The 531,766-nt window shown below is 59.2% G+C and overlaps 13 protein-coding genes and 7 long non-coding RNA genes across 42 annotated transcripts; 10 read left to right on the forward strand and 10 right to left on the reverse strand.

Annotated features, from left to right (window-relative positions):
* Positions 1 to 29,393: 29,393 nt before the first annotated feature.
* On the reverse strand, positions 29,394 to 41,301 carry LOC118543948 (uncharacterized). 2 transcript variants are annotated; one of them, XR_013442117.1, is made up of 4 exons: positions 40,788 to 41,301; positions 31,181 to 31,293; positions 30,562 to 30,725; positions 29,394 to 29,725 (listed from the first exon to the last, which is right to left on the reverse strand). It is a non-coding gene; the product is annotated as an uncharacterized LOC118543948 (long non-coding RNA). The 2 variants fall into 2 exon arrangements; XR_013442116.1 differs by having other exon boundaries at positions 29,394 to 29,844.
* LOC144379306 (uncharacterized) lies at positions 39,792 to 41,347 on the forward strand. Its single transcript, XR_013442118.1, has 2 exons — positions 39,792 to 40,081; positions 40,430 to 41,347. It is a non-coding gene; the product is annotated as an uncharacterized LOC144379306 (long non-coding RNA).
* Positions 41,348 to 55,003: 13,656 nt separating this feature from the next.
* On the forward strand, positions 55,004 to 79,077 carry SLCO4A1 (solute carrier organic anion transporter family member 4A1). Of its 5 annotated transcripts, XM_078057363.1 has the most exons (13): positions 55,133 to 55,151; positions 64,438 to 64,805; positions 65,890 to 66,773; positions 67,625 to 67,715; positions 68,469 to 68,590; positions 68,972 to 69,083; positions 72,383 to 72,537; positions 73,978 to 74,173; positions 75,148 to 75,313; positions 75,462 to 75,634; positions 75,900 to 75,964; positions 76,354 to 76,502; positions 77,898 to 79,077. In XM_078057363.1, exons 3-13 carry the CDS (start codon positions 65,957 to 65,959, stop codon positions 78,060 to 78,062), a joined length of 2,211 nt encoding a protein of 736 aa, XP_077913489.1. In that variant the 5' UTR covers positions 55,133 to 55,151; positions 64,438 to 64,805; positions 65,890 to 65,956; the 3' UTR covers positions 78,063 to 79,077. The 5 variants fall into 5 exon arrangements, 4 of the variants coding, with proteins under 4 accessions (XP_035961276.1, XP_077913489.1, XP_035961277.1 ...); XM_036105383.2 differs by lacking the exon at positions 64,438 to 64,805 and having other exon boundaries at positions 55,004 to 55,151; XM_036105384.2 differs by lacking the exons at positions 55,133 to 55,151; positions 64,438 to 64,805 and adding an exon at positions 56,503 to 56,523.
* A 21,574-nt stretch (positions 79,078 to 100,651) lies between these two features.
* Positions 100,652 to 146,514, forward strand: NTSR1 (neurotensin receptor 1). Its single transcript, XM_036105386.2, has 4 exons — positions 100,652 to 101,347; positions 138,437 to 138,638; positions 142,679 to 142,769; positions 144,168 to 146,514. The coding sequence occupies exons 1-4, from the start codon at positions 100,652 to 100,654 to the stop codon at positions 144,415 to 144,417; spliced, it is 1,239 nt and encodes a 412-aa protein (XP_035961279.1). The 3' UTR covers positions 144,418 to 146,514.
* Positions 146,515 to 148,962: 2,448 nt separating this feature from the next.
* Positions 148,963 to 150,154, reverse strand: LOC144379181 (uncharacterized). Its single transcript, XR_013441551.1, has 3 exons — positions 150,057 to 150,154; positions 149,881 to 149,962; positions 148,963 to 149,064 (listed from the first exon to the last, which is right to left on the reverse strand). It is a non-coding gene; the product is annotated as an uncharacterized LOC144379181 (long non-coding RNA).
* Positions 150,155 to 150,227: 73 nt separating this feature from the next.
* Positions 150,228 to 154,175, reverse strand: LOC144379182 (uncharacterized). The gene is made up of 3 exons (XR_013441552.1): positions 153,717 to 154,175; positions 151,909 to 152,023; positions 150,228 to 150,259 (listed from the first exon to the last, which is right to left on the reverse strand). It is a non-coding gene; the product is annotated as an uncharacterized LOC144379182 (long non-coding RNA).
* Positions 154,176 to 166,590: 12,415 nt separating this feature from the next.
* On the forward strand, positions 166,591 to 171,693 carry MRGBP (MRG domain binding protein). Its single transcript, XM_036105395.2, has 5 exons — positions 166,591 to 167,161; positions 167,771 to 167,892; positions 169,820 to 169,901; positions 170,227 to 170,301; positions 170,740 to 171,693. Exons 1-5 carry the CDS (start codon positions 167,014 to 167,016, stop codon positions 170,919 to 170,921), a joined length of 609 nt encoding a protein of 202 aa, XP_035961288.1. The 5' UTR covers positions 166,591 to 167,013; the 3' UTR covers positions 170,922 to 171,693.
* A 5,467-nt stretch (positions 171,694 to 177,160) lies between these two features.
* On the forward strand, positions 177,161 to 185,235 carry OGFR (opioid growth factor receptor). Of its 2 annotated transcripts, XM_036105391.2 has the most exons (7): positions 177,162 to 177,391; positions 180,021 to 180,089; positions 180,673 to 180,751; positions 181,609 to 181,687; positions 182,647 to 182,713; positions 183,247 to 183,395; positions 183,988 to 185,235. In XM_036105391.2, exons 1-7 carry the CDS (start codon positions 177,218 to 177,220, stop codon positions 184,925 to 184,927), a joined length of 1,557 nt encoding a protein of 518 aa, XP_035961284.1. In that variant the 5' UTR covers positions 177,162 to 177,217; the 3' UTR covers positions 184,928 to 185,235. The 2 variants fall into 2 exon arrangements, with proteins under 2 accessions (XP_077913490.1, XP_035961284.1); XM_078057364.1 differs by lacking the exon at positions 180,021 to 180,089 and having other exon boundaries at positions 177,161 to 177,391.
* Positions 185,236 to 188,020: 2,785 nt separating this feature from the next.
* Positions 188,021 to 206,377, forward strand: COL9A3 (collagen type IX alpha 3 chain). The gene is made up of 32 exons (XM_036105387.2): positions 188,021 to 188,114; positions 188,718 to 188,786; positions 189,981 to 190,016; positions 190,609 to 190,680; positions 191,226 to 191,279; positions 191,966 to 192,001; positions 192,264 to 192,287; positions 192,520 to 192,573; positions 192,946 to 192,999; positions 193,358 to 193,399; positions 194,450 to 194,506; positions 194,868 to 194,921; positions 195,472 to 195,525; positions 195,855 to 195,908; positions 196,157 to 196,210; positions 196,965 to 197,018; positions 197,636 to 197,689; positions 198,357 to 198,410; positions 198,501 to 198,554; positions 198,684 to 198,728; positions 198,826 to 198,879; positions 198,966 to 199,019; positions 199,530 to 199,583; positions 199,690 to 199,761; positions 201,203 to 201,238; positions 201,705 to 201,749; positions 202,402 to 202,434; positions 202,561 to 202,707; positions 202,844 to 202,898; positions 203,327 to 203,509; positions 204,593 to 204,670; positions 205,580 to 206,377. Exons 1-32 carry the CDS (start codon positions 188,046 to 188,048, stop codon positions 205,768 to 205,770), a joined length of 2,046 nt encoding a protein of 681 aa, XP_035961280.1. The 5' UTR covers positions 188,021 to 188,045; the 3' UTR covers positions 205,771 to 206,377.
* A 2-nt stretch (positions 206,378 to 206,379) lies between these two features.
* TCFL5 (transcription factor like 5) lies at positions 206,380 to 220,157 on the reverse strand. Of its 2 annotated transcripts, none has more exons than XM_078057365.1 (6): positions 219,421 to 220,157; positions 218,140 to 218,326; positions 217,718 to 217,880; positions 215,891 to 216,134; positions 213,976 to 214,117; positions 206,380 to 207,150 (listed from the first exon to the last, which is right to left on the reverse strand). In XM_078057365.1, the coding sequence occupies exons 1-6, from the start codon at positions 220,107 to 220,109 to the stop codon at positions 207,028 to 207,030; spliced, it is 1,548 nt and encodes a 515-aa protein (XP_077913491.1). In that variant the 5' UTR covers positions 220,110 to 220,157; the 3' UTR covers positions 206,380 to 207,027. The 2 variants fall into 2 exon arrangements, with proteins under 2 accessions (XP_077913491.1, XP_035961287.2); XM_036105394.2 differs by having other exon boundaries at positions 215,891 to 216,137.
* Positions 220,158 to 227,129: 6,972 nt separating this feature from the next.
* On the reverse strand, positions 227,130 to 279,054 carry DIDO1 (death inducer-obliterator 1). Of its 6 annotated transcripts, none has more exons than XM_078057366.1 (16): positions 278,758 to 279,054; positions 260,399 to 260,563; positions 257,873 to 258,707; positions 256,832 to 257,153; positions 254,559 to 254,771; positions 253,423 to 253,633; positions 244,324 to 244,786; positions 244,049 to 244,208; positions 242,965 to 243,081; positions 242,736 to 242,840; positions 242,366 to 242,501; positions 241,421 to 241,943; positions 240,851 to 241,004; positions 240,055 to 240,144; positions 238,999 to 239,194; positions 227,130 to 231,733 (listed from the first exon to the last, which is right to left on the reverse strand). In XM_078057366.1, the coding sequence occupies exons 3-16, from the start codon at positions 258,703 to 258,705 to the stop codon at positions 228,669 to 228,671; spliced, it is 6,588 nt and encodes a 2,195-aa protein (XP_077913492.1). In that variant the 5' UTR covers positions 258,706 to 258,707; positions 260,399 to 260,563; positions 278,758 to 279,054; the 3' UTR covers positions 227,130 to 228,668. The 6 variants fall into 6 exon arrangements, with proteins under 6 accessions (XP_077913492.1, XP_035961292.1, XP_035961290.1 ...); XM_036105399.2 differs by lacking the exon at positions 278,758 to 279,054 and adding an exon at positions 277,819 to 277,948; XM_036105397.2 differs by lacking the exon at positions 278,758 to 279,054 and adding an exon at positions 277,793 to 277,943.
* On the forward strand, positions 278,116 to 287,513 carry GID8 (GID complex subunit 8 homolog). Of its 2 annotated transcripts, XM_036105400.2 has the most exons (6): positions 278,116 to 278,263; positions 278,557 to 278,695; positions 281,110 to 281,239; positions 282,296 to 282,492; positions 282,971 to 283,168; positions 283,924 to 287,513. In XM_036105400.2, exons 3-6 carry the CDS (start codon positions 281,122 to 281,124, stop codon positions 284,095 to 284,097), a joined length of 687 nt encoding a protein of 228 aa, XP_035961293.1. In that variant the 5' UTR covers positions 278,116 to 278,263; positions 278,557 to 278,695; positions 281,110 to 281,121; the 3' UTR covers positions 284,098 to 287,513. The 2 variants fall into 2 exon arrangements, with proteins under 2 accessions (XP_035961293.1, XP_035961294.1); XM_036105401.2 differs by lacking the exon at positions 278,557 to 278,695.
* Positions 287,514 to 290,230: 2,717 nt separating this feature from the next.
* On the forward strand, positions 290,231 to 304,585 carry SLC17A9 (solute carrier family 17 member 9). Of its 6 annotated transcripts, XR_013442120.1 has the most exons (14): positions 293,934 to 294,098; positions 295,367 to 295,564; positions 295,947 to 296,086; positions 297,380 to 297,479; positions 298,746 to 298,876; positions 299,420 to 299,516; positions 299,754 to 299,850; positions 300,516 to 300,603; positions 301,937 to 301,971; positions 302,343 to 302,458; positions 302,763 to 302,818; positions 302,975 to 303,004; positions 303,523 to 303,882; positions 304,410 to 304,585. XR_013442120.1 is itself a non-coding variant. In XM_036105402.2 (13 exons), exons 1-13 carry the CDS (start codon positions 290,329 to 290,331, stop codon positions 303,684 to 303,686), a joined length of 1,320 nt encoding a protein of 439 aa, XP_035961295.1. In that variant the 5' UTR covers positions 290,231 to 290,328; the 3' UTR covers positions 303,687 to 304,585. The 6 variants fall into 6 exon arrangements, 5 of the variants coding, with proteins under 5 accessions (XP_035961295.1, XP_077913497.1, XP_077913498.1 ...); XM_036105402.2 differs by lacking the exon at positions 293,934 to 294,098 and adding an exon at positions 290,231 to 290,396 and having other exon boundaries at positions 303,523 to 304,585; XM_078057370.1 differs by having other exon boundaries at positions 303,523 to 304,585.
* Positions 304,586 to 326,469: 21,884 nt separating this feature from the next.
* Positions 326,470 to 332,404, reverse strand: BHLHE23 (basic helix-loop-helix family member e23). Of its 2 annotated transcripts, XR_013442121.1 has the most exons (2): positions 330,164 to 331,926; positions 326,470 to 327,127 (listed from the first exon to the last, which is right to left on the reverse strand). XR_013442121.1 is itself a non-coding variant. In XM_036105404.2 (1 exon), exon 1 carries the CDS (start codon positions 331,803 to 331,805, stop codon positions 331,128 to 331,130), a length of 678 nt encoding a protein of 225 aa, XP_035961297.2. In that variant the 5' UTR covers positions 331,806 to 332,404; the 3' UTR covers positions 329,775 to 331,127. The 2 variants fall into 2 exon arrangements, 1 of the variants encoding a protein (XP_035961297.2); XM_036105404.2 differs by lacking the exon at positions 326,470 to 327,127 and having other exon boundaries at positions 329,775 to 332,404.
* Positions 332,405 to 400,422: 68,018 nt separating this feature from the next.
* On the reverse strand, positions 400,423 to 407,520 carry LOC118543965 (uncharacterized). 2 transcript variants are annotated; one of them, XR_013442122.1, is made up of 8 exons: positions 406,447 to 407,520; positions 405,326 to 406,346; positions 403,836 to 405,159; positions 402,390 to 403,041; positions 402,159 to 402,274; positions 401,320 to 401,359; positions 400,891 to 401,031; positions 400,423 to 400,551 (listed from the first exon to the last, which is right to left on the reverse strand). It is a non-coding gene; the product is annotated as an uncharacterized LOC118543965 (long non-coding RNA). The 2 variants fall into 2 exon arrangements; XR_013442123.1 differs by having other exon boundaries at positions 400,891 to 401,072.
* A 21,661-nt stretch (positions 407,521 to 429,181) lies between these two features.
* Positions 429,182 to 454,380, reverse strand: LOC118543967 (uncharacterized). Its single transcript, XR_004921348.2, has 4 exons — positions 453,818 to 454,380; positions 433,606 to 433,685; positions 433,217 to 433,338; positions 429,182 to 429,282 (listed from the first exon to the last, which is right to left on the reverse strand). It is a non-coding gene; the product is annotated as an uncharacterized LOC118543967 (long non-coding RNA).
* On the forward strand, positions 429,276 to 434,994 carry LOC118543968 (uncharacterized). 2 transcript variants are annotated; one of them, XR_004921352.2, is made up of 3 exons: positions 429,276 to 429,800; positions 430,333 to 430,460; positions 434,513 to 434,994. It is a non-coding gene; the product is annotated as an uncharacterized LOC118543968 (long non-coding RNA). The 2 variants fall into 2 exon arrangements; XR_013442124.1 differs by lacking the exon at positions 434,513 to 434,994 and adding an exon at positions 432,463 to 433,228.
* A 16,054-nt stretch (positions 454,381 to 470,434) lies between the features above and the next one.
* On the reverse strand, positions 470,435 to 484,422 carry YTHDF1 (YTH N6-methyladenosine RNA binding protein F1). Of its 2 annotated transcripts, XM_078057373.1 has the most exons (5): positions 484,126 to 484,422; positions 483,933 to 483,957; positions 482,552 to 482,631; positions 473,374 to 474,894; positions 470,435 to 471,679 (listed from the first exon to the last, which is right to left on the reverse strand). In XM_078057373.1, exons 1-5 carry the CDS (start codon positions 484,150 to 484,152, stop codon positions 471,653 to 471,655), a joined length of 1,680 nt encoding a protein of 559 aa, XP_077913499.1. In that variant the 5' UTR covers positions 484,153 to 484,422; the 3' UTR covers positions 470,435 to 471,652. The 2 variants fall into 2 exon arrangements, with proteins under 2 accessions (XP_077913499.1, XP_077913500.1); XM_078057374.1 differs by lacking the exons at positions 482,552 to 482,631; positions 483,933 to 483,957; positions 484,126 to 484,422 and adding an exon at positions 480,182 to 480,274.
* Positions 484,423 to 494,495: 10,073 nt separating this feature from the next.
* BIRC7 (baculoviral IAP repeat containing 7) lies at positions 494,496 to 498,861 on the forward strand. The gene is made up of 7 exons (XM_036084848.2): positions 494,496 to 495,061; positions 495,599 to 495,698; positions 495,965 to 496,046; positions 496,152 to 496,197; positions 497,435 to 497,506; positions 497,677 to 497,875; positions 498,609 to 498,861. The coding sequence occupies exons 1-6, from the start codon at positions 494,689 to 494,691 to the stop codon at positions 497,868 to 497,870; spliced, it is 867 nt and encodes a 288-aa protein (XP_035940741.2). The 5' UTR covers positions 494,496 to 494,688; the 3' UTR covers positions 497,871 to 497,875; positions 498,609 to 498,861.
* An 86-nt stretch (positions 498,862 to 498,947) lies between these two features.
* Positions 498,948 to 517,422, reverse strand: NKAIN4 (sodium/potassium transporting ATPase interacting 4). The gene is made up of 6 exons (XM_036084767.2): positions 517,339 to 517,422; positions 510,413 to 510,550; positions 510,045 to 510,125; positions 508,982 to 509,176; positions 502,321 to 502,381; positions 498,948 to 501,011 (listed from the first exon to the last, which is right to left on the reverse strand). Exons 1-6 carry the CDS (start codon positions 517,390 to 517,392, stop codon positions 500,887 to 500,889), a joined length of 654 nt encoding a protein of 217 aa, XP_035940660.1. The 5' UTR covers positions 517,393 to 517,422; the 3' UTR covers positions 498,948 to 500,886.
* Between the last annotated feature and the right edge of the window lie 14,344 nt (positions 517,423 to 531,766).

Genomic DNA, 531,766 nt, shown 5'->3' on the forward strand with positions numbered 1-531,766 from the left:
CTGAGCGTCTGCCCTGCAGCATCAGGAGGGCAGGGCAGAGAGAGCAGGGCCTGGAGGAGGCGGTCACCCCTCGCTGTCAGGCCGGCCCGTGCTCAGAGGGAAGTCCACACACCCAGGACGCCGTGTCCCTGGCACCGCCGAAGCTGCTGTCCCCCCTCGTCATTGATGCTGATGAATTGGGTGCTGGCAGGAAAACCAATTTTCTAAAAAGGAACTTGCTCTGTCAGAGTCACTGAGGGTGATGAGGCAGGCTCGGCTTTCCGGCACTGTCCTTACGTGGACTGCAGGCCTGCTCCCGGGAGCCGAGGGGATGATCCCTGCAGCCCCGACAGGCCGCACGGTTGGGGTGAGCTGTGTGGGCCTCCCTGTCCTTCTTCACCTGCCACAGCCGCACGAGGGGGACTTCCCTGGAAAATTCCAGCCGCCCTGCAGAGCCCTCGCAGCGTCCCAGCCCACCCACCCCCCCGGGCCAGGCTCACGGTTAACTCCAGGCCTGTCCTGCCTCAGCTGCAGCTGGGAGTGTGATCCAGGCAGGGGCAGGGGTCTCTGTCCGTGGGCTGTTAGCCCCCCGAGGGCAGGGCTCTTGTGGCCTCGGCTGTGCCCCAGGACTGAGACTGGTGGCAGGTGCCACGGTGCCTGAGAAACTGTGAGAGGCAGGGGCCCCCCTGCCAGGGAATGGAGCCCCCGTGCCCAGGCCTCCCCGAGTGTGCGTGTGTGCGTGCGTGTGTGCGAGCACGCGTGTCCGCCGTGGGGCCCCCTGCCCCACCCCGGCCCTTCCCTCTCATGTTCAGTCCCTGCAGGGCATAGGGTCCCTCAGCCATGGCGGGTCCTGCAGGGGAGGTGGGGGCAGAGCCGGGCGCCCCACCGCGTCCAGACATCACATCCACGCCGCTGCTTCCATGGATCCTGGAGCCAAATGCTTTGCTGAAGCTGGTAAAATGGAACCAAATCAACTGTTCAATGGATTTGGTCCCCTTCAACCAGCTGTAGCTGTGCATTGATCGCGCCGTCAGCCAGGCTGGAGGCCACGGCGGCCACGCGGAGGCCACGGCGGAGGCCACGGCGGCGGCCACGTGGAGGCCCAGCACGGTCTGGTCAGCTCCAAGTAAGCGAAGCCCCTGCCCCACCCGGGCCCCTGACCGGCTGACCCCACCTGAGGCCGGGACCCAGAGGCCCACCTGCCCTCCTCCGAGCGTGGGCTCCTCCGAGGTGCCCTCCCTGGGGCCGCGAGGGTGGCGGCAGAGCTCCGGCGGCCCGCGGCCCGCGCCCCACAGCCCTCGCAGCGGACTGTGAAAACACACGTTCGCTTCCACACCAGAGTGTGGCTGGGAAGTGCATCCTGGAGCCCGTGCAAGCCAGGGTCTGGGGCTGCAGCCCGCATCGGGCCTGCTCCCAACAAGGCAGACCCCCTCCCCAGGCTTTGTTCCACTTTCTCCTTGAAGGCGACCTTGGCCCCAGAAGGCCCTTCCCAGTGCCAGGCGTCCATGCTATGCTGATGACCTAAGCAGTGGGTCTGGTGGCCCCCGCGGGCGCCCAGCGCATGGCCTGCCAAGTCCTTGCACCTGCACATCCAGAAGTCGCTTCGGCCACCTCAGGCCCCGGGACCCCCACCTGGTGGCCCTGACCGTGGGGTCCAGGACAGAAGGAGAGGCAGAACCTGGGCCTCTCTCCTGGGCACCTGCCCAGAGAGCCCCCTCTGGGAGTCCTGCCCGCGCTGAGGCCCCGGGGAGGCCTGCCTCCCGCCGCCGCCCGTCCCTCACCCACCCTCCTGCCTCATCCCTGCCTGAGGCAGCTCCCGGGCCAGCGTGAAATGCTGCACCTCGCTGGGGACTCGGCACACCCCTCGTCCTCAGGAGAGGACAACGCAGGTCCTCCCCACAGTCTGCCGCCCGAGAAGCTGGTCCATCAGCTTTTCGACTGATGAGCTGCGTTCACATCCATGTCCCATGGCTGCGGAGGTGTTGGTGCCCCGGCTCCCGGCCTCGGCTCTCCCTCCCATTGAAAGGGTGACCCGACATGAGACTGGCCCCCGTGTCCACCTGCACGTGGACCACCGTGGCCATCAGCTGCGGACCCCCTGGAGCGGGAGTGCTGCTGGTTCCTGCCCCCACCCCCCACTGACCACACAGACGCCACAGGGTAGATGACAGGACCCCAGGCCGGGCCAGACGGCGCCGGGCAGGCAGCAGGTGACCCTTACAGGGGCCGGCAGAGGGCCGGGCGGCCCCAGGGAGCTGCCACCGGCGGGACATGAACAAGTGGGCTTCGGGGGGCTCTGGATGCTATGAACCCCAGAACCTGAGTCCCGTATAATTTTTAGTCATCATGAAATAAGATTCTTCCTTTGGGTTTTCTCCCCCTCAATCATTAAAAAATAAAAAGCCATTCCCAGCTCCTAGTATAAATGCAACCATGTGGGATCTGGCCCTGGGGCCCCGGCTCGGCACCCTCCCCCGGCTGCGCTGCATGTAGAAAGGATCAGCAAAGACACCTGCTCGGCAGTGTACGCGGAAAGGACTAGAAAGCCCGAGAGGCCCCTGGTCTGCTCCTGGTCCTCGCTGTTAGTAGACACCTGGTGAATGAACAAAGGGAGGCCCCCGGGGAAGCCCCTCACCCACCGAGGCCCAGCTCCAGCTTTCACAGAGCGGGGGAGGGGGACACAAAGAGGCCCTGTCCCCTGGCAGATGAGCAGATAAGAGGGCGCCCAGTGGCCGGTGGAAGGGCAGAGCCTGGGCCTGAGCCCAAGCAGCCAGGGGCGCGCCCCCTGTTCTCCGTGGTGTAGAGAGGCTCTGTCCTGAGCCCTGGCTGGGGTCTGGGTCCGGAGGTCCACAGGGGGGCTGTCTCATCACCCCTGCCCCGAGGCAGCCTGCATGGCTTTAGGCTGGATGTGCCCACAAGCTGGGGCCAATTTCTGGAGCAGGTTTCCACTAGGAACCAGGCCCCAGCTGGGCAAAGGCCACCCCAGGGGCCTAGGAAGCGGGGCAGGGCCAGCGGACACGGGTGCGTCCTAGGGGCCAACCTTCTTCCAGCCTTACTCTGTTTGCTCATCATGGTCCCGGGGTCCGTGTCCCCCTGCGGTTGGGCGCGGCCGCCAGCTGAGCACCTGGACGTCAGGGAGGCTGAGGGGAGCGCCTGGGGTCACACGGCTGTCCCAGCTGGCTGGGCTTGGGGTGGGCACGTGGGGCTGTGGGTCCTGGGCCAGCCTCTTCCACATGGGGGTCCTTGTCCGGGCTGAGCTTGGGCCACCAGGGCGGTCACCACCTGGGGTCCTGCCCACAGCCTCCAGCTATGCTGAGCATTCAGCTTCGTGGGAGCCTGTCTTGCCTTGGGAGAGGCTTTAGGGGAGCAGGGAGGGCAGGGGGTGAGCGGCCCGAGCTCACAGGTGGCGCTCGTTGCAGCCCGCTGCCCATCCGGCCCTGGCCAGCCTTCCCCTGCTCCATATCATCAGCAACTCGCGCCCCTCCCTGCAGGCCGTCCCGGGTCACTCACTGCCACCCTTGTGCTGAGCCCTCCTGTCCATGGTGGGCTCCTTGCAATGACGATTTCCTCCCTGGGCTGCTCCTGAGACCACCTGGGGACTCGTTCCCTCCTGAACACCCCTGACCTCCCCGGGAGCTCAGGGCGCAGGCCCCCTGGGTCACCTGCAGCCCCTGCCTGTTGTCCGGGCCCTCTCTGTCCCTCCTGCCCCAGTGCCCTGTCCCTCCTTAGGCCTCACTGACCAGGGGCGTGCCATGCATCCTCATGGCTCCTCCCGTCCCTCACACTTGGCTGCGGGCTCCCGTGATGGGGTTGTCCCCCAGTGCCGTGCCCTTGTGTGCCCGGCCAAGACTGCCCTTGGGCACACGAGTGGAGGAAGCTGGAGAACGTTGGTGAAGGTGGATGGACCTCCGAGAACCTGTGCAGGAGTCAGGGATGGGGCCAATCGGGAACTCAGCCTTCTGAGTAGAACCTGTGAGCCCAGAAAGCTCTTGAAGAAGGGAAAATGACCTGCGTCAGAGGCTGGGCCCCCAGCGGTGACATCCACCCTGAGAAGGTTGTGCACCCCACAACCTTAGCCCAGGGTCCTTTTTAATCGTGGCTCTGGAGCTCAGACAGAAAGAGACCGCGTCCTGCCCCGCGGCCGCCCCAAGCCCCCGCTTCCTCCACATCGGCTTCCAGGGGTTCCGGCGGCCGTCTGAGCTGCGGGAAGTGTCTTGGCTCAGTGGCCGAGGGCCTGGAGCTTTTGGATGGGAATCCCAGTCCCGGCTCTTGCCCTGGACAGTTCTTTCCTCTAAGGGGCCCTGAGACGCCCATTACATTTTAGTAAAGAAAAGAAAATATTCCTTTGAAAGAAATTCTTTCTTGGACAGTATTCAGATGGTCTCCCAGTAAGTGGCCCCAAATCCTTGGTGCGCGGACAGTGAGTGATGGTGAGCAAGGTGGCTTGTCCTCGGCCCTGGGGACGGTGTTGGCGTGTGTGGGTGGGGGAGGCCAGGCTGCGAGGTGGGGAAGATCCCCCTGCCATTTCCACAGCCTCTGAAGAGCTCGTGTGGCCGCCTGGTGAAGGCGGTGCGTGTGTTCAGGGTGCAGCCCGGGCCGTCGTCCTCACGCCCTGCCCCGCACCTCCTGGGAGGCACCCCCGCTGTGGGAGATGTGCGCGTGGCCGCGGTGCTCACAGTCCGTGCGGCTGGGGCCCCGCATGCTTCTGCTTGCCTGCTGCTGGCCTGGTTCGGCCCGGCCCCCCGGCAATAAGTGCACGCACAGGGACACGCGCACACACAGGCCGGGGTGCACGCGCACGTGTGTGCACACGCCTGCGTGCACATACGCAATGTGCACACACGTGCGCGTGCACAGACACTCACGTCGCCCCCCACCCCCCAGCTCACAGACCCGATGCGCTATCACAGTCCAGGGAGGCAGCCTAGTGTGGGCTGGGGCGGGCAGGGGGAGGCTGAGGGGAGGGCAGGTGGTGCTCGGGGGACGTGCGTGGGAGGACCTGGCACCTGGGGGGGGCGGTGAGCGGGGGCGAGCTGAGAGTGAGGTGGTCAAGCCAGGGTTTGTGGGCTCTCCCTGCTAACCCCACAAGAGGAGGACTCGGCCCCCCTCTTCCAGGGAAGCCCCCAGCCCACCTTCCCTTCCCTGGTCCCAGGGCCGCTCCACACCCCCGTGCTCTGCGGGCTCTGTGGGACTCTGTGGCAGCCCCTGAAGCCTGGGGGTCCTGTCTCCACTTCCCCCGATCTACCTTCTGTCACCAAAGATTCGACCAGTGTCCTCCAGAAATTTCAGGGAGACCTCCGCATGTGGCCGGCTGTGCTCGGCGCCTTCCTCCCCGGACTTGGCCTGCGACTCACTCCACGGGTGTGTCTGCACGCTCTGCTTCCCCTCATTGCTGGGCAGAGACCCTCACCCATGGGCGGACGCTGCTGCGGGAGGGAGCCAGGGCGGTCTCCGGGAGAAGTGGGCACGGAGGCTGGGCTGCAGGGCTGCCTCGGGGCCAGACTGGCCAGGGTTGGCCGGGGAAGGGACGTTAGCGGCTCGTGGCCGAGAGGTCTGACACTCAGGCTGGACCCAGAACCTCATGTGATCAGAAGTCTCATAGACCCTTTTCTCTGGGCTGGCTTCCTTCTGGGGCAGGATCTCCCCAGGTGGGGGCAAAGGTGACCCCCGGCAGCTCCGGGCTCATACCTCCAACCAGGACAGCAGCTGCAGGTCCCGAGAGAGAGAGAGAGAGAGAGAGAGAGAGAGAGGGAGGCGAGAAGGAACTCATTCTAAGAGTTCGGCAGGGTCCCCGGGTCACGGGAGCGCTCGAGGGGGTGGGAGCCACCCACCAGAATCCCTCAGGCTCCCCTAAAAGAACCTGGGGACCTGTGACCAAGAGAAGGGTGCGGGTCAGGCAGAGATGAAGGCCGCCCTGCACAGGGAGCCCCCCTTACTGGGCCACGGGTGACAGGCACGCGCGGGCCGGCCACTGCCCCGGGGGTCAGCTCCCCAGCTCTGCCATCCTGCCACGGTAGTAGGTGGGCATTCGCTGTGTGACTGTGCGGCTTGACCGTCCTTTATTTTTAAAACTAAGAAGAAATAGAGACACCAATACGTGGGTGCTAGCAGCAAGAAACACGTTTTGTTGATGCCAGGCGGCCGAGCCCAGGGTGGACGGCGAGCCAGCGGCCCCAGGCGCTCGTCTGAGTAGATGTGAGGACACCGTCCAGCACGGTGTGTGTGCACTGTGACAGGGACCCCTCGCTGGACAGTCTGAGGCCCTGAGATCTCCCACGAGACGTAGGCCACTGTCTGATGACACGGGGTGCTTTCTGAGAGGGAGGTGGGAACATGGGGTGGGGGCCCTCCACAGGCATCTGCTCCCAGGTGTGAGTCAGGCCTTCCTTGTCAGCAGGTTGACTGGGAGACGGCCGGGGGCCTGTGCCCCCTACTCAAATCAGACTGAAAGCAAAACGACGAATCATAAGGCATCTCTGCCCCATGCACACCTGGGCCGTATTTCTCGTGGCAGGTAGGGGAGCAAGGCTGAGTCCTACAGAAATTTCTAGATGGAGAATATCTATGTCTTCCGGCACCAACCAGGGGACACGTGACTGATGGGATAATCTGCATCTTTTAAACCTCAGATTGGCGTCACTGCAGACACACTGATGACGAAGTTTGTAAATTTGCTAATCCCTCTTTTTGCTAAGCGCCCCCCTCATGCATAAAAATATCAAGTCAATAGCCAGCCACTCTCCCCAAAGGAGCAGAATTGCCTCTTCCACAAACGGCTCATTGCTGGGTTGGGTCTTGTTCTTCAACCTGCCTACCTGCCCTGCCTTATTCTGGGGTCTCTCTCAAGGGCCCCAGGGGGCTCTTTCTAAAGCTCCCTGGGTTACCGCTGCAGCACCCAGACCCAGGGGCCTCTCACCCTGACCTCTCAGTGTTGGGGTAGCGCTCAGCCAAGACGGGCTGCCTGGGCTCATTTTGTCCTTTGTGCTGACCTTTTCTGGAGGGCCCACAGCCCTGGTCTGGCCTCTGGACTGCAGCCAGGGCCGCCCCTTGACATCTCTCAGCGGTTGGCAGAGAGGAGTGGGGGGCACACGGGACACTGGTCCCCTGGATGGCTGAGCAGACAGGAGAACACAGAGGGACAAGCTCTGCTTGAAGACATGTCCTGGGTGGGGCTGGGGTCCCTCGGGGGTTGGAGGCTTCCTTCTGTCATGGTGGGTAGAGGGGCTCTGACCAGCACAGAGGGAAGAGGGGCTCACTGAAGACCCCAGGTCAGCCCCCAGACCCCCTTTCAGGACATTCCATTCCCAGGACACACCAAAGACCCAACAGTGCGCTGAAGCCATCAGCAATGGTGGTGGGGCCGGCGGGCGGGCCTTCTGCCAAAACCAAGCACCAAGAATACCTGGCCGTGTCACAGGGTTGGGTGAGGGGCGCCGGGGCCACGGCTCAGTTTTTGTCAGGAAAGCCGGCCCTTTGTGCGGCTGCCCACGCAGCAGGGGAGTTAATTCCTCGAACCAAGGATGACAAAATTGTTCGGAGGAGCAGATTTCTCGTGTCGGGTGTTTATGCCACTGCTCTCCTCAGATAGTGGGGGTCACTCTTCCTCATTGGGGCCTGAGAGCCAAAGCAAGTCATGGAGGCGAGGGGGCTTCGACCCGCCGCCTGCCTCGTCCAGCTCGGTGGCTGCAGCTGGACCCTTGTCCCTGAGGCCACGGTCGCAGGGGGAGAGGCGAGCCGTGGCGGGGAAGAGCAGGGCCGGGGCTGTGCCCATGGGGACCACCTGAAGAGGCCTCTTCTGCGAGTCTAAAGGCAGAGTCGGCCCCTCGCGGCGTGTGCTGAGTAGAACCGAGGACAGGGCCGTGAGCCCACGTGGCCACAGCGCTCGCGGGAGGCTGTGTGCTGTCCTGACGCTGCCCCGGGCCTGCAAAGGCCTCTGGAGAAGCCCTGGTCTGGGACCCTGGGGAAGATGTCCCTAAGCCTGTTCTCGTCTGTGAATCAGGACTGCCCTGCATGGCTCCCTCGGGACGGCCACGGGACCCAAGGCGCTGTGCCTGGAGTCCACAGCCTGTGTGGAGTGCACCTCCATCCCTGTCCCTGCTCCATTTCATGCAGCCTGACGTGCGTCACCATCAGTGGGGAATCTGGGGGCAGAAGGATTCGGGGGCCCCTCAGGACGCCAGACATGCTCACTTTACACATTTAAATTCCCCTCAGGACGCAGGTCCCAAGGAGTACGGTTCTCTCAGTCCTGGGACAGTGACCATGGTCCCCTGAGTGCACCGTGTTCTACCTGCAGGCCACCCGTGCTCCCCGTGCCCACAGCGGTCCTCCTTCCAGGCCAGCAGAGACCCCTCTGGGAGACCCTCCCCGGTAACTCCAGCCATCCCGAGTGGGCTCCCCGTCCACAGCACTGACCTTCCAGCCACTCTGGGTGAAGGTCATGCCAGATCTGAGTTCGGCACGGTTTCTAATCCACCTGGTCCGTAACAATAATAACACGATAATAACACAGTCATAAAAACGGCACTGCGTTTGTAGGTCACATGTCCTGTCAGCCCCGCGTGGAGACTCCTCCCGCCCCCGGACCAGGCGCTCGTGGCGTGGGGAGACTGCTCGGGGACGGGAAGGATGGAGATGGGTTTCAGGGCTGGCCAGTTCGCCGAGGACACTGGGTGTGTGATTTTCCTCCTGCACCGTGCAGACCCTGCCCAGGAAGGACAGGTGGGGGACGTGAGCACAGCGCGTGATGAGACCCAGCAGTGCCGATGCGGCCACCCTGGGTGCCTTTGCAGGACCCGATGGAGGACAGCTGCCCGCCGCCCCCCTCCGAGCCAGCCCCCTGCGCGCCCCGGGTTGCTGGCAGGCCGGACGGAGTGCAGGGACGGCTCCCGTGCCGGCATCCCTGAGCCCAGGAACGAGCCTCCAGCCAGAGGCAGATAGGGACCCTTGAGCGGGAAGATGAGGGCCATTAATTTGAGTCTGCACAAGTTAATTAAAATGCTTGCTTGCTAATGGTTCCTAGCACAACTGGGAAGGAGGGTGTTAACGCAGACTCCATATATTTGGGGACTCCCGGATCTGAAAACAGGCCTGCCAAGCTTCTAACATGCCCTCCACAGACTGGAGCACGGACCTGAATTATTCATGCCGTGCTGTATTAATTGTATTGATATATTAATAATTAATAACAACCATGCTAATAACCACCATCGTGACTAGTCGAGGGCTGCTGGCTTCCGTCCTCCCTGTGAGGTCCTGCCCTGGGAGGAGGAAGGTGCACCTCCGAGGGGCAGGCAGCATAAGGAAGGGCTGCTGGGGAGCACGGCCCACTCACAGAGTAGGGGCCGCCGCCCTGCAGGAGGGTGCAGGGAGGGACGCAGCATGGGGCGGGGACAGGAGCCCCAGCCGGCTGGGTTCCGGTCCCAGGGCCTCACTCCTGACCACGAGGCCGGGTGCAGGCTCTTCCGCTCTCCGAGGCTCCGTGGTGTCATCTGCAGAATGGGCACGGCGGCCACACCAACATGCCGAGGGCTCAGACCTGGCAGGCGTGCGGCCCGTGGTGAGGGCACACTTGGAGTGGCTGTTACTATCCCCCTGGGGTTTTTGTCTAATCCCTCTCCTTGGAAAGCTCTGCAGTAAATTCTGGAAACTGCCGCACTCCGTGGCATCACTCCCCCCGCCCGACCTGGAAAGGTGGGGGGGTGGGCGTAGGGTTGTCTTAGGAGTGAAGATCTGGAGGGTCGGTGTTGGGAGGGACAGACCCCTGGTAACAGCCAGGGGAACAACGGGAGTCTACCGTGTGGACCCCGCTGGTGCCAGGGCCTATGACCTGTGACATCCCAACCCTGTGACCCCCAGCCACCGCCACGGCCACGCTTCCACCCAGATCTCCGTTATCAGCCAGACCCTGGCAAGTTAAGTGTCTCATGGGAGATCCCAGCCGGCTTCAAACCCAGGCAGAAGGTTCCAGAACCAGAGAGCATGTTCCTGTGGCCCCAAACCCCCTCTCCCTTCCTCTCCTCCTCCTCCTCTCTCTCTCTGTCTCTGTGTGTGTCTCTCCCTCCTTCCCTCCCTATCTCTCCCTCCCTCCCTCCCTGTCTCGCCCTCCTTCCCTCCCCGTCTTTGTCTCTCCCTTGTGAAATGGTGGCTCGGGGAGGGTTGTTGGGAAGGTCCCTGTGCGGCCTGTCCCTTACTGCAGCTTCTGCAGGCTCTGCCCCCAAGTATACCCGGGGTGCTCAGCAGCCCGCGCCCCTGTGCCTGTCCACATGCGCCCGTGTCCTCGACCTTCAGGGGCAGCAGGACGAGCGCCAGAGTTTGGCACGATGAGCAAAAGTCATGCAACTTTCTTTTATTCCCTTTTGGCAACTGACCTCCGAATGGGCTTCTCACCCCGAGCAAAGTGTCCCCTCCTCACGAGGATGTGGGCCTTAGGCTCATTTGGAGAAGGATGACTTGTCCCTGGAGGCTGGCTCTTATCTCAGCCAGGAAATTGGGCAGAGGCAGGACTCAGCGGAGCCCACACTGGGCAGGCCTGCTGCCCACAGCTGTCCTAGGAAGGAGCATGGGCAGCGTGGGTCCCTTCCAGCCCCCCGTGCCCCCAGTGGCTGCCGTGCACCTGGCGCGGTGCTGACCCCTCGGGACCACAGGACCCGTGGCACAGTCCCTCTTGGGCAGCACTTCCCCGTGGGGCTCGGCCAGCGTGCTAGGAAAGTGGGGACTCGAACAGGCGGGGTTTGCTGTGGGATGGAGGTGGGGAGCAGAGTTGGGGACAGAGGGCTTTCCAGGAAAAGCAAAGGCACGGAGTCTTGTGAGGGGCTGAGAGCGGTGCCCCTGCAGCCTGACCCAGAGCCTGCTATGACCTTGAGCAAGGGACAGTGCGCCCCAAACTTCAGCGTCCTCGTCTCCAACAGGGGCCCGCCATGCGCCGCGTGGGCCGTCGAGGGCCCCGGGAGCACGGTGCTCGCTCTTTGGGTGGGGAGTGGGGAGCTGGCAGGAGGCCCGGCCTGCAGTGGCCCCTGGAGCCAGAGGCCTGTGGGTGCCCACATGCCCTCAGCCCGGAGGCAGCTCCTGGGCAGGGCGGGCCCTGTAGCCCGTGTGGGGACAGTGGGGACCTGGCACCATCACAGCACGGCTGCACCGAGGCCTCCGGGGGCAGCTGCAGGTCGCCGGAATGCGTGCGGGGTCACGGGGGGGCCCGCGGTCACGGGGGGGCCCGCAGTCACGGGAGGTATCAAGGTCATTTGCTTTATTTTATTTTATTTTTAAGATTGTATTTATTTATTTGAGACAGAGAGCGCGCGCGTGCATGCACGCACACAAGCAGGGGGAGCTGCAGGCAGAGGGAGAGGGAGAAGCAGGCTCCCCGCCGAGCAGGGAGCCCGATGCGGGGCTCCATCCCAGGACCCTGGGAGCACGACCTGAGCGGAAGGCAGACGCTTCGCCGACTGAGCCCCCAGGCGCCCCTGGGCCATTTGCTTTAAAATGTCTACACTGGCACAAGGTTTGAACACCGTCCGACGCACAGGCTGTGGAGAAAGTGCAGCTGAGGCGGTTGGCGGTGCCGGTGGGGGGAGGGGGGGTCGGGAGGCGCGATCAGTGCTCGTCTCAAGTCTGAATGTTAAACCTGCTGCAAGGTTGCTTTTATTTAAAAAGTGGCTCTGGAACATTTTGGAAAGCAAAACTCAGGTGTGGATGGAGGCACAGATCCCAGGTCCGGAGGAATCCGGCTGCGGGCTCCCCACCCCCCGCCCCCTGCCCCCGGCTGCTGGGGGCCCTCTCCCTGAGGAGGACTTCACGCGTGCACTGCAGACCTCTCACTTGGCTTTTAATGGCCCCACACGGCCAGGCTGGCTAAAAAGAAAGCATTTAGTGCTTTGCCCCGGGTTTGCCGGGCAGTGCAGGTACGACGTAGGAGTCCTGTGATTCACACCCCCAGAGCCAGATATTTGTCCGGCCACCCGGGCACGTGGGCGAACACAGGAGAAGCCGTCCCGATAGCCATGCTCCCCTGTCTGCGCCGCCCACGCCTGGGGCCACGGCCACGCTGGAAGGACAGCTGCCCCGTGGATGCACCGACAGGAGCGGACCTGGCAGGGTACGGGCAGAGAAGGGGGAGGCTGAGACTGTTGAGGCCTCTGTAGGAGATCTGGGATCTCGGAGGAAGGGGGAGGCGCAAATTTGGGGAACCGGGCATTGTTCTAAGCTGCTCCAACCGTGAACGAGACTGTGCCCCCCGGGCTTCTGGACTTGTGTCTCCTAGGACAGGTGGGCAGGTTTGGAAAGCCTGAGACAGCCTTTGTGTCTCCCTGTGTCTGTCAGGCTCCTGGGGACAGAAAGACGTGGTCCGTCTGTGTATCTACCCACCATCGGCCCGCCGGCCGTCCACCTGGTTGTCTTTCTGGATGGGAAGACGGAGAGGTCTGTCCATCCGCCGGGCAGCCCCGCAGGCTTAACACTCGGCAGGGTGTCTGAACCTCTGTCTTCGTTCCGAAGGCCTCAGCGGCTTGCAGAAGGCTCAGGCTGTTTACTCAAACTCAGTCGGCTTAAGTGTTAATCACGTCTGAAAATACCTCCAGGGCAACCCCTAGACTGGTGTTTGGTGACTGAACACGTGGGCACCGAGGCCGGGTCCGTCGACGTGAAATCAACACGCACCCCGTGGCCACCGTGGCCTTCCAAACTCCGTGGCAACAGACACCAGAGGCTCGTGCACTTGCAGGAATTAGGAACGCTCTGAGCAGGCCCCACACACCACATACACTGCCACTCCACACGCCCCGCTCCCACGAGGCAGCCACGCCGACGAGGTGGCTGGCTGTCCACTCAGAACTGGCTGTGGACGGGTCTAGTACAGTGTAGACGCAGCCAAGCCCGCAGGCATCCGGAATGTTCTTGGCCCCAGGCGGCCAGCAGGTGGCCCTGCCCAGAGCTGTGTCTCCCAGGTGGCCGCGCTCCGCAGCGGGGCAGGAGGTAGGTCTGGGGCCGCGGGCCCAGGGACTCAGACTGACGCTGCTTGTACTGTGTGACCCAGACAAGTTGCTGCCTCTCTCTGGGCCTCGGTTTCCCTGTCTGTGAAATGGGGATGACAGAGAACCAGCGTGGCGTGTGAGAGCAGGGAGCCTGGCTCAGCCACGGTGAGCTCTGGGGTAACAGGGGGCCAAGGTCCAGACCCGGGGTGAGAGATGGCGGGGCTGGTGGCACCACGCACCCTGCCCCGCCCGGGCCCGGTGATGTCGAGGGACCTGGCGGTTTGTCCTTGCCGCCAGTGCTTGTCCGGTAGCTGGGGGCCCCACAAACAAGGAGGACACCTTCCTCCTGCTCCCAGGATCTCACAGACGTGCGATCTACGTGCTCCTGAGGCCAAGTGTGGAAATCCAAGGTGGTGACTTCACACTATTTACGGGCATGAAGGGGAGGAGAGGAAGCAGGCCTGTCATGAGCGGTTCTGCCGAGGCCCCTCTGACAGTGGTGGGTACACTCGGAGCTGCCCCCAGTGGGGACACTGGGTATTTGTCCACAACTCCCCCCATCTTGGTTGGAGTGTCTCCTGGAGGCGTGGGTCGCCAGCACCCTCAGCCTGCCCCGCCACCTTCCACTCACGGCCACGGCTGTTCTCCAGCGGAAGCTTCCGGGCTCGAGGTGGCGTCCGGGGTGGGCCGAGGGGCCTCCGCCATGCCCCGCAGCCCCTGCCGGCTTCCGGCACCTAGCAGAGCAGCCGCCTGCCACGCGCTCTGGGGGCCGCGTCCGTCCCCGAAGCCGCTGGCCCAGGCGGGCGGTGGGCAGGCTCCTCGGGTTTGTAAATCACTCGGAAGAGGGAGTTCTACGCCGCTGGCTTGCCAGGCGGAAAGTGCTGCAGCCGTGGGGGGTAACCGCTCCGCGGGCGGGGACTCGTGTGGGGCCGAGATTTACTCTCATTTTGGGCATGAATAACCGGTTTCCTACAAATCTGCCATGGCTTTTGAGTCAGGTTTACCGGTAAGAATGACCAAATCAAATCCATCTTCTGACGCCTTTTATGGGGGACTCTCAGCTCCCATTAGCCATGCGGGGCTGACAGGCAGCAAGTGCCCGAGGAGCCCACGGGAGCTGGGGGAGGGAGACTGCCACGGGACACGCCCCCACATGTGGGGGCCCACCGTGCGGCCCCCAGGCTGCTCCCCCAGCCCAGGCAGCTCAAACACTAGCCCTTCCTGGCGTGCCTCTGTGTCCTGGGAGCAGGGGGTCCTTATCACCACGAACAGGAGAGAAGTGGGTCCCCGGGGCTCAGTGTGGTGTGCTTGGGGGAGGGACTGGGGCAGAGGCTGGCTTCTGCCATGCGGGTGCGCAGGGGGCTTGGGCTCCACTGGTGCCTGTGTTTGGGGAATCAAGGGTCCAGGACCAAGGGGGTGCTGCTTTGGGTGTCTCCCTACCTCCTGCAATGCCCTTCCTGCCCCCAACACCCTCTTCTCTGCTTATCAAAATTGACTTGTTTTTCAAGGTCAGGCTCAAGGTCACCTTCTCTGTGATGCTCTCTGTGCTGAATGGCAGTCTCTTGGTCTCCAAAAGCCCATTCTTTATGCTGCTGTTTTGGCTGGCAGCTCAGCCTGGCTCTCAGTGGCTGGCTGTTTGCACATCGGCTTCCCCACACACTGCCTGCTGGGACTCTGGCTCTGCTGCTGGAGAAGTGACCTCAAACCTAGCCTGTGCCAGTGGTCAGCTCACGGCATCCTCACCGTGGCTCCAACGGTGTGGGATTGGCTTCCCCAAACCGCAGACGGAGCTGAAGGCCTGGAGAGTTTGGGCAGCTTGGGAGGCAGAGCTGGGGTTTGAACTCCGGCCTGTGGGTCCAGCACAGGGTGGACCTGCGATGTCAGGAGCCCCAGGTGGGGGCCCTGGGTCTACTGAGCTTGGAGAAAGTATCTGGGGGACTCAGGGGACCAGAGGAGCACGGTTCCTGCAGAGGCATCTGCTGGGCATTGTCTGGCCCTGTTCTCAGCTCTCCACGTCCCTCACTTTATCCCAGCACGTGCGGCTGGACAGGCTCCCCCTGACGTCCCCATGTCACAGATGAGGAGAGTGAGACCGGGGGAAGTGACACCACGAGTGAAGGGGTGGGGTTCATGTGGTTCAAGTCAGCCTCGTCCGTCAGCACCAAGGGCTCGAAGGGGTCTGCCCCAGGGGGCTGGCTGCATGGGGGCTGTGTGGGTTTGACGGTTGACAGCTACCATCCATGCTGGGAACAGGGACCATAGTGCAGATGGGTGGATAGTAGGGAGCTCTGGATGCCCACCTGAGACCACAGGATCAGAGCTGGTGGGGCCCCAAGTACGCCAGCCAGGGGGGAAACGGCCAGTAGCTGGGGGCCGTCTGAGTGATCCAGTGCCTGGGTTGGCTGGTCGGGCATGGACACGGCCAGAACTCAGACCCTGGGGCAGCACCTGCCCCTCTCTGTGCAGGAGCAGTGGGGGGTCTGGGACCCCGTCCGGGACCCCCGCCCAGGACCCCGTCTGCGCCCTCTGTCGTCCTGCTTTAGCCTGCTCTCCTGCTCTCCCAAGAGGCATTGCAGCAGCCTGAGGCCCGGGGGAGGCCGGCGGCCCCTCGTCCTGACCTTTGTCCCCCTCGTAGCTGCTCGGTTCCAGGAGCCCTGACTCGCAGGCCAGGAGGGAAGTTTCCCTGCAGAGCTTTCAGCTCCTCGAGGGCATCCAAATGAGGTTTCCTTCTGTGAAACATCAGTGGTCAGGACAGCAGGCTGAGCTGGGTGCTCTCCTTGGGGGTGGGCTGGGGGTGAGGAGGGCCCGGGATGGCAGACCCTGAAGCTGGACTCTCCCTCTGGGGGCGCTGTGGTCCCGATCCGTGGACTAGACCTTCAAGGGCTATTCCACGCCAGCCCAGAGTCCCTTCACCTGACCCCCCTGGCAGCCTGAGGCACAACGGGGGGAGGCCGTCCTTCCCCGCACCCCCAGGAATGCTGCCCATCCCTGGGTGCGGGACAAGCCCTTTACTGAGGGCCTTGAGCCAGGAACTCGTGGCCCTCTTGGCAGACAGACCCTCTCCTTGCTGAAGGGGGCGGGACCGGGCTGGCAGGGGCCTGAGGATTCATGGGAGCCCTTCTCTCGGCAGACCTGGTGCCACAGGTTTACAGGGACCCAGATATGCTGGTCTGCAGGAAATGACAAGTGAAGATAAGCCGTAAACCAAATCCGGGAGTACCAAGGCTGACCGGGCCTGCAGCACACGGGACCTGAACTCCAGCTCCTGCTCGGTCAGGGCTTTCGCACACACGTGCGTGTGGGCATGCGTGCGCGCACACACACGTGCAAACACACGCGCAAACACATGCACACACGCGCGCACACACAGGGGAGTCAGCGGGCAACGGAAGCCATGTTGTGTGCAAAGTGTTGCACGCACACACACGCACACTCACGCACACACACGCACGCACATGCACACACACGCACACCTCAAAGCAAGCCTACGATAGCCCTCTCCATGCCCCTGGGAAATACTTTTTGAGAAAACAAGGTGAGGCCGTCAGCAGCCCCAGCCCTGGGCGTCTTGCAGCCCGTTTTCATCGGGGGTCCTTGCCTAGTGGACGGTGGAGTTTGGGGGTCAGCGCAATGACGGGCTGGAGCCTGTGTTTGCAAACGCCGCGTCTGTCGTCCTGAACTAGTCAATGTGGCCCCTGCCCCGCCCCCCAGCAAGCAGCGGGGGAGGGGCCGGGTAGGAGGAGCGGCCGCGGGAGGGGAGGGGCCGGCCTGGACTGTGGTTCCATTAACAGGACGGAAGCTGCAAGCTGGAGCCAGAGATGAGTCAGAGAGTATCGGAGGGATGGGACGCGGTCCAGAACGCTCCCCCTGCCCGTCCTGCCAGGGCCTGCCCCACGCCCAGTGGATAATTCAGCAGGCTGACCCAGACAGGCAGCGGGCAGGGCGGGCTCCAGGCGGCCCGCGAAGGGCAGGCAGGACGCGGGGGGGAGGGGCGTACCTGCTCCGGGGTTACTGTCACCCCCGCCCCGCCCCGCCCAGCCGGGGAAACGGAGGCCCAGAGGGCCCCTGCATAGCTCCCGGGCTAAGCCTCTGCCGATGGGGCAGCAGCTACCGTGGCCCCGGGTCCAGGGCTCGGAATGCACCTTAGGGAGCAGAGCTGTCGGGCCAGCCCACAACGAGGGGCGTTACACAGAGCTCCCTCATTTCGGTAACCGCTGCTGCCTCCTTCCTCCCCAGGCCACAGCCCCCAGACTGGTCCCGAGCTGAGCCCCGCCCTTCGGGGAGCTGCCACACCCCCAAGCACGGGTGGTCACCAGGCCAGCAGCTCTGCCGGTGGGCCAGCCACTGACCCCTGCTCCAGCCCCTTTCCTAGGGGGGCCCTGCCCCACCCCGCCCCGCCCCACCCAGCCCCGCCCAGCCCCGCCCTGAAACCCTCGCCCAGCCCCGCCCTGCCCTGCCCAGCCCAGCCCTGCCCAGCCCCACCCTGCCCAGCTCTGTCCCACCCTGCCCAGCCCTGCCCCGCCCAGCCCAGCCCTGCCCAGCTCCGCCCCGCCCAGCCCCGCCCTGCTCCGCCCTGCCCAGCTCCGCCCCATCCTGCCCAGCCCCGCCCTGCCCAGCTCCGCCCCGCCCTGCCCAGCCCCGCCCCGCCCAGCCCCGCCCCGCCCAGCTCTGCCCCCACCCTGCCCAGCCCTGCCCCGCCCAGCCCAGCCCTGCCCCGCCCTGCCCAGCTCTGCCCCCCACCCTGCCCAGCCCTGCCCAGCCCTGCCCAGCCCGCAGGAGCCTTGTCAGACCCAGCAGCTGCCCGGAGCCTTCACAGGCCAGGCGTGGACCCCGCGGCCGCAGCCTCCCCTGCCAAGACCACGGACCCCTCTGTGTTGTGGAGGGAGCGTGGCGGAGAGGCCTCAGGCGAGCACGCCCACAGGCAGCGGGGACTCAGCCCCTCTTGTGCCAGAGACAGGATGGGGCCACGGCCTCCCCAGGGCGGGGTTCCCAAGCTGCGCCATCTCTCACTGCTGCGTGCGCCAGCAGTCTCCGCAGTCTCTGTACCACAGTGCACAACAGGATTCAGTGAACACGCCAGACAGAGGAGGTCGCTGCCTCCACGGTCACAGCCTAGTGGAGGGGTCGGGGGCAGCTCGTGTAAATGAGCAGCTGAGGTACAGTCAGGTGTCTAGGGGAGCAGATGGGACTGGCCGGACGGGTCAAGGAAGACCGCTCCCAGGAAGAAATATCTGAAATGGTGCCTGAGCCAAGGGGAGGAGCAGCTCCACAGCCTCGTGGAGGGAGAGCATGCAGAGGCAGGAGCGGCAGGTGCAAAGGCCCTGAGGTGGGTGGTCCCCGCCCCAAAGGGAGGCCCTCCTGGCTGCGGCCCAGGCTGAGGGGGCCAGCGATAAGTCTCAGGGGCCTCGTGGGTCCCAGTACGGAGCGGAGCCTTATTCTGAGTGCAGGGGGGAGCGCGGAGGCAGGACCTGATCCCTGTGCTCATCAGATCCCTTTGGCTGCTCTGGGGAGGGAAGTGAGGGTATGGAGCCTGAGGGCAGTGAGGGGCCAGGCTTCAAGAGGAGCTCTCGGTGATGTGGTGGGACAAGAAGGGGGATTTCAGATTTATCCTGAAGGTGAAGCCACGAGCTGCAGAATGGATGGGTGTGAGGTGAGGAGTCTCAGTTGGGGGACGCCCAGACTCAGGCGTCGATGGCAGAGCTCGGAGCGACCTGAGCTGGGGGGAGCTGGTGGACAGTGCTGTCTGGCCTCATGGAGCCTGGGCCACCCACTGGGCCTTCTTGGTGCTGAGCAGGTGACCGAGGGCTCAGACGAGCTCAGGGAAAGCTCTGGAACCTTGGTATGAATTTGGGGTCATGAGTGCATGGGTGATCTTGGAGGTGTCAGCAGGGAGAAGGGGCTGAGCCCTATGGCCTCTGACCTGAGAGAGGAAGGGGGGCAGGGTGGGTGTGGGAGGGGAGCCTTGAGGGGATAAACGTGAAGTCCATAAGACATCATTACTTGGTGCAAAGGTCCCAGGTCAGGTGACAATGGTACTCAGCTGGCCTGGTCCAAATTGGTAGCAAGCTGATCCCAGGGTGACTCGTGGTGCCCCCCCATTTATTCCTGCGCCATCTCCATGGCAGTGTGCTATCGTCTGCAAAGGGAAACTGAGGCTCGGGTTAACCACCGTGGGATTTGACGGGACTGCACCAGCATCCAAGCAGACCTTTGCCCACGGCCGGTGCTCTCCCTCGTGAGGCCTGGGGGGTGACCCAGCGTGCTAACCTGGCGGTGGGCGGGGGTCTGGAGTCTTGTGTCTTCGTCCACACATGAGAAGCTTGGATTCCTGAGGTTTCCAAACTCCACTTGCCACAAGGGAAACTCAAACTGACAGAGAGGACCTTGTCATGGGAAGGTGGGGAGTGGGCTGCTGGTCTGCGTGCAGCAACGGCGAGCTGATGCCCGAAGCCCCCCCGCGCACCCCCTGCCCTCCCAGCCAGTCTGCTCCACACGGCTCTCTTCCAAGGCAGCGCCTTCAACACCACAACGGCCCTGACCGGGGTTCGAGTGAATAAGGGCAGCTGGACCGCAGGGCGACCTCCCGCCCGCAGGATGCTGACCATATAGATGAGCACAGCCAGGGACCCCCAGGACCCTGAGCCTGCGGAGGGCCTGGCTGGGCTTTGCAGCCTCACTGGCCTGGAGAGGGAAGGGGTGGACAGGGCAGTGGTTCCCACTCTCCTGAGGTGCGTCTGGAGGACTAGTCAAAGCCCAGAGCTCAGCAGGTCCGGGGCACTGAGAATGCGCATTTCCATGATGCTGCTGGTCTGGGACCCTGCTTGGAGAACCACTGACTCGGGAGTTCCTACCCAGCCTGCATATTAAATCACCTGCTGAGCTTTAAAAACTGAGTCTGGCCACTGTGTCAGAGTTTGGGGAAGGCAGGGGGGAAGGGGACTGAGGTAGTGAGAAAATCTTTAAAAGTTCTGTTCTCCAGTGGGTCCAGCATGGGGGCTGGTGAGGAGCTCAGAGGGAGGAACTGGTCAGCGCTTCCTAGGTCGTCTGAACGGAGGACCCAGCAAGGGGGCTTGGTGAAAACAGGTGTCCGGGCCTGCCACCCAGAGCCCCCTGGGAGGACCTGAGGCTGGGGCTGTGGACAGGATCATCGGGGGATCCGTGGGACAAACTCTGAGACCCAGCGAGGAAATACATGGCCGGACGGCATCGTGCACGCGGACAGACGCACAGAAACGCCTCCAGCATGCTGCTCGCCTGGAGAATCACCCAGCTGCCTGTGTGCAGGCGAGGAGGCTCGGGGAGGGCGCTGGGCCAAAGCAGGTGACTCCTCATCCCTTTCCTTAGAGTCACCTCTCTGGCTTCTATTTGGGTTTATTAGTGTCCAAATCCTCTGAAGATAGTATTGCCTGCACTGGGATGACCATGCCCGCCTCCCCCAGCCCCAATATTAATGATCAATTAAAAACCCAGCAGGAGGAGAGGAGAGGGGAGGCTGGGGACTTCTGTGTCCGAGGCAGCTCCTGGAGCCTCCTTGGGCAGGAGGCTCAGGTCCTGAGTCAACGTGTCCAGCAGTCCCTCCAGGCTCTGCTCATCCTAGGACAATGACTCAACCCATCCATCACCCTGACGTCCAGCAGACAGCGAGTGCTTGAAACCAGCCGGCACCCTGGGCCTTGGACACAAAGGGATCTGTTGGTGCCAGGCGAGGCAGAGGTTTGGCAAAGGACCAAAGCGCCGGTGACGGGCACAATATGGTCTTGCACCGAACCAGCCTTTCCTATGCCATCTCTCAGTGTGCCCGGGAGCCAGTCCCAGCCTCCCAGCAGAGCCCCATGTGGAGCCAGGCCTTCTTAGGCTGGGCTGGGGCAGGCGTGAGGGAGGCGGGGCTCGGTCTCTCCTCCTCACCCTATGAAGGCACCAAGACAGATGGCAAAGGTGTGGGGCAGCTGGTGGGCTGCAGAGAGACAAGAACGTGGACGAGGACGCCCGGCCCCGTGCTCCTTGCTGTCACCTGCCCACTGCCATCCCGGCACCAGCTCACCTACGGAGAGGCCCCGTGGGGATGGCATGTGCCGGGTCCTTGCCAGTGCTGGTGGTGGGGCTGAGGAGGGCCTCCCTGGGGCATCTACCCTGTGCTATCCTCATGGCAACCACAGGGCAGGCCCCTTGTTCAGGTGAGGAGACAGAAGCCCCCATAGGCCGGAGGGCCCTGGCCAGGGGGAGGCATGAGGACAGCATGCGGTGGGCCATGAGCCCTGCCCCTGCCCACTCCCAGCACTCAGCAGGGGGCAATGACCTTGACCCTTTGACAGCCAGGAGGGGAGATGGGGCTGGTGGCCACCTGGGGCAGAGGCTGGCTACGTCATCGGGCTGGGAGCATCCCTCCCCGCCAGCCCCTCATGGGCGCACGTCAACATGCCCAGACAGCCACTGGGGGCTCTGGCCGTGTCCACCTCGTTCTGGCCAGGTGTGGGCCCTGAACAAACAGTGTTGGGCTTCCCTAGCAGGCTGAAGGGACATGAGCATCACTGCTGTCTTGGCCAGGTCAGGTGGCCATAGCCATACTGTAGACTGGCTGGCTTCGACAACAGAAACCCCTCCTCTCATGGTTCCGGAGGCTGGAAGTCTGAGATCAGGGTGCCAGGGCCATCTGGTTCTGGGTGAGGGCCTTTTCCTGGCTTGCAGACTGCATCCCGTCACTGTGTCCTCAGATGGCCCCTCCATGGCGTGCATGTGGATAGAGTGACCCATCCTATAGGGCATGGAATCCCCCCAGGAGAGCCCCATCTTCACAACCTCACCTACCCCTAACGACTTCCTAAAAGCCCCACCTCCAAATACTGTCACATTGGAGTTAGGGTTTCAACATCTGAATTTTGAGGGAATTTGGGGTGGGGGACATAAACATTCAGTCCATAACAGATACAAAATTCCTCAACAAATACTGGGAAATTGAATCCAGCAAAAATAAAAATAAATTATCTCATGACCAAGTGGAGTTATCCCTACGATGCATGGCTGGTTCGATATTCAATATTCGAGTCACCGTATCGACAGTTTAAAGAACAGAAACCATGTGGACATCTCAATAGATGCTGTAAAAATATTTGAAAATATTTAACTTCTATTCATGATGAAAACCCTCATCATGAAGGGAACTCCTCAACCTGATTAAAGGCATCTATAAAAAAATAATGATAATAATGATAAACAAGAAACCCATACCTAACATCATTTTTGATGGGGAAAGCCCTAAACAGTGTAATAAGACAATGAACAAGTTGGTGTGCTACCTACTGGCTTGGGAGATCAACAGAGCTGTCTCTATCCACACATACCAGGAGTCTATATGACAGTCTCAAAGAATTGACAAAAAACTGCAAGAAGTAATAAGTGAGCTTTGCAAGTTCCTCAGATACAAAGTCACTATACAAAAATCAGTCTGATGTTTGTTTACTAGCAATGAACAATTGCAAACTGAGATTTAAAAACAGTACCATTTACAATGGCACCAAACACATACGAAATACTTAGATATAAATCTAATGAAATGAGTGTAAATTTTGTAAGCTGAGGACCACAAAACACTGATTACAGAAGTCACCTAAGATGCACATAAATGGAGAGATGAACCATGTTCATGGATTGTTAGCGTGTTCATTTCCCCCAAACTGGCCTATAGATCCAATGCAAATCCAAACAAAAGAAAAAAACCCAAACAAACAAAAGCAAAAACAGCGGAATGTTTTTGTAGAGGTTGGAAAACCTGTTTTTAAAACTTACACGGGAAAAGGAAAAGGAGCTAGAATCACCAAAAGAAGTGTTTGAAAAAGAACAAAGCTGGCAGATTCACACTAACTGATTTCAAGTCTTACTATAAAGCTACAGAGATTAAGAGAGTGTGGTATTTACGATCTGATAGACACATAGAACAAAATAGAGACTCTAGAATTAGGGCCACATATGTAGTCAATTGATTTCAGTGAAGGTTCAAAGATAATACAATTGGGGAAAGACAGTCTTTTTAACAAATGGCGCTGGAACAGTTGGATATTCATGTGCCCCACACACACAAAAGAGAGAGAGAGAGGAAGAAAGAAAAGAATCTTGACCCATGCATTGCAGCATATACAAAAATTAATTCAAAATGGCTCATAGACCTAAATAGAAAATCTGCAACCATAAAACTTCTAGAAGATAGAAAAAGAAATTCTTGTGACCTTGGGTTAGTCAAAGATCTTAGATCTGACACATACAAGCATTGATCCACAAAAAAATGAATTTGTAAATTGAATTTAATAAAAATTAAGAGCTTCAGCTCTTTCTATGGCAGTTAAGAGAATGAATGAACAGAGGACCTACAGACTGGGAGGAAACATTTGCCCGTCCTCTTACCTGATAGAGAACTTGAATTCAGAATATATAGAGTTCTCAAAACTCAGTAATAAACGGCCTAGTGTTTTTTTTTTTTAAGATTTTATTTATTTGAGAGAGAGCATCGGTGGGGGGGAATAGTTGAATATGTTGTCCCTTCAGATGACTTTATCTACTGTGTCTGTATATAAAGTGTGTCTCCTGTAACCAGTATATAGTGGGATCTGGCTTCTTTATGTTCACTATGTCAATCTCTGCCTTTTTTTTTTTTTTTTTTTTAAGTAGGCTCTGTGCCCAATGCAGAGCCCAAGACCCTGAGATCAAGACCTGAGCTGAGATCAAGAGCTGGATGCTTAACCGACTAAGCCACCCAGGTGCCCTCTCAATCTCTGCCTTTTAATTAAAATGTTTAAACCGTTAACATTTGATGGAATTATCCATATGGTTGGATTTAGGTCTGTCATTTTATTTTTTGTTTTCTGTTTGTCTCCTCTGAGTTTGTTTATTTGTTCTAATGAATATATTATTTTTTACTATCCCATTTTAATGTATACACTGGCTTTTGGCTGTCTCTTCTTATATACTTTTTTTAGTGGTTGCCCTAGGGATGTCAGGATCCTTTATTTTACAGTCCCCTTAGAGTTCGTATTTTCCCCCTTCCCATAAAATAAAGCAAGCTTGCAAATTTAGGTCCATTTCCCCAGCCCCACCCCCAGCCTCACTGGCCTTTGCCACTCATATTATGACACCTCCATGTGTTGAAAATCCCACCACAGCATTACCATTTTTCGTTTTAAAGGGGAAGAAAAACAAACCTGGATATTTACTCCGGGAATCACACTCTGCCTCCTCCTGGTGCCACCTCCCATCAGCCTGGCGCTCCTGCACCATTTCTGGTGGGAAGGTCTGCAGGTGGTATACCCTCTTAGTTTTCCTTCACCTGCGATTATCTTCGTTTTCCTTCATTCCAGAAAGAAATAGTCACGGGAAATGGAGCTCTGGGCTGACAGTGCTTTTCTCTCAGCACTTAGAGAAGCTGCTCCGCAGCGTCTGGTCCTCACGGTTTCTGATAGCAAATGTCAAGCCTCTGAATTGTCGTTTCGTGGGTGTAACGTGTTGTTTTTCTCTAGCTGCTTCCAAGATGTTTTCTTTGGTTTTCAGGAATTTGGTTATTATGTTTCTCAGTGTGGTTTTCTTTAAGTTTATCCTCTTTGGGATTCTCTGAGCTTCTTGAATGTGTTCATTTATTTCTCTCACCAAATTTAGGATGTTTCCATCGTTTTTCCTTCAAATACCTTCCCCATCTTTCTCCTCTCTTCCTGGAACTCCAAATGTGTACCGGACTCTCTGATGTCGTCGTCCCCCAGCCCCTGAGCCTCCACTTTCTCTTCCTATCTCTCTTCTGTAGATTGGATATTTTCTATTTACTTTCAAGTTCACTGACTTTCTCCTTCATCTCTGTTCTGCTATGAGTCCATCAGTCAATTTTTAATTTCAGATACTGTATTTTGGGATTCGGAAATACTCATTTGTTTATTTTTTTATTTCCTACTTCTCTGCTGAGAATTCTTATCATTCATTTCATATCATATTCTGTGTTTGTGGGGGGGGGTCCTTACAAAACCTAGTCGGGATGTCCACTGTAAGCACCTAGTCATCCTGGGGCTGGAATCTGACCATTGTCCCTCCTCTTGAGTATGGTCATTTTCCTGGTTTCTGTTGAATGATTTTGTTTTACATCCTGAGCAGTGGAATGCTGTGCGGTACCAACTCTAGGTCCTGTTTTCATCCTCTGGAGATGCTGACCAGCGCAGCACACAGGTCCGTCTCACCTTCTGTGGGAGGGCTTCACATACGAGCCCTCCAGGGTCGTTCTGAGGTGTGTGCAGGGCTGTGCGCACAATGAGGAGACCCTCTTGTCCGGCTCTCTCCCTTCCAGGAGTCCCCCCACTCCCTTGCCTGCAGGGGCTCCCTTTCCCGGTTTCTCTCACTGGGAAGATGGGGTTTCTATCAGAGTCGGAGTCTCTTGTGTGGCCGTGCTGATTCGAGACTGGGGCTTGCCTTCTGGACAGAGCCACAGGGAAAACCCAGAAACTCCGCTCAGGTTGTTTCTCTGCGTTCCGCTCACTTCGACGTGTCCTCAGCAGCAGTTCTTGTTTGCATTTTGTCCAGATTTTAGTCACAATTAGTGGAGGGGTGGGTCAGCCAGTCAGTACCTGGGCTGTGTTTGAGACGACCCCTCCGTGCTCCCTCAAGGGTTTCCCGACAGCGAAGCTTGGTGGAGAGACGGTCATGCGCCCTGAGGGTGAGCGTGGGCCCCCGCTGTGTGCAGGGCACCTGGGCGGAGCCCGTAGCTCAGGCAGGTGGTGAGGACTCTGCGGGGGGCTCTTTTCTGGGGCGCTGGCCGGAGCTGTCCTGCTTCTGGCAGGGGCGGCTGTGGCCAGGGCCAGGTCAGGCGACAGGGGGATGGCAATATCGTGTGGACACAACATCTTCCTTTCCTGCGTCAAAGTCGGACCAACCTGCTCAGACCCGGGTAACAGCCGGAGCAGCCGGCCTGTCTACACACCCGCAGCCTTGGGGACAGAGCGGGAGAGCCGGGGCCTCGGGACCACGTTCCGCCATCCCACGGAGGCCCTGCCCCGGCCTCCTCTGAGTTACTCCGGCCGCTTGGGGCAGCAGAGCCCTTGCGGGACCCAAGTTTCCTTGGCCCCACGCCACAGCTCCGGGGACAGACCGCTGATGGCAGAGCTGATGAGCTCAGAGCCTGGGGGAGGAGGGCAGTCTGGCTGGACAGCCGTGACTCAGTAGAGGGGAGGAGACAGGGAGCAGAGGCGTCTCACGCACCCCTGGCCCTTCAGCACGGGGCAGGAACGGGGACACAAGGCACAAGCACCATGGCAGCTCAACGGCCTTCGGCCAGAACGTCTGAGTGTGCCGGCGCGGGGCGGGGCTCCGGGCTGAGGCCCATGACAGGGGCTGTCACCAGCCGGCCGGGCTGGGAGGGGGGCGTAGCACACGTCCTGGTAGCACCTGCTGCCGCAGGCCCCCCCAGCTCAGAGGGACCGTGGGCGGGAAGGAGGGCACGTGCGGGCCTGCGTACCCCCGGCCACACCCAGGTGGGGATGAACCCGGGCCCCTCCCTGCCTGTTCCCTGGGACGCCCACCTGCCCTGGGGGAGCCTCCCAGGGCCCGCCCGCAGGAGCTGGGAGGTGGGGGGCAGCAAGGGCCCCAGGGCCCCAGACCACACACTTGCCACCCAGGTGCTGCAGCCCGGCCCCCACACTTGGGTCCTTCCAGATCTGGTGTCCCTTGTTTGGGAAGAATGGTGAGGTTAGAGGGACCTGGGCACGTCCCCCAAAGAGCCTAGAATAAGACCAGAGCCCCAGGCCAGCTGCCCTGGGCAGCGAGAGCTCCCCTTGGGGACAGGGTGGGCCCTTCTCTGCGGCTGCGGCCCCGTCAGCTCCATCTGCCCACCGGTTCTCCCCGTCGCTCCTGCCTCTGAACTCCACACCTGAGCATCCAGCTCCCACCGACCTGCCCGCTAGCGACGGCAGGGGCACCCCTAAACCTGTGCCCCAGCCGGCTCCTCTCCCTCAGCCAGACCTGGGGCTCCTGGGCTCCGTCTCGGGGCCCCCTCCTGTCTCTGAGATATCTGCCCGCCTGGATCTCCTGCAGTGGGGGCTGCCTCTTCTCACGGACACCCATCACACCTCCCCAGCTCTGGTTGGAGCCCTCTGGGGCTGCTCAGATGAGGTCACGGACTGCCCAGGCCCCTCAAGTGCGTCTGAGTCCCCCTCCCCCTGTCACCCCCGGCTTCCCCCTGCAGCTCCCCGAGAGTCCTCTGCCTTAGCCCTCACAACCCCTCTGCGGGGACTCTGGGCCAGGTCTGCTGCGTGGTGTGGGTCTGCTCGCGGGTAGTTCTGTTCTTATATTTGCAGTGACTGGTGATCAGGTTGTTGCCATGGGGACACCCCCCCACTGCCTCCCACAGGGTCCCAGGCACATCCGTGTGCATGTCTGAGGCGGCCCCTGTTCTGACAAACCAATTCCCTTCAGGGTCTGGGGGACCCACAGCCCACGTGTGCAGACTTGAAAGTTTGAACAGCAGAGCGCGAAGTGTGCCCTAAACGTGAGCTTCCCAGAGTGTGCTTTCAACGTGAACAGTAATTTCTTGCTTAAGAGAAGCCTATAAACCCAGCTCTTCTTTGGGATCTAGCAGGAAGTTCTTGTCCCAGTGGTTAACTGTTTTAGGCGAGAAGGCAGTATCTGGAGACTTGCCAGCAGGTTAAGGACTTGGGATTTCAAGAGGTCCCCAGTTGATTGAGGGGCTCATAGTGTGGTGAGGGAGTGTGAGGCCCCAGGCACAGGTGGGCGGGTGGGGTCTGCAGGCGCCAGGCACATCATTCAGCCACAGATGGGGAGGGACTGGACACTCAGGCTGCATGCCCTTCACTCCTGCATTCACTGTTTCTTTATAAATACAGATTAAGCTCCTACTATGTGCCAGATAATGTCCCTACCAGGAAACAGTAGGCACAGACATGTCATTCGGGGTCAGGGGAGCTTTCCCCGCGGCCAGACCCACATGTGCAAAGGCCCTGTGGCAGGAGAAGCCCCAGGCACCGAGAGCGTGTGTGAGGGAGGTGAGCCTGAGAAGCTAACGTTTGCTTCAACCCAAGGGCATCAGCTGAGCTGCTGCAGGAGACGCTTGTCTAGCAAGTGCCACAGTAAACGCTCAGGGCCTCCACCGGTGGCCCCCTGGGATCAGGCCCCAAACGTCCTGCCCCTGGACCTCAAACGTTGTTCCAGTTACTGCTACATCACGAGCACTCAGACTCAGGTCGTAAGATGACCCCGTGTGTTGCTCTCCGAGGCTGTGGGCCAGGACTCAGACAAGCCACACAGGGACCTCCTTCCTCGGTGGGGTGGGCGTCGGGCCACTAAAACCCAAAGTTCTGCCACAGTCCCACCAGCTGGGGGGGCTCTCTGCTCCATTTCCCAGCTGGGGCCCCTGGGGAACATGCACCCCCCACCTCTGAGGTTTGCCAGGACAAGATTGGGAGCAGGGACTCCCTGCTCAGAACCCGGAGGCGGGAAGCGTGCACACTGCTGGCCTCAGACTCAGCTGCTGTTCCAGCCCCCTGCTCCTGCTGCCCCCCAGCCGGCTCTCCCAGGGGAGAGGCCCTGCCCCACCCGCCCAGGCAGACCGGCAGGTCACGGCAGGCCACTGACCTCCCTCCGGTCCTGGCCCAGAGATGAGGCAGGTGCATGCAGGGCAGGGTCTCGGCCCAGGCTGGGCTCTGAGGGCAGGGCCTCTCCAGGGACACCAGTCCCTCCCCACCGGGCAGCCGAAAGCAGGGGGAGCGGCTGGCCGGGGTGGGCGGGGGGGGGCACGGGGAAAGCCTGCTGGCTTTGGCCCCTGGGGACACCGGCCCTGACACGGTTTAGGACAGGCGAGGGGCGGGGCCTCCAGGGAGCTGCACCCCCTGGCCACGCCCCCTGTGCCCAGCTGGCGGCGGGAGCCCCTGGCTCCTCACCCTTCAGCAGGCTTTATGCTCAGTGCACACACCTGTCCTGTCTCCAGAGCCACGGCACCTGTGTGAACCGTGCAGCCAGCTCCAGGCACCGCGTCACAACCATGTTTGGAGAAGGTAAGAGTTTCAGGAGGGGCCTGGGGCTGCTGAGCTGTGGGGGGGGGGGGGGGCGGCAGGGGAGTGGCGAGGTGGGACCAGCAGAGGCGGAGTGGGCGGGTCCTGAGAGGGAAGCCGGGGCTGCCAGGACCCTTCGGCTCCAGACATCCGACAGCTCCCGTCAGGCCCCCACCTGGGACCCCTTTGGGGTACCATGCCCCCCCCCAGGTTCCTCTGCACCTCAGCGTCTCGGGGAGGCGGCCTGTCGTTCACTGCTGGAGTTGGCACGTGCCTGTCTGGGGCAGGGGCAGGAAGGTGCCCTGCAGGCCGGTCCTTGTCCTCGGGGGCGCGGGGCAGCTCCCAGCTTCATAAGCGGCAGGCCTGCAGGTGTGAGTGGTCGTGAATATGAATGAGCCGCCGGCGGAGCCCACAGTGGCCATTAGGAATGACATGACCTGTGTTTATTATAAACTCTTCTCTGAGGTGCACCGTGGCTTGATTAATAATTGGGCCCGGCATCCCAGGGAAATTTCAGCTTTGCCACTTTGGAGAATTGCAGTGAAAGCACCATCCTCCCGAAGGTTCTTCCTCACCCCTGTATGAGCAGCTCTGTAAGATGCACGTGGAGGCTCATGCCTGGTCACCATGGTTTCCTTAGCGGGGATCAGAGCACTCACAGGTGACGCCCGTTCCTCGGTGGGATGACGAATCCTTTGCTTTCACACCAATGGAAGACATGACCTCATGTCCCGCGGGGAGCGGAAGACACGGCTGGGTCGGAGAGAGCCGGAGAGAGCCGGAGAGAGAGACACTGAGCTGGGGAAGCTCCCGCCATCGAGGAGAGCGCACAGATGGACACGGCCAGCAAGAGCGCAGCGAAACGGACCGTACTGCGGGCACAGCAAGGGGGCGGTGGGCGGTGGGCGAGGCCTGGCCCTCCCTGGCTCTCTCTGTTCTCCGAGGACCCTCACGTGGACCCTGAGCTGGGAAGCGCTGGGCTGGACGCCAGCAAAGCACTCTTGGAGTTGCAAGCAGGCCCATTTGTAACTGTGTTATTCCTTAGCAGTTTTACTCAGCTGGCTGGCAGAGCCCCAGCTCGGCTGCCGGCTGCCTCCCGGCTGCAGGGATGCAGGACTCGGGGTGGGGAAGGGGGCCCCACGCCGCATCTTCCTCTCTGTGCTCAGGGGGCCTTCCTGGGGGATGCCACACCCCAGGCCTGCCCACGGAAGGGCACCACACAGAAGCTGGCCACCAGCTCCCACTTTCTGAGAATTTGGAGCCCCGGATAGGGGTGGGGTCCAAGGGTGGCTACATGGCATTTGCGACAGCTGCAAATGTCAAAAATCCCCATGCATCTGTTGCGTGTCCCCTACCACAGGTGACCGACACCCCAGCAAAGCTGCTCTGCAGGCTTCGGCCCTGGGACTCTCCTGCTCACGTCACCACTGGAGCAGACCCTCTAAGCGGTGCGCCAGCCCGAGTCCCCGCTCATCCCCCTCTAAAGAAGGCCAGGGCCGCTGTGTGTCCATCATGGGCCATGCTCATTTAGGTCGTTGTAAAAATGAATTTACTCCTTAAATACCATTCAAGGAAACTAGCAAACTCACCTCCCCAGACAAGCTCCTGATGGCTGAAACGGGCCTCGTCTGCAGCACGCTCCTTGCTCATGCTGCAGATTCGACTCTTCATGGGCCCTGTGTCACTTGGCCCCAAATGCTGGGCCTGCTTCAAACCAAGGCAATGATGCCCTCATTGCTCCGTTGTCACTCACCTGGAAAATTATCATGGGGTCATGGTCACTACATCTCACACTGTGTAATGATCCGAGCTGGGGCTGAGGACATGCCTCCTCACCCTAATCCTGCCTCCTCGGGGCTCCAGGACTGGCAGGGCCCGTGTCTGCTGGGAATCCCTTCCCTGTTGCAGAAGACATTTGTGGGGGGCCCCCCTCTCCCCTCTTCCTATGGCGGTGGACTGGTTTGGCCTTGGGCATCCACCACTGTTCTGTTCCAGCCCATGCATTCCAGGCATGGCTGGCCGGCTGCAGTCCAGGCTTGGGCACGCGACCCTGGGAAGATCAGCGTGAGTCAGTTCCAGGAGCTGGGATTTTGGGGCTGCTTCCATGTTGGTGAGGTGGACTCATGAGGACAGAGCCAATGTGGATGGGACACAGAGTAGAGAAATCTCATCTTAGCAACACCTTTTAAACCCTTGATCAAGCCATACCTGAAACAAGCATGCCCTGACATTCCAGGTTGTGTCTTCTGTCACCTGCAACTGAAGGAGGCCGGGGCCCGTGTTCAGGCTGAAGGAGTGGTCTGGCTCTGGTCTCGCTTGACCTGCATCGGGCAGCAGAGAAGACGCGATGAGCCCATCATGAGAAAAGCCTCAGACAAATCCAAATTGTGGGGTATTCTACAAAACACTGGACCAGTCGTCCTCACAACTGCCGCGTCACCAAAACAAGGAAAGTCTGAGAGAGACTGTCCCAGCTGAGAGGAGCCCAAGGAGACATGCTGACCCAGTGTCACATGGGTCCTGGGGTGGAAAGAGGACATGAGGATAGTAGTGAAGCCGGGTTCCCATCCCATGCTCCTTCCTTGTGACAAGTGGACTACCACGGTGTGAGATGGGGGCGCTGGGCGGCATGTGGGGACCCCCCACACTCTCTTTGCAACCTTTCTGTAAATCTAAAACTCCTCTGAAATCTCAATGTGTATTTGGAAAAGGAAGGAGAAAAATGAATCACAATTTGAACGTTCACTGAAAAAAAGCCGGTTTTGCAGAGACCACGGAACATCAGTGTAGCGTTTCTACCTCAGCTCTAGAAGAAGGGACACACGTGGGTCTGGCGCTTTGTTGTGGGTGCGAGCGGTCCACGAAACCACAAAATCCTGCAGCAGGAAACATACAGGTGCCCGGGGCCGGTGGGGTGGGTGGGCACACGCTGGGTTTTAGGCAGACGTTTTCGGCAGGGGTTGAGAGCCGTTGGCCACAAGGAAGATGAGTTTCAGTTCCTGGCTGTTGTGCAGAGAACAGCCGGGGAGGAGGAGGTGGGTGAGGTCAGGGCCCCTCCGGTGGGTTGGGCTGGAGCTGCCGGGGTGGGGTGGGAGCATCCTGCTGAGAAGGGCACCCCTTGCTGCCTGGGCCGGGTGGCATCTGGCAGCCCCACCAGGCAAACAAGAGCTGGGCCCACATGCCCCTCCCAGCTCGGTGCTCCCCTGAGCTGCCGTGGGGCCGGGCCGTGCGGGCAGGACTGGGTGCCCCGGGCCTGTGGGGACCAGAGCACTGCCCCTCATGGCTCAGGACACCTGGGAAGATGGCAGCGTGGGCAGAAACGCAGGAGGAGGTGCTGTGAAGGCCCCGTCGGGAGGAGGAGCTCAGGCAAAGGCCAGCAGCCCTGCCCGCTGTGGCCGCAACCGGTGGGCGCCCAGCCCCCGCTGCTGTACCAGGACCTGCGGCAGGCTCGCCGACGGCCCAGGGGCCTGAGCGGCTCCTCCGGGGACACGACGGCCGGGACGGAAGGCGGGGCAGATGCGGGGCGGGAGGGGCGGGCTCAGCGCCGGAGGCAGTGTGGTCCCGCCCGAGGGGCACCGGCCAGGCCGCTGTGGGGGTCTGCTTCTAAGAGCAAAAGACAGCCGTCAATGTGCTTTGCACTGGAGGGGGCGTGGCTGTCACCCAGCTTGCGCGGCTGCGGGAGGAAGGGGCGGGACGAGAGGTGAACAGACACCCAAGCGTTTAGGAGCTAAATCAGTAAGACGAGCACCAGAGACCTCCCAGCTGTCCCTGCACCAGTCACTGCTGCGGAACAGGCACTCCCCCGCCCCCGGCAGGTGGCAAGGAGCATCTCCTTCTCCTTGGAGTCTGAGGTCAGCGGGGCAGGGCAGACCCGCTGGCTCTGGGCTGTGGGTGGGGCTCAGCTCTACCACCACGGTGCTTATTCTTCTGTGACCAGCAGGTGCCCTGCCAGTCCTTGTCGGGGTGACGGCAAACACACAAGAACTCGAGCCCAACACCTACACACAAATCAGGCCTTGGCTTGGGTCATGTTCACCAAAATCCCACTGGCTAATGGACGAGGAAGGAAACGCCTCCCACCTCCAAGCCCCCGCTCTAGGGTGCGGGTAAGGATCTGCAGTACTTTCATCATAGGCGAAAGGAAGCGTTTCACAAAGGTGGAACCGTTCTGAGGCGAAAGGAAGCGTTTCACAAAGGTGGAACCGTTCTGTGGTGGAAATGTTCATTAGGAAAATCAGCTAAGAGGCCCCCTGCCCGTCAGTATGTCAAAGGCCAGCACAAACCCGGGCGCCGGGAGCTGCTGGTGGTGGGAGTCCCCAGCCGTCCGGGGGCTGTTCACGTGGAAAACAGGGCGGCCATGAGACCTCCAGCCAAGAGGCCTCAGCGTCTGCCCAAGGGGTCATAAAAGGACCCAGATTCCCCATCGGCCAAGATTTTTAGGAGCGGAGCAGAGCCCGGGAGCAGCGCAAACGCCAGTCACAGAGCGCCCCGTGCCGTCCCCTGCCTGCCAGGCCCACCACCGCCAGCCTCACAGGAATCGGCACCAACACTGAACATAAAGAGACTGCTTTCCAGGCAAACTGCTGATACTCGGGACTCCAGCAAGGAGAGCTTGAGGGAGACCGGCCTCACGGATCCATGGGACACGTGACAGCTCAGACGTTAATCAATTTTCAACCCTTGAAACGAAAATGGTCTTGATTTACGAAATCCCACGAGCCAGGTCTTTTCCACGCCACCCAGCATTGTGAGCAGGGGTGTCCTCGCAGGCAGGTGCGCCTGGTACAAGGCGGCCTTCTGTCCGGCCCAAGACCCTCCCGGGCACCCGCCCACCCCTGCCTGCCGGGGGCTGACCTCCAGACACAGACACTCAGCCCCGGCCACACCACACCTGGCAGGTGTAAGGGGACGCTGCTTTGGGCTCTTCTTCGCTTTCGTCAGAGACCTTCCGTGTGCACGTGGGGATCGGCAGTGGCCCCGAGAGGGACCCAGCCCCAGGGGTCACTGTCCAGTAGGTGAGAGATCAACTCCCTCCAACCCCACGGACTGAGGACAAACAAGTTTATTCTGGGCGGTTGATGAAGATCTGTAGAAAACATAAGCCCCTATCCATTTTCAACCATATAATTATATTCCATCTGCACTCTCTGGTCGCTAGTGCCAGACCCTCAGCTAATTATTTAAATAAGCAATTTGAACCAAAGCTTGGAAGTGTCACGTCACTGTATACCCAAATCCACCAGACGGAGAAAATAGGGGAATATAGATGAATTGCATTATTGCTCTGGGATGGTGAGTCCTTCCCAAGCAGCACAGAAGGAAAGATTGGTATATCTGACCACATAACAATTTAAAACAGCTGATGGTTAAAGACACCATGAACCAAAATTAAAAGCAAATGGCAAACCAGGAGAAAGTGTTTCAATATGTATTACAAGTGGTTAATAATGATCTCGTAAAGCAATACATTTTAAAGGACAAGCACGCCCACAGAAAAATGGGCAAAAGACCTGCACAGGCATTTCGCGAACTGCCCTGTCAGCCAGCGAGCGGATGAGCAACGCTTCGCTTCGCTGGAACCAAAGAAATGCCACCAAAGCATCAATGGCACCCAATTTATCTTCTGTCAAACTGGCAAATAATGTTTTAAATCATAAAACCAATTCTGGCCAAAGAACAGAGAAAAGACCCCTCATGCCCGCTGGTAGAAGTATAAACTGGCATGCCTTTTCCGGAGGGTGGGAAGACGGGCAATGCGGTGTTTTGGAGACAATGAACCAAGAGCCCAATAAAATTCATAGAAATATGTCCTAAAAACATACGTTCCTGCGTGAGGATTTGCATGCAAGAATAGTCATGACACGTAGCAGCTAAAGCTGGAAACAGTCTACATACGTGATCAGATCATGGGAGAACCTTGTGCAGCCACTGAAAATGCTGTGGAAGAACATTTATTGACAGGGAATGTGACCACGAGCGCTGCCAAGAGTTATGGAAACAGTGGACAGATGCAGACGCTGTTGAAGAAGAGAGGAGTGAAGAGTGAGATAAGCAGATGGTCAAGGGCACGTGGACACTGGTCATCCCTGCAAGTGCTCTCAGGTGACCAAGGGGACTCATAAACTTACTGCAAATCCAAAGAAATGACAAGACAAGCCGGTCAGTGTCTTCGCTCTCCTGCTGATTACTCTTTTCTGTTCCCATTGATTTTGTTCTATAAATCACTTTGAGTTGAGTTATTTGGGATCATGATGCAAAGAGGCATGCACTTGAACAAACACGAGGTCGCAAACATGGATGGGGAAGACAGGCACCATCCTCCTAGCAAGCCAGTTATTGTCGTGACAGAGGAGGAACGAGCCGGGGAGCTGGGGTGGGACGACAGTCACAATATTTCCCTTGCCATTAAAACTGATTTTTAAAATGGTAACATCCATTTTTAAAATGGATGAAGACTGCACACCGTGGCAGCAGCGCCCCCCACCCCGCTCCCCGGGTTGGGCCCTGGGCTCCGTACCCACCAGCCGTGGACTCAGGGCAAGCCACCTAACTTCCTTGTTTTATCCTGACCTGTAACATCGGAGAAATAATCATGTCTGCTTCATGGATGCACTTCCCAGCGTGAGGGTCCGCTTTGGAAGCACTCGGTAAAGACTTGTGCTACGGTTAACCTTGGTATTGTTGTTGTGTTCGTTCAAGAACAACACAACCTCTTTCCCAGGGAATCTTGCTTGGCGTGGATTATACAAACCCAGCTCAGGCGTGTGCATATCCTGGAGCCTGCACCTTGTACCCATCGGACGTGCACACGTGGGCTCACCGGAGCACCTGCTCCAGTGGGCGGGGTGGCGCCGTTCCTAACAGCCTCAAACTGGCTACAGTCCAAGTGCCCGTGAACAACTGCACGAGTAAATGGTTGTGTGTTTGTACAAGGGCATACAATACAGCAAAGCAAATAAACAGGCCTCAGTTGTGTGCAACGACCCACATGAACCTTCAGAACATAGTGTTACTGCAAGAAGCCAGACACGCAGCGCGAACACCGAACAAGTCCAGACAGGCGAAGCTGGGAAACAGGGCGGCAGTTCCTCATAGAGTCAACTGCAGAATTACCGTCTGATCCAGCTGTCTGATGAAACACCCCCAGCAGGACGGAAGCGGGTCTGGAAGGGCTGCACCCCGTGTGTATAGCAGTGCCGTTCACAGGACCCAAGGGGTGGAGGCAGCCCAGACGCCCCTCGACACAGGAATAGATCCAATGTGGTCTGTCCACACAACGGAATATAATTTCCCCTTAAAACGAATGACATGCTACAACGTGGATGGAGCTTGAAGACATTCTCGAAAGTTTTGGAGTTAGCCAAACACAAAAGGACAAACGTATGATTCCAGTGCTCCCAAGGTTACAGAGCAAGGTCACCCTCCGTCCACAGCACTCAGGTGAAGCTGAGGTTCCTGAGCTTGGCAGAGTGCAGACCAGCGGCCAGCCAGACACCTCTGGGCTTCTGCTCAGGGCCTGCGCTCTGGGTCCCAGGGCCCTGACCAGAGGCCCTGCCCTCCCCTTGCTGACCTGCCCCCCATGGTACGCCCACAGACACCAGCAAATTACACCAGTGTCCTGTGGCTGCCGGAGCCAGAGGGGGCCCGGGCAGGACCCCGGGCTGGGCAGCCTTTCTCAACGAGCCCCGAGGCCCAGGGTCGCCAGTGTGCCCTTGAGCCAAGAGCACAGGGAAGCTGGGTCCTGCGCCCCATGTACACGAGCCCCTTCACCGGGGCAGCTGCCTTCTCAGCCACACCTCCCTGGAACATTGTCTGGGACAGGAAGGAAGGGAGGAGAAGGTGGTGACAGAGGGAGAGGGGTGGTCCCACGCTCGACGCTGCCCAGCCTGCCCCATGTCCTTGGCTGCTTTGGGTGGCCCCACCGTGGGCGGCCAGCCGCTTTCCTCACCTTCCTAGTGTCATCTGTTTTCTCAGACCTCAGCCGTGTCATCTACAGGCACCCGCTCCCCATCAGCCGCACAGGGATGCGGCATCTCAGGGGCCCCGCTGGCTCGTGCTGAGAGAGAAGGAGAGCCCGCCTGCAGACGGCAGGTCCCTGTGCCCATGTGTCCACCAGGGGTGCGGCCAGGGCTGTGGGGGCCACAGCGAATCCAAGACCTCCTGCTCCCCCTCCCGAGAGATGCTGGCTGCCAGGGGAGTCCCGGGCAGGCTCCTGGCCCGTGCTCAGGGTGGCTCTATTGGGTTCTCTGTGCCACCGGGACCCTGTGTTGTTATGACAGAACAGCAAACTTTAAAAAGACAATGGGACGTCAGCGTCCAACTGCCTCGTTTTCAACATAGGGAAACCAAGGCTGGGAAGAGCAAGGCACCTCCCTCCAGGGCTGGTGGAAGGTTCTGATGCTGGCTCAGGACAGGTGGGGCCAGGAGAGAAAATGAGGTGTTGGCTCAGGGCCCAAGTGCACTGTGGACATGGGTCAGCGGCCAAGGGTCAGGACTGCGCTGGGCGTCACTGCCCGGGACATGACCGGCCACAGCCCTGGGGGCCTCCACCATGGAGGCCTCCAGGATGTGCACACTGCCAGGGTCCCAGGCCCAGTGACAGTGTGACCATGGCAGGTGGCAGGTGGAGGGAGACACGTGGGTCTGCAGCGGTCGATACCGCCCCCAGAGCCTCCACTCGCCCCTGACCTGCTGAGCAGCACGCGCACCAACCCCGCCCGGACCGTCAGAGTCTCACGCCATCACTAATGAGCTAGGGCCAGACCTCAGCTTGACCAGGACGTCCACACAGCTCTGGGTCAAATGGGGCAGCGCAGCCATCCGCGTGGACAGCATCTGGTGTGCGGGCCGGGCCTGGTCTGGCCTGATTCGCCGGGTAGAGCGCCCGGTAGAATCCGGTGCTTCACGCTCTCGAGACGCCAGCTTCTCAGCTGCAGCCGAGCGAGCCACCGGGCGACGGACTCCCTTCCAGGAACCGGGACTGTGCTCCAAGAGAAATGCTCTGTTTCAGTGGATCCCAATCAGACCCAGTTACCGAGACACCGGCCGTGGGGCCAGGCCTGCACAGGACCTTCCCTCCACGGTGGCGAGGCGGCCGCCATGCTCCTGGGGCCATTCCTCAGCTGGCTCCGCGGCCAGCCGTCCAGGGGCCTCCCCACCCTGCTTGGACCACAGTGGTGGCCTGCATGGGGCAGCAGGTCCCTCCTGCTCCTCCCGGCCCCTGCCCCCTGCAGCCGGGATGTGCATCATGTGAGCGGCCCTGGAAAGAGCCCGTGACACCGACCAGGACCAGGCTGACCATCTGCCTTCCCTCTGACTCTTTCTTAGCCCGTCAGAAAGATAGTGCTTTTATGTAGAGAAGAATACTCACAGAGTTGCAAGCATCCCTGTGATGAGCCCAGCAGAGAGGGGCTTGAGCCGGGGAGGGAGTGGACGTGGGCATCCAGGCAAGACCCCCATGCCGTGCCTCCCTGAGCCAGGAGCGCTGTGTCACCCAGGGGGGGCAGGGGCAGCTCGGCTGGTCTGGGTCAGGAGCCCATGGAAGGGCGGGAAGTGAGCAGCAGTGAGGGTGAGGGCCACCACAGTCAACCCCCGTCCCCTGCCTGGAGACCCGCACGTTCCTGATGGTGACAAGCTGAAACAAAAGAAGGGCTCGACCCGTGGCTTGTTTTTAAAAAATGTCTCTCGGGACGTCCGGGCGGCTTAGTCGGTTGAGGGTCCGACGCTCAGTTTCGGCTCAGGTCATGATCTCAGGGTCATGAGATCGAGCCCAGGGTTGGGCTCCATGTCAGTGGGGATTCTGCTGGAGACTCTCTCTCCCTCTGCCCCTCCCCCTGCTCAACTCTCTCTCTCTAAAAAATTTTAAAATACTACTAGTAATAAATATATATATATATTTTAAGGCAAGAATGAGGCGTTGACTACTGGGTCTTTACCCCAAAGATACAAATGTAGGGATCCGAAGGGGTACGTGCACCCCGATGTTTATAGCAGCAATGTCCACCACAGCCAAACTGTGGAAAGAGCCAAGATGTCCATCAACAGATGAATGGATAAAGAAGATGTGGTATATATATATACAATGGAATATTATGCAGCCATCAAAAGGAATGAGATCTTGCCATTTGCAACGACGTGGATGGAACTGGAGGGTGTTATGCTGAGCGAAATAAGTCAATCAGAGAAAGACATGTATCATATGATGTCACTGATATGAGGAATTCTTAATCTCAGGAAACAAACTGAGGGTTGCTGGAGTGGTGGGGGGGTGGGAGGGATGGGGTGACTGGGTGATAGACACTGGGGAGGGTATGTGTTCTGGTGAGCACTGTGAATTGTGCAAGACTGTTGAATCTCAGATCTGTACCTCTGAAACAAATAATGCAATATATGTTAAGAAAAAAAAAAAAGAAGATAGGAGGGGAAGAATGAAGGGGGGGAATCGGAGGGGGAGATGAACCATGAGAGACAATGGACTCTGAAAAACAAACTGAGGGTTCTAGAGGGGAGGGAGGTGGGGGGATGGGTTAGCCTGGTGATGGGTATTGAGGAGGGCACGTTCTGCATGGAGCACTGGGTGTTATGCACAAACAATGAATCATGGAACACTATATCTAAAACTAATGATGTAATGTATGGGGATTAACATAACAATAAAAAATTAAAAAAAAAAGAACAGGCGTTGGTGCTGCCCCTCCTGTGCGGGCCGTGGGGCCAGGGGGGCTGCGCCTGGGCTGGGTGGGGTCAGCGTTGGCAGCGGCCGAAGCCGGTCACGGGCACGCCAGGCACATGGTGCTCTTCCCTCTATGTTCGTGCACGTTCACATTTTCCCGAGAGCAGGGCAGGCGCGGAGGCGAGCAGGAGGCGAGCAGGACGGGAGGGATTCCAGACGCGCGCGCCCCAGCCTTGCTCACAACTGCACGTCGCTAGTCTGTGCATCTCGATCTCGTGGTCTGAGCCAGTGCAGGACACGGAAAGGGAAGCACAGGTTGCGGACCAGCGGTGACAGAAACCACCCCAGCGAGCAGCCCCGTGGGCGAGCTTGTGAACAAGGCGGGCCTCTGCCCACCGGGGTTCCCACGCGCGTTCCAGATGGAGGGGCCGGGAAAGGTGAGTGAGAGCCGCCTTCTCTCTCATTTACCCGGCGTCGGGGCTGTGGGAAAGGCTGCTGGTGCCTCCCTGGGGCTTCCGCGGGCCGGCTGGCCTCCAGGGGGACACGGGAGGGCCGGGGCGCCTCAGTGGACCTGGGGCACCAGCACGTCCCGGCTGCTCTCTGTACGTGGCTCAGCCCTCACCCCGGTCCTCTTGCAGCCTGTCCGTGCCTCAGTCTCCCCATCTCCCCCGCCTGGCCACAGGCAAATGGGGCAGAGGCCAGAGGTCTGGCTGCATGGCAGCCCCGCAAAGACTGGGGAGTTTCCCAGGGAAAGATTTATGGCTTATCAAATGTTTCCACTCCAGCTCCCTATGACAGTCACAGAGAAACGACAGTGACCCCACATGACCTGCTGTTTCCTGAGCACGGAGGCATGGGCTCTGAATCATGCTGGGTCATGGTGCCCCCGGAAGTGGCCTTGATGTGAGGGTGACGGGGCCAAGCCCAGCCCCTTCCCGGAGGGCCCGCGTGGCATGGACACCCCCCCAGAAGTGCCCCACATGGGGGGGCGTTCCTGGCCCTGCAGGGGTGGCCCCCCACGCACACTGGCCCTCCTGCCTCCCTGCACTCCGCAGGCTGGGGGCCACAGGGGCCACAAAGGAGGGGTTGGCAGGAGTCCCCTGCACGCCGGCTGGTCCTGGTTGTACCAGCCTTGCTGTTTACCTGGAATTCTCGTCGGGGTTTCAAGGAAAGTCCTCCAGCCCCCACGGAACCGAGGCCAGCCGCACTCCCACGCAGACGCGCAGACCGGCCCGAGAGACCGGCCCCGAGACGGGGCAGCGAGACCGCCCGCCGGGGCGAGAGGCTTCCACCAGGTGGCGCAGGAACGCTCCAGGGTTGAGCTTGGTTCCCACAGTTTGTGCGTCTGGAGCAGCCCAAGCCAATAAAAATAAAATGGAGGCACGCGCATAATTTTACATGAAATAGGCGAAATTAATCTCAACAGTATGTTCTATTTCATCCAATGTAGCCAAAATGTATCCCTTCCACAGGTTGATACGAGGAATCACTGATGAGATCCTTTCCTTTTCTCTACTGTCTTCAAACCCCCGCGGGTTACACGCGCAGCACGCCTCAACCCACCCGCTGAAATTTTATCAGAAATCACTGATTGTACTTAAACTTCATAAAACTTGGAGTCCAAAAACGAGATCCCTTGTTCCAAAGATGCTCAGAAGTTTTCAGTAACTGAACGGAGTGTCATTAAAAATTTTTAAATCTAATTTAATTAAGGTCGAATTAAAGCCCCTGTGGCTGCTGAATGGGACCCGGTGTCAAAGGCCATGTTGCCAACCCCCCCCTACAGGCAGCCCACCTGGGTTGACAGCCATGAGGGAGGCACTACTGGTGTTCTGAGGGACAAGCAAGGACCCCAAGGCCATCCAGGCTGGGGAACCAGGCGCGGCCGGCCGCCCTAGGAGACCCACTCGGTGGGGTGCCAGAGGACCCGAGAACTCCCGCAGTGAGGGGCGTGGCAGTTCCAAGCTCCACCTGGCCCGGGAGCCCAGATTCTGCCCTTCTTTCTTCATCTCCTCTGCTCTGTGCAGACTGCATGCCCCCCACCCCAGGCCTCTGCCCCCAGGCAAGGAAAGCAGACCCCCGGAGCCGGGACAGACAAGGGCCTGGATTCTCCCCGGAGCCTCCAGAAGGAGCCCCATCCTGTGGACGCCTGCAGCCAGGGAGCCCGGACTGGACTTCGGCCTGGGACTGTCAGAGGCGGAGTGTGGTCATTTTCAGCCCTGGGCCCGCGGTGATGCGTCACAGCAGTGACGGGGAGCTCGCACGGCCTCCCCGGGACGGAGTGCGGGTGCTGGGCGCGGTGAAGTCACCGGGGCCGTGGAGGGTTTGAAGCAGGAGGGGATGACAGTCTGATCGGCGCTCCCTAACTGTGAGCCCGCGCTGGGACGGTGGCCCCAGCACGTGGGGGTGGCACCGCTCTCACGCGCCGCGGCGGGCCCCAGCTCACGCCGGCCGGACCGAGACCCTCGGGGCGGGTGCCGGGTCGGGGCGCGGCGGAGGCGCAGTCACCCGCGGGCCTCCCCAGTGCCGCGCGCCTCCGTCGGCAGGCGGTCTCGTCCAGGATCGACCTGGGCCGCGAAGCCCCGGCGGCGCCCGGCGGGTAGGTCTGGGTGCGCGCAGCTCCGCTCAGGGCCACGTGCTCCGTCGGAGCTGAGCGGCGCATGGCTTCTCGGCGGCCCGCTCGGCGGTTCCCTGGCACCGTGTGTCGGCGACACGCACGCAGGCGCGACCGACAGCCCAACCGGCGACAGAGGGAGCTGGCTGCGGGGCCGCGAATGTCCAGATCAGAGGTCCCTAGAGACGCGGAGGGCGGCGCGGGCGCAGCCTGGTGCCCTGGGGCGGTTCTGGGCCCGCCCCTCCCGGAACCAGCCTGACCCGGGCTGCTCGGCGACTGTGACTTCTGTTCGAATGATTTACCTCCTATTTCACCTGTCACCGGTGTGTACCTGGCTGTCAGGTGCTTTCAAAGAGAAGTTTACCTAGGAAGGGCTGGGGCAGGGCTGGGGCTCGGTGCATGTTTTAGTCATTTCAGGCAATCACTGGGGTTTCCCGAGCTTTCTGGAAGGAGTCCACGTACTCTGAATACACGCTGAGTCTCCACCTCTCACAAAGGACGGAGTTTCTCCTGAACAAACTGGTGGTGCCCGTGAAGACGGTCTGGGACACAGATTTCATGGCTGCCAGAGGAAATTGATTCTTTTTTTCTTTCTTTCTTTCTTCTTTCTTTCTTTCTTTCTTTTCTTTCTTTCTTCTTTCTTCTTTCTTTTCTTTCTTTTCTTTCTTTCTCTTTCTTTCTTTCTTTCTTTCTTTCTTTCTTTCTTTCTTTCTTTCTTTCTTTCTTTCTTTTTCTTTCTTTTTTTAGGAAATTGGTTCTAATAAAGGTTACCAGGAGTCAATGCTTCTCCTCGCAGGCTGAGACCAGCCCAGGAAACTTCTCGTTCAGACTGCCCAGGGCAGAAACTTCCCTTGCTTCCTGGCCTGGTAATTTTCCAAAGCTGAAACTTTCCTGTCAAGGGGCAGGAAGAACGTTCAGCCACGGACAGCTCAACCAGAAACATTTCTGCCCAACCAGAAGTCACAGCCGCCCAGAGTGGGATCTGGGACGTGACTCAGCAGCCTAAGGGAAGCCAGCAGAGCAGGGGCGGGGCAGCTCTTGATGCAAGGGGGGGGCACCAGCTGCTGTGGGGGCCGCCGGCCCAGGATGCGTCGAGAGCTGTGGTGGGCGGGGTGCTGGGCGGCCTGGCCGTCCCCCACCTTCAGACCACGTGCATCCCGGGCCACACATGAGCGTCACTGACCGGGGACGGAACATTCCAGGGAGGAGGCCCAAGCTGCCAAGGACTTAGGACCCTGGTCAAAGGTGTGAGGACAGCTAGACGTAACTCGTTCCCAGTTCCCATCTGGTGGGAAGATCCAGGGGCGACAAGTGTTAGAGGATGCAGGCTCCTTTCAGCCCGAAGGTCTCAGGGCTCCAACCTACTGTGCACAGCGGCGGCGGCCGTGTGGCTGAGCTCTGCCCCACTTCCCTGAACCAGACCAGAACAAAGATGCTGTGCTAAGTGAGGTCATCCTTCTCTACCTTCAGGTTCACGGCAGGCGGTCTCCTCCTGCCTGGGTTGGGAGGGCCCACGGGCAGAGGGACAGGAAGTGACCGTCTCTGGTTCAGGGGGCAGACCTCAGGACTCGGTGTGTACCTCATCGTCTCCTCTTCCGCTGGCCTGGCAGCCAACAAGCTCAGCCTCCGCAGGGCACCCACAGGGGCTGCCCGGGACAAAGCCTGGGCCCTCGCACCTGGGCGTTCGCGCCTGTGCCGAGCGCCCCACCCTGAAGCGAGCTTCCTCTTCTATGAAACCTCCAGGCAATTCTGCTTTTGGATATGTATTTTTTTTGCATTTGGATATTTTTAAGGGAAGTTCTTTATTATTATCTGAATATGTCACTATCAAAAAAGGGAAATGCCCATCCAAACCACACCGTTTATGGTTTCACTAGAAAGAGCAGTTGATGCCAGGACTGGGGCGGGGAAGGGCACAGCAAGCCCTCACCCCAGATATGGGAAGAGCCTGTCCTCCTGCCTCCCAGAGACGGACGGGATGGCTCTGCCGCCGAAACACGTGAGGACAGCGCAGACTGCGTCCCGCCAACCACTGAAAGTTACCAGTTGGTCTGCGTAGAATTCTGCGGGGTCCACACGGGTCAGCCGTGCCAGGCACATGCCTTTGGAATCACGCATGGAGAGGCCTCAGCCTTTACTTCCTCCCCAGAAATGAGGTCAAAGAACATTTAATGCAAATCCCATTGTATGAGCTCAGTTTTCCCATTTCCAGGTAACTGCCCATGATCCAGAGCGGAAATACAGAAAGCACATTCGTGGTGTGCGCCCTAGTCTGCGTATGGAGCAGAGCCAGGCCATTGTCTGGGACCAGTGAGGGAGATCAAACCAGTCACTGAGGGGCAGTGACTGGGGCCAGTGAGCATTTTCTGCTTCACCATGCACAATGGAATTCCACTGTTCTCATCCTTTGATTTAGAGCTTAATGTTGCCCTAAACCAAGACAGAACAAAACACAACAGTGAAAAGCCCGTCCTGGGCGGGCCACCTTCCTACCCACGCAGCTGCCGTGCCCAGGACAACAGCTACTGGAATGCATTTCTTTGTGGGGTCTGGTCCTGCCAAGGGTGTGGTTGGCGCGGGAAAGCAGTGCCAAGGAAGGGAAGGAGGAGGCCGGCCACCCTGCTGTGACCAGGCATGCATGCGGCCAAGGACAATCCAGGCTTGAGACACAGGATCACGAGTGGGATGTCACAAGAGACTAGAAAGACCATTTGCCAGACACCCTGTCTTTCCCAGTCTCCTCCCTGCCAACCCCACACAGTGGCCCCCAGCCCTGGTCTCAGATAAATGCCACCTAATTGTCACAGATAAAATACCATTTTTCACCTCCAAGCCTGACTATCCCCAAAACCCAGAGCTGTATGTCCAGCTTCTGACCTACCATCATCATCATCATCACCACCATCATTACCATCACCATCACCTTTACCACCATCACCATCATCATCACCACCATCATCACCTTCATCACCACCACCATTACCATCACCATCACCTTTACTACCATCACCATCATCATCACCACCACCATCATCATCATCATCACCTTTACCACCATCACCACCATAATCACCTTCATCACCACCACAACCATCACCACCATCATCACCATCATCATCACCATCATCATCACCATCACAATCTTCACCATCACCATCACCATCATCATCACCACCATCATCACCATCACCGCCACCACCATCACCATCATCATCACCATCACCTTTACCACCATCACCATCATTACCATCATCACCACCACTATTATCATCATAGTTTGTCTATAAAGCAAGGGAGCATCTCCCTACAAGTGGGACCCAAGAAGCAGAGACACCCCCAGACAGTGTTTCTGTCACTGTGAGTGAGATCTGGACAGAAAGAAATTAACATCCTCAAGGCCATGTAGAGACACAATAAAGTGTATAAGGAAAATATTTATTAACACTCTTGGGGTTTTTCCATTTCCCTGATCTGAGGCAACCAGCTGTGAGTCACTCACCACTAGGGGTTGAGGTAAGCAGGCTGGACAACCCCAACCTCACTCAGCCAAGCATGCAGCCTACCCTCTGGAACCCCACCCAGTGCAACTGCCCCATACCAGCTCCTAAGCCTGAATATCCCACCACATGGACATACACATCTTGTTCATCCATCCATCTGTGGATGGACCCTGGGGCTGATTGCACCTGTTGGCTGTTGTGAATGGCGCTGCTGTGAATGTGGGTGTGCAAACGTCTCTCGGAGTCCCCGCTTTCAGTTCTTTGGGGGACACGCCCACAAATGGAATTGCAAGGTCATATGGTAATTCCATTTCTAGTTTTCTGAGCAACCGCCGTACTGTTTTCCATAGCAGCTGTGCGATTTTACAGTCTTACTAACGGTGCTTGCTGGTGTATTTTTCAGAAGCCCCTAGAGGTCAGAGAAGGGTGGGTATGCTCCTGAGAAATGCTGACATATGGCCTGAAAAACCAAGTCCGAGCAAAGACAGCCCCCCAAGCAGCTCTGGCTGCTGCAGGAGCCAGGCTCCATGGCACCTGCTATTATGGAGAGAACACCCCATAAGAGCAGGAGGCAAAGAATAAACCAGGGGAAGGGCTTCCAGGTGAAGGGGCTGACTCCTAGCACACTGGGAGCAGCCAGGAGAAGGGGGCTTGTCCATGAAGAGCTGAGCCCAGGATGCCTGGTTGGCAGGCATCAGCCTCTCTGCGCTCTCAACACTGTGGCTCCCAGCCCGGCAGCTGGCTTCCTACCTGAAACCATGCTCTGTGTGAATTGAGCCTGACTGCCCACCTGGGGCAGCCCCTCTCCTGGGAGTTACACCTTTACCCATCCAGAAGCTGCCGGGGCCTCCCATAGGGGATGGGGTAAAGTGGGCACTTTCTTTGGGGGTTCTTGGCCTGGGATTCAGGGAGGAGGGAGCATCCTCCTGTGGATGCAAAGGGGGACATAGTGCAGCCTGTGTTGGAGTTGAGATGGCAGGAACATGTTGGAGGCTGTGGTCACAGGAGATCAGGAGACCTGAGCTGGGAGATAAAGATGGGGGTGGGGGTGGGGCGCCAGCACACCTGGGGCAGAGCTCAAGTGACCAGGGTGAGGAGCCCGGTAGAGAGAGGAGGAAGGGGGGAGGAGGGAGAGAAGAGGAAGGGTGGAGGAGGGAGGAAGAGGAAAGAGGAAGGAGCAGGGAGGATGGAGAGAAGAGGAAAGGTGCAGGAGGGAGGGAGGGAGGGAGGAGGAGGAGGGAAGAGGAGGAGGGAGGAGGAGGGAAAGAGAAGGGAGGAGGGAGAGAAGAGGAAGGAGGAGAGAAAAAAGGGAGGAGAGAGGATGGAGAGAAGAAGAAAGGTGGAGGAGGGAGGGAGGAGGAGGGAAAGAGGAGGGAGGAGGGAGGAAGAGCCAGTTTGAGGAGGGGGCTAGAAGGAGGAAGCCAGCCCCCCTTCCTTGTGGGTGGTGTGTTGACTGAGGACGGTGGCTGGCCTGGCTCAGGACGGACGTGCGTGGGAGGGACTGAGGTGGTAATTGCTGGGTGCAAGGGGCCACCCAAGGAGTGGGCGCCAAGGTGGAGGACGGAGCCCATCCTCAGAAGCGCAGTGTCATGGGCCCGGGCTGGGCGCCCTCCTGAGCTCGGCTATTCACCGGGTTCCCTTCTCCTGGCTGCTTCCAGTGCGCCAGATTGGGGGCAGTGGGCTTCTGGGGTGCCTGGGCCCCCAGCGCATTTCTTAAGGCACAGGAATATGTGCTCCATGGGCCAAGGCAGGGGTGTCCAGGAAAAGTCATCACTTTCCCTGCTCCCCTCCGCCTGCAGCCCCCGGTGCTGGTAGCAGGTGCCACGTCGGAGGGACGTGGCTGCCACGCACCGTGCTCTCTCACGGACACTCGGGTGACAAAGACCAGGCTCCCGTGTGACGGCTGCAGGCAGCTCTCTGGGGCTCTCCCTACGCTCCTCTGTGCTGCATCCGTCCAGGCCTCAGGAAGCGAGCTCCACTGAGCTGCTCCCCCCACGGCCGTGGCCCCCGTGCCGGCTCCTTCAGGGACAGACGTGCGGTGTCTGCATCGACCAGCCTGGGACAACGGCGTGTGGCCGTCCTCGGGAGGATGGTGACGGCACTGCTGACGAGGAGTGGTCAGCATGGAAGATGTGGGCACAGTGTTGAGAGGCCCCCTCCGGAGCTGTGTGTCCCCGTGACATTGCCGGCCAAGGCCAGGAGAAAACAAGAAAAACAGGGAAGGCAGCCACTGGGCTCAGGTTGTGGGGCCGGGAGCAAACTTTTCTCCATTAAACATTTCCTGTTATGTTGTTGTAATGTTGCTTTTGCAATAAATAAAATTCCTGAGACAAAAGGAGGAGGCAGAGAGAGAGAGAGAAATGAAACAGTGAGAGAGACACAGACAGAAAATCAGAAACAGAGGAGAGACAGAGAGGAGAGACAGCGAGACGGAGACGGAGAGAGACAGAGATGCAGAGACAGAGAGACGGAGACAGAGAGGGAGTCACAGAGGAAGGGGAGAAGAAAGCCTGGCAGGGAGCAAGGGCGGTGGGACCTGGAAGGGGACAAACAGGGCTGACCCTAAGGAGTCTGTGGGACATCCTGGCCGAGGGGTCTGGGGTCTCCAGGGAGCCGTGGAGGTGGGACACTGGGAGGGGACACAGACACGACCGTGCACAAGGTGGGGACAAGGTGCAGAGAGCAGTTTTGATCACGCTTCCTGATGTGCTGAGGTGCACAGGGGGCTGTCTGCACGGGTGCCCAGCTCGGCCTCTGGACCAACATCGGGGAGGTGGGCATTTCGCAAATACACAAAGGTCCACCAGGGGACCAGCGGGGACAGCAGCAGGCAGGGGTGACAGGAGACTGGGGGACATGAACAGGTGGGCCCGTGGGTCACTGCATAAGACGGGGACACCGGGAGGGAGCACGTCGGGGTCCAAGGAGGAGGCCCTGGGCCATGGCTGTGGTTGGGGTTCAGCCGGAAAGACCCACATGGATGCCTCCCGGGGGAACATGGGGAGGTCAATCGTGGGTCTTGGAAGGCAGAGCTTGGGGACGCCTGGTGCAGACCCAGCTTTGGAGCCGAGGCCACAGGCTGAGGGGACGGAGGGAGTGGAGAAGGACATCAGACGTGTCAGGTCTTGGAGGGCAGGGGGTCCGTGTTCCCAAGAGGGGCAGGAGTCAGCTCGGGGTTGGGGGGGAGCATGAGGGGTGGGGGCTGCACAGGAGGATGTGGGGCCCGGGTTCAGAGGTGACTTCAGTGGGTCTGCTGGCCCAGCCTGGAGACTGTGGGAGGGTTTGTGGGAAGCATCTCTGGGGGAGGCAGCCGGTGTGCCCGCAGAGAGGGGTCCTGCGGGCCTGGCCTGGGGGGGCTGGGAGGAAGGAGGAGCCACCAGGGGAGGGGCGGGGACGGTGAGGGAGGCAAGGCGCCCCTGCGGGCCCTGCAGATCCTCAAGCCACCCACTTCCTGTGATGGGACAGGCCATCTGGGATCCAGATATCAAGGCAGCTCTTCAAATCCCCTCGGGGTCTCCGTGTTCCTGGGGTTTAGAGAACATCCAGGCCTCTCGGTGAGCCAGGGACTCGCGTTTGTACCCTGGGATGGGGAAAATGCTCAGCGGCTCTGCCGGGCGCTGGCCACCGGCCCCCGAGTCTCGAATCCCCGAGACTTTGGGAAGGATCGCCTCACCACTAAGTGGGCTCAGGTTTTGTGGCTCACCTTCCCCGAGGACCCACCTGAGCCCCCCCAGCCCGCTGGTCCGGCCTGTCCCGGGTCGGGGCAAGAAGACACGAGCTGTCCGGGTCCTGGTGGCCGCCAGGGCGCTGAGGGAGGAATCTCCCTCCCCCCTCCCCCAGGGGTCCTTCCAGGGGCCTCCGCGAGCAGCTCTCTGCTCACAGCCAGGGTGCTGAGAGAGGGCCACCGGTCCATCTGCCCCCAAGCCAGTCTCTCCAGGGACACATACCCCCTCAGGCGAAGTCCCACAGTCAGCTCGTCCCATGAGGGCCGAGGACTGAGGGTCTCTCTGGGCTGGAGGACGCCCCTCGGGGTCTTGTCTCTGCCTGCGGCACTTGCTCTCCCAGACTCACCCCAGCCAGCTCCAGACTCCACGGTCCTGTCTCCCTGCAAAGCTCGGCCCCTCCTCTGTGTGACCACGGACCCTCTGCCCTTCCTCCACCAGGACCACCCGGTTCCCATGGACAGCTGCGGTCAGCCTGGCTCTCCCACCCGCACCTGCCCACTTTGCCCTCCCCAGCTACCCCAGAGCCATTCCAGAGCGGGGCAGCCGGCCTCCCTGACACAGCATCCCCCTCCGACCCACCCTGAGGCATGTGTGAGAACCACTGCAGGCAGCCGGCCGCCACCTGGGCGCCGCTCCATCGCTAAGTTAGAGGCCCTGGAGGTCGGCTTCTCCGTTGGGAGTTTGCCGGTGACCTCACGGCTTACTCCGGGGAAGGGGCCTCTTGGGCCCCTGCAGCTCCTCTCTGGGATGGAGCCGTGTCATCCAGCATGAAGATCGAAAAGGTCCTGGGTGGGGGGAGGAAGGTAGCCCAAGGGCTCAGCCAGACCTGTGTCCTGGTGACTCAGTGAACAGAACCACCTGGCCGGAAGCAGTTCCGGGACCATGACGAGGCCATTGCCAGCAGAGGGGACCCTGGGCTGGCAACAGGCTGTGGATGTCCAGGATGTCTCCCAGGGCTGGGGAAACTGAGGCAGCCCCTTGCAATCATGTCTCATGAACGTGCGTGCGTCCCCTCTTTTTCACCCCCAGTGCCTTGCTCGCAGCGTGGGGTGTCAGACGCTGGATGGCCAGATTGCTGGAAGGTTCTCCAGGGAGCATGCAACCTGGCAGCACCTGGGCGAGGCCTATGCCCACAGACAAAGACCTACAGAGCTCAGAGAGCCGGCTTCCAGGGGCGGAGAGAGAGACGAGGTCCTTGAGGATTTCCTGGAGGAGGTGGGATGGAGATGTCCATAGTCGGCAAAGAAGGAAGTTTTCAGGAAAAAGAACAGTACAGTGTGTAAGGCACGGGGGTGGGACAACCTGCAGGGTGCCTGTGGGGCAGGCAGGTCTCACTGGCTGGGAGAGAGCAACCAGATCAGGCGGGAGGGCAGGGAGCCGGGCGCCAGGCAGGAGGTATGAGCTCTGAGCTCCAGCCCCAGGCCAGTGGGAGACACAGGACAAGGACACTGGACAAGGGTGGGCTGAGCCAGAAGGGCATGGGGGTCTCCGGAAGGATGCGGACAGACCCCCCCAGCTCCATGGCAGACTCGGAGGCCCCTGCCGCCCTGCGTTGTGTGTCTTTCCCTTCCTAGGGTCTTTTGCTCCTTTTTGTTGATTGTCCTGAGGAGCAGCCTTGGCTTAGTGGGACAAGGATGCCGAGGGCAGGGCCTTGGTGGCAGGGAAACCTCCAGTCCGCTCGGTTTGCGGCGGTTCCCAACAAAACAAAACACGAAGGAACGCCCAAGCAGGCCTACAAATAATTGTTGATAATTTGAATGTTTGCTTTTAATGTGTGCAACACAAAACACCTTCAATGCAAACTAATCTTGCTAGTCAAGGCAGGGACAGGATTCAGGAGGGACGGGTATTCCGTGGGTCGGGGTAAGAGCAAGCTGGAAGGCCTGACCCTCTCGGGCCACGTCGGACGGCCCTGCGTGCACACCTGTGAAGCTCCCAGCAATCCCCATTCCGGAACGGGAGGGCCCTGCCAAATGGACCTTCTGACCCACCTCCACCCCAGCCCAGCGGGGCAGGCCCTGGGCAGGCCTGGCCAGTTCCGGGTGCCCTCCAGCTGGCAAACACAGCTGTCTCCTTATAGAAGCGAGTGCAGAAAGTGGATCCTGATGAAAGTCAAATGATCCTTCTAGGGAACTGCTGGGCAGCCGGGCCCTGGGTCTGGACGAGGGCTGGGCTCCGTGGGCACCGGGGGCCGGGCCCTGTGTCCCTGCAGCTCCTAAAGCTCCTGAGCTACAGAGCCACTGGCACAGAGGGGGCCCCCCCACTCTGTTGGGCCTGCCTTTCCTGGAACTTAGGGTGCCCCCCGTGTCCTCAGATGAGGTCCTCAGAGCTCAGGGCTGTGTGGTCCATCTTTCTCCACCCAGACCCTCGTCTCTATCACCAGTATCTCTGAGCAGTGACCGGTTTGTTGGTGGCCTCTAGAAAGAACATGGCGCCTCATCTGTCCACCTGTGGAGTGTCGGGGGTACTTCCAGTTTGGCCATTAACTTGTCCCAAGACCTGGAGAGAGTTTCTCTCTCTTTGCTTCTGATCTCAGGAGGAGACGTCTCTCCTGGACGTGAGACGTGCAGAAAGCCAGCAGACGTCCACGGAGAGACGGTGTGACAGCAGAAGCCTGCACATTTCAGTGCTTTGGGGTGCCTCCAGAGATGATATCAGAGGAGAATGATTGGCCGTAAACATGGACCTGGCCCGTTCAGAGTCTCCTGGAGGTGCCCTGACATGCAGCTGGGCGTCCCCCGCAGGACCGCAGGGGGGCCGGCAGAACTTGGGCTCTTTCTTTCTTTTCCTTTTAATTATTTCTGCCCCAGACAAAACCCCGCCAGGATAGACGTTATTGAGTTCAGAATGTTCCAGGGCACTTTATCAGGTTGCCCTTGTTCTCAAAGGCTGCTGGGCTCTGTGGGTGACCTCTTGCCAGCCTCCTCCCTACCTCTCCGAATCCCTCCACCGCAGGACGAAGGGTGGGGTGGCTACCCGGGTGACAGCCGCTCCCACAGCGCTAGGCGCCTGGAGTATGGGCCAGCAGCCCCCCCAAGGCACCACCCCGTCCCTATGGGCAAGCTGCACAGGGTGGGGTCTCGGGCACACAGGTGCTCCCAGGGGCCTCTGGAGGTGCCTAGACACTGGTTAGCTTTTGAGAACCAAGGCCTGCATTTTGCATTAATATGCCTGAAATGTTTGCTCCTCATTTACCTTTTAAATTGTGCCTGTGGACAAGAGCCTCGAGAGGATCCCCGGTGGAGAGCCCTCAGTCTGGTGGTACGGACGGGGAAGGGCCGTGAGCCCAGGCTCGCTGGGGGCCAGCGCCTCCCAGAGGTGGACGAAGGCCCCGTCGAGTGGGCCACGGATGGAGACAGGGCCCAGACAAAATGGCAAACAGCAGGGAATCACGGCGGGAGCCAGGCCTTTCCTCCCTCCTCCTCCCACCTGCCGGTAGGGTCCGGAGATGGTCTCCTGCCCCTTAGTGACTGACAGCAGCCCTTTGGCAAACAAAGAGGGAGCAGGTCCGAGGTCCAGAGCTCTCTGCAGGCAGTAGTCTTTGGCTAGAAGTGAACACCGCTTTCTGTTTTCCTTTATCCATGTTGATGTTAGCCTCTCTAGGATAAAGACACGGGTTTACCTTTTTAAAAAGAAATGTACTGTTTTAGTAAAATACATGAATTGTCCGAAGGAAAAACATTGTGTAAATAACAGTCTCCAGGAATAAAATCCAAAATGAAGTCTGGAAACAGTAAGTCCAATGCTGCTTCTGACACTTGAAATGCTCTCGTGCCATCACTATCAGAAGATCAGTCAACTCTGCTCACACACTTCCCATGACGGGGAGCTCACTACCTACCAAAGGCATCTCCAGTCAGGTCCACTGGGAAATGCTGCTCCCAGCGGGCTCCACCCCGAGGCCAGGTCTGCAGAGCAGCTCACCAGCCTCTCTTCAGAAGAGCATACTGTCCCTCCAGCAGCCTCCTTTCCCAGGCAGACCAGTGAGGTCCTCCCGCTAGTTCCTCATCCTCGGAGAGAACTTCTCCTCCTGGGAACACTGTTGGTAGTTTCTCCTCTTACGCGGTGGGGCCAGGATTGGAGGCTGATATTCCAGGAGTGGCCAGACCTCACCCCAGCTTCCAGGTGTGGATGTTTGCATGGAGGCAAGGACAAGACCAGGGACCCCCGGGGCCTGGCACGAGTGGGCAGAAGCCGGCCCTCTGAAGGCAGAGCATTTCGTAAATAACTGTGCAAATGTGGGTTCGTCCATGAGCCCCAGCACCGCCTCTCGCCAGCCCCCACAGGAAGAGGTCAGCCCCACGCCTCCTCGCTAGCTGTGTGGGCCTCAGGCTCTGTGTGTGCTCCCCCACCAGCCCCAGGTCATGCTTTGGTCATTTCTCCCTTACCCACCGGACGTCAGGACTTAAACACACATGGTTGACATTTGTAGACTTCTTTTCTTTCCTTTCCTTTCCTTTCTTTCTTTATTTTGAGAGAGAGAGCGCACGCACTTGCACGAGCAGGGTGGAGGGGCAGAGAGAGAGGGAAAGAGAATCCCAAGCAGGCTCCATGCTCAGTGAGGAGCCCAACGCAGGGCTTGATCTCATACCCTGAGATCATGACCTTGAGCCGAAATCAAGAACTGGTTGCTTAACCGAAGGAGCCCCCCAGGCACCCCCTTTTTTTAATGGTGCCCCATTCTTTTAAAATGAATTCATTTTGTGAAAACTAAAAAGGAAAAACTGTGGGGTGTCAGTGTGATCTGCTGTTACTGTACTAACTTGGCAACCCTTCGGTCTCATCCCCATCCCCTGCCTCATCCCTACGGCGTTCAGGGACCTCTGAGGAAGTGTTGTCATCAGCCCCGTTTTACAGATGATGTAACTAGGCTCAGAGAGATTAAGCAATGTGTTCTGGGTCACACAGGGGAGAACAGTGGTGGAATGCCAACAGGCCCTCCTTTTGGTGGCCATGTGGCAGAAAAGCCCCTCAGTCCTGACAGCGCCCACAGCAGAAAGAGGATCATTCTAGAGAGAAGGCTGGGTTCCCCAGGTGAGGGTGCTGGCCTCACCATGAGCCAGGGTGAGCCCCTAACCGGCATCCTCCCCAATTCCCCCGGGGCCCCAGGAGGCACCAAGGAGGCCCACACCTGCGGGCAGCCCAGGCCAAGGCCAGCCTACCAGCGCCCCGGCCCGGCTCCCACCGGCCACGGTTCGGCTTTACCGAAGGGTTGGGCGGGAAACCACTTCCTCTCAGGGCCTCTGCCGCAGTCCCCGTCCCACACGCGAGCGGCCTTCTGAGTCAGAGACCAGTCGCTACAAGGCCTGGGGACTTCACCGCCCCGCTGTCGGTTTCTGGCCTGCAGCTCGGGAATGCCGAATCTCTTGGGGCTGGGGAGGGATCCGTCAGGGGCAGTCAGACTGGGCTGTGGGCCACGGCGACCCGGGGGCGGGAGAGGCACCGCGGTCCCCGCTCCGCCCCGCCCCCACCGCGCGCTCCCGCGGCTGTCACCTAGGGGGCGGGCCCGGGGCGCGGGGGCGGGCGCAGCCAGCGCGGCGCAGCCATTGGCCGGGGTACCGGCGGTCACTCGGGGCCGGGCGGGCCCGGAGGGGATGAATGGAGCTGGGGCCGGCGGCGAGCAGCCGCTAGAGCGCGGGGCGCAGCGCGACGGTCGGGTGTCGGGAAGGTGAGTGCTCGGGGGGCGCGGGCGCGGGCGCGGACTCGGGGCGCCATCGTGGGGCGCCGCCCGAGCGCGCCGGCCCCGGGCTGCTGACGTCAGGAGCGCGGCAGGTGCCCAAGGACGCCGGGCTGGGGCCGGCGGGCTCCGGGTGGCGCCGGCAGGGCGGTGCGCCCCACGGCCGGCTGCCTCTGGGAAATCCGAGGCAAACGCGCCCGTCGCTGCCAGCTGCCCGGGAGGAGGCGGGCGACGGGGAGGGCAGGGCAGGGACGGAGCGGCGGGGCTGGTGTCCAGGGCAGGTGGCTAGGCGCGCACGCAGGCGCAGGCCCCGCCGGTCAGGGCAGGGACAGACGCGCCTCCCGGGGTGCGGAGTGGCGGCGGGCCCTCCACTGTGGCGGATCCGCTGCGGCGGAGTCGAGGAGGGAAATAGTCAAGCACAGAAGTTTCTCGCGGGCAGCGGGCTTTGTTCACGCCCCTGGGCTACAGACACCTGGCGGCAGGGTCGCCTGCGGAGACTTCCCCAATCGCGGGGCTTTGGGGCGGGCGCGTGGGGCTGGTCCCCAGCCGGGCCCACGCCGGCTGGCCCCTCCCCCAGCCCCACCGCAGGCAGCCGGTGTGGAGCGGGACTGGGGGACCCCAGCGCCCGGGTGAGGGCAGAGGGCCGGGGAGGATGGAAACGAGGATGCGGACCCGCTTTCAGCGCCCGGTGGGCACGCTTGGCCCCAGACCCGGAAACCCAAGCAGACGCCGGGCTTCCACCTTTGACACGGGAGCCGGCAGCGCGACCCGAGTGGAGAGAGGCCCGCTGGGGCCGTGCGGGGGTCAGCGCCACGAGGGCAGAGACAGGCAGCGCGGAGGGGGGACTTGCGGTCTGTTCCTCTCCGGAGGCGGAGACGCGGGGGAGCCTCAGTAGTTTTCCACCTGAAGGAACCAGCTTCCCAGTCGCTGTGTCTCCCTGTGATATTTGGGGCCTGGGTTCCCTCTGCCTAATCAGAAACTGGCCCTACTCAGTGAACCCAGAGCAGGTCCTGCTGTGAGATTCTTTCAGTGCCGGGTGGGGCCCCGTGGGGTTCAGAGAAGAGGAAGCCTCTGGTGTTAGCGGGTCAGCGTGGGGCCCCGAGGACACCAATAGTAGGAGCAGAGGAGGACCTGCTCACGGAGGGAGAACGGCCCGGCCCCAGCTAAGTGCTTTGAGCATTATCTCAGGCAAGCCTGGCAACGACGTGAGGTCGCTGCTATGTCTCCCACGTCACAGGGGAGGAAAACAAGGCACTAGGTGGTTCGGTGTCTTACCTGTGGGCACACAGCTAGTACGTGGTGGAGCTTTGGGTGACTGCAGACATTTTGCAGCTCTGTTCCTGGTGGGGAGAAGACAACCCAGGTGAGCCAGGCCTGACACAGAGCAGTGTCACAACAGATGGGCCCACGGCTAAGGGGACTGGGGCAGTTGGCGGGGGGAGCCAATGCCCACGGGATGCGGGGAGGGGGCCTCTCACAGAGTGAGCCCGCTTTCCCAGGTTGCGCAGGGAGAGCACAGAAGGTCCTCTGGGTCAGACCCCCATGGCTGCCCCGCCTCGGTCCTGCTTCCTGCTGGGCAGGGCTGGTGGACACTCCCTGGACATTTTTTATGGCGCTGCTTCCCTCCTGGGTGGCCATGGCCTAGTGTGCCCTGGGTGTGGCCCCTCAAGCCAGTCCCTGAGCAGGTCCCAACCAAGTCCCTCCCACCTCCGTGGTGAGGGAGCTGGGTGCCTGGGGGCTGGGCTTGATGATGGCCCAGTGAATGGAGGTCTTGGGGCTGATGTTCTATCCTTGTCAGAGCACCAATTCTGAGTAACTCCGCTCAGAGAGCCTGGCTCTCCCTGGTCTCCAGTGGACCCTTGCCTTGACAAGCCGCCACTGCAGCCTGACCTCTGGGTCTCGGTCTGGCTTCCAAACGATCTAGCAATCTCCGAGAGTGTTAATCCAGTTCCCAGGTCAGCATGGCTGAACAAGTATCAGTTCATAGCTTTGTGCACTCACGCTGACTGTGGCAGTTTTGGTCCCCAAGGCCTCCCCGTGGGTCATGGGCAGGTAGTGGAACCCGGCCTGGTGCTCATGGTCAGAAGGGAGTGGGGCAGCTAGCCCAGCAGGTGCCCAGAGGGCTTGCCCGGCCATACTTCTGCTTTCTCCGTTGTGGACAGAGACCACAGAAATATTCCCTCCTGAACCACATGGCCTCCTGTTTTCAGGCGTGGCAAAGAGCCCATTGTCTGCTTTTGGAAGGGGATATACAATAATCCTCAGAACCTCCCAGCTGCTTTTGTTCTGGGACATTGAGCTGCTTGTCTGGCTTCAGCATGAGGGTGGCGTGTGGGAGCCCACTTTAGGGCAGGACCCATTCTCCACCATGGCAGGTAATCAACAGGCCCATCAGGACCCCACCCCTGTAAACGGGAAGGAGGCACCAGCTCCGTCTCTGGTGACCAGGGCTCTTGTGTGTGGGTGGACCCTGGGTCCTGTTAGCAGGGGAAGAAACTGGCCTGCTGGGCCCTGGGTCACCTCCCCTCCTTGGCTGGTCATGGGGACTCTTCCTGCTGCAGCCCTTAGCCTGCTGTCCTCAGACACCCCTCATTTCCCCTTGGTGGCCATGGTGCAGCCCCCTCCCACCAGGATGACACAGAATTAGCCTCTCGAACCACATTTCTGGGGGTGGGTGGACACTTTTCACAAACCACGTGCCTTTTGCAACAGCTGCTCACAGCGCAGCCAGGCAAGGCCCACTGAGGACCAAGCACAGGGTCGGGAGAATCACAGGCTCCTGGGCTGGGGAACATCTCACACGTCCTCTCCACCAAGGGGGCCACCTTTTTCTCCAGGAAGCCTTGGGGGTACCCAAGGTGTTGCTCCTTGGCCCAATGCCTTTTAGGGCTTGGGATCAGCTGGGCTGAGTGGCACCCCATTCCCACCCCAAGCTTATGTGCGGTCCGTGCATTTCGTCATGGTGGTCTGCCTCTCAGCAGATGCCCTGGGGCTGGTGCTTGGACCCACGGGCCTACGAGGCCACCTGGACCTGGCTGACCCCGCCTGTGCCCAGACAGGCCCATTATGGGACAGAGCCAATGCCCCAGCACCTCCAAACCCTGTGAGGGCCCTGCTGCAGGTCTTCATTTTTCATGAACCCACTAGGAGGAGAGGGGCTCACTCCCTCCTCCCCATGATGGCACACTTTTGTTGGAGGGGAGAAACGCAGAGAGGCCCACCACCTGCCCGAGGTGGGAACAGCGCCTGGCTGCAAGAGCCTCTCTCTGTCCCCTCCATGGATCAAATGTTACGGGTTGGGAAGACAAGTAAACTTGTACTCGCCTCTCTGTGTCCATCCTGCCCTCCCCACATGTCTGCCTGCTGGTGGAGCCCGGGTGGGGAGCAGAGAGTCCCCGCAGGGTACCCCCCAAGGGACGGGTCCTCCGGCTCTCTATCAGACAGTCCATTGTTGGCCTCCATGCAAAGTGGCCAGCTTCCTGCCCACTCACCTGTGCATGGGCACCAGGTATGCAAATTCGGTGGGGGGGCAGGCACTGCTGTGGCCACCCCAGATCCTGCCACCCGGTGTCTGCTCTATAAATAGCTTTGAGCCCCATCTTCACAAGTGAAAGCCCCCTCCACTCCCTCAGTCAGAGGAAGAGACACCACCATGGACCTAGAAGGCAAGAGAAGAGGGCTGTCTGAAAGACCTCCATGGGTCACGGAGGGAAGGACCCAGGGTCACAGGGCAGGGGAGGACCCAGGGTCACGGGGGGCAAGGACCCAGGGTCACGGGGCGGGAGGAGGATCCAGGGTCACGGGGAGGGGTTGGGGAAGGACCCAGGGTCACAGGCGGGGGAGGGGGGAGGACCCAGGGTCACAGGTTGGGGGGGGAAGGACCCAGGGTCATGGGGGGGTGAAGGACCCAGGGTCACAGGCAAGGGGTTGGGGAAGGACCCAGGGTCACAGACGGGGGGAGGACCCAGGGTCACAGGGGGGTGGGGGGAAGGACCCAGGGTCACGGGGTGGGGGGAGGACCCAGGGTCACAGGCGGGTGGGGGGAAGGACCCAGGGTCACGGGGGGGGAGGACCCAGGGTCACAGGCGAGGGGTTGGGGAAGGGTCCAGGGTCACAGGCGAGGCGGGGGGGGGGAAGGACCCAGGGTCACAGGCGAGGTGGAGCGGGGGTGGGAAGGACCCAGGGTCATAGGCGGGGTAGAGGAAGCAACCAGGGTGTGAGGGGGCAAGGGCGGGAGAAGGGCAGAGGACAGGGTGGGGACCCATGGAGCGGGAGCTCAGGCAGGGCTGCCATGTGGTGTGTGGCACGTCATGGTGACATGGGCTTGGCTGTCAACCTCAGAGCAACCAGGTGCAGGAAGAGGGGGACCTACTGGCTGGAGCATAGAGAGGAAGCAGAAACGAAACCTATATGTGCCCCCATCTGCCACATCCCCAGCGAGCGGGATTCAGGATGGAGCCTGGGAGCACCCCGGCCCTAACGTGGAAGGGCACTAGTCACCCTTGGGCCCCCCTGGGGGCGTTTGCTGGGCCAGAGCCAGACTGTCCCGGGAGCCAGGCAGAGGAGGACCAGACGTCGCGGTGCTGGGTGACCCCGTGCCCCTCCCCCCGCTAGGTCTGCAGACAGCCCTGCGCGAGCATCTAAGGGGTACAGAGGTAGGCAGCCCTGGACTGAGACTAGGGCCCAGCTCTCGAGGACGGGGCTATGGCGAGCCACCCACGGGGGCCGCTGGCTTCTCATGCCGCAGCTGTTGGGGGCCTCTGGGTGGGGTGGGGGAGGAGGAAATGGGCCCTGGATTTCTTGCAGCCTAGTGGCTCAGACTCCGAGAAGTGCGGCTGATGGCCAGGCCAGTAGACCTGTGGTCTCCTCCTGAGTGAGCCCGCACGTGTGCACACACACACACACACACCACACACACACACGTGCACACGCACGTCCTTGCCCCTCCCACCACAACCCCAGGTGCAGAGCGTCTGGCTGGAGACTCCAGGGTACATATTAACCTCCCCGCTAATCCCGAAGGGCTCCTCTCCCCGCGGGAACAGACGGAGGGCTCCTGGCCGTGGGGGGGAGACTCCCAAGGACCGGGGACAGGCCTGGAGGGTGGGATAAGGTCCCCGCAACAGCGGGCTCCCTGGGCAGGAGGATGTGTGGTCTGCGTCTCTCGGGCCTGGGAAGCCATCCAAGGCCTCCGCAGAGGAGCTCACAGCCTCATTGTTCCCCCACGAGGGTGAAGGCCACAAAGCAGCAGGGAGGGGCTGCCCAGCGTGTGAGCGGGCACCCCAGACAGAGCCCCCAGGCCACTCTAATCACGGGGGAGGGGGCTCGTTCCTGCGGCTGGCCCTCCCGCGCCCCTGGCTCCGTGGGGGGAGGCCCCGGCCCCGAGACGTGTGCATGGCTGAGGGCTCAGCCACGACCAGGCCCACGGAATGCTTACGAACGGTGATGGTGGCAGGCGCCCTGCCAGGTGCCCCGGCCCCGAAGCCCTCCTGGGGCCCCTGCAGGCCAGCTCCAAGCTGCACGCCTCTCACCTCTGCAGTTCTCATTTGGAGCTGGGGCCGTTTGCAGCTGATGCTAATGTGACCTCCCCAGGCACAGGGGGCTGGGCGCTCCTCCCGGATAGGACCGTGTCCTGGAGGTCCCCGAACCCCAGTGCCCGTCACGGGCCTTGCAGACAGCAGGTGTTGTGTGAACTTACCTGCTGCATGACTCAGGGTTCTCCGGAGAAACAGTCAAGAGGAAATATATATATTAATAGCTTTATACATATTTTATATCTTTATGTGTATCTTTATATATATTACTTATATATTATATATAAATATGCATATTTATACATTATATATTATATATAAGATAAAAATTTATTGTTAGAAACTCAGCCCATGCAGTTATGGAGCTTGGCAAGTTCCCCAGTCTGCAGTCGTCGAACTGGAAACCTGGGAGAGGAGAGGTAAGGGTGTGGTTCTACTGGCAGGGCGGGCTCAAGAACTGGGAAGAATGACGTCCTAGTTCAAAGGTAGCCAGGCAGGAGAAATTCAGCGAAGGGTTAGCCCTTTTGCTCTATTCAGGCATTCAACTGATCGGATGAGGCCCACCTGCATTGAGTCCATGAATCCAAATACTAATCTTTTCTAGAAACACCCTTGCAGACACACATGGAATGCTTGGCCGATGGGGCACCTCCTGGCCCACCAGACTGACGGGGGGAATCCGCCATCATGCTGCATCAGACCGTAGCTCTGGGTGGAGGACGGGGAGGGGCCGCCAGGAGTGAGAGGCCCTGGGGGTCTCTTGGGTGAGGATACCTGTGGATGGTACCTGGAGCCCCCAAGGGGTGGGGGCGGCCTCTCGGCCTGTCCCTCCTGCCAAGCGCTCTCTCTGCTCCTCGGCTCCCCACGGGCCCGCCTCCCGCCTCCCGCCAGAGCTCCTGTCCTCTGCTGTCCGGCTGTGTTGCCGGCCCCCCGCTCCAGCACCGCTCAGCACCTCAGCATCAGCTGAACGTGATGTCGGCCCCCGCGGAAAGTGCCCGTGCCCCCGCTCTGCAGTCCGGCCTCCTCAGCAGGTAGAAAGCAGACACATTTTGTTCAGACCAGTTCCTGGTGGACATGCTCACAGGGCTCCAGGAGGAAGGACCGTGGTGCCCGGTCCTCCTCGGGGGGGCTAGTTCCCCTCCATGTGGTGCGCCACTGGGTCCTCCAGCCCCTGCCACCTTCTCCCCGGCTTGCCCGTGGGGGCCTAAGATACAAACTAAATGCAGTGGTCACAGAGCCACGGGCCTGGCCTTAATGTGGGTCAGCCGATGCTGCCTGGGCGGCCGGCAGGAAGGGCAGCCGGGACGTCACCTCCTCCTGGCTGACCACACTGACCACACTGGGTGTCAGCTCTGCCCATCTTGGGAGCAGATCCTGGAAAGAAACTGTCCGTCAGCGACCTGGGTCACACCCCCATATCCCAGCAGCATTGCCCACAAGGGAGCTGATGAGCAGGAGACTGAGACAGGGCAGCTCTGTGCCCATCCAACCTGCTCTGCTGGGCTCGGCCAGGCCGGCCACGATGCTCCCCTGCGTTGTTGCTGGTTCCCCCGCAGGCGGGTCCCACCGCAGGCCTCTACGGTGAGGTGGCGATCCTCGGGCACACACAGCGTCCTTTCACTTCAGACCCAGCTCAGCACGACCATCTGCGCATCCACGTCCAGAGCCGTCTCTGGCACCCCACGCACATACTGGTGCCCAGATCTGCCCAGATCCTGGTGCAAACTCGGAAATGTCCTCTGGAAGTCCCACGATACTCAGGACCATCCTGGTGGCTGGGAGACTCCAGGTGTCGCAGGTCCCTAGACTCACTCACGCCCCAGCCGCCGGCCTGCGGACGGAGGGGACGATTCCAGGCACAGCACCTGCTTCCCTACACGTAGCCCGGGAGGGCCAGCCTCCCCAGTCTGATCAAGAGCCTTGGTGAGGGTGAGAGCCTTCCAGACAGTGCAGGAAAACTGGGGCAGAACTCCAGGCATAAGAAAAGTTTGGAGGGGCTCTGTCGCAGCGTGCTGACCTGCCTGGGGGCGGGAGCAGTCAGGCTCCTGACGGGAGCCGCTGGAGGAGGCCTCCCTGGAGGAGGCTCGCGGCCCCACGGCTCTGAGTGCTGCCATTCGATTCTTACGTGCGGGCAGCGGCCACCAGTGGGTCACCTGGCTGATAATACCCCAGGTTGGATTTTCAGTTTGCTAATTTAAATAATGTGATGCGTATGACTTGGCTTGAGCTTTATATATTCATGTCCAAGATCCATAGCTGTCGGCTCAGGGAAAACTTCGCCACGGACCTGGAGCTGCACGTTGGTGTTCTCCTGTGGCTTTCGGTTTCCAAAGGGAGAGCTCTTCCCTCGTGGCCGTCCCTGATCACAAATGCTGGCTATCCGGCCACCTCCCGAGCCCTGCCCTGGGCCCCACCCTCCGTCACCTGCCCCTGCATCTCTCCTGCAGAGGTGGGGCCAAGGGTCACAGCCCAGCGTGCGAGGCAAGCCCAGAGCAGAGGGAGCAGGTGTCTGATGGCGGCTGGTGTCGAGATCACTTACAGGGGATACTGACCCAGGAAGCATTCCCGAGGACTTACGGGGGATACTGACCCAGGAAGCATTCCCGAGGACTTACGGGGGATACTGACCCAGGAAGCATTCCCGAGGGCCCGGTACTGACCTTTCATGCCCTGCAGGCTGCTGGGGGCCTCCCTGAGCTCCCCGTGGCCCCCGGCCCGGTTGAGGTTCCTGTGCTTTAGGGCCTGTCCCAGCCAATGGTCCTGCATCGTGTGTGTGGTTTATGTGTGAGCAGGTGTTTATGTGTGCAAAGATGCAGATAGCTACGTGTGCGCATGTTGATCTGCACGCACGTGTGTGTGCATGTGTGCACACGTCTAGAGGAAAACACACCGTGACGCCAGTCAGCATGGGGTAGCCTCTGGACCTTGGAATTTGGGGTAGTGTCGAGGCTTTGTGGTGTTTCTCGGTGTGCTGTTTCGGCAGCCCGTCTGAGCTGTGGGGCTGGGAGGTGCCAGGGCTCGCGCTGGTGGCTGTGTTCTGCGAGGCTCCTCTGGGCGCGGGCGTCGCGTGTGCGGGAGGTGGCCTCCGTGACTGCCGGCTCCAGCGCTGGGCCGCGTGCGTGAGGAGCTGCCTGTCCGCTAGGGCTTCTTGCAGGAGCTGGCCCTCCCAGCTCTGCTCGTATGCGAGCCGGGCCTTGCGGCTCTAGAAATAACGCGCTGCAGTACTCAGGGCCACACGGGGCTGACTGCGGTGGAATTTTGCCAGACATGCACGGCCTTGGCGCTCGGCCGCAGAGAGCCTGGGGGCACCCGTGCCCACGGTGAGCAGCCAGCTCCGGACACGAATGCCACGTGACCAGTCACGGTTCTTTCACTACGGTGTTGGTGAGGACAGCCGTGACGCACACGCGGGCTCCGAGGTGTCTATTAAGCTCGGTGGCCACCTCCCCTCAGGCCTGTGGCCCCCTGAAAACCAGGCCACACGTGACAGCTCGTGGCATCCCCAGGGGCTGGTGACTTTCCCACGGCTACCTTAACAAAGCTCCGTAAACCGGGGGCTTAAAGTGACAGAACTTTATTCTCTCCCAGCTCTGCAGGCCAGAGTCTGAAATCAGGTGTCCGCGGGGCTGTGCTCCCTCTGGAGGCTCCAGCGAGGGCCCTTCCCGCCTCTTCCAGCTCCTTGCCCCCCAACCCCCGCGCTTCCTTGTGGCTTCACGTAACTTCCCTGTGTCTTGTCTTCTAAGGACACTTGTCGCTGGATTAGGACCCACCTCAATCCAGATGACCTCATCTCAAACCATTAATCACATCGGCAAAGACACTTCTTCCGAATACGGTCACACTCAGTGTCTGGGTGTACCCGTCTTTTTGGGGAGACCCCCATTCAACCCCCGCCAGGCCCCCCGTGCCGGGCCCAACAAAGCCGCGCTCCATACTCGGCAGCTGGAAGGAGTCTGCCGACAGAATCGGATGGCAGGAGCCTCTCCCAGCGTCCACCCGACACCATGGGCTCCGTGCGTGGTGGGGGACAGGGAGTCCCCGTGGCCTGGTGAACCTGGATCTGAGGACACTTCGGGGTCCCGAGTCACCACTAACGGGGCCCCAGCCCTGGGTGAGGCCAGCAGGCAGCTCCCCAAGCCTCAGAGCACGAGCCGGGGGTGTTTCTGTGCCCCCCACGGCCTGAGGCTCCCGGCTCCCAGAAACAGCCAGGCTTCAGACCCGCCGGGAACCTCTGAATATGAAGTGGCCCAACCCAAAGGGTGAAGGGTGTGTCAGTGTCCTGGGGCTGCCACATGAAGGACCACAGACCCATGGCTGAAACACCAGGCCTTGATTGTCTTAGTTCTGGGAGCGATGCCTGAGAGGGAGGTGTGGCCGCGACCTGCTCCAGGCCTCTTTCCTTGCAGGTGGACCGTGTTCTCACGTGCTGTCCACCCGTGTCCAGGTCTCCCCTTTCTCTACGACCCCAGTCACAGGCAACTGGGGCCCACGCTGACGACCTTAGTCACCTCTCTAAGGGCACCGTGTCCCAACACCCTCACAGCTGAGGTGGCTGGGGGTTGGGGGTGTGCAGGGGGCCCCGGGAGCCTCGGGAGGCAGGATTACCTGAGCCAAGCCCAGCTCCTTTGGGTCGGGGGAAGCGAGGGCCCGGGTGGCGCTCCGGGCACAGGGCCGGGCTGGGAGCTGCAGACAGAGGGAGTGTCGGTGCTGTTTCTTCCTCACTTGTCCACGTGGCTGCACACGTGTCTTGTCGTGATGTCTTGAAAACCTGCCGTGAGCAGCGAGCCCGGTGACCCTCCTGCGGGGCGAGACCCTGCTTCTACCCCCTCCCTCGTTGCCCTCCAGACGCTGGACTAAAATGAATGCTGGAAGGGTGTGAGGCTGGACAGTGTGGGGACCGTGTCCACACGGGGCAGAGAGCACGGCTCACGCGGCCGAGCAGAGGCCGCGGGGGACAGGGTGGGTCAGGGTGGTCCAGGGGCCCACACGGGCATCGACTGTGGCCTTGTTCAGGTGTGTGGGTCCAGGATGCAGGAGGGGGCTGGTCGGGGAAGGTCAGCGCCGTCAGACTGGGGAGCAGGCAGCAGAGCCATCGGTGCCCAAGGGAGCGGGCCGGGGGGCGGGGGTGTTCCCGCCGAGATGTCCGTGTGTTCAAGGGTCCGTGTAAGCTTTGTAACCAGAAGCTCTTCTCACAGAACAAACCAAACACCGGAATACCGTCCGGCGGCCCCCACAGCTGCCCCCAGCGCCCCCTGGACGGAGATGCCTCAGCACTCGATGGGGGACAAGCCCTTGGTCTCCGTGCCGCAGCTGGTCTTCCCGAGCCCGCCCTCGGCCACGGACAGCGAGTGCGGCCACAGCCCCCCCAGCAGGCGGCCGTCCCTCGGCTCGCCCCCGGGCCACGGCGCCCCCTGTCCCGCCGCGCACAGCCCCTCGGACTCCTGCAGCCAGCCGCTGTGCCCGCCGCTGGCCGAGAAGCACGGCTGCCGGGCGCCCCCCGACATGCACTACGTGGCCGCTGGGCCACAGAGCGTGGCGTGCGGCTGGTGGGCCTTCGCGCCCAAGTGCCTGCAGGCCTTCAACACGCCCAGGGGCTTCCTGCTCTTCCTGTGTGCGGCGGCCTTCCTGCAGGGCATGACGGTGAACGGCCTCGTCAGCACGGTCATCACGTCCATCGAGCGCCGCTACGACCTGCCCAGCTACCAGAGCGGCCTCATCGCCAGCTCCTACGACGTGGCCGCCTGCCTGTGCCTCACCTTCGTCAGCTACTTCGGGGGCAACGGGCACAAGCCCCGCTGGCTGGGCTGGGGCGTGCTGGTCATGGGCGCCGGCTCGCTGCTGTTCGCGCTGCCCCACTTCACCGCGGGCGCCTACGAGGCGGAGGCCGCCGAGGGCGTCGGGACGTGCCGGGCCAACCGCAGCGTGGCGTGCAGGGACAGCGCCTCGGGCCTGGCCGGCTACCGGCTGGTCTTCATGCTGGGCCAGTTCCTGCACGGCGTCGGCGCCACGCCGCTCTACACGCTGGGCGTCACCTACCTGGACGAGAACGTCAAGTCCAGCTACTCTCCTGTCTACATCGGTAAGTGGGGCTGCCGAGGCCACAGGGCGGGCGCGTCCACACCGCTGACGTGCCTTTCCTCGTTGGCCGCACCGGTGGTCCCGGGTGAGGTCGCGGGGGAGCGCGGGCCTTCCTCGGGTGCTGGGGTCAGCCAGCCGCCCACGGCCCGCAGGGGCCGCGCTCGAGCCTCACGCTCCCGCTGAGATCCCCACGTTTCCTTAGAGTGAGATCTCTGGGTTTCAACCTCGGGCCGCCCACTTCCCCGAGTCCCTCCTGCCAGGCCAGGCGTCCCCGGGGCCTGGCCACACCCTGCCTGCTGACTCCGGCCTCCTCGTTTGCACCTGGGGCTCTGCCGCCCCGAGTCGCCGAGCGCTGCCGACCCAGGGACGCTGGGGTCCCGTCACTCCAGTGAGGCGCTGGTGGGCCTGTGGTGCCGAGCAGAGCACCCTCATCCCGCAAAACAAGGCCCTCGGGATCTTTGTCCTCTCGAGGGAGAAAGAGTCAGATGCCGCGTGCGTTTGGCTTTGACAGAAAAACTGTAGAAGCCGTTTTAAAAGTTAGCAGCAGGGGCACCTGGGTGGCTCGGTGGTTGGGCATCCGGCTCTTGATCTCGGCTCAGGTCTTGATCTCAGGTTGTGAGTTCAAGCCCCGCGTTGGGCTCCCCGCTGGGGGTGGAGCCTGCTTAAAAAAATAAAATAAAATAAATAAGTAAAAATAAAAAGTTGACAGCAGCTAGATCTCGGACACAGTGGAGGCTGCACGCATGCAAACCCTGGTCTGAAGGGTCAGTGCCGTGGGGGCAGAGGGCGCAGAGGTGCGGACTGGGGGGCTCCTGTCAGGTGGCCCCTCCACAGCTCTGCCTCTCTCCGCAGCGACCTTCTACACAGCAGCCATCCTCGGCCCCGCCGCTGGCTACCTGATCGGAGGCGCCCTGCTGAACATTTACACAGAAATCGGCCGCCAGTGAGTGTCCTGGGCTCCCCCTGCCCCTGGGGGACAGCACCCCACAGTGAGGCCGGGGGGATCTCCCCGGCCTCAAGCGGGAGGAAGCCCGGGGCTGTGTGCTCCGGGGTCGGTGGGGGGGGGATCCTTAAGCGCAGGCCTGGGGGCAGGGACAGCGTGGCGGGTCGGCAGCTTCCCGGACCAGGCGGCAGCAGGTCACCATTTCTCTGATGCCCTTTGCGGAACAGACGGCGGATTTTCGTGCTGCCATTGCGATTCATCTGTGTGGGGTTTTCCAGCCGGGTGTCCTTAATTCAACCCAGTTCTGACAGACTTCCCGGAGTCGGTGCAGACCCCGCAGGCTAAGGCTCAGCCCAGGAGACCACCCCCCGTGTCAGATGCCAGCCTCAGATGCTGGGTCCCCCCAGCTTCCGTCCAGCCCGGCTACAAATCGGTGGTTCCACGACCTCGTCCTTGGGCGTGATAAGCCGCTAGAACGGCTCACAGAACTCGGGAAGGCACCTCACTCACTAGATTACCAGTTTATTAAGCAGATTATGAGCCCCGAGCCACCAGCTGGAAGAGACGCGGAGGGCAGGTGTGGGAGGGGGTGCGGGCTTCCATGCTGTGCAGCGAGTCACCCCCACCCCCGCCTGGAGGCTCTCCAAACCCCTGGCTAAGGTTTTCATGGACCAGCGTGCAGATGGATGCCCGGCGTGGGTGCCCTGAATGCACGTGGACAGGACGCTGACCCCCCATGCCTCTCCCCCACAGGACGGAGCTGACCACCGAGAGCCCGCTATGGGTCGGCGCCTGGTGGGTGGGCTTCCTGGGCACGGGGGCTGCCGCCTTCCTCATCGCCATCCCCATCCTCGGGTACCCCCGGCAGCTGCCAGGTGGGTGCGTCACTCTCTCCTCACTTGGGCTGGGCGGGGCCCCCGTCCTGCAGGGCTGGCCTGGCCCCTGTGCTGCTGACCACGGGCACCGTCCACCCCTGTGGCTTCTCCCCGTCTGAGGCACGCAGGACGGGCTTGTGGCAGCGGGAGCACGTGCCCCTTCTGCCTCCTTCCGTTTCTCCTGGTCCCACGGTGTGTCCTGCCGCGGGCTCTCCACCCCCCTCCTCTCTGTCATCCGGCCAGTGGTCACCATGCTGCAGCCCCATACCCCACCTGTCCCCGTGCCCTCCATCCAGGGCACCTCCCCAGACCTGGGAACAGGGAGGGGCCTCAAGCAGAGCCCTCGGTCCCTGGCTCCCGCTGACATCTGCGGCCTTCCAGGCTCCCAGCGCTACGTGGTCATGAGAGTGTCTGAAACACACCAGCTGAAGGACAGTGGTCACAAGGCGGCCAGCAACCCTGACTTCGGGAAAACCATCAGAGATCTGCCTCTGTAAGGACCTTATGGGGGGTGGTGTGCGCCTCTCGCCTGTGTCCCTGTGTCCTGAAGATCCTTGGGGGGGTCCCACGCATCCTGGATCTTGACCCCAGGCTAGGAGAGTCCATGTGACCCCTCCAGGGCCACGTGGCCAGCGCACAGCTCCTAAACCTCCCTCGTGACCCAGTGCACTCCAGGTCTCGCCCCAAAACTGAGAGACTAAGGAGCGGTGGCTAGAGTCCTCTGGGGCTGGAGCTGCGGAGGGCTGGTCCCAATGGGGGGCCAGGGCTCCAGCTCCTCACTCTGCTGTGTCCTCTGACCATTTCACTAAGGTGACACCTGCATGGGCTCCGGGCTCGAGCCCCCTCTGTGCCTTGAGGTGGCTGAGGACCCTGGGAGCAGGGACCCTGGGAGGAGCAGGACTGTCTCCGGCTCTCTGCCCTCACAGCCCTGCACCAGCCCCTCCTTCTGTGCTCCCCTCTTTCTCTTTGTGTGTGACCTGGCCTGGCTTTGTGGTCTTCACACACTATCGGGATGAAAAGATCCCTGGTCTGCTCTGGTCTCAGAGAAACTGGGCACCAGGGCGGCTCCTGGCTGCCCAGCACCCCTCTTCACAGGACCAGGCACTCCACAGGGGGCCTTTCCCATGGATGGTCACCAACCCGGCTCCTTGGCCTCACTGAGCACCCACCTGCCCCTCCAGGACCCTGGGGCCTGAGCCCAGGAATGGCTGTGTTTCACTGGCCTCCTGGGGCCGGGGGCTGTTAGTGGTGGGAATGAGTCCCCGTTGTCTTTCTTCGCCATGGGAGGTGAAGGGGGATCAGGGTCAAAGGTGGCCTGCAGGGAAGACCCCGTGCCGTCCACTGTCCGCTGCTTTGCTTCCCTCATGCAGAGGAAATGGCTGTCATGCTAAGGGTGGAGGGGTGGATGGCCCCGGACCCATTTAGGGCTTTGTTCTCCTGCTTCCCACTTCCTGTGATACCACCAAGAGCTGCCCGCTCTTGAGGGTGCCCCCAGAACAGGCTGAGCTGGCCCAGGGCCGTGCTGGCCAGGGGTCCAGGCGCTTCTGTGTGGGGCCAGCTCAGCCCGTCCCCAGCACCCACGGTGGAGCTGCCCTGAGCCGGAGCAGAACCTCCCTCCCCTGCACACAGCGCTAGGGCCCCAGCACGTCAGGGGACAGCGGCCGTGGGGAGGTTTGTGCCCAGGCTTAGTTCCCCAAATCAGTTGCTGGTAAGAAATCCTGGAGCACATGACCTCGTTACCATCACAACTAGTTCTCTGAGCAGATTCAACACAAGGATCTTAGCAGAGCATCCTACAGCCTGGGATTAAGAAACACGGAAGTCTACACGCCACAGGCGAGGGTGGCCCCCTCTCCGAGCCTAGCCGAGTGCCCCAAAGCCTGGGCAGGTCACAGCAGGGCCCAGGGAGGCGACCAGCCAGGCCCAGGGCATCCCCACACCTGAGAACCCGACAGAGGAGGTCCGGGGGAGGGGCAGGTGCAGAGCGCAGCCAAGCCCCTGCCCGCCGGCGCCCACACTGGGGGCGGCTCCTTCACTTCCTGGACGTGGGACTCAAGTACTGAACCAAAGAGAATTGTTTTCAGTCTTCAAGCCTGAAAGTCAATTTTGCTGAGAACCAGGGTGGGGAATGGCACCTGGGGTGAGTCTGATCGCCCCCCGGCTGAGACGCCCGAGCCGAGGGGAGGGTCTGTCCGCAGCTCCCTCCCGGCCGCCAGCTTGAGGTCCCGGTGCAGAGGCTAATTATGGCTGCATTGCACGTTCCAACGTTTCAAAATCCAATTTGTTGCCGGCCGGTGTCCTGAGAAGGAAGAGCATTTGAGTGTGAAGGTGTTCGCAGCCGAGATCCGCCAGCTGGCGTGGGGATGACCAGCGGCGCCCGTGGAAGCTGGGGGCGGGGCTCCCGAGGACGGCAGGGGCACCTGTTCAGTTACAGAACAGCTCTGAGCTGCAGACCCGAGAATTTCAGCCCAGGAGGGCTACTCCGAGCCGCCCCCAGCGGCCGGCGGACGGTGGTCCTTTATGGCCAGGATCTGCTTTTTCATCGTGCAGGAGAGGGAGGGTCCGTCCTGCCAGGACCTGGGGCTCCAGGGAAAACTCTGCCCCCAGCCCACCTCACTCACCAGCCCCGGGGCCGGGGACAAGCTAGTCCAGGCACCTGCTGCCCGCGGCGGGACGGCTGGGGACGGCGCGGGGAATCGGGATGTGCAGGCCACAGAGCCTCGCGTGTGGGGCGACGGGCTGCCCCACGAAGGCTGAGCGTCTTTACTGCCGGACCCCCCGTGGCTGCGATTTTTGTATGTTTTCCACTCAGCTCCGCTCGCTCCCTTCGGCACCCCGTAAGGACAGTTTGTTCTGTGCCCCTCGTGACGTTTAACGGCCAGGTAGAGTCGCGTGTGTAACCAGCACTCAGGCGCTAGCCCTGCTCGGCCCGACCCCTAACAAGATGCAGAACCCCAGTTCAGCCAGAGCGAGTGGCCCTCAAAGAAACTGCGCTCGTCCCGAGGGCAGGCGGTGTGGGGCAGGGTCGGTGCCCAGCCCGTCCCTCAGGGGGACGCGGGGGAACAGCCGCCAGAGCCCACACCCATCACTCACAGGGTTGGCCGCAGCGAGACCGGAGGCCAAGTGTCCCCAGGGCCGTGCAGGGGTCCCACTCCCAGTCCTCAGAGGGGAAGCAAGGCCAGTTTCACTGGGGAATCAGCAGGCCAGGTGCGGGCGGCCAAAGCCAAGATCCTTCCTTAGGACCCGGAAACACCACCCCCAGCAAGTACGCACCAAGAGAAACTGGGGGGCCAGCCACCCCCAGCCTGAGCCTCCTTGGAGGGGCTCCTCCGTCCCCCCTTCTCCAGGGCTGGTGGTTGAGAAGGGACCCCACCCCCTGGTGCCCATTCCCCTTCCGCGGGGGCCTGGCCAGTCCTGGACTTGGGGACGGCACCTCCCCCAGCCCCCGGCTCCTGGTTCAGGCCATCTGCCGGTCATCACAGCTGCCCCCCAGGTGACTGAACGGTGCCGTAGGGTCTCCCCGCGCTGGAGAGGGGGAAGGCTCTTCCCTGGTTTACGAGCTGTCTTTCCTGGGGCCCATTCCCCACCAGCTGAAGCCCAGCCTTACACGGTCTCTTGATTTCTCTGGGACGGGTATGGAGCGACGACAGCTCACCAGCCCACTCCACTCCCCTCCTGGACCTGGGGCTCTTTGTACTCAGGCGGGAGGGACCATGGCCCTGGGAATAGCGCTTCCGCACACCCTGCTCTGGTCCACTCTGACCCTCTGTCTCTTCTCTCTTCCCCATCCAGCTCCATCTGGCTCCTCCTGAAAAACCCCACATTCATCCTGCTCTGTCTGGCTGGGGCCACCGAGGCCACGCTCATTGCCGGCATGTCCACCTTTGGCCCCAAGTTCCTGGAGTCCCAGTTCAGCCTGAGTGCCTCAGAAGCCGCCACCTTGTTTGGTGAGAAAACTCGCGGAATCTTGGGGGTCCTCTGACTTTTTGTGAGTTCTCAGATGAGGGAAGGGTCTTTGGAGTATGTTTTAGAAGTCCAGCTGTACACGGGAGGGCTCGCTGGGCCGTGTGGTCCTGCAGGGAAGGCCCCGGGAGCAGGTGTGGGGCTGTTTGTCAATGTCACCATGTGGATCCGATGGTCCTCCCCGAGAGGTGGGGAGCGCTGACCACAGTGTGCTGGCCAGTTCTTGGTGGACCCGTCCTGGTGGGGATCTGCTCTAGCTGGGAGGGTCAGGGGTGGGCCCAGCTCATCTGTGCTGCTCCCCACCCAGAGCCTGGGCCTTCGTCGTCCCTGGCTTGCTGCAGAAAAGGTTTGGGTGGCAGCGCCGCCCTGAGCACCTGGATGATTGGGCTTAGCCATGCCCATGAGCCAGGTGGCTGGTGTCCCAGGATTGCCTGGGACCATGAGGTTGGAGTCCCTGGGCCTGCCTGACCAGAGCCATTCTGTGGCCAGAGGCAGCTCGGACTCCTGAGGAGAATCAGGGGGCCCTCCTTAGACCCTCCTGCCGCTGTCCCACCAGGCAGGGGGGTGTGGGAGTGGTCACCAGACATGGGGTCAATGCCAGGCACAGGGTCCATGCCAGACGTGGGGCAGATCCTGGCCAGAGGGGTCAACGCCATGTGTGAAAGGTGGGGTGCATGTGGGTAGCACGTGGGCCAGCACAGGCTGTGCCCCAGCCCTCGGGGTTCTGTTCCCGGCACGGGGCATGGGCGTTCGATTAGGGACCCCATCCCCCCTTATCTAATGCCCCAGGCACCCCTCCTTGCCTGGCCTCTCTGCTGACCTCACATGCCCAGACCTCTATCTGCAACTGCCTCCCCTTCCCCAAAGCGGCCGCCCCCGTGCCAACACCCCACAAAACATCCTCTGGGGCCCCCATGCTTCACCCCGGAGGTGTAAGGGGCCCATGCCAGAGCTGGCCTTGGTCATTGCTGGAGAGACAGGCCCACCGATCCCCCACCCCCGTCTGCACTTTGTCCTGGGACAGCCTGGGAGCCATTCATCCCACCTGGCCACGGTGTCTCCAAATGTGGCTCACGGCTGGATGCAGCAGAAGCTGTGGTGGGCAGGGGACACATTGTCCTGGGGCCTCCCCATCAGGCGGGCAGGGGCCATTGAGCTCTCCTCCTCCCAGGCCCGCCCCTGTGTCCTTCCGCCTCTGGGCAGCCAGGTGTCCTTCCTGAAGGCCCCTGGACCAAGGCTCCCCCAGTGGCCCCCCCTCCAGCGGCTGAGCACTCAGGTCAGAGCCAAGTGCTGCCACATGGACAGACGGATGGCTCTGGGCCTCAGTCTCCCCACCTGTAGCGTGGAGATGAGAAGACCCCGTGGGTTGCGGGCCCCCCCCCTGCGGCCCCGAGGACCGCGCTGAGCCCCTCCCTCTCCTGCAGGGTACCTGGTGGTGCCAGCCGGCGGCGGCGGAACATTTCTGGGTGGCTTCCTCGTGAACAAGTTCAAGCTCCGCGGCGCAGGCATCATCAAGCTGTGTCTGCTCTGCGCCCTGACCAGCCTGCTGGCCGTCTTTGTGTTCTTCATCCACTGCCCCAACGTGCCCATGGCCGGTGTGACGGCCAGCTACAGCGGCAGGTAAGGGCCGGGCAGCGCCTGGGCAAAGCGGGGCCCCCAGCCCACCTGTCGGGAGCACCAGTGGCCCCAGGGGCTGGGGGAGGGGGGTTGGCCCTCGGGCGCTGTTTGGAGAGGCCTGTAGCAGCAAGACTCAGGCTCACGGTTGCTCAGAGACAGCCCAGCGTCGGCCCTGGGGAAGCCCTGGGCTCCGTTTCAGCCCTGAGCCCAGGGTTCTCGTCTGAAAACGAGACCATGATCACCCAGCTCCTCTCCACGTGTGCACATGGAAAGAGGCCCAGGGTCGGCTCTCACGTGTCACCGCGTCAGGGGGCCGTGAGAACAACAGCCCCCCGATGGCAAGAGGGGAATATGTCAAGCAGGGGCCGGCCGCCTGCCCGTGGGCGGGGCAGGCCCCTCCCGGGATTCCCTGCGGACCTGACCGGCCACACAGGGCGCAGCGATGCCGTGGGGTGCAGTCCTCTGACGGGGTTGGTGGAGAGGGGACAGGCTACATGGCCCACGAGGGCCCTGCCACCACGGGAGGGGGGCGGCAGCTGGCCCTGGGGCCGGCCGCAGGTTACAGTGCTGAGGGCAAGCTGGAGGGGCCGGATGGTGGTTTAGTGTTTCCCATTGAGTGGAAAAGAGAAGAAAGCGTGTTTCTGTGACCACCGCTGTGTGCGTGCACACACGATCCGTGCAAATGTGTAGCCGCGGCCCGAGGGGCTGGCGCCGTGGCGGAGGGCTTTGGCCTGTCCTCTCGCCATCTTTGGGTTCTGAGCCCTGTGCACACATTGCCTCTCCCGTAACCGAGTCGGTCGGGGAGCAGAACGGAGCGTGGTGTGGGTGGCGTGAGAGTTGTCGACGACCCCGCGCGCGGGAGGCACCTGCCTCGGGTGGAGCCCATGTGGCCGCGGGGGCCGAGTCCCGAGGCCGGGCGCTCCCCCCGTCCCCCGGCGCTGGGCCCGGTCCCACAGCCGCCTGTCTCCTGCCCGCAGCGTCCTTCCGGAAGGCCACCTGGAGCTGACGGCCGCCTGCAACGCCCCGTGCGCCTGCCAGCCCGAGCGCTACAGCCCCGTGTGCGGTTCCGACAGCCTCACGTACTACTCCCCCTGCCACGCGGGGTGCGGCGGGGAGGCTGCGGCCGGCGTGGGGGGCCACAAGGTGGGTGCGGCCGATGCCCGCGAGCCGTGCGCGCCCCGCCCCGGGAGGGCCCCCGTCCCTCCCCCCTGTAACCAGGATGTTGTGCGCGCCCCGCCCCAGGGGCGCCCCCGTCCCTCCCCCTGTAACCAGGGTGTTGTTGCGCCCTCAGGTGTACCAAGACTGTAGCTGTGTCCCTCAGAACTTTTCCTCTGGTTTTGGCCACGCTACCGCAGGGAAATGCACCTCAGCCTGTCAGAGAAAGCCCCTCCTTCTGGTTCTCATATTCGTTGTAATTACCTTTACATTCCTCAGCAGCATTCCCGCGCTGACGGCAACGTTACGGTAAGCCCGGGCCCGGGTCTCGCTCTGGCGCAGAGCCTTCCCTTGCAGCACGCTGCGGTGGAGCCCTGCAGATCCCGCAGGGTACGTGCTGGCCCCCCGGAGCCCCGAGGCCGCACGGCGCTGACTGCCTCGGCGAGGTGCTGGTCACCCGGGGAGGCGGTGACGCAGCCGGGGGCTTGGCCAGGACCTGGCTGCTGGCGTGGGGGTGTGACTTGGCGGACGGCCGCACTCCCCGGGACGCTGACGCTGCCGTCTTCCGTTTCAGGTGTGTCTGTGACCGGCAGAGATCCTTTGCGCTGGGAATCCAGTGGATTGTGGTTAGAACTCTAGGTACTGTGCACTGGGTAGCGTTGTGGAGTGGTACAGTTGCGTAGTTCGTTCACTGCACAAGGGCACCCAGCCGGTGTCTCCTCAGTGTGTGCCCACGTTGGCGAAGGACACCATTCCCTAACAGTCCACTAGAGGGACCCATGGTCATTGATTTGCCCAGAGGGTGGCTTTTCCTCCTTAGCACAAAGGGCGTCAGAAGTCACGGGGAATCCCCCGGCCTGACGCCAGGTCCCCCCCAGAAAGGAACACTGAAGTCCACTTTGCACCCCCTGAGATCACCGAAGACCGACGCCACCTTTCTGAGAACCTGCACGGTCTGGGTCTCGGTGCTGCCCGCCCGCCCTGCCTGCCCCGTGCCTGGGGGCTGCTGACCGAGCCTCTCTCTGCAGGGGCCATCCCCGGGCCCATCGCCTTCGGCTGGGTGATTGACAAGGCGTGCCTGCTCTGGCAGGACCAGTGTGGCCAGCGGGGCTCCTGCTTCGTGTACCAGAACTCGGCCATGAGCCGGTACATGCTCATCACCGGGCTGGTGTACAAGGTGAGTGCACAGGACCAAGGGAGCCCCAGAGGCCACTCCAAAAGGCTGAGCATCTTCTCCAGCTAGCTCAGGTCCCGGGTGCCCCACAGGGGCCTTCCCGCAGCTCAGACCCCCCGCTGGACCCTGGTGGCCTGGCGTCCAGGAGCAGCATCCTTTCCAAGTTAGAGCCGTCGGGGCCGGGCCCGTGATGCTGCGATGGGGGCGCTCCCGGGCCCCCCACCTGCTGGGGCCCTCACCCTGCAGCTTGGCGGTTGGCCCTGGGGCTCCCATCAGCTGAGGCTTTGCAGAAATGAAAACCAGCTCCTTTCTGTGAGCTCGGGTTCTGACAGGCCTGTTCCCGTCTGGGCCGGGTCAGCCTGATGGATCCACGCATGAGCAGCACCCGCTTCTTCCAGCCTTCCCGTGCCCTGGGCGCTGCCCCCTTCCTTAGCCTGACCCCGTTAGGAGAAACTTCCTGCTGGAACACTTGGCTCACGTTGTGTGGGGAGAAGCGCAGTATTTATATATTGAATTTTGCCTGATTGGAGGAAAAGGCACAAAACCTTCAAAATACCATGAAATTCTAGGGCCAGTCTGTAAGGGTGTTTTGATTTCCTTCTCCGGGTGGAGGGGGTGCTCAGGGGTTCCACCTCTCGCCTCAAGCTTTTCTCGAAGGGCCTCAAGAATGGAGGACCGTCGGCCCCCTGGGTTTGTCTCTGCACGGCTTAGCATAGAGATAGCCGTGTGTGAGCAGGGATTTCTGTGGCTCTGGAGGTCAGCGCTAGGTCAGTGCTGGGTCAGCTGTAAAGACGTGCCCTTGCGTGCCCAGAGTCCTCCGCGAGGCCACGTGGGAGCCCGGCGGGGCCGTGAGGTCTGTGCGGCTGGTTGTGGGTGAGGTGGCCTCCGCAGCTCTGAGTGCTGACCACAAACCCAGGGGCTTAAACTACAGATATTTATTCTTTACTCAGCTCTAGAGGCCAGAGGTCCCAAATCCACATGTGGCAGAGTCGGTTCCCTCTGGGGGCCCTGCCGGAGGGCCTGGGCCTGCGTCTCCATCTCTGCCCCCCGGGTCACGTGGCCTTCTCCCTGTGGGTCTCCTTGCTCCTGTAAGGACACCCGGCATGGCAGGTGGGCCCACCCAAAATCCAGGATGATTTCATCTCAAGCTCCTTAACTGAATGACATCTGCAAAGACCTATTTCCAACTGCGGGTTCTGGGGGTCAGGGTTGGGACATCTCTTCTGGGGGGATGCTCTTCAGCCCATGAAGCCCTCCACCTCCCTCACGAACAGTACTGGTGTCCACGCTAGGGTTCTGCAGGAAAGAAGGTCTTCTCGCCAGAGCAGGGGTCCTCGGGGACCGGGGCTGGGTGGGCGGCTCTGGGTGCGTCCAGCGAGCTCCTCCTTCCCCCGCCAGGTGCTGGGTTTCCTATTCTTTGCCACCGCCTGCGTGCTGTACAAGCCCCCCTCGGAGTCTCCCAACAGCCTGGCAGCCTCTCTGCCCAGCCAGTCCTCGGCCTCCGACAACCCCATGGACCTCCGGGATACTCCCTCGGCCCTCCAGCTCCGGAGTGACGTCTGACAGCCCACCCGTCTGCCCAGGGGCACTTCCTGAGAACTCTGTCGGATTTCTCCCCAGAAGGGCTAACCCCTCACCCGTTGTGATACCCCCGTGCTGAGGACCCTCCAGAAATCTCCCACTGGATTCCGAGGGTTCCTGAGCTGGTGGAGGACCCATGTGACTCTCAGACACCAGGGAGAGCGAAAGCAAGGCACGTGGAAAATGGGCACCCCTCCCTCCTGGTGCCTGGGGACCGGGGTGATGGTGTCTCCGGCTCAGGAAGAACGAGGCCCAGCAGCCGTTCCCTTCCTGCTTCCTGCTCCATGAACAGACACAGCCACATAGCACTGAATTTTCCTCGGGGCCCCCAGAGCCCCTGGACACGTTAACAGCCATGCTTTTAAAAAAGTCTATGCACTCTTAACTGTGCCGTCAGTTCTAGAAAGTGCAAAGCCGCCTGCGGGCCTGGAGTGGAGCCTGTGGCTCCCGGAGGTTTGTCGGTTGCCATCCGTCCGGGAGCCTGGGGAGGGCCCGCCACCGCCCTCCATGCGCACACACCGCCTTGCGTGTGGCACCATTGAAACCACTGGATTAAAGTAGAAGGCACTAGCCCCCGCCACGGGGTGTCTGCCGGCCATGCTTCCGAACGGCTTCCGCTCCCCGGGTCCCGCGGACCAGCCCGGCCTGACTTCCGGTGTTTCTCCGGAGGTCGGGGAGGGGGTGTGAGGCCGTGCCCAGGGGCGCCGTCCTGGGGGGCCGCCCTCTCGGTGTTTTCTAACCTGCTCCCCCTCCCATCCTCAGATCTGCGGCAGGACGGGAGCACCGTACGTAAGCAGATATTTATGGACCAATATTTTACATGAACTTATTTATAGGGTTGTTTTTTACCTGGTAGGGTGGTGTGCGCAGGGGTGCACTCAGTAGGCACGTGTGAATTCTACCGCGAGGACGGCGGCACTTCCGTGGAATGTCTGTTGGCGGGTGTCCTCACTTAAAATGATGTGCATATAAATATATTTTAATATTTAAAAACCTATCTCTCTGTCCAATGTGTTTGTTTCTGTGAATTTGCAGAGCTCAGTGGTTTTGTACATCCTTCCTGTGGGGTTCTGTGAGTTTGTGTCTCAGAGTCTGTGGCAGGCTGGCCCCGGATGAGCGCTTTCTTGGCCCTGAACCCACCTGGGTGGGCCTGTCCCCTCCCCCACTGTGATCCCAGAGTCCCCTCCCTCCAGAGACCAGCCCCTGGGGGGGTTGGGGGGCCTGGGTCCTCAACCCAGGGCCCCACTCCCTGCCACATTCCTGAATGACCCGGAGCGTCGGGACTCAGACCAGGATGGCTGGACACAGTGATTGGTGCAGAAGAGTGTGCGTGCGTGAGAGGTGGGGGGACCCTGCGCTCCCTGGGCGTCCGAGTCTGAGGGAGCAGCGACCACACGGGGTGATGGCCAGTTCGCGTCGCCTCCTGGAGGGCCAGAACGTGGCCTCCATAGTGCTCAGCAGATGCAATGGTGGAAGCAGGCGAATGATCTGGTCCCTGGCGCTCCTGGCAGCAGGTTCTGAGCAGCACCTGGCCCCGAGTCCCCGCGATGCCCAGGGCAGGAGCCCCGTCACCCTGAGCCTTTAGGATGCCCAGGGTAGGTGCCCCTCGTATCTCATCCAACAGGCACGTCGGGGCACCTCCACCCCCTTGTCCTCTGGGGATGGTCTGTGACGGCCAGAGGGCTGAGGCCACAGGGGTCCCAGAGCGTGCCCTGCCTGCCCCTGGTTGAATTCAGGCCCCCCAGGCACCAGCTCTGGCTGTGACTTCTGACCCCGAGTGCAGCCCCTCCCAGGTGGGTGCCAGGGAGCCCAGAGGGTGCACAACTATGGCCGGTGGGCACCAGGAGGCAGCTCAGAGGTGCCCTGGGGTCCAAGGCCCCAGACGGGGCTCTCTTCCTTCCACTCCCCACATTTCTGTGAACGTGAGCTGGATGCCAGTCCTCCCTCGGGTCCCGACCCGGCCACTTCCATTTGCCAGGAGCCAGGGGGCCTGGGTTTAAGTGGGGAGCAGGGGCCAAACAGGCTCCCCGGGAGTTGAGCACCTGCTACACGCCAGGCCCTGTGCTGAGCGGCAGGGAACAGGGGAGGCGCTGACCGCAGAGCTCCCGGCAGCAAACCCAGACCGGGCAGGAGGGCAGCAGCGGCCTGGGACGGACAGCGCAGCCAGGGTGCTGGGAGTCAGCCCGGGGCGGTGCCCCCGATGGCCTCTCCCGGCAGGGGAGGCCCTCAGACCCCCTTCGCGGGGAGGGACCCTGGGCACCTGGCAGAAACTGGTGCTTCTGGACTCCTTCCATCCTGTCTCTGCCCTTGGAAAGGGTCCTAGCGGGGGTGGGTACTTCTTTCAGCCCATATATTTTTTTAAACAGCTTTATTGAAATACGAATCACACCCCATGTAACTCACCCATTTAAAGCACAACAGTGGGTTCTCGTCTATTCAGAGTCCTAGGACCATCACCGCGGGCAGCTAGAACGCTTTCGTTACAGGAACAAGAACCCCCCTCAGCCGCCACCCCCAGCTCCCCTCCCCGCCCCCAGCAACCACAAATCCACGTTCCTCTCCAGCTGTCCATTCAGGCCATTTGCTATCGGGGCGACCACACGTGACGTGGTCCTTCCGTGTCGGCCGCGACCACAGGGCACCTCCGTGAGGGAACCTGTGTCCTGGCTAAGGTGGAAGGTAGTCCGCCGCAGGGATGGACCCCACGTGTCAGTCATACTTAAAGAAGAAACAAGGTCCCTGGCCCCTCCCAGCCATTCCCAGGCTGAAAAACAAAATTGTGATCACTTCGGTGTTGGAATTAGGATGATGTCCTCTAGAGGACTCTGGCCATGAGCCACACTGTAGCGTTCTGAGGGGACACAGGCATCCTCTGGACACACACGCCCCCTCACTGGGACGGGCCCAACCGCTGCATCCACGCCGGTCCACGTCTGCTGCCCCCGAGACCATGAGGTCCCCAGGATGGGGTCTGCCAAACTCACCTATGTGACCACTGGGCCAGGCCAGCCAGGGGAGGGCATCCGGGGGCACAGACTGTCGAGGAGTCAAATTGCACGGGCAGGTTTGGGGGGCGGGCAGCAGCTTCCTGGGGAGGCGATGTCATACCCATCTCACAGGGGAAGGAGGGAGCAGGGTGCCCGGGAGGTGGGCAGTCACCTGGGACCAAACAGGAGACAGGGCTGGAGGTGAGGCTGGCCGCACCGTGCTGGAGACCTGGCGTTGTCCGGGCAGCAGGCTAGATGGTGAGGAGAAGCTGCAGGGGCAGGTGTCCGGGTCAGCACCAGGCTGGGGTCTCACTGCCGACAGGGACAGCAGCTTCAATCAGGGAGGAGCTCATCTCCAACGTGGGAGCCCCGGAGGGCCCGGCGCTGCCGGAGCCAGGCCCTACGGCCCACCCCTTCCCACCCCGTGTTCCCGTAGCCAGCTGTTCCAGCAGCCAGACCGAGGGCGGGAGGACGGAGTCGGGGCAGAGGGCAGGGGGTCAGCTGAGTCCACGTACTCACATCCCACAGTATGAGCCACGTCCCCTGGCCCCACCGCAGAGGGAGGCGGGAAAGCCGCCCGTATCCCTGCTGGAGGTTACACCAGCCCCTGCAGAGCTGTGTGGCATCAAAGCTCCCAGGGGACAGGCCCCAGGCGGGAGGGATGAGTCCCGGGACCCAGGCCTGGAGGGCAGCAGGAAGAAGCTGCTCATGTGCGGCTGGGGGGAGTGAGGGGTGGGGCGACAGTCAGAAGACGGGGGACACCGGGGGAACATGACACCTAGCTCCCCGAGCCGGGCGCACGCACGTGGTGCTCAGAGTTGTGTGTCCCCATCTGCAGTGGTTGGAGTTGTCCCTATTTTATGGATGGGGAGCTTCTGAGCTGAGGTTCTGAGGGTCTGAGAGCCTCGCAATGTTCCCGGAGTCCCCCTAGCGATAAAGTGGCCAAGGCAAGTGTCGGGAACTGAATGTTGTGTCCCCCACATTCTTATGCTGAAGGCCTGGCCCCAGTGGAAAGGTATTGGATGTGGGGCCCCACGAGGGGCATTAGCTCCCTGGCTCCCCACCATGGGAGGACGCAACGAGAGGGTGGCCTTCTGCAAATCAGGAGAAGAATCCTCAGCAGGACCCGACCACACGGTACCCTGGCCCCGGATTTCCAGCCACGGAGCCGTGGGAAGTAAGTGCCTGTCATTCCCAGTTACGGCAGATCTCAAGCCCGGTCTGCTGGCTCTGAGGTGGGTCGGGGTGCAACGCACACCACCCACCCACCCCCCCTGCAGGGAGGACAGAGGGAGGGAGGGACAGGCACGAGTATCAGATGTCCATTCCTGAAATGCCACCAAGGACATGGCCGAACAAAGCATGGGAAAGGTGGAAACCCGCCGGTGTCCTGTCACGTGGGGCTGCTGAAGACGTCACAATGGAAATCCCTGCAGTAAAAACATACGAGGTAAGTCTGTCAATGGATGGGGACACCAGCCTCAGACCCGAGATGGGTGAGGACAGCAGGCCAGGGCCTGTAGGGTTGAGGCCCGACGGGAATGGGGCGAGGGGGGAGGGCTCCTGGGCCGCCAGGGCTGGAGAAGCACCCCGTCTTCCGGGAGGGTCAACACGCTTCTGCAGTCACGTGTGGCCACGGCCTGGGAAAGCCGGACCTCGCAGCACTCTGGACGCCCCATCACCAGCCATGTTGGCCAGGGCAGGGGGGAGGCTGGCCGCAGCACCCGGTGTGAGCCCCAGACAGGGGGGAGGCTGGCCGCAGCACCCGGTGTGAGCCCCGGGCGGGGGGGAGGCTGGCCGCAGCACCCGGTGTGAGCCCCGGGCGGGGGGGAGGCTGGCCGCAGCACCCGGTGTGAGCCCCGGGCGGGGGGGAGGCTGGCCGCAGCACCCGGTGTGAGCCCCGGGCGGGGGGGAGGCTGGCCGCAGCACCCGGTGTGAGCCCCGGGCGGGGGGGAGGCTGGCCGCAGCACCCGGTGTGAGCCCCGGGCGGGGGGGAGGCTGGCCGCAGCACCCGGTGTGAGCCCCAGGGCAGGGGGGAGGCTGACCACAGCACCCGGTGTGAGCCCCAGGGCAGGGGGGAGGCTGGCCGCAGCACCCGGTGTGAGCCCCGGGCGGGGGGGAGGCTGGCCGCAGCACCCGGTGTGAGCCCCGGGCAGGGGGGGAGGCTGGCCGCAGCACCCGGTGTGAGCCCCAGGGCAGGGGGGAGGCTGACCACAGCACCCGGTGTGAGCCCTAGGGCAGGGGGAAGGCTGGCCGCAGCACCCAGTGTGGGACAGGGGGGAGGCTGACCGTAACACCCAGTGTGAGCCCCGGGCAGGGGGGAGGCTGGCCGCAGCATCTGGTATGGGGCAGGGGGGAGGCCGGCCGCAGCACCCGGTGTGAGCCCCGGGCGGGGGGGAGGCTGGCCACAGCACCCGGTGTGAGCCCCGGGCGGGGGGGAGGCTGGCCGCAGCACCCAGTGTGAGCCCCGGGCGGGGGGGAGGCTGGCCGCAGCACCCGGTGTGAGCCCCAGGGCAGGGGGGAGGCTGACCACAGCACCCGGTGTGAGCCCTAGGGCAGGGGGAAGGCTGGCCGCAGCACCCAGTGTGGGACAGGGGGGAGGCTGACCGTAACACCCAGTGTGAGCCCCGGGCAGGGGGGAGGCTGGCCGCAGCATCTGGTATGGGGCAGGGGGGAGGCCGGCCGCAGCACCCGGTGTGAGCCCCGGGCAGGGGGGAGGCTGGCCGCAGCACCCGGTGTGAGCCCCGGGCAGGGGGGGAGGCTGGCCGCAGCACCCAGTGTGAGCCCCAGGGCAGGGGGGAGGCTGACCACAGCACCCGGTGTGAGCCCTAGGGCAGGGGGAAGGCTGGCCGCAGCACCCAGTGTGGGACAGGGGGGAGGCTGACCGTAACACCCAGTGTGAGCCCCGGGCAGGGGGGAGGCTGGCCGCAGCATCTGGTATGGGGCAGGGGGGAGGCTGGCCGCAGCACCCGGTGTGAGCCCCGGGCAGGGGGGAGGCTGGCCGCAGCACCCGGTGTGAGCCCCGGGCAAGGGGGAGGCTGGCCGCAGCACCCAGTGTGAGCCCCGGGCAGGGGGGAGGCTGGCCGCAGCACCCGGTGTGAGCCCCGGGCAGGGGGGAGGCTGGCCGCAGCACCCGGTATGGGGCAGGGGGGAGGCTGGCCGCAGCACCGGAGGGCGTGGGCAGGGCTCCTGAGTCCCGAGCACCATGCCCACCCATCCTTCCCCAGATTCTAGGCGTCCAGTCTGGGGATGGTGGGAAGCTACAGGAGTTGAGGAGCCTCTGGGGCCTCTGCTGAAATCTGGGGCGTTACCCCATTGAATGGCATGTGTGTTTATGTGCATATATGTGCTCATAGGTCCGTGTGCATGGATGACCACGCACACGTGTGCACATACCCACACTCACTTCTAAAGTGCTGTCCTGTGGAGGGTGGTTCCAAACCTGATCCTGGGGTGGCATTCCAATCCCAGCTCTGGCACTTAAGGTGGTGTGACCTTGAGCAAGTGATACTGACCCCCTGCCTCAGTGTTCCCATTTGCAAATGGGGGCCCAGAGGGGGACCCGCCTCCCAGGGCGAGGCCAGGAAGAGTTGAATCGTCTGTGCGGAGCTCCGAGGATGCCCGGCCACTCAGTGCTGGTGGCTCCAGGACCCCGGGCGGCCCCATTCCGGTCTGGTTGGAGGCCGGTGGCCCCTGAGGCCCAGCTGTGCTGGTGGACGGGTGCGGAGAGGTGTGGAGAGCAATGACTCTGAGCCATCATTTACGCTCGGATTTATTTTAATTGGCAGCTCATTAGAAACCCACGGGCGCTGGCTGTGGATGCGGGTTACGGGTATAATCCGTGGTATCCGCAGCTGACTCCCGCGGTAATTGCGTTCTGCTGTGTTTAATTCCTAGCTCGATCGTTTACTGCCCGTGAGGCGCACGGGGGCCGCGCTGCAGGAGCCGCCGTCCGCGGGGCTGGCGTGGGGCCGGGCGGAAGCCGCCACAGGAGCCTTCGGGGGTGGCGGGAAGGGCCGCGATGGTGATGATGATGACAACGAGGAGAGGCAAAGGCCATACGACATCGGCTACATTATTAACTGTAATTGAGCAGCTGAGCCTGGGACGCGTGTGCACTCTGAGCCCCTGGCACACCTGCCAGGCAGGGCTGGCCACACGGCCTGAGTGTATTGGGTAGCAGGCCTGCGGCAGACCCCGTGCGTTCAGAGATGTGGTCCTGGGGTGTCACTTAACCTTTCCATGCCTCAGTCTCCCCACCTCTGAAGTGGGCATGAAGCCACTATATGGGCTTATTGGGGTTTAGGAAGATGAGGGTCCCTGGGTCGGGACTAAATGCCGTGGACATGTTCATCGGATGATTGAAGTAGTCCTCGCCGTTGCTCGGCAGGTAGGAATCGGAGGCCCGGACAGCCGGATAGCCAGCCCGTGTCCGCTGGGGTCCCCAGACACAGACGCAAGGGAAGCATGTGCATCTGTGCGGACGTCCTGTCGCAGAGGCTGGGAGTCCCGCAATCCGCCAGCCGCAAGTGCGGGTCCAGGAAGCTGGAAACGCCCAGAAAAACATGTCATCTGGGCCACCGGGTACCACCAGGCTGACAGGTGAAGGGAAACATTGCACATGCCTGCCAGGTCGTGCTTCTTCCTGGAGCCTCACGTCCCCCAGAACCCCTGTCCGCTGAGCCGGGCTTGCCGCCCCACCGTGTCCAGCCGATCCAGGTGGGGACCCGTGTGGAAAGGCGGGGCCCGCTGCCCTCACGTCCCTGGTTCAGAGTCTCTGGGGAGGGTCCAGGCAGCTGGGCTGTCACCACGTCCCGGCCGCCGGTGTGAGCCCTGTCCGCCAACTTCCCGAGCCCCCCCCACAGGGGTCACTCATTGCACGATGGCCAGGACAGTGGTCACCATCGCTGCCCCTGGAAGGCAGTGGTCCTGATGGGCCCCAGCCCCTGTCCTCCGCACGGCCCGTCGTGGATTTGTTCTTCAGCTAATGACCCGCCTTCACAACAGACACAATCCTGAGGACCGCCCAGTGTATTTATTTCCCACTTTCCCAGGAAGACTCAGAGGAGCAGCAAGCTCGAGGGGTGGGGGCCCTGCAGCCCCCTCCAAGGCTAGCGGGTGGCCAGGCCGGCACGGAGGGGACCCCTCTCCCACCTTAGCAACACGGATGGTGGATGGCAGAGTCACCGCAGGGGCAGGTAGGGCCAGAAGGGGTCGGATGAGGGGGGATGGCGGGCATGGGGGACCTGGCGACTCGTCCCTAGCCTGCTCCCCGAGCCGGCCCACGGGGCAGCTGCATACACAGTCCCTTCCCGCGGTCCACGGCGGCCTCACGTGGGGCATCATCTTGCTGGGTCGCAACGAGGCAGAGAAAGAAGTCAGGAAGCCATGAGACCCAGTGTGCGCCCACAAATACCCTCGGCCCCTGAGCCACACGGGCTTGGACAGAACAGTGAGTGTGTTTTATCTCCTTTCGATTTTCTTTTTTTTTTTTTTAAGATTTTATTTATTTTTTTCACTTTATTTTATTTTATTATGTTATGCTAATCACCATACGTTACATCATTAGTTTTTGATGTAGTGTTCCATGATTCATTGTTTGTGCATAACACCCAGTGCTCCATGCAGAACGTGCCCTCTTTAATACCCATCACCAGGCTAACCCATCCTCCCACCCCCTCCCCTCTAGAACCCTCAGTTTGTTTTTCAGAGTCCATCGTCTCTCATGGTTCGTCTAAGATTTTATTTATTTATTTGACAGAGAGACACAGCGAGAGAGGGAACACAAGCAGGGGGAGTGGGAGAGGGAGAAGCAGGCTTCCCGCCGAGCAGGGAGCCGGATGCAGGGCTCGATCCCAGGACCCTTAACTACTGAGCCACCCAGGCGCCCCTCCTTTCGATTTTCTTAATGACATTTTCTTCTGTCGGCTTCCTTCCTGGCAGGAGTACGGCGGACCGCGCATACAACACGTGTGTGTCCGGGCACTGCTGGCCCCCGCGGGCCGCCGTGAGCAGGTGCGTTCAGGGGAGGGAGAAGCTACACTCGGATTTTCGGCGGGGCGGCGGCTCCTTTAAGGGTCCACGGGATTTCCCTCTCCGTGGAATTGCACCCCGGGCGCCAGGGGCGGTGGGCTTTCTGACCCTTCATTCCCACACCCGGCCGCCTTCCCCTCAGGACATAAATGCACTTCCCCCACCCCCACCCCGTGCCCAGGGAACAGACAGAGGGGAGGAGCCGAGTCCTCCTGCGAAACCCCACACGCGTACAATTAAGGGTTTATAATGAAGTCTGCCCCGTCCCAAGCAAACAGCCTGCACAGTGTGCGGAAGGGGGGCGCCTTGCAGAGAGGGGTCCTCCAGGACACCCTTCCCCCTCCTTCCTCTCCCTCCTCCTCCTCCTCTCCCCTCCCCTCCCCACCCCTCCTCCCCCTCCCCTCCTTCCTATCCCCCCTCACCCCTCCTCCTCTCCACCCCTCCTCACCCCTCTACCATCCCCTCCCCCTCCCCCTCCCCTCCTCCTCCCTCCCCTCCTCCCCTCCTTCCCCTTCACCCCTCCCCCCTCTTCCTTCTCCCCCCTCCTCTCCCCTCTAATGTTTCCTCCCTTCCTCTTTCCTCCTCCCCATCCTCCCCTCCTCACCCTCCTCTCCTCCTCCCATTCCCTCCTCCTTCTCCCCACCCTTCTATCCCTTCTCCTCTCCTGCCCTCACACCCTCCCCTCCTCCACCTCCTTCCTTTCCCTCCTCCCCTCTGCTTCCCACTCCCCCCTGCTTCCCCCTCTCCCCTTCCTGTCTTTCTCTCCCATCTCTCATCCTCCCATTCCCTCCACCCTCCTCTCCAATCCCTGCGCCTCCACTCTTCTTCCCCTCCTCCACTGCCTACCCCTTCTCCCCACCCCTCCCCCTTCTCCCCTTTCTCCTCCTCTTCCCTCTTTCCCCTCCTCCCCCATCCCTTCCTCTCCTCTCCTCTGCCCTCTCCCCCAGGCTGTAGTTGTAGAGCTGGTAAGTGGGCAACAGGGCTGTCCCCTTCTTGGCCACCTCTGCTCTCTGCCAACAGGACACACGCGTGATGAGCAAGAGCCTCTGAGCGAAGACAGAGCTGTGTGGTGGATGGTGGCCTTCGGGGCCATATGCCCAGTCGTGTCGGCCAAACGCATCTGGCAGAGCAGCTTTGCGCTTGGGGAGCAGAGCCCCGGCTGAGCTGCTCCTGGGAAACAGTGTCCCAGGCTCAGGATGACAGGTGACGTCTACATAGCTCCTGACTGCTCTCCAAGCCCCCAGCTTAAAGGAGAGGAGTGCTGCAGATGCTGCCCCCTATTGACCAAGGAGGATGGTTGACTGAGGACTTTATTCCTCTTCGGAGGTCCCATGGTGACTGAACGTCATGTTCCACAGCTTCAGAATGAGGAAATCTTGCTCTGCCTGGGTGGAGGCGGGGAGGGAGCTGGAAGAACCGGTCCACCAGCCGCCAGACGGCAGACAGCTGTCTGAAGAGCAAGCACCACCTCTGGGCCCCAGGGAGCTTCCCAGCTTCCCTGCCTTCCAGACATCATTCACAAGCTTTTCTTTACTTAAAAAAAAAAAAAAAATCTTATTATAAGACAGAAAGGAAAAGGCCACATTAGGCCATATGAGTCATTTACCCTTTAGTCTGAATTATTATCTTATTATAAGATAGAAAGGAAAAGGCCACACTAAGCCATACCAGTCATTTACCCTCTAGTCTGAATTAGTATCAGCTGTTTCTCCAAGGGCAGCTTTGGATGATGTGGGGGAGGGAAGAGGGTGGGTGGGTATACAGGGCCACACAGGGCAGGCAGAAGGAGACGCTACCAGCGGAATGAAAAGTCCCCGCAACAGCCTAGACAAATGTCTTCATTTTACTTTCTAATTTGGGCGGCCTCTGGCTCAGCCTCACAAGGCTCCAAAGGTCCATGAAGACGGCTAAAGGCCAGGCAGCCACATGAAGGACAGTGGACCTTGGTGCCCTTCGTCAGTGAGCAAACACCTGCCAAGCATCTTCTAGATGCCGAGTGGTCCTGCTGCTGAGGCAGAGCCGTGGGCAGCACAGGGGGCCCCCCGGACCCCTAGTGGTCCTCCACCCACACAGGGTATGTACGGACACCTACCGAGTCGGGGGCTGCAGAGGGGGTGCACTGCGGGCGTCAGGGGGGCCTGTGCAGAAGGTGAGTTTGAGCTGAGACCTGGGGAGAAGGCAGCAGGCAAAGGGGGAGCGCAATGATGGCCAAGGGCCATGACCCCAGTGGGGGTGGTGGGGTGGCATCTAGGGAGTGGGAGATGTCAGGCAGCCCGCCACCATCCACACTGTGAGCCAGGCAGGCAAGGAGGCAGCGACAGTACCACAGGTAGACCTGGAGAAAGGAGGACACCCTCCCCTCCACCTGGGCCACACCCTCTGGGACCCTGGGTACGTGGCCACCTCTCTAGCCAGACTCTGTACCCCAAGGGCAGGCACCTGGGGGTGCAGAGCCATCCTGGGGGCCTGGACCTACAAGGAGGACACACCAGAGGCCGAGCTGCCTCCCCACCTGACGGCACCAGCCAGGAAACCCCCGTGCTCCGAGCAGAAGTGCCCAGCGGAGGGGAGAAGGAACTGCCGGGGTCTTCGGGGAGCCCAACTGGCAGAGAAGGAGGGTTCTCATTTCCTGAGAAACCCACGCCTTCAAATAAACCAAATGAGCCCACAGCTCAGCACGAAAGCCCTTCCCGTGAAGACTTCCCTGACCTTCCCTCTTGCAGAAGTCCTCGTGGTCCCGTCCAGGCCCTGGGGACCTCCACTCCTCCCATAAGAGGACCGAGCCTGGTCATCAAAGAACCAAGTCAAGCCTGTTTCTATGCACCTGCAGCCTCTCCCTCCCTGAACCATGGATGGCTTGGGACTGGGCCTCCCGAGGGACGTCAGCGGGGCAGGTTACACACACCAGTGTCTTCCTTTTCTGTGCATCCTTCACTTCCCTGCAGGAGGGTTTGTGGAGAACAGGGCGGACGCCATCCGGGCGCCAAGGAAACCAGCCTCGCAGACAGAGGGTAGAGGCCCAGAGCGTGGGACATGGTGGAGGGGATCCCCGGCACCTCTGCAGCAGGCCCAGGTGAGCTGGGGACCCCAGCTCAGCAGCCACTCTTGAGAAGCATCTGCATCCCACACCTCCCCTCCTGTGGGGCCGAGTCCTTTCCAAAGACTTCCGGGGGGTCTTAGAACCCCAGGCCTGTCCTGAAGGCCCTGGAAACGCGTGGAAAGTCTCAGAGGCTGAGGAAGGGAGCTGACACGCACCCGGCTCAGGGACCCCTGTTGTGCTCCAAGCAGAGGTAACCTGCACCATCACTACCCCAACACCCGTGGGCATCAAGCTGGCACCGGCTGGTCAGGGGACAGCTCCGTGCACACGGGCAGGGCAGCCCTCTGGCCAAGGAAGAGGCTGGGGCAGATGCCTCCCCAGTGACATTGCCTTTGTCACACCGCGTGTCCCCCTCTGGGTGACTCCCGCCAGGCGTGGAGGGAGAGCTGCTCCGGGCCTGTTCACCTGCAAAGCAGGTGTGTGACGGGAACGCAGGTGTCCCGGCCTCACCTACCTGCCCCCCAGCAATGCCTCCTGGTCTCCTCCCCCTACACCCTGCCTGTGGCTCCCTGTCCCACATCTGCTTGGGGGTACCCATCAGCAGTGCAGCTCCCCGGGTGCCCCAGTATCTCATCAATTCCCGCCACGGCCCGAGCAGGCGGGTCAACATCCTGCTCTGCTTTCCCACAGGGGACACGGAGCTCAGGAGAGGGTGTTACCTGCTCAGCTCCCGGGCCACCTGCTAGAAAGGCAGGAATGGACCCCGGGCCGTCTGCTCCCTGTCCCCTCCTCTGCAGGAAGGAACCCTGGGCCATCTGCCCCCCATGTCCCCTCCTCTGCAGGAATGGACCCCGGGCCATCTGCCCCCCTGTCCCCTCCTCTACAGGAATGGACCCCGGGCCGTCTGCCCCCCATGTCCCCCTCCTCTGCAGGAAGGGACCCCGGGCCGTCTGCTCCCTGTCCCCTCCTCTGCAGGAAGGGACCCTGGGCCGTCTGCCCCCCATGTCCCCTCCTCTGCAGGAATGGACCCCGGGCCATCTGCCCCCCTGTCCCCTCCTCTACAGGAATGGACCCCGGGCCGTCTGCCCCCATGTCCCCCTCCTCTGCAGGAAGGGACCCCGGGCCGTCTGCCCCCGTCCCCTCCTCTGCAGGAAGGGACTCTGGGCCGTCTGCCCCCCTGTCCCCTCCTCTGCCTGGGGAGGGCTTTGCAGGAGCAGGGAGAACCCCAACAGGAAGGGAGCAAGGGAGGCGCACACATGGCCTCCAGACACGCCCCCAGGACGCTGCCCAGCGCCCCTGCGCGCTGGCCCCTCGCTCCTTACTCTGCCTCACTGCTTGGGATTCACCGCTCGTCTCACAGACAGAGAGACTGGTGGGAAACGGCATCTTTGTGTCGGCAGGAGCTACCTCGGTGGACTCGTTCTGGGGTTTATTTTTTGATGGTGGAGAGGAACCACCCTACTGGTTTCTGGCCCAGTGACAGCAGCCAGACCGTCACAGGCAGAGGATGGCCATTTGATAAACGCCTTTATTTTACCCCAGACGTCCTTCTGTTAACCTCGTGTAGAAGCCGAGGGAGAACGGTGCCGTGACCCCGTGCACCCCCCGCCTGCCTCCGTATTTCCAGCACACAGACAACCCCACTTCAGCCACTCGGCAGCTCGGCTTCTTGCCCCAAATTCCCTTTTAACATTTTTTGACAAGGTCAGAAGTCCCTTGTCAATGCACTGGCGGGTTAGGAAGGGGGTGGACTGCTGGCCTCGGGTGGCTCCCCTGCGCTTCCTCAAGGGACATCCGCAGAAGAGCAGATGGCCCGGCGCCGCCCGGCCCTGGAGGATGAGCCTGGCCGGGGAGGACGGAGCCGGGGAGGACAGCGCCCCGCGGGTCCCGGCAGGGAGGACCCGAACCTGGGCCGCTCAGGGCCGCTCGGAGAGGGACGCGCAGGGCTGAGGTTCTGGCGCGCTCGGAAAGAAGCAGAAAGGCCCTGGAATTCTGTTTTCTCAAAACCACATTTTTCTGTAATAACTTGGCTGTGGAGGCAAATCAGTCTCAGCCGGTGGCATGCTGTTATGAAGCTGATCATTAGCTGTCACAGGAAGAAGCAAATTATCTCCACTCCGTTCCCGGCAGACCGAAGCGTCTCAGGAGCTAACGTCTCCGTCTTCGAGCCTTGAAATTTCTGGAGAAGACGAGAGTCCGCCAGGCGTGACACCACCAGCATTTTCCCGCTGGGCACGAGAAACCAGGGACTCGCTGTGGCGGCATCTCGGCCCTCCCGCCCACTTCGCGCATCAAAGACTCAGGAATCAAGGGTCAAGAGAACCCGCAAGTGACATCTGAGGTGCCCGTGGGCACGACGTTTGGCTGCCGGTGCTGGAAACGGAGTCAAACCCGCTTGAGGAAAAGCAGGCTGGGTGGGGCGAGCTCCCGGCGCCCCGGGAGTCAGGGCTTTGAGCGGAGTCCCAGCCCTGCCCGGAAACAGCTCAGCAACCAGCGAGCGGGGGCGTCTGCTCTCCCTGACCAGTGGGAGAGGTTCTGAGCGTCCACCCTGGGTCCTGGGGCCATGGGAAGGGGGCCTCTGATTTTCTGGGGGCAGGACCGGGGCGGGCAGACCTCCCGAGGCCACGCCAGTGGGCACGAGGCCCTGAGACCCCTGTGACTCAGCAATAGGGGCCGGGCTGGGGCAGGGGGCACAGGGGTCTGGACAAGCAACACCAACAGATGTCCCCTCCGGGGTCGGCACCAGCTGCCCACGGCAGAGCGGCCCCGTTCGCCTGTTGTGAGGACGGACGAAGGGCAGCAGACTTGCCATCCAGAGAACCAGCCTGCCACACAAACGGGGTACCTGAGAAAAGATGACAAAAGCCAGACTCCGAGATTCAGGGCCGTTAAGGATGCGGAAGAGCATTTGCTCGGTGACATCTAGCAGCCTCAGCCCTTTTAAAAGAAAGATGGAATGAGCCATCATGTCCCTTAGCTGTCACACTCATCCACGGGGGTCCGTGTCAGGGACGGTCTAGGGCCATGTGTGCAGGCCGGGAGCCGATTCGGGCGAGGACGCCGGACAGCACAGAGCGGGGTCGGGCTGTTGTGTGTGTGCACGTGCTCGTCCGTGCGGCATGCAGAATCAGAGCGTGCCGTAATTGCTCATTTACACCCGAACACATTTCCTTACGCGTGTTCATGCTCCTTTTCTCCCCCCGTGATGATATTTTTAAAAACCAGGTTGCAGAAGCCGACAAACACAAGCACATTTTTCGAGGGGAAAACCTCGAGGCCGGCCCTCTGAGCGCTGACACGGCACATGCCTGGCAGACTCACACCAGCGGGGGATGGACGCGGTCTGCAGAGCCCTCAGCCTGGCCCAGAGAGGGCTCCCAGCTCTGGCCTGAGAGAAACTCCATGCTGGCCCGGCCAGCAGGGATGCCCTCCAGCAGGGACGAGAGTGACCATTTGTCACCACTGCTCTGTGTGGAGGCCCGGCCAGCAGGGATGCCCTCCAGCAGGGACGAGAGTGACCATTTGTCACCACTGCTCTGTGTGGAGCCCCGGGAGAAAGGGACGGTTTCACGCGCACCTGTGTTCACTGACCAAGAGAGTACGGCCCCTCACACTGTGGCCATGAGTTACAGCGGCCCCTAGATGCTCACGGCACCAGGGAAGAAGGGCCGACGATCCACAGTTAATGAGGAAGCCCCTGTGAGCCCCCTGGCCTGGGCGCTGGCCCGAGTGGCCCGCCTCACCATCCCCTGATCTGAGGACCCGGCAGGTGTCTGCACTGGGGTCTGTCTCCACCTTAAAATCTCCTTAAAAAGGGCACCTGCGTGGCTCAGTTGTTAAGCGTCTGCCTTTGGCTCAGGTCATGATCCCAGGGTCCTGGGATCAAGCCCCGCGTCGGGCTCCCTGCTCGGCGGGAAGCCTGCTTCTCCCTCTCCCACTCCCCCTGCTTGTGTTCCCTCTCTCGCTGTCTCTCTCTGTCAAATAAATAAATAAAATCTTAAAAAAAAAAAAAAAATCTCCTTAAAATCTTGCAGCTCTTCAGACGTTTTGATTCAAGCCAACAAAACAATGAATTCCTCACCACGCTCTTGTCACCTGTGAGCGGGGCGCCCCTCACGCCGCTGAGTGAGGCACAGGGCAGCTTCGCCAGGACCGCTGTGTCTCAGCTCTGGTCCCCAGAAGCGGAGCACAAGCGGGCGCCGGCGAGGGTCCACTGCCCGACCCCGCAGGAGCTCGGGGCACGCTCTGTGGCTCAGATGTGGTCTCATCTCAGCGGACGGCAGGACCCAGCGGGCCCGGGCCGATCCGCCCCAAGTGAGAGCCCCGGGTGCTGGTGCTCTGGGCGCGGGGCCCACAGGGACGGCTCTCTGAAGGCCTCGACCGGAAACCCCGCATCCAGCCCCTGGAAGTTGTGAGGACGCAGGCACACCAGGCAAAGGACTGGACAAAGGGAGGGCGCTCGTCCCAGACTCTGGGGTGGGGAAACGTGCTCCCACTGCCATCGGGAAGTGGCCGGAGCAGAATTCGGGAGACAGATGCGAAAGGAGGCCGACGCCTGTCGGATGACCGGGGAGGCCTCCAGGAGCTGGGGTGGCCCGCCTGACCGCCAGCCAGGACTCACACCTCAGTCCTGCAGCCACAGGGACCCCTCGAGCCTGGAGACTCTCCCCAGAGCCCCTGTCAAGGGCCCACCGGCCGACGCCTTGGCCAGCCGACTGGACTGGTAATTGCTGGGCAGCCCTGGGGGTGGGCAGTGGCCACCTTCGCTTCGGGAGCATGTGGCCCAGCGGGCAAGCCCACCGTGCACAAACATGTGTCGCCGATGACAGGGGCTCACGAGCTGCCTGAGGAGAGTGCCTGGCATCTAAGTGGGGAGGGGAGAGCCAGCGGGGGTCACCCGGCTATCATCCGGGCCTCCCACACCTCAGGGCTTCCGTCCCAGAGGCTGACCCCACGCGGCCTGGGCTGGTTCTGTTCTGCCGGCTCCAGACTCCCGGGCCCATCCCTATACCCACCACTCCATTTCCCCTGAGAGGGGACTGGTCTCCTCGGGACCCACTCCCAGATCTCCAAGCACCCTCATCCTGTAGCAGGTGGATAAAGGAATGTGTCTTCTAAGGTCATAGATGGCTGTCTTGGGGCACTTTGGGGAAGGGCAAAGACCCCTAGGGGGTGGGGGGTCCCAGTGATGGGGGTTCCCAGGGAGGGAAATCCCAGCACCTTCTCTTTTGCTGCTGGGCATCTCCCCCGTAGCTTCCAACCCGGGGTCCCACCGCCATGAACTCATGCCGGGCGGTAGAGGCCAAAGGAGGACTTAGCTGGAGCGGGCGCCTTTCTCCGCGCACCTGCTGGCCAGAGCGCACGCCCGCGGCCCGCCTGCAGGGCAGGACTCACTGTGTCCACAGGGGAGACTCAGGGCAGAGGAAGAGGGACACGGGGATGCCTGCGGACGCCCCCTCGGCTGGGCCCCTGCGGCCGTGGCTCTCCAGGGTCCCAGACGTGCGTGGGGGCTGCCCGGGAATCCACAGCCTCTGCCGCGCCTCTGTGGGACCCGTCCTCCATCCCAGGCTCCTGCGGTCACTTGCCCTCAGCCCCCCGCACCTGGCCGTGTGTACCCTTGAACAGGCCACCAGAGCTCCAAGGCAAGAACGACAAAAGAGCCCCGGGTTCAGGTTTTATTTTTGGAACTTGTATGAAGTCACTAGGAGATGAGAGACATTTCTTCTATTTAAATATTTCCAGGCAACTAGAACCCCTGATTACAGACAAAGGGAGCGCGCTTCAGATCCGCCGAGAAAGAGCTGGAGCCATGAGCGTCATGTTTATGCAAACTCCATCCTCCCTGCCAAGGAGAGGAGTCAGGAAGGCGGGGAAAGAGACCCCGGTGCCCGCCTGCCCCCGCCCGCCGCGCCCCGGGGCCGCCCGCTGTGCCCGGGGAGGGGTCCCACACCCTGCTGTCAAACAGCCAGCCACTATCGAATCCAAGAACTCCCAGTCCCCCTTCCTCCTGGTCCCCCTTCCTCCAAGTAATAAATGGAAGCCTCATTTTAGCCAAACAGGACCCTTTCAACTTTAAATTGCCTGTTGTGTTCAGAAGCGTGCCTGGGAAATTCAACCACAAATTGGTAAATTTATAACAGGCATAAAAACTCTCCGTCTCCTAGGGTGAGAGCTGACAACATACTGCTTTTCTTTGCATACTGAGCAGATGGGATTGTTTGTCCTTCTGTGTTAGACGTGCTCTGTGTGTGTGTGTGTGTGTGTGTGTGTGTCTTTTGTCCAAGAGCAAATTAGGGACCCTCCTCCCAGCATGACCTGGAGGGGATGAGCGGGGAGGCGGCAATGGCCTCCGTTTGGAGGGTCACTCGGTCCGTTCCAAGCCTGGTCCGGAGAAGTTGGTGTGCAGCCTCAAAGGCAATTCTAACAAGCATCCTTTGTGTGCATGCCTACCCGAAGCCGACGCAAAGCCTTCCCAGGACATTCTAGGGACCCGAGCTGCGTTGAACATGTCTTGGAAGTTGGATTTTCTTTCCCCTTAGGGGACGATCTGACGTGGCCCCTTTCCTCCCAAACACCAGCTTCCTTGCGCGGCTCCTGGCAGGAGCCGGCAATGTCCCCAATGGGGCTCACGCTGGCGCGGCTCCGCCGAGCTCCCCTGCCCTCGTCTGCTGGAAGGGCCAGGAGCTGCCATCAGTGGCTCTGCTTGACCAACCTCCAGGGTTGGTTAGAGGGAGGGGCTGGCTTCTGGGGGGGTTACAACTGAGACTTGGAGGGCGAGGGTCCCAGAGGGACCAGCCCCTGACCTGTAAGCAGAGCGCAGCCTTCCCTGCATGCCCAGAGGGAATAAGCCCCGCCCTGCACAGAAAGCTTTCCACTCGGTGCGCCGTGAGCCCTGGGAAGGCAGCCCCCTGCCCCCGGGTGCTGACCACACTCGGTGAGTGCTGCACAGATGGACAAATGGACGGTGGATGCAGGGAAGCCCTAGGGAGAGGGCCTCTGGCCGATGGAAACTGTCAGCGTTGGTCCACAGAGACCCAAGGATGAGGGGCCCCAGGGCCGGGGCACAGCCCTTGTGAAGGCGTCCACAGTGGTTCTAGCGCACATTCGGCCGAAAAGCTGCAGCCCAATCAAGCTTCTGCACAGCAGCTCCCAAGGAGGGGTGACGCTGGACGCATGCTCCCCGCTCAGGGGGCTTCCTCCCTCCCCACGGCACGAACGGCTTTCTCTGAAAAGCATGCACCCAGCCGAGGGGCAGAGGCAGGCGATGGGCTTGCCAGCGAAGATACTCTGAGCCCCTGTGCCCCGGTGCCCAACATACGGGTTCTTGTTCACACGTGCACACAGACCACGTGACGGGCGTGTGGCTCACCGGGAGGACGGGAGAGACGAGGATGAGGCAGCGGAAGTGCCCCGCCCGGAGCGGGAGCTCTGGGGTCGGTCAGCAGCCCACACGTGCCGTGAGCCCGCGGGGGCCCCAGCTGAGTGAGGCTCGGCCCACCCCTCCGGCCGGCTCACACTCACACTTCGCTTACATTTGCACATGTGTTGCTCTATTTTTAAAATTTTCCTCGGAATGCTGTACATTCGGGAACGTGTGCGATTTCCATGCCGTGGATGAGAAAATCCACAGCTAAAACTGCAAATATGCATATTACATTTCCTCAAATTACTTACCCTCCAGATAAGAGCTCACTCCCCCCGCCCCCAGTCTTGCAGGAAACAGCATCATGATGTCCTGATACCGGTATTGCTGTTAAGTTACTATTTTTTTTTAATTTAGGAAGATGTCTCTTGCTGGCAAGAACTGCCCTCCAGTGGATGGGGCCCAGAGGAGAGAGAGGGACCTCCAGCGTGGAGGGCAGCCCATGGCGCTGGTAACTCCAGGGACTGAATTCTGCAGCCAGAAAAGCAGGTGTTTTACACCCACAGTCTGCGCTCCTGAGACGAGTGAGTGCCCCCAAGTCCTCCCACAGCTGCAGCGCTGGGACAGTGCCGGGACCTGCCCAGCAGGCTCCGTGCATGCAGCTCAGCCCTCAGTGCCCATGGGACGGGCCAGCTCCCCGCGACACGCAGCATCTGGAGCCTGGGGTCAGGGCGACAGGCCCCGAGGCTCTCCGGGCAGCCGGGAGCAGCTCACACTGCAGGGCTTCGCCGGTCAGTGTGGGGGCCTGCACCCACCAAGAGCACAGCCCATCTCCCACAGACACAGCCCGACCCAGCCTCAGTCCTCCCCGCACCTCGCCAACACTTTCCTTAAAGGGTCTCAGCTGTTTAGGACGTGTTGCGTCAGGGGAAGTCAGAGAGAGAAAGGGCCAAACGAGTGGAAGGTTCTGGCCTCCGCGCTGTCCAGGCTCTCGGGACACGGGAAAGGGGTTCCAAGTGGGCTGCCAGGGAGCCCCCAACAAGGGCCCGCCGCCCGCTTTGTAGACCAAGGCCTTCCAAGTGACATTTCCTCCATGGTTTAAACAAATGTCTTGTCCAATATTTGTGCTAAGTTGACTTTTATGATTTTTTAAGCTCCTAGGCTGGCTCAAAAAGAAATATTTGAAAAAAAGGCCAGCTTAGCGGAAAGGTCAGGGTTTGAAAACCAAACAGTGAGTTTAAGCAGCCGAGCCAGAGTGCATTTCCATCAGTGTCATCCTGAGCAGCTTCAGCTAGTGGCCCGCAAAGGGACAGGCCCCGGTGGCCACCGGCTGGGGCCTTCCCCTGGGGAGGCTCCTGAGAGCGGCGACCAGATGCCACCATCCACGGTTAAGACCCCAGTGTCACCTGTGAGCCGAGGTGGCCGTGAGCCCCCAGGGCTCCGATGTGGTCTAGCACCATCACTTCCTTTTGTGACCGGCACACCCAGGTCCCCATCCCAAGAGCCGTTTACCTAGTTGGTGGGCTTGCCTTCCAGAGAGCAAGCTGGTCAGATCCGCTGGGGGTTTAATGCCACTTCTGTTGGCCTGGGCCCTGCACCCTCACACCCTCTGAAGCCACGGCACAATCCTGCAACGCCAACCCCGCAGGTGTTCACTGAGCACCTACTACGTGCCCGCACTGACAGCAGCAGTAACAGCCCTGGCCCCAGGGGCCATCTGTTCAATCACCATGCCCATTTTACAGATGACAAACCGAGGCACAGAGACGCTGAAGCAGTTGCCCGAATACAAAGCAGCCAGGCCAGGATGAAGCCGTGCAGGCTGCCTCCGAGCCTCTTCTCCTGGTTTCCAGCAAAGGGATGTTTGTGTTGTCTTCGAAGGCTGAACTTTTAAGCACATATTTTTATGTGCTAGGATCCCCTGATGAGAACATCAGGTTTCTGAGGAACAGTCAAGCCCAAAGCCAGCTGAAAAGAGGAGTAAATACAGACCCATTCCCGGGCCAGGGTCCGGGGTCCGGGCACCCTTCTTAGGCCTCACCCCTTTCTCCAACACCCCAACCCCCGTGCCCCAGCCTCCTCCAGGTTCCTGTTCTCGGCACAGCTGGTGCAGCCAGCCAGGTCCACACTGGGACGAGGCAGGGCCCTGAGGCTGTGACCCCCAGAGCCACCCTTCCCCAACCTGCTGGGCATGTGCTCTGAGGGGACTTCTGATGATCAAATCCAGGTGGTGATAAAGGGGCGGTGTGCCCACTGGCAGCCACGGTGGGACAAAGCCACCGCAGGGTGCCAGGTGCAGGACCCCAGCCTGCCTGGGGAGGGGCGCTGCTTTGCTCCCCACCTCGTCCACCACTCCCACCTGGCTCTAGCCCTCCCGGCACCCAGCTGCTGGCACCACGCGGGCTGTCCAGCCAGCTGTCAGCACCCCAGCCATCCCAACGGGGCTGCGGGCCCTGTCCCCCCTTACCTCCCTCGCCCCCCTGAGAGCGCTGCCAACGACCTGGAGGCAGTTGCCTTCCTGGGGTGGGTGGGGGGCGGGAGAAGTTGGGAAGACCCGAACGAAGGGCGTGCTCCTGAGAGAGGGTGTGGGGCAAGAGCCAATATCCCCTACTCACCCGCGGCAGCGCGCCGGGGAGACCCGCCAGCCCTACAGTTGGGCTGGGCGGGGACAGAGGAGGGGCCGCCGCCGCCGTCGTCCCTCCACGGCTGGGCGCGCCGCGCTGCCGCCAGCTGAGTGGAGGCGCGGGGCCCGGGAGGGCGCGGGCGCGGCGGGCCGTGTGCGGAGCGGGTGTGCGCGGAGCGGGTGTGCGCGGAGAGCGCGAGGGAGGACAGCGCAGGCGAGGGAGTGAGCGTGCCGGGGCGGCCGTGCGTGCGCTCCGCTCGCGCCACAGGCTCGCCCCGCGCCGCGGACTCAAGGGGTCTGGAGCCGGCAGCCCGCAGAGCCGCGGAGGCTGGAGATCGGAGGAGCCCGGGGCCAGCGGGGAGCGGGAGGGAACCGGCGGCCCCCGGTGAGCGCGCCTCGAGCGCTCCGGGGCGGCGCGGGCTGGGTCGGGAGCTCCCCGGCTGGACGGCGCGCCCGCTTGCAGTCTTGCGCCCTCCCCGCCGGCTCCCTCCGCTAGGTCCCCGCCGAGCAGGAGCCGCGCCCACCATGCGCCTCAACGGCTCGGCGCCGGGCCCCAAACCCTTCCCGCTGCCGCCTTCGGGGCTGGAGGCGGCGCTGCTAGCCCCCGGCTTCCGTAACGGCACGGGCAACGAGTCGGAGCAGCTGCGAGCGGCGCCCAGCAGCGACCTGGACGTGAACACGGACATCTACTCCAAGGTGCTGGTGACGGCGGTGTACCTGGCGCTGTTCGTGGTGGGCACGGTGGGCAACTCGGTGACGGCGTTCACGCTGGGGCGCAAGAAGTCGCTGCAGAAGCTGCAGAGCACGGTGCATTACCACCTGGGCAGCCTGGCGCTGTCCGACCTGCTCATCCTGCTCCTGGCCATGCCCGTGGAGCTGTACAACTTCATCTGGGTGCACCACCCCTGGGCCTTCGGCGACGCCGTCTGTCGCGGCTACTACTTCCTGCGGGAGGCCTGCACCTACGCCACGGCCCTCAACGTGGCCAGCCTCAGTGTGGAGCGCTACCTGGCCATCTGCCACCCCTTCAGGGCCAAGACCCTCATGTCCCGCAGCCGCACCAAGAAGTTCATCAGTGCCATCTGGCTCGCCTCGGGCCTGTTGGCCATGCCCATGCCCTTCACCATGGGCCAGCAGAACCGCAGCGCCGACGGCCACCACCCCGGCGGCCTGGTGTGCACGCCGGTAGTGGGCACCTCCACGATCAAGGTCGTCATCCAGGTGAGCAGCTGCCTCAGGGGAGAAGGGCGGGGAGGAAACGGGGTCTGGCCTGGGGGCAGGGTTGGCAGGCTCCCCCTCAGGGGCACCTCCGTCTTCTCTTTCCTTCACCTCGAAAGTCATTTCCAGCCTGTGCACCCTCTGGGTCGGGGGGGGAGAGGATGTCACCAGGAACTATTACTCCTGTGCAGCTGGGAAGGGGATGGGGGCAGGGCCTGGGAGCTCAGCCTGACCCCCTTCTCCCACCTTTCACTCCAGAGCTGCCAGATCTCACCCCTGCATCTCATCCCCTCCTATCAAAGGGAGCTGGGCCCTCAGATCAATGACGTCTTGGAGGGTCCGTAGATGGGCCTCAGCTGTCCCCAGACTCCCTGAGATTTAAGGTAAACATGTGTGCTGGAGGCAGCTCCCTCCATCGGCTTTCCAAAAGGCTTTGTGGCCCCCGGAGGCTAGGCCTGTCTCCTCTGCAGCGGAGCCCCCAGGCCAGCACTGACCTCCTCCCACCCCACCCCCCAGTGCTTCCTGGCTGCCCTGCCCCCGCTCACACTTGGGAGGTGGAGGCAAACTTGATACCACCCGGACTGGTTCCTTAGTTGAGCCTCAGTATTCCCATCTGTGAACCAGGTAATCACAGCCCGACCTCAGGTGGTAGAGGATTCAGGAGAAAGAGCGTGGGAAGCGCTTGCATGGTTCCCAGCACGTGGAAATGCTCAGAAGCACTATTTTGGTGGTGGTGATGACAAAGTTGTTTCTGCTGGGAGGATCTTAAGGCATTTGGGCGCGGTGGCAGGTGGGAGACCTGTGTGAGGTGGACAACACTGGAGCCGAGTGACCGAGAGCCCTCCGAGGGTCTGAGCAAGGTGCTACATGAGCCCAGGTGGGAGCCCTCCCTGGGAATTGGCTAGGATGAGGCATCCTGGTGGGGGGGTACGCCGGCCTGGAGAGAAGGTTTCTCAGTCAGGGACCACCTGGGCAAGGGCCCTGCGTGGGAGGAAGTCTGGGCAGAGATGCCACTTTCGACGGCATCCTGGCCCTAGGACCGGGTAGCCATGGAGGTGCAGGGTGGGATGGGGACGGGGGGTCTGGGCGGGGTCTGCAGGTGCTCAGCAGAGCCAGAGGAGGGGGCCAGGGTGCCCCCCCCGTACCCATCTGGCTGTCCTTTCACACCTCCCAGCAGGGCTCCTGCTGGAAGTAGGACGGTGTGGTGGGGTGGGGAGCCAGCCACGCGGGCAGGACTGTGGTCTACGCATCACTCCCTGGGCTGTCGCGGACCCTCACAAGCCACCACCCTGGCCCCTGACGCCGGTGCTGAGAACTTGTGGCTACAGGGTCCCCTGCGTGCCAAGGGACCCCCACCCCAGCACATGTCGCAGGGAGGTTAGTAGAGCCCGGCTGCCTGTCTGCGACGTGGTCCCTGCGCTGGAGACAAAGCCACACGGGGCCGCGTGCGGTGGACGGTGGGAAAGTGTCCTCCCGAGGCCTCAGAGGGCCCCCATTGTCTCCCTAGCTCCTGTCTCCGATCGGCTGTGCAGGGGCCTCCCCCGGCCTGTGCCCGGGGCTGGGGGTGCAGCAGCCGCACTGCTTGCCTTCAGAGGCATGAAGCGGCAGGTTCGGGTCGGCAGCTCAGGTCGCTAGCAGGCCCTGCCCACCCAGGAGCCGCCTCCGCTCAGACCCCCCGCCCCTCCGGCGGCTCCCAGGGCTCAGCCAGGAGCAGGCGGGTTTGAATCATCAAAAACAAGCCGCAGCCAAGCAGAGTGCGCACAGCCCCCCTGAAGCATCCTCTCTCCACTCCTGCCTCCTATCCGTCGGCCCCACGCAATCAGATGCCCAGTGACACCACTTCACCTCCCCAAGGGCTATTCCTCTGAGTCCCTGTGCTCGGGGGGCTGCAACACCCACACCGCCCAGGGTGTGGCTTCGGGGCCACCGGCGTCCTGGCAGATGTCTGCTGAGCGGTCACTGCAGACAGGCCCCCCTTCTGTGCCCAGAGGCATAGTGCTGCCCGAGCATTACTAGTGCTTGCTGGCTTCCTGACGCCCTCCGAGACTGGACCTCATCTTCCCCTAAAGACCCCAGACTGCAGGTTCCCTTCCCTCCGGGCTGACCCTGTGGGTGGCTCCCAGGAGTGTGGCCAGGGCCTCGCCACCAACCCCGCTCCCTTCTGCATGCCCTGTTCCGTCTCAGGAGAGGTGCCCTGGGTTCGTGTCCCCCACTTGGGCTTCAGGGCCACTGGGCAGGTCAGGGTGAACATCCACTGTTTTTAAGCAATGATGCTTACCAGGAGGGGCTGTGTGCTTGCATCCACGTGTCTCCCTCTCACTGACCATGTTGGAAGTGTGGAGGTGTCAGCCAGTCAAATGGCTCCTCTTTTCAAAACAGGAAAGCCTGCATGTCTCCCAGGAGGCCGCCAGCCCCCCTCATCCACAAGAGCCCATCCTGGGTACTTACATGCACAAGTCATTTAGAAATGAGGGGGTTTGGGATCAGATTTCTGAGCAACTTTGAATAGTCATTGCTCAGTACAGCTGGGCATTTTCTGAGTGTGTCGCCTGGAGCTGGGCTAAGTGGAGCTTGGTCAGAGGGCAGGGCAAGGCCCAGGCCAGCAGAGGCCCCAGACCCTGGGCCCCAAGTTGACGGGGTGGCTGGGAGGAGGAGCCCACAGGGCCTGCTGCGTTCCCTAATCCGGTCCCTCCTCTGATCCCAGAGGGGAACTGATTCGGTCTTTCCAACAGACTGTTGGTCACAGTGAAGACTTCCTGCCATTGAGGGGGTCTTCCCACTAGAAAGTCCCCCCGAGAAACAGTACCCCCTCCACCGTTCACTCCGTGCACCATCTCCCCAGGGTGCACAGCGGTCCCTACGGGCAGCCCTGCCCATGTGGATCAGCCCACATGGTTTGTGTTTGACCCCACTGCAGTCCTGCCCGGCCCCCTGCTCTGACCTCAGGCACCATGTGGATCCTGCTGCCCCAGGCTCTCTGTGGCTGGCTTCAGGTGGGGCAGGGCCCATGTCCATGCCTCCAGCCAACGTGCACTGTGACCGGTGACCAGTGGCAGCAGAGACCTGGGGGGTTTGAGCGTCTGGTTCGGATCTGACCTGGCCAGGTGCTTGCCCGGCTTCGTGCTCCCGGTGGCCCCCCAGCCCTGACCCAGGACTCGTGGTGAATGTGCTGCGTGCCCCAAGACAGTTGCTAACTTGGTCACCAGCTTTGGCCCGGTTCCAGCCCCAGCTCCTAGACACATGCTGTCCCCAGGTGTGTTCTCATTTTCCCAGTTAAAGAAGGAGGGTAGGGGAGGTGCTGAGCCCCTGCAGTCCAGCGCTCTGGAGCCTGGGGCTTGTGTCCACACGTGTGCAAACACATACAGATACACACGCAGGAACACACGCAGACATCCGCGTGTGAATGTGGAGACACGCCGAGGTGTAACATGTGCGTAGACAGGCACAGGAGACACGTACGTGTGCACCTCACATGCACACACGGCTTGCACACACGCTCACCGCTTGCACACACAGGCATGCGTGTGCACGTGCATGCACACACACAGCAGGTGCGTGGCCAGGTTCCCGGGCAGCACCCCATCCGTGTTGCGGGCTGTCGCTGCCGCTCCGTTAACAGAAGGGGATCTGGGAGGCCCCATCTTTTCCATCAAAAGTACAGAGGCGTCTGTGCTACTCGGGGCATGGGATGTGGGGGCGGACGCACGCACTGGGCAGGTGAGGGGTGCTCGGAGCCCAGCCTTCTCTAACGGGTGCCCTGAGCACTGACCCCCAGGATCAGGGCCACCCCCTGCCCTCGGTGCTGGGGGGCACGGCTGGCAGAATCCCAGGGCCCCACGCTAGTCCTCACGTGGTGCTCAGTCCCTGGCCAACGTCCGTGGGGATGGTCGGGCTTCTCTGCTGAGACCTGGATCTGCTGTTTTCGCAGTAAAGTTGGTCTTCGTGATGCTCAAACCAGTGGTAAAGTACTTCCACCCCGGGAGCACATGAGCTCCGTGAGCAGGGGCAGAGGGAACCCAGGAGCCTCCCCAGGGCACACCAGCGGTGCCCCGAGGGCAGGGGCAGGGGAGCCGAGGGCAGGGGCGGCGCAGCCTCGCACCACCGCGACGGGCAGAGCCTGGGCGGCCCGCACCCGCAGCAGCTGAGGGCTCCCTGTGCCAGCACGTCACTGTTGCTGCTGTCAGGCCCCACGGCTGGAGGACCCCTCTCCTGGGGGCCCCCTGCTTCTGTTCACCTTCTCAGACCTCCGGAAGTGCCCCTGGCGGGGGTGCGCCCTCTCACCCTCGGAGCTGAGCTGGGGCGTGGGGTCGGGGAGGAGCCGGTGCCCCACACCCACCGGCCCCGGGTCCGCGGCCTCTGCGACACGCGGCCCTTACGGTGGGAGGTGACTCCACGGAAGCCGAGGCAGCAGGACCCGTCTCCACTAAGTGGAAGAAAATTGGTTCCTGTAGAGTCAGACCATGAGTCATTTTCTCAGGATTTCCGTCCTGTGGCACCTTGATTGTCTGTTCCTTCCCCTGCCTGTGAACCGCAGGTAGCGGCCCGGCCTCAGGGACGTCGGCACTCGTTGGTAACGTTTAGCGAGCCCCAGGGTCCCCACAGAAGTGACTTTGTAGAGGGGAGGGCAGCCGCCACAATGAACGGCTCCCCGCCGGTGCCATCGTGTGCCCCTGCTCTGCGCCCCGAGGACAGCACACACAGCCTCCTTCCTGGCCCTCAGTCTCGTAGCCTGAGGGACGTTCTGACCCACGGCGTGCCCAGCCCCGAGAGAGGAGCCCGGCTGCGGAGCTGCTCTGTATCCCGGGGATGAGACACAGCGCTGAGCACCACGCGTGGTTTCCACTTAGACGCTGGCCCAGAAAGGGAAATCGCTGTGAAGGTCGCGGTTGGGACAGTCGCCAAACCCGGGTACCATCCGCTGTGAGTCGGGGATGCGCCATCCCTGTGAGGTGTGGGTTCTGATTTTGATGGTTGTGCTGAGCCTCTGTAAGAGGACGTCCTTGTCCAAGGACCAAGTCCGGCCCTGAGTGCCGTCCGCAGCGCTGGGTGGGCCCGGCCTGGTGCCCACGGGCTGCCCTCACTCCTGGGGAGAGTCTCCGCTGCAAGAGGACAGGGGCTCGCCCATGGCACCGCAGGACAGGCAGGCCCAGCTTGGGACGTCGGGGAGCCTTTGTTTCTCTCCGCCAGAGAAAGAGCAACCAGGCACCCCATCTGGTCTCCTAGTGGTTTGTGTTAGGAGCAGAAAATGGAATCTGAAGCCTTTCTTTCTTCTTTCCTATTGTGGTAAAAGATACATAACATGAAATTTACCATTTCAACCATCTTTCAGCTCAGCCATCCCCACCACCCGTCCCCAGAACATGGCCATCGTTTGCGACGGGGAGCTCTGTCCCCCATTAGACCCTGACTGCTCCCCCCGCCCCAGCCCCTGCGACCACTCCCACTTTCTGTGTCTAGATCCTTGGTCCTCCCTGGCGGGCTCTAGAGCCTGCCCGTGCCCTCCTCTGAGAGCCGGAGTCCACGGACGAACCCTCTGTGCCGAGCGAGGGCCGCAGCCTCAGAAGGCCGCCTGTGACACACTTCCAACTGCAGGGCATTCTGGAAAAGGCAAAGTGACAGGGATGGATCAGTGGCTGATGGGCTGGGGGCGGGGTTGACGTTGGGCAAGAAACACTGCATCTTGACTGGCGGTGGTTACACAACAGAGCATTTATGAAAAGCTACGGACTGAGGGGTAATTTTAGTGAATGTAAATTATTACGTCTCAGTGAGTCTGTCGGAAATGAGCATGAAGCGCGCTGAGGCCTCGTCCCATAAAGGTTGTGGGGGGCGGCCAGGTCCTCTCTCTGGCGGGCCTCTGGGCACTGCACGGTCCTCCTCAAGGCTCGATGGCCCACAAGGACCAGAGGGGTCCTGGGAACGTCCATGGGGAGCCCAAAGCCCCCAGCAGCGCTCTCTCCCCGCCACTCACCCCCCAGGAGGGCTTGATTCCCACACCCAGGAGAGGATGATGTTGCTGAGCTCACAGCTGTGGGCTGCCTGGTGCCCGCACCCCTGCTGTTCCCCGGCGGCACCCCGCCCCGCCAGCAAAGGAACAGCCACCGAGAGGCCCGGGCCAGGTGTCGTCCCAGGTGGAAGCCCCAGGCTCTTCAGGTCCCACCAGGAAGCGGAGGCCCAGACAGGGCAGGGCGCTTGAGCTGGACCCCGTGCAGGGTGTGGGGCCGCTCACCTGCACGCTCGCTCTGCTGCTTTGGGGACTTCACGCGTGAACACCTGCGGGGCTGCTCCGTCAACACTCAGGGGAGCTTCCGTGCCGCTGGGGAGCGGGAAGTTTGGGGTTTGTCGTCAGCAGCACGCAGCTTCAGTGCTGGCCAGCTGCCGGACCCTGGGCCAGCCACATGGCCTCGTGCGCCTCGTCCTTTGCCGGCCGACTGCAGGTAGCGATGACTCTGTGGCTCGGTGACTTAATACACTCGAGGTGCCTGGGACGGCTCCGGGCGCCCAGTGGGGGCTCTGTGACCCGCGCAGCAGTAATTCAGCCACGTGTGTGGAGAGACCAGGCCTCTGATTTGGGGATCCCCCTCCTGGGGCTGGGAGCTGTTCCCTGTCATCTGGGTGCAGGATCCTGCAGGAAACCCTTGATTTTAAAATTTACACCTGGTCAGAATCACTTTTCTTTCGCTGACTTCCGAGTTTGGGCAAACACGTAGGGCCACGTAACCACCGCCTCGGAGGCTCAAGGCCAGTCTTGTCACCCCAAAGCTTTGTCTTGTGCTATTGCTTTGGGGTCAACCACACCCCGCCCCAGCCCCTGGAAACCAGGATCTGTTCTCCCAGGCTTGCGCCTTTTCCAGGACGTCACGTAAATGGAGCCTTTGGGGTGTCCCCCCACCCCCGAGTCTGGCTTCTTTCACTTACTATGGCACTTGGAACTCATCCGCGCTGTTGCCTGCATCATCTCGCTCCTTCGTTTATGTGGGATTCCATTGTTTGTTGCTCCATTTGGCAGGTGAAGGACGTTTGGGTGGTTTCCAGTTTTGAGCAATGACAAATAAAGCTGCTACTAATATTCAGGTACAGGATTTTGTGTGAATGAGCATTTTCATTTCTCCCGAATGAATACTTACGAGTCAGATTGCTGGGTCACACAGGAAGTGTGTTCAACCTTCTAGGAAATTGCCAAGCTCTTCCAAAGTGGAGGTGCCATTTTGAATGTCCACAGCCACATGGAAGGACGCGGTGCTCCGCATCCTAGCTGGCACCTGCGACAGTCAGTTGTAGGTTTGGGTTTTATTTTCATTTAGCCGTCCAATGGGCATGCAGTGGGATCCTGTTGTGGCTTGATCTGCATTTCCCTGATGACTGGCGATGTGGGGCGCCTACCCATATGCTCTAGGCACCTGCGCACCTTCTCTGCCAGTCTGCTTCAGTCGTTTGCCCAATTGTTAAATTGACTTGCTTTCTTGTTGTTGAATTTTGAGAGTTTTTAAAATATATTCTGCATACGAGTCCTTTGTCCAGATACATGATTCGCAGATACTGTCTCCCCTTCTGTGGCTTCTCTTCGCATTTTCCTGACGTTGCACGTCACAGAGCAAACAGCTATGGTTTTGATGGAGTCCAGCCTATCAGACATTTAAATGGATCCTGCTTTTGGTGCTCTGTCTATCTTCTTTCCTGCTATCTTCCATCATCTTTATAGTTTCATGTTTCATATTTAGGTTTATGATCTGTTTTGAGTTCGTTTTTCTATGGGGTGAGATACGGGTGCTTTCATTTATATGTACATATCCACGTGGTCAGTACTGCTCATGAAAAGATGCTCTTTTCTGCACTAAAGTTTCTTGGTGCCTTAATCAAAAGTTGCCTTATCTCCTGTGCGGGGCTCTGCCCAGACCCCCTCCGTCTGCGCATCTGCACCATCCCTGCCCCCGTCTGCGCATCTGCACCATCCCTGCCCCCACACTGTGGATTTACAGTAAGCATTCCAAACTGTGTGCGTCCTCCAGCTGTGTTCATTTCCAACACTGCGTTGCTACTTTCGGCCCTTTGTTTTCTACGTAAATCTAGGATCATCAAAAAAGCATGCAGGGGTTTTGATTTGGATTGGGTCAGTGTGTCGATCAATGGTGGGGAGACGTGGCATCTTCACACTGAGACATCCCCGAGGACGGTGCATCCATCCGTTGAGTTGGGTCCCCTTTGCTATCATTAGTGCTGACCTCCAGCATACAGATCCTAATGTATTTTGTTAGATTTATACCTAAGTATTCATGTTTTGGGAATTATTTTTCTATTTCCAGTTTTTCATGGCTAGCACATAGAAGTGTGATTGGGTTTTGTATGTCGATGTTGCATCTTGCAACTGTGATGAGCACACTTATGAATTCTACAAATTACTTTGTAGGGTCCCTGGGATCTTCTGTGTAGACCGTCACGTTGTCTGTGAATAGAGAATGTTTTAGTTCTTCCTTTCCAATCTGTACACCTTTAATTTCCTTTTATTGCATTATTGTTCTGGCTGTGACTTCCAGTATGATATGTAATCAGAGCGGAAGAGAAAACTGCCTGGCCTTGTTCCTGATCTTAGAGAGAAAGTCTTTATACTTTACAATCAAGGATGAGGTTTTTAGTTTATTTAAGTTTTTGGTAGAGGCCCTTTATCAGATTAAGAAATCATGCATGGATGTTGAATTTTGTTCAATGCTTTTCCTGCATCTATTGGTATGGTCATGTGGTTTTTCTTCCTTAGTTAATATAGTGAATTACATTGAGTAATTTTTTATTGTGGCAAACTACATAGAACATGCAATTTACCACTTTAGCCATTTTTAAGCAGACAGGTCTGTGGCACTAGGCACGTTCACATTGCTGTGCGACCATCCCCACCACCCGTGTCTGGCACGGCTTCACCTCCCAATGGGAACTCCGTCCCCACGAAACAGTCCTTCCCCAGCACCCCTCCCCCGGCCCAGAGACCACCACTCTGCCTCTGTCTCTGTGGATTTGACGACTCCGGGGATCTTGTATTCATGGAAAACCTTACTAGTTTTCACTCTTGGACCAGCCTCACGTTTCTAGTACAGGCCCCACCTGGCCATGCATTGTCCTTGTATATGTTGCTGGATTTGAGTTAATATTTTGTTGGGAATTTCTGTGTCCAGGCTCATGAGAGATATTGGTCTGTAGTTTTATCTTCTTGTGCATCTTTGTCCGGTTTCAGTATCCGGGTCATGCTGACCTCGTAGAATTATTTGGAAAGTACTTGCTCCTCTTCTGTTTTCTGGAAGCGGTCGTCTGTCTTCCTTTAAGGTTCGGTAGAGTTCCTCAGCGACTCCGTCTGGGCCAGGAGTTTCGCCGGAACGTTTCCAGCTATGATTTCAGTTCCCTTCGTGGGCGTAGAGAGATTCCGGTGTTGTGCTTCTGCCTGTGCAAGTTTTGGCGACTTGTGTCTTTAAAGGAACTGGTCCGTTTTATCTAAAAGTCGTCACATTTGGGGGCATGGGGCTTGTGGCATTCCTATCACCCCTCAGCTGCCCGCGGGGTCTGTGACCACCTCTTCTCTCTCATTCCTGGTACCGGTGACCCGTGCACCCTCTTTCCCCTGGTCCATACAGCTGGGAGTTTACCAATATTATTATTCTTTTTCGAATAACCAGGTTTCGGTTTCATGAATTTTTTCTGTTGTCTTCCTGCTTTCAGTTTTATTTATTTACACTCCCATCTTCATTTCCTTTTCATGCTTGGTTTGGATTTAATTTGTTCTTGGCTTCCTAGATTTCTTAAGGTGGAAGCTTGGATTATTGACTCAGGGCCTTTATTCTTTTGTAGTTTAAACATCGAATGCTATAAATTCCCTCCTAAATGCTGCTTTAGTAGCATTTCAAAATTTTTGAAACGTATTCTAATTCAGTTCAAGATATTTTCTTACTTCTCCTGAGATTCCCTCTAGTCTTTGGACTATTGAGAATCGTGTTGTTTAATTTCCAAATGTTGACAACATTTGTCATTGGTTTGTAATTTCATATGTTTAGAGGACATACGTGATTTCAGTTCCCTAAAGGAGTTCAGGTTTGTCTGGTGGCCCAGTCACAGTCTGTGCTGGTGAATGGCATGTGCATCCTCACAGAACCCGCGTGCGTCCTCGCAGAACCCGCGTGCGCCCTCGCAGAACCCGCGTGCGCCCTCGCAGAACCCATGATCACTCTGTTGGGCATATTGCTCTCTGAGGGTCAGTTTGGTTGATAACATTGTATCATCTAGTTCTGAAACCTCCATTGGTTCTTTCAATGTGTTTCTTTTCATCTTTTAAGAACTTGTATCTTTCCATTCATTTCAAGAGTTGCTTTTATCTCAAGGAGCATGGTGCTCGCACCAGCTCCTAAGTCCCTGTCTGGAAGTCCCACCATCTGAGTCTTCCTGAGAGTGGTCTATATTGTCTTTTCCGTGAGAGTTAGTCTTATTTTCCTGGTTCTTTCCATATCAAGTAATCTGGGGTTACTTTCTGAACACTTTGAATATTGCTGTGGTGCTTTGGGTTAATTAGAACCCTCTGGAGAATGTCAATGTTTTTAGTGGATTCTTTTCTTTGGGCAGGAAGCCCATGAGGAGCTGCCCGATCTGCCTCACTGTCTGGTGGTGGCTCCAATGTCAGTCCTGTTTGCAAGCCCTGTGCTGCACTGTCCTGCTCTCCCCCATGCACATACCACTCGGGGTTTCGTCCTGGTTCTGGGAGGTGGTTTATATCACAGTGCAGTTTTCAGGTCCTTCCTTTACTCTGGTTCTTTAGGTGTGTTCCACGCATGGGCAGGTCAAGGGTGAGCCCAGGATTTGTGTCAAATCATGCACAGAATTGGGGATCCGTTTTCCAGCTCTTTCCTTGCTGAGATTTCCTCCCACACTCCCCAGTTCCGAGAGATCCTTTTCTTAGTCCTCTGACGGGGAAGCCCGAGTATTCCATTTCATTTCCTCGACTAACCTCCTTAGGTATAGCTGTCTGTGTTTGCTCTTGTAACGGCTGCTCTGGGGCTGTAAACACGCAGCCTTAAGTTCAGTGTCTGCTAAGAATTCACATTGCACCCGTTCACACCTGACACTTCCCACTTCTCACTGCTCACCTGGGGGGCTGTTTTAATTGATTTCCTTTTTTTCTTATCAATGGGTCACATTTTCCTGTTTCTTTGCATATCTAGTCATTTTTTATTTATACTGAACATTGTAGATGATGCATTGAAGAGACTCTGTGTTCTGTTATCTTGCTTTGAAGAGTATCAATTCTTGCTTTTATAGGCCTTTCAGTTGCAGATTGATCATCCTGGTTTACACCTCATCCGTGCAGGTTTACGGAAAGCCCAACCCCTTCTAACTTGGGAGGAATCAACTCTAGTCTCAGTGTCCCCTGTGGATTTGGGGGTTTGCTTTGAGGCTTAGGTAGGCGGATCTAGAGTAGGCCTCCATCTAGGGCACGGTGCTCATTCCTCAGGCGTGGACCTCCTGGCATCTCAGCAGGACACTCGGTGTGTTAAGGAGGCCTCTGCCCCCCAGCGCTGCCAGAAAGCCAGCCACCTGCCATAAGCCTATCAAGGTTTCAGTCTGTGTACAAAGCCCAGCCAGCACAGAAGCTGTGGAGAGTCCCTCACAGGCTTCTGAGGACCCCCACAATGTGGACCCCCCCTTTCAGTTGCCTTCTCTGCAGATTCAAACTGCTCTGTGGCCCCAGCTTCTGAGTTCTGCCTCCTCAGCTGGAATAGCCATGCTGGACCAGACCCCAGCTCCTAATGTTGCAATCTGGAAAATGGCCCCAAGGAGAGAAACGGGTGACTGTGGGGCTCACTTTACGAATTTCCCTGCTCTCGGCCACCACGGTCTTGCGCTGTAGCTTGTCCCGTGTCTGAAAACAACTGGCTGATGCATTGTGTACAATTTCATAGTTGTTTATGACAGGAGAGCTAGTCCAGTACCCCAAGTGGGAGTCAGCCCTGGATTTTAAACACTGCCTACTTTCAAAAATATCTGAGACAGTTTATGATAGAAGACTTTGGTCTATTAAAGGAACTATTAAAACAAAGTTGCAACAGAATACCCAACAAAGAAACAGAGTTATCCTAGAAACGGGAAGTTGAAGATAGCCACTGTGTTTGAGTAAATCTTATACTGAAGCTTATAAAAAGGAGTGACATTATTTGGACTTAAACATTTTTAGCTCGTTGTCTGTTAAAAGGTGAATTTACTGTAAAGTTCAGTAATTCTCCCTTGACATATTTAAAGGTTAAGAGCATTCTTCAGCAAGTTGTGTGCTCTTATAACTCAAAAACACTTCCTCTATTAAAAAAAAAAAAAAACGCACACCATTTCAACTTCCTGAAGTTCAGAGAGTCCTGGGCTATTTGGGACTCGTCCCTATTCAGGAATTACGAAGTTGTAAGTGCTCACGGCAGGCCGTGGGCTGTTGCTGTCCCGAGTATAATTCTCCGTTCCTTGGCAGGCCCGCGAAGCCTCCAGCTCCTGAGGGTCAGGCGGGAGGGGAAGTGCATCTGGGTCATGTCACCCGGGAGCCCCGTGCATCGGGACACCCAGCTCTTGCTGGTGCGGAGCCAAAATCAAAGATTCATCCGTTTGTAAGTCCATCTGCCTCAGGCCCTATGCCCAACAGGATGTGCGTGGTCAGAAGCTGCTGAGGGTCACTATTTATTGCCTGGGGCTGAGGGAGACGTGATCACATCTGTGCCGACCCCGCTCCCAGGCTCTCTGGATCTGGGCGCACCAGCTGCTCCTGGAAACCCTGACTGGGAACGGGAAGGAGCACCTCGTGGGGGCAGGGAGCTTTCCAGCCCAGGGACAGTCTTGCCCGTGCAGCTTGGAGACCCCTCCTGGATTGTCCTCAGTGCGGGGAGCCCCATAACCTCACTGCTTTGTCTTCCCCACTCCGGGGAGGGGCGCGGGGGAGGCAGGGCCCAGCCACGGAACGACGTTGAGACTTCTGTGACACCAGTTTCTGGTGCACACTCGCTGTCTGGTGGCCTCCAGGTGGTCTGCCCGTGTTCCCGTGACAGCAGGCTGGGAGCACAGGCACCAGGGTCCAGGGCAGGAGACAGGATAGTGAGACGATGCAGACAGGAGCCCCGGTGAGCAAGGCGTCGAGCAGCTGGGTCGTGGCCAGTCCCGTGCGGCGCTTGCAGTGATGCCCACGTGAGGCAGGAAGGAAAGTGGCCAGCCCAGAGGCCCCTCTGGCCCCACAGGCTGGCAACATGCCCGGGCCCTCGGCTCTGCCCCACCCCGAGGCCCCTTTGGCTGAGGTGAGCTGTCCTCCAGGGGACTTGAGCCCACCTGGGGGACGCCTGCTCTGCCTTGGTGCCAGGTGGAGTTTGAGGAGGAGTGGGGCCAGGCCAGGCCGGGGGCTGGGAGGGGGACAGGTCCCAGGGGGGCCCTTTCCACCTTCAGAGGCCCAGAAGATTGGGGAAAAGCATGAGCCAGCCACAGCAGGCTGCCAAACAGACGCTTGAACGGTGATCTGGGGTCGGGAAGCGCACCCCAGCCGAAGGAGGCTTTTCTGGAGCAGCGAGGCGCGGGTGAGGCGCCCGCCACACCGGCCCATACCTGACGCAGATAATTGCAGGGCGCTCAGACAAGGTTAACACCCCTTCAGCTTCCTGCGATTCATTTTCCTGACAGCTTGTTTAAAAGACGCCCATCTGATGTATTAAAATACCAACATTTATGTCAGACCTGGAGATCAGCTAGACGGTGTTCAGAAAGCTTCTGATTAAAACCACCAGGGGCAGATACTCATGTTCGGAAAAGGCTCTAACCCCAAGCACCTTCTCTGCTTCCGCCTGTTGTGAGGGTCTCATGAGCCGAGTGCAAGTGCCCTGGGCCACGGTAACAGAGGACCACAGACCACACTGCTCACACTGCAGAAACCTAGCCTCTCACAACTCTGGAGGCCAGAAGTCTGAAACCTCCAAGGTGTGGGCAGGGCCGTGCTCCCTCGGCGGCTCCAGAGGAGGGTCCTCCCTGCCGCGTCCAGTCTCTGCCTGTCTTCACCTGGCGTCCCTCCTGGGTCTGTGTCTCTTCTCTTCTAATATAGGGACGCTTGTCGTTGGACTTAGGGCCACCCTAATTCAGCATGATCTCATCTCCATGTCCTTAATTGCATCTGTGAAGACACTTTTTCCAAATAAGGTTACACTGACAGGTTCTGGGGGGTGGGACCTGGGCATATGTTTTGATGTCCACCAGTAGCCCCACTAGACCACAGTTCAGCACAGAGGCAGAAGACGGGGCCAGGGCTGCTTGTCCGGGCGGGGGGCTCACTTCCAGTGCAGACACAGCACTCTGTCTCCTGAGCACTTGACTGGCCCCCCAGGTGCAGAGCGGTGCCGGGCCCCTCAATAAATGCGCGAGGAGGAGCAGGAAGGGGATGGCTGCGGACCTCACGGCCCTCCGATGAGTTTGCTCCGACAGTCCCAGGACCGGCCGAGACGGGGCGGCGCTCTGGGTGTCTCCAGCTGAGGAAAGGCTTCTGGCCCCCTGCCCGGACTCAACCCCTGCTGGGGGTGGGGGCGCAGCGTGGGGAGGAAGAGGGCCACGGGTCGGGCCTGCCCAGCGCCCCTTTCATCTGTCATCTTACAGACTGTCAGTGGTGACCCAGGGAGGCCGGCACAGCGAACCCGTCTTTCCACCGAGGCAGCAGCGGGTGCCCCTCCCCCCAGGCCCCCCTCCTCTGTCCCACCGCCCCGCGCCAGCCAGGCGAGGCCCAGGGGAGACCCAGGAGGAGGCAGCTGGAGGTGGCAAGTGAGCTCGGGGCACGTGTTGTGCCGCGGGCACTGTCACTGCATGTGCTGCTGTCACTGCCCACTCCCTGGGGCCCTCTGGCCTGGGGTGGAACAGGCCTCAGAATCCTGCCCCAGCCCCAGCCAGGTGTCCTACCTGCCCACACCTTTCATGTTGTCCCTTGGCTGAAAGGTGTTCAGGTGGCCAGCTGGTTCCTCCCGGCTCCGGTCTAACACTGTGATGAGCTAAAGTGGAGCTCGGATGGCCCCGGTGACCCCGCGGGGGACAGGCGCCCACGACGATCGGGCTGGTTCTGGTTTAATCCCTTCTGCTCCAAGCCCGTAACATTTGGCGCACCTGCAGGTCAGGGAGCCTGGGTCAGGGGCCCCATGGAGTGCCTGCGTGTAGCCATTCTGAAGGCCAAAGGGACATGTGTGCAGAGCAGGTCTTGGCTTAATTCTGGGACGGAGCCCTGAGATGGCTCTGCTGTGCTGGGCAGGCTGGAGGGGCAGGCACGGATGCTGGGACCCCGGTCAGGAGGTTGCTCTGGCTCAAGGGCAAGCTGGAAACGGGGGTAACAAGCAGTGAGGCCAGGGTGTGGTCAGGATTCCTGGCTCTCTGCAGCTCGGTGCATGGGTGCCCCCGCCACCCGCCAGAGCTCCCTGCCCCAGGCATGGGAGGGCTCCTGGTGGCTCCGCCTCAAGGCCCAAAACCCCTGCCCCATCCAGTGCCTGGGCCCCAGTGGCTCCCAAAAGAGCCAAAGGATCTTCTCCCCTGTCCCAACCCCAGGGCTTGACCAGGCAGGAGCTGAAAGGAGCCACATTCCACCAAGACTCAGCTGGGTCAACAGTGCGGGGGCTGCGGTCACTGGAGACCTCATCCCAGCCCTAAGGGCGAGCTTCTGTGTTGGCATTTAAAGCATTTAGAACCACTTCCAGCCCTTTCTGGGGGACCTCCTGCTGAGTTTTAAAGGAATCCTTCCCTGACCTTATTAACTAACTCACAAGATGGATGGGGCATCCCTGGGTCAACAGCCCAGCCCCTTTCCCTGACATTGTGAGCCGGAGTCACCAGGGTTCCAACCCAAGCGCACGCCAGGACACGAGCAGAACGGCTCTCCGGGGGGCCAGTGGACCCCACACTCGGGGATTTTCACTTCCATTGGCAATAAATTAAATGTGTCTTCATTCCTCCTGCCCTGGAGAAACGGCCACTGTGGGAGAGGGCAGCCCAGAAAGACAGGCTCTTCATGAAGGAAAGCCCAGAGGTGTCTGGCCTAGGGGCTGGAGGCGACAGGCCCAGGCCACCCCTCACTCTGCATCCCGTGTCCCGCCTGCAAGATGGTACTGCTGTCCCTGCCACCTGCAGGCCAGTCCCTGGAGAAACCAGCTATCCCACGCAGTGCGGCCGCTGAAGCCCAGCCAAGTGCTTCCCAAGCGCCAAGGGCTTTCTTCATTACTATTTTTCATTACTGATTTCTGATTTGGGGGTCAAGTGGCCATTCTCTACCAGTAATGGGGCCACCTAAAGTGTAGCCAGGAGGCCAGCTTATCCCTTACAGCTGAGCAAGGCTGCAGATGCTCGTGAGCAGCATGGAGCTTACCTGCAAACGAGGTGCAGTGCGTGGTCCCTCCCTCCGGTCCCTCTGAGTCCAGCCAGGAAACGGCGACATTGATGGGCTGGAGGGCGGGCTCTGGTGCTCGTGGGGGGTACGTGGCAGGAACGAGGGTCTCAGCCTCACCTGTGCTCATTGGTCCCAGAGAGACCATCTGGTCTGGTTGGGAAATGAGGCCCGGCCACATCGCCCCCCCACGAGGACCCGTGCTGGCCCCCCACAGCCCCTCGGACTCGTCCCTGAGGCAGGCGCTCTCCCTCGGCCACCCCTGCCGTCTCCCCGAGCCAGCCCCGGCCCGGGATTTCCGGGAACAGGTGGGTCCAAGAGCCGGAGCACGATGAGGCACTGGGGACTTGCCTCTGCTACCAGCAAGCAGCAGGGCCATCCTGCCTGGAGCCACAGCCCCCTCCCCTGAGAGCGAGCCCACCCCTGCTCCGCGAGGCTCGTCCCTGCGCACGGCGCCGGGCAGCAGCTCTGAGCCCTGGGCCGGCGGCTGAGTGACGGCGGCAGGCCGCGCAGGTGGGGCACTGGATGTGGGTTTCCACAAGGACACGCATCCGGGGAGGCTGGAAGCTTTCATAGCAGACGGCCCCAGGCCCGGGAATCCACAGCCCAGGGCCTCGGTCTGCCGGAGCTCCCCGAGGGCCACCGTGGAGCTGAGAGGCCCCGCCCCAGGGCAGGCAGGCTTGCGTGCCCGAGGAGCTGCCCCGAGGTAATTCAAGAGGCCTGGATGCTTCCTCGGGGTCCAGGGAGAGATGTTGGGTCTGGCTCCTGGGCAAGGCCAGCAGTGTGGGCCAAGGGACAGAGCTGCCATGTTTTGCATCCTGGGCCCCTGGCTCTGTGGCCAATGCTGGGCAACCCCGCCCCCAGCCCCCTGTGTCGCTCACCCTGCGGCATCTGACGGTCCCAGCACAGCACAGCCCTGGGATTACCCAAAGCCCCCAGCACGTAAGAGCCCAAATGGGACCGGTCTGACTCCTTGCACCCCTCCCAGGGCTCCCTGTGAGGACAAGGAAGAGCAACATTGACTTATGAGCAGTGTGAGCCGGAGCAGCAAGGAGGACTTCCTGGAGGAAGGGGTGAGCGGCTTCTGAGTCTGGGAATGTGGGTGGATCACTGTGCCCTGTATTCTCCAGCGCCCACGCTTTAATCCAGTGGAAGGGGGGTTTGGGCTCCTTGACATTTGTGCTCTCACCTCCCTCTAGATGCCCATGTTCCCCACCTGCTCAGCCGGGCCCGGGGGTCGCCTCTTCCAGGAAGCCCTCCATCCCTCAACCTCACGGGTCCTGTGCAGCCATCCCTGGCTCTGCTTCCTCAGTGAGTCATAAGGGCAGAGCTGGACAAGGCAGCTCTGACCGCCGGATGGGGTCAGCAAGCTGCCGAAGCTCGGCTGGGGGACTGCCCCTTGGACGGCCCACCCGCGAGTGAGAGAAGCTTCCGTTTCCAACAGTCCACTCTTGCAGATTTTTACTATCTGGTTTCTAAAAATGGCAGAGGGCTCATTTCTCAACATCCCCTCCGCAAAGCTGTTTCCATTTCAGTAAAACTTGAAGCCGTTTGTGGTTTTAACTGCCCACCAGTGCTTGGCCCCTATTTCCACTCGGGGCAGGACGAGCCTTACGCTGCAGATAACATCTACTCACCAGTTCGTCTCTGTGTGCGAGTCGTGGGCCAGGATCGACTCAGGTCAGACGGGGCAAGGCCTGCAGAAGGGCCAGGCGTGAGCCCTCCACGTCCCCAGGGACACCTCTGTCCAGGTCCCCACCCAGGCACAGCCCAGGGGTCAGGCCCTGTCCAAGTCCAGCCACTGGGAGCAGCACTCAGCAGCCCGGGCGGATCTCCACGTGACCAGCCAGGAGATGGGGTGGCCATGCATCCGGGGAGGGGGGGCAGGTGAGTCAGGTGGAAGGTATGGCGGTGGTGATGCCTGAGGGAGGGAGAGCACCACTCGAGCCTCCCAGCCTGTGGGCCTGGCACGTCCAGCCTCCCTGCCCTGGTCCCGTGGATACAAGGACAAGTGTCCGTTGAGGGCCTGAGAGGCTCGAGCATCTGCCCTAGGCCTCAGCCAGGCAGCCAAGCCCTCAGCTTCCTCCCCTATAGGCGGGGGGCAGCGCTCACCCACCTGCTGGGGCCCCAGGCCTTGGTATGAGGCTGGGAGGTTGTGGGGAAGAAGCAACAGGGAGGCTGAAGGAGCCAGAGGGCTCAGCCCGAGGGTGCCACTCCCCCGGCCTCCTCCACCACTGTTGCTGGGCAGCTGACCATGTCCCTGAGCCCCGTGTGGGACCGACTCAGCCCAGCGGGCCATGCACGGGGGAGGGGCAGCAGCAGGAGCTCAGCCCCAGGGGCCCTGAGGAGGGTGGCCAATCCCCCTGGGCCCGGGACTGAGGGCTTCGCAGATGTGTGTCTCAGGCAAACCGGGCAGGGTGCCCCCCTGAGTGCCAGGGAGGGGGCCCCTAGTACACCCCAAACTTACTGAGCAGAGAAGGTTTAGGGCTTAGGTCTTAGCTGGTTTGTTAACATTGCTCTGGCAGGCTGCGAGGCATGGTGACAAATGCTGAGACCCCCCCCATGGACTGTCCCCACCCTCGGGCCCAGGAAGGGGGCTCCTGGTGGTGCTGCGTGCAGGTGTGGGGGCACCGCCTGCCCAGGCCCACTGCCCCCACCCCAGTGGCTGCTGAGGCCCACGCCACGGGGCTGTCCCCCTCCTAGGGCCTCGGGGGGCAGGTTCTGCTCCCAGCAATGGGCGTCTTTGGGGGAGGTCCCGGTGCTCAGCTTGGGGTGGTCAGTGTGGGCAGCGGCAGGCAGGATGAGGGCAAGGCCTCGGGGATGGTGAAGGGTGAGAGCTCTCCGGCAGCCGGCCAGAGGAGAGGGGTGGGCGGCCTCCCCCGCAGCTCTGTCAGAGGCCTTTGGTCCCCCCGGGGGCCTCTGGAGCCAGCAGCTGATCCTGTACCATCTGGCCTGGGGCCGCAGCCTGGGGTGGGGGAAGGACCTCCGCCTGCCCCAGTCAGGTGGACGTGATGGATAGGGTTTCTCCACATCCCCAGAGAGACCAAACCCAGATGGAAGGGGCCAGGGAGAAGAGCCCTGTGCCTAGTGCAGGATAGTGGTTCCCAGGGTCTGGTCAGGGCTGGGTGGGCGCACCTGTTCATGCAGGGCGGCTCCTGGCTTAGCTCTTAATCCTCTAATGTTGTGCCTGTTTTAAATGCAACTGGGTGTGTCCTGAGGAAGCTGACCCCATGGGCGGGGGGCCCCCTAGGACAGCAGTGGGAACTAGGAATTAAGGGGACCCAGTAACTCTTTCCAAACATCTGAAGGAGGGGATGGAATTCTACCCAGAAGCCAATTCATATTTTCACCATTTCCACTGTTGTGCCTTCTCCAGAATGTCACAGAGTTGGAATCGAACACTGTGTGGCCTGTTCGAATGTGTTTCTCTCACTCACTTGTTCCCTCCTGTGTTTTCATGGGGTGGTAGCTCATTTCTTTTTAGCCCTGAATAATATTCCGTGGTCTGGATGGTCCACAGTTTACCCATCACCTACTGAAGGGCATCTTGGTTGATTCCAAGTTTTGGCGATTCTGGAAAGAGCTGCTGTAAACATCCGTGTGCAGGGTTTTGTGTGGACAGAAGTTCTCTGCTCTTTTGGGTGAATAGCAGGGTGGTTGCTGGATCTTATGGTGGGAGTATCTTTCGTTTTGCCACAAAACACCATGTTGCCTTCCCACCAGCAATGCGTGAGAACCCCCACTGCCCCACGTCCTATCCCACGTTTGGTGCTGCCGGTTTTTATTTTAGCCACACAGCTTATATCTCGTTGTTTCAATGAGCAATCCCCTGGTGACATATGCTGTGGGGCATCTTTGCTTATGTTGTCATCTGTCGATCTTCTTTGATGAGATGCCTGTTCAGATCCTTCGCCCATTTTTTTAGATATTTGTTTTCTGGTTGAGTTTTAAGAGTTCTTTGTATATTCTGGAGTTCTCTTCCAATTTTTTTAATGTAAAATTCACATAGAATTTACCCTCTTAACTGTTTTTGAGAGTACAGTTCACGGGTACTAAGTGCGTTCACACGGTTGTGTGGCTGCCGCTGCCATCCATCTCCAGGACTCTCTTCTTCTTGCAGAACTGACCCTCTGTCCCCGTGAAGCGGGAACTCCCCTGCCTCCCCCAGGGCCTGGTGGCCACCATCTCTGTCTCCTCGAAGTTGGTTCCTCCAGGGACCTCCCATAAGGAGAATCTGCGTCTTTGTCCTTTTGTGACTGGCTTATTTCCCTCAGCACGGGTTCATCCATGTGGGAGCAGGTGTCAGAATTCCCTTGCTTTTTCAGGCTGAATCCTGTCCGGCCGTGTGGATGCCCCACTTTGCTCATCCATCCACCTGTGGACGGACCCTGGGCTGCTTGCACCCGTTGGCAGTTGTGAATGGCGCTGCTGGGAACATGGGCACGCAAATGTGTCTTGGAGTCCCTGCTTTCAATTCTTTGGGGGACACGCCCACAAATGGAATTGCTGGGTCACATGGTAGTTCTTTCGTTTATTATTAATTTCTGAGGAACTACCAGCTGTTTTGCAGAGGCCCTGTGTGCAGGAAGGGAGGGCGCCCGTCATTGTGCGGATCAGCCTCGGGCTGGCCGGGTCGCGCAGCCTCGACAGAAGGTCAGACGTGGTCGGGGGCGTGGACCCCTGGCTCTCTCCTACTGTCCAGGCTCACAAGTGGGGCACCGAGGCCCTTGGTCAGCGCCCGTGGCCAATGGGGAGAGTCTCCCCGAGGCTGTCTGCTCCACGTTGGGTGATGGAGGAGGAGTGCCTGGTGTGTCCTGGGGGAGCCCGCAGCTCGTCCTGCTCCCAGGGGCCCAGCCACGGCTGAGGTCAGGGGAGCCCTGGGTCTGTGCGAGAGCCCCTCACAGCCTCCCGTGGTTGAAGAAGAGCAGGTCAGACAGAGGCCCGAGCAGTCAGCTCCTGTTCCCTCATCCAGCTCTCCTGCCCTTCCTGGGCTCTGTCTCCCAGCCTGTCGGGATCACCGGGGGGCGGCCCCGGGGACCACACTGACCGCCGCGTGGAAGGGACCTCTGGCGGCTTTCAGGTTCTAGAACATTCTCTGGTGAGAAGCCACCAGAGGCGTCGGGAGCACGTGGCACCCCAGGCGGGCTGAGTCCTGGGAGCCTCAGAGAAGAGAACTCGCATGGGTAACACTCCATGAATATTCACGCCAGCATTGGACTTGCAAATTCCAAGTAATTTAAATGTCACAAACAGCGTGTGGATATCTTTCAGGGAGAAGATCTGTCAGAGAAAATGAGTCTTGATCACCAGTTGTAACGGGAGCGGCCTCCTCGGTCCTTGGAAGGCGGCCGGCGGGAGGCTCCTTCAGAGTCATAGCTCTGGGGGGACATCGCTAACGCTAATTGGGGGAGGGAAGCAGCCGGCTCCGGGGGAGGCGCACCCCCGCCCCTCTCTGCGGGCTGCGAGCAGAGAGGCCCTGCCGAGGCTCCCCGCGGTCCTCGGTCCCTCGCTCCGTTGCAGCGCCCCAGGTCGGGAAGCCAGGCCGCAGGGGCCACCTGGCCGAGGACGCAGGTGGGCAGCTCCAGCGGGGGGGCCACCGCCCTCGGACCGCCACTCTTGACGAGGGGAGTTCTGAACTGGCCGAGCAGACATGATTGTGGCAGACATGTCATTGACATGTTATCTCGGGAGAGCCCTGCGGCCGCCCACGCGGAATGGCTCAGGCCACTGGTGATGGTTTTCAGAGCTAACTCTGACCCTCACGGCCACCCTCTGGGCTGGGGGCTCCTCAGACTGTCCCCACGTACGGATCCAGAGACTTCCGGAGGGGACGCCATTTGTTCAGACACACAGCCGCAAGTGGCCGTGAATCAGGTCCATCTGACGTCACGTCTGTGCTTATCCCTGGCGCTCCCCAGCATCCTGTCCTCGGGGCTTAGCTCCTTGGCATAACTCTGGTTCATTTCTGAGACTGGGGAGTGATGGGGCAAGAGTGGAGGGTACCTTCCCGGGTGCACACCGTGGGGGCCTCCCAGCCCGCAAAACCTCTGGCGCACTCGGCCCTGGTCACTCACTGCTCCGTGGGGGATGCAGAGAAGGCCAGCGCTGTTCCCAGAAGGCATGGCCCCAAGCTCAGGCTGTCCTGGGCCCCTGACGTGCTTACCGTGTTTTGCGAAGGGGCTTCCTGCCCCTTTGTTCTTACAGAAGGGCTTCAGTTCCTGGCACAACTCTTTCATGGGCCATTTTAAATGTCCCGTGCACACATCCTGTTTTGGGGGTGACCTGGGGGCCAGGGGGCTGCGCTTCTCTCTCCCCATCCTCGAAATCATCTGTTGAAACTCTAACCCCCCCCCACTGGGTGATGGTATCAGGAGGTGGGGCCTCTGGGAGGTGATCAGGCCGTGGGGGTGGAGCTCCTGTGATGGGGTTAGCGCCCCTATAGGAAGAGGCCAGAGTCCCCTCGTCCCCTTTGGGCCCTGTGAGGGCACAAGCAGGGGGCCGTCCATAACCAGAGCCCTCATCTCAGACCCCAGCGTCCACAGCTGTGTTCTTTGTAAGCCACTCGGGCTGTGGCTCTTTGTCACGGGGGCCCGAGCGGACAGCCCCTCATCGCTGTCCGTTCACACAGGAAGCCCTTCAGTGGCTCGCAGGGGACAGACTCTGTCCCCACGCAGCCAACTATGGTGGGGGCAGCAACACGCACATGTCCCGTCACAAACAGCCGTGTGCCGACCAGAAGAAACGCGAGCTCTCCGTCCAGCCTGTCCCACTCCTACCTGGGTGCTCAGGCCACACTGGATCGGCTCACCCGGGCACCCAGGGGAGAGGACGAGCCCGTCTCCATCTGTGCCAGAGAGATCAGCCTGTCCCCACATGGTCCTGTCCGCACCTGGAGCTGCCAACCGTCCTGCACCCCGGCCAGCCCTGGGCAGTTAGGCAGATCACCATCACGGCGGCAGGTGGAAGAGGTGGGCGCCCGGGGCAGCGCCAGGCAGGGACAGCCAATGCCTCTGTGCTGTCCATGGAGGCGGCGCATCAGCTAGATCCCCGCTCGGCAACAAAGACCCCAGTGTTACTTGAAACGCTCCCAAGTGTAACAAACGTACCAATTGTGTCTTTGTGACAAACACCTTATTAGGAAGGAGGTAAAACTCAGCGGGAGTGGCCCCAGGATGAGATGCCGGCTCAGGGAACAGCCTCCCCACGAGGCTGGGGGGCCTCCACGGGCAGCCTCCATCCTGCATGGGGGACAGTGGCCCCCATGCCCCGTGCTTCCCAGGCAGGCACTGAGACAGCTCTGTTGGCAGGCACACAACCACTCGGAGCTGTCACCATCTGCTCTGTCCGTCCGCTCTAGCCACTCCGTCCGTCTGCTCCGTCCGTCCGCACTAGCCACTCCGTCCATCTGCTCCGTCCGTACGTTCTAGCCACTCCGTCCATCTGCTCCGTCCGTCCGCTCTAGCCACTCCGTCCGTCTGCTCCGTCCGTCCGCTCTAGCCATCTGTCCATCTGCTCCGTCCATCCGCTCTAGCCACTCTGTCCATCTGCTCCGTCCGTCCGCTCTAGCCACTCCATCCATCCGTCCACTCTAGCTGTTCCAACAGAGACTGGGGGCTTCTCGACAACAGACACATGTTGGAGCCTCCACAGCTCTGGAGGCTGAGGTCCAAGGCGAGGACACCAGTGGACCCGGTGACTGGCGAGAGCCCAACTTCCTGATTGTGATGACGGCTTCTTGCCATGTCTTCACGTGGTGGAAGGGGTACAAGAGCTCCCTGGACACCCATCCCATCGTGGGGGCTTCACCCTCGTGACCTAATCACCCCCGAAGGCCCCACCTCCTTACACCATGTCCTTGGGAGCTAGATTCCAGCATATGAATCTGGGGGACACACCCTTCAGTCTGTGGCAGGTTTGCTCCCCTCCGGGTCACGTGAGGCAAGTACACCCCTAAGGCTGGTGTCAGAGGGTGAAAGAGGAAATGCACGGGATGGACAGGGGACAGAACGCCGGGCGGGGGCCTGTGAGGCTGTGAGTGGAGCCAGGCGGCCCCAGCTGGGAGTGCGAATGGGGGGAGGGTTTGCCCAAGAACTGGGGCTCCAGCCAATTCCTGTTTTGGGTTCAGTTTTCTTGACAGGGGTCTGGTCTGCACCCAGATTTGGACCCGTGTTCAACTGCTCTCCTGACCACAGAGCCTGGTTTTCAGAGCCTGGCCCTTACCCCCTCGATCTGCAGGTGTTCGTCCCTCAACAGAAACCAGCATGATTACGAAAGCCCACGTGTTCACTGCAGGGAAAGTGTGTTCTGAAACACGTCCCTTCGGCGGCAGCCTGGTTCAGGAGGCAGGGTCTCTGCTCAGAATCTGGAGGGCAACAGGATGAAGGCGGGAGGCCGAGGCCCCCAGGCCCCTCACCATCGTGACGCATTTCCATGTTCAAGTGACTTCCCTGGTTCTGCATGAGCCGAAGCAAAACAGGAACACGTATGGGAGCTAAGCACACGCACACACACACACACACACCCAGAGACACGCACACACACACAGTCCCAGCACGTGCATGCACACACACGTGTACACACACAGAAACACTCAGATACCCGTGCACACACACACGCAAACGCACATGACAAAAGCCATGTGCATGACCAACATTTGCTGATTGTAGGGACTGAGGGAAGATCCCCCTTAGACACCAGCAAACCACAGGCCCCTTGAAGGGCCCAGGCCCACCCGTCCCCCTGCCCTGGGCTCGGCTGCCCGGGGCTCACAGGTGTTGGATTTCACACTTGAGTTTGACCCACCAGCAGAGAGCTGGCTCTCCTCTTTCAAGGTTTAATGACATGTTGCTGCTTCTTCAGGAAGTCAGAGCCGTGGATGAGCCTCTCTTCACAGGAAATAAAAACGAAGGAAAACCGTCCCCTGTCCTCCTTCGTACCTCTCCCCCGGCTCTGTGGCACCACCGGGGGGGGAGGTGACACAGCGCAGGTGCCATGAGTCATCTTCACAAAACCAGCCCCCGGATTCTGGGGTAGGACAGCGCAGTCAGCTGCGATCCCCTGCTTCCTCCCTGCCTCCTCGGGCCTCTTGTCAGCCCCTGGGGAGGGGGTGTGTTTTACTTACACTAGGGGTGTTTCTCTCCGAAGAGCAAACGTGGGGGTGGGGCAGTGCCCCAGCCAGCCCCTGCTGTGTAATGAAGCAGCCCAAGCCTGTTGGCTCCAACAGTGACGTTGCAGTGCCCCTTCGGCTGGTCTGAGCTGGGCTCACTTCCGTGGCTGCTGTCCTCTGGTGATGACTCATCCACGGGCCCGGTTGAGTCCGAGACGGCCTCACTCACCTGTCTGCAGGTTGGGCTGGCTCTGGCCTAGGCCTCGCTGTCTGGGAGACAAATCAGGGTTTCCTCACGTTGTGGTAGCCGCATTCTGGGGGAGTGAGAGCAGGAAACGTGAGGCCTGGCTCAGAAGGTCAGAACCAGGTCAGAGCCAGGCCAGCAAGGGCGTGGGCCATGGACTCCGTGTCTTAGTGGGAGGAGGGGCCGGCCACATTGCAAAAGGTGGGTGTCCAGGGTGCGGGAAGCCGTCAGCGGTCTCGGAGGACCCTCCTCCCTGGGCCACCGGCTGACAAGCTCGTGGCACAGTCTTGTTAGTGGAGGGACCCGTGACAGTTGCATCATGGCCTGGGATGTCTAGGGGAGCGCCTGGCCCCAAGAGGACACCGCAAGGCCGGGGCTGCCTGTGACAATTAAGAAGGCTGGCTCTCAGGACCCCGGGAAGTCCCAAGGATGGCAAAGATGCGGGTGGGCAAGCGTGCCACCTCGGGGCGTGTGGGGGCCGGTGGCAGCCGGTCTGGGGACAGAGCAGGCACAGAGGGCCTGACCCTGGGGCTTGTGCAGAAACAGTCACGTTGATCAGATGTCTCGCAGCCCAGAGGGTGGCCTCGAAGTCATTTTTCCAGTTGTAGGAACGCTCTGTCCCCACTGAGTCCCCGCAGAGCTGTGGGTTTTCCCCTGTAGCTTCTGTGTCGGTGAGACTCTGTCTCCCTGTGGCTGAATTCGCTGGGAGAGCCACAAACTGGCCGCAGGAAGCTGAGACCTCTGGCGCCGACCGCCTCAGCACCTGCGAGTGTGCTCTGCCCCCTGGCATGGCCGGCACGGGGAGCCGGTGCACCGGGAGACCAAGGCCGAAGCCGCCAGAGAAAACTCATCTCACCGGGATCGCTAGGGGCCCAGATCGACAGGGCAGCAGCAGATCGCCCCGAAGGAGCCTGGGTAAAAGCCCCCAGACCGCCGCACACCGGGAACGGACCTCCCGGAGGCCGCGGTTTGCACCTGCGTCCATAGCAGGAGGTTTGTCAGCAACGGCGGGAGCAGGACAGGATCCCCTGCGGCCGCAGCCTGTCGGGGCGCCCAGCGCACGTCGCAGCGGCAAATGGAGGCAGTGAGTTTGCGCCCTCTGCCCACCTCTGCCCACATCCTCCCGCTTGTCCAGGCTCGGCTGGGAGGGCAGCTGCGGTTTTCTCTGACTCCTGCTTCGGCAGAACAAATCCTATTTCACGAACGCCTCGTATGGGAGTCACTGCGGCGGACGGACGCTGACAGCCTGCAGACGGCTCCGGGGGCAAGGCCTCCGGGAAGACCGGCTTGTCCGATGCCAGGGAAAGCCTCTCTGCTGAGGTATTCGCACAGAAAGAGACTCACCTTGGGTTGGAGGAGGCCATGAGGGAGGACCTCTAACCTGGGAGGGCATTAGAGTGAAGACGCCCGCACGGGGGTTGTTAAAGCAGGAGGAGACCCGCCGCCGCGGTGCAGCCAGCGTCCTGTATGGCCTAAGAGGCCGAGTCTCCCCGGGGTCCCCTCTTGGCCTCACGCTGACTGCCTCCTCCCTGCCATACCCCCACAGCCACCCATCCCTGGGTCCTGCCGCAGCCCCTCGGTTTCTCCCAGCCGTCCACTGCGTCCATCCCCGTGGACACCACCCTAACACAGGCCGCCATAGCCGCTCTCCGGGCCCGGGAGAGCTTGCCCCCGGGCTCCACCCACCTTCTTCATCCCCTCCTCTTGCTTCCACGATGGCCTTCCGTGATGTGACCCCCGCCCAGCCCCTGCGGGCTCCTGAGGCCCCCCTCCTTTCTCCCGCCCATTCGTGCCCCTCATCTCTCAGGACCCTGCATAAAGATTCCTCCTCCAGAAAACGGCCCTTGTCCCCACCAGACTGCCTCATGCTCACCGCTGAGTCCCGTGTGTTCACCTGTCCTCCACACCCACCTCCGTCTGTGCAGAGTGCCCTGCATACAGCAGGTGCTCAATAAATGCTCGTGGCGGGCAGACAAGGTGCATTCAGAGGACGGAGGCTGGGCTGGTGAACCCAGGAGGGTGTGCGTAGACACGAGGGAGGGGCAGCCCTGGGTGCGGAGACATTCCAAGAGGAGACTCCAGGGCAGGCTGCTCCAGCCTGTGGCTCACGAGCCGGGAGGAAGCCGCTGTCCTGGGCCTGTGTCCAGCTGACAGCCTGAGCACAGGGCGGCCCCACCCACAGCTGGTCCCCTTACACAGCCTCAGCTGCCGCTGCAAGAGAAAGAAGGCTGCTGGCCCACGAGTGGGATACCGGCAAGGTCTCGGCAAACCCTCCCGCCGCGTGTCTCGGCTCTCGGGACAGTGAGGCTTCCCTGGAGCCAATCAGCCCCTGTGGCTCTCGTGGGCTCAGAGCGCCAACCCTGCCAGGCGTCCACGGCCCAGGGCGGCGGGGTCCTTCCTGCAAGCCGCCTTTCTGTCCATGGGAGCTGGAAGCCACAGACCACGTTTGCCCTGGTCCTCGAGCCATGCCCAGCCTGGACCATCCCCATTCCTGGGACCAGCCCACCCCCTTCTTTACAGACAAGAAACAGGCCCAGCCTGAGGATGGCCCGGCCCAAATCCTGGCTGCCTTGCTCTTCAGTATGTACAGCGGCCCTCTCTGGCACGGAGGACGGCACGTCCACCAGGCCTATTTACTGTTTCAGAGTCCGTGGCTGAAAGGAGGGAAGTGGAGTAGGACCCCGTTGGTCACGTGGCCATGTTCTCTCAGGCACGGAAGGAAGAATGGTCGTTGGGGGGCCTGCTTTGGGATAACTGGGCGGCGGCATTCCTGCTTACTTAGCTAAGACCTACAGCCAGGCACTCACTGAGTGGGGCTGGGGGGGACCCCGCCACCATTTCTGAGGTCACAGCCGTCCCGGGTGGAGGCCCCAGAGGACCCCTGGCTGAGGGAGCGTGAAGTATCGCTGCTGGGAGGGAAGCCAGAGCACGGGGGCCCCTGCCAGGCCCAGAAGCTGGTCAGCTTGGGGAGAAACCAGAACCACACGCAGCCCTAGTTGGGCTTGGGGGTGTGGGTGGCCGCTCCCAGCCCTCCTCCCTCACACCGGCCACCCCACTCTGGGTCCGCCATAATCAGATTCACCTAAAGCAGGGACAGAGCACTAATTCTATTGAAAGGAGCAGAGACGCTGGGCACATACCAGATGTCCACGGGAGCACAGTGGCCAACTCTGCTGGGGGACGGTAATTCGAAATTGGGAAGGAACAGGATATTTGCGGAACTGCCCACACAATTATGTGTCAGAAAACACTGAAGGTTGTGGGGTGCAGGTTCATCTGCCGGCGGTGCCGGGAGCACGGAGAGCAGGGCGGGGGGGGGACGGCTCTCCTGACCACATTGCTGAGGTGCTGTCGATGCCTGTTCCAGCTCGGGCTCGAACTCTCCGCCCTACAGCACGTGAGCTCCCCGTGTCTCCGAACCCCACGCCAGGCACAGCTGAGGGGCCTGCTGAACTCCCCGGAAACCCTCCCGCTGGCATCTGTGCGTGGCCCCCCCACCCCGCCCGGGGTCTCGATCGAGACCAGGTCCCCACGTTTTCCTGGCGTGGAGCAGAACTTTGATGCTTCGATCTCTGTCAAAGGCACATGCAAAGTCTCCAGAATGCTCTGTGTGGAGTTGGCACCACGTGTAATCCCTCAGAGTCGAATTAATGCCCTACACATTAGAAAAACGCACACAAAAGGCGTAGCAAACCTGGTCAAATTCAGCTCCTATTTTAATTCTTACAAACTGGGAGCCATCCTGCAAGAAAACAGTCGCCGTCATGGTGTGAGGTGCAGATAGAGACGAGAGCCGGGCACACCCCTCGTGGACCATGGTCTCCGTGTGTTAGGTGACCACTAAGGCACCTTCCTGCCCACATTCTGTCAGCCACAAAAGCGGGGGCCGTGCTGCCGGGTCAGACGGCCCCGCACCTGCTCACGGCTCACTACTCTGCCGCCTGTCCTTGTCAAGGATTTTTAAAACCCGTGTGTTGCTACTTAGCAGATGTCCCACTGATTTGAACATCCTCATGGGCTTTTTAGCCAACAGATATTTGAAAACATGGCAAACAGGCCTTCAGCCCACAGCCCTGACAGCTTGCTGCACCACAGATGGCCTCCGTGTGGTTTCGAGAGGGGCTGGCACGACCGAGAGGCTGCTCCCCACCCCAGCTGCCGTGAGGCTAATGAGTCCCCCACCTCTGAGCCAAGGCCAGGCCCCCGGTGCCCCTCCTGTGTGCTGCCCGGGGAGGGGCCGTCCTGCTCCTCCTGGAGGATGCCTCCCCGTCCCCAGGAAGGGACGGGCAAATTGGGAAGGCTATTTCCCTAATCCGATTGAGGGTCTCCCAGCAGCCCAGCTGGTGCCAGCAGGGCAGCACAGCCAGGAGCAGACAGGATGTGGCTCTGGGGGGGGGGGGGTCTGGTTCTCCAGGTTCACTCTCAGACTGCAGGAGCAGCGGGAGGGGTGGGGGGAGCGCCTCCCACACAGGTTACAGGTGCTCACCTGCCCCTCATCAGGCCAGGAAGGGTCTAGAGATGGGGTGGAGTGTTCCTGATGGCGCCTACTCCTAGCTGGCTTGGGGTGCCCCCAGGGCCCCCACCCCAGCCAGCCAAGGTCCACCCACCGCAGCCCCTCACCCCTGGTCTCCCCCCCAGGTCTACCCCACCCCAGGTCCCCAGTGCAGCCACCGGCTTTGGTGGCTCTGACCATGGTGCTGAACCCCCAGCTTCCTAGGCTGGATCATTCCCTCCCTGTGAGTCCCCAGTAACTCTGGTCCAACTTCTCCCAGAAGATCCAAGCCCTAGAGGAGCATGGGGACCACGGTGGAGCAGAAGATAGATCAAAGAAAGGAGAGAGAAATGGACAGAGGTTCAGCCCTGAGAGATCACCAAGGAGTCATGAGCTTTGGAGTAACAGTCGTTCTCAGAAATTCACAGTCACCCAAAAACAGTGTCCTCTCTGGGCAGTTGAGGGCAGGGCATGTGTCCAGCAAAGCTTCACTGATGAGGATGAGGTCCCCGTACCCCAGTCTGGCTCTTGCCCTTACCCAGGGGATGCATGTTCCTTTCATCTGCTCACTGCCTATAAAACGGCCCCGTGATGTGGGAGGTGAGCACTCCAGCTGTGGGTCAGACTGGGTCTGGGCTCATAGCTGGATCTGGGTTGCTTCTTCTGTAGACTGAGAATACCAATAGCTTCTACCTTCTTAATTCGATGTGCGTATTTGATGAAGTCCCTGCAGAGCACTGAGCCTGCTGTCTGGCTCGTGACAAGCATTCCATTCATGCTTAGGTAAAGTTTGTATCAGCTAGAAAGGGGAAGTTAGAGGGGCTCAAAATGTCCTTTTTATATTGAGCCAGCGTCTGCTTATTAGAGCTAGCAGTGGTGGGATGGATGGTGTTGGGTCGAGATCTATAGCCTGAAGCAGGCACCTGACCCGTGGAGTCCCCCTCCCTGTGGTGGCCTTTGAGACACTAAACATGACTCGCATGGCCTCTCCAGGTCACACACCCCATCTTCTCCCCTGGTCTTCCACCCGTTGGCTCAAAAATGTCAGCAGTTCCTCCCCAGAAGCTCAGGCCTGTGGCCAGCACTGACCCACAGAGCGGTGTGCAGCTCAGCGCTGGTCTGTCCTGTTTTCCAGATGCATGCCCACGGGTAGGTGTCCCTGCTGGGTGGCAGATCTTTTGAATTCTGGATCCCAGCAGCGTCTGGAGTGTCAAGGTGCTTGTTAGATGAGGAATGGGAAATTCTGGGCGGTGTCACCTTGAGAGACCCTTTTCTTATCTCTGGCCCACCCCGAAATGAGGACATAGCCACTGAGATCTGGTCCCTTATGCCTCCGGCCCTTCCCAGTCCTGGAGGAGCACATGTGATTTTCATGTGACCATGGGGGCAAGGACCACTGGCCCCTGTCACGGGATGTAGAAGCAAACCACATGTCCCATGTATTCCATTCCTGTGCCCTCAGTTCAGGAGGGGACAGGGGCCTCCCAGCCTCCCAGCCCTCCCCCACGAGGCAGCCCGTGTTGGCCTTTGTTGGTGTTCCCTCCTGGGAATGGTCTCCTTACCTCACCCTAGCGCCTCTGTGCTTGCTTTCTTCACCCAACCAGTACCCTGGCACGCCCGGTTGGACTCATTCCTGAGCCAACAGAGTGGCTCATGGTGTGGATGCGCCATGGCTTCCAGCCAGCCTGAAGGGTGGGCCCTGTGCTGTTCCTGGGTTTTCGCTCGTCAAGCAAGGCTGCTCTGAGGGATGGTGACACACCAGGACTCTGGAATGACTTACCTCACTGCTCCTGCTTTGCAGCGACTGACGAGGGCGGAGCGTGGTGGGTCTTTGCTCTTTTGCCATACTTGCTGGGTCTGAGGAGGGTTCTGTTCCACCTGAAGTCTAACCTGGGTCACCCGTGAGCCTGGGCCTAGCTGGGGCTGCTCGTCTGCCCAGCCAGCCAAGGAGGTCCCCGCAGTCTCTGACTTGGGGAGTTTGGACAAGAAGCCGAACCCAGCTGTGCATTGTGCCTTCCCACACACCGCAGGCTGGGTGTTGAGCCTGGAAGCAGTGTGAGCCCAGGGCCCGTCTCTTTATTTAACACACGGGATGAAGTAGAGAGAAATGGGCTGCCATACAAAACAAAAGGTTGTTCTTCAGGGGAAGTGAGCAAGTGGGAGTAGGCCTTTGGAAGGTGGAAGGAGAGGGGTCTCAGTGGAGGACCCCCTCGCTGACCGAGGGCCCGGGGCCGGGCTAGGCTTGCTGCACCCACCGTGGTGCCCCTCACCTGCTTGCCAGCCTGCAATGTGCATCGCCCAGGACTGGGGGTCAGCCCTCCCTTCCCGGCAGACCTGCTGGCCCTAAATGCACACCTTCTCTTTATTGCTTCACGGTTGCACTCCATCCCCCTGATGAGGTGCCCACTGCTGGAGTCAGAGACCGGCCCCGAGTCCTCAGACAGGACCGGCCATGCTGGTGCCTCAGCGCATCCTGGCACAGTCCCCACGCTGAAGCCCCCCCACCTGGCTTCCTCGGCTCTCCCAGTAACATCCTGGGCACCCCTGAGGACGGACCAAGCTTGCAGCACTCAGCTGAGCATCTGTACTCTCCCCCTTTCCGAAATGAGAAAGCTGAGTCTGAGGGGCCATTCTGGAACTGCCCAAAGGCACAGCTCACAGCCAGTGGACAGCCAGGTCTGTCTGAGGCCAAGGTGCACACCCCCCCACCCCATACCCAACCCCCCCAGGCGCCCTTGCTTCCTGGACCCCTGCCCGCCTCAGGAGTTTCCCACTCTGGCCTGGGCTGTGGAGCCCAGAGGCAGGGGAGGGAAGGAAGGAGGCGGGGCGGCACCCAAACTCATGGCCTGGCGCTCGGAAGACCTGTCCGCCCCCAAGCAGGCTGCCTGCTGTGGTCAGAGCTCGCCCAGCGGTCAGTCAGGGCCACGGGGATGGAGGACAGGCACTGGGATGGGGGGGCCTCTGGAGGCTCCAGCTCTGGAATCCGCTTCCTGCAGGGCTGTCTGGGTCCACCCCGAAGCCGCTCAGTCTGAAGGGAGAGTGAGGCAGAGGGGCCGGGGCCGGGTCACGGGGATGTCTGGAGACGAGGTAGGACAGGAATTTCTCCCAGGGCTGAGAAAATTGACTTTTTTCCATCATTGATTTTTTTATGGCAAAACTTCATAGCAGCGCCTGAACGACTTTATTTCTCAAACTCCAACAGTTTAATATACGTGATGAAAAGTAAGATTTCCACGATTCTTCTAGTAGTTTTCTGGCCTTAATTTCTAGATTTTAATCTTTGCTCCATCGGATTTTTTTGGTGTGGGATCTCTGTGAGTTCAGGTACAAGTTTCGGGAACCAATTCAGGTTATCTTAAGGGGAACAAAGAAACCTTTATTTTGCTCAAGAAAAACTGGAAGTCTGGGAGCAGTGGCTGCAAACGGCTGGATCCAGGAGCTCGAGCGACGCCATGGGTGCCCTCCTCCCACTCGGGCTTCATCCTGGGCAGGTCTCCCCGCAAGGTGGGAAAATGCGACCAAAGGTTACAAAGGCATCTTCCCTCACCCCTGCGGGCTCAGCAGGACAAAAAGGTCGTGTCTTTTTCCTGAATAAGAGGCCTGCTGGAGGGTGGGCCGCTGGGTAGAGGGTGGGCAGTTTCAGGGAAGCAGAGGGGAGGTCCCGGGAAGGGCGCAGAGGCCACAGGCCCTAGCTTTGCAGGCGGTCACCCACCTTCTCCCTCTTGCTTAGATGCTGCACTTTGCCTCCTTGGGCGCCATTTCTGGCCTCTCTCTGCGCCACCCATCTCTCTGTCCATCCATCTATCTGTGCCAAACCGTTCTCAGAGTCTCTGTTTCGTGTGTCGGGTCGTTGGTAAATGGGTTTGGTAAGTCGATGCCTCCCCGTCTGGTACTGACCCATCGCTCTTCCTTTCCAGAACTTTCCTGGCTGTTCTTACATTATTTGTTTCAATTTGAATTTTAGAATCAGCCTGTCTGTTCCCAGGTCTTACGTGTTATTGGGACAAATGCGTAGACCGGGCACGGCGCCCACGTCTGCACCTGTCTGTCTGGGGAGGCCCTGGCGTCCCGCCCCCGAGCCTTCCTGCCCTCCTGTGGTGACATCCGCAGCATTCCCAGAGGTTGTGCACGAGGCTCATGGGACGTGGTCCTGTTTGCTCGTTGTGAGAGGGCGGGCTGCTCCCCTGTTCCCAGAAGTAGGGGGTAGAGTGCAGGAAGGAGCCCCCATCCATGCCGTGAGCTCCGGCAAGAGAAGGCAAGACCTAAGCGTCGGGTGTGTCCCTGGGGCCTCCACAATCCAGATTCAGTCTCGGTCTCCAGGCTGGAGGGGTGGGGGCCGCGGAGGAAAGGGCATCCACCCTCTGGCAGCCGGTGCTGGCCCAAGCCTGCGATCAGGGCAGGCCCGCCCGGGTGAGGCCGCTCCTCACTCCGGACTTCAGCAGCAAGGGCCTAGCCCTCCTCCAGCGGGGGGGCCACTGGGGCCTCCGACCGGACCCCGTAGGCCATGAGCTGGGCCCCGGCCCACTGCTTACAGCCCCCACCTGGCCCTCCGAGGGGGCAGTTTCAACTGCCTGTGCTCAGCGAGGTGTGGTGTCTTGAATGTTTTGACATTTGAAATCTGTGTTGGATACATTTGTTCTGTTTAAATTGTACCGGGTTGAGGTGACTCGCAGGGAATTGTTTGTCTCCTGGGCCCAGACCCAGCGTCCTGCTGCACCCCTGCCCAGCCTCCAGCCCAGCAACAGCCTCAGAAACCCTCCCGGAGCGGCCTCTCTGCCCTGTTAGCCCCTCCCCCGTCCTGCGGAAGGTGCGCTCCAAACAGCAAGTGAAACCAAGGGACGTGGGAAGGGGCCCCAGCGGGAACCTGCCTCCCAAGCTCGGCAGACACAGGAGTGAAGGATGCCTGGCGGGGGCGCTGGCGGGAACCCCTGTAGGCAGGCAGTGAGTGATGGGCACCCAGGGCCAGCGGGTGTGGAAAGGCCCCTTCCCGAGGGCCTGGGTGGCCTTTCTCTGGCCTGTGCATCCTCCCGTTTAGCAGAGCCTTGTTCAGGTGGAACTGAAGATAATCCTTAGGCCACCGCCTCCTGGAAGGCCTCGTGATCTCCCAGGTGGGGCCTGGAGCACTGTGGAGGTGGGCAGGACCTCTGGAGGCCTCAGCTGGAGGCCTCAGCGCCCTCAAGGGAGCAGGCATGTGAGTCTGCCCTGTTCTGCACAGACGCCCGACCGCCAAGGGGGCCGCAGAGCAAACCTGCCCGCAACTTGGTGGCTGCTGGGCGTCGCGGGCCTCTGCCTGTGTGAGCAGGACGGAGGTGCGGTCGTCCTCACCCTGCAGAGACCATCTCTGTCATACGATTGAGGACCCTCAGGCTGCAGGTGAACCAGGTCAGGAGGTGGCAGGAGGGGCCGCCTGGAGCCCAGGGAGCCCCAGGTGCAGACCCGTGGAACTTTCTAGGGAAATCGCAGCCACCAGGCCGGAGCCCGTGCAGGCAGCCTCTCCAAGTGCAAACAAAAACCTCTGTGAACCTGAAGTTCAAAATGAGCATGTGGAGCAGCTTAGCAGGTGCAGGGACGGGCCCCGCTGCCTCCTGGCATGGCCGAGGCCACGCTGCCCCTGCCAGGGAGCAAGGGGCGCCAGACAGCGGAACGCTCAGGAAGAATAAACAGCCACTCGACGCTGTTAGTCCACTGCCCCAGGAGGTGATGCCAGTTTTTGTTGTTGTTGTTGTTGTTTTGTTTTGTTTGAAGATTTTATTTATTTATTTGACAGAGAGAGACACAGCGAGAGAGGGAACACAAGCAGGGGGAGTGGGAGAGGGAGAAGCAGGCTTCCCGCGGAGCAGGGAGCCCAATGCGGGGCTCAATCCCAGGACCCTGGGATCATGACCTGAGCCGAAGACAGACGCTTATTGACTAAGCCACCCAGGCACCCCCCCCCTTTTTTTTTTTTTTTAAAGATTTTATTTATTTATTTGAGAGAGAGAATGAGAGACAGAGAGCACGAGAGGGAAGAGGGCAGAGGGAGAAGCAGACCCCCTGCTGAGCAGGGAGCCCGATGTGGGACTCGATCCCAGGACTCCAGGATCATGACCCGAGCCGAAGGCAGTTGCTTAACCAACTGAGCCACCCAGGCGCCCCACCCCCCCTTTTTTTTTTTAAAGATTTTATTCAGTGATGCCAGTTTTAGGACCGCCCCCGGGGGAGTCCTGTTCCCCATCGGCCATCACAACCACCCCTGCAGAGGGGCTGCAGGGATTGTTCTCAGCCTCGGGTCCTGGCAGGGCCCAGTCAAGTGTAGTCCAGCCCCTTGGCCTGTCTGAGGCCCAGTTTCCCCAGATGCAAATGACGTCAAAGTTAGAGGTGCTCGTAAGAAGCTGTTTTCAATGAGCTGAGAGGCAATGGGGTGGGCAGGAGGAGGGGTCTTACATGTTTGTCCAAACATGAACTGTCCATATACATGAGGGATGCTGGGCTTGGCCATCCTAGAGGAGAGCCTGGGGCTCGGGGACTGCAACCATGACACATCATGTCCAGACCTGGGAACACAGAGCCCCAGCCCTTCACCGCAGCTAGGACACACCAGAGTGTAGTCCACACCGTCCGTGGGGCACGCCAGAGTGTAGTCCACACTGTAGGCTGGACCCTGTGCAAAGGGGCTCACTGAGGTGGCAGAGAGTCTGTGAACCACTTCTGAGCCAGGGGTGGGTGGGAAGCAGGCAGAAAGTGGAGTGTGCATCTGCCAGTCTGCCCCAAAAGACCAAGCACCTTCCATACTCCATGTCCCGGCTTGGTGGGGCAGGCAGCAGGGTGATGTCCCCTACACACCAGCCTGACAGCTGTCCTTCTCTGTCTCTCTGCAGATTAATACCTTCATGTCCTTTTTGTTCCCCATGGTGGTCATCTCCATCCTGAACACCATCATCGCCAACAAACTGACCATCATGGTCCGCCAGGCAGCTGAGCAGGGCCAGGTGTGCACGGTTGGGGACCAGCACAGCTCATTCAGCATGTCCATCGAGCCTGGCAGGGTCCAAGCCCTGCGGCATGGCGTCCGGGTCTTACGTACGTACCTCTGGGCCCTCCGGGGTGGGTAGCAGCCAGAGGCCAGCATAGCGGCAAGCCTCACACCACCAAAAAGGGCAAAGTTTAAGACCCAGGAAATGGAGTAGTCCCAGCAGAGACTCAGAAGTCTGGCTCCACCCAGGGATCAATGTTCTTTACTCCACCCACTCATCTACCTATTCACCCACCCAACCATCCTTCCATCCATCCATCCACCCATCCACTCATCCATCCATCCATCCACCCATTGACCCATCCACTCATCCACCCACCCATCCACCCACTCACCCATCCATCCATCCCATCCACCCACCCATCCACCCACCCATCCATCCATCCATCCATCCATCCATCCATCCCATCCATCCATCCACCCATCTAATCACTTATCTATCCATCCTTCCTTCCATCCATCCATCCATCCACCCACTGACCCATCCACTCATCCACCCACCCATCCACCCACTTACCCTTCCATCCATCCCATCCACCCATCCACCCACCCATCCATCCATCCACCCACCCATCCATCCATCCATCCATCCATCTATCCCATCCATCCATCCACCCATCTAATCACTTATCTATCCATCTTTCCATCCATCCATCCATCCACCCATCCACCCATTGACTCATCCACCCATCCATCCTTCCATCCATCCACTCATCCACCTACCTATCTATTCTTCCATCCATCTATCCATTCTTCCATCCATCTATCCACAATCCATCCATCCTTCCATCCATCCATCCATCCATCCACCCATCCACTCATCCATCCACCCATCCACTCACCCATCCACCCATCCATCTACCCATCCACCCATCCATCCATCCCATCCATCCATCCACCCATCCACCCATCTATCCACTCATCCATCCTTCTTTCCATCCATCCATCCATCCATCCTACGACTCATCCATTCACTGATTCAACAAGTCTCCTGAGCATGGACTCTGGGTCAGGCAGCTTCCTCACACAGACATGGAGCAGCAGAGGTGGGCGTTACCATGTGTGCCAGGCAGTCAGGGACCTGGAGAGGCCTGAAGTGCAGCCCCTCTGCACTGTGACCCACATTCTAATAGGGAATCCTGAAGACCAACCCTTACAAAGATCCCAAGCCAGCCCCCACTGCAGGAGGGCTCAGGGTGGAGCTTGTGCTCATGTGGGTTGTGGTGCTCCATGTGTGGGTTCCTGGGCCTGGCCTGTGCCCAGAGATGGCATCCTTGAGGAGCCATCCAGAGGATGCTCTTTCTCAAAACACCCTGCCCCCTGCTGCTGAAGGCAGTCCCGCCTGACCCAGCCCCCTCCCCAACCGCGACCACCTACCTTGTGCCTCCCAGCAGCCCTCCCAGTTGCTGTCACCCTCACCCCAGCAGACAGGCCTCTGGGCCTCTGCCCCAGGCCACCTGTCCCTCAGCGGCCATTGTTTCTTGGAAGAAAGAGGTCCAGAGCAGCACTATCCAATAAGAATATGACACAGGTGCCACACATAATGTTAAATGGTCTAGTAACCACGTTTTTGTTTTTTTTTTTTAAGATTTTTATTTATTTATTTGACATAGAGAGACAGTGAGAGAGGGAACACAAGCAGGGGGAGTGGGAGAGGAGAAGCAGGCTTCCCGCAGAGCAGAGAGCCCGATGTGGGGCTCGATCCCAGGACCCTGGGATCAAGACCTGAGCCGAAGGCAGACGCCTAATGACTGAGCCACCCAGGTGCCCCTAGTAACCACATTTTTAAAAGTAAAAAGAAATAGATAAAATTCATTTAAATAATTAATTTAGCCTAATATTTCCAAAGTCTTGCCATTTCAGCATTAATCATTATAATAGTATTGCTAAGAGCGTTCCTCGGGCCACAGTAGCCTCGTGGCCGGTGGCCAGCAGGCTGTGTTCAGGGGTCAGGGTCACAGCCTTTGCTTCTGCTGTGTCAGGGACAGGCTTCCTGGAACATCCCCGTGCCACCAACCCACCTCCTACTGCAGCCAGCAGGAAGCCCTCCCATCATGGGGCCTCCCGCAGGCTGGGTCTCCTGGGCCTGTGGAGTCAGGGCAGCTGCCAAGGGGCCAGGGCCCCAAAACCAAGCTCCTCCTGCAGGTTCGCCCCATGTCCCAAGATGAGGATGCACCATCTCAGGGACAAGCTTCTCTCTGCACCAGGACCGCCCAGCCAGCCCCAGGTTTTCCCAAGTGGTTGGCTTTTTTATTGCTTTCTTTTTCACTGTGGTGAAATGTACTTAGCATACAATTTATGATCTTGACCATTTTTAAGTGTCCATTCAGTGGTATTACGCACATTCATACCATCAGTCTCCAGAACCTTTTCATCTTACACAACTGAAACTCTGTCCCCATGAAACACTAACTCCCGACCCACTCTTCCCCAGCACCTGACAACCACCCCTTCCTCGCTGTCTCTATGGGCTATTCTAGGGGCCTCAGGCAAGTGGGATCATCTTTTTGTGCCTGGCTTATGTCTCTGAGCATGATGTCCTTAAGGTTCATCCACGTCGTGGCAGGTGTCAGAATGTCCTTTCTTCTTAAGGCTGAGTATACTCCAGAGTCTGGATAGACTGTATTTATCCATCAGGTGTGGGTGGACACCCGGGTTGCTTCTGCCGTTTGGCCATCGTGAACAGTGCTACGGGCGTACAAACATCTGGTTGAGTCCCTGCTTTCAATGCTTTGGGGACTATACTCAGGAGTAGAATTGCTAGATCATATGGTAATTCTACTTTTAATTTTTTGAAGAATTTCCATACTGTTTCCCAAAGTGGATATACAATTTTGCATTCCCACCAACCATGCAGGAAGGTTCTCATTTCTCCACATCTGCACCAAAAATCACCATTTTCTCAGGGTTTGGGGTTTGTTTGTTTTTTTTTATAATAGTCATCCTAGGTGTGAGATGGTATCCTAGTGTGGTTTTGGTTTGCATTTATCACATGATGAGTGATGTTGAGCCCTTTTTCATGTGCTGATTAACCATTTGTGTATCTTCTTTGGAGAAATGTCTGTTCAAGTTCTTTGCCCATTTTTAAGTGTGTAATTGGGTTGTTTGATTTTTGCTATTGAATTTTCATTTTCTGTGTGTCCTGGATATTAATCCCTGATCAAATGTGTGATGCAAATACTTTCTCCTGTTCTGTGTGTTACCCATTCGCTCTGTTGACTGTGTCCTTTGATGCATAGTTTGTTAATTTTTATGTAGTCTGGAGCATCTGCTTTTCCTTTTGTTGTCTGTGCCTTTGGTCCTATATCCAAGAAGTTACTGCCAGATCCAGTGTTGTCAAGTTGGTGCCCGTCATTTTCCTCTAAGAATTTTGTACTCTTAACTCCTCCATTTAGATCTTTGATCCATTTTGAGCTAATTCTGTGTAAGGTGTGAGGTAGGGGTCCAGCTTCCTTCTTCTGCACGTGGCTGTCCCGTTTTCCCCGTATTGTTTCCAGTACAATGGTCTGGGCAGCCTTCTAGGAAATCATGTGCCCATATCTGTGAGGGTTATTTCTGGGCTCTCTGTCTGTCCCATGGTCTCTATGTCTGTCTTTAGGCCAATGGCACACTGTTTTGACTACTGCAGCTTGGTGGTAAGTTTTGAAATCAGGACACGAGAGTCCTCCAGCTTTGTTCTTCCTTCTCAAGATTGTTTCAGGTGCCCCTCAAGACTCCACATGAATCTTAAGATGGGTTTTTCTATTTTAGCAAAAAAGGTCATCAGCATTTTGAGAGAGGTTGCATGGAGTCTGTAATTGTGGGTAGCACGGACTTTTTTTTTTTTTTTTTAAGATTTTATTTATTTATTTGACAGAGAGAGACACAGCCAGAGAGGGAACACAAGCAGGGGGAGTGGGAGAGGGAGAAGCAGGCTTCCCGCGGAGCAGGGACCCCGATGCAGGGCTCGATCCCAGGACCCTGGGATCATGACCCGAGCTGAAGGCAGACGCTTAATGACTGAGCCACCCAGGCGCCCTAGCACTGACATTTTAACAGTGTTAAGTCCCTGTGCACAGAACAGGACCCATGTCTCTCTGTGTCTCAGGGGCTGTGGTCATCGCCTTCGTCGTCTGCTGGCTGCCCTACCACGTGCGGCGCCTCATGTTCTGCTACATTTCCGATAAGCAGTGGACCCTGTGAGTACCAGGAGCCTGGGACAGAGGGGGGAGGCTCAGGCTGGGAGAAGCTCCCCAAAACAGGTTGGCATGGGAGGTGGGGGCGCTGACCAGAGCAGCTCAGGGCAAGGGTACAGGTCAGGGGTCCCCACGGGTTCGTGGTGTGTCCGTGAATGGGCTGGGGAAGGAAGAAGGCCACGGAGGGACAGACGCCACGGGGCAGGTTACAGCGGAAAAGGAAAGCAGCCCCTAAGAGAGTGGGAACGAGACAAGTTTGGAGACATCTGGAGAGTGACAAGGAAGGGCTGGCTCTGCTGGATTTGGGGGGCGGTGATGGCACTGTGTGGGCATCCTAGACCACACCCCGGCTGGGGGAGTCGCTAGGCGCACCCCCCGGACTCAGGGAGAGCCACACCCACGCTGTGCCCTATCGCAACCCAAGGACACACAGCAAAATCAGTAAAAGGAAAAGCCTGCGGAGGAGTCTGGGAGACCAGACACGGCTTCCAGAACCCCCTCCCCAGGCTAATTGCCCCAGAAGCAGCTGAGGCCACGTGAGAAATGCTGTCTCCCGGGAAGCTCGCCAGAGGCCCAGCGCCCAGGGCTTCTGCTGGGGGCCAGTCACGTAAGCACCCCTGGCTGGCGAGTGCCCAAATTCCAGACTCCCGGGGGAAGGAGCTGCTCGGTGTCAACCACGTTGTTTGCACAAACAGTTTAGGCCCAGGGAGCCCCTCCTCTCAGGGGACAGTGAATCCCTGAAATCCAAGCTCCCAGACAGTGGCGAGGCCAGCCTGGCCAGGAGGCCCTTCTGAGAGAGCAGCCCTGGGCCCACCATGGGAACTTTTTTCTGCACAGCCAGAGCCTGGGCTGCCAGGTTCTTCTCAGTGCCGAGGAACCACTGGGGAGGGCGGATCTAGCACAGAGGAGAAGGTGCACGTAGCAGAGCACAGCCCCAAGGGTAGGGTTTCTGAAACTCAGGGCTGCCTGCTGGTAAAGTGAGCTGCCTGGTGAGGGAGTGAGATCCCTGGGAGTGGAGGCAAGCAAGCTGAGGGTGAGGTATGCAGCTGCCCAGGAGGCAAGGAAGGGGTTCCTGCCCTGGCTGTTCAGTGGAGGCCGGGGACCAGCCGCTCCCTGCAGCCCTGGCATGCCGGGACTCTGCACAGGGCAGGCCAGGGGTCCTGCAGGGAGAGGTGGAGACGGGCCCGGCAGGGCAACCACAACCCAGCTCCGCAGACTGGTGCCAGTGGGAGTGCAGGCAGAACTTCCAACTTCTCCAGAGAAGCCAGAACCTGGAATTTATGAAACATCCCATGTCAAAAAATTTACAAGTAGTTCTTACGATTTTTGTCCCAAGCCCACGGCGTGGGCGGCCACGGGGTCCGTGCCGGTCTGAGCGCCTCTCCCTCACCGCCCCCCCAGGTTCCTCTACGACTTCTACCACTACTTCTACATGCTGACCAACGCGCTCTTCTACGTCAGCTCCGCCATCAACCCTGTCCTCTACAACCTGGTCTCCGCCAACTTCCGCCAGGCCTTTCTGTCCACCCTGGCCTGCCTCTGTCCCTTGTGGGGGCGCAGGAGGGAGAGGCCAGCCTTCTCCAGGAAGACCAACAGCGTGTCCAGCAACCACACCTTCTCCAGCAACGTCACTCGGGAGACGCTGTATTAGAGCGGGGCGGGGGGCCCGAGGAAGGGGCGGCCGCTTGGCCTCCACCCCCCACCGTGGCCCCCCGGCTCCGGGGGGCAGGGATGGGGCTCCGCAGAGGCCTCGGACCTGGCGCCCACCCCCAGGGGCCCTCATTACTTTCAGCGTCTCCCTCAGCCCGCCCCACCCCTCCCTCGGGGCCTCTTTGAAAGCCAGGGAGAGATTGCTCCTCTCCGGGATCCAGAAAGGGCCTTTAATGAGGAGAAATTAGTGGTGGGTGAAAGGCAGACTTCTTTGTTCCCACACCACTGGGCGTTCAGAGAGGACAGAAATGAAAGACACAGGCCTGGCTGGGCGGGCGAGGGGAGGCAGCGGCCCCGAGAGGCGGGGGCGCTGGGAGGAGTCCGGCTGGCGGGGCCGTCGCGGGCATCCAGGCTCCCGGGAAGCTTTGATGTGTCCCGAAGGACAGCCCAGGGGTCGGCTGGGTCAGGCACCAGCCAGACCCAGGCCTCTCCCTCCTCCTCGCCAAGACGGCCAGGCTCTGCAGGGACGCCGGCCAGCGGGGGCTTGGCAGAGGCCAGGCCAGCGGAGTTCTGCGTCCTCACACCCGCCCGGCGGCCCAAGCCAGGCCGGGGACGTCCCCATGGGCATTTTTGCTCCCGCTGCGCGGGTGAGCTTCCTGAGGGGAAGGGGGGCTCCCTGAAGGGCAGAGGTGATGGCCAGGTCCCAGAGAGGTGCCATTTGCAGGGACTCAGCCACAGGTGAGGAGGAGGAGCCTGGGCGCCCGTAGCCTGCGGGCAGCCAGGCCGAGGCCCAGCGTCGTGGATCACGGCCGAGCCCCGAGCACCCGGAAAGGCAGGCGCCTCCTTGATCTGTAAGAGCCGGTCTCCAGACAGGATGGCCTGTCCTGGTCTTGGCCCTAGAAGGTCCCCTGAGCCAGGGGAAGCAGATCCCAGATGAGCTGCCCTGGGTAAGCTGACTGGGAGCGGCAGAAGGGCCCGGAAAATGAAATACAGGCTTTGTTTAAAGTAGGTTCTCACCGTCCTGAGGGAGACTGTCAGGCCCACAGCTGTGAGCTGCACTGACTCAGGACGCAGGAGGCCTGGTCCGCATCCCAGGGCACCGGGACTTGATCCCCCACCCATAAAAATGACAAGCTGGAGAGTCCAGTCTCCACGGCGGCTTTGGATCTGGGCCCCCAACGTGAACCCCACAGGATCCTTCTCCAAGCCACAGGACCTTTCCCGGGCAGTCGGCCCACTGCCGGTCCGTGGCCAGGCAACCCTCCCATGACCTGGGGGCCACCCGCACGGGGGATGAGGCCCGCCCAGATCTCACACACAGGCACCTGCTCTGGGCGGGTGAGTGGGACCCCTGGGCCCTGCCAGGCAGGCAGCGAGTGGTCATCAGTTCGGCAACGGCTGAGGCCAGGCCCAGGCAGTGGGCATCGGACAAGGGCCTGGACTCCTCCTGACGGGCCCTCAGGCACCCCCCACCCCCTGCCGGCCCCTCGGGCACACCTGATCCTCAGAGTCTCGGTTCTGCCCCCTGACGAGTGCGCGTGGTGGTTCAGCCCCTTCGGCGGGGCTGACGGTGCCGGTCCTGGAGGACCCAGCCCGGAATGGACGGAAGAGACGGTTCCCTGGGGTGGGGGCAGATCAACTAGGGATGGGGACCCCCACCAACCCAGGGCCTCCTAGACGCAGCTGGGCCAGGGTGTGCACTGTGGCCCCCAGCCGATTTTACTGTTGTGGTCCCCACGTTCCCCTGTGCCCCGCGGAGTCAGCGGCTGGCCGCGTCCCGCTGTGGCCCCCCCGCTGTTCTCAGCAGCCAGGGGCCTGCTTGGCTGCTCAGTAGTGATGCTGAAAGCCCTTCATGTCGCTCACACAGACATGCCCCAGCCCTCACTGTGACATCCCGCCGTCGGCAAGAACAAAGCCCCGAGTCTCTTAATAAAGGAGACTGTGGCCCCCGCGGTTGGAGTCTTCTGTCGGGCGCCGGGGGGCCTGCTTGCACCCATTTGTTCACTCACACATTTATTCAGCAGGCATTTACGGGCGCGGCAGACAGCCCTGCACTGGGACCCTTGTACCCAAACCACGCGGGCTTTGCTCACGTCTCCCAAAGGCTGGGGGACTAGGGACCGCGATCCCCCCAGCTCAGGTCCTGCCCCCACTGGAGCGTCAAGAAGCAGCAAAAGAGGAAGGAACTGGTGCAGAAGACCCCATACGCCACGGGGTCCCCTCGAGGCCTGGAGTCAGGGAGACCCGGGTCCACGCTGGCTACGTGACGAACGCCCGGCCTGCCCTGAGCCCGTTTCCCGCTCCGTGGGCTGGGCACAGAGGGGGCCACATGACGGGCCTGCGCGGTCCTGCGAGTGGTGGACTCTGGCCCCTCCAGCCAGCCCAGAAAATTGAGGGAAGGAAGTCGGCTTCCCGCCAGGGGTCAGTGGTTGGGGGGACACTTGGGAACCCATCCCCTGACACAGCTGCCCCCCTTGTCTCCTCTCCGGCTTCCCCTTCCAGGCCTGCACCTCTCATGGCAGTGTCCCCACGGAGTCCAGCCTGGGGGACGAGCAGCATCGTCCCAGGCTGTGGGGCCGCAGGGAGGGCCCTCTGTCCTGCCTCCTCGAATGTCCTCAGCCGGAGGAGCCGGCTGGCCTCAGAACCACCGCACACCTGGAGGCCAGCTTGCCAGGCCCAGCCCACCCCGTGTGCACGCGCAGAAGCCCCAGGACGCGGGGCCTGCGCCTGCAACAGCTTCTCTTGCAGAGTCCCACGCCCGCCCTTCGCTCATTCATTCACTCACTCATCGATTCAGCTGCTGGGAGCAGAGGCCCATGCCTGCCCTTCCCTTCATTCATTCATTCACTCACTCACTCATTCACCTGCTAACTGCTCCTCAAGGCCTGGCTTTCTCAAAGCTGACTTGCTGCTCCATATTCTGATTGGCACAGGGAGGAGGTGTGAGGCTCTGGATGCTCCCATCTCTGCTGTAGGAGTCACCTGCCCCTCGTCAGCAGGGGAGTCTCAGGACTCCCCTTCACTCCCAGGGTGAGGGGCTCACTGGCCAGCTCCAATAGGTGCACTGACATCACACAAGAATATCCAAAGGAGTGAAACTCTAATGGTAGAATTCAGGGCAGCCAAGGAGAAAAAAGTTGGGGGACAGTGGGCAGGCAGTCTGCAACCCTGACCGCAGGTCCGTGCCACTTTCCCATGAGTCCAGAGCCCTAGACAAGCCCCTCCTGCAAGTTTCCTGAGCTTGGATCCCCGTTGTCCCTGCGCACAGGAGAGGAATCCACCCTCCCGGCTCTCCTGGAGGCATCCTGGCCTATTACCATCACTAGGCAACAGGAGGAGGGCTTGGGAGGGAATTCCATACGTTTAAACATACACTCAAAGGAAAACGCGGCCGTCAGCCTGGGCCTGCTGCTGGAGCCTGAGCTCGGGACAAGCTCCCCCCGCACCCTCTCCCTCCTCCCACTGCCCCAATTATGATTTGAATTCCAGTTTTTATCAGAACTCCATGGAAACCAGGTCCAGGCTGAATTTATGAAGGGAATGACGGTGTAGAGACGACAAGGGGGAGGCCAGGCGCCAGAGTCGGGAAGCGAGAACCCACCGTGCTGCACGTGGAGGGGGGCACACGCGTGTGCGCCCACGCACACACATGCACCCACACGCGAGGGCACTGGCCCTTTGCCCCGTTGGGCCTTCTCCCACGGTGCTGCGAGGCTGCCAGCTGCAGCCTGAGGCCCAGCTTCCGAGGTGCAGACCGCGGGTGCCTGGGCCTCTCGGCTCCCGCCTTCCCCACTCGCTTCAGGATGACGAGCCATGTGGGGGCCTCGCACTGCTCTAGGAAGCCCCTGGGGAAGGCCCAGCCAGGCCCAGAACCGGGGCAAGACCTGTCAGCTCAGCCCCAGCCACCCCGACCTGTCAACTCTGACAGGACCCCTTGGGGAGCGGCGGCAGGGACGGGCGCCAGGCCTCAGTCACCCCGCGCCCGGGCCTCGTTGGCAGCCGCTGACTCACACAGGGGCTCTGAGGCCCACACCCCAGGGAAGCGTTTTTTTTTTTAAGATTTTATTTATTTATTTGAGTGAGAGAGAGCACAAGCAGGGGAACAGGCAGAGGGAGAAGCAGGCTCCCCGCCGAGCAGGGAGCCCGACGCGGGGCTCGATCCCAAGACCCCGGGGTCATGGACTGAGCCACCCAGGCGCCCGGGGAGTCTTGTTCTCATCCCCAAGCAGGGTTCTCGCGGTCTTGTTTCAGCTGGGAGTTGAACAGGAGCGCCTGGGCTGTCTCTCAGGACGCAATGAGAAACGCTAAGCCCACCATCTGGGTTTCAGCCAGACCCCTGCCCTCACATGCTGATCTTTGCCCACACAGAGCTGGTGCTTCCTAGATGCTCAGAAAATCTAATGAGCGAACCAACAGGCAAGCATCCGCGTCCCTCGCCGGTTCCTGCTGGGGCTGTAGGGCCCTCGTCACTAACACACGGCGCCCGGAACTTCACGGACACACAAGGTGGACTCGAGGCAAAGCCGGACCCACTGTGGCGTCCCCTGGAATGACACAGCCCCAGGTCTGCAGCCCCCAGCACAGCTCAGCAAACCTCCCTCCAGCCCGGAGCCAGACGAACATGCACAGAACATTCCGGCAAGCATTCCTGTAAGGAAGCAATCCTGTAGTGAGGATGGACGGTAGCCAAGGGGGCTGCGGCTGGTCTGGGTGCTGCTTGGCGTGGCGTGAGGGCACAAGTCCCCCGCCCCCGGGTGTCCCCTCGGGGCCCTGCAGGTTGGCCAGAAGACCTGAGGGGCTCCCAGGCCCCCTGTCTCTCAGGAAGCAAGAAGTTCCCCAATCTGAACAAAACTCCCAAAAGGACATTTTGCTCGCCGTCTGTTGTCAGCTAACCCCCTCGGTTTAGAGGCTCAATCCTCGGCCTCATTTGCCTCCCAAGACCCCGAGTGCCCGTGGGTATCCCAGGTTGGGGGCTCCACCCACCATCACTATGCTGGGAGGGAAGTCGGTCCCCAGCAGCCTCTGCAGGGTGGCCCGGACGAGCACGTGCCTCCGAGTCCCAGGGCGCCCAGCGGGGAGGGCAGGCCCCAGGTGCCGTGTGCGGCTGACACCTCCCCTCCCCACCCTGCTGGCGCCCCGGGATTGCCTCCCCGACCAGTGACTGGGTGGGTGGGACTCAGGGACTGGGTCACGAGGGCCCCGCTGCTGGCTGTCTGTGGGGCCAGAGCTGGGGAATGAAGGAGTCACTCAGGCAACATAAGGCTGCCCCACCAGTTCCTACCGAGCTAACCTTTCCCCTGAATCCACCTGCTGCTTATTTCCACCTGCTGGTATCACTGTGCACAGTCCTCGGGCTTTGCTCTTTGCTTTCCATCCAGAGTTTTTAGCTTTTAGTAATCCGTGGGACAGAACGTCTGCCTTCGGCTTTTTCCGTCTCACTTGGAGGTGTAAGCGTGCAACTTACTTTTTACACTTCTGACATCTCAGAGACTGTTCCAAATCTGCTCATTGAGAGGCACATCCTTCTTCCCACAACTGCGGATGTTCTGAATGGACACACCAGTGCATCATTTCCAGGCCTTCCCTCTCCCCAAGAAGCACAGAAGCTTGGCCCGTCTTCCCCTTTGCTCCTACACGCACCTGCTCCATCCATCCCTACGGTGGGATCGGAATTTCTGAGCCGCAGGGTCTGTGCATTTTTAATTTCACTGCTACAGCCGAACGCTTTCTGCAGATCCATGTCAGAGCACGTCCCCACCGGCGTCCAGGGGCTTGCCATGAAACTCTTCAGTCCCTCCAAAGAAGGTTCTGGAAGAATGTTCCATGACATTCTCTCTCTGCCCCTGGGAGTTCAGAGGAAAACGTCAGCCTCACTGAACCTCCAGCATGAGCCATTTCCTGTAATCTGTGCAGGGAGGCCGGCTTCCCTGGGGGTGCCTGTCACACACTCGAGCACCTGCAGCAGGCGGCCGGCTTCCCCGCCACCCCTCCCATCTCTGCTGGGGGGTTCCAGGGGGCAGAACTGCTTCGGGAACAGAAGGGGATCTGACCTTGTGTTGCTTATTTGCACAGGTGAACTGCAGCCCCAACCAAACCCTCCTGGTCCCACTGGAAATGACTCTCCTGACTCACCCCTTCCAAGCAGAGGCTCCCCCCACCTCCCAGGCAGCGATTTCCTGTATTGAGCCCTAGACGCTTGCCCAGAGGGCCTTTAGGAGACCACGCTGATTCTCTCTGAGTGTTTGTGTGTCTTGTCAACATGAGATGTGGTGGCTCAGAAATACTAAATGAAAATAATAATAATAATAAAATAACAGCTGGCCAAATCCTGAAATGCTGACGTTGCATGGAAGCTTCCAGAGAGCTGCCCCCTGCAGGGGCCGCGATGGGCAGAGGATGCCCGAGGCTGTCCCGGGAACTCCTGTGCCCCAGCCTGCACTGGGCGGTCCCGCAGGGCAGACAAGTGCCACGGCATCATCCCGTCATTTCACTGCTTTGCCTGACAAAGAGCTCTTGCAGGGGCCACCCTACCACCCGCCTAGTGGCCCACACATCTACCTGTCTGCCTCTTTACCCTTCACGGAGCGTAAGCCCCGCCCCTCAGTCGGGACAAGATAAGAGAGAGAGAACGGGAGAGAGAGGGGTGCCCCCCGCACTCCCTGCCTATCTAGCTGGCTGCGTGCACATTAGCTTTCAAGATGCAAACCTTTTTGCTTTGGGTAAACTGATCCATTCTCTCGTGGAAAATGTAAATGACGTGAAAGAGATGGGTCCCGAGTGCAGAGTTGCTTAGTCCCACCCAGAGATGATCCCTGCTGGCAGATGGGGAGCACGCTGCCTGGCCCGCGGCCGCACCAACCGCCGTACACACTCGTGTGCCCGGCCGGCAGGCGCGCTCTCACGCACGCGCTCCTGCGTGCCCCCACGCGGTGTAGCCCGTCACCCGCGCAGTGCTCTCTCCCGGTGCACACTGGCAAAGCCATGCTTTAGACACAAAGTTAAATTTCTGATACTCAGATGTTTCCAAAAGTAAAATGGCCTGTCTTAGGCAGAGTGAGGTCCCTGTCCCCGGACACTTGCCGTGTCTCTACGTGCCTCAGCTGACCTGGGGGAGCTCAGGCATGAGAATGGCCTTCCAGGTGTTCTGCCAGATGGGACGGGGGGGCCAGGCCTTCCTACCCACCCTTCCTTGTCTAGCCACAACTGAATGAGCCAGCGGGGGAGGGGGGGACGGGCACAGTGAGGAGGGGGCAGGACGGCAGAGAAACCCCTGCTGCGCTCTGGCCCGCGGGTGGCCTCGCAGTGGTCACTAAGCAGGAAGGGGGCAGTTCCTCCCACTGGTGAGGAAATGGAGTCCGGGAGGGAGACCCAGCGGCACCCCTCGGGGTCAGCAGCAAGGCAGAGGATGCTCTGCTCTCCCAGCTCTGGCCCAGCGTTCTTTCCACCAGGGGCCCTTCCGTGCCCCCCCAACCCTGGGCCGCATTCAGCCCACCTGCCCCCATGCCGGCGTCACTTTACTGTCCTTTCTCCCTCCTGATGCGCTTTTCCCTGGACGGCCAATGAGCACACAGCTTATGGCTTCTCCAGCCCCAAGTCATCTGAGGAGCCTGATGGAGACATGAAAACCCCATTTCAAAGTCATCTGTATCACGTCAAATTCCCACCCAAACCCCCAGCTCCCAATGCCCTCCAGGGAGCCCTGCCCAGACTGGGCCACCCATGGGGGATGGAGCCTCCAGCTCAGCAAGGAAGCAGAGCCCCCCACACCCCAGGCAGGCTGGTGGCTCTAATCCAGGGAGGCTGCTTGGGGGAAGCAGTGGAGGCGGCAGCCTCAGCCATGCTCCCCCAGAGCCCACCGAGTACGTGGAGATTCCCATGAACAGATTTACCTGAGCCCCTCCTGAGTGCCAGACCCCAGCTATGTGGGGACCCTGAGTTGAGCAGGGTGGGCCCTGGGGCTTCCAAGGAGGATGGATGGGAATCAGGAAAACAGAAAGGAGATAGGAGACTGGGGTGGGCAGTCAGGAGCAGACAGAGTGGCTGGGAGGAGCATGCTTCCCCGGGGTTGGGACAGTGGCCAGTGATCGCAGAAGGGAGCCAAGGGCAGTGGGAGGACGGGCGGGCAGGGCTGCACGACGCAGCTGGGGGCCTCGTTCTGAGCTTCTTGGGGCCGTGGGGGTGGGGGTGACATTAGAGCCCTCACAGAGCCCCCCCCATCCAGCCGTTGGCCCAGCCCTGCCGATGGGACCTGGCGTCCGACGGAGAGTGGTCAGCAGGGGGCCAGCACCGTGCGCTCTGTCTACCCACATCAGTCACTGCTCTTGGGCCCAAATTGCTCTAATCACGTCCTCCTCCCGGCAGTCAGGCTCCTCTGCTCATCCCTGTCATCCGTTCACATTAGAAAGTGACGCGTCAGTGGGGCCTCGAGGGGGAGAGGCTCTGCCCAGTCGCCCACACCCGATCTCCCCGGCAGAGCAGAGCCCCACCTCCCCTGCGGCAGCACGAGGCCCCTCCTGTCCTGCGGGGTGGCCCCACCTCCTGCCTGACCCCTCCAGGCCCCGAGCACCACAGGCTCCCCCATGTCTGACTCCGGTACCCTGGAACCTCCCACCTGACCCTGTGGCCCACCCTGCCAGTCTGTACGCTGGCTTCAGGGGCACCTACTCTAAGTGCCACGCCAGGGAAGGAGCCTGGATCGGGAGCCATGGGGGGAGGCCCTGGCAGCCCGGAACATCAGGCTGCCTCTCTGGGTCGGGACCCCTGAGTCAGGGCTCCAGGAGGGAGCCTGGGAAGTCTCGTGTGGACTGGCCCCTGCAGAGCCTCCCTGCAGCCCCGGGAGACTCACCCTCCTCACCATCCGTTTACAGGGGAGGGAGGGGCTGAGAGAGAGCCCCAAGCAGCCTGTCACCCCTGTCCCCTGCTGCTCTGGGAATTCAGCCTTGCTGGGAGTGGGCAGGAAATGAATTTTAAGGCCCTCTTTCCACCCTGGGTCCTGACCCGCCTCTTCCCCTGCCCCAACCCCAACCTGGCCTCACCCAATCGGAGCACCAAGAAGGGGGAGACATGGATTCTTGCATGATGAGGTGGGGTCTGTGATCCGGAGGCCTCTGTCCATCTAGGTCACCTCACAACGGTGAGCACGACAGACCCTGAATCCTGGGGGGGTCCTAGCCGCCCCTAGGATACCCTGTGCCTGCTGCCCCCACTCCCCAAACCTGCCTTCGCAACCTCCGCCTCTCCCCCGCCGCTCCCCCCGGGAGGGGCCGTCCCCGTCTGCAGCCCCCAGCACGCCCCACTTACCCAGAAGCGAGGTTTTAGCCCCATGATCCTGCTGGCCAACCATGGGGATAACGACCAAGAGCTGCATTTCTCCAGCGTGACGTCTGTGCTTGCCAATCTCCTGCAGTTGCCCGGTCCTGGCCGCGGCCCCGAGATCGAACGTCAGCACACCGAGTCACGGGGGCGCTGAGGACCCGGGGTGTCGGGCAGTCTGGACGGGATCGCCAGGCTGGGAGCCGAGGAGGCTGGGGCCTGGACCCAGGACCACCTGTGCCCTCAGCAGCCGAGGCCCCGGGACCCGCCCTGCTCCAGCTCCCGGAGCGGCAAGTACAAACACAACCATGAAAGAGACCCCTCCCCTTTCCTTCCAGCCTCCACTATAGAAAACTGGGAATTGTGAATTCCTTCTCAAAGGAGGTGACATTCCTTTGAGAGGTATATAAACCTTTTTAAAAGCTAAATAAACCTCTCACCAGCTTACAACCCAGGACTGTGCTTCTCAAGGACCCGGGAGCCGCCTCTCTGAAATAGATCCTCGAGGAAGGTGGCACCCCTCCCCCAGCCCAAAGGAGGTAGGAGCCTGACCCCCCAAACTCCCTCCTGCCATAAAGATGCGAGAGTTTAGTCCTCCTTCGATAAAGCCAGTGAACTGACACAGACGGTCACCCCAGTTACCAGGGGTTTGGGATGAAGCGCATGGGGTGGACGCTGCTGTGAAGCCCTCCTCCTTGAGAACTAGCCGAACAAGCTGGAGAACGTGTGTGCGATGGGTTGTGTGTTCTTGGCTCTAGAAAAGGGTGCGATTTTCTTCTGTCTTTGGCACCTCCTGGCAGATGGTCTGCGATGCACACTGCACTCTGGTTTAGTGCTCATTCGATAATGAAACTGTTCCCCTTCTCTTCCACCTCCATGGAGAGGTCTGCCCGGCTAGCCGATGTTGTTTTTAGTTCTATTTCCCCACAGGCCATGAGTCACTCCGACACCGTGGGCCCGGACTGCGTCCCTCCTCGCATCGCCCGGCTGCTTGCCAGTTTGAAGCTGCTAGACTGTGGGTTCTTGACTCTCTCACACACCCGTAGACATGGCATCTGAGAGAGGGGCATGTGCTGTACCCCAAGATGCTGACACCCCTAAAGATGAAGGGAAGCCCGGCACTGCCTCCCGCGGCCCCAGAACACGCAAGAGCACACGTCCCCAGGCAGCGGGGGCAGGGGGCCCAGCCAGCAGAGCTCACACATCATCACGGTTCATCCATCCAGAAAGCCAGCGCCATATGTAATCCGAGGAACCATGACAACAGCCGGTCACCTGCAAACCCCAGGCTGAGCTCGCAGTTCTTCAAAGGCAAGGGCCTGTAGGTGACTTTAAATGATTTTCCATTAATTACTTGCCAGGGAGCCCAAAATAGCTTCCCAATCTGCAGGTCTCCGTGTGAGCCCTCACTGCGACTTATAGCACCAGAGAGGGCCAAGCTGGTGCAGAGAAGTGTCCTTCCCCCTCTGCCCCCGACGGCCTCCCCAGAGGCAGCCCGGGAGGGTGTTTCTGTCCTGAAGGGAGAAGCCACCAGGACATGGGCAAACAGGTATGGCTTCTGTCAGTGCCGAGACCTGCGCATCCAGCTGCAGCTTTGGACGCTTCCACATCAGCCTCAGACGTGCCGCACTCTGGCGAAGGCTGCTGGTGTCTGCGGGAGGCGGGCCGGCCACCGACTCGCTGCAGCCGGGGAATGCGTCCCTGTCGCTAGCAGGGCACAGGCACTTTGCAGATGGACTAAGGCCCTAAACATTAAGGTAGGGAGAATATCCTGAATTTCCAGGCTGGCCCAAAATAGTCACACGAACCGTTAAAAGCAGAGAACCTTCTTGGGCATCTCCAGAGGCCGGATGGGAAGTCTTAGAGACCCGAACGTGGGAAAGACCCCGCTGCTTTCGCTGCCTTTGGAGATGGAGACAGAGGCCCAAGCCAGAGATGCCGGGGACAACCTCCGCCCACGGCCAGCAAGGACCCGGAGACTCAGTCCTACAGTCGCAAGGACCTGGATCCTGAGCACAGCCTGGATGAGCAAGCCCTGCCTTCTTCCCGGAGCCTCCCGATATGAGCCCAGCTGGTGGGACCCTGAGCAGAAGACCCAGCTGAGCCCACCAGAATCGGAGATAGGAATCGGAGATAGTAATCGGTGCTCTTGGACGCTGCTGTGTTTGTGGGGATTTGTTGCGGCCGCAGGAGGAAATGGAAATGGTGCCCTGCTGTGCAGCTTTGCTCCCACTCCTCAAACGGGGCCCTGCCAAAGCAAATGCAGGTTATTTTCAGTCTTTTGCTATTAAGAAAGCTTTGTCCCAGCACATTTCTCTGCAAGCGCATGTAAGGGAGGATAAGCCTGCTCATGAACCCTGAGCTAAGCTCCTCCCCTGGCCCAGTGCAGAGGCTGCTTCCACACACCATCATTCCCGGGACCGCCAGACCCAGGAATGCCCCAGCGCCCTCCCTGCAGGTGTACGCCGATTCTCAGAGCTTTGCAGGCATCACCTGCCTTGTCCTGAGCAGGCTACACCCTGGATCTGAGCTGGGGGCCATGGGTCAGACGGGGCAGGAGCCTTGGATCCCTGTCTTCAAGGAATGGACAGGTCTGAGCTCCCAAACCAGCAAGGCCCCACTCTCCATGGCATTCTGAGAGCTGTTCTTGAGGAAGATGGCTGTAGGGCAAGATGGGCCAGGACAGCAAGGTCACTGGTAAATGGACAGGGAAGGCAGAAGGCAGACATGGGAGGACAGATGCTCTAACCTAGCTGAGCCCCTGCCTGGGGCCCATGCCTTGCCAGTCCCTTCCTTCTGATGCTTTATAATGTGGCTCCTGGCTCCCGGTGCCTATCTGCTCTGCTGGCCACCCCTGCTGAGCCGTTGGCTTTCCCAGAAGGGTCCTTTGTGACCCCCAGGGTCCAGCTGTGACACAGGCTTAGCACTGGGGTCACTGGAAAGATTGTGTATGGATGGGCTGAATGTTCTGAGTCCCTTTCTTACTCAAGTCCAGGAGAAAGGGTTTGCTTTGCAGAAAAATGCTCCAGGTGATTTCTCAACAACACAGAGGGAGACTCCTCTGGTGGATATGCCAGGTCTCTGAGTCCTGGAATTGAGCAGGTTACGTCAAAAATGCAAAGGAAAGAGTTTTGGTCCAACATCTTGGCTTGGCCGTGTGTCCACCACACTGTGAAGTTGGATTCCTTCCCTCCTTCCGTCAGAGTTGCCCAGACTTGCCACATGACGGCTGTTGAGCTGTCTGATTTGGACACGGGTGGAGCCCCAGACCCCACAGAGGCAATCATTCCCAACCTCACAATCAGGTGGAGGAAAGAGAAGCCTTCAGGGGGAATCAAGTGTTGATTTTTATGGGAAACAGAATTCTCAGTGGCCAAGAATCAGGGTGTTGGGAAACGACACACAGAGAGAAAAATATTTGTGTCATTCACCACAATGCTGCAAAGAGGTGGGCAAACTGGGATGGCATGGACAGTACAGTTCCGAGGGGGAAAAATAGCTGTCAGATATGCAGAAAGATGGTAATGAACAAGAACTCCACGTGAACACCCTGTGGCCTCAGGGCAATTGAGCCTCCCACTGCTGCTGACACACTGGCCTTAGCCTTGTTACACTTTTCTTCACTACCAATGTATTATGTTCTCTTATCACCTGTCTCTCTTCTCTCCAGTGTGAGCTGTGTTCACTCCTCAGTGCCTGGCACATAGAGAGTTGGCACCCCTTAAATATTTGTGGAATGGATGGATAGATGGATGGTCAGTGGATGGATAGAGGATTGGGTGGAAGGGTAGTGGATGGATGGATGAATGGATGGATGGTAGGTGGGTGGATGGAAGGATGGATGGTGAATGGAAGAAGGATGGATGGTGGATGGAAGGACAGATGGATGGATGGATAGATGGATGGATGGATGATGGATGGTGGATGGATGGATGGATGGATGGTAGATGTATGGATGGGTAGTGGATGGATGGATAGATGGATAGGTGGATGGATGGATGGATGGTGGATGCATGGATGATGGATGGATGGATGGATGATGGATGAATAGGTGGATGGATGGTAGGTGGATGTATGGATGGATAGTGATGAATGAATGGATGGATAGGTGGTTGGATGGATGGATGGATGGATGGATAGGTGGATTTATGGTGGGTGGATAGGTGGATGTATGGATGGATAGTGATGAATGGATGGATGGATGGATGGATGGATGGATAGATGATGGATGGATGGTGGATGTATGGATGATGGATGTGGATGGGCAGGTAGGTGGATGGATGGATGATGGATGATGGATGGTGGATGGATGATGGAGATGGATAGATGGTGGATGGGTAGCAAAGAAGCTGTGCAGGACACTACAGGAAGAAGCCACTGTTCTTTTCATTGATTGTCTTGTCCCTCTATCTGCAGAGAGGCAACATGAGGAAGCTTCTTGCCTATAGAGCCAAAACAGCAGCTAATAACAAGGCCGGTGCCTGCCGAACTTTGCCAAGGAAATTTCCATTTGGAAATGAGGGTGGTGCTGGGTTTGGCAGCTGCACCATGAGGTGAACTGAAAGGATTTGCTGCTTGAGCACACACATCACCATCAGAACTTTCTGCCAGCAGCTTCAAGTTGGGGTGGGACAGTGATACGGCCATAGAACACGAGGGTGGAAAATCAGCCACAGGCCAAGCCCCAGACCCCATGCAGGCTGCCATAACAGGGAACCCCAAACAGGCCTAGCCCAGAAGCTGGAGATCCAAGCCCTTCCCACTGCTCCATCTACATGGTTCCTCCGTCGGTTAGGGGCTGCACATAGGAGGGACCTCTCACCCACTGGCCATCGTAGTGTGGGGGACAAGGGAGGAGCATGGCTTCAGAGAATAAGCATGTTTTCCTCGTCGCTTACAGTGGGAGTTGGGAGAAGGGGAAGGAGGAAGGATAGGGATGTGGGATGACGAGGTTGGCAGCAGACCCCCAGCACCCCAACCCACGACCAGGTGAGGAAGCAAGTAGCCCACACTCAGTTCTAGGCAGCATCCTCCTCCCTTCCTCTGGGGAAGCTCCTGAACTAGGAAATAAAGGGGCCCACCCCCCCCCCCCGACTGAAGCCCAGGTCCTCAGGGTGAGGGTGTGTCCTTTGATGACTTCATGGGACAGTATGATATGGCATGGTCTTGTGCTTGTAATCTTTCCCTAACAGGGAGGAGGGAAGGGGCTCTGTGTCCCACACTGGGAATTTTGGGGGGGCGGGCCTGTGAGTAATGCACCCCAAGCCTGCAAGGGCAGCTTCTTCCCCGAATCCTCCCCTCTTACCCAAACAGAGGCCCAGACAACCCAGTGGGCTCTAAGAGACCTGCACTCCTCTGGGGGCTGTCAACAACCAAGTTCTGGCCCAGAGACTGTGGCAGAAGTTTCATCTGCTGTGCTCAGACCGTGGTGGCCCCCGGGAGAGGCCGGCGGCAAGTCCCAGAGGAAGCATGCAATTTTCTGTCCACCCGCCAAGCCTCCCTAGATAAAAGCCAGAGGCATCAGCAACACCAGCGTGGCTCTCCAGCAGCGTGGCTCTCCAGCAGCGTGGCTCTCCACCAGCGTGGCTCTCCACCAGCGTGGCTCTCCAGCAGCGTGGCCCTCCAGCAGCGTGGCTCTCCAGCAGCGTGGCTCTCCAGCAGCGTGGCTCTCCACCAGCGTGGCCCTCCACCAGCGTGGCTCTCCACCAGCGTGGCTCTCCACCAGCGTGGCTCTCCAGCCGGGACCACCGGAGGACAGATTCTGCTCGGGTACCCAGCCAGGCAGACAAGCGACGCCCTCCCGCAGCTCCGCAGCAAGCAGACTGATGCGGGCTCAGGAGGCCTGTACAGGGCAGCTCGGAGCTCCAGAACCACCCGGGGCTCTGGGGTCAGCTCACCAGGCTGCGGCAGGCCAGGCCCTGACTGGCATTCCCGGGTTTTGGCTTAAGCAGCTTGCTGGTTTGCTCTGCCTCGCAGCCTGGAACCTGGTGGCTGAGGCCAGCTCTCAGCTTTGGCCGGCCACCATCTACACCAGAAGGGCGCTTGGCTCTGAGCCCAACTTGCGTCATCCCAAGGCTGGAGTTTGTCTCAGGAAAGGTCAGCATTTACCCCAGCATGAGCATCAGTTGGCCACTGGGACCGGCAGAGACACCAGCCTCAGGGGCACTTGGCCCAGGCCCAGGGGGGTGCCCTGTGTCGAGACGGAGCATGGGGCCCTGGGACCCAGTGCACAGAGCTCCAGGACAGGGAGCCCAGGCGGGAGGGCTTTCAGCCGGAGGCGCCGGCTGCATGTATGGACTATAGGGCCTGCTCAGCTATCCTGCTTCCCCTCCCCTTCGAGCCCAAGTGAGGCAGTGCGGACGCTCATTCTCACATGACCTGGAGTCACGTGGGTGCAGTGGAGACCCCCCCCCCTCCGGCCTCTCTCCCAACACATCAGCTTTCCTTAAGAAAAGGCCTTCTTCCCACCAAGACCCACCCAGCTGGGTGCCTATCAGCGTGAGCGCCCAGACTAAAGGAACAGAATCAGAGAACTGGGACCTCACTGCCCCAGGGCAGCCCCTGCTTCCCCTCAGCTCTGCGAGCGCAGGGCACTCCGTCATTCTGCACCCCCCCAAGGCTGCCAGGGTCCCTTCTGCTGCTTGTCTCCAAGAAGGGGCGTGAGGGAGGTGCCCTCCAGACGCGACAGGACAGGGCCCGGTGCGCACCCCGTGACTGCCATCGGAGAGAAGCTGCGGCTAACACCTGCCCTGCCAGGGCCCTCCCGGGTCATCACCTCCTCTGCCTCCCCAAACCCATCCTGGGCAAGAGCTGGCCCAGATGCCCAGCCGGCGGGAGCTGAGTGCCCAGAGGTGGACCAGATCTCAGCCATCACGCCCGACCTGGCGGAAGACGCACGCCCATCTGGGGGCAGCTCTCGGCAAGCACTCCATCCCGGGACAGACCACGGTAGTGGGGGGACCCATGGCACAAGATCACATGGTCATTTCTGCTAGTCCTGAAGCCACAGGGGCCCTCAGCGGCCCCCACAGCAGGGCAAGGGGGTGCCTCCCCTCCTGCCTAAACCAAGGGGGCAGCTGGCTCTCTGTGAGTGCGTCCCTCCAACCAGTGCTGGACCCTTTCTCTGCACGAGTCCCCAGGAACCCAGAGCAACGTCCTCCCCAAGGGCCTCCATACCCTTCTATGGATCTGTGTGGTCCCGGCAGAGACACCCCGTTGCTCAAGGAAGAGTGTACGTATGCTGACCACCACCTCCATCTACCAACGCTGGGGATTTCAAGTGAAATGAAGGCGATTTCATTGTAAGAAGTAGGTTTGGGATTCATTTGACCAGAAATGCTTACTCTGGAGCATCGAGAAAGCCAGGATTCGGGAATGAATCACGTACAAAGCTAGACAAATGCTGTTTGTGAAAAGCTGCCGGTGGGGTAGGTCTCCTTCACGTTTCTGTTTTCCTTTCCAAACTTTATGTATTTGTTTAAAGTTTTATTTTAAAAGAGTTTGAAGTTGAGCAGTTGCGTGGCTTAAGGAAGAGCCCCATGTGCTCCCAGGCTCACGGTCTTGCCTTCTTTCTTTCCAATCCCTCTCTCTGTGAACACTTTCTCTGGATCATTGGAGATGATTCTCTTTGTGTATTTTCATTTTTTTAGTAAAAGTGAACACTGAGTGGGTGGGGAAAGGTTAGACAGGGGAGCAGGCATGGTGACGGTCTCCCGGCTGGGTACTAGGCTCTGTCCCGAGCTGCGCGCCCCACTCACCCACTTGCGCAGGCAGGGCCCCGTTCCCCCCGCCACCCGCCCCAAGGCCCAGGGGCTGTGTCTCAGGCTTCCTCCTCATCCATCTGGGTTCCTGTGTCCCCGCGAAGCTCCTATGTTGAGAACCTAACGCCCAGGGTGATGGTGTTAGGACACGGGGTCTCTGGGAGGTGATGAGGTCGTGAGGGTGGAGCCCCCCACCCCTGGGCCTGGGGAGGACACAGCCTGGGCAGAGGCGGCACCCTGACCTCGGGGCTCCGGCCAGCGGCAGAGCGTGAGACGGGACGTCTGTGTGTGCGATGCGCGGCCGCTCCGCGGGAACGTTCCATCGGCGGCACCTTACCTCCTGGTCTCTCCGTGTATACGCGCTCTGAAAGGTGCTGTCCTTGGGGCACTTAGGCTCCTTCCTAACCACCGCCCACTCCCCAGCTTCCCTCGGTTGCAGCCTTATTCCTCATCTGGTGGATGCCTGCATAACTCTAAACAGCTCAGTGCGGGGGCCGTGATCCCAGCCCGCCCTGGAGGGCACTGTGGCCCCCCCTTTCTGCCCGGTGCCCACCCCACTGCCCTACAGGACATGTGCCCTCCACTCCACAACAAGCTCAGGCTGCCCGTTCGCCCTGTAGGGTGAGCATAACCCCGCAATGCTGGTCGTCTGCATTCAATGTTACGATGAGGTGTGAGGCTGTTGGGGCCCTGGGGGGAGGAAATTCTGTCCCCAGCCTTTCCACAGAAGCGGACTCCAGCCCGCCGGCTCCTGCACTCCCTTCGTGGGCTTGGGCGTCTGGCACGCCGCCCCCTGGCCGGCCCATGGCACCGCGTCCTCACACTAGACCAGGATGCAGGCTGGCGGGGGCTCTGGGCCCAGCAGGTGGGCCTTCTGCCCCAGTGCCGCTAGGTACACGTCCCCTCTGTGGTCCGTCCCGCCCAGGGCTCCAGCTGACGGCACTCAAACCCTCCTCTCCCTCCTCACAGTGGACGGAAGCTGCACGGAAGCCAGGAGGCTGCAGAGCCTGGCGCGGGGGCATCGGGGCATGGGCTTCTCTCCCAGGGCGACTTTTCTTGCCTATGAAACAGAATTGTTCCCTTGTACAAAGAGAACATTAGTCATTCTCCACGTTGACCCCACGAAGCATTTCCTTCTGTTGTACGGACACGGGGAAGCAGAGCTGGCCTTCGGAAGCTGAATGGATGGGGAAAGAGTCCATCTTTGAGCAATAAACCCGGCCCCTCGTCAGGCCCCTTGAAACGGACATGCAGCTGAAATGACCAGCAGCCCAGGCACAGTGTCCAGGGCATCTTACGGCGGTCACATCCCAGTCCTGTGGCGTTCTGGAGGTCGGAATTGTCCGGGGCCCCGGAGACCCAAGGAGGTGGGGGCAGCAATCAGAAATGCTGCAAGACCCTTGCCCTCAGATGGCCGGCAAACGCCTTCATCTTAAAAAGATAGAGGGGTTGGGGCTCCATGGGGCAGGAGCAGGGCTGGAGTTGGCTCTGAACCACCTCGGGGGCAGGAGGTCTCCAAAGCCAACATCCATAAAATACCATCTCTAGATCAACGGTCTGCTCCTTGTGCCCTAGGGCTGGGCCGTGTCTAGCGGGGAAGCTGAGAACAAACACCCGCCTGTGGTAGGGCTCCCGTCCCTGCACCCCTGCCCACGCTCTCCATGCCCTCAGCGCCCACACCCCTCCTGGACAAGGGCGACCCTACGAACTGGCCCGTAGGCTCCCTCGAGGCCGTGGGAAGAGAAGGAGGGGCAGATTGGTCAGTCCCCGCAGGGGGGACAAAATATGAGTACGGTCCCCCGGGACCCCCACTCTCAGGGAAGGTGAGAGAGTACAGGGTTGGCCCTCCACGGTCAAAGCCTGGCCCCCCAGCTGGTGTAGCAGACCACTTGCCCAAGGTTCCTGTGCCTCAGTTTCCCCACTCACAAAGGGGAGAAAAATAGCCACCTCTAAAAAATAAGCAGGGTACTTCCTGACGGCTTGGCTCCTACAGTCCAGGTGAGGCCATTGTGCTCACAGCTGTCCTCAGGGCCTGGCTCTGATGACCAAGGGCTTGGGAGGCCACGTGTCCCCAGACAGGCAGTAGACAGGAGGCTCAGCTTCCCCAAGAAACTGGAAAATGAAAAGGTGACCCAAAGCAGCTCAGCCTGGCCCCCATCCCGCCTCAAGGCCACTTGAGAACTGCAAGAGAGGCTGCTGGGTGGAACGCCCTCTGTGGTCCTCCCATGAAGACCCTGGAGGGCTGCTTCCCACAGAGTACTGGCCCCCCAGACCCGGACTCAGCAGGGCTGCACGTGTGCATGCATCTGCAGCTATGGGAGAATCTGCATTCCTGACAAGTCCCCTGTGTGATGCGAGCTGCTGCTGAGGGGCTGCCCTCTGAGAAGCCGGGCTGCCAGAACCCAGCCCTCCTCTGTGTGGTCCGTCCCAGAGCCCAGGGCCAGGAAGTGCACGCATGCACCCCACTCCAGGCACAAAGGACTTACCCATCAAGGGTAAGGTGGGGAGGTGATGAAATCGGCTGTTTTGTGTTCTTACCTGGGGGTCCTCTGCGCCCACAAGATCAGCGCCTGGGAAGCCAGGGCCTGGGGGCTGCCCTTGGCCATCACAGCCCGAGTCACTCACTCCCCCTACAAACCCTAAGGAGCGCCAGCAGGGACTGGGCCTCCCTGTCCCTCATTCACGAGGCTCACTTCAGTGAGAGGCAGTTGGGACGCCATGGGCCTGGCAGTCTCTCTATCGCAAGACAAATCAAGCTGCTGACCAGACCACCATTCGGGCAAAAGGAGGAGGATCATCAGGTACAATACAGAACACCCAGTTAGATTTGTACTTCAAATAGACAAAGAATAATATTGGATATAAGAATATCCACACAATATTTGAGCCATACCTATACTGTGAAATTATTCATTTCTTATCTGAAATTCAAATTTAACTGAGTATCATCCTTTATTTTTCTATGTTAAATCTAGCAACCCCACAAAGAAGGCGACACACCCCCTGACTGATCAGGAGTGACCAGCCGCTGAGCCTGGCCTCCCAGGGCTCCCCTCCTCCCCTGGGCCAGGCTGAGCCCTGCAGGCGACATGGCGGGGACAGTTCCTCATATGCCCGATGTGAAGAATTAGACTTTTTTTCAAAATGCCATGACAGGCCCCCTGGCCAGGTGCCAAGGGAATAGGAAAAGCCTTCACTTGGTTCCCAACTGCAGGTTTCTGAGAGGGGAGCGCTGGTTTGAGTCCAAACAGTGGGTGGGAGACGCCCCCTAGAGGTGTGACGGGTGGGCTGCAAGCCACAGCTAGCACGGAATGGGAGATTTCTGCCAACCCAGCGGGCGGTCACTGGGTCCCTTGGGCACCTCACACCTCTGAGGCCCCTCAGCCCAGGAACAGGGATAACGCTGCTGTCCTTCATGTCCAGATGTCAGCACAAGGCCCAAGGAGGCCCATGGCCGAGCAGGTGGACATGAGCCAGTGGGGCCCACAGCTGGCCTCCCAACTCTGAAAGCTGTGCTTTCCATGTCAGCGTATTCCTTCGGTGTCTGGGGGGCGAGCTCCACTGTGTGCGCCAGAGAGGAACGGTCCACAGGGCAGTGCCAGCCAAGCTGGTAGGATTCCATTTCTGTCCCAGAGACTGTCAGAGTCGAGGACAGTGTGCCCAAGAGAAGGCAGACACACAAGGGCATGTCTGACCAAAGCCTTCCAAACTCTCCTTCCTCTGAACCCAGCTCTCACAACCACGAACCAGGTGTCCCCTTGGGAGTGGAGGACAGGTGCCCTTTGATAAGCAATGGTCACTACCTTCCAGAGATGACATCAGCATCCCAGGCAAGAAACTCCACTTGGGCAGAACCCAGAGCTAGTCTTGGGAATAATTCATCGTAGCCAAACTCATACAAGACTGATGAATAAACCAGATGCTTTGTGTGTTCATTGGCCATGGGAGAGAGATCCCTTTCCAGGGCCTCGGTGTTTCCCATCTGGGGTCCAAGCCCCCCATTGCTGGGATTAAGATACTTGGGAGGCCTACTGCATCTTTTGAAGATGTGGACGACACGGGTGGCAGTGGGGGGACAGGGGGATCATTCGGCCTCAGTGATCAAGAGAGTGAGTTGGTCAGTTGGTTACTGGGTCTGTGAACAAATGGCCAGCATCCTCCTACTGGGGGCCAGACCAGCCCTGGCCCCCCGGGTCTGACTGACAAGCTGGCAGGGAAGGCGGATGCTGAACACGCTGTCACCAATGGTTTGCCATGACAGGCAGCGCGGGCCCCGTGGAACACTGGCTGAGTGGTAGGACCGTGAGGGACCAAATGAGGTCCTCTTGTGTGGGGGCCAGGGTAAGAAACCTCGCCACAGTCCCCCAGTCAAGGACTGAGCGAGGAACTGACCTCCGGAAGCCACCAGCCATCACCCAGCTCCCTCCCCCGCCTGCCAGGCCTGGCCTGCTCTGGTCCCCCGGACCCTCAGCTGGGCTCCCCCTTGCGAGCCCCCTCTGGCACCCAGGACCACACGCCCCTCTCCGGCCGCCCCCTGCCTGTGTCCCAGCCCTCAGCTCTCAGACCCAAGGTCACCACCCCCGGGCTCTCTCCTGACCCCCAGACAGGAGGGCCACTTCTCCCGGGTGCCGTCGAGGGGACCCGTATCGCCAGCAGCCCCCTTGGCAGATCGGACTCTATCCCCCCGGCTGTCCCAGGGGCAGCGCGCAGCCGTGTGGCACCAACAGTTCACTGGGAAGCCTGGGCGTGTGTCCGGGTCAGGCCCAGGCCCGCACCGGAGCGGCCCGCGGGCAGGGCGCCCGGCCTTCAGCAGTACCCCCGAGGAACGCGCCGTTATGGATCCCACTGCAGGGAGGAGGAAACTAAGGCCTAAAGACGCTCTGCACCTTGCCCAGACCAAAGTCTACACCCGGCGGGAAGCGAAGGGCGCTCGCCGCCGCGGGTCCCGGTGGGCGTGGCCTGCGGACGGGGCGGGGCGCGCCCGCGGGGGGGCGGAGCCGACGGCCCTGATTGGGTAATGCCTCGATTCCTCGTGGGACTTCCTCCAGGCCGGCGGCCCCGCCTTGGCCCCGCCCCCCCCGTGGCCCGGGTCGGGGGTGTCACCTCCACGGAGGCCCGTGGTCACGGCGAGGTCGGGCCGGGCAGTGGAAGCCGCGGGGAGCCCAGGCCGGCAGGCGTGGTCAGGTGCCCGCTCTTCTTCCTAAGCGCCTCAGTCGGCGAAGTGCGGCTGCAGTCCCGCCCCGCAGGGCGCACAGCTCGGACGGGCCGCACCGGGAGCCGCGCAGCCGGCGCCACCACCTCCCCACCAGAGGGCTTCCGCAGTCCGCCGTGCCGACCGCGCTGCGCCGCGGAGCCCGGCCGCCAGGGGGCGCCGTGGGGACCACCCCTCAGCTGCGCCTGCGCCGGCGCCGCGCACGAGCCGGAGCGCAAACCCGCCGAGCGCGCGCCCGCCCCGCAAGTGCGCCTGCGCGGAGGCCGTGGCCGCGCCCGCTCCCGCCGGGGGCTCGTCGCTGCGCGGCCGGGCCATGGGGGAGGCCGAGGTGGGCGGCGGCGGCGCGCCGGGCGACAAGGGGCCGGGTGAGGCGGCCACCAGCCCAGCCGAGGAGACGGTAGTGTGGAGCCCCGAGGTGGAGGTGTGCCTCTTCCACGCCATGCTGGGTCACAAGCCCGTCGGTGAGTGGAGCGCCGCGGAGGCCGCGGACCCGCGTGGGGGCGGGGCGGACCGGGCAACGGCTGGGGGCGCGGGGCGGAGCCTCCCACGCCCGCCCACCCACCTGCTCGTCCTCCTCCCTCGGCGCCCGGCGACCCCTGCGCCCGCCCACCCCCTCCCCGCCGACCCTGGCCCCTCCTGCACCCCTCGCACCCCCCGCACCCCCCGCACCTTTCCTCTGGCCCCTCCTGTGCCCGCCCACCCCCTCCCCCCCGCACCCCTCCTGTCCCCTCCCTCTGTCCCCTCCTGAGCCCACCCCCCCACCTCCGCCAACCCTGCCCCCTCCTGCAGTCCTGCTGTAGCCCTCCACTCTCTGTAGCCTCCTGCATCCCTCCACTCCCTAATATCCTTGCTCTGTCCCCTCCTGTGCCCACCCCTCCCACCCCCATCGCCAACCCCACACCTGCCTATACTCTTCCACCCCGCTTCCTCCTATACCCTCTCTTTGCATCTCCTACACCCACCCTCCTGTCCCCATCTTTACCCTTCCTCTGCTGATCCCTGCCTACCACCTCTCTTCTCTCCTCTTACTTGCTAGCCCAGCCCTCCTCACACGCTCTTTTCTCCCACAGGTGTGAACCGACACTTCCACATGATCTGTATCCGGGACAAGTTCAGCCAGAACATTGGTCGGCAGGTCCCATCTAAGGTCATCTGGGACCATCTGAGCACTATGTATGACATGCAGGCACTGGTGAGCCGGATCCCACCCTCCCCCAGACACAGCTCCTCCATCTGTTTGCCAGGCCCCGTCTTTAGGGGGCCCTCTGTCCTGTGCACATCCCAGGGGGCAGCAGGAATTAACAAGGGGGCTCCAAGTAGTTTCACTAAAAACCCAAACTCGGTGACAGTAGCTGGCTCCCCTCACAGAACCTCCTTCACACGGGGTGGTCAGTGACAGTCTCTCCAGGGAGATGACCGGGGAGCTGAGGCCCGTGGGAGGAGGCGGAAGGCCCCAGAGTGCTCTAGGCAGGAAGGTGACGGGATCCGAGTCTGAGTCAGGTGAATCTGGTGGCTTCTCTGAGAACCAGGCATGCAGGGTCCCCATCCTCACAGGACCCCCAGCTAGTTTCATCAGAAGGCAGGCGGCTTCACTAGGTGACCACAGAGGCCCTAAGGAACAGGGATGTTCCTCGGAACAGCAGGTGTCAGGGCCCTGTGGCAGCAGGAGCTGGTGGGCCAAGGAGCTGAGGGGCCAGGGCCCCTGGAGAGTGGGTGGCGGTGGGGGTTAGAGGTGTGCAGAGGGGCAGGGGCTTGTGCCGGGCTGAGGAAGGCTCTGCCTCCCTGGCTGACTCAGGGCCACACCAGCCCTCCCAGCCGAGGCCTTCTTTGTCCAGACCCAGTGCTGCCCTTGCTTCCTGTTGGCTCTGGGCAGGTCACTTGCATCTCCTTGTCATACCCTAGAGAGGGGATAAAGGTGAAAGCTTTGCTCTGGGGACTGACTGCGTGGCCCGCAGGAAGCATCCTGGGAGCAGCGCAGCAAGGACCAGCTGCCACGCTGAAGGAGCTGCTCCCCACGGGGGCCTCACCCCCACACCTGTCTCATCATGGTGTCACCTGGTCCCCAGACTCCCCGGGCCCTGACTCTAGACCAGTGGGGGCCAGAAGCCAGACACAGACGTGAGGGTAGCAGGGTCCCTGTCCTGGGGGAGCTCCTGGTGCAGCCCGGGAGACAGACACTGATACCCAGCACCAGGCCCACATGACCCTGGCGAGCCGCGGGGCACCACTTGGGGATTTTCGTCCGGGACAGGCAGCCCTTCTCCCCTCTCCTCCCCAGCTTCTTTCCACCTATCCATTGTTCAGAACTGGGCAAGACATCAAGGCTCTCACCTCCTTAGACCCCCGTGCTTCTCTGGGGCTGCTGCTGGGGTCAGGCGGGACCCTGGCAGCACGAGTCCGTGGACCCCACTGCTGGGGGACCCGCAGGCCCAGGAGCTGCGGGGTTTCTGAAGCTCCAGGAGATGTTGATGAGCTCGTTTGTCGGCTAGCAGCTCGTTGTAACACGGCCCCCAGACTGCAGAGAGGAGCCGTGTCTGCTCAGTCACAGTCCAGACCCTTTCTGCCAGCAGCCCTTTCCCTGTGTCTCCAGGGTCTCTGTCCCTTTTGGCCTGTGAGACAAGTGGAACTCCAGTAAGCGCGCGGTGCCCCTCACACCACTTTGCTTTACCTGGTTTCCCAGGCGGAGGCTTGCCTGTCCGGCACCGTCTGTGCCTGCGGGCTCCTGCCCACGAAGATGGGACCGACGGTGCCACGGCCTTTCCTCGGGCGGTCACTGCACTCTGAACACACGCTGGTGGGGAGGGAGCCAGGCCGGGGCAGCTGTGGGGCAGCCTGACCACTGCCTCCCGCCCTTGCCCCTGGGGCCGTGCCAGGAGGTGACCCCGGCTGGGGGCTGGCCCTGTAGCTTTGCCTCCTGTGGGTCGTTAGGAAAGCCCAGCTCCTCATAGCCCGAGAGCAGAAAGAACGTTCTTCGGCCGCTCGCGCCCATGTGCGCAGCTCTCTGAGACCGTGTGCGCGTTTGTCACGTGCTGCTCAATTGGCTCTTACACGTTTTTGGTGACTTGCTAAAATCACGTTTTTTTTGTTTCTATAACAAAAATCGCCGTTTTTGCCATCAGCACGAATCTGAGATTCTCCCATTCCCAAACCCAGAGAGGAACTTTGTCCTTCCGGAAGAAATCATCCACGAGGTCCGAGAAGGTAAGGCTCCAGCGGGTTGGGTCCAGTTGGGGAGTTACAAGGCAGGACGTGGGCCAAGGGCGTTGGTGTCAGGGTGAAGGTCATGAGCCTCAGGGAGGAGGTGAGGGTCGCTGGCGTGGAGATTCTTGGCCCAGGTGGACTGGGGGGGTCTGGGGGAGCCTCGGGGACTGGAGGGAACTTGTTCAAGAACAATCGGCTCTCTTTAAAAGCGGCCTGGCGGCAGCTGAGAACCACACACACAGCCGTCCCCGGCCTGAGCCATCCGCAGCATTGGGCAGGGCCACGTCTCCCACCGTTTTGGTAAACGTCAGCTGTCGCCCCACAGGAAAAGTGGTCATTGAAGAGGAAATGAAGGAGGAAATGAAGGAAGATGTGGACCCCCACAACGGGGCAGACGATGGTGAGTGGGGGGCACCCCTGACCCTCCCCTGGGCCCTGCGTGCAGCCCCACATCCCCAGCCTGGGTGTCCAGTTGGCTTGCGGCCAGAGCTGCCCTGTCCACTCCTCCCCTCGCTTGGGCGGGAGCCTCACGTGGCGGCGTGGGCGGCCCACACCACAAACAAGCCCCGGGGTGGCCTCGGGTCCAGCACCAGTCAGGTGGACGGAAAGCGTGCATTGCGGGCACAGGCCCAGCTCCGCGAGGCAGGAACAGTGGGTGGACGGGCAGGGTCCTGCGGCCCAAGGCCACAGGGGGGCGCCTCCTCAGCAGGACCCAGCTCTCTGCAGGCCCCACGGCAGCCCCAGCTCAGAGTGGCCTGTGTGTAGGTGCATAACTTAGCGGGAAGACGAAATAAAATTCTGGATATTCTGTTTTCAGCCAAATGATTTTGTCTCCCAGTTTTTTCGTCTTCAGGAAGCTTGGGGAAAGCAACAGAAAAGTCCAGCAAAGACAAGAACCCTTCGGACTTGGGGTCGAAGGAAGGGGCGGACAAGCGGAAGCGCAGCCGGGTCACCGACAAAGTCCTGACGGCAAACAGCAACCCCTCCAGCCCCAGCGCTGCCAAGCGGCGCCGAACGTAGTCGTGGCTCAGCCACGGCAGGGGGCCGGGGCGCCACTGTCACCCAGCTGGACGCCCGCCGCCTGCCCTCGGGCCCACTGCGACCACCTGGGGCTCCGGGGGCCGGCTCGGGTGCAGAGAGCCGGGAGTCAGGCGTCCGGGGCCCCCCCACCCCACCCCACGCCCCCGGGCGAGCTCCAGCCATGCTGGCCGCCGGCCGGGCCACAGTCGGGGCTCCCCGGAGCAGAGCGCGGGGCTCGGGCAGGACAGCTGGAGTGGCAGGCGCGGTGTCTGCTCTGTCCCTGAGGAACGCTGGTCTTGCTGGGCGACTCGGCTCTTCCCATCTGTCCGTGTGTCCGTCTGTCAGCCGCTCTTCCTAAACCGGCTGCCCCCTCGGGAGAAAGAGACTCAGGCCACCTGCCTCCCGGCGCCCGCCCGAGAAACCGAGAACTGGATATATTGCCTCATTCACTTGTACTGTAACGATGTATATAATTTGGTGGTATTTCACTATTTAATTTTTAAGAAGCCTATTTTACTAGTGTTTTATATGAAAAAAATATTGCAGAAGTTAAACCTGTGTTGTATTTTTCCTGAGATGCTTTGTGTTAGGTGGTGACTACTGAGACGCTTTCCGCTCGGTTTTTATATGCCGGAAACAGAGTTTGTAGGGCTATTTTTCTATCTCCCCGTAACTTGTAAACAGACCAAATGAGTGCGTGGAGGGAGGTGCGCGGCCGGGGCGACTGAGATGTTTTCCTTTGAGCGCCGACCATTAAAGCACAAAAGCAGCAGCCCGAGTCTTGTGATTTTGATACCAAAATAAGTTCCCTTTTCTAACAGTAGGAAGTGTTTATTTTCCGAGGCTTATAATGCAGCCTACGCTCTCCTGACTTCTTAGTGTTCACTCGATACGATGTATTTACCAACTAGAAACAGGACCAGAGTGGAAACTTTGTTGAGTGTGACAAGTCCTTCAAATACGGTAAACAAGGCAGAGCCGGGGCTGGTGGAGCTGGGACGCCCGGGGGCTCATCCTCAGGCAACGTGAGCCTCCGGGCTGAGTCTGTTCTCCACAGAGGAGGGTCCAGCCCTCCCTCCTGGTCAGCCACCGCGTCCCAGGCTCTTCGTCTGGCAAGTCACCTGGAAGCTGAATTCCCGTCCACCCAGCTGAGCCTCTGCCACCATCTGGGAGCAGGAGGCCGGCCCGTGGTGCCGCCCGCCAGGCGAGAGCAGGAAGCTCGTGCGCAGCGAGTGGCCCGGCTGGTCGGAGCCTGGCCTGCACCACGCCCGCCGTCACTTGCGGGGCCTTGAACACGTTGCTGGCGCCCCTTCTCCCCAGCAGGGCCCAGCCCCCCAGCACAGAAAGAGCATCTTGTGTCCGGGCTGCCGAACCTGAGCACCGCGGGTTCCTGTTTACGAGGCTGCCCTGTGCCGGAACCGGGAGCACAAGCTGGGTGCAGGTCGACCCACTGCTGGGGAGCTTGGGGGCCAGGCCTCCCGCACGGGCTTTACCTGAGCAGGAACCTGGTCAGCGCCCAGGATGGAGCCCAAGGCTGCCGCTTCCCCACGTCCTGCCAGGGGCGTTTCTTCCGAGTTCTGAGAGGCATGGCCATGGGACCCGCTACTGTCCCAGCAGAGCAGACGCCGCGCTCACCCTCAAATGCCCAGGTGGGACGGTCACTGCTCGCCACAGAGCAGGGAACGGGCCCCGCATGTGTCCGAGGGGCAAGGGGGAGCAGAGGTCTGCGTTACAGCGAGCTCAGTGCCCCCCAGCCCTCCCACGATGCCTGCTCTGGGCCAGGTCCTGCGGCTGAGATTGTGATGCCCACGAGAAGCCCGGTCCCTCGAGGGAGCTGCAGGGAAATGGGGCAAACAGTTCTACAGTCGCAAACGGTGCCAACAAAGAGGGGGGGTAAACCCCATCTGAAACGGTATCTTCAAGGCCCTCAGAACATGCGGGAAAAGCCTAGTGCCGCGTTTGGTGAGTTAACATCTGCACGCCTAAGAGAGGTGGGAGGAGGGGCGTGCCGGGCGAGCCCATCAGGGCAGAGGAGCAGGTGCTTCACTGCCCGCCCCCCCCGCCTCAGGCATCTTTTTGGGGCCCAGTCCCCATGCCCCTGTGCCTGTGGGGGCTGCAGTCCTCAGCAGGGGTGAGGCCAGCCCAGCGTCCCGGGCCTGGCCGGCATGGGTGTCCGAGGCCCTGCCCAGCTCTCACCGTCCAGGCTTTCCTGCCCTGCAGCCAGTTCAGGTCAAATTCATGGGCGTCTGGGGCACTGAACCTCTCCCGGCCTAGGGGTCCTGTCTGTGACGAGGGGGTCTCATGTGCCCCCCTCACATACTAAGTAGGAGATGTCTGAAAGAAGCTGGGAGCTGGGATGAGGGGGCCGCAGAACAAAGGGAAACCACGGTCAGTTGTTCCAAGCACCGCTGCCCTTAGCCCAGGAACCTCCACAGAGGCTCTGTGTGCGGGAAGCCTGGGACCTAGCACCCTCCCTGCAAGAGCGCGGGGGGCGGGGCAGGTGGGTGTGCTCTGGCCCAGCCCAGGTCCCCCCAAGGTTGATGCAGGAGGAGAGTGGGCTCCCAAGTACATATATACTGAGCAGCAATGGGGTGCAGCCGGGCTCCCTCGGGGCTGGTTGGGTGGGGCTGGGGCTTTGGCCGAATAACATGGCTGCAACTGGTTCTGCCTGAGGAAAATGTTAAGGCGGGTCTAACCTGAGCCCTGAGTCCGAATCTGCTGAACCCCTGCAAGACCCCTCAGCGGGAGCAAGGCCGCCCTCGAGCACAACACCTTCTGCTAGTGCACAGAGGAGGGCATGGCGTCCTGGGCAGCGCTGGGGACAGGCTTTCCTCTCAGTCCCCTTGCCCACCCCTTGGCCCAGCCTGGGCAGCAAGCTGTCCAGACCTCTGAGCCCACCAGGGGCATCCCCGGGCTGTGGAGGGGAGCAAACTGTCCTCAGCACAAGACGGGCTCCAGCTTCTTCCTGCAGCAGAATCTAGGCTCCCGGATTAACACGCCCTGAGATGAGCCCCGTGCAAACAGTACACAAAGCAACTAAAGATGCAATTGGGTGTGACTTACTTGTAAAGTAGAAGTGGGGCAATGTCTTAAGAGCAACTGTTTTGGGAAAGTCTGTAGTCTTGGCCCTGGTCGGGGGCGGCTCAGTGCTGCTCTGAGCATGGGCTGGGACCACGAAGCAAGATGCCACAGCACAGCACGCTTGTCTGTCTGCCGGGGCAGAAGAGAGGCACAGCCTCCCTCTCAGAGCAGCCAAACCCTGTAGGCCCCCCAACACACGGACCCCTCCACCAGAGGCCCTCGGGGTCATCTACCTGGAAGTCGTAGCCAGGGTCTCCAGGGCCAGCTGTAAGTCAGATAACCAGAAGGCCAGGCCTGTGTCAGCAATCTGCGCTGGGCTGGCCTCGCCAGATGTGCCTGGGCTGCCTGCTCCCCTGAAACCTGCCCCGGCCATTGGCGGCCGACCATTTGCAGAAATGCCCAGATGGGGGCGCCTGGGTGGCTCAGTCGGTTAAGCGTTGGACTCTTGGTTTTGGCTCAGGTGGTGATCTCAGGGTCCTGAGATAATAGGGCCTTATGCTCAGTGTGGAGTCCGCTTGGGTCTCTCTCTCCCTCTCCCTCTGCCTCTCACCACCACCACCCCCCCGCCCCCCACCGCACTCTCTCTCTCTCTAAAATAAATAAATCTAAAAAGAAAGGGACAACTGGATGGCTCAGTTGGTTAAGCGTCTGCCTTTAGCTCAGGTCATGATCCCAGGGTCCTGGAACTGAGCCCCACATCAGGCTCCCTGCTCAGCGGGAAGCCTCTTTCTCCCTCTCACTCTGCCTCTCCCCCTGCTTGTGCGCTTGCTCTGTCTTTCTCTCTCTGACAAGTAAATAAATAAAATCTTTTAAAAAAATAAGAAAGAAAGAAAGAAGAAAAAGAAAGAAAGAAAGAAACAGACCCAGATGTCCATACCTTTGGGGTGTCCCCATCATCCTTTTAGAAAGTGAGGTAGTGGGGCGCCTGGGTGGCTCAGTCGTTAAGCGTCTGCCTTCGGCTCAGGTCAGGATCCCAGGGTCCCAGAGCCCCACATCGGGCTCCCTGCTCAGCGGGAAGCCTGCTTCTCCCTCTCCCACTCCCCCTGCTTGTGTTCCCTCTCTTGCTGTGTCTCTTTCTGTCAAATAAATAAATAAAATCTTTAAAAAAAAGAAAAAAAAGTGAGGTAGTGTTTTCACAGGTTCCAGCCAGGTGAGAGTGTACCCAGAGACTTAATGAAGATGGACAAGCCAGCAAGGAGTCGGGACCTGCACCAAGAAAGGCCTGCAGCTGTGCCCACAGCCAAGATTGGAAACTTCTGGTGAGCTCTCTCAGCTGTCCCTGGCTGCACAGGCAGCCTGGGGCCTGTTAGCTGGCTTGCAGGGCTGGGACAGGTCAGCGTCCCTGGGGGGCTGGCGGGGCTTGACCCCAGGAGTCATCCTCATGGCCAGATCCATCTAAAAGCCAGACTCCAGTTTTAGCTAAGCTTTTTGAAACAATGAAGTGGTGTAGTAGTTAGTTACAGAAGACAGATGTTACCTGGGGTGGCCACCCCCAACTTTCATTTCGAGGGGTGGGTCACTAACTTTGCTGGAGCTCCTGTGACCACCAGCAGATGTCAAGGCAGAGATTAAGTAAGGGACCCGCGGTCTCTGGGAAGTTTGCAGCTGAAAGTGAGTTTTCAGCTGTGTGAAATGTGCCCATGTTGTAGAGTTCATCCACCAGCAGCCGCCCCTTCGAGGGTTCACAGGTTCATACCTGTGAACACACTACCTCGCTTTCTAAAAGGATGATGGGGACGCCCCAAAGGTATGGATATCTGGGTTTCTTTCTTTCTTTCTTTCTTTCTTTTTCATTTTTTTTAAAGATTTTATTTCTTTACTTGTCAGAGAGAGAAAGAGAGAGCAAGCGCACAAGCAGGGGGAGAGGCAGAATGAGAGGGAGAAGGAGGCTTCCCGCTGAGCAGGGAGCCTGATGTGGGGCTCAGTTCCAGGACCCTGGGATCATGACCTGAGCTAAAGGCAGACGCTTAACCAACTGAGCCCTTCGAGAGGCCCCTGAGGGGGTGCTTAACTGGGGTCACCTGTGTTGAACGGCCTTAGGGTGACCCCCAGGCATTCCTGCGTCCTGGTGTTTGGCCCTGTGTGCACCTCCCTGGAAGGCAGGCAGCACGTGTGCTTTCTTCCCACTGAGAGAATGTGGTCACGGGGACAGAGTGCAGGCCCGCCATGACGGTACATTGTAGGCCTCTCGGCACACTGGAAGGAGACTCTGGCCTTCAAGAAGCAAACTGCCCAGTTGTGAACTGACTGGAGGGACACGGGGCTCTCCATCCTACTCCCCCAAGAATGATTTCTGCCTCTAGTCTGGGGGATCGTGGAAGCAAACCGCCTTCCAAAGGAGCCTCTGATGAGACCACAGACCCAGCCTACACCTGGAGGGAATATCCTGGGGGCACCTTCTGGGTAGGAAAACTTTCAGGGAGTACCCTCCTGGGGGTCATCCTTATGGAGGGACATCCTCCAGGAACTTCCTCCAGGAGAGACATTCCTCTGGGGGGGACTTCCTCTAGGAGGACACTCTCTGGGAAAAGGGATACTCTGGAGGAGGGATGCTTCCAGGGAGTAGGCATCCTCCTGGGAGAGAATCTTCCAGGGGAGGCTTCCTCCGGGGGAATATTGTCCTGGGGGGCATTCTGGGGAGTGATTCTCTGGGATGAGCATCCTCCAGGGACATCCCCTGCAGGGGGACCCTCTAGACTGGGTATACTCCAGAGGGCATCCTGGGGAGGGCATCTTCCAGGGAGGGCCATTCTCAGAGAGGAGGACTTTGGGGGAAATTCTCTAGGGGGGTGTCCAGGGGTGGATACTGCAGGGGCCAGGGGATATTCTGGGAGGGATTCTCCTGGGGGAAGACATTCTCTATGAACAACCTCAGGGAGACATCCTTCAAGGGGGACATTCTCCCAGGGGGAAGGGATATTGTGGGGGGGATCCTGGGGGGAAATCGCGGGTGGGGCATCCTCCCGGGAGAAAGCGCCGCGGGGAGGGGGCACCCTGGGAGGAATCTCAGCGGGGAAGGGGGCGGGCGTCCTCCGGAGGGACATTCGCGGGGAAGGGATGTTCTCGGAGCGGGAACATCCTCCGGGCAGGCGGTGGCGGCGGCCCCGCCCCGGCCCGCCCCCCGGCCCGCCCCCCCCGGCCCCGGCCCGCCCCCGCGCTTCCTCCCTCGCTCACTTTCGCTTCCGCCGGAGCGCGGGTCCCGCCGCCGCCCGAGCATGGACGACCCGGACTGCGACTCGACCTGGGAGGAGGACGAGGAGGAGGACGGCGAGGGCCCGAGCGCTGGGGGCGGCGAGGATGGCGAGGCCGGCGCCCCGGGGGACGCGGACGCGGAGGACGAGGACGAGGACGAGGAGGACGCGCGGGCGGCGCGGCCCGGAGCGCTCCAGGTGCAGCCCCGACGCGCGCTGGGGTCCCAGCGCCCCCGGGCAGGCCTGCCCGGCCGCCGCGAGGTGGGGGTGAGGCCCCGCTCCGGGGAGGCCGTCGCCCCCTGGAGACCCGGCCTGGGGCCTGGCCCTTTCTCCAGGTGTTGCCCTCTCCCCCGCCCACAGCCTCCTCGTGCCCCCCTTAAGACCCCCGATACCCTGAGATCGGGCCGGACCTGCGCCTCCCAGCTCTGGCCCAGCCAGGGGACCTTGCAGGGAGATCCAGGGCCACCCTCGGATCCGTGTCCCCAGAACCGAATTGTGTGCTGACACTTCCTCAAGGGGATGCCCTGGACACATTCTTGACGCCCCTCTCTGTCACCTCCCACCTCCAGGCCCTTGGCTTGGTCCTCTGAATAGATCCCAGGCCTCTGTGCTGGGCCCTCCACTGCTTCTGCGGCCCTCTGTCGCTTGGTGCTCCCTGCTTCTGCCCCACCTGCTCCCCACCAGCCCGCCCCACCCCCACCTTTGCTCTCGGGGTGCAGCACCCACCCACTGGGTCCTCCTGCCTTCTTGGAGGTGGCCTTGGAGGCTACATTTGGTGACTTGCCTGAGCCAGGCCCGCACCTGGAGCGCGCTGGTCCCGGTGGTTACCACCAGCGCCTTGCAGTTACGGTGCTGGTTATTTGTCGTTACGAGCTGTCGCTTTCGTTACTGCTGATTACTTGTGACCAGCAGTTACTTTTGTCACCACCGTTACTTGTCATTACGTGGTTACTTTTGTTGCCGCTGGTGACCCCTTCTTACTATCAGTTACTTTGTTGCCACTGATTTTCTGCAGTTCCCACCGGTTACTTTTGTTACTAGTGCTACTCCTCCTTCCCCGGGCTGCAGTTCCCCGGGCAGCACATCCTGCCCCGTGCAAGGACGGCGGTCCCAGCTGTGGTCTCAGGTGTCACGGGGGGCATGGCGTGATAGCTGTCGCTTGTGGAGGGTGGTGGGTTCGCATCGTGTCTGAGTTCCAGCCTGCAGGGTCTCCGGGTTGGATTCTCCCCCTGACACATGAGAGTTCTGGTTTTTGGGGTTTATCTCTGTGTTGGGGAGTGGTCAGTGAGAGGGACCCCGAGGGGCTCCTGGACCTGCCAGGAAGGCCAGAAGCCTGAGCACATCTGTGGTGTTTTGGGCAGGCCTGCGGCTCGAGGAAGCAGGCTGGGCCATGGTCAGGGTCAGGAAGCTGGAGTCAGAGGGCAGGAATCTGGCTCTTTTCCTGTGGCAGATGCCCACTTGGATGGAGTAAGGGGACACTGTCCTTGCCATAGCTTCACGGGCGCCACTCCTAAAGCAGTGCTCTGGCACCTCGGCCGCCCCGTGAGATGCCCACAGTCCTCTGCCGTCTGCAGCTTCTGTCCCTCCACAAGTCCTAATCCTCTCCCTTCCCCCAAGCCCCCCCCCCCCATAGCACTCCCCAGCTGCCCCACACTGAGCCCCGGCACGGCTGTTTGGTGCTTTGCCCTGGGTTGGGTTGTCTGTGCACCTGTGGGGCTGGCCCTCTTGCACTGACCTGGGGAGGAGCCTGGCTGGCCCCAGGGAAGAGGAGAAAAGGAAACTGGTGGTGGGTGGGGCCAGCTTCTGCTGAGTTTTGGTTTCTCTGCTCGCCCTTGGCTGGTAGGCAAGAACGTCACCAGCTTGCCCGGGTCTATAAATCGGGCAGAGAGGCACCACCCCAATCCTCGCTGGAGCTCAGAACTATTTGGAGCATCTTGGGGAGTGGGGATGGGGTCAGAGCCAAGGGACACAGTGGTAGGCCTGGCCTCCTGACTCCCCTTCCAGTGCTCTTTTGCTCTTTCCAGGATCCTAGGACCCAGACATTTCCCTGGCTTGAGCCCTCCCCTCTTGTCATGCCCAGCAGCGTTATCTGCCTCCCCAGCTTCTGTGGGACCTCAAGCCAGGTTCAGCCTCACTCATGCCTCCCACCCTATAACAGGATGGGTCAGGCTGCGTTTACCTAGCATCCTGGTTGCCAGTTACCTTCCATCCTTCCCAGGACCCCGGGGTGCTTGGCCTGCAGAGACAGGGACTGCAGGTGTTGAGGGGGCAGCGAGGAGCTTCTGCATCTTGCTGAGAAGGCTCCCCCATAGGACAGGAGGCCAGGAGACACATGGTCTGGTCCAGGAACGTTGGGGTTGGGTAGAGACAGGACTGGCTCCCTGGGTCATTCATCTTTGTCAGACAGGTGTTTGGGGCCCCTCCCGGGGCTGTAGGCTGTGAGGCTGCTGCCTTTGGGGACACAAGCCTGGTGACAGGCTTAGAGCACAGTGCAAAGAGGGAGCAGTGGGGTGGGTCCCCGGGGGGGTGGGGAATCCTACGGCTGGCATCCAAGTGAATACCAGAGTAGGAAGTGAAGTTAGAGCTGGAGGGGAGGGTGCTTCACCCCAAGAGTGTGCTGCTCAGCCTGGGCGTCCTGAGAGCTGGGGCGGGCCGCAGGGGCCAAGCAGGGGGCAGGCCTCGCTCCCATCCCCCCTGTCCCCTCTGGTTTTGCTGATAGCTGACCCAGGCCCTTGCTGCCCTTACTGTGATGGGGGCTCACTAGGGGTGGGTCCTGCTTACTGCTGGGTCTCCCGTGGGGGTCTCACCCCCTCTCCTCTCTTCCCAGGCCAGGCTGCTGGGGTCCCGAAACTGGCGAGCCATGCGGGACACCCGTAGATACCGGCACCGCTACCCGGTAGGTGGCAGCTGCCCGTGGCGCCCTCGCACCTCGGCTGCCCGCCCGGCTCAGGGTCCTCCCACCCTCCGCCCGGAGAAGGCCGTCAGCCCCTCTCAGATCAGGTCCCATGTCCCGCCTGGGACGGCTGCTGCTTGCCCTCCTCACAGGGTGACAGCACGGCGGGGTGAGCCTCAGTGCCCTGGCCTTTAAAACACGGGACCGGCCCCAGCTAGTAGGTGCAGCCACACGAGGTCCCACACGCTGGGGCCCGTGCTGGGGGCATTCCTGTCGCCCTCATCCCTGCCCTCTGCACCCTGCGTTTCAGACAACCCCTGGGCTGCCTCGGGGGGGACAGATGACGGGGACCTGGCCCACGCTGGTGAGGAGGGGAAGGTGGTGGTCGGAGGGAGCTGCTGTCCTCACCCGCGGGGTGAGGGGCCCGGGCCGGGTACGTGGGGTCCTCGCCAGCCCTCAGCATGTCAGAGGTTTGTGGGCCCCAGAGCAGACGCCCCCTCCCCCAGGAACGTTCTAGTGTGAGGGGCCCTTGGAGGCAGCCTGTTTCTGGAGATGTTCTGACGGGTACCTTTCTCTGGCTCTTCAGGATTTGATAGAACAAGATGGCAACGGTGACATGCCAAACCTGAGTTTCTACAGAAACGAGATCCGGTTCCTGCCCAATGGTGCGCGCTTGCTGGGCTGCCTGTGGTTCTGTCCCGGGGCGGGGGCGGGGGTGGGGGTGGGTCCCATGCCGTCGGTCTCCCCTCCACCCGGCTGCTCCTATTCGCTGGGACCCGGCCGTGGCGCCGAGGTTTTCGGTAGCCCCACGGCGCCCCCTGGAGGCCGCTGAGGGGACGCCCGGGCCCCAGCGCGCAGCTTGTTTTCTGTGAAGGACCAGGCGGTGAATATGGGGGCTTCGTACACTCCTCAGCTCTGCCGCCTTAGTGGGAAAGCCGCATACTTAAGCTAACAAGGAAGAATCATTGTTACGTTTTCAAATGGTTGGAAAAAACTTAGGGTGGAATGATAGTCTGTGCTGTGAAAATTATATGAAATTCAAGCATCAGTGCCCGTAAGGGAGATTCTGCGGGACCCACCCGTTGGTGCAGGACCCACTGCACACACACCGTCTCACTGTCTGGCCCTTTGCAGAAACAGCAGCTGCCCTACCGGAGGCCAGGCTATGGGTGGGGTTCTGCTGGAGGCTCTGTTTGAGGTCAGGTTCCAGCCAACAGGCTGTGGTTTGGAGGGGAGAGTGAGGCCACCTTTCTGCGAAGAACCCCCATGTCCTTCTCCCAAGGGGCCTCCTGGGCCCTCCCGCCCAGCAAGCCCAGTGTGGTCTTCTCACCCGGGTCTGCCCTCAGTCAGCAATGGAGGTCCCGTGTCCAGACTGCGAAGAAATGCAAGGGCTTTGCTTGGGGGTTATGGTCACATGAGACCTATACAAACTTCCAAGTCCCCAAGGTCCTCAAGAAAGGAGGGGGGGGAGGGGGCCGGCTTCCAGCAGCTCCTCACTGACTTGTCCCCGTGGGGCCCCCAGGCTGTTTCATTGAAGACATTCTTCAGAACTGGAGGGAGGACTATGACCTCCTGGAAGAGAATCACTCCTACATCCAGTGGTGAGTGGGTGGGGCCAGAGGGGCGGGGCTTACAGAGCAGGTGCCCGCCCCCTTTCCAGATGCTGGCTTTGCGCTCTGGCCCGTTCTCTCCCCCGCCAGGGGGGGCCGTTCAGGCACCTCTGCAGTCCTGCAGTCTGTGGGTTCGGCAGCGGTACAGAGCCTCTGAGGTTGGGAGCTGAATGCAGACGTGGAGGACAGGAAGAGCAGGCTGGCTTCCCCGGGTGGGTCCCCAGTGCCAAGAGGCCGTGTGGCCCTGCAGAGCCCCTGGGACGCTCAGGGTGGCAGGGTTCTAACAGTGGCCGGGGGTGATCCTTGCCAGCATGGCTGCCTTGGGGACCCTTGACACTGCCCCCCAAATAACGGAGTGCATTTGAAGATGGCATCTTGGGGGCCTCTCCTGGGCACAGAGCATCATGGGGAACAGCTCTGCAGCATTAATGACAAGACAAAAAGAACATAAGAATAAAAAGGAGGGGGCGCCTGGGTGGCTCAGTCAGTTGAGCGTCCCACTTCTGGTTTTGGCTCAGGTCATGATCTCAGGGTCATGAGATCAAGCCCCACTTCGGGCTCTGTGCTCAGCAGGGAGTCTGCTTGAGCATTCTCTGTCTCTCCCTCTGCCCCTTCCCCTGCATGCTCCCACTCTCTTCTCTCTCTAAAAATAAATAAATCTTTTAAAAAAACGAATAAAGAGGAGAGCCTGGAATGCCCTGCTGAGCGTGCACGCTGAGCCTCCCGTAGCCATGTGCGCCCCTCCCCGTGCCCTGGTCCAGAACAGCCTCACTGCAACTTCCCTGCCCTCAGCCCCTGGCTTTGACTCATGAGAGCCCACAACACAGGTTCATCCGGCCAGGCTCTCCTAGAGTTGAGCTTTGAACCCCGAGAGGCTGGTGAGCGCGTGCCCCGTGGCGGGGAGCCCACGTTTGCCGCTGATGGGACCCGTGCCCTGTCCTCTCTCACAGGCTCTTCCCGCTGCGCGAACCTGGAGTGAACTGGCACGCCAAGCCCCTCACGCTCCAGGAGGTTGAGGTGAGCTCTACAGGCTGGGAAGCCTCTTCCGTCCAGACGTCCAGGTCATTGCCTCTGCCCCCTGGTGCTCCCCACAGGCTTCTAGAGAAATCTGATTTTCTTCAGCAGTTTGCGTCAAGTCGGGGAGCCCAGGGCCAGGGCTGTGAGCAGAGTCATGGTGATGGGGGCTTCGTCACACCTGGTTTGGGCTAGAACAGGACACTTGGAGGGATGGGAGGGTTTGGGGAGCCAAGGAGACTGTGTGTTTCCTGCCATATGCTCAGCCCTGGGACCCCCCCCCCCAGGCTGTCTCCGGGGGCTGGCAGAATTCCTCTGGGGGCTAAAGCAGATGCCTCAGTCCCAGTGAGACCTCGTAGCAGCTAGAAGAAGAGTTACATTATGAATTCTTCTCTGGGTTCCTGCATTCTATCACTTCACCCCAAAAGTCTAAGTCCAGGCCTCTAGATGAACCGGAGCCTGAGGGAGGTGTCAGCTAGCCCGATGCACCCGTGATGGCCCCTGAGCCCCCACTGGCCTCGTGGGGTGTGTTCCAGGCATTTAAAAGCTCCGAGGAAGTCAGGGAGCGGTTTGTCCAGGCCTACGAGCTCATGCTGGGGTTCTACGGGATCCAGCTGGAGGACCGAGACACTGGGCAGGTGCGCCGAGCACACAACTACCAGAAGCGCTTCCAGAACCTCAACTGGTAAGGACCCTCGCCCCACCCCAGCTGAGGGGGATGGGGCTGTGCCAGGTTCCGGACAGGTGTGGGGGAGCACTTCGGAGAAGGATTCCAGGGGCACTTGGGCAAGTGACTAAGGTTCTAAGCACCCTCCTCGTTTGCAGGGTGGAGGTGGTCCCAGCTGCTAGGGGTGTGAGAACCTAGGGAAATGCACACCAGTCCGTTTCACTAGCTATGCCCCACCATGCACATGGGTGTGGGTCAGGTTGCCCACAGCTCCAACGACCGTGCAGGCACAGGGCCTCTCACCCCTGCTGAGAAGCACTGGGTGGGGAGTTAGTGCATGGGGCGAATCTGCTGATGACACGCGCACCCCTGCACGTGGGTAACAGGCCCCTGGGCGAGGCCCCACGCTCTAGAGGGTCCCCCTCCGGCTCTCCCCCAGCGGTGCAGGGGCTGGGGGGTGGGGCTTCCACGGGGCTTTTTCTCTGCGGCCGGGGTGCGGGGGTGGGGCGGAGAGCGCGGGGCGGCCAGCCGGGGGGAGGAGGGGGAGGAGGAGGCGGAGGGAGGAGGGGGCGTCCCGGCCAGCGCCCTCCGCTCCCGCCCCCGCCCCCAGGCACAGTCACAACAACCTGCGCCTCACGCGCATCCTCAAGTCCCTGGGCGAGCTGGGCCTGGAGCGCTACCAGGCGCCGCTGACGCGCTTCTTCCTGGAGGAGACGCTGGTGCGCCGGGAGCTGCCCGCCGTGCGGCAGAGCGCGCTCGACTACTTCGTGTTCACCGTGCGCTGCCCGCGCCAGCGCCGCCAGCTGCTGCGCTTCGCCTGGGAGCACTTCCGGCCGCGGCGCAAGTTCGTCTGGGGGCCCCACGACAAGCTGCGCCGCCTGCGCCCGCCCCTGCCCGAGGGGAGCCCCGGGGAGCCCCTCCGCCAGGCCGGCGCCTCGGGACAGACCTGCGGGCCGGGGCGGGCGGACGGCGGGGACGGCGGGGACGGCGGGGCTGCGGGTCCCCCGCCGCCGCAGGGCGCTCTGGCGGGGGCCCAGGAGGGGGAGGCGGGGGGCCGCGGAGAGGAGGGCCCGGAGCCCCCGAGCCCCAAGGAGAGCAAGAAGAGGAAGTTGGAGGCCAACCGGCGGGAGCAGGCCGCAGGGGAGCCGGGTGCCCAGAGCGCCTCGGACGTGGAGAAGATTGCTCTGAACCTGGAGGGCTGCGCCCTCAGCCACGGCAGCCTCGGCCGGGGGTCCCAGGAATTGGGCATCCAGGCCCCGGGGGAGGCCGAGCAGCCCTGCCCCCAGCCCCCAGGGGCCAAGGTGGCCGAAGAGGTGAGGAAGAGAAGGAAGGTGGACCAGGGCCCCTGGGACGGTGCCTCGGTGGGTGGCACTGGTGGAGACGGTGGGACCAAGAAGCCAGCCCCCGCCCCGCACCCTGCCGCGCCGGGCTGCCCTGAGGCCAGAGAGGGCGAGAATGGGGTGGAGGAGGCAGAAGGCTGGGCAGGGCTGGAGCAGGCTGCCCCCGGGGGCTCAGGCGCGGCAGATGAGGAAGCTGAGGTAGGGCCTTAGGCTGAACCCAGAGAGCCTGAAGGGAAGCCCCAGGCCTGGGGAGCCCCGTTGCCGCCTGTTGTCAGCTCCGTGCGGTACTGGCCCCTCCCTGAGGGCCCCTCCCTGGTGGCCGCCGCCGCTGCCCGAAGCCAGGAACTTCGGAATCCTTACCTCGAACTCACGCCCCACCGCCTCCTCTGTGCCGCGCCCCCCGCCCCGCCCCCCTGCCCGTCTTTGTAAATTGGCCCTTAAGGGTTGGGGGTGGGAGTGGGGTTCATTTTCTTAGTCTGGTGCCAAGGGCTTTTCTGAATAAACTGATTTGACTTTGAGCGTTTGGGCGTGGCCAGCGGCCCTGTGGGTGGCCAGGGTCGGGGAAGGGGGCAAGGGGGGCTAGTTTCCCCGTGGTGCTGCTCCTTGGGCTTCCTCCCCTTGGGTGTGAAGTGGCCTAGCCCAGCTCTGGCCCACTTGGCCAGTGTGAGCACCTGTGGAAACAGCCGTGTGCAGTCCCCTGGACACATGCGTCGGTCCCGGGCACCCTGACCACACGGCCTCCTGGGGCCTCTGGAGCTGGGCACTCCGTCCCGTGGCTGCCTTTTGTCACTGGTTTAGGAGTAAGTTTGGGACTCATGCACAGTCGCCTTGGGTGGGCTGAGTGGGAGGAGCAGCGGTTTGGGAGGGCCTTGGCCTACCCTGATCTGGGGTGCAGTGTTGTGCCAGCATGCTCCGTGGCTCTGTCTTCGCTGTCCCTAACCTGGCAGCCACAGCAACCCTCCACACCAGGACCCCCTTGAGCCCTCCAACCTGGCATGGGCCAAGTGCAGCTCCCTGTCCTCCAGGCACGGCTGGCTCTCAGCCAGGCTTTGTCCCCCTGGGCCAGGACCCCCGCTCCCTGACACACTGGAATTTCTACGTCAGCACCAACAGGGTGACGGCGCTGCAGAGGGCCGCATACTTGCCTTTGAACAAATGAAGTGATGGAGGCCACAGCTCTTCTGGGGGGAGGAGGAGGAGCCCAGTTCACGCTGAGTTCCGAGCTGTGATTTGGGCTCCATTCTCAGGAAAAGCATTGATGGTTAGCTCCTGTCCTGGCGGGAGGGGTGGACAGACTGGAAGTCATTTTGGGGGAGGGCAAGCACCTGAGGTAATGTTCCCCGTGCTGGAGTTGGGGCAGGTATGTGCTATGCTGCTGACCCACCTCCCCCACCCCCACCCCCACCCCCGATCTGCTGGAAGGGAAAGGACCCCAGGTGCCTGAACTCCAGTTTGCCTCCGTGATGGAGTTTCTACCACAGAGTGGAAACTAAGGCACCAAGATGAGTGTGGGGCATCCAACACTGCGTCTTCAGCAGGGTCCCACTGAAGCCCTAGTGGTGAGAATCCTGTCTAGACCATGATGGAGCACACGTTCGATGTAGAAGCTTGAACCCCGGAGTGCGAGGGAAATACCATTGGAGCAACCCTAGGGGAGGGCGCCTGTGCCCAGCAGGGGGGACCTAGGGACTGGCAGGCAGCTCTGGCCCACCTGACCCCCAAACTTCACAGAGAGTGATGGCCCGAAACAGAGGGCTGATGCTTTGGTTCTGCCTGGAGATACCAGGTGTGAGGTCGTCCTCCACTCTAGGCCACTGTGGCTGAGCTTCGAGGCAGGGGCAGCTCTCCAGGGGCAGGGGCTGTGTGGAGCGAAGGATAGGTTTGGGGCGAAGGGTGGAGCCGGATCTCAGGCACCAGGTCACTCCCTTGACCCAGGTGAAGGCCAGCTGGGTGAAGCTTTTGAGCTTCTCTTGGCCTTCCTTGATAGAGTTCATACACACCCTCCCATCTGAGGGAGTGAGCAGCCAGTCTACCCCGATGGTGAGCTGAGGTTCTCGACTGAGTCAGTTTGCTTCTCCACTCTATCCCTTTCGTTTTCCACCCACTGTTCCCATGTAAACCCATGCACCTCACAAATCCTGAGTTCCCACCCACAGAAATGAAGCTCATATACTATACAGACAGGTCCAAAGGTGGTGAGTTTTCTCAATTGTTCAGTCAGTTACAGATTGAACTCTGTATTGCACTCTTTCCCCACCTCTCACTGTTGCACTTGAATAGTGGAAGGAAGGAAGGAAGGAAGAAAGAAAGGAGAGGAAGTGAAGTTCATACAGCATACTGTAAATCTTAAAGCAGCATTTCCCAGGGAATTCTAAACATTCCGAAACTTGGCTGTGGGTGGGGCTGAGATCCTGCAAATTCAGGGGGCCTGTCGGTGACCTGGATTTGTGAGAGTCCCCTAGGGTGGCCATGGAGGCCCCTGGCCCCAGGTGCTGTCCCTCACCCTGCTGTTCCTATGCCTTCCCTGGGTGAAGCAGAGTTTGCCTAAATCCAGCAGCCCTGAGCTGCCCCAGGCTTGTGAGAAACGGGAACAGCCAACACCAGCCTTGGGGTTTGAGTCCATCACCAGCTTTGCTCAGGCCCCGTGGTCATGGTGGTGCTACCTTCCTCAGCCAGCACTACCGATTGGCTCTCTCTTGGGGAAGGGAGAGCCGGATAAGAGTCTGGCCTTTCCAGCGATGGATGACATGGAGGGGCCACTCAGGATAAAGTTTGGGGCAAGAACCCTGGGAATAGGAGGTGTCCCAGCCTCGCAGGCATGGCCCTAGACTTTTGCCCATGGCCAGATGGGGTAGTAGGAGCCAGAGTTGTAGGGGGCCTGGTCTGGGGTCTTCCTGGGCATTGGGCAGCCTCAGTCCCACTCAGGACCCTGGGGAGGTCACCCTGTCTCTAGGGCTGAGGCTGCCCCTTCTCCAAAGGAGCCTTCAATGTGGGATTGTTCCCTCTCTCCATACCCTGGTTGAGGAGCAAGCGGAAAAAAGAGCGTCTTTCTTTTTCGCTCAAAGGTATATGTGTGTAACTCATCAGTCTCGGGGATAATTTTAACTCAGAGGCTGGCCAAAAAACTGCCACTGGGTTTCTTTCTTTCCCCTGGCCGGCTCGGCGGGGAGGCGTGGGGCGGTGCGGAAGCCCCAGGTGGGCCCTGCTGAATGGGGGGCTTGTGCCCGGCTGGCGGGGCGGGAACTGGCGTCCAGCCCGCCGCCCGCCCCGCCCGCCGCTCAGAGCCCAGGCGGCCACCGCTGGTGCCGCTCAGAGCGCGAGTGCGGCCATGGCCGGAGCCCCCACACTGCTGTTCCTGCTCGGGCAGCTCCTGGCCGTGACCCTGAGCGCGGCGCAGGTGAGCGAGGCGCAGGTGAGCGCGGCGCAGGTGAGCGCGGGGCTGGAGCGGCGTGCTGGGCTCACACCGGAGATCGGCCGGGGTGGGAGTCTGGGGCTCTGAGGGGGGCGTTGAGCCGCGCGGCCCAGGGACCACCCTCCGCCCAGCCACCCTGGGCCAGCGAGTGAGCCTGGAACTCGAGGACGCTTGGAGAGCCGGCGCAGCCCTGAAGCCCGTGGCCGGCCGAGCCCCCGCGGACGCCGAGACGCGTCGTGGATGAGCCCAGGACGGTGCCCTGTCCTCGCCTGGCCCGGTCGGCTGCTGCCAGTGTCGCCACCCCCACCGGAGAGGCACAATGCCGCCTTTGTTCCCTGAGGCTCCCGTGGGGCCGTGGCCTAGCCCCTCCCGGCCCGAGGATGGAGGCAGCAGATACTGCTGGCCCCAGGCTCTGGGGGGGTCTCTAAGGCAGGCTTGGTTCGGGGGGCCCCCGGAGCCAGGCCCCAGCGCCGCTCCCGACCCAGAGAGGGGACACTCTGTTGGGCTGACCCGAGGCTGACTGGGGGGACCTGCCCCACAGGTGAGGGTGGGATGGCACAGCTGCATAATGACGTTTCTCCATTTCAGAAAGTGGGACCCCAAGGCCCCCCTGGCCCCCAAGGGCCCCCTGGGAAGCCGGGCAAGGATGGCATTGATGTAAGTTGGGGTGGGAGGGGCCCCAGAGGGTTCGGTGGCGTTCTAGTCCGGCCCCAACTTCCCTGAGCCCAGACCTGATGGAGACAAAACCAATGCCCACTTCCCAGGACTGGGGCAAAGGGGTACGGGTCCTGCTCAGGGTTCACCCCACCGGGATTGTGCCCCCAGAGCAGGGGGGGGGGCGCTGCACAGTAGTCTTTGGACTAGAACTGTGGGCACTGAGGTGTGTGTCTCTGGGCCCCCAGAGGGGCCACGGCGGTGGAGGTGCAGGGCCTGTCCCTCTGGGTGGGTCTCGTTGGAGGCTGCTTGGGGCTGGAGCCAGCTTCGGGGGTGCTTGGGGGCTGGCTCTGCCCCAGAGACAGCATCCTCCATGGGTGTCCCAGGTCAAGTGTGGCCCAATCCTGCAGCCTGCCTCCCCCAGAACTATCTGGGGTGAACCCCCAATCCAGCCACCTCCATGAAAGGTGGGGGCCTGCTCCAGGCCTCTCCTTACCCATAATGTACCGCAGGAGCCCCCCCTCGACTGGTCCTGAGCCTCTGAGTCCCCCAGGCCCTGGATGGCCCCGAGTCTCCTACCCACCCCGACCCTGGCCGACCCGGACCCACAGGGTGCTCAGCGACAGCCCTGCAGGGTGGAGGCAGAGAGGGGCAGGACAGCCCAAGGCGGGCCTCTATGCCCCTCCCACCAGGGCTGGGCCCCTGGCCCCCCAGGACTCCCAGGCTGACGGGAGTCAAGTTGAGTTGTTCCTTCTGGGGAGGCCTCCCCTTAAAAACCTGGCCTGCAAGCCTCGGTTAAAGGGTGTCAGGCCTAGTGGTCACGGGGGGTGGGGGGGCTGGGGTGCCTCCTTGGGCCTCTGCGAGTCTGGGAGGCTGCCACCCTGAATCAGGTGGGAGCAGGAGGCCTCTTAGTGCCCACAGCCCGCTTTCTGAAGCTTCTCGGGCTGGTGGGGTGGGGGTGGGGGGCTGTGGGACACGTTCCCTTTGCTTCTGGAGGTGGTGTCCCTCTGCCCTCCAAAGGTATGTGGGCCCTGGAGGGGCTGAGCCCCAGCCGTCTGGCTCCCCCCCTCCCCCGCTCCCGCCTCTGCACCTGACCACACAGGAGAGGTCCCCCTAGATGTGGATGAGGTGGGGGTGCTCTCGTAGGCCTGGGTTTTCGGGAGACGCTGCTCACATGTGGGTGTCTTCCCTCTGCAGGGAGAAGTTGGGCCTCCGGGTCTGCCTGGGTCCCCGGTGAGTGACGAGCCCCAGTGAGGGGAGGGGTGGGCCTAGAACAGAGGGGTCATTGACGCCCCTTTCCACCACACCGGGCCCTGCTGCCTGCCAGGCGGGAGGCCTTGGAGGCCTCGGAGAAGGGGCCTGGCCAGGAAGCAGGTGGGAGGGGGTGTGTGGGATTCAGCGTGTCTCTGGGTGGGGTCCGGCTTGGAAGCCGTCTTTGTGCCAGGCAGGCCAGGTGCCACAGTGAGCTTCCCCAGAGCTGCTCAGGCTCGGGAACTGAGGGTCCTGGGGGCACACAGGCAGTCCCACAGAGGGACCCGCTGGCCCTTAGCTGGGGCGGCCAAAGCATCAGGTGAGCAAGGCATCCAGGTGAATGTCCTATAGGTGTGATTGGGTAAGGGGGGCAGCGGGAGAGGGCGGTGGCTGGGGCCCGTGGCGGGGGGTCTGCGGGAGAGCAGGCGGGGCCGGGCCTCTGGTGGGCAGGAGCCGATCTCTAGTTGCTGCTGCCCCAGCCGGAAAGCCCTTTCCTTATTGGTGAAGGCCGAGGCTCTAGGCCCGACCTGCTCTCACGCCTCTGCCCGCTGCCCACCCCGCCCCCTTCCTCCAGGGACCAAAAGGGGCCCCAGGGAAGCCAGGGAAACCAGGAGAGGCCGGGCTGCCGGGACTGCCTGGAGTGGACGTGAGTGTGCCTGCCCCTCCCCCCTCCTGAGAGCCCCCTCTTCTGGGCCCCTCTGCTCCCCTCTGCGCCTGGACCTGGAGGGGTTTGAGCCCTGGAGTCAAGTTTAGTTGCTGTTCCCAGCTGTGCGTGCTCTGTCCCCAGAGTGTCTGGATGTCCCCCAGCAGGCTCTGCTGGCCTTGAGCCCAGACCCTGGAGCGCCTGGCCACGGCTGCCGGGGCAGAGCCGGCCCACAGCAGAGGGGAAAACGCTGCTGGCTCGTCTTCCCTGGACCAGACGCCCCTTGTCCGGGCCCCTCTGAGCCCCAGGCTGGCCCCAGGACCACTGTCAGAGCAGGGATCTGAGACATGAGCTCCCCGGCCTGCTGGACCCCCCAGCTCCTCACTCCCCCAGAGCCCCGGGCCCTGCAGGTGGACGGCGGGCGGGCCGGAGCCGGGGGGGCCACACACAAGGCCCTCCTCAGCCTCTGGACCCATTTTAGTTAGGAAAGTGCCCTCAGCGGGGCCTCCTGTGCGGCGCCTTGAGCCCTCCTCTGCCTCTCTCCCCAGGGCCTGACAGGGCAGGATGGACCACCCGGCCCCAAGGGCGCACCCGGAGAGCGGGTCAGTGCTGCCCCGCACGTGAGGGTTCGGCTCGGGGGGTCCCCGGCTGGCGGGAGGGCTGAGCGCGCTCTGTCCGCAGACTGGCCATGCTGTTGGGCTCGTGTCTGTGGGGAGGCAGAGGGTTGCAGAAAGGCAGGTGGGCACAGGGTGGCCCGTCCCACACTGGCCTCTGGTCGTGGTTGTCCTCGCGTTCAGTCGGGCTGGGGGATGACCAGCCTTCCGTGCTGCCTCCTCCTGGGAAGAGGGGAGGGGGGCAGCTGCAGGCTTTCTGTAGGGAGCCCCTGGGGGGCAGGGGCCTTCAGTGCCAGGACCATGTCTTCTGGACACAAGGGAGCAGGAGGCCCTGGCTGCCCAGGTCCCGGGCTCCCTCAGTCACCGGAGCCAAGCGTGGCGGCCCTTCTGTGGGGCTCAGGGAGGCCTGGCGCTGGGCCTTCCTGCTGGCCTGGCCTGCCCGCTCCGTGCTGCTTTCTGCGTCCACTTCCAACAGAGTCTGGATTTTCCTCAGCACGATTGTTGGCAGAAGACCTGTCCCGGGCCACTGGGGCATCCGGGGTCCCCCCTGGGCCTCAGTCTTCTGTAAAACGGAGAATCCCCCCTCTCCAGAGTGGGGGAGGGGAACAGGTTTGCTCTCAGAGGCCTGGGAGCCTGGGCCCAGCCCGCTCCTGACACCTGGTTTCCTCCTGCAGGGAAGTCTGGGACCCCCGGGGCCTCCCGGGCTGGGGGTAAGTACCGTGTCCTCCCACAGCGGGACTGCCCAGGCTGGGGCGGCCCTCCGGGAGCCCTGGGAGGCACTGCCCAGCCCCCTTGCCTGCCGGGCTGGCTCCTGGGCCGTGTCCTCTCTCCCCCAGGGAGGGTCTCCTGCACCCGGCGCTCACCCCCTGAGGTGCTTCCCCCCTGCGCCCCACCTATCTTGGGGAAGGGGTGGGGTGGCAGGCAAACCTATCCTGTCCCTGGCGAGTTCTGATCCGGTGCTTGGCATTGCAGGGCAAAGGCCTCCCCGGACCCCCCGTGAGTACTGACCACGCTCGTGGCCCCCGTCCCAGCATACCCACCACACTCAGAGCCAAGCTGGCTGCCGGGTCCCACACCGGGGCGGGGCGGGCCTCCTCAGGGGCAGCCACCTGACCCGCTGCCCGGGGTTGCTGTCCCTTCAGAGAGGGCAAACCAGCACTGTGTAGGGTCCTCAGAGCTCTGTGGGTACAGACCCCCGGGTCTCACTCCCTTATCCCCCCACCCCCAGGGAGAGGCAGGAGAGAGTGGTGTCCCAGGTGGAATGGGCCTCCGGGGCCCCCCGGTGAGTGGCTGCCCCTGACCTTCCCCCACTGCTCAGAGCAGGGCCCTGCCTGTCAGGACACCCCCAATCCAACCACAAGGGCTCCGCCCCCCTTTTCTCCTTCCCCCCTCCTCCCCCTCCCCCACCCATCCCTCCCCCCTTTCCTTTCTTGGTGGCCTTGATAGACGCCCTGATTGACCCTCAGGGATGAGGATAGACTAGGCCTCAGGAGGCACCGTGGACACCAGCACCAGTCAGGGCGGGGGGAGGCAGGCAGAGTGAGGCGTCCCCATAAGGGCACAGGGGAGGGAGGTTTCTCTCTGGAAGTAGCTGGTCACCTCCCCTTAGGTGGAGGCTGGTCCTGCTCCACCTAACGTCATAATCTGCCCCCAGGGACCCTCTGGACTACCAGGCCTCCCCGGCCCTCCGGGACCTCCTGGACCCCCGGTAAGTATGGGACAGGGGGCGCCAGACTGCTCGGGGAAGTGCCAGGCATGGTGGGCTTGACTTTCCCGTCCCCCAGGGCCCCCTGCCCCGAACCCACGCCCATGTGCACTCCCGTCCACTTCCCAGACGTGCACAGAGCCCAGGGCCCCGGCAGCGGCTGGGTCAGCTGACGTGGGGAGGGGCGGGGCTCGGGCCGGTGACCACTCTGCCCCAAAGGCAGCGGTCTCCGTCCTTGTTGGTGCCCAGAACAGGCCACCGCAGGGGAGGCAGGGCCTGAGCCCCCTGGCAGGCCTGTAGGGGCAGGTGGCAGGGAGGGAGGGGGAGGGCAGCCTCAAAGTCAGCTGTCTTTGTGTTCCAGGGTCACCCAGGGGTCCTCCCTGAAGGCGTCACTGACCTCCAGGTAGGCACTTGCAGCCATTTGTGAAGGGGGCTGGGGTGCCCCACCCACCTCCTCGGGGACCCATGTGGAGAGTGGCCTGTCCCCACCCGCAGGAGGGCAGGGATGGGGGCCCGTGCCCGTGGCACCAGCTCTGGGCACAGCCGCCCCGCGCCCTGGCCGCGTGCAGCAGCGCCGATCTGAGCTGAGCGCGATGGAGCTGGCCGGCCCCTCCGTGGTGTGGCCACGTTCTGAGCGCTCAGCCACACGTGGCCAGTGTCTGCTGCTCTGGTGGCGCAGGCCGCACAGAAGGCTCTGGACTAGTGTCTGGGACTCGCTTTTCTCTTGTCTTTGAGCTTTGTCACCCCTGGAAAGAGACGAGCAACGTCTGGGTGGCCCCAGGGCTTTCTCCGCGGTGTGCGGCCGTTCCCGGCAGGGCCAGCCTCCAGCGGGCGTGCAGAGGTCTCGCGCTCCTGAGGGAGGCCAGCCCCACCCCGGGTCCAGAGTGCTGGACCCGTTGGTGTCCCAGAGGGAGGGTTTAGGGATCTTCCAGGATCAGGAGAAGGGCTGGGCCCCTGGCCACGGGCCAGGCAGGAGTGGCGAGGGCGGAGACGGATGGCCCTCGCTCTGTGCCAGATTAGCTGTGGAATGATCCAGAAAACCCAGTGCGGTCCCTTGGGTTTCACCACGCCGCTGGGCGTGGAGCATCCCGTCTGCACCTGCAGGACACCTGTCCTAAAGCACATCTGTGCCCTGAGGAGAAGCCCAGCTTGAAATTGGCCGCAGGCCCCCTGGGAAGCCAGCAGCCACCGTTGCTAAATGTCTGCTGAGAAAGGGGAGCCGGCTCTGAGCAGGAGGCCGTGAGAGGCCAGGCAGCCGAGGGCTGGCTCCGTGCAACGCCTCCCTGCACCCCACAGCCGCGCCGATGAGGCCGTGTCTGGGGTCCCAGGAGGCCCTGGTGTGGCCCGAGGTCCCCTTCGCTTGGTGGAAGGGCCCATCTCAGGGCCCCTGGCTGCTGAACTCTGCCAGGTCCCGGGCTGTCCGGGGGGCTCTGACCACTCTGTCCTCCAACAGTGCCCGGCCATCTGCCCACCAGGCCCTCCCGGTCCCCCAGGAATGCCAGGGTTCAAGGTGAGCAGCGGCCACAGGGTGGCTGAGCCCCCTCCACGCCCCACAGGAGGAGGCAGCCTGGTCCAACTTGGGCCTCGAGATCTAGAGGGGAGTTGGGGGGACACGAGGGTCCAGAAAGTCTGCCCTGGTTGTTGCAGGAAGAAAGGAGGGCTGGCTTCCAGCCCAGCCTGGAGGCCCCGCTCTGGCCCCATCCCCCGTTCCACAGTGGTAACCGCTGGGCACTGCTGTGGCCACCAGGACTGGGAGGCCCCGCCCCTCTTGACCAGGCCTCAGTTTCCCCACCTGGGCTGGTGGCCGTGCAGGCCTCTATTCAGGGCTGCTGGGGACAGGCTGTGACTCGTCGCTCACCTCTGGCTTTCAGGGGCCCCCCGGCTACAAAGGGGAGCAAGGAGAGGTCGGCAAGGACGGTGAGAAGGTGAACACGGGCTCTGGGGGGTGTTGGCAGGAGGGATGGGTGCTCGGCTGGGGTGGGACGGCTGGGGCCCCACAGGTGGTGGGGGGGGTGAGGGAGCACTGGCTGCATCTGGGACACGCTATGCACGCGACCTCTGAGGGGCCTGGCTGGTCAGAGCCAGCTGATCTGGGGCAGGGTCTCTGGACAGACCGCCACCTGCCTGGTCTCACGTGATGTTCCCTGAGCTCAGGTGGGCCCCCCTGGTGGCCGGAGAAGTGTCTCCTGGAGGCCCCACCACCCCACTCCCCCTGTGGCCACTGCCCGTGGAGGATATGTTTGTCCTCACGCACAGGCTTCAGGTAGGCTGACAGAAGGACCCACGCCAGCAGGCAGAGGATTCTGGGAAAGACTGGGAGCCTCCCTCTCTAGAGGAGGGCCGGTACCCCTCAGCCTCAGAGGCTCGGCTATGAATAGGGCAATGGCCCCAGCTGCATGGGCTCAGGTGGGGGGACCAGTGGGCTCAGAGAGAGCTCGGGCTGACCCAGCTCACACCCCTTTACCTCCATTGCAGGGTGATCCTGGCCCCCCTGGGCCTGCTGGCATCCCAGGCACTGTGGGGCTACAGGTGAGGACGGGGAGGGGCTGGACAGGGATGAGGAGGTGGGATCGGAGCCCCTTGGACTGCATAGGGCTGCAGGGGATGGTCTAGCAGGTACCTGCCGCGGGGTACCGGGCCAGGGTCCTGCCTCTGCCAGGCTGCAAGTCCCAGGGCCTGTGGCCCCTTCCCCCTCCTGGGCCTGTGGCCCCTTCTCCGTCCCCCTCCAGGGCCTGGCCTAAGGTCAGGTGCTTCTAGGGAAGACTGTGGGTCCCTCAGTGGCTCCCAGGGGGTGTGCAGTCCTGGGGGGGAGGCGGGCTGCTGGCCCAGGCCCTGCCTTTCCAGCTTTCTCCTCACAGGGGTCTCGGGGACTTCGAGGCCTGCCAGGGCCGGCTGGACCCCCAGGAGATAGGGTAAGTCTGCCAGCCCCAGATCGGCCCAGGCCATTGCGGGAGGCCACCTCCAGATGGGGAGGGCTGGTGGGGAGCCAGAGAGGCCCTGGAAAATGGGGAAGGAGGGAGGGTTTGGGACCACTGGGTGGCCAATGGGGAGGGGCCTGCTGGGTGGGGGGTGTTTGGTTGGGGCTGCTGGAGGCATGTCCTCTCTGGATGAAGCCAGGTCCCCTGAGGGATGTTGGCCAGACACCCCCTCTCCTTCACAGGGTCCCATTGGATTCCGAGGGCCACCAGGGATCCCAGGAGCCCCCGGGAAAGTGGTATGTGTGCATCTGGGGGTGAAGGGCAGGCTTACGCAGGCCTAGGCTCTCTGTCCCCTTCCCTCCTCCTCACTCAGGTGCCTCCCCCAGTCCCACTGGGCTGCGCTGTGCTGGCCCTTCCCAGGTGGCCGTGGGCCCACCTGGGGGGGGACACACCCGAGAGAGTCCTCTCATGGGCACGTACACCCTGGGCACACCCGAGCAGGTGGCCGTGGGCACACCTGGGGGGGACACACCCGAGCAGGTGGCCATGGGCACATCTGGGGGGACACACCCGAGCAGGTGGCCGTGGGCACACCTGGGGGGACACACCCAGGCAGGTGGCCGTGGGCACATCTGGGGGGGACACACCCGAGCAGGTGGCCGTGGGCACACCTGGGGGGGACACACCCGAGCAGGTGGCCATGGGCACACCTGGGGGGACACACCTGAGCAGGTGGCCGTGGGCACACCTGGGGGGACACACCCGAGCAGGTGGCCGTGGGCACACCTCGGGGGGGGACACACCTGGAGGGGTGGGTTGAGTTTACCAGAAGACCCTGTTTTTGGTGGGAGATCGGTATTCTCTCTGGACATGCGTGGGGTACGGTCAGCACCCCTGGCCTCTGTGACCCTCAGCAGCATCAGTCCCACTGCCTCTGAGCACTTCTAGCGCTAAGCCTGGCCAGTCTCACATCAGTCCAGCTATCCCACCTTCTCGAGTTGTTAACTTTCTGTACGGTCCCCCACCCCCCACCCCCCACTGTCATTTCAGGGTGACAGAGGCGAGAGGGGCCCAGAGGGTTTCCGCGGCCCCAAGGGTGACCTTGTAAGTAAGAGAACCTTGCTTCTCTGGGTCCTTCCTCCAAAGAACCTGATCGGGGTGGGGGGGGACACCTAGTTGGCACGTGCCAGGGGTGGGGGCCTGCCCTTTCCTGGGGGGTACATCAGTGGACAGCAGCTGGGCCTGGCCCGCGGGGGTCCCAGGCAGGTCTCCTGGGGGCTCTAACAAGCTCGTGTCTGGCGGCAGCTGACGCACATCGAGCTGGACGCCCTGGGCCGTGCCAGACCTCGGGCCAGGGTTGTCTGGCTATGAAATGGAATAACAGAGAAAATGTCTCTCGGGTTGAGCGAGTGAACATAAGCTGAGAGATGATCAAGCAACTGGGGTGACTGTCCCCAAGCTGTCATTTGCCTGTGGTCACCTTCAAACCGGCCTCGTCGTGCCCTGGACTGAGCCTAGTGGCCACAGGATGCTAAGCTAGGTCCCAGCTTGACAAGCCTTTCCCCTGGTGTTGGGATGGGCCAACGAAGCTGTCCCCCAGCCCTGAGCACACACCCGGAGTCCAGCGTCCCTGGCCCAAGCGTGCATGGGAACGAGGGGCATCATCCGCGAGGAGCATCCCTCAAGGTCCCCCCAAATGCAGTGGCTTGTGTGTCTTTCAGGGCAGACCTGGTCCCAAAGGAGTCCCTGGGGTGGCGGGGCCGGGCGGAGAGCCGGTGAGTACCCACAGCTGCCCGGGTGCTGGGCAAGCAGGCCGCTGCTGCCCTGATGGCTTCCGTCACCTGCAACTGCCCCCCCTGACCCCGGAGAATCCTTCTCCTTCACCTGTGGGGTGCCCCCGGCCTGCATGGGGCCCCCCGTCGGCCCCCTGAATCTGCACGGGGCCACGCGTGCCACACACAGGTGGAGGGTCTTGAGTTCCTCTGCCTTCCGGGGGCCGTGGAACCAGAAGGGATCTGAGGGCCCTGGGGCACCTGTGTCCCTTCATCCTGCTCTCAGCCTGGACCCGTACTCCCTCCCGTCCCCTCCTGACCCACCCCTCGAGGACGGGGCCCCCCGTGGGCTCCTCTGGCCTCGTCCCCTGGGAAAGCAGGACGAACGGAGGGACCTGAGGGAGGCCGTGTGCTCTCCTGCTGGCTCCCCAGCCTGTTCCCTCACCTGTGACACAGGCCACGGGGCAGCGTCCCTGCGGGCAGGTGGGGGACAGCGCGTGGAATGACGGGCCCTTCACAGCTGAGCACCAGTGGCTTCAGCTGCAGAGTCTGAGGGCAGCCCGGGTCACCGTGTGGCCGCTGGGCTGTGTGACCGCAGATACGGCGCGGGGCCTGGGGAGGAAGGGCTAAGGAGGGGCCCGCTGGGCCTCATGCCGTCCCCTGTCCCCAGGGTATTCCAGGTAAGGACGGCCGGGATGGCGTGCCGGGACTGGACGGCGAGAAGGTTGGTGTTGGGCCGGTGGCCTACAGGGCAGGGGGTCTGCGGGAGTTCGGCCTCCCGGGCCTCAGCAGCCTGTCCCCCGATCCTCCGCAGGGAGAGTCTGGTCGTAACGGTGCCTTAGGAGAGAAGGGTCCCAACGGGCTGCCGGTGAGGGCACGGGGCTTCCTTCGGTGCTCCTGGGGTGGGGGTCCTCTCCCCGGGGTCCCTGAGTGGGGGCTTGCGCAGGGGGAGGTGCCCCCTTTGGGTGTGCTCAGCCCTGACCTCTGACTTGCGCAGGGCCTCCCGGGACGAGCAGGGTCCAAGGGCGAGAAGGGAGAACTGGTACGTGGCTTCTTTGTCCTGGGGCGGGGGTAGGGGCAGCGCCCAGGCCTAGACGGAGGGGCCGTGTGGGCACTCAGGGCTCTCCCGTCCTGTGCAGGGCCGAGCTGGAGAGCTGGGGGAGGCCGGCCCCTCAGGAGAGCCTGGCATCCCAGTAAGTGTCCCCACCTTCCCCGCCCCCCCGCCCCCCCGCCCCCCACGTCCGCGGACCCCACCCACACTCCCCTTCTCCTCGTGCAGGGAGACGTTGGTGTGCCTGGGGAGCGTGGTGAGGCTGGCCACAGGGGCTCGGCGGTGAGTGAGCGGGTGCCGTGTGGCCCAGGGGAAGGGCACGGGGGCATCACCGTGTGACCGGGTCTCTGCGGGCTGGGGAGGCGTTTGGGACGCATCCGTGGGCTGACCCTGTAAAAGCTGAGAGATGGTGAGGGCCAGGCCCAGCTGTTCCGTGCTTGAGACCTCTGTGCCGAGGGACTAAGTCACCACGCCTGGCCGAGGACAGCAGCCTGGCCTCGGGCTCCACACGGGGCAGTGGGAGCTGCCCACTCCTCCCGTCCCCTCCAGAGATGGACAGACGAGTCATGAGGACACCAGCCCCGGGGCCCTGGGCAGCCCCAGCTGTGGGTGCCTGGCTCCCAAGACTGATGTGTGGGATCTGAGGGCGAGCCTGATCTCTACAACCCCCCAGCTGCCCCCCACCAGGCCCCCCACCTCTGTTGGGCCTGATGGCTGGGGACCGACTCCTGGGTTTGCCCGGCGTCCCCGGGGCAAGCAGAGCGGGACTCACTCCGTCCTTCTCTCTTTCAGGGGGCTCTGGGCCCGCAAGGCCCTCCTGGAGCCCCTGGAGTCCGAGGCTTCCAGGTGGGTGAGGTTTAGGTCCAATGAGCCGAGGGGGGCCTGCTGGGCGGGGGGTGGGCTCCCCCTGGGCTCCTGCGTGGGTGCTGACCAGCTGGGTCCTTGTCTGTAGGGCCAGAAGGGCAGCATGGGCGACCCTGGCCTGCCGGGCCCCCAGGGCCTCCGCGGTGGCACTGGTGACCGGGTGAGTGGCTGTCTCAGCCTGCCCCCTCCCCTCCCCTCTTCCCCCTCTTCCCCCTCCCCCTTTTCCCCCCTCCCCCTCCCTCCCTCCCCTCCCCTCTTCCCCTCCCCTCTTCCCCTCCCCTCTTCCCCCTCTTCCTCCTCCCCTCCCCTCTTCCCCTCCCCTCTTCCCCCTCCCCCTCTTCCCCCTCCCCTCCCCTTTCCCCTCCCCTCCCCTCTTCCCTCTCCCCTCTTCCCCCTCCCCCTCCCCTCTTCCCCCTCCCCTTCCCCTCTCCTCCCCCCTCCCCTTCCCCTCTCCTCCCTCTTCCCCTTCCCCTCTCTGCCCTCTTCCCCTTCCCCTCTTCCCCGTCCCCTCTTCCCCTTCCCCTTCCCCTCTTCCCCTCTTCCCCTCCCCCTCTCCCCCTCTTCCCCCTCTCCCCCCTCCCCTCTTCCCCTCCCCTCTTCCTTCCTACTCTCCCCCTCCCCTCTTCCTTCCTACTCTCCCCAGCCCCTACCTGGTGGACACACACTGCCAGCGGCCCCAGTCAGGTGCTCCAGGCTCAGGGTGGTGGACGTGGAGCCGAGGGGAGGGCCCCTAGCATCATCTGTTGGTCTTTAGCTGAGGACTGCTTGACACACTAAATAAGTGTGAAAAGCACGACTCTAAGCACTGCTCTCACTGCTTCTAACTTTCCTGGTGGTCTTGTGACAGTCAGTAAGCTCGCTGTGGGGTCCCTGTCGTCCAGGGACCTTCGGGCAGCACGGAGCCCGGCTCAGAGGCCCGCTCAGGGCCCCACGGCGACGGCCGCGCGCTTGCTGCCAGACTTCACCGCGGGTGGGGAGGCCCAGACGTCCCTTCATCCCGGGGGGGGGGGGGGGGGGGCGGGGGTGCATGGAACCCCCTGGCCTGTGGCCCAGACCAGGCAGGAAATCCCAGGCACTGGGGCCTCTGAGATGTGGCTGGGGGCCGTGCCTGCCCCGTGGTTCCTGAATTCCCCCTCCTCATCTCCAGGGCGGCCACATGTCTGCCCCTTGGGCAAGTTCTCACTCCTGCTATTTGAGCAAATGGACAATTTTTATTTCCATGTTTTCGGGGCGATCCTGCAGTTCCCAGACATGTCCCTAGTCTCACAATTGGCCGGGAAGGTGGCGAATACGAGCTTTCAGCTCTTTGACTCAGCAGTTCCACGCGGGAAATGACCCGTGTGCAGCCCGTGGTACTGGGAGCGATACCAGATTTGAGGAGGCCTGTGAAACAGTCACGGCACCCTTGGTGCGATGCTCCGGAGATCCTAAGACGACAGTTCTTTAGGAAGATCTGAGACGGGCACGCACACGACGCTGCGGCGGACCGGGAGCACGCCTGGGGAGGGCCTGCTTCCCGTGAGCCCTGTGCCCCCGCAGCTTGGTGGGGGCCGCCTCAGGGACTCCCGAACCCCCTCTAACGCTCACCTTCTCTGTGCCAGGGCCCGGGAGGAGCCGCCGGCCCTAAGGGAGACCAGGTGAGTGGGCGCCCAGGGGTCAGGTCTGTTCTTCCGTTTCTCTCCCTCCTTCATTTCCTACTCTCCCTCTTGAACTCTGAGCTGGCGGGGGGGGGGGGGGGGGGGGGGGGGGCGTCTGGACACCCAGCCCCACTTACAGGGAGGGTGTGTTCCCGCTGACCTGGGAATGGGGCCTTGTAGCGGGGGAGTCTGGGCCCCAGGCCTGTTTGTAGAAGGTACATTCTCTCGGGAAAGGCTCCGGGGCTGGGCCCGTGACCTCCGGTGGCCCCAGGCCCTCTTTGTATTGGTCGAGGACCTAGAACGATCTACAGCCCCCCAAGATTCTGCTTGGCAAGAAAGGCTCAGTGCATCCTGCCAGTCCCTGCCAGGTCCCCACCCTGGGCCTGGGGCTCCGGGGACCAGCGCCTGAGCTTTGAGAACAGCTCGAGGCGGGGTCAGCGCTCTGACCTGGGGCGTGTTGTTGCAGGGCGCTGCAGGCTCGGATGGCCTCCCTGGGGACAAAGGAGAGCTGGTGAGTGCGATTAAGTCGGCCTCACTTTTATCAGCAGCTGAGAATGAAGGAGTCCCCGTCGGGGATGAGGGCCAGTCTGCAGATCCAGGGAGCGTGGGAAGCCCCGGGGAGGCCGAGGCTGCGGGCCGAGGGCCCCAGGACTGTGGCCAAGACAATCTCAGGACTGCGTGTGCGCAGGTTCTTCTGGCAAATTCCTGAACAGCCTTGACCAGCGGGACCCCGGCCCCGGCCGTTAATCTGATGGGGGCAGCAGTGCCTGCCCGCTGGGGAGCCCCTCTGGCTGGGACCACGTCGCTGAGGACGCAGCTGAAGGGGACTGTAGGCACAGAGATGTTCAGACATCCGTTATTTATTAGAACGATGATGACGGAGACAAGGAACAAAGTAAACACGTGTCACAAAACATGCTGAACAGTTACTGAAAACACTCTTTAGGAAAATAAGTCACAACAACATCCGTGCATAAAACACAGTCCCAGCGAGATAAAAACTGCACCCAGGAGAGTACAAGGGGGTCGCCACTCCACGTCCGGAAGCAGTCAGAGGGTGGTTTCTTGGCGGTTTCCCACCCTCCCCAACCCCCCTGCGCTAGCCTGGCTCTTTGGTAGCGAACGCCCACCCGACTAACGGCCAAACAACTGCTCTCTCGCAGGGTCCCGGTGGTCCGGTCGGACCCAAAGGAGAGGTGAGTGGCCACCAGCCGTCCCAACAACAAAGCCCAAGGAAACGCCAGGCCAGCCTGCGGGGTGTGGGGGGCGGCAGCTGCTGGGCACTGCTCGCCTCCGACCCACCTCGGCCCCTTTTCCTCTAGGCCGGCAGTCGAGGGGAGCTGGGCCCGAAGGGCATCCAGGGTCCCAATGGCACCAGCGGTGTCGAGGGCCTCCCAGGCCCGCCCGGCCCCATGGGCTTCCCGGGGGTACAAGGCGTGCCTGGCATCACCGGGAAACCCGGAGTCCCAGTACGTCTTTTCCTTTGTTGAGGGCAGTGTTCGTCGGCATCGGTCACTTTTCTGAGACTGATGGCAGGGCGGGGGGCACCCCTAAGGGTGCCAGCCTGCCCGCAGTCTGCTGATGGACTTACGGGGTGAATTTCAGGGGCGGGAAGCCAGCGAGCAGCACATCAGGGAGCTGTGCGGAGGGATGCTCAGTGGTGAGTGCTCTGCACCCCTGCACACCTCGGGCCACCCACACCCCAGCCTCCTCCACCTCTTCCCTACCCGGGGCAGTGGGGGGGGGGTCTCCCTCCCCCCCAGGCTGTAACACAGGCGGGGGGCACGGTGGGGGTTCTAGATGTCTGTGAAACCATCAGCAGGGACCGAGACCTGCACCCTTCCAGCCTTTACTAAGTGGCCATCTATCTCTTGGCCACTTTGATTCACAGGATTTGTAAGGAGCTCCCCCCAAATGAGCACCTCCTCTTGGGCCTGTGACTCCCTCCTTGGCACATGGGAGAAACGTAGCAGTACTTCCGTTCCATGCCCCGAAGTGCGTTAGGGGCGGCTCGATCTTTTCCGCCTTGCACAGAACGCTTTTGCTAATCCTCCTCGAATAAATGCTTGCATCTTTGTTTTCCCAAAGAACAAATTGCACAGTTAGCTGCTCACCTGAGGAAGCCTTTAGCGCCTGGATCCGCAGGTCGGCCTGGTCCAGCTGGGCCCCCAGGCCCCCCGGGACCGCCGGGCTCCATCGGCCACCCTGGTGCCCGAGGGCCCCCTGGATACCGTGGTCCCACCGGAGAGCTGGGAGACCCGGGGCCCAGAGGTGAGTCGGCTGCCCGCCGTCCCCTGCACATCATCCCCCCGGGCACCGCAAATACCGTCAGAACAGCATTTGGGGGAGGAGGGGTAGACAAAAATACGAGGGATAAACAAACAGGAGCCCATTTACACGTAACGGCGTATGCCTTCAGAAAAACTGACATTCATGAACATTTCTCTTGCAAAAGGCAGAAGTTATACAGAACTCCCTTTGAAGCGCTGGGAAGTATAATTTAGAAACTAGAGGACCTCACGGGTGCGCCCTGTCGCTGATGCCAGGCGCTGGCCCTGTCCAGGTCCCCGCTGAGCCGGCAGCAGCCGGATGCTCGGGCCCACGGACGGGCCACGCGGCTAACACAACTGTGAACTCCCGGCCACTGAGCTTTTCCCCCACGGCCTCTGACACCCACTTCCTGTCTGAGTTTGCTCAGTGTCCCACCCGCATCCCGCCGGCCGGCCTCCTGGCCCCAGTTCCGGATTTAAAGCTCAGGATTCCAGTCCGTGCCAATTTATTGACCAAATAATTCTGTTTCTGAAAAACAGCTTAAAAACGTTTCTGAGGGAAACTTAACTCTGTGATTTGCTCTCTTCATCGATGAGGCACAGTTTGAATACCTCAAGTCCGGCTATTCCAGAATGAGCGGTGCCGCACTTATTTTTAAGAAACTTCGAGGCTGAACAATTTCAGCCCTGGAGACAGACACGTCTTCCCAGACACGGTGTCGGTCCCAAGTCCACGGTCAGCCGGCTTCACGTGGCCTTGGAGATGGCTGTGGGCTCTGAGCATCTCCGGCGCCGGCACAAGGCTGTCTTCCACCAACAGACCAAGCGGGTTTCTTCACGTAGGGATCTGAAGGCCTTTGAGCCTTTTGAAAACACGGTTCTCAACTAGCCTCCATCCCCTTCCCTGGTTCTGGCGCTCGGATTACTTTTCTGAGAGCGCTTCGCTTCAGGAAAAGGCTCACCACGTGGGCGCCCTGCCCGTCACAAGGCGGGTGACACGCTGGCGTGGGGGCTCATGCCATCGCGCCAGTGGTCCCTCCTTGAACCCCAGCCGGGTGCTCACGTGTCCGGTGCTTCCCCACAGGGGCTTCGGGAGACAGAGGAGACAAAGGCTCGGTGGGCGTGGGTCTGGACGGGCCGGACGGAGACCAGGGGCTACAAGGTAGGTGCCCGTCACCAGCCGCTTTCCCAACGCGCTGTGGCTTGACCTGGGGCCGCCTGTGGGTGGTGAACATGTATCACGACGTCTTCTCTTGGCAAAGTCCTCTCAGATGGTCAGGAACGGTCAGGAACCGCCTGAATGACTTTGTACAAGTTTGAGTGAGAACAGAGTCAGGAGGATCTCTCCCCGTAGGTTCAGTTAAGTTCTATTCGGTGAAAGCAGTCTAGCGTCTAGGTCAGTTCAGTCCAGCAGAATTCCCTAATTCCCTCTGAATTAGCCACATGTACCCTGAATGTTTGGTGTCCAATACAAACGCTTTGTGGAGACAGAGGACCAGCCCCTGCCCCCTGCGGTCCGTCCCTCACAGAACACACGAGTCACCTTGCGGTCTTCCACGCACCCCCGCACCCTGGGCGGAGCAGAGGCCCTGCTCCAGTCCTCTCCGAGCGCCCAGAAACCCTCTCCTCTGCTGGCCCTCCAGGCTGCACCCACGCTCCCAGCCCCTCCTCAGCTGACCCACCCTGCCTCCCCCTGCTCAGGAGGCCTGTCCCCCGAGGTGGGGGCCCCCCCCGGGATCACATGCAGGCCATGCCCACAATCACCTCTGGCCCCGCTCACCAAGCAACTCCGCACCCCCCCCCCAACAGCCCCCCCAGCTCCCAGGAGACGCTCTCTTCCCTCGGCTCCCATGAGCTCTGCTCGGGCCCGAGCCGCTACACTCGGGACAGGCCCCTGGCCTCCACATCCCCCCACCTCGTCCTCTGCCGTCGCTCCTCTCCCCACATGGTCTCTCCTCCCCTCCGCCCTTCCAGAGCGCAGAATACGCCCCTACACAGAAGGGCTGGGGGTGGCAGGCTGAATGGATGTTCTATTCTTACATCTACACTCACCTTCCCGCTCCGTCCCAAGGGCCGCAAGGCGTGCCTGGCGTTAGCAAAGACGGCCGAGATGGGGCCCACGGCGAGCCCGGGCCTCCAGGCGATCCTGGCCTCCCCGGTGCTGTCGGTGCTCAGGGGACCCCCGGCATCTGTGACACCTCGGCCTGCCAAGGAGCCGTGATGGGAGCCGTCGGGGAAAAATCAGGTTCTAGAAGCTCCTAAAACACAACCGGAGGAAGTGAGAAGGTGGTGCCGACGCCAGCAGGGAGCTCTGGAAGGACACGAGGAGTCAGCCGCGCTCCGTGGGGGAGGGGACAGCGTGGCATCGGTGGCGGCCCTCGCGGCCCTCCTGGCCTGCCCCTGTGTCCTCCACGGCAGGGACCGGCCACGTGGTCCCCGAGAGCGTCCTCCATCGACCTGTTGTCCAGTGTTGTCTCTATGCGCATTTACAAGTGCCCGTCAGCGGTCACGTCGTACGTCAGACGGGCCTCGTGGGCGCCAACTAGACCCCGCACCTGGGGGGGCACAGGGCGCACGTGTGTACAAGTCCTCGGGGCCTAAAACAAACAGCCACCTGTTCACACAGCACTTGTGCAAGGACTAAGAATCACAGTAAGACGGCAGATGACCCCAGGCGACCCCAGTCTAATGAATAAAGGATTCCCTGTACGGTGCCCCCTCCACACATGGTCTAGTCTGATTTACCTGCTTCTTTGTGTACAAACTTTTGACTGTCTCCGATTAACAGTATTTATTGAAGGTGACCCTGTATTGCGAGAAAGTCTACTGCTATTACCTGTTGTGATAAATAAAGCCACTCATGTGAAAACCTCAGTTCCAAACACTACAGTTTATTACACAGAAAGTAATGACTCTCAATATGAAAATGAGGGCATTGAAGGAATCCACTGTGACAATATCTCATTTATGGACAAAAGTGGCTTCAAAGGGAGTCTCTGGAAAATGTCCAGCAAGAGGTCTGGACACGGACCGCATTTCACAATGCAGTCCCATGTGACTGAAGTCAGCACAGGGGGAGGGAGAAACAAAGGAGTAAAATTTCCAAACTACTTCTAATTAAGAACAATTTAACTTGTTCCAATTGCTAAGTGGGCAAATTTAAAATGTAAATAAAATAAGTAAAAAGCAGTGTACCTTGGAAGACTAAGGAAATTATGAAGGATGTTAATTTTTGAAGTTATCATGTTAAGAAAACATGATGGAATCAGGCAGATAATTGAAAAGTTTCTTGCTAATTGTCAACAGGTCTTCATCCCCAAATGGTCTAAGAGGACACGAATGGCTAAGTATTTTGTTCTAGACAAACATCTTTACAAAACGTGCTGTAACGTCCCCACAGAGGCCCCTCAACTGGACTCACGTCCCCCAGAGCCAGACCGCCGGGGCTCCGGGGCTGCACAGACGCTCGGGGCCCCCGGGCAGCAGCCACCACTGCTGGGAGCTAGCGGTCCCTTCCGGTCACTTGACATCCATGGCCGGGCTGCTCTGTAGGCCCTCCTGCGCGGGACGCGCCACCAAGGAGTCCGGTCTGGTCAGCTTGAGCCTTCTGCCAGTTTTACCGCAAAACACACTCTCAAATTCCTGAAGTTGAGAAACCACCATTAATGTTGTGAATTTACAGACTTGGAAACCATCGTAAATTTGCAGACTTGGAAACTATCTTAAAAACACAAAAGGCGGGGCGCCTGGGTGGCTCAGTTGGTTGAGCAACTGCCTTCGGCTCAGGTCATGATCCTGGAGTCCCGGGATCGAGTCCCGCATCAGACTCCCTGCTCAGCGGGGAGTCTGCTTCTCCCTCTGATCCGACCCCTCTCATGCTCTCGGTCTCCCATTCTCTCTCTCAGATAAATAAATAAAAAATCTTTAAAAAACAAACAAACAAACAAACAAAAAAAAACACAAAAGGCTGCGGACACCCGGCTGGCTCAGTCAGTGAAGGCCTGCAGCTCTTGATCTCGGGTTGTGAGTTCGAGCCCCACGTTGGGCATAGAGATTACTTAAAATGAATAAATAAAATTTTTAAAAATTAAAAATACATCAAAGGTTGAAATTACGAGCTGAACTACTTCAAAATATATAAAGGTGTCATCCACAAGCTCATGTCACCTCTTTTAAGGGGGTGTATGTCATAAAAACAGGGATTCAAACATTTTTCTCAAATAATCACATTTACACATACTATTAATTTTCCAATAGATTCCCATAATGCCTGTCCCTTTTATAAAGCCTTCTTTATTTAAAAACAAGCAGCCATACTTACATTTTTCAATGTAGTAAAATATCCATACTACGATACTATTTTCGCCATGTGTGAGTGTTTGCTAGGCTGCATTCAGCCCACGCACACTGTCCCACAGCATTGCTACCATCCGTCTGCAGAACCTTCCATCACCCTGCAGACACCGTGCCCATCACTTACCCCACGCACACCGGTGAGTGCTCCGTGGCGGGCCTGGCGTCAGGGGGCTGGCTCTGGAAGGCTAAAAGCTGGCTCCTGCGGAGCCCCGTCCCCTGCGGCCCTTGCTCACGCTCTCCACCTCTAGAACTCTGACAAGCCCCGGTTTTTGCTCCCGAGTACACGGGGCAGCCCCAAGCTCACAAAAGGAGAAGGCAAGTGCAAGCAGATGGCCTGATCTCATCAGCCTCTGGGAAACAAAGATCGGGGGTCTGCAAAATGCACAAGGTGGAAAATCCTACAGGACAGAGGGTTCCATCTCTTCAATAAATAAAGGACAGGGAAGAAAGGAGGGGAGCCATCGTGGAGTCAAAGCTGTTTAGCTACCAACCAACGTTCGGCTGGACAGCGTTTGGATCCCGATTCAAGGAAGTCAGCGGGACAAAGACTGCTGGGAGCCCATCGGGGGCATCTGGATGTGGTGGTGCTTTTAGACCCCACTTCTATTTTTAGAGATGCCCTTGTGAGTGAAACCGAGATATCTGTGGAATGCTTTAAACCATCTATCGAGGGAGGCAGGACGGGCGCCCTTGTGCCCAAGGAACACGGGAGCTCAGTATTCTGTTCTCCCCACGTCTATGCATGGATACACTTCCATAAGTTGTTTTTTGGTTTTTTTTAAGCATAGCATTCTTAACTAAATATACGTTTATAGATTTTCTATTATGGTAAAAAATACGTAACGTGAAGTTTTCCATTTCAGCCACTTATCTGAGTGGTTTTACCCAGTGGCATTAACTTCAGGATGCTGTGTGATCAGCACCGTTTCTGACTTTTCATCGTCCAACACGGACACTCTGTCCCCATGGAACAGGGACTCTCGCCCTCCGCCAGCACCCACCCACCGTCCCACTTTCTGTCTCTACGAGCCGGGACGACTCCGGGGACCACACAGAGGTGGACTCATAACGGTAGCTGTCCTTTTGTGACCGGCATCCTCAGGTGCATCCGTGCCGTGGCAGGTGCCAAGCGCTTCCCTTTTATGGCTAAGCCATATTCCGCTGTCTGTGCACATGCTTTGCTTATCCACTCGTCTGCTGATGGGCACGGGGGGCCTCCACATCCTGGCTGCTGTGAACGTTCACATCCAACTGTCCACCTGGGTTGCTGCCCACAAGTGCGACCACAGGGTCAGGTGGCAATTCTAACTTTGAAAGCCGTCACCCGATTTTCCACAGCGGCTGCACGGAGTTCTGCTCCCAGACTCGCTGTCCCGTCTGTGACAGCCACACTACTGGGTGGGAAGCCCACAGCCTCTGGATTTGCATTTCCCTGATGATCAGAGATCTGCTCATGGACCTGTTGGCCATTTGTTTATCTTCTCTGGAAAAAGGTATTCAAATCCTTTGCCCGTTTTTGAACTGTGTTGTTTTCCTGTTGCTGGGCTGTGGCAGCTTCGTACCGCATCCTGTCCAGAAAGGGAAGCACAAGTTCGTGCGGCGCTAGGTGTCCCCGGGCCGCCTGGAGCGGCTGCAGCGCGCTCCCTGTCCACCTGCCGTTGGTAACTGCCACCTGCACTCAGGAGCTGTACCTGCACGTAGCTCTAATTTTCTTCCCAAACTTGAAAGAAAGGATTTTAGGGTCTCGATGCAATTTAAGATGAGCCACATTTTGACAATTTCCTGTATCCTGATACCCAAAAGCCCAAATATAAAATATCTGCCTATATTTGAGAAGGTAGAATTTACCTTTGGGAATAATTACATAAAAGTCACAAAGAAGGAAACTGTCATTTCTGACCTAAGAAAGTACTCCAGAGACCTCCTGAGCAACGTGCGCACAACAAGGTGAGTGCGGGGCGTCCGCCTTTGCTGAGGGCAGCCAGGTGTGGTCTGGGTTCTCCTGGCCCGAACATCCTACTCTCCCCACCAGCATCTGTTGCAACGAAACCTCAGTGAAATGTCGGAGTTTCGAGGGAGTTCTGCAATGAATCAGAACACCCTGGGAGAACGTCTAGCCAAAGCGGGTGTTCACGTTCGATTTGTAAATATGAGAATGCCAAATATAAAAAGTTTCTTTTTTGGGGCACCTGGCTGGCTCAGCAGGAAGAGCGTGCAACTCTTGACCTTGGGATCAGGAGTTCGAGCCCCACGTTAGGTGTGGAGACGACATAAGTAAAAATAAACTTAAAAAAAGAAAGTGAATTTCTTCTTAATAGGAAAGAGAGCGACGGTCCCGGTTGCACATCAAGGAACCAGGCCAGGGAGCTGTGAAGACAATGGGCAGACAAGGCACCCAAGCCAAGCGCTCAGGGCACCAGGCCGTGCCTCTTGGAGCAGGTCTGCCAGACAACAGAGGACAGGAAGAGCCTAGGTTTTTTGGAAAAGAATTTTTTTTTTTTAAAGATTTTATTTATTTATTTGAGAGACAGGGAAGGAAGGAGGGAGAGAGAGAAAACGCGAGAGAGCAAAAGCGGGGCCAGGGGCAGAAGGAGAAGCAGACTCCCCGCTGAGCAGGGAGCCCGATGCGGGGCTCGATCCCTGGACCCCGGGATCATGACCTGAGCCGAAAGCAGACACCTAACGACTGAGCCACCCAGGCGCCCCTAGAGGAAGAGTCTGAATCGCCATTAATGATCTCAACCGAACAAACCCAGAATTCACCAAACGGAAGATACACATTCTTTCCAAATAAATACAGAACTTTTATTTTTTATTTAAAAAAAATTTTTTTTTTAAGATTTTATTTATTCATTTGAGACACAGAGATACAGAGAGAGAGAGAGAGAGAGAGAAAGCATGAGCAGGGAGAGAGGCAGAGGGAGGGGGAGAAGCAGGCTCCCCGCTGAGCCAGGAGCCCGATGCGGGGCTCGATCCCAGGACCCTGGGACCATGACCTGAGCCGAAGGCAGACGCCCAACCATCTGAGCCACCCAGGCGCCCCTAAATACAGGACTTTTAAAAACCGACCACGGAAGATGTTACAACAGAAGTCTCAGCAAACTTTCAAAAACTGTGTCTTTATACAGACCATCTTCGTTGATGACAACATAATAAAAAAATGTGAAAAACAGACCCAAAGCTTCTAAACTCCAGATGTCAGAAAGAATAAAACTTTAAAAAAATAAAGAAGGTAAGCTTTTAAAACAACATACAAGCAAATTACAACAGAAAAAAACACCACCACCAACTCTGCTCGCCCCCCAAACACCACCACTAACTCTGCTCACCCCCCAAACACCACCAACTCTGCTCGCCCCCCAAACACCACCACTAACTCTGCTTGCCCCCCAAACACCACCACTAACTCTGCTCACCCCCCAAACACCACCAACTCTGCTCGCCCCCCAAACACCACCACTAACTCTGCTTGCCCCCCAAACACCACCACTAACTCTGCTCACCCCCCAAACACCACCAACTCTGCTCGCCCCCCAAACACCACCACTAACTCTGCTCACCCCCCAAACACCACCACTAACTCTGCTCACCCCCCAAACACCACCAACTCTGCTCGCCCCCCAAACACCACCACTAACTCTGCTTGCCCCCCAAACACCACCACTAACTCTGCTCACCCCCCAAACACCAACTCTGCTCGCCCCCCAAACACCACCACTAACTCTGCTCACCCCCCAAACACCACCACTAACTCTGCTCACCCCCCAAACACCACCAACTCTGCTCGCCCCCCAAACACCACCACTAACTCTGCTTGCCCCCCCAAAAGCCAACAGAGCAGAACAAGACGAGAAGCCGGGACACCCAAGGCTGACGGAGACTCGGGCACAGACGCCCCAGCTGGGGAAGGGCGGGCCCGGCCCCCGGGGAGCACCTAGCAGCAGCACTGGCCCCGGGTCTCCGCAGGGAGGTTTTCCTCCTGCTGTGCTCACCCGAGCCATATTTATGTATGAAATACAAAATATAATACACACAAGTTTTAACCTATTCAATCTCTGAGTATATACAAAGACAGTTAACAGATTTTTTTTTGTTGTAAGTGCCTTCATATTTGAATGAATTATGTCAATAACTCACTAGTAATAGGTACACAAAGCCAAACATTGGATCATTTTCAAAAATATAGAAGCTTTTCTCCAAAGATGACATCCAGATGGCCAACAGACCCATGAAAAAATGTTCATCACCACTCGGCATCAGGGAAATGCAAATCAAACCCACAGTGAGATATCACCTCACACCAGTCAGAATGGCCAAAACTGACAAGTCAGGAAACAACACATGTTGGTGAGGATGCGGAGAAAGGGGACCCCTCCTACACTGTTGGTGGGAATGCAAGCTGGTGCAGCCTCTCTGGAAAACAGTGTGGAGGTTCCTCAAGACGTTAAAAATAGAGCTACCCTATGACCCAGTAATTGCACTCCTGGGTATTTACCCCAAAGACACAGATGTAGTGAAAAGAAGGGGCACCTGCACCCCAATGTTCATAGCAGCAACGTCTGCAATAGCCAAACTGAGGAAGGAGCCGAGATGCCCTTCAACAGATGAATGGATAAAGAAGATGTGGTCCGTATATACAATGGAATATTACTCAGCCATCAGAAAGGATGAATACCCAACTTTTACATCAACATGGATGGGACTGGAGGAGATTATGCTAAGTCAAGCAGAGAAAGTCAATTATCACATGGTTTCACTAATATGTAGAATTTAAGAAACAAAACGGAGGAACGAAAGGAAAAAAAAGAGAGAGAAACAAAGCAAGAAACAGACTCTTGACTCTAGAAAACACACTGATGTTTTCTAGACCAGAGCAGAGGTGGGTGGGGGTGGGGGAAACGGGATGGGGACGAAGGAGGGCACTTGTCCTCACGAGCACCAGGTGACCTACGGAAGGGCTGAGTCACTACATTGTACACCTGCAACGAGTGGTACACTGTTAACCGGCTGGGATTAAGGTAAAAAGCTTAACAAAAAATATACATAAAGGCTCTATTTTATTAAAATTAACAGTTTACCTCTAACAAATAACATCACAGAGTAACTGCAGGATAACCATAAACGACCCAATCAGAAGGAACATGACACAAATACTGCTTTAAAACTCGATCACACGTACGACGACAGCGCAGCTCACGCGGCCCAGACGCCGCGGGGACAGAAGGGGAACCAGAAACGCAGCCCACGGCTCCCAGCCCCGCAGGATCTACACACGGCAGCTCTTCGGAAAAGGCTTCCACGTTTATGCGCCAACCTCGACTCAGTCCCTAAGACATGCTGCAACCACAGCAGCGGGCACGCGATGGCTTCCACAGCGACCCGAGCCGGGGTGCGCGGGGCTTGCCTCACCAAGGCCTCAGGAGCACTCACCCTGACCACCAGCATGCCGAGGCCCCCCCACGGCAGAGCCCTGGAGCCTCTGTTCTTCCATCTGAGCCCCCAAGGAAGGGTGGCTGGACTCCCGCCCACACGACGTGCTCGGTCCCCCCGCCGGGAGCCGCGCTCGCTCACTGGAATTGCCCCTGGGACCGACAGACAGGGTCAAGGCAGTGCTGGCTACACTAGGGAGCCAGGTCCTCGGGCCCAGAGCTCCCAAGTCGTCCCCAATCGCCCTGCCCATGGAAGAGTCGCTCTTCTCCGCCTTCTGAATGCATCTGAATTCCAGACTGTTTAACAGCATCTGCCTCTCTCTCTCCCTTCTTAACTCGTCTCGCTTCATCCCTTCAAAAAGTCTTCAGAGGGTAAAAAAATACACATCCTACAGGTGTCTGAAACCCCGTCCAGTCCCATGCAATCTGCCGCACACGGCAGGTGCTCAATCTGACAACTCATACGCTGCGTGTCAGTGAACCAACCCAGGCTGTGATTAGTATTTCGATAAACGATGAGCTACAACATTAAAGAGCGGAGTTTTGTTCATAGTGAACTCAGCATCTGACCCTGGGTTCCAGGAAACGAATGACAGTCAGGGATATCTTAGGGAAAAAAGGATAAATAACATCACTTGTCACTTTATAAAATTCTGAAAATCTACCTACCCTGAATACTGACCTTTTTAAGAGAATCTCCATGTCTTTCCTGAATGTACTTCAGGAACGCCGTGGTCCACTGCAGGGTGGTCGCCTTATCCGTCTCCGCATTGCAGAACGGGACTAAAAGATTCAACTCATCACAGCAAATGCGGATTCTGCGCCTACAGTCAAAATCCAAAGCAATCACACTGAGAAGCAGAAGCAATACCGCCGCTCCCAGCCTGGCCACCTGTGCTCGGGGCCGCGCTCCACCAGGACCATCCTGCTCAGGGGCCAGGAGCAAGTCTCTAGACCAGGGACGGAGCCAAACCCCCGAAACTGGAAGCAAAATTTTGTGTGTGCTTTTTCTGGGTAGATCGTTCTTCACTCACAAGTTATTACCCTGCTCTCCATGTGCCAAGGAACTGACCCACAGCTAAGAGTCACAGCTTTGACCTCCAAAGGAGCCCTGGTTCAAAAAAGGATCACAGACTACACTCTGCTAATACCCCCAAGCCCAGCCTTTTTAGAGATAATTTTTTTTTCAGAGAGAACTTAAATCACAAGTTGGTTCTTATGATTAGACCATGTTAGCTCTTGCAGATGACACTCGGCGTGACGCCAGGTCCTAGAGGAGCTGACACGGAGTAGCGGATGCAGCACGACCCCTGCCGCCCACCTTCCACGTGCACACGTGGGAGCAGACGTGGGGATCTCCTAAGGCAAACACGAGAGCGGGCACCTATCTCCAGTCCGAGCGGGAGACAACTCTACATCACGGACGAGAGACGGAGATGCGAGGCAGTGAACCTACAGTGTGTTACCCCAGGGAACGGCAGGGTGCCAACCTACGGCTAAGGGTTCTCCCACGGCAGGTACCCAGTAAACGCTGATGAAACGTCAGGTAGGAAAGCCATCCTTCGTAGTTCACAGACGTCCTTCAGTTCGAGAGAGAGAGAGTGTGTTTGTGTGTACACAGGTCTAAGAATGATCGCTGGCGGGCTAGCTAGCTTTAACACGTCCCTTAAAAAGAAGTAAGCTGCCTCAGGTCAACACTGGAGCTTCAGAGTTGAGTATCTGCCTTGCCCCGTGCTACAGAAAGGAAACTGGGACGAAGTACCCCGGAAATAAGTTAATTACGTTAATTATGTTAGGGAAACATCAGGTAAAAATCCAGCTGTAATACAGAAAAATTAACCACCTTTTGGTTCTACGTAAAATCCAAACAAGTTCTAAATAAAACCTGCAGCTAAAACGACCTAAATAACAGTTTTAACCCTTTCTTCCCCAACATTCCTAAAAGAACCAAGTGAAGCTGGCGCCCTGGTGTGAGCCCAGCTGTCCCCTGGAGGCCCACTCACAAGGCTGGCCCCTGACGGCCTCGGGGAACTACGATCTTGGGAGGGTTCCCAGCATCATTAGTGAGGTGCCTAACTGTGCCTAAAACGTTTGTACGAACAATGCAGTTCATGCACTACCTCTCCCTCTGGGGGCCTGGGGTTTGGCGGCTCACCAGGTAGGCAATGCCTCCATGACCCAACCTGCCAATAAAATCTTGGGGCACTGAGTCTCTGACAAGCGTTGCCAGCTGGCAATTTCACCCGCCCCAGGACCCGGTGCTGCAGGAGCAGAGTGCATCCGGGAGCCCCCTGGGAGAGGACACCTGGGAGCTCGCATCTGGCTCCCTGGACTTCTCCCCAGGCACCTTTGCTAAGTTTACTGTGTCCTTTCTCTGTAATCAATCAAAGCCGTAAGTCTTCCTAATGAATCATCAAACCTGAGGGTGGTCCTGGGGACCCCGATCCACCTAGCAAAACACAGTGTTTACTCTGGCCAACCTTTCTCCACGTTGAACACATTTTGAAATAACTAAACTGCTGTTTCATGAATAACTTGCCTATTACTGCTAGTAACTATAGTAAACTTGCGTGTTGACGAGCAATCACACGCATTACCTTCTATCTCTTTCCATGCGGTTGTGCCTCTCCCTACGCTGCGACCTTCCTCCCTGGGGCCCGCTCTGGGCCTGCTCCCCGAGGTTTGCCTGCGAGGACTCCGCAGGCGGCCAAGCGCCCTGTGTGGAGGTCGAGCCTTCGCCCACGTTCTGAATCTCTCCAAGGGCTCTTCGTTCTACATTTGTGTCCAGCTGACGTATTCTACTCCGATTCCTCTTATTTATGGCTTGCTTACATAGCGCTTCTTCTTTGCAAAAGAAGAAAAAAGTGGTATTTTAATTTTTTATTTTACTTAACTTGTCCCCATTAATGCTGAATGTATTTTGTGGCATTTTTCAAGCCAGAAGAGACACATGAATGGGCAAAGGAAGGCCCAGAACTGAACAGGAAGAGCCGTACCCACTACAGTAACTGGTACAAGCCGTTAGCACAAAGCTCCAAACCACAAAACTGAACATAAATCCGTAACTAAATTAAAACACTGAGTATTATGTGATCAACAGAACCTTGTCAGAAGTCCCTTTTTTATCAACGGGTGTTAGCTGCCATCTATGAATAGAGAAACCAAGAGGTTGTTCAATTTTTCTGACATTCAGAATGGAAAAAACAAACTTTCTCCCAAAGATTTTCTTTTACAAAATTACTCTAATGTGACAGCAGGTACTCTACCTGCCATGCTCAGAAGAGGACAAAACCTAAGTGCCTTAGGGTTCAATGTGCCCTCAGCTGACAAGTGATTCTGCCCCCAGAAGGAGGAATCGCATCCCAGCTCTTATTTATGCTAGAGGAACACGGCAAATTCCACCACCTCTAGAAGAGCCGGCGCGTAACCATCATGCCCACGTGGTGACGTACATTCCCGAGACGCCAAACAAAACCAAAGTTTCTGTGGCCAAAGGGTCCCTACGCACAACTTTCACAACGGGACCTGCAAGGAAGACATGGTGGGGAATTCACAGCGCTGGGAATATTTTGTTCCTGAAGCTGAGGAGTTAGTACATGGTTTATGTTACTATCAACCTTTCACTTTGGAAATGGTAGCGCATACCTCTGAATAAAAAGTCCCAACAAGGAGAACGACCCACTGGCTGGAGGAGCGCAGTACTCCATCCCCGCTCTGGCCCCATCAACTCTGGAAAAGCTAGGTGTTATTTTGTCGGGTTAAGTTGAAAAATAATTTGTTTGCAAGGAGAAAAGGATTGTGAGCTCACTCTCAAGGTGAGCAAAGTTTGCCTTCAGCAGTTTCTTTATTTCTAAAACTTTCTGAATCACCTTATGGCCTCTTGCTCCCAACTCAATCCTTTGCCCATCTGTAGATTGTCTCCTAAAGCTTTTAGCAGATTTCAGACTCCTGCCTCACTCACGAAATATAAAATAAGAAACAAAAAAACAACTATTAAGTGCTTTCAGCAACTTGAAGGAAACTGAAAATTTACATAAGTCTATCACTTCTCTGTTTGTGGAGATTACCAGTAAGAAAAAGCAGCCCCCAAACTCAATGATTCCGTACTAAGTATAAATATGATGTCTGAGGGGCGCCTGGGTGGCTCAGTCAGTTAAGCGGCCAACTCTTGATTTTGGCTCAGGTCCTGAGATCCAGCCCCACGGTGGGCTCTGTGCTCAGCAGGGAGTCGGCCCGAGATTCTCTCTCTCCCTCTGCCCCTCCCCCTGCTTGTGTGCTCGCGTGCTCTCTCTCTCACAAATAAATGGATAAATCTTTAAAAAAAAAAAAAAAAAGACCACTTCATGTTTATACTCGGCCTCTCTCCCTCCCCACCCTCGGCCAAGAAGCCAGCAGGGCAGTGCTCCCTCCGCTTTATGGCTTACCTCCTACTTTAATCCAAACCTGCTCAGGCAAAGCTTTGTTTCTACCGCCCAAAGTCTGTTTAGTGGATTCAATTTCCTGCTGGTAACAGAAAGAAAATGCTCTAGGCAATCCAATGTCCTGATGCTTGGCAGCTTCGAGTATAGAACATGGGTTACCAGAACCCTGGAAAAAATGAAGTGACAGGAAGTTTACCAGCATGCCCACAAATCAAATGTCCTCTAACCGAAGTCAGGTCAAAGGTGTTAATGCAATTTGAGTAACTTCACGTACACTGAGGATTTTAAGACGTTCCCAAACCACATAAACGCTTTTGATCTCAAAGATTATTAAGCTCAATAAAAGAAAAACAGATCCTTCGGACCTAACGAAAATAAAATCCACTTAATACAAAAGAGCAGCACCCGACGAGTCCCTCCCTTACCTGGGTCTGTGAGAGGCTCGAGCCCCCCGCAGCAGAGCACGCATTGGCCGTGAACAGAGGGCATGTAAATTGTAAAGCGGTGGCGGCCGCTGCGGTTTTATTTTTCACCAATGTCGTGCATTTGTTTTGTTGCTGATGTAGAGGGACGTTCATGAATTCGGAAGGATGTCGGATAAGAGTTACCAAACTGCCAAGACAAAGGAGACCCGGAGACACGTGAAGACTGTGTGGCAGGCAAGCGTGCCGAAGGCTGCGGTCCCCAGCACGCTCTCCCGGCTAGCACCAAGACTTCTAGACAGCTCAGATCGGGCAGGACGAGCGCCCCTCCTCGTGGAAACCTCTACCGAACCAGGATCAACCAGCGCTGCAGTGGACAAGCTCACACTTCTTCCTCACAGAGGACCATACGGCTGGATGTCACCTGACACCAATCTCTTTTTTTGGCCATTCTCCAAAATCTGATGACTAGGGGCAAAATGGGGAAAACCACAGGGTAGGGAGGGACAGAAAGCGAGGAGCCCCCCCAGCACAGAGGCGGCTACTCTTCAGCATTCGTCTCTGAGACATGACTGACGGGCTGCCATCCTGGCGGCAGGGCGAAGCTGCGTTCTGTCATCAGGACACTTTCCTTCCACCAAGGCTCATCCGTGTGTGGAGTCACCCCTAGCCTGAGTCAACGTGGGGGGAAACAGGCCTCTCCTGACATTAAGGTGGATAATTTGGTGCAAAAGCTTTGGTCCTCAGAAGCACCTGTACACTTATCTCAACTGCACTCTTCCACATGCAGACAGAGTACGCCCCACACGAGGGCATGCTTTGTGGTACGCACTCAGGACTCAAAAGTATTTGCTCATGGGCGCTTGCAGAGCACACACCCTTCCAAGTGGGCCCCAGGCCCAACGGGGTCCGCTCCCCGTGAAGATGCCGGCCAGAGGAGGCCGGCGGCTTTCTCCAGGGATGGCTTCACCTACACCCAGGCCCACCTGGGCCTCATCCCTATTAAAACGCAAGCTGTAGTAGGGCTGGTGGCCTTTGCACCTGGATCACCTCGTCTACACCCAGACCCAGCCAGGCTGGTGGCCGCCCCACCAGAGGGACTCATGTGCCCCAGACTGAGACTACGGCCGCTCCATGGGACCTCCTCGGGTGCACCCCGGCGGGGGCTGCAGGCCTCGGCAGCGGACGGCCTCGTGTGCACGCAGCCCCGGCGGGCCTGCTCCCGGCGCACCCGCGCCCTCCCCGCGCCCGGCCACCCGGGAGGTGGCGGGGAGGGACACCCACTTGTTGAGCGCCACGCCGGGCTCGGGGGGCTCGGCGCCGCGCGGGGCGGGCGGCGGCTCGGCAGGGATGCTGTTGAAGCGGTCCTCCAGGCGGACGCGCACGGCCGACTTGGCCCGCGCCTCGGGCGCGCCCTCCGCGTTCTCCTTGCCGCCGCCGTCGGGCGCCTTGGGCCGCTGCGCGCCGGGGCCGGGGTCGTCGGCGCCCGGCGTCTTCTCGGCGGGGGCGGGGGCGGCGGCGGCGGCGGCGGCGGGGGCAGGGGCGCCCGCCTCGCTCAGCAGCATCATGCGCAGCTCCTGGAAGTCGACGTGGCCCAGGCAGGGCGCTGCGCCCGCGAAGCCGCCGTCGGCCAGCGCGGGCGGGCACAGCACCGGGTACACGGGCGCCGCGCCCCCCGCCGCCGCCGCCGCCGCGCCCCCCGCCGCCGCGAAGCCGCCCGCCGCCGCGCCCGGCGCCGCGGCCGCCAGGAAGGCCGAGCTGAGGCGCGCGTCGAGCTCGCCGTCGGCCGCCGCCGCCTCCATGTGCGAGTAGAGGATGTGCTGCAGCTGCGTATACTCCACCTCCGTCATCTCCACCAGGCTCAGGTCGGTGGTCGTGAAGCTCAGCCCCGCCTCGCCCGGCGCCGCGTCCGCGCCCTCGGGGCCCGCCGGCCCGCCCGCCTGCGGCGGCTCCCGCGGCCCGGGGCCCGACATGCCGGAGCCAACGGCGGGGCGCGCGGGGCGGGGCCGGCGGGCACCGGGCCGGCGCGGCCTCGCTGGGCGACGTTGGGGGCGGGAAACCGCTGGGCCCGCAGCGCGCCTGCGCCGCCCCGCCCCGCAACGGAAACCCCACCCCCTGCGCCGCGGTCCCGCCCCCCGCCCCCGCCAACCGCCTGGCCACCGCCCCGCCACGCCCCGCCCCGGACGGCGGTCGCCACGGGAGCTGCGCGCGCAGGTGTGTATGTTGGGGGCGGGGCGGCAGGCTGCGCGCGCAGGTCGGGGGCGGGGCCGGCGGGCGCGTGCGCCCTAGCAGCTCGCAGGTGAGAGACCTTACCCCACGTACCTGTGTGACCGGGGGGCCTGCAGCCTGGTGACGGGTCCTCAGACCGGTGCGTCCCAGAACAGACAGCAGCCGTGCCCCCCGAGCGTGCAGCGCTCCCTTACCGCGTCCTTTCTGGGAGCAAATGCGAGATCATACCCTGCACGCGGTTAACACGCTTTTCTTTTCTCCCACTTAAAACGGAGGGAAGTGGCGGAGTCCTCAGTAAGACGTAGGACAGCGGATTAATCCGAATAGAGGACAACCAGTCAGAGCACGATTTCCACGCCAGGTCAGAAACCAGCTGTAGATGATTGAAATACATAGTCTTAAGTGAAGTGACCAAGCCGTTGATGCGTGGAATGACACGGGTAAAATCTTCGAGTAGATTCCAAGCACGGCACCGACGCGGCCCGCAGTGTGCACAGAACCGCTAGATCTCGTTAAAACAGGTTCTAGGGCGCCTGGTGGCTCAGTGGGTTAAGCGACTGCCTTCGGCTCAGGTCATGATCCCGGAGTCCCGGGATCGAGTCCCGCATCGGGCTCCCTGCTCGGCGGGGAGCCTGCTTCTCCCTCTGACCCTCCCCCCTCTTGCGCTCTCTCTCACTCTCTCTCTCAAATAAATAAATAAAATCTTAAAAAAAAAAAAAAAAAGCAGATTCTAGGTCAGGCCTGGGGGGGCCTGGAACCCACCTTTCTAGGGAGCCCCCATCTGATGCAAGTGCAGCTGGTCAAAGGACCCCAACTTGAATAGCAAAATCACGGAGTACCGTGAAATTTACAATGGTTAAAAGAGAAAATAAAATCAAGGTTATGTCCAATATGGCTTTTCACTTATTGGAAATAAAGACCATTGGCCCCTACAGTGTGTTTTTGTTTCTTGTTTGGGTGGAGTTCTTGCAGATAGCAGTTTTCAAGCCTTCTTTTGTTTAGACGTAAAATGTGAGAATGATCTGACTTTACTGGAGTTTGCATTCTAAATAAAATGTGAACAGAATACCAAACATGCTTTTCTAAAGTCAGTGTAGCTCCCAGTGGTTCTGCCTACCCCTCAGGAGGCAGCCCTGCAGAGCTGAGAAACTGACTTGAGAATTCAAGCCGAGCCTAGTGTGCAGGGAGTGAGGAAGGCTCCGGGCATGGCTCCTGGGAGCAAGTAGCAGGCCTCCACCCCAAACATGCAAGAAAATAAAATTTCAGAGGGACCCTGAAGGAAGGACTAGCCCTTCAAGGACAGGAGGGCAGCACGGCACACATGGTCATTATCTAGGGGAAGACCCATGGTGGGTCATAAGGTCAGTTTAGTGACCCTGGACCCACAATTGAGAACAAAAAGCACATCATCCGTGTGAGCCGTGTGTCATGAGGGTAAGTGTCGAATGTGAAACCGTTATACAAACATGTATTCTGTGAAACCAATGTGACTTGATATCAAAACCACATAAAGATAGTAACAGGAATATAAAACCACAGAGCAATACCTGACATGAGCAAACCTGCAAAAATTCTTGATAGAATCTTTGCAAATTGAATCCAACAAGATTTCTGAAAAGGAATAATAGGTCATGACCAAGTAGATCTTATTCCAGTGACACGAGGGTTGTTTACATTTGAAAATCAACCAACGTCATTTACTGTATTTCTACCAACATCATTTACTGTATTAACAGGCCAAAAAGGAAAAAAAAAAAAAAAGCGTTCACCAACTCTAACATCCATTTCTAATAAAAACTCTGCAAGCCGTGAATGGAAGGGAACTTCCTCAACCTGATACAGGGCATCTATGAAATCACTACAGCCAGCATCATAATTACCAGTACGAGACTGAGTGTTTTCCCCTAGGTTAGGAAAAAGGCAAAGACCTCCACCATCACTACTTGTATTCAACATTGTGCTGGAGGCTCTACTCGGCGCAAGAAAGCAAGCAGAAGGGAAGGCATCCAGACTGAGAGAGAAGAAGTGTAGCTGTCTTTCCTTGCAGACAACGTGACGATCTATGTAGAAAAGCCTATGGAATCTATAAAAAAGCTACCAAGGGACTTCACCAAGGTCACGGAATAGAAGAACAGCATTCAAATATCACTGTATCCTATACACTAGCAGTGAACTTGTGCACATTGTGGTTAAAATACAATAACATTTACAATCACTCAAAAATATGCTTAGGTATAAATTTAACAAAACATGTATAGGACATATATGTTGGATATCATACTGAGTATTTTCCTTAAAAATCGTCTGTGCTCTGCCTACTCATCCCTCCCTCCCTTACCCCCTGGAAGCCACTGATCTTTGTGTTTGCATAATTTTGCTTTTTCCGGAATGTCATATAGTTGGGCATCATGCAGTGTGTAGCCTTTTCTGATTGGCTTCTTTCACTGAGTGATATGCATTTAAGGTTCCTCTCTGTCTTCTCATGGCCTGACAGCTCATTTCTTCTTAGCCCTGAATGATATCTGTGGTCTGGATGGTCCACAGTTTATTTATTAATCACCTACCGAAGGGTATCTTGGTTGCTTCTGAATTTTGGCGATTATGAATAAAGCCACCATAAACATCCACGTGCAGGTTTTTGTGTGGGCATGAGTTTTCTACTTCTTTGGATAAATACCAACGAGTGTGGTTGTGGATCATATTACAAGAGTTTTGTGAGAAACCACCAAACTGTCTTCCCAAGGGGCTGCCCCATTTCGTGCTCCCGCCAGCAGTGGATGAAGAATTCCTGCTGCTTCACATCCTCGCCAGCCTTGGGTGTCAGCGTTCTGGATTTCGGTCGTTCTGATAGGTGTGCTTGACGGCCTTTTGCAGACTCGATCACAGCGCCAGCTAGATGGCTGCAGCCTGCAGGGCTGGGCAGTGTCTTCCAGGATACAGCATATGCTCTAAGTAGCAACCTGTGTATGGTGGTCCATCTGCACAGCTGGGATTCATGGACCTGGGAACCAAGGGGTGGAAATGGGGTGGCTCCTTTCACTGTTCCCTCTCCTGATCCACGAGCTGAATCTCTGCTGTCTGTTCCTACAAGTTCTGGTTCTAGAAAGCTCAGTTCAAGGGGAAGAGAGCCCTGTCCAGAGGACGCAGTGACGGTCTCACTGGGCTGTGGGCTGGGGCAGCCACCTGGCCACGTGGGACCCTTCGTGCCAGTGAGCCAACAGGTAAAGAACAGAGACTGTACTGGCCAGGCTGATCAGGCCTGCCTGTCAAGGGGCAGAGGGCCCAAGGACATGCCTGGAATGCAGGAGGATTCCCCAGGGCGCCTCCCAGTACCCCCAAGTCCTGTGATTGAAGTCAGTGCAAAAGTTCAAGGACGCGATCCAGGCGGGCTTGCTGGGAGCTCAGGTCCATCAGGAAGGAAGATTGGGGCTCCCACCAGGTGGGGAGTGCCAGCCAGGGAGCGTGGACTGGATGGTGCAGAACGGCCCGTGGCCAGCTGCAGAAGTGAGGACCACAGCAGCTGAGGCTGACCTTACCCCTGCCACCAAGCTGCAGCCCCGAGTGTGAGCCTGCGGAGAACACCGGGAGGGACTGTCTCCTCCTGGGCATGCGCGCGTTTTCAGGATGGCTGCATCCAGTTAGGTGGGGGCATGACTTTGTCGTTGGCTTTGTTTAGAAAATAGGGTTTAAAGGGTGCTGTGAGCAAGGCTTGGGAGGTGTGCTGAGGCCCGTGCTGGGGGCCGTGCTGGGGGCAGTGAGGGCGGGGCAGGATGCCTCTGGCTCTCGCTGGGCCACTTTGGTCAGCATCCCCCTTCCGCATGGTTAAGGGGATCACCAGAGGCACTTCTGCTTGAGATCTGGAGGCCAGGAGGGCAGCGGGGCCACGTGTGGATGGAGGGGACTTCGGGAGGTCTCCTGGTCTGGGCACTGTAAATATTTGCTTACAGATATATATTTTTTAATGTAATGGTTTTTTTTTTTTTTTTTTTTTAAGATTTTATTTATTTATTTGACAGAGAGAGCAAGCACAAGCAGGGGGAGGGGCAGAGGGAGAAGCAGGCTCCCCGCTGAGCAGGGAGCCCGACATGCAGCTCAGTCTTGGGACCCTGGGATCGTGGCCTGAGCTGAAGGCAGATGCTTCACCGACTGAGCCACCCAGGCGCCCCTGCTTACAGACTTTTGTGTGTGCACAGATCCTCTTCTGTTTAGGGCCGTTTCCCAACCTCTGAACACTGGTGACTCCCGGAGAAACCCTTCCAGACTTACGTTCCTCAACTCCCTTCCTCTGCTAGGACATTTTAGTGCCTCTGATGGGTCGTGTGTGTGTGTGTGTGTGCTGGGCCCTTCGGAAGGCCACATACCATTGCAATAGCTATGATCGGTACCCCCAGAACCAACTCTGGCCCCCTTGCGGGTGACCTTGCCCTGTGGCTAATGCATGCTTTGGGGGGAAATGTCTAGTGGGGCGATTGAAGTCACTGGTCAGAAACTGTCAAGTCTCGCAGGGGCGGGCGTGGTTGCACCTGCCCTTCCTACTGGTGGTGCGTGAAGGTGCCAGGGTCCTGACACTGTGCGTCTACGGTGGCTCAATCCCTCCTCTGTTTTTACCGGCAGTCCCGGATTTGTTCCCTTGGAGCTAGGGGTGGCCATGCGACACAGCGCGACCAACAAGATCTAACCAGAAGTTGCCAACAGGGAGCCGATGGGGCAGGTATGCCCTGCGAGGCTCTATTCCTCCTGCTGGCTTCCACCTAGAACAGGGAGGGGATGATGTGATGCCCACGGGGGCAGCCTTCTTGCAGCCCTGAGGACAAAGGGACCAGCTGAGGACGGGCTGTCAGTGACACTGAGGCCACTCTACCCCTTGGGACTGCCTGCCTCTAGGTTCCCGTGAGGCATAAGACAAAACTCTGTAGAATCTCTGTTCATTGGCGTTTCCTAAATGTATTTCCCTGGTGATATAGCCCTGAGCATCAGCAACGCAAGCACAGAAAAAAGGGGCCAGAAATACCCTTAGGAATGCTTGTTTCCGGACCACGGCTTTTGCCCCCAGGGCGGTGGGGGGGCAGCGGGGCAGATCTTGGTTTGCTGAATATGCTGCTTTCATTTCCTGTTCTCCTGGGTGGACACTTAGGACCCCACAGACCTACAGGGAGCATTCATTCTCTGCAAACTAGAAAGATATGAACCCTTCGAACAATGCGAAAAACACGAATAATGCTTTTAATACTTGATGCCTTTGGGAATCGCCCGGGATAAAACAAATGAAAAAAAGACACAAGAATGTATAGAATCCCAATTTTGTGAAAGAAAAATAGAGGGGAAGAAGATTCAGGGAAAATAGGCAAACGTTACCAGCAGTGACTGCTGGGTGTCAAGTCACGGGGTGTCTCGGTGCTCCTGTCTTCCCCCCAGGGTCCTATGGTGAGCGCGTACCGCATTGTCCCACGGAGACCCAGCAGTCGGGCCCGTCCCTGCCTCCCCTCCGAGGGGCCCCCGTCGGGCTTGCCCACAGGGGCGCGTGCTTCTCTCCGCCTCCCGCACAGTTCCCGCAGCTGCGCCCCCTACCCGGCCCTGCCTCTAGGTGGGTCCCTGGGCTAGCGGGGGTGCGGTGGAGCCGGGGAGCATGCCAGCCCCTCAGCGCTGTCTCCGTGGAGCCCCAGCCCCTTCCAGCTTTCTGGGGAACAGGCTCCTTTCATGCTCCCTCATGGCTACCTCTACGCAGCGCAGCCCGGCCGGTGAAGCACCAGGACTGGGGTTCCCAGGCCGCTGGCACCCCCGCCAGGCCCCGCAGCTCAAGTCCCAGGGACTGCCCTGCCTGGCCATGTCCTCAGGCCGGACTCCTCACTAGTCGGGTTTCTGGAGAGCCACACACAGCTCGGGGCGCCCTGGATTGTGGGCAACATTGGCTAAATGGGGTCACAGGTTGGAGGGGTGATGGCGTGACAGGTGGCAGGGTGAGGACAGCGCTGCCTGGTGCCGCAGGAAGGTTTCGTGGAGCCTCTGAAAGACAGGCTTTGGGGTGAACACAAACAAAGCCAAGCATCTGAGGAGTAGATGATGGACTGAGGATTTTAACGTAGGGCCCAGTTCCCCGACATTTTGGGGAAACCCCTGTGATGGCAGTCGGCAGGCCTGAGGGCTCACGAGTCTGGGAGCCGGGCGCCATGCTCAGCACTCCTTAGCGTCTGTCCTGCACAGCTGGGGTCTTCCGACCCGCAGGGCCTGGGCAGCCAGCAGCTCCCCGTAGAGCGGGCCCCCCCACGGTCAGGGCTGGCCCCTCAGGGCGCCCCGCAAACGAGCAGGCTCCACAGGCTTTTGTTGGCTGCGTGCTCCGCTGGGACGGGGGCCTGTCGTGCCGGAAGGCATGTCTTCGCTTCCTCGCGCAGCCAAGTTAGGGGTGCACACGCTGAGGAGGGGAAGTTTGGGCAAGGGGGCACCAGGTTGAGGGCAGTTATGGGTAGCGGTGACTAGCTGCAGTTCACGGGCAAGACCCATGCTGTGCCTATGCTCTAGCCGTGGCCACGTGTCGGTTCTCCTCGGCCTGAAGGCACCGCGTCAGCCTGCCGGCCACGGCCACGGCCACGGCCACGCTGTCCGCCCCACCACGCGCTCCCTGAGCAGCACCAGGCACCGGGCGCGTCTAGCCACACGCGGAGGAGACAGAGCGGTAGGGCGCGTCACCCAGCTCGAGGCCGAGTGGGGGGCCCCCGTCCAGCCCCAAAGTCCCAACAGGGAAAAGCGACAGCACACGAGGGACAGAAAACCTTCTGTAGACGTTTATTCTACTTCAAGTAACAAAACCTATGGAGTTGCATGTTTTAATGTACAGTGATATCATACTTTGCAATATAAAATACAATTTACAGAAATTTCTATCAAGTAAACCTAAAGAAACACACTTGATTTTTACATTTGTGTATTTAAATTAGAAAAATTTGTTTTACATGTAAAAAACCCTTCACATCATATTAGATGTTGGAACTTGACGCCACTTCAATGTAATTTAACCTCCTGACGCTTGGTCTGGAACCAGTCACACCGAGTCACCAAGTTCTCTGTGTTCGTTGGTATCATTTGAACGTTTGTGCTAGAAAGTGAAAAATCTGTAGTGATGTACAATGGAAGAGACTCCAAAGAATGAATGAAATTCTCTAATTTTACACTTGCAAAAGTAAGTTTATGAAAATATAAAAAAATTATGAAAGTGTATTTGTACAGTCAAATAAATTAGCAAGGTTTTCTCTATTTCCCTCTTTGGAAGTACTTGAAAATACGCGACCAGGAGCGGGACGCTGTTTGGGTCAACAGCGTCCCGGTTTGTTGTTCTCAAGCTAGAGCTACTGTCACTGTTTTCTGTCTCAGACTTCACACAAACACTGTTCCATTTTCAATGACAGACTTTAAAACGCATCACCGGCCAGGGCGACGGTCTGGGGCGAGTGCACTTTCCCTGGGCCACAGGAAGGACTGTGGGGATGGTCGAGTTTCACAAACAAAAATGCTCCTGATTATTCAAATCAAAGTCACCCCCCACCCCCCACCCCCGTTTTAAAGTACACTTAATTGGCTTCTTTTCTCACTTTCTTTAAGCTGGTAAAGGTCACACCTTTCTCAATAAATTGCTATTTAAAAAATGCAACAGTTTCTACTCGGACAGATGTAGCTTTTAATCCTGTTTTTGAGAAAAAAAAACATATAAGGTGATATACAAAAACTGAGCAAAACTAAGAAATGTTTTGTTTCCTGGTTGAAATTTGTAATTCACATTTCCTTGTGACAAAAGAAAAACGCGTTTGTAAAAGCTCTTTCTCCCCATCCCCGGGAGGAGCGGAAGGCCTTCTCCCCCCCACCGCCCGCCTGTGCGCGGCCGCGCCCGTCGCCGCAGCTTTTCAGAAACAGAGATACAGAGACGTCAGTAAAGGTAGGGCTCTAAGGTCCACGGAAATTCCCTTAAAATTTACTCTGGTCAAGTTACTGGAAAAGATAACTTTATAATCTGAAAAAGCAATATGCTTCTGTAGACACTTTCCCATTTCAGTAATTTTAAATGGAAATACTGAGTTCTTATTTTTTTTAAAAAGCATCAGAATTGTAAAGATGTGAAATTTTGTAAGAAACCACTATACACAAAATTACAGTAATTTTTGAAGTCCAGAATATTCTATTCTGCATCTAAGTTCGCAGCTCTTTGCAAAACCACGTGCTCACCACGGCTGGGGCCAGCTCTCGGGGAGGCCGGCTGCGGGCGGGCGGCTGGGGCCAGAGCAGCCGCGGGGTCTCGTGTGGTCGGCGGGCGGCCGCTAGGTCTGCGCGGCGGGGGCGGCAGCCCGAGGGGCCTCAGCTTTGGGGTCGCGGGCGCCCTCCTTGCTTTTGCTGCGGTCCTTGCGCTCCCGGCCGTGGTCACGGGTCCGGTCACGGCCGCGCTCCCTGCTGCGAGACCGCTCCCGCTCCCGCCTGCGCTCCCGCTCCCGGTTTCGGCTGCGCTCCCGGCTCCGGCCCCACTCGGCCGCCCGCTCCGGCTCCCGCCCCCGGTCCCTGTCTGCACCGCGCTCCCGACTCCGGTCCCACTCGCGCCCGGGGTCCTTGTCGCGGTGACGGCCCCGCTCGTGGCCCCTTTCCCAGTCCCGCTCCCGGCTCCAACGCCGCCCTCGCTCCCGCCGGCGCTCCTCCAGGGCCCTGCCCGGCCGGTTCTCTGGCAGCGCGGCTTCGGGCTCATCCAGAGGCTTTTCTTTGGGCCCGGCTTCAAACCGCTCCCTCGGCCGCCCTTCAAAGGCCTGGCTTCTGTACTCGTGGCCCTTGCCCTCACGGAAATCGGCCTCAGGGCCCTGTGTGGGCGCCTCTTCCCAGCGCTCCGGCCGGTGCGGCGGCGGGTGGCTGGGCAGCTCTAGCAGTGGCCTGGGGCCCGGCTTCAGCCCCGGCGCCGGCGGGCCCTGGAAGTGGAAGCGGGGGGGTGTGGGCTCGCTCTTCTCGGGAAAGGGCACAGACCCTCTGGGTCCGCCAAACGGAAGGGGTGCTGGCGCCCGGGGGTTGGCAAATCTCGGCGGTGAGCTTACCCTCTGCTCCTCGAACTGCTGAGGCTGAATCCCCCTGGGTCCTGGCATGAAATTTGGTGCTTGGCCTCTGGGTCCTTCAAACTGACCAGGATGCGGCCCCCTTGGGCCCACAAAGTGGCCAGGGGGGGGCCCTCTCTGACCGCCAAACTGGGAGGGAGGGGGACCCCCTCGGGGCCCTTTAAACTGTGACAGCAGAGGCCTTCTCTGGCCTCCAAACTGGAAAGGCGCCGTGCTCCTACTCCCCATGAACTGGGCTTGTTCTGGCCCCTCAAACTGAGGGGCAGGGCCGGCCATCTCATCGTATGGGCTGTCCTGGAATTCCCTTTTCTCCCCGTGGGGGTCCTTCCGCTCTTCAAATTGGGGTGGTGCTGCTCCTCTGGGCCCCCCGAGGTGGGAGGGGGAGGGACCCCTGCCATCCCCGTAGGGAGGGGGCCCATGTGGCCCTGAGAACAAGGAAGGGATGGGCCCCTTCTGGGCCCCGAATCTGGCCGGCGGAGGCCCCCTTGGCCCATCGCTATTAGAAACGATATTCTCTTCTGAAAACGGAGGGACTGGCCCCCTTGGTCCTGGGAAACTGGGGCCATGAAGCCCCGACGTCCCAAAAGCACGTGGTGCTGGGTCACGCTGGCCCTGAGATGGGGGCGGAGGGGCCCCTCCTCTCTGTCCAGCTGTGGGGAACGTGGCAGCCCCCTCACCGGGTCTGCACTGTGGCTCTCTGTCTCCTTCGGCTTCAACTGCCGGGTGGTCACCTTTTTCAGCAAACTGAACATTTCTCGGATCCTCGTACTGGGTCGAGCCAACCGATTTTTCCTGAGAGGTACACGCTGGGCCTGAGAAAGGGTCCCTCCCTCCAGGAGAGGGGAAACTCTGCCCGTCGTTCTGCAAAGGGAAGCCAGGCTGAAACGCGGTGCTGGGGGGCGTGGGCAACAGCACCTTGCGGGCAGGTCTGGGCATGCTGCTCGAGCCCGCCGGGGGCGGGCCGCCATCTGCCGGGGGCGGTACGGGGCTCAAGGAGCGCTCGTGCTTGGGGCCGTCCGGCTTGGCTGGCAGGGCAGTCTCTGCACCCTCTTCCCGGGCTGTGGGGGCCCTCGAGCCAGCTTCGCTCTCGCAGTGATCCGCGGCCAGCCGCCGGGCCTGCCGGGGGTCCCGACTCTGCCGCGGGTCGCAGCCGGGGCCGGCGGCTGGAGGGGCACCAGGGAGCGCAGCGGGGCGGCTGGTGGCCTGCTGCTCTTGCGGAAACAGCTCGGCCTGGGGCAGGGAGGACTTTGGGGGTGGCGACATGAGTGCCTCAGCCACGGAGAAGTGCGCCATGGAGGCCCCCACGGCGGCCCTCTGCTGCCGTAGCGCGGCTTCCTGCTCCTCCACCTGCCTCTTCTGCTCCTCAATCTGCTTGTTGAGCTCTTCTATCATCTTCTGCTGCTCCACCAGGGAGGGGGCCGCTCCGGGGGCCACGGGCTCACCAGGCCTCTCCGTGGCGCCGCCCTTCCCGTCCGCACACATCCTGTTGGGCAGGTCGTCGATGGCCACTTTGGCTTCTTCTAAAATGGTCTCATCTTCTGGGTCATAGGCCACCTCCTCCCGCTCGGCGGTCTCGGGGGCCTTCTCTACATCAGGGCGCCTCCCACGCTCGAGCTGAGTGTCAAAGGCTCTCTCAGGGCCGTACTCCTCTTCGGGGTCATACGGTCTGTCGTCTTCCTCGTCCTCCAGAGCTCTGTCTTTTGAGAACTGACCGAACTGCTGGACAATTGGATCTAGTAAAGGCGCCGCGGGCAGCCCGCCGTCGGCCTTGGCTTTGGAGTCTGGGTGGGAGGCTGGGGCGGACTCCACGGGCTCTCTGGCAGGGGGGTCAAATGACTTCTTCTTCCCAAACAGGGTCTGCAGGATGTGCTCCAGGGGCGAGGCTGTTTTCGGGGCGGAGGAATTGGCAGAGGCAGCGGCCGCCGGAACAGCCACTGCGGGGGCTGAGGGGACGCTGCTCGTGGCTCCTGGTTTGAGCGAGGACAGGATCTTCAACACAGAGGACGAGGCTGGCGCAGCTGGGGGCTCCGGCAGCGGGGGCGGCGGTGGAGGAGTCCCTGGGGGTGTGGTGCTGACTGCCATGTCCCCGGAGCCCACCTGGGACTTGGGGGGCTTCCTCTCAGACTGCGGGGCCGCGGGCACTTTGGGATAGACTGGAACCTCTGTTTCTTCTTGGGTCTGAGGGCGGATCCGCTTCTCCTCTACCTTCTCTAATTCTCCAGCATTTGAAGGACGTTTTATTCTCTGACAGATTACTAACCCAAGGATTATGTTGGGACGTGGTGACTCAAGACCTGAAAAACAAAATATTTGTGCAAATTTTAGAACCTAACTTCAGCCTTTGTTCCTCAGATGCAAACCCTATTAAGGGTGGTAGTGGAAGAAACTCACTGGCAAAGTAAAATCAAGTGTTTGAAGAGTTTACTGCAAAAGACTGCGGAGCCACGACCACAGAGCCCAGGGCCCAGCTCACACGTAAATTCACCCGACTGTCACAACTTACGTTGTAGATCTAAACACCAGATATACTGCTAAAGCAGCTGCATGAGAGAGGAGGTGGGGAAGCCCATTATGCAAGTACCAACATCTGCTAACCTACAGGGAGTGAGGCAAGGTGCACTGGGAGGGTTTTTCAACAAGATCTTAGCTGTGTTCTTTTATTTGCCTCTTGCTAACACATCAGAAAGGCAATAGCCTGTCCTGTCTTAACTGAGGATTTGCTCTACAGAAATGAAGCTGAAGGTTCGATCAGGGGGCCAGTCTGACAACTTGGTTACGATGCTCACCTCCGCACATGCCATTAGGTAAGTTCACTAGCTGCTGGTGTCCAAGTCGCAGTGAATGGGAAGGACTGTGCTGACTGAAATGGCTAAAATAAATGTTCTTCTCGGTTTGAAAGACACTCAGTTAACAAGAGCTAAGTAAAGCTCACGGTCTCTGTAAGCACAGGACGGCGCTGAGACACAAGCGCAGGGTGTTCAGAAAACTGGCCACGCGGAAGACCCTGGGGTTTCTGGGCACAGGACCGCTCTTAAACATAATCATTTCTTAAATAAAAAAAGATTATTCCATTCTAAATTGTACATCAGGAATGTTAGTATTTCAATAATGATTCTCTGCCCCACGCTCATAATAAATCCAGAACACCAAAAGAGGAACAAAAAAACCCAAGTCACAAAACAGTAATTTTAGGGAAAAATGATACGCAAAAATTTGTCAATAGCGTAAGATACTTAAAATCAAATTGTATGAATTCACCTGATACATTGTTGCTGTAGTATATAGGCATTTATGCTGCCTGTATATAGCTTTCACTTACTGAAAATCAGTAGTTTTCTCATTCTTTTTGGTTTTAAAGATGATCACAAGTCACTTCAAATAGTTGTTTTTGGACACCATTATATAATTCCAAAATGTCTGTTAATCTTCCCAAATTCCAATAGAGCTGGGTTGACAGGCGGAGCACACGAGGGTGGAAGATGGCCCATCCAGCCCCCGAGGAGGAAAATCAGGTATGCCAGAGTGCGGTGGGGAGACGGAGCCTCTGCGCACACAACCTAGTGCTACCCTCCCTCCCCCCCATCGGGAAGGGCCTGCTTCACCGGCTCGTGTGTGAGAGCGGGATGCCCATGGAAGACATCCACTCCTAACACACCAGGACCTGAACACCACCTTCATTAGAGACCCGGCTTCCAGAACATTCTCTCCCTGGCCGCCCCCCCCCCCCCAAAAGCTGTGTATCCAGGAAAGGAAGAGCCTGGCAAAGGAGGGAATAGAGACTGGAAGGTCAGGCAGCCCACCCTGAGTGTCCTATCGGAATGTTTCTGCTCAGCAGACATGAAGGGTAATCTATCAAGTTCATTCCCTAATTAACATGAGTTAAGGGTATTTTAACTTCGAATGACATCTCTCTTACTCTAACAGCCATTTACTGAACGCTTGCTTACTCAGATCCAGTTTTGGGTATGATCAATTGCTGAAACGGCTCTCTGCTGGCCATTCTGGACCGAGTGTCTGCTGCCTGGCTCTCCCTGAGGAACCTGACACGCGAGCCAAAGTGAAGGGGTGTGCTCAGCCGCGTGGGTGGGTGGGCGGGCGGGCGTGAGCAAGGGCTGGGGAGCCTTGTGGAGGGGAAGTCCCACGACTGCACTCAGCGCAGAGGGCTGTGCCCCTCTTAAGGAAAAGCCCAACTCCTGGCGCACCAACGTCAAGGCTTGTGGCTGGGGGTCGAGTCTCAGGTCAGCAAGCTGTGCGTGACGGGCAAGTCACGGTGTTAAACCCAGGAAGACCTGGTCTGGGGTCTGGTGAAGTGTGCCCTTCCAACTAAAACTCCCCGACAGTTTCACGGGCTGACTGGAGAAAACAATCACTACACCCTAACCTCGGCAACGCTCTGTAGGTTCCAACCTCTGCTGTCCTAGTCATCACAGGCAAGATGGTTAAATTACTCAGTATTTACATTTGTTTTGACAGCAGCGAGCTCTCTGGACATTGGCATCTAATTAAGTAGCGTTCAACTCTCAACTACCTCATCTGCACAGATCTGTAAGTGATCTAACGAAGTTCCAGACTCATAGCAGCGTTAGTTTTGAATTTCGCCAAGATTTTAAATTTAAACTGGGTGGTCACAAAAATGCATACGTCTGTTTCGAAGTAGTCAGATGTTATCATCTGAATTGTGTGTTCATGTTATGGTTGCACAAATATCTGAAGTGTAACTAGCACCTTGGCAATAACTGACATTTGTGGAACAATAAAATTCACTGATCTGTCTCGGGCCTTAGGATCCATCTTTACTGAGATGAGGGTGCGCCCGACTCGACCCTGCCCTCTGCTGCCACAGGGCAGGTGGCAGGCAGGGTGACCTTGGGCAAGAGCAAATGGGTGCCCACACCTGGGGAGGCAGTAGAGGGCCGGCTCTCCTCCAGAACGTCCCACTCCCAGCCAGGGCCCTCTGCAGGCCTGCCCACTGCCAAGTGCTCCCCTGGAGAGGACAGGGTGTCCGAGCGGGTGAAGCAGCGGCCGTGGCCACACCGGCTGCAGCGTGGAGACCAAGGGCTCCAGCCCAGGGCACAGGGCTGCTTCTCTGCTTTTGCAAAATTCCTCCCTTTGTCCATCGTTAGAAGCAGAGATGCTTACTTACCCACCGCCCTTTTGAGGGATGTTAAGTTTGTTAATTCATAAAGCCGATGAAAACAAGCAACTAGGTGGGTGGGAGATTGCAACAGGAGCTGCAGCTAGGGGGGCCATCCTCCATTTCCAGAGGAGTGATCACTCGGAACAAGGGTGTCGGCACCCACCCGCTCCGAAATGCCGGAGCAGATGTGTCTTCAGGGGACTGCGTGGGTCGCACAAGCCTCTGTGGTTGTAGGCAGTATGCAGGCATCCCCGAATGTTCTCAGTGGAAGGTCTCTAGCCTCAGTCTCCACGGCTGGAATCAGACCCGCACAGAAAAAGTGGGCAAACCCAGGGACTGGGGACATCTGCCCCGCCGTGTGCCAACGGACTTCCTGACACCAGACCCGAGCCAGGATTTGTGTTCCTGCGTGTGAGCGGCAGGGAGGCCAGGGAAGGTGAAGGGGCTGGGAGCATGGCCCTGGGCCGCCCTCAAGCACCTCAAGCCTGACACAGCATGGGACAAAACTTTGTTTTAAACTACCTGAAAGCGGACTCCCGAACCCCGAAACTACCAAAATGCTCTTACCCCCAAATCTATCTGGCACTCTATTTATTTTTTTAAAATGAAAACTCTTATAGTCTGAATCCATCAAAACAAAATTTTCACTCCTGCTAAACAGAAACTGTGTGGGAGTTAACAGGCCATAGTTCTGAGGTATGACTTGCCTAGAAAGAGACTTGGCAAACACAGGGGGGACACTGTATACCTCCCCCACCCTGCACCCCCACCGCACACACGCATAACGCACACGCACACACACGCACCTCTCCCTCTTCCCAATTTTGAATCCCTAAGACCCGTACAAAGCCACTGGGCCCAGCGCGCGTTTCAGGTAAAAGGAGAGCGTTGTCTGTCTTCGTCCGGGCTGCACGCCCAAAGGGGGGTCGTGTTGGCTTATAAAAAAATAAAGGTGGAGACTTTCGTCCTCCATCCCAGTGGACCTGTAACAGGTACCAAGAGCTACCAAATGGTTCAAATTCAAACAAACAGTGACCAGTTTCCATGAAATATTTTTATTGATTTCGAAGGAGAAAGCGGTACATTGAATTCAATACCATACTTGACTTTGAGAACGTGGGCACAGCCATGACTCTCACACACACACGCACACAGGAAAACTGAGGAGCGCTTACCTGGCAGGACTGCACCTCACAGAAGTTTCCAGCTAGTTAGAAAGCAGTTAGAGTGAATGCAGAAGACGGCACCATGGGTTTACAGGGTTCATGGAAACCGCCCTCCGCACTAAGCACCCGGCAGGCGGACTCCCTGCCCTCCCTCCCCACCCTCCTCCCCGTGCGCATCCTGGAAGCCCACCACCACTCCACAGGTGCTCCAGGCTGGAGCCTGCGCCCTACCCAGTCCCTCGGTCCCGGCCTGCCAGGGTCACAGGGGGCCGTAAGATGAACGTCCAACGTCAGCTGGATCAGAAACCCGGGCTTTCCAGGTGTCTTCTGAAACTGTGCCGTTAGGTTATTAAGAATGACACGTGGGACAGAACAAGACAACCTGGTATTTCTAATGGACAAATCCTACAAATTCACACGGACGGAAACGTCCTCAGAGAAGCTGAGCGTGCTCTGGGTGTGTCCTGACACGCTGCGTGGACACCTGGTGTGTGGGCCGAGGAGCGGCCACGCGTGGACACACGCTCCGTGTTCACTGTCAGGAGCCCGACGCTGGGGAAACACTCAGCACTGGCCGAGGGGCAGGCGCATGCGGAGTCCCCAGGTTAGGAGCCTTCTGCGTCCTGCTTCTCAAGTGTGGACAGCAGGAGTTTGGGGAGAATCCCACATAGACGACATCTACGGGGCCCGCGAGTCCAGGAGGTGAGGGCACCTGTAGCTTTTCTCCACGAACCGAGCTTCAGGGGGAGCCGGTCACGCCCTTCTGCAACCCCTCCCCGCCTCCTGCTCACACGGCAGGCCCCTCACCCAGACCGGTGGCTTGCCGGAGCCGGGGTCCCGTGTCCGCCGAGGCCTGCGCTTCGTGTGCTGCGCAGAGACCGAGCGTGACAGACGGGGGAGGTGTAGACCCGGGCACAAGCGACTACGGGGTGTGCGACCTCAGGCAAGCGACAACCGTGGGCAGCGCAGGGGACTCCCCGGGAGAGTGGGCTGTGGTGGGAGTCAAGGGCGCCCCCGTCAGGCTTGGGCAGTGCTCGCTGGCTGGCGCCTGCTCGAGTCCGCCGGCTGTTCTGCTGAGGGACGCCACGCTTTCACGGGGTGCCACGCAGAGACTGACTCTGCGAGGACAGGGACCTCCACGACGGGAGACACACCCCCACGCCCAGCCTTTCACACGCGACACACACCACGAAACCAGGACACACGGACAGTTGGATCTAAAGAGCGCCAAGTCACGCTATGGGTACGTGACGCAGGTCAGGCAGAGAACCTGGCCGGGGCTCGAGGCTGTTTACTAGGAAAGTGTGTGAAACACACACAGGTAAGGATGGCAGTAGTGGTATCAGGAGAATAAAAAAACATATGCTAAGTACAGTTAAACCCAGAAGTCCCTTAAATTACAAAAAATCTTTAAAAGCTTATGAGCAGAATTTCACTCATCACTACGTTCCTAAAGCCCTCCCTCCTGTCCTGTATCTACTGTGGATGGAAGTCTGTGGGTCGTCCGGGGAGCCCTTCGGGTGGTTTTGGAGCTTTCGGAGTGCAGGTGGCCGGTCACCGAGCGTGTCCGGGGGGTCAGCGGCCATCACGCTTAGCGGATCTGGCGCGTGCCACCCACCCCACCGCCCTCCTTGTCCCTGTGTCACCCTGGAAGTGTCCCTTGCGACCCCCGCCCCTCTGCCGGCTGGGCTCCCCCCGCCGCGGCTCTGCTGGAGGGTCTCCTCACCTGTCCACTGCAGGGAGCCTGCTCCTGCCTCCGCATCAAGCCCAGCTCCTTGCAGCCCTGCCCCAGCGGGGCCTCCACACAGGCCTCCGCTTGCTCCCGACAGTGACGTCTCCGGGAAGCTCACCCCCTGCGGACCTCGCAGCTGGGGCGGCGGGAGGAGCTTTAGCCCGGCTTCAGGGAGCTGCGGATCTCAGCCGCGGCTCTGTGAACACCCAGTGTCTGTGTTACCAGGGAGCCCTACGCTTCTGCTTACGCTACATCCTCCACACGAGCTTCTACGCTGGGGACTGACTGGAGGCTCTTCACAGGGCCTGGGAGGCCAGCTTCTTCCTCTTCACCCTCGGGGACTCAGGACGGTCATCCAGGGAGCGGGCCAGCACGCTGCACACAGCTGCTCGCCAAGAACCTCCAGCAAGGTTTTTTCTGCCACCCGCTAGGGGGCGTCTCTTCACCCCAAGGGTTCGCGAGAGGACCCCCTCAAGTCCTTTGCTTTTAAACTGTACTCGGCACTAAGGTGACTCGGTGTAGCGTGCCGGCAGCTATCTACCCCCCAGTTACGGACACCAGCCCACAGCACTGCGGGCCGGCTTCTGACACGTAGGGACCAACCGAGCCCGGCTCAAGCGCTAAGAACACACTCCAGTCGGGACCCGGACGTGCGTGTGGGTGGTGCGCCCTGGCCCGAGCAGCCCTGCTGGGCCCAGCTACGGTTTAGGTGCAGTGAGTACGGCATGTGGCTGCGGTGGGAACACTGGCCGGGACTGGCGACAGGGCCAGGGCCACAGAGGGGCCAGGTCTAGGCAGCGCCAGCATGGGCCTGGCGTTCAGCCGCGGCTCCAGAACGACAAAGCACCTCGAGAGCGTTCACCGTGCGTTCTCCGGTGTCTCCGTCCTTCAGGGACTTCATGACCAAGGAGACACTTCAATGTGGGCCTCTTCTGCCAGCTGCGTACTCAGTCACGTGGACTTCTCAGGGCTTAACAGGAGTGGGCCCCTCACACACCATGTCCCCTTTGGAATCACCCTCAACCCCTTGACACATCTGAGCTCTTTTTTTTTTTTAAAAGAACTAATTTGTAAATAATCTTCTAAAAGTACCACTTTCTAAGGAATGAACACACACAGAATAGCTTTCCTGTATCTCTTGCCTGGCATCTGCCCACCCCGGAGCTGCGGGGCAAGCACAAGCATCCCCCAAGCCCGCTGTGAGGATCACCTTCCTGTCCGGCCCTTTTCTGGTCTCCACTGACCTGAGGCCATGACCAGCTGGCTGGACGCTGTGGGATTTTCCCCTCTTCGTGTCACTTTTCTAAGATAATTCATGCCAACAGTAAGGGCATTTCTAGCGCCGCCCTCCGGTATCCCAGAAGCCGAGTTCTAGAGCTGAACGGGGCTCCCCCTGCACTCTTCGTTCCTGCTGCTAGACGGCCACGGTCGGGTGAGGTGGCAGATCTGCCCGCGTGGTGTTGGCAGGAAAGGGACGTGTGGGGTCAGGTGCGCACAGTCACCACTCACAAAGTTGGCGCTTACCTGGTCCCTCAAAGGGCAAGAGTTTGGATGGAATGGGGTCCTTAGCACTCAGTGGGATCAGGTAGAGGTCCTTGACGTGCCTGCTGTTATTAGCTACAACGCCAAAGCGGCCACGGCTGCTGAAATAGGAGTAGAGAGAGATATAGGCCACCTCCTCCTCCTCGGTCGCGGGGTGGAATCGGATCAAACACAGCTCCTGCAGCACAGAGACAGGGCGAGAGAGCGTTGGCCCGCGGCTGCTCGGAGCAGGCATCCGCGCTCAGCTTCCATCTAAACCTCAAAGGCCGTCTGAAACGAGAGAAACGAGCGCTTCTCGGCCCGGTCCCCACAGTCCTGCCGTCACGCGGTGCATCAGGATGATGGAGTGGGAGGGACAGCAGGGGCCCCAGCATCGTGCTGCTGGACTCAAACCTTGGTTTCGGCAGCAATCTCCTGAAGACCACTTCTACTCCTAGCCCCGCTATTCCCGAAACAGCCCTTTCTGTGTGTCCCTGGACCACACGTCATCCGCTCCGGTGCTGGCTTAGAGCAGAGTCTGACGCGGACTGTGAGGACAGTGGTCCCGATCACCTGGCTGTGTGACCTACACAAGAGCCGAGTGCGGCTCCATAACGGGAAGGCTCAACGAGACCAGAGGGTCTGAGCCCCGCGTGCGCCTGAGGAACACTGCAGCCCTTCCCCATGCATGCATGCCCAGCTGTGGCTGCAACTCCGGGGCTCAGAGCCTCCAGACCCAGGGCCCGGGCCTTGCGGGAGCCAGGTCACCTTCCGGCACCTGCCAGCTCCCTCAGTCACAGAAACAATGGGGAGACATAGTGCCTGTGTTTCTCACCGACCCTGAACTGCACACGCATTAATATACATCGTAATAAAACTGCCATTACTGTGTTACCCAAACACACAGTTATCCCGCTGTAAATGTCATTTGAAACATTTGCCTGGCAACATTTAATAACTTATAGGCTGACGTTGCAAGTACTAACCCATCAAGAAAGACTCGCGTTTACACAAACGCCTTCCTCCACGGGTGCAGAGGTTAGACTATGGCAGGTATACCTTAGACACAGAAGATCTGAGTTTGCCGACGTAATCCCAAACTGTTCTGGGTGTGATCCTTCCACCAATGTGAATTGTGTCCGGCAGGTCCTAAACAAAACGTACTTTGGGTAAATGACCAGTAAAACTGCAGCACTTTAGACTGACGTAATTTCAAGGCACCAAGCTACCCGAGATTCAAGAAGACCACAACTCCTCCACAGAAAATGGTTAACACTAGCACTAAATATTGGTTGGTTAGCATCCAGGATTACGGGTCCCCAGGCATGAGCGCAGCATGATGGCCTTCTGCCAAACGGGAGTATGTTTTGCAGAACGTTTCTAGGTTATCTGTTGTGAACGTGTACGCACAGCAAGGACTCGGACACGATCCGGAAGCGACTTACTTCTGCTCGCTAAGGTTGTGCGTACTAGTGCTGTTCACGCTGATTTTGGGACAGTGAAGAGCTGTGGTGTGTCCACACCAAGACAGTCACACGTGCCTTGCCACGCCTTCAGCCAGGAATGCACACACACTGGCTCAACGCCCTCGCTGAACAGAGGGAGGAGGAAAACGACCCAAGCTTTTTCATAAATGTTGGGACACTTCTCATTTGAATTTCTACCAGTGTCCAAACCGCTTAACCTGCTGACTCATGATAGGTTCTACGGTGCCTTCCGAGTGCGCATGCATCCGGACCCTCTGCTGGAAGGCTGCCACACACCTGACCCCGACACTGGGTAGAAGAGCTAGCTAAGGAAGGGCACGTGCACACACGTGCGCGCACACACACACGCTCTCACTCTCAGCTCTAACCTCACTGAGATAGTCACAGCACCCCGACACGGGATACGCCTTAGTGACAAATTTCGCTACACTCTGCATGTTAATAAATCCTTTCCAAATGGTGCTGAGTCGAGACAAAAAGAGGGTTGTATCTCCTTCTGGAGGGGACCTTGACTCGGAGAGGCTGTAAAACAAAACCAGAGAAAACAGATCAATCTTTCTCTCTGCTCAATTTCCAAAATATACAGATTTTATGGAATTATAAAGGCAAAACTAAATTCCTGCACGTTTTGGTAGCTTTTTCATATTAGCTACTTTAACCATAATGCCATGGACATTCTGGTCAAGAAAAAATAAACTGAACAGGCAACAAACCTGAATGACCGTAAGACCACATTTCAGTTTTCAAGATCTGTGTTTAAAATAAGGACCAGGCATGCTAAAGCCAGGCCTTCTCATGCCCCTGCAAACAAACTATCAGAGTGCAGCTGTACTCCGGGTGGCTCGGAGCCGAACGACAGGACCCCCCACCGCCCGTTCCTTTGGCTGATCCATGGGAAACGGAACCCACGGCCTGTTCGTGTGGCACGTGTAGCGCACCTGACGCGCGGCGGCGCCGCCGGCAGGAGGTATCTGGGCTCAGGGGACGAGGACGGCTTAGCTAGTATGGACTTGGGCACCGTCACCGAGGTCACAGTGGGCTTCAGGACGTCTTGTCGGGGTTCCGCTGCGTGGGCACCATCTGGGCGGGCTGCTGCGGGGGCCGTGACTGTACACGAGCCGCTGGACGCAGTCCTGGGGTCTCGGCCGGACACCGTGACCGTGGTGAGCACCGGGCCCCCACATGTCGCTGGGCAGGAGGGGCCTTCCAGGGCGGAGGATTCTGGGTGGCTGTCTCCTGGCGGCACGGGGAAATACTTTCTCTCCAGGTGCGTGTGAGAAGCACTTTCTAGGTCTGGCTCAGAGGCATTTTCGGGCAGAGTTTCTGGTATCGCTTCATCAGCTGAGCTAAGAACTGGCTCAGAGAGAGAGGTCTCATACTTGGATTTTGACTCTTCCTTCTTAGAAGCTGACAACTTTTGTTTTTTTGGAGCTGGCTCATCTTCTGATGAGGGAACCTGACCTGAAGAACATGAGGAAGGCCTTCCTGAGAAATCCCACACATTCAAGAGCACAGCTTGCCCCCAAGTAGATAATTTCTTATAAGAATAAAAAAATGCAACATTTTAAGATTTTATTTATTTACTTGAGAAAGTGAGCGAGCGAGGGAGAGAGAGCAGAAGCGGAGGGAGTGGGAGAGGGAGAAGCAGGCTTCCCGCGGAGCAGGGGGCCCGATGCGGGGCTCGATCCCGGGACCCTGGGACCACGACCTGAGCCGAAGGCGGACACGGAACCGACCGAACCACCCAGGCGCCCCAGAAGCAACATTATAGAGACTAAATCCATACGCTTCAGAAAGGACGATCACAATTTGGAGGATCGGTGACTGAGGCAAAAGGAAACGAAGCCTCAGCTCCGAAGGTTCGTGCCCCAGACTGCGCTCACCTGTGCAGATTTTGCAGTTGAGATCAAACAGATGCGCCCGGTGCTGACCCGTGGTGTCCTTGAGCATGCTGCTGAAGACGTCCAGGAGGGGTGCGGTGCTCTTCTCCGGCATGGCCCGCACCGACTCCTGCTGCTCCTGCAGGGCGAGGAGGGGACAGCTGAGCAGGTCCCGCGTCCCTCCATCTCCACGGCAACAGCACAGAAGCTGCCCGGGCTGGGAACAGCCATGGCACAAAGGCGAGGAGGAGCGCCGCTGCACACAGCACTTGTCACAAGCTCAGGGTCTTGCCCGACAACTCAGAGACCTAAGTACCCTGGGAAAATTACTTTTATTCCATTCTCGTCCATTCCCCAAGTCCCCAAGGCTTACGTCGGAGTCGGACACGGGTGGAGAGTCCTCCATGTCGGGAACAGGCTCCTGTTTAGTGGTGGTCTTCTTATTCTCACTGTGCAGCTTATTTCTGGACTCCATCACCTGGGACGAAAGGGCACAGAGCATGAAACCTTGTTCAGGGGGCCTTGCTCATGCCTCGCCCTTCAGCTGACGCCCGGGAGACCCAGAAGGCCCAGCACCGAGCGCCACCCCCCACGGCACTCACGGGCTTGGTTGGCCGCTCCCTCCACGTGGACAGCTCTTTAGACACCAGCTCTTCCGGCTTCATTCTCACAAGTTTTGCCAAAGAGATTTCCTCACGCAGAACACGATGGAAGAGCCCCTATAAACACACATCTTTAGTTCGCTTGCTCAGAAACACTTGGGTGTCCGCCTCTAAGACACCAGAGGGAATACAAGAAAACCACAGCAGTGCAGGAAGCCTCCACCAGAAGCCCAGCGGCAGCGGACGGAAGCCTGACGCACAGGACCGAGCTCAGCAGGGGCCAGACACCACCGACACGAGTCGGCTACATGCCCTCGTGCGCCACGCTGCACCGACTCTGCCAAAAAGACCTCAGGGAGAACAGAATCAACTCAAAAAGGTACAGAGTTAGAATAAAGGTAGCAAGAAACAGCTTCTTCCATGAGGTTACCAGGATGAGACGGGAAGTGAGACTCTGCTTCGCAGCACATGGAAGAGTTCGCGAGGCCGTCGGACAGGAGGCCCGAAGACGGCGAGCCCCGGAGGGCGAGAGGCAGGGGAACCACACCGGGCCAAGTGGCTAATGCTTTCCCAGGAACTCTCCTTTCAACCCCACTGGACGCGCACTGCCCACCCACGGCTGCTGGGAGGACTCAGGCCCTCCCACCATGCGAGCACACAGCACCTGCCCAAGTGGGGAGCACCACAGGGCGTGTTCAAGACCACTTATCGTTGCTCTAAGGAAGCCCCGATCGGCGGGCTCACTCAACTGAGGGGATGGTAAGAAGGCCGAAAAGGCTGTCTGAAGCCCAAATACAGAGATACTCATACGCTTAAGAATCTGGATGTTACTTTGGAGCCAATGAAATGTTACGAACGTAACTTCACAGCCATGTTTAGGAGAGAAGCAGCTGGTGAGACCAGGCCGGGCCTGAGAGAGTGTGTGCGAACCCGCACCCCGAGCCCAGGGAAGGTGTGACGGCGGCCCTCTGGCTTGCACTGCAAGGACGAGAACTTCCAGATGCCGTGTCCAGATGAACGCTGTGAGGTGTGCCTGGGAGACCCCGAGAGCCGGCAAGCCCCGCTCTGGGCCACCTGCACACACCTGGTTTTTGGGGTCCTTGAGGTTGAACATGATGCTGCGGTATTTGCTCTTGTAGCGGTTATCTGTGACTTGGAACAGGTTAAACATCTCCTTCTCAATGTGGAGGGCGATTTTTCCTACTTCACTTTCTGTCATGATTAAGTCATCACTGTCGTTGACTCTAGAAGGAACAAGAACAGGCCACATGAACCACTGCGCCCGCATGGGCCTTAAAGCGTGACAGTCACAAAATGACCACACTCAACAACTTTAAGAAATCAAGGAGAACAGCCCACCTTTTCCACAAAATCTCCTTCAAGGAGCGTCTGATATTTTGCCGAATTTGCGAATTTGGCTGCGACAGGGCGGGGTTCGAGGTCCCCAGGCGTCCTGGGGCTGGAGAAGCCAAGGGCACAGAGGCGGCTGCTGGCTTCCGGACGGCCCCCGCCACCGCGGCCGAGCTGGGTAGCTTTTTGGAAGCAGCTGCGGCAGCCCCAGGTGCCAGCGCTGCTTGCTTGGCGGCAGAAGCGCCGGCCGAGGGGGTGGCCGAGAGCCAGGGCCGCTTGGGTCCAGGGCCCTTGAAACCCGAGGGCGACTTCCTGATGGCCACTTTGGCTGCCGCTGCATTTGCGAAGGGTGGAGACTTCTTTGGAAGGAGATTTCTGGGCAGAGGTTGTCTGCTGCCTGCCGAGGGGCCCGCAGGGGCCATCTTCTTAGGAGCCGTGGTCCTCTCCTCCGCCCGCCTGTCCTCCTTCGTGGCTGCAAAAAAGATGCGCACACACTTAGTGAGGCCACATTACTGTGGGAGAGCAACTTAAAATAATTAACTATTAAGTCCAGGAAAAAAGTGCTACAATGAAGGGTTGCCACCAATATGGATGACCGTGACCACACCTTATTTCAGAAAAATATGCTTTGCTATATATTATTATGTTAAACCTTTTACTTCAAGCAACAAACCCTAGTCGTGACAAGCTTAATTTAAATCATGAACACAGCTTAAAAGCTGAAAGGCAAACCGCATCAATAAAATGACGTGGAAGAGCACTTTCTTTAAGATGTCAAGTGTCAGTTTTTGTAAACACGAATTGAGGAAATCTCAGGACAGGTCAGACAGGCACATTCCCCTCAAATGGACGTTCAGCTGCCCCCTGCCCATTCTTGGGGCTTCGGGAGGGCGGACCACAGGGCCTGGGGCGGCATGCAGGTGCTCTTTGCTGTCTCGATCAAAGTCAAGTGGATAAAGAGGGAAAGCAGATGGGGACTTGCGGCACAGGGAAGGTCAGTCACTTGACACTCAGAGAGGCTGTGTGACTGGCGGCCCCAAGGACAGCCCTCTGCTTGGACCCCATTTTGGGTAGAACAATAAATTAGTGTTTTTGGTCTAAACAAGGACTGCAGTAGAAAGCTAGATAAGTCAAAACCCCTCAACCTGCACAAAAATCTTTGTGATGCCGGTATTTTTTCTCCAGAGAGAGAGGATGTAAAGGACTAATTATATCCACACTGTATGAGACCACCTCCATCAAGGTCTCGGGTGAGCAAGACAACGGCTGGGGGCCAGTGCTGCAGCCCCTTGGCCCCAGGGCCAGCGGGGCCTCCAGGGACAGAGCCGTGGCACCAGCGCACACAGCAAGGCCACAGACGGCCGCAGCTCCACACCCTGCAGAGGGACAGAGCGACCCGGAACAGCGGGCACAGTAAGCAAGCCAGGACACCACGTGGGGATGCCGTCTAGGGTGGCAGTCAAGTCACTGGAAGGACTCCCGGACGAACTCCCTCCCCCAGTACAGGCTTCTCTCAAACTCTGTACTAGGGAGCCTCCCAAACACCAAAATAAGGAGCTTCAACATATGCTCCGGCGATCTTTCGGGTTTTCCCAGGGATTAAAAATCACTCAGTCACCAGTCGCTGTTCTAACGAACGAGGGAGAAGGCCTCAAATCTGAGGGAAAAGAGGCGATCCTACCCACAGAAGCCCAACCCAATGAACAGTGTCCCCGAGGCCACCATGGGTCCTTGGCCATCTTGGCAGAGGGCCAGAGCCACTGCTCAAGGTCCTCCCTCCTCGAGCAGCCGGGCAGGCCAGCGCTGCAATGGGAGCTAAAGGCCCTGGCACCTCAACTTTTCCCCCCTTTCAGGAGAAACACAACTTCCTCATTTTACAAAGTTTCCAACAGCGGCACTCCCACATGGATCCAACCTAGGGACAGTGCTCTGAGTACTTTGCTACCAGGCGTCAATTAGGACTTTAAATCCTGAATCTTCAGCCCACAAAGCCCTCCGACGTCATGCGTCCCGTCCGCCCCTGCCCAAGGTGGCCTGTCCTCCGGAACCCGGGCCTTGCCGGCAGCCTCAGGCCCTCCGCCCCCGGAGCAGCTGGCTCCTGCACCACATCCACTCTGCTCCCCACCACCCGTGCCCATGGTCACCGGGGGCCACACCTCTCAATGTCTCGTGTCCCTGGGAGCTGGAGTTTTAAAGAAAGCATGTGACAAAGCAATGAGAACGTCTCACAGAGTAAACAATAGGCACGCGGCAGGACCGCGGCAAACAGGTTCCCCCCAAGTACCTCGTCACGTTGCGTGTTTAAGCCTTGGGCAGTACCGTACCCCAGCATTTAGAAACCACTTTTTACCAGCTCAGATTTGGCTGCAAGGTCCACCTTGCCTGGGGGATGGCTAGTTTGGGGTTAAATCAAACAGATGGCAGTCCCTTTTCTTGAGGAAGCCGGAGCAGGGACAGATAGGTGGCACAGCAGGGACAAGGGGCCAGGATGGCAAGGCCCACGGCACGCGGACCTCGAGCAGCCACTGTGAAAAGTGAGGCCCAGAACCAGTTCAGTCCCTGCCCTTCTTGAAGACCAACTCTGCTGAGTGTACTTTAAGAGCACACTTAAAAAGCCGGCCTAAGGCACTTCAGAAACCCCAGTGAGGCTGGTCATGTACAAGACACCTGTGCCCATGACACCAGACATTTAAGTGGCTGCAGACGAAAAATTTAACTTTAAAAGCACTTACTACAAGGTGTCCCGATCAGAATCTAAGATCAATACTGCCACTGGTCTAACCAGTATTTCCCCATTCAGCAAAAAGCGAAGTCAAGATTATTTTTAGGATATTCCCAAAATACGTGACTAAAGTGACGTTTTATCCACAAATGGTTTAATGGTAAATAAACACAATCTATTTAAAAAGTACAGGATGGCTTTCCTTGACATCACGTTGCTATCTTACAGAACTAGTTGCTACTAGTTATAGTCAACTTCTGTTATCCCTTACCTGCACTTTGAGAAGTACATAAACAGGCACAATTAAGTAAATAAGCAAATTATTAGTACAATGCTCTGAGACTGATGGACTCCACCAGCAAGTTGGACATGACCCTCTTCTACTTTGAAATGTTTCAAATGTGCCAAAGGCCCAATCCGGCAAGTGCTGCGGACACTAGCTGCATTTGGTCCCATCGCAAACCAGAGTTGCCTTAGCTGCTGCCAGTGACCGGCCGGTGGAGCACTGCAATGTCCGCACAGCGAAACACTAGTATTTCTGAGAAGAGCTGACATTGAGTTTGCAAATTCCTCCTCTGAACTGACTGAACGTATTACACCGTGTATAAATTTACACAAGGGCAAGGAATAATCGTGTAACCAATCAGTCTAGAAAAGCACACAAGGGTGTCTTCAGGAGATGGTTGATGCCCCCAAGCACTGCGGGACCCCTCTGGTCAGCAGAGGGGAGGTGCCCGAATGCCCCCAGAAGCTGCCCAGGGTGCTCAGACAGCCTGCCGGGAGCTGAGCCTAAGCCAGTCCGGCTGCAAAGCCTCCTTTAGCTCCCACGCTCTGGGGCCTGCTTGTGGGGAAGGCCAGTGCCGCCTGACTTGCTGGGACCTCAGCAGCTACAGGACGAAGAGCTGCCCCTGGGGGTCAGGCCACTGCCCCAGATGGAGCGGTTTCTGCTGGATCTAGCCGCCTGTCTGTGACGGAGACGAGCTGTTTTGGGTGAAGCCTAGCCGAGAGCGCAGGTCCCTGTGTATGCACTCTCATCGGCCGCTTCCCAATGAGCACGAGACTGGGGCCTTGTCCCAGGGCCAGGCGGCTGTGGCGCTGCGGCATCGCTGGCCACTGGGTGGCACTGGCGGGCCTCCGCGGAGCCGGGAGCCCAGGTCTCCACCCAAGGAAGTGGCAGCTGCCCAGGTGAGGTTACAGCTCGCACAGCCCAGCAGCCCCAGACACCCACGTCTAGAGATGGCCCTTTACAGGGACCGGTGAGAAACCCTCAGGGCAGCGGCATATTGCTCTAAACCTTCTGTGCTCTGATCCTGCCCAAACTAGTACCAGTTTACCCTAAAAATCCCCAGATGGGTCACACTGGTCTCAGGTGGGCTCACTCAGTGACTGGCTGGAATAGCCAAAAAAAGAACAGTGAATTGGTGTGACAAGGGTTCAGGTATGGGTGTGTCCATGGTGCAGGTGAGTCCCCAAAGGTCCCAACTGAGACACCACACGTGTTCCCTCCCCAGTGGCTCTAAAACTTGGCCCGATTCCCACCGCCAGCGACCTCCATGTGCCCCCCACTCCCACGGGGTCCCAAATGTGCTGGGCAGCCGAGGGCAGGCAGACACTGCCCCACGGCCTCCACCGCAGGAAAGGCAAGGCCAGGGCTCAGAGGGCACACAGTGGGGCGCCGTGCCGTGCGTTCTGGGGCTGGGGTGGCAGTTCTACACTCAGCTCAGCGGGACACGTGCACAATGAAGTTACCCACTTCCATGCTGACTGGCAAGATTTCTCCTGGTGTGAAAAGTCAAATTAACAGTAGCAAGAGAAAACCATTTTGCTTTTTGTGCCCTTGCTTGAATATTTTAAAGTGAGTTTTCCTGGAAACATAACCAAGTACCAATTTGCTTTTATATCAGAAAACATGTATAATTCCCAAATTAACACTCAAAAAAGCAAAAGCTACATTCCTGATGCTCTTCAGACTAGACATCAATCTTAAGAACGTCTTTATGAAGATCCCCAGGCAAATTGTCATGGCTTGGACTCCACAAAGCTTTTCTAGGCTTTTTTCTTCCTGATGTCCAATGTTTGAGTGACTTACACCTTAATGGAGACACACAGAACTCTCCACTTGTAAAAAAAGGGGGAAAAAACCCCAAAACAAAAAACAAGTATATACCTGGGGAAGCAAGTCACCCTTCCTCATTGTAATAGTTTCACACATTGTATTTTGAAAATGAACCCAAAGCCTGATTCAGGCTGGATGGGTAATCTATAAAAGAACCGGTCAGATTGTCCTTTCACCATATGAACCACTCAGACAAAATGGGATTGAGGCCATGTGGGGAGACGGGTGCCTCCTCTCGACTACACGACTGGGATCTGGTGAGTGGCCCACTGTGCGCGCAGGACTGGATGCCGGGCCCAAGACTCACTTGGGAGTGGAGCGGCTGCTTTCCTGCAATCTCTCAAACTGGTTAACAGGCATGACCATAGTTTTAATAAGGTGAGATTTTAACCAGTATCATTTGTACCCAAATTGTCTACTAGTTCACCCAACCCACCTAGGGGGCCAGGGACATGTTAGGAGAGCCCACTGACCCTTCCGTCCATCCCTTGTCCCAAAGGGTCCCATTGCGCAGAAAACCCCAAGGCTGCTGGCCCTGTGCAGACCAGAGTTGGGGCTCTGCAGCAGTTACCTTTGCGTGCTTCTGGCTGAACTTCTCCAGGTTCTTGGCACTAGAAGAGGGCCCAGCCTTCATTTCAGCAAAACTTCTTTGGTTTGCGGAAGCAAATATAGCTATGTGCACGGGGACGCATCGTCACACTTCAGATCAAGAATGCTACAACTTAATGCAAATGCCCCTGAAACTCATGTGCCGTATCGGAGGGGTTACGGTGGTATCATCGGAGAGAACCGTGGACTCTAGAACACAGATACCACCAAAGGGACTGCACCATAGCATCTGTCTTTAGACATCAGAGTAGACCCACAGCTCCCCAAGGTCACATGAAGTTCACTGGAGGGCAGGTGGAGGGAGGCCAATCCTGCTGGAAACTTCCAGCGGCTGCAGCACGACTAAGGGGGAGCACTGGGCACTACTGGCAGTTTCATCTCCAACGTTCAAGTCTGTGTACACGTGAAACCTCTCCCTGACCTAATTTTCTGAAGTTAACCAGGGTTTTTTTAAGCTTGTGGAAAGTAAAAGTCTGAAATACCAAAAGAGTATCACTGAGCACCAAGGAGATTCCAGTCGTATGGAGAGCATCAAGTTGTCAAGCTACATCATCCTTCATCAGTACATGTTTTGGATTTCCCTCTAACTGGGGGAGAGAACCTTGGTTCAGATGTACCAGGTCTGATTTGTCCCCAACCATATTTTATTGTCAATGACAACTCTGGAATAGACAGATTAAAAATGGCTCACGTAACTGATAAAATCCATAACTGCGCACACCCAAGGATTTACATTTCTACAAAATATTCCTGGGTCCTAGTATCCCCCACATTATTTATTATAGGAAACTGGTTTCCACTTAGGACTTCGGAAGCGTGTCTCCGGAGCCCACGCCTCTAGTTATCCTCGTGACAATCCGTGTTCTCCTTGTTCCATTTCACAAGCAGGTGAACCATCTGTGTGGCGTGCCCATGAACTTATAGGAGAAATGCTTCTATCTGCATCACATTGCTTTACCAAATCATCTGAGTCTGGGTGTATAGGTGGTTAGGGTTTTGCATTCTAATTCTCAAAGCTAGATGAAACTAGAAATCTCATTTTCCAATCAAAATCTGTTCAGAATCCCAGTGTTTTAAGTCCCCCGAGCCATTTAAGGGGTCCCAGATACCAGGGATTGTGCCTACGAATATCAGAATTCCACTTCCAAACACTAATAAAACAGGGACATTTTAGAAAAAAAAGTTTTCAGCCCTCTTCATGCCTTGACAACAGCGGGAGGTTGACCCAACATTGAAAAAGAACAGAAAAAAATAAGGTTATCAAAACAAAGAAACATGATGATTCAGGGAAGTAAATAAAGCGGCAGTGGCTTCTCTACGTGAAAAGCAGCCACACAGGAACTGGGGAGAAGAACCGCGCTATGTGCATCGCAGCACCTGGAGGACACAAAGCGTCTGCTGATCCTTTTGTGGGGAGAAGCAGATAGAGCCTCTACGTCCCTGTTTAATGGGAGGTCCCCTCACACCCTGTTCACGGACAGCCGTCCCTACCCATGACCCAAGGTCAGCAGCAGTGGCCTGGGGAGGAGAGGGAAGCCCAGGGCACCTCCCAAGCCGTGTCACTCCCTCAACAGTGGGTACTAGGGCAGAATGGGGGATGTACCCACAGGTGACATGTACCCAGGTCAGTGTGGGGACACTTCCAGCCACGGCCCCGATACCGGCTGTACCCCAAATCCAGCCGCCCCAACCCAGGCAAACATGCTCTGCAGCCGGCCAGAAAGGCAGATGGGGGTCCTTGTGGGGTCGGAGGGTTCTGCTGTGTGTGCATGCTACCTGATACCCCAACTGTGAGGTGATGGTTTGGGGGCGAGGCTGCTACTCACCAAGGTTGAAGTCGGGTATTTTACCAGTGACTGGAAGATGACATTTCTGAGATAACAAAAAAGGATCAAAAGCAACTAGCTCAGAAGTATGTCCCTCATGCATGCTATACATTTTGGGTATCCATCAGCTTTAATTCTGAGATGTAAATGTGCTGAAAAGGGCCGTCAGTCATCTGTCCCAGCTTTCTGTCAACTGAAGCAGGTCGAGCGTCAGTGAGGAGCTGACTGATGTGCAGAAAAGAGCAGGCAGGGGTGAAGAGGAGCTGAGAAGCAGGCCTTCTCCTGGGCCTCCCTCGCCCTCAAAGATGGAGTGAGGGGAAAGAACCCAGGGACAGGAGCCATCCAGGTTTCCCACCCTCCCCATCAACACTGGGAGCCTCGAGGCAGCTTTCCAAGTCTGCTGGTAGAGACGGAGCTGTACTGAAGCCAGCCACCCAGGGCTTCTGTGGTCCACCCCACCGTTTCATTCTGTTATGTGCCTATGACCAACTCAGAGCACTGGAGCACAGTATTCCAAACCGACAGCTCCGCCCCCCCCCCCCCCCCCCGTGCTCACTGGTCTGCGATGCTTACTTTCAGATATGTGCATGACTTGTAAAAGTGCTTTGTTGAAGACCTGAGACGTGCTGTTAGCATGGAAGTAGCTCAAACCACCTAAGGTGTAGCAGGGACTCATTTTAATACAGCAATCAGCTAATCCCATAATGGAAGAGCTCCCTCCTAACTTCCCCCACCCCACCCACCTCCCGCAGGTTTGGGGTCACCCTCGCACTTTCCCAACCCCGTCAGCTCTAGTACGGACCTGCGGGAACGCCTGGCCGCAGGAGAGTGCAGCACACGCCTACGGTCTTGGAATTTAAAGCTACGTGGCTTTTGGTACTTTTGTAAAAGGCACAAAACAACATAAAAGACAACATGAACTAAAACTGAGTGAAAATAATCTTAATAATAGTAAGATGTGTCCTATGGATCAATTTAAATTTCCAAATTTAATTTTGGAGTGCTTGGCTGAGAAGCCAGAATGGAGAGAAAAGACCCAGCTGCATGATCTAGAGCAGTGCCCCATGCAGCTGTGGGAACTGTCTGGGGGCGAGGGGGTCTGACCCGACAGTGCACGCCTCCAGGAGAGAGTCAGGTCCCAGTTACTGCAGGCACTCTCCCTTCAGGGAGGGCACTGCCCCAAGGGCCAGCACATCACACTCACTTACCTTGGAGCATATGGAGCAGCGGTAAACAGCCTTCAAAGCTTGAGAGTGTGTGTGTGTGTGTGTGTGTAGTATTTGAATTGCACACGAAAAAAATTCCTGTTGGATCAAAAATAATGTAACTCCTGAAAAATCACACTTAAGTTGAGTATCAGGTGCGATACTATCTGCAGAAGTAGATTCCCGTAAGAGGAAAGTGAGGCCTCCCTGTCCGGACAGCAGACGAGGTGGAGAGACTCCTAAGCCAGTGGGGCCAAGACAAGGCTGCAAGGGCCATGCGGCCAGAGTCTGGATGCCAGGAGCACGTCTACCCAGCGTGACCTCACCGAAGACCACACAGATACTTACCAGAGCACGACAGTGAAAATTAAGGAGATTAAAGAGATCGGTTGCCAGGTGAGACATTTAGCAATGAGGTTTGTACAGCTTTTCGAGGTTTGTACTGACAGGAAGGGCCAACAGACTGAGGAGGTGCATGGGGCTCGAGGCATGTGGGGCTCAGGCATCTGCTTCTGTCTTTGCAGGTGCAGCATTAAATATGGCTAGAGCTCCTGGTCCTGAACAGGCCCGAGTGACGGCTGTCCAGAAAGACCAGGAAGGGTCCAGACGCTACCCCTAGGTGATACATACATTTATACAACAGTGGCGGCCAGAGGGCAGCAGTCTGTTCTGGCTTTACTGCATTGTAATTGTGGTCGCTTGCCCAGGACGGCGTGCCTTCACTGGTCGCTTCCTTCATGAGGACCTCACTCCTCGATGGGGCCACCATTGCCTTCTTCACGGTGTTCTCTTTCTTGTCTGGAGCCGGTCTCTTGTGCATAGCAGAGATTCTAATGCCTGCCTGGATAACCAGCAAAACCCCAATCATTAAGGAGGCCAGAGAGAAGCCTTCGCTCCTCACGCTTCGCAATGAAGGTCATGATACGCTCTATGGTTGGGGTCATTTGAAGCCCCTCACCACCCCGACCTTGGGCTCAGCATCTGCTCAGCAGCAGGGTGGGGCTACACTCGCACATCCAAGAGATATGGAGGGAGGGACACAAACAAGGACCTGGGCGCCAGGCAAGCTTTGTGGCCACTGGGAGACTGGAGGAACACGGTGTCCCGCCGCCCCTGCCAGGTGCTCGGCATGGTCGCCACGGTACTTTGCACAGCAACCGCTGCTCTGGGAGTCCTGGGACTCAGATCACCAGCCGTAAAAGTTACGCCATCTAAAGGCCAAGCAAGCACTGAAAAACCTGGAGAGGACTTCCCGAGCAGCACCGCTTAATGCCTTGCTCGTCACAGATGTAATGGGGGCTGCAACACAGCCACACCAGCCTGGGCTCAACCTCTGGGCGAGGGCCTCGAGGATCAGACAAGCGACTCTTCCCAGGTCACACTTAGCACAGGAGAGAGACAGTTCTGCGAGCTAGGGCTCGAGGCGAGGCACAGTCTGGCCGCCCAAGACCCACCCCCCCACCCTCGGCGGCTTGCGAATCTCTGACAAACCCCAGCTCTTCTCCCAGGACCGCAGGTCCCAGATGGAAGGCTTGGCTCCCACGCCTGCCGCACTGCGGTCGGCACGAACGACGCCCTCCACAAGAGCGGGGGCAGCATCAGAGTGCAGGGAAAGCGTGGAAGGCTGGAGGAGTCGGCGGGTACCACTGGCACTCCGTCTGTGCCCGCTGTCCCCCATGCGCCACAAACCAATCAACTGCGCCTGCCTGCAACATGCAGGCCCGTCTCACTGCAACAATTCAAACGGCTGGACTTGATCAACTTACCTGAACGCTACATTTTGGGAGAATGAGCTTTTCTGGCTTCGTCTTGGTCTTTTCTTTAGGTTTTGGTTTTTGTTCTTTACCTGAACTTAGAAATTTCATCGTAGCAGCAGCGTGTTTGAGAATACAGTCACTGCTGCAGTAAACCGAGTCAGGCTGCGCCAAGTTAGAGCACCCAGGGCCAATACATTTTGAGGCACCAGGAGCCTCTGCAACCTGCAGAACAAAACACGTGGCTTCAAACAACATACTTACCAACTTGAGCAGTTACAGCACTTCGTACAATTCCTATTTATACTACTGGGCTCGCTATTTCTAATGGAGACGCTAACAGCATTTTTAATACCAATAAAAACATGTCTTTGTTTCTTCAAAGTGCCTGACCCAATCTATCCCATGGCAAGGCACTCACAGTAACTACACTTCACGCAACCTGTGGCGGGCAGAGTTGGGAGGCGGCCCCAGGACTCTGCCCTGGCACACAGGCTCTGGGGACTTTTCAACACAATGGGGTTTCACATCCATAATTAGGTTCCATTGCAGGGCAAACAGGGAGTTTTGCAGATGTAACCAAGGTTCCAAATGAGACAATTCTGGGCTACGGAAAAGCTCTGCTTCATCAACAGAAAATGTCAGAAGAGGGACTGGGCCTTGCAATAGGGAAAAGACTCCACTGCTGATTTTGAAGAAGCAAATGGCCTTGTGAGGGAGCCCCAGTGGTGAGGGTCTGAGGGTGAGCTACCAGATGCGATCCAGGAACATCCATTCAATGTGCATCTCAAACACAAGTGACTTTTAGCACCGCTGAGCCCCAGACATGGCAAAGGGCACGTTTAGACACAAAACCACTGGAGCCTTTCAGAGGGAGATTCCTCCCCAACTGAGCCATCTGATGAGACCCTAGCCTACAATGGCACCGGTGCCATGTCTTAAGAAACCGTGGAGAGACCCGGCTAAGCGAGGCCCAGGCTTTGGGCCCATGGAAGCTGAGCTAATAAATACGTGTTGTGTGAGGCTGCTAAGACATGCTCACTTGTTATGCAGCAAGAGGGATCTAAAGAGACCTAACCTATCCCTCAAATGTACTTGAGCCAAATCTTATTTCTCCAAGGTATTCTGAAACTGTTGTTCTTCCACAGAATCCAAATCTGACCAAAAATAAAATCTAAGCTTATGCAGCCTCAAACATCAAAAATAAAGACATGAAATTAAGGTGACTTTTCCCATTGTCCCATTTCCACGAATTTTTCTTAATGACCAAACGCGATACGAACAGTTCACATCACATCCCCACACAGTACGTCCCGACATCTCCAGGCTATTTCTTCAATGGTCTGGACCTCACAGCACTTCCACCTCGAGGCTCCCGCAGCCCTCAAAGCTCCTGTACGCCCAATGCCTGCTAAAGCACAGGCCTCCACTTCAAGGCTGTCTAGGGACTCAGGAAGGGCTGGGGGGACATGCTCATGAGAGCCTGTGACAGTGTTCCTCAACATCAGAAGCTGACGACACAGGAGAGATGTGACAAAGAACCATGGCCCTACCAGACAGCGCCTGAGACTGTTCCAGAGGGTGACACCAACAGCAGCGTGGGAGGTGCCTTGGATGCCAGGGATGAAGTGGTGTGTCCCCCGCCCACCCCCCCCACCCAGGGAGGCTCAGAGCACCAGCTCTCTCAAGATGATGGGGTCAGGTCAAACAGGTGCACGTTTACTTCCTTTGTTAATACGTGTATGTGAAGATCGACATTCCAAAAAGAACATTTAAGGAAAAACTAACTTTAAAAAATGAATCCGTTTAAGGAAAACATTAACTCAATAGTAATAGTATAGAAAGCAGATAAGACTTAAAGAAAGAAAGGTCCCGGGACGCCTAGGTGGCTCAATCGGTTGGGCGACTGCCTTCGCCTCAGGTCATGATCCCGGGGTCCTGCGGTCGGGCTTCTTGCTCAGTGGGGAGCCTGCTTCTCCCTCTCCCTACTACTCCCCCTGATTGTGCTCTCTTTCTCTGTCAAATAAATAAATAAAAAATCTTAAAAAAAAAAGAAAAAGGAAAGAAAAAAAAATAAAGGTCCCTCGAGGTGTCCTGCAGGATCATGGAGTGTGGGAGGCCCACGAGCCATGTGCAGGGGACTGCCTGCTCCCAGAGCCCAGCCCGCGGCAAACACAATGCCGTCTGGAGGGAAAAACCTAACCTGCTCCAAAAGAAAAACCAACTCTTCGAGGCTTGACTCTTCTGTTGACCCTCTACCACTGGCCTCGCAGACAAGTACTTACAGGCTGGAATATCTTGAGCTTTTTCTTGCCACTTGGGTTCGCAGCTTTCTCAATTCTACCCTTAATTCCTTGGTCCTCGCTGGACTTCTGCTCCACCGTTCCTATGCTCGTACAGTCTGTGCCATCCGCGCCGGCAGGCCCGCACTTGGCCTCCTGCTGCGCTGCGCTTCCGGAGTCCGGCTCGTCCTGCACCTGCAGAATGGTGCAGTTTGGGCAGATGTAATCTTCACCGTTCCTTTCTAGAAGCCGTCCCCGGGCCTCAGAGATGCCCACACAATCGCCGTGAAACCATTCTTCACATCGGTCACAGCAAATCATAAACCTAAAATTAAAAAATACCGGCATTAGGAATGGAAAACATGATTAACAATTTTAGGAATATTAAAAGCTGAACTAGTGAACTGGTTTTAACACCTTATTATGAAAAAAAGCAAAATAAAAAAAAGTAAAGAACAGAATAAAGAACATTCAAAAGCCCTTCTCTTGACTTCATTAGCATTCAAACAAATTTGTGTCTTTTTTCCCCTGAGGGGAGCACTCTGAGTGAGCCGCAGGCTGACCAGCATTCCAGCCTGGAGACCCGGCACTCGTCTCCACGGACCAGCACATTCCTCTGTCCCACCAAACACCCCAGGCGGTAGCTCCCCAATACCACCCAGCACCCAGACAGGTTCTAGATGCTCAAACTGCAGCCCGATCAGCCCGCTTGCTCATGGGTGCTCCTCCAGGACAGTCCGGAGCGGCGCTATGCAAGAGACCTCTAGGGTGACGGGAGCACCTCAGTCTGTGCTGTCTCATACCCCCCGCCGCCCCGTGGCAGTGGGGAGCCCCATACGGCTAAAGGAAGTCATATGGCTACCCTTCTGTGGCTTCCTTTTTTCATCAATGCCTCTTTCATCCTTTCCAACTGAGTAAGTTACTCGTGCAGCCCAGCTCTAGAACGCGTCCCCTCAAAATGAACAGAACCTTCCCTTGCTGTTTTCACGGCCTGGATCTCTCTGGAAGCTGGGGGCCACCGGCACCCCCCAGGCTGTGGCCTACCTGTTGTTGTGTGGCTGACGACAGATGCAGTACAGAGCGTTGGGCTCATAGGCCTCACACTCGGGCTTCTGCCTGCCCACGTCCCCGGGGTCTCCACCTTCAATTCCCTGAGCCTTCCCTTCCAGCTCCCTTTCTCCACAGTCTTTCTCGGCCTGGGACTCCACACCCTGCTCAGCCTCGGGCTCCTGCTTGCGGGGCAGCACGCTCTCCGTGGCATTGCCCGCCTCCACGTCCACGGTCTGCGTGGGATCCTGCTCCCGGCGCTTCCTCCTCAGGCGGCTCTGGAGGCTCTTGGGGGGCCTGTCGGCCGCCTCTTGTTCCCGCTGTCTTCGCAGGCGGTTCTGAAGTTCTTTCAAAGTCAACCCATCGCTGTCACTGTCAGAGGTGTCGTCCTCGTCCTCACCCCCTTTGGCCTTTGCTGAGGCGGCTGGTCGTTCCTTACCACCCGTAGAGCCCGACGTGGGCCCGCCCTTTCCCTCAGAGGTGCTCTCCACACTGCCTTCAGACGCCGTCTCCACATCTGTGACGGGACAAGACGCTGGTTCACTAGAATCCTCGAGGGAGGCAGGCGCATTCTTCCTCCCTCTTCGTCGGACTGTCGTAAGAAATTCTTCCACCCGCTCGGTCCGCTTCGGCTGCCTCCCACTGCGGCGCAAGGAGAGGCTCTGCTGCTGCTGGGGCTGCCGCTCTAGACAGTCGGCCTCGGCGTCCCCAGCGCCCTCTCGCTTGGCAATGGTGGTTCTTCGAAAGCCCCACGTTTTCCTGAACTCTTTGCTGGTGGGCTTGATGGCCTTGGGCACTTCGTCATTGCTCGGGTCACCTTTCTCATCCATACCTAACGGTGAAATGGAACCACACCATGAGCAATGTTAACGAGGCGACACTTCTTGGCAAATAATTAACAATCCTTGAGCTACAAGTACACACAGCCTTTAATTCACACAAAGGAGGGAGCATGGCCACCTATACAAAGTGAAGGTGAACATTCAAATGAGTTATCTTGATCAAGGTTTCCTAAAAAGTAGCATGAAAAAGATGTGAGGGGACTCTGGACAGAAGTCTCCACAGTCACACATCTAACTTTCAGGACACAGCTGCAACCAGCAACTCAAACCCGTCCCCCCCGCCAGCACTTCGCTGCTCAGCACAGGGCTCCACCACACAGGGGGCAGGGAAGCCCCGTCCAGCGGTGAACAGCATACGCGGTGCAAGGGCGTGAGCAGGGCAGGGCTGCAGTGCTGGGAGGCGCCGCGCACCTGTCCCCGCCCCCCAACACCCCAGGCACAGAGGATGGAGTGCCAGGGTGGCTCGAGGCCTGGTGCAGAAGAGAACTGGCTGCTTCCATCCTGGCCTGCGGAGCCCTGAGCTGCTATGTAAGTGGTCCGACCACGCTGCTAGAGAGAACGGCACCCCGCACCCTAGCCCTGCTGCAAGCCGAGTGCAAGTGTCCCCTACAGACACCTCGTGCACATAAGGATCGCCCAGCTAAGCCTTGCCCAGATTCCTGAGCCCCGACTCCGGGGTTAGCTGTTACGCAGCAACAAGTAACTTGGCCACTTTAGAAAATGACGGGGAATAGCTTTACGTGCATTTGTTCTTTCTCACTTTTTGATAGACTATTAAAGGATCATGCTTGTGAAAACTCAACTCTTGTTTCAAACCTGAAAAAGTATATACCTTGGAAATTGTTTTCAAAGCTAGCCAGGCTTCAATCGAATTGAAACACTAATGCTGACTCAGCCTTTACACCACATTCCATCGTAGGGCAAGGACTGTGATGGGATGAAAACTTTCAAAATACAAAATACACAAAATTCAAAACCACATGCAACCAGATTGTTTTTTGTTTTTCTTTTATTTCCCATGACGTGCTGTCCCCCATTTTCCTGCTGGCTCTACCGACCCTTCCCCCCGGAGCCTGGCCAGCGTGCTCCCAGGCCATTCGGAGGCTTACGAGAGCGGCTCGGACGTCAGCATGTGCGCCACAAGGACCACACCACTTTTCTGGTCCTGAGATTTTGTGCAGGAAGAACTCTCCTCAACAAAACATAGCTCTCACCGAAGAGTATACAACGTCAAGTACTCGCACCAACAAAATGCCAATGGAAAAGTAAAAGAGTGCCTTGAGTAAAAATTCTCAGCATGGGGCGCCTGGGTGGCTCAGTTGGTTAAGCGACTGCCTTCGGCTCAGGTCATGATCCTGGAGTCCCGGGATCGAGTCCCGCACCGGGCTCCCTGCTCAGCAGGGAGCCTGCTTCTCCCTCTGACCCTCTCATGCTCTCTCTCTCTCTCATTCTCTCTCTCAAATAAATAAATGAAACCTTAAAAAAAAAAAAAAATTCTCAGCATGTGGCTGAACACTCGTCTAAACACTTAGGACTAAAGTCTAGAATAGTCTAAATAAACAAATATGAACGTTACACCGTATGTTTGTCACATAAAATGCCACTTCAGAAACAGGACACACAATTTCAAACCTATTAAGAGAAAACTGTGTTGCTGATGTTGCCGCTGGTGCCGCATTACCTGCCCCGACACCGAAGCTCGGACACGTCTTCCAGAGGTCCGAGTGCCTGACGGATGGAATCGCCCCGTCCACGACACAGCCCGCCTCAGACACCGCTGCTGTCAGTCACTGCTCACAGGTTAACAATAAAGATCATCTCAGGACCGTTCCCACGGCGTAAGCTCCTAAAAGAAAATTAAAAAATCATTTATAGATTCAAATAACTGTAAAAAAAAAAAAAAAAAAAAGGCATCAGACTTTCCAAGTAATCTATTACTTGAGCTTATGTCATCATGTGACCCACTCGGGGAGTCAGAAAAAAGAAAAGGAAAGAACATAGTCCCCTTCTTTAAGGACTTCTGCAGAAGGGAAGGCACTGTGACTGCACCCTGACAGAAGGTGGCCAGGCCGGGCCACTGAGGGCCGGCAGGTGCTGGCAGGTGTGCGCGTGGCGGGGGGCAGCCGCCGCTAACTGTGCAGAGGCCTCGGCAGCGTGGCGCTTTCCAAACCAGTCGCTGGCTATCAGCTGCTTTCCAATTATGATCCTACTTTTGAGATGGGCTCAGCTCGATAAAGCCAAACAGAGACAGAAACACAAAACATGAAAAGGCTGAACAAAATCATCCACGAAGAGAAGTATTTAAAAATTCTTAATAGTGGAGATATGCCATCATTTAGTTAAAAGCCCAAAAAAGATTTCAGAAGACTAATAATTACTTAACATCGATGTGCTACGTTTCATCTACATGAATTTAAAAAACAGTTCTCCTAGATTATAGTCCTGCAAAGAACCATACCTAGTTGAAACGCACACTGAACAGGCGTCTGTTCCTGGATAAATCCTCAATGCTGATCTTTTCACACGTTTCACACTCTGGCCCCAGCGCCCCTCCCCAAACCCCTCCCAAGCTGAGCCCTCACCTCCACCTCCCTTGCCCTCTGGGTGGGTACTACAACTGTGGTCTCCTTAGTGACCCCAGAACAAAGACAAACATTCTGAGGCATCTCCTCTTAAAGAGACAGCGTCCATTCCACTCAGATTAGCCAAATCCACCATCATGGCCACCAAATCTCTCAAATGTGGTAAATGCATCTCAAATCGAGGCTTCAACGTTCAGATGCCTTTACTTCTCAGAAGGAACTAAAAATAAACTTTACTTTTATATTTCATAACACTGAGTATTTATAAAAGCAAAGAAATTAAAACGTACTTAGAAATGAAAAATTTATGATACACATTAACCTGAAAAACACATTTCTGGATTTGAGTTCTGAATAATCAATTTTTAAAAAAGGAAAATGGAAAATCTAGTTATTTCTCTGTGTGGGATGACATACAGTATATTCAGAATAGATCAAATCATTTTAGATCTGATTCATTTATCTCGACTTTATCTTTGCAAAGGTGACGTTTTGATAATTTCTTCAACATTGAAATTCTAATAAGAATTTCAGCAATTCAACAAAAGAGTGTGTATCAAGACAAAAGAACAAAAACCCATGTTGAGTCCCTAACAAAACTTGGATGTGGTGTGTGGTCGTACACCACACAGTGCGCGGCAGGAAGGATACGCTCAGGAACCTGCAATCACAATGTGGTAAGAAGCGCTTTCCCCGGGAAGGAAAAGGAAGGTGGCCATCCCTGAAACCGGGAACACGAGAACAATCTATGAGCACGGAATGCACTGAAATAATGTAAAATTATCTTTCTACATTTCTCAGTGCAGTATTTTTTCTCAGCTGCAAAGTGCTCCATTTCCCACTAACCTGAAGTTGGACGAACGCTGTGGAAGCTCACACCTAAAGACGCACACAACCCAGAGCCTCCCAACTGCTCTGCTCACAGCACAAGCAAATGGCCAGGAAGCAACTTAGGAACAGGCAGCCTTTCAAATGTTCTGCTCTCAGGGCTCCTTTACACACTTAAAAACGGAGGGCTCCAAAAAGCTTCTGTTTATGTGGAATAGATCAGTATTTCCGAAATTAAAACTGAGAAAGTTTTCAGGTAACTGTGGATGTTCTTTGACATCAGGCCGAAATTCAACAAACAGTAGTTTCCTAAGGAAAGCTGCAACGTGGAGCCTGAGACCTGACACTGTGCCCGTGACCTGCCCGCGCTTTCCGACGGGGAAGCCACTGGTCTGTCCTGCGCACCTCGGAACGCACCATTTTCCCCGTGCGTGGTGGTCACGTTACCGACTGACGCAGAGTCCACATGTCAGCACACTTCACCACAACACAGAAGACACACAGTTGTTAATGCCGGCACCCACCTCCTCAAATGTCCTTTTTTTTTTCTTTTCAAAAGATTCTGAGAGCGAGACCAAGTGAGACAGCACGAGTGGGGGGAGGGGCAGGGGGCGTGGAAGAAGCGGGGATCATGACCTGAGCCCAAGGCAGACGCTTAACTGACCCGTTGGAGCCACCAGGGCGCCCCTCAAATGTCTTTAATTACTGGGAAGCCATCAAGCCCGTGACGGCAGATGTGAACTCTTCAAAATTGTAATTTTCACCTGAAAGCTCAAATTTTATCATTAGCAAGGAATACCGTCAGCTGTTTTCCCTGAGACTCAGGTCATTCCTCTCTGAGAAAATGCCTGCCAAATACTGGGTCTGAAAACTGGAGCCTGTCCATTCTTTTCAGCACAAGGGGTGTTCCATGAGGGGGTAGCCAGTTTGGCACAGGCCAAACTGCGCTAACGAACAGTCTTTGCTGTCTCTCCAAGGACATTCTCGGGGAAAACGGCACATTTTACACGACCGACTGGTGCTGAGCAGTGGACAGCACACCGTGCAGGGAAATGCCACTGTCTGGACCAGCGTCTGCAGGCCACTGCAGATGTGCACTCTGTGAGAAGGCTGACAACATCACTGGTAACACGCAGAGCTGTGACAGCCCCAGGGATCCAGGAAACACACTGCGAGGACTTCATTACACTCCTATTCATTAAGCACACCCTGGATACGGCAAAGCAAGAGCACATCTCCGTGCTTCAGTATCAGAAGGGGCCAAGCATTTCCTTCCACAGAATTGTTCTAAAATCACTAGATTCTCCCTTCGGATTCTCCAACTTTTCAAAATATTCTCCAAAAATTCAAAACATTAAGCTGCCAGATGTGGTTTCTTAAAAACAAAACCCAAAATATAATACATTACTTAAAAACAAAACCCCCAAAAACAGCTGTTAAGTGCCAGTGATGCAGGACTCTAAATCCTTATAAATCTGAAGGTGCAACTTCCAGGACGCACGCGCACCAGAAGAGATGTCGAGGCGCCCGGTAAAGATCTCTGCTTCTACACCCGCGAGGGCGGCTTCTCTGAGACGCTAGCTGCACAACCATAAAGCAGCTCCTGCTTCCACAGCAGGACAAGGAGAAAACAGCCAGGACCTGCCCCACCTGGGGGCCAAACACAGTTTCTCCAAATCTCCTACCCCCTTCAATATTCAAAAAGAACAATTTTAACCTGTTACCAGCAATTACATACAATGTTACAACACAGCCGCACTGTTTCTGCCTCTGTTAACTGAGAACTTGAAATTCTGACAGACCAGGCCAAAGTTTCTATTTTGTCCTGAGGGTCGAGTGTCTCACAACTAATTCTTCCCTGTGGATGATGAAGGTTGAGAAGATGCAAAATTCTCCAAACTACTGAAAAAGGAAGATTTCCCAACTGAGGACCCATTACCAGCACCGTCCCTAACGAGCACCTGGCCGGAAGTTTCGGACGACGCGGCGGCCCCGAGAGCACCAACGCCGTCCAGTCCCCAGCAGCAGCCGCCTGTCCCTCTCCTCACAGACCTGGAAGGTCCGCAGCAGCAGACACCCCACTGTGCTCTGACCACGGACAGAAGAGAGGTTTGGGTCCACAAAGTAAAGAAATCCTACATCTACACAGAACCAGACTTGACTGTGTTAAAGCTTTTATAGCTAACTCAAAGTTTTGCTGCTACCAAAAAACACTGTCATTGTTAAAATTATTCTGATCAAGTGAAGGTGTCCCCAACAGTACGTTTCTCAGGAGATGAATATAAAGAGAAATCTAGAAACCACCCTGTTTAAAATTTCTTAGTACTTTGCTTTTACACATATGTGGAGACAAGAAGCAAAAGCTGCTACGTGAAAGCCTCTTGGGAACTGAGGCCCAGCCAGGCCCCGGTGTAAAGCTGGGCCTCCAGCTCAGCGTGGGTGAGCAACGGGCACTGGTTTCTCTCTGCCCAGTTTCTGCTGCAGAACACAGGCTCGTGACCTTGGTGGGCAACTCTACACGGGCGTCGGGAGCCAGAACAGCCACGTTGCATCTACCAAGGTTAAGGAGCAGGAAAGGAGGTTGTCACTGTTCTCTGTTTCATGGTGCGGACGGTCTCCTACGCTGCTACCTTGGACGGCTTTGGCCATGGTCTGCATTGTGTGCCCCAGCCCCTGAAATTCACATTGAAACCTAGTCCCAAGGTGACAGCACTACTAGGAGATGGGGCCTTTGGGAGGTGCCTAGGTCGTTAAATCAGAGCCCTCATGAATGGGATCAGTGCCCTTAAAGAGCCCCAGAAAGCTCCCTTGCCCCCTACAATCCTGAAGACACCTCACCAGGACCTGACCATGGTAGCACCCTGATCTTGGGCCTCCAGAGCTATAAGAAATAAATGTGTTTTCTATCAGCCCCCCAGTCCATGGTCTTTTGTTATAGTAGCCCAAGCAAACTGACCCAGCTCCCCTTGTGTCTCTGAACACAAACCTGGTCTCAAGCACTGCAAGGGACTATAGGAATCCTACATCTTGGGGGACTGGTGCTCCTAAGACAAGGCCACCGCCTGGCTCTTGGTGAGCCTTTGAACTGTATAGGTTTTTGGGCTCACTGAAAAATCTGCCCTATGGGACAAGTTTGGCTACTGCTAAATACCCAAGAATGACATTGGAATGAGTTCCCAGAGTCTCCTCCCCTGCTTCCCCAACAGAGAGGAGGAGGAAGAGGATGAGATGTGTGTACACTCACAGAGGGGATGAGGGCACCATAAGTCACTTCCCAGGACAGTATGACATTAAGGTGCCAGTCATCCCTGCTAAGCACTTTGGGGGCTGTTTCCCCTCAGATTGAGTTTCTAAGTCCTGTAGCTGTTAATTAAGAACACTGATCTTCCAGGGAAGACCCCTGCCCAACTGCCTATGTGGGTGGCTGGCTGGCACTCCCTCTGGCACCAATGGGGGCACGGCTGCAGGACCCCGCACCCTGTTTTGGTTTCCCGGGTTCATGCCACAGGACGCCGGATCGTTCCACAGTCAACATAGGCCATGCTCACCCCCACTTCCCTGCAGCAGGAATTAAGGAGCCAGTGAAAGGCTGTGTATAATGAAAGGACATCGTACAATCAATGAGAAGGGCCACTTACATGCTCAGACTGCAGTCAGGCCACATGACCTAAGGCCAAAAGAGGTCTCAGGGCCTTCCCACCCAGCCAGCACCCTGGCCATCTTGCTTCCTTGCAGGCGGTCTACCGGAGGGAGACATGTGCACTGGAACGACACATCACCCTTATTCCACACTCTTTGCAAAAAGCAAACACACAGCTGAGCCAATAAAAAAATTCAAAGACGCTGTCCATCTTCCTAAAAGTAACCTATTTCCACAGGTGTTAAAGTTTAGAGTCAACTATTTTGTAAAGTTCTCATTTCTTAACAGGAGCAACTCTAATCATAATTAGAGCAGAAGTTCTCAAAATGTGGTCCACAGGCCTTTCAGGAGGTCCCTGAGCTCAGATTATCTGCACAAACACAAAAGACATCGTATGCCCCTCTCCCTGGCCACTCGCAGGAGCGTACTGTAGAGCTTTCCAGAAGCTAAATGACAGTGATGTTACCACAGTCTGCGTGCAGATGTGAGAATCCAGCTGTTGTCAGTTAAGCCAGAAGTCAAGAGATTTACTAAAAGAACCACCACCATAAAACAAAACAATGCTACCTCTCTTACTGTTTTTGTCTAGAAAACAGTTTCTATACGATGTTATTCGTGTTAACGTGTGAGGTTTTATTATTTAAAAATGAGTAAGTTTACTGGTCTCCGTTTTCGTGCCAAGCCCAGTAAATACTAACATATGTAACAACTTACACTAAAGCTCTGCGGTGTCCCCAGTAACCACAGGTGTGAAAGAGGATCTTGAGTTCACAGGTAACCTTACAGGACTGCTCTTGAAAGGCCAAAAGCAGTTCCAGGCCCTTCCCAGTAAGACCAAGAGGTACCTCCACACCCTGCCCCTGCCCTTCCTCAACCACAGTTTCAAGTGATTATGGAGAAGGCGCTTATTTCCAATGATGAAATGGCAGCCTCACACAGTGACAGCCACCTGAATTCAAAGACAACGTGGTCTGGAGAAGACCCAGGCCTCGTCTCCCGAGCTCCTGCTCCGTGAGTGCTGCTGTCAGAACTGCAAGCCACGGGCTGGCCAAGGGACAAGAATCATGACTGGAAACCTCAAGTCAAGAAGTCACTGCGTTTCACCAGGAGTCTTCCCTTCTTTCCCTGAGATTAGCAGAGGCCAACGTCTAGTTTTGTTTTGGGGGGTAGTGGACAAGGTCCGAGATTAAATAAAGAAGTTATGGAACAAGGGTTCACGCAAAGCAGAATCTGACAGTGAAGCCGGTACGTCCGGCAACGTCAGACTCTCTCTGCTGCACGTCTGAGAACGGAAGAGGAAGGGCCTCTTACGGTACAAGAACCCACACTGTGAAAAGGAAGACCATCTAAATCACAATCTAACAAACCCAGAGAGTCCACAACCAGTGTCCACTAGCCCTGTTGTCTCCATTGGGGGCCGGGGCATCTGGTGGGGCATCCCAGTCCTGCCCACAGCAGCTGGCAGTGCCCCCCAGCCCAGGTGCAAGTGGGGTAGTTCTTCTGATAAGCAGATTGCAGTTGGGAGGCTCCGGGGACAGTACAGCAGATGACGAGGACACAGGCTTCACCCCCAGCTGCAAGCCTAACAGGCAGACACGCTGAACAAGCGTGCTTCCCTCTGGGCTGTGCTTTCCTGCCTGTGAGACGTGGACAACTGTGAGCTCCCAACTTCCTAAAAGGCTATGTGAGACTACACCCTGTCAAGTGGCAATCCGTGCTTGCACAGGGCACGCAAGCGGGAAGCGGTAGGTGTCATCTATTAAAATGACAATGCCCGTGTTGGTGAGCATTTGGGGAGACAAGCCCTCTTATGAGAGTCTATTTGACAAATATTTACCAAGATCCCCTTATGTACTTGGCATGGGGCAGAGCAGGCAACATTCCTGTTCCCATGGACCAGGGGTGACACGCCTCACTGTGACTTGGCTGAGAGAACTGGGAAAGGACAGGTGCACATTTATAAGGGCGCTCCCAGCCACACCTTTTTTTTTTTTTTTTTTTTAAACAAAGGGACACAAGCCAATGTCCATCACCAGGACACTGGTTTGGGGGAACAAAATCAAGAAACATCACATAATGGAATTCTTTAAGACCGCAATTGAAGGATGATGAACCAAAGAGCCACTGCCATGGAAAGAGTCCCTCACGAGTGAAGAGCACAGGTCACAAGTCAGCCCTGCACAGGGGCCACACTCCCTAAATACATCCTGCCACACACACCCACCCATGTTCAAGAGCAGGGGAGCAGCTGTAACGTGGGCTTCTGCATGGGACCATTTCTGGTGTTTGTTGTTCTTCTTATGTTGCTATAATTTTCTGTGTATGTATCCGTAACCCAACACACGGTAAAGCTATCGTTATACTGGACGGAGGAGCTCATTCACTTTCTTATAAAGGTGTATTAAACACCATTTAAAAGTCTTTATCAGCATGTGAAAAACAAAAACACAGCACCTAAGTTTGATACCCAAAGATATACCTGCTTTACAAGTAACACACTGGATAATCACCACCTGATTAAGCATGTTCTATAGTCATAGCCACAAGAATTCTTACTCATACACGTAAAATTACCTACTCAATTTCACGTAACAACTTACCCTAAAAATAAAGTCTAAGCAAGAGAAACTCTTCTCCAGTAGTGGGGGCACCTAGAGCACGTGAGCTCAATTCAGACCATGTTTTGACCCCTCTTTCCCAATTAGTGTGTTTCTAGTAACTGTAAACCACAGAGACTTTGTAATGGAATCAGCACCCATCATCTGATACGAACCATGAAAAGGGGAATATTAGATATCCACTCTAAGGGACCCTACCATGTAAATAAGAAGAAACAGGTGAGAAACTCCATTTAGGAAAACACCCTTCTTAATGGACTTCCTGAGTCCATGGGGCCTGTAAGAATCAGGCCTCTATGACAGACAGTGCCCCACCGCAGGGACCCAAGGACAACAGTGATCTGGCCCAACCTGTAAATATGCCCCATCTGTGCTCTCCAAGAGCTAAATGGAAATCACCAGTATCACTGGATGAAAAGTAAAATGTATCATGTCAACAAAAATAGCCAACAACCAGAACCTTGAACACTTGCAAACATACACCAAACCAGAAAATAAACCAGTCCCTGAGCTGCTTTGGAACAGACTCCTTGTGAGTTAGACACCCCATGGGAGGAGAAGGACTTACAGCGTCAACAGCAGGACCTGAAAACTCCACCGCCGTAAGAAAATGGGAGACTGAAGTCCCTACTCCAACCCCCCACCCCCCCCGACAAACCCCACCTGAAACCCCGAGTTGCACCCACCTCTAAGCCCCAGCGACACATTTCCTCAACAAGCCATTGTGATGCTCACACATGCATACACACTGTGTGTGTCACTGTCCGCCAGGGCAGAAATCAGTGACCGTGGGCACCAGCAGGCAGTAAGGAGAAGAGAGTAGCCACTTACACAACTTTTTACTCGTGCCCTTTCTTCCTATCAGTACAGATCTTACTTTGCTTGAAATAACCTGAATTTAATCAAATACTAACAAGGGAGAGCTCTCAGTGGAAAATCAGAAATAAAGATATGCATTATTCCTAAATTCGTTGTTAAAGTCTGCAAGAACGCAATCAAGTAGGAAAACGGGGTGCCTAGAACATGCATCTGGCAGGAAGCTTCACCAGGCCTTGGGCCGGGTCTTCCCAGGTGACACTTCTGAGATGCCTCTGCTGCGTTTAGAACAGATACACTACGGACTAGTCATAGAGTCGTATATGCGTATACGCCAACCCCAGATTTCAATGAAGGGAGCCGGGATGTCCTCACAAGTCCCCACTGCACCTGTCTCCAGGACCGGGAAGGCCTTCCGGGTTGCTGCCACAGCCAGGGTGCTTAGCACACAGGAGGCCATAAATTATTTGCAGAATAAACTGAGAAATCATTCTACTAAAGGTCACAGATCTTATTTCCTTAAAATGCATGGCTAAAACACCTTTCCTGGAAGCGTACTTCAGCCAGGGCCTCTGTGGCTCTGGAAGCTGTGGAACATGTGTCTGGGGTGGGCCTCACAGCCCACTGAGAAACAAGCTCCGAGCTCCTGGGCAAGTCCCTTCCTTGTGCTTCAGTTTCCTGGAGGCCAGAATCGGCACAGAATGCCCGAGTACATCAGGCTCAGATCTCATTCCTTCAGTGTGCAAAGGACACGGATATTGTTATCTACGTCCAAGGGATGATTTCAAGAGCATCTTCAACTTAACTCGCATGTTGTGACCCATGGTCCCAACTCCAAGCTCATCTACTGAGGTGCTAGATTCAAAGCCAAAAACCTGGCCCTGAGCTCCAGTGTCTCACAGGCATTGTGGACTTTAAGATCTTTTGAATAAATCTGAGGACCTCGGTAGTAGCTGTAGCTTAGTACTGGGTGAGTCGAGTCTCCATTTGGCATAAATGACAGCTCAAGAGGGCACGACACCAACGTGGACCCTGTTCTGGGCACTTTACGAGTGGTAACTCATTTGAATGAGTAAGGTGCTTCTGTGCCCGTTCCAACCTCCAGGAAACTGAGGCACAAGGAAGGAACCTGTCCAGTAGCTCAGAGCTTATTTCTAAGTGGGCTGTCTGGGGGGGAGGGGATGAAGACAAGACACGGAAAACGGGAGAAAACGAATGGGGATCTGAGCGCCCAAGGCATGAGAGACAAAAGGGACCACGAGGGGCACACCTCCCTTGGAAGCTGAAAGTTGACCCTTTCTACCTTCAAGATGACCAGATGTGACACAAATATGGCCAGTATACATCGAAATGACAAAATAACGAAACAAAAACTAAAAATCAATATTTTATACCTAGGCAAATACTCATTTTAAATGAAACGGATTTTCCGAAACCCTTCCCTGCTTCCTAGAGCACCCAACATCACACATCTATCCTAAGGTCATCCTTCCTGAGTAGCTGGCTAAAAATCAAACTCCTGCGCTTAAATAAGAGTGGCCAGCACCCACGCTCTGCAAACAGATCCGAGAACGAAACTTCACCAGCTTAGAGGGCACCGAGAGCAACTAGCCGAGCTGGAAACAGAGCAGAGAACTCCCTCCAACCGGAGGCTTTCTTGAAACACAGTCGTCTCCGTGCCGTAAGCCAGCCGCCTCGGAACTTCCAGGAGAAGGCGGGCCCCTCGTCGCGGGCTGTTCCGCCTCCCGCACCGCCGACTGGGAGCAACGCACACGAAGTTGCTGTCACTCCTTTCAGTCCGTTCAAATCGCGACCAGGCCACGCCGAGCGAACACCCTCCCCGGGCGGATCCCCCGCCCCCCACTCTCCCGCCTTCCCCTCCCCCCCCGCCGCCCCGCTCCCCCCCGCCCGCCCCGCGGCCGCCGCCATCTTCTCTCCTCGGCGGGAGCGCAGCGAGGACCGGCACTGACGCCGCGGCTCTCGGCGGGCCGGGCTTCCGCACCACCGCCGCCGACCCCCGCCCGCCCCCGAGTGCGGCCCCGCGGCGGCCGGCCCCTCCTGCCCGGCGGCCGGGACGCCACTCACCGCGGGTCGCAGGCCTCTGGGGTCCCGCAGCCATTTCCTCGGAGCTCCGCGGAGTGGGCGGGAGGGCGGGGTCGGCGCCGGCCACCGAGACGCGGGGCTAGAAGGGCCGGCCGCGCCCTGAGCAGCGCCCCCGCGCGGAGGGATGAGGCCCCGCCCCGCCCCGCCCGCGCGCCTGCGCCCTGCACCCTGCGCCCTGCGCCCGGAGGCCCGCGCCGCGGGGATCCCAGGCCGCGGCGAGCCGCAGGCGCACCGGCAGTCCGGGGAGCGCTCGCCGGCCTGGGCTGCTTTGTGGCGAGGGGGCGGGGACGAGGATAAGAGAGCAGGCGCAACGCTCCTCTGCCGCCAGCCGCGCTCTCAAGTTCCTGCCGGACTCGGAGCGCGGCACTCCGGCCCCCAGCGTCTCCTCCCGTGCGAGCAAAGGGGAGACGGTCACTGTCCAGAAAGGGAAAGGGGGGTCTGGCCGAGGGACAGCCCTCCACGTGGATGTTCTTCACTCGGCGCGCCAGCACCGGCCCGTCCCGATACTGCACAGACAGAGCGCGGAGGGGAGGCACCTGCCGCCGCGGGGGCACTGTGCACGCCGCCCACCTCTGCCCGGGGGCAGGAACTGCTCGGCGGCGGGCCGTAGCCCCCATCACGTAGCTGCCTCTACAGCCCCCTGCCTGCACGGTCCTCACAAGCAGGAGCCCCTTGGCTCCTGTCAAAAAGCGGGAAGGGGCGCTGTGTGCAGCGGCGCTGCGCGGCTGGCCCTGCAGGTGCGTCCCCGAGGCTGCCGTGCGCGAGAACCAGGGGCGCGCGGGCCGCTGTGCTCTCTAACGAGCACCTCTAGAGCTCTCAAGACCTGCTAGTGTCTGGCAGAGCCTGTCGGTTTTCTCCCAGGGAATATACAACGCAGTTTGTTTCTGCTGGTGTGATTCCGTTAGGACCACCCTCCTGGAATCTGACAGGGATGGGGGTCTCCACTCCTCCATCATGACTGCGTCTTCAAGTTTGTCCCCAGATACGGGGAGCGGGGAGTTTAGAGCTGGAACAAGCAATGTGACCTTGGGCCAGCTGTCTGTAAAATGGGGCTCATCTGCTGGAGGAAGGGGGAAGATCATAGGAGGCCTCCCTGATCAGAAGCTGGAATGCGGGAACCGTGCTGGGGATTTTAAAGGAAGCAAAACCAGCAGCAATGTCTCTGCAAGGTGAGACTGGAACTCCCGGGTGCGGCGTCAGGTGGGTGCTCGTAGGGATGAAGGGTACGAGGACAGGGACTTGGGACAATATCTAAATCAAGGCACAAAGAACTGCATACGAGAGCAGGCGTTGACGCACAGTGCTCTCCTCAGTCCTTCTGCCCTTGTCCAGAAGTCCTCAGACAGAAAACCAAGTCAAGTGCTTTATCTCCTCCGCTGTGATAAAGCCCTAGCTCTGTTACCTTAACAAGAGTGAGTAGCGTTGTGTGTTCATATACAACAGCGCTCATTACTCCTACCTTTCAGAATGGTGCCTGTTACTCTGATGCATTGCGCTGTGAGTTCAGTGAAAAAGTCGACTTCAGAAAAAATCAGTGTTTTAATCAGTGTGAAGCATGAGAACTGTATTTCCTTTCTGGTTGCTTTCATCTCCTAGGTCTCTAGAGGAATCCATCCACTAAAAAAAGCCAGACAAGGCAGTGCCTGTCACAGATTTCGACAGAAATGCAGTTTCAGAGTAAAGCAGCTGTGCCTACAGAGGCTTATAGGCTAATCACCACACACAGTGTGTAACAGAGGAGAAGGGGGCCTCCCTGAGGTGAGAGAGGGTGGTCTTCACCACCAGCAAGTCTCAGGGTGCCAGTCTGTTACAATCACCCCTGGCCTGGGGGGCCCTCAGGAGCAGGGCTCTGCCTACAGGGGTACAGGCTATAACTGAAGAGATTTGTTTCCAAAATCAAAGGACTTACAAAGTGAAAGAGACCACTTAAACTCAGGTCTCACGGTGGCTTTCTGGATTTGTGCAGAACAGAAATACTGTATAAATTAATTCCTCCTCTCAACTGGCTTGTGGAACCAAAGTGCTGAAGGCGAGCAAGAGCATTTAAGGAAATGCCAACAAGAGTAACAGACTAAGCCATCAATAGCACACCCAGAGAGTTTTATTCTGAACTTAGACAACATCAATACACATAAATTACCCCTCCAACACCACAACTATTTTTGAGTTCCAAATCAAACCAACTGCTGCTAAAATGTAAGAGATTCAAGGAGAAGTAACATCTTCCAAATCTGTCTACGGAGGTGGAAGGTCAGGATGCTGCCTTTTATGGATGTACAGAGAAATGAAAAATCTTGGGAGTCTGTCAGACATACAAAAGTTCCTCTCCTTTCGGGGCGCCTGGGTGGCTCAGTTGTTAAGCGTCTGCCTCTGGCTCAGGTCAGGATCCCAGGGTCCCGGGATCGAGCCCCACATGGGGCTCCCTGCTCGGCGGGGAGGCTCTTTTCTCCCTCTTGCTCTGCTGTTCCCCCTCCTTGTGCTGTGTGTCAAATAAATAAATAAAATCTTTAAAAAAAAAAGTTCCTCTCGTTCCAACAGAAAGCAGGCATTTGAAGAATGTAAGAATTTTAAAGTCAAAAAACAAAAAACCAAAATTTTATACGGGTGTTTAAAAAAAAAAGAAAAAGAAAATGTGGATATCAATTGGAAAAATCTCTTCATTCAGCATTTCTACCACCCAATCAGACGCCTGATCATGATCACATGGCTGGACTTGGGGGGGGGCATCCTCAGAGCATATACAGCCGGGACTACGCACGGAAGTAGTACATATGTTTCTGCACCTATGTGTGCATGCCATCTACACGCTTTCATTTTAATTAAAAAAAAAAAGGCTAAATCTTAAGCCAACAGGTGTAGATCAACTTCTTGCCCAGTAGGTCTGAAGGGTATAGTCAAATTCCGTATGAAATGGTGCACAAACAGTGCCTTCACTGGGCAAATTAAGTAACTGCCCCTCCGGCTGTGGCCTGGGCACTGCTGGTGCGCGGTGGTAGGACGTGTGGCCCCCCACACCCCACCTGCTTCAGGAAACACCATGCTGCACAGTTTATATTATCAGCAGGAGTTACAGGATCAGGAAATACCTACTGTTTGCTTTTACCGAAGCAAAGAAACTTAGACCCAGTGCTTTCTGATTCGATGGTCCAGTCGCAAAAGAGAAATACAATCAGGAGAGGAGGGAGGGGTAGAGGCCACATCAAAACTCCATTAAAAGGGCGCCTGGTGGCTCAGTCGTTAAGCGTCTGCCTTCGGCTCAGGTCATGATCGCGGGGTCCTGGGATCGAGCCCCGCATCGGGCTCCCTGCTCCATGGGAAGCCTGCTTCTCCCTCTCCCACTCCCCCTGCTTGTGTCCCTGCTCTCTCTGTCAAATAAATAAAAATCTTAAAAAAAACAACAACAACCATTAAACCTGCTTTCCCAGGGGCGCCTGGGTGGCTCAGTCGTTAAGCGTCTGCCTTCGGGCTCCCTGCTTGGCGGGAAGCCTCCTTCTCCCTCTCCCACTCCCCCTGCTTGTGTTCCCTCTCTCGCCGTGTCTCTGTCAAATAAATAAATAAAATCTTAAAAAAAAACAACAACACTTGCTTTCCTGGGCCTCAGAATTCAGCTAAGACACATGGCACCTGAATGTGTGCAGCAGAACTAAACAATCATAAAATTCTTCCTGACGCTCCCAACACCTTCACCAAGAAGCAGAGCACGCCGTGAAAAGTTAAAGCTATGGCAGTTGGCCTTTGTGTCGACCACCTCGTGTGGGAATGACTGATCAGTTTACGCATCATCCTCAAGAATTACGTTTGTTTTAGCCAAATCTCTTTGAAAGCAGGGCCTCCAGTGCGTGGGGCTTGATTTTATGCTTTTGGGTTTGAGAATAAGATAAAAGCAACTGTCGAAATGCTGTTGTTCTGTAAAACACGGCCCATGGTCTGGTTATTGAGCAGTCGAGGATTTGAGTAAAGGGAGCACTGTTGTGTTTTATTCCCAAAATACTTTTCCCCTTTTAAAAACGCTTTAACGCTCTTTTAAGACTGGGAAACTTTTTACACTTCTCTGTGCACTGCTAATCTATTAAGACGAAACTCTTCACCAGGGCTTGGAGAACAGTGGAGGCTCTGGCCACCCCACAGCTCCCCTTCCACAGACCCACCTCTTTCCTACCAACCTGGTCACTGCCCCCAGGCGGTGACCAAAGTAGCCCTCGTCCTTCGTGCTCCCCCACACCCCCAGACTCCCAGCGGCATGGGGCGTTCAGGGCTCTGGCCCAGACTGGCCTCTACCTTCCTTCCGTACACTCTCCACTCCGGAGCTCATGCATTCCTGGCTGTGCCTCCCTTTACCTGTGCCTGGATCTGAGTCCATCCACTCACTTGATGCCTCAAATGCACCTCAAAACCTAACGTGTGCAAAATGCGCTCTTGACTTCGGAGCCTCTCCCCCAATCAGGCCCTTCCCTGGTGTCCCTATTCAGCGCTGGTCCCACCCTGTAAACCCAAACACACCAGCCAGAAGCCTGGAGATTCTCCCTCCCCCTCAGCCACCAAATCCTGTTGCTTCAGTGTCTAACGGGATCGACTTCACCTGCTGCTTGCTCTCTACATCCCCTGCTTCTCAAAGGGTTAAACACACATCTGTGCCCCTCACCCTATTCACCTCTCAGCTCACTGCCCTCTAACATTGTCCACTCCTGCCGTGTCCCTGAGCTCCCTGTCCGGTCACCAACCCCTGTCAAGTAGCCTATGGGGCGGCCCTGCTGCCCTGGACGCTGCTCGTCTGCGTCCTCTAAAGCCCCCCACCCCGTGGCGTCCGCAGAGCCTGCTAAGCCCCCGGTCCCCGTTCGAGCTTCTCTGCTGACTTAATGGACAACTTCTCTGGACAATAGCCATTTGTTGCTGTCCTTCTGGATTCTGGACTTCTCCTCCTCTCTACGGTCTTCCTCTAAATATGTTTATCAAATGCCACACGGTGTCATGTCAAAGCTTCACCTGCAGCCCGCGTCACTCCCGTGAGCTCCTGCCGTGTCCCCGCCGGCACCACCGACCCCGATCTCTCCTCGCCCGCCAGCCCCCTGCGCGTCAGGACGGCTCTGCCTCGGTGGTGTCACCACCATCCACCCCGGCAACCAGGCCACACACGTGAGCGCCATTCAGCCCGTGAGCTCGGTCACCGCGGACGGCTCACAGTCTCTCCTTAGGTGTCCCTTGTCACTTCTGCTGAAACTGCCTGCAGTTCGGGTCCTGATCACCACTCACTCATCTGCTCCTTCCCACGCTCAACAGATACCGGCGGAACTCCACAGTGTAACAGAGGTCTCGGCTTCTGCGAAGCTCACTCGTTTGCGGCGGATCAGGCCTCAGTGACAGAAAATGCCGCGCCAAAGAGCCCTGAAGGGATCGTGTGGGATACAAGGGACACCACTCGGCGTTGCTTAGGGCAAGCCTCCCCGTGCTGCGGAGCCGGCGCGGGAGAGCCCGGGGAGAGCCGCTGCAGCGGGGGGCCTCTGCTGTGCGCGCTCGGCACCGCCCTCAGGGAGTCCCCGGGGCGTGAGGCGCCCAGGCGCGCGGCGGTCCCCTGCGCGGGACCCGGGGGGGCAGCCGCAGAAGCAGGGCGGCCGCGGGGCTGGCGGAGGGCTGCAGACCATAAAGGCAGCGCGCGTCCACCCAGAAGGAAGACGGCGGAACCGCGCGCCTCAGCACCGGGGGCCGCGCCCGTGACCCAGAGACCAGGGCGGAAGCGTTCCGGGGCCGGCACATTCTATCTCCCCGGGCAGGGCCCTTCGAGCTCCTCCCGGTACCTGCGGAAGGACTTGAACCCCTCACGCCCGCACACGACAGGGCTGACAGCTGAGTGTACGCAGGTCACGTCGCTGCGAAGGGGGTCAGGACGGACACGCGTCCCCAGCGTCTTAGAGCCGGGTCGGAACTTGGGCCCCGCAGGCTCAGCTCTCGCCGGGAAGAGCCACGACCAGCCCCGGTCGTCAAACCGGACCGCCAGACGCACTGCTCCCCGCGGCAAGTCCGGCCCCTCTCGCGCTCCTCGGCTCACTGGGCGCAACCCCCCGGCACCACCGAGCCCCGACTTCTCATGCAGGACGACGTCGGACTTCCTTCCCGACGCCTCGCTCCCGCACCCCGGGAACCCCGAGCCGGCGCCCCGCCGCACTCCTGCCCCTGCGTACGCCCCGCAGCCGTCGCACGCGCGCCCGCAGCCCCGGCCCGACCTGGCGCGGCCGGCGACCACCGAGCCCCGGGCGGCCGGCTCCCCGAGGGCAGGCCCGTTTCTGTTGACTCATCAGGCGCCGAGCACGCCGCCACGGGCGGGCGACCCCCGCAGCCCGCCTCAACCGACGGCACGGAGAGCTCCCGCCGGGGCGCGCTCGGCCGCCTCCTCCCAGGCCCGCGCGAAGGCAGGCGCCCGGTGGGGAGGGACGCCCCCCGCCTCGGGGCGGCGCGCAGCACCGGCCCCCCCCGCCCCTGCCCTCCGAGCTCACACAAATGACGGAAAGGAAGCTGGGACCTTCGCCTCCGACTCAGTCTAGATGTCGCCATCGCGCCGCGAAGTTCCCCCACAACGACACCTCGACGGCGGCCATCTTGCCCGGGGTCGGCCGACGCCTTTTGACTCTCGCGCCAACCCGTAGAGCGAGGGCGCCGTGAGCTGAGTTCTGCGCAAGGACGGAAGCTGGGGTCCCGCGCTTCCGGGCGGCCGCCGCGCCCCGCCCCCTCGAGGGAGCTCTTGATTGGCTGCCGGCTCGTGAGTCTGCGCTCTCGCGATCTCGCGGGAGGTGGCTGAAGGGGCGGCCGTCGGTGCGTCTGCCCTCCCGTTCCCCGCCCCCGCCCCCGCCTCCGCCGCGGCTCCCGCCTCCGCCTCCCGTCCCCCGCGCCTCGCCTCCCTCCGGGCTCGGCCCGGCCCCCCCGAGCGGCCGCGGAGACCGCGCAGCGCGGGAGGCGGGATCCGCACGGTAAGATGGCCGCGGCGGAGCCAGGCGGCCGGGCTGAGCTTCCCCGCGGGAGCGCGGCTGGCCGGGGTGGAGCTGGGCGGGGGCCCGGTGGAGGCCGGGGAGGAGCCCGGGGAGGAGCGCGGGGAGGGGGCCGGGAGGGGCCCGGCGCTGGGGGTCCTCCGGGGCCCGAGGTCTGAGCAGGTGGCACAGCGGGGCCTTCTGGGTTCGCACGTCAACTGCCCCCTCTCTCCTGGCCGGGGTAGACTCCTGAGCGCACAGCGCCGGGCGCTGTAATTCGGTGTTTATTCTTAAAGGGAGAGCGTTTCAGGGGAAGGCTCGGACGTTCAGGAGTGGTCGCCCACAGAATACTGGTAATTCCGTGAGACACCGTCCTTGTGCTCCTGCGGGGAGAACGATTTTTATGACAAGCGCGTCAGAGCAGACGCTGAACTGGTGAGGACGTACGCGCTGCTGGGAAAGCAAGTGCTGCTCGTCTTCAGACTTGGGAGGCTTACTTGTGTTTGTTGAATGTTTAACTGCTGAGTTCTTCCTGCGCGAAGTCGAGCGGGTCGTCGCTTTCCAAAGTCGCTCTCGCCGGCCGTGGTCCTGGTGGCGTGGTGGGTTGCTTCGGCGACACCGAGGGAGAGGCGCCTTGTCTGCCTTAGGTTACCTGGAGCTGTCTGGGACAGGAGTGTGGGCTGGGAGGTCTGCACTGGCCGGGCGCTACAAGACACGGGCATTGTGGGAGGGGTAACCTCTCGGTCCGTCTCGCCCGCCGCCTTCCTCTGCTGCTGCTAAGTGTCGGCTACCTCTGAGCGCTCGAGGGCTTTGTCGTGTGCCCCTGCTTTCCTTCCCACGCTGTCTTCCTGGGCGATCGTTGCCCAACTCCTGGCCTTCGATATCCTTGTTTGGCGGGTGTCTCCCTAATTAATGCTTCTGGCGCTGAGCTGGGGACCTATAATCCAGGTGCCTGCTTGACTTCTCCCGCTGCGTGTCTGAGAGTCAGCCCAGACTTGCCCTACTCCTCAAACCCGTTCGAGCCTCCCTCTTCCTCTGTGGCCCTCTCCTCTAAGGTATGAAGCTTGAAAGCTTCAGCCGGCCTCAAGGGCTCCTGATTTTTTTTTTTTTTTTAAATCCCTGTACGTTCAGTCTAGCAGCAAAGCCACTGACTTGCGTCCACAGAACCTTCGCCTGCTGTGTCTCTGACTTTCTTGGCACTGCTCTTACTGGGTGGCTCCTTGCTGGCTTTCCTGCTCAGCGCTCGCTCAGCCCACTTCCACTGTTGAAGTTTTTAATTTAGCGAAGCAGTTTAGCATGCGTTTTGCTGGCATGAAGTAGTATCCCCAACCTCCAGGTTACTCAGGAAGAATAGGAAGTAGTAGGTAGTAGGTAGTGGTGGGCTCACCACCCGTCTTAAGAGCCCAGCTGGTGCTCCCGGGGCCTGCACCTGTCCGCCCTGCCTTCCCATGGTAACCACCTCCTGAGGATCAGGTCTTAAAACAACAAAACACTGCACGTTCGTGTTTATTACTGTTTTTGTTCTTTACAAAATTCTGCCGCACTTGGGCCTCTGCTGCAACTCACTTTATCCATCCAGCTGGTTTGTAAGAGTCATCCATGTGGCTGTGCTCATATTTTAACTGTTTTAGTAAATTCTCTTATGTGACTACATGATCAGAATCCTTTCTCAGCAATTCTGAAGTCCAAATAGCTCTGAAAACCAAAAGTTTATGTGCGTGTGTGTGTGTTTTAATTATTTGATGGCAAAAATCTGACTTGGTGAAAGCTTTTGATAACTTCTATTTCACTCAGTGTGGGTACTCAGACCTTTCCCCAAAGAAGTAATATTTAACGTGGGGTGCTGCCCCAGACTGCAGGGAGGATGTCATGTGATGTAGGTAAGTTGTGCCATATAGGCTTTATACAGTCTGCAAAATTACCTGCCCAAGGGTTTTGGGCCTGGGATTGTGGTTCTGTGAACCACAGTCTGTCCATGCTGCTATTGAATGAACATCTGGGTGGGGGGCTCCCATGTTTTTGCCATTTTGAGCAGTGTTTCTGTGAGTGGGCTCATGCATGTGTGGTGCTCAGTGGTGAGTGTTGAGGGTCTCAGTCTCGTGGTAGGGTTGCTGGGCTGCAAGGAGCATGTGCCCGCTGTGCGGGTATGTTTGCAGTTCCAGTCTGCTCTCACAGCAGCGTCAGAGAATGCAAGGGAGCGCTCTGGCTTTGTCGACACTCGGTCTCGTCAGACTCCTTAGTGTTGGTCGGTCTGGTGAGTGTCTGGCGGCGGACTTCTCACGGGCACTGTGTCAGAGTGCACGCTTCCTCAGCTCCTGCCCCTCGCAGCTGCCCTTTGTGCCTAGAAGAGAATTGACCTAAAATCCTCCCTCAGCCTGTAGGGCCTTACTCAGTATGATCCGCCCCACCTCTTGACCTGGCAGTTCGGAGGCTCTTGGCTCTTCCTTGCACACATCCTGTCTCCTAACATCCCAGCCGCCTTTCTGGTCCCTAAGCTGCCTTTGGGTGTCAGGTCCTTTGCACTTGCTGTTCTCCAGATTTAAATCTTCCCATTCTCTGATACTTCATACCGTGTCACTGTGTTGATCTCTGAAATGATCACAGTTGTTATAGAATTCTTAAAAATTCTTTCTTTTTTTTTAACTGAAGTATAGTTGAGACCCAGTATTAGGTTAGTTTCTCGAGTCTAATATTGGGGTTTGACAGCTGTCTGGCTTGAGCTGTGCTCACAGGTGTAGCCGCCCTCTGTCACCATCCAGCCCTGTTGCAGTGCCACTGAATGTATTTCCTATCCCATACCTTTCATTCCTGTGATTTTCACTAATCTTTAAAATATTTTTTTCTTGTAGAAATAAGTCAGAATGAGTTATGCAGAAAAACCTGATGAAATCACGAAAGATGAGTGGATGGAGAAACTCAATAACTTGCATGTCCAGCGGGCGGACATGAACCGCCTCATTATGAACTACCTGGTCACAGGTAAGGGCTCACAGTGAGGATGCTGCCTGTGGGACGCAACTCTGCCTTTTTGTACACACAATCAGCACTTTTTACCATCGAAGTTCCTTGGGAAAGTGAAGTTGTGTTTGGGCATTGTAGAAAACACCATGCTAATTTAATAACTTTGTGGATTACCAGAGTAAAGGTAAGGTCTTCTGGAGATGAGATTCGTATTACAGGTGTCTGAGCCTTTTTAAGGCAAAAACCTGTCCCTTGATCTTTGACATTTTTACAGTTAAGATAATTAAGAATGTTCTAAAGTACGTTGAAAGTCCCGAGTAACTGATCTCTTCTGGCCAGTCTGGTAAATTATACAGGACTGTTTGTAGAAGGTGCACCTAACTCAAAAGAGAAAGGGGGAAGGGCAGAAGCATACAGAAGCAAACAAACGGGGTCTGTAACTGACAGTTCTTCTTGATATCGGGAAGGAAAAGGGTAATTCTGTACGTGATCAGAAAATCCAGTTGTTTCAAACAGGTATGAGTCTCCTTCCCATTGTTCACAGTACTCCCCTTCACCAAATTAGTCAACCTTTGTTTGAAAGGCGATGAGGAAGTGTCTGCCTATAGCCGGCAGGGGTGGGGGGTGGGGGGCGGGGACGCACACACGCAACTTGGATGTTGAGGAGGACTGTGGGCTCACGAAGAGGCAGGCGTGGCCAGGTCCCTGCAGGCCGTGAAGGCATAGCCAGTGTGTCCAGATGCGCCTGGAGCATACCTGCAGCTTCCTTGCATCTGGGCCTGGCACCGCAGCCCTCTTTAAGGAGCCCATAATGCACTGGGCTTCGTGGCATTTTCACCCCTGGCTGGTAGGTGAGAGCTTTTTTGGATGGGATGGGAAGAAGTGAAATACATTCTTTTCATTTTCTGTATGGGGCATAGTAGTAAGTCACAGATGTTAATACCAAATCCCTAAGAAAGTGCGGGTCACGTTGAAGGTTATTTATTTGAGGTGGATGGGCTTTCTAGGGATAAAAATGCTTTGCATTAACATCTTGCTAGCTTTCCGAGCACTGAAGATGGTTGTCATTTACAGAGGGCTTTAAGGAAGCAGCAGAGAAGTTTCGAATGGAATCTGGGATTGAACCTAGTGTGGATCTAGAAACACTTGACGAGCGGATCAAAATCCGTGAGATGATCCTGAAAGGCCAGATCCAGGAGGCTATTGCATTGATCAACAGTCTCCATCCAGAGCTCCTGGACACAAACCGGTACCTTTACTTCCATCTGCAAGTGAGTTTCCGTTGAGAGGCATCTGGTTTGTGGATACTCTATAAGGTTACATGTGGTGATTTCAGAAGTCACAAGGCTAACTTGCATTAATAGAGTATTGTTTTAGTTTGCATGGGGAAGGGCTTTCATTTAGCTGTTGTCTTTAGTATTTCAGAAGCTGTTCTTGCTTTAAAAATGCTAATTTAGGGGCACCTGGGTGGCTCAGTTGCTTAGGCAGCCGACCTTGATTTCGGCTCAGGTCATGATCTCAGGGTTGTGAGGTTGGGCTCTGCTTGCTTCTCTCTTCCTCTCCCTCTGCTGCTCCCCCGCTTGTATGTTTTCTGTCTCTCAAAGTTTTAAAAAATGCTATTTTAATAATTCAGGGATGCTAGGAAGTTGTTCTTTAAGATGTCCTTTGACTAGAAAGTAGTGTTGCGCTGCCGGGCATTGCGTGCCCGGGCATGGGTGTGTGAGCCTGTCTGCCTTTGCCGGTGACCAGCAACAGCACCTCATAGAGCTGATCCGCCAGCGTGAGACCGAGGCGGCGCTGGAGTTCGCGCAGACCCAGCTGGCGGAGCAAGGCGAGGAGAGCAGGGAGTGCCTGACGGAGATGGAGCGCACTCTGGCCCTGCTGGCCTTTGATAACCCCGAGGAGTCGCCTTTTGGAGACCTGCTTCATATGATGCAGAGGCAGAAGGTAAGACCACCGAGGGGGTCCTCCTTCCCCGGACAGGGTGGGGCTCAGGAACCACAGCGTGGCCATGTCTGGGCGAGTGACGCTCGGTCACAGCAGCATCTATTCTTCCCTGATGTGGGATCTTTCACTGTGTGAAGCCAGGAACGGACCATTGTGACTTATTTTACGATTTTCAGACCTCTTTGTCAGCTTCTTCTGTATCTTAATCTTTCTCTTTGTTTGGAGACTCTTGGAAATAGGTGTCCTAAACATTTTTATTTTAAATCCCTTATTTGCGTGTGAACCTCTTCACGTCCTTGCTGGTACTCCTGTGCTGCAGTCCCCAAGATGGCCCGTGACTCCCCCAGAGGCAGCGCCCTTTCCTGCCGGAGGGGCTGCCACTTTGCAGGCCTCCTGCAGGTGTCCCTCGAGGCTGGGTCCGGTGGAACACGGGTCACTCCCGCCCCGGTCTTCTCTCTCTTCCCGTCCAGTACCCCACCCTCCCCCCGCCACCCCGAGCCTGGCTTGTGGCATTTTACGGCTCTCCAGGCCAGATGGGATCGTTGCTGACTGGACCATGCGCTCCTTCTGGGCGAGGAACGTGTGTTTAACATCTGCTGGTGTGCCTCCTGGTGACGGGCTTCATGTTCGTTTAAGTAAATAATGAGTTCATCATGTAAAAATGGCTTCCAGGAGGTATAAAAAGCACGTGATAACAGACTCTCGCTGGTGCTCTGCATGTGTGGTGGTTTTTATTGGATGTATTTATTTTCTAGGTGTGGAGTGAGGTTAACCAAGCTGTACTAGATTATGAAAATCGTGAGTCAACACCCAAGCTGGCAAAATTACTGAAACTCCTCCTTTGGGCTCAGAATGAGCTGGACCAGAAGAAAGTAAAATATCCCAAAATGACAGACCTCAGCAAAGGTGTGATCGAGGAGCCCAAGTAGAGTCTGTGCCCGTGGCCCCGTGCTTCCCCGGCTCGGACTCCTCGGAGCAGCTGTCTGGGACTGAGAGATTTTTACTGCAGTAGAGAACTCTCCCCCCCCCCACCTTTTTTTTTTGACCTGGCATCTTTTTTAAAGGGAAAAATGGCCCTTTTGAGCGCTGGAAAACTTGCAGTGAATGACGCTGTCTCTTTGGAAGTGGGATGCAGACTCTGCTCGGGGCGTGCTCTGAAGGCGTGGATGGGCCGCGCTCCTGTTGTGCGGCTCCGGCAGGATCGCAGCCACCACGGAGTGCTCGGTTAGGAGGGAATATTGTTCAGCTGAGGCCTCCCACTCAAATCTACAAAAAGCACTGATCGTTATTTTGCTTTCTGTTAGCTCGTAGGCAGAACATACGTTTTCTCAGATCTCCTAAGACTCGTCAGGCCTTTGTGCAGAAGTTTTTTCTTACCCCTTGGTTTTTTGTTTTTGTTTTTTCATAGGAAAGACTATATAAATTTGTAAATCCTAATTGAAAGATTTCTTTTGTGTGAGGGCATTGAGTTTGATTTGTTTTCTCTTTTGGTCTGGGTTGTGTGGCTTTTGGGGAGAAGTGTGCGTGAGGGGTGGGGCTGTGTGTTTTTTAATTTTTTAAATATATATTTTGGTGCTGGTTGTGGTGAGAGACTCTTTCCTAGTGGATCAATGAACCTTCTCTTCTAGGCAGTTTTGTTGAAAATAAAGGTTTCTCTTTGATCTCAAGAATGACCAAAATGGCCTCGAAAAAGTTTTAATCATCTCAGACAAAGCTGTTGCTTTCGGGGCTTATGTCCTGGTGGTGGTGGCCGTGGCATCAGCTCATCCGTGCGGCCGGAGGGCTCCGCGGCGCGGTGTGGCCCGCGTGCTTGGGAGCAGACGCGGCGGGGAGGGAGCGCCGTGCTGCCGGCCGTACCTGGGCCGCAGGTTCCCTGGCTGGGAGCGCGTGCTCGCCTCAGGAGGCTGGCACCACGGGTTGGTGTGTGCTCGCTGTCTCGCGCTGGTTGTGAGTTCCCAGGCGTCCTCATTCTGTACTTTCCCAAGTCCCGCCACTGCTGCAGGTGCTGGGACGCAGGTGCCCCTGGGACTCGGAGTGCGAACACGTGTGTGGACTCACTGCAGGTGCCACTGGGCACAGGTTCTATAGGGCGACGGTTACAGAGCCAAGTCTCGTGGTGGTGACGGTGCCCGGGAGCGCACGGCCTCTGGTGGGAGCTCCCAGCTGCTGCGGGGGCTGGGACTCTGTCCTCCCTGGGTGGATCCTGGTGCCGGGACGGGGTCTGGCACCTGGGGCTTCGTGGAGGTAGATGCCGACGGCAGCCGAGTCGCAGGGAGCGTGTTCCCGCGTCAGGCAAGGTTGGGCAGGCTTGTGGCCGTGCCCGTAGGTCAGGTGGTGTGCGTCTGCTTGCTGGGCCCCGTCCCCCACCTGCCTGTAGACCTGGGCAGCATCGTGAGGGGCTGTCATGTCAGCTCTTCTCTCACTCCCCGTCTGCTTTCCACCTGCACTCTGGGAGCAGTGGATTTCCCCAGCGGGCAGGAGCCTCGGGCAGGGTCGGCTGCCCTGGGTGCTCACCGATGCAGAGGCAAGGTGGTGCGGGCTCTGGGGGCTGTCCTGGCCTCTGACGGCCCTTCTGCTGCCCTTGTGGTTTTGTGAGGATGAAAGGGGTGGGGGGTCTTCTTCTTGACACCCAGGAGCGGACGTGTTTCCTCTCTGACCGGCTCAGCAGTCCTCTCCAAATGTGACCTTTCTTTGGGGCCATTTCCTCTGAGGCTTGAGGGTATTAAGAGCAGAAGGTTTTAATCTTCAGGTAATTAATCGTCACACACAGCAGAAGCTGGAAGAGAAATACCAGCAGAGAGGTGTGGGTAAACCTACGTGTTTGAAAAGCACCAGAGAATTCAGCATGTTTCTAGTCAGCTTTTATTAGTCGTGTATATAAGATCATTTACGTGCATAATTAATATATAATCACCCTGACACGTTTTTCACATTAGAGGGTGTGAGATGCGTAGTGACGGGAAGTTCTGTACGCGGAGCCACCCATGAGCCGTCAGGGCCCGGATGGGGTTTGTCACGCGCAGGAAATGTGAGTGAGCGGCTGTAGGACGGAGTGCTGGTGCGCGCCCACCTGTTGGGGCCGTGAGTGACGTCACAGGCGGGTGCTGCCGCCAGTGGTGGCCACGTGTGGTGTGATGGGGACCCTCAGCTGTGCTCCTGTTGTCCTCGCCTCTGTCTGCGGCCCGGGTTCGGGTTCGCGCCTCCTGCGCTGTCCCTGTCTGGGGACCTCCTTCAGCAGGAGTGGCTTTGTGGACTTTCCTGTTTGCCACCTTTTTGCAGTCTCTGTGTCTTCAGCCGGCAAACTAAATTAAGCCATTTTGAAGTATAATTTGATTTTTCTTCGTTTCCTTTGGATCTTGCCGTTGTGTTTATTAAAATGTAATGTTTTACATAGTTTATTCTTTTTACGTTTTCTTGTGGAAAGTGCCTTGAAATAAATAAAATTTGAGAATATTCTGGTACTCTATGTTCCTGATATCATGAAGTTGTGTGAGGAATAACCCCTAGTTTGGAATCTTTACGCGGCATAGGGATTATTGCAAATCCAACAAGAGCTAATATATTTTGCCATGTGAATTAAGGATTCCAGGCTCTAGAAAAGGCAGATGTGTTTTGGGACTGGTCTTTGGGATGGACTGAAGACCCCATGTGTGAGTCCTCGGGGACAAGGAGGTGGCTCTTCCCTGCAGTCAGGATGCCTCTCCCGAGGGCAGTCTTTGTCAGGCAGGGTGAGGTCTGTTTCCTTGGACAGTGTTACTTTGGGGGAGGGGAGGAGCCGGGGGTTTCCGAAAGAACTGTGTACATTTTGTGTTAAAGGCAATGGTGTCTTTGGGGTAATGGGGCAGGACCCGCTTCTGGGAGTTACCGTGGAGTCCCAGCAGGAGCAGAAGGCCAGACCGAAACCATCAGGCCGGCTTGCCTGCCAGCCGCCGGAGGCGCTGAGCCGTGCACAGTAGGACATCGGGGGCCAGGCTGCGCGGCCTCAGAAGCCCTATGGTGCAGCATTTTGATAGGTTATTCTGACACCACGTGCTTCATTTTTACAGCGGGTATGTTTCTGTTTCAGAAATGTGTTGCTTTTTCGGATTTAAGAGTAAATTGTATTGTCCGCGTTGGTCATGTGACTTTCGTATGAGCCTCTGCACCCCTGGTTCCGAGTCCGCTTTGTTCCTGAGGGTGTGTGCCCGCCACAGCGCCTTCTGAAAAATGCACAGTAGGTTGCTTTTGCTGCCTGTTCTTAATTTCATGGTACAACTTTTATGTTTTTCTCAGAGGGGTTATCTGGAAGGTCTTTTGTATTTTTCCCCGTAAAGATATTCTAATAAGAATAAAGAATTCAATACGATACGTGTTCCGTTGGAAGCCCATCTGTGAGAACCGGCGGAAGGAAACTTAGTCTCACGCATCTTTATGCTCTGCTGCCGTTCTGTTCCCTCTGACCAGCGCCGTCCGGTGTCCCGTGTGCACCTCTGAGATCTGTCGTCTGTTCTCTAGAGCTGTGGCCCTGAACTTTCAGTTTGGTGAAGGAAATAGATTGGGGTCACCTGCTGCATGATTTTAACCTGAAAAGTTATTTTTTTTTAATACTCATGAATATGCCCAGACTTTGAAAGTAGAGGGGCTGCCGTGGTGCGCGCCGGGCCCTTCTCCCCGTAGGGCTTGTGCCCCGGCCAGCCGGGGCCGTTAGCGCCTCGTGTGAAGGGCACTTGTGGGACACGTGACGGAGACTTGGAGTGACAGCTTCCCAGTGCCTTCTAGTGAGTGCAGAAGTGAGGGTGCCTCGTGCTGGAGCCGCGGCATCACGGGCTGTAGCCCCCACGGGTTTGTGGACACTGGAGAGGGGGAGGAAGCCCCCGGGCACTCTTCCCCAGGCGGCGACGGCATCTAAGCCCTCCTTCACGCCAGCGCATCCCTCCTTGCAGGAGGCAGTGTGACAGTTCGTGGGCATGTCCCCACGCAGAGCACTTGGCTTGTGGCTTTGAACTCAACACCATCTGAGGTGTTTGGCTGGGACCACAGTCCCTGGTGCGTGAGGCCTGCCTGTCTTGGATGTTGTGCCTTAATTCCAAGATGCCATCGAGGCGCTTTTCCCGTCCTCATCGTGACTGACTTCCGTGGATGTGAAGACAGGGTTTGATGGGCCTTTGGTGTCTGTGGCTGAGCTGCTCTGCCTCTGCAGGACACCAGGCCCTGGCTCCAGCGGCCTGAGGTCCTTGGGGGCTGGGGGGCGGTCTGGGTGAGCTGGTCGTCATATCGCTGCACCTGCGGGGCAGAGGTCTTTCTCGTTGCAGGGAGCATGTGGTAGGGCTGAGATTCCTCTGCACGTAGGGAAGTCTCCCAGCTGGAAGGCCAGGTGGATGGGTCTGTTCTGACCTTGGCGCAGAAGAACGTCTGTCTGACTCCTCTATACTCAGCTCCAACCAAAATCATTGGTAGAGGAGTGAGAGGTGGGGGCCGTGGATTTATCTGCACGTACCTTCCCACCTGGCTGCACTCTGAAGCAGGTCACACTGCAGGCCCCCTGCCCGGCTGTGGACGTGGCCCAGGCAGGTGGGCGCACTACGCTGTGTGCCGTGGGACTCTGCCTCCCACTGGAGCCGGGGGACGAGGAGGCGAGGCTACGGGGACTGCTGGACTCAGGTGTCGGAGCACTGCCTGCCCGGGACTTCTCCCCCTGCCGTGCGGCCACAGACCCCTGCGGGCCGGGTCTCCTCTGCCGCAGCCCGGGGTGTCACACAGCTGGCGTTCTCCCAACTGGCTTTTCAAAGTGACGCAAGCCCGAGGATCATCGAGAACTCCTGGCTGGGCGGCAGGGGCCCCGGGGAGGGGGGGTGGGGGCAGGAGCACACAGACCCAGGGGGAGGGGGCAGTGCTGGTCCCTGTGTGGCTCCAGACTCATGGGCCTCAGCGAGTCCTTCATCTCTGGGCGTCCAGGCGTAATTTTAGTGTGAAACATGTTGAACAGCAGTGTTTTCAAGACTCAAATAGTGAACTCACCAGCACTTTGAAAAGAACTGTTCCAGAACCTTCAGGAATTCCACATGTAGAACCTATATTACATTAAATCATTTATTATCATAAAGTTCATCTTTCTGGTTTCCAGTGAAATCCCACACAGTTCGTTGCTCCTCTACCATTGAGTTATTAATTCTGTTCAAAAGAGGGATTGGTCCCTCCCTTCGTTCCTGTGCACACGGGGGAGGGGGCACAGGGGAGATGCTGGTCGGCTCCATCCTCGCGGGGCTGGCTCTGCAGGCTGGGGAAGGTGGGGACGGCGGGCCCTGTGCTGTGGGGATATGACAGGTTTGGTTCTAAGGGCAGCGAGAAGCCTTGGGAAGGTTGGCCAGGCTGCTGCGAGGTTGGGGGACTGAGGCCGGGGGAGGGGCGCGGGGAAGTGCAGTGCGCCCAGGAGTCCCCTCCTTATCATTGGGTCCCAGCGTGCACACTGCTCTCCGTGCTGGCTGTGTCCTTCATGTGGACACGTGAAGCCCCCCACGAGTGAGGGGGCCTGGCTTGGGGCCTGGCAGAGCCTGCCTGCTCCGGACACCTTTGTGGGGAGCTCCCACCCCTTCCGCAGCCACCTGCTGCGTGAACGCTGCCCACTCGGCCACCCAGCGCAGGCTGGCTCAGGGTGACAGGGCTGGAGCCCACCTCCAAAGATCCATCTTAAAAATTGGTTACCCTTGACTCTTGTCCTTGCACTCTCACTGTCCCCAGTGCTCACAGCCCTGTGATCGGGGCAGTGGGGGGGGAGGGGGAAACCACCACCATCCCCCAATTCACGGGCACATGTCCAAGGTCAAAGTCCAAATGCCCTGGGCCAGGACCACCCGGCTCCAGCCCCTCCACAGCCCCTCCACAGCCGGGTCTGTCCAGCCTGCGGCAGGTAACCCTGCTCCCTCCCCGCCTATGACAGTGGCCCCAGGCGGCCCCAGGAGCAACAGGGAGGTGGACCCTGACAGCCGACCGCAGAGCACGGGGGGCGGGAACCGAGTGGTGTGCCCCGCCCCACCCGCCCGCCCTCCGCGGTGGCCGTCCGGGGGCGACACGTCCTAGGAGCGCCAGACGGAAGCGCCGCTGGGACTGACACGTGGCCCTGGGCGGTGCTGCCTGTGTGGGTCGGCCAGGCAGGAGCCGGACCTGGACGCTCTGCGCCCCCCATGCAGCCGCTGCCGCCGCCGCCGGAAGAGGCCCACAGGGACGGGGCCGAGGACTCCCAGTGGTCCAGGTGGGGCCAAGGTGTGTGGGGGGGTCGTGGCTTGGGGAGGGGGCGAGGCCACCATCCCTCCACCTGGGGTTGCGCACTTCCCTAGCAGTCAGCATACCAGTACCCAGACCCAACCCAGGACCCTCCTCCCTTCCATCCAGTCCCAGGGCCCAGAGTGCCCCTTGAGCCCTCTCCAGGCCCTCCAGGGTCCTAGGGTTGTGCAGGCAGGAGGTATCCCAGGAGGTCTGCCTGGGGGTGGGGGGGCAGCATCCCGGGTGGCGGAGAGGGAGCTCACAGGCACAGCTGTGAGTCCTAGAACTGACCCCTGCCAGGTAGGACCACACGCATTTCCAGGCCTGAGGGCAAGGAGGAGCCGTACGGGGTCACCTGACAGGGAGCCCGTCGGAGGTAGGGGGGTGCTGAGTCCTGCCCCCACCTGCCAGCCGTGTGTGTGGACAGGTCTCCGTGGGCGGGGCCTAGGCAGATCGCCCACTCCTTTTTATACTCTGTGTCCACGTCCACTGCCACATGCAGAAGTCCCCAGGGCAGGGACACGCAGCAACCAAGAACGAGGTGGGACTGAGGAGTCCCCAGACCACCGTGCCTCAGCCCTTGCTTACCCTCAGCCAAGCCAGCTGGACCCTGGGTCCAAAGTCGGGCCCTGGGATCCCAAGGCCAGTCCACCAGCTCCGAAAGCCTGGGGAGCCCGCTCCCTGTAGGTGACGGCTGATTCCTGCCCCTGCGTCTAGGCACAGGCTTGCAGGAAACCCCTAAAGGGCAGCTCCCCCCCCCGCCAAGGCTGGGGCAAGATGAGGGCAAAGCTAGTGGGAAAGATGGAGAGAGGCTGGCATTTCGAAGTAGCCCTCAGAAGCCGGAAGTTTCCTGTAGGACAGGGTGTGGAGAGTGGGGTGTCTCCCTGCCAGGCAACCACTGGGACAGGACTCTCTACTCGGGTACGGCCAGGTCCAGGAGTGCCCTGCAGCCTGCCTTGCTCTCGTCTTCCCTCCCCACCGTCCCGATTATTGAGGTGCTGATCCAGGTGGCAGGCCAGGCTCCACTACCATGTGGGCAGAGGGTTGTGGCCCAGGGCTATAGAATGTTCTGCAAACTTCCCTCTCAGGTTCTGTTTCAATGGCTCTGGCTGGCCCTGCCTTAACTTCTTCCCTCTGTGCTTGGCTCAGGAAGGAGCACCTGCAGCTCCCCAGGCCCTTGGCAGGCGAGGTCGCCCCAGCTCCAGAGGTCTGTGGGGTCCTGGGTGGAGCTGGGCTCAGCTGGGACGAGGCTGACCCCACCCCTGCGTGGACAGTCCTATCAGTCACTGTGAGCGTGGTGGTTTATTGCAGCCAATGCGGCGTGCCCTCTGTGTCGACAACCACACGTCTGCTCTCGTGGTCCCGGGAGGCAGGGCCGCCACTCCTCAGCCGCAACCCTGGGGTGGGGGCAGCCAGTGGCCTTGGACCTGTGTGTTCTCTCCTGGCCTGCAGCGCCGGCACATTTCCCTTTTCTGAATGGAGGGGCACGTGACCACATATATGCTCAGCCATGGATGCTTCTCATGCACAGGGCCGTTGGCAGGAAGCAGAAGGTTCTAGAAGGTTCACAGGAAGCATTCTGATGAGCTGGGGGCACAGACCTGAGGCTCAGGACCAGTCTAAGTGAGCAGGATGAAGCTTTCCTGGCCCATCCTGCCGTGGCCTGTGTTCCCAAGCAGCCCTCCGTGGGATGGAGGAGTCTGGGCTTGGCGTGCTAACCAGCCCTCGGGCAGCTGTCTGTGTCGGGTCCCCACCTGCAGCCAGACTTCCTCGTTCTGTGTCCCCACCCGCTGTAGAGGAAGTCACTTGGCCTGCCTAGCTGGCACTGCCCGCCGGCTCAGGGCCTGGGGGGCCTCCGGGGCCCAGGAGGAGGCACACAGCACCTGGCCCCACACAGGCTCAGAGCAGACTGGTTGCCTGCATGCTGAGGGGCCTTCCTTGGCGTCCTGTGGTCATAAGGAGGCCAAGGGGCAGCACCGTGTTCTAGGTACCGGCCAACCTTCTGGAGCGGGTCGGCCTCAGCTGGCCTTCCAGTGTTTCTGGCTGGACTTCCCACCCAGGCTATCGCGGTCACCAGCGAGAGGCACCTGAGGGCCAGGTGGGCATGCTGGATGCAGGTGACCCTCCACAGCTTTGACCACAGAAAGGAATAAAGCTCCTCGGGCAGGCACACGGACGCTTGCAGAGAGCCCGAGCACGGGGGTGCAGGAACACTGCGGGCCCGCGGGGGCCACCCAGCATAGGGCATCTGGAAGCCCTGGTGATGCCGCCGAGCAGGCATGCCCCCAGGGGCTCCAGCCACAGCCACAGGGCTCAGGCCGGCAGCTGGCCTGACTCGGATGGGCCGTCTGGGCTGTTGCTTTGTGCCTCCCTGGGAGGCCAGCAGGGCGTCTACTCAGAAGGAGCAGTGTCCCCGACAGGCCTGCTGCCCTCGGGATGAACACCTGGGATGGACACCTGGGGTGAGGTGCTCACAGGCCAGGTTCGGCCAAGGCCCAGGGATGGGCACCAGGGAGACGTTGGGAGTGTCATCTTCAGGTTTGGAACCCCAGAGGAGATGGGTGCCTGAGCCCACAGTGGTCTCAACACCTAGGGGTCCCGCGTCTGTGTCCAATGGGCACTGAGCAAGTACGGATGCCCACCCCCCCCGCCCCCTGCCCTGCCACCACCTCCTGGTCTTCAGTTCTGGCAGGAAGATTAGCCCAGAGGGAGAGCCGGTGAGCTGCCCTGCGGGCCGCCCCTCCAGGCTGGCGTCTCCAGCAGGGGAGGCCGCTGACACCTGTCAGGTCTGTCCCACTGTCCGGGCTTCTGAATCATTCCAGGAACATTTGGGGGTGGGGCATGATGACGAGGGGTCCCTGGGCAGTTTCTGAGAGGAGCGCCCTCCCCCAGCCTCAGACAAAGCAGGGTCTGGTGTCCGGCTTCTGGAATTACAGAACTGGGTATATTTTTAGCACGGGACCCTATTTCCCACTGGACTGCTGTGTAAGTGCAGAGAGCAGCGGAGGGGTGCCCACGAGTCCCACCCACGGCACCCCTCGGAAATCTTGGTCCCACCTCTTCCCTGTGCACGTGGAGGGATGGCAGCCCAGGGACGGGCCCCGGCGGCGCCCCAGCCTCTCCGACTGCAGAGCTCTCTACTGCAGCACACCACACAGCCCATCGAGGGCTGGCTGGCACTCTGGAGCCGGAGTTCCCAAACCAGCCCACACGGGGCCCGGCCTGCAGGTACGGGTCTGCTGGGGGACAGCAGGCTGGGCTGTTGGAACCCCGAAACCCTGAGAGATGCTGTCGAACCTCGCATCCACTGTGTCTGCTGGTGGGACTGCGGCCTGTCCGAGGGCAGCGGCTCTTGGCTGCGGAGGGTGGTGGCCAGGGAGGCCTGGTCGTGCAGAGTGCGTCCTCCTCCCTGACTGTGGGAAAAGAACATGGTGGTTTGCAAGGGGGCGTGGACCCACATGGACCTGCCGGCCCGAGGATGTGGACACGGTTGCCTTGCCTCCCTCCCGGGCAGTGACAATGACTCCTTGTGGGGACATCAGGAACTTGCTGGTCACTCCGCTGTTTACTGACCCATGAAGGAGGCAGATGTTATGGGCATGAGCCCTTCTTCATTGAGGAAACAGGCTCGAAGAGGCCAGTCCACAGCCCCAACCAGAGCCCCAGCATGGCAGCGGGCCAAGGATGGCAGGTGCAAACCCGCACTCCCCTGATGAGTCCCCAGGACAGCTCCTACGGTCAGCCGTCCACCCTGCTGGGAGGGGGCAGCCCGAAGTGCCGCTGGTCGGCTGTTCCCCCAGCGAGGCGGGCCCTGTGCCAGGTCGGGGCCTGCCTGTGGGGGGGCGGGCACAGCTTATCAGGCCCAGTGACCCGGTTCCTGGTGTGGGCACCACCCATTGGCAAGAAGGTGCCCTCAGGCCTTGGAGGTCGTTCTTCCCCGGGGAGGAGCCAGCCGCCTGCCCCTGTGCCTCACTGGGGACGTCTGGTGCGGGCGGGACCCCTGAGCTCCCCGCCGGTTTGCTTCCAGGCCTCTCCGCTGTCCTCAGCACCTGCCCCTCGGTGCCACGCCCACCACCCCAGACACCGCAAGCCCCCCCCCCGGACGTCCCACCCGCTTGGGTGGCGCCCACAGCTCCTCCCTCTCTCGTCGTTGAAAAGTCAGCTTCGTCTCTGAGGACAGTTCTTGATTTCCAGAGTCACTCTGAAGGACCTGGGGTCCCCTGTGCCCACGTACCTCCCGCCACATTTGTCCGTGTCCTGCCTTTGTCTCGTCAGCGAATGTCCACACGGCACTAGGAGCCAAAGCCCATCATTTGTTGAGATTTCTGCTGTTTGTTTTGATGCTCCAGACCCCACTAGGGTCCCACATGCATGGGGTTGTCATGTCCTCCCAGCTGGGGCAGTTTCTGACTTCCCTGGTCTCAGGGACAGTCACAGAGCACGGGCCAGGAGTTTCGAGGACCGTCCCTCTATGCACACCTGCCTGGCCACCTCCCCCGGCAGCCAGCAGTGCTTCACCCCTGCCCAGGTTCTCCAAGAGCCAACCACCCCGACAGCGCTGTGTCCCCCTGCTGGCCGCCCAGCACCGCCTGCTCCGATGTCCTCTGCTGGGCAGACACCACTTTCCTGGGGACCCTCTGGGGACCCACCGTCCTGCTCCCACCTGTGGGAGGCCCTCCCTCGGTCTCAGCCCTGGGGCCCCCTGGGCGGGTTGCTGAGCTGTCAGCTGCGTGGAAGCTGGGTGCTTGGATCCTGACGGCCAGTCCTGGGGTACAATCCTCCGGGTGTGGTTTGTCTTACCTGTCCTGCCGGCCGTCCGGCTGTTCCCAGCCTATGCTGCCGCGAGCGGTTTGTTTCCAGTGTCGGCCCGTGCTCTCGGAGCCACAGACAGGGGGACGAGGTGTTTGAAGGTGGCCATGCCGCCCCTCCGGGCCTGACACAGCCCCTTCTGTCCTGCAGGCCCGAATGCCAGGTGTGGACAGGGACACTGCTGCTGGGCACCTGCCTGCTGTACTCTGCCCGCGTCAGCATGCCCGTGTGCGCCGTCTCCATGAGCCAGGACTTCGGCTGGAACAAGAAGGAGGCCGGCATCGTGCTCAGCAGCTTCTTCTGGGGCTACTGTCTGACGCAGGTGGTGGGCGGCCACCTGGGGGACCGGTGAGCAGCACTGCCCCCCATGCAGGGCTGGGCCGCCCTCGGGGGAGGCGGCTCCTGCAGAGTGAGTGTGGGGAAGGGCCCCCCCCAGACAGGACATCACCTGGGAGAGCCAAGCTCCATGGGGGTGGCGGTCGGAGGGGGGTAGGTGCCCAGCACCCTGAGGAGCCCCCGGCAGCCCAGTGGGGTGCTTGTTGGGACAGACGGACAGGCTCAGCTGTGCTCTTACTGCCCACCGCTTCGGCAGAGGAGGACAAGGCAGCCGTGCCCAGCCCGGGGCCGCTCTGAGCAGGCTCGGGCCCTGGTTCCCCCGGGCAGGATCTTCCCGGCCCGCCTGCCCGCCCGGCTGCACAGCTCCCATCACTGTCCTCCTGTCGTCCTCCAGGATCGGTGGTGAGAAGGTCATCCTGCTGTCTGCCTCCGCCTGGGGCGTCATCACGGCCGCCACCCCACTGCTCGCCCGGCTCGGCAGCGCCCACCTGGTCTTCATGACCTTCTCTCGCATCCTCACGGGTTTGCTCCAAGGTAGGGCTGCCTGGTAGCGGCCGCCCCTGGTCTCAGCCATGGGAGAGCAAGGCGAGTGCGTCGTCCCTGGGCGAGTGTGCGTGCACGTGTGCACACGGGTCCTCACTTGTGCTCCCGCGTGCGGCGCGCCTACACCCGAGGAGGGTGTCAGCGGCTCTGTGTGGCCGCAGTGAGGTCTCCGGAGCCACGGGCTGGCAGTGCGGCCCAGGCACAGAGTAGGGGCCCAGAGCCCGCGGGCGGCCGCCGGGCCGGTCTGACGCCGCAGCGCCGGGCCTTCTCTAGAGACGCTGCCAAGTCTGGCACCTTCTAACGTCGGATCCTCCTCTGCCGAGAGGCTGCTCCAGAGGCTTGGGCGGCAGTCAGCGTGGCGCGCGGGCACAGTGGGGACTTGCTGAGTGTCTGCGTGAGGCTGGGCAGAGGCTGCCCCCTGGCCAAGCCCCCCGGGACCCACATTGCTACCGATCTGCTGACCTGCCCCAGCAGTCCGGCTCACGGGCAGTCGGCTCCTGTGAGTTCACCCCACGCGCCCCACATGTGGCCTGGGGCTGGTCCTGCGGCCAGGCTGTTGCACGCCGGCTGGGGTTTCTGGGCAGGAGCCGGCTCTCTGGGCGCCCAGCCAGGTGGCCCTGACCCATCTTCCTGGGAGGCCGGTCTGTGGCCCAGTACGGGGGCTCGAGGGGCAGCCATCACTCTGGGTGACTGGTGGCACTTGGTGTGGGCTGGGGGACAGGGCCCTGATGGGAAGGCCAAGCCCTGTCTCACCCCCTGGCCTCTTAGCTTTTCCTGGTACTTTTAGAGAAGAGCATAGAAAAGGGAGCCGCAAAATCAGATTTTGAAATCATTGTAGACTCACAGGAAGTTGTAAGGAAATAACAGGGAGGGGCCAAGCTCCCTTCCCCGTCCCCCAGGGCGAGGGCTGGTGGCGCTCAGGGCAAGGTCACGTGGGGCACCGAGGCTGCACAGGGCTGTCCGTGCGCTGTGGGCGCGAGAGTGGGCGTGAGTGTGGGCATCAGCGCCAGGACGCTGGGGCTGGTGTGGCCCCGAGGCCGGTGTCAGGGTCATTCCCACGGCTGCGCTGGTGGCCCGACCGTGAGCGCAGCTGTCCCCCACGCCGAGAGTCTTTAGCTGAGTCCTGCTGGTCCCTTGGGGGTGAGGTGAGCAAGAAGGACACCCCAAACTTGAGTCGTCTCGGATGGGTCCCGGGGAGCTTCCCAGCCTGGCTCCCAGCCCTGTCTGGCCACCCTCGCTGGCCCCGGCTGACTGTTGGGGGACACAGCTCTCCGCTTGTTTCAGGCGTGTACTTCCCGGCGCTGACCAGCCTGCTGTCCCAGAAGGTGCGAGAGAGCGAGCGAGCCTTCACCTACAGTGCTGTGGGGGCTGGCTCCCAGTTCGGGTAAGTCCCGGCCCAGGGAGCCCGGGGGACAGAGGGTGTGCCCAGGGGGTCCGGGCAGGGACAGGCCATGTGGGCGCGTTTGTGGCTCAGGGTGATGTGAGCGGCTGGTTCCGTGCTGCGGGAGACCCGCCATCCCTGTGCAAAGTGCCTCCCTGTGCATGTCCTGTCCCCAGCGCCTGGGCAGATGGTGTGGCTTTGAGGCGTGTGGGCTGGGGCAGCGGCCACTCCCCTGAGGCCCTTTCATCTGTGCTGGGGAGCCAGAGGGGTGCCGTCCACTGGGGAGTGGGGCAGTGGGCGCGGTCCAGACGTGATTCCCGTGCTCCCGCATGGAGGCCTCGCTCAGGGAGAAGGGCCATGTTGCTGTGCTCATGGGCCTCGTCGCCCCGGGCTCAGGCCCCTGACGTCACTGCCCCCAGCATGTAGGCAAGAAATCAGAGGGTTGGGGTGCCCGTGGATGGCCCAGTAGCAGCCCAAATAAAAACCCAGGGCGCCCAGTGGAACGGGAATTCTGGATAAACTGCATGGGGCAAACTTGCACAAAGAAGGATGTGCTGTTTTCCTGAAATCCCGCCTCAGCCGGGCGCCCTGGGCCCGTGTCTTGCGCTGAGATGCACAGGGAGAGACTCTGCCCACGGAGGCTGTGAGGGGAAGGCATCCCCCAGGCCTGCTGGCCCTGCTCTCCTTCCTATGTCTTCTCCTTTAATCGTCCTGGCTGGAGGTCTGTGGATGGCCGGGCGTGTGGGAGGGGAGGCCCCACGGGGGTGTCTGGGACCCCGGGAGCCACCGGGCATCCGGGCGTTGTGCTGCGCTCTGTTGCTTCTGCATTTAGAAATCTGAGAATTTCAAATTAAAAAAAAAAAAAAAAAGAAATCTGAGAATTTCAGCCTGTCTGCCCCGTGAAGCTGGACAGCACGGAGGCTTTATTTGAGTTCCCAACACCACCCCTTCTTCTTCGCAGCCTTTTTTAGTTTAGAAGGAGCCACACCACAATGGGAGGCCAACTTGAAGGCCTGGAAGCAAGAAATTAAAGCAAGGCAGGGCCCCTGTGCCACGTCACAGCCACATGGCTGTGCCCACATCCCCCGGGTCTGAGGCATCCAGAAGTCTCCCCAAAAGCTTGAAACGCTTCACCAAATATGTTCAGACTGGGGCTTCTGAGCCTGCTTCTCTGGCGACGAGCTCCCACAGGGGGGTTGGGGATTCTCAGAGGGTCGCCTTGCCTGAGTGAAGCCTGGGATCACGGCCACGCTGCTGTCTGTCCTCCAGGACGCTGGTGACAGGGGCCGTGGGCTCCCTGCTCCTGGACTGGTGCGGCTGGCCAAGTGTCTTCTACTTCTCCGGTGGGCTCACCCTGCTGTGGGTGTGTTACGTGGACAGGTACCTGCTGAGTGAAAAAGGTAACCGTGGCCGGGTGGGTGACTGCCGGCAAACGCAGCTGCCCGGGGAGGGGCGCGGGCCTGGCGCCCGTCCGCTCCAGTAGCCGCTCATCATCCACTGAACGCAGGACCCCGAGCTGCGGCTTTGCCCCGTCTGGAGCCTGAGGAAAGCGCCCGCTCTCGGGCCGGCTCTGGCCAGGTTCTGGCCTCAGAGTGTGCCCGGGCAGGCGCAGGCACACGGGGACAGCTGTCCTCCAGGCACAGGCTGCCTGGAGGAGCAGCTGCTCTGAGGACTGCAGGAAGCAGGGCCTGGGGGCTCCGGGGGCAGGGGAAGGGCTGAGAAACGTTGTTTCTCAACATGAGCGTTGACCCTCAACGGTAAATGCCGACAACCCAAGATGCTCGCCGGGAGGATGGCGTGGCGGGACCCACACTCAGCCAGGCAGGGCCACAGGGCTGTCGGGGCGCCGGCCCCCAGGAGCTGCCCCCAGAAGCCGGTCGGCTGTGAGTGATGCTGTCATCCGATTCTGAGTAGCTTTCACGTGGGACCCTTGCTGCCCTCAGATCTCATCCTGGCCTTGGGTGTCCTGGCCCAAGGCGTGCCAGTATCCAGGCACACCAAAGTTCCCTGGAGGCAGCTTTTCCGAAAGCCTTCCGTCTGGTGAGCCGGTGTCTCGGGACCACAGCGTGTGGGGGGTGCCGCGGGACGGGGGGAGCCTGGCGGGTCTCGGGTGTTCCCCGCGCGGCCCCCCCCCAGAGCCTACGCGGGCGTGGGTCCCCCCACCCCATCCTGGCTCCTGAGCTCCACGCCCTCGGCCCCGGGGTGGGGGCGGTGCTCGGGGGGGGCCCGTGTGTGGGGCTGGGGCGTGTGACCCTGAGCCCGGCGCCCGTCCCGCAGGGCAGCCATCTTCTCCCAGCTGTCCTCTGCGTGCTCCTTCTTCATCCTCCTCTCCTGGCTGCCCACCTTCTTTGAGGAGACATTCCCCAGCTCCAAGGTGGGTGGGCCGCCCTGGTGCTCACGGGGTGAGGGAGGGCCACAGACCAGTGCTTGGCATGCAGGGGGCCCTTGGTTCCGCCTGGACTCTGTCAGTTCTGGCCGCAGGCTCGTGACCCTGCGATGGCCCCACCCAAGCTCACGGCTGGCACCTCTGGCCGGCGCGTGCTGGTGAAGGACAGGGCGGCTTCCTGCTGCCCCCGCAGCATTCGCTCCCAGGATGGACTGCGTGCAGCCGCCCCTATGGCTCAGCGGCCAGTCTGTGGATGGTCATTTCTGAGGATGGGCCGGGGGGGGGGGGGGTCGTGACATGGGCAGGCAGGGGTGTCCCCTGCTGGTCAGCTTGGCTCACACCAGCCCGGCCGTCTGGCCACCCTCCCCGTCTGGTGACCAGGACCCCCTAGGCGGCACATCCCCAGGGTGGGCCTGCACCCCCAGCTCAGCCCGGTCATGGTGTGGGGAGCCACAAGGGAGATGCGGCCTGCAGGGAGACAGCGCTGGTGGACCTGGAGCTCGGCCAGGGTGGGGGACAGTCAGGGCCAGGGAGGCCCCCGAGCCCGAGAGCCCAGCCTGTGGGCAGGGAGAGCCTTCCTGGGCATCGGTGGCCGTGGGCAGCCACCTGGCCCATGCAGACTGTCCCCTCTGAGGCCTCCCTCCTCCCTGCAGGGTTGGGTCTTCAACGTGGTGCCCTGGCTGGTGGCGATTCCCGCCAGTCTGTTCAGCGGGTTTCTCTCTGACCATCTTATCAATCAGGGTGAGCCCTGGGGGAGGGGCCGCTGGGAACCAGCCCGGCTTTGTCACACTTGGGGGGTGGGAAGCACCCCTCCTGGGGGGTTCTACAGGGATGTGGGGCCTTGTCCCACGAGGACCTCCCGTCAGTGTGGGACCCCATCCCTTCAGAGCTGGCCTCCCCCAGCCTCAGTTTCCCTGAGGGGTTTGGGGTGCCGTGAGAGGGTCTAAGTCCTGTGACCGTGGAGCTCCTCCTCGGGGGCTGGATGCAGCCCCGACCCTCTGCAGAGGACGAAAGGCCACTTGGTGGGGTCAGAGGTCGTAGGTCTGGGTGGGCTGTGTATGTGAGCCCGGGGCCCCAGGGAATACCCCCAAGGACGAGGAGCTCACAGACACGCATGCTTAGATGTTAGTCCTTTCCTAGTTACAAAACTGCTACCCACTCATGGTGGGAGAAAGAGAGGATTTGGAGAAACGTGAAGAAAGCACATTCGTAACCATCCCAGCGGCCTTCCTTCTGTGTGTCTGCTTGACTGTGTCCTAGAGGATCCTCTAGGTGCACGCCCAGTGCAGGGTACACGTGCTTGCACACGCGCTCACACACGTGTACACGTGCATGTGCACACGCACACACCCAGGACACAGGACCCCCGGGGCAGGTACATGCGCACACGCATGTACATGTGCTCACACACGTGCGCACACACACGTGCTCTCACACACCCAGGACACAGGACCCCGGGGCAGGTACGTGCACACACGCATGTACACGTGCTCACACACGTGCGCGCACACACGTGCTTTCACACACCCAGGACACAGGACCCCCGGGGCAGGTACGTGCGCACATGCGTGTACATGTGCTCACATGCGCGCACACACACGTGCTTTCACACACCCAGGACACAGGACCCCCGGGGCAGGTACGTGCGCACATGCGTGTACATGTGCTCACACGTGCGCACACACACGTGCTCTCACACACCCAGGACACAGGACCCCCGGGGCAGGTACGTGCGCACATGCGTGTACATGTGCTCACATGCGCGCACACACACGTGCTTTCACACACCCAGGACACAGGACCCCCGGGGCAGGTACGTGTGCACATGTGTGTACACGTGCTCACACGTGCTCTCACACACCTAGGACACAGGACCCCCGGGGCAGGTACGTGCACACACGCGTGTACACACGCCTCCTGCACGACACGGGACACCCCACCTTGAGCCGAGTGCCCCTTCCCTTCCTTCCCTGCTCCCTCTCTGCAGCCGTGCTGGCTGGGACCCCATCAGGGGCCCTCAGGGGCTCAGCACAAATGGGCCAATGGGACCATCTCCCTGTCTCCCTCTGCTCAGGTTACAGGACCATCGCTGTGCGGAAGTTCATGCAGGTAGGGAGAGGGTGGGATGGGTCTCTCTGGACACCCCATTTGGTTCCTGGGACCCGAGGGGTGTCACCAGTCACCCAACTCAAAAAGCATTTGGAGGGTGCCCTGGGTCAGTGCTGGGGCCGGCTTGGCTGACTTGAGGCGCTTCTCCCAGCTCTGTTTTGGATTCTCTGTGTCCCTGAGCCCTGGCACACATGTCTGGGCCTGGTCACTCGCATTTCCCTCTCAGTCCGACCAGTGGGGCTGGCTTATCAGGAGCCTCGTGTCACGCATCCCCAGGGCAGGCTGGGAGGGGCTTTCCCCCCGGACCTTGTTCAGGGCACCCCAGGTGTCCACCACAGCCCGTGCCCTGCCACCCACCCTCTCTCCCGCAGGTGATGGGCCTCGGGCTGTCCAGCGTCTTTGCCCTGTGTTTGGGTCACACCTCAAGCTTCTGTAAGTCCGTGGTATTTGCATCAGCGTCCATTGGCCTGCAGACCTTCAACCACAGGTAAGGTCTGGGCGCCCCTCCCACCAGAGCTGCCCCATGCTGCCCGCTGTTGTTTGTTTCATCCTGGTAGTGGGTTCCTGCACTGTGTCGTGGTGGGGATGGGACAGCCAGGGTGGGCACGATGGCCCGAGTGGGGCTGTGCCCCTGGTGTGGTCTCATGCCCCGGCGTGGCGGGCAGGCCTTGGCTGGGCTGGGTTCTGAGTACCCACTTGGCAGTTTCTAGGCTCCAGGTGCTCAGAGGACCAGCCCTGGGCTTAGGGGGGTGGCAGCCGCCCCGTGGTCACCCCTTTCCTCTTTTCCACAGCGGCATTTCGGTCAACATCCAGGACCTGGCCCCATCCTGTGCCGGCTTTCTGTTTGGTGAGAACCGCTGGTCCCTGTTTGAATAGGAAGTTGCGTTCCCCACCCATGCATGGCTCACCCAGCCTCGCCCCCTCCCTGGGCCCCCAGGGCTGCCCCTGGGTAGGGGGGCCTCCTGTGACCAGTCCTTGTTCTCTTCCTCTGTCCTGTTCACAGGTGTGGCAAACACAGCTGGGGCCTTGGCAGGTGAGAGGTGGGCTGGGCTGGGGTGCCTCCTGGCGGCCCCAGCCCTGCAGGGTGGGCATGGCACCATCGAGGGTCCCACAGTGCCAGACCAGTGGGGAGGGGAGAGTGCAGCTCACGGAGCTGGTCCAGGGCAAGAACCCAGCCACTTTCCATGGTGTTCCCTTTTCTGATGGTGCGTACCCCAGCCCCCACTTGACCCACCGATGTGAGTCAAATCCTCAAGGCCCAGGGTTCCTGGGGTTGAGTGTCTGGATGACAATGATGGGGCTTATTCCCCCTGGGGGGTGCAGGGGGACCTGTGAGGGTCATTTTCCTGGGCAGCCCGTGAGGTCTCTGGCCTCCTGAGACCCTCTGATGCCGGCCCTCCCTTGGCCTGGCGGCTTGGACCCCTGAGTTCAGCTTCTGTCGCTCAGGCCGCCCCTGGCCTCCCGTCCTGGGGCCCACCACCAGCTGCGCTCCTCGGCACGGCCCTCGGGCGGCCCCGGAGCACTCGGCCTGTCTGCCCCCGCCTGCTGCAGGTGTCGTGGGCGTGTGCCTGGGGGGCTACCTCATCGAGACCACGGGCTCCTGGACGTCCATGTTCAACCTGGTGGCTGCCGTCAGCAGCCTGGGGCTGTGCACCTTCCTGCTGTGGGGAGAGGCCCAGCGAGTGGACCTGAGCCCCACCCGCGAGGACCTCTAGCTGCCCCAGCCTGACCGTTCCTTCAGTGCTGTCTGCCTTGGGGTGACGGGCTCTGTTTGAGAGCCTCCCACTCCTGACCCCAGATGTGTGAGCAGGGGGAAAGCGAGACCTAGCCAAGCCGGGCTGCCCTGGCTGGGCCTCAGTTTCTCCAGAGAGGTGATCGCGCCCTCCCCTCAGGGTGCGTGGACTGTCAGGGGTGAGTGGAGTTAGTGTTTCTAGCAGTGGCTGTGTCTTTACACACAGTCTGTTCCATGTAGATCCACGTGCCCCTGCGGTCCCCACGGTGGGAGCTCTGCCCGTCCCTGCAGGGGCTGGACTCTTCCCCCCAGACCTGCTCTGCTTTGCTTCTCGGCACATGGGGCCAGATCATTCTTCGTGGGGTGAGGGGGCTGTCCTGTGCACTGGGCCTGCATCCAGGGCCCCCACCTACTAGGTGACCCCCCAGTCATGACAACCAACACTGGCTCCTGGCATCACCACGTGTCCCCAGGGGAGCTGCCCTGGGTGGGACCTGCAGCTCTCATGAAGCCTGTTAGGGGCTGCTAGGGGCATTTCAGCTTCTCCAAGTCCAGTGGGTGGGCCGTGGGCTAGACGCCCTTGCCCATCTTTGGGGACCCCCCCGCAGCATCCCCCGGGGGTCCCTTGGCACTGGTGAAGTGTTCTGCCTCCCTTGGGCCCACTGATGCCAGCAGTAAGGGGACTGTGGGTCCCTCTCCTGCCCAGGGCGCTCCGCAGGACCAGGGAGCCCTCCTGCATCGTCCTTCTCTCCTAACAGAGGATCTGGTCGTCTCGGGAATTAATAACAGATCCTGCAAGATGTATACGTAGAAAAAAGAATAAGAATGTGGAAAAATCACCCCAGACTTATTTAAACGATGGCTATTAAACTGGAAAAGGAAGACTGTTACTCTTTCTTTTTTTAAAAGACTAACATGCAGCAAAGATTTGTTGGGCTCACTGAGGGGAAGCCGAGGAAGCGGGCAGAGGTTGTAGACAGGTGGAGGCGACCAAGCGGGGGAGCGGGGGCGGGGCAGGTGGGGCCCCTCTCCCACCGGGACCCAGCCGCCGGCCTTGCAGTGGGCTGCTCCCCGCAGCGGGCACCCACAGAACCAGGCCGCAGGGCCCGGGTGCACTCCACAAGGACGGCGGGCAGCTTTCCCTGTTTCTCCCTCCGCTGTCCCACTTTGGATCAGAAAGAATCTCAAAGATTCTTGATTACCGAACTCGAGTCTGGCCTCCTGGCTGTGGCCCAATTGTTTATGGAGGTGCTCTGGGAATGTCACTTTACCACAAAGGCCCTGGCGTTCCTCGCGTTCCTCGGCTGGAGGTTTTCCTGAGCGACCCCTGTGGCGGAGGACCCCAGCCCCTGAGAGTCCCCGCGGCGGACGTCCTGCAGCACCGAGCACGTTCAAGTCCTTGGACACGGGAGCTGAGCTCTTCCCGCGTGCCAAGCTGTTTCCGGGATCTTCCACCTTCCCAAACTGAAACTCTGTCCCCATTAAACAGCATTCCCCCTCCCTGCCCACAGCCGCTGGCCCCCACTGTCCACGTTCTGTTCCTGTGGATGTGACGGCTCTGGGTCCCTCACGCAGTATGTCCTTCAGTGACTGGCCTGTTTCACGGAGCGTAATGTCCTCCACGTGGTAGCAGGTGTCAGAATTTCCCTCCTTTTTCAGGCTGAGCCATACTCCACTGGGTGGATGGGCCTCATTTTGTGCATCCGTTCCTCTGTGGATGGACACTTGGTTTGTTTCCACGTCTCGGCTTCTGGGAATAATGCTGCTGAGAACGCGGGTGTCTCTAACCCACAGCGAGCCATAAAGTCTTTGAGAGCCCAAGCGAGGAGGTGGCCCTTTCCACAGTTACTCAGTCTTCCAGGGTCTCAGACCTTGAGTCCCTGAGGGAATGTAGGACCCAGGAGGCGATGGTGGGTCTGCTCAGAAGGGGAGCCTAAGACACACGCGTGTAAACCAAGGCCCCAGGCCTCCTGGACACCACACTGAGTCCCCTTTTGGTCACTTCCTCAAAGTCGGAGGAGGGAGGCTGGCACGTGGGATTTGGGGGACACGGGCCTGGTGCCGAGCAGAGGGGCCTGGCTTCCTCCCAGCACTGCCGTTCCTGGTCTGGAATGCCATCCTGGAGTTGGGTGTGCTCTCCCTACCCCTTCCCAAGGCCAATGTTGGGCCTCGGTCAGGGCTCCACAGAGTCTGGGGCACGTGGTTGCCGGCAGGGAGGGTGCTGGTAGCAAAGAGGGTGTTCGGGCAGGCCCTGGGCGGTGTGGTTGCTGCCCGCGGGCTCGGACACATCCCCGCCCCGGCAACAGCTCTGGCCGGTCCTACTGGCTGATGGGGCCCTGGGCCAGGGTCGGGCGGCGACAGGGTTAGAAGCAGCAGGGCCAAGGGCGTAGAGCTGTGCCCACCTCCTTCGGCACACACTAAACCCAGCTCGCCACCCACTGCCCAGAGGAGGGGCTCGGGCCACAGCGGTGCGGGAGCGGGCATGCGCCTGGGCAGCCGGCCCCTGAGGCCCCGCGGGAGGCCTGGGCGGCTGCCGCCCACAACTAGCCAACAGAGGGCGCCGTTTGACAGGGCCGGTCCGAGCAGTGGTCCCCAGCCCCCACTAATGCGCGCGGGTACCCTCCGGCCCTGGCTGCTCAGTGCCCGCATCAGGCGGTGCTCCTGGCTCTCGGCTCCGTTGGCGGGAAGTGTTGAAAGGAGGTTCCAGGTGCGGGGGGCCGTGCGGCGAGGGCAGGCGGGCGGCGGGCCACCGCAGTGGGGCCGGGAAGGAGCTGGGGCGACTCCCGCACACGGGATTTCCGCCCCCACCCTTAACTGGCCACAGGGTGCAGCTCCAGGGCTCGCCCCTCCACCCCTTCCCCAGGGCTGGGGACCCTGGGTCCTCAGGGGCACAGGCTCCTTGAGGGGAGTCGTCCTCCCACCTGAGCAAGTAGGCAGCAGGGACTGTGGGAGTTTCGACTCCAGGAACAATGGCCTCCACCTGATGTCCCTCCTGGGCTGGTCCAGGCTGCCGCCCGCGGTGCCCTCCCTTCATCTCCCATCCACGTGCAGGAGGACCATGCAGGACCGACCCCTCCTGGTCACCATAAGGGACACTTTTCCCTTCTTTCTTTCTTTTTTTAGAGAAGGGGAGAGAGAGAGTGTGAGCTGGAGGGGGCGTGGGGGGGACAGAGGGAGAGGGAGAACCCCAAGCAGGCTCCAGGCTCAGAGCGGAGCCCGATGTCCGGCTGGATCTCACGACCCTGAGATCATGACCCTAGCCACAATCAAGAGTCAGATGCTCAGCGCCCCTCCCTGTCTCTTTATTTATTTTATTTATTTATTTTTTTAGATTTTATTTATTTATTTGACAGAGAGAGACACAGTGAGAGAGGGAACACAAGCAGGGGGAGTGGGAGAGGGAGAAGCAGGCTTCCCGCGGAGCAGGGAGCCCGATGTGGGACTCGATCCCAGGACACTGGGATCGTGACCTGAGCCGAAGGCAGCCGCTTAACGACTGAGCCACCCAGGCGCCCCTCCTTGTCTCTTTAAAGCAGGATCTTTAATGGCCACTTAAGATTCGTAATTAACATGTGGACGGCCCCCCACCTCTCTGGGCCACCGTCCTTGACCCTCCCGTTTTTTGGCTTTGTCCTTCAGTTGTAGGACTACAGTGCCCTGGGGGTCCCCACTTGCCCCCTGGCGACTCCTGGACACCATCCCCCCCAGCAGGTCGTCCCTCCCCAGGCCATGCTCTGTCCCGACCATCTGCGGTGGGCCATCCGGTCACCCTCTTCCGGTGCCCGAGGAAGGAGAGATGAGCTCCATGTTGGGATGCACTTTGACTGGGATTTATTTTATTATGTTTAATTGAAAGGCACTGAGGTAGTGGCATGAATATTCAGCATGGCTGCTGGTGCGGGAGCTGGAGTCTGATTCTAGGACGCGCCCCAGCACAGCGGGGCCTGTCAAAGGGGGAGTGAGGTGGGGAAGCTATTAATTGAAATAGCTTCATTAATTAGTAATTAACAGCAGGGAAATGACTGTGTCACACGTCCTATTTCAGTGGATGCCCTTCATGTGTTATAGGGCCTTTAATTAAAGGACGTGCATTTTAATTAAAGGCAAGCGTGGCCCTTTGGCCTTTGGAATACAAAAGACACTCCCAACTTTCAAAGAAGCTGTTGGGGAGGCTGGTGCAGGGGGCAGGGGAGCCGTGTCCCCCTGTGTTGGATCCCTTCGCCTTCCAGCCCCTCCTGGGTCAGTGGCCCCAGGCTGATTCTCCTTGGAGTCTAGCTGGCACCCTTCCTGAGCCCGAGGTGATGGCCATATGGGGCCATGCGAGGTCCGAGGCCAGTGGGGGGGACCCTGGCCAGAGCTGCTGGCCCTGACCAAGCAGCCTCGCTGCCCCCCCCGAGTCCTTCAAGTAGGGGCTGGAAGCTGGAGGGAGACGCCCCAGGGCCGTGCTGACCCTGCACCTGCCCCAGTCTCTGCGTCTCTGCCTGGCCGAGTAGCTGGCCGGAAGGCCAGGGCCGGCACTCACCCACAACTGCGCCTGGCACGGGAGGACGCTTGGCCTGCTCCTGACACCCTGTGAGCCAGGTGGGGTGTTTCCTCGCACCTGCCGGGGCCCAGCAGGCAGATCCTGAGCCCACCACACCTGTCACCTGCAGACACCTCAGGGTCCCCTCCTGCCACAAGCCTCCTGCCAGCAAAGATGCAACCAGCCAGCTCGGGACCACACCCCTGTCCTGCTCTGCCTCTGCCTCTGTCCCCCAGTGTCCTGTGCGCGTCACCCTGACCACCTCCTGAATGACTCTTGCCGAGGTCACAGAGACAGGGGCCGGGGGGAGCGGGAGAGGCTCCTGCTGGGACTCCGGGCCCCGCGTGTCCTCCCAGCCTTCCTACCTGGCGCCTGCGGTTGCTCGGATGCACCTGCTCTTGGCCCCGCCTGTGCTGTCCACCTCGAGATCTTGGCCTGGCCTCTGTCTCTGCCTGATCACCCCCACCCCATCATCCAGCAGACCTGCGCGTGCACACACACTCATAAACGCACACACGTGTACACGCAGACACACACAGCACTGGTGTGGCGGGGGGTCCCCACTAGACAGGGGCTCGGAGGGCAGCGCTCATGAACAGTGCTCCTTCGTGCACCCCGCCTGGGGCCTGGCCCGGGGGGTCCTTGGTGGAGGGCACCGTGTAAGCCGGGCACAGGGGCCCGGCCCAGGTGCAGAGCGCTCTGCCCTCCCCTCTATTCGGTGGGGAAGAAATACCCAGCATCAGGAGGAACTGGGACACCTGTGGCAGAAAGCCTGGGGGCTGCTTCCTTCCTAACGATCAGGCAGCCTTGCACCCACCTCAGGGGGAAGTGGGCACAGGGCAGGGAGACCCCTCTGCCCCGAGAAGCCCATCTGCTATTTCAAACGCAGGCCCTCAAATTCTTTCCCTTGAGCACCTTGAATCTAGGTGGGCTCTAAGACCAGAAGGTGATTTCTGGATTAGGCCAGGAAAGGCTCCCCTGGGACACTGGGTCTTTGGACCCCCCGCCATGCTGTGGGAAGTCCAGTCAGGCCTTGAGGGCGACACGGGGGAGGCCCTCAGGCCAACTGCCTGAGGGACCCCCGACTGAATGGCCCAGCTGAGCCCCTGCAAGTGCCCAAACACAGAGGCCACCGGGGAGAGTACAACAGTGGACAGAAAGTAGCCTGGGTTTGGGGTGGTTGGTTAGGACTCCCTTGGGAGGGAGGACAGGGGTGAGCCCGTCCAGGTGGACGATGGGGTGTCCAGATGTGTTTGAGCTGGGCCTGGGACGGGCTTGTTCTCTTGGGGAGACGGCAGGAGGGCCCCTCGGCGGGACGCCCCGTGCTGGTCAGTAGCTACGTTTGGAGGGTCCCCAGCCACTCTTTGCTCATGATGGTTGTTCAGAGAGAATTTGACTGATGCCCACTTCCCACCCCTCGCAGAAGCAATGCCTCCTTTGCTCAGGTGGGCGGAGGACCCAGGAGCCGCTTTAGGAAAGGGCCAGGCAAGCATCCGTGCCAAGGACAGACCAACGGGGACGCCCACTAGAAATGCCAGCGACGTGCGGCATGAAATACAGCCTGTCCGATTAAATTATTTAACACATTAGCATTAACTGCCGTCCTGCAACCCTGTGAGGGGTTTGCGTCCTCCCTCCTCCTCTGGCTTGGAGAGCCTTCAGCCAGCACTCATGCTGGGAGTGTGTCTTCCTACTTCCTCCTGCCCCGCGTGAAGAGGTGGCCTGGGGGACAGGCCCCCCACGTACGAGCCGGTGGAAACTGCGGCCGCCCCTGCGGCTCCGCCCGCCCCCAACACCTGCGGCACCCGGCACCCGCAGGACACTCTTCTTTTGTCTGCCCTCCTCCTGCCTGTTTGCAAGCTTTTCATTCCGAGCATCAGGCATCTCCACAGGGAGCAGCCCAGGGCCCTCAGGATGGGTCCATGTCCCGCGCTCGCTCGGGGACAAAGTGCTGCCGCAGGCTCCTCCCACGGCTCTGGAGGCTGGAGGTCCGAGGACAAGGTGGCAGCCGGTTGGCTCCTCCCGAGGCCTCTCTCCTCCTCCCTCTGTGTCTGGGTCTGATCTCTTCTTCCAAGCACAGTCAGATTGGAGTAGGGCACACCCCAATGACCTCATTTCGACTTAATCACCTCTGTGAAGACCCCATTTCCCAGATCTTGGGGGTTAGAGCTTCCACGTGTGGACTCGGGGGACACAAATCAGCCATAACAGAATGGTTTCTCTGCACCCTCCCGGAGCCCAGGGCCGTGGAGTCCAGGTGAGGCTGCCCTGCAGGCGTAGTAAGTGCTGTGGGCCACCCAGACCCCACTCAGGCCAAGCCCCTTTCCCAGGGTCGACCCCCACAGTCAGCCTGCTTCCCAAGACGTGTCAGCATGAGGGGCAGAGGCCCCCCTCCTGGCCTCAGCTGGACCGTGCTGAGGCCCATCGAAGGCCCAGAGCTTCCTGTGGCGTCAGGGAGACCTCTGCCGTGGCTGCGATGCACCCCAACTTCTCCCCTGCTCCGTCCCTCCCCACAGAGTGGCGCCGAGACCCCCGTGACCTTCCGCAGCAAATCTCCATCCCGGCCTTGTGTGCGGGGGCCCAGCCCGAGGGGTCTCTACGGCGGCCGCTCCTGGCTCGGGAGAGATCCACGTCCTCCGTGTCTGAGACTGAAACGGAAATGCCAGAGCTCAGGAGGCTCCGAGGGCTCCGGTGTAGACAATACACGACACCCCGGCACCCCGTGTCCAGCAAGAACGGACGGCTCAGTCCTGCTCACCTCGAGGCAGCCGTGGGACCGTGAACCCTGGGGCACACAACAGCCCGTGGAAAGATGCACAATGTCATCATTTGCCGACACACAAGCACACCTGGGCGGGCACCGCGCATGCCCACCGGGCGGCTGGAACCCGCACACAGACCGTGGAAAGTGTTGGCGAGCACATGGAGGAGCGGGAGCCCGTACACGGACCCGAAAAGCCGCCCGGCCTCTCCTCCGAAGGTTACATGTGACGTCACCATATCGGCCCAGCAACTCCACCGCCTCATCTGCACCCGAGACCAATGAAAGCGTGTTCAGACACTTGGGCATGAATGTACACAGCAGCCAGAAGTGGGAAACACGCCGACGTCCGTCCGCGGGTGAACGAGCACCCGGGCTGTGCCCACCCACCCCGCGCGCATCACTCGGTCTCAGCAAGGGGTGAGGCAGGGGCGCTCGCTACCACGTGGATGAGCCTCGGAAACATGACGCGGACTGAGAGACGCCTGTGACACAAGAGGACGCAGATCGTATGAGCCCATTACTGGGAAATCCAGAGACGGGAAATGGATCGGTGTTTGCCAGGGCTTGGGGTGGGCAGGGAGTGACTGCTACGCATTACGGGGCCTCCTTTTGGGGTAATGGAATGTTCTGGAATGAGAGAGGTGGTGGCTGCACGAATATACTCGCTGCCACTGGGTTGTTCACTGGCTAATTCAATGCCCTGTGAGTGTCCCCTCAGCGACAACGTCGGGGGCACAGGCGGGATTCAGAGGCCAGTGAGGTGCAGTGACCCCCGTGCCCCCCTCACCCATGCGTGTGGCCGGGCAGGTGCCCCGAGCAAGCTGCCCTCCTCGGGTCTGGAGGGACAGAGGCCGTGGACGGTCACGGGGCCTGCCCGGCGTCTGAGAACAGCCAAACCTCCTTGGAGAGTAGGGAGAGAGGGGCCAGCCCCTTCGAGGGAGGCGTCAGTCCCCGGGAGGCAGGCCCTGCCGTCACTGGGCTCCCGGGGAAGCACAGGGGTGTGCGCGGCACCATCAGCCCCCCTGAGCCATCCTTGCTCTCCTTCCACAGTTTGAGGTTGTTCCTTGATGGACTTCGCGCAGTGACACACTCTGCTGGGGAAGTAGAATGCATGGGGCCATGTGGTCCGCCGTCCGGGGCGCTGACTGTGTTGGCCCGTGTCCCTCGCCGGCGTCTCCATCCCTGGCCCCTGATGCTCACCTCAGGCAGCTCCAGCCGGCCGTGCCCAGCGTCCAATCCTCGGTGCTCCTTCCTCTGTTCCTGCAGGACAGTGGCCCTGTCCTACAGGGATTAGAGTGTTATTCAACAGTATGAGGTCCAAAAGATTTTCTGAAAGCCATTTTGGGAATTTGGGGCTGGGGAGTCCCTTTGCCCAGCCCCTCTAGCACAGGGACAGAGACAGGAAGACCCAGCCCTCCATGCTGCTCACCACCCGTTGTGTTCCCAAACCGCTGTTCCTCGGGAGTCCCTGAGTCCCCGAGTCCTCACAGCCGAGCTGGGTGAGGGGGTCGGGGACGAGCCCCTGAGCAGCCCTGGTCTGTTCGGCAGGATGGGGCCCTCGGGGTTCCTGTGTGTTCCCCATCGTCATCCTGCTGTCTTCTCCCGGGATGATGGCTTTGCAGGGAAGGAGAGCTATTCCGCGAGAGCACACCAGAGCTGCAGACCCCAACCCCCGGCCCCAGGACATTTCCATCATGTGACGGGCTTTCCTGCAGTTTCTTCACGGAGCCAGCCGAAGTCCTTGGTCATCATTCCCCATGGCCACACACATTTCCATGTCTCTTGGGCTGACATGACTTTCCCCAGGGTTAATTCATGAAGGTGAAGAACGTACAAGCCTTCGCTACTTGGTCCATTGCCCCATCGGCCACATGGTCAAAGCTGGCCAGGTAGAACGTCGGCCTCTCTTGGGGTCTCTATGTCCACCTTGTCCAATTGTCCTGGGCAGGTCTGAAGCCCTGAGCCAAGCCCAACAACACCATCCTGGCCCCGGGCAAAGATGGGCCAAGAACCTGAGCGAGAACAACTTCCTTGGGGCCAGAACAGCTGGACCAAAGTCCCCAGTGCTAGCTGGTCACTTGCTTCAGCTGCCTGTGCCTGACCTGACTTTGAAACCCGGGCCTCGTTCCTCCCATCCGTCCGGTGACGATCAGGGACGTGACCCCGGCCAGCCCGGTCTCCCTTCCCCTCTGTCCAGTGGGGTTGAGACGATGGTGGGCTTCGTCTGGAACAGGGCTTCCTGCCCCTGCCAGCCCCAGTGCAAACCTCTTGCTCGCCTTCAATATTTGACCCACATTGGATAGTGAATGTGGACAGCAAGGGCCTCAGGCCAATTTCTGTCCCAGGAACCATCTGTTGTTTGCGAGCAGTGGGAATCGGGAAGCGGACTGTTGTCTCAACTTTCCGGGGCGGAGACCCCCTTGGAGCTGCCTGGTTGGCGGCAGCTCCAGCCCCACGCACCACTCTGACCTGATCCAGGGCTTGGGCCCATGAGTTCCCATCAGGAGCCGTCTCCAGAATTGGCCCTAATTGGTGGCTTCTTGGCAGCTCTCGTGGAGGCGAGAGCAAGGACCCTGCACCTTGTCTCTTTGTGGGCGGAGAGCCCCCCTCCTCTGCTGTCAGCATGGAGCGAGGACTCTGCCTAGTGGGGAGGGCAAGTGGGGCCAGACAGGGCGGCCGGCTTTGGGATGGGCTGCTCTCCAGACCTAACAGAGGGCCCTGAGGGAAGTGTAGTCCCGTCCAGCCAGCTGTGCCCCGAGGCGGCGGAGGCAGGCACCTCCACCCCACCAGGACCTGGACTTCATCGGGGGCCCCGCTGGACACGTGTCCTCCCTCCAGCCTTGCTCTGTCACGGATGCTGTCCTAGGGGAGTCACCTCACTGTCCACAAACTCGTGTCTCTGTCCCGGACAGAAATAGCTCTGTCTGGTGCTCACCAGCAAGATTCAAAGGGGTTTGAAGAATAAATGTTTTCCTAAGTTTTAGCTGACATTCAATTTTAATGACTTTTTAAACAAAGTAACTATTAAACGTGTGCTGTTTTATGGTCTCCTGATGTCTGACAGGTGTTTTTGCCCACGTGGGAAGCAGATGCTAATCGCATTCTCCCTAATAGCTCATAAATAACAAGCCCCTGGCATTTCCCTTTGTCTGTGGCACTGCCAATGGCCCATTTGTTCTTCAGAAGTGGCCACGTTGGCCTGTCAATCAGCTCTTGCCGTAGGCGGTTTTTGGTGATTAGAAACCCCTTAGAGAGCGAGAACTCCAAATTAGTTTTAAATAAAAAATCAGAATATTCATGCTGCTGAACATCTAAAGGTAAGAGGAGAAGCAGAACCCAAACCAGCCGGCTGGGGTCCTGGTGTTGCTAGCGGAGGGGGCTCTGGGGCCCAGACCAGTGAGGACGCAGCCGCAGAACTGGGGGGGACGGGCAGGGGGACGCAGGTGACCCAGCGTCAGCCTGAGACGCTCAGCCACATGAGGGTGGCCTTGGCAGCGCATTTCACGTCTACTGGTGCCTCTGTGGGGACATGAAAGCTCGTCCCAAGGAGCCGGTCTCCTTGAGAGGAGAACAAATGTCCCTGTTCGAAGAAGTTGGCAGAGGACTCAGCATCTAGAGTGGACGGCGGTGTGGGCGTGCAGGCTGCGATGCCCCCCCCGGGGCCAGTTGAGCAGGTGCAGCCCCTGCTGCCCCCCTCCTCCGCAGGGAAGTCTTGTCTGGCGGCTGTGCCCTCCAGGAGTTGGGGTGATGCGGCCTGAACACCTTCCATGGTTCCTGCTGGGCTCCCCAGGCCTTGGCCCTGTCCGAGGTGCTGACGCCAGGCGTCCATGCTGGGGTCCTGCCCAGCACTCCGGGGGATGGGGACACGGGCTCGCCTGGGCTGGGAGTCCGAGCAGGGTCCCCTGGGCGGTGATGGGGAAGAGATGGGAGGGTACTTGGGGCTCTGAGGACAGGGTGCAGAAACCAGGAGGGTGCAGAGGGCTGCAGGCCGACGCCCCTCTGGGCAATTTTGGGGGAATGGGTCTGGGAGTGGTTGTGGAGCACGTGGAAGCCTCTGGAATCTTCCTCACTCCTCCAGCTCCCCAGAAAGCCCTGGGCCTAGGGGTGGGGATGGATCGAGGGACGCAGGGGTGCCTGGCTAACCTGCGGGGGGTCAAGTGCGTCCATCTCTGTCCTCCCACCCGGCGCCTGAAGACAGTACAGAAGGGCAGGAGGTGGGGGAGGGGGTGGTGAGCACAGTGGGAGGGACAGGCCTGGAGAGGGGGCAATGAGACTGAAGAGGGTGGGGTGGGCCCCTCTGAAGCCGGCTGGGGGGCCCTGGGTGCAGGAACCCTGCTCACCGACTGTCAGCCTGTCTGGGAACAGGATCGGGACCCGCAGTGGCCCAGACCACGTCCCCAGAAGGTGCTGTGCCGTGCCCCTTCATCCTGCCTCTGAGGCTGGGCAGACACTTCAGGCTGGAGAGGGCTCAGTTTCCCCTTGGTGTCCAGGATCTGGTCCTCCACGCCGTGTCCTTTGTGGTGTCCACACCAGCCTGCCCTGGGCGTGGACTTTGAATGCTATGGGCAGACGCAGATGGCACCGTTCACCACTCCGAGCCATCACCCATGCTCAGGCATTTGGGGATGGGGTCCCCAGACTGTGGTGGCCCCAGGGGTGGGGGACCCTCTCTGCTGGTGAGCAAGAGGAGGCCAATCTGATGCAGAAGCATGCACAGGTGGTCTGGCTGCTCCTGCAAGGCCGTGATGCACTTGTGTGCCCGGCGGTGGCCCCTTCAGGTGGCCCAGGAGAGGGTATGGGATGGAGATGGGTCCTCACCGGGGGTGAGAGCTTGGCATGACCCTGGGGACCTCGGCTTCCCGGGGGCCGGGCTGTTGCACCACAGACTTTGGGCCGGGTTCTTGGGACTTCTCAGCAGCCTTTATCCCTTGGGTTGCTCACCGGAGCTGACACTTGGAGGGGGCTCACTGCAGCCCAGACTCAGGCTTGAGGGCTTGCCTGGAAGGTGCATGGGGTTCTCAGTGACCCGCCCTCCCTGCACCGCAGCATCCTCACCTGGGAAGTGTGGGGGCCGTGAGGGAAGAGCTTCACCAGGCCTGGCCCGTGGGAGGGGCTCAGGGAAGGGCCCATGGGGGGCAGGCAAACTGCCCTGGAATCCATCTTCTTTCTACATGGGTGACACCCTGTTCCTGGGCAGGAACAGGGTAAGGGTACCTGGCGCCACCCTCCCGACCTCTTTGTTCCCCACCCGGTCATCCTTCTCTCATCCCCAAGAGCCACACTGCTACCTCAGGGCCTCCCCACACCTGCTGTCCCCCTGCCTGGACCCCCTTCCCATTGTTCTGAGCTCACCCCAACACAACCTCTTCCAGGAAGCCTTCCTCCATCTCAGGCTGACTTATCCGATTGCTGTCCATGCCTGCTTTCAACTGTGGATTCTGCCAGGGCCAAAGCCAACTGTTCTTGCTCACTAATGTGGCCTCAGCAGACAGCCGTGTTGGGCACGCAGGGGACCCTTGATCATGAATGACCTCTGATGATCAGCGTTAAGACCATTACAATCAATACCAGCACCATCTCATCTTTGTGACTGTCTTTGACAAATTTACCATTTTAAACATTTTTATTATTTACTTATTTATTTTTAAAGATTTTATGTATTCTTTTGACAGAGAGAGAGCACAAGCAGGGGGAGCAACAGAGAGAGAAGGACAAGCAGACTCCTCACTGAGCTGGGAACCCAACGCTGGACTCGACCCCAGGACCCCAAGATCGTGACCTGAGCCAAAGGTAGATGCTTCACCAACTGAGCCACCCAGGTGCCCTTTAAACATCTTTAATGTTGCGCAATCCTCACTGTCTAGTTCCAGAACCTTCTCACCTCCCCTGAACACCAGCCCACGTCTGCCCCTGTCCACGTCACCCCCAGCTCCTGGCAGCCACGCATCCATCTTCTGTCTTCCTGGTTTGCCTCTTGTGGACATGTGGGTAAGTGGAGTCACACGCTCTGTGGCCTTTTGTGACCGGCCTCTTCGTTCAGCGCCACGTTTTCAGGGCCCATCCACACAGGAGCGTGTCAGAACTGCATCCATATTATGGTGAAGAATGTACCACTGTCACATTCCGTTTACGCGTTCATCGGTGGATGGGCTGATTCCACCGTCGGCTACGTTTTGGTCCCAAGCAGCACCGGACAGTGTGGTGATAGTCCTGCCATGGACACGCCTGTCCAGGATTGATTGGCGACCGTTTTCACCTGTCTTTGGACTTCACAGATCCTCACTGCGCAGGGGGAGGTAAACCACAGCGTTCGCCAGGCAGCGAGGTGAGCAAGGTCTCACTCCTCCGGCGGGAAGAGCCACGCCCACCGCGACGGGCCCCTGGCTCTTGACCGGACCCGCTGGATGCCCGCTGGTGCCACGGTGGCCCAGGTCTCCAGCAAAACCCCTGCCACATTATTAAATATTTCAGCAAATAAAAAAAATTCAGACGTGCGGCCAGATGTCCAAGTTGACAAAGTGCTTAAGGCATTTGACTGATAAAAAAAAGCCCTGGCCCTTGGTAAATGGGATTGAAAACAGGCCCCGAGGCAAGTGTGTGACATCGAAAACATCCTGGGCTGCTTTGTGCGGTGCTTGGGCGCACCGAGGTTTGGAGGCGAGTGTCCATCTGTCACTGCCGCGCGTCCTGACACTCAACAAAGCCGGATGGATCTCGGAGCCACGGCCGCTCTGCAGGGCCCGAGCGGGACGCTCGTCACAAAGGCAGCGCCATCAGTATTCACGGCTGGGCCTGCTGGTGGCCCTGGGAGCCCCGGAGCTGGGGCTGGGCCTGGCGGTTTACAGAAAGGAAGCAGCAGCTTGGGGAGGCTCTTGGCTTCAGTTGACAAAGAGTACCTGCTTCCTGGCGACTCTGCCTCCCAAGTCTGCGGAAGCATCCAAGGGACAGACAGGGACCTGCAGAGGCCAAGGCCGCTCCTGGGTGCAGGGAAAGATTGGGCCAGACCTCACGTGAGGGCGGACTTCTCCCCACACTGATAGGAAGAGAGAGGACAGGCCCGGGGTGGGGGGGGGGGGGGAGATGGGAGGCAGGGAGTGGGGGATGGGAGGCTGGGAGTGGGGGAAGGGAGGCTGGGAGTGGGGGAAGGGAGGAGGATGGGAGGCTGGGTGGGGGCTGGGTGGGGGCTGGAAGGCTGGGGTGGGGGTGGGAGGGGGCTGGGAGGCTGGGGTGGGGGTGTGGGGCCCAGGGAGAGATACACAAGCTGAGAGCAACCAGACAGAACAACTGTCAGAATTAGCAGGAAGCCTGAACTTATTTTTTGTAAATCCAGGGGCGTGATTTCCAACAGCACTCCCAGTGGTGCCACGTGTGGGAGGTACTGAGGTGGTGACAGTCGTTGGGACCGTGGGCTTTGCTGACGAGGTACCCGTCTGTCCTATTCTGGTTTGTGCCACTGACTTGCTAGTCTGTGGCTGAGCGATGGTGGAAACTAGCATCCCCTGCATGCCCGTCCGTGCCCCCCTCCCCAGTCAGCTTTCAACCCCTGGCCCCAAGCAGGTCATCTGTAAGAGGGCACCATGCCTGGGTGTCTGCCGGTCTGTCTGCTGCGCCCGAGGGGGACAGGCACGCACCTCCCCCAGCCTGAGGGTCTTCACGTCCCCCCACAGACCAGGTCACTGAGGTGCAGGTGGCCAGCATGTTGTCCGGGCCCCTGGCCGTGTGGGGGGGTGCCAGCGTCCCGTCTGCAGCCCTCCCCCACTTCCAGCCCGGCCACCGGGGAGGGAGGGGCGGTCTGGGATCCGAGTGCCACACCCCGCCCCCACACCCTATTTCCCAAGCGGAGCAGGGGTGTGAGGCTCCAGCAGCCCCTTGAGAATGTTCTAGCATAACTCTGCTTCATTTCAGAACAATGGAAACCTAATGAAGATGCCACAGAGGAAATTTTATCATTGAGGGTTTTATGTAAGACCCGGAAGGGCCACTCCTGTGGGACAGTCATGACTGCTGTTAAATCCGGGCATTTATTACTGCCAATAAAAGATAATATCGGGGGACTGATAGAGCCGATGTATCTGCATGTCTCCCCCCACCCCAGCCAGCACCACTGGGGCAGGGCACTGGGGGACAGAGCGACTCGGGGAGACGGCAGGGGGACCCAGTGGGGTCCGAGGGGAGGCATCCTGCTGAAAGCTGGGAAGCTCAGCCCTATCCGCTTATCCAGTGCCTTACATCCGAGCATGACCCAGGCGCTGAGGCTGGGGCCAAGGGGACGGATGTGGCCCAGGGGACACAGGTTACTGTCTGCAAGGATGGTCAGCAAAGACCCCTAGACAGAGGACAGTGACGTGCTCTGGAAAAGGATCCAGAAAGGAGCTTCCTCACCTGTGGCCCCTGGGGACATCCAATCAGGTATCCAGGTGGGAGGGAAATGATAAGGTGGGCTGTGGGCCCCTCGCCCCATGTCCCCAGCTGGCTCCTTTATTGTGAAGTATCTTCCCCACCAGCTGGAGTGGGGTCTCCTGTGGCCCCACCGGTCAGAGGCTCAGGCTCTTCTCATCTGCCCTTTGCAGGGCTCAGGACCCCTGCCAAGTCCCCGCTGAGGGACGTCACCCGTGTCCCAGGACCCCGCAGTGCTTGTTGAAGGCAGGGCGGAAATGAGCCTGAGACACCCCGGCTTGCACTCTGGCTCCTCCACCCCCGGTGAGTGACCCTGAACGGCCCCTCCATTGTCTCCATCACTCGTGCCACCTGCCAGCCAGGACTGACAACACCACGCAAGGTCACACTGTGACATCCTCTGTCTCACAGGAGTGGCCCTTCTGGGTCTTACATAAAACCCTCAATGATAAAATTTCCTCTGTGGCATCTTCAGTGTGCCGTGCGAGAGCACCCACTCTGCTCAGTTTGGTCAGTACCCGAGCCCACCCGACCCTCCAACAGCCCGCGGGCGCCCGGGCAGGCCGAGCAGGACGGCCCATCCATCCAAGTGCCCCTGCTGCTCAGGTTCTGGGGTCCCGCCGGCTGGTCCGTACAATGCACGCTGGAGGATTGTGCGCACGCACGCGGCAAGGGGCCTGGAGCCGCCACGGCCGCGTCTCCTCCGGAGGAATAAAGTCACATGGGAGAATTGGAGGTGGTGGTGGATGCACTTGGACACTTTGTGTCCTCGAGTGTAGACCTCTCCACCTTCCCCCTGCAGGAGTCTCCCGGTGGCTGTGAGACTGAGCCCCACGATGGGGAGCTTGAACAACAGAAACGTGTTCTCCTGCTGTCGTGGGGCCAGAGTGTGGGATCCCGAGATCGCGCGTCAGCAGAGCTGCCTCCCTCCTGAGGCTCCAGGGCAGGATCCTCCTGGCCTCCTCCCGCACTGCGGGCGGCTGTCCATCCAGGCTTACAGCCACCTCCCTGCTCCCTCCTCCATCAGCTTCACCGGATTCCCTCAGCCCCTGCTCACACGGACGGACAGACGGACGCAGGTAAGGGTGTGTGGGGCCCAGCCTGGGAATCCAGGAGAGGTGCCTCTTCTCCAGGTCCTTAACTTAATCACATAGTTTTCCATATAAGGTCATATTCACAAGGTCCAGGAATTAGGATTGGACATATCTTGGAGCCACCACTCAGCCCATAACTGCTACTTTCTGGTTTTGGGTATTTTTTTTTTAAGATTTATTTATTTATTAATTTGAGAGAGAGAGAGAGAGCACGAGTGCGGGGAGGAGCAGAGGGAGAGGGAGAATCTCAAGCCGACTCTTCGCTGAGCAGGCACCTGCTGCAGGGCAGCCCACGGCAGGGCTCGATCCCATGACCCATGAGATCATGACCTGAGCCGAAATCCGGAGCCATCCAGGCGCCCCTACTTTCTGGGTTTAATAAAAGATATTCACGGTGTGGGGAGACGACTCAGTACAGAGGTGCTCCTGGGGGCCACACTCCCTCTCCTCTTGCCTGCTGGGCCCTGAGCCTCTTCCCCAGAAGCCCCACAGTGGGCCGTATCTCGGCTCCTTCCAGAAAGTTCTATAGCTGTGTAAATTTTCCTTCCTTTAAAACAGGAATAATAGCCTGCTGTAGACAGTGCTTCTGGTCACCTTTCTACTTGGTAAATCTCGGAAACTCCGTGTCCGTGAGTGTGACTGTCCCTGGTTCCTGGGGGTGGCCACACAGCGTTCCGTCGCTGGGTGTCCAGGTTGCATTTAATATGTGTAATGTGCAGAGAAGCGGGTCAGGTTTCAGATTAGTGCCCATCGCGGATCGAGGGCAGCAGCTGTCCATCTGGAACGGCGCTGGTGTGTCCAGCCCGCAGTTCAGCCCGCAGGCCTGGCCCACCGACGTCGGCCAGTCTCCATTTAATGAGTGACTTTGGATTAAAATGGGAGCCAACAACAGGGCACCAATCTATATTAAATCTCTGCAAAATGAAAATTGCAAAGATTTACTTCGGGTCGCTACATGCGGAAACGTAATCACAGCCTCATCCGTAACATGCCCTCGCCCCGGACAGATAATTGAGCTGCCACGCGGGGGATTATGAATGCCTCCAGTTTATGAAGAGAGCTCCCCGGTGACGTCTGTGGCCCCTCACGCGGAGGTCTGGCCACCTCGCTCGGGTTGCGTGCGGCCAGGCCCCGAGTGACGTCAGTGACTCACCCTGACGACCCTCACTTTGCTTGTTAAAGACCTCTCCATGTTTTACTCTATCAAAAAAGTACAACAGGAGAAGGAGGTTGGCACAAGATCTGCAGAGGACGAAGCCCTTCGCACCCCGCTTGGCGGTGTATCCCCCGCGTGGCTCTGCGGTTGCGTCTGCCATCTGGGCCATTTCTGTAACGGCTCATTTGCCGCACGTGTTTCCTGTCTCGTGATGGGGTTTTGCACGACCACTTCCTGAGCGCCCAGGGAGGGTCTGGGGTGTCTCCGGGCTAACGCCCGCTGACAGGTAGCTCGGCAGCAGCCTGGGGTGCGGAGCTTGCGGAAAGTGATATCACGGGGCCCTCCCCGCCTGGCGCTCCCCAGGCCCCCTCCCCGGTCACGACGGTCATGTCCTATGTAATCAGTGCTGACAGGGTGTGCACTGCAGGCCCCCCGTCCCAGGCCCTTTACAAGCAGGAAGCATTTGGTGGGTGGGGGGCCCACCGGCCGTGCTGCGTCTCCCCTTCCTGAGCACGGGCCACCTCGGCGGCTCCTTGTCCAAACTCTTGGCCCCTCTCTCCTGTCACAGAGAACACCACCGGCAGCCAGTTGTGCCATGTGAGTTTTAACCCAGAAGATGTGTCTTTGGAAAGGGGAAGAGACGTGGGGGCAGGCGGGCTGCCTCTGAGAGCGGTCGGCGTTGACGGTGCTGGGGATCCTGTCTTGCTGCATTGCTTGCTGGGAATCGCAGGCAGGTACCATCTTTGGAAATCTCGACACGTACCTGTCGGGTCTTCCCGTAAAGACTAGGGTTGGCCTGCTCATTTCACCCCCCAAGAGTCTCTTTCATGTCACGGAGACTCACGAAGGGCTTTTGCAAAAATCGAGGTGGGACAGGTGTGGTGCTAAGATTTATGGAAACACCTCATACAGCTCTCTCAAAACCCCATGTGCTACTGAGATTATCACCCCACTTTACAGATGGTAAGAGTGAGGCACAGAGTGGGGACCCCGGTGAACCTCACATGCTCTGTGCTGAGTGAAAGAGGTCACGTGCGAGCAATCCCTCACCCTAGGAGATGTTTTGGGAAAGGCAAGACTGTAGGCCCAGAAAGCCCGTCAGCGGTCGGGGGGTGGGCACGCACAGGTAGGCTTTTTGGGGTGATGGCGGCATTCTCTATCCTGACCGTGGCGGTGGCTACCCAGCCGCGTGTGTTTCCCACTCCGGAGCCCTGCGGCTAAGCAGGTGCATTTTACTGGATGTACATTATACCCTAATAAGCCTGACTTGAACAAATGAAATTACGGGTGATGGCAGAGTTCTGGAAGGAGACGTGGTGAGGGTGGTGCAGCCTGGGGAACGCCCTTCACGTTGTTGGACTGGATACGTCAACACGGTTAAACGTTAAGTCTTACCTCAGTACCAAGAAGAGACAGTCACACCTGTGAGACGGCGAGCGGCCCCTGCAGCGGCTGCCCCTGCGGGGGGACTGGGGACCGCTAGCCAAGTGCCCCCGAGTTTGCTGGTGCAGAGCATGCAGCCCGGACCTCGTGTGGCCAGGCAGCTGACGACGAAGCCCCGCGTGGGCCTGGGGAGAGCGAAGCCCCTGGTGCATCTGCACTATCCCTCGACAGAGGAGGGGACGGGGGCCGAGCCTGCGCCCCCTGTCCCGCCGCCCGCGGTGCTTGGCGCAGCCCTCCACCATCCTGGCTCAGGGCGCTGGGTGAACGCCCGCTGGACCCTGCCTGGAGGGGCCTCTGACCTTGTTTGTTCATTTGTAATTATTTTGGAAACATTCTTCGTTCACTTAGGCGGTGGTTGGAGAGGAGGAGGGGGAGGGCTGAAAGCCGAGCATTCCCTTTAAAATGACATATTTAGTGTTCTGCAGCTGTAATGAGGCTGCTTAATGAAGTCAGTATCCTTGAAAGTCCATCCATGTCCCTCATCTGTCAGCACAGCCACGTTCCAACGTGATATTAATAACCACCACGTCCCCTGCCGTGCCGGAGAGAGGCCCGTCACGATAACGAACAGGTTTAGGGGAGGCATGGCTCCTCAAAATTACGTTTGAAACCAGCCTTATTAAGCAAAAAATTAGAGCAAAATCACCTGATGACGTGCTCACTAGGAGACGCTGACTCCCGTCCGCTCCCCTGTTCCGACAGCTTCCCTCAGCGGCCACCGGCTGTCCTTCCTCCCTGGCCATCTCCTGTGCCTTCACCCCCACCCCGCCGCCTCTCCCCAAACCCGGATGGGGCGGTCTGGTGCCGGGGCCGGCCAGGCTGGGTGCAGGCACCTCGCGGGGAGAAACAGGGTTCCAGGAGGTGGCCACAGCTCTGGGAACGGCCCCCTCCCCAGTCCAGCTCTTGACCCCTCTCCGCAGAGTCACCCTGACTGTGACCACATTCAGTGCCCTTGCTCCCTAATTCTCTTGCAGTGAGGATGTCCCCTCACCAAAAGAAACCACTTCTCTCTTGGGTGCTGCCTGGGTCTGCGTCGAGCAGCCTCGCCCCACTTCTGGAACGGCCTCGTGGGCAGCAGTGCGCCCCCCCCCCCCGTGCTGACCCGTTTGCTCCAGGCCATGGTCACCGGCACCGTTCGGCGTTGGCTGCAGGGAAGGGCGTCCCTGGGGAGACTGAGGACGCCCACAGGAGGTGTGAGAGCAGAGAGCAGGGACTCTGTGCCCGTGGTTTTATTTATGGGGCTTACCCTCTCTTCTGTTTCCAGAAAAGGTTTGAGGACCTAAGCCCTGGGTGACCAACTCAGCCTTTGGCCCAGGACTTTCCAGGGCTTAAAATAGAACACCTGTGTCCGGAAAAAGCCCCAGTCCCGACAAGCAGGCAAGGGGGTCCCTGCTAACCTCAGTCAAGCACACGCAGGGCCAGACCGTCTACAGAAAGCCAGGGAGTTGCAAAGACCTCCTAGGGTGAGGCGGACCCTCGCAGTGGCGCAGCTGTTCGGGATCCCGACGGCAGCCGAGGACCCAGGGACCTGCACGGGAGGTGAAACCACACATAGCGTTGACACATGCGTGTGCACACACACACACGTGAGCTCCGGACACACCCGGGCAGGGGGTAATGGGGTGGCCCTGGCCTGTTCTCACGCAGCGTCCGCCAGGCTGCGGGCTGGCTAGGTGCTCGAGTGCATCAGCCTTTACCTCCCAGACCGGCCGGGCTTTTCCTAAGCCCGATGCAGTCGGCACCGCCTGAGGGGAGTGACCAGGGTCTTGAGACACCAAAATACATTTGGGGTATTTTAAGGAACATGTGTGCTTGTTAGGGGAACAGGGCTGCCCGGAGGGAGGGAAGGAGTTGTAGGCTCTTCTTTTTTTTCCAAAAGCAGCTTCAGGAGAGAACGAGCCAGAGAGGCAGACAGACAGAGTGAGGGAGGATGTGTGCCGGGAAAGGGGCCTGGGGGCATGCTCTGTTCCCTGAACACAGGCATTTCTGGAAGCAGCCCTTGGGCATTGGGGGCGAAGCTCTCACCCCGTCCGGTACCCCATGTCACTAAGGTGGAGAAGGAGGGAGGAAGGTCAGAAGTCTGGAGGAAGCTGCTCATTCTGAATGTCATTGCTGACCCCACAGCCCGGAGGGGAGACTCAAGGGCACACAGAGAGCAGTGTTTTATAGCAAGAAGGCTTTGGGTTCATTCTAGAATCCCAGATTCCTGAATAGGAAATGACCATCTTCCCAGTCGTCTGTGAGGTTTGAAATGCAGGTGCTGCCCGCACAGGTTTCCCATCATCTGAGCCCACGGACGGCCGGTGGCAGCCGGGCTGGTCTGGCCTAACGGGGTTGGTTAGCGCTACGCTCAGAAGGAGACGGATCTTTATACCTGAATCATCCTGTTCAGACGCCTTCTGCCATCAGCCGCCTGGCTGCCAGGGGCCCGTTGGCATCCACTAACTCACAGATGTGGGGTTTCTGAATCTCAGTTACCAAAAATCGTGGGTGTGTCCACTCCTGAGTGATGAGCTGCTCCCTCCCGGGTGCATTCAGTGCACAGAGCCCTCCGGGGGCCTCGCAGGGCAACCTGGCTCCCGCCGGCACCGCGATGAGCCGGCAGGCTGGGTCCCACGGGCCCCCGTCCGGCTGGCCCTGGAACCACCTGGGCAGCGGCGGGCTGGGACGGATCCTGGACTCCGCCTCGGGGGTTTGCCTGTGCGTGAGACTTAGAGACTGTTCCCAGGGATTTTGTAAGCTCGGTGCCTCTGGGGCCAAAAAGCCAGGAAGCTCTGGGAGGGCCTCCGATATACGGCTCCAGGCCCAGAGCCAGGCAAGCTGGGCTGCAGAGTGAGATGCGTCCTGTCAGATGCCTTGTGGCCATCGGAGTGCGTTGCAGGTCCCATTTGTGTCCGGGGTTTGTGGCCAATTCCCAGGCTGGCCGTGGCCTCATTAGCACAGCAAGCACTGTCCACACGGAGCGGGGAGGTTGGGCTCCTGTCAGGCCGAATCAGGGCCCCCAGGAGAGCAAGCTGACGGTGGCCTCATCACTTCAGACTAAACAGGCTTGGAGGCGAAACCAGGCCGGTTGGGAAGGCTCTCCCTGTCTAGCATGCAGGCGAGCCTCTCCTAAGAAACCCTCGAGCTAGGATCCTGTCCCAGGTGGCCCCTCGGACCCCCGTCAGGTGGGCACCCCCACGGGGCCTGAGCATCACGGGGGATAGACGCCACCGGCCAGGCCCGTGTACGGCTCTGCTCTGTGTTCTGACGGCCATGTCTTCTGGGAATGCAGACCGAAGCAGCGTGTCCCTCTGCATCCTGACCAGGCAACAGCCCAGAGACCCCACAGAGCCAGCCGCAGAAGGACAGAAACGGAGGTTTATCCAGAGACCCCCTTCCACACTGCATTTGACAAGCTCCCCCTCCAAACTCACTTTCAAAATGACCTGGCTGTCTTCCTACGCAGAGAGCCTCACTTAAAACAGCTTTTCTATATTTGTATCAATACATATGCCTCGGGCACTTCAGACTGGGAAAACCCTGCATAGCTCATTTTGTAACACAGGAAAAACACTGGCCTCGAAGGAGATTTTTACTACCTATTGGAGCCTTTTTGCATTTATGGTAACGTGGGTTTTGCTCCTTTGGAGTTAAATTTGCAAATGGGTATTAATTTTCTAATGTCATGGAACTGACTTTTGTTGGGGTATGGAACATAACATCCAGGGTTATGATCCAAAGAGGTAATTAATTGTTGGAGAAATGATTTAATACGTTGTAAATCCCTCTACCTCCATCCCTTAAAATGGGATGCCAAGAGCGATTAAAGACTCAGGACATATCACAGGCAAATTCACATGATAAAATTGTTGTAATCACTGTCTGTTGGATTAACCGGGCTCCGGGGCCTCGGCCTGGTTGTTCTAATCAGACGTCTCTCAGACGGCCGAGGGCGAGGAAGGCAGGCCGTGCTGCTAGGAATGACAGTTTGCACGTCTCACCCATCCTTTTAGGAAAACAATATTTGTCCTTTGTGAGGAGCTGCCTCTTCTTTTAATGTCCCAACCTGCAAGGGAAATAGACATGCGTAGTTGGCCAAGCACGTGTCTGCGCCGGGATGCTCGTTAGCTTACTTATAAGGTAAAACAAAGTTCCCCAGGGATTCAACTGACATCTGCACGAGTGAAGAGAAAAATCCCATGTTTGGGATGAAATTGACCAAATGAGACAGTCCGAAGCCGATGTGCCTGGTACATGAGGTTCTGTGAATGCACTCGTGTGGGCCGACGGCCCTGGCGTGTCCACACTCCGGGTCCCTGGGGGCAGAGCTAGGTTAGGATGGAGTTCTGCTCTCCGAGTGTGGATGCCCCTACCTATTACTGAAAACCAGGGATGCTGTTTTAGGTAAGCGAATTTCCTACCTGGAGGAAAACAAAGAGCAGAACAGAAAGTACTGGGGCCGTGGGGTCTCACAAAGTAGGTAAAAACGTTCCCATCAAAATACCCAAAGGAGAGGGAGAGCTATGTCTGCTGCTGGTCATTTTAAAGAAAGGAAGGAAGCAGAGGGGGTGTCTGTCGTGGAATCCTCAATCAGTAGCTTAACCATAGGGACCCCCCACTTTTGTTCCGCAACCTGTGTGCCTTCTATCTCCACTTGGCAAGCTGGGGGTGATCGCACCCGCACCGGCAACGGATGCGCCAGTCAGTGAATGTAGATGGGTACAGGACCTCAGGCCAGCAACCCGCCTCTCTTGACCCCAGCAAGGGACCCTTGGGGAGCCAGTGGGCTCAGGGAAGCCTGCCCCGAACCCCCACGAGCCGGGCTCCACGGGCTCATAACCTGAGTGTGAATGAGCCTCGGTCTGCGAGTGGCTCCAGCAGCGGCCAGCGTGGCAGAGACCCCCCAACGGTGTGGTTAACAGAGGACGAAGGCGGTGTTGGCTTCAGGACACCCCCTCGGCCGGGGTGTCACCGTGCGGCTGGCTCCCGGGCTTGGGTGCGGGTGGCCAGTGCGATTCTGGGTGGCAGCTGGAACTGGTCAATCTGTAGACGAAATGCCACCATTTCGTGGTAGAAAACAGACCACGGCGTTTCTTGCCCCCTGCCCCGGCCTCAGCTAGCCTTGGTGAACCAGGCTTGAAAGAGTAACAGGGACTGGGCATTTCCTATGTGTGTGGCTATAGGATTTATTCCTCGACTCAGCGGGCATTTCCGGCTTCTTATGAAGGTGAAGGAAATAAGACACCTGGCAAGCTCTGCCTCGAGCCGCAGGGTCCACTGTGGTGGCCACGAGCCATGTGTGGCCGCTGATACTCGAAGCGGGGCTGGTCTGAATGGAGAGGGCCTCTAAGTGCAAGACACACTGGGTTTTGAAGACTTAGTACAAAAAAAGGAATGTGAAATAGCCCCCTAATAATTAAAAAATGCTGATTACTGTGAAATGATATTCTTTTACCTGCATTGGGATAAATAAAAATCATTACAATTAATTTCATCTATTTACTCTTTTTACGTAGCCAGTAGAAAAGCTACCATTTCACGTGTGGCCCGGTCTCTTTGTGTGGCCAGCCGGGTTTAAAGGGACACTGCCTAGCACCACATCCAGATGTACGAGCAGGTGCATCTTCCCTTGCCCTAAGACGGTTCTAAAAACGAGCATCTGGGAAAAAGGCTGTTTCAAACGCCAGTTATTAGCAAAACTCTTTCCTATGTAAACCCCCCCCCCCCCCAGTGCTGGAGAAGTGTCAGCTCTGGGGGTTAGATGCAGGAGGAGTTCAGAGAGTCCATGCCCAGAGCCCCCATCGATGTTTCCCAAGAGTGGTGGGCTTGCTAATGAGGAGCCTGCTTCCCTGTATTTTGGGCACAGGGGCCATGGAGGATCAGATCTTTTGTGCTGGGAGTTCTTAGAATGAGGAGGCCAAATGACTTGTATTTGATAGAGCAGATTGCTACGTTAGCCTTGTTGAAAAGGCAGCCTAATTTCCATTAAGAAATGACTCCACTCCACCCCAGCGAGAGGCAGGCTGAAGTTTTGGAGAAGAGTAGATCATGTAGATACATGGCTGAGGAGCTAAAAAGAAAAACACAATTTAATTTTTTTGAAACCAAGTAATTGGAAGAATGTATGATTAGTTAAATGGTCCTTTTAAAAAGCATGTTGTTTTTCATCCAAGAAGGGACAGAGAGATTTTTTCCTTCACCTTTTTCTTAGTATTTCCTACATTTGCTGAGTGGTTGCTTACACATCGGCTGTCTGCACCTCAGAGATTTTCTAGACTCAGTGATTTAGAAGCATGTGGTCCAAGTTGACACAATTCTCTGAAAATTGAAACTGAGTTCAGTCACAAATGAACATATTTAATTTGATATTAAAATTTAATCATATTATTTAAAAAAAATAAGTTGAAACCATAACTTCATTCTCAATAGAAACGATGTAGTAGACGTGTCTGGTTTTAACCAGAATGAGCACCTCTGTTTCAGATTATGACCAGTAATTTATGAAGTTGATTCAGGATCACTTTGAAATGACCCTGGAAGCAAATGACTTTGGAGTTTGCAGCTGACCAGCTGACCTGCCTTCCGTTACCTAAAAGGGATTCGAAACACAGCTCCTAGCACTCAGCTTTCTGCATGTGCAAAACTGATAAAGTAGTATGTTAGGGAGAAAAAGACAGTGAAGAAATAAATATGGAAATTAGCAAAAACCAGTATTAAGCATATGTCTTTATGAATAAGACTTAATCACACACTTCATTTTGCAAATACAAAAGGGCCTTTTGAAATGTATTAATTAAAGTTAAATGCTTTAGACAGGCCGCTTTGTAGGGCGGAGGTCCTCTCCTCATTAGCATAGCGTTAACGACAGCCGAGGAAATTGGGTTAATAAAGCTGGATATTGCAGCAGAGCGGCTGGGGTGCAAATGGGCACGGACAGCCTGGTCCCCAGGGTGGCTGGCCGGCTGAGCAGAGCGTGTGGACCCCTATGGTGGCAGAATTCTGCGCCGTGCACCCACATCAAAGAGACAGACCCCAACACCAAGAGACAAACCCGTCACCTTTCCACAGGTCAGGAAGCAGCCCCTCCCACCAGCCTACTCACCCATGGCCCAGCCTCCTCCCCTGGAAACGGGTTGGGGGTTGGTGTGGAGGTCAGCTGGGCTAGACCGGCTCTTCCCTGAAAACCCAGGCCAAGCGGGGGCCCTACTCGGTACAATTGCCTGTAAGCAGAGGGTGCGCGGCGGGTCTCCATCCAACTCCATGCGGGCCACATCCTGGCAGGGACGTTCTGGCGTGAACGGTGGGGGCCGGGGGGTCCAGGGGCTGTATAGGGAACAAATTCCGAGGACCTGGGAGGCAGTGTTGGCTCCGCTCACCTCTAGAGGTTCGCGCCTCTGGGCAGGCAAGAAAATTAACATAACACACTCTGACTGGAGAGAGCAGAAAAGCTACTGCCCAGGGTCTTCCGGTTTCATGGGCAGTCCAGCTCCTTTGCAAAGGACAGTTGCAGGCTGTTTCGGGGCCCATCAGGCCGCTGGGCTGCAGGGGCGATGGTCGCCGAGCCTCAGAGACCGGAGGTAACGGGGCGCCGGCGCCATGCGATGTCAGGAACACACCCAGCAGGAGCGGGCCCTGCAGTTTGGCCCCGAGCTGCCAAGCCAAGCTAAGCGCTCTCCCTGCGCTCCAGGAGAACCCGGCTGGCGCCAAGCAGGACCACTCCCCCGGGGTCACGCACGTCCCGGCTCCGGCTGTAGTCCTGGTTTTCTTTTTCAGGGTGAGCGGCGGTGCCCGGACAAGCAGGGTTTGTCACCCGTCGGAAGGTTGCCCAGCGGGCGCGCTGCGGGCTCGGGGCGCAGATGCCGGCGGCCCCGCTCTGCGGCTCAATCCTGTGCCCAGACGTGCTCTGAGCTTCTCGCGGCCCTACGCGCGCGGTTGAGCGCGCACGGGCTGGAAGCGACGTCCGGCCGCCTTCTCCGGTGGGCGGGGTTCGGTCGGGGCAGGGTGACACGGTGGTGGGAGCAAGGTAAAATGCAGGACGCGTGCGGGAGGAGGGGCGGCCGGGGCCCTCATGGCTTCTCGTTACAGTGTTTGCAAAGCGCCGAGGGCGTCCCGGAGAAGGCGGTGCACTTGTCTGGGCAGGGCAGCGGGGCGCCCGCGGAGAAAGGGTATAGAGCGGCCTGGCCGAAGGGCGCCAGGGGCGCAGCGGTCACAGGCGCCGCCAGGCCCTGGCCCTGGTTGAGGTAAGCCACGAGGCGCCGCATCTCGTCCAGGGCCTGCGCCTGCATGAGGATGTAGTTCTTGGCGAGCAGCAGCGTGGCGATCTTGGAGAGCTTGCGCACCGACGGGCTGTGCGCGTAGGGGATGACGGCGCGCAGCCCGTCCAGCGCGTCGTTCAGGTCGTGCATCCGCCGCCGCTCGCGCGCGTTTATGCTCAGCCGCAGCGAGCGCTGCTCCCGGGGCCGCCGCCGCGCGTCCGCCGCGCCCCCGGGCCCCCGCCCCCGCCGCCGCCGCCGCCGCTCGAAGGCGTCGTCCTCGTCGCCGCTCTGCTCGCCGCTGCTCTCGGCCACGGCCGCGGCGTGGGGTGCGGGCGCCGCGGGGAGGTCGCCGCCCGGGCCCGGCGCGCCGTAGCCGCGGGCCGCCTCGGGCCCCCGCGCCGCCCCGTAGGCCAGGCCCGCCGTCGCCGCCGCGTAGCCGTGGCTCAGCGCCAGGTACGCGTCCCCCGACAGCGACTTGAGGTCGGCCATGGCCGCGCGGCCGCTCGCGCGTCGGTTCGGCTGTCGGTCGGTCCCCGCGCCTCCCCGCCTCCGCGCGCCGGGCCTCTCTGGCCGCCTCGGCCACGCCTGCGGGTCGCCTCCTCCTCCTCTTCTCCCGGTCCTCGTCCTTCTCGTCCCTTCTCTCCCTCCTCCTCTCCTCCCCCACCCCTCGCCGCCGCGTGCAGGGCTGGGCCCGGGGGCGGGCTCGAGCTCCCACTCGCTCTGCTCCAGTTTTAAGGTGCGGGGGCGCCCGCTGGGACTTCGCGGCCATCCAATCAGAAGGGACTTGGTGACCGCCTCTTCTCGGAGCCTGGCTCCACGGGCAGCCGGCGCAGACCGACGGCCGGCCGGGTCGGGGGACCGCTGGGATGGAGGGAGCTGGAGGTCTGGGTGGAGATGGGGTGGCTGCGGCTTTACGGGCTCCTCGGCCTCCCCGGCTGTCTCCTTCCGCCACCCGGGGTTGCCACCACAGAACGCTCGCGCCTCACGTGAGTCTTGTCTTGCGTTCCTCTGGCAGGAGCCGGCTCCCCCAGGCGCAGCGGTCCGAGCGGGGAGCGCGCAGCACAACCCGGGACACCGTGCCACGCGGGCCCGAGCAGGTGCGGAGGGCACGCCTGGGGCCCTCTGCCGGGGTCTGGGGCGTGCAGCCCCGGCTGGGTGCCCTCGCCGAGCCAAAGCACAGCTGTTCAACCGAGTCCGCCAACCGCTCACTCTGGCCGCCAGCCCTGGGGCGCCAGGCACGGAGGCACCATCAGGGACCTACCTCCCTGGCCCTCCAGTCCCGGCCACCTCCTTTCCCAGGGTACCTGCGTCTTGAAGTGGTTTCCACGCTCCCCCCAAGTCTTAGTGATTTAAGGCAGGGATTGGAGTTATAGGACAAAACTTGTTTAGGATAAACCTCTTGATTCAGTTTTCTGGAATTTCAAGTATAAGGGTTTCTCACGCTTGTCCAAGTGCAGAGAGGGAATCTTCTGGTTTTCTACTTGCCAGGGCGTGGCCTCCATGGTGGAGTTGGGGAGGATGGCCAGTGAGAGACTGGGGGTGGGGGGGCTGTAAGTCTGGCCTGTGTCTCCTGCCAGGGACATTGGGGTGGCATCCCCAGGTGGGCTTTCTGGGGTATTGCTGGAGCACCTGGGGGGGTGGCAGCTGGGATGCATGATGTGGGATTCTGCAGTTCTCCCATCAGCCTTCAATGGGGTGGGGGCTGTGTGGTCACTGGGCACAGCTTCCTCAGTGGGAGGAACTGGCCGCCAGGGAAAGTTCCCGCGGCTGAGGGGAGGGCCTGGGGACTAAGGCCAGGCCTGTCTGAAGGGTTGAGAGGGGTGGCGGAGCCCTGAGTTTCTAACACACGTTAAAGGACCCCAGGAACAGCTCAAACGGGAGGTGGTAAGGAGCTGAGGGCAGCATGGTTCCGTCCTCAAACCTGGGTGCGCTTGGAGAATGCACTGAGGGAATGGCTTAACGCCTGGACGCACCAGCAGTGCCCCGCAGCTGACTCTTCTCCTTGTTCTTGGACCGAAAACCACGAAAGCAGTGAGTGCACAGCAGCTTGCAGGCCTTCTCCCGGAGTTTCCAGAGGTGCTGCTGGGGTGAAGGCCAGGACCCCAGACTTTCTCCCAGGTGGGGAGCTGCCCGGAGGCCCGGGAGCTGGAGAGGATGCTTGCTTGCCACCTCGGTCCAGAGACAAGGGTCACCCTGCCTCCAGCACGAGACCTTGGCAAAGTGGCTTAATGTCTCTGCTCTCCAGGTTCCTTCAAGGAGAGGAGAATGTCTTATTGAGTGCTTCAAGGAGAGGAGGTCCATGTTTTGTTGAGTGCTCAGGGAGGGTGGGTAGGTGCTGTGCGCTTTTGTGGAGGGAATAGCTAAGAGTCATTTGCTCCCTGTAAGGTTCTGGAAATCTGGCAATGACTAGGATCCTGGCTCTCAGGGGCTTCTATGCTGTGTGCTGGTGTTTGAGGACACAAACAGAAGAAAGCAATCACGGAAAACTTCAGAGCCCCTTTGCTCTGGGCCTTGCAGAGAAATGAGTGGAGAGGAGCTGCGTGAAGGCTAACTGCCTGCCCATGCTGGAGCCTCGTGTTTGCCCTGGCTCTGCGTTCAGGAGGGCAGGTCTCACCCACCAGTGTGTCCTGACTCAGAACAAATGTGGGTGGCAAGGGTTGGCAAGGATGAGAAGGGTCTGGGCTGAGCCCAGGTGCAGGTGGGCGCTGGGGACAGCCTGTTGTGAACAGGAGGCCATGATGTGAAGAGTGAGTGGGTGTTAATTCGGCCAAGGGGCTGGGGTGGGGGCATGCAGCCGTCAGAAGGAGCACCTTGGAGGACAGCAGCAGGGGGCCAGTGTGGGGCCAGGGACTCCAGGGTCGGGGGACCAGCCACGCTGGGGAGTTTGGTCTTGGACAGAAGGACAGGAGCAGTTATTGAATGTGCTCAGGGAAGTGTTCTCAATAGACCACTGTGGTCAGGGGCCTTGGGGGCACTTCCTCCTGGGTGTCCCCCGAGGCCTGGCAGAGCGGTCAGGGGGTGAAAGGGGACATGGAGAGAAGTGGGCTAACTGCACAGGCACTCTGAGGCCAACAGGTGCGGTGCATTGGATGATGTCCTGCCTCTGGGACTCAGGTTTGGATGGAGGTGATGGGGTTGAGGGGGGCAGTATGCTATGGACATACTGAGTGTGGGAGCATTTGAATCACCCAGGGGGGTGTCAGCAGACTAGGTAGTAACTGAGAAAGGTGAGGATGAGATTGGCTTTCAAAGTGTGGCCTGGATAGATACATATGATGGAGTATTCCTCAGCCACAAAAAGAATGAAATCTTGCCATTTGCCATGACGCGGATGGAACCAGAGGGTATTAGGCTAAGCCGAGTAGTTCAGTGAGAGGAAGACAAATACCATGTGGTTTCACTCCTATGTGGAATTTAAGAAACAAGAAAAGGGAAAAGAGAGAGAGGCAAACAGATTCTTAGCTCCAGCGAGCACAGTGCTGGCCACCGGAGGGGAGGGGTCCGCAGGGTGGGGTGGGGGAAGCAGGTGATGGGGGTGAAGGCGTGCACCTGTGATGAGCACTGGGCGATTAAAATAAAAAAAAAAAAAATTAAAAGATTGACCCCTGAAGAAAGCGTCCCAGCCACGCTGCAGGTGGGCATCACCTGGGGAGATTAAGGTGTAGCCGGCCTTGGCCTGGGGCCGCGCGTGGTTGGGATGTCTAGACCTCAGGCCCAGGCCATTTTCTGAATGGCCAGGTAACTAAGCCCCTTCAGCAGCTCGGAGGAGGACTGGAGGCAGGGGTGGGCCTGCGGGTGGCGGGCAGGACCGTGACGCGGCCTTCACGAAGGCCCACGCAGCTGATGGTGCAAAGCCAGCTACAAATCCCCCGCAAAGCGCAGGGGGACGCACCGTTTTTGGTCAGGGGCCGCCACCTGCTGGCCGCCCAGGAGACTGCGCTCCACCCGCGGCCCCGGGGCTGCTCGGAGCTCCCGCGGCTGGAATCACGCTCTCTGGCCGCTGGGCTCCTGATCGGGGGGGGGGGCAGAGGCTGGTTCCTGCTGTCTGCATGAAGTGGAGAAACCTGTCGTGCTCCCCCTGGAATTCGCCATCCTGGGGTCCCATGCTCTCCCTGGTGTACTCAGCCTGATGAGCAGACGTGTCCCTTGGTCCCGCTTTCCCAGCGGCGGACCCTTCGCTCCCGCCTGCAGGGGCAGTGCAGGGTGAGGCCGCTCTGCACGGACCGTGGGGTCTCCTGGGGAGCCGCTCAGCCTCCCTGGGGCTGTTTCTGCATCCGTGAAGGGGGATGGGGTTTGTACTGAAGACTGCTCGAACCAGTGGTGCCTCCTCCCTCCGGGAGCCACTCTGGGTCAAGCAGCGATGGTCCCTGCATGCGGCCGGGCCCTCCGCCGTGGTCTGGTCTGGGCCCATTGGATGTCACAGCCCGCCAGTGGATGGTGCCCGCCGCCCTGTTGTTGGGTCTTAGGGAAGGGGGCCAGTGGGGTGTGTGGGGGTCCACATGGAGCGCAGTGACCTGGGAGCCAGGGGAGCAGGCTTGGGGGGCAGGGGGAGCGGGAAGGAGCACAGCTCTGAGTCGACAGAGCTCGCTGCGGCGTGGCCTTGGGTAAGCCACACTTCCTCGTCTGCAAAATGGAGGGACATCGAGACAGGGCAAGGAGAAAGACAGGGGAGGCTGCGGACCCCGTGGACACACCGAGTGGCTCCTCTGGGGGATTCCCAGCCTCGGGGTTGGAAGATTCCACCTATCGATGTTGAAAACCAGCCTTCGTGCTAGAGTTCCTGTCTCATAGCGCAGGGACTGTTCCTCATGCTTTATATCACTCAGGGCGCTTCAACAGCTTCTTTTCAAACATCACTAACAAAGAGCATATTTTATGTAAGAAGCCACATTGGCCGGGACAGGGACGTGGGGCGACTTGCACATAGAGCTACTGGGTTGTGGCCTCTTGATGGGGCGCATATAACAGGGTCCCCCGGCACCGACCACCCCCCGAGTGTTGCTCATGACTCCCACCAGTTGGACCTTCAGATCCCCCACAGAGGTGGCACATGCTGGCTATTCAGGAAGGATGTCTTGGAGGCAGGTGCAGCACGCATCAGCATGAACTTATCTCCCCAAACTGTCTCCTTTGTAGGTGGCCCAGCCATTGACCTGGAGTGATAACAAGAGAACTAGTCAGCGTGGAAGCTCAGGGAGGGTTACTTTCTTCTGCTCTGCTCCCTCTTGTCCATCACCAGACAGATGCCTGGCTGATCTGATCTCTTTCCACTTAAAATGCCCAGCGGCCGTCATTCACCTGCGGGATAGAGACCCTGCTGCTTGGGGGCAATCCGGGTCTTTCACACCTGCCCACCCCATGCTGTGAGCCTCATCCCAGCGTTGCCCCCAGCGCTGGTGCGGGGGGGGGGGCACTGCATTGGTGCCAGGGATTTGTGATGCGGGAAGTTTCTGGTTTTAGAGCTTTGGGTTTAGACATCTGCCCACTTGGAACACCCTTGCCCATCCCATAGGACTGAATGCACCTCTTCCTCCAGGAAGCCTTCCTGACACCCCCCCCCTGCCCCCAGTTGGACAAGATGCTCCTCTGTTGTGCTTTATTAGGGGCAGTGAGCTTGGCCAAGAGACTCCTAACATTCAGTCGAGGCTCGTCACTTCCCTCTGGGAACAATCTGCACCCCTCACATTTAGACACAAGGCCTTTAAATTTCTTTGAAGCAAGGCCAGATTCCTTCATAGGGAAGCCGTTTTAAATTTTGTAAATAAATCTCAGGCGAAATATTCAGATATATGAGTACCTTTTTGGTTTTCCCTTTCTTACTGATTTCTTATTTTAGTACATTGTGGGCAGTGAACGTGGCTCACGTATATGATGGGTTGAAGCTGTGTAGATGTATATATATATATATATATATATATATATAATCTATATTTACCTCAATTCAATCAAGTGCATGTATTGTGTTCTTCAAATCCTTCATATTCTTATTTTTTGCGTATTTAGTAGCTGCTGAGCTGTGACAGAATCTTACTGTGAGACTCACCCGAGCTAAATTGGACAGTGACTACCTCTGGTAAAGTCATTCTGTGGGGTGGGGGGTCAAGATTGCTCTGAAAAATTTACTCCCTAAAGACGTTACCATGATTACTTATTTTCTTTTTTGAAGCTTGCTTTAGGCTCAGCATATGGTCAATTTAAAAAAAGCAGTTTTAAAGTTTATAGAAAAATTGATGGGAAAGTTTAGTTTCCGCTTACTGCCCCCACCCCACCCCCGCCCATTATTAACATGGTGCATGGACAGTCCATGTGTTCCAGCTGATGAACCAGTGATACATTATGATAACTGAAGTCAGTTGCTTACATTAGCCTTCACTCCTTGTGCTGGACATTCTGTGGGTCTTGACAGATCATATAAAACATGTATGTACCACACGGAATAGTTACAGGGCCTCAAAAATCCCCTCCCCTGTGCCTACCTATTTGTATTTGTCCCTCCCTCCCTCTCTTTCCCCAGATTTCTGTAACTATCTCATGTGGTTAATTTTTGTAAAATTTGTAAAAATCTTTTTGGTGAAACATGTACATTTCTCAGTTGTTGGGTGTTGTGTTTTGTATAAGTTAATTTGGTCAAATTCATTGATTGTATCATTAAAGATGTCTACATAGTTACAAATATCTCCGTCTGTTTCTTCTGTTAGTTGTTGGCAATTATCAATGAAGTTGCTATAAATATCCGTGTGCTTGTAACTGATAGCACAGAAATACAAAGGATCATAAGAGACTGCTGTGAACAATTGTATACCAACAAGTTGGACAGCCTGAAGAAATGGGGAAATTCCTAGAAACATACAGAAACAAACTACTGAGATTGAGGCATAAAGAAATAGAATGTCTGAACAGACGAATCACTAGTAAGGAGATTGATTCAGTAATTATGAACCTCCCAAAAAGGAAAAGCCCAGGACCAGATGGCTTCAGGGGTAGATTCTCTTGGATGTTTAAAGAAGAATTAACACTGATCCTTCTCAAAATCTTCCAAAAAATGGAAGAGGGGGGAATTCTTCCAAACACATTTTGCAAGTCCAGCATTACCCTGACACCAGGTAAGGACACCCCAGGAGAAGAAAATTACAGGCCAATGTCCCCAGTGAAAAAGAAATTAAACGCATCCAAATCAGAAAGAGAAAAGTGAAACTGTCTCTAGAAGATAACGTGGTATTACATAGAGACCTTCCATGACTTACGATGGGGTCACATCCTGAAAAACCCGCCATAAATTCAAAGTATCGTAAGTAGAAAATGCATTTAATATGCTTCACCTACCAAACATCACATCTTAACCTAGCTCACCTTAAATGTTCTCAGAACACTGACATGAGCCTACAGATTGGGCAGAATCATCTCACACAGACTATTTTATAATGAAGTGCTGAATATCTGATTTATTGAATACTGTATGGAAAGTGAAAAACAGAATGGTTGACTGGGTGCAGAAGGGTTGTAAGTGTATCTGTTGTTGACCTTCCTGATCACGTGGCTGCCTGGGAGCTGCCACTGCCCAGCATCGCAAGGCAGGACCCGACTGCATGTTGTTAGCTGGGGGAAAGATCAATACTCAAGGTGCAGTTTCTACTGAGTGTGTATTGCTCTCACACCATTGTAAAGTCAAATAATTATAAGTCAAGTCTGTATCGAAAATCCTAAAGACTCTGCTAAAGAACTGTCACAGCTAATAAAATAATTTGGGAAAGTTGCAGGATACAAAATTAATACACAAAAGTCAGTTGTGTTTCTTTTTTTTTTTTTTTTAAAGATTTATTTATTTTAGAGAGAGAGAGAGAGAGAGAGAGCATGCAAGTGGGGAGGGGCAAAGGAGAGGGAGAGAGAATCTCAAGCAGATTCCCTGCTGAGCATGGAGCCGAACTCGGGGCTCAATCTCACGACCCTGATATCATGACCCTAAGATCATGACCTGAGCTGAAACCAAGAATTGGACATTTAACCAACTGAGCCACCGAGGCACCCTCAAAATCAGTTGTGTTTCTATACGCTAACAACAAACCATCAGAAAGAAGAATTAAGAAAATAATCCCATTTACAATTGCACCAAAAAGAATAAAATACCTAGGAATAAATTTAACCAAGGAGGTGACAGACCTGTGCTCTGAAAACCATGACATTGATGAAAAGCTATTGAAGCAGACACAAATAAATGGAAAGACATTCTGTGCTCATGGATTGGAAGTTACTATTGTTAAAATGTCCATACTGTCCAAGACCATCTATAGATTCAATGCAATCCTTATTAAGATTCCAATGGCATTTTTTACAGAAACAGAAAAAAAAAAATCCTAAAATCTGAATGGAGCCACGAAATACCCTGACTAGCTAAGGCAGTATTGAGAAAGAAGAATAAAGCTGAAGGCATCATGCTTCCTAATTTCAAACTATGTTACAAAGCTGGTAATCAAAACAGTGTGGTCCTGGCATAAAAACAGACACATGGACCAGAGGAACAGAATAGAGATCCCAGAAATAAACCCACATATATATGGCCAATTAACTTGTGACAAAGGAGCCAAGAATATCCAATGAGGAAAGGAGAGTCTCTTCAATAGTTGATGTTGAGAAATTTGGACAGCCTCATGCAAAAGAATGAAACTACTCCCCTATCTTACACCATCCACAAAAATCAACCCAAAATGGATTGAAAGGCCTGAAAACACAAAACTCCCTAGGGGAAAACACAGACAGCAAGCTCCCTGACACTGGTCTTGGTGATGATTTTTTTGGGATTTGATGCCAAAAACAAAGGCAAAAATAAACTACTGGGACTACATCAAACTAAAAAGCTTCTGCACAGCAAAGGAAACCATCAACAAAATGGAAAGGCATGCTACAGAATGGGAAAAAGATATTTGCAAGTCATATGTGTGATAAGGGGTGATATCCAAACTATATAAAGAGCTCATACAACTCAATAGAAAAAACACAATCCGATTAAAAAATGGACAGAGCCCTGGCCTCGGATTCTGGAGGAAGCGGAAGTTGGCCTGTGTTCCCCACTGCTGCTGGCACCCTGTCTGCTTTGGGGCCCAAGGACGGCAGTGGGTCCAGCTGTGCAGTTCCTGGCTTGCTCAGCCACCCTGATGCTGCCTGGAGCTGGCAGGGAAGGCAGCAAGGGAGGGCCGTGAGCACCGTGATGGCAGAGCTGGTGTGGGAGTTCTGGAGGCAGAGTCTGGAGAGGCTGGAAACAAGATCAGTGCCCCTGGGCTGAGGTGTCTCTGCTGCCAATGTAGGACGATATGGAAATGCCACTCGGGCTCCCTGACACCTTCCTTTCTTCACCAGGGAGCGCTGGGAGATTTCTCCCAATTTCTTGCCTTTTCTTTGGGGAAGGGTGTGCCCTGGCCCACCTGTGAGGGGCCAGCCACCCCTGCATCCTGTCACACAGCGGTAGGTAACCGAGACAGCCTCCCGCCAGTCTCCCGCTGCTATGTGGGGCCCCCACGTTTACTCTCCCCCAGTAATGAGGGGGATCCTGGCAAAGCACCTCAGGCGAGTCCCTGCCGTGGCCCCCTCACTCAGAATAAAACTGTGGCCCACCTGGCCCTTTGCAATGGCTGCTGGCTACCTCTCTGAGCTGGGGAGAACAGCAGCCTCATCCCACCTGGCCCACTCCCACCTTTGCCCAGGTGGGCCCTCAGCCCTGGACACCTACCTGCAGGCAGAGCTTTGCCTGCAAGGCCCATGCCGTCCCCCGCCTGCCCCCCCATCCTGCTCAAACTTCTCTCCTCTGTGTCCCCTGCCTGCCCCTACGCCATTAAGCAGCCGAGCTGTGCTGGTCCTGGCTGGCCACCTGCCCCCTTGCCCATGCTCTCTGCAGGCACTTGGAGATCAGGCAGTGGCTGTCCTGCACTTGCTGAGGGCACCTGAGTCACCATGCCCTGAGCCCCTGCCAAACACCTTACAGGTGTTGGCATGAGTGGGGGGCTCTGTGTTGTGGTGCTGATGGGAAGATAGCCTGGGTGTCCAGGGCCCTAGGTGGAGGGTAGGACGGCCCCAGTCCCCTCCCCCACACAGCCCCACCCTTCCCCGCCCCTCCCCCAGGGCTCCTACGACTGGCAGGGCTGGGGGGGGGGGTTGGCCCACTAGGGGCAGTTCTCCTTCTGGCCTCCAGGGGGCAGCAAGCCCCTGGGTTTGTGTGTCCAGCAGGCAGTTCCGGGGAGGTCTGGGGGCCGCAGAAGCATGGAGTCTGAGTATGTCCTTGGCTGCTTTGGGCCATACCTCAGGCCCTGGACCCTCTGGAGTAACTGGGACACAGCCGGGAGGGCCCCCTGCCTGCGACCGCTGGTCCCCGCACCTCGCTCTGTTGCGGCAGCCCCCCCCTTGCCCCCCACCGCTCTGTGTCAAGGTGAGGTCCAGTGTGTGTGTTGGGGGGGGACTGCAGGCACCAATAGCAGTTCTGGGCCTGGGAGGGGGCACCACAGAGGGGGAAGGGCTGTGGGGAGGGGGCAGGGGCGTCCCTGTGGGGCCCGAGGAAGCCCAGCCTGATGCCCAAGGACTGCGGGGTCTGGCTGCAGGTGGGATCTAGGCCCAGGAGGCTGAGGATGGCCCCAGGTGTAGAAGGGATGGGCCTTAGAAGACAGTGGTCAGCGCCCAGGAACCTGGGGCCAGGCCACTGGCAGCCCACGCTGGACCCCCAACTCTTCTCCTCACCTGCAAGATGGGTAAACCAGGGCTGGCCACGGCACCTGCTTCCCGCGGGCTGTGCACTTAGGTGAGTGTAGGGACAGGTGCGCACCACGTGTCCCGTGCGCTTCGGTGGGTCGCCCTTATTGGGATGACTGCAGTGTGGACCCAGGTGCCCTGCCCAAACGTCCAGGAAGGCCTCACTCTTCCCCATCTGTAAAATGGGGTAGCAAGGCTGAGGGTTGCCTGGAGAGATGGTGGCAGGTCAGCCTCCCACCTGGGTGTCCCCTCTGCTTGGTCCCTCAGCCCTAGCCACACCACTGTGGACCTCAGTCTGAGCCCTGCCACTGTGGCAGGCTGTCCGGACACAGAGACCCAACACTGGGTCAGCGGGGGTGGCCGTCTCTCGCCTTGGCTGCACACGGCAGGTGGGCACTGTCCTGGCCTCGGAGAGCCCACCGCGGGCAGCAGGCAGGACCCTGCCCTCCACTGGCGCCCCCATGGCCGACAGGACACAGCGCTGGCTCACAGGCCAGCCTGGTCTCCCTCTCCGGAGCCGTGCTGGACGGCGGGCCCCGTGCGGGCCGAGGGGTCACCAGCACCGGCTGCCTTGTCTGTGTGGACGCCTGCAGGTGGCTCCTTGGTCCCGTCTGGGCGGTGGCTGGTCGGCTGCGCTGCGAGGGACGTCCGTCTGGCCCTGGCCCTGTGGAGTGTGGCAGGTGCGCCTTTGCCGTCCTCGACGAGTGGGCCCTCCTCCCGGACAGAACGTGGATCCACCTGAGAATTGTCGCCTTATCCTCTGTGTTAGGGCGCCCTCCCGTCCCGGAAGAGGCGCCTGCAGCTTCACCATCGGCTCGTGTTCCCCACCGCGTTGTGCCGTCTTCAGGACACGCCCTTTCCCCCCCTCACTGTGGCCCCTCCTCTCGCCCCATGTCCTCTGGTTCCTTCCTTTCCTCTTTCCCTGGGTCACTTTGGACTGAGTGTTTACAGCGATTCCATTTTTACCTTTACTATTGGCATATCGGACATGCCTCCGGGTTTCACACTCGGGTGGCAGCTCTGTCCGGGGTTCAAGCGCACCCTCTACTTCGGTGTGTGCTTTGCACACCCGCGACCGTGTACTGCGCCCCCTGCCTTGGCACCACTGTTGCTCGGTCCACGGTGTGTGTGCGCCGATGGATGAACCCACAGTGCATCATTAAGAAGTCGGCTTTAAACACTCGATGATCTTCCGAAAATAAACAATAAAACAGTATTTTAATGTTACCCGCGTGTTTCCATGTCCACCCCGCCTTCTCTGTCTGTGTGGACCAGTCTTGTGTCATTTCCCCGGTGCCCGAAGGACTTTGATTTCTTTTTTCCTGAGAGCCTGCTGGTGATAACTTGTCTGAATTTTTTTGTTTGTTTAGAAAGTTTTATCTGTGAAGATATTTTTGTGCGATGTAGGGTTTTAGCTGGACAGATCTTCTTTCCCTTTGGGTACTTTAAAGATGCCACCTCTCTGTGTTTGGCCTGGATAGTGTCCCCGAGAAGTCACTGTATTCCGACCCCGTCCCGCTGTGGGGGATTCATCTGTTTCCTTGACTGCTTGAGGTCTTTGTCGCTGGTTTTCAACGGTCTTATTAGGATCGCAGTGCCGTGGTTTCTTTATGTTTATTCTGCTGCTGGGGGCCGGGGGTGTTGGTCTTCTTCAATCTCTGGATTTTCAGCAGATTGGGAAAATTTAATCAGTATTTCTTAGGGCATATATTTCCTGTCCCTCCACCACCTTCGTATGGGCCCTCGTGTCACAGAGATCCTTTTTTTCAGTGCGTTTTTCCCCCCTGCGGGCTTCATTTTGGATAGTTTCTGTTGCTATGTCTTCAAATTCACTTTTTTTCCCCTTTGTGACGTGCAATTTGCGGTTAATTTTGTCTGTTGTGTTTCTCACTTCAGAGGCTACAGTTTTCATGTCTGGAATGAAAAGACCCTTTGGGCCTTCAGACCTCGTTCCTCTGGTTCCCACCACCTTTATGCTCCTTTTGACGGGTGAACTCTCCGCCTGAGTCCCTGCCGCCCGCCCATGCGTCCCCGGCTGCTTCCTGTTTCTCCTGCTGGGGTCAGGCTTCCCCCGGACGCTGACTTGTGGGCGCTAGACCGTGTGTGAGGAGACTTGCTCTGTTGTGCAGCTAAATCAGTAGGATCAGGTTGACCCTTTCCAGGCTTCCTTTTACGTTGATGGGGGGCCCTGGAGCACTCTGTGGGGCTCATCTACCCCCAAGAGTCCCTCTGGGGCCACGCCTGATGCCCCTTGCTAGGGATGCAGCTGGCCCCGGCCCCGCATGAGTCCCGCCACCATCTCTATCCTGGGGAGTTCACGCTGTGTGAGCAGACCAGCATCTGCCCCAACCTCGGGGCCCCTCTGCAGATCTCTGGGGCTCCCTCCGGACAGCCCTCAGGTGCTTGGCCCTGGGGCTTCCCACTGCCTCCGCCTCCCGGATTCTGGCCCCTGTATCCTCTGCTCAGAGACGCCCTTCCTGAGCTGCAGTGTGGGACCGTCCCCAGCCGGAGTGCTGGTAGCCAAGGGTCCCGAGATTGACTTCTCTCCCTCGAAGAGCACAGCCTGCCTGGTCCAAGGTCCGGTGCAGGAAAGCTGATGCTCCGGGGCTGCTCATTCGTGGGGGTTCGTGGAGAAAGGGCTGGTCTCCCTGCTGCCCCTCCCCCTGTGCCGGCCAGAGTCTGGCTGCACTTTTGCCGTGCTTCCTTCCACTGGCCCACCACCTGGGAGCTAGGGGCTTCTGAGTCCGTGATATTTGTGGAACAAGGGAGGCAGAAGCTCTGCTGACACTGAGCTCTTTGCCAGGCACTGGATGACCTCATTCCCCTCCTCTGTGAGGGGTCAGCTTGCCCAGCGTCACATGGCCCTTCGGGCAGAGCTGGGGCTTGGGTTGCCATCTGTCTGGATGAGGACAGGATAAAGTGCAGCCCCAGGCTTGCGACCTGGGGCCCGGGGTCCAGAGTCCTGGGCTGGGGGGAGCTGCACTCTCATCTGGGAGGGCCTGGGGACCTGGACACGGGGCTGCCTGGACCTTCTGAAGGCCCATGGAGGAGAGGAGCTGGTCTCACCCCAGCTTCTCCTTCCACATGTCACCAACGGCATAAGACCCTGCCCTGGGCCCGCGAAGCTGCCCCTGACCGTGTCCCTCCCTGGCCGCCCTTCCTGGCCACGGTGTCCCGGGCAGCCTGCGTATCTGAGAAGGCATGGACGCCTGGAGCAGGCGGGGACCCCTGAGATGCACCAAGAGCAGATTGAATGTGTCTGTTGCTGATTCTTATTCCCGTGGCTCCCATGTTACCGCACAAATGATTTTGCACTTGCTTGAGATTAAATATTCATACACAGAAAATTAAAAAAAGAAATATTCCAGGCCCCCAAACAATTGCTTATGTTACAGTTAAAAAGCACACGAAGGAAATGTTAGAGCAAGTGTGTTGGCTGGAGCCTCGGGGGTCAGGACGGGAGGTGCCCCTGGCTGGCGTGTGTGGGAGGCTCAGCCCAGCCCACGTGTTCCTTAAGTGGGTGTTTGCTGTTTATCAGGTGAGATTGGCTGGTGGGGGAAGGGGTCTCGCTCCTGCCAGACCCACAAACACGAGGAACGTGGCCCACAGCCCCTCCTCCATTTCTGTGGGGTGGGGAGGGGGTCTCAGCAGCACAGAGTGAGCAGGCTGGGGGTCGGGGGCCCAGAGGCCGGTGTGCAGGACAATGACTCCGTGGTGGCCTCAGCTGCCCGGTGCCAAATGCACACCTGTCTGGCTTCTCTTTGAGCTTTGACCTTCCTTGGAGCTGGGACTTGACCACTTGGAATTGAAGGAGTCTCGACTAATTCAAACTGGTTTAAGAAGAAAAGGGGTCTCTGAGTTTGCAGTTACGTGAACCAAGGATGGCTTCATGCACTGCTGGATCTAGATGTCCTGACGATGACGCGAGGGCTCGCTGTCCCCGGTCTTTCAGCTTTGCCCTGCTCTGTGCTGACTTTACTCTCAGGCAGGCAAGCCCCCGAGTGGCAGAAGCTGCAGCCTGACCTCTTCCCAACTCAGCTGACCCAGCAGGAAGCAGGTACTTCTTTTCCCCTCCAGCACCTGCTTCTCTTGGCCTGGATATTCTGTCTCAAGTGTCATTCCCTACTCTTGGTCCTTGTGGTTTGGTTGGCTGACACCCCACCCCACTCGAGAGCTGGACACCCACCCACCTCCCGCACACGAGACCAGCTCAGTCCAGTCCACTGAGCGCCAGCACCTGGGCTGTGCCGAGGCCACCGATGAGGTCTGGTCCCTAGAGCTACCCCAACCTAGATTGATCATCCACCTGTGGGTCCCCCTCCTCTCCATGCAGGCCCCTCCACCCAGTCTGGAAGGGGGCAGGCCCTGGCCCAGGGGAGGACTGGGGGAGGTTGGAGAGTCACTTGGCTGGGCTAGTCCCAGGAAGGCTTCCTGGAGGAGGTTGCATTGGGAGGCACCCTATTTGAGCGAGGGCTCTGTCTTGCTGGGGACAGGCCCACACTGATGCTGGGAGCCACCAGCCTCCCTTCCCCGTGCTCTACATCCCTCCCCCTTCCCTGGGTCCATCCTGGTGAAAGGGACAGCGTCAACCAGACAAAGTTTCTACTGTCAACCCAAGTCCTGCTTCATTCAGCGGGAAGGGCAGCGGCAGGGGAGAAGACGCGGGCTGTGCGCCCGTGCGCGAACCTTCCGGCACAGAACAGCGGGCTGCCCGGGTCCGGGAGCCCTGCAGCAGGACGTGAGGCCGCTGACCCTGGGCCAGCACGGTGCGCCGCCGCCCGCCCACCTTGAGGCGCCACGGAGGCCGGAGCTGCTCCCCGCGGTGGCGCCACCTGGTGGGGACGGGCGGGTACAGCCGCCTCCGTGCGAGTTGTCAGGTTAGGCGAAACGGGTGGGAGATCAGCACTTTTTCACAATTTCGGCCTAAGTTGAGACTCCAGAACGACGTGAAAACCAGATGGCGCAGCACAGGGATGCCAATGAGCTGGAAATGCCGCCAGACTGCACATAAGCACACGTGCGCGTGCCCCATGCGGTCCCTTGCTGTGGGGTTGCTGATCCCCGGCCGAGGCTCTGGGCGCCCTGCCGCGGGGCACCGCCCGGTGCTGGCCACGTGTCCCCGCGGTGTCGTCGGCTGGCAGGGAGCCCACCCCGGGCTGCCCAGAGCTGGGAGGTCGGCAAAGAAGACATTTGCTGCAGTTTCTTCTGTGGGCCAAGGCCACGTGCTGCGTGGCTGATTTAAGACTGTGTCCGGCTCCGGGCCCTCAGCCGGGCCTCGCGGCTGATGCGCTGACCTTGTTCAGCTGAACACTGCCATCGCGAAGCTTCGGTGGCTGTGACGTGCTCCTCGGCGTCCCTGCCCCTCGCTCCTCTCCGGGGGACCTGTGAGCCGAGTCCCTTTGCGCCCACGGCCCTCATGCCGTGTTCGTGGCCTGGCTCTCTGTGGGCCCACCCCACTGCGCCCCGGGTGAGGGACTCCATGGTGGCCCTATCCCCCTGTCACACTGGGCAGGGCCCCAGGGCGGGCGACTGAGGGGTCTTGCCTGGAGGGCGCGTGAGCCGCCGGCGGTCAGTGGACGTTGCCGGAAACGTTCTCAGTTCGGTCCGGTTTCCTTTCAAAGTCCCTCGTTTCCCAGCAGTTTCTGTGCTGCAAGAGGGGGAGCCGTGGTTCAGGTCGGGCTGTGGGGGGAGGGGTGGGTGGTTAAGGGGTGGTATTTGACTTGCATTCTCAGGCACCCCAAAGTTTTCTTTCCCACTGAGGATGAGCACAACACAAAGTGCCCTTGGAGAAATTTTTATTTTTTTAGATGAATAAAAATTGGAATAACCAATGGAAATATTTTGGCCGTGAAAACAGTGCGTGCTGGGTAGAGCGTGAGGTTCCTAAGTGCCCCCAGACCCCCATGGTTGGTAGACCTCACCTCCTCACGCTCTTGGGCCCCGGGGGAGTGGCCTCACCCTGATGCGGGCAGCCCTGCCCACACCCAACAATTCCAGCCCCTCAGGACACCTGCCTGCAGAGTGGAGGTGTGCAGAGAGAAAGCAGACTCCCTGGGCTGTTAGCAAAGCCAGGCTCTTCCCCTCCTCCCCCTCCTCTCCCCTCCCTCCTCCTCTCCTTCTCCCCCTCCCCCTCTTCCTCCCCCTCCTCTCCCCTCCCTCCTCCTCTCCTTCTCCCCCCCTCCCCTTCTTCCTCTCCCTCCTCTCCCCTCTCTCCTCTCCCCTCCCCCTCTTCCTCTCCCTCCTCTCCTTTCCTCCTCCTTCCCCTCCTCTTCCCCCTCCTCCCCATCCTCCTCCTCCTCTCCCCTCCTCTTCCTCTCCTTCCTCTCCCCTCCCCCTCCTCCCCCCTCCTCCCCCTCCTCCTCCTCCTCCTCCCTGGGCCAGCACTCCTTGCTGGTCCTCAGGCCTCCCTCTGAAGCTGTTGGCTCTCCGAGTACAAGAGAAAATGTTCTCTGCCTTTGGCCCAGTGTGCTCACAACAGTGCTCCGTGGTTCTGGAAGGAATGTTCCGAGTGAGCCCCAAGGGCCTCAAGAGTGCTGGGCAGGGCTGAGGGGGCCCAGCGAGCAGGGAGAACGTGGCCATGGCATGGGCTTCCTGGTGGGGCCAGGAGGGGAGACCCACTAGCTGAGCCTGTGTGCAGAGGAGCTGGCCTCGAGGGAGAGCACTGGCCGCCTTGCTCGGTGCCTCGGGTGGGTTGTGATGCTCCGGTCACTTAATCTCGCTCTCAGCCCAGCCCGGGTTGCAGCCACCGACAGCCGGTGCATCAGCCACGGGAGCAAGGAAGCTCCTGGATGCAGGGCAGCTGGGGTCCCGCGTGATCTGTCAGCGCAGAGGCTTGCCGCCTGCAAGCGCGTGTCCCCAGGACCCCTGGCGGGGGTCAGAGTGGCCCCGGGCTTGAGCAGGGGCGGGTCGTCTCCCGGCTCCTCGCTGCTGGCAATCTCTGCCTCAGCTCCTGGAAGCTCTGCCGGCTCTGGACCTCCATCCTCACCCGGCCTCCTCCCTGGGCGCCGTGTGTCCCATGTCCCCTTCCTACCAGGACGGCCACACAAGGGCAGGGAGACTGCATTGGCCTAACTCCCTCTGCAAGGACCCGAGTTCCACATGAGCTTGCATTCTGAGGGCCTGGGGCTCAGGACTTGAACAGGTGAATTTTTGGGACACAATTCCGCTCATGAGGGGGAGGCCTGCCACGCGATGGGGTGGAGACTGGTCCCTTCGCTACTGGGGTTACCCTGCCGCCCCCGCTCTCCATGGAGCTTCTTTCTGCATTCCTCCCACATGCGCGGTCCCTTCATTCATTCCTCCCTCATGCACTGTCCCCATTCATTCATTCCTCCCTCATGCACTGTCCCCATTCATTCATTCCTCCCGCATGCACGGTCCCTTCATTCATTCCTCCCGCATGCACTGTCCCCATTCATTCATTCCTCCCTCATGTACTGTCCCCATTCATGCATTCCTCCCGCATGCGCTGTCCCCTAATTCATTCATTCCTCCCTCATGCACTGTTCCCATTCATTCATTCCTCCCACATGCACTGTCCCCATTCATTCATTCCTCCCGCATGCGCTGTCCCCTAATTCATTCATTCCTTCCTCATGCACTGTCCCCATTCATTCATTCCTCCCGCATGCGCGGTCCCCTTCAGTCATCCTGCATGCGCAGTCCCCTAATTCATTCACTCCTCCCGCATGCACTGTCCCCATTCATTCATCCTGCACATGTCCCCCCATCCCTCATTCATTCATCCTGCACACAGCATTCCCCTTGCCCAGCCTGTGCTGGCCCCTTGCTGGGTGTTGGGGCTCAGATAGCTGAGTGCAGTGGGTGGCAGGGCCTGGCGGGCAGGGCCCAGGAAATTTGGGGTCCTGCTCCTACAGAGTGGCCTTCCTTGACCTGTCCAGTCCCCAGAGCTGGCCCTCTTGGAAGTTGAGCCTTGTTGGAAGCTGGCGGGGCCAGGAACCCACTGCGCTTCACTTCCAGGCCCACCAGAAAGCAGGGAGAGGGGTCAGCCTTTATCTGCCCCCACAGAGGCAGGACCAGCTCAGAATTTGCCAGCCCGGTACAAAACAAAAATGCAGGGCCCTTTGTTCAAAACTGATGACTCAGTGTCTGACAGTGACCGCAGAGCCATGAGCCATTCAACCTTCCGAGCTCCGAGCACAGGGTGACGGAGCGAGGAGCGACTGCCCAGCCGCCTGCCCAAGAGGCCCGGGTGGGGGGGTTCTTGCTGGAACTCGGCGGTACAAGGAAGGACCCACAGGCCTGGTCCAAAAGGGGCACAGAGGAGCTTGTCAAGGAGGGGCCTTTGTCAGACCCCCTGCTTCAGCACTCGAGCAGTGGGACCACAAGGCCTCATCCCAGGTGGAGCTCGGACGATGGAAGAGGGATGAAGCTCATCGGGGAGTTCGGGGTGTTCCTCGCCCTCCCACCTGCCTACATGGCACGCCTTGTTGTTAACAGTAACTCACATGCCATGCACTTCAACCACTCTAAAGTGTATAACTTGTCAGCAGTTAGTGCAACAGCACTCTGTCTGGTTCCAGACATTCCATCACCGCAAAAGGACACCGTCCCCACCAGCAGCCCCTCCCCACCCCGGCCCCCCCGGATCCACTTCCTGTGTCCTCGGCCTGCTTCGGGCCTTTTGTGTACGTGGAATCACACGGCCAGACAACATTTTCACCCCAAATCAGACAACTGGCGTGAGGCTGGCCGAGGGTGGTGAATTCCAGGGCCCCCTCTCCGAGACAGCAGCTTACTAATGTGGTAATTCATCCGGCAGCTGCCTAGGAAGCTAACTGACTCCATCTCTTACTATGTGTTCTCCCTTTTAAGGCAGAGGGTCATTTCTCTGGGGGAGAAATTCATGTTGCTTTGGTTTTCCTGATCTCGGGATGTGTGTGGGGGTGCTCACCCCCAAAGAGCCGGGAGGGGGCCACGTTCGGTTGCTGGCCTGGCTCATGGAGATAGATGGAGTTAATCCAACGCTGTTGAATTGGGTTCACAATCCCTGAGGGCTCTGGCAGCCTGGGGGGAGCGGCTCACGCACCCACTCTCCGGGGGGTCTGCCCACCAGATTGCCCTAATGTGGCATGAAATTAAAGTGGGAAGCTACTCGGCACCAGCATCTCTGTTCTCCTCCCCTTCCTCTCGCCTCGTGATGAAGTCCTGTGTGGGGAGTGGTTTGGGCCTCCTCCCTTGGTCCCTTCCTTCCACGTGCTGGAAAGCCCACACAGCCCTCTGCTAGCCTGGTCTGGAGCGTGGGGTGTCGGGATGGGGAGCCCCACACCTCCTGCTGCTTTCCCCCGGCTGCTCTGCTTGGGGGCGCCCCCTTCTCCAGGGGTCTCGGACACCTGCCAGGTGTGGGTGTAGAGACACCTGCAGACACAGGGGCCCGGCAGGGCTGGCCAGGACCGAGCTGGCTCCTTCCAGCCTCGTCCTGGCCGGTGGGAATGTGGGTGGGGTCGGCCCTGACAGGTGTGACGTGTGACGGTTGGCCGCGTGATGTGGCAGGAGAGATGACAAGTGCCCCCCCCAGAGAACACGTGTTTCCCTAACCTGCTGTGTGCAGCTCCAGGGAAGGGGCTGCTTCAGGGAGCAGGATGTTCCTTCTGCATTGTTTTAAAAGATTTTATTTATTTCTTTTAGAGAGAGGGAGTGCGCGTGTGTGCGTGAGAGTGGGGGAGGGAAGGAGCAGAGGGGGAAGGGAAGGGAGAGAGAACCTCAAGCAGACTCCCCATTGAGCACAGGCCCCAACACAGGGCTCGATCTCACAACTCTGAGATCAGACCTGAGCCGAAACCTGGAGTTGAACACTTAACCCACTGAGCCACCCAGGCGCCCCTCTTTCTGCCTTTTTAAAAAGCTTGATTCTCTGGGGTGCCTGGGTGGCTCAGTCGTTAAGCCTCTGCCTTCGGCTCAGGTCACAATCCCAGGGTCCTAGGATGGAGCCTCACATCGGGCTCCCTGCTCCGCGGGAAGCCTGCTTCTCCCTCTCCCACTCTCCCTGCTTGTGTCCTTGCTCTCGCTGTGTCTCTCTGTCAAATAAATAAATAAAATCTTTAAAAAAAAAAAGCAGCTTGATTCTCAGAATGCTGGGGAAGTGGGTTCCGGAGAAGAAGCTGCCCCTACTTACAAATACAGGGAGACACTGAGCAGAGCCCCATGCAGACACGCAGGTCATCTCTCTATTTGTGATGATCTCATTCATTTCCGGGGAGGGCTCCGAATGCCTCCAACCCCCAGGTCTTGCCCCTGGCTGTGTAGCCCCCAGCCCTGACATGAGCCCGCACGCTCTGCTACCCGCCCCCCAACCCCGCGCATCCCAGTGACAATAGCTGCTGGACCAGCGGCTGCAGGATGCGGTTAACCCCCACCCCACCCCGCGCACCTCCACTGCACACAGCACTCCGAGGGCAGTGACTGTGAGCTCTTTGTGCGCAGGGCTGCCCCGACTGGGGACAGGGGCTGCGCGGGGCGGGCGAGCCTCCCACAGAAGCTCCCCCTTGCCCCGGGTTCTCCTGAGCCGCTGGCTTCTGTCTCTGCTCCCTTGTTTGAGGTTATCGACTAACAATTCTCTTTGGTCCCACAGGGAGCTGGTCTGAGGCTGTTTGAGCACAGAGGCTCAATGAGGAAAAATAAATATTTCATGGTCTGGACCAGTGAGGGAAGAAAATGAATAGCTACATCCTCAATTAAGTGTGGGCTTCTCACCAACAAGAGTGCGTCCTGCCTTCGCATGTCTGGTTTCCTTCATCCTTTTAAGCGACATCACAAGCTGCCAAGTACACAGCCTGGGAGCAGGCTGGGTGGAGGCAGAATCACATGGAAAGCCAGGCACGTGCCACGGGCCTCCTGGAGGTTTGGGGGCTGCGTGGCAGGTGGAGGGGGCACTGGCCCAGAGCTGGGAGTCCGGCTGTCATCCCTGACTTGCTATCAGGTCCTGGGGCCGGGGAAGACCCAGGCAGGTGTGGGCTCTGTGGGCAGCATTTACTGCAGGCCTGGCCCCCCCGAAGCTGTGTGACATCTGAAAATGTCTGGTCCTCATGTTTGGGGGCTTGACCCACAGGAAGTGAGGCACGGGTCAGCACAGAGAGCTGCTGGCCAGGGAGCGCCCACTCCCGCATGTCAGTGTAGGCTCTCCTCAGCCTGGCTGAGCTCACGTGGCATAACTGCTTGCTGACTGAGCCTTGTGATCCTGTTTGAGCCCTTCTGGAAGGTTCAGGCATGGCTACTGCTCTCTGTCCAGTTATTAAGGCCGACCGGCATCCGCTACCCTGTTCACCCTGTTCCCCAAAGATCAGGCTGACTCCTCCTTTGACCAGCAGCATGCTGCCAATGTGCCCTGTGCTGGGAAGAAGGTGAGCATCGGGGCTGGGTCAAGTGGGGCCTGACCGCTCAGGGAGGTCAGGGGGCTCCCACCGCAGGTGACCCTTGACCTGGACGTGAGGGGTTAGTGAGAGCTAACACACCTTGAGGGAAGGACGGTTCACACATTCCAGTGCCCAGAGCTGAGCCTGGGCCCCTCCAGCTCTGTGCTCAGCAGGGCAGGTGACAGCCCAGGCAGGCCCAGGTGGGGCTGGGGGGCAAGGACGGTTGAAGGGTCCAGGTTTACTTCTGGGGCAGCTGGTCCAGGCAGAGTGACCCGGGGCACCCAGGCCCACCCTCACGCACTTGATCATAAAGAGGACGTCCTAGAGCTATGGAGCCCACCCAGCAGTTTGTAGGATCCTCTGTCTTTTATGGAGGGGGCAGTCTTGCCATCTCCTGGGGAAGGTGGGATGTGTAAGGAAGGGCTGGCCCTGTGAAAGCTGGGGGAGCTGAAAGCAGCGGGCAGGATGGTGGCCCCTCCCAGCCCCTCTGGTGGCTCCTGGGGTCATCTGTAAGGAGTGGGTAGGGGGCAGGCTGGAGTGGAGGAGGGTCCCAGTGTGGTTGTTGTGGGGACTTTGGGGCTCACACTGTGACCTGGGGAGGCTCCCGTGCCTGAGTGGCACTGTCCTCATCCAGGGAAAGGAGCCAGGAGCACCCAGCGCAGTGCTGCCATGGGGGGTGAAGAAACGAAACCCCATTTCCATCAAAGATGCCTGTCGGTGAGTCCCTGGAACATTCATTCGTCCACAGGGCAGGGCTTTCCTGATCAGCCTCTTTCCCTCTACCCTCTGTGGAAGAGCCCAGAGTCATCCTTTGGGGATATGGGCTTGGGAGGAGATGGACAGGGAGAGGACTCAGCGGGCCTGGCAGGAGTTTGGGGAGCAGGGACCTCAGTGTCTTCTTGGGGACATTTGAAATTTGTAAGATGATCCAGGTGAGGCAGCAGTTCACTCACAGAAAGGAGCACTATGATGGGACTCTGATGCTGTGGTTGTGTGCAAGTGCATGTCCATGCACCTGTGTGCACCTGTGTGCATGTATGTATACCTGTGTGCATACCGATGTGCACGCGTGTGCATGTGTGTGCACCTGTGTGCATGTATGTATACCGGTGTGCACGTGTGTGCGCACCCGTGTGCATGTATGCATACCGATGTGCACGTGTGTGCATGTGTGCGCACCTGTGTGCATGTATGTATACCGGTGTGCATACCGATGTGCACGCGTGTGCATGTGTGTGCACCTGTGTGCATGTATGTATACCGGTGTGCATACCGATGTGCACGCGTGTGCATGTGTGTGCACCTGTGTGCATGTATGTATACCGGTGTGCATACCGATGTGCACGCGTGTGCATGTGTGTGCACCTGTGTGCATGTATGTATACCGGTGTGCATGTGTGTGTGCACCCATGTGCATGTATGTATACCTGTGTGCGTGTATGCATACTGATGTGCACGCGTGTGCATGTGTGCGCGCACACGTGTGCATGTATGTACACCTGTGTGCATGTATGAATACCAATGTGCACGCGTGCGCATGTGTGCACAGCTGTGTGCATGTATGTATACCTGTGTGCACTTGTGTGCACATGTGTGCATGTCCGTGTGCCTGTGTGCACCTCTGTGTGCATGTATGTGCGTGCATGCGTGTGCGTGTAGTGGTTCCTCACCTCCTGGGGGCCTCACCTTCCTGCACTGCTGGCCTCTGGGTGTGGGTGTGCCCAGGCTTTAGATCCTGATGCTTCCCCAGTGTGGGGTGACATCTGTGTTTCGGGGGCTGGGCCAGTCTCACGAGCTGTAAGCGGGGCAGGCACAGGGGCCACCCTCAGAGGGGCCTGTGCTTGGTGTCATGCTCCACTGCAGCACTCTTGATATTCTTAATCATTTTACCTTTGAACTTGAGCTTCATAGGCGACCGTTTGAGGGGCCGACGGAGCAAGTGTGAGCAGAGAAGCCACGTGTGTCCCTCTTTCCTGCGTTGTTTCTTGCATTCACACAGAGTGTCAGGAAGCACCTGGACACAGAATTCCAGGGACACGTGCGGGGGTCCAGCGAGATCAGAGCGAGTGTGTCCGGTCAGGGACAGCAGCAGGTGCCTCATGTCCCTCTGAACCAGAACTTGCAGCAGACGCAGAGACGAGGCCACGGAGCAGCACAAACTGTCCCCTTGCTCGTGTTTCTGCTGCTTCCGGTGTCAGCGCCACGTGCCTCAGGGGCATCAGCAGAGCAGGGCGAGGGACAGGGACCTGGGGTCCTGTCCTGCCTCCTCCTGAGCCGCCCGTGGGGGGCGGGCTGTGGGGGGCCTGTCCACGCACCAGGAAGTGAGACAAAACCAGGGGGCAGGTGCGGTGTTCCCACCCAAGAACACCACCACGGGCGCATCAGCACCGGGAAGGATGCTTGTGTGATGTCTGTGCTTCTGCCCGGAGGTTAAGGCTCTTACATTTGCTTTTACAGCTGGTTTTGCACAACATGAGGATAAACAGTAAAATTCATGCTAATAACTTGGAATTTTAACTTTGCTTTACTTAGAACCACACCAAATAGCAAGTAAGAGCGCCTGAGCAGTGGAGAGGGAGGGGGATGCCAGGGGAAGGAGCAGCTGCTCTGAGCGGCCCTCGGGGTGAGCTCCCACCTGCCGCTGGCCCGCCGCACGGGACACCCCAGCGCAGGCTCCTGAACCCGGGCCTTCACTTCAGCCCCTCCCAAGCCTCCTCCCGCCTGCCCTGAGGCCGTCCTGGTGTCCAGGTACTGACAATGTCAGGGGTTTGTGGCAGGGCGCTACCTGGGGACAGCAGGGGCCCCCATCCCACTCGATGCAGCCTCACCACCTCCCTGCCAAGCCAGCAGGACGGGGGGGACAGTGCAGTCAGGCCTCGTGGACTCTGGAGTGTTCTTTGGTGTCTTGAGGGCTGGTCCATCCTGAGGAAATGAGGAATTCTGCTCAGGTGTCCTCGCTCCTCTCTTCTCCGAGCAACTGACCCCCACCGTGGAACCCACTGCTGGATGGGCTGGGGCTGGGGGGCAGAGAGGCTGTGGTCTGGCTAGCAACAACGGAGGCGGGAGCCTGGGGTCAGGTCGTGGCTGGACAGTGGCCTTGGGCTGGGAAATGGGGCAGCGGGCTCAGACCTCGGGCAACAGGCCGAACCAGGCTCTCAGACTCAGGCAGGTGGGGTCGCAGCCCTGTCTGGGAGGCTGCAGGCTCATGGAAAGGGCACAGCCCAGGACACCCCCCGCCCCCACCCCGGGACTGGAGAGGATGCATCTGTGTAGACTTAATTGGGGGCCTTGACTCCTGGTCCCTGGGGGCTGGCAGGGGGCTGAGGACCCTGTGAAATTGTCCTGTCTTCAGCAATCTCGGCTGTCCGGTATCAGACTGCAAAGATCGGCTACTTAATCAGATGCCCAATCAGAAAATGTCTCATTATTATTTATGACGGGTTTAATAGTCACAGCACAATCATTGCAGGCAGTGGGGTGGAAAGTGCAAATGTAGTTTTTAAATAGTACATTTGAATTTGGTCATTGGCAGGAAAAAAGGTGGAACGCTTTCATCCCCACCCCCATGCCCCCCGAAGGGAGCAGGGAGGTTGGCCAGGTGATGATGGTCCTGTAGGTGGGGTGCTCCAGGCACAGGTGGTCCCCTGCGTGGGCTCAGGGTGCAGACCATACTCCATTCAGACCCAGAAAGCAGCCGTGAACCGTCAGGACAGATGACATGCCCGTGTGTGAACTCAGGTAAACTCAGGGAAGCATAAACAAACCTCTGAAGAGAAATCTGAAAGCAAGGAATGTGGGGGTGAGGTTTGGGGTAAAGTACTGGATTTTACATGAGTCCATCCAGCATTATTTTGAACCTCTTTTAGTTTGAGAGTAGAGTTCCATGGTTAGAGATGAGAGAAAGAAACAAAGCACGAGACACAGGGAAAAGGCCGACAGCCCCCAGCCCCAGAGTAAGACCCCTCAGGGGTGGACAGACATAGTGTGCTCTCCAGCAGGACGTGTGTGAGGTCTCGGGTCACCATGAGCAGGACACACACATGCACACGGCGGCTCGCTGGACCCACACCCACCGAGGCGTCAGCCTGTCCTGGGCCGGGGAAGAAGCAGCTGAGATGCTGGGCTGCGGAGCTGGGGGTGTTTCCCCGCCCCAGGCTTGTGGCTTCACCTGTGGACAAGCGGAAGGTCTGATCCAGACCCCACAGCAGTGACTGCCCCAGCCGGGCAGGCGCTCCTCCTGGAGGGCCGTCCCCCTCGCTCACTCCAGCTCACTCTGGACCTGGGAGGGGCCTCGTGGGCATCTCCCCCTGTCCGCCCACACCTCCTCCTTTGTGTTCATGACTTCAAAGGGACTCCAAATGATAACGCTTCCCCCAGAGCCCACCTCAGCTGCGTGGGCTCCCTTTGCTGCCCTCTGTGGTTAAAGGAGAGTGGGAGGGCCAGACACCCAGAGGAGGACGAGGACACAGCGGGCAAGGTCAAGATGGAAGCCATGATGCGCCCCCTCCTCCCCCCACGGCTCTCTGAACCCCAGCCCACAGCAGCCTCTCCTGAGCCGACAGATGAGCCCAGGCCTGTCCCCGAGCCGGAGCTCCTGCTGGGCCCCGAGGTCTCCTGGAAGGAGGCACGTTCATCACTGCAGTCAATGTGACTTGGCCCCCAGCCCTCACCTGCCCCTCTCGTGTTTAAGGGGGCACTGTGGCTTCCGTTGGGATGGATTAAGAGGCCTTGGTCATCTGAGCATTCCTGGGGAGGGGTCTCTTCCTTCTCCTGGGCTTCTCCGGTACCCCCCTTCTCCATGGATTTTTCTGGCGGGTTTTCATTTCTGAAAGTTCATGAACAGGAGAGAGAAGGAACCACAGAGGTTTTCTGTGCAGGGAGAGGGAAGGAGGGAGGGAGGAGAAGGGAAAGGGGCTGTCGCAGGTTGAGGGATCACTGAGAAATGGAAATGGCCACAGTAGTGGTTTCTGCCAGACCCCACGAGGCTAATCTGGGGGCCTGTGTTATCCTCGAGCTCTCGGTGGCTTGTGACCCTGATGTGTGAAAGCTCAGGTACGCTCTCGGCTACTGGCTTCTGTGGTGACCCAGCAAGGGGCTCGTCAGCCTTGGGTCTTGGGCAACTTCCTCACTGCACTGTCTGTTCTGATGGCATCTGTGGGGGGGGGGGGATGAGGGGACACTTCACTGCGTTTAGTGAATAATGGTGCAGCCTGCCTCACTCTGAGGGTGGAGTGCAGGCCACGGCCCGGATCTGGGGCAGGACCCGGCTCACGAAGGCTGGCCAGCCTGATGCGCCTGAGTGATTTGCTGGCCGGACGCCCAGTGCTGACTCCGTGTGGCGGGGGCCTCCCACTTGCTGTGGGCCAAGCTCAGGGACCCTCTGGCACCAGAAATAAGGGTGACTCCTCCTGATTCAGGTCTGCTCTGGCCTCCGGAGCCCTGTTACTGAGCCCTCGCGCTCTGCGGGGATAGAGGTTTGGGAAGAGCTCAGGAATGCACCTTGCAACGCTCTCAGTACTGTCCGTGGTGGTGACGGCTGCCCGATAGGGTAGGGTGCACCTGTCACTTCCACATAGAGGAGCTGTGGGCTCTGGCCTCCCCCATGTGGGGGTGGGACACATCTCAGGAAAAGATGCACACCAAGCAAGCAACCCCCACTGAAAGCACGCCCCAGCTGTAGAGCCCCCCAGGCCTACCAGGGCAGCGCCCACACCTTGTAGGTGATGCAGAAGTGAGTGTGTGTGTCAACACACACGTCTAGAAATGAAAGGGAAAGTGTCATGCTCAAAGCCGCTCTGCCTTTTCTTGCTGACATCCAACCTGGACAGGGAATCCACCTGGAGAGAAACGAGGCCACAGATGGTGCACACGCTATATAATTATTGCTTTCTTGAGCACTCAGGTCCTAAATGTTTCTTTGTGCCATATTAACCTAGAAACCGAGCACCTCCTCAAACAGCCACAAACCACAGCCATCGCCACGCACATCTGTGACTTGGTGCTCAGAGCCATTGTATTTTTGGGGGAGAAGAGGATGAGGAGGGAGGATAAGAACCAGATCTGAGGGGAAGGAGTCTCACCCCCATGCTGCTCTTTGATTCCGTTGAGCTCTGAGCCACTTGCTCTGCTGCGTGGACAGATGTGTCCGACGTAAACACCAGCAGCCACCGCTCCCCAGCAGCTCTGCTCTTTCCTGCTGAGCATGGAGAGACAGCCAGGCCCCTTCCCCAGACGAGAGCCCAGGCCGATGGGCGATTCCAGGGACGCTCGACCCAGAGGGAAGGGCAGCCGGCCAGGGCCGGGAATGCTGGGACAACCCATCTTGTGGTGCAGGCTCTTCGGTGTGGCAGAGATCTCCCTCTGGCATTTTCCAAGCAGGCAATGCTGACTGGGCATGTCAGAGAGAGGGAAGCTGTTTGCTAGCTTGTCATCTTAAAGCTAATTATTTAATTACCCTAATTTAAACTTTTACCAAATTTAGCATCAAAACATAAAAATCTGTGATTGCGGTGTCAGAAAGTAATAATATAATTAACTTATTTAGGGGTAACATATTAACTCGGTTGATTGCAAGGGGGTCCTGGAGAGAAGCCGTGCTTGAGATGTGTGGGCACGGGAGGGGTCCCAGGGGCCTGGTGGTGGGCGGCCAAGCCCAGCTCCCCGGGGCTGCATGCGGGCAGCTCCCCCGACCCGGCGGGCTTGGCTGTGACCGAACTTGGCCGCAAGGGCTCAGCCGGCAGGTGCTGGGCACGCACCTTGCTCTCCAGGAGCAGAGTTTAGGCTGATGTTTCTCTAAACTGTAAGTTCTTGTCAGAACTCCAGAATCTGATTCCAGTTTCATTTGTAAAGTTAGCTGTCAAACCCCATTTCATCTCCACTCTCTGCTGAACAAGTCGCTCTCTCTGCCTGCTTCCTCCTCCCCCCATGTGCCCCCAGGAGCCCTCCCACCAAGGAGCTGTGTGGACAGTGCTGATTTCTCCCAGCAGCCACATGTGAACACGCATGGAGCGCGGCCGTCAGGGAGCGTCCAGGGATCTGTCGGTTGTTAGTGCTTTTAGTGTGGACTGTCCAGCGCAGCCCAAGGCCACAGGCAACAGAGACACCCTCATCAGGACACTCCACAGAGGTCTCCTCCTGGGAGCCGGCACAGGGCCAGCCTCAGTTCTGGGTGGACGCCTGGACCCTGCCATCTGGACTCACATGGTGGTCCTGGACTTGGTGGGAGTAGAGCCCCTGACCTCAGGGCGGCAGGATGCTCACCCTGCTCTCCGGAGTGGTGGCCCCTCCCTGCCGGCCCTGGGTGTTTGTCCCCAGAGAAGCGTGCTGGGACTGGGCACCTGAGCTGGGCTTGAGCAAGGGCTCCGTGCGGTGGCTCATCTAGGGGGAGACCAGGGAGAAGGAGGCAAGAAACAGGAAAAGGTGGAAATGATGGTCAGTGAGGTCAGCTGGGGCCGTGGGGCCCGGGTTTGCCAGGACCTCTTGAGAAACACACGGATCAGCCTCCAGAATTGTCTGCCTGGGGTGCTTAGGGACAGGAAGGCTGCAGGCCAGGCCTCCCGCTGATGGCTACACTCAGGGGATGCACATGGGCGCTGGCGCCCCCGACTCCAGCCCCTAACAAGCGAGAGCCTGGGCAGCAGACCCACGGGTGGGGGCAGGGACCACGGCAGTGCCCGTCCCACACGGGGATCCCCATGCATAGGGGAGCCCAGCCTCTGGCGCGTCCGTGGTGGTTGTGAAACCACGGCTTTTCCCGAATGATCATTGGTGGGACCGGAGTCCTCCGGGCTTTGGATGCCTTTGCACATGGTGGGCCTGACCGTTGAGGGGAGGCTCCCCACCTGTCCTGGCTGCGAGGGGGGCTGACGGCCGGTGCTGTCCTCTGCACAGCCCTCCTGGCCCGGCGGCCTTTCCCCAGCCCAGTGACAAGAGTGTGGGGCCCACGTGGGCACCAGGGCTGGAAACCTCACCCTCATGTTCCCGCCCGCCCCCCAGGTCTCTGTGCCAGGCACAGAAATGCCAGCTGGAGCGTAGGAGTCCTCAAGGACACGGCAGGCACTGGGTCGGCAGGGACAGGTCGGGGGTCAAAGTGCACTGGGGGCCTGTGCTGAGCTCACCCCCTCCAGGGAGTCCATCCAGGGTGGGACAGAGCGACGCTGACCCTCTGCACCCCGACCCATGCTTGGGCCCCCACCAGGAGCGCCCTTGCCAGTGACACAAATCCTCACTGACCTTGCTCGCCCCCCCCCCCGCAGTGCAGACACTGCTGGGGGCTCTCACAGATCCCTGCACCAGGCACCCCAAGTCCTGCTGCAGCCCCTCTTCGGGGCCCAGGTCCTGCCGGCGGGGCATCTGCCAGCACAGACCCCCTTCCTGTGCCCGGACCCCAAGAGCCGCGGCTGCACGCGGAGGCTCGGACTCTGTCTGCCCTCATGCCCACACTTCTGGAGCATGTCAGCGATATTTTAAGTGACTTCTGTGACCGGGGCCTAATGCATGTAGCAGTGCCAAGAACAGCCAGTTTCCGATGGGCCTCATCTTCCACACAGCTGCAGGTCGGCCTGTGAAACGAGCAGGAGGCGAAGGCCAGGTGTGACTGGGAGCCACAGCAGCGAAGAGACACTCGCGTCCCTTGAGCATTGGGGAAATGAGGACATTTGGAGCCACACTGCCTGCCTGATTAGATTTCCATCAACTCTGGGGGACCCGCTGAGGCAGCAGCTAATCTGACACAGCCTCGGCCACACTCCGAGCCCGGGCGTTTTGCAGAGAGACATGACGGCGCGGGCCGTCCCTGTGTGTGGGCTCCGGGGTCCGGAGGCCCTGCCTGTCCGTCCACCTGCGAGCTGTTCCGCTCCGGCCCCGGCTCTCTCCTGCATCCACCCAAGGGGCAGAGGGGAGGCAGACGAGCCCTCAGGATGCGGGCAGGGTGATTCTGAGGGACAACTTGCTCTCACAACTCGAGATAATAATATGCTGCTTGAAAAGCTGCTCAGCTGAGGAAATTGGGTGTTATGTCTTCCAAATAAAGGCTTTAATTGCCCCAAATGGATGACTGTGAAGAGGAGTCTGGCAGGAGAGGCAGCTCCTCTCCACCCTCTGCATCCCTGCAGGTGGTGATGGCCCCACTCCCACTGGACGCCGAGGCCTGACTGGAGCCCGTGTGGAGCCCCAGCTCCCCTGGCTGCCCTCACCCCCGGACGCAGGCTCCCAGGGCAGCTCCCCTGGGCTCGTGGGCTCCAGGGTCCCCAGAGGGGCCCAGGGTAGGAAGGCAGACCCAGACAGGGGCCCTGGCAAGGAGGGTTGGGGGCTGCACCAGGTGGTCCTGACTCGGGGTGGGGGGCTTTCCATCCCCATCTCAGACAGCCATTGCTGTGTCCAGGTTGGTGCCCCCTCATCAGAGCAATGCTGGCTGCCGTCAGCACCCCAAAATGGCGGTCCATGCTGCCCCCGCAAGGCCCTCCCCACCCCAGCAAGCATAGACTGGCCCCCCAGAAATGGCAGCCTTAGGGGGTGCTTTGCCTGGCCCCCAAAAAATGCTAGTCCCCTGCTTCTCCAGCTATGCCTCCCAACCCCACCTGCCTCTAGGCCAGGCCAGGGGAATTTGGGGGACCCTGCCCCACTCGCACCTGCCCCGTTTGCTCAGAGGGTCACTTCTGGGACAAGCAACCCCTTGGCCTTGAAGGCCTTGTCCTTCTCCGTGTGGCCGTGGTCTGGCCCTGGTCTGCCTGCTCTGGTGTACCCACATTGCAATGGCCCCCACATCCTCTGGCTTGAGCAGCATGTCAGGTCCCGCCAAGTTGTATAAAATGCTCTTTTAGGAATTAGTCGTGTTTTGGATTCTTTAGAGAAAACCGCTGTTGAAAAAGCTTCTCTAGTGGGTCCCTCTGATGCTGGAACCCTTCCCTACCTGCTGAGAAGAGCCAAAGGAGCCAGTCTTCCTGACGGGTTGTGGCCACCGCCAGCGGCCTGGAGGGGATTTCAGGCGGCCAGAGCTTCAACGGACAATTTCAATATCACAGGGTTTATTTTGAGTGTGTGTTTGGAAATATTAAACTAGCATATCAGGCCCATGATTTTACAGATATTTCTGCTATTCAGGCCAAAGGCTAAAAGAAGTATTTAAATCCATTCATCATTTAGCCAAAAAAAACTCCGTAACTGTCTTGGGCTGGGCTACCCCAGAAGTCGACCCCAAAGCAGGGGTGGGAGAGGTGTTAGGGCCCCTCTAACAAAGTACTTCAGAATGGGCGGTTTGCGGGGCACCTGGGTGGCTCAGTTGGTTAGGCGACTGCCTTCGGCTCAGGTCACGATCCTGGAGTCCTGGGATCGAATCCCACATCGGGCTCCCTGCTCAGCGGGGAGTCTGCTTCTCCCTCTGACCCTCCCCCTTCTCATGCTCTCTCTCTATCTCATTCTCTCTCTCTCAAATAAATAAATAAAATCTTTAAAAAAAAAAAAAGAATGGGCGGTTTGCAACAACAGAGATTTCATCTGTCGGCTCTGGAGCCCAGAAGTCAGAAATCGGTGTGGCCGCGTCGGCTCCTTCCGGGGCTCTGAGGGTCCGACGCCCTCGGCTTGTGGACGCACGTCCAGACCTCCATCTTTGCCTGTTTCCTGTGTCTGCATTCCTTCGTCCTGGAAGGACAGGCACCACTGGACTTAGAGCTCGCCAGAATCCAGGATGATCTCTCGAGAGCCTTACCTTAGTTGCACCTGCAAAGGCTCTTATTCCAGATAAGGTGGACACACTCTGTGGGTAGCTGCTCCAGGAGGCACGGAGGGGCAGTGAGATGGGGAGGCTGGTGAGCGGTGTGGGCATTGGGAACGGGTCACTGCCACGGGCAGACAGCATGGAACGTGCCCGCAGCGGCCTCATCCAATGAGGCAGGCAGTGGGGGTGTGCGGTGGCCGTGATGTGGGTGGGCCAGCCACGCTCATTCTCACACCATGTCAGGATGCTGGTGGGCTGGCTTGCTGTACGTATCCCTGCACAAGATGTGGGGCATGTTGGAGGGCCAGTTTTGTTGATCTCTTGAAAGGGACCATGCCCTGAGGTCGACAGATCTCAGAGGTGAGAGCCAGGGTTGCAACACCAGCCAGCATGAGGCTCCAGATCCCGGGATCCCTGTTGCTCCCAGTGACCCTGCAGGCTTTCTTTTCCTCATGAGAAGCACATCTGCCCTTCCTTTCCAGTTCCTGGCCTCTGCATGTCTCTGGACTCTTCCCCCGGACCTTCTCTGGCCCAGAACCCTCCCTCTGCTCCACAGCTTCTGCAGGGCCTGGAGGGTGCCCGGCCTCCCGCAGGTGGGCACAGCCTCCATCCGGGACACTGCCCCATCCACCTGGCTCTGCTGGTCCCCAGGTGGGTCTGCTGCACCAGTCCAGATGGGGCGGGGACTGCCACAGTCCCTCCCTCCAGGCACCACCCCCAAGCAGGCCCTGCTCCGGTCCCGCAGCCCTCCCCATGTACCGCATCCCTGCAAAGTGAAGGGGGATCTATTTTGTTTGTAAAAAGCTGATTATCATAGATAAATGTATCTAATTAGTCTCATTTGCTGACACACAAGCCTTTAATTGCGAGTTGAATAATTAGACATATCTGCATATGCAAATGAATACAGTTATACCCTCTGTCAGTCTTTAACATGATTCCTCCAGAGACAAATAATCTCTCTATTTCAGGACAGAATATGATATATTAATTTACACAGACAGATAACTTTATTTAGAACCAGCGACTCTCTTGTTTGTTTACATAAAGTAATAACTGGAGAACTAGGAGCCATCTCCCGTGGAAGAAACATCTGGGTCCCCCCGAGCCTCTCACTGGGTGACTCCCCGAGGTCAGGGCTTCCTCAGTCCTCCCAGGATGCAGGCTCCGAGCTCAGCTGCCCACCCCTCGCTGGGTGATAGGGTGGGTAAGACAGCCAGCGCTGCCCCCCAAGGCTGCGGCCTGGCCCAGTGCATGCTGGGCGGTGCCCCTCCCCGGGGCTGTGAGCTGCATACCAATGGGGCCTCCAGGGCAGGGGTCCCGGCTTCCAACGGCGCTGCAGCCAGCTCCCGCCTAGTCTCCATCAGCAGCTACCCTGCGGGTGGGTGTGTGCACGGCTGGCCCAGGGAAAGGCCTGTGTGCCTGGCGGGGCCTGAGGCCTGCGGGTCCCTGCTCATGTCAGGCCTACCAGCTTCTGTTTTTGGCTGAGCTCCCTGATTTCTCCATGAGCCAGGTAGGGGAGCCCCAGTGACCGCCCCCAGTGACCACCCTGGGCATCCTCTGGTCTGTCTGGATGAGATGTGGCCTGAGATGGCGTTAGGGCCCCTGGCTGCAAGGAAGAGGGAGATTCCCTCCTGCTGACGACACCCCAAGCAGAACCGGGCTCCTGGTGCTCAGGGAGCGAGGGCCCTGGGGTGCGGCCACCCAGGACAGCATGGCCTAGCCCCCTCCCCGGGCCCGGCTGGTCACATGGGGTTGGCAGGGGGAGGCAGAGCGTGAAGAATTTGGCTCCACGGGAGGAGGACGCACATTCCCTGCTTTCCAGAAGGACTCAGCCCCTCCACCCCCTCCCGTTGCCACGGCAACCGGCTTGGGTTGAGGCTGACTGGAGCTGACACCGGCCGAGTTCTCCTGTGGTCCCCTCCCTCTGCGTCCAGGGCCAGGAGTGTGGTAGCCGGCGTGGCCAGCAGAGGGCAGTGGCAGGCCGGCCGCTGGGTGGGGCGGGGGCAGGGGGACCTCAGTGCAAGCAGGCCCTACATTTGGGCTCTTGGGATCTCCATATACCCCCCAAAGTCCAGAGGCCAGCGCCCTGCAGAGAGGGGCATGAGAGTGACGGCTATCAGTCCTGTTACCTTTACGACCCATGCGGCCCTCAGCCCGTTGGGGCATTTGTCTTTGGTGGACTTGGAGGACCGGAGTCTGCGGGCCATTCCCAGCCCTGGGCAGGGGTCTTGCTTCACCCCCCGTTGCTGCTGAGACCCAGCCAGGCGTGGCCCCGGCTCACTCTCATGCTCACAGGGGAAAATAAGGAGTCTTGCTTCTGGCCTGTGGGTCTAGGCTGGACTCAGCCCTGCAGGGGGTTGGGGGTGGTTGATCTGACATCCTGACTGCAAGTAAGACAAAATATTCCTGCGGCCTTCTTCCCAGCACCAGGGACTCATCGGAGAAGAAAGAAAATATTGCAGGAAGGAAGGAGGAGACGTCAGTCGTGCTCAGGGAACCTCTGAGGTGCGAGCGTGGGGCTGAGGCCTCCAGCTCTGATGCAGTGAGGTTTGGGGAGGAAGTGTTCATAAAGCTTTGCTCAGACTTGTAAACCTCAGCTGGGTTTAGCAGCCCCCAAACCCTGCTTCAGAAAGAGGGGTTCTGCCAGAGGAGAGAGGGTCTGCACCCCAAAGCAGGCGGCCGCTCTCTGGCCACCTGCCCTGTGCGTGCTCGCGTGCGCTCACGTGTGTGGATGCACACACGTGCACAGCTGTGTGTGCACGCATGTACAAGTCGTGAGTGCGCACACACGAGTGCAGAGGTGTGTGTTGTCAGGGGCATGCTCTGCATGAGTGGTCGCATGCATGGGAGTGTGTGCACACACCTGTGTTCTGTTCGTGCACACGTGTGTGCACGCGTGCGGGTGGAGGTGTGTGGGTGTGCGCGGACTGTCTGGGGCCTGGCATCTCCTCTCCTCACCGTGGATCCCTCTCTGAGCCAGGCAGCTGCACTGTGTCAGTGTGGCCGGCTGGGGGCCCCTCCCCTGGGTGTCTGATGGCAGATGTCTCCACACTGCTCCTCCCCAGGGCCACCGAACCATCGCCATTTCTCCCAAGTGCAGCCCCTGCCCCGACCTGCTCCCGTGACGGAGCTCGGACACGGAGCTGCCCGCACCGTGTTCCGCTTCTCTCCGGTACGGAGCTGGCCTTCCCATCAAGGAGGCCGGTGAGGGTCGGCCAGGGCAGGACGGAGGCCAGCAGTCGCTGGTACAGGTGGGCTGGGTGCCAAGGAGGGGTCACTTGGGAGGGAAGCTCGACCCCTTGGAGGATGAACCTGATCTCGGCCCGGCTCCTCCCAGCATGTGGGCGGGCGTGTACGCACGTGGGCAGACACATGCCCTGGAGCCTCACTGTTCCGGGTCCTTCTTCCGTCACTGGGGTCCTTGCTCTAAGCAGCGTCGATGTCGGTGCGTCCCACCCTGACCTGGTTTTTAGGGTGGATTGGCTGCCAGGCTGCCGTGGGCAGGCTCTGCAGAGCCTCCAAACATCCTTGGCTCGGTGGCGGCCGTAGCAGCCGGGACCGGCCGAGGACGATGGCAGTCACTGAGGGCTGTGCTCCTTCCGGCCTTCAGCCCCCTCCTGGGGAAGGCGCTTGGTCTGGTTCCTCCTCGGCCGGCTCTGGGCAGTCTCGGCTCAGGCTCACTGGGCCCGCCATGCGTACCACCACTGTTCCTGCAGCATCCTGGGAAGCAAGGTGCACAGAGCCCCCGGGCACCTGCTGCTGGAGTTGGCCAGTTGGCTTTAGCTAGCCCGTGGATTGGCGTCCTGAATGGCATCGGCCAGGGTCCCATGAGGGACATGGACCCTCTGTGTCAGAGCAAATGTGGTTTGGACAGAGATGGGGCCGGCGTCCATCTGGGTGGGGGTCAAGCATGCCGAGGGAGGGGCGTCAGACCTCCAGGAAGCCGCCGCCGTTCTGCAGTGGGGCTGGCGACCCCGCTTCTATGGTGGCCAGCCTCCAGCCAGCAGCCCCACAGAGGGTCAGAGGTCCCATAGTCACATGCTGGGCGGTGGGGCTGGGGCACCCCCAAGCTGGCGGGGAGACGGTGCCCTTCGGGGGTACTTGCACTCAGCTGCTGTGTCCTCACCGGGGCGGTTTCCTACAAGGACACAGACATCCGGCGCGGGCCCGGAGTCCCCAGTCAGGAAGCACACATGCCTGCTGCATTTTCCATGCCGACTTCCCACTGCCGCGGGGCCCAGCGATCAGGGCCGGGCCACCAACACAACCTACACGCTGTTCTCCTCCTGGAAACCCCTCCTGTGGGCCCGCAGACCCCTGTTTTGTTTTTTTTTTTTTAAAGATTTTTATTTATTTGAGAGAGAAAGAGAGAGTGACAGCACAGGTGGGGAGGGGGAGAGGGAGAAGCCGAGTCCCCGCTGAGCAGGGAGCCCGATGCGGGGCTCGATCCCATGACCTGAACCGAAGGCAGACGCTTCACCGACTGGGCCACCCAGGCGCCCTGGCAGGCCCTGTTGCGGCCTTGTTAACAGCAATTATGAGAACTGGTTTAAAATACTTACTTTCACGTGGTCTCTTCCAGCATGAAATGTGGGGCATTTCCCCATCAGGATCTGTCCAGAAACAGTCTCGGGATCAGATTCAGTTTTATTTAAAACTGAACCCACACCCTTCCTCTGTACTCCACATATGTGTGGCGTCCACCCTGATGCAGCAGGTCCATCAGCCACAAGGGAGGCACAGAAATCCATGAGAATTAAAACAGGCCTTTAGAAAGAACATTTCAAGGGTGCGAGACAGAGCTAATTCCACGGAAAAATAACCTGCAAGCAGGAGTACGGGTCCATTTGAGCTCCCAGGCATCAAGGATTTGTTCAAGCAGGGATGGTCCCCTCACACTGCGGGCTCGGCAGGACCCTGGGGCCGGTGGGAGGGGGCAAGCGGCTTTGCATCCTGACCCATGGTTCGGTCGATCTTTCTCGTGCAGGAGGCCTCTTCCCGCCACCTGCGGGCACGTCTGCCCACGTCCTGCAATGCCTCAGGGTCACCTCTGCAGGAGTGACTGCATCTGCAGGGCTGGTCGGGGCGCCGGCCGCTTCCCCACACGCACTTGGCTCAGCCGCTGGGAGGCGGCACTGGCCGGCCTCTGCCCAGCCCGTGGGCCCCGCGGGCGTCCCTGGGCAGCTGCCTGACTCTCCCCGGCGTCCAGGGTCAGCTGAGGTGGTGCCGGCTTCGAGACGGGAAGTCTTTTTAGCTTCTGCCAAGGTGTTAATTCTTCTCCAAACTGTCAGAACTGAAATAATTTTAGAAGCTATTGTTTATCGTGGGTTCTGTTTTTCATGGTTGGTAAAAGTCCCAAACGGTTGTCGTCAGAGGAGGAGGGTGCTGAGGTGACACCGCCCACGGGCAGGCCGGCCAGGGAACCGGACAGACGTGGGGGGTGGGCTGAACCCCAAGCCGCATCGCGGGCAAAGGCGGCAGCCACGCCTCTCCCAGCCCAGCAGCCCCTGCAACCTGTCTGCATGGCCTTCACGTGTTGTTTCGGGCTTTCTTTGGGCCTGGAGAGGAGCGAGGCTTGCAAACCCACCGGGCTCCTAGGAGGCGGGCGCTGGCCGTTGTGCTGAGCCCTGTGGCAGCGCGCAGAGGGCTTTATGTCCCGTGGGCACGTGGGACACAGGCCCAGCTGCTGCCTCCCGGGAGGAAGCCCCTCCTCCTTGGTCCTTCCCCGAAGGATGTGCGTGGCCGCTTTCCGGCTTCTGGTCCTCCACCTCCGAGGGCTTCCGTCCCTGCCGGAGTTTTTGCCTGGTGGTGGGGGGGGAGGTCTGTGCTGTGTGTCCCTGGGGTCAGGGTAGGGGTGGGTTCCCCCAGACCTTGGGCCACCCCGCTGATGGGAACGTGCTCCACTGTGGGGCCGCGTTCTCTGCATCCCTGGGATGGACGCCTGAGACCGATTTTACTTTTCCCCTCCCTCTCTTGGTGACATATTTTGGGGGAATTGCTGCTCACCAGATTGAAGCGGCTTTGCTCCCACAGGCTTGGTTCTGGCCTGGGGAGAGGTGGAGCCCCAGGGGGAGAGGGCAGGAGGCCATAACCCTCCAGGGATGGACTGCATTCACAGTGCTGCCTCCTGTTGTCCCCGAGGTGGCCGGCCAGGCAGCCTCTGGACACAGCCTGTCTAAGACCTCGGACCTCACGGGCACTGGTGCATGAGTCTGCCCCAGGGACCGGTTTTCTACTGCTGTTGAGTGGCTTGGCTCTCCGGGAAAGGGGTGCCAGCCCAGACCAAGAGCCCCCCATTTCTGAAGCCGTAAGTCTCTCCCAGGCTTTCGGTCACAGCCGCACGTGATGAGCCACACTGGCCACAGAGCAGTGCAGCGTGGGGGCCTGGATTGGCCGCGGCCCAGAGTGCTGCTCTGTTACCCTAACTGAATGGGTGCCTACTCCAACCTCAAGGACGTTCGTGATGAAATGCCTTTACTCAGGCTGGATAATGCCAAACGCTCTTTGAAGAGCCTCACACTTGACATGCCCTCTGCTCCCAAGGTCACAGAACTGATTCTCCTGCTCGTTTGCCTGGTACCGCCCAGGCTGAGGCCTTTCTATTTTGGTGCAGATGGAAGCTTCCTTTCTCCTGCTTTTGACCAGAGCCCTAGACGTCCATTGGGTACAGGACAGCTTTGACCCAATGGTGCCATGACCTTGTGGGCAAAGCAGGACCAAGAAGTGTGGGATTTAGGGTTTCCTAGTTTGTTTAAGATGTAAATGAATAGCACTTTGACTTTCGTTGCCCCCGAAGGGCCTGCAGAGCTGGGGGATGGGGGGTGGGGGGTGGGGGGTGGGGGGTGGGGCAGGGCCCGCCGAGGCAGCGGGAAGATGCTCTTTCCTCATGCCTGGAGTGGCAGCTTTGTCCACTTGTCCTGAGCCCCACCACCCTGTCAGACAGTCCGTGAGCAAGAAGGATGTGCTGTGCTGGCCCCTCTCTCAGGGGGACACCTGCCAGCACCAGCATGCTCGTTCGGGATCAGCAAAGCTGACCTGCCCAGTTCAGTAAACCCAGGACTCTTATGTGGTGCTGTCACACAAGGGACAGAGTCACCTGCCCGGCAGGTAAGTCTCACGCTGCACAATCAGGATGTGTCAGGGGCGGAGGGGCAGTGGGAGGTCTGGGCAGAGACCCCCTCCCTGTGGCACTTAAGGACAGTTAGGGGAAGGGAGGGACACTCGGGGAACGACCACGGGTGGCCAACAGTGGTGGGACATGGGGATGTTCGAGGCTGCCGGGTGGAGGGCTGCTGCTCTGGGCAGGAGGCAGCAAGGGCTCCCGGCACAGGAACAGTGGGGCCCAGATGAGACAGATGTGGGGGAGCATGGCTGCCGGGACAGCAGGGGACCCTGGGCTGTCTGGCCATTGTCTGCTCCTGGCCCCGGGGCTCCAGTCTAGGAAGATCCTGCAGCCTGGTGGAGGGGGCAGGCAGCTCCACACTCAGACTGACTCTCCAGTGAACAAACCGGCCTGACTTTTCAGCTGGGTGGGAGGGAGGAGAGGGGCCCCACCAGCCGCTTGTGAAGCATCGATCAGCATCCTTGACCCACTGGGAGCTGTTTCCCAGGGGCCACGTGAGCCGGTGGGGTGTGTGTGTCCCCAGTGGCCGTGGTGCAAACGCAGATCGAGTGCCGGCTGGTTCACCGTCTACCTCCCTCCCCCACCCCCTTGCGTCTTCACTCTGCCCTGCACCCCCATGCACCAGGGAAGGTGGCTCCAGCATGGTGGCTGGAGGTGGCTCAACAGGCAGGAATGGGGGCTGGACAAACCCTAGACAAGGAGACACAAAGAAGAGGCGTGCACCGAGACAGCCCAGCTCCCCTCTTCCCTCCAGTTCTCCTGCCCCTTCCTGGGATGATGCGAGTGGTCTGCCGTGGCCAGGAAGGGAGGCACGTGCCCAGCTCCCAGGATCTGGGACCCACATCCTGTCCCACTGAAGCCATCTGCTTTCCTGAAGCCCAGACACACCTAGGCCTCCTGGGGCGGGCAGCGTGGGAGGAACGGCAGAATGGAACATTTCCACAGAAGCAGTAGGCTGGGGCTCAGTGCAGCCAGGGTGTTAGGAGCCTTAGCTCTTTCCTGCCCCCCAAGGGGGCTGCACACTTCTTCCCTCCTGGGAAGTCATTAAGGGATTTCCCAGGGAAGAGTGAGTTTTTCAGAGGTCGGGAAGTAAGAGTATATCGTGCAGTGGGAGAGGTGGGGTCCTGAAGCACGAATGGATTGCCTGCCATGGCTGGCTGCACCTGCAGGAGGGAAGGAGGAGGAGGCCCTAGGGCAGCTTAGAGTGGACACAGGTGTGTGCACGACACAATTCCTTTCTCTCTGGGGAGACATGATATTTGAGCTGATGTCTTTCTGAGGTGAACAAGGGAGGGAAGGCCACTCCAGGTAGAGGCCCCAGACTCCTAGACCGATGTTCCTGTGGGCTGTCCCCCTGAACTAAACCTCTATGGCCCAAGCACCTGCCTTTGGCCTGGTGCAGGAATGGAAAGCAAAGCACCCCGACCCCGCCTGGACTCATGCACTTGGAGCATTGATGGTGTCCTCAGGGAGGAAAGAGAGAGGCTCGCCACAAAAGCTCTGAAGGGAGCAGCAGGTGAGCTTTATTCCCAGGTCTCTGCAGGGTCTGGAGGTGGCCAAGCCACATGTGGATGTCACTGTTGGGGTTCATAACACTTGAAGGTTGGGACCTTAACTGTCCTGCCATGATAGATAGCAGGGCACGGAAACCACAGCAGTAGAACAAGGAGGAAACCTCTGTGCTCAGCCACAACCCGGGGGTGGGGGGGGAGCCTTTCTCAGCTCACGGGGCAGAGAGCCAGCATCATCCAAGGAGGCTCGTGTGGGATTGTGATGGAAGGACAGGATCCCTGCCACCCAGTGGAGCTGCCCTTCCCTGGGGTGCAGCCCTGGGGTGCACTGGGGCCCTTCCCCTGCATCCACACTCCGCTTCTAGGGGTAGCTGATCTGCTCCTGTTCAGGGGCTCTAGGCTTTTAAAAAACTGCTGGTTAGAGGCCAATTGCCGTGCCTGGCCCCGAGAGTCTCCTGCTCCCCACAAGGGATCTGAGCTGTCATCACTCATCAGGGGCATGTGTCAGAAGCCCCATGGAGGACAGCCAGCCCTAGGAGGCAGCTGACTGCAGCCGCCCCCCTCACCTCCTGCCTGGAGAGGGCCTGGCCCTGTGCCTACCCGTTCCTTGGGGTGGTCGGGCTGGCCTGGCTTGCGGTCCGAGGTGCTGGGATGCGGGCAGGACGGCCTGGGCGCTCTCCGAGGTGCTGAAGACAACCTGCCAGCCTCGGAGAACTTCCTGCAGCTCTGACAAACGCCAGCCCCGCGGGGCCTCGCTTGAACACATCATGAGTTACGGTTCTGCCAGCATGTCTTTGGGAACATAAGTGTTTTTATTAGCCTCAGTCAGACCTTGAGCCTTCCCGCTGCATTCCTTGACCGGCCCCCCTCCCCCATCCCTCCCCTCCCCTTCTCCCTCCCCCCGGATGGCAATCTCCCTAAGGGACAAGAGGACACCCTTCCTCTGCCTGCTCCCTCAAGAAAGTGATTAGGAAATGTCTGAGTGTCTGCTCATCCTGAGGGCCGGGCTTCAGGCAGGTGTGCAGAGCAGATGTTCCCCTGTGCAGCTCTCAGTGTATCCCGCACTCCACACACCGAGGAGGAGGAGGAGGCCTGTGTTCTTTGGCCTCTTGATAGGTCCTGACACTGAGTTTATGCTGAAGTATGGAGTCCCCCATCCCATTTAGTGAAGCCGAATATCCAGCTGAACAGCCATTTGCATGTATTCTGATACCAACACAAGGCCATTTGCATCCACCTGGAACCTTTGCCAGGGAGCAAAGAAGTGTTGGCGAGATTGGTTCTGTTACCTGGCGTTCAGTGCCACATCTGACGAGCCTGGCTGTCACTGCATTCTTCCCCAGGCCTTGTCATTGAGGGGGACCCATGCAGTGTGGGGGGTGGGTGTGGGCTGCGACGTCTCAGTGTGGGCTGGGGATGGAGGCAGCCCGAAGGGGGGCACGCTGCTGGGAGCTGCTGACCCAGATGGGGCAGCCGGGTGAAGGGGAAAGAGCCCAGCACGGCCGGCAAGGGTGTGGGCCTGGACTCCTCCCGTCTGCAGAGGGATGCTGGCCCCACCACTGAGGGCGTGACCTCGGAGAACTGAGAAGACACACAGCTTATTTTTGAACAATTATTCATTTCTCAGTTTCTATTATCAGGGACCCATTATTGTAAATTCTGGTCCCTGGGCCAGGGCTCATGCCCCCCTCAGTGGGTAGCGTGTATCAAGCGGTGCTTGGGGCCAGTGGGAGGCACTGAGTCCGGTGTCCCAGCTCTTCCAAGACAGTGGCCAGTGACACTGTCCTCCCTTCTCTGCAGCTCAGTGCGTGAATTCCCACCATGAATCTTAGTCAACATCTCCTCCAAAAGGCCCCCCACAGCCCCTCCCCTTGGCAGAGCTCTACTGGGGGGGGTGGCAGCCACAGCGTCCTTCTTGGGGGAGGGGTCAACGTTCCATCAGGAAAAAGGGGCCGGCTTCTCTGTCCTCTTTCCAGGGCTGGGTAAGAAAGCTAGTGGAGGAGGAAGAGGAATGCGGATGGAGAGGCCCTGGTGGCATTTCCTGAGGGGGAACACGGCCTCTGGGAGTCTTTGGCTTGTCCCTGGGCCAGAATGCCACAGACAAACCCCCAGAATTTGGGCAAGGTTTGCATGTCAGACCTGTTACAGCAACAATGAGAAGACAGGAAAAGCAATGTGTTTCCTCCGCCGGACAAGAGGACGGGGCCCAGGGTAGGAGCTACAATGTAAGCAGGGCAGACTCTGGGGTTCTAGAATCTGGAAATGATGCCCATGCCCTGCTGCAAACAGGTGCCCTGAAACAACAAGGGGATGTACTAAGCTGAGCGTGAAAATGCCTGAAGCTCGAAGGTTCAGGTAACGGTGTTTTGGGTGCATGCAGTAGGCGTCAAGCCCGCGGCTGGGACCCATGGAGGATTCCTAGGAGGCTCCAGAGATTACCCCCGTGTGGCCTGGGCAGCCTGCTCCCCCGCCCCTCCCCCACTCCCTGTCCCTCTCCCGATCTCCTTCCCAGGTCTCTCCCATTTTGGCTGCCGGGGCGGGGGGCACTCCGGCATCCATCCCTGCGTCCTTGCCCGGCTCCCAAGGCCCCCTGCCCTCCACTCCCGCCTTCCGCACGTCCTGCCTCTGTCCGGCCAGGCCCTTCAGGGCCGCAGTGGACCGGACAGCAGGTCGGAGGCCACCGCCCAGGAAAGAGCAGAGCCTGAGGAAACAGCAATTCGTTCCTAAGTGTCCCCTGCGGAAAGATCCTGAGGAAGTCCTGGCTCCACTGTGGGGTGGGGTCCACGCAGGCGGGTCCCGGGCAGGGCTGGACGCTGCGCCCAGGAACCCACGCTCACCTCGCCGAGGCCCCCACAAGTGGCCCCGCCCCCTCCAGTGGCCCCGCCCCTGACCGCGGGGTACCCTCTATTTATCTGCTGCAGGACTCGCTCCTGGGCAGAGGCAGCCAGGGCGGTGCGCGTGGGACTGCGCAGACCTCAGTGCCACTGGTCAGCGCAGACTCCCGAGGCCCTCCGCACCTGCTGCCAGGTGTGTCCGTTCTCCTGCCCTGGGCCAGCCATTCAGTCCTTCCTGGGCTGCATTCATCTAGAGCATTTCATGGGAGCAGCAAGGGGCTGAGGGCGCTTCTCCAGGGAGGCCTAGGTTGGAGGCTGGTCCTGCACCTGTGGACAAGGGGCCGCCACACCCATTGACCCTGCCTAGGTTGGCCTGTGCCCACCAACACCCTCCCCAGCCCCCAGCACCGCCGACTGGGCCAGATGCAGTGTAGGATGGCTTGGCATGGAAAGCCCTGCCCAAGCAGGGATGGGTTGGCCCTATGGATCCCCTCTGTCCCTCCCAGCCCAGGGCCCCGCAGGGAGGGGCCGGGGAGACTGGGGTCAGCCTTGGAGCAGAAGCCATGGTGGGAGGTAGGGGACTGTATGGGAAGAGGGAGATGGAGCAGGGCTGGAGCAGGACCTGCTGGGGTGCAGGTAGCAGGAAGCAGATGGATAAATTTCAAGTAGTCCTTTCACTTTGCTTCTCTCGAGGCCTTGAGGCCAGAGGGGCCCAGGGACACTGGCATGGATCAGGACTGCGGAGGGGCTGCATGGAGCAGCGACCTGCTAGGGAACCAGTAGTGGTCTGTGCAGGGGTTGGAGTTCACGGTGTGGCTGGAGGGAGCTGCGGTGGGGGAGGGGCTGGGACCCCATCCATAGTCAAGATGCAGTTGGCTTAAGGGAAGTAGCAAGGTTCCCGTCACCCTCCTGTTCAGGCTTGGAAGGAGGAGAAAGCTGGGATTTTTGTGCTGTCCTCCTAAATGCACCTCCTTATTATCAGAGAGGGGTGTGACCACAACACCCCACAGAGGGAGGGAAGGGTCACTGCCCAGGAGGGCTGTGACCAAGGACGAGACCCTCCACTGGGCTGGTCCTGAGGATCTCACAGAAGAAGGGCAGCCTGCCTGCAGGAAGTGCCTGACCCTATGAGGCTTCCTACAAACTGTAAAGCAGAGATTCATTAATTCAGATGCTGCGATTTCTCTGATAAACGTCAAAATATGTAAATATCGAACCCTTTTCCTTCAGCCACTAAAACAAATGGAAAACACATTTATTAGCATAGAGATGAGTTTAATCAAATCAGCCCGAGTACAAATTAGCCACAGGAAATGTAATGAGCTGGGAATTAATTAGCAGCATAATGATAATAACGTTGCGGGCTGATTACCTCACGGCCACGCAGCTCTCCCCGCCACGGGGCTCCCCTGGCAGCTGATCTTTTCCTCTGCAGGAGGCTCTGCGTGGGGACCACTGGATGGCCCCTTGGCCCCCTGAAAGTGGAGGACAAGCTGCTGCAGACTGGAGTAAGGGTGCTTCCTGGGGTCAGGCCCTCGAGATCTGGGGGAGATGGGCCTGTTCTCCCTGGCTGCTCAGGGGTCTCTGTCTAGGGGCCACTTCCATTGGGGGCCGCAGGGATGGGGGATGAAATCCTGAAATAGCATGGGGCACTGGGGCTTGAGGGATGTTTGGGAAGCCCCCCACCCCTACCCCTGGGGCTGGAGCCAAGGTAGCCAGCCTGGAAAGTGCGGAGGGGGCCCGACTCTACGGTAGCCCAGGCAGGGGGCTGGAGCACCCCCACAGGGGGCTGTCCTGCTCCAGGGGGATCTGCCAGTGGAGAGACCCTAGCAGGTCCAGGTCCCACCTGACTGGGGTACTTGGGGGTGTGCAGTCCCCACCTGACCTGCAGGGAGGAGTCTGAGGGCCCCAAATGACCCTACCTGTGTTTAAAATCTGAGGAGAGGGCTCGGACCCCTGGTTTCCTGCAGGGTAGCCCTGAAACTGGCATATCTATCCCACTTGCCAATTTGCAGGGTCGTGGCTGGTGTTGAGAACACCTTGCTCAAACCCAAACAAAAACGAGTGTTGTGTATTTGCACCACTTGCAAAAACTAAGTCAGGCAGTTTTAAGTCAGAGGAACTAAGAGGCCTCAAATGTGTCCACCATCTTTCACATTTTAAGCAAATAAATTATGGACAAGGATAAAAACAACAGCAGGTAGCCTGTGATAACCCAGAATACAACACTTATTCCTGTTCTTTCTAAGAAAACGTGAATCTTCGATGTCTCAGCAAGCTAAACCACAAAGCCAGGGAGGAGATGATTTGCATCCTTTGTTCCTGATGTCCATATGTCCAGTTTTGTAGCCCAGGCGGTTAGAATATTTTTTGGGCCTTGGATCTCTGGAAGTTGATAATTTCTGCTAGTCCAACTTCTTTGATGTTGCTGTTGTTGAGGATAATAATCATAAGAAGAATAAAAATAGCCACTAACATTCATTGAACACCAGCCATGTGCCAGGAACTGTCCTATATATGCCTCAATTATCCACTGCTGTGTGACAAACCATCCCAAGACATAATGACTTAACAAATGATCGTCCTGATCAGGAATCTGTAATTTGGGCAGGGTTTGGAGGGGTCAGTTTGTCTCTGATCCACGGTGTTAGCTGGGGCAGGTGGACTCCATCCAGAGGACCCACTTCCAAGATGGCACACCCACAAGGCTGGAAAGGCAGGGCTGGCTGTGGGGTCCTCTCCGTGCAGCCTCTCTTCAGGCTGCTTGAGCTTCCACACAGCATGGTGAGACAGGTGTAGACCAACTGCTGAGCAACCACCATCCAAAAGGGGCAAAGGTAGAGGCCCCCATCTGTCCTGAGATCCGGGCAGGTACATGGCTCCTTGCCGAGGGTTCCATCTGGTCGCCTGGGACTTGTCCTCTGGGCTCTTGGCCCTGCCCTGTCCATTCTGTTCACTTCTGCCCCTTTCAGTCCAAACCAGCAATGCTCCCACCAGAAGCATCTCATAAAACATCTTAGGCCTTCTGTCAAGACTACTGGGGTCCCCCGATGGGTGTGTGGCCACACCCACAAATTCCTCTGAGGTGGGCCCCTCTGTCTTGGGCCCCCAGGAGGCTCAGAAGCGCTGATGCCTGAAGTCCCCAGAGGCACCCTGTTCTGCAGGCCCTCGGTGGGGGCTCTGTGGGGTACCCCTGAAACCTGTTTGAGTCTGTAACAGTCCTCCAGGCTCACCCTGATGTAAGCACAGCCCAGAGCTGTTTCTGAGTGTCAAGCAGAGCAGACGGAGGGTCAGCTGCACCCCTGGCCCCCGCACTGGCCTCCTTATTCACTGCAACATCTACCCAGAGCTGGGAGGCCCCCTCCCCTGTGCATCAGCCCTCCTGCATTCACCACAGTGGCTGGTGGAAGACAGAGGGCGCTGCCTGGAAACCTCCTGGACTGGCCCTCCATGTCCAGTGGGCACCTTTTTCCCACTGCGGGGTAAACTCCCACCACTCACCTGCTAGGCCCTTCCCCACCCATGCCACCTCCTCAGGGAGCCACTTTGGGGTACTGTCCACTTCCGGATACAAACCCTGCTCTGGTTGCTATGGCTGCATGACGGGCAGCCCAAAACTTAGCAACTCAAAGTAATTGCCATTCGTTTAGCTCTCAGATCTGCAATCTCATGGGCCTTGGAGAGGAAGGTCCACACTTGCCCCATGGTGCATCTGGGGTATCTTAGTGGGAATTGAGGACCACTTCCCAGCTGGATCCTCACTTGGGCCTCCACCTGGGCCTGCACCTGCAGGGGCTTCTCACACTTGGGGGCTGGGTTCTAAGTGCCAGCATCCCAAGAGGGGGAAGAAACTGTGTCACCTTCCACACAAGAGGGGGTCAGAGACCCACAGTAAGAACAGCGTATGGGATGGGAGATGGCGCTGAGGGCATCTGGGGAACATACCACCCACACAAATACTTTCTCAGCTCTCACCCCAGCTGATGAGGCCTGCTCCACCTTCACTGTCCCTGTGAAGATGGGCACTCAGCCCAGTGAGTGTGGCGGAGAGCCTGGAGCCTCGGTCTTTGGCAGACACCTGTCACCTGAATTGACTCCACAAACAGAAGTACAGTCAGCACCTCGGCCAGCACCGCGGCCAGCACTCCGGTCAACACCCCGGCCAGCACCCCGGCCGGCACCCCAGTCAGCACCCCTGTCAGCACCCTGGCCAGCACCCCACTCAACACCCCGGCCAGCACCGTGGCCAGCACCCCCGGCCAGCACCGCGGCTAGCACCCAGTCAGCACCACGGTCAGCACCGTGGCCAGCACCACGGTCAGCACCCCGGCCAGCACCCCGGCTAGCACCCTGGCCAGCACCTCGGCCAGCACCCCGGCCAGTACCCCCAGTCAGCACCACGGTCAGCACCCTGGCCAGCACCACTGGTGTCTGCTCAGCACCTTCTCAGCAACAATGGAAGTAGTTCCTTCCTGAGAACTCTTTCCTGGAGGCTGCGTGGTGGGGCATACCAGAGGAAGAGCTTCCCCCTGAGAGGCCCCCGGTGTTGGGGTGGAGGGAGCCTAGTTGGATCCACGCCCATGTCCCCCACCTGGCCCAGGTGCTTCCGTGGGGAAGAGCCAGCCAGGCCCCCAGGGGCACCTCTTCCTCAGCCAGTGCACAGCCAGCCTCTGATGGGTCTGCTCAGGTGATTGAGCTCTCGGCTGCTGCAAAAGCTGCCTTGTTGGGCTGGACACTGGGGGCTGGACATTCCCTTGGGGTGAGAGGCCTTGGGCTGGCCATGGCTGCCGTGGTTGCTGTGGCTCTTCATCTTGTCCGTCCTTGGAGAGGGCAGCTTCTTTGCACATCCTGTGCCCTGCAGGAGATGGCCTTGGTTTCCAGGAGGGCCACTGGAGTAGGGAAGAGTGATGTCTGCCAACGTGACCCTGTGGAGTGGCTTCCAGTCAGAGCCCAAAGGGGTCTTGGAGGTACTTTAGCAGGAACAGGGCAGCTTGCCTCAAGGCCTTTGCATGGGCTGTTTCCTCTTCCTGTCTGGCTTTCTCCAAGGACGCACAGAAAGGGGGACGGGACCCCCAGCAGCTCTCAGGGTGTCCATGTATTTTTTATAGCAGAGTCTCTGACATCTGTATTCTACAAGCCATCTTCTATAAAGTCTAGACTTCCAATAATTGCCTTTTGCAAAAGAGCCATCATGTGGGGTGGGCCATGCAGGTGTCCGCTCTTTGGAAATGATCCGAGAGGCCGTCCTCCCCCAACCAAGGATGTGGCTGGGGGAGGAGGGACATGCTGGGTCCCTCTGCATCTGCGGCTCTGTGCTCCTGGAGCCCAGCAAATGCCTGCACCACCGTCCCGCTCAGCAGGTGCTCACTCTGTGCACTTGGTGATGGAGATATGCATACGAAGGGTGTTTTATGACAAAGCACACTTCTTTCATCCCCTCAAAGATCCTTCAGGGGGTGGCTGGGAAAGTCCCCTGGGTCCTGCCCAAAGCAGGCATGGATGTTGCCCTTCACGGCTCATTTCAGGAAACCGAAGCCCAGAGGGATTAGGGACTTGTTTGTTGTCACTCACTTGGTGGGACAAAGCCAGGGGCTCTGGTTGCCAGCCCGCGCCCCGAGGTGGAGGCTCCTGGGCTCTCCTCTGTGGGTTTTAGCCCTTCCCAGCCCAGCTGCTGCCTCTCCTGTGTCATCCCGTGTCACCAGGGAGATGCTTCTGCATCGGCTCAGCTACAGTGTTCACCCTCCCAGCCCAACACACAGCCACGAGGGGCCTTGTGCACAGCCCAGGGTCGACGGGTGGGAAGGAGAAGCCTGTGCATCTCCAGGTGGAGGAGGCTCTGAGGACAACGGAAAGGAATGTTGCCAGGTGAGTTCTGTTCCTCCGCAGGCAACAGAAATGGGGAAAGCCCGCTGCCTGCAGGGCCTGCTGGGACACGACTCTGGCCGCATTCATGGGTTCTCCAGGGAGTAGGGAAGGAGCCCTCGGCTGCCCACGCATCTAATGAGCTGCTCCATTTCCGGGAGACGCTAAGCCGTGCAGTGCACACCCTCCCCAGACAGCAGATCGTGTGAAGGAGAGATGTGAGAGTTGCTCCCCAGGCTCTCGGGGCAAAGAAGCGCGAGGGCTCCTGCCACTTGCCCTGGCCATTGTCCAACGCCTGCTATTTCACCAGAGGACAGAAGAGGAATCTTTCTGATTAAAGGTGTAAAATGTGCCTTTGCTGGGTCCTGAAGTTCAATCTTACTCTGCAGGCCTCTGCACCTCTATGTCCTGTTGACATCCACGGTCACGTCCCATCTTTGGGGATGTTCAGTTGACCATGGTCACTGCCCCCGCTTGCACCTGCCTGGGGCGGGTCCTTTTTCCAAGAGTTTTGTCTTGCAGGTGATGGAGGAGACTGATTGATATGAGAAACGTGGAAACCAATCAGTGGCTTGATTAAGAAGGTCCTCACCACCACGTGTCCAGAGCCAGGGGCAGGGACCGTCCTTCTGGGTGCCACAGGCCGGCCAGGCCACTCGGCAGAGCAGAGATGCCTTTTCCATATTCGTGGCCCCGCACAGCATCCCTGCCAAATTTTCCCAATTTACAAGTCAACAAAATTTTTCTAAGTGTGAGTTCTGCCCTGCAGCCGGGCTGCTAGACACAAAAATGTGTTCTGCTGGCTGTGTGGGCCTTGCCCAGCAATGGAGGGGGCCTGCAGGGAGAGCGGGCACCACACCCGGCCGCCCCAGGCTGGTTGTTAATGAGATGTGCACGAAAGCTCGCAAGCAGGACACTGGCCCATAACAGGTGTGAGCTGTTCTGAGTGGCTCACACGTGGGTCCTCTTCCCATGGTCCTCACACCCCAGGGGCAGGTGTGGTGCTGGGGGAAGCTGCCCTCTACCAGGTGGACCCCAGAGTGAAGAACCTTCCCCTTCTGGGCACAAAGCAAACCAGCTGCTGCCTCCAGGGAGCTCACGTTATACTAGGAAGAAAAACAGACACAAAGACAGCTAACTGGCACCAGGTGCTAGAGGAACGGTGAGGCCAGGCCAGGTAGGAGGACAGAGCAAAGACAGCAGAGGCACCCTCTGAGCTGAGAGACAGGAAGGCCCACGGCCAGAGACAGCTGAGCTGAGACAAAAAGGCAGAGAAGGGATGGATCACACAGAGAACCGGGGGACAGAGGGTGTCCCAAGAAGAGGGAGCAGTAAGTGCAAAGGTCCTGAGGCAGGAGTGTGCTTGGAATGTCCCAGGACAAGGAGAGGCAGTGGAACCAGAGCCATGGAACCCTATAGAATTCGAACCAAATTGATGGAACCCATTGGACACCTCTGAGCAGAGCAGTGACATGGCCTGGGTTGGGTACTAGGGTTGAGCAACAAGGAGGTACTGGGATGGAGGGCTGCGAGGAGAACAGGTTCAGAGGGGAAACTGGGTGTTTGGCCTTGATGGGTGGTGTTAGAGGTGCTCCTGAACACTGGGTACTCACTTGGCTTCCCTGGGAGCCCCCCTGTAGACTTCTCCAGGGACCCCATCCAACCTGGGTGGTCTGCAGGCCTGACACTTGGGGACCAAGCCTGGGGCCCTCCAGTGTTTGCGGGTTGGGGAAATGGTGAGGAATGGGCTCAAGATCCCAGGAAGGGTCGGGGAGGGGCCCAGAGCAGAGCGGGCCTGGGGGTCTGTTGGCAGCTCACAGTCCAGTCCCCTTCCCAGGGCTGACCTCCCAGGGTCAGCCTGCATCTGATGACTTGTCAGCATGGGGAAACAAAGGTCCTATTCCCGCCCTCAACTGGGACGACCCCAAAGGTCACTGTGGCTCCAGAGCTCCTCGTGGGGTTTGCGGCCCTCTAGAGGACCCCAACTTTTTCCCTGCCCCATTCTGCCCCCACAGGGTGGTGCTGAGACCCCCTCTGAACTGGACTGGATAGAGTCCCTCCTGGAATATTGGAAAGTAACCTTTTTGGAACTAGGGTCTTTGCAGGAGTAATTAGTCAAGATGAGGTCACACTAGAGTAGGTGGACCCTTAACCCTGCGACTGGCGTCCTCATTAGAAGAGGGACGTTTGGACAGAGGCACACGGGGAGAAGCCACATGAAGATGGAGGCAGAGATGGGAGGATCCGTCTGCAAGCCAGGGGTCGCCACGCATGTCCTCACATCAGAAGCTCCAGAGACACCTGGAGCAGACCCTCCCTCGGCGTTCCCGCAGGGACCACCCCTGCAGCACCTTGTCCTCGGGCTTCTGGCCTCCAGCGCCGAGAGCGTAAAGTTCTGTTGTGTAAGCCTCCAGGCTGTGGCCCTTCGTCATGTGGCCTGGGAGCCCAACCCCCTCTCCCGTGGCAGCCAGAGCAAGGATGAGGGGTATAGCTTTGAGGTGGGGGTGCTGAGCACATCTGTATCCCTGTGGGGCGGCCGAGTGTGGCAGGGTGGCCGCCCTCTTGAGCACAAGCAGCCCCAGGGGGCCTCTGGGCATGCGGTGTGCAGAGGGCAGGAGGGCGGAGGGCAAGGGCAGCCACGGTCCTGGGGGCAGGTGCGGCCCTGCAAGGAGAGAGGCCTGTCCTTGAAGTTCAGGCTCCTCTCCCAGGTCAGAACCTCTCTGCTCCTCCAGGAGGCCTCGGCTCTACTGGCTGGAAGGAGACAGACCCGGCATGGGCAAGAGAGGGAGGCCCCAAGGCACAGCGGGTGGGTCGGAGCCACGCTCACCTCCAGGCAGGCATGTGCGCAGCCGCTCGAGTTCTGTGGTGGCAGAAATCTGGATCAGAGTGAGGGGACAGTAACCGGGGCACATCGCTCTTGCGTTCCTCCCCCATCCCGGAGGCTACGTGCCCCTGCTCACCTGGTGCCTCCTGCCCCCGCCCCCGGGGGGCCCTCTGCCAAGGACATGAGGCTCAAGATGCTGGTGGCTTTCCCAGGGCCACCCCCCCCCCCCGCCGAGGGAGCCCTGAGACTGTGGAGGCAGAACCCCGCCCATCCCCCCAGCCCTGAAATTCCAAGAGATCCTGAGGTGAGTGTGTGAAGAGCCCAGGCTGGATCCTGTACATTTTTATGGAAAGGATCCTTCGTGTCCGGAGTTCCCCTTCTCTGTGGACATGCACTCAAACATCAGCTCAGCACATCTGGTGAGAATATACCTGATCTGGTCTGGGTTGGGGACAAATCTCACAACCAACCCTGGTGGCCCCTGCACACGGTGCCCCGTGCCTTAACAAGGCTCAACCACCTGAGCTGCCGACCCCTGGCACACAGAGAGCGGGCAGCCCAGGGCGGGAGCTGGGAGAGGCCAGCAGGTTGGGGGATAAACATCAGACCCGATCAGCTGTGGGTGGTATCCATGACTGACTTCTGGCGCCTCCGGGGTGGGCGAAGGATCCGGGGTCTGTGTCTCTCCCCCACCTGGCAAAACGTCCAGAACCTGCTCTCGGCTGAACCTGGCAAAGACCCTCATGGCCGTTGGCAAAGGGAGCTAGGCCAGTGTCCCGGTTCCCCCATGGGCATGTGGCTCTCCTGCCACCAGAGTGTGCACCCCCCCGATGCTGCAGACACCCTGGCGCCCCAAGGGGAGAAGCCCCCTCCCTGCGGCAGCTCGCTGCCCCCGCCCGCAGGCTCTGAAGGACCGCTAACTTCACCTCCGCAGTGCGGCTCTGGGCTGGAGCTGGCTGTGCCCGGCCCGCCGGTTCCCTCAGCCGAGGACGCCCATTTCTTCCGAGCCAGAGATTTTATGACTCACAGGATTAGAAGCTGTTATTCCAACCCACCCTGGAGCACTCTCTCTTCCGATTTTATGGTAAGCCTCACTAATAAACTATTTAAAACATATGCTAATTGTGTTTGTTGTCTCCTTTATTATCATATGTATCATTAAGAATGTGGCTTCCCCTGGAATCTCAGGCCCTCCAGCCTCTCCCAGCCCTGTGTGTGCAAATCCGAGTGTGTGTGTGCACCTGTGTGTGTGCACCTCTGTGTATGCACATCCGAGTGTGTGTGCACATCTGAGTGTGTGCACCTGTGTCTGTGTGCACCTGTGTGTGTGTGCACCTGTGTGTGTGCACCTGTGTGCACATCCGAGTATGTCTGTGTGCACCTGTGTGTGCACATCCGAGTGTGTCTGTGTGCACCTGTGTGTGTGCACCTGTGTGTGTGCACATCCGAGTGAGTGTGTGCACCTGTGTGTGTTCACCTGTGTGTGTGCACATCCGAGTGTGTGTGTGCACATCCGAGTGTGTGCACCTGTGTGTGCACATCTGAGTGTGTGTGCACCTGTGTGTGCGCATGTCCATGTGTGTGTGCACCTGTGTGCGCGCATGTCCATGTGTGTGTGCACCTGTGTGTGCACATCTGTGTGTCTGTGCACACCCGTGTGTACACCTGTGTGTGCATGTCCGTGTGTGTCTGCACCTGTGTGTGCACATCCTAGTGTGTCCGTGTGCACCTGTGTGCGCATGTCCGTGTGTGTGCACCTGTGTGTGCACATCTGTGTGTCTGTGTGCACCTGAGTGTGTGTGTGCACCTGTGTATGTGTGTGTGCACCTGTGTGTGTTCACACTCATGTGTGTGTGTGTGTGTTTTCCCACCTGCATGGAACATCTGCCTTTTCAAACCAGAAGAAACACTTGCAGGGCTCGTGTGAGCATTCGGGTGCTCGTGGAAGGAGGGATAGAGGCAGCCCCTACGCCTCGCCTCCCCCGAAACAAAAGCGGGGAATGACCAGACAGAACCTCTCAATGAGGCTCGCGGCGTTTCATCCTGGGCTTTATTTTGAGTCGGCTGCAGGTAGATCATTATTTCTCCTCCCGGGTTTCAGACTGTTTGAAGAGCAAGTGCGCAGCCTGCAGGACTTCAAAATCAAGAGAGCACCCATCACTGCCCTCTGTCTGAAAGGAGCGAGAGTAGGGTGCTGGGGAGAGAAGTCCGAGGGGGCGGGTGCGGGGACCAGGTCTTTAGGGCTAATGGGGGCAGGAGCCGTGCCCTCACCTGTTGTCTTGAGGGGCTATCTCTGTATTAGGGCCTCGCTTTGAGCTGTGATATGTCTCCTTGTGTGGTGGCCAGCCCAGGGCACCGGGTCACCTGGGTTCACCTGCCCTTAGAAGGTGGGCCAAGCCCAGCGTCCTGATTTTATTCCACTCAGACCAGACCCATCTGGCCCTGTGCGTCTCAGGAAGCTGCAGGCTGTCCTCCAGGGCTGGGGGAGGGGCAGAGGCGTGAAGCTGGGGGAGCAGGCAGCCAAGGGGGGGTTGAGGCTCACTCAGAGACAGAAAGTGGGGTGACCCTGCAGGGGACAGTGAGGCGTGGGATGCCCAGGAGGGTGGCTGTGGACTGGCTCTCTCAGGTAAAACTCAGCACGACGCCATCTCAGTGACGGATCCAAAGGCATGACCTTGCTGAGATTTGGGGTGCTTGGTGTTGCCCGCCCTGTGCAGGGAGTGGCCTGAGGTCCCGCAGCCCAGGCAATCCCCACCAGGAAGCGGCCACACTGGCTTCCAGCTGGGCTGGAACGGGGTGGAGGGCTGGATGTTCCCGTGGACCGACTCTGTCCACAGCAGATGCGGCTCTGTGTGTGCACGTGCCCAGCCTGTTCTACGACGTGCCACACAGCGGGCGTGGGGTCTTTCTGGAGAGCCCTGGGTTGGCGAGGTGCTGCTTCCTGGTGGAGGGGCCGGGCCAGCACGCTGCTGCTCCGTCGCCCCATCCCAGTCACACTCAGAGCACCCCAGCTGCACGTGCAGAACGAGGGAGCAGGACAGGCTGAGGGGTCATTTACTTGTGTGCGGTGAGTTCCCAGGGGCAGTGCGACGGCCCAGGCGAGCCGGGCTCCTCACGGTCCAGGGGGGCGGCCCTGTCTGCCGCGTCCAAGCCTGCTCGGGGCCAGGAGTGAAGCACTTTTTCTCCAGGTGAGAAAACACTGTATGCTCCCCATGCCACGTCTCCTTGCTGGGGCCTCAACTCTGGGATCAAAAATGGTTTGCAAAGATGTATGTGGACGCACTAGGGAGGGGACTGCAACGTACCTCTGGGGTGGATCCAGGCTGGACACTTCACGGCCTGGGAGGAAGCAAGCACACAAACAACCCTTGAATTTGGGCTTCCTCCCACACCAGAGCCCAGCCCCTCACTCACAAGTTCAGGTGAGGATGAACACCTGGCCAGGAGAAGCTTTTGGCCTGAGGCTGGCACCTCGCAGGCTCCAAGCAGGGGCCCCACTGTTCCCAGTACTGAGTAACAGGTGTTTCCGGGTGCTCCAGGTGGGAGGTTAGCAGGTGGGGGAGACGGGAGACCCAGCGCCCTCCGCGCGTCGGGGAGCGAGGGAGGCTGTCGGGGCTGGGCTGCAGCGGGGCAGATGCCCACCCAGGCTGGGGCAGGTGATTGCCAGCCCGCACATCAGGGAAGTGTGCGTGGGCAGTGTGTAAACACCAGCAAACCCTGTACAAGTAATTGATTAGTGACTATCATTGTAATTGCAGGGTGATCACATGGTTATCTCTGCTCTGCAAATTAAAATGTTACTATGAGGTTGAACAATTATGCTCGATTCATATGCTAACCATGGGTAAATAACCAGGTAATCCATAGCATGCAGTTACTGCACGAATAGGGCGTCGTTAGTAGCAGGTAATTATACACTAACGGGAGGTGGTTGGCCTTGCACACGGGTGTGCTTCCCACGGCGTCCTGTCCTCTAACTTCCTAGCTTCCCCGTGCACAACCAGACCCCCTGAGCAACACCGCTTACCCAGGGGGAGGCGCAGGAGACCTCACACTGTGGACCCAGCCGAGGGGGCCCATTGCCAGGGAAGTTGTTCTCCTCCTAACACCCAGGGATTGCGGCAGAGCTGGCTGCCAGCTGGAGGACGTGACACACAAAGGCATCTGTCTCTGCCACACCCGAGGCCAGAAGCCAGCCCATCTCCACTCACCTGGGAGCCCCCAGGCTGTTCATCTCACCTGTGGCGGCGGCTTGATGAGGACCCAGCAGGTAACCGTCCGTGTTCATCGCTGCGCCCAGGTGCCTGCAAAGAGGCCGGCTCACGGCAGGTGGGTGCCCGTGGGCTGACCCTTCGCTCACGCACTCCCACCCCCTGCCTTTGGCGCGCACACCCAGCGGGGTGCCCCGTGAACCTCCCTGTGTGCGCCGGTCGCCAGAGGCTCTGCGCACAGCGAGTGCGTGTGACCCCGAATTCCCACGTTGAAGCCTGAGTGTGGTGGTGGTGGCGGGGGGGCGCCCACGATGAGGGAGCCCCCGCTGTCTCCCCACCGTGCCAGGACCCGGCGCTGGGCGTTTGGTGACCCCTGCCTCTACCTTCTCCATGCGAGCGGCTCCTTCCACAGTCGGCTCCGTGGTAACCACAAAAATACCACAGACACGGCCACGTGCCCCTGACACACACGGTTCGGGTGAGAACCACTGAATTCCTCTCTCGGGCCACCGCCGGCCCACTGCCTGCTTTTATGAATCAAGTTTTACTGGCACCCCGGCCCCACCTTTACGAGGCGTCTACGGCGGGTTTCAGCCTACAACCGCGGAGCTGGGTAGCTGCCACCGAGACCACGTGACGTATTTATCGTCTGGCAGGAAATGGCGGCAGACTGCTCCAGACGGGGGAGTTACTAGCTGGAACCAATAGCTCTGGGGAATTGGAAAATGGATTGTGAGTGACCCAGGGGTTTGATAAGCTAATTAAGTAATTTCTAATACACAGTGGATGCTTTAAATTCATTAAATGTATTAAAAGGCAGGAGAAGAAGTGCTCGTAAACCATCTGGGAGCGGACAGGGCAGCACGGCCGAGACCACCGTGGGAGCCCCCAGCGGTGCGCTCTGCTTGCGAAGTGGGGGCTGGCTTCTCCCAGACAGATGCACGAACCTCCTGTCTCTCTGGCCCGGTGACCCGCACACACGCGGAGCTCCGCGGAGGCCGTCATGGACCGGCAGGCCCCACAGCAGTGGAGCACGTTCTTAGCCTGGAGGCCCAGGGGTTCGGAGAGACCGGCCGGCTGTGTGGGTGTTCACCGGGCTCTGGGCACGGAGCTTGGCTGGACCTTGCCACCAGCCGCAACTCTTCCAGCCCCTTGGCTAATCACTCAGTTCCCTCCGCCCCAAAGGCCCTTCTCACGGCTCTCCTCCCCGGCAGCACCTGGGGGATGGAAGTCCTGCCTGTGTGGTCCTGAGAGGTCCCGGCCGGCTCCAGAAACTCACTCCTCCCTTCAGGACGGGGTCTGTTCTCTGTGGACACACACTGTTCTCCCTACAGCCTGGGATCCGGTGACACGTGAGGACTGTGTGCAGCGGGCCCCATGTCCCTCCTCAGGCGTGCTTGTGAATCTGATGTGGCTGGATTCTCTGCGGGTCCTCCAGGACAGGACACGCTGGTCCCAAGGAAAGAACACCCGTCCCCCGACACGCAAGTGGGGAATCTGAGCAAGAGCCTGGGCGCCGGGGCTGACCCTGGGGGCCACACAGCCCCCCGCAACCCTCTCTCTGCTGGCCGTGGCCCCACCAGCCCTTCTCCCCGCACAGTCCCCCGCCCCCCAGAGACCCCAGGGGGATGCAGAGAGGAGCCTGCGTAGGGGCTTCCGTGGGGCTCTCCCCTGAGCCCTGTGGGCAGTGAGAGGAACATTCCAGAGCCGTGCCCTGTAATTCAGAGTGGAAAAGGACACGAAGAGAAGGTCAATATTGTTCTAAATTAGACTAACTGCTTCCCTTCAGTCAGGCGTGGATGGCTCCAGGGCGCTGGCGATCTAGCAGTCGGGGAAAAAAGGTCAGGCTTCTCCACCAGGGTGGGTAATAAAAACAGGCAGGGATCTTTGGAAATCACACCTGCAGGTGGCTGATTCTAGCTGGCGGGGGCCAGGTGCGGTTACTGCAGGGGCTTCAGGGCAGGTGAGCAGGGCCGAGTGGGAGGCCGAGCCAGGCAGGGAAGGGGTGGGCAGAGCCTGGACACCAGGGAGCTGGGTGCAGGGGCTCTCCCTGTGGGGACAGCTCACACCAGGAGGGCGAATGGACAGCTGGAGACGCGCAGCCGCGTGGCCACAGGATGGCAGGATGTGGGTTCGTGTGTATTCCGTTCCTCGTTTAAGCATTTTCCAGGATGACATTCCTGAGGGGCCCTGGCCCTTCCCAGAGCTCCCGGCTCAGAAAGAAATGAGCAACAGCCTGGCTGAGCCGCCGTCCAGGGTGGCCGCTCACTCCTCGGGCTGAAGGGCCGGTCAGCCGACCCAAGGAGGCTGTGGGGCAGTTGGCGCCCGTGTCCTTGGCTGGAGGGGTGCAACCGGGCGGCCGCCGTGGGAAGAGTCTAGCCGGCCTCAGCAACGTCCTCATAGAAATACCGCGGGACCCGGCAATTCCGTTCCCGGGTGTACACCCCAGAGAATTGGAAACAGTCTTGTATGGACTGAATTGTGTTCCCCAAAGTTCAAGTGTGAGGTCTTAACCCCCGGGACCTCAGAGCGTGACATCGCAGTGGAGATAAGGCCTTTTCAGAGGTGATTACGTTAAAATGTGCTCGTTAGGGTGGCCCTAACCATACCAGGCTTGTGTCCCTGTAAGAGATGAGGACACAGACTCACACAGAGGGGGGAGGACCGGGGAGAGGCGGCGTCTACGCGCCCAGGAGGGAGGCCTCAGAGGAAGCCAGCCCAGCCACGCCTGGACCCTGGGCTCCCAGGCTCCAGACTGCGAGACCATAAACATCTGCTGTTCAACCAGGAGGTGGTATTTTGTACGGCAGCTCAGCGAGCTGGCTGCAGGGTCTCAGAGAGGCGTCTGCACACCCCGGGTCACAACAGCATCATTCATGACCGCCAAGATGTGGAAACAACCCAGCGCCCCTCAACAAATGCACGGATGAACAAGATGGGGTCGGTCCGGATGCGGGAATATCCTTCTGTCTGGGAGGGAAGGAGACCGACACCTGCCACGGCGAGGGGCCTAACGCGGATGAAGTGAGCCCGTCACACGAGGACAAATGCTGGGCCACCGCACTCGGACATGGCCCCCCGCCCCCGTCACATCACGGGAACAGAGAGGCGATGGTGGGGCTGCGGGCGGCGGGGGGACGGCTGACGGGGCTGGGGCTTCACTCCAGGGACGGGGACGTGCCTGAGACTGGAAGTGGTGGTTTGCACGACCTCACGAACCTGCCAAAGGCCACTGAGTTGTTCACGTCAAAGCAGCTCATTTACTGAGGTTCAACTCAGTAAATCGCTGAGGTGTTGAAGGTCGGCACCCCCCCTCAGAAGCCCCTTGACCCCGGCCCCTGCAGGGCGCCCACAGTCGGGCGCAAGGCCCAGCGCATGAGAGGACGGCCCGTGTAGGGTGTCCTGTCTCCCGAGCCAGGGTCCCCATCACAGGGCACGTCCAGCCTCACCGCCATCCCCGAGCTGTCCCCGCTTTCCCTCTTTTGCTGGAATACAGGCCCGAGAACAGGCTTCTCCCGGGGAGACAAGCCGGGCAGCATCCTAGCAGGTGAGGGAGCTTCCGCGGGGCCCCGGGGACCCCTGCCCGCTGGCAGGTGGGGTCAGCATCTCCGGGGAGAAGCCCGCCAGCCGGGCGGAGGCGCACAGGGCTGCCCCCAGACCAGCTCTCGCGTGGAACCCTGTCTGGTTACTTCTTGCTCTTGCCTCCGCGTGCCCGGCCGATCGGCATCATTTCTGGTCCGTAGTGGTGTTTGCAAGGGCCTCCAAATCTGTGCCTGCAGCAGGCTGACCGGTGACCCCGAGAGACACGTCCGCCTGGAGCCTGTGAAGGGGACCTGGTTTGCAGATGTAACGAAGGATCCCGAGATGAGGCCACTCTGCATCTGGGCGACCCTAAATCCAATGACAGGTGTCCCAGTGAGAGAAAGACTCAGATGAGAGACAGAAACACAGAGAGACAGAGACAGAGATAGAGACACAGAGAGACAGAGACAGAGACACAGAGAGAGACAGAGACAGAGATGGAGAGACAGAAACAGAGATAGAGACACAGAGAGACAGAGACAGAGAGACAGAGACACAGAGAGACAGACATAGAGACACAGAGAGACAGAGAAAGAGACAGAGAGACAGAGATAAACAGAGAGACAGAGAGACAGAGACAGAGACACAGAGAGACAGAGATAGAGAGAGAGACAGAAACAGAGACAGAGACACAGAGACAGAGACACAGAGGAAGACTGGGGGGCAGCTACCAAGGCGACCTTCTGTTCTGATCGCCCCCTAACCTGTCCCAGCCTCGGCTTTGTGGTCACGGCTTCAGCTGTAGCCAGAGGATCAGGTCCCCCCACCCAGCAGGGCCTTGCGGCTGCAGAGGTAATTTCTGGGACACACCGGGCCAACCCGGGCCAGGCGCTCCCCGAGTTCTGACCTTTCCAGCCCCCTGTTTGCCCCACCTTCCACACCCCGGGGAGCTGACAGCCGCCCTAGGACCCTGCCCCCACCCCAGGACAAGATTTTGGGAGCAAGCTGCAGGCTGTGGGGGAGATGATTATGGGAAGGCAAACAGGACTTCCCTCGAAAATGTACTGCTGTGTGAGCAGGGGAGCAGGACTGACTGCGGAGCCGCGGAGAGGCAGGGACGCGCGTCCCATGACTGCGGTGGCCTGGGCTGAGCTGTGCGGGCCTCGCAACTAGGACCCATGGGAAGGATGAGAGAGAAAATGAAATTCAGCATGCATTTTAAAGGACATGAAAATATAAAAAGGAGGGCTGTCAATTGTCTCACATTTTGTTAATTCAATCAGGTGTGCAATTTAAAAATAGCTTTGCCTTTTACTGAAAAGGAAATTAATTAGAATTTCTTACCAAATCCAGCACTGGGGATAAAATTTGGGACTGCGTGGTCCCGGAGAAAGGCTCCCTACACGTCACAGTCCAGAGCTGCTCGGCGCAGCAGCTCCTGAGGGTGACTTGGGAAGGTTGGCTGGGCCCGGCATGGGGAGGGCAGGGGGACACAGCTCTGACAGTCGTGGGCAGCCTGAGGCCTGGGAGGGGATCCCGGCAGGTCCATTCAAGGTCCCTGGGATGTCCTTCAGTGTGGACGCACAGGGGCTTTCTTGCAGGGGTGCATGCGGTGCTCCTGCCGCCAGGCCTGGGCAAGCCCTGAGTCTGTCTGTCCTGGAGGCCGAGGCTGGTGTGACAGAGCAGGAACCGGACTAGGGTCCTAGCGCATAATCCACTATAACCAAACATGCAGACAACCCCAGTGTCCATCCACGGGGGGCGGGCAAACAAGATGGGTCCATCCTTGCAGTGCCCTCTTGTTCGGCTGTGAAAAGGAGTGACGTGAGGATGGACACCTGCTACCACATTGATGGGGCCCAAAAACACGATGCTCTGTTCACACAGGACACACAGCACAAAGGACAAGGTGTTGTCTGATCCCATCGATAGGAAAGGTCCAGAACAGCAAACTCATGGAGACAGAAAGCAGGTTAAGGGTTGCCCGGGACTGGGGTGGGAGGCATAGCTGAAGGGGCAGGGTTTCCTTTGGGGGATGAAAATGTTCTCAGGTTGGCCGTGTGGTGGTTGCCCAGCTCTGCGAACGGACCAGAAACAACTGATCGTACGGCTCCCTGGTATGGGACTCAATAAAGCTGTTAAGCAGAACTCAATGATCTTTTTTCAAAAACGAACTACAATCGAGATAATTGTGGGGCCGCCCAGGGGCTGGGAGAGGCAGAGGTTCCTTCTGTGGGCAGCCAAGGGGCCACGTGCTGGACACCTGAGGGGCTCGCCGCAGCACGTGGGCTTGGGGGTGGCCCTTGGAGCAGCGCATTCCCCTCGCTGGCCTGGAGGGGCTTTTGTGCTTTCTGCCTATTGGGCTCAGACAGCACCCACTCCCCTCCCGCCTCGGAGACCCCTGGCCCTTCCGCTTTCCCCAGGGAGACCCCTGATCCTTCCCCTCTCCCCAGGGAGACCCCTGGCCTCTCCCCTCTCCCCAGGGAGACCCCTGGCCCCTCTGCTCTCCCCAGGGAGACCCCTGATCCTTTCTCCCCAGGGAGACCCCTGGCCCCTCCGCTCTCCCCAGGGAGACCCCTGATCCTTTCTCCCCAGGGAGACCCCTGGCCCCTTGCTGGGTAGCCTAGCCAGCACCCTTCTCCTCACCAAGCTGATACTTTCCGGGCAGCTTCCTCAGTGTTTTGGGCGGAACTTTGTTCCCTCCCATGACATTGTGGGCTCGAATCTCATTCTTCTGTCTCCAGCCCAGGGGGACGGAGGAGTGGCCAAGGCTGGACAGAAGGGTGGATGCTGCCTTTATGCACAGACCTGGCTGTTTGATGGACAGAGACATCACTGAAGGGACCTGCAGAGGGAACGGAGCAGGATGGCTGCCAAGGTGCCCTCGCTGGGCTGCTGGACCCCAGCCTACCGTGGGTTGCTGTGCATGTTAGGGTGAGGCCAAGGACCCCCACACTGAGAAGGCAGTCAGAGGGAGGGGCAGGGGGCCTCCATGGATGTCTCAGCAGGGAGAAGCTCCCCTTCTCTCCTGATCCAGGGACCACCCTCAGATGTCCACATCGACTCGAGAGGTCTGCACACACCCCGTGCCCAGAGCCAAACTCTGAGGGTCACTGGACACAGGGAGGGAGGGGGAAGTGGTGGGCCGGGCCCAGTCCCCAGTGAAGAGAGGGGCCCTGAGACTTCAGCGGCTCTCCACGGACTGGGCGGGGTCGCCTCTGACACCCACCAGCAGAGGGAGGTGCCCACCCTCCTGCCTCCTCTTGGGGGCTGTGGCACTCAGACTCTCTGAAAGCATATTTGTTCAACGCAGCATATTGCACATGATTAGATTTTAATTTCAATACACTTTGTTAAAAATAGATTGGCTCTCACCAAGAGCAGGGCCGCAGGAAGGGGCTTTAAACAGCTCATCTTTGGAATATTAATAGCATGGAAAATGTTATTAGAATAATTTTTCATCATGAATAATAAATTAATAGAATAATTTGGTAGTGCCATGTGACAGCCGGATAAGGGTGGGCTTTGTTCTAACAGAGTGGGGAAGGGGATCTGTGGCGTGGGCAGCGCAGAGCCCCTGGGGCTGAGAGTGGGACAGGCATTAACCGGGTAAGCGGTCTGCAGGGATGGATGACTCCAAAACACATCTAGGGTGGTGGACAGGGCCGGGGACCAAATCCTTAGGAGCGTTTTAAGATGAACAAATGAGGCCTAGATTCGAGACCAGCCCTGACCAGTTCTTTATTTCCCTAAGAAAAGCTGGAAAGTGTTTTATGTTCTGGTAAGACACCATATCCATGTGGGCTTGACCTTGAAAGTGGAAGTGCAGGTGTGAGTTGACCTTGAAGGATGAGCTGCAGGTGTGGAGTTGACCTTGAAGGTGGAGGGACCACCTGCACACGGAGTATCCAGCAGATTCTTGTTAGCCTCTTAGCCAACGCTGAGGCCTGAGTGAGGGCAGTGGGACCCCTGGGGAGGTTTTGGTGCGTGTACCTAGCAGGGGCTTGCCAGAAAGTTTGGCCTGAAGACAGGGGCCTCTGGTCCCACCCAGGCTGTAGCTCTGCCCCGAGACGTTCCATGCCTTCTTTGGGGGCCGCCCTGAAGACTCCCAGGGAGAGCTTGGGCCTGCAGGTCTGTGCGGCAGGGTCTCAGGCGGGCAGGACCTGCTGAATGAGCAGGAAGCAGCTGTGGCTCCTGCAGGGGGTGTGGGTGGAGGACAGGGTTGTAACCCCTTGTCCACTGTCCCCCCCACCACTGATGTCACCAGTCGGGGCCAACCAGGGTGTCTCAGGCTGGATGTAGACAGTTTCTGTGGCGCACGCACGCATGCCCAGTGTGTGTGTGTGTGTGTGTGTGTGTGTGCACGCGTGTGTGTGTGCATGCGTGTGTGCGTGCGTGTGCGTGTATGTGCACACGTGTGTCAGGGCGGCAGCTGCTGGTGCTCAGACCTCAGCCTCTCAGCTAGGACTGCGGGCTGGGGAGAGGGGCTCCTCACAGAGCATCTTTGTGTGAGCCCAGACTTCCACACACGTCTGTGAGCCACATAATCACCCTGCAAAGAGCGCCTGCGCCCGGCCCGTGGCATCATCCTCTCTCTCTTTTCTATCGTGTCTTACCCTGCAACTGACAATTAATGCTCGAAAGAACATGAAATGGAGGAGAAATTACAGCAATTTATCAACTGAAATTATAGGTGTAGACACATGTCAGCAGTGGAAACAGTTTCTATCAAAATTAAAGTATTTAGAGATTTTCCTCAAATTTCAAATCATGCAGATCCCATTTTCCGGGACGCTGCAGCTCTGTGGTTTTGATTATAGGATTGCCCAGCAGCAGCGTGTGGTGCAGTCCGGATTCAGGCCCCCCCGCCCCAGCTGCTCCCTCAGCCTCCAGCTCACGGGCATCAGGGCTCAGGTCTGGGAACCGGGCAGGCCGGTCCCCAGGAGGGGCCCCTCTGTGCAGAGATGAACAGAGATGCACAAACAGGCCACATTGATCCCTGATGGTGGTGGTCGTGGGGCACACGGCCACCTCCTTGCACCGTGCCTGTGCATGTCAGGGGGACTTTGGGCAGAGCAGACCATTGCTGTGAGCCACATCCCCTCGAGCAGGCCTTCCCCGGCCGGGGAGTCCCCGGAGCCCACGTTGAAGTGCAGATTCTCAGGCAGGAGGTCAGATTCTGCATTTCTAACAAGCTCCCAGGTGTAGCAGGAGCTCCAAGGAATGGGCCTCAGGCCTGGGCCTTTCCCTGCCCAGGACCCACCTTAACCGGACACTGCTGCGCATGACCCCAGCCAGCTGCCCCCCGTGGAGGGGGAAGCCAGGACTGACCTTGGCCCTGAGTCCTGCTGTCAGGTCACTCCTACCTGGAGCTGGGCCCTGCAGTTTGGCCTCTGGCCATTAACTCTGGGAGGTGGACACAGCTCAGAGCTCTGTCCCCATGCCATGGGCACTGTCACTTAATTTCAAAGTAATTGATGTCAAATTGGGTACCAAGGCCTCCTGTGAAATGCTTAATGAATTCACCATGATTAATGGTATTCTAAGCCCAGGACAGCGGCCAATCAGACCCACGGCTCCTGAGGAAGGTTAAGCGGGCCAGGGAGGCCGGCAGAACCAGGTGGGGGCGGGGAGCAGAGTCTTGCCTGCGCACCAGCCCCAGCGTCTCAGCCCCCAACCACAGACCAGGTAATGAAGCTGGGTTCCTGCCGCACCCCAGCAGGGAGTTGGGGAGCAGGTTTCCTGGAAGTAGGAGAAATAGTGGGGGAGGGGCGAGGTGGGAAGGACGGCTCCCCAGCCCAGGGCCTTTCCAGGCAGGTCTGGGGGCCTGGCCCCACTGCTGCTCCCAAGTCTCCAGCTCTGAGCATCTTGCTGTGGCCCCCAAACCCTCTAAAATAGATGATCCTACGGTCCGGGGTGAGCGGGGCAGGAGATCTTAGGAGAAAGGAGCTGATTGGGTGTCACAGGCTCTTGATGGTCTCCACCTGGTCAGAGACCTTTGACCTTAGAAGACACCAAGGTTGTGGATGCTGGACCTGACAACGCAGTCGCCACCCCTTGGGAGGTTCTGGTGGTCTTGGCTGCTCGGGTACAGCTTCCAGGAAGGCGTGACAAGTACCCTCAGAATAGGGGCCGAGCAGTGCCCGCGTTCCCACTGGACAGCACCTACCTTAGGGTTTGCTTCCCTCCACCTTTCTGGAAGGCATGCTGCCCAAGTGGGGCTGGGCATACACTCGAGCATGGAGGGCCAGGGGCAGACCCCTCTGGCAGCCAAGGGAGAGGGCGACTGCAGGGAGCCAGCGCTGGGACCTGAGTGTGGCCACCAAACCCTTGTCCACTGCTTCCTTTCTCTGGGCATGTGGGAGGGCCGCCTCGTGGTGGACCACCACATTTCTTCACCCAAGAGAGGGGTCCTTTCAGGAGGAGGGTGGGGGCTACATTTTCCTGGGAGCCCATTCTCCTCTTTTCTAGACCCCACCTGTCCAGGGGGTGGCAGACAGGGCTGGAGGGTGAGTACTCACGATCAATGCTGATGCCTGAAGGAATCTTTGGGGAGCAGGGGGCACCTTGTTTACCACATGGCTTGTACAGCAGCCCCTCAATGGAGAGAGGGCATGCAGGCAAACTCCCCCAGCTGCTGCCCAAATTGCCACACACTTCAGAGCAGAGGGAACTGCATTAATGAGATTTCACTGTAATGAAAGTGACCTCGGGACCGTGCATGTCTGTAAGTAGGTCCCACGGTGGCCACACCAAGTCCATCTCACAGAGACAAGCGCACCAGATAGCAACTGGATCCGCTGTTATGAAGCTCATCACCTCGGGACCTGGATGCAGACACCAGACGGGGGAGGCAGGTTCGGACATTTTTGTGCTAAAGACATCTTGGCCCCATGGTGAGCCAGGCAGAGGCCAGGGGTTGGGGAGATGTGCTCTAGCTGGTGCATCCTGGACCCCTGTCTTTGCCACAAGCTCACTGTCCAGCCAGGAGCATCCCTTGGGCAGTGCTTCTCAGCTTTGGTGGGTCACAGTCTCAGGCTGTGGACCCTCATCAGGACAGGCCTGAGTGGACCCACACACAACACACCACTAATAATTATACCCCTAATTTTGCAGCTGATGGAAAGACCCACAGAAGCCTCACACATCAAAGCATTTTACAAGTTCAGAGCAATGAGCCATAGAGGGATATTGTGGGCCAAGTTTTCAACTCCAAAGAAGCTGAAATTCTAGAAGGGATCATTTTGGGCTCTGACACATGTGGGGAGCCAGGTCCAATTTCGGCATCCTTGTCCTCCATCTCTCGATTTCACATCCTGCCCTAGCCCTCTGTCAGCTTGCTGCAGAGACCAGCCCTAAGTCACTTGACTGAGTTCATTGGGTGCCTCCCCGAGTGGATCTTCTTTTTCCCAGCCCCTGGGGGTGCACCCGCTCCATCTTCCCTGTAGATCTCAGGTGGGCGTCCAGGCCTGGTGGGGATGGGAGTGCAAACTAGGGGGAGGACGGGGCCATGGAGACATGCAGACCAGGCTAAAAGCAGCCTGCAGGTCATTTGGAACTCAGCAAGGGGAAGGAAAGATTGCAAGGGGTTCCCGAAGCAAGGAAGCTGCAAAGGTGCACGAGGAGGGGGCAGGACCAGAGGGGATGAGCTGGAAGGGAGATAAGTTGGGGGCTGCAGAAGGGCCAGGTGGGCTTTTGTAGCCAGCAGTGACAACCATTCATCCTCATTGTTCATTAGCACTCCCATGCACACTGCAGACTGTCCTCAGCTGTCCTCAGCATCCTGGGTGGTGGCCTGATGACTTATTCCCCCGATGGAAGGATGGAAGGACCACAGCTGGAGGTCAGAGGAGGAGTCCGATGCCAGACTACACCAGAGCTCGGGCCCTGGCCCCTGGCTCCCACTCCCGTCCTTCTCTGCCCTTGTGCCTGGGGCCCTACTGGTCAGGAAGAGCCGGGGTCTCTGAGGCAGCCCTTCTCCAGGGGAACCAAGCTCAAGAAGGAGCTGAGAGACCCCCAGCCAGGTGCCCTCCAATCCAGGTGATCCCACACGGTGCCACCCTGCCGACCACAGACCAGCCAGGAATTTACCAGAGTTTCCAGCAGACTGGGGGATTTGTGGGGGTCTCACAAACTGTCAGAATAGTTGCCCCAAATCTCTGATTCCCCTTGTAGGCAGATGGGCTGTGCCCTTCTGGCCTGTGACCCCACCACACACACTCTCTGCCTTAGTTTACCCAATCAGATGCCCTTGACTCAGCTTACCCACACCCATCTTCAAAGATTCTTTGAAAAGTAATTAACTGTGAATGTAAACTGCTATAAAAAATCATCTTTTTTATTTAAACATTTTTTTATTTCTTAATTGAAAACTTACAATTTTTCTTAAAAAACAAAATCTTTTTTATTAAAAAAAAAAGTAACTGAGGGGTGCCTGGCTGGCTCCATCAGTAGAACAGGTGACTCTTGATCTCAGGGTTGTGAGTTCGAGCCCCACATTGCGTATAGAGATGACTTAAAAATAAAATCTTTAAAAAATAGAAATTAAAAAGTAATCAAAAGAGCTATAGTTTTATAATTTTTATGTAATTAAGGAGCTGACAATCTCAAGGTGAATTTCCATGTCTCTTTCCAGTGGGATTTTTCTTTTTCTTTCTTTCTTATTTAGCAGATAAAGCAAGGTGTCATGATCACCTTTGAGGTATTTTTGTTTAGGGTGGCTGGGACTTGGAAACTGGAGCAAAGATACTTTGGAACATAACACTGCTTCTGGATAAAAGTCTAACGGACGAGGCATCGGCACTCGAGAGGCATCAAGTGTCTTCAGGGATCGGAACTGGGAACGGATCTGAGCCAGAGGCACTAACCTTACTTGCTGCTTTGCCCCCAGAAGCTCTGTTGTCATAAGCGCATCAGCAGGGGACCAACGGGCGGTCCTGGTCTGGGCTTATTTTCCGCCCCTGGCAGGAAGCCAGGCCTGTGGCCTCTTTTAGCGTTGACGAGGTGAACTACCCATGATCATGCCAGGTAGGAATGGCTTGTTCAACATCTCAGCAGCGCCAGGTGGATAGAGACCCCTCCCCTTACACATATGCCTGCCCACACACATATACATATTCACACATGCACGCATGCACACAGAAAAACACGCATGCACATGCATGCACACATGCACACACAGAGACAAACATGCACACACAGAGAGATGAACACACACATGCACAGAGACAAACACACACACATGCACAGGCATGTAACGCGCTAAAACCAAGTATCATCCCACGGAGAAGTCTCACCAGCAGCTCCAGCTCATCTGCCACCCATGGCTCAGTGCACCTGCTCAAGGAAATCTTCCTGGGACCCAGACCAGGCCAGGTGCCCCGTCTGTGCTCTCCTCATGCATCATAGCTCCCCCTCATGGCCTTCATAACAGGTATAATCACACGTCCATTCTTGAACTAACAGAATGTCCCACTAGACTGTGAGCCCCGTGAGGCTGGGGGCCCAGCTGGGATTTTTCCTGCTTGTACCCCCATGTAGCCTAGAGCCAGGCACAGGGTACAACACACCCCAACTCTCAGTCTGTTAGCCATTCATCTCTCATTTCATTAAACACAACAGAATGTCAGGGCACATTTCAAGGACATTTGAGAACGTCCTTGGAGTTCATTGCAATGGAATCCACGCCCATGTGAGCACACCTGTGAGGAGCCAGGTGGCTGTGCAGGTATCATAATTGCAGGGGTGAGTCCCCAAGAGACCCCTGTCAGGGGTGGCCAAGGGTCTGGTGGGCAGAGGGTGGGGATTCTGGGAGGAGTTTCAGCACCTCGGACAGCGACCCCACGGGTCTCAGGTGTCCTTCCACCCTGGCACTGGGTTTGCTGTTTCCTTGGGGGCCCCGGGATTGTGGATGGGGGCGGGGGTTGACATAGCTTTTCTAAGGCCAGAGTACCCCCTCAAAGCATCCCCTGACTCAGCAGGAAACCAGGGCTCTAGCTCTGACTCCCCACCAGTACTGGGGTGTGCTCATCACTCCTGTATGTCTCGGTCCCAGCCTGGAAGCAGGGGCATCACGTCCCACCTGAGGCCTCATGGAGGGTCCTTGGGTGTTATCTGCTCTGCATTATCGGCTCACCTGCTGGCATCTTTTCTCCCCGGTCAGAAGCCCACTTCTGCCTGTTCCCACAGCCAGGTTCTCTCACGTTCACTGCGGTACCTCCAAGCTGGTGCGGTGTGGACACCTGGTAGGGGCTAACAAATAATCGTTGACTGAATAAAAAGGATGGCTTTCCGATTTCCTTCCTGTGATCTAGCATGGATGCCAGGAGAATTCAATTTAAATGTGCAAAGAAGAAAGTAAACAAACCTGTAAACTGTTTGGATCTCCACAGAGTTGGGCACTTTGCCAAATACAGGTATCATTACAGGGAAATGGTGGTTTGTTTCCTACGTGTTCCCTTGCACGAGCTGGAGTAAACTAGCTGGGTAAGCAGCCTTACCTTTGGCTGACAGACTAATGATGTGTTTGCTTACAAGTCGTAGATGGTATTTGCAGCATTTTGTGAATGGCTACGATGGCTGATAATTCTCAAAGGGAGATGACGTTGAGGTAGAAAAGTGACATCTAACCACGGGTCCACCTGCATTCATTGGGAATGTGTGATATCGCCCAGCACCCAACCTCCGTGAACGGCCAGCCTGGGATGCACACAGATGGGCAGCAGGCTGGGGAGAGGGGCGCAGATGGGGTCCCTACCCCTGCACACCTAGCATCTGGGTTAGTTTCCCACGGCTGTTGTAACAAAAAAACACAAAGTAGGAGGCTTAAAGCAGCAGAAATTTCTCCTCAGTCCTGGTCGACCAGAAGTCAGAAATCCAGTGTCACAGGTCCCTTCTGGGGCTCTGACGGACGCTCTGCTCCAGGCTTCTGGCGTGCTTGGCGTCCTTGGCTTGTAGACGATTCTCTGATTCCTCCTTCACATGGAGTCTGCATGTCTCACATCTCCCTCTGCTGATTTCTAAGGAGGACAACAGTCACTGGGGTTGGGATCCACCTCAAATCCAGGATGATCCCCCTTAGAGATCCTTAACTTAATTACATTTGCAAAGACCCTTTTTCCAAATAAAGTCCCTTTCACAAGGGTCAGGACATGGACAATGCTTTTTGGGGCCACCCTCCGCGTACTCTACCCTCCAAGCTTACTGGTCCTCACCTGCCCTCCTGTCTGGGGCATCTCCAGACACAGACGGCAGCCGCACTCATGTGTCCATTGGCCCCAAACATCAATGCGGCCCTGCTGCGTGCCAGGCATCCTGCAGAGTTCTGCTTGACTGACTTGCCCAAGTAGGGCTGCCACGGGGGTGGGATGTGTGGGGGGCCCAGGACGACATGTGCATGGGGGATGAGCTACAAGGGGGCAGGGTCCTCATCCTGATGGTAGGGTCCCTCTGGGAAAGGGGCCCACGGTGGGGGGTCTGGGCCCATGCGCTCAGCAGCCACCAGTAAAAGGGGGTTCCTGAGAGCCAGCCGCCTCTGCAAGCCTGGCTGGCAGGCCCGGTAGCCCTGGCCATGTGGTGGGGCTGGGCCTGGAGCCACTGCTTCTCACCGGAAGGTCTCTCTGTCCCTCTGTCTCCCACCCAGGACTGTGGCCCTGGTGCCCTCTCACCTGCCCACAGCCCAGTGGGTATTGTTTCCCCTGGGCCCAGCCAGGACCTGGATCTAGACGCAGTGGGCACCTCTGTCCTGTTCCCATTCGTCACAACTCTCAGAACAAAGAGAACAAAAGACCCCAAGCCCTTTCTCATTACTAACCTCGTCCGTTCTCTTCCGCTGGGTGGGAGGGAAGCCCGGCCTCCTGGTCTTCAGCTGCGTGAGGTCTCAGAGGCTGTGGTCAGCTGGCCCAGTGCCAGATGACCCGGCCAGCCAGGTGGGGGATGCAGTGAGTAGGAAAAGGGTGGGGGCAGCAGGCGGCTGTCTGGAGGGAGCCTGACCATGGGCCGGGCCAGATGTAGGAGGCTGCCCTCACGCCTGGGCTCTGTAGAGGGAAAATCTGCCTCCGGAGGGAAGGCCAAGAGGTCATGGTACCAACATCCTGGTCTGGGCAAGAAGGAAGAGGACAGCCACCTCCCCCGGGTGCAGGAGTCACCTCGTGCCCCCATCCTGCACCTTCGTTTCCATAGCAACACCAAGGGGAGAGAGATGGGCGCCACCCCAGTCCTGCTCCGATTCAATGAGGAATTTGTCATAAGTGATTATAGCTTGGCAGCCCACTCCCAGAATAAGCTGCGCATGGATGGAGTCTGGGGGGCCGTCCTCTGAGGACCCTGCCTGCCCCTGAGCCCCAGCCTCCCCTCGGGAGCCCTCCCAGTGGGAGTCTTCATGGGGAGCTCCAGGCTGCACCCCGGGCCTCAAGGTAGGAAGGTGAGGGGCCCTCTTGTTGTCTAGAGTCACAAGAGACACCAACATGGGGCCTGGGCCCCCCTTCACAAAAGAGGGGCTGGGGCGCAGGAAGAGGGGGGCAGGAAGCGGGTTCCCCCGTGGCACCCTAGGGAGGGTTGGGGCCGTTCTTTCTGGGGACGGTCATCTTCTGGCCTTCCAGACCTCTTGCAGACACGGGCCTCCACCGGCTCTGCTCATTTGGACCAAGTGCCCCTGTCTCTAGGGAAATTTTTAAAACGTGGATACCCACAGACAGGGAAAGTGGGTCGGTGAGACCCGGACATGGGAGTCAGGAAGTCTGGGTTCTTGTCTTGGGCACACCACACGTTGTTGTCCAACCTCGGGACTCAAGGAACTGCAAACCAGGTGAGCCGCATGAAGTCGCCTCCCACGGGTACAGACCCGGCCGAACTCTGATGGTGGGCACATGCCGGGTTTCAGCGGGAGCCCTGAGCAGGGACCCCAGTGCTGGGGACACACGGGGACTCCAGTGTGGGACCAGGGCCATGTGGCCCTGCCTGGGCCTGACGTGAGCAGAGGCAGGACGTGGGGCCATGTTCTCCATGGAGAGCCTCCCATGGTGCAGACAGCCCCTTGTCCTCTCTTCCTGGCTTCTGACCACTCTCAGGGACTATCTCTGGCTGGGTGGGCACAGCAGATGCCCCCAGCGCCCCAGCCTCCAGGTGAGAACTGGCACCTAGGAGAGGAGACACAGAGCCTCGGCCAGACACCTCCCTCTTTCCCTGGCCACCACCGCCTTTCCCGTGACCCATAGGCAAGGAATGAGATCAGAGTGGATCACTATCCCCATGGGGATAAGTCAGGAGAGGACACTCCCTCCTGGTGACAGCAGAATCAGGTACCTGAAAGCCGTGCGGGCCGAGGGCGTAGAGTGCGCCTATGCGGTGACCTCTCGACCACACGTGGGGCAAGCATCTCTGTGCGCGTTGTCTCCCCGACGGGCGGATGAGGACTAAGGCTTCAGCGGGCGCCCGGCCAGATGCAGGCTGTCTGAAGGGACGATCCTGTTTGCCGCGGGTCACTTAGTTAAATGTGTGTGTGCGGCTGAGGTGAAGGCAGCTTCCTGGGGGGGTGAACTCCCTCACCCGTTCTCACGGGCTGCAGGGGAAATGTCAGCGTCCACGCCATCCAGCCGGTGCTTCGGAGAAAGGAGCAGAGAGGGAGTTCTGAGGGGGTGGTCTGCCCAGGAAAGCGGGACACCAAGCCCCCTCCCCTGGGACCTGGTCAACGTTGCAGAAACTGAAGCTGCACCAATCAGCCTGACTCCTGCCTCATGGGGGGAGAGGACGAGGGAGAAGAACAGAGGCCGGCCGCCTCCTAGGAGGGGACGCGGGTCCGGTCCAGGCGCCGTTCCTCCAGGAAGGCTTTGGGCCTGGGCGGCGGGCGCCGGCTTGGCACACGGGTCACCTGCCTGTCCAGGGCTGAGCTCTCCGTCCACCTGGCACCAGGGCTCCAGGCCGACGACTGGCTGCGCACCTGCAGCCCGAGTGAGCCCTGTCACCGGACACCAGACGGGGGTGGCCGGGCGGGGACAGACGCCCAGAGGGAAGGCCACCGCACGAGCAGGCGTCCTGATGGAAAGGGATGCTCCCCATGTCCTCAGCAGCCCCGGCGATGGGGACGGATCTGCCCCGGGCTCCCACACGCAGCTCGCGTCATAGACGGCGTCAGCGACGTCCCCGCGGCCTGCAAGGGACGCCAACCACGCGATCCCTGGGATTGAGTTAATGATGAACGCCTGGCCGTGAGGAAGTTCTGCCTCTGTGGGGTATGTGCTCTCCTCCCACAGTTCCCGATGATCCTCCGCCACTTAATAGCCCAACGACTTGTGGGGTTACCACGCTTGCCAGACAGACACAGCATCTGGAAGCAATCAGCACGTCCTTCCGCACAACGACAGGGGTCTTGGGGCAGTCAAGGGTGAGGCCGTGCAGTTACACACACAGGTACAGACCAGACTCACCTGTCAGAGGGGCCGCATGCCTCCAGACATGGGGGGTGGGCACCACCCTCACGCCGGGTCCAGCGTGGCTCCTGCGGGGAAAGGGGTCTCTGGGGCCCAGGCCCTGTCTGGGCTGCTGCAGTGACCGCCGCCTGGGGGCGGTGCCTCTGGGGCCCTTTCCTGCTGTTCTCAGTCCGTCTATAGGACGGCCAGTGCCCACCACGGCCGGGGCCTGGAACAGGCCGCTGGGCTCTCCATCGGGGGCTCCCTGCTTTGGGGGTTTGGGGGAAATCCGGCTGGTGCTGGGATCCCTCCTGCTCACCAGTGAGGTCCTGCACATGGAGGGCAGGGGCCCCCGGCTATGGCAGATCTGTGCTGGGCAGCTTCGTGGGGCCGGCCGAGCTGCTGACCGACCCTGCCCTGGACACGGGCAGCCTCATGGAGGCTCGCATGCCCACTCAGCCTGGCAGGGGAACACGGGAGGGAGGGCTTCCCAGAAGAGGGAGCACCTAAGCCGAGAGCCCAACAGCCCGTGGACAACGAGGAGCCCAGAAGGATGCCGGGATTCTTGTTTGGAGCTCAGGCTGGCTGCTGGGGGAGCGGAACGGAAGCAGAGCGCCGTGGGAGACGGGGTGGGGGGATGGCTGTTTCTGCGGGAGGGGGCAGGGCCGGGGGACGGCAGGAGGGCCTCTACTGACCGGGGAGTGGCCGGGTCAGGCCCACAGCTGCTATGGCAGGAAGGGATAGGAGTGCCTGCCCTGTGTCGCCCGACCTCTGTGACGCTGGCCCTGCTGAGTGGACCCCAACCCCCACGTGGCACTCACACAGCCAGGCGCAGGGGCTCCCTCCCATTCACAGACAGCGGGGTGGAGACCGGAGGTTACCGCCGGGCCGTTGCAGGGTCCAAATTTAAGTCCGGATCCACCCCCAGCACCATGATCTCTGCTAGTAATATGCCTTTGTCACCTGCACCCTGGGGACGGCTGGCCCAGCACGTTACACCTGGCAGGTGGTCACCGAGGCATGGGGGGTGCTGGGCCAGCAGGGCCTCCGGGGGCTGAGCTGCTCCAACCCTGCCCCCACATGCGGGCACGTACCGCGCGCCCCCTTGCCCAGCAGCCGCCTGGTCTGAGGCCCCCAGCCCTTTTGCCTTCAAGCGGGGTTGTGCGTGGTGGACGCGGGCAGAGCCAGGACCCCAAAGCAGACCACGGCCACAATGCCCCCACCCCAACCCACAGGCACACCCACAGGCCTTGCCTCTACCCGGCCGGGCGCGGGAGCGCTGGAACGTCCCGGGACAGCTGGGAGCGGTCGGCCGCGTGGGCAGGGGCGACGCCTCACCGAGGGCCCCACAGGCCCGCTCCGCCTCTCCATAAATCTCTCTCTCAGGGAAACACGGTCCATGAGCCGCAGAGCCCGACATGTGACCACCAAGCCGCTCCATTATTAAGTCTGTAATTGCCGAGAATTAATTTGCTAATTGCATGCAACTAATCTGAGTCCTTTTTGTTTTATATCAATTAACAGAGTAATTAAAAAAAAAGCAATCTCCTCCATCGCTCCTCCCGGCAGCATCAGCCGGCCGGAGCGGATGAGACGAGGGCACCCGCTCACCAACCTCATTAGCAGCTCTGCTCTCCGGCGGCCCCTCTGCACACGCGGGTACATTTGCAGCGTGTCCTCGATGTGCGGTGGCTCTGGGGCTGCTCCCCGGGCACGGGGCCGCCCTCGGGGCCCTCGGAGCCTCCCCAGGACACTCCGCACGGGGCTGCGACGGTGGGTGGGTGCGGGGGGCCCGCGGCGGGACTCCCCTGCCCCGCCCGGTGGGCCCGAGTGGCCTCGCTTTCACAGATCACGGATCACGGACGCAGGGAGCACTCGAGCAGCCTGCAGCGCTGGGCCGGAACGCCCACAGACCCAGCGACAGCCAGGAACGGGCGCTCCAGAGACAGAGCGAGGCCCTCGTGCCGGCTCCTCAGTCACCAGCCTGAAAGCTGCCTCGTCCACAGCTTCCCAGGCTGCCGGCCCCCCACCCCTGTTGGAGGAGGACAGCCGCGGGGGAGGGCGTGGACGCTGCTCCTCCACAGGGTGGGAGCCGGACGCAAGCTGCAGAGGCCAGCGACCGGGGCCAGCCTGGCTGTGTGGCAACTCGGGGGCCCCTGGCACGCTCTCACCTGCCGACCTCCCCTTCCTCCACGGATGGGACTAGAGCCAGCCCCGCCTCCCCAGCAGGATCGAAGCCAGGCCTTCACCCGGGCTGACAGCGGGCCGCCGGCTTCGTGCCCACCCTGCAGGGGGCTGGCTGGGGAGACCCCACGCGGGCCGCCTCGTCCGGTGCAGGGAGGCCCTGCGAGATTCTCGCCCTGTCCTCCGCAGGGTCCCCACTCTCCCTTCTCTGACCCGCAGGGCCTGCGCCTCACTGGGACTCTCTAGGTGCTGGCTTTCTCATCGTGCCACTGAGGTCAGAAGGGCCCCACCGTCTGCCATCCCAGTCCCACGTCCTGCCTTAGCCCACCTCCCTCCCACCAGACCCTGTTCCTGGTCACCCGCCCTCCCCTGGCTCAGTCTGGGATGCGTGGTCCGGCCACTCCTGCAGACATGCGCTTTCCTGGCCCCGATTCCGTGCTGCTCACCTGCAAACCCCCAGCCTGGGAAGCTACTCTCCGCCTCTGCACCTGGAGCTTGGGTGCCCCGGGACTGTGGGGGGACCTGCACGGCACCCACCCGGGGTCCTGCAGCCACTTCTCCTTCAGGTCACTGCAGTCCTTGCTGCTCCAGAGACGACCAGGCTGTCGGGGGGTGTCCCCGGCCCCCTCGAGCCTCTGTCCTGGGAGGGGCTGTCCTCTCTCCTAAGGCCCCCCCAGCTCTCAGGGACACAAGGTCCTGGGGCAATGCCCCTGCCCTCTCGGTCCCCAGTAGCACCGGGTAAGGCCCTCGGGACACGTTGCAGCCGGCTTTCCCGAGGCTCTTCTGTCAGGGGTCAGGGGACTCATCAACCGTTTTGTTTGGGGGAGAACTCCTCTAAGAGACCCCAGGAGGGGCGCCCGGCTGGCTCAGTTGCTAGAGCTTGTGGCTCTTGATCTCAGGGTCGTGAGTTTGAGCCCTGAGTTGGGCGTAGAGATTATAAATAAATAAACTTTAAAAAGAAAAGAGAGAGAGAGACACCCCAGGAAACTGCCCCCCACTCACCAGTGGAATCCCCGTCCCTGGTGCCCGAAACGCACCCATGGTGGAGGCATGAGTCCCACCCTGTGCTTCTGACACCTTGACTAGGGTGGGGCAGGGGCTGTGGAAAGGGAGCCAGCCACGCTGTGGACTCCCCACGGCCACGGCAGGACCAGGCGGGGAGGTGCAGTCCGCGCTGCACAGAGGCTCCCGTCATCCCCTGGTCGGGGTCCCGCGGGGTCCACAAAGAGCATGGGCAACACCACATGGACAGGCCCGTGGGCCCTCTGGGCCAGGTCGCCCGGCGCAGACTGCCACCCGGCAGCCCAGGGGCCACCCCTTCTCCCTGAGACCAGAGTCTGCCCTGACTCTGAGGGGACCTGACCTTTGTGTCTGAGACACAGGCTGAGCTGCATGTCCGAGGTGCCGCCGGGGACGTCGGGAGACGGGGGCGCAGGCCCAGAACCCGCCGCTCGAATCTCCCTTCCTTCCTGGGGCGGGCACAGCGGCGTCCTCAGGACGGCCCGTGGGGAGGACCGGGCGCTCTGCTCCCTGCACGCACGGACTGGGTGCATGGATGTGGGGCGGCCGGCGCTCAGCCCCGGGGTGGCAAGGGTCAGCTGCTGCTATGGCTTGGGGGTGTTTGCCCGTGTTCTGCGCCGTGTTCGGGAAGCTCTCCTTTGGAAAAAAGGTTGGCACACGTGTGCTCACACACCGCGTGGGAGGGGCTGCTGGGCCCTGGGGGTACGTGGCGCGGCGTGGTGGGGGGGTCCTACTGTTTAGAGAAAAGGCAGCTCTATGTGCCTTTCCTGAAACCGCACTTGAAGGCTGACGTGTCTGCTGGGGCCTGTTTCCGTTGAGGGATGCTGGTGGGGGCCTGGGGGGGCAGCTGGGGGTCGTTTCTGGGCCCCTTCAGCACTAATGAGAGCGCCCATCAGCCCGTGATCGTGCCTCCCCGTGCAGTAGCAGGTGAGGACAGCCGAGATCCGGACGCTTCACCCCCAAAGCCCAGACGAAAGCCCGGCTGCCTTCCTGGTCACAACGGGGCCCCCACAGCCTTGAAGAGCACCCTCACCCGCAGGGGGCAGGTTCGCAGGGGGCAATTCCCGGCCAGGTGTTCAGCGCGAGCGGCTGCGCCTCGTCTCTCGAGCAGGGAGTGCAGCTGTGGTTCTGTTGGACGCGGATCTTCATTTGGCTACAACCCCCGTCAGGGACTCGTCGGACTGAAGGGGGCGGGCTCGGTGCACCTCGGGCCTCAACAGACACGCACAGCGCATGCACACGTGTGCGGACATCACCGTGTGTGCGTGTGCTCACACGCAGGCAGGCACACGCATCTGTGTGCACACGTGTGTGGACGAGCACGTGTGTGCATCACCTGGCTGCCCTGTGTGTGTTCACAGGTGTGTGTAAAGCATCGGACAGGGAGCCCTCGTTCTGATAATGGGGCACGAGCTGTTTCGATGTTTATGTCACGGACGTGGCATGAGGTGGGGGGACCCGGAAGCAAACAACGGTCTGGCCCAGATTTGCAGCCGAGCCCCGTCCCTGAGTAACACTCACCCCCAGATCACATGCAGGTGGACACTCGTCCGCCAAAAACCTGTAAGCATCCGTCAGCCTGAGCAGCCCTCTGAGCACACCCCGTGAGCGGGGGCCCCGGCGGGGAGGCGGGGGGCAGAGGGCCCAGGAGGTCAGGGTCCCACGGAAGCTGGGGGCCTGCAGTCTGTCTTGTTCTGGCAGAAGCAGGAGTCTGGCCGGGATGCAGCCCCCAGCCTGGCTGCCGCCACGCTTCCCTCCTGCTGGGCCCACTCCCAGAGCAGAGAGAGGACCACCCCCGACCCCACCGCACCTCCTGTGTCCGCAGATGCCTCACGGGAGCATCTGGTCAAGACGGACCTTCATCAGGGTACAAAGGAGGGACAGTGACAACTGTGGTGGGGGCAGGGAGCACGGCCAGTCTGAGGGTGGCCTCCAAGGTGGGGGCTATGCCTGCCGAACCCTGCACTAGGCCTGGGAGGAGAACTCGGTGGTCCTCGGGCCCTGGGATGCAGCAAGCCCCAAAGCAAGGGGGCCGCCCCCAGGGCTGGGCAGCTGCCCAGCTCAGGTGCCCTCCCCTGGGAGGATCAGAAGCAGGTTCGTGCTGGCCAGGGCTGTTGCAGGCTTGTGGATGGGCCCAGTTCCACTTCTGCCACTAGGCCTCCCTTTTGTCGTACACACACGCACATGCACACACCACCTCTGTGCCCAGGTTGGGGGAGGAACCCCCTGGCAGCTGGGGCCTCCCCTCCCTGTCCTCCCAGCTCTGGGGACCTGGTCTGAGCAGAAGACCTTCCTCCAGCTGAGGGTCCCTGACCATGGCCCTCCATTCAAATGGGCATCTTTCCTGACAGTTGTGTAGCTGGGATGGTCTCCATCTTTTCCAAAATAATCAGGATATGTTTTCTGACTTTGTTTTTTGTTTTGTTTTGTTTTGTTTTTTAGAGCGAAAGAGACAGCATGTGAGGGAGGGTAGGGGACAGGCAGAGGGAGAGAGAATCTCAAGCAGGTTCCACCGCCCAGCATGGAGCCCAACACGGGGCTCGATCTCAGGACCCTGACATCATGACCTGAGCTGAAATCAAGAGTCGGACCCTTAGCCGACTGAGCCACCCAGATGCCCCTGTTTTCTGGCTTTGGAATTGAAGTTTCCAAGTACAAAAGGAAGGCAGAGATGGAAGGCCTCAAGGACACTGGAAGGACGGCGGCCTTCGGAGTCTGTTCTGGGCACAGACGCCTCACCCACAAGCCCCTGTTTGCCCTTCAAACCGACTTGGAACTCTCTCTTTGCAGTGGGCCTCAGAGGAAGCCAATGGAGGAGCCCCTCTTGGGCACTGGCAGCCCCCCCAGCACTGGAGACCCCAGGGGACACCCGGAGCCGCAGGAGGGCCAGGCACATGAGCCGCATCTCGTCGTCCATGGGGCCATGGCTCCCAGGCATGCTTCTGACATGAAGCCAAGCAGCCGGATGACCATGAACTTACAATATGGCCGTCAGCTCCTGGTTCCAAGGGTCAGACGTCCAGCCTGGCCCCCTGGGCCACTGTCAAGGTGTGGCCAGCTCTGCCTTCTGCACAGGCCCCAGGGGGGACCATGCCTGGCCTTTCCTGGCTTCTGGAGACGACGGTCCCCATGTGGCCCTCCCTCACTTTGTGCCAACCTCTTCTCCCTCGGCACATCCGGGACCTTCCTGCCCCCTTTCCCTTGCAAGGTCCCTGTGGTCATGTCCAGACACGGGGGCCCAGGATCGTCTCTCGTCTCAAGGTCCCTAATCAACTCCCCCAGTGCCACGTGAGCTCACATAGTCACAGGTTCTGGGGGTTGGATGAGGAGGGGCTGTTGCCCTGCCTTCCATGTGGTATGACCCCAACGGTGTGCAGACACTTACCAGAAGGAAAGTGACAAACTTCTCCAGGACCGCGTCTCCTGTCACCAACTCAGAGACGAAGGGTCCAGCTGCCTGGCCTCGAGATCACGGTCCATGCACAGGTCCGTGTGCACCCACTTCACGGTATCCGGAAACACCCACTGCTCGGTGCAGCCCAGATGACGCTCTCAGGGTCCCAGCCGGGCCCAGAAGCTTCCGGGCCTACCCACTCTTCCTTGTGGGTTCACAGGGCGGTAGCAGACCCCAGGACCCCGCGCCCTGCCACAGGACCAGGCTACCTGAGCCTCAGGTTAACTGCAGGTTAACTGAGGCAGAGGCTTGGCCCTTCCTGACACATCGGCCCCTTTACTGTTAGGGTCGACAGGGTGGGTGACTGAAAATGGTTGGTGTCCAGCTAAACTCAGATCTCAGGAAGACAAGCAGCACTTCTCTGTGGTAGTCCCAAACACTGTGTGGGACGTCCTTACAGTACAAGCGTGCCTCCTGGGTCTCTGAAACCCCATTCAACCTTACCCCGTGATTTATCGGCTACCTTCCCCTGCAGAAGCATCCCGGCCAGAAACAGGGGATGGAAACGGAGCGCTTTGCTCTGACAGGGCCTGCCCCCCCCCCCCCAGCGTCTTGGGCTCCACACTAAGTAATTTCACACTTACAGCAGTGGCCGTCCCAGCCCAAGGTCATGTCACGAACCCCGTAATTTGGGCACAGGAGCTTGGGGGATGGATTGTGGACCCTCCAGTGGGGAATCAGGGCCTCCCTGGCTCATGGCAACGCTCCGGCCCAGCGATGGCGTCTTGTGTCCACAAACCAGGCCCCGACGCTGCCTCAGGAGCGGGGTGGTGAGCACGCAGAGGGTGGACACAGCCAGGACACCCAAGCTGCAGACGGACAGACAGACGGCACCTCAGCCACCACCTGTCCCCCACCAGCAAATGCTTCTCCTGCCTGTGGGCCAAGGTTCTGATGCAGCCCCAGCCAGCCCTAGTCCACAGCAAGCCCCCCCGTACCTATCTCCATCCTCTCTCCCGAGTCCTGTCCTCACCCACTCAGTCTCCCCTGGATTCGAGGGTGCTCCCAGCAGACTGAGGATGTACCTGTCTGTCCCAGTCCCCTCCCGACACAGGGCAGAGGCCCTGCGCATGGGTACCCTGGGTTGGACGCTCCTAACTCCCATGTGCCCGGGAACCCCTCTGACCCCCCACATTTACTAAGTAAGGGAGCCGTGGCCTCCACTCGGTCTGTCCATACAAATCTGCCCCTGCCCCCGCTCAGCTCCGTCTGGCGTCCCCTGCTGCATGTCCGGTCTCAGTGAATGCCACCCGGCACTGGGGCAGGTGGTGGCAGACGGGAGGAGAGAGGTGATCCACGCAGGGGACCGAGCAGCTATGCACAGGGAGGCTGTGGACAGGGGTGACGGTGCCCAGAGCTTGCTTCTCTGTGGCCCTGAGACCTGTCCCCAGAGCTGGCCACATGACCAAATGCAGAGGCGGGGCAGGTCCGGGTGGCTGAAACTAGTGCGTGGAGCTGAGTCAGGGGGGCGGGGGCAGACAGACGCGGGCAGGGCTAGGCGTGTTCCCATCAGGGGAAGCCCTGGGAGATCAGGGAGGCCGTCCTGGCAGGAGAGGTGCACGCGGCACCATGGGCTGGTGTTGCGGTCTCGGATGGGCCAGGGATGTCCAAGGAGATTAGGCAAGTGAGTGAACAGCTCACACACCGAGGAGGCTCGGGAGCAGGAGAGCGGCTGCCAGGGTGGAGGACACGTGGAAGGCCACAGGCCCCGGGCTCGGTGGGTTCATTAGGTTTGGGCGAGACACACAACTGTTTCCCAAATGGCAGCCATCCACCCCGGCCGGCTCTCAGCGGCTCTGCCCGCGTCTCGCTCCTCCTTGCACTCAAATCACGCGGCCCTGGAGACCGGATGACAGGTTCTGGGTGGTTTATGAGGGAAGAGCAAGTAGGTGAGCCTCAGGCCCGAGGTGTCGCTCAGCTCTGCGGGAGGGTTCGAGGGGCACAGGTACCCAGAGGCCTTGCCACGTGCGGTGGATTGGCTGTCCTCACCTGACAGGAGGGCGCTCAAGTCAGTGAGGGTCAAGCTGGCCCCCGCGGATACGTCCTGCTATCCTGGCCCCAGAGCCCAGCCAGTCCCGCACACAGGACTGGCGTGCGCGGGTCCCCAGCCTGGCCCTCCACTCTCTTGCGGCTTGTCCCAGCCGGTCCCCTGGAGGGAGGCTCCCTCGCTCAACAAATGAGTCATGTAAGTGGAGTTCCTTTACAGACCCATTGCCCCAGGATAGGAAATGAAATTCTCTGAGACGAAGAAAATTCAATCATCACCCTCTGCAACCAGGCCCGTTTTGCTCGGGGGAAGTTAGTTCTGCATTTAATGAACGTGGGCTACTGTCTAATGAGAAAGGGATGGGGTGTAATTGAAAATGTAACAGGAGAGAGCCCATTATAAGCTGGGGGGGATTAATGCATTTGCCATTTAAAATATCTATCTATCTATAATTTTTTTTTTTTAAAGTAGGCTCCACAGAGCCCAACGCGGGGCTTGAACTCACGACCCTGAGATCACGACCTGAGCCGAAATCAGGAGACGGGTGCTTAACCAACTGCACCATCCAGGCGCCCCCATGCCTTTTTAAATATCTATTAATGAAAGAGATGAGGGCAGAAGACCCCCAACTCTGCTGAGCACAGGACTGATTTCCTGGGGCCTCATGAGCCCACATCCTCCCTCGCCTGCAGAGCTCATGGAGGAGAGACAGCTCTACGGGCCTGTGGGCAACCCTCGGGTGAAGTTAGTGGGGCAACTACAAATCACACTTCAGAATGGACCACTGATGCCTCCACAGAGCCTGAGCATTCCAAGATACTTCTAAACCATCAGGGTTCCTCTCCTTCACAGGTGGCTGAGGCAGACCCTCCCCATCTCAGACAGGTGACGCAGACCTTCCCCATCTCAGACAGGTGAGGCAGACCCTCCCCATCTCAGACAGGTGATGCAGGCCCTCCCCATCTCAGACAGGTGAGGCAGACCCTCCCCATCTCAGACAGGTGAGGCAGACCCTCCCCATCTCAGACAGGTGACACAGACCTTCCCCCTCTCAGACAGGTGACGCAGACCCTCCCCATCATGGACAGGTGAGGCAGACCCTCCCCATCTCGGACAGGTGAGGCAGACCCTCCCCATCATGGACAGGTGAGGCAGACCCTCCCCATCTCGGACAAGTGAGGCAGACCCTCCCCATCTTGGACAGGTGAGACAGACCCTCCCCATCACAGACAGGTGAGGCAGACCCTCCCCATCTCGGACAGGTGAGGCAGACCCTCCCCATCTCGGACAAGTGAGGCAGACCCTCCCCATCTCGGACAGGTGAGGCAGACCCTCCCCATCTCGGACAGGTGAGGCAGACCCTCCCCATCACGGACAGGTGAGGCAGACCCTCCCCATCTCGGACAGGTGAGGCAGACCCTCCCCATCACGGACAGGTGAGGCAGACCCTCCCCATCTCGGACAGGTGAGGCAGACCCTCCCCATCTCGGACAGGTGAGGCAGACCCTCCCCATCTCGGACAGGTGAGGCAGACCCTCCCCATCTCGGACAGGTGAGGCAGACCCTCCCCATCACAGACAGGTGAGGCAGACCCTCCCCATCTCAGACAGGTGAGGCAGACCCTCCCCATCTCAGACAGGTGAGGCAGACCCTCCCCATCACAAGCAAGTGAGGTAGACCCCTCACTTGCTCAAGGACCATCAGCCAGCAGAGACACAGAGACAAAATGTTTCTGCCCAAAGATCCCAAAGGAAATGGGGGTCCACCAAGAGAACCTGCACTAGACCTTCAAACCAAAGGAGCTGCGTGTTCTCAGGGCAGTGAGGGCTGTGAGTGAGAGGCAGGTCAGAGTCTGGGGGTGGCCAGCCCAGTCCGTGTTGACTAGCTGGTCCCCAAGCCTCGTGTGGCTGGGGAAAGCCCAGGAACGGTGCAATATTCAGCACTAAGAAGAAATGAGCTCTCACTCCATGAAGAGCCATGGAGGAAGCTTCCGTGCACGTCACTGAGTGAAGGGAGAAGCCAGTGTGGCAAGCACGGCCTGGCAACGGCCACCCTGTGGAGACCCGCGGTTGCCCGAGGTGGGAGTCGGGCACGAGCAGGTGAGCACAGGGGACTTTGGGGCAGTGAGACCTCTCACCTGCATAAGGGTGGACACGCCCCGGGAGTGAACCTTGACGGCAACTATGGACTTTGCTCAGTAACAGAGTATCGATCTTGCTCATCGGTTGGAACAATGTAACCCGCCAGGCCGGTGCTGGTTACAGGGAAACTGAGCAGGTGGAGAAGGCTGTGTAGGGTCCTGGATGTTCTGTTTCTGTAAACCTGGAACCGCGCTCCCTATGAGACGTGCCCAGCCAGCCGCAGCCGGGCAGAAGCTGGTTGCTGAGAGCAGAGCCCCCACGACCTGCACGTTTATCCAATAGGCTTCTCTCTGCCTCTGGATTGCACTCAGTTCTGAACGTAACCAAAAACACGATATTCCCAGGGGTGCCTGGGGGGCTCAGTCGGGTGAGCATCTGACTCTTGGTTTTGGCTCAGGTCATGAACTCAGGGTCGTGAGATTGAGCCCCACGTCGGGCTCTACTCTCAGCGGGAGTCTGCTCGGATATTCTCTCCCTCTGCCCTTCCCCCACTCTCTCCCTCTCTCAAATAAATAAATAAATCTTAAAAAAACAACAACAACAATATTCCCAGAAGAAACAGCAACGCCTGGATCTCATGCTGTCATTTCCTCAGAGAAATATCTTGTCGAGTGAAAAATCTGAGAAGCTAGCGAATTTTCCACTTCCGAGATTCCAAGTCCGCTGCCAAGTGCTGAGGCTGCCGTTCCTGCCCCGGGACCACCAAGAACTCTGCCTCCGGACAGCGCGTGCTGGGCTCGAATTCAGCAGGAGGCAGCGCTGGGCTCCTCTCAGTGCTTCTTCCCCAAAGAAGCTTCTTCCCCAAAGAAGTCACGACAAGCTAATTTCACAAAGAATAGCCTGCATGGCGAAGGTGGGCTCCCTTGGCTTGCTTTACTTTTTCACTACGTACCATGAAATGTCCTATCACAGATGAGTCTGTAAAAAGTACATGTTTTCAGGAACTACAAGTCGAACATCCAGGATCAGAAAGAGAATGTTGTCCTCCCTCCAGATAGAACCTCCACCTGTTTTTTTTTTTTTAACCATTATTCCCCCACTTTCTTTTCTCCCTCAATTTAAAAAATTGTGGTAAAATACACATAACATAACATGTGTATCTTAACCATTTTTAAGCATACAGTTCAGTGAAATTACTACATTTATACGGTTGCATTGCATCCCCCATCTATCTCTAGAACTTTCTCCCCTTCTCAAACTGACACACTGTCCCCATGAAACACGGACACCCCCTCCTTCTCTCCCAGGCCAGGCGCCCACCATCCACTTTCTGTCCCTATGAATGTGATGGCTCTGGGTGCCTCGTGTAAGTGGACTCATGCAGTATTTGTCCTTTACTGACTGGCTTATTCCACTCAGCAAGATGTCCTCGAGGTCCATGCATATGGTAGCAGGTGTCAGAATGTCCTTCCTTTATAAGGTTGGGTAATATTCCGTTGTGTGGACATGCAGACCACACCGTGTGTTTGTTCATCGGCTGATGGACACTCACTTCCACGTCTTGTCATTGTGAATAACGCTGCAGTGAACGTGGGTGTGCACACAGCTGTTCACGTCCTTGCTCTCAGTTCTTGCGAACATACACCCAGAAGTGGAATGGCTGGGTCCTCACTTTCTTTTGTAGTTTTACATGTGTATGCCCCCTAAATAAAAGAGTTTAAAAATTCTGCCTGCTTTGGACCTCTCTATAAATGGAATCACTCTTGGTATATGATTCTGTGACTTACTTCTTTCACGGAACACCGTCTTTCTAAAGTCCATTCCCGCGAGTGTGGGTGACAGCCGCTCCCTCTGTTCATGGCTGCCGTTCACTAATGAGCCGTTGGTGGACACCTGGTAGCTGCCAGGGCTTTGCGGGCATGAGCAGAGCTGTGTGCTGGGCGTGCAGGGTTCCCTTGCACACTCTGCACCCCACTAGCAGCCTGCCGCCTGCACCCCGATGCTTGATGGGCTGGGGAGGGCGCCCGCGGCTGTCCACACCTGCGCTGCCCTGCGTGCCAGGCGGGGCATCTGGTCACGTCTGAGGGCTCCTTCCTCTTGCTGAGGGGCAACACTCTTCAAGGGTTTGGCCCATTTTGCTATGGAGTTGTCTTTTTCTTACGGATCTGCAGGTCTTCACATTCTGGTTTTGACTCCTTTGTCAGTTTTACGCGTTACAGTATCTTTGTTCTGCGGTATCTTCTGCTGAACAGAATTGTTTTAATGTAGACGATTTTCTCAACATTTTCACTATGGCTAATGCTTTATGGGATCTTGTTTAAGAAATCTTTTCCTACCATGGGGTCATCAAGATGGTTTTCTATATTGTCCCTAAATGTTTTGTAGTTTTGCTCTTCACGTAGGTTTATCATCTGCCTAGAGTTGATTTGTGTGTGAGGCAGAGACAAATTTAACTTCTTCTGTGTGGGTATCAGTTTCAAAGAAGCTGAGTTCCCCCTGACGAGCTGAGGGGCCACCTCCCTGGGTCACCTGTGCGGTGTCTCTGTGGGCAGGTGTCTGGATCCGCCCACCTGCTCCCCGCTCCACGAGCCTGTCACCATCTCTGGACCCAGCCCTCCTATCTGTTCCTCACAGACGTCTGCCCCATTCTGGGCTTTTTGGACCTTCTGTACACATTTCAGAGGCAGCTGGTAAAGTCGGTCTCCCCCATCTCTCTGTCTCTGTCACACACACACCCCTTCCCCTGTGGGATTTTTGTTGGATTTGAATCTACAGATAAATCTAGGGAAATTGTCACCTTTACGACATCGTCCCTTCCATGGGTATGGTTTGTATATATTTACATTGTAATTCCTCAGTTCAGGGCACAGTGTTTCCATAAGTGAATTCCATTTGTTACATTTATTCTGGTGTGGCTCATGTTTTGATGTCTATTGTAAACGGGGTTTCTTGTCTTTCTTCTCTTCCTTTCTGCTGTCAGTACTTAAAACACGGTGGATTTGTGTATATTGTCTTGAATCCAGGAACCTTGTAGACCGCCCTCGGGCTGACCCTGTCTCACCATACTCAGCGTCCTGTCCGCCGAGGGCTGTTGTGTCTGGTGCCCTGGCCCCTCGGTCCCCCGCACCGGGAGGCCAGCATTCGTCAAGTTGAGAACATTTCCTTCTCTTCCTGATTCGCTATAAGGCTTTTTAAATACCTTTTGTGGAAGTTTAATGCCATCAAATCTTTTCTGTGTCCATGAAGAGAAGACTGTCCAACGCAGCACGGTGACAACCTCGTGATGACCTGCTGACCCTGTGACCCTGGAGGTCCCTGCCCTTCACTGCTGTGGCCTGCCGGACCGAGGCCCCCGGGCCGGGCCCCACTCTGGGTCTTGAACCCCAGGTGCAGGGAGGCCCCCACCCCGGGCCCATCCAGAGTGAGTGATCCCCCAGCGCACAGTGCGCCTCTTCCCTCGCGGGCGGTTATTACTGTCCCGCTGCGTGACATCATAATAGGCTGCTGTCCCGGAGCACAAAAGCTCGCGGAGACGGTGAGGAGACACGTCCTATTTATGCCGTCACTGACTAGACAGCAGTGGAAATGGGGGGAGAATAAACATCTGTATACCGGGAATAACAATGACATTGTTCTCTCTTTTATCTCCGAAGTCTGCTGAAATCACGCCCTGCATGTGCATGCAGAAGTGGATTAATAAAAACCCATTGAAATGCAAAGTGAGGACCCCCTCCACCCCCCAGAGAGGCAGCTCTTGGTCCCACCACCCAGAGCACCTGAGACTGCGCTCGGGCAAACTCGAGGGGACGTCAGGCCCCACACAGACCAGACTCGGGACTTTCAGGATGGCTGGAGCCGCCCCCACCAAGACCAAAGAGGGGGCACAGTGCAAGTCATAACAACCCAGATGTGCCAGATCACGCAGCCCCAGGCCGGGGGTCTCTCAGCATGGTTGATATTTCCACCCCCATTTTGAACAAAATACATGCAATGGTTGTTTTATTCCTGCAGAACACACATCACAAACATTCCGCCGTGTCCTAACTGCATTTTCCGTCCACACGAAGAGGCCATGGGCATAGAAATACACCAGGGAGCTGACCCCTGATTCCACACGCCTGGGGCTGACTTGGGTGCGTGCCGGGCCTCCCCCAGCCGGCCGGGGCCCATCCCCACGTGCGTGTCGGTCTGCGTCCACAGCAAGGGGCCGCGCGCGTGTTCCTGGCGGGTGTCCTGCCGTCTGTGTGTTCCGCAAGCACTGTGGTGGGCGCGGTGCCAGGAGGAGGGGTGCATCCTCCCAACTCCCTCCCTCCCGGGGGTGAGAGCATCGCTTTCTGCTGAATACGGCGTTTCTCATCCCCAACTGAAGAAATCCCCCGACATTGTGGCAAGGGTTTCTCTGAATAAGAAAGAGAAACAGAAGGAGAAGCGGGCCGTGTGCGTCATTGCTCAGCCTGTGACCCATGCCACAGACGCGGGAACAGCGACCGCCGGAGCCTCCGCTTCCCGCTCCCATCCAAGCTGCGCGGGCAGGGCCAGAGCCAGGTGCTGGGGGCGGCCCAGAGTCACGGGAGTGGACGGCCCCCGACCGAACCCTGCTGGCGTCTGCCGGCCAATTCGTGCTGCGTGCTGAGTGGTGACCATCAGTTAAAGATGCGCCTGGTAGTTAGGCCTAATTTATTCTCTTTATTAAAAATGATATCAAACAATATTTCATTCTGCCCTTTGGTGGAGATTAAATGTTTATGACCCTGCCGCATGACCGCGGGTACTAATGTTATTCACTCCCGGCTCAGGGCCATATATTAAAGCCCGTCTGCTCTTCCTCCGAGGAACACGCACTGATGTGTGAGCCGTGCACACACGGGTTCCCCAGGAAAAAGGCCCAGGAGCCCCGTGTCAGCACCCATGGTGCGTGCTGTGCGTGGGTGTAGGCCCAAGCCCTAAGCAGAGGCCATCGTGAAGGCAGAGGGGCTCACCAGAGCATGTGCGCACGCACAGTTGCACATACAAACATCTGCACATACATACACATGAAGACACACGCATGCACCCAAACACACACACACATGCATACACAGATGAGTGCATGCACGCATCTAAACACCCACCCCCACACGTGCGTGCCTATGCACAAACACGCATCGTGTGCGCATGCCTTCAAATACACATGCGTGCATATCTGTGTGCATGGGCATATACGCGTGCACGTATGCACAGAGACACGCCAACACACACTCATGCACACACGGATGTGCGTGTGCACAGCCCAGGTGTGTGACCCGGGGCCAGCAGTACCAGATGACCGCACTCCCTACAGCAGAACACCATCAGGTGTGTAGGCCACATGTCACTTAGCACGTGGCCCTCCTGGTTCCCCCTGGCCCCATGAGGACCCCACCCCAGGATGTTAAGTCGGGAAGGGGGTCTTCACCCACTTTATGGATTTGGAGTCCAAGGCTCAGAGAGGGTTGAGCAACTGCCTGAGGTCACAGAGCAAGCAGGGCATGGAAGGAAAGACCCCTATTTCCTCCGCTGAAGTCAAAGTGCGCCGGGTTGGGGGGTGTCAGCAACAGTAACCTTCCAAGGGGAGGCCTGGCTTGTCTCACCCCTGGGGAGAAGGGCATCCACCATAACTCCCCACATCAGGGGCTGGCCCCAGCCAGGACTGGACATCCCAGTCCAGCCCAGTGACAGAGACAGGACGGCCGAGAGTCTCAGAGGTGCCCAGGCCCACACGGCACCCAGCATGACAACCCCGCATCCACGGGGACAGGACAGCTCTCTCTCCGGCACTCCACGTGAGACCAATGTGCTAGCACAGCCCTCCAAGTCCCAGGCAGGGGTCTGGGTAACACTGGTTGGCACCCAGCGTCTGTTACTGTGGAAGGGAAGCCAGGCTGCATCCCCATCTCACCTGGAGGCAGGAGCCTGCCCCACATCCAGGGCCACCTCCCAGTGGAACTCAAGTGGGCGTGCAGCTTGGCACGTGGGGTCTGAGGCTGGCACTTCGGCCTTGCCCCCTTGCCATGGCCCCTGACAATGTCCCCAGGAAGGACTGGCCCCAAGGAGTACCCAGGGTCCACTGTGTGAGACCACAGCCACCCCTGGTAGTTCCTGGCCTCGCTCTGACTTGAGGTCCACCTCTTGCCTGGGCTAGTGCAGTAGACAGTAGGAGCTTTTCCCACCAGCCGCCAGAGGGGCCCCCTGAACACACACCGTCCCCAGAGCTGTTCACCTTCTGGCCCCTCACGCCCAGGCTTGCCGGCCCCTAGAGCTGGGCTTCCGGCCATGGCCATGCCTCGCACGTGGCCCTCTAGCTGCCGCCTCCCCTCCAGAAGACACCTGAGCCCCGACTCCCTCCCCTTCTTGGGACACTGCCTGCCTCCAGCAGAAGGGGCCAGAGGGCCACTGAGCTTCCAAACACCTAGGCTGGACCACATGCTGCATCACTTACACCTAATCCAGAGCCCAGTGGAAATGCCCCAAGGACCTGGCTCCCCTCGTCCCCTGTGGCCACCACTCTCTGGGGACAATGTGGCTCTTGGGTGGGAGCCCCTCTTATTCCAAGCCCAAGTGGGCCATTGCCAAACACTGATGAGGATCCAGCCACTGAGGGGGACGTTCAGAAATCAGCACCGCTGAGGGATGCACTGGGGGCCTCCGATTTCCACTCCAAGGAGGCAGGGATGAGGGGCCATGTCCAGCACGATCCATGCCCAGCTGGGCTGGAGCCCCAGGCCACCCACGGCACAGGCTTTGATGCTAATGGGAAGCCCACAGCAGCCTCTCCCCATAGCGGCTCCTGCCTGCGCCCAGCCCCTTTGTCTCCAGCACAGGCCACCCCTGCCATGTGGAAATGCCTCGGGGGACCCCACAGCCTGGCCCTGCCCAGGGTCTCTGGTCCCAGGGCCAGAGACCAGGGGAGGTTGGGGAACCTCCAGGGAGGGGCCCCATCCTTGGGGCTTTCCAGGGCTGCACCATCATAGCTGACCCTGGTGTCAGAGCCCCTCATGTCCCGCTGCAGGACATTCCTCAGACCTGGACAGCACAGAGGCTGGGAGGGAGACCAGGGTCAGGATCCTCCGTGTATCCTCACCAGCGAAGTACCCAGATACACACTGAACCCGTCTGAGCTTGCTCTCCTCCACGGAGGGGGCAGCCAACCTGGTTGGCTGAGGGGATGTTAAACAGGGCAAGTCCAGAAAGCTCGCAGCCCCAGAGAGGCCAGGCTTGTGGCCCCCAGACCCTGACTTTGCAGCCCACTTGCTGTGCCAGGCACGGCAGGGGAGGAAGTCACCTCTGCTTCAGAGCCCTGGCATGCTCCCTCCCCGGCCGGCCCGCGGCCTTGCTGTGCACCCATCTCCTGGGCTGCCCAGTCCCACGGCTCTCCACAGTCCCGGGGAGGTCAAGACAGCGGGACCATTTCCATCCTGGGCACAAGGACACCAGGCTGACAGCAGAGCCCGTGGGGCTGACCCTTGAGTCTCCGACCCTTTTAAAACTCTCCAAAAGCTATGCATCTTCCTCCCAGGAGGTCAGCCCCCAGAGGTAGCCTCAGCTAGGTGCCCGTGGGAGGGGGCATGAGGTTCGGATGGGCCTGGACTCCAGTGGACACCTTGGCCATCCGGGGCACATGCTCCCCCTGCTGGGCTGGTGAGAGCACGAGGGCGGGGCTTCGGGGAGAAACCCCGGGGCAAGTTCTCCACAAAGCACTCCCTGCAGACAGGTGGCTAGTGGGCTAGTGGGACACGGGCCTCAGGAGGGGCCAGGAGGGGTCGGGAGCCAGGCCCGAGGGCACCACCACCCAGGAGGCCAGATGCTTGGCGGGTAAGGACGTGAATCAAGGAGGCACACTTTAATTAGGTTAGTAGACAGTGAATTAAATGCTGCTGGCTGAATAAATCTTTTGGAAAAATCATTATCTGAGTTCAAGATCAGTGGCACTGGGTCAGCCTAATTGATTCTGAACTTGGTGATTTGGGATTCGAGGGGAAGTTTAGTCCCTTCCTGGTTGAGTGTGTCACGTCCAGAAGTGACCTCCCCGGGCATCCCACTGACAGTCCCCCCCCCCCCCCGGTGATGGGCGTTGAGCCACCAGGACATGTCTGAGGGGTAGATGGATGCACCAGCACCCGCCACCGGAGCTGAGGGCACCCTGCGGGCCAGGCTGGAGGGCTTAGCCCACACCTGACGCCAGCCCAGGGGACGCAAAACACAGCTTCTCAGGGGTCCATGGGGTGTGTGGGCATCCCCCACATTGACCACCTTGTGGGCCATTCAAAAAAACAGTAAGACTCGAAAGAGATAAATAGTATAAATCTTACTCTGATCAAAATTAACAAAACCAGAAAATCATCATAGAAATTATGATTCTCCAAGTAAATTAAATTTTTTAAGTCATGAGACCAGGACCAAGTGCACCCTGGGAATGAGAGTGGGAGGGCGTGGGGCCCCGTGGCCTTGAGCTTCGTGTTCCCAGGCAGAAATAAAACAAAAGGGACGTGCCCACAGCCCGAACAGGTTGGAAAAGGAGTGGGAGGAAAGACCTGGCGAGGCGGCAGGGCTGCTGGCTCCAAGAACGGATTTCCGGAAACCTGTGAGAAGCAACGATGTCGCCATCACCCGGGCACAGCAGCCGCCCTGCTGGCCCCTGGACAGCCCTCGGGGTCATCAGGAGGGCAGAACGCCTGCAGCCTCTCCCACCTCCGTGCCCAGCGCAGCCTGCCCGCCGGGCTCTGCGCCTCGCGGGGCTCCCAGGGACTCCAGCCACGTCTGGGAACTGCCCTCCAGCAGCCAGAGGACCCTGGCTGCCTGACAGTAACCACAGGCTCCGCTGTGCACATAACCGGGGGCGGGGGTGCAGGGGGAGAGGGTCACACCCGGCACGTACCGCCAGGGCTCCCCAGAAGCAGCGTCCACGTGCTCGGGCTCAGCGGAGGACTCACCCTCTGGCCAGTGGATTCACCTCCACAAGAGCCCAGACCACAGAGGGGTGTGGCCCCCACCCAACCACGTCTAGAGCACATTCATCTCCCCGGAAGGAAACCTCATGCCCATTAGCACTCACCCCCCGGGTGCCCCCACCCCATCCCAGTCCTAGGCAACTGCTAATCTACTTTCTGTCCTTTTGGATTTTTGCCTATTCTGGGCATTTCCTATAAGTGGGACCATACAATGTGTGGGGTTTTTTTTGAGGGGGGTGGCTTCTCTCACTGAGCCTCATGTTTCCAAGGCGCATCAATGTGGTAGTGTGCGTCCCTGCTCCGCTCCTTTTTCTGGCTGAGTAATATTCCTTTGTGTGGATGGACCACGTTCTGTCTGTCCCCTCCTCTCTCAGTGGCCCCTTGGGTTGTTCCCACTTTCTGGCTGTTGTGAGCAGTGCTGGTGTGCACATCCGTGTCAGTCTTTGTGCGAACGTGGCTTCCATTTCTCTCGGGCATTTGCCTCCCAGTGGACCTGCTAGTTCACGTGGAGGCCGCGTGTGTAACAATTCAGAGGACCCACCAAACCGTCTTCCAAAGCAACTGCCGCACTTCTCGTTCCCACCAGCAATGCACGAGGGTTCTGATTTCTCCTTCCAAAAACATCGTTAACAAGAAAGCTCTGCTCAGCATGACACAACACGACCTGTGTGCGCACCTGCGTGTGAAGCCCTAGCCCAGTGAGGGGCGCTGCCCCCGACGTCCAGGCTCCCCTGAAGACGGCCTTCCCTGCTGTAAAGCTGCAGAAGCCAGCAGAGGACACTTGCATCTGCCCTGCGCGGACCGCATGGGCATGAGGGCCCGAGCCGGAGGGGAAACGACGCATCTGGGGCTCCCCTCCCCACCCTGGGCAGCTCCTGGAGGGATGCCACACGCACACCTGTGGAAACGTGGTCAGCCATGGGCCTTCCACGGCGCTGACAGCAGGCGGCCGTGTTCCAAATGTACGTGTGCCCCTCTAAGGAGGCAGCGGCCAGCGTCCCCTCATGCTGCCAGCGTGCAGGGCATCCTGTCTCTGCCTGAGCTTCTGTGGGCACCTACGTGAGTTTGCAGACACACGCACAGTGGTCGTGGGCCTTTTGCCGATGACAACCGGACTCGAACGCCTGCCTCCCTCACGTCACTGTCTCTCAAGCAGAAACAGGGGTGTGGCGGGTCTAGGAGGTATTTTCAGCTCTGATGAACAACATTTTCCCATCCGATATCTCAGCTTCTACCTGCAAACAAAGCTATCGGAGAAAACAGTGATTGGCTTTGGATGCAGCATGCCACCAGCAGCTTTAAACCAATTTCAGCGCAGATCCCAGGTTATTGGTGAGACCCTGCTGGGAGGACCGTCGGGTAGGAAGGCACAGCGTTCGCAGCCCGAAATGTCCAGAGCTTCGTGAGCTCCAGTGAACAAAACGAGAAGAAATCAGTCAAAATGAACGAGGAGATATTTGCAAGCCACCCGTACAACAAAGGACTCGCAGCTAGAGTTTGTGAAGAATCTCAAGGGGCGCCTGGGTGGCCCAGTCGGTGAAGCGTCCGCCTTAGGCTCAGGTCATGATCCCGGGGTCCTGGGATCGAGTCCCGGCACCGGGGAGCCTGCTTTTCCCTCTCCTTCTGTGATCTCTCTCGCTTTCATTCTCCCTCAAATAAATAAATGAAATCTTTTTAAAAATGCTCAAAATTCAACGATAAAAAAATAAGCCAGTTAGAAAACAGGCAAAGGACATGAGACTTTTTGCCAAAGAGGAGACACAGATGGGAAGTGAGCACATGCAGAGGGGGCGGCATCATCGGCCATCAGGGCCACGCAAACAGCCCACGTGAGAAACCACACCCAGCAGAACGGCTGCAGTAAAAAGTAGCAACAACACCAAATGCCGGCGAGGATGTGGGGAAACCCATCCGTCATCCCCTGCCGGTGGGAACGCAAACCGGAGCGACGACTCTGGGAAACAGCCTGCTGGTCTCACACGAGAGCCCGCGCTGACCGTACAACCTGGCATTGACTCCCGGGCATTTACCCCGGAGAAAGGGATACTTGTGTCCACAAGAAAACCTGGGCACAGTTATCCTGACAACTTCACCCAGAACAGTCAAGCTAGATGCAACCCAAGGGTCCCACGATATGAACGGCCGAACAGACTACGGCCCAGCCGGACCGTGGGACTCGCTCAGCAACACCAACAGCCATCGGTCCGAGCAACGTCCTGGCTGGGTCTCAAGGGCATTACGCCAAGTGAATGAGGCCGACCTCCACAGGTCACATACAGCATGTTTCCATTTATGTAACATTCTCGAAATGACAGCGTCCCCAGGTGGAGGACAGATTCCTGGTTGCAGGTGGGAGGGGAGACCATGAAGGCCAGCAGGAGGAAGGTTCTCTGACAACGGAACAGACCTGAGGCCGGCTCACGGTGGCCCCGGGGACCACGGGGCTTGCACAGCGCAGCACCTTGGCTGTGGGGTCACACGACCCCGTGACAGAAGCCCCTGCGGATGGTACGGGGCCTCCTCACTCCCGTGCTATCGGTCTTTGCAACTTCCTGTGAGTCTGTAGTTATTTCAAAACCAAAAGTATCTCTTTTAAATGATAGCAGGCGTCGCTTTGTTCCTGGCAAGTTAGACCCTGAGCCCGTGTAAGTGTGTGTCACGAGAAGGGCTTACGCTGCTGTCATCTGAGCACACCCTTGTTCTGGAAACCTCTATTCCAGTATCATTTTATCTCACGTTCAAAGTTATGAAAAAGCCTCATTGTCATAACAGCGATTTTTAAATCTGTTTGCACAGCAAGACAGCAACCGACTGCAGAAGCCTTGCGGAGAAAGGGAGATGGGGAGACAGCGTGGTGTCAGCTGCGGAGGTTCCTCGATGTCCTCCTTCACAACCCAACACCGTTAATCCAAAATAGACCACAAATACGGGGGCGGGGCACTCCGTTTGCAAAGACAGCATCTGACGCGATCCCCAAGTCACTGCCCGGTGTGTTAACACACTCACAGCCACGTGACGCTGCTGTCTCCACGTGTCGGGGTGCAAACGCTTCACTTGGTGTGCGGAGGACAAATATTCTGGGAACCGTGTCCTTACTGATTTTCAAAATCGATCTGTGCCGTCGTCCCGGCGGGAGCCATCATTATCTTGCTGGAGCAGCTGCTGGGATATTAACAAGACGCGGTGGTAACAAGTGGAGTATAATTAGCACTCCTTGTTCCAGTGAATGTGCTGTTTTAACTGGGAACAATTTGCAGTGCATCTCTGCGTGGCTGTAATTAGCTCAGCTAGCTCTCCCGCCGCGGAGGGCCAGCCGGGACCACGGCGAGGTCCCGGGCTGCAGGCAGGTCCCTCGGGGGCCCTGCCCACCCCTACTCCCCCGCCCGCTCACCCCTCTGTCGGATGGCTGTGCCCACCTCCTCTGGCAACACTTTTCAGCACACGAACCTGGTCCCAGTCCCTCTGACCCCCCAGCAGCTCCTCTGCTTGCTAGATCCTCTGTTCTGGTGTCTTCTGCGAGCCCACGGTGTGCCAGGCTGGGACTCAGTGGGGAACAGTCACCTCACCCTGCACCAGGAAGCCTGCCCGCACACAGCAGAGCAGCACGACCCAGCCGGACTCACCTGGGGAAAGCAGACAGCTGCTCACTTGGGCAGACAGGTGCCTGGGCTGGGAGGCAGGTGAGGGCGGAGCCCAGGCCAGGATGGGCGGTGCTGAGCATCTCACACACTCAGCGGGCTCCCTGGAAGAGGACGGTTTGGAGCTGCCACCTCCAGGTGGCCGTGCCTGCCACAATCCAAGCGTGGCTTTTGTCAAGGGCATCATGAAGGGACAGCATGAGCCTGCTCGGTCTGCAGGCTTTTCCTGGATGCCTTTGATCTGACCGGGGAAGCTCCCTCCACCCCTCGTCTGTAGGGAGATTTTATCATGAGCGGGTGTCCGCTTTTGTGAATTTTTTGTCTGCATTTATCTAGATGATCACATGTATTTCTCTGTTGTTCTCTGCTGTTCCGTACGATGGTAAAATAGTTTGGTTTTAGAATATTGACCAAACTTTGCATTCCAGGGATAAATAATACTTGGGCATAATGCATTGTCCTTTTATTACATTGCTGGTTTTAAACTTGCTACTACTCTGTTAACAAATTTTGTATCTCCGTTCATAAGAAACATTTGGCCTGAAATATTATTTACATGTAATATCTTTGCCAGGTTCGGGTGTCAGGGTTATCCAGGCCTTGACTATGCCGGAGAAAATGTGCACGGACCCACAGGGGCCACCGTGCACCATGTCTCTTCCCGACATGACCCTTGATGACGTTAAGCCAGCCTAGGCACAGGTGTGTACATCATAAACACTGCATATCAGACCCCACACGCCCCTAGAGCCTGTTGTCAATCATTCGCCAGAAAAATCAGCTGGCCGCACAAAACAAATTGTTTCTCTTTCCCCCCTATTTTCTGAAAGACTTTATTTAAGATTTATATACCTCTTTAAGTGTTCAGCACATTTGTTAGTGAAGCCAGCTGGGCCTGGGGTCTTCTTTGTGGTAAGATCTTTTTAAACTCTGACTTCATTTTCTGTCGTAGATGCAGGACCGTTCACATTTTCCATTTCTTCTTGTGTCAGTTTTGTGCAGCTGTGTTTTTCAAGAGATTTCCCATTTTATCTATGCCACCTAATGCACTGGTGTAAAGTGCTCATAACACCTTTTTTTAAGATTTTACTTATTTATTTGACAGAGAGAAAGAGAGAACACAAGTGGGGGGAGAGCAGAGGCAGAGGGAGAAGCAGATTCCCCGCTGAGCAGGGAGCCCGATGTGGGGCTCGATCCCAGGACCCCGGGATCATGACCTGAGCTGAAGGCACTCGCTTCACCAACTGAGCCACCCAGGTGCCCCCTCATAACACCTTCTTATTCCTTTAATGTCTAAAGTATTTTTCCTGATGCTGAAAATCTCTGGGGTTTTTTCCTTAATCACTCTTAGTGGGTGGTTATCAATTTTATTAATCTTTTCAAAGACCCAGCTTCTGGCTTTGCTGATTTCCTCTATTGTTGGCCTGTTTTCTGCTTTATGGATTTCTATTCCTATCACTATTTTTCTCTTCCTTCTACTTATTTTGGGCTTAATTTGTTCTTATTTTTCTATATTCTTAGGTGGAAACTTAAAATAATTGATTTTAGACATTAGGTCTTTCTGCTTATCCGCTCTAAGCATTTAAAGCTTTCCTCTGTGCGCCGTCTCAGCTGTACCCCACAACCTCTGATACGTTGTCTTTTATTTCATTCACTACAAATATTTTCCGGTTTCCTTATGACTTCTTGGTCCCATGGGAGATTCATAAATTTATTGCTTCATTTCCAAATATTTGGGGCTTTTTTGAATATCATATAGCCCTCTAATGTAATTCTATTGTATATAGAACATACTCTTCAAGATTTCAGTCTTTGAAATGTATTGAGGATTATTGTAAAATGTGCATTTTGCATCTGTTCGATAGAGTGGTCTGTCACCGCCGATTAGGTCGAGCTGGTTGGTGGTATTGTTCAAATCATATGTATCATTACTAACTTTTTTCTGCTTATTCTTTCCAAGACTGAGAGAAGGGCATTAAAATCTCCAAAGCTATGATTGTGGATTTGCCTATTTTCCCTTTAGTTATGTTGATTTTGCTTCACATGGTTGACGTTCTGCTATTGGGTGCTGCATGTTTGTGATTTATGTATTTCTGATGAAACGAGCCTTTTTTGTGATGAAATAGACCTCTTTTCTCTGGTGACTTGCATGATGTCAGTGTGGCCGCATCAGCCCATCCCCTCCCTGGGTCTCTAGACAGCAGGGACTTGGGTCTTGCTCCTTTGATTTGGTTTGACAATTTCTGCCTCGAAACCAGAGTGTTTGGTCCATTCACATTTAATGTGATTATGATATGGCTGGGTTTAAGTCCACCATCTTGGTTATTTGTTTTCCTTTTGTTCTGTGTGCTTTTGACACTATATTCTATTCCCAACTTCCTTGGGGTAAATCAAATTTTTTTTAGTGTTTCCTTTTATCTCCTCTATTGACCTATTATAAATAAAATAAAACCCCGTCTTGTTAGTGGATGATCTAGGAGTTACAACATGAATTCTTAAATTACAGTAGCCACTTACAATTAATATTGAGTCACTTTATATAAAATGTAAGTAAGTTTACAACAGTGTAATTCCATTTACTCACCCTCGTGTCTTTTATGCTACTGTTGACATACACTCTTACTTCCACAGATGCTATAAATTTCACATTTATGTACTCAAATATTTACCTTCTCCGGTGCTTTTCATTCCTTCCTATAACCAGGTATGAATTACACCTGGTTTCATTTCCCTGCAGCCTGGAGAACTCTAACACTTCTTGTAGTTCGTGTCTTCTGACAATAGATTTTCTCAGCTTAAAAAAAAGTCTCAGATGTCTTTATTTCACCCTCATTTTTGAAGGATAATTTTCACTGGATGTAGAATTCCTGATTGACAGGCTTTTTTTTTTTTTTTTTAACTAAGCACTTTGAAGATGTTGTTCCATTATCTTCAGGAATCCGTTGTTTAAAATGAGAATCAGTGGGGCACCTGGTTGGCTCAGTTGGAAAAGCATGTGACTCTTGATCTTGGGGTCCTGAGTTTGAGCCCCACGTTGAGTGTAGAGATTACTTAAAAATAAAAATCTTTAAAATGAGAATCGGCCATTGTTCCCATATATATATATCCTTTTTCTCTGACTGCTTTTAAGATTTTCCCTTTGTCCCCACCTTGTAGGAATAACTATATGAGCCTAAGTCTGCTTTTCTTTGTATTTGTCCTATTTCCTGTATCCATGGGTTGCTATTTTTAAGCAAATTGGGAAATATTTCAGCATTACTTCTTCAAATATTTTTTATGCCTTATTTCTCTCTTCTCTTTTTGAGGTTACAAGTACATAGTTACTAGGCCACCTGATACCTTAGTCCCATATATTAGCATAGAACATGCATTAGACCCCCTGGTCACTAAGGCCCTGCTGTCTTCTGTGTTCTTCCAACCAGACAATTTCAGGCCGGTCTGTCCTCAAGCTGACTGACCTTTTCTTCTGCAGTTTCCAGTCCTCTGTTAGGCCCTTCCAGTGAACGAGCTCATGGTTCCTATGTCTCTGCTGAGATTCCCCATCCGTTCACTCATTATGTCCATGTTGTCAGTTACATCCCTGAAAATATTTATAATAGACATTTTAAAGTCCTTATCTGCTAATTCCAACATCTGGATCATCTCAAGCTCTGTTTCCATTGACTGCATTCCCCCCCCTTTCTTTGTACATTAACATATTTATGTTTAATTTTTAACAGGTTTATTGTATGTCACATGCCATACAGTTTGCTCATTTAAAGTGTATAATTAATGGCTTGTAATACATTTACAGAGTTGTGCAACTGCCATCACAATCAGCTTATCCCCCCCCAAAAAAACCCCATACCCTTTGGCAGTCTTCTGCATCCTCTTCCCCAGCCCCTGGCAGCCGCTGATCTACCTCCTGTCTCCATGGGTTTGCCTGTCCTGGAGGCACAGAAATGTCTGAGATCATCCATGTTGCAGGGTCTCAGTGCGTCATCTGTTTTATGGCTGGATGCAAAAGGCTGCCCCAGAAATTGCTGCATTTTTGCCAAGCCCCACCCCCCGCCATTGTGATTCTGACATACATGGTCCTGAGACCACGGCAAGAAATTCTGGTCTGTTTGATGGAAGAGCAGCTGACATTAACTGGGGACCTCCTATGAGCCTGAGCGAAATGCCACCCAGACACAGCCTCGACTGACTAGCATACAGCTCACACACATGAGGCTGGGCAGCCACTGGCCCCATTTGTCAGATGGGGAGATGGGGGGCAAGGTTAAATGGTTGCCTCAAGGTCACACAGCTAGCAAGGTGTAAGAGGCAAGATGGCCCCAAGCAGCCAGGCACCAGAGCCTACCCCATGCCCCTCCTGCCTTCAGCCACCTCCTGGGACAAGATCGTCTGTCTGTGGGTGTCTCCCAGAGCCGAGGCTCCCAGGGTCAGCTTCCCCGTCCCCATCGCCCACGTGTGGTATTTGCCGCAACTGCGCTAACACCCTGCATGGTCTACGAGAAACCTGGTCTGCAGGAGCCCAAGCACCTGGTGAGAATATTTAATTTGTGTGTTTCCCTGGCAGCCCTCCAGAGACGTGGAAGTTGCCAGAAGAGCTCACTTTCTATCTCAGCACTTGGGCATCATGTAGCGCGAGCACAGACTTGATTTGAGGCCCCTCAGACTTCCGGTCCCATGAAGACTTACGGTCAGGTCTGTGGCTGGGCTCCAGCTTTGTGGTCATTCCTGCACCTGTCACATGAGCTCTGTCTGTCCAGGTCACTCAGCACTGACAGGAAGTGTCTGAGCCCGGGGAAGACCCCTCCGGACCGGCATGCGGTGGACAGGCCAGGCGGAAACAAGGCGTGAGCCGGGGACTCACAGAGCGCTAGCTGAGCAGAGGTGAGAACACACACGGGAGCGATGCGGCCACGGCCAAGGACGCCTGTGGCCGCCAGCAGCCGCTGGGGCAGACGGGGCTCCCCCTTCGGAGGGAGCACAGCCCTGCCCACCCTCTCACTTCGACTTCTGGCCTCCAGACTGTAGGAGAATGAATTTCTGCTGTTCTAAGCCACCAGTCTGTGGTACTTTGTCACAGCTGCCCTCTGCACCCACTGGCGATCCCAGATCATGCCTGCCCACAGTCAGAACAAACAGCACATCCCCGGAGAAACTCAACCTAAGGGCCAGTTTTAAAAGGAGCATTTATTTTTAGAATGTGCTTTTAAATCAGATTGCAGCAATGTAGGTAAATTGCAATAAAAACAGTACAATCCCTCCCGCAAAGAGCCCACTCGGCAAAGTGTCCTTTTGTTCAAAATAAAGTACAAAATGATTTTTTGCAATAACACCAGTGACAGGCCCTCAAGGGTCAATTAGACCAGCTGAGGGGTGCCCCAATGGAAAATGACCAGCGTGCACCCCAACTCCACGGACAGGGGCGTCGCTTGCCTAGGTTTGTTTCTTCCCAGGACAGATGTCCCCTACTAGGATGGACAACAAGGTCCTGCCTGCCTTCCGGGTGGGGGGGCTCCAGGGTCGTGCTCATGAGCACCCCTCTGAGCAGATCCAGACGGAATTCACACGAACCTCTCGCCAGGCCTCTGGAATACACAGGGACCCTCAGTGTGGTCACAGTTCTAGACGCTACCAGGCAAAGCGTCCCATGTGACCGGGGTGTGTCCGGGCTTTGAACTGTGGCAACAGCAGCCGCAGCCGGAAGCGCCAGCCGGGAGGACGCTGAGGCCCAGAGAAGCTGAGGACTCGCTTGCAGTAACACAGCAAGTGTGTGGGGCTGCCCTCTGGCCCCCACCTCCGCCCACACGAGAAGGCGGGTCCTCACCCCAAACGACCTGCAGGACACAGCCAGATGGGGGTGGCAGGCCCACTCGGCCCCCTGAGCCCCCAGAGCGGCGGGCGGCGCCCAGGCACGCGGTCTGCAGTCTGCGGTCTGCGGCGGCGCCGAGAGCGAGCAGAGCCTGTGCGTGGTGGGCGCCCTGTGCCCACGGATCTGCTCTGCCTCTGGGCAGCCTGGCACAGAACCAGGCCAGGTAAGGCTGCGTGGCCGTGTCCCCTCCAGAGCGCTGCCCACGCCCTGTTTGTGGCTGAAGTGACGCACAGCCTGGGGCCTTGCCCCCACCCCCACACCCTCCCACGACGCGGGCTCCCTCGGCCGCCCCCTCCCAGGGCCCCAGGCCGTGTCCAGGGCTTTTCCAGGCAGCCGCTGGAGGGGCCTGGGCTTGGATCTCAGGAAACCTCCTCCTCCGAGGGTGGGGGGGTGGGCCGCCCGTTCCCTGAGCTGCCCCAGCTGGGAGCTGAACTTCGGGGCCTGTCTTAGGGGAAGGGCCCTTCGCTCGAGGACAGCAGTGTAGAGCCACACCTGCTGTGTGACCCTGGGCGAGCTCCTCAGCCTCTCTGTGCCCTGTGTCCTCTCAGAAGGCTGCTGGCAACTGAGCTCCCACATGAAGCCCGAGAAGGCGGGCGCCCCCAGGCCGGAGTCGGGTCTGGCCCTGCTCTGCACCCACCAAGGCCATGCGGGGTCGACCCTGTTGTAGGCGCTGGCGATTGCAGGATTGAACTGAGTCAAGACAGCAACCCCATTTTGCTAAAGCATAAAACTTTGCCTCGGTTTTATTCATAATGTTTAGAAATGTGTTTTTTTATTCATTTGTCCTCTGTCCTGCTGGGACTTTGATCACAAAGTGATTTTCATAGACTATGAACCAAGATGCCACTCGAGCTGGGGTCGTCCAGCAGAAGGCAAGGCCACCATGAGGCCACCTCCACCCAACACAGCCAGCAACGATTTAACTCTGCAGATTTTGCCTTTAATTACAATAAACAACAAAGATTCCAGAGATGCTCTCATTTTAATAGAATGCAGAGTTATAATTGGTGACCTATTTTAAGCAATTTAATTTTCCATGACCTGTTTTCCAAATTAACAGAGTAATAAAGGCCGTGTGCTGTGAGTGGGGCCGGACCCTCCAAAGCTGCCCAGGCCTGCGGCTCCGTTTAAAGGTGTACCTCTCACTCGTGCGAGCGCGTGGAGGTGTAAGACCCCTATCCCATCTAACGGGCCCAGCTCTAAGATCAAAGCGTAATCAAAGAACGTGAACAAGGACATCCCAGAGATCTATAAAATCACTATTAAAAGCCACCACTGTGCAGAAATCTGGCTGAAATCCTTCCCAGGACTGGAACTCAGGTCAGTCCACAGGCCAGGAGCCAGACCACCCTCCTAGCCCCCCACGCGCCTCAGTTCACACACGGGACTGGGTGTGGGAGGGGTGAGCCTGCATGTCCAGGGACACGCCCACCCACCCTCCCTCTGCAGGCCATGTCCCCTCGGTGCCCTGGACCACCAAGGATGGGGGAGGAGGAGAGGACAGAGGAGCATAGCGGGAAGGTGTCCGCCCACCCTCCTGTGTGCCCTTGGGCTGGCTGGCCTGCACCTGTCTGGGCTGTGGGAGGCCCAGGGGGGAAGCGCCTGGTGGAACAGAGGCCCTTGGGGTGGGTGGGAGATCGTGCTTGGGGGAGCAGAGGTGTCAGGCCTCCATGTCCCCCTCTGTCAGACCGGGAAGGCAAAAGCCCTACCTGGAGCTGCTAGGAGGAGGGAGGGGAAAACAGGAAGTGGTGCCCTCCCCTCCCCTCCCCTTCCTGTCCCTGTCCCTCTCCCTGTCTGTCCTCCATCCCCCTCCTGTCCCCCTCTCCTTCCCCTTCCGGCCCCCTCCCCCTTCTGTCCTCCTCCCCGTCTCACCCCTCCCTCTCCCCTCCCCCTTCTCCCTCTATTTTCTGGTTGCCCAATTCCCGCCAGCATCCAAGGGTTTGTTCTTCCCCACAAAGATCCACCCTCTGCTTTTAAACAAGGACAGAAGGCAGTTTCCAAAACACACATACAGAATAAAGACGCACTTTTGAAAATGGCAGAAGGCAAAACACAATGTTCCTCCAAGTTCACGTAAGAGACTCAAGGCAACCCCAACTTTCTAGCGTCTCTGCTCTGTGGAGCCAAGGTTCCTCTAGATCCCTCACTCACTGATCCCTTCAGTCCTGTCCCCACCCCCAAGGACAGCCAAGGCACCAAGGAGAATCCATGCAGCTGGACCCCAATCGTCCCTGGCTTGGGGAGAGAGGGACCCACAGTGGAAGTGGCAGGAACGCTGGTCACTGGAGTACGGGAGACGTGTGGGGAGGGGGCTCCAGGCCCTCACAGACCCAGGACCCGGCTGGCACCGGGGTCTCCCAGGGTCCCAGGGCGTGAGTTATCTGAGGCACCTGAACAGAGAGCGGGGGGTGGGGGTCACCTGGTTAACCAAGCTCTGCCGAGCTGGGGAAGAAGGCCCTTGACTGGACTCAACCCCCAGGTCCCCGGGCTGGGAACCCCTGTTCACAGGAGGCAGGACAGAGCTCTGCCTCGGGGCCCACCGGCTCCTGGGGGCCAGGACCCCCACCTACCTCCCATCCGCGGGCCCTCCCACCTGCCACACCTGCCTGGGGAGGAGTGGGGCTGGGACAGGCTTTGGGAGACTTGCTGGCTTCCGCTGAGGAAATACAGGGAAATCAGGGCTCCAGGGCCGAGCCCTTGACTCCCCCGACCTTGGGCACCATTGTCTGCAGGGATGTCCTGGTTAATCCTGCTCTGAGCTGGATTAATTTCCAAAGATAAAGCCTCTGATTTGATTCGTGTACAGTGCTATTTGTGGTTCGGTCAGGCGGGTATGGCCCCAGCGGAGCAGGAGGTATTAAGTGAGGACCAATTTCCTGGGGACGCCAGGGATTACTGACCTGCGTCCACCTCCCCCGCCCTGCTGGCCACCAGCCGCTAGAGGGGCTTCACTGCACCGGGCCGCCCACGGTGGCCCGTGCTTCCGCAGAGCCCAAGCTGCGATGCGCTCCGGACACTGGGGCTGCCCTTCCTGTGGCTAGACCTCTGGGAAGCAATAGCAGCTCTTTCCTGGGTCCTCCCCTGGGAGATTAGGAGCTTCTGGCCCCTTGGTGACTCCCACGCTGGAAGGGCTCAAGGGTCCTTCCACAGCCCCACAGAGCCCCTCCCACCAGACCTGTGGGCTGCAGTCACCTCTGGTCGAGCAGTGGACACCTGAGGCAGAGCACCTGGGAATGACACTGGGTTCAGCTGGAGGGTGTATGGGTGGGGGGGCAGGATTCCTGTCCTCGGGGAGGTTCATCTGATTAGAGAAACATCCTCCCGTGCCAACAATAGGACTTCATCAAGGGAGGGGAATCTCCATGGTGTGGATAGCCATGAGAACACGTGGGAGTGCTCTGGGCCCTGTTCCCCAGTATCTGTGGTATTGGCCCTCCTGGGGCTTGTTAGAAACGCAGAATCTCAGTGCCCCCTAGTCCTGTGGGTGATTCAAGCATACATTTAAGTTTGATAAATTGCTGCCCTAGAAGGCTTCTGGGATTGGCTGGCCTGGTGGGGCAGGTTACAGGATGGGGAGAGCCCTGTAAGAGACAGCAGTGGCCACTGCACTAGATCATCATCTGGGGCCTGAAATTACATGCCTCGTGTCCTGCACACTCCTCTTTTAAAAGCAAGAAAAACCCCAGGATGTAGGTGCATGTGCCCATCACTGCACTTCCTAGCCTAAAGACCCTCTTGGCATTTGGAGGGCAGAGAGCCATGACCCCACTGAATTCCACAGCTCATATACTCAGGCTTGGGATTCAGAAGATGCTCAGGAAACTCATGGGTGATGGATGCATGGTGAATGGATGGATGGATATAGGTGGGTGGATGGATGGATGGATGGATGGATGGATGATGGATGGGTGGATGGGTGGATGGGTGGGTGGATGGATGGCTTTAGTGTTCAGAGAGTAAGAGAAATTAAAAAGCCAGATGAACCTTCCCATACTGCTGATGGGAACATAAAATAGTGCAATTCTTCAAAAAACTAAACATAGACTAACCCTGCGACCCAGCAATTCCACTCACAGGTGTATGTCCAAGAGAAATGAAAACATATATCCACAGGAAAATTTGTACACAATGTCCACAGCAGCTTTATTCATAATGGCCAAAAAGTGGAAACAACCCAAATGTCTAACACATGATGAGTAGATAAATAAAATGTCTATTTGTACAAAAGAATGTTATTCAACCACTACAAGGACCAAAGCACTGACACAGCCCCACATGGATGAATCTGGAAAACATCCTGCTGAATGAGATTCCACGTTGTACCGTTCTGCTTATATGAGATGTCCAGAACTAGCAAATCCTAAGAGACAGAAGTGGCTCCGTGGTTGCCTCGGGGGGGGGGGAGGTGCAGAGCAATGTTTGTGGCACCAGGTTTCAGGCTGAGCTGACGGGTGTCGTGAGGGCTGCCTGGCTCTGCGGACCCCGTGAAAACCGTTTCATTGCACATGCTAACAGGTGAGCTTAGGGTGTGTGAGCTGTACCTCCATAAAGCTGTCATCCAAACACACAAAACAAGGGAAGGGTGAAACTACAAAAAGTGAGCTAGACGACCCCCTCGCCTCTTCCTCCCAGGGGCCCAGTGGGTGGGGCTCGAGACAGGGCTGGAAAACCAGGGCTGGGCCTGGGGTGGAGGGTCCCGGTGGAGCAGCCCCTGCCCTCCCTCCGAGGGGCTCACAGCGAGCTGGCCCATGTGCTCCAGCCGTGCCCACTCAGTCCTGGGGCGCAGCCACCTGGACTCTGACACCACACGATGGCCGTGTGTTACAGAAATGCTCACTGGAGCTGGGCTCTGGCCCCGGGTCAGAAATGGCTTCCCCAGGCCGAGCCCCAGGGACCCCCCCCCCAGCTGGGAGTGAACAGGCCTCCAGTCTGGTCCCCGCACGGGCTCTAAGGAAGCTGTGCGGGCTTCTGCCTTCGCCTGGATATTCCCGGCACCAGGCATGGGGTCCGGCAAGGTTTTGGTCTCTGGAGGGATAGAGCCCCTCCCTAAAGGTGGGTGAGATCGGAGGAAGGCAGAGGGCCCACTCTGCTCTCCGCCCCACCTTGGGGAGCCTGGCAGTGGGCAGGCACCTGCAGGGCCCGTGGGAGCGGCTCTGGGCACAGCTGTGGGAGGTCCCTCCCAGGCCCACAGAGAGGGGCTGAGGTCCGAGGAGGACCCCAGCTGGCCTCCCCACCTCAGGGTCCATGCACCCTGCACATACCAACCAATTTTCTGGAGGCCTGACCCCCAGGCAGGGTCCCTCCCAGGTACCACAGTAAGCCCACCCAGGTCCCTGGGGCCCCCTGCCAGGGCCGCGGCTGGGCCCGCCCACAATGCCGGCTCCATCACACCACAGACTCCATGGCACACCTCTTCCCGGGGTTTGCTGCGGTGCTGTGAGCAGTGGGGCAGCCGGCCCTGACCTCCCCCAGGGGCACGTCAGTCTCCATGTCCTGCTCGCTCCAACCCGGTACCCTGAGAGTGGTCCACAGACCAGGTCAAGGCAGACCCCCGAGCTCCCCTGGGGCACCACGAGGTCCCCTAGCCAACCCAGGCCCCTCCTCCCTGCCTTTGCTCACCTTCCTCCCTCTCCAAATCTGCCGGGCTACCCGGGCCCCTCACCTCACAACTGCTGCTCACACCAGCTCCCCCTACACCTGTCCCCGCCCATCAGCCACCCCCTCCCAGGTGTGGACACAGATCAGGAGCCATGGGAGTGACCCCTAATCCCTGAGGTTCTGGAGAAGGCTCTGGGCGCTGCCACCGGAGTCTCCCCACATTGGGCTTCCCAGGGGAACCCACGCATCCTTCCTCTTGGGGCAAGCGCCCTCGTAGCACAAAGCCCGGCTGGTTGGAAAACGCCCTCCCACCTGCCCGACCTCACCCACGCTGGGCCGGAGAGCGCAGCCCTTGCCCACCTAGGAGAGGGTCTCGGGGAGACATGGGGAGGATTCTCAGGGCCCAGCGCCCAGCAGGAACTGATGTGGGGCCTCCCACTTGCCCCAAGAGCATCTCCACATTCATCAAAGCTCCACCTGGTCTTCCATCAGCCCGCGGGAATGGGCCCCGCCGCCCTCCGCATGGCCACCCGGCCGTCACGCATCCTGGGCCCCGTTCCACAGCCGAACAACCGCTCTCCGGCTGCCCGGGCCCCGGGGAGCCAGGTTTGAGCTCCTTCCCTCCCCATCAACCAGAGATGAAGCTGCTGTGTAGCTTTCAGGAGAGACGGGCATCTGCTGTGTTCAATCAGGAAGCCGGAGCCCTGCCCACGCGCACGCACACACCTAAGTGCACGCGCACGCACCCCCCCCGCGCGCTCCCGCGCGCGCACCGCCCACGAGGAGATGGCCCCTTGAGACGCCCCCTCCGGGGAAAGCAGAAATATGTGCCTCTGCGTGCCTGTCGGCAGTGTGCTCTACTTTGCTGTCTCATGACCCCGATTAAATGTTAGTGGCTGACTTTGGGTCCAGTTCTTTTGATTTCTTAATCCTGACGCACTATTGACGTCAAAGAGTTAAGTTTCTTTGATGTCTCAAAATAAAGGAAGTTTAACACATCTCCGGGTGCTTGCTGCAATGCCCCCATCTCCTCCCACGAGAACAGTGGCCTCTCCACGTCCCTCTGGGCCCCTCCAACCTCTGGCCCCCACCCCTGGCTCCCACCCAGCATCCCCCTGGCAGGTGGGCCCTTGCCTCAACTTCCGAGGGCCATCTGCTCCGCCATGCTCCCCCAGCCTGTCTGGACAGGGCAGACAGGACTCCATGACCTAGAGGACCACAGTTGGCACCCAGGAGGGTCCCCTCCCAGGCACACCTGTCCAGGAGCAGGGGGCGTGCTGTGCCGGGCACCAGCGCCAGTCCTGGGGGCCACAGGGCATGCCTGGGCCCCTCCAACCTCTGCTCAAGGCTCCAAACCTATCTAGGTGGTGCTGCCACCATCCTCGGTTTGAAATCCTCCTTACATCCTTTCTAAACAAAAGGAATAAATGGCAACACCAATCGGAGAGGGTCTTCCCACCACTTTCTTCCTGAGGGGCTGGCCCCTCAATGTCCACCAGAAACCCCTTCTGGGGGGACAGGTCCAGGACAGAGCAGGGTTGGCCCTTGGCTCCCCTGGCCTCCTGGTGGCAGCCAGGCCCCAGACGCAGGACCCATCGCAGCGCGGGTCAACTCCCACCCACCCCAGTGCGTGGACCTGGCAGTTTGGTCCATGGAGCAGAAGCCCGGTGATCTTGCTGAACAGGGCCTGAGTATTGACATCACCGTCCCTTCACCAAGAGCTACGAGATGGGGTGGGGGTTGCTGAGGACAAGGCCTGGTCCCCCAGTGCCTGTGGCCCCCGTGAACTTGGGGCTCGGAGATCTGGTTGGTGGGTGGCGCAGCAAGTGTCCGAGGACATCTGGACCTGCTGCCTAAGCTTCATCATCACTGTCCCCAAGCAAGGGATGTGCCCAGACCGAGCGCAGGACAGGGGAGGCAGGCAGCAAGGGAGCACGGGCGCATCCCAAGGGCCTGAGGTCTGCTGGTGGAAGGACAGTCCGTTTCAGCTCCCTCCTTGCACACCCCATAGACACACGGACACCTGTGTGCAAACGGGTACACACGTGCACACGCCACGGCACAAAGACATTTCCACCCCAGCCTATGGATTACTGGCTCGGGCTTTAGGGAAAAAGGAAAAGAGGGATGAATCACTAGGCAACCAGCCAGGGTTGCTATGGCATCTCTGAGAGCAGCCGGGCCAATCAGAGCCGAGTGCGGGCTGGTGTCTGTCAGCTCGGACCGAGAGGGGTACGAGGCAAGCACTGCCAGCATGTGGGGGGGGAGGGGGGTGGCATTGGATGCAGACCTTGGCCTGATGAGGACAGCGCACTTCATGAATATTCATCGGGCTGATTGAGGCAAAGCCAATTAACCACTTGGTGGCTCAAGTATTCCTGGATCCATTTTCTCTTTGAACCGCTGGGCGGCCAAAGGGCAGGCTCCACAGACTTCCTGCCTGGTCCCGGGAGTGGTCTACACGGCTAGACGGCTTGGATCTTGTCAGTCCCAGCCCTGACCCTGGGCGTCCCGGCCACCATGCAGTCAGGGGCCGCAGCAGGGTCTGAATTCCGCCCAGGAGCCAAGAACAGCACGGTGGGGTTCCTGAAGGACAGACCTGCTCCCTCCCTCGCCCCTTGCTCCCTGACAGGGGCAGTGACAGAGCAGTGACCACAGCCTTCACCAGCCTCTCCAATGTCAGCCCAGCCACTTCCTGGAGCCCCAGTTCCTGTCTTAGCCCAGGTCCCCAGAAAGCAGAGCCTGAGGCAAGGGTTACACACCTCAAGGGCAGGGACCAGAAAGTATGCAAAGGAATCTGGAGGACAAGGTGGGGGGTGCATGTGACTACTGGGCCATTACCTGTGGGTATGCTGCGAGGAGTCCATCCCGGCTGGATGTCCAGAGGACAAGGACCACTCCCCACCCCAGCCCACCCCTGAAAAGTTTGCAAGAGAAGCTGCACCTACAGCAGACCACAGAGAGGGGTGGGTTTCTCTGCCTGGTCCCTCCTGTCTCCCTCTTCCTCTGGCCCAGGTTTGCCCCTCAGGAGCCCATCCCATGCACTTCCATTGGTGCCCTCTGGGGCCACTTGGGGAAGCCAGGTCCCTCTCCATAACGTAGCATTTATCCAAATCTGGAGCTTCTGACCACGAGAGAAAGGAGGGGCTAGGGGGCTGGAAGGGGGGGATGCAGGAGGCTGGAGGAGGGGTTGAGGGACCAGGCTGTCTGAACTCTCTTCCACAGCCTCCAGGCCCCTCCCCGGGGGCATCTGTGCCCCCTCCCCGTGCCCTCTGCCAGAACACTGCCCCACGCGGGGCTCATCCTGGAGAAGCGGGTGCCGCCACACACAGCCACCTCTTGGCTCTTTGCACGTGTTCAACAACAGATGCAACCATGAGATGTGTCCACCCATCCACACCTGACCCCCACCCCTGGCTCCAACCTCGAAGGGGAGGGTCCAGATGCTGTCACCATGCTGCTTTGGGCCCAGGGCCCAGCGGATGCTCGGTGAGTCAATTTTTGGTGAGTGAGGATGAGAACCCCAGTAGCTTCCCAACTGTCCTTGTAACAAAAGCTTATCCGTGTCATTCTTTACGCTGACCACAGCCATAAACGGGATGCCCTAAACAGCCTCCCCCTTGGCCTAGCTGCTGACCATCCCTCATGCTGAGTGCCAGGCTGGGGGTCCCAGAAGGCAGGGCTCAGCAGAGCAAGCCCCTCCTGCACTGGAGCTGAACACCCAGAGCTCAGGGCTGTGGAGAGATGGGGTTCAGGAAGGCTTCCAGGTGATTCACTGCATCTGGGCCTCAAGTGGGAAATACCAGCATCCCCATGAGAAGACTGGCAGCCCTGGCCTGGCCAGGTGTGGTCCAAGGAGGGCTGCTGTAGCCAGCACCCACCCAAACAGGAGTGGGCCCCAGCCAGGGACAACAGCTTGCCCCGCCTGTGCCCGGACTGACCCCACCCCAGTGCCTTCCTGAATCCGAATCCTGCCTGCGGGACTTCTGCGATACCCTCCACTGGAAACATAGCCACCCATCCCCATCCCCACGGGCACTGAGGAGCATGGCTGCTCCTTCCCAGACCCTGGCTCACCTGTCCTCTCCTCAAGTCTGGATAAGCTGTGCCCCAGAGCTCAGAGGGTGCAGAGCCCCCAAGCCCACCAGCTTTACAGAGCCCTGAGTCTTGAACATGGCCGGGGGGGCAGGGACCCAGCAGGCTCCAAGCACAGGGGTGACCCGCAGCTGGTCTGGGCTCTGCCCCTTCCCACCCCACCCAGCCCCCTGCCTGTGCCAGACCAGGGGTGGGTGTCCAGAGGAGGGGGCAGTGGGGCCACATGCCCCCCAGCCTGCTGCCAAGACAGAGGGGAAGATCTCTGTGGCTCTGCACACCGGGGAGAGGGTGCCGGCTCACTCTCCGCCCCGCTCCTGACCTCCCCTGACCAGCTACAGGCCCTGAAGGGCCACTGCAGTCTGAGCCTCAGTTTCCCCTTCCCTGGGTGACGTCAGGCCATCTCACTGTGCCTGGAACAGAGAGGAGGAACAGAGATGATCTCCACAAATCATCTGAGCCTGAGCCCTAGCGTGGTCTGCCTGGGCCCTACCTCAGCTGGGTACTCTGCTGGCCTCTCCCCCATCCGCTGTCCTGCTCTGAGCCTACAGACCACCTGTCCAGGCCCTATGCCCTCCCTGCCCACCTGCTTCCTCCACCTCGGCCTTCCCCTGGCCACAGTTTCCCAGGTGCTACCAACTCCCTGCCCTCCCTTGACCCTCAGGCGAGGGGCAGTCACTGCTCTGAGTCCCCCAGGAATCGGCCCTGCACATCTGGGCCTGCAGGGCAGGGCCACCCGGCGTCAAGGTGGTCCAGCGCAGACGAGGAGGAAGATGCCAACAGGCAAACACACCCACAGTGTCACATGGAACCTTGGGATCAAGAGGAAAGCCTGAGGGAGACTGGGGGGCTGCTCTGGGCAGGGGCCAGGTGGAGGGTCCAGATAGATGAGGATGGGGGGAGACCAGACAGGGAGGTGGGGGCCGTCATCAGGGCCTGGGGGCCAACTGGACACTCGGGGTGGAGGAAAGAAGCCAGAGAGAACCGTGTTTCCCTGTGGACTGGACTGCCGGCAGGTGGGGGCTCCGGTGTCCAGGCAAGGGGGAGGGGTCCCGGCCCAGGGGTGGCAGAGGCAGGGCTGGCTGGGGGACCGTGCCACAGGCAGGCCCAGTGATGGCTGAGGGTTGGGATTGCGGGGGGATGTGTCCCAGCCAGTGCTGTGGGGACAGGTGACCCAGGCCACCAGGGAGGAGAGGGCAGGAGGCCTGGGGCCCAACCAGGCCTTGGGGTGGGGGTGCCAGAAATCAGTGGAGGGCCCCAGAGGGTCCTAAGTACCCTCCCTATCCTGCGGATGAGGCTGCCAGAACAGGGCAGGGCCTCCCCGAGGTCCAGAATTGCCAGAAGCCCCGTAAACAGGACACCATTGCACTCGAGGTGGGGGTGAAGTTTTCCAGCCCTGGGGGTACTTCCCAGGGGTTTAGAAACTTGCCCCTTGCCAGGGTCCCCTGAGTTCCCACCCCCCAGATTATGGGGTGCGAGGCTGACATGTGGGAGGGGGTGTGCTTCTGCCCCCATCACCTGTGAGGGTCTTCTTCATGAAGCACTGGATGTTGTCAGGTGAGCCCCGGGCCAGTGGGTGCCCTGTGTCCTGCATGTGGCAGAACAGGGCAGAGGTGTGGGCGCCTTCTGGGGGTCCTGACTCCCCCTCCTGCCCTTAGGGTTCCATCAGGGAAGAGTCAGGTCCAGCCAGCCTTCCCACAGGTGGCCTGACTGAGGGGAAGAAAGCCACCACGTGCCTGGACCCCAGAGGCCTCGCGGGGGGTGGGGACCGAGGGCAGCACCCCCTCGGTCCTACTGTCCCGAAGCTGCCAGGCCTCTGCTGTTCCGGATCCCAGGACCACCCCTTTGGCCCATCTTCGGACATGTCCTTTCTCCTGGCCCCTGGCCCGGTCCTGGTGGAAAGGAGACCCTGGCAGGTGAGGCAGGACCCTTCGAAATGGGAGAAGGTGGGGCTCTGAACAAAGCTTCCCGGGGACGCTCTGACTTCAGAAGTGTGCATCTGCATTAAAATGTTACCTTTACAAATGAAACATCTATTCTCCCAGAATTCTCTCCCGGCCGAGGGGGCAGGGGCTGCTATTGTCCCCATTTCTCAGATGAGGACACTGAGGCTCGGGTGGGTCGGAAGCCCTTGATGAGGAGGGAACGAGTGGGACCTGCCCAGGCCTGTCCGCTTCCAGGACCCACCCCTGCACCAGGAGGCCAGGCCCAGCCCGAGTCTGGACACCAGCAAAGGTGACCAAGATCGGCCGCCAAACTCCAGGGGCCGGGGCAGCCCCGAAGGAAGGTTTCTGGAGGGTGAGGGGCGGGCAAGGTCTGCGCAGGTCACCTCAGATAGGAGCGCCCAGGACAGCACACCAGCCAGTGTGGTCTCTTGTTCTCGACGTCGTGGGAACCTTCCACTTTCAGGAACGATTTACAAGAACATATTTTTGCAGAGACAAGAAAGCAAGTTTAGCATGGCCTCGTTCTCTGGGCACCGGCAGTAACCTGAACCAATTATTTTCATTAATATTGGCCTCGGCCCAGCAGCAGGACCAGCCGTGGGGGCCTCTGCAGGCAGAAACCAGGGAGGCCCTGTTCTCCCCTGGCCTGGGTCCCCGGTGGGGTTCTGGGCACGCCGTGTGTCCCAGGTCACCTCTTGGAGGAGGGCAGAGGGCGTGGGGCTGAGAGCTGGTGTGGGGCCCCCCCAGGGCCTTGTCCACGATGGACAGTCCAGCCAGCCCTGCCTAACCACCCCCACCATCAGTGCAGAGGATACAGCTCCCCTCCCCCAAGTCTTCCTCCCACTGTGATCTGTTTTCAGGGACTTGGGGATCCTGCAAATTCCTCTCTGCCATGAGCAGTGGCCCAGAAGCTCATCCTGGTGTGGGGCCCGGGGCAGGGTGGGCGGCTCCTGGGGGCAGAACCTGAGGTAGCGAGTGGGGCGACCATACAATTGTTTGCCTTTAGAGTGAGAGGAAATGATCGTCCAGGTCAGCCCCTGAAGACAGGACGCAGGTGGGTGGCCTCCACCCTCTTCGAGGTGAAGCCAAGGTGTCCGAGTCAGGAGGAGGCCCCACCCTGGGGAGACGCCAGGGGCAGGGAGGGCGCACCGGCCCCCAGGGCTGCACGGCCAGGCCCAGCCCTGACCCACTGCCCCACATGGTGCATGCGGCTGAATCAGCTGTTGCCCTCCCCGGAGAAAGGGCCATGGTCCGGCGGGGAGGCTAGGAGGACCACAGGGACAGACCCACCATGGGGGTGCGGTCCCCGTCACGGCGTCCCCGGTGGTGAGTCCCTGGCCCTCGTGCACAGCCCTCCAGCATGAGACCCTGGGATCTCCCAGGGAAGACACTCTGCGTCCCACGGCAAGGCTCCATGCTGAGGGGGCTTCCACAGCGGGACAGCAGCCCGCAGACTGCGGACCAGGGCCATAGCAGTTTTGAGATGGCATGTCCTACGTGAAGCCTATTGCCAGGACAGGGAGAAGAGACACCGAGGCAGAGTCCTGATGCTTCAGCTCTGATTAAACCAAACCGTGGACACTCGGGCCATGGGAGGGGCCGCCGGGGACATGGGGTTGCCACGCCCCCGCCAGGGCCCAGCACCTGCAGGCGTCGGCCTGTGTCCCTCCTCCAGCTGAGGAAGGAGGCCCCTCGCCGCACATCAGGCATGCTGGGCTCTGGCTGCCTCCCTCCCCTCTTGTACAGAGGCCATGACTCTTCCACCCGGGGAGGGTCCCGAGAGAGACCCGCTTCTGTCCTGGGCACCCGAGCCCCCACGAGCCCCCACGTGACTGCGTGCGGCTCTCAGCCCCCACGGGAGGAGCCGCTGACTGAAGGCACAACATGGGAGGCACAGCGAGGCGGTGCAGCTGGGCCCCCGCCCCTCAGCCCTAGGTTCCCTCATCCTCCTCCCGACCTCCCTACCTGGAAGACGGATGGGCGTGGGGGCCTGGCTCTCAGGGTTTGGGCACCGCTTCGCGATCATTACCGGGGGCAGGATGGGAAGCGGAGCTGGGAGTCTCGGGTGCTCCCTCCCCGCAGTGACCCTGGGGTCAGCCCTGAGCTTCTGCAGAGCTGCCTTCCCAATCTGGGGCCCTCGGAGATGGAGATGGGGTGCCCAGCCCCATTCACCTCCCTCCTGCAGGAAAAACCCCCAAGTGCTCGGAGACACTCTCCCCTGGGGGCCCGGCCACTGCTGTCACACGGGGCTTGGAAGGACCCAGCAAGCCGCGGGGGCTCCTTCTGAAGCTCTCCTCACCCACCCCCACCCCCACCCTGTGGTCTCCCACAGGGAATGCCTCCACCTTTCTTTCCACGCAATCTGAGTATCAGCCTTGTCTCCCCCTCCCTTGGCCACTGGAGGGGGAGCCCCGGGAGAGTCTCTCGCGCTGCCCTGGCCGGCAGGAAAACCTGCCATGAACTCAGTCCTTGTAGGGAAGGCCCACTGGCCAGAGGCAGAGGCTCCTGGAGGTGAGTGACGTGGGAGAGTTTGGAAAGGGGCATCTTACGAGGGTGTGGGCAGGGGCACGAGGGACTCCTGGCATTGAGGCTGTTCCCCTGCCCAGGCCAGAGAAGCATGAGGGAGCAGGCCCCTGGGAGGAGGTGCCACCGTCCATCAAGGACAGGGCACCCACAAGGAGGGCACAGGGGAAACACCCACCCACTCAGCCTCCGCCCTCAGATTGGCTCGTGCCTCCCACAGCCAAGGGCACCTGGAAGCCAGAGGCGCAGGGCCCACGGATGCAGCCGCCGAGGGCAGACAACTGCCCACGGGAGGGCAAACAGCAGAGCTCAGCGCTCCTTCACGCCTTTGTTAGAAGTAGTATCTAAGACGCCCTCCAAAGGAAGGTACAGTGATCGAGAAGGCTCGAGACGCCCGGTGCCCACAGCACACGTCCAGGGCCCTCCTCGCCTCTGCCCCCGCCCAGCGGCCACTCAGCCCCCTGCGGACTCCCAGGAGGGCCCCGGCTTAGTGTCCACCTGCCTGTGCCCTCCAGCCTGTCAGCACTGTGTCCATGCCAGGCACACCTCCCCCCAGGCAGGCCCTGGGTGGGAAACAGCAGAATCTCTGAAGTCACAAACTAGGACACGAAACCCGAGGCTGACTCAAGCCTTCTGTGCAGAAGCAGTCAGGGCCCCCCAGCACGGCGCATGGAGGCCCCTCGGCACAGATGCCCACCCGTGTTCCTCCTGGTCTCTCTCTCATCCACTCTTCTTCTTAAGGACTGTACTTCAGAAGAGCTTTATGCTTGCACCGGTAGGAAATGACTGCCACGTGCCCTAAGGAAGCACGAACCACGATGGACAGACACCAGGAAAGCCGAGGCCTCACTGGACGCCTCGGAGATCGACGGCTCCCATGGGACACAGGCCAGCCAGCACCGAGGGCCCTTGTGCACACACCCGGCCCGAGGTGGGCAATCCCCCAACCTGGGCCAAGCCTGGGCCCCTTCAAGCGTGCCCCCTGTCCCCCGCCCACCACTGGGCAGGCCCCTGTCCACTGGCCCCACAGTCCTCCCCACACTTCCTGTCTCCTCCCTGAATGGCCAGGCACGTGGCCCCGGCTCCCTGTCTGTCCCTCCCTGGACCCCACAAAGCTCCCGTACCCCATGTAATGGGCGGGGGGCTCTCGTGCCCCTTCCCAGGGTCTGCACTGGCCAGATAGGATGGCTGACTTTCCTGGGGTCCACTGTCCTGCTCAGTCCCAGGGACCAGGGTTTGTCAGTACCTCCAGCCCCCTCCCCAGGCCTGGGTCCCACACGCAGGGGGCTTTCTCCTGGGGGCAAGGACATTCCAGACATTTCTCCCCACAGGGGACACTTCCTGTCACATTTGATTTACAGGGCAGGAGGCATCGCTGCCCCTAAGAGCAGACAAGTGTAAGAAGGCCCTGGGGCCCCTCCAAGGACCCCACGTTCCCACCAGAATCACTCATGAGAAGCAAGTGGCTGGCCTCCAGGACGAAGGTGTGGATTAGGGAGGAAGAAGGAGCCAGAGACTCTCAGAGGTGGAGAGGGTTCCAGGGCCAGAGAGGGAAGGAGAAAGGGGTGGCCGGGGGAGAGCCAAGGAAGGAGAGACCGGCGGAGGGCAGAGCTGTAGGACAGGAGAGCACCGGGACACCGGGACGCAGACATGGACAAAGGGCCGGGCCAGCAGGAAGCCATGCTGTCCCTTCCCATGACCAGATCTGGCCCCGTCAGCCCAGCCAAGGAGGTTCCTGCTGCTCCCAAGCTGTTTGCCAGGATCCCCAACCTTCCAGGATCCAGGTGTGGGCGGCTCAGGCTCTGGGGCCCCTGTGGTGGGACACCCTCATGGGGGTCCCCGAGGATGGAGGAAGAAGGGGGCAGCACTGGGGGCCTCGGAGCAGGGCAGGCGCAGTGCAGGCCACATCCCGGGCTGAACCCATTCTGCTTCATGCTGGGGGAGGGGGCCTTGCTGGGGGGGGCAGTGCAGAAGGGCCCGAGGAACTGGGGGGCTGTCTGAGGGCCAGGCGCCCCTGCTCCCCACTCAGAGGTCGGGTTGGCCACCAGGGGGAAGCTGTCTCTCCTCACCGGCTGCCCCACAGGGTGGGTGGCCACAGGCAAGGATGAGGAACAAAGCAGAGCCCCTGCCCCTGAGCGGGCTTGGGGGACAAAGGGCCCCCCAACCTGGGGCCAGGCTGGCCTCATCCCTCCTGAGAACACATAGCCAGCTGCGGTGTCACTGCCCCTAGCTCTGCAAGACCCGGGTCCCAGAAGGAATGTCCTTTCCAGGGTGTCCTTGTCCACGGGGTCCCGCATGCCGGGCTGGGCCCCACAGCCAAGGGTCTCTGACTGCTCAAGGCTGGTGAGTCGGGCTCTGCAGGCCCTCCAAGAATCCCGGGGAGACCAGACCCCAGACACCTGTTCCAGGCCTCTTGAGTGCTTTCCGGAGGACAGCAGTGGGGGCAAGCCGTCACCCCTCCCTGCCCAGGGGTCATCTGCAGACACCAAGACCCTAGGTGAGGCCAGTGGGGGCCAGCCTGGGCTCCCTCCCACAACACACCCTCTGGGAGGCAGTGGGGGACGGCTCCGAAGCCAGGACCCAGCCCTGCGGGGTGGGGAGGCTAGCCCCGGGGCAGGGGCTGGAGGGGCTGGTGGGGAAGGCAACTGGCCTTGCTTCTGCTTCCTAGCTGGGTGGCCACAGAGCTGCCTGGAGCCTCAGGGAGGTCCAGCGGGGGCGCCTGCGGAACAAAAGGCCTGTTCCCGCCACTGGCCAGGCATTCAGCCTCCACTCACGGCGGCCTGGGACCAGTGCGCTGGTGTGGGGGTGCTCTGCCTGGCCCAACCCAGGTGCGGCACTTACCTGGTCCCCGCAGCAACCACGGGCTGCCACACAGCCCTCGGGCCCAGTGCCCAGTCCTTCAAGGGTCAGGGTGGAGCCGCTCTGGGCTGTTGGGCCCTCTGTCCGGCTCTCCCGGTGGGGCTGGGCGGGGCCAGGGAGGAGGGAGCAGGGAAGGGGCTGTGGCCTCATCTCCATGTGGGGCCCTGGCCCCTGAGCAGTCCACCCCATTGTGTGCCTGGCCTGGCTCACAATCACAGCCTTTGTGGTGGCCTCTCCCACCCAGGGGAACTCAAGCATGGTGGGGGTCCTGGCCCCCCACCAGCTTCAAAGGGCAAGTTCCTCCTCCTCATGTGGGCCAGTCCAGACCTAAGCCAGGGGACAGGTGACTGGCCCCAGGCAGGGACTGAGCCTGAGCTTGGGGGCAGGTTTTGCTGTGTTGAACCCCCACCTCCTAGTCCTACAGAGTGAGGCAGACAGGCAAAGCACGCTGAGCACATGGGGGTGGAAAAGGCCCCAGAATGAGCGGCCAGCAGAGGGTCCCAGCCGGGCCGGGTGGGGGCCCTCTTCCCCGGGCCCCTGCTCTGTGTCTGCGAGCCTCAGTCTGGCTGTGGGAGGAAGGGGGAGGAGGATCTGGGTGCGTCCCTCAGGGAAAATTACTGGTCAGGGGAGTTACTGGTGCCTGGTGGAGGGGATCTGGGCCTCATGGCAGGGGCAGGTCGTGGGTGGGGGCCTCCCAAGGCAGAGTCGGAAGCTGTGGACCATTCTGTGGCTATAGGGGACCCAGAGCAGGGAATGGGCTTGGAGTCCCTTGCAAACTGTCCCCTCCTCCCTCGGGCTGGAAGCCTCAGCCTCCCCTCCCCAGGCTTCAGCTAAGGCAAGCGCCACTGGCCTCCCGCTCTCCCCCACCCCCTGCGGGCGGTAAGACCCCAGTCCCCCTCCTCCCCCACCTGGGAATGGGGGCAAAGGTCAAGCGGCCCAGAGCCAGCTGTTCCCAGATGTGGCCATGGCCCCACCCCTTTCTAGAGGCGCGATGAGCCCCCGAGGGGCGGGGGCGGGTGACGAGGCAGCCGAGCTGCGAGGGCGGGGGTTCTTCACCGGTTTCTGTGGGTTTGTTTAATCCCACGCCATTCGCCATTCGCAGGCTTTCGCGGAAGGCGGAGGGGAGAGAAGGGGGAGGGGGTCTCGGCCCACGTCCCGCCCCCAAGAAGACACCTGACCTGTCTCCAAGTTGCCGGCCCGTGGCGAGAGGGGCCTTTGTGCGCACATGGAGGCAGCTGCCTGGAACCTGGAGCCCTGAGCCGCCCCGGCTGCGTCGCCTCCCTGCGTACTTCACTCCCAGCCGGGGAGCTCGCAAATAAATCCACAAACACAAAATCTTGTGTGCCGGGGAGAAACTGCGGCGTGGGCAGAACGGAGAGCGGTGCAGGGTGCGGCGAGCCTGGGGCACGGAGAGGCTGGGCCCGCGCCCGCGGAGCCAACGGAAGCACAAACCCGCGCCGGGGCCTGGCAGCAGTAAGTTGACTTGTGAAACCTTCGGAGGCTCCAGGCCCATCAAGAAGGTCCCCGCCAGACGGGGGGAAGAAGGGCGGGCAGGGTGGAGGCTGGAGGCGGGCTCCCTTTCCCACCCAGCACCTACTGGTCAGCTCCACCCCCACACCCAGGGAGGTCCTTCCTCCCAGAGGGCCAGGGTGATGGGTCGCTGGTTACTGGGAACGGAAGGGCCGAGCCTCTGTGCTCAGGACTCTGACATGTAAAAATGGCAAGAGGAGATGCCTGCCGGCTGTGCAAAAACCTGGTCTGATCCAAGAGAAGGAGAGCAACACCCCCACATCTGCCCTGCCCGCAGAGAGGAGGCAGAGTGGCGGTGTGGGGCTCGGCCAGGGACAGGAGCCGGTGGGCGAGGGGCAGTGACTCTCCCGGGGCCCAGGGGGAGCCACCCCGTAGAAGAGGGATCCGAAGGAGGATCTGGGTCTGTAAACCTGAGGAGCACCCCCCTTAGAATGTAAACAAGCTTCAGGGAGCTCAAAGCCAGAGCGGGCCTGGGCCCTTCCAGGAAGCCAAGGGTGGAGGGTGGCCGTCTGCCCTCGCCCCCTGCCTGGACCCTGACCTCTCGTGGGAGAGACAAGGCGGCAGGGGGTGAGACTGGGTCGGGGTTCGGTTTCAACACCATGGACAGCGGACCCCCTGCAGCCGCAGTAGGGCAAGGATGGGCGTCCTCACCACGCTGATACAGTCCCTGTGCTTCAAGTACCAGCTGCCCAGTGTCCCCTGCTCTCCACCCCGCCAGTGAGAGTCCAGCTGCGTCCGGCTGTGGCTGCGAGCCCCACAGGCTCGGGGTGCCTTCCTGAGTGTTGGGCTGGGGGTAGCTGAGGGTTCCATTTCCGCGTGGATGGGTGTGTTGGGAGGGAACATTAGCTGTGTCTCATGCCACAGAGAAGGGCCATCCTGACCCCGCAGAGGACGAGGAACTGCGGCTCCGAGGGTCAGGCTGGAGCCGCACCAAAGGGGGAAGGGAGTCCTGCTGGGTTGAGGAGGGGGTGGGGGCTGGGGGCAGAGCGCCCTCGAGTCCAAACCCTTCCCAGTGGGCTCTCAGTGGCCCCCTCAGTGCCAGAGAGGGCCCAGAAGGAAGGAGGCAGGACAGTGCCCCTCAGGTGGGAGGTCAGTGGGCTCTGCAGGTGGTGCGGGGCCGCCTTGGCTGGAGGGAAGGAGAGGGGAGGAGAGGCCTGCTGGCCGGGTCTGGGCCCGCGACTCCCTCAGCGTCTGCACAAGAACAAAGGCCCGTGGGGGAGGCCTGAGTGGTGCGGCTCAGGGAGGCACGGGTCCTTGGCCCCAGAGGAACGACCAGGTGCGGCCCTCCGAAGGGCTCCAAGCAGAGGGCAGGCTGCGAGGTGTTGCGTGTGACCCCACGGTCCCCATTCCCGACACAGCGAGTGAGGATGGGCGGGGGGCTCTCTGTCTCCCTCCTCCACGTGAACACTCTGGAGGGCCGCACAAGTGCCTGCACCCTGTGCTCTCTCCGCAAATGCCTTCCCGGCCCGTGGGGGCTGGAGGGGGCCCCTGCGGAAGGACGGTTTGTGAGCTGAGGGTGGGGGGAGTGTGTCATGGGGAACGGTAGAGGAGCCCAGCCTGCGGGGAAAGCCTGGGGGCGGAGGTGTGTGTGCGGGGGCGGCTCGGGTGTGGGCCGGCGAGGCCGGCTGCGGGCTGTCAGCGGGCGCCCGGAGGCTGCGGCTGCAGGAGGAGCGCTCGAGTGCGGGCGGCGGGGGAGGCGTTTCCGTGGGCAAACGTGTGGCCGCAGGGCGCCGGGCACGGTCGAGGGCGCCCGAGGGCGGCGTCCGGGTGAGCGGAGGAGCGCGCGGGGCGGGACGCGGGGAGTGTGCGCGGGAGGCACCGGGCGCGCAGTGCGTGTGTGCGCGTGTGCGCGGCGCGCGCGCCCCGCAGTTCTCAAGGACACCTCGGGGAGGCGGCGGCGGAGCCGGTGTCCGGGTGACGTCACCGCGCGCCCCAGTATAATCGCCCGGTGCCCGAGCCGAGCGCGGATACGCGCGGAGGCAACTGCGGCGGCGGCGGGCGCCGGTTCTGTCGCCCCCGGGCCCGCCTGGCCGAGCAGGAACTGGGCGCCCACCGCGCTGACCCCGCGGACGCTCGGCTCCCAGCGGGCCCGCGGCGCTCGTGGACTTGCCCGGCTCTCTTCGCCGCGTCCACACGCCCTCCTGCGCCCGGGGCAGCGGCGTGCGGGGCCGGCGGGCGCCGAGGAGGAGGCGGGAACGGGCGGCGCTGGGAGTGGAGGCGGCGGCGGCCGAGGAGCGGCAGGCGGCGGCAGCTCCCGCCCGGGACGGGTAACTGCGCTGGGGGCCGGCCGGGGCGGGCCTGGCCAGCGGCCTCTCCGGGTCTCCCGTTTCTCCACCAACGGCTCGAACGCCTTCTCCCCGCCCCGGCGCGTGGGGAGGACGAGTTGGCTGGGTTGAAAAAGACACTGGTGTTCATCTCTGAGCATCGAGATTCTTTCTTTGAACCGCATTCGTTGCGCGCTCGTGGGTCCGGCCGGGGAGGGCACACAGCAGGGGGAGAACAGCTGCAGAGAATCTGGCGCTGCCCAGTCGGAGCGGGCTCTGCACCTCTCGGCGGCCCGCGGGAGGCGGCGGGGCGCGCACACGCTCGCTCACCACCTCGGCTCCTGCTCCTCGCCGAGAGTCCATGGGGCTCCAGGCTTCGGGGTCGCCCTCAAGGGGCTCGCTTGGGGCCCCCTCCCTGCTGCGGAAGGGAGAGAAGAGTGGGCTCCTCAGAGTTGGGGGCGGATCCGGGCTGGAGTCCGAGGAAGCACCGTCGGCCTGGCGCAGCGCCCCCGCCCCGCCCGCCCCGCGCCGAAGACGCTGGAGCGTTCGCGGCCTTGGGGCGAGGACCCCACGCGAGCCAGAGCCGCGGCCCCGACCCCGGCCCGGCCGCCCGCCGCTGCCTGAGGGCCCCTCTGCGTGTTCACAGCGGACCTTGATTTAATGTCTATACAATTAAGGCACGCGGTGAATGCCAAGAGAGGCGCCTCCGCCGCTCCTTTCTCATGGAAATGGCCCGCTAGCCCGGCCAGCGCGGCGCCCCTCCTGAGGGAGGAAGGCGAGCCCGGCCCCCGGCGGCCCCTCGCGCCGCGGACAAATCCGGCGAACAATGCGCCCGCCCAGAGGGCGGCCCAGCTGCCGGGCCCGGGGACCAGGCCGCGGGACACAAAGGGGCCCGCTTGCCTCGGGCGTCGCAGGGCGGTGGGGGTGACCGAGGGGAAGCCTGCGGTCCGGACGGAACTGCGGCCACCCGGCCTCGGCCCCCGGCCACGTGCGTCCGCAGCACGGGGCCCCGAAAGGCCCGCAGCGGGCAGCGGGGTGTCCGAGGAAGAGCCGAGGCCGGGAGACAAAGAGAGGGTCCGCAGGGAGCGGCGGAGTGGGGGGTGGGGGCCGGCGGGGCGGGGGGGTGGTGCGCCGTGTGCCAGGAATCGGCTGTCGGGGGTTAGGGGGGCTCGGTTTGGGGAGGTCGGGCCACCACGCGGGCGGGTCGGGCGCTGTCCGCGGTGCTGGCGGTGGGCCGGCCCCACGGGACAGGAGCGCCACGGGCGCGGGGCCAACTGTGTCCTGAAGGCCACTCGCCCCAACTGCGGGCCCTCTGGGCAGTTGCCATGGCAACGGGGGAGGGGGTGGGGTGGGGTCTGAGGTCACTGCAAAGTCTGTCCTTCCTCAGTCCGCTCAGCCGCGGGGTGGGGGGCCCTCACTGAGCTCCAGGAGGTGACTCCAAAAGGGATGGGGGAGGGGGAGGACGAATGTACACCTGCGTCCAGGCTCCAAACCGGGACAGTTGTGTGCACCCGGCCGCATCCCTCCCGAAACCTCGCTCTGGACTATGCGGGACTCGGGCACGTGAGGCTCCGCAGCGAGGGGGAGGATGGCAAGTCCCTCCCCCAACCATCTGCAGCCGCAGTGACACCCACTCAGGTTTGCTGCAGGCATTTTTTTCTCCTGTCCTCAGGAGCCAGCGCCACCTGCTGGTGCCCTGGCAAGCGATCTGTGGGGGCTCCTCCTGCCTCCCTTCACCCACCAGGCTCCCCAATCCCTGCCGGCACCTCGGGTCACTCAACTACCTCTGCCTCGGAGCAGACGGGCCCTCAGCCACAGTCAGTGCAGGGCGCCCCACCGGCGCCCCTTCCCCTCCGCAAGTCCCCAGCCCTGCCTTTGCAGCTGTGCAGGCTTTCCCCTTAAAGTCTGGGCAGGGGCTTTGGTCTCCCCAAATTTTCCCTAGGCAGGGACCCGAAACCAGCACAAGAGGGACGACTTAGGTTTCAGGGTGTGGCCCCTCACCCCCCACCCCTCCCCTGGCTGCAGAGCGGGACGCCTGCCTCCCTAGCTCTTCCGCTGCTCAGACATCCAACCTGTCCCCGAGATGCACGCTTCAGGCATAAGAAGTCAGGGGACCCCATTCTCCCATCTCCACCCAAGTCAGGGTCCCTTCAGAGGCCAAGGACAGAGTCCTCTAATCTCCTGCCCCCACCCCCCACCCCCGGAGAACAGGGAGGCACCAAGGTGGCTTCAGCCTGACCCTCGTGCGGCAGAGCTGACCCCACAGCACTGATCCTGGGCTTGGTGGCCCCTTCTCCTTCCTTCTCCTGAAGAGGGTTCAGATAGCACCCCCAAAGCCACGTCTAATCTGGAGGGGACCCAGGGTCACTCCAGGACAGCACTGAAGGGACTGGGGGTGCAGCCCTGGGTCTGGGTGTCCCTGCTGGGCATGGAAGGAGCATAGCCCTTGTCCAGTCTGAGCTTTCTCTTGAGCTGCTCAGAACGTTCCTGGATAGGCAGAGTGGACGTCCCTTCCCAGGGAGGGTGGCCCCTGCGTCCCCTGGCTCTCTGGACCAAAGATGAGGCCGAGCTTTGTGCTTCCCACCGCTCGTCCTGGGGACTTGGCTCCTGACCAGAGTAGACCTTCGAGCTGTTAGCCAGACGGGGTAGAGGAGGACACCTAGAGCTGAGGTTCGGCCCTAGCACTTCCCCTGGGGTTGGTCAGTCTCTGTTGCGGGTCCCCCAGGAAGAAGCTGGGGAGCTCTGTCCTTCTAGAACCTTCCTGCATAGGAGTCACAGAGCACCTGCACCCCAGCCCCCTGGATGGGTCCAAGGTCTGCAGGGGTCTCAGGGCCTCCAATGAGCAGGCCTCGCCAGGACTGGGCTCAGCTGAATGACTGCTGCATTGCAGGAGGGCCGTGTGCCCAGGCCAGAGCCTAGACTCCGAGGGCTGAGCCCAAAGCCTGCACTCCGCACCCAGCTCAGCACTGTCTGTGCTCAGCCCCCCTCCTCACACAGGGGCTCACATATACCCACACACAGACCACTGATCCCACTCCAGAGGAAGAGTTGGACCCCCTGACTAGTACTAAATGCCCCCATGTGCCCGGCCCACAGGATACCCCCTATGGAGGTGCTGGGGAGTCACCCTAGGGGACAGCAAGCTTGGATGAATGCTCACAACACCCAGAGATCAGGCTCAGGGCTCTCCAGCAGGGGGCCACCCCCAGTGTGGGACGGGTGAGGAGGACATGAGCAGATGTCAAGGGACCCCCCCATTTGGCCTGCCAAGGCTCTAGCCCTGCAGAGAGGACTTCTCCACTGTGAATAAAACCTAATAAACTGTCAAGGCTGGTGCTGCCCATCCACAGCCCCCTCCCAAACTCATCCAGGTGTCCCCTCTGGATTTCCCAGCACCAGCCCACTCATGATGTAGCCGAAGACGGAGGCACTGCAGGGCCAGAGTGGCCACTTCCCCCACACTTGGGTCCCCTTGGCCCTGCTCTGGCCTCACCCCCCCACCCCAGGCCCCAGGCAGGCCTCTGGTTGGGGCAGGTTGGGAGCTGCGCTCTCTGGGCTGTTTGCCCCTAAGCCTGGACACTGGTAGTGGATGATCCCATAGAGTGCAGACCCTCAGCAGCCCTGCCTTCACCTCTAGGCTCCCAGTAGCTGGGTGGGGCAGGGTACAGGGTAGCAATGTCTGGGGGGAGCTAAGAGTCTGGAAATAAGGGTGAAGTGTTGCTTCCCCTCAGTGGGGACTTGCACAGACCACCCTGGCTCCCCTGTGGGGAGTCAGCAGCAGCCAAGACAAGAATGGCCACAGAGATGGACACGCACCTGCCCTTCCCAGGTCGACACTCTACCTCTGCCAGCCGGGTTGGTCCCCAAACCCTCACCACCCAGGGAGCTTGCAGCAGGAAGGCAGGGGTGGAAATCACCCCTGTGTTGGGCAATAGGCACTGGAAATGATTCAAAAGAGGCCCATCTACAAGCCATTCCTACAGATGCTCTGATGGTGGTGGGGCCAGCTAAACGCTGAGGGCCGCCAGCCCTCTTCCCCAAGCCAGAGGCAAGGAACTGAACAAGAGGAAAAGGACAGCCCCTTCAGACAACAAGGCTCTGCTCACAGGGATGCCGAGCCCCATCTCAGGAGCTCAGCCATATTCAGCAGGTCCTTTCTGGCTGCCCCGAGATACCTGTGGGTCCCTGCAGCCTCTCCCTTCCCCACTCCCCAGTCTGGGGCCCCCACGGCCTCCAGGCAGGGCTGGACTTCAGAGTCACCACTGGTGGGGAACTCCACATTCCAGCCTGGCCAGGAGTGTACGCCAGGAGCTCCAGACACTTGGGAGGGTACCTGAGCTGTCCTCCAGACCCTTCTATTGAGACCCCCCAGGCTGGGACCAACACCTGTGCACAGCCCCAGAGAAGTCTGGCCCTGTGGATAGAGTCTGCACACCACAGCAATGGATGACCAAGAACAGGCTTGGGACACTCACAGCTCTGGGCTGTGCCCTGTCATGGCTCAAAAAGTCCAGAGTCATCACTCCTCAGCAGGCACCGTCTCTGCAGTCCGCCCCACACACCCAGCTCAGGTAGAATCTCCAAGTACAGATGGACAGCACAGAACCCTCCATTCTGGCACCTGCGGAGACCTGGATCTGTCACTGGACCCTCCTGCAAGGGCCAGTGCACATGACATGAGGGCACCCTGTAGGATTCTCTACCTGGACGGGGGGCCCAGAGGGACCCCGGGCACTGCATGGACAGCAGAGGCCAGCCCGAAAGGCCATCTTCATGAGTCTGACAGCTGGGAGACTGCCCCTTGCCACAGCACCTCAGACCAGGGGAGGAGGGACACCCAGGCCCACAGAAGGGGAGGCCTCTCTACACCCAGATGTTCTTCATTCATTCAACCAACAAATATTTTTGAGCCTCTCATGGGGATCAGGCCACAGGTGGCAAGCCTGGGCAAACCTGCAGAACGTGGGACCCTGATGGGCAGAGGGTAACATGGGTTCCTGCTCTCCTCCCAGGAACCCGGCTGGAATGGAGCATGAGCTTGATGACAGGAGACAGGAAGGTGGACCCCCCACGGCTATCAGACATGAGCAGTCTCAGGCCTCACCCAAATATTTCACCTCCCTGTGCCTCTGTTTCCTCATCTGTGGCCGAAGAGTGAGCTCAGATGTGGTCACTCAGTAAATGTAAGCAGTTATCATCACCACCACCATCATCATCAACCACCACCATCATCATCATCACCATCTTCATCACCATCACAACCACCATCATCATCACCACCACCATTGTCATCATCATCATCACCATCACCACCATTGTCCTCATCACCATCATCATCATCACCACCATCATCACCATCATCATCACCATCATCACCACCACCATCATCATCATCATCACTATCACCACCATCACCATCATCATCGCCACCATCACCGTCATCATCACCATCACCACCATCCTCATCACCACCATCACCATCATTATCACCATCATCATCATCACCACCATCATCACCAACATCATCATCACCATCACCTTTACCACCATCACTACCATCTCCATCATCACCACCACCACCATCACCACCATCATCACCATCACCACCATCCTCATCACCACCGTCATCATCACCACCATCACCACCATCATCACCATCATCACCATCACCATCACCACCACCATCGTCATCACCACCATCACCACCATCATCACCATCACCACCACCATCGTCATCACCACCATCACCATCTGCACTACCATCATCACCACCATCATCACCATCATCATCACCATCATCACCACCACCATCATCATCACTATCACCACCATCACCACCATCATCACCATCACCACCATCCTCATCACCACCATCGTCATCACCACCATCACCACCATCACCACCATCATCACCACCACCATCACCACCACCATCGTCACCACCACCATCACCACCATCACCACCATCATCACCACCACCATCACCACCACCACCATCATCATCACTATCACCACCATCACCATCATCATCACCACCATCACCATCATTATCACCATCACCACCATCATCACCATCACCACCATCCTCATCACCACCATCGTCATCACCACCACCATCACCACCATCACCACCATCATCACCACCACCATCACCACCACCATCGTCATCACCACCATCACCATCTGCACTACCATCATCACCACCAGCAGCAGCAGCACCACCACCATCATCACCAAACTCACAGGGTGAGGCCATTAGAACCCCCTCTGGCTGATCCTGTTTTTAGTTCCCGGAAGCAGTGGGGGTGGGCGAGCACAATGAAGAAGACATAAACCACTGTCACTGCCACAGAAAGGTCACTCAGAAAACCCACGTGCCCCTAGAAGGGTGACCGCATGCTGAGGATACAGGAAAGGCAGTGATGGGGCAGAGGTGAGAGCTGAGTGGTGAAGTGTAGAGCACTCAGTGACAGATAGCTGGGCGTGTGATGCTTAGGTCCCTGACCCCACATGAGGACAGCTGTCCCCATGCCACAGAGGCCCCCAGCCATCACTGCCTAAGCAGCCCCAGACCCAGCTGACCCTTGAGCAACTTCCAATGTCCTTTCCTCACAATCCTCCAAAATGTCAGGGAAGATCCCTGTCTTGGCGCCCAAACTGCATCTCCCCAACCATTTCACACCCAGAAAAGTGCAGAACCCCCTAGGGGCAAGCAGGTTTTGCTTCCTGGTTTAGAAGGCTTGGTGGCCATCCTTCTCAGAGCCCATCTGCCCAAAGATTGGAGATGGTGTCCTAAGAGCCCATAGAAAAGCCTGTTTCCAGCTAAATCCCACTTTCCTCTTGTGCAGAGAACCCAGGAGGTGCTCTGCCCCAGCAGCCAGATGGAGGGGAAGGCAGGATTCTCCCCCTAAGGGCCCCTGTTTGTCTAGGATCATTATCATCTTTACAACTGAGTGTCGGCGTCACCAGGGCCCATGTGTACACACGTGTGTGCGTATGCATAGGCGTGAGTGTGCACATGTTCACATATGTTGGTATGTGCACAGCTACATGTATGTGTACAGTTATGTATTTGTATGCCCATGTGTATGTGTGTGTGCATCTGTGCATTTATATGTATGTGTGTGTGCACATGTGTGTATGTAGCCAGAACACAGAGGGCTGCTTGAGGCTAGGGAAGAACCAGCAGCCCTGCTGGGCCTCTGGACTCCCAGGGGCTCTGTGCTCTCCTGCCCGTTGCCTTTGCCCATGCTCTAATGGGAAGGCTCTCCTCCTACCCACCTCACCCGCTCCCCTAATCACCCTTCAGACCTCAAGTTGACGTTTGTCTTCTGGAGGCTTCCCTGGCTACCCCAAGACAGGCATCAAAGCCCCAGTGTTCCCAGGGCACAGGCTCTCCTTTCGTCATTTCCTTATTCCTCCCCATCTGGGGTCCTTCACTGGCCACCAGGGCTGGGGACTGGCCAAGAGAGGCAGACCAGAACCCCTGCCATCGTCCCAGGCTGCTCAAAGTCTACCTTTCTCTCCACGCAGGTTCTGCCCTCCAAGCCAGGTAGGGCCTCCCTGCCCCACCCCATCCTGGTGTCCACCAGGTGGCACTCCTCTATGGCCAGTAAAACCGTGGACACAGGCAAGAGCAGAGCCAGCTCTGCGATGTTCCCACCTGAAAGCCCAGGCCACCAGGTGCAGACTACAGCTGGCCAGGCCCAGGCTTCACTGCCCCCACAGGGGACCATCCCGGGGAGGCCGGGTGGGCTGTCTTCTGGGTGACACCCACATTTACTGTCCTACCTACCTCTGTGTAGCTGGGACTCGGAGCACCAGGAGCCCCCCAGAAGGCTGGGACCTCACCCCTGGCTCTCAGGGGTGGAGACAGACATGGAGCCTGCTCAGGTCGGGGCCACTGCTCAGGGCAGGACCAGCTCCCAGCAAGCAGCCTGGGTACAGCCTCCAGCTTCTGGCCTCCTCACCTGCTGCCCTGACCACGTCCCTCACAGACCACAATCCTGTGCCCTTGCCCACTCCTGAGCTCCTGCTGCAGATGCCTAGTTGCCTGCTGCTCTCCCACCTGCACCCCAATACCCCTCACCCCGACCCCCTAGGTATGGACTCGGCTGCTCTGCCCCATGAGCCCCCCTACCTGTGCTTGCTGGGGAGACCACAGACTTCTGGCCGCCCGCCCCGGGACGCGAGCAGTTCATAGCCTGGCTCGTCCTGCATCCTGCCTTCTCCAGGAAGACCCCCAGCCAAGCACCCATCCACACTGCCCCCTCCTTCATCTGGCGTTCCTGCAGGAGCAGGCCACGTCTGCTCACTCTGACACACTCTGGGACCCCTGGGAGGGGCTCATCCCCCAGCGGGCCCAGGGGCCCTCAAAGGCAAGGAACTGTGTCACCAAGCTCTGTTCCCTTGAAGACAGCAGATGACCAGAGTCCCAGAGGCTGAGTTCCAGTTTCCCGGACTTTAGGGCTTCGGGGGAGGGGAAGGGGAAAGCCCAGCAGGAAGGAACAAATCTACTCTAATGGAGGCAGGATTCAGGTGCCTGCACCAGACATCAGCCCAGGGGAGAGGGGAGACAGGCCAAGGGTGCCATTCAGCCGACCGTAAGGGAGGAACCACAGGCACCGTCCCTCTGGCCTTGGCGGGACTGTCGCAGGACTCAGGCATGAAGCACGGGGGGGACCTCACCCTACCAGAGCCACATGAGAACCTTCACCTGCACCACACCCAGACGCAAGGCAGGCAGCAGGCTTCCTGCCCACACTGCATCTCTGAAACCCACAGCGGGAGTGCAGATGACAGCATCACTGGGGACACTGCTCAGATGATGGCTCCCACGAGCTGGGGGCGGTGTTAGCTAGGGGACCTCTGCAGGTGCCCCCACCCCGCCAGCAGGAAGGGCTCTGTGGTGCCGCGAGCTGCCAGGGAAGCAGCACCCTTTTGCGTGCCCAGGTCAAAAGGAAGGGGGCATGCTCCTGGCATCAGCACCCCGGCAGCCCAGCCCTGGGACCCCTGACACCCACCTCTGCCGGCAGGTGCCCACCTCTCTTTGTGCCGGCCCCCGGGCTAAACCCACATCCACTTCCAGAAGCCAACCATGCAGGGCTTCCCTGGCCACAAAGACGTGCTCACAGTGCGCTGGACCGGAGAGCAATCACCAGCTGCCCTCGACCTCCTATGTCTGCAGAGGCGGCCACCAAGGGACCAGCCACCCAAGGAGCACTGCAAGGGGTGGAATGGACCCTAGGGCCTCCCCATTAGGCTGCAAGAAGGTGTGTGTGGGGGTCTCATCTTCCAGAGCAGGGGAACGGGGTGGGGGGCAGGTCAATGGAGTGTCGACCTTGAGGCTTCGCCTAGACACAGGGTGAGAGCCTGGCCCTCCCCAGAATGCTGTAAAGGACACTACTGTGTTAATGACCAAACTAAAATCAGACGGGGCCTCAGGTGACAGTCACAGCCCTGTCCCACTCACTGAAGAGCCTAAGAAGCTGGGGTCAAAACCACGCTGGAGTATGTGGGTGAAAGATGCACTGCAGACCTCAAATAGTGCACAAAACGTGCACACACACACTGCACGCACACCTGCATATATATATACACCGTGCACACACCTACACACACCTGCACACGCAGCTGCACACGCAACCCTGCACACACACCCGCACACCTACACACATGCACACCCGCACACACACCTGCACACCTACACACATGCACACCCGCACACACACCTGCACACCTACACACATGCACACCCGCACACACACCTGCGTACACTCACCTGCACTCACAACTGCACACTTATATACACACACACCCGCACACACACCTGCACACCTACACACATGCACACCCGCACACACACCTGCACACCTACACACATGCACACCCGCACACACACATGCGTACACTCACCTGCACTCACAACTACACACTTATATACACACACACCCGCACACACACCTGCACACCTACACACATGCACACCCGCACACACACCTGCGTACACTCACCTGCACTCACAACTGCACACTTATATACACACACACCCGCACACACACCTGCACACCTACACACATGCACACCCGCACACACACCTGCGTACACTCACCTGCACTCACAACTGCACACTTATATACACACACACCCGCACACACACCTGCACACCTACACACATGCACACCCGCACACACGCCTGCGTACACTCACCTGCACTCACAACTGCACACCCGCACACAGCTGCACACTTATATACACACACACCCTGCGCACACCCCCGCACACACACCTGCACACCTACACACATGCACACCCGCACACACACCTGCGTACACTCACCTGCACTCACAACTGCACACCCGCACACAGCTGCACACTTATATACACACACACCCTGCGCACACCCCCGCACACACACCTGCACACCTACACACATGCACACCCGCGCGCACACCTGCACTCACAACTGCACACCCGCACACAGCTGCACACTTACATACACACACGCCCTGTGCACACACCCGCACACACACCTGCACACCTACACACATGCACACCCGCACAACCTGCGTACACTCACCCTCACAACTGCACACACGCACACAACTGCACACTTATATACACACACACCCTGTGCACACACCCGCACACACACCTGCACACCTACACACATGCACACCCGCACACACACCTGCGTACACTCACCTGCACTCAACTGCACACACGCACACACCTGCACACTTATATACACACACACCCTGTGCACACACCTGCACACACACCTACAGACCTGCACACACCTGCACACCTGGATATACGCATATTCACACCCTCAGAATTGCACACACACACTCCACCCATGTAACCTCCATGCACACACACACACATCCATAAACCTGCACACACACGTACATCTGATTACACACATGTATAACACACTTGCATACACACACCTGGATACACACACGTACAACACATGCACACTTAGACACACACCTACATTCACACACACCTACATGCACACATACATGTTTGGACACACACACGCACACATATGCATACATGCACATACACAGCAAGCACATGATCAAGGAAATGGGGCAAAATGTTAATAAGCAAATCCAAGTAAAAGGTATTCTCTGTACTATTCTTGCTCTTGCAACTCTTCTGTAAACTTGTCGTTACTCCAAATAAAAAGTCTGAAAACAAGAAACGCACCCCCAGCTCCTGCACCCACAGCCAGCTGGCCAGGCCTTCGGTACGGGAGCCCTCCACTTGGCAGGGACGCCCTCTCCCATGGGGCACGGCACCTGGGTGTTTGGGTCAACCCTTGCATGGGACACCACTGCTTCAGGGCACCCTGTGTCTCCATGTCCGCTTCCAGCTGGCGGGCCAGTCTCGGATAGCCCAAGTCTGTCTTGAGGCCTCAGAGCTGGCAGGAAGGAGACGACGAGCTGGGTCACTGCCGCACACCAGGGGCACTCAGCATGTGTCCAGAAGGCACTTGACGTCACCCATGAGCCTTGAGCTCCACCCAGCTGTTGGCAGAGGTTGGGCACTCTGAGTCAGGGTAGGCTACACTCTTGGAGGGGGGGCCACAAACACCATGCGGGTGATCGAGAGCGTGGCCTCGCAAGGCCTCTGAGCTGACCCTCATGCCCTGTGCCACCGCAGGTCGGGGCACCTCCCAGGTCACTCCCGGAGCTGCCCTACAGGAAGGTCACCTCGCAGGGGCACAGCCCAAACCTACTACTGGCTCTTCCCGAGCAAGGGCAGGCGGCACAAGCGGAAGGAGACCTCATCTGTGTGCAGGGCTGACCCCCCCGCCCCGCATCCAGGGGGCACCGAAGCCTGTGCCCGGCTGCCAGGGAAGGAGGGATCCGAACAGTTACTTCCCAGTGAGTGTCCCATAGTGGCACACTGTTCACACCCTTACCCGGATCCTCTTCCAGGGTGGCCGGGGGGAGGGGGGGGAGGGCTTTCCAGTAAACAAAGATGGACTCGGGGACAGTTCACTGGGTGTTCCAAGCTCAAAAAAATTCACCCTCTCATCCACAGAAAAAATTATAGTAAAAATGTCATGCAAGACAACGGTTCAAATACCTTTTCTAACACATTGGTTTTGGGGGAAAAAACCTGAACATGCAAATATTAACTCCAAGCTGAGCAAGAGGAGACGGACCACACGGGGCACCAGCAGGCAGAGCCCAAGGGAACAGGGAGAGGCGAAGTTTATCTGCACGACCATCGTGCAGGCCCAGGGGCCCTGCCGCTTGCCCACAGTGCTCGCCCTCACAGGCCCAACAAGGGCCCCACTCCCTGACCACAGCTAGGAAACTGAGCAAGTGACCTGCCCTCATCCCACTGGAGGGAGAGGAGCTCCTCGATCTCGGACCATGAGGCACGCGAGGTGGTACAGAACCCCAGCTGGGGAGAAGCCACCGGCAGGCAGGTCCAGCCAGCGTTCTCTCCGGGACTCCCTCTCGTCAGCTAAATGCCCACACACAAGAGTCACCTGTGAATGGCGTGCCTTTGGGTAAAGGCTAGAGCTGACTCGGTTGGCTTGGGGGGCAGATACTAACATCATGCAGCCCTTTATAAGCAAAACCTGTCCTGCTTAGAAGTGCACGCACCCCTACAGCCCTTCCCCGCCACAACACACACGTTCTTTCCTTCCTTGGATGTGATTCCCTCCCCCGCCAGCCAGCGGTCTGCAGCCCCTGACCTCCACTCCCAGGGGCCAGTCCAGCTGGCAGGGTTTGGAGGGAGCCTTCCTACTCGGTGACATCTAAGGAACTGATCTCATAGACAAACCGAGTGGCCGTCCCAGCCCCTGCTTCTCAGTAACGAACAGCCGGCCCCTCCTTGCATGCCCATGAAAGCCCTGGGCCCTCTGTTGCTTCAACCCCAACGGAAGGTGGGGGCGCTGCTCAGCCAGTCATCTTGCAAGCTAGGGACCACTGAATCTTTTAAGGGAGCCCAGTGGCCAAGCACACGGAAGAAAACGGCACCCAAGGTCTGATGCTCACTTTCCAAAGTAAAATCCGAGAAATCATTCTGAGCAAACAGAACTGCATTTGTACAGGCAGAATACTCACCAGGTGGGGAGTGGAAAATCTCCAGCTCAACCTGGCAGGGCGCAGGGCTGGGCTTCCTGTGTTCACCTGCCATGCCCACACAACGACAACCGGGTCCTGGTGGGGCATGCACCCAGGAAAGCACGGGAGAAAGTGTTCTGGGGTGCTGCTCACGTCCTGTGTCCTTAACTCTATCTCAAACTTCAAAACTTTTAAGGTTTCTGCATCTGTCTGTAAATTTTACTGCAACAGTAAAACAAACTGTACAAGCATTAAACTTCCTTTTTTAAAAAGGATTTTATTTGAGAGAGACAGAGATAGCAAGAGAAGCAAGAGAGAGCACAAGCGGGGAGGAGGAGAAGCAGGCTCCCCGGGGAGCAGGGAGCCCGATGTGGGGCTCGATCCCAGGACCCCGGGATCATCACCCAAGCCGAAGGCAGATGCTTCACCGACTGAGCCGCCCAGGCGCCCCAAGCATGAAACTTCCTGATGCACATGCTGACTTAGGGAGAGCATGCTGGTGTCTGCGGCTGACGAGTGGACGGAGGAAGGTCAGTGCGGGCAACCGGGCAGTGGACGCAGGACGCTCACGGAACTCCTGCAACTTCGCTTACGTCTGAAAAGGCTTGCAGTATGTTGAGGGGACTACAAACTCTGAGTGAGAACTGGATCTTCACGAAGTTGCCTGGCTGGCTCAGTCAGTAGAGCATGCAACTCCTAATCTCAGGGTCCTGAGTTCAAGCCCCATACTGGGCTGGAGAAAATTGAAAAAAAAAAGAAAAAAGTTCCTTTAATCTTTTCCACAAAGCATAGCGCAGGGTGAGTGAAGTTAGGATACTGTGCGGTTTCGGGGGATTACTGGCTCCCTGCTGCAGACAACAGAGACGGCGTCTCAGACGCAGCTAAGAACGACAGGACAGCAGACTTGCTAAATAGGTATTGTTTATTAAGGCTTGTATTCTCCAGAGGAAAAGTTATCCGATGTTGTCCGTGACTCCGTACAGGCGGTAACAGTTCAGAGAGTGACACGTTCTCAATACAAGTCTAAATAATACAGCTTAAACTTGAACTCAGAGGGTCTTTTGGAGTAGATAGTTTTCAGAAGGTACCTGCTCTCTAAACAGTCAGATCCCCTACAACGGGCGCGTGCAGACTGCTGGGGCGACAGGCGTGAGCACCATTTTCATGCTTAGAGTCAGACTCCAGGGGGCAGCGAGTTCTTCAAGGTCCCTCATTCCACAACACAGGACAGCAAACTCAGTTTCTCAAAGGTTTTTTGTTTTTGTTTTTTTTTCACCCCTTCGACAGGAAAACGAAACCCGCCGCACACCGTGGAAGGACAGTCGCAGCACCGGCTGCACTGGAGGTTCTACGTGGGAAGCTCAGCGTCGTGGGTAAACAACTCAGAACGGCACTGGGATTCGCAAGTCAAGAGCCGGGTCAGGATGGCCGCACACAGCTGAGCCCGGCTGACCGCTGAGCCCAGGCCTCCGCCGGCCACCCCACATCCGCCCCGCCGGGGTCGAGGAGCCGCGAGGGACACTCCGCGCCAACACAGCATGCTCACCGAATCTGAAAAACTCAAATCTATCTTTCTGTCTAGTAGAAAAATCAAGTGGACAGACTAGCATTTTAGACAGATAATGGGCAATAAAAATAGCAAACTGGCCAAACAAGGTGATCATTAACCTGTTGATTTCAGCATTTTGAAAAGTATTTTAACAGAATACAGTAAATGACAAAACAAGCCATGGTTTCTCATGTTTGCTAGAAAGTAAGAAAGGGTGAGAAAGTCCCCTATAAAGATGTTAAGTGACAGTGACTCAGAGTAAGAACATAACTTCTGCCAAACAACAAGAGAACCTTTGGGACGTATGAGGTTTTCTGTTCTGTCGTGAAGGGTGCTTGTGTTTCACGTTAGGTCTGACTGATAAGCGGACAAAACACATTCCTTTATTAGTGAGCTCTGTAATACTATAATACATAGAAAAATACAAATGAACGCAGATCCATCTGGGCAAAAATAAAAGACAAAGAGCATAAAGATGCAACGAGTCAGGCCCTGCACAAGACAACAGCACCAAGCACACGTTCTTAAACTTTTTCAGTCAAATGTCAGAACACAGAAGATGCCGGTTCATCCCTATTGTTTGTTTCGACTCTGCCGTTCCTGTAAAAAGAAAAAGAGTTTAACAAACTGAGTGAACATGCCACACACACTCCCTCAGAAGCGAGGTCCCAGGCTGCCCGGTGGGCTGTGGCCCTGCCTGGGACCGGTGCACCCCGCCGGCACTGGCCAGGCCATGGCAGCACGGGGACCAGGCCTCCGAGAGCCACCCACCCACGGCATCCACCTGCTCGAGGCAAGGCCCCTCCGGCCAGGTGTGCTTCCCCTCACACACAGACCCACCTCTCCCCACGTCTGCCTGTCTGGCTTCTCATCAATAGGGTCAGAAGCCCCGTCGGTCCTTCCTTAATATGTTGCAATTAAACTCGGCCTGAGACATGGAGACACGGGTCTAAGAAGAAGCACACCGGCAGTGTTCTGGTGGAATTTCAATTCCCTCTCGAGCTCACTGGAGGACAGCTCAAAGCCGTGAACGGCCTCAGTCTGCCTGCAGGCAGGACTCCATGGACCAACTCAAAGACTTCCTCTTCCCAAACCCCACTCGCTAACGTACGTTTAGGACCCTAGAACCTTAAAACACCAACCGGGTCATGGGCAGAAATTTACCCCTAACCTCAAACAACTTCCAGAACCTACTGAGCTTCGGGAAAAGACCCAAGTGCCACAGGATCTAAGACAAACCACAGCCATGCACAGGAGCTGCCTAAAACCCACCAAGGGTCTTCAGCTTCATCACCAATGACCTCTGCTCTAGCCCTGTGAAGTCAGCAATTCAGTATTTTATTTTATACCTAAAAGAGTTAGAACACAGACTCTCACTAACTGGAAGTAATGACAAGCCCCTCTCTTTCCCACTACAATGAACGAGGGACCAAGTCATCTTCACGTCTTACAAACTTGCTGTAGCAGGTGTAGCTTCTAAAACCGCAAACAGCACTGTTATCTATGGGCCCCATTACGTGCCTTTCAGCTAAAACGGGCCGTAAACCCATCTACTGTCAACCGAAGCTTAAGAAAAGGATATTTTAATATCAGAAAAGCACAGCAAAACTCGGGATGAACTCTCTCAGACAAACCAGCTTTACAAAGTGTGTTACGCTGTCATTCTTCCCACTTCTGGGCCAGCTCACAGGCGTCTGAGCCCTGTTCTCCTACAGCACACAGTCACTCCCGTGGGCTTCGCCAGCTCAGGCTTGGGACTTCCTCGGTCACAGGGCGGGAAACGGAGCCAACCTCACGGCCCACTACGAGGCTTGCACTCTGGGTTCCAGATGCTCACTGTTACCCCCCCCCACCCCCAGCTCTTTACCACCTAGATGCAGAGTTCCAGACTAAGACACTGGGTTTCTGAGGGAGAAAGAAGCAACGGCCTCTAGACCAGGGCTTCCCGCCCGCTGAGGGCAGGGCCTGCAGCCCCAACAGCCCCGCTGGTCCACCCCAGTGCCACAGAAATGTCATTCCTAAGTGTTCCTGACAGAGGCTGTGCACTGTGGTCCCGATCATTATGTTCTCTTAAAACGGAAAAGTTACGTAGTGACATTCCACTTACACATCACTGCTGGGGACCATGCTTGGGAAGCGCAAATGCTGCTGCCCACACCCTCCCAGGACCGTACTGCCCCTGCTGCAGGCCACTGGGAACTGGCAGTCCCCGGGCCCCACCCAGTGCGCACGGCCTTCAGCCTCGGCTCTGGCCTGGGGCCTCCAGAGCCCGTGTCTGAGGAAGCCAGACTCACCTTGCGCACCACCTCCTCCTCCTCCTGGCGCTTCTCATAGTGAGAAAAGTCGTCAAAGATGGAGGTTGTGTGCTTGTAGGAAGCAATAATTTTCAGCACTTGCTTTGCTTTTTCTAAGGGCACCTCCTGGGTGTCGCGGGAGTTGGTGACCGGCTTGTTGTCATTGTTCTCCAGCCTGATGTGCCGGAGCTGGTTGTTGGGCACGTCCTTGACGAAGATCCACTTCACGTCGAACTTGCCCTTCCACTTGTCCTGAGACCAGACCCCAGCGCTCGTGCCGTAGTCCACGGGCGACCTCATCTCCGCCACCCCGCAGAAGTGCCCGCTCCCGTTGACGCTGAAAAGCAGGTACACCGGCCCCTTGCTGCTCGCGGCGCGGAACGCACCGTCCAGACGCTTGTTGCCATGCTCGGTGCTGCACCAGATGGAGTACTTGATGGAGCGGTGGATGTCGTCCTCAGAGTAGCTTTTTATGATGAACACACGTCCGCTTTTAAGATTCCAATCAAACTCTTTAGGGTTATAGCTGTGGGCAGCTTTCAGTTTCTCAAGAACGGGGTGGGACTCCACGGTGGGGGCAGAATTAGGCTGGGCATTTCCAGGAGAGTTACCATCACCGCCAGTCCCTCCACTCTGCCCAAATGCCACATTTCTGTTGCGAGGGGCGACCCAGCGGGTTTGGGGTGGCTGCTGAGGGTTCGGATACTGTGGTTGGGCCAAAGGGGGAGGCTGAGCGGGAAGAGGCTGCACAACCGGCTGGGACTGGGGGGCAGACTGGGGGGCTGGAGCCTGCTGGGGGGCCGGAGCCTTGGGCATGGGCCCCTTGTTGTCCCAGGTGCCAATGTCCATGTTATGCTTTATCGGTGGAGGGGGCAGGGCAGCCCCGATTACAGGTCCGCTCTTTGCTTTCATTTTCGGCTGTGGTTTTGCCGGCTTGCTGGCAATGGCAGCCCACGAGGTCGGCTTTGAAACTGGCATATTTACGCTTGTCCCACCATTGCCAGAAAGGACACCAGTCATCGCCACACTGCTAACGACTGACCCCACAGTCTTGACGGCAGAGGTGGTGACATCCCCGATCTTCAGGCCCACCATGCCCTGCTCCAGGCTGTTCATTCCAGGGGCCTTGTTGAGGGTGTCACTGTGAAAGCCCGTCTGCCCATCCACAATCGTGCCACCCAGAGAGCTTGGTGGGTAAGTGTAGCTGCTCCCATACGCGGAGCTCTGAGCCTGCTGCCCCTGAGACCCACTTGTCCCCCAGGCTGAGAAGGCAGGGTTTTCGGGGAAAAAATTAAACCTGTGCTGATAGATGTTGTTCCCCAGGCCCCCAGGCTGCCCAAAAACAGCATCATGCATAAAATGATGGTCTCCGTTACTGAGCTGTCCATAGGTGGTGAGGTATGGGATCGGAGGGTCCCCTCCGGTAGACCAGGGTGCCTCATTGAGGGAGTAAGGAAATCCGATGGACGGTGGGTAATAGCTGGACAGGTAAGGATCCGCCATGGAGGGGTAACTGTTACTCTGGGGAAACAAGCACGGGATGAGTTAGACTGCTTTCAAGGCACAAGCCGGAGGGGATTTCCTACGTAAGTACAGGCTGACTTCAGAGCACCGTCCCTGCCGACGGGAAGGCTAAGAGCACCGACTGAGAACAAAGCCAGGACTGAGAGAAGCCCGGTGTCCGTCTGCAACGTCCTGGGTCCAGCTGACGTGACCAGGCTCAGCCACTACCACTGGCTGTCTGCGGTCTACTCGGCAGTCCCCTCCCCCCCCCCAAGGAGCGGACCCATCCGGCTGGCAGTGGTGCTGACCCGCACACGACAGCACAGGCAGCACTGAAGGTGAGGACGGCTTCACAGGCAACGAGAGGTTCCGAGCTGCAGGACAAGCTGGGGTGCTCAGGGACACTCGCCCCACAGCCTGGTCTCAAGCTGACCGCTCAACACGCCCAGGGTGTCCCCCCCCGCCCCGCAATACCCTTTCCCACACGCCTCTCCTGACAGCCCACCCCCTCTTCCGAGTCCAAAGGGGTCTCGCCATCCCACATCCCCACCCTGTCCTGGGCGTCGCCTTGGGCTCTCACAGTGGCTCTGACAGCTCCTTCACCACAACTCTGTGTCCTCCCTGCTCTCTGAGCCGCAGAGGCCCTCACATCGGGCTCCAACCAAACCTGGGGTCCCTGACTGAGGAACCACCTGTGTGGCAGCCAGACCGCCCCTCGAGGCAGCAGGGGCTCATCTCAGAGTTTCTGGAAGCCGGCCCAGGGCGCAGATTTACACCTGGGGTCAGCAGTTCTGACAAGGCGCCTCCTTGGGGAGAGACTCACTGGGGGTCTGGCCAGAACTGGGCCCCCCAGGCCATGCCACTGTGGGTGACTTAAATGGTTTCCTGTGGGGCGTGAGTGCTGGGGGGTGTTGGGCGGGAGGCTTCCCACCCAGGGCAGCTGACCTAAAAGTGGAAAGGCTGCAAAGGAAAACAAGAGTGGGGAGCAGCGGCAAGCTTCCCAGTCTGTGACACCATCTTCTGACTGGTCCCCATCCTCTCCCCTACCTTCCACCCCAAATAACCAGAAAGTTCTACATGGAGAGCACTGGCTAGAGACCTCCTCCTCCTCCTCCAACCCCACACCTATCTTCAGGTGAGAACACCTGCTGCCCCGGCTGGCACAGGGGGTCTGCTGCCACCTCCAGTCCCAGGGACCGCCAAGGTGGGAGCTGGGCTGAGGCAGCCACGGGGGGCTGGAGTGCCAGACAAGCAAGCATCTCTGCTTCCCTGCAATGGGAACGCGGAGTAACTCTGCAGACCCCCAGAGGACCCTATGGAGAACAGGCTGCTCCCCCAGCAGTCCCAGCACAATACACGACTGTGGTGACCCAGCCCCCTGGCTGCCAGTCTCCACGGCCACCTCCCCCCTCCCTGTCCCATCTAGGATTCATGGGGCTTCAAGCATCACAGTTCCTTCCTGTTCGCTGCTCCCCTTGACAGCAGACTATTCCAAAATCAGTTTTTAAAATGCAATTAACTATTTCCCCTGCAACAAAAATCCTTAAGATGCTCAGGAAGTTTAAAAAAAAAAAAAAAAAGACAACAAATGGCCACCATCAATGTTCTACAAGCCTCGGAACAGCTGGAGCTACCCTCCCTTGAAAGGATTTCAGTGATTCTGGCCCCTTTCCTATAACCTCTCCCTCAGTTTGCCCGCACCCAACCTGGGCCCTCAAAGAAGCCTCTTGAAGGGGCCAATCGAGAGAGAGAGCAAATCACCAGGTCTGGGCAGAGGACATGCTCTGCGAGGTGAGGGGCAGCCCCACGGACCAAAGCCTTGGTCGCTGGACCTCAGCATCCAAAGACAGTTCACGAGACTCCAGGTGCTCTCTGCACGGGACTCCCACAGGGTCGGTACCTCACTCGTGACTCACACTTAACTCTTAACCACAACAGGACATAACTTAAGACCCGAAACAACGTATGTTACAGTAACCACTTAAAGTCCTACTGGTGAGTGGAGAAACCTAGCATTCCAGTCCCACAAACCCCGCTGTGCAGAGGCGGTTCTCAGTGGCTTCCACGGAAGCAGGACTGTCCAGGGCAAAGACAAATCAACCCAGTCGGTATCCCCTGAATCCCGCATCTCTGCTCCGGAGGCAGACGGAGGCAAGGGTGTGTCTGCGAGCGAAGGGTCAGCCCTGGCTATGAGGACTCAACCCCCTCCCCCCTGAGCACTATGTTGTTGTTGTTTTTTTGAGCACTATGTTCTTATAGCGAAAGCAACGAAGACTCACTTCTGGTTGCCAGATGAAGGAGCGGTCCTGCAGCGAGAGCGTCCACGGGTGGCTGCAGGCCCACCAGGAGCTGAGCCACCGGGCACCGCAGTGCACCCTGCACTAGCATTCACATGGTCCTCCTCTGCACAGGCCCTGGCACTCCCCGAGCAGCCCACCACCAACACCCAGGAGCTGGGCTCCATGCCAGCCCTGCCCGCCTCCTCCCAACGCTGCCCATCCTCACCGGGGCACGAGGGGCGCCTGGCAGGCCGTGTGTGTGAGCCTACCTTCTGCCTATACCCCATCTGACCGGCAGCTATTTCCTGCTACACCGGTCATCTTTCTTTCGAAGCTCTGAAAGCCAAGCAACAAATCAGTCTGCAAAACTCTGTGAAGTCAGTCATTCATCCTGTAAGAAGACCTGGATGTGTTCACCCCCTTACTTGCTCTCTGGACCACACACTCCCCTCCCAGTGGCCCCGGTCAGTCTGTTGGTCCGTCTGCAATGCGTTGGGGCCGATGGCTCCAGCCTCAACTTCCAGAAAAACTGACATTCTACTCACTTGTGAAGGTGATCTGGAATGTGACCCCCACTGACGGGGCCCCACCCCGAACAAGGCCAGACGCAGCCCGGAACGCTTGCTCCCAACGGACACACTGCCACTGACCATGGCTCAGCCTAGCTCGTTGACACCAAACAAGCAGCCTACTCAGCCCGCTGTGCACCCAGGGCTGCCAAAGAGAAGTCCAGGTACCAGGGATGCAGGCGCACACGCTGAGGAGTGCAAACACACGCCGGGCTTTCCCTCAGCATGTCGGCCACGCGACAAATCTCCGTAAGGACAACACAGGTAAAACCACCACGCTGACCGATGCTCTCACACACATTCTACACGTAGCCTTTGGTAAAATACAGGACCTCAAAAGAGGGAGGCTGACACATCTTCAGGGCAAGATTAGGCAACAGAAGTAAGAAAAGACACTGCCAGGCGCTGGACTCTTCGGGTGCTTCCTTGAAGCCACATCCAAAATGATAAAAAAAATGGGCACTCCAGACAACACAGATTTCAAAGTCAGTGGCTATTATCCCTACATCATTTTCACTGAAAAACCATAATAAAACACAATAATCTACCCTAAAATTCAAACTTTTTCATACTTAAAAACATTTAGCCACACTAAAAGAAGAAGAAAAGGAACTCATTCTGAATGGCCAGAACTGAAGCTTAAGTAAATTAAGTAAACAGGGAAAGGATCAAAGGGACGCAGATGCTGGGCACGAAGCTCTGAGGCCCAGCAGGTGCACGTGGCAGAAGCCCTGGGGATACAGGTCCGGCTGCGTGTGTCCCTGAGCAAGGGGACTGTGGCTGCAGGCCCTCGCCTGGTGGGGCTGTGTGCAGGGAGCCCGGTTTCTGACACAGAGGACGTGTGCCTTTGTCTCCAGCTGGAGGTACGTAGTTTTGAGCAAGGAGACAACGAGAAGTACGCAAAGATACCACTAGGCCCCGCCAGCCGCATTCCGTGATGACCTGTCCCCACTGGCTGGCTGGCATCACTGGAGGCTACAGCCTACAAGACCATGCGCTCCTCGCCAGCCCCTCCTGTCACCCAAGCCCACCACGACGGCCCAGCACAGAGCGAGCCATAAGCCACGGGGCTCACGGGCTCTTCATGTGACATAGGCCACCAACAGGGCATCGGTGTAGCCTGGCTTTGTACTGCCGGGTGAAACCCCCCAACCTGCCAGAAACCCTGGGCGACAGCTGAGCACAATTTTCAAGACAAGTTTGTCTTTATAAACCAAACACCTCTCCAGGCCAGACAAAAGCTCCCCGCAAAGCGTAAGGAGGTACAGATTTCAACTTAACCAGGAGGTAACTTCTGAGAGCTGGCGTACCAGGTCCATGAAGAGACACAGAGAGCCCAGGACACCCTGACCCTAAAGCACCCCCCGCTAGCACTCAGGTGGTCCTGCTCCACGTGCAGAGCAGGCCTCCCTGCACCGGGGTGACGGCTGGCACGGCTTTCCAGAACAATGCTTCAGGATGAGCTGAAACCAACTACGAGCGACCAGCACTGAGACTCGGAACAGGAGAGTTTACACAACATTCCTATAAAGTGAACATGTCCTATTACACTGACAGCACAACTGAATTATTGAGAAAAAACTAGGAAAGTTTACTCCTGTTCCTTTCTGTCCCTGTCTCACATGACCAGGCAAACGAATCTGTTGACAACTGAGTATGTAGTCCCAGCTGCCCTTGCTTAACTCCCACAGTGCCCACACTGCCTGGCCCCTCCCCCAGAATCCCCACCCAGGGCCCCTCCTCCCCCAGCATTCCCACCCAGAATGCTGCCCCCAGAATTTCTCCAGAACCCCTTGCCCAGAATCCCACCCAGAGCCCCTCCCCCAGAATCCCCACCCAGAGCCACCTCCCCCAGAATCCCCACCCAGAGCCCCTCCATAACCCCTCCCCCAAAGCCCCACCCAGAGCCCCTCTGCTCCCCAGGGTTCTCCCTCCCCCCTTCCCTAAAGCTGACTAAAACGTGTTCCGTGTCACACATGGGGACCCAGAGCTGCTACGTCAATGTAGGATGGTCCTGGGGGCAACCAGGAAGGAAAAAAACACACCAGAAGCAGTGTCCCGAGACTTTTCTGTGGGGAAAAAAATCACCCGCCCCGAGGACAACACTTCCGTTACAGTGCATTCCAAGTTAAATTAACTTGAAAGGCCTGCTCTGAAACACTTTCCTAATCATCCCAGGTATTAAAACTTCAAACACAAAAAACCGAAAGAGGCTCCAACTTGCTACTACAAACATCTGGGTGAAACAAACCACAAAGCACCGCGGGGCTGCCGGCTCTACCCACCGCCTTCACCGTGGTGGCCGCGCACAGGACGAGTCACCGTGTGCACCTTCACATACGTGCAGCCTGTCGCTCATCGACACGTCACTCGAGACGAGCACACGGCGGGCGACTGCAGGCGTGCGGCTCCCGGCCCCCCAAACCACTTCTCTCACTCACTCAGCAGCAGCCGTACCCTCAATCCGAGACCCGGACGACCAGCATGCAGGCGCTTTCTTTCCTCAACAGCAATCTTCACCAGCAGAGTCCAAAACGGGACGTGTCATCCATTCCCAGGGGCTTGTCTGCAAGGAGGCCACACTGCATGGTGCCCCCCCCCCCCAGGAAGAAAGGAGTAACAGACACAAGCACAAAAGGAGCCCTTGCCGTGTGCGGGAAGAGACACGTCCCCCCCACCCCCACCCCATCACTGGGGAACCGAGCTCTGCCACAAACTGGCTCCATCACTTGGGCAAACCAGGCCTCTCCGGTCCCACTTCTTCATCCACAGAACAAGAGGACCAGGAGAATTAGGACCTAAGAGCTCTCCGGTGTTACCTGCTTCCTACACTCCAACAGTGGGGTGTTCCTGGAAAACCTGTTCGCAGCCAAGAACGTGGATTTACTCTTAAGCAATGTGCTGATTAACCATCTTGCTGAAAACTACACACGCTAACAGCCGGGACAAACAGCGACTGTTTTATGGCTGTTCACGGAGCGTCTACCTAAAGCGGTCTTCGCAGCTGGCTTCCCCAGGGTGAACAGCTGTAACTACCCTCCTGACGGAAAATCATCTGCTCCACTTCCAACCAAGGCCTCCCAATTAACATGAAAGCTCCTGCCTTATAAAAACATTTCAAGTGTATTTGAAGCAATCCCCCCACCACTTTTCTCTGGTTAAAACTTAGAACACACTACTGCTATGATAGTCAAATCACGTAAGGAACAAATAAGATACCAAGATAAAATAAGTCCATTTAACTGCCTGCCATTGTCTCTGGCAATGCATCGCTGAGGCCAGGGCAGTTCTCCTCTGCAGCACCTGGTCCTGCCCAGAGGAGGGCGGATTCTTGGGTGGGGGGGGGGGGGGCTCTATAAAGAGTCTCCTGGGTGCTTTTGCTGCTGACCTGCTCAATGCAATAAGAAGGACAAAGATGGGGAAAAGTTCTAAGTTCTAAGACACTTTAGATAAGAGCAGACTAGGAAAAAAAAAGAGGCAAAGTAACTTTATTCCTCTGCAAGAAGAGGCTAAACTTGGTTTCATTCTAAAGCAAACAAACATAGTACATTTAAAAAGTGGTAGACAGGGCGCCTGGGTGGCTCAGTCGTTAAGCGTCTGCCTTCAGCTCAGGTCATGATCCCAGGATCCTGGGATCGAGTCCCACATCGGGCTCCCTGCTCTGCGGGAAGCCTGCTTCTCCCTCTCCCACTCCCCCTGCTTGTGTTCCTGCTCTCACTATGTCTCTCTCTGTCAAATAAATAAATAAAATCTTTAAAAAAAAAAAAAAAAAAGTGGTAGACATCATGGGGCGCCTGGGTGGCTCAGTTGGTCAAGCGACTGCCTTCGGCTCAGGTCATGATCCTGGAGTCCCTGGATCGAGTCCCGCATCAGGCTCCCTGCTCAGCAGGGAGTCTGCTTCACCCTCTGACCCTCCCCCCTCTCGTGCTCTCTCTCTCATTCTCTCTCAAAAAAAAAAAAAAAAAAAAAAAGTGGTAGACATCATGCTTAAACCTACACTTCAACTAGCCCGGTGGTTTTAACAAGGGCAAGCCGGCCCCCAGGAGACACTGCCGAGACATTTCTGGTTGTCCCGCTGGTGTGTGTGTCGGGGAGTCAGTTACTCATGGCATCTTGTGGATGAAGGCCAGGAAGGCTGCTAAACACCCTACAACACACACACCTCAAAGAATGTTCCAGTCCAAGACATCTGTAGTGCCAAGTACCTAAGAAACGGGCAGCTGTGACCTACCGGGGCCTGCACAGCTACCAGCTGGAGCTTCACGTGGCCCACCTCCCGTTACCCTCCTAACAATTTTATGTGAGCAGTTACCACAACCAGTTCTACAGAAAAGGGACCTGAGACACAGAGAAGGCAAGCCACCTAAGGAAGTGTCATGGAGTCAGCGATGGAGCAAAGATTTGAACCCAAGGCCAAAGTCTGACTCCAGAGCTTGGTTCTTAGATGCTCTCCTACACCACAATTCTAATGCCCAGAGCCAAAACAACTCACCAGGAAATTTCAAAGAACTCCGCACACCTCCACTCTGTCGAAAGCAGTGCATCACTAAGTCACCAATGCTGAGGCCAACAGAAGTCCACGTGCATACCGCCCCCATGAGACACTGCTTCCTCCGGAGAGCACACCAGCCCCACCCATGCCCCACGTGTAGCTCAAGGCTACTCGTCCAAGCAAGTCGTCAGCATGTTACTTCTAATATTTTATATTGTGTTTCTTGGTTGTTAGGATAATAAAGTCAGAAACGTAACACTAAAGGTGCGTTACAAAACTCAAGAAAAACTAACATAGAAAGTAGGTTATTAAAAACAACAACAACAACAACTCACCTGATTTGACTGTCCAGAAAGGTAGGGCTCAAAGTCATTGTCATGGACCGTATCCTTCTGATGCAAAGAACCATTTTGTACTAGAAGAAGAAATTGAAAAATATTATCTTTGAATTAAAAAAAAATCACTTCTAAGCATAGAAATCAAAAGCTGTAAAATCTACATCCATCAATTCCTAGAAGTTGCTTTTATTTAAAAAAGAACATGATCAATATCCCACTGATATTTACATAACTACCTACAATGGTGATGCAGAACTTCTGATAATTTTGATTTTTTAGAATTTTTTAGAATTTTTTTTAAAAAATTTTATTTACTCATTTGAGACACAGAGAGAGAGAGAGAGCATGAGCAGGGAGAGAGGCAGAGGGAGAGGGAGAAGCAGGCTCCCCGCTGAACCAGGAGCCCGATGTGGGGCTCGATCCCAGGACCCTGGGACCATGACCTGAGCCGAAGGCAGACGCCCAACCATCTGAGCCACCCAGGCGTCCCAATTTTGATTGTTTGTGATAAAGATTTAGTCATAATTTGGTAGAAGTTGACAGGATACAAGTGCAGACAAAATAACGCAAGGCACTTGTAACTGGGTTCCGGTAAAGGCGGTGTGGTCTGGGAAGACCACGTAGGCCAAACAGAGATGGGCGCTTCCACAGGCCCCAGTGTGCAGGACAGAGACCCCGGGGGCTTCCAGCACAGCTGGGAGGGGCTGTAAGAATGACGTTTCTGGACTCATTGCTGTCCCGCTCTCCACTTACTTTCCACTGTTACAATGCTCAGCCAAAAAAGGAAAGCAAAGGTAAATAAAGTGTTGGGCCGTTTCCAATCTTAAAACATGATGAACCATATTTGGTTACACCCGAGTAACACACACTGGTTAAAAACCGTCTACCCAGTAAACACCAAGTGTCACTTACGGGTTTGCACCAGAGTGAGTTTTGGGGGTTTATCCGAAGCCACAAAATCACAAGAGATGACCGGAGACTCAGAAAGCAAGGGCTGTCACTGCTGGGGTCCCGAGCTAGCTGGCAGGGTGGCCCCAGAGCCGCCCAGCGCGCCTGCAGCCAGCCAGCGCCCCCCCCCCCCCGCCGCCGCCTCCCCTCCCCCACTCCGATCCGCCCTCCTGCAGTGGGGAGGAGGGGATCACTCTAACCACCCATTTATTTACTTCTCCTTGAAAAGCCCCTGTTTTCAGACTGTCAAACCTCCCCAAATGTTACAACCTAGAATTTTATCTCCCGGAAGCACACGGGAGAAAAGTTTCCGGTTCCAGATGCCCTTCCTGGACCTCTCCTTCCCCCGCATCGTCCGCTGTCTCTCGGGGGGCTCCTGCCCCTCCTCCGCCACTCCAGGACCTGCACAGCCCGTGCCCACCTGGCTTACCTTTATTATCTTGTCCTTTTGTTCTCTGTGTCGCCGCAGGCCGGGACGTGCGCGCAGACGGAACCCGGGCAAGAGGGAAACACAAAGTTATTCACAAGCACCCGTCCCAGGCGTGCGGCGCGCTCCGGCCCGAACGGGTCCCGCGGTCACCGGCGTCCCCGACGCCCCGCGCCCCCGGCCCCCCGGCCCCTACCTGGGGGTCCACGCTGGTGGCCGACATGCTTCATGAACAGCCCGGCGAGGCGCGGGGCCGAGGCGCCCGCCGGCTCGGGCCTCCCCGCGAGGCCGGGCCTGTCACCCGCGCTCTCGCGGCCCAGGGCCCGCCGCCTCCTCCCCGGGCGCCGGCCGCGCGGCGGCGGCGGCGACTACTGGGCGCGCGGGCCGCTCGCGGGGCGCGGCGCAGGGCAACAAGCCTGGACGGGACGCACTGACGAGGAGCCGACTCCAATGGCGGCGGCGGCGGCGGCGACGGCGACGGCGAGGGACGAGGCTGCGCGACGTCAGCGCGCGCAGAGCAGGCCGGGAGCGCCGACAGGCCGCCACGGCCGCGCCTGCGCGCCATCGCCCGGCGGGACGGATCTCGCGCCCGGGTCTTGGTATCGCGCGGCGGGGGCGGGGCGAGCCCGGGAAGTCACGTGGGCGACCTCCAGGCGGGCAACGGGGGGCCGAGCGGGAAGCGGCGGGTGGCGGCTGGGCTCCTCGCGTGTGCACCTGCCGGGCCTAGCACCTCCAGCCTCAGCCCCTGGCGCCTTGTGCGTATCCCCGAGGTCTGAAGAAGCAGCTGAGCCGGCGAGTACGACCACCTACCTAAAGCCGCTTACGGCAGGCTGGACCCCAGACTACCCTGCAGCTCAGCCCAGATGCCCCGCAGACATTCCTCAGAGGGCACCCTGAGCGGAGCTCTGCGGCCGTTGGGGCTGCACCTCCGGGCTTCCTAAGTTTTGTCTGTGTCCTTGCTTTCTGCAACGGCTGTTCCTGGGGAGCCCTGTACTTGGGCCTCCTTGAGGGTCCTGCTTTTCCAGAGCCCTCTTGGGTCTCTAGTTTATCACCAGTTTGCATGTTGGAGTCTTGACCCCAATTTCACCATGGGGAGGAAAAGAGTTCGGCCCCACACTGTGCCCTAGTCCAGGAGGGGCACGGGGCTTTTTGGTCTCTGTTTAAGGATGGACAGCCCCTCTTGGCTCCGACTTCCTGAAAGGAGTCCAGTTCTATTCCTCACTCACCCCCACCCCTCCCAGTGTAGGGCCCCCAGCCTGGACCCTGCTCCCAGCTCCAGAGCCCCTGTGGCCACTTCCTACCTTGGCTTCCAGATGGGTCTCTTCTTCCTTCCCCATTCTCTCTCCTGCACACTCTAGTAACCTTCACAAGCCCAAGGTTCTGCTGAAGGAGAGAGGCCTAGAATGCTGGTTCACGGTGGGGAGCCAGGCAGGTGGGCATCAGAAGATCGCTCTCCAAAGCAGGGCCAAGGGGAATGCCAGCAGGCAGGTTATGCACTAAGCAGGGTAGATGGAGACTGCTAGGATCATAGTGGGATCCCAACACAGGCTCAGAGACTGCACCGGCACTGGAGAGACAGGATCAGTGGGGTACCAGACAACATCTCTGGCGGCTGTAGGAGGAGGTGTAGATAGCACCAGCAGGTGGGTGGGCCATGGGGGAGTCCACTACGCCACATTGCTCATCGTTGGGTCTCCCTGGGGCCCTGTCTGACCTAAGGATGGGAAAGGCAGGCTGGGCACAAGGCCCCGAGGAAGACGTGATGCCCTGCAGATGAATCTGGGTCCAGCACCTTGATATACTTGGGCCATGGGCAGCTCAGGCTAAGGCGAAACCTCATCTTTGTACTTGAAGGTACAAGGTGGGAGACATCCGCAGTCACACTCCCTAGCCCTCCACCCGGACTGCACATGTACACGTGGGTCTGTCTGTCCCCTGCACACAGCTCTGCATCTCCCTGAAGCTAATAGTGACCACCCACTGCTACCCTCGTCCCTCCCAAGGTCATTCCTGGGCTGTTCAGGCTCAGGCTGTACTGAGCATCCCCGCCCAGGTGGATTCGCTGTGTCAGATGTGGCCCATGGCTCCCAAAAGAGGCTGCGTGGATTCATCCAAGCTGGGGGCGGGGCCTAACGGCTGGTGGCCCTGAGTGCAGGTGACCACCTGGCTGGAGCAAACTCTCCCCTGGCGGCTGGACATAGCTCGCCCAACAACTGGCCTTTGGGGGGCTGCAAACGAGGACACCTGTCCACCCAATGAGTAATGAAAGCACCCATACCAGCATCCAGTCGCTCTCTGGTCACCTCAGCTAAACTCCAAGTTTATTCCTAATCAGGGGCCTCCTTCTGGAAACCCCGTCTTCTGTGGAGCTTTCCGTGGAGCTGCTTCATCCCCAAAAAACCTGCTCATGTTCTCCAGACATGTGCCCCCCCACCCGCAGAAGTAACCTTGACATGCCTGCTGTGAGTCACAGCATTTTACAGGTTCGAAACCTCCTCTTTTTAAATATTTAATTGGGTCGTTCATTCCATAAGTGTTCACTGAGTACCTGCTTGTGTGGGGCGCTGAGGGTATGCGGCAGTCTCTGCCCTGAGGAGCTGGCAAGGGGACTGGGGAATATTGACGCAGCCTGAGAAGTGGCTCAGCTTAGCCATTGAGCACCTGCTGTGTACAAGGAACCACGCACAGGAACAGAGAATGAGCCAGATGCTGCCCTGTGACCCAGAAGGGAGACAGATGGGGATGAACAGGTCACCTTGGATTAGAGCTGAGACAGCCAGGAGGGGCGCTGGTCTGGCCTCAGGAAGGCCTCCGGGGCCCCGTCCAGCACAGAGGCTCGGGGGGCAGCAGCTCGCCGGCTAGGACTTGGAGCCAGGACGCAAAGCAGCTGCATGCCCACTGGAAGGGCAGCTCCCCGTGGCCAGGCCGGGCTGGTATCCACTGCTGTGTGCAGTACGGGTAGACAGCCTGGCGCGGGGAGGTGCGTGATAACGGGTAGAGAGCAGACCAGTGAGGCGTCAGCAGCTCTGGGGGTCAGGAGCAGCTGAGCCTCCCAGAAGTTAGAGAGCTCACCGGGGCCCCACAGCGAACCCATGGCCAGCTGGAGGACTTTAACCATCGTCTGGCACCCAGCAGTCTGTCCTGTCCTCAGCGGGCACCCTCGGCTCCACCCCCTCTGCATGACTTCCCGGAGTGCCGGCCGCACCCCTCCCCATGCCAGTCTCTGCTGGTCAGCTCCTTCCCTGCTTTTCCAGGAGCTGAGCTTTTAGAATCTTAACTCCACTTTGCCAGTGGCATCTTCTGCTTCCTCGGTCCCCAAAGACGGTGCCAGGTGGTCACCCAGATGTCTCACCGGTGTGGGGGCAGGATACAGAGGCACCCTGCTGGCGGTCGATGCGACAGTGGGAGCTGGGGTGCTCTGCACTGTTGTCCCAGCTCAGGTGGCATTAACCTTGGCGATGAGATGAGGTGTGGCAAAGCACCCTGCACTGTTCGGTTGGGGGGGCTCACCTCACCTGGCAGCGGGGGGCAGCTCTCAGCCCAGGAGGGCCCCGCACAGCTGGCTCTGTGCAAGGTGAACGCCTGGGCTCACTCTCTGCCATCTCTCTCTGGGCCTGTCGTGACATTTATTATTTGCTGCTCAAGGTCACACTCCCTGGGGCAGGGGGTGTTCAGAGGGGGAACACAGGCCCTCATAGGCTCCCCAAGCCCATGCTTGTGACTGGGCGCCCCTCCATGTTCACACCCAGACCCCTGCTAGGGCAGTAGCGGTGACCTGGCAGAGGACAGTGGAGTGGACAGCTAAGAATCTGTCCTAGGGGAAGGGGAACAGGGAGACCCCCAAACCTCCAACACATCATCCCATGGGATGTCACTTTACAAGACACAAGTTCAAGGACAAAAGTATTAAGAACATCAAGATGGTGACCGCAGAGGTTGAAACGTCAAGCGCTGGCCCTTCTGAGTGCGGTCGAATGCCCTGAGGGCAGGCCTGGGTCACAGGGCCTCCAGGCACCATGAGGACTCTGCACCAGGGGTTCGCAGGGAGGGGGGACTACAGAAGCCAGTGGTCAGAAAGCTGGGGGTAGGGGCTGGACCAGGTGCCTGGGGAGGGTGGGCAGGTGAGGCAAAAATGAAGAACAGGGCACATCCTGCTTTTCTTTCGGGGAGACTCCCCTTGGTCCCTGTGGTTTGGAGGTGGCACCTCACCTGGCCCCGTCGGAGCCTCAGCCGGGACAGTGCCTGGGTCTGGAGATGCGAAGCTTCCCCTGGTGCTAAGCCGTGCACACGGGCTGCCGGTGGCCATGCTGGCCTGGAAGTAATTGGACACAGAGGGCAGGACCCAGAGTGGGAGAAGCAGGCCCGTCCAGACAAGCTGGAAGCAGTCCAGCTCTGTGCTTTTGGCCACAGGAACCAATACATTTCATTTCTGCTGAAGCTTTCAGTTTCTGTCACCTGCACCTGAGGGTCCCAACCACAGTGATGATGCATGGCTTGCAAACCCCGGGCCCAGACATCAGACTCACCAAGGAGGGTGTCTGCGGAGCCTGGGTGACCATCGCCAGCCGCTCGCTGCTCAGATAGCACCTCTTGGCTGGCTCCAGGGTCCCCATGACCTGCCCCACACAAGTCCTGCACCTTCAAATGCCTCCAGTCCCCACGACAACCAACTACAGGCACGTCCCTCCGCCTGTGACACTCTTCCCAATCTCTGACAGGCACACTCAGCCCCTGCTTCACCTCCTCTCCCAAGCCTGCCCTAGACTCTTGGGTGGTCTGTCCCTCCCTTCTGTGGCTCCCCTGAACATCACACTCACTCTGGGGGATCTTGGGGCTCAGCTGGGTCATCACTTGTCTGCAGGATCCGTGCTGACCTGCGTGTGAGGTGCCGGCCCCAAGCGATGCCTCTTCGTGAGTCTGAAAATCCAAAGTGAGGGAGAGATAGAAAGAAAAAGGTTTTGCGCCCCTATAATCCCTCAACCCTTGAGCCCTGCCTGCACGGCGTTGGGGAATTTGGGGCCTGTGTACTGGTGCAAGCTGTCAGCTCTGCTTTCCCTGGAGCCCCCCTACCCAAGATGGGTCGAGCTCCCTGATCCAGCCGTCCTCAAAGCTGAACCCAATTCCCCGGGTCCCTAGGCTGGAATCTGGGCCCAGATACGGGATCTTTCAAGGTTCCAGCTGATGCGCCGGTGGTTGCAGACAGCAGAGCTGGCCAGTGGACATCCCAGGCTTTCCGGGCAGTGGGACAACAAGGCGGCTGCTCATCACCCCTCCTTCCCCTTCAAGCTGTGCACCACGCCCTCGGTCCATCCCCCATCCTCCTGGCTCAGCTCTGAGGGGCACCTGGCTCAGGGAACGGGCAGGAAGAAGCCAGGCTCATCCGTACTGAACTGTTCTCACGGAGAGGCCAGTTGTCCTGCCCAGGCCTGGGCCCACACATGCCAGGAAATAATCTGATTCCATGAGCCTGAGGTGATTCGGGCTGGCCCACCGAGGCAGCCCTGAAGCTGTGGGTCCAGTGGGGTCCAGTGCGGTGCAGTGGGCCCACAGCTCGGTTGAGGTCCCGCGGGTTCATCCTCAGCAGGCGGGGAGAAGCCCCGAGCCCCACAGCTGGTGCTCGCCTTCCCCCGCGCCACCTGCTGGCCTCTGGCGGCTCTGCCCGCGGCTCCCTCCGGCCCCCTCACCCCGGAGCCCATGTGCCAGTCCGGCTGCCCCTGGGGTCCGCAGGCTCCAAGGCCCCCAGCACGGCTGCTGCGGCAATGAACCCTCAGGAACACCCCCCAGTATCAGTGACTTGCCCACTCCCTCCTTACGCTTCCTGCAGTGACCCCAGAAAGCACTTATACCCCAGGGTCTGCTCTGGAGAACTCAAGGTAAGACGCAGGGGTGAAGAAGGCAGGGTGACACAGAAGCCTCCTCAGAAAGATCCTTCCCCCCTCGTTCTCTTCCCTGGGCCCCTTCCTCCCGCAGGTCCTCGTGGCACCGTGGCCAGGCACCCTTCTGGGCTCTGAGGACCACGTCTGCTGCGGTTCTCGCCCTCCTGCCCTGGTCATCCGTGGCCGGCCTGGCTCAGTGAGATGGTGCAGATGGCCACGAGGCCGTGTGTGCTTTCTGCTGGCCGCAGCTGTGAGGGTAGAGTCCCCCATCACCATCAGCGAGGGGCCCAGCTACAGCACCGGGTCAGAGTGGGCTCTTAGATGGAGTGCGGGCCACCAGGCAGGAGCTGGGAAGGCTCTGATGTGGACAGCAGCGTGGACGTGGTGGCAGGGGTCCCAGCACCAGCGGCTCTGCCCCCACCCTCCCACACCTGTTCTGGCCCCCTCAGAAGCCCAAAGCCTCTATGGGCCTGTCCTATGCTTGCCTGGGGCTCTGTGGCCATAGGAGGGGAGCTCCTGTGACAGCCAGGCTTCCGGAACCCCCAGGGGAGAGCTCATGGAGCCCTATTCTCAGCCAGGAGAAGGGGTGCACAGAGAGGGGGTCCCCTGCCCCATCTCAGAGGAGTTTGTGGGATGCCTCCTGGCCTGGGCAGCAGGCCCGGCCCTGCTGAGCCTCCCGGGGACCCAAGTGCCAGGGACTCAGTTCCCCCTGCCCCTCCCTTGTGTGGACTGGCCTTCACCTGGCCTCAGAAGCCTCACTCCAGGGGAATGTGTCCAGTAGGTCGGCACGCCCGCCCAGGCATCCTGACCCCAATCATCTCCAAGGAAAGCCAGGCTTGGGTGGACAGCATGTCACACAGCTTACGTGCGAGAACATTCTCAGGTGGGTGTGGGCTTGGGGGAGGCGGGGACTGTGGGTGGTGATGCTGAGCTGGCCCCTCTCCTACTCTGACAGGCCAGCCCCTCACACTGGTGGGGAGAATTCGGGGACATTCCCGTCCATACCCGGCTGACTCTGAATCTCTCAGGCAGAGCGGGAGTCTTGTCTGGCTCCAGAGCAAACAGCGCGGATCCTGGGTCGTCTTCAGACCCCCATCGGTAAATGACTGGGGTGACCTGTCTCACCCCATCTCCCGTCTGGCATCCTTTCACCTGGGGAGATTTCGCAGTAAAGACACGGCACCCCTGAGGTCAAAGAGCTGAGCCATCGGAGACATTGACGGACATCCGTTCGTGTTTGAAAACTGACAAAGTTAACTGAGAAACGTGGGCAGGTAGTGGGTAAGCAGGGCACGTCTGGGAGTCAACCCTGGGGCAGTAATAGTGCTGATGTCTCGGAGGGAGAGGCCGACGGCCGTTTAGCTGCTTACTTTGAAACAACTGTAGAGTCACAGTGCCTTTCAAAGAAACGTGCAGGGGTCCAGCTCCCCCCACCCCCACCCCGTGGTGACACCTTGCGTAGCTTCAGGGCAAGGTCAGATCCAGAAACTGGCCCGGTAGTGCCACTGAATGGGTTCAGACAGTGACTTTTATTTTCTTTGTATTTTCAGTATTCTCAATATTTCCAGAATAAGCATGTGATTGCTATTTTTACCTTCGTGTTTCTCTTTAATTATATAAGCAACTCATGGATAATTATTTGTTTCAAGAATTTCAAACATGGGTGCAGATGAGCAAGGCAATGGACGCCTGGCCTCCTCCTCCTTCCTCAGGGGTCGACCCGTCTGCCCCTGCTCCATGCCCACCCTCAGATGCACAGGGATGTGGGTACCAAGTTTCCAGCCCGTCCAGCCCCCGGGTCCAGGCTTCTGCTCCCACGGACGGTTGTGCCCAGATGCACAGACCCACGCTTGCCGATCATCTGCCCCTCGGCTCAGGCAGCAAATCCCCCTTTCAGAGCCGCTTCCTTCCTTCCACTTTCTAATTAGCCAAACTGTGCAAGTTTGGGATTTCCAGAATCGAGGGAGACTGCTTCTACCTTGCCAGCCCCAAAGTGGTAGGGTCAGAGGGAACGGACCACAGAGGTGCCCCCAGGGGAAGCCGCCTCTGCTGCCAGGGGCACCTGGGAGACCCCCCACCGAACCCGTCCAGTCCCCAGGTCCAGAGCGTCCACAGCAAACCTGGGGGCTGCAGAGCTCCCCACTGAGGGAAAAGCAGACTGGAGACTTGGTACCCACCTCCCTGTCCATCTGAGGGTGGGACTGGAGCAGGGGAAGAGGGCTGACCTGAGGAAAGCTTCCAGAAGGACCCTGGGGCAGGTGCCCTCAGGGGTTTGCTGAAGCCAAAGGTGAGGATACCTCTGCATCCTGGGCAGTGGAGCATGGACGGGGCAAAGACCCGACATCTTGAGACCGACATGTTGAGAGGTCCCATCTGGGGTCCAGCCCCCACAGCCCCCGAGCTGTCCCTCTGTCCCTCTGTCCACCCTGGCCTGGGGAGGCAGGAGGGGGCGGAGAAGGGGGTGCAGCGCCCTGCTACTTGCTGCCTGGTTTTCCAACCACACCCTTTACTGGGATTTCCTGCAGGGAATCCGGCGGCTCTGGGCCTCTAATAGGAGAAGGTTTCAGGGACTCTCTGGGATCCTGGCAGCATCGGGGCTGAGTAGCTGGGGTAGCCAGGACAGTGACAGGTGTCCTCGAGGGCAAGGTGGGAGCCCCCATCCCCGGCACGGGAAGCACAGCTGTGGGCTGGTGTAGAGGAGCCCGGGCTCCCAGAGGCTGGCTTTGTGGTTCATGCAGCTCCATGTGGAAGGTGAGGAAGGGCTGCTGGGGCAGGCGCCTGGCCAGGGCGAACCGGAGTTAGACCCCAGACCCCTCCACCCCCTCCCACTTCTTCTCTGTGACCCTTGCTGTGGTATGCCCACCCTGCCCACAGCCCTGCCATGGTTTTGCTGCCAACCCCAGAGCAGGTTGGGCCTTCCTGCCCCTGCCCCCGACTGTCAGCCCTTCCTGCCCCCACTGTCGGCCCCCCTGCCCCCCACTGTCTGCCCCCTGCACCCCACTGTTGGCCCCCCGCCCCCACTCTCAGCCCCCCTGCCCCCCACTGTCTGCCCGCCCGCACCCCACTCTCAGCCCCCCTGCTCCCCACTGTCTGCCCCCTGCACCCCACTGTCGACCCCCTGCCCCCCACTGTTGGCCCCCCGCCCCCAGTCTCAGCCCCTCCTGCCCCCCACTGTCAGCCCTTCCTGTCCCCCCACTCTCAGCCCCTCCTGCCCCCCCATTGTCAGCAATGACCCTACAGAACCTGGTTCCTTGCTTTATTCTTCACAAACCTGTTTTTAAAGGGCTGCCGCACCGTGAGCAGACGGGTGCTGACACCGGATTAAGAGCTGCCAGGAAAAGCGTGTTAGGGATGAGAGAGGGTTTAGGGCCTGAGTGGGCAGAAGAGTCAGGTCTGCCCCAGGAAGCAGGGAGTAGGTTTGGGCTCCTAGGCAGGGGCCAGGGGGGCAGCAGGGCCATGGCCCCCACACCCCATCCAGCCTTCCTCTGCATCGTTTACATCAGAACATGCTCTGCCCACCTGGGAGCTCCAGCTTCCCTGGGTACAGCCCTCCTCCCATGTTCCCTAACTGTTGGGCTTGGGGGCACTGGGGCCCCGGGGCTTGAGCTGGTTGGTGGAGACCCTGTGGCCATGACCAGGTCTGAGGAAAGCCTGTCCCATGTGGCCGGTGGCTCTGATCTGGGTCTGGAGCAAGTGCAATTTTGAAACCTGGGACCCCTGGCCAGCAGTGGGGCACCCCATGTCTACCTAGGAAAGCGGAGGTACCCAGCCAGGCCCAGGGGGGTGGGCTGGTTCTGAGGCAGAGCAGGGGGCACCTGGGAGGGCAGTGTGCAGCTCTAGCCCTTGAGCCATGAAGATCGGGGACAGCCGGGTTTGTGTCCTTCCCGAGCTCTGGGGAAGGGGCTGGCCTAGCTCACCTCTGTCACCTCCTCAGCCTCAGTGTCCAGGTGGGACTAGGCTGGAGGGTGAAGCCACACGGTGCGGGCTGTTTTCCCGTTGGAATCATAGCCCCCAGGGCCGCAGTGACCCGACACCAGGGACCTCTGGGAAGGGGCCACAAGGGTCACAATTCCAGCTACTGTACCTGCTCCATCAGACTGGTCCTGCTGCTTGGGCGCCCAGACCAGGTGTCCCCGCTCTTCAGTGCTGCACACTGACCAGCTGAGACCCTCCTGGCCGGGCCAGGCGCAAGGACGTCTCATGCCCCCTCTGCTCCAGGGTTCAGAGCGGAATGTCCAGGGAAACTGCTCCAGGGCCCGGCCCGGCACTAGGTAAGCCTATCCCTGGGAGCTCGGCGGCATCCCTGAGAGGGGGATGCCCTCCCCTCGGGGGGGGGGCACTAACTGCATAGTTCAGAACCCCTGGAACCTTCCGCCTTCAGAGGCTGGCAATAGCACCTGGCCCGGGAACTCGGAGCTGACCCAGAGCATCGCCTCCCCCTTCTGCCTGCCTCCCCCCTACCCCAGGTCCTTTAGCCAGCAGTAGGCCTCTGCGGCCTCGGGAGGGATGTCCGTGCTCCAACCCCTCCCCCTCCGTCCCGAGAGTCACCGCCCACCTCTGTGGAGTGGAGCGAGGCCCCCACCACCGCGGCCCCCGCCTGGGAGCCCCGTGACACACCCCTGCTGCTGAGAGCGCGTGATGCTGACTGCCACGCTGGCCCCTTCTAGAAAGCAGTGGGGCCCCCGGCCGCTCCCCGCACTGGGGCATCCAGGGCAGGACTGTGCCGCCCTCACTGCCCAGCTGCTGGACGCAAAGGCCCCTGCTGTCCGCAGGCGGGGCCCAGGGCTCAGGAGCCCTGAGGCAGGCTGGCTGGGCACATTCCGGGACTGGCTTCCGTGGGCCCCGTCACTGCTGCAGGACTGGTCAGGGCTGGTGCTTGCTCCATGGAGCCCGAGGGCAGGGCCAGGTGCTGGTGCCGCGGCCCAGAGCTAAGCCGCTGGGCGGCTGACAACAGTCCCACGCAGGGGCGCTGTGGGCCCCTCTCTCTGTGTGGCCACACCTTGGGCCAGGGCACCTGCTGCGCCGTGTCCTGGGGAGGCCAGGACCACATGGATGGGCAGATCCTGGGCCAGCTGCGCCCCCTTGCAGAGCAGGAGGAGGAGGAGGAGGAGGAGGGGGCCAGGGCTGCCCCATCCGCAAGGCCGGCCTTCCCCGGGATGGGCTCTGAGGAGCTGCGGCTGGCCTCCTTCTATGACTGGCCACTGACCGCCGTGGTGCGGCCTGAGCTGCTGGCTGCCGCAGGCTTCTTCCACACCGGTGAGTTCTGGGGGCCTGGGTGCCATTCGGGACCCTGCTGGCCTGGAGCCCCTCCCCCAGGGCAGGGCGGGTCTGGGCCTGACACAGAGGGGGACAGGGGTCCTGCGGCCTTTCCACACCTGTCCCTCCCCCTCGGAGTCTCTCCTCGGGTGCTTCAGACAGTGGCGAGTGCACAGGGGCAGTTGGGATGGGAGGTGTATGGGGCGTCCGCGGGGCCCCTGGGGTCCAGGGACAGGCCTGTACCAGCCCCGACCTGCCTGCCTTCCTGTGAATGAATGTCTGCATCAGTCCCAAGGCACCGCTATCCCCACTTCACCTTTGAGAAAGTGGGGTCCATGTGAAATCCAAGGAGAATACAGGGCAGGGGGGGCAGAGAGCAGTGGGAGCCCCCAGGGTTCCTGAGTGACCCCAGATAACCCTTGCCACATAAGGAAAGGCCACCTGGGGGCCCCCACAGCCTTGGGGGGCACACCTGGCCAAGTGGGTGGGTGCTGAGAGTCCGGGTGTGGGCAAGGCCAGCATCCGTGCTCCACCCAGGCCAGCAAGACAAAGTGAGGTGCTTCTTCTGCTATGGGGGTCTGCAGAGCTGGGAGCAAGGGGATGACCCCTGGACAGAGCATGCCAAGTGGTTCCCCAGGTAAGGACCCTGCAGGCCTCTCCTGGGGCTGGGCACGGGGGGGGGGGGTGTCAAATCCTGGGGATGGGGGCCTCCGGGGATAGCATTTTTGCTGTTTCTTCCCTGATGCTCCACAGAGGCTGTCTCCAAAACAGTCTTCCCAGCAATTGCCTGACACTCTGCCCCAGCTGCCCTCCGCAGGGCACTGGGGGGCACTAGGCTGGCTGGAGGGGTCCTCCAGCAGCCCAAGCCCGCTGCCACGAGACCTCCCAACCTGCTTTCTCCAGGTGCGAATTCCTGCTCCAGACAAAGGGATGGGACTTTGTCTGCAGTGTCCAGGAGGCTTGTTGCCACCTGCCCGGCTCCTGGGTGAGTCCTGCCTCTCCTTAGGGCTCGGGTGGGGCGGGCCCCTCCCCCCCCCCACCCCCACTCCTCCCTCTACTCAGGGCACAGATGTTCTCTGGCTCCTTTCAGGACCGATCGGAAGAACCAGAAGACGGGGCCCCTGCCACCCCCTCAGGTGAGCCGTGGCGCGTGCCCCGAGCTCTGCTCCCTGGGCACCTGCAGCCTGCACTGTGGCGGAGGTGTTCAGTGCAGGGACAGTGAGGCTACTTGGCCAGGTGTGAGGGTGCCACCTGGGCGTGTGTGGGGGGCAGGGGGCTGCATGCAGGTGCCCTGTGTGTCTGGTGCTCGGGGAGGGAAGGCAGTCCCCGCTACCACTGAGCCGCCCACTGTGGGCATCGCCAGTCCCACGGCCGACAACGGGAGCGTGAAGAGAGGCAGCTGTGCAGCCCGTGCCCCTCGCCCCGGAGGGGGCTGCGGTCGGGAGCGCACGGGGGGCGGGGGGCGCTGTCTACACCTGCAGGCTGTAGGGAACGCGGGGCCAGGGTCCGAGGGCTCCAGGGTTCAGACCCTGGCTCTTCTAAGTCCGTAGCAAGTGACCTCTGCTCTCTGAGCCCCATCGCCCTGAGCTCTGACAGGGATGGTGCCAGCCTCGCCTGGGACCGAGCCGGTCTGTGTGATGCTCTGGGAGCAGCGCCCGGCGCCTGGCGGGGTTCTATCTGTAGTGGCCTGGCGATGAGCTCTCACTGTCTTTCCGTGTGGTGGCGCCTCTGAACAAGGGGGAACAGCCCCCCCGGAACGTCAACAAGGTGGCTGTGATGGCCACAGAGGCCCGTGGGGGCTGGCCACAGTGGCAAGCCGCTGCCCCGTCCTGTGACCCTGAGCCCCCCCAGCCCTCCCTGCCCTCGGCCCAGTGCCCCTCACCCTGCCGGCAGGTGCCGGGGGCAGCCAGGACTGGTCCGCGTGGAGCCGGTGCCCAGCGGTGTGGGCCGTGCTGCGCGTGGGCTTCGGGCCGAGCCGCACGCAGCAGCTGCCGCAGCACAGGCACCGGTGGGCGGCGCCCGCGGGCATCTCCGCGTCCCAGCTGGCGGCCGACCTGTTCCAGGAAGAGGAGGGGGGCCGGGTGACGGCGGCCAGAGGTGCGTCCCCGCCCTGGCCTCTCCCTGCTCGTCCCTTCTGGGCACAGCCCTCCTCGCAGCCCCACGGCACCGGGCACAAGCCCCTCGGCCACCGCGCGGGGTCTGCAGGGGCACGTCATGGTGGCGTGGGCCCTGGGGGTTGCGGCATGCCGTGGAGGGGCAGGAGGGGGCTGTGGGGCCGGGTGGGCTCCTGCCAGAGCCAGGCCTGGCCTGTGGCCCCTCCGCGTGGGGTTTCACTTCCCCTGGGGCCTCTAGTCCATTCCTCACCACCTACAGCTCCTGTCCACGTGGGTCCTGAGCTGCCCACGCCCAGAAGAGAGGTCCAGTCAGAAGGTGCCAGGGAGCCAGGTGAGGGTGGGACCCACGGGGGGCAGGGCCAGCTCCCCCGCATCCTGAGGGAGGGGTCCCCCCCATTAGCCCAGGACAGAAGGTGGAGGTCTGGGGGTGGACACTGTGTCCTTGGAGGAAGCGGGTGGAGCCCCGGCCCAGAGGGCGCTGCTGGGTTCTCGAACCCCCAGGAGCCCGGGATACAGAAGAGCAGCTGCTGTGCCTGTGGGAGGAGCGGACCTGCAAGGTGTGCCTGGACCGCGCCGTGGGCACTGTCTTTGTGCCCTGCGGCCACCTGGTCTGTGCCGAGTGCGCACCAGCCCTGCAGCTGTGCCCCATCTGCAGGGCCCCCATCCGCAGCCGCGTGCGCACCTTCCTGCCCTAGGCCAGGTGAGTGGCCACGGAGCTACCCACAGGCGGAGCCCAGCCTGGCCTGACGTGGGCACGTCCCACGCGGGCCTCAGAGATGTCAGGACGGGCCTGGACAGGGACCCCCAGCACACCTTGTCTCCCGCGATCTCAACACGGGGGCTGGCTGGCGTGGGCGGCGGCAGGAGGGAGCACCTCTACTTCCAGCTCCCTGGCCCCGGCAGATGTTGCTGATCAACCCATTACCTTCCCTCGACGCTCACACCCGTGCTCTGGGTCCTTCTCAATGCAGCACCCCGGCTGGCCACCACCTGCTGGGGCACTTTAACCATACCAGCTGGGCCCAACTCTGCCTTGACTTCCCCAGGGATCGGGGGGATAAAGCCCCTGTCCAGCCGGGTGTGTGGGCTACAGCCAGGCCCAGGGGAGGATGGCTCTGGAGATGGGGCTGTCATGAGGCAGGGCCTGGGCAGAGACCTTAACCTGGCGGCCAAGGCCAGGCGGGAAGGCGCGACCGGTGAGGGAGGGGAGCGTGAACCTTGGATTTTTATGGCTGGCAGGAAGCATGGCCTCCTCCTGGGCTCGGGTGGGGCGAGTGGTAGTAGTCAAAGGATTCTGTGTCCCCCCATCCCGTCTCTCCAAGCGTCTTCCAGGGGGGTCAAGTGGCCGGGGAGGGAGCTTCCTGCAGGCTGGAGTCTCTGGTCCATGGACAAGCCAACCAGGAGTAGCCCACTCATCCCTCCTTCTCTCCCAGGTGCTTCAAGAGCTGGCGGGCACCCTGCCCATCTCCGCCTGTCCCTCGGGCCACACGGCAGGCCTGCTGAGGACAGCTGAGCTGGCATCCACAACGGGCTGTCCCAAGTCCCCAGACGCAGCCCAGGGTGGAAGGGAGCTGCAGACGTCGTGGCAAAGGGAGTGGGTGTAAAGGTGGTTTTACTGATGCTTGGATGCTTTTGGAGATTCACAATAAAGTGGGTTTTCCCTGGATGGTGCTCAGCAGCCTCTGTTCCAGAAGGTCCCCCGCCCCCGCCCACTCACCAGCAGGGCAGCACGGCCACACGCCTCCCCACATGCCTCCTCGTGTCCAGCAGGGCCCCTTCCGTCCCCTCTCCTCTCCCTCGTTCTGTTCTTCTCTGCGTTGTGAGGACTTCTAAAACCTCTAGCCCCGGGCCACTTCGGAGACTGAGCTTGTAATTCTCCACCAAACTCCTGCGTCTCAGGGAAGGAGGTCTACGGGGCAGCGTCCTTTCTACTTTCTATTTGGGGGTACTGTGGGGACGCTGCAGGACCAGGGCTTAAACCCCTTCTGTGAACAGCACCGCCGGCTAAGGACAAGGAAGCGCCTTGCTCTGTGGGCAGAGGGAGCCTGTACTCCTGGTCAAGCCCCGCAGCCCCCCAGGGCTCCATCGGTGGCCCCTGGGGCAGGTGGGGGCTTTGTCTGGGTGACAGCTCACGGCAGCTGGGGTGTGCAGTATTTAATCAGGAGCCCGGCTGCTCGGGGCAGGTGGGTCACTGTGGGTTTACACTGACCTTCGTGGTGGGGTCACACTTTCCTGTCTCAAAGTCCCTGTGGCCACCCCTCCCCCAGCCACGGGGCGTGCAGCCTCGGGGGGCCTGGGGCTGGCGTAGGCACCCAGGGTGGGCTCGCCGGACAGCAGTCCCAGGCCGGCTGTGGGTGACAGAGATCCCAGCGCTGCTGGAGGCTTCTGTGTCTTCTCTTTGTTTTTGTTTTTTAAGAAAAAGGAAATTATAAATTGTTTTGAAGTTGCAGCCATCCGAAGCCTGGCACTGGCCCTGATGCCCTGGCTGGTGTCCCATCACCTGGCCCCGGGGGCAGATGCTCTGGCCACCTGCAGGGCCCTGAGAGTAGGGAGGCCAGGTGAGTCTCCCCACAGTCTTCGGTGGTCCCTGGGCCTGGAGGTCGCACACGGGAGGGATTGGTGCTTCTTTACTTATGCAGGCCTGTGGGGGCAAGGTGGGGGTGGGCAGAGGTCAGAGCACCCTGAGGGGCAGCCCTTAGCACCGGGGCAGGAAGGCTGGGGCAGTCAGCCCTCAGCAGGGGCTGCTGTGCCCTCTTGCCTTGGAGAGCCCCAAATGCAGAAGGGACAACATCCCAGCAGCCCAGGGCTTCCTGGCCTTTGGCGGGGACGGGGCTTCTGGGCAGGCCCCGCCTTGTGTCTGCAGACAGCAGGGTTGGGCCACCAGGCTGGGGGTGGGGTGAGGGGCCCACCCAGGCTCCAATGGCTGGAGGAGATCCCCAGAGGCCCGTGCAGCCTGGCGAAGTCCTTCAGAGCCCCGTGTGCCCGTGTGTCTGCTCTCATACTCTGCCCTGGCTCGGCGGCCTGAGTGAGGGCTCTCCTGTCACGGGGATGGGACGCTTGCTACCCCTGATGGCCCTTGGCTGAGATGGGCCTTCACTTATAGGGCAGAAAGGGTGAGGCTGCCAAGAGCGCCGGGGTCCCCCGCCACAGGCGTCGCCGGAAGGGCAGGATTGTGTCCGAGGGCCTGCGTGGGATGGAGCAAGTCCAGCTCTATGGAGAGAAGGACCCCCAACTGGCTCTTGGACCCCAAATTTCAGGATTATGTGTGGGACCTGGCAAAGGCTGCTTGAGAGGAGGTGGACAGCGGCCCAGGTACCCCCACCCTGAGCCTGGGAGGATGCAGGGTCCTGGACACTGCTTTTTAAGAGGAAAGAAGCCTGATTCTCCAAAGAAACCAACACCCCAAATTTCCTGCCGCAGTGAGACCCCTAGAGAACAGCCACGTTGCCCTCCTGGGACGTTGCCTCTCCATGCCCCCCCCCCAGCCCCCTGGCACAAAACCGTCCTAGACCCAACTCCATAGACTCTGCTGGGCTTGGAGCTCCAGGGGGTGGGGGCCGAGCCCCGGAGCCTTGACACCTCCATACCCAGCCCAGAGCTGGCATAGGTAGACGAACAGATGATGGATGGATGGATGGGTGGATGGACAGACGGATGGCTGGTGAGGCTTCCACAAGGAGAGAAGCCTCACGGCTGTGCTAACCCAACCGGCTAGGCCCAGCCAGGGGCAGGCTCTGCTGGCCAGACATACAAGTACGCCTGCTTGAACAAGAGGTCGGAAGGCTTGTCATTGACATGGTGGAGAGGAAATGGGTCAGATCCACCAATGAAATCAACTGAAAGAAACCACGACCCAAACAATGGAAAAGATGGCAGAACGGAGAACACACCCAACCACAAGCCCTGGTGTGGTGATGGCATGGGCGGGGGCGAGCCTGGGGGCCCCGGGGGAGGGCAGACACTGCCCCAGGCCCGGCCCAGACCTGGCCATGTCCCTCTGGAGGATGAACACTGTGACTCCCGTGGTAAAATATTCCAGTGGACACTGACGAGCTCAGCAGGGGGAGGTGGCCTGCAGGGATGGCCCGGGTCCTCGGGGCTTCGGAGAGCTTCACTGTGACCCAACCCTGCCCCCACCACGTCCACCAGCATCAGCCACCTGCCCCTTGAAGCTGTGCTGGGCAGCCAGTGGGTAGCTGGGCTTGCTGGGCAGAGCTAACGCATTTCCGAACCCCCAGGTGTGGCTCCCATCCCAAAACATTTTAATGTAACCAACACGTGAATTCCCTCTGGTTCTCTCCCAGCCAGCAGTGGTCTGAATGACGGTTTGGGGGTCACACAGCATGACAGCTGGGGGATCTGGGGGCTGGTCCAGAGCAAGTCTGGTCTTCCAGTATAGGATGCCATTTGGACACATGGACTGCCAGCCCCACAGCCACCTGACTCCTGGGAACAGAAAATCTGGATCCCCGTTCTGACCCCAAGGAGGGTTCTGCCCAGGGGAGCCAAGGCCCCCTGGGTGCACCCAGTCCCCATGCACGCCAGCTTTGTCCTCTGCAGAGTCTTCCCAGGAAACTACGTCAGAGCCAGGGGCAGTCGGGGCCAACAAGAGTGCCTGAGCATTGGAGTTATAAATCAGAGGAAGGTCAAGGGGGCCCCCCTCTGTGAGCAGGAAGCAAAAATACTGCTCCGATAGGTCCAGCGGGCACTGAGGGCCTGATAGGGACACCACAGCCAGTAGGGCCCGATCTCAGCTGCAGGGAGGCCGAGGGGCCCATCCCTCTGCAGGTGAGGGTTCAACCTTCCACCCACAGCTGCTGTGGGGGCTGTGGGGGACCAGCTCTGCAGCACAGGAGCCCTTGGACCTGGGGGCTTGGTATGAGCTGACCCTTGGTGCCCACAGCCCGGGGCCCCTCCTCATCTCTTCTCAGGTGGCTGGGCCCCCCACCCCCTCTGCTCAGGCAAGGACCCCTGAGGGCAGGGGGATCCATCTAAGAGGCGAGGTCTCAGGCTTTACGATGACAGGCCAGGAGAATGGCCAGAGTCACTGCAAGCCTTCTGCTCCCCTCCCCGCCACCACTGCCTGGAGGGTCCAGGCCAGGCCACCAAGAGGCTGTTGTGGGAGCCCGGCAGCCGCCCACTCACAGCTGTCCTCCTCCTCGGTGAAAACGCTGACCATGTAGCAGCCATAGATGAAGCCCACGAGCTGAAAGACACCCAGAGGTCGGGATGAGGACAAGGCAAGCTCGAGGTGTGGGGACAGAAGCCCCAGTGCGTCCGGACCATGAGGCCACAGCCCCTCCTAGGCCTGTTTCCTTGTCTGTAAAATGGACAAGGAGAGCGGATCTGTGCAACTTCTCCAGCTTTGATGTTCCAGGCGGCGTCTGACTTCCTCTGTGGGGGGCACTGCAGGGATGAGGGTGAGCGGGGTAAGGGCTGGCCAACGGACGAGTCGGGAAGATGAGGCTGAGTTGCAGAGAGAAGCCCTCAGAGACACGACCACAGCTGATGGACCCCCAAACTGAACCCACCCCCCCAGTTCCAGCCCGGCCATCATCCCCGGGGCCTCTTGCCGTAAGCAGCCAACCACCAGCTTTCTCCTCCTTGGGGAGGGGGCGCCCACATGCAGCCCTGGCTGGAGAAGTTGGAGCCAGCCAAGCTGGATGGTTCAGCTGAAAGTGCCAAGGACCCAGCTCAGCGGGCAGTTCTGGGCAGAGTGGACAGGGCTGGCTGTTGTCCCAAGGGAGTCAGGGGTTTGATTGGGCAGAGGCTCCCCAGCCAGGCTCACAGGAGGACGCTCAGACTTCAGGGGAGAGGGCAGGCAGGCATTAAGTGCCCCATGGACACCCAGACACCGGGGCCACTGTGGGAGAAAGGGCTCTGGCCGAGACGGTGCGGGGCTGGCGCTGCCCATGGTCCAGTCTCTCCGCACTTGTGGGGCCCAGGCAATGCTAACCAAGGGTGAGCACCTCCCAAGTGTGGCATTCACCGCCATCAGGGAACTGCATCCCCCTTAAATGAGAATGAGGGGACCAGCCCTGACTCACAGCCAGAGCGCAGAGTGGTCCCTGAGCAGAACTGCCTGTTTATAACTTGACAGCAAAACGCATCTCAATGCCACAGGGCAGCTAGAGGTTCCCATGAAAGGCCCACAGCCCTGTGTGCTCACGGGGTCTTGGAAGGGGCCGGCAGCCCCAGCTCATCTGGGAGGCTCTGCCCAGGGAAGCAAAGTCAGCCTCCACCGCAGATGCTGGGAAGCTGCCGATGATGGTGAGGTTGTGCTGTCGGGCTTCTGAGCATCTCCCATACCAAGCAACGGTCTCCACCCCAAGGATGGAGCTTGGAGCAAGAGTCTGATGGCGGTGGCGTGAAGGTGCTCCACCTGACCCTCCTCCACGTTCTCCACCCTTTGCGGTGTGGATGGTGTCCAGACTCCAGCATCCTCCTGCTTGGGTGGGCCAATGGGGAGCCCAGCAGGAGAGGGGAAGGAGAGAAACAAAGCGTGGATCCCTCGGTCCCTTCTCTGCAGGGCTGCCTCCCAGGGGCAGGGGGACAGCTCCAAAGAGCTCTGTCTGGATGTAACTCCTCCCCACACCCCTGCAGGCCAGAGGGGCAACAGCTCGGTGGCTATGCACCCAAGGGAGTGGGATAGCCTGTGTGGTCCCTGGCGTGACACCCACACTTAGAACAGCCCCTTCACCAGCCCCCGGGAACTGACCTTACCTAAGTGCACCATCTCGGTCTTGCTGGGATCCTGACTGGTCAGGGGGACAAAGAGAAAAGATGCTTCACAGGGGTGACTGCTACGGAGAAGCCCCAGCAGATCTTCTGGGAGAGGGTGGTGGGGTCTGTCTGAGACTAGCACAGCCCATGATGGGGTGAGAAATGGTAGGGGGGAAGGAAGGTGGCCAGCAGCACGGGCCTCGGGAAGGACAGAGTTTCCAGCAGCCTTCTGGGCGTGGCCAGCCCTCCACCAGCAGCGGTGAGACCTGAGGGGTTTGCGTGAGCTCTGGTCTTGTTTCTTCATGCACAGATCAGGCCCAACGGTCCCCCTCAGTGCCGGGAGGGAGGAGACAAGGTGCTGTGCCCTGCTCTGGAAGCCCCCATCCTTCTAGGCAGCAGGCAGTGGGCCCGCTCTGTGCTGACTCAGACAAGCCGGTCTCCTCCCAAACAGCCTCCCGGGCGCTGCTGTGCGGCTGGGCCCAGGGCCGGAGCTGGCCGTGGTGCTGAAACCTCCTCCCACCCCAGGGCTCTCTCTCCACGGGGTCCTGCGGGAGGCCAGCCCATGGCCACCCCTCTGCCTACCCACCTCCTGTCTGTCGTCCGCGCTCCACCCCCAGCTCCTCCCCGGAGCTCCCAGAGGCCCGCAGTACCTGCAGACCCCGTTCCACCAGCTCTGGGCCCTCTGCCTCCTTTGGCTGGTTCTCTCCTTGCCAGCCAGACTTCAGGCCAGCCAGCTAAGGGCTTGCCTCTCCAAGCCCTCCGAAACAATCATCAGAGGGCTGGCTCCTGCGAGGCCAAGCACGTACCAGCTGACCAGTATCTAGAAACTCGTATTTCACGAGGGAAACGTCCATCCCTGCAGGTGAAGGATGGCAGCAACGCAGTGGTTGTCTCTCCCACTGACACGGGGAACTCTCCTCCAGTACCAGCACCAGCATGTTGGAAACTCCCACCAGGAATCCTCCTTTGTTAGTCCCCAGTTTCCTTCCTGTTGCCTTTTCACAAATTCTGTAAATGACTTCAGAAGCATCGAGGAGTATCCTTGTCAAGTTGGTTCTTTCTCCTTTCGAAGGAAGGCACCTGGGTTCCCACGCATTTTCAGGTAACCGTGGCCCTCATTTTATATCAGTGAGTGAGGTCCGCAGCACAGAGGGAAGGGCAGCTCTGGTTCCTGGCTATGGGGGCAGAACCCTAAATGCCCCATAGTCTGATTGTCTGTAGGGCCTAAAACCCGGGCAGGAGGGAACCCTGAAGTGTGCAGGCCACCTGAACTGCCATGTTTTCTCATGCCATGGACCCCCATGGACAGCCATGGATGGCCCTAGATTCGGAAGTCATTTTCCAATGTCAGCTGCTGGTTGCAGAACCTCTGTCCTATAAATCCAAAATCCACCTGGACACATTGATATTGACACCACTGTTTGAACCAGGCAAAGTCAGGAGCCTCCAGATCTGACCAGTCCCCTCCAGTGACCGCAGCGGACACGCCCGAGCTCCCGTGTGTCCTCCTCCAGTGACCGCAGCAGACATGCCCGAGCTGCCCGTGTCCTTTGCTGTGTTCGTGAAACTACTATCCAACGCCAACTGAGCACCTACTGCATGTATGTTTACCGGAGCCTTTACCTGCTTTCCCCCATCAGGCCCTCCCACCAGTGCTTCCCAGTTTACAGAACAGGAAGCTGAGACAGAGAGGTTAAGTGGCTCACTAAGGTGGCACCAGCTGGACCCAGGTCGTCAGCACTGTCCAGGGCTGGAGAACCTCTAGCCAGGTTGGACTCTGTTGCGTGGTGCCAGGCTCACCTGGATGAACGCTCCGAGGTTCTGGGGCGAAACCATCTGGCTCCTTACCACTAGGCCTTAGGTTCTGTGGGCCTCCTGTGACCCACGTGGGCTCAGGGAGCGTGGCAGAAGTGGGGCAGGACAGGAGTAAGTGGGTCCCGTTGGACAGTCAGCTCAGGAGGTCCCTTGCCCCGCCTCCCCAGGGGCCAGCAAAGCCTGCTGGGCCTGTCCCTGGCCTGGCCTGACCCTCCACGACTCACCACAGCCTGCACGACACGCAGCTTCAGAAAGGGGCCCGGCCAGTCCCCAGGGGCAGCACTCTGCCACGTGAGTCCTCCAGGAGGACCCTAAAGTCAGTGACTGCTGAGATTTAAGGAAAGGGGTAATGAGATCTGATGCAGAAAATGCACAGGAAGAAGAAGGCTGTGAGAAGACAGAGCCGCATCCGCCGGCCGGGACAGACCCTCCCTCTGCGCCCCTGGCAGGAACCAACCCTGCGGCACCTTGATTTTGGAGTCCCGCCTCCAGAACTGAGAAAAATAAATGTTTCCAGCGGCCTGTCACCGGTGCTTTGTTACGGTGGCCCTGGGGGACTACAGGGTTGTAAAGCCGGAAATCCATCTGGCCTGGCTGGCGTGGCCTTGCTCACGTGGCCTGGCTGGCGTGGCCTGGCCGTGCATGGAGCAGCCGGCGTCCTGTTCAGGGAGGAGCCCAGCACGGACTCTGGCTCCAGGGGCCTCGCAGGCACCAGCCCAGCTCTTCCCAGAGCCTCTCCCTTCGCCACACAGGGAAAGCGCCTACGCAGGGCTGCACAGCCAGCCTTCGGAGATGCTCCCCGACCTCCCCTTTCTCCGGGGCCCTCCCGGCTGTCTGACCACCTCTGGGTCCACAGTTTGTTTCTTCGTGCTCCTTCCATGATCCCTGATCTCTGCCCCTGAGACTCACATCCAGTCTTGTTGTCTCACACAACCATCCATGGATAAGGCTCCCCCCCTCCGCCCAGGAAAGGACGAGCTCCCTGCAAGACCCCCGGCTGAGAAGCACCCCAGGGCAGACAGCATCCTTGTAACAGGATCTGCCTCTGGGTGTGTGAGCTCAGGACAAGCTCCAGACCCACCGGGGACGCAGCCCACTGAAGGTGGCACCGGATGAGGGACACTCATCACGTCTGGGCCCTGGAACAGCCTCCAGGGGACGCTCCTGGAGGCTTTGAGAGAGAGGAAGGGGCTGCGGCCCACAGGGGATTTCCCGGGCCCCAGCTTTGAGGGGCCTGGTGACGGGGCCATGCTTTCTGGAATACAGAGGCCACATGCTCACGGTCAAGGCCAGCCTGGGCTCTACTGACCAGAGAGTTGTGTCCACAGCCACCCAAGTCCCAAAGGAGGGCATGTTGCAGGTGCCCCCCACTCCCTGAACAGGGCTTGTCACCCCCCTTTCCCCGCCACGGCCTCATCTGGGTTCGAGCTCCTTGCAGCCAGCTGTCTGATCTCAAGTCAGACTATGGGCCTCCATCTTCCTCTTCTTCAGATGGGTCCTTATCTCTCTGGGGGAGATGGTGGGGAGAAAGAGTCTCCCCAGGGCTCAAATCCAGAGACGTTGGGCCTTGGTGGAAGATGGGACTCTGGGCCCCATCTGCCTTGTCCCAGCAGCGAACCAACAGCAGGGAGAGTCAGTGCTCCTGCAGAAGCCCCGGGGCCGTCCTGGTGGGCCTCCCCGGAGCTCACGCCCTGTGGGGCCGTCTCCCACCCTGACCAGGGCTGACCTGTGCAAACACTGAGATCCTCCAGAAATGACCGAGTGTGATGTCCAAGACAGGTCTCAGAGGCCATGCAGCTGCCCCTCCCCGTCCCTCTCCACCTGCTCGCCCTGCAGGACGAGCCGCCCCATGGTGAGGACGCCCCAGCAGCCCTGGGGAGAGCCCACGTGCAGGGGCCTCCTTGGAGCAGCACCTTCAGCTCCGGTCCAGCCTTCAGGTGACCGGAGCCTCCGCCCACCACTGACTGTAGCTTCGTGAATGACCTCAAGCCAGAAGCAGCCGTTTAAGCCATTCCCAGACTCCAGGCCCGCGGAAAGATTTATTGTCTCAAGCCACGATGTTTCAGGATAATACGTTACAGCCGCAGCCAACAGCTCCTACAGGGGGTCCAGCTCCGTACCCGCGGTCGCCCTCGCTGGCTTTGGTTTTCCCCATCCACACGCGGGGGACACAAGGCAGGCACAGGAGAATGAGGGGGCGACATCAGCCACGCCGTGTGCTGGTGCCCTGCGCCCCCACGCGCCCTGCCCCACCCGACCTGCAGCCAGCCGGAGTGCCGCTCTGCAGCGGATTTCAGACTCTCCCCTCAGAACAGGGCTCGTGAACGTGGGTAGAAGTAGCTTCTGCCACACCCTCACGGGCTCCACGAGGCTTAGCGCTTCGGTGCTCAGTGCAGACCCCGGACCCTAGCAGCAAGCCGGGGGCGCTCTGCCGAGGACCCCGGCCTCCCACGCAGTTGGTGCTTCAATCCTCCTCCCTCCTGCCCATCTAGCCCCAGAGCCCCTCCGTGGGAGTCAGAAGCCAGGCGCCCAGACCTCCGTGGGGGGTGGGGGCTAACTGTCTGGGTCGCAGAAGAGAAACTGAGGCTTGGAGAAGCCACGGGTTTATCGCTAGAATCAGTCCCCAGGAGAACTGCTCGCCCAGCCTGGATGGGGCAGAGGGTGCCAGGCGCCGGCTCAGCTCCTGAGGCCTGCAGACTCTCGTGCCCACTCCCGGCCCCTGCATGAAACCCCTCCTCTGCTCGGGACTTGCAGATAAAATACAGGACACCCACTTAAATTTGAATTTCAGATACATGATGAACAGTGTCAGCGTCAGAGTGTGTCATAAACACCGCATGGGACGCACGTACGCGAAAACTTGCTCGGTGTCGGTCTGAAGTTCAGATGTGACTGGGAATCCTGTCGTTTTATTCACAGGGTCACAGCCCCCCATCAACACAGCAGTGCGGCCAAGCTGCGTCTCCACCCCCCCGACCGTCAGGCGTCCGTTCTGACTTGGAGGAGGCTGGGAAGGAGCCTCCAGGGCCGGCAGGGGCGTCAGATACCTCCAGTGTGGTCCCCTGCCCCCCCCACAGCACCAGCAGAGCCTATGGGTCTGTCCCTTCTTTCCTCCGCACGCCCCCGCTGGGGCTGGAGCTCGTTCCGAGCCCACTTCACAGAGCAGCCCGCTGAGGCTCTACTGGCAGGGAGGGGGACCCAGAGGAGGCAAAGTGGGAGGCCTGGCCCAAGAGCGGGGTGAGCCCCTCCCCCGGCCCCCCCCACTCACCGCCAACAGGATCTGCAGGGCACTGTGCAGGGCTTCGGCGTAGCCACGCTCCAGGACACAGCCAACGCCTGGCCCCAAGGCCGGTCCATCCGGGGGCCCCAGGCCAGCTTCTGGCTCCTCACGCAGGCAGCCCGGGCCGTGCTCATGCCACCAGGACCGGTGCCGGGAGAGGCTGAAGGTCAGGAGCTCGCTGTCCTGGGGGTGAGCGTGGGAGCAGGTGAGCAGCAGGGACCCTGCCCACCCACCCGTCACAGTCCAGTGTGGGCCCCCCAAGGGAGGCAGGGACCCCAAGGCCCTCTCAGCCACTCCCCTGCAAGCAGGCCTCCCTTTGCTTGCCCTGGCCCCCTACCCGGCTCACACCCCCTCCTCCAGGAAGGCCTCCCTGCCCAGGTCAGACCCTGGGGGTGTGTTCTCACGGTGCTCCGGGCCCCTCCTTCATGGCTTTGGCCATGGCTGCCATTTTAAGTGTTTGAACTAACGTCTGTCTTCCCTACCCCCTGCCCCAGGTGTGACCCCACAGAGCAACGGCCAGTCTGCCCCGCGGCCTACCTGGAGTCAAACCCCACCCGCGTCCCTGGCTCGGAGCTTCAGGCAACAGTGAAATAAAACCTCATGGACAAAGTGCCCAAAACCGCCGCTCAGGATTTGTTCACCACCAACACTCCCCGCAAACCGTGGCTTGGATGCGGGCCCCCGCCTCCACGGGAGAGACCGGTGGGCTTGACCAGCATTTGAAAGAGCCTGGCTCCCTAGAGGTGTTCCCACCTGCAGCCTCGCAGCCCTGGTCCTTCTGCTCCCTGGCCCCCAGCCCTGCCTCTCCTGCCCGGCACTGCCCTGGCTCCAGGGCCCCTCCTCCAAGGCCACTGCCCACCAGTGCCCACAGCCCCCTGTCGACCCATCAAATCACTAGTCTTCCCCAAACCTTTACTGAGTCCCTCCTGCAGGCCAGGGCTGTCCTGGGCGCCAGGGCCAGAGCCAGGAACAGACCACGGGGGACAGTGACCAACAAGCAGGTGCGTGTAATGCTCACGGGGGCCTGGCCACAACCCCTCGACTTACTCACCTTTGAGAGTCCCCCCACTTCCAGGTAGAAGCAGATAATGAAGACGTTCCAGGTGACCCAGATGGCCGTCCACACCGCGTACTAGAAAGTTAAGAGAGGGGAGAGGTGGAGAAGGTGAACTCAGAGCACCCTTGGAGGAGACTTGAACCGGGGGGACTCTGGTCCCCAAGTCTGGCAGCCAGCATGCTCCATTTGGAGGAGGACTTCCCCGAGCCCACCCCAGGATAGGTCTCAGGGTGGAGCAGCTGAATCCCAGACTTCCCGGGATGTTCTGGTGGTTTCTAGGACATGATGCCGCCCGAGGCCCCCATGCTGGTCATCCCACCCCACCTGCCCGTGGGAGGGGTGCGGGAGCACAATGAACTCACCACCACAATGTAGCGAGGCCGGTACTGGATGGTGCCCAAGAGCCCCAGGATGACCATGACGATGTGGACGAAGGTGGCCAGAATGGGTGCCCACTGATAGCCCAGAAAGTCGAACACCTGCCGCTCCAAGGCAGTGACCTAGGGGTAGTGGGCAGTTGAGGGGCAGCGGGCCCCCGAGGGCGCCCCCCGGCCTGCCTCTCCCACCCAATCACCACCACCCAGCATCTGCTATGGTCTTGGGCCTTCCAACAAAAATCTCCAAATGCATCTGGCCCCCAAGCCTCACCTTGGGGTGTCCCTTCTGCCTTGAAAGGCCCTCTTTGGGCAAGCACCGTCCCCTCCATCCTGGACTCCCTCAACCCAAGCGTGGGAACGCCGGGCCGCTCTGACTCATGTGGTTGCAGGCCCAACCACCAACCCAGGGCAGGATGCCTGAGGCCAAGTCACGTGGCTCTGGGCCACTCTCGGCAGGAAGGGGACGCTGAGGCTCTGTGGCCTTCAGGGCAGCACCCTCCCCGTCTACTGGGCTCTGTCCTCACTCCACGGACTGTGGTGGATTCCCGCCCTCCAGCCCTGCAGGCGCGGCCAACAGGACCGACCGGAGGCACTCAGAGACATCTGGGGAGCTCGATTGTTTTTAAGGTCTGTGTCTTTGTTTTGTTAGTGATCTCTACACCCGGCGTGGGGCTCACGACCCTGAGGGCATCAGTCACATGCTCTCCTGACCGAGCCAGCCAGGCAGCGCAGGAAGGTGATATTTAATCCGCAGGGGAGACCTGCTGCCTCTGATCGCAGTCACGACTCCAGAACGCACCCACGTGTTCACGCATTCGTTCACGCGTTCTGTGGACCTGGCCCATCACCAGGAAAAACCAGGACCGTATACACTGGGAGAAAACACGGCCCAATCCACTGCACCCGAGCCGGCACCTTCCCGTCCATGTGCAAGACAAGGCGCGTCCAGCAGGGGTTGGAGGGGACTGGCCATGTCCTGGAAGGGACAGCGGCAGCGAAGGGACGGCATCCCGGCAGGGCTCCTGGCTGCACTCCGCGATTCCCCTGCGCCCCACTCACCAGCACACCATTGGCACGGGGAGAGCCAGTCCCCGACCCAGAGCTAGCTCAGCTGGGTGGGCTGCGTGGGGGCCGCCTGCTGACTCCTCGAGGAGAGCCCCTCCGAGCAAGCCGCCCTCAGGTCCCTCCCACAGGCTGGGTGGGCTGGAACCATGAGCGAGCGGGCCGGCAGGCCTCCAGGCCCCACACTGCCCCGCACCGCAGCGAGGGACGGACAGAGCCTGGCAGGGTGGACCTTCGTGGACTTCGCACCTGCACCCCTGCAGGAGCCCCTGGCCCTGCCTCCACCCTGGCTCCTCACAGGACCCCGACCTGCCCCGGAAACAGCTGCTGTGGGTGCATCCTGGGCCCTGCTGGCCGCTGTGTATGGCCCCAAAGGGGTGGCGGATATTTCCAGGAGGACTCTGGCAGGGGGACATTCCAAGTATGCCCTGCAGAGGCTGGTCCGTCCTAGGAGACAGCTGGGAGTGGGGACTGGGGAGCGGGCCCGCGGGCAGGGCACATGCCAGGCTCTGGGCCACCTTCCTGCGTGCCACAGCCCTCCCGCCCCGCAGGCCTGCCGTGGGTGGGTTGCTCCAGACCAGCCCCCTGAGGCCGGGCGGCTTGGCCAGGAGGTGATGGGCATTGTCTCCCAAGACACGGACGGCTCCGAGGAGAACCAGGGCCAGCCAAGCCCCCACCTTTTGTCTCCTACTTTGCTCTCAATGCCCAGTGGGTGTACCCAGGGTCCGGCAGGTCACTAGACCCCCCACCGCCCCCGCTTGTTGTGCAGAGAATGAGTGGTCCATTACCAACACCGTCTCGAATGCTCAGTAAAGTTCTGGAAGGGTGTGCGGCGCCGTCTCTGTGGTTAAGAAAGCTTCAGTCGGAGCCCGAGTCCCCAGTGGGCAGCTAGGACCCCTGGGCCCGGCCCCTCCCCTCACTGGAATGCCCTCAGAGCGAAGAGCAGGGGGCTGGGCAGCTGCTGGGAAGACTGTGGGCCCCCGTCCCCCCTCTGATGCTGTCTGACTGTGGCCTCCCCGACCACGCCCTGTGTCCTCTGTGCCCACGGTTGTGGACCCCAGGGGACATCCCTGGGGCTAGGGGTGTTCCTGCCCGGTGGCCTCCCAGGAAGGGGACAGAGGTCAGAGGGCACTAGCAGGTCAGGAACAGGGGAGGAGGGCTGACTCAGGGCCGTGGGCACGCCGGGCAGGACGCACAGAGACCCAGCTGCCCACGGGACGGCCACCTTCACCACGTGGACTCTGCCGTCAGTGTTGCCACGGTGTGCTCATGCAAGTCTGTCTGTCTGTCCCCTCCCAGGGCATCCATCCGTGGCACGAGCCCGCGGTTGAGGGAGGGACACTCACCAGGGCCTCCAAGCCGTCCTTCCCCCACAGAGAAAGTGGCCCCGGGGGCACAGTCTGCTCACCAGCTGCTGCCTGGCCTCCTGCCTCCCACCCTTCCCGTAGCCTTCTTTTCAGTTCAGGACAGAGAAAACGCTCACGCTTCACTGGCTCCCAAAGCCTGCACTGATCTTTTCAAAACGTGGGGCCCCCACGCCCACCCCCACTCCCCCAACACGCACACATGTGTGTACGCACCACTCCCCGTGTGCATGGCTCATGGGCTTCAAGCCCCTTCCTCTAGCAACGCTCCAGCCCCCTTCCCTGCCCCCAGGGCCGGCTGGGGGGGGGCGGTCCACCTCCTCCCGGCCTTCCCAGGTCTGTGGAGCAGCACCGGCCCTCGGCGTGCTGCACCTCTCGCTCTCAGAGGCCCCCCCAGCATCTCCAGGTCACTCTGGGGCAGCCAGTCCCGGTCTCAGAGGCCAGGGGCATAGCCACCCCTTCCACGAGGCAGGATGTCCTGGCTGCAGTTCAAGGCTGAGTCAGAAGGACAGAGAAACTGCCCTGGGACATCCACACTGGCCAGGATGGGGGCACGGGGCGCAGGACCCAACCAGCACGGCACCCACTCAGAGGGCCACCTCCGCCGTGACGGAAGCTCATCGACCCCATCAGGAAAGAGCAGCTGGATCCGCGTGCCCCTCTGGACGCTAGAGCTTGAAAACAAAAGCTCAGCACAGAACTGCTTGAGTCTCTCCGAGAAGAGCGTCAGCCGGGCATCCTCACTGCAGCCTCACCCGGACGGGAGCTGGGGCCCACCTCACAGCACCACAAACATGGGAACGAAAGAAAGCTTCAGGCTTGGGGCCTCCTCCTCCCACCACCTGAACCAAGACAGGGTCACAGCTAACAAAGGCCAAGTCAGTGAAAGAATTATGCAAGTAGAAGCGCCCGCGTGGCTCAGTTCTTGAGCAGCCGACTCTTGGTTTCGGCTCAGGTCATGGTCTCAGGGTCGTGGGATCGAGCCCCGCGTCGGGCTCTGCGCTCAGCGGGGAGTCGGCTGGAGACTCTGTCTCCCTCCCCCTCTGCCCCTCCCCTTGCTCACGTTCTCTCTCTCAAATAAACAAGTAAATCTTAAAAACAGAAAAAAGAATTATCCCAGGCGAGGACCCCACAGGAAGAGACACCAGAGCTCCCTCGTGGAAGGAAGCACGCAGTAGGGTTCTGAGTCACGGCACAGAGTGGAGACCGGACCACCGAGCTGTTTTCAGGGGACGAGGACAAGCAGAAATGAAGCCCCCTCCCCAGGACCCCCATCTCCTGGCTCACCAGAGGTCGCCCTGCGCCAGCCCACCGCCCAGCCCTCCATGCGCCCCATCACGGGCCAGGGGGCAGCAGCCCCCACCCGGCTTGGGTCCCGGTGCCGGGCGGAGTAACAGAACTTCCTCAGCTACACCGACTGGGGGAAAAGAGACAGGCGCCTGGGGGCAGAGATCCTGCCTCCCCTGCCTCATGAGAGCCCAGCCCAGCCTGACCGGACAGCCGAGGGTGGGGGACTCGGACCTGAGCTCTTGGCCAGCCCCACGACCCTGGGCCTGAGGGGTCAGGGACTGGGTGGGCAGGGGAAGCCTGGCCAGGCTCAGATGGGTGTGGTGGGTGGGGAGGGGCGAGTGGAGGGACTGGTACGAGGGCAAAGCTCTGGAGGTGGGCGAGGGTCCCAAGCATGAAGGGCCTACGCTGTGATGCGGGGCCCTGGGGGCAAGGAGAAAGAGACATGCACACGCGTGTACACGCAGACACGCGCACACATGTGTGTGCACATCACAGCCTTCACGGGCACGGCCGGCCAGCACCATCTGCTCTCGACTGAACGAAATGACATTCTGAGCCCCAGGCCTCCTCTCTGGTCCAGGCGACCCTAACCGAGGGGCTGGCGTACATGCCCTGCCCAGCACCCCTGCCAGAGTGCCACGCACGCGGGGGAGACTCAGGTCCCCTCCCAGCTCCCCCAGCCCCGCACCGTGTCACGCCGGCCCTGTTCTCCAAGGTCCAGGCTCGTGCCCGGACTGGAGGTGCGTCCCTGCCACTGGCTGTGTTCCCGACGGACCCTACGGCTCGCGCACCTGTCCAGCAAGGCGGGGGCCTTTTCGTTTCTGAGCCACGCACCGAAAGGCCTAGCACTCCATGGTGCCGTGTGGCTCGGTGGCCACGTTCTCGAGGCAGGGAAAAGACGAGTGACTGAGCTCTAGTGGCCACCCACCCTAAACCGCGTGGCTTCCCTCCCGTCCGCGTGGCGGCACAGCCTGGGAAACCATCACAGTGTGCCCCGCCTGGCTCAGAGCGGGCAAAGCTCACGCTATTCCTCAGGGAGAGGGCTCGCGGAAGAGGTGCTCGGGCCTTTGTCCACTAGCTCGGTAATGAGAAAACTCTCACGCTTGTCAAAAAGAGAAAAGAAAAGCCACAGGACCCCCCCCACGGCGCCCCCGCCCCACATGCGGTGACCAGAGCGGTGGGTGGTGTCAGAGCTCTTCCTTCTGCCTCCCCCTCCCCCCAGCAGAGGAAGCACAGGGGTGGCCAGGACTGAAGGCCTTTCGTGGCTCTCCGCTGCTCTTCAGCTGGGGCCCAACTGGCCATGTGGGGACACAGCTCTGCCCCGGCCCTAGAACTTGCCTGGCTGAGACCCAGAGTCTTCAAAAAGCCCCGCGTCCAGGGGAGCCTGCGGCCCTTGGCGGCAGGCAACTTCTCCGGGACCTGTGGGGGTACCCCCCCGTGCACCGTCCACTGTCCACTGTGGAGGTGAAACAGGCAAATGACCCTCCCTGAGCCTTCAAGCCCCGAGGCCACATCCCTCACCCAGTACATCTATTTCTGCTGCCCGGAGCCCCAGGTCACAAGTCAATCCTGACTACATCCCACACACCAAACTCAACACATGGAAACCAAAGTCACACTAACCCCCGAAGGCCACTCTGCTTCATGATGTCCAGACGTGACCAGACTGCTGACCTCCTGATCAGCCTGGGCCCCTCGCCGTCCTTCATCACATAGACCTTTCCTTCTCCTCTCCTGCTCCCCCACCCCACCCCCAGGAGCCTCCTACCAAAACAGAGTGGGGGACACCTCTGCTCCAAGACGGAGGTAGCTCCCTGCTGCCGGTGGAGTAGTCCTTGGGCTCTAGCCTTTGGCGAAGCCCAGAGCTTCCTCCCAACCTTATCTGTCCAGCACAAACCCTGTAGATGTCCACCTCCCCCATCCTCCCATCACCCCCACCCCCTCAGCCTTCCAAAACACTGAGTGTGCGCCCACAGGGAGCCTCTAGCCACTCCTTCCTTCCTCCACATGGGACACACCAGCCTGGTATCTCAGCCCCCTGCCAACTCTGCGCGCAACCCTCACCCCCACGCAATGGACAGGCAAAGGACAGGATGCCCTGTGTGTGGGAGGGCTTTCTGCTTAAAACTTCATCCTCCATGAGCCTTCAAGCTTCCAGGGAAGGAAGCCCCCTGCCCGGCTGAGCCAGAAGCCCACCCAGCCTGACCTTAACAAGGCAGCATTTCCTTTTTAAGATGGGAGACCCCAGGGCTCACCAGCATCTCCTCCCCAGGCCTGTGGCCAGGGACCTCAGTTTGGCACTCTGCCACCCCCACCCAGGGCCTTGGGCTCTGGGAATGGGACTGACCAGGCGGCCTGGAGCTCTGACCAGGCGGCCTGGATCTCCCAGGGCAAAACGGAAACTTGTTGGAGGGATGCCCACGTTCTCTGACAAAACTCTGGATCCGGAGGACCAGCTAATCCCCAACACAAAAGGCGCCCAAGTGCAACTCTGGGCACCAGCTCGCACCTCTTCTCTCCTCCGCACCTCTCCAGGACAGGGAAGGGGCGAGGGGGCCACATCCCCCAGCTTGGGAGGCGCCAAGGGCAGACGAGGCCGCGCTCACACACCGCTGACTCACGTACTCGCAAACTCACAAGCACGCCCCCAGCCCCAGGCTGTCAGGCTTTAGAAATGGGCCGCCGCCGCTCACCCAAGGGCCTGGCGCTGGCTTTGTACAGGGAACGCGCGCACACACACAGGCACACGGTCCCTGCGCGCACATTCGGGGCCACACGCGCCTTCCGACACTCGCGGACGCCGCGCGCAGCAGCGCCCCTCCGCGACCGCGACCGACTACCCGACTCATGCGCGGGCCAGGCTCCCCCTCCGCCCAAGGACGCGCCCCGCCCGAGGCGCCGGCGACAGCAGGGTCCAGGAGCCCCGCCCGAAGGCTTCTGTTCCTCCCGGCACCTGTCCGCGCCGCTCGGGTCCCCGCGGCTGCCCCCTTCCCCACGAGCGCACACACCCAGCGGGGCACTCGAGGTTGGCGGGAGGGGCCACCGGGGTCGCGCGCAGGACGCTGGCTCCCTACCCTTCCCGGACGGCGGCGAACTTCGGCCCCAGAAGGCCGCGGGCCCGAACCGTCGCCGGCGGGAACCCACCCCCACCCCGCGCGCTGGGACCGCGGGACCTGAGGAGGAGTCGCCACTCACCAGCTGGAAAGTGCAGAGGAAGATGAGCGCGCAGCGGCCGGAGCAGCAGCCCATGGGGTCCGCGCCGTCCCGGGACGCCGCCTCCGCCAGTCTGGACCCCTAGCCACCCGCGCGCGCGGGGTGCGGGGCCCCCCGGCCCGCCGCCGCCCCCGCCCCCGCCGCCGCCCGCTCTCGGCCGGCTCCGCGAGGCCCCACCCCGAGGCGGCCCCCGACCCCGCCCCACAGGCTCCCGACCGCCGCCAGCCAGGTCCCACCCCGCAGTCACCCGCCCCTCAGCCCCGGGCGCCCCCCACCCCCACCCCCTGGCCCAGCTCCGCCCCTCCAAGATACAGCTGCGCCGCCTCTCCCTCCTTCCCTGGGGGGGGGGGGCTTCGCGCCAGTTGGGGAGGGACGCGAGACCCCTTCTTAAAGCGGCGATGGCGCGGCTCCTCAGGAGTACAGAATCCAAGCACTACGAGCCTGCCCCAGACAAATCTGGCAAAAGCAGTAGCCCTCCCCTCCCCTGCCCGTCACCCCCCACTAGGCACCTCCTGCGTCTGCCCCCATCAACCTCCTCCCTCGTGGAGCCCCAGATGCACCCCATCCCCCAGGCTCCTGGACAGGGCTCACAACTCAGAGGTCCCCTCCCAGGTTTGAGGACTCAGGAGTAGGAGGAGAGGTGGGATGGTCTACCAAGAGCTCACTAGCCCAGAGAATGTGGGGAGACCTGGAGGCCAAGTCCTCTCCAGCTGTGTCTGGGGCAGGGCAGGGTCAGGCCTGAGAGGGAGAGACCCTGGGGAGCCCCCAGCATTGCAGGCAACTTGAGGCATAGGCCTTGTGCATTGGAGGGAGGACTGGGGGACAACCCTGCTATACCAAGGTGTGGAGGTGGGGCTGAGTGGGGTCGGGGGCAGATGGAGAAGGGAGGCAGGTGAGGTGGGATGCAGACGCTTCGCACACATTCTGGGTTGCATTTTATCCTCCAGTCATAGGGAGCCGCTGGTGTTCTTGATCAGTGTGAGCCCTTGATCAAGCCGGTCCTCAGGAAGTGAGTCCTATGCTGGAAGCTAGGAGGCAGTCCTTGAGCAGAGCACAGGGGGGTGTGGGGATGAGGGTCCTCCTCCAGGGCGGCACAGCAGGTGACACTTCAGCCTTGGGCCATTGCTCTTGGCTCCAGCAGTCCAGGGCCAGAGGGTCCCAGCCCCTTGGTGATGGCTTCCCTGGCTGAGAAGCTCCACCAGGCAAAGGGGCATCTGCAGCGTGCTCACTGCATAGGCTCCCAGGAGCTCTGAGCATCCCCTTGTTGCCAGCCCCTTCACAGGGGGGCGAACTGAAATCAGTTTCCCATGGTGACCTCAATTCCTGACCCCACTCAGGGCATTTATAAGGCACCGAGAATTTTCACCTGCATGATACTGGTTAACAGTCCCACAGCCCACTTAATAGAAGAGCAAGGTCAAGTTCTGGAGTCTCTAGCCAATTAGAGAGGAAGCCACACCAGATCTCTAACCCAGGTTCTAATGAGGGGTGCAGCTCTCAGACCCCATAAATAGGAAAGTTTGGGAGGAAAAGTTTGGTGGAAGGGGGAGTGTTCTCAGATGGGGGGGTGTTTGCTGATGGGAGGGAGGGAGGGAGCATGCAAGATTGGGGCACAGGGAGGTCCCTGCAGATCACTCAGACAGCCTTAGTGGGGCTGGGCTGGGCAAGCAGAAGGGACCTCTAGAAGCACCCCCTCCCACGTGAAGTCCAGTTCCTGACGGGATGATTCAGCAGGCTTTGGGCAGGGTGGGGGCGCTATGGTGACAAGACCATGCATGGGAAACATGGACTCACCACCCAAGGTCTTTGATCTTCTTTGCAAGACTTGAACTTTAGAACACCCTGAACGAAGGGACTTCCTAGGAAGATGTTCATAAAAGATTATTCAGTGAAAAGAATAGGTGGGAAAATATTACATGCAATGGGGACTCAAAATCAGCATCGCAGGCATGAAGGGACAGTGACTCTGTGCTATGGGGGCTGGACACTATGGGGCTCCAGCAGCATCCCTGGGCTCTTCCCACTAGATACCATGGCATCCCACCGGTCCTGACAATCAAAAATGTTTCCAGACATGGACAAATGTCTCCTAGGACAGTCCTCACTGCCGTAAAATGTGGTCTCGATTTTATCAAAAGGAAAGTGCGATGTATGCTCCTGGGGGGCAGGATGGCAGATCTGGTCACCAGCTGACAGCGTGTGAGCCCTTGGTTCCTTGGCTTCCCGGAATATCTCTCCCGGATACGTTCTCCCATCTGCACCCATGTGTGGGTGATGGCTGACACTGTCCCATCTGCAGACAGGAGACGGGACAGCCCAAGGCCCACACAGTAGGCCAGCGAAGCATCTATAGTTCCCAGCAAGCACCTGGAAAGGGAAATGCAAGTCAAAACCACAGGAGACACCACTTCACACCCACCAGGGTGGCTGGAATCCATCCTTCCATGTGCTGCGCGGGATGTGAATGGGCACAGCCACCATGGAAAACCGTCTGGCAAGCTCCTCGAAAGGCCGACGTATAGTTACCATAGGAACCAGCAATTCCAGGGACATGCCCAGAAGAAACAGCTCGGCCGGGGCGGGGGGGTGGAGAGCTCGTGCACCCTGTTTGTAGCCGTGTCATTCGTAAGAGCCCAGAGAGGAAACAGCCTGAGCGTCCCAACATAAAAGTGTGGTCTATGCACACAATGGAGTATCACTCAGGTGTCCGTAGGAGTCAGGTCGTGATGCACACGACACTGTGCACGAACACGGAAAACATCACAGCACGTGAAACCAGTCACGGCGCCTGTCGGCTCTTCCTCCCGGGATCAGACGCCAGTCAAGGATGGAACTGGGCCAGCCTCCTCCTGCAGGGGCCACGGAGTATCAGAGCTGGTGGCCAGCGCCTGTTCCGGAAGCCGCAGTCCTTGTCGCGGGGGCGGGGGGGGGGGGAAGACGGGGGTCGGCCAGGGGTCGGTCACCTGGGACTGTGAGCTCTGACGTGTGGGGTCTGCACAGGATCGATGGTGTGCACCTGCCATGGTCAGGTGCACGCTGCTGTGGCAGGCAGTGGGACCCCCAGGGTGCAGAGTCACCCGCCTCGTAGATAAGAAGGCTGTGACGGGGCCAGGTCCCGCGGTGGGCAGCACTGTGCAGTGCTGGGGCGCAGCCCCCTCGGGGCGGTGGGATCTCGCTCCTCACTCCGTGTGCTGCTGGCTGAGCGTTACGGATCTGGAAAGCGGAGCAGTGCCAACCTCCTTCTGCGTAGACTCCCGGAGACGACAGCAGTCAGAGCCCCACCTGCCTCGCCCCCGTCGGATTCAGGGCAGCCGGAAAGCGGTTATGGTGAGCCATAACCAAAACAGAGAGATGGGCTGTCCCCAGGCGCCCCCTCCAGCCTGTGCAAGGGGCGAGGGGCTGGCGGGGTAGACAGGAGTCTGACACCCACCGAAAGGACTCAGTCATCAGAACGAGGCCGGGGACGTCACCGCTGCCTGTCGCTGGGGGCTGCGGGGGGGGGGGGGGGGCTAGGACAGCGGTGGGGGGTGCCCCTGACTTCCAGGGGTGAGAGCCAGACACTGCAATGCGTGTGGGGCTGTTTCTTCCTGGGGGGAGTCTCCAGGTGGGGAGCTGGGGGACGCCACAGCTCTTCAGCCCAGGACTACCTGTGTGCTGTCCTTTTCCTCCTGAGTAAACCTGTGTATTCACTCACTATGCAGCCGTAACCATTTACTACCAACTTGACGGCTTGAAACAGCAGAACTTTATTCCCACACAGCCCCGGAGGCCGGAAGTCCAAAATCAAGGTGTCGGTAGGGTTGTGCTCCCTGCCGAGCTCCAGGGGATCCAGCCTGGACTTCCAGCGCTCGTGGCTGCAAGGCCCTGGGCTTGTGGCCGTGACCTTCCACCTCTGTCCTCAGGTGGCATTTCCTCTCTGTCTCTGCCCTGTGTGTCCCTTATAAGGATACTTGAGGCACCACGTAGGCCCCCTCAGGGAACCCAAGACAATCCCATATCGGGGTCCCTATTTCAGTCACACCTACAAAGGTCTTTTTCCTAAAAAGGTCTTTTTCCCACAGGCTCCAGGCGTTAGGAACATATCTTTTGGGGGCTACCAGTCAACGGCTACACTTAGAGAGGCCGGATTGAGGTTCTGGGACGCTCTCCCGGACCCCTTCCACCCTTCACCAGAAACAACAGGGAAAGCCCCCACACCTGGGGGCCCGTGTGGGGTCAGCTCACATCAGGGCTGCAGGAACCTCTTCGCTATCATAACATGTGATGTTTCCACAAGCCCAGAGCCCTGGAAATTGCCATGCGCACAAATGTTTTCAGATGGAACTGGGAGAAATTTCTAACTATCAACAGACACTCCCAGAAAAACAGAGGCTGATCCCCAGAACCACACGGGGTAGGCAGCTTGGCCCCTTCCTCCTGACCGGATCAAAGGCGGCCCAGTGGGTGGTGGTGTTGATTCCGTTCTTCCTTTGAGAGATAATGGCACTGGCTGGTTTCCAGCTGACTGCGGAAGAGCATAGAGAACCCTGTCCCGAAGGGAAAGTCATCCTCGCGGCACCAACAGCATGGGATGTGTTTCCCGTGTGGGCGGGCTTGTGCCCTGGGAGCCTTCTTGGGGGTGCCTACAGTTGCCAAAGGCTCTCTCAGGGGAGCTTCACCCCCGGATGGCCCCGGGCCACATTCCTGCTCCCTGGTCCCTCGGAGTAGATGCCGTCCTGCCCCCTCCAAGCCACTGGAACCTTGGAATTCTGAGCTCTGAGCTCCCGGGCCTGACTCAGGGGCCTTGACAAGCAAGATCACAGAGGTTTGCACACACAAATGCGGCAGTCTCTCCCCCAAGGTGGCTGCTACTTGGGGAAACCCCCTCTCCACCACAACTCCGCTGATTTCCTTCTCCACCTCCCCGTGCACTGATCCCCAGTCTCTTTTTTTTTTTTAAAGATTTTTTATTTATTTAACAGAGATAGAGAGAGAGCATAAGTAGGCAGAGCGGCAGACAGAGGGAGAGGGAGAAGCAGGCTCACTGCTGAGCAGGGAGCCCGATGCGGGGCTCGATCCCAGGATCCTGGGATCATGACCTGAGCTGAAGGCAGCTGCTTAACCAACTGAGCCACCCAGGCGCCCCAGACCCCCAGTCTCTTGCTGGAGAACCCACTCCTTCCCCTTCTGGCCCTGGCCCCGACAGTCCAGGCCAATTTCCTGGCACCAGGTGTGGTGGGGACTGTGGCCCCGGTCCTGGCTGAACCTTCTGCTGCCCCAGCCTTCTCTGCACCTCGGGCCGGCCCAGCCTGTACCCTGCATAGCTCTGCTGGCAGACAGCAGAAGGCCAAGACCCGGAGCTGGTGGACCTCCGTTTCTGGTGCTTTGCAGTCCCCGGGGTCCTGGTGCAGCCTCCCCACGGGCTGGCCAGAGCCTCCCTGCCCACCAGCTCTCAGCCTCTGGGAAGAGGGGAGCATAAACTGGAGCAAACTTGGAGAGGGCTTTTGCAGAGAGCACGGTGGCCCTGGGAGCAGCTGGGGCTCCGGGGGCTCCTCCCTTGGCCCTGGGCAGGAGTGGGTTCTGGGCCACACCAACTCCAGTCTGCAGCTCAGACCCCGGGACTGCCTAGTTTGCCTCGTCTATCCCCCAGCGAGGCCCCAGCACTGCAGTCCCACCCCAGCCGTCCCCAGGCCTGCGTGCCATGGCACGTTGTCACGGACCCTTGTGGTAGTGCGGCTGGGCTCACGCCTGAGTCCCAGACGGCTGCTCTCACGAGCCCCGGGAGGTCTCCCGGCCCAGGAACAGCTCCCAGCTCCTCGGGCTGCTCACACGGTGCAGGCAGTGGAGGGTGTAAACCTCAGCGCCCGCCAGGGCCACACACGGAAGAGGCACCAAACCCGTTCAGGGCATTTCTCTCAGACGGGCTGTAGAGGCTTTGGGGTCTCACCCGCTGGGCGGCCCGTCCAGGATTGGCTACAGATGAGGCATTAGGCCCAGGAGCCCCGGACTCCTGGTGAAGTGCTTGTGGGAGGAGACGGCTCACCCCCCTGACCAGACACAGCTGGTGCAGTCCAGGCCTGCAGCTCCCGGACCCAGAGCATGTGCACGCGGGTCTCCTTTGGGACCTCATCGTTCCTCTCAGCAACTGGGGGTCGCAGAGGGAAAGCAAGGCAGAGGCAGGGGCTGGGGTTTCTTTCTTAAGCATTTGGCTCATTAAACAAGCAGGAAAAGCACAAGGAGAAGGAAAGAGGTCTGCAGGCCTGTTTGTCTGTCCTCCCCTGAGGTCAGAGGCCTTCCTCCTGCATTTGGTTATCTGCATGTGCTCCCTCCCTTCCCCCTCTGTCTCCATCTGTCTGTCTCTTGCCGGGGAGGCTCTGGTGTGGGACACATAAGCATCACACGAAGCCAGTGTCTGGGGGGCATCAGGGAGGACTCAGAAATGACCCCCAGCACCCCTCTCTCTGGAAGCGTTCCGCAGCTGACATACTCTTCCTTCCTTAGTTTTATTTATTCTGCAGTGGCCTCTGGAGAAGCCTCTGCTTCTGTCCCCCCCACCCCACCCCGTCCCGGGGCTGACAAGTGACGGGAGGCCCCGCCCTGCACTGAGGAGCTGCAGTGGGGCTCCCTTCTGTCCCAGAACCCTCGAGGGAGGGCCTAACGATGCCTCCATTTTACAGATGGGGAAACGGAGCCTCAGGGGCGTCAGGGGACTTTCCCACAGCCCAGAAATGGCAGAGGCCGGATCTGACTCCAGGCCTGTATAACTCCAGCAGGAGCCCGGGCTCCGTAGCGCCTCCTCACCCCTGCCGCTAGGAGCTGGAAGGAGCAGCCCAACGTGCCTGGGAGGAGGATCTGCCCCCGGAGGCTCCCTCCGTGATGGCTGGCGCAGGCCCCGGAGGTAAGAACGCAGGCTCTCAGGCCCCCCTACCGGCCAGGAGCATGCTCAGCCCCCGTCTTGATTGGGCTGCATTTACTGCTCCTGATCCGCACCTCCCCGGTCCTGCTGGCCCGGGGGTCAGTGTGGGTCAGTTAGCGGCTGTTTGTCTCTCCCGGGGTGTCACCCAGCCCGTGCTCCCTCCCCCTTCCAGGTCCCTGGTGCTGTTCCTGTTCTGCACACCAGCCCCTCGGGCCTCCCTGGGGGCCCCAAACTGGACATGCCCACATCTGGACCACACCCTCTCTCCTCCCCCAACCCGGGCCAAGCTCCCACCTCTCCTGACAATCCACCTGTCCCGCTGCACCTGTCTCACTCCCTTCCAGCAGCAGCCTAGCCTTGAGAGAACAGAGGAGACAGGCCGAGCCCCGCCCACCTGCCACGAGCATTTATATCACGCTCGCTGTCACGTCCTGCTTCATGCTGCACCCCGGACGCCCAGCCTCTAGCTCTGCCCGGGGAAGCTTGCCTGGTCCCCAAGGGCCCTGGGCTGGGCTGCAGTAGTGCGGGTGCGTGCCCTGGTTGCTCTCCAGCGTCTTGCCTTCTGGCTCCCCAGCTCCTCAGACCTCTGGTCCTAGAGAACCCACCTCCCCCTGCGGCTCCAGGGCCAGAGCTTGGGGCTCAGATGCCACAGGTTGGCACAGACCTCCGGGCCCCTGATTAGCTTAAAAGTGGACCCGTGACCCGAGCTGGTCCAATCAGAGGGAATGCCAGGCTTCTCGCTGGGATGCGGGTACAAGCTGGATGTGAATCAGGAGTTTGCAGCTTTAGAAGCTGCATCTTGGGACCTTAGGATAAAGAAGGAACCACAAGGCAAAGACACAGGAAGAAACCTAGTTCTCGACAGTATTGCTGAGCTACTGGATCGAGCCTTGCCTGAAAGCCAATTTACCACTGGGCTTTTCATCGCATGAATCAATAACTTTGCTTTGTTGTTAAGCCATTTGCGGTTGGATTTTCTGTGTCTAGCAACTAGCATCTAGAAAGATTCCCGACTAAGATAGGCATGGGAGGGGCTAAGACAGAGTGTGGGGGTCCTTACTGTCTGGCTCCAGGATCTGAGCCATCAGGCTTGCAATCCGAGGAGCTGGCCCAGTCTCAACACATTCTTGGCTGTGAGTCCTTAGCCCGGGTGGACAAGTGTGATTCGGCAGGCTCCTTGGTGCTGGGTGTGGGATGCTAGCTCCGGGCTTTGGGGAACAGGTGCACCTCTGTGGGGAGGCACAGCCTCTCCGATTAGCACCGCCATATGTTCTGGCTTCCCCTCCGTTTCCTTCTGCCCCCACCCCAACTCATCCTGTGCTTCATTCACAGGCGATGCCGGGGAGTCTGATGGGCGGGCCAGCCAGGCCCTTCTCCCCTTGGGACCGAGTCCTGCCACCCACAGACCAGAGCCAGGAGCACGGCAGCCCCAGACCAAACTCACGGTCTTCTCTGCAGATGCAGGACGAAGCCATTTCAGGAAGGACCTGGTGGTGGAGAACAGAGAACAAACACAGGGGTCCTCAGGAGGGGCTGCACACTGTCCGACGCACCTGTGCTTGACCTCGCCACCCAACGCGGCAGGGACAATGCATACGTGCTTCTAGCAGGACGGAGGCGAGCCACCCGATGAACACAGCAGGGAGAGGGCATGAGAAACAGGCATGCTCACCGCAGGACACTCGGTACAAAGATTCTGGGAACAACTGGCTAGAATCTATCAGAATTTATCCAGTGCTTGCACTTCCAGAGATCATTGCGTACATGGCCGTAGAGAGGTCATCGTACCCGGATGTCCAGTAAACCATGAGGATGAAGCAAAATAGTAACAAAGCGATAATGGTAATAACAGAACCCCCAGAGAAGTTCCACCGTGGATCTGTGGTTAGGAAGAATGAGGTCCCACTGCAAAGGCAGATGAGGGAAAAGTGCCACAGAGGGAGGTGTTGCATGTATGTTGATTTGGGAGACCCAGTCTGGGCAGGTCTACCCCAAACTTTTGGCCAGGGCCACCTCTGGAGGGGCCTGCACCAGGACCCAAGAGGCCCCACAAAGCACCCTGGTGCAGGGGGTGCTTCCTTCCAGCTCCGTGAGCCCCTGCCTGGCCACGTGGGTGAATGGGCCCCCCAGCCTCAGCCCATTCCTGGCCACTGTGGTTTGAACCTGTTGTGATCTTGGTGGCAAAGTGGGACCCAGCAGTTGGGCCTTAGGAGTTTACCCCCAGCCACCTCTGTGTGAGGGACACTGAATGACAGGGAGAGGAGGAGGGCGTGGGCCGGCCTGCCCAGACCACAAAGCAGGCTGGGCAGGGCAGGGAGGAGGACGCAGAGGAATGAGCAGGATTCCTACGAGCAGAGGGCGGGGAGGAAGGCCTGAGTTCCAGGACACGGGGCAGGGCAGTCACCAGACCAGAGCCCAAGTTCCCAGGAGGCCGGGAATACCAAGTCCGGACGATTGGACTTTATTCTGGAGACTGACGATGCCCGGGCGGCGCCTGAGTAGGAAACCATGAGGGAATTCCTGACGGCAGTGGGCGAGCCCAGGGGCTGGAGGACACGGTGGTTCTCTGACAGATAAACCTGGGCCTCGTCCCACAGCCCTGAGCACAAGCTGTGTGACCTCGTGTGAGACACAGTGCGCCTCTGAGCCTCCGCCTTCTCCCCTGAATGGTTCCCACTCCTGGGGCCAGGGAATGGTTTGGGGCTCTTCCTGGCTGTGGTCAGTGTGACCAGGTGTGACCTCACAGGTTGAAGATTGTGACTGAGAGCGTGGGAGACGTAAGAGAGAGAAAGGAGAAACTGCTGGGTCTTTGCCTCCACGGAGAGGTGCTGGCATCTGTCACAGCAAATGCCGGCCCCAGATGCCAGCCCCAGATGCCGGCCCCAGATGCCGGCCCCAGACGCCGGCCCCAGATGCCGGCCCCACGACCCAGCGGTGCCTGTGGGGTGCGGCACACAGGCTGCCCCTCACATCCAGCCCGGTCAACAGTAGGCTCAGTGTGTAGGAGCCCACGCGGGATCCTGGCCCCAGGCCCTCCGGCTGGGAACCCCTACACCTTTCTCAGCCCCTGGGATGTTTCCTCAAAACAGCTCTCAGGAGCTAAGGATGCCCCATTTCTCATGGAACCTGAGGCCCTGCTGTCCTCAAGGTGGGTTTAAGTGCTCGCTGGAGGCCAGTGAGGGCCTGCAGGCCCAGAGGCTCCCTGACAGCTGTGGGAAACACCCCTGGGCCCTGAGCTGAGCCCGACACAGGAGGTTTCCAAGATGATCCGAGTCCAGAGTGATACCCAGGGCTCTGCTGACATCTGAGGCCAGCCTCCGCCTCTGCGGGTGGCCCTGGAGCCCTGGCCAGTTAACGGGATTAGAATGGCATTTCAAGGGGCGCGTGGGGGGCTCAGTCGTTAAGCGTCTGCCTTAGGCTTGGGTCATGATCCCAAGATCGTGGGATCGAGCCCCGCATCGGGCTCCCTGCTCCGCGGGAAGCCTGCTTCTCCCTCTCCCACTCCCCCTGCTTGTGTTCCCTCTCTCACTGTGTCTCTCTCTGTCAAATAAATAAATAAAATCTTAAAAAAAAAAAAAAGAATGTCGTTTCAAGATGCCCATTGGTCCCGCCCCGCCCCGAGGCTCCTGGCCCTCCGGCCCGCGGGCTGAACCTTTGAGGTTAGGTAGTGGGCTTCCCAGGAGGCGGCGCTCACGCGGAGGGCAGGGGTGCCGTCGGCGGGCGCGCGGCGGGGAGCGCGCGGCGCCCCACACCGCCTCCCGGCGGCCGCGTGGGGAAACGGCCCGGGTCCGCGCTGGGTTTCCCGCACCGCAGCGCGTGGGTCTGGACCCCGGACGCGCGGCAGAGAAGCGCTCCGAGGGACCGTGGGGCAGCCTTCACTTCTCGCCGCGGCCTGGAGCCCTGGGCGAGCTGCTGCTGGGTGCAGCTGCGCGCGGGGCTGCACCCTTGCTCATCGCGCGATCCAATGAGGCTGACCCCGGGGCCTCTGGGGCGTGAGCGGCCTGGGACCGCCCCCGGCAGCTGCTGCCACGGGCCGGGGCCGCGGACTGTGTCACAGCAGGACCCGCCTCTCGAGGAAGCCCGGGCATGGCCCCTACCCTGGGACACTGCCCAAGCCGCCCCTACTGTCGCTTTGCCGACGGGTGACTCAGGACCGTGAACCTGAGCCTCACGAGCCTTCGGGCACGGACCCATACACGCGGCACCGCGCACACCTATGCACCACTCACGTGCGCACGTGGACATGCGCCCAAGCGCACACGTCTGTGTCCCTCCACATCACATACACACATGCACACACAGACACCCCTACACGCACAAGCACACACAGCAGTACACAATCACACGAACACGCGTGCATGATGCGCAAACGTGCAAACCCAAACACGCTCACAGATGTGTACCCTTACACACGTGCACACACATGGCCCTCACTAGCCCTGTGGAGCTCCGGCTGCTTCCTCTGCCACCCCTGCTGGCTGCTGGCTGGACCCCCTGGCCCCAGCTGACCCAGCTATGGGGCCCAGACAAGGCCACCAAGACTGGTGCTGGGTGTCCCGATCCGAGGACACGCCTGGTTACCCCCTGTGGATGCCCAGCTCCACACACCTGCCTTCTTCTACTTTGAGGAGGGTGTTAGAGAAGCTGGGTGAGAACCTTGGCTCCATTAAACCGCCTTTTGTACCTTGGGCAAATTGCTTCTTTGTTCTGCACCTCAGTTTCTTCATCTGAACAATGGGTTCATATCAGAGCATGCATGGTGGCCATGCAGCCTAACAAGATCTTCCTTACCAAGCCCACAGCCTGACTTCTGGAAAGTGTTCAGGAAGTGTGGGCTCCTGGCCTGAAAGGGACTTCTTTTCACCAGTGGGGAAACTGAGTCCAGGACAAAGTAGTGATTTGACGCAGCTCCCCCAGCGACTTCACAGGGGACCTGCACCCCTGCCTGGCTTGCAGTGGCTTCCTTTCTGCCCACCTTGTGTGGCTGGCGCCAAGAGCCCTGCAGCTTTGTGTGGCCGCTCACTGCGCGGCTTTCATTTTGCTGCCCCAGGAATTCCCTTCAGTTCCATTCCCATCCAGAACTTCCCAGGCCCGGGGAGGAAACCACAAAGAAGATCGTATTACTGTAACTGTAAATTAATGGACTGCTGGCAGTTCTAAAAGAAAAACAAATTATCTGAATAGTTTAGATGGAGTCATAGAACGTTTTCAATTTGTAGCTACACGTTCTGCCCCATTCACCACACCACTGCCCAGACTCCGCTGTTGTCCTGTTGTTCGGACACGGTAAGAGCCTTCAGATTGTGGAAAGAGACAAAAGCTGTCCAGATGTCGTGGGGCAGTAGGTTAGCCCTGGCCTTGGAAGGCCACCTGTCTGGTCTTGGCTCCAGGGACGTACCTTGCTCTAGGGATGAACATAGCCCCAGGCCTCCCAGAGCTTAGGGCAGGTGGGTGGTTGACCCTTTTGCTTTGTGATCAGAAAACTGAACATTCAGCCTTCACTGATTGTTTGGTCCAGTGGGTGCCAAATGCCGGCTCTAGTTCTGCTTTCCAGGAGGGTCTTCCCTCCTCCTCTCCTCCTTTTTTTTTTTTTTTAAATACTTTATTTATTCATTTGAGACACAGAGATACAGAGAGAGAGAGAGCATGAGCAGGGGGAGAGGAAGAGGGAGAGGGGAGAAGCAGGGTTCCCACCGAGCCAGGAGCCCGATGTGGGGCTCGATCCCAGGACCCCGGGATCAGGACCTAAGCCGAAGGCAGACGCTCAACCATCTGAGCCACCCAGGCGCCCCTCCTCCTCTCCTCCTTTTCAACATCCTCTCACCCCTCACAGCCCACCTCCTCCAGGAAGCCCACTGTAAATGCAGCACCGGCTCTCTCTCTCTGAACTTGTGGAGGCTACAGTTCCGACCACAGGCTCTTGTGCTGAAATCTAGTCTCGTATTGCCACCGTGTAGACCCTAGTGGTGCCTGTTTATTTCCGTGAACCCAGTGGCTCCTTCCGGAGGGTTCCCTCCGCCTGCAGGACAGTGCTCATGCTCAGCCAGGCATGAGGCAGGCTGGGAGTGCTGGGAAGTTAAGATAAGCACCCAGGGCAGCTTTCAGCCAACCACGGAGGGAAACGCAGTGAGACCCCACGGTGTGCCCACCAGCGTGGCTGCTGTAAAAGCCTGAGAACCCACGTGCTGACAAAAGACATGGAGCAACTGGAGCTCTCTAACTGCCGGGGGCGGGGGGGGGGGGGGGGAGTAGAAAACGGCACAACCATTTTGGGAGACTGGCAATTTCGTATAAAGTTCAAAGTACACCTGCCCGTCACCCAGCAATTGTACTTTTAGGTGATTGATTAAATGAGAGAAATAAAAAAATATGCCCACAAAAAGACTGGTACACGAACTTCAAGGCAGCTTTATGCATAATGCCAAAAACTTAAAAATGACTCCGGGGGGGCGCCTGGGTGCTCAGTCGTTAAGCGTCTGCCTTCGGCTCAGGTCATGATCTCAGGGTCCTGGGATCGAGCCCCACATCAGGCTCCCTGCTTGGTGGAGAGCCTGCTTCTCCCTCTCCCACTCCCCCTGCTTGTGTTCCCTCTCTCGCTGTCTCTCTCTCTGTGTCAAATAAATAAAATCTTTAGAAAAAAAAAAAAAAAAGACTCCGGGGTCTAACAGAGCGGACATTGCATTTAGTGGCATATACCATTGAGCAATCACAGGGAATGGGGCGCCGAGAGCTACAGCACGGATGACTCTGAAAACATGACGCTGAGCGACAGACCCGGTAGGTCACATACTGTAGGATTCCATTCATATGAAGTGCCTGGGTAGATCCACCCACACAACGACGTGGGTGGGTCTTCAAATCATTCTGTGAACTGGAAGAGGCCATTGGAAAGAGAGCACATATTGCATTCATTTACACAAATGTCTAGAACAGGCCCAGCTAGGATGTGAGGACGAAGTAGGAACGGTGGTTGCCTCGGTGGGAGTGCTCCCTAACTAACCGATGGCGCTGGTTCCATGGGGTATGCATTCGTCAAGCCATTCAACTGTACGTTTTATTGACTGTAAATTACACCTCAATAAAAACGTTTCTACGTGACCATTCCGAAAGTCACGTGGACGAAGACTACGCACAAAGAACACAGAAATGTCCAGAAAGCACAGAGCAAACCACAGATCGCCTGCGATTCCCCCCTCCGCCGAGACAACCCTTTTAGCGGCAGTCTTTGCTGTAGGCGCCCTCGGGGACTCGGGATCCGGCCGCTCCCCAGCTCTGCAGCCTGCGGGTGACCGCGTGCTGCGCGCTCCGCCTGCCCCGCCACCTCTGCAAACCGCTCCCGGCCGGAGGGCCCGGGGTCCTGCGGCTGCAGCCGGGCTCGGCCCCTGGTCACGGGTCCCCCGCCGGGCCCCCTCCACCGCACCCAGGACTCCGCTTGCCCCCCGGCCCTGGGAGCCCCGCCCCCGCCGCGCCTTCCTAATCAGCCGCCTGTGAACAAGCCGTCCCGGAGTCGTCCCC

Source organism: Halichoerus grypus, chromosome 10 (genome assembly GCF_964656455.1).
Source record: "Halichoerus grypus chromosome 10, mHalGry1.hap1.1, whole genome shotgun sequence".
NCBI lineage: Eukaryota > Metazoa > Chordata > Mammalia > Carnivora > Phocidae > Halichoerus > Halichoerus grypus.

What these genes read in the sequence shown, in the direction of transcription:
- SLCO4A1 (XM_036105383.2), top strand. Translation starts at nt 55,078, where the DNA reads ATGAATGGAGCTGGGGCCGGCGGCGAGCAGCCGCTAGAGCGCGGGGCG. An exon ending in CTACTCTCCTGTCTACATCG is followed by an intron (nt 66,774 to 67,624) that starts GTAAGTGGGGCT and finishes CTCTCTCCGCAG; the next exon opens with CGACCTTCTACACAGCAGCC. An exon ending in ACGGCCAGCTACAGCGGCAG is followed by an intron (nt 74,174 to 75,147) that starts GTAAGGGCCGGG and finishes TCCTGCCCGCAG; the next exon opens with CGTCCTTCCGGAAGGCCACC.
- NTSR1 (XM_036105386.2), top strand. Translation starts at nt 100,652, where the DNA reads ATGCGCCTCAACGGCTCGGCGCCGGGCCCCAAACCCTTCCCGCTGCCG. An exon ending in CGATCAAGGTCGTCATCCAG is followed by an intron (nt 101,348 to 138,436) that starts GTGAGCAGCTGC and finishes GTCTCTCTGCAG; the next exon opens with ATTAATACCTTCATGTCCTT. An exon ending in TCCGATAAGCAGTGGACCCT is followed by an intron (nt 142,770 to 144,167) that starts GTGAGTACCAGG and finishes CCGCCCCCCCAG; the next exon opens with GTTCCTCTACGACTTCTACC.
- MRGBP (XM_036105395.2), top strand. Translation starts at nt 167,014, where the DNA reads ATGGGGGAGGCCGAGGTGGGCGGCGGCGGCGCGCCGGGCGACAAGGGG. An exon ending in CATCCACGAGGTCCGAGAAG is followed by an intron (nt 169,902 to 170,226) that starts GTAAGGCTCCAG and finishes GTCGCCCCACAG; the next exon opens with GAAAAGTGGTCATTGAAGAG. An exon ending in CCACAACGGGGCAGACGATG is followed by an intron (nt 170,302 to 170,739) that starts GTGAGTGGGGGG and finishes TTTGTCTCCCAG; the next exon opens with TTTTTTCGTCTTCAGGAAGC.
- OGFR (XM_036105391.2), top strand. Translation starts at nt 177,218, where the DNA reads ATGGACGACCCGGACTGCGACTCGACCTGGGAGGAGGACGAGGAGGAG. An exon ending in CGCGGCCCGGAGCGCTCCAG is followed by an intron (nt 177,392 to 180,020) that starts GTGCAGCCCCGA and finishes CTCTCTTCCCAG; the next exon opens with GCCAGGCTGCTGGGGTCCCG. An exon ending in GATACCGGCACCGCTACCCG is followed by an intron (nt 180,090 to 180,672) that starts GTAGGTGGCAGC and finishes CTGGCTCTTCAG; the next exon opens with GATTTGATAGAACAAGATGG.
- COL9A3 (XM_036105387.2), top strand. Translation starts at nt 188,046, where the DNA reads ATGGCCGGAGCCCCCACACTGCTGTTCCTGCTCGGGCAGCTCCTGGCC. An exon ending in CTGGACCCCCAGGAGATAGG is followed by an intron (nt 195,909 to 196,156) that starts GTAAGTCTGCCA and finishes TCTCCTTCACAG; the next exon opens with GGTCCCATTGGATTCCGAGG. An exon ending in CAGGAGCCCCCGGGAAAGTG is followed by an intron (nt 196,211 to 196,964) that starts GTATGTGTGCAT and finishes CTGTCATTTCAG; the next exon opens with GGTGACAGAGGCGAGAGGGG.
- TCFL5 (XM_036105394.2), bottom strand. Translation starts at nt 220,109, where the DNA reads ATGTCGGGCCCCGGGCCGCGGGAGCCGCCGCAGGCGGGCGGGCCGGCG. An exon ending in GGTTTGGATTAAAGTAGGAG is followed by an intron (nt 216,138 to 217,717) that starts GTAAGCCATAAA and finishes TCTTTTGCAAAG; the next exon opens with AAGAAGCGCTATGTAAGCAA. An exon ending in ATGGAGATTCTCTTAAAAAG is followed by an intron (nt 207,151 to 213,975) that starts GTCAGTATTCAG and finishes TCTCAACTTCAG; the next exon opens with GAATTTGAGAGTGTGTTTTG.
- DIDO1 (XM_078057368.1), bottom strand. Translation starts at nt 260,395, where the DNA reads ATGCGGCACCAGCGGCAACATCAGCAACACAGTTTTCTCTTAATAG. An exon ending in CACCCGTGTCCGACTCCGAC is followed by an intron (nt 242,502 to 242,735) that starts GTAAGCCTTGGG and finishes CTCGCCCTGCAG; the next exon opens with GAGCAGCAGGAGTCGGTGCG. An exon ending in CTTGCCCTTTGAGGGACCAG is followed by an intron (nt 231,734 to 238,998) that starts GTAAGCGCCAAC and finishes TTTGTTTTTCAG; the next exon opens with GTCTTGAGTCACCACGTCCC.
- GID8 (XM_036105400.2), top strand. Translation starts at nt 281,122, where the DNA reads ATGAGTTATGCAGAAAAACCTGATGAAATCACGAAAGATGAGTGGATG. An exon ending in ACCTTTACTTCCATCTGCAA is followed by an intron (nt 282,493 to 282,970) that starts GTGAGTTTCCGT and finishes GCCGGTGACCAG; the next exon opens with CAACAGCACCTCATAGAGCT. An exon ending in ATATGATGCAGAGGCAGAAG is followed by an intron (nt 283,169 to 283,923) that starts GTAAGACCACCG and finishes TTTATTTTCTAG; the next exon opens with GTGTGGAGTGAGGTTAACCA.
- SLC17A9 (XM_078057369.1), top strand. Translation starts at nt 293,983, where the DNA reads ATGAAGGAGGCAGATGTTATGGGCATGAGCCCTTCTTCATTGAGGAAA. An exon ending in GGCGGCCACCTGGGGGACCG is followed by an intron (nt 295,565 to 295,946) that starts GTGAGCAGCACT and finishes GTCGTCCTCCAG; the next exon opens with GATCGGTGGTGAGAAGGTCA. An exon ending in TGACCATCTTATCAATCAGG is followed by an intron (nt 300,604 to 301,936) that starts GTGAGCCCTGGG and finishes CCCTCTGCTCAG; the next exon opens with GTTACAGGACCATCGCTGTG.
- BHLHE23 (XM_036105404.2), bottom strand. Translation starts at nt 331,805, where the DNA reads ATGGCCGACCTCAAGTCGCTGTCGGGGGACGCGTACCTGGCGCTGAGC.
- YTHDF1 (XM_078057373.1), bottom strand. Translation starts at nt 484,152, where the DNA reads ATGTCGGCCACCAGCGTGGACCCCCAG. An exon ending in CCACCAGCGTGGACCCCCAG is followed by an intron (nt 483,958 to 484,125) that starts GTAGGGGCCGGG and finishes GCGGCGACACAG; the next exon opens with AGAACAAAAGGACAAGATAA. An exon ending in TTTCTGGACAGTCAAATCAG is followed by an intron (nt 474,895 to 482,551) that starts GTGAGTTGTTGT and finishes TTGTTTCCCCAG; the next exon opens with AGTAACAGTTACCCCTCCAT.
- BIRC7 (XM_036084848.2), top strand. Translation starts at nt 494,689, where the DNA reads ATGGAGCCCGAGGGCAGGGCCAGGTGCTGGTGCCGCGGCCCAGAGCTA. An exon ending in CGCAGGCTTCTTCCACACCG is followed by an intron (nt 495,062 to 495,598) that starts GTGAGTTCTGGG and finishes TGCTCCACCCAG; the next exon opens with GCCAGCAAGACAAAGTGAGG. An exon ending in CATGCCAAGTGGTTCCCCAG is followed by an intron (nt 495,699 to 495,964) that starts GTAAGGACCCTG and finishes TGCTTTCTCCAG; the next exon opens with GTGCGAATTCCTGCTCCAGA.
- NKAIN4 (XM_036084767.2), bottom strand. Translation starts at nt 517,392, where the DNA reads ATGGGCTGCTGCTCCGGCCGCTGCGCGCTCATCTTCCTCTGCACTTTC. An exon ending in AAGTGGGGGGACTCTCAAAG is followed by an intron (nt 509,177 to 510,044) that starts GTGAGTAAGTCG and finishes GCTCACCCCCAG; the next exon opens with GACAGCGAGCTCCTGACCTT. An exon ending in CCCTGCAGATCCTGTTGGCG is followed by an intron (nt 502,382 to 508,981) that starts GTGAGTGGGGGG and finishes GGTGTCTTTCAG; the next exon opens with CTCGTGGGCTTCATCTATGG.